At 42.5% G+C, this 576,716-nt stretch overlaps 3 protein-coding genes, 2 long non-coding RNA genes and 1 pseudogene across 6 annotated transcripts; 2 read left to right on the top strand and 4 right to left on the bottom strand.

The window, feature by feature from the left end:
• The first annotated feature begins 5,196 nt into the window (after positions 1-5,196).
• Positions 5,197-7,761, top strand: LOC121830158 (uncharacterized). The gene is made up of 2 exons (XR_013052088.1): positions 5,197-5,296; positions 7,534-7,761. It is a non-coding gene; the product is annotated as an uncharacterized LOC121830158 (long non-coding RNA).
• Positions 7,762-28,019: 20,258 nt separating this feature from the next.
• On the bottom strand, positions 28,020-54,858 carry Tiparp (TCDD inducible poly(ADP-ribose) polymerase). The gene is made up of 6 exons (XM_006972623.4): positions 54,511-54,858; positions 51,007-51,967; positions 37,218-37,386; positions 35,902-36,062; positions 30,332-30,607; positions 28,020-30,031 (listed from the first exon to the last, which is right to left on the bottom strand). Exons 2-6 carry the CDS (start codon positions 51,924-51,926, stop codon positions 29,584-29,586), a joined length of 1,974 nt encoding a protein of 657 aa, XP_006972685.1. The 5' UTR covers positions 51,927-51,967; positions 54,511-54,858; the 3' UTR covers positions 28,020-29,583.
• Positions 54,859-57,023: 2,165 nt separating this feature from the next.
• On the bottom strand, positions 57,024-57,123 carry LOC121830610 (U6 spliceosomal RNA; annotated as a pseudogene).
• A 126,670-nt stretch (positions 57,124-183,793) lies between these two features.
• On the top strand, positions 183,794-197,652 carry Ssr3 (signal sequence receptor subunit 3). Its single transcript, XM_006972622.4, has 5 exons — positions 183,794-184,013; positions 185,056-185,182; positions 190,890-190,988; positions 195,564-195,695; positions 196,667-197,652. The coding sequence occupies exons 1-5, from the start codon at positions 183,881-183,883 to the stop codon at positions 196,731-196,733; spliced, it is 558 nt and encodes a 185-aa protein (XP_006972684.1). The 5' UTR covers positions 183,794-183,880; the 3' UTR covers positions 196,734-197,652.
• Positions 197,653-200,017: 2,365 nt separating this feature from the next.
• Positions 200,018-568,362, bottom strand: Kcnab1 (potassium voltage-gated channel subfamily A regulatory beta subunit 1). 2 transcript variants are annotated; one of them, XM_076574194.1, is made up of 14 exons: positions 567,923-568,362; positions 311,314-311,357; positions 280,300-280,337; positions 277,169-277,248; positions 275,087-275,131; positions 272,312-272,356; positions 269,594-269,637; positions 254,595-254,681; positions 221,478-221,563; positions 220,705-220,825; positions 219,584-219,678; positions 212,534-212,654; positions 206,404-206,492; positions 200,018-201,745 (listed from the first exon to the last, which is right to left on the bottom strand). In XM_076574194.1, the coding sequence occupies exons 1-14, from the start codon at positions 568,162-568,164 to the stop codon at positions 201,656-201,658; spliced, it is 1,227 nt and encodes a 408-aa protein (XP_076430309.1). In that variant the 5' UTR covers positions 568,165-568,362; the 3' UTR covers positions 200,018-201,655. The 2 variants fall into 2 exon arrangements, with proteins under 2 accessions (XP_076430309.1, XP_006972683.1); XM_006972621.4 differs by lacking the exon at positions 567,923-568,362 and adding an exon at positions 444,681-445,790.
• LOC143273855 (uncharacterized) lies at positions 493,050-494,816 on the bottom strand. The gene is made up of 2 exons (XR_013052087.1): positions 494,236-494,816; positions 493,050-493,163 (listed from the first exon to the last, which is right to left on the bottom strand). It is a non-coding gene; the product is annotated as an uncharacterized LOC143273855 (long non-coding RNA).
• Positions 568,363-576,716: the final 8,354 nt, after the last annotated feature.

Genomic DNA, 576,716 nt, shown 5'->3' with positions numbered 1-576,716 from the left:
GGGCTGGTGAGGCAGCTCAGTGAGCACAGACATTGACTCACAGGCCTGAGTTAGCCAAGAACCCACTTGATACGAGGAAAGACCCAGCTCTCAAAGGCTGAGCTCTGACTTCTCCGTGCACTTAGTGGATACACACACACACACACACACACACACACACACACACACACACACATACAATTAAAAATGAAATGTTGACTGGGTATAGCAGTGTACTTCTTTAATCCTAGCATTTAGAAGGCAGAGACAGGCTGATCTCTAAGAGTTGGAGGCCAGCCTGGTCTACAGTAGTACGTTCCAGGCCAGCTAAAGCTACATAGAGAGACCTTGTCTCAGAAAACCAAACCAACCAACCAACCAACCAACCAAGTCAAGGAAGACCATTCTATCTTTTGATTTGAGAGACCCGGCTCAGTGGCACTCTTGTGTTACCTCTCTGCAGTGCCCTGGTGGTAAAGACACAGCCCCTTGCTGGTGGCATAGCTTGGTGAGAGGGAATGCTTGGACCCCTGAATTTAATCTCGAGAAGGGAAGAAAGAATGGGGGTTGAGAGGGGGGTGATAGAGATGACAGATTGAGAAAAGGGAGGAGAAGGCATAGGACAGAATAAAGGGAGAAAGAAAAACTGAGATAAAGAGATGGCAGTCATGTTTTATAATAGTTACCTGTCATGTCCAGCCTCTGACCCAGCAAGACCATGTTGTCCACTACAAAGTTCGCACCTGAGTTTTTTTTTTCTTTTTTTTAAATCTTGTATTTTAAGCAAGTTTGCGATTTTGTGTTGTTCCACATTCTTAGCTCTCTGGGGCCGCACAGGGCCCGCAGGCAGCAGGTTGGACACGCAACCTTCAGAATCCAGAGAGTTTAAAGGAACGTCGTGATGTTGCTGATGGAAATCTCTCCCTGGCCAGGGAGTCATTTGGCCTGTTTAAAGGACGCAGGTGTGAGGCAGGAGATGGTTCTGTGAGGTGGGACTTATGCAGGCAGGAAGACTGCCAAAGTGCCAAAGGCCACGTTCACCTAATCAATAAGGGGCCGCAATGTTCCTTTCTCTCCCTCACAAGCACAAGCGAGCAGGTTCTCGGGGCCGTGTCCTGGAGATTAAACTTGAATGTTTTCTTCTTTTCTGTTCTTTAGTGAGAGAAATGCCAGGTCCTCCTACCACCTCAGAATGAATCCTGGTAAGGGGAGCTGCGGAATGAGCTGTCTCATTAAGGGAGAAAGGGATGTGAGGAAAGAAGGGCAGAGGTGCAGGGGGCGGTCCCTTCAGGGGTAGGGTTGCACATGGAGCAGGTGATACTTGTCCGGGTCAAGAAGAAACAGGTAGATGCCACTCTACTACCTGTGTGGGTTGTTAAGTATGGTAGGTAGCATGATGGCTTGTCAGAGACTGAGTGTGACTGGAGAATCATCTGCTCGTACTAATCCTGTGAACGGTCAGCTCTGATCACCTCCGTGGCAGTGGTCTGAGCTTAGTGCCCGGTGCCGGGTGCCCAGCCTCCTGTTCTGCCTCCAGGCCTCACCCTCAGGCTTGGTTTCACTGGGGGTATTGGACTACCCCTCGTCCCTGCACCAGCACGTGACCTGCACATGCCGTCTTGATCCCAAGGAGGTAGCTGGGACTCTTCCCACAATCAACCCACTGACCTGGGCCGGTGTACTGAGAGCCGAGGAGCCTGAACTAGCAAGGCGGCAGGTAGCCCCTTGCCCACTGTGGGACACCCAGGACCGGGTGGCAGTGCTGGACAAGCCAAGGAGATCGTCCTTCACTGGTGCCTGTGTTCTAGCCTCTGAGCTCTGGAACCGCCTCCCTCACCAAGGCCATCCCTGCCTACAATCCTAGCAGATCACCACACCCGAGGAAACACCGTCCTGCCCATGACAGCCAGAAATGAACAGAATGGGAGGGGCCAGAGTGGAGTAAATGAAAGTTTTCTTGTTGGTTTGACATCCTGCTCCCCCCACCGCCCCGAAGAAATGAAGTGTTGCAGAGGTGAGGTGGCTTCATCCCCGTAATCCCAATGCTCAGGAGGCTGAGGCAGAAGAATGATTGAGAGTTTGGGGGCTCCCTGCTTTACCTAGGCAGTTCCAAGCCAGTCTAGGCAGTACGGAGACCCTGGCTCGAACAAAACACAGAAGGTAGAAAGAGGAGTGAGGGAGAAAGGAAAGGAGGGAAGAAATAAATAAAAAAGAAAAAGAAAGGAAGGGAGAAGAGAGGGGACGGGAAGGGGGAGGGAAGGGCTTTTTTGGGCATCATTAGCTTCACAGTCAAGCCAGCTTCCTCCCCTCTACCTCCCTGCCCCTTCGTGATGGGGAGAAGCAGAGAGGAACTCATCGGTCAACAGTTTTCAGCAGGGGTCACTGTAAGAGGCTCCTTCCAACACCCACCGTCCTCCTTTCCTGTCCTGTGGCTAGAGGGATGTGGAAGGGATTTCAGGAAGGGGAACATCTCACTCTCCATCCCCCAGCTAGACAACGGCCTGAGCTGTGGACATGCAGGTCTCCCGTGTGCCCCGCTAAGCAAGGAAAAGAGAATTGGGTGAAGAAGGCAGCTGAGGTACGGGAGGTAGCAGGAGAACTAGCCGGTCTTTGCTGTCTTGTCGGGAATCCATCCAAGGGGGCTTCCCATGAGCAGAGGAGCTCAGGAGCAAGAGGCTGTGTGGTTGCCACCAGTGCCAAAAGGCAGCTCAAGAGGTCCACTGAGCTGGAGCTCAGGGACGGGGTGACCTCTGCTCCACTGCCTTTTCCTGTTGCAACAGTCGTATCTGCAAGTATCTCAAAGCTGAGAGACCAAAGTAGAGCACTGACTTAGATAAGAGGCTCTTAATGTGGGCAGGCTACAGTTTAGCCTCTAAAGAGGCGAGAAGAGTAAAGGAAGGGGCAGAGGTGACATTCCCAGGATGTGTGTGTGGTTGTAACTGATGCTGGGGACAAGTCAGGTTGGAGGGCGGTGACTGGACAAAGTGTGAGCATCCCATACGCATACCCCAGTGAGTTGCCACGGTACAGCAAACATCTGGATAGACGTGAGTGGTGGAGGCCGACGGAAGCTTGGACGAGATTAGATTCCATAGCATTTCCCTCCGCCCAGGTTTTCAGGTTTTGCCTGAAGCAATATGTCACTTGGAAGACGGTGGGTCCCATGCCTGAGTCTAGATGTGTTCAGTCCTGTCTGCAGGATGGCTAAATTAGTCAGCCTGTGGCCCTTGTCTGAGTCCTCAGGGAAATGTGGGAAGAAGGAGCAAATGGAGAAAAAGCATTACCCTAAACCAAGTCATGTTCATCTTAAGGCACACTCTTCAGTCCAGAGAACAAACATTTCAAGAGGCCGTGACAGTGACATGCAGGAAGGTGACCGCACATGGTAGGAGGGTCTCCGGCAGGGCCATTCCTTCCCTTCTGGAAATGCTCAGAACTGAGACAATTCAGGACAAAAGCCTGGGAAGAATGCATCATGGCCTCCCTATTTCCCACCAGGGGCAGGGAATGAGACACAGCAGAAGCCTGTTAGTTATCTAACACCAAATTACTCCCAACTTGCTGGTCTAAAAGAACAAAATAGTTATGTGTTCTCTCCCATGGTCTCTCAGAGTGGGTCAGAAACTTGGGGTCAGCTTAGCAGGATCATCCTAGATAGAAATTTTGATGAGGTTGGTATGATGTCATAGCTGGTGGGTATAAGGACTGAGGACTGGTGGGCTAAGGATTCACTTCCCAGGAGAGCCACCCACAGCTGGGTAGTCAGTCACCTGTCACCTGTCCGATGAGCAGTTGGTGTTGGCTCAGCAGGAGGCCCTAGTTCTCAGCACACGGGCTGGCTTTTCACATGGGCTTGCACACCGGCTGATGTCCTCTAGGAAATAGCACAGCTCCGCATTACCTGCTTACTGAGACTTGTACCCATTTTAATGGAGCACATATGAACCGTAGTTGTAGACATGTTTGATTTCCTAATCTACTGGATAAAAAAAAACAAGTGTTAGAGTTGGGGGTTGGCAGGACACTGCTGGAGACAGCCACTGTGTGGCCAGCAAAGATATCTGGGGGTCTGACTTGCTAAGGATGCAACCGTGTGTGGGTTTTTGTAGTTGTCTATTTAGCTCTGGCAGGGAGGGTGGGGGTGTCGTGCTCAGCACCTCACATGCCATGTCTTGTTCAGTTCTGACTGTTTTTTTATAGTCAAGTCTATTGTTTTCTTCATTTTAAAGGTGAGAAATCTGAAGCTTAAGAGTGACATCCAATTATTAAGGAAAGGGTCCACGGGCGGGTGAAATGGCTCAGCAAGTAAAGATGCATAAGCCTGACAGCTTGACTTCAATTCCTGGAGCCCACATGCACGCTGGGGCATGCATGCCTACACATATAAGTACACATGTATGCATGCACACACACACACACACACACACACACACACACACACACTAATTTTTTAAAGAAAGGGCTTTGTTATACTTAACATCGATTTAATAAAGCAGCTTAGGTGAGATCAGTTTATAAATGCATTCACCCAAAGCAGTTCACAAGGGACTTTTTTAGCACTTAAAGGAGTTAAGTGCAAATTCACTTACAACGTCTGCCTTAGGCTGGGCATGGAGGTGCAGTTCTAATCCCAGCACTCGGGAGGCAGAGGCAGGTAGCTCTCTGTAGGTTTGAAGCCAGCTTGGACTACATAGCAAGTTCCAGGGCAGCCAAGGCTACATAGAGAGACTCTGTCTCAAAAATAAGTGAGTACATAAATAATAAATAAAATGACCTTATGTAACCAGAAGGTTTCTCCGGTTTCGATCAGCCCCAAAGTCCCACAGCCACTTATAAAATAATCATTCAGACGCATAATATTAATTACCAATTGCATGGCCTATGGCAGGCTTCTTGCTAGCTAGCTTTTACGACTTGACCCATTTCTATTAATCTGTAAGTTGCCATGTGGCCGTGGCTTACCAGTATTTTCACATCTTGCTTCTCCTGGTGGTGCTGGCGTCTCTCTCCTTTCTCCTTTCCTATCTCCCTTGGTTTTCCTGCCTGGCTCCATCCTGCACTGCCATAGGCCAATGCAGCTTTATTTATCAACCAAGCAGAGCAACACATATTCACAGCATATAGAAAGGCATCCCATAGCAACCTTATCGGATGACCAATCAGGTGGCTTTGGGGGTGTCTCCCAGCAACATTCTGCATTCTGGGACACAAAGGTCATATAAGGGGTTCTGAGGAGTTTCTATGGGAACAGCCATCTCTATTGGGTGTTTTCAGAGTCCTGTGGGACCCGTGGAGGGGAAGAGGTCTGTGACAGAAGGTAAGGGCAGTCTCTCCTTAGAGTGATTGCCGAGAATGGAACCCAGTCATCGCCATGGTGGGCTGATTCCTACAGTGCTTTTCCTGGCCAACTAGGCAGCCTGGATGAAGAGACACAGGCCTATGCCTACTTTGGGGTGCCCACATGCCACAGCTACCCTCATCCCGGTCTCCAGACTATGGAGACACATTCAAAGAAGTCTTTCTTTGAAAAAAAAAAAGTGTCATCTTTGGACCTGAGGTCAGTCTGGAGCTCATTTGCTCTCTCTCTCTGCCCCAGTTTGAATGTTTTCTTAGCCTCGACGAGCAAACAAATGGAAAGCCTTGCCGGGTTTTCTCTCACAATGATGCTTTAATAGGCCTTTCTAGACCCCACTCCCTCTCCATGGGGGTGATATGGTGCTGTGAAAGATAAATGTCTCTCAAGGACTGTCGGGCGCTTTGGAGGTGATGCATGTGGTGTGTACGTATGGCATGGGGTGGGACCGGGGAGTTCTGATGGGGTACAGGTTCACTCAGGTAAAATTTTCACAGCCCAGCACATGCCCCTCAAGGCCTGAAATGATGCTGGGATAATTTGTACTGCTTTGGATGTCAGTATCTCCAAAGAGCTCTGGAATGCCATGGTTGTCTGGAATTCAGACCATAATGTGAAATGTTTCAGTTTTGACCATAAGAAACTCTAAGGCATCCATTGTTCTTTCTGGAATTTCATGGTTTTTTTGGAACCCAGACCCACAATGTAAAATGTTTTGACCCTTGGCAAGACTTAGGAGTCCTTCATTCTTTCCAGCCTGGGAATGACCCTGGCTTCCATTCAGCAAGCACAGGGTTGAGAGAGAAAGAATTCCATATCTCACAATTGGCCTGTGAAAACTAGAATTGGCTATGGATTCCAATCTTCTGTAGAAATGGAGGGCATGGCATTATCTTTTAGAGAGACAACTATTTCGGACCTTAGAGTGTACATGGAAATTGAAAGAGGATGCTGAATCTCCATCCTTTTCAACAAACTTTGCCACCATTAGTGACTCCCAGGAGGCAGATGTTACATACTCTTAGGACAACAGGAGAAAAACTATGCAATGATGAATTCAAAAGCAAAAGTGTGGTGTTTATGATATGTAATATTTTATGCCACCCAGAAGTCAACATTTATAACGACAACATGTAATAAGCAACTGTTGTTCCTGGGAGGATCATATAAGAACTAGTAAATGAACAAGGCCTGGAGAACCTCCTGAGGATGGAAGCTGGCTTCCCCCATGTTTACCTGCTTGCTCTTCAGCAGAAGGACGCAGAAGCCCATGTCCCACACTCTCGCTGGGCAGTCACTGATCTATGTTATTATTCATCCTTCTCCACTGAATGCAGCGTGGGGTTGTTTGAAGTTGTGCTTCCTAAAGGAAGAACTCCAGGCTCCATTCTCCACTGCTGGTAGACAAGAAGCTAATCATTTGGCCTCTCATCTGTAATTGGATTCATTATCCTGCTTTTGCTGGGTGGTGAGTCTTAGAAATCATGCATCTAAAAGTCTGGCACAGAGAGTTAACTTCTAAGCCCTTAGCTAATGATCATTATTTTGGTTGCTCTTTAGGGGTTTTTAAATTTCATTTTGTTTTATTTAATTTTTGAGTCAGAACCTTGCTCTGTAGACCCAGCTAGCCTGGTACTCACTATACAGCCAGGCTAGACTCAAACTCTCAGTGTGATTGTCTACATAGAACAACTACATCTGGCTTAATGACTATTCTTAATAGTAAGCTGAATAAAGATGATAATTCTCTTTTTAATTTTATTTATTTTACATCCCAGGCACAGCCTCCCCTCATCCTTCCTCCCTTCCCAACCCCTAAATTCCCTCCTCTTCCATCTCCATCCAGGAAAGGGCAGGTCTCCCATGAGATCAACAAAGCATGGCATATCAAGCTGCAGTAAGACTAAGCACTTTCCCATGTGTTAAGGCTGGACAAGGTGACCCAGTGTGAGGAGTGGGGCCCCAAAAGCCTGTAAAAGAGTTGGAGACAGCCCATGTTCCCACTGTTAGGAGTCCCACAAGAAGACCAAGCTACACAACTGTAACATATATGTAGAGTGCCTACATCAGTCCCATGCAGGCTCCTTGATTGTTGGTTGAGTCTCTGTGAGCCCTGAGCCCATGTTGTTGATTGTGTGAGCCTTCCCTGGGTGTCCTTGACCCCTCTGGTGTCTACACTCTTTTCTCCTTCTCCTCTGCAGGTTTCCCGAACTGCACCTAATGTTTGGCTGTGGGTCTCCACCTGCATCTGCCTCCATCAGACACCTCTCTGATGACAATTGGGCGAGGCACCAATCTGGTCACAAGGGACAGCCAGTTCAGGTTACTTATCAAATATGGTAATTCTTAACACCAGCTGAATTGAATAGAAGAACTAGCAATATCATTTCAAATGGATATTCAGAGATTTAATTAAAATTTATGTAAAAGTTTTCAAATATACATAAACGTATAGAAAATAGTAGACTAGACACACACACACACACACACACACACACACACACACACAAACTGCCTTGCCTTTGTGGAATTTTGCTCAAATTATTTAAGTGGTGGGAAATGTAATGATTCCTGTGCTGACCTATGTTTTATCATTTTTAAACCTCCTGGGAGATGATGCCATCTTTTACCAGAAAGGGAAAAAGGCTTCTCAGGAAACTGTAAACAGTGGTGACTTTTACCCTGTTCAGATTTCTTGTCATCTTTCCGTCCCTTAGGTCTGTGTGATATGTCCACAAATGTAATCACTGCCTGGAACACTCAGCTCAGAACAGCTATGATAACATGTCAGGGACACTGAGGTCAACTCCAAGTCCAATAGGGGTGTGTGTGTGTGTGTGTGTGTGTGTGTGTGTGTGTGTGAGAGAGAGAGAGAGAGAGAGAGAGAGAGAGAGAGAGAGAGAGAGAGAGAGAGAGAGAGAGAGAGAGAGAGAGAGGTTTTCACTATATAGCTCTGGCTGTCCTAGAAATCACTAAGTACACTAAGTAGACCAGGCTGGCCTTAAACTCATAGAGATCCACCTGCTTCTGCATCCCAAGTGCTGGGATTAAAAGTGTACATCACTACTAATAGCCCTCTCCAAGACAACAGATGTGTTTTCAAAGAGAACAGAGGGGCTTTGCTGGTGTGAGCAGGAGCACAGTATGAGGAGCAGACTGAGACCCACCTGCCCCTTGGCCACCACATCTGGCTTGTGGAAACCACTGTGTAGGGGATCCCTCCCAGTGCATGGCTGAAATCCTGCAGCAACCCTGAGTGAACTGGCTGCCCCAGGAGAGCAAGGAGGCACTTCACATCCTCCTTTCCTCCGGGCAGGACCTGGACACCTTAACTGGTTGGCAGAGTTTTGCCAGCTAAAGCTCTTTGTTGTTAAAACTTCACTCTCACTGAGGTACAAAACAGCCCAGCAAAAGCTCACGGCTCCTCGGATTTATTTATTCATAAGATGACTCTGAATTGAAAACAGATCCTCCTAATAACAAATGGCCCTAGTCCCAGCATATCGCGAATAGCTTCCAAGCCCGTAGTTAATGATCACTTGGTTGTTGTTGCTTAGGTTTTTTGTTTTGCTTTTGTTTGTTCTAGGGGTTGTTTGTTTTTGTTGTTATTGTTGTACATTTTGGAGACAGGACGAAAAATAAATAAAACCAAGCATCAGTGTAATTCAGAGTTCCAGAGCAGAAATCAGGATAAGGACCTACTGTTGCCACGTATCCTAACAATGTAATTCCTAACTGTATTCTCTCTCTCTCTCTCTCTCTCTCTCTCTCTCTCTCTCTCTCTCTCTCTCTCTCTCCCTTCCTTCCTTCCTTTCTCCCTTTTTATTTATTTAAGTTTTTTTTGTGACATGATCTCACTGTGTAGCCCTGGATGGCTCTGAACTCCTAGATCTCCAGCTGCCTTTGCCTCCCAAGTGCTGGAATTAAACGTGTGGACTACCACATCTGCCCTAACTGTATTTTAAACCTTTATCCACCCACAGATAAGTGCGGCTCTCATCCCTCATCAAGGAAGCTTCTTTTTGCAGCACACAAAGACTGTGGCAGAGAGCCACCACTGGTCAAAATGACAAGGACAACTCACCAGGGGTGCCCAGTCTCACTTCACACATTCACAGCACAACCCTACATCTCAGGTTCAGGGAACCTCCTGGGGTTTCCGAAGAGGGTGCAGAAAGAGTGTGAGAGCCAGAGGACCAGGTGTCTGCTCCAAGATAGGGCTTTCTATCTACAACAAGGGAGCCGCACCCATGAAATCCTAACTAAGACCTACATAATGGCGCCACCAGTTGACATGCCCAAGTGGATGGGGAAATCTCACAAGGTCTCCCCTAGATAAAGAACTGTAGGTAACCAATGGCTGCTGGGAGAGGGAGGATTGCTTTATCCAATCCCAAGTGGTCAGCACTAAATACATATACAATCAAATAACACTAAATGGGCTCTGCAGAAATCAGGGTAGATGCGAGGTAAGACAGCATCTACCCTGGAGGCATGTGCTGCTGGGAAGAGGCTGTGGTTTCCAAGGGACCCATCAGAGTCACATGTGGCCTGGGATGGACAGAGAACAGACACCGACTGGAGCCAAGGGCAGAAGCATGTGGTTTTGCAGTTCCTACACTTCCCACTCTTGGAATTTCCCAGGAAGCCTCTGAGAAAATTCCACATGCAGTCAAGCACCCGGTCAGAGGATGCTGTGCACATGGAGTCCCACTGCTCTCTCCTCCCAGGCCTTCTAGAAGGGGCTCTTTCTCCCACAGAGTTAGGGTACTTACTGCAGAACTACCCTAGAGCACTGCCTGTCACCTGCCTGTCCCTTACATTCCTGCTGGATCTCTTTCCTGCCCACTGACACCTCCCAGAAGTCCAGAATCCCTGGAACAGTGTCCTGGGTCTACAGAGTGGTAAGACTTATTTCCCAAGGCCTTGCTATAACAATAGGTTGTTACTTTTCCATCACTCTAGGCATGTGACATCTTAGACACTGGACACTCGGGACACCTCAAGAGAAGTCAAAAGCTGCCTGTTTTCAATAAACAGCTCCAACTTGTTCCTGAGAGGCAGGAAGGGTAACAGGAGGGGAGGCAGGAAGGCTGGAGAGTTGGGCCACTAGTCACAAATTAGCAAGCAGACCAGCTCCTAATTATTATCAGCGAAACCGAAAACATTTCCTCTTTAGCTAGGATGCCTGTCGGGGTTTATTTGTTTGTGTGTTTTTGAGACGGGGTTTCTAAGGCCCAGGCAGATGGCCTGTCTGGGATTACAGTGTGAGCCACTGACCCTGGTCATGCAGTGGTAGATGTGAACACAGGGCTCTCGTGCGTCTAGAGAAGCACGTTACCACCTGAGCTGCATCCCTGGCTGGATGTTTCGTCTTTCTTAGGACACATGTTTTCACTCCTTCTGAGACAGGACATGCTAGAAACTGTTCTGTTGTTTGTTAAAGCTGGGAAAGATGGCTGAGCAGTCAGGAGCACTTGTTGCTCCTGTACAGGACCCAAGTTCAGACCCCAATGCTCACTCTATGGCTCACAACTGTGAGACTGTCACCCCAGTTTCAGGATCTAACACCGTCTTCTGGCCTCCCCAGGCCCCTGCATATGGTACACACACACACACACACACACACACACACACACACACACACACACACACACACCAGCATGCCCACATGTAAAAATAAATTTAATTTTATTCCTATTTAAAAAAATAAAAATTAGTTTTCTGTCTGATTATGAAGAAGTTATGCAGCAAGAAGCCCTGAACCTTTTTTTTTTTTGACACACTTTGCTCCAACAGCTTTCAAGACTCTGATCTGACCTTATGTTGAGTTTTCTTCTGTGTTTTTATTAATATAGTGAGACCATGGCTTTCCCTTTTTATGGTTTGAAGTTGCTTTACTTGTTATAAATCATTGTATCAGCTGGGCGGTGGTGGCGCATGCCTTTAATCCCAGCACTCGGGAGGCAGAGCCAGGCGGTTATCTGTGAGTTCAAGGCTAGCCTGGTCTACAGAGTGAGTTCCAAGACAGGTACCAAAACTACACAGAGAAAGCCTGTCTTGGAAAAAACAAACAAAAACTAAAAATAAATAAATAAATCATCGTATCAAAATATCTAGTATTTTCTCAAATGAAGACAAACATCAGACAAATGAGAGACAAGAACTGATTAATTAAATTCTGCCTTTCCCTCAATTGTTGGCAGACACCGATATAAACAAAGCACCGAATGGCACCATACCAAATAATTTTATGGGGGTCGTTTGACTTCCGCCTGAAGACTTTCCACCTATGGAAAAAGGCCCATAGTCGCTGGCTGCTTATGACGCCTCAGAAAATAAATGGCTACCACGGGTAACATTGTGTTTTTTGTGTTTGAATGAAACCCACCAGTCCTGGACACTGTCTACATTTACTGGGTGATTCCTCCCTTGAAAAGATTAAATAAGGAACTGGAGAAAAGGGCTCTTCTCCCAAAACCCTGGCATGTTTCTCTGGCTCCTCTTCGCCTGTGCCTTTGTAAAGCCAGTATTGACCCGGCATCAGGTTAATTACATGGTCCTGTGTTTACACATGCTCTCCTGAAAGGCCAGTGTGAAGTTAGCAGGCTACACATCTCAGGGCATTGATCAGCCCTTTCAACTGAAACAGACTTTCCAAACACTGGTTCACACACATCCCTTGGAGACAGGCATATGATGTCAAATTCCTGCTTTGTCAAAGATGAAATAGAGACAGAGGGGCAGGTGGTGGTCCAGGGCCACACAGCAAGTGTGTTTGTTATAGAGTCCAAAAATACTTGTGGAGCTAGCCTCAGGTTCCCCTGCATCCAAGGTTAGCAGGTTATTGTCCTCTGGATAGCACACCCAGTAGGCTATCTTGCACGCTACATTGGTGCACATTTACAGGATGTAGCGCTGGCCAAGGGCTTTGGTTCTGCATTGGAACTACTAGAGAAGAGATGGAAGTTTCATGAGGGCAAGGAGTAAGATGTTTCCTGGCTGCTGTAGCCTAGCCCTACACCTGTGCCTGGGACTCAATACATACTAGATGAATGGCAAATACATCTTAGTGGAATTCTCTTCATCACTGGAACTCACAGCTGAGCCTTGCCTGGCTGACACCTTTGTGAGTCTTCAGCTCCTACACACCTCAGTGAGCAAGGGCATTGAAGAAGACTTTTGTGCCTGGGTGTGGTGGCATACCCCTTTAATTCCTGCACTTGGGAGGATGAGGCAGGAAGACTGCAAGTTTGAAGTTAGCCCAAGTGACACAGGGAAACTGTTCAAATCAATGAGTACAAGTGAAATTTAAAAACAAATAGGCTTGTGATTGCGTTTCTCCAAAGGCAACACAGACGACATGGCATCTAGAATGGTCTCTACGTTCTACACACAAGGCCTCACCAACACATGGAGGCCAGACACTTACTTAGTTCCTGCTCCCTCGGGTAGAATAAGCCTCGGATCTCTTGACTACCTCACAGTGCAGTCTCACCTCGGGGTTAGCAGACAGCGACAGCCAGCTGCCCACGGGACCCAGGCAGAACAGTTACAGAGGAAGCAATGTCCTCATCTGTACACCTACGGCACAAGCTGGGCCGAAGCTCAGATTCCCGGAGCCCTTCGTCTGAGGGACCGGCAGTGGTGAGCCTCTAAGTCAGGCTTGGCAAAAGGAGCCTTTGGAAGGGACCCCTCTCTTAGAGGGCATGGAGACTGTCTTGGTGGATCCTCTGGAACTCCTAACAGCGCTCTGCATCGCACTGGGCAGGCTGTGTGCCCTCTGTCTTTCCCCCTACACTAATGAAGTCAGTTAGGGGGAAGCTTCTTATTTCCCAAGCAGAAAACTGAAGGCAAATAGACGGATTTCTAAATCTTTTAAGAAGCACATTTATTTTGTTTTGTGTGGGGGATGAGAGTTTTGCCCCATAGGCCAGGGCTGGCCTGAAACTCACAGCAATCCTCCTGCCTCAGCTTCTCAAGAGTGCGATGGTAGACAGGGGACACACCCAGGCATGTGTTTGAAAATCTAGAAGGACATGTGCTGGGAAATCTCAAGTGGGATAGAATTCCAGCATGGCCTCTTTTCAAAATCTGGTACGTTTTATAATCACAAGTAACTAGTCCATGTTCCTCTGAACTATATTTTATAAAAGGTCTGAAAACTGTGTTATAAAAGAGAGAAGTATCTGGAACCCTGCGGGTCTGGAGGATATAGAACTTTGCATCACTCTTCTGGAGAGGGCCCGATCCCTTCCTCACTGTTAATTTTGACAAGTTTCTAAACAGAGAGCCTGGGCCTAAGAGGAATCATTGACAGACCCAGAGAAATCCTTTGGAGCCAGGTACCTCAGGTCTGTCGTACACAACAACATCCTTCTCTCAGAAGTTCACACAGCCCCTGGGCTGCTGAGGTTAAAGCTGAGAAAGGGCCACTAAGAAGTTCCCATGATCCTCCATGCTCCCGAGTGTATGCCCAGCCAGGAAGGAGCAGAGCTGAAGATGAGGTTATCTTATGCAGGTAGCCCTTTGCAGGCTGTTCTCTCCTTGATTTTCAAACCTAGACGGCCCCACCCAAGAGTGCCTGGAGAATTTCTCAGTAAGGGTGCTTAGGAACAGCCACCTAGCTGGTGTGGTTGCTATTCAGACTCCAAAGCTGCTCTTTCATAGCATGTTACATAAGCTTGAGAAAACACTATTATCGCTATTAAAGAACCAAGGAAGGTGACCCCGATGGGGATACAGTGCATTGGAGGCATGGCACTCATGCATAAAAGTCTACATGTAACTTCCACATAAGAAATGAACAGCAGACTTCTGAGAAACACAAGTTCTCTGGCAATAAAGGGGAACTTCCCTTGTATATTATTAATTAAGACTGACATATTTTCCAGTGGGAAAATTTAGTCGCTGTCCCCTGTATCTTTCAGGATATATAACGCCTCAAAAGCTCAAATGACATTGTCTTCCTGGTACCAGGCCAGCAAATGGGTGGTACAAAATGTTAATACCAAGTCATTACTGGTTTCCCTCATGGCTGAATTCAATTAATTAGGCCTAGCATTTCAAACCTGCCGGCCGGCCGCACCCAGAACCCAGCTGAATAACCCTTCGGGTTCAGGAACGCCCCTTCAACAAACACTCATCTGTTACTACCTGTGCTCAGCGAGTCACTGCAGATTCTAACCGCCAGCGCTTCCTCCACACGGCACGCAGGAAGCAAAGTCCAAAGCCTCTGCTTCAGAGCTCATTAAAAAAATGTTCTTTAAACCATTTTACAGACGGCCGTTTCTCCCTGACCCATGGTTTGCTCACAGCTAAGGACAATGTAACTTACTTTTTAGGCCGCAATCAAGGGACTGGGTAGTTTCTTCCAGCCCTGTCTGTTTTCCTTAAAGTTGATGTAAATCTTTTCTCTCCAAACAAAGCCTGCAGACTGTTAGCAGAATGTGTCAGAAACTCCTCTGGGCCCTGAGCTTTGAACATGTCTCAGAGAACTGTTCTCTGAGGTGGGGGGGGGAATCCCAGAGCATGTCCTTGGGTACCAAATGTACCAAAAGTACCCTGGACCCACTGTTTCCACCAAGCCACATTTATTGACTGCCAATTACTGCCAGGTACTGGGTGGGAAAACATAGATAGCCTTTATGATCTCCCAGGGTTCCCTTCTGCTTGGTGGGCAGGTAGGAAAAGCAAATGAACAAAGAAACAAAGGAACTTCTGATAGCAGGTGATGCTAAAGTAGCTCAGAGGACGGCTGGGTTGGAGCTCAGAGGCAGGGCACATGCTTAGTTAGCATAGGGGAGACCCTGGGTTGGATGCCCGGCGGCAACCCCAAAAGGAAGGAGGGATGGCCTTTGAGTGAGCCTGATGATAATATTATGTGCTCTCACATTCTCTTATGCATCTTTATTTTATTTATTTTTGAGACAGGGACTTACTTATAGCTCTGGCTGGCCCATGTAGACCAAGCTAGCCTCAAACTCACAGAGATCTGCCTGCCTCTGCGACTTGAGTGCTAGAATTAAAAAGGAGTGTGCTGGCGTGCCCAGCTTATAGATCTCTATTTTAAAAGCTACTCCACGAACACAGAAAAGGAGGCCGTTGTCCTCTGATGCCTTTACTGTGGTGAAGGGGAGGTATTTGGAGGAACGCTGACATACTGATTCAATCTCCAAGGTAAGTGACATTATAGTATGTACCCAAACGTAAAATGCTCGAGTAAAAATCCTTTGACTCAACAACCCCACTGCTAGGACCTTAGACTGTCAAAATGGAACATGCTCAAGAGGATATTCACAAAAGATATCACAGCACAGTTTCCAGTAACAACACTACCAACAATCTGAAAGTTCATCATTAAGAAGTCAGTAGCCGGGCGGTGGTGGCGCACGCCTTTAATCCCACCACTTGGGAGGCAGAGCCAGGCGGATCTCTGTGAGTTCGAGGCCAGCCTGGACTACTAAGTGAGTTCCAGGAAAGGTGCAAAGCTACACAGAGAAACCCTGTCTCAAACCCCCCCCCCAAAAAAAAGAAGTCAGTAAATCACCAGGTGGTGGTGGTGCACACCTTTAATCCCTGCACTTGGAAGGTAGAGGCAGGGGGATCTGTGACTTCGAGGCCAGCCTGGTCTACAAAGCAAGTTCCAAGATAGGGCTAAACTCTGTCTGGAAAAAACAAAACAAAAACAAAAAGTAAATCACAGAACATTCATACAACAGAACACTTTATAGCCATTAAGAAGAGTGAAGCTGGGTCAGGAAAGATGGCTCAACAGTTAAGAGCACTGGCTGCCCTTCCAGAGGACCCAGGTTCAATTCCCAGCACCCACATGGCAGTTCACAACTGTAACTCCAGTTCCAGGGGATCTGACACCCTCACACAGACACACATGCAGGCAAAACACCAATGCACATAAAATAAAAAATAAAAAAAGATGAGTGAAACTGTACTGTGGTGGTTTGGCTTTACTCCTTTTTGGGGGGCTCATCACCCAGCTCCCAAATAAACCACACATGGAGGCTTATTCTTAATTATGAATGCCCAGCCTTAGTTGGCTTAGTTTCTAGCTAGCTTTCCTTAACTTATCCCGTCTAGCTTTCGCCTCTGGGCTTTTCCCATTCTTTTACTTCTGTAAATCTTACCCTTGCTGGGTAGCTGGGTGGCTGGGTAGCTGGGTAGCTGGGTGGCTGGGTAGCTGGGTGGCTGGGTAGCTGGGTGGCTGGCCCCCTGGAGTCCCCCTCCTTCTCTCTTGTTCCTAGATCCCTCCTCCCAGATTTCTCCTTCTATTTATTCTCTCTGCCTGCCAGCCCCGCCTATCCTTTCTCCTGCCTATTGGTCGTTCAGCTCTTTATTAGACCATCGGGTGTTTTAGACAGGCAAAATAACACAGCTTCACAGAGTTAGACAACTGCAACATAAACAAAAGTAACACATCTTAAAATAATATTCCCCAACACTGCACTCCAAGATAAATTGTCAAATGTAAAAAAAAAAAAAAAAAAAAAAAAAAAAAAAAAAAAAAAAAAAAAAAAAGCAGGGAATGCAAACTGTGTGTTTAATATTCCATCATCTCTGAATATTATATATATTCATCAAGGTGATCCTCGGAAGGATTTTATGGGCTAGAGATGAAGTGTCAACCCTAAATAGCCTGGTTGTCAGCTGATGGTCTTTGGGACATGACTGGATCTTGAAGGCTTTAACCTAATCATTGTATTAATCCATTGGTGAATTCATAATTAGATTATGAGAAACAGTAGAAACTGTGGAAGGCGGGGCCTGACTGGAAGAGGTGGGCTGCTGGGGACGTAACCTCAGAGAAGTGTAATTTGTCCTGGCCTCTCTTCCTCAGTCCACATCTCTCTCTGCTTCCTGATCACTAGGAGGCCAGTGAGTTTGGTTTCTCATACCTTCACCTCACGACAGTCCTCCAGCAGCTGAGCTGGAGCTGAAATCTCTGAAACTGTGATCCAATATAACCCTTTACTCCTTTCAAGTTGTCTACATCAGGTTGTTGTTTGCCTGTTTGTTTGGGGCACAGTGAAAAAATGTCCCCTATCTCGAATAGAGAAGAAATTGGTAACAGCTTTTGCCTCCACCAGAAAACTACATATTCTTTTCTGTTTTGCATTCTTGTGCAGGTATTTGGCTCTTCAGAGAAGTTTTGAAAGAGCATTTTGGTACTGGGAATCATACTTGGAACTTTCACACACAGTTTGTCTCATGCGTTTCTACCTGACGGCTCTATCGTGAATGTAAATGTTATCTGTTGGCAAACACCCCTAATCAGTGGTATAATCACTTGTGGGCTGACCTAGTAGATGAATAACTCTCAGCCAGGGCTGAGTATAGGGAAGATCAAATAGAAGGAATGTTTCCGAACCCTGGTTTCTATTGGGATAGCTCTCCTCTTTGGAAGATGGTGCACTTATCTCTAAGCCATTCACAGATTTGAACTGCTACCCTGACCAAGAATGTTCAGATAGAGGACTGAGTTGTGGGGGTGGGGGTGGGGAGGCCTTGAGACATTTGCAGTGTGTCTTTGGGTTCTAAAAACAAGCTTCTTCCAGCAGAAATGTCACCCCAGTTCTCACAACTACTCACCTGCTGGGACACTGTGGCGACAGACTGGTAAAAGTAGAATGCTAAGGAATAGGAGGAAGATCGAGTGTTTTTTCAGATGCCTGTATTTTGAGCTAACTCTGGTTTCCTACGATGTTGTGCTAGGGAAGGTCAGCCAAGAATACTCATAATCTGCTCATTATGAGAATAAAATCTGTCTCATGTTAAATAAAGCATGTCTGCATATGTAAAAGTCTTATTTAAAAGAAAACTTGCCATCAAGAACCTGAACTAGCTATGGAAATGACTTTCAGTCTCTATTTTTAAGATGCATTAAATATGTATCTTAGTGAGATGTGAGGAATTAGCTTGCTGTGGGGCAAAATTTCCATTACTTCTGAGGCGGGTGTGAGAAGCCATGCAGGGGCAGAGCTTGGGGAATTGGCAGCGTGGCTGAGGCTGCTGGGAGCAGAAGTGCTCATTAGGAAAGGCCACAGGAACACCCTGAGAGCTGCCTGCTGCATGTGAAGCTGAGTCAGAGAGCACAAACCTGATCACGGAGTGCAGAACAGAAACTGCTCGTCATGAGCCAGGACCACAGCTTTGCATGCTCCATTGGAGATCAGATGTCTTTAGCCTGCCGCTGGGGAGCTGGGTTCACATGAAAGGTTTCGAACTCTAGCTCGGGAGTCCAGCCTCAGCCTTCCCCTCCAGCAGGAACCCCAGGGAGAAATCCCAGGAGGAACCCTCCAGGTGGCAGGCCTGGCATCTGTGTAGACAGGACCTGATCACAGAGGAGGAAGCTCTTGAAAAGTGGGTCACTACAGACGGCTGAGCTAACTTCTGGATCAGAATCCCTGTTCTCATGACAAGGCTTCAGGGAAAGCCATTGTTTTTCTGGTCCTTGACAACAAACCCTTTAATATTCTGGGGGAGAGGGACTGGATGACACATGATGTGGGCACTAGGTAGTGGGAGTGGGGAGAGAGGAAGAGAGAGGGAGGGGAAAAAGAGACTCCAGAACTCACTTGGTAGCATCACTGACTGACAAGAGCGCTCTACAATGCAAAGTCCTGGGACGAATTCTGAATTTCTATCTTACCTTTCTTCTCTTTTCTGGAGTTCTCTGGAGTCTCTCAGCCTGGGATCAAATGACTTTCTTTGTGACAAAGGCCAAGGTCTTAGTATTAATGATTTAAGCTATGGATGGACTCTTTCTTAAATTGTCGTAGAATCATAGAAAAGACCTTAGAGGTCTGAGTCACTCATTTTTCAGATAAGGAAACTGAAGCCTGGAGTGGTTAAGTGGCTTGGTTAAAGCTCACCAAGTATCAGGGACTAGAATTCAAGCTCTCTTTTTCCAAGTAGTCACATGACACCAGTTTCTCACTTTCACATTTTACTTAACAGTTCTTCTAGTCACTGTTTCAAGCCATGCATTCCATTCCCCTGCCCCAGTCGAAAATGTATTGTTCTCAGGAAAGACACCGGGAGACAGGAGAGACTAGCAAAGCTTCTATGTAGGGGCCTGCAAACTTAAGAGGATTAAAGAAATTTGGTTGTTGTTTTGAGACGAGGTCTTTTTCTGCAGTACAGAAATCATGGCAATCCTCCTGCCTTAACCTCCTTGGTGCTGGAATTAAAGGTTCCAGTTATCATTCTTGGCTTAAAAGAATTTTAATTAGCAAATAGAGACCAGAATGTAACAACAGTTGAGACATAAAAATGGATCCCAGCTCAACCAAATACCATGAAGGTCAACTCTTGCCTTCAGAGAAGTCATGCCTGCTGAGCTCTGTCTAATCGTCAGCTGAGATGTGGTCTGAATTCATCCCTGAGTCACTGCAGGTCATACTCAAAGGCGCCTAGTTAAAAAAAAAAATCAAAAACAAAAAACCAGTATTTTCAAGTTTAATAGGTCTAAACAAATGGCATAGTTTGACACTAAGTACATTGCATTTACCAGAATTCCCTGGTTTGGCAGTTTATCTTCATCAAATCAATTAAAGTATTGCCATTCTGGCTGTCTAGGTAAATAGAGAATTAAAAACCTGGTGCTGTGCCCTGAGTCACTTCCTGAAGTACATCTCCCAGTGCGGGGAGACAGCTGATTCTGCTGAACCAGGGGAATGCCATTCCATTCGGGGGTGGGGCTGCGACACCTGGCAGATATTTATTTATCACCCTGTTGGATGTGACTGTCTGGTCTTATTCTTAATTAATCCTAAATTAACTTTATTCTTTGAGAATGGGTTTCAAGGGCCAGCAAGTGGCCCTTTGGTTAACAATGCTTTCCTTGAAAGCCTGAGGGTCCAAGTTTAGTCCCTGGGATTCATGGTGGAAGGGGAGAGCTCATTTCCAAAGGTCCTCCTCTGACTACCACATGTGTACCATGGTACACTCAGAAAAATAACAAATAAAATAAAAGAGAATGTTTTTCAGATATCCCGCACTTTGTTGTGGCCACTCAAAGAACATTATATTGCTGTGGGATGGTCTGTAAAATTGCTCTGATTGGTCAATAAATAAAACACTGATTGGCCAGTGGCCAGGCAGGAAGTATAGGTGGGACTAACAGAGAGGAGAATGGAGGGAACAGGAAGGCAGAGGGAGACACTGCCAGCTGCCACCATGACAAGCAGCATGTGAAGACTCCGGTAAGCCACGAGCCACGTGACAAGGTATAGATTTATGGAAATGGATTAATTTAAGCTATAAGAACAGTTAGCAAGAAGCCTTCCATGGCCATACATTTTGTAAGCAATAGAAGTCTCTATGTTTACTTGATTGGGTCTGAGTGGCTGTGGGACTGGCCAGTGACAGAGATTTGACCTGACTGTGGGCAAGGCAGGAAAACTCTAGCTACATTATGTGGAGTGTTTGAAGCACCTGGTTTCTAAAAATGCAAACAGAACTGGATGTGTAATCCTAGAACTCTACATGCTGAAATGGACATTATGGTTTTGAGGCCAGTTTGGGCTACAGAGGAAGACCCTGTTTCAAAAACCTACCTACTTAGGCACTGAGAATACAAAGATGCCCTTGGGAGCTTACAATCTAGTTGTAAACACACACCTTTAAATAAATGAGAATGTGATGTGGTTTGAACATGAGGGACCTTGGGCAGGGAATAGAAAAATCCCAGTGGTATAAGCCCTTTTCATTTCTTTAGTTCATCTCTATATCTATTAAATCACATTCACCTGGGAAGTCAGACATCACATTGGTATCCCATACCTAAAAGCTGGTTGTCTCGGTGTACTGTGTGTTGCTATGATGAAATCCTTGAAGCTGGGCACTTCTATAAGGAAAAGAGGTTTATTTAGCTAATAGTTTTGGAGGCTGAAATTTCAAGACTGGCTGGCCCCCGATGTGTCCAGCTTTGTTAAGGGCCTTCTAGTACTAATGAGACATGGCAGAGGATATCATAAGCAGGACTTGCAGAAGAAATCACATGGCAAGAAATAACTCCTCTATCATATATAGGAAGGCCAGTGTATGTTTATGAATTTTTACAAATGGCACCTCTCTGGGCAGCTTTAGACTGTTTTAAATTACTGCAAACTGTTTGCCAGCAGCTGTGGAAACCCTGGATGAAGGCAACAACAGAAAGGTATGCCTACAAGGGCAGTTATTTTCTCACTGTATCCTTGTTGTGGAATATTATTTTAAGGTATGTTAGGTGTGTTAGGTCACACCTAACAGCAACACTCCATCAGAGGCATCAGTCCCCATGACTTAACAGTACCACCTTGACCATGACCACCACTGTCTCCATTAACTACTAGTTAATTAACTAGTAAATGTTTCCATCATTACCATCATCAATCATCATCAACATGAAGGGCCACCACCATAGTCATCACTACTTCCTTACTGGCTGTTCCTGTGGGAACTCTGCAGAATATATATATATATAATTCTGCAGAATATATATACATATATATATAAAATCTGCCAACACAGAATTCTTTATCTAGGAATTCTATAGGCATGGCTATCAGCTATTTCTTTCAACATTTTGGCTCACTAGATACCTCTGAAAAGGACTTACAGTTTGGATATGAAGTGCTCCCCCACAAAGGCTCATGTAAGAGGCTCGATCCTCATCTGGTAACACTATTCTGGGCAGTTCTGGAAACTGTAGTAGGTAGGACACAGCTGGAGGAAGTAGGTCGCTGGGGAGGGGGTCTTTGGGAGGACCTTGTCCCTGGTCTCCTTTCCCCCTCTCTCATTTCTATATACCATGAGATGCCTCTACTATTCCCCCATTGCCCCCATGTACTACCACCTCACTACAGGTGAAGGAACATGAAACCAAGTGAGCGTTGTGAAACCACAAATCAAGATACATCTTGCATCCTTTGTTGCTTTCGTGCATAGTTTGGTGTTAGCTTCTCAAAAGTAACCAAGAGGACAGAACAAAATCCATGCCCCACACCCACCTGCCTGTCTTGCTTCCACACAGCCCGATTAACTACAGGCTGACACAGGCTTCTCTGGGGCTGATCCTCAGCCTCACTATTTATGTGGTCATGGTTCCTGTATTATTCCTTCCCTTTCATCCTGTTTGGCCACTGTTGTTCCTAGAGAAACCGCCTTGGTTTATGTTAGATTTGAAAAACCACAGCACTGTCCACACTATTTAATTCTTGAAATGTGGGGTTGGGAATCCTGTCTTCTGGTGGCTTCCTTTGGCCTTGAGTCACTCTGTGACAGAGAACTTGGAAGTCAGAAATCTTTACTACTCACTTGGCACCCAGGTTAACACACTGTAGTAATTCCTGGATCCAGTTATCTACCCATTCTGCCTCCCGATGGGAAATGTCTGTTGAACCAGATCAGCAAGGGATAGGATTGTCCTTCAACAGAAAGGTGTGCCCATGTGGAGGCATAAGACTGTTCACAGTAGTCTCTTGATCCTCCACTGCCCACCCAATAGAAAATATAAGCATTATGGCATGTCTTCAAAATGAGACCAGCTTTAGAGGCAGAGTTTTCCTAAGGCCACCACTTTTCTTATATATGGCCTACTATAGGATGTATAGAGAAGAAAAACCAGATTTTTTTTTTTTAAAGAATGCTTTCTTATAATTAGGTACATTACTATAATAAGAGCTAGAGGCAAATATATATATAAAGAGTACTCCCTCATATTAAATAACAAATCAAACTAATTCTTTGGTTCAGTTTCCTAGACTGAATGAAAGTGATATATGGTGTGAATGGCAACAGCCTACAGTTACAAAGTATAAATTTCACAGCCAACTAACTGCCACTTGTTACTTAGAACTTCACACAGCCTTTAAAATCTCAACAGGCATTGGAAAAATTTCAGATTTGAAGTGCATTTTGTCAGTTTATATTTCAACAGTATGCTGATAGCTACTCAATTATTTTTATTACATTAGCTACTCTTACAAACTATCTTAGTGACAAAAAAAAAAAAAAAAAAAAAAAAACCACTAGTAATGTGTTATCTTTTGGTTCTGGAGGCTAGTCTTCAAAATCAGGATTCATTGACATGGCTGTTTCCTTCAAAGCTCTACCTAGGAATCTGTTTCCTTCTATCTTCTGGCTTCCAGAGGCCACCTCTGTTCCTCGGCTGATGACTTCAACCTCTATCTTTGAAGCCAGTAGCATAGGAACTTCTCAATTTCTCTCTGACCCTTGCCTTTTTAGAAGCATTTTTGTTGTGGGGCTAGAGAGATGGCTTAGCAGTTAAGAGAACTCGATGGTCTTGCAGAGGATCCGTGTTCAGTTCCCAGCACTCACACAGTGGCTCACAACCATCTTTGACTCCAGTACTAGCTATCTGGTCCTCTTCTGACTTCTGTAGGTACTATGCATGCATGTGGTGCAAATGCAGGCAAATAGAACACTCATCACAGAAAACATCTTCAAAAGCACTCTTTGGATGACTCTAGGCTCAAATGGATAATCTGTTATCATCTGAATGTGGTTTATCCATACCAGAATTTACATTGAAGTTCAGTCCTCAAAGTGGTAGGATTAAGAGAGAGGTGAGGCCTAGTAAGGTGTTTGGGTCATGGGACAGGCCCTTATGAGTGGGCTGCTTCATTCATAAGAATGGACTAGTTATCAAGAATGGACAGACTAAGCAGCCTGTCCCCTCCCCCTCCCCCCACTCCCTGCTTTCTCTTTACACATGTCCATTTGCTCTTCTGCTTTTCTGCTGTGAGACAATACACAATGCCTTCCTTTATCAGATGAAGCATCCTGGGTCGTGAGCTACACAGAATTTTTCCTTTAGGTATGACCATGTCCTAGGTATTGTTACAGTAATAGAGCAAGACATTACCCCATCTTAAGATCCTTAATCACCCATGTAAAGCCCCTTTACCACAATAAGTAGCATACTGACAAGTTCCGGGAATAGGATTGGAACATCTTTAGGAGTTCTGTTCATTACACCACTGTTCCTGCTATTGCTCTTACTGCTACTATTAATAGATAAACTTTTATTGCATACCATAAGCTAGACACTGTTCTGCTTTACATTATCTTAATTTGCCCACAACCCAGTTACTAAACTTGGATGCCTTTCTTGAACAGACAGACCTGTGACTAAGCTGCTGCTGACAAATGGCAGCAATTTATCACAAAATGGGGTAACGATGATTCATAAAAACCCGCATTCCCACTCAGCTGGCAGGATGTGTATACAGTTAACGAGTTCATGATAAGACTACAGAAACTGCAGCTCTAGAAAAATGCAGGTATGTATCTGGAGCCATGGGTAGAAACTTGCATTTAGAATGAATCCAGCTACTTTTATAAGTCATTATACATACCAGGTTCAATCAGCTTAAAATTACTGAGAACAATGCTGGTTAAATTTATGATTGCTATTCTTAGATGTAGATCAACTATGCCAGCTTAGAAAGTATGACTTAAACCCTGGAACAAACTACGATTGCAATGTGGGGCTAGGGACACAGCTCAGAAGTACAGCGTTTGCCTAGCATGCACGTGACTCTGGGTTGTTTGCTCCACGGCACCATAAAATCGAAGACTCTCAAAACCTTCAAGTGGGACTGACTTTTGTCAAAAATCCATCAATGCTGCTCAAAAAAAAAAAAAATTGCAAACTAATGATTATGCAAAAAGGGATATTTCAGAGTACAATGTTATCATGCCATCACATAGCACTTGTTTAGAGTACTCTTGTGGCTCAGGTGTTAAACCGATGAACTGGGAAACTATTCCAAGTGCAGTTCTGCTGTACCTAACACAAGACCCACCAAATAATTTGGTACCCAAGACACGGAAAGAATTAGAAGGGTGTTAGAGGCTCTTGAACACTTATTTAGCTGAGCCAGTAAGCTAACTAATTAGAATGATCATAGTTTAGTTAGATTGAATATAGTTAAGAGACACAGAGAGTTATAAATAAATTATTTAAACGTGAAGTAGGGCCGGGCAGTGGTGGCACATGCCTTTAATCCCAGCACGGGGTGGGGGTGGGGGGTTGGGGGTGTCTTTGTGAGTTTGAGGGCAGCCTGGTCTACAGAGCGAGATCCAGGAAAGGCACAAAGCTACACAGAGAAACCCTGCCTGGAAAACCCCCCCACACACCCAAAATAAACCAAACCAAACAAACAAACAAAAACAAAAACAAAAACAACCCAAAACCATGAAGTAGAAAGCCCAGTGATTTCAGTCTAATTTTACCTCCAATAGCACACAGGAACCCACTAACCCAAATTAAACCCAAATGTAACACTGCTGGCTTTTACCCTTTTTTAGCTTGCTTGTAGCGCTCGTGGTCCATCACTGAAAGGTTGCATCTGCATTTCTAGTTGGTCTTACTTTCATGGCTTAATCTGTTCCTGGAATATCTTTTGGGAAGACTTAATCCTACACACAACTGTCAGGTGACACATCTGAAGCTTTAGCCTTACAGGGATGGACGTGTTTGTCAGCAACACTTTGGAACACATGCTAAATCTTTCAAGTATCCAACTATTTTAAATATGGCAGAATTTCAGACTTTCATGACATAACTTAACTGCACTTAAAAACCTAGTAATATGAAGTGCAGAAAGGCTAGAAGCTATTGGAACTTCATTCTGCTTGTTAATTTGCCTACAAGAGAATGGAAATCAGTAAGCAGGCTGCACAAATCTGTTTTCAAAAACTCAATACTACCTAGGGAAAAAACGTTAACTACCCAGTTTTTAAGGTAATAGTATCAGTTATTTATATAAACCTTTCAGTTATATAGATGTTTACAAAAATTGTAAAGCCTCAAAGAATATTTCTACTACTCAGTCATTTTGAAAAAGCCTTCCAGATGAAACTCAGAGCCCAACTTACAGTCCTAGCTACTAGGGAAGCTGAAACCAGAGCATCCAAAATTCAAGGTCATCCTGGACCATTTGAGATTCAGTTTCCAAAGGAAAGGTAAAACAAAGCCTTGGGATACAGATCAGCGGCAGAGTACTTGCTTACCACGTGCAAGGTCTGGTTTCCCTCCCCAGCATGGCAAAAAAACAACAATAAACAACAAGAGAAAAAAGTGTGGTGTGGGGCTAGGTGAAGTGACTCAAGCCTTTAATCACAGTACTTCAGACTGAGGATCGTCATAGGTTCAGTCTAGCTGGAGGTACTGAGTCCCAAGACTGCCTGGACTACAAAGTGAGATCTTGTCTTAAAAATGCAACAACAGAGCAACAAAAAAAGCCTATTTTAAGATAAAGGCACTAACTATGCAAAAAGCTGTGATTTGTCTAGGATTAGAACTTAAGTTATCATGGGAGGCTGAAGCAGAAGGATCCTCATTTTGAGGCCAGCCTGTTCAAACATTTGGAAAACAAAATCAGGTTTTACATTTAAACTCTAAGGGATCAAATTTGTATAAACTGTTCACATTAGAGAAAAAAATCTTAGGCCAGGCTTGGTGGCGCATGCCTTTAATCCCGGTACTTAGGAGTTAGAGGTAGGTGGATCTTTGAGTTTGAGACCAACCTGGTCTACACAGGGAGTTCTAGGACAGCCAGGGTTAGAGAGACCTTATCTCAAAAAAATCAAAGAAAAAGAAATATCTTCCTCAGTATAGTATTATAGAACACTGAAATATCTTAAGGAGGCTGTGGACTCACTTAGATGTTTCAACCATATTTTAAGTGAAATAGTATAAATTATAGTTGTGCTGATAGGAAGAAAGCCACTAAATGCCTTTTAGTATGTTTCAAACCCATACAGCCATTACAAAATTTAGACTGACCACATACACATAGCTACTTCAGAACAATAAAAACAGTACTTATTCCAGGAATTTACAAGTCTGTGGTCAGACTTTCTTTTCTGTCACCAGTCCCAAATAACAACACAGGGACATGTTATTAATTATGAAAGCTCGGCCTTAGCTTAGGCTTGTCCCACTAGCTCTTATAACTTAACCCATTTATGTTTATATGTTTTGCCTTGTGGCATTTTACCCTTCTTTCATTCTGTATGTCTGTATGTCTGTAAGTCTGACTCCCTCCATGTATCATATCTTGTTGGCATCTCTCTTGTATGCCTAGCTTTATATCCAATTTCCTCTCTTTGCCCGGAAGTCCCACCTATTTCTCCTGCCTAGCTATTGGCTATTTAGCTCTTTATTAAACCAATCAGAAGGTGCCTTAGGCAGGACATCTTTATCGTATAAACCAACATTCTACAACAAAAGTCATTATTATCATGGCAGATACAGTCTGAGGTGCTCACGGATACTCATCAGAGCAATTTCATTAGGCTGAACCTTTTTATAATCCCTTTATATTATTAAAAGTGGCACTTTCGAACTAGCTCATGTTTTTCTTTCTTTATAGGTATTTGCTAATATAAAACTTGTCCCTTGCCCCCAAATACATATCTGCAAATAAAACACTCATTCTTTTCTTGTGACTTACAATTCACAACTAGGTAATACACTTTCAATTCCCAAGCAGAAGAGTTGATAAGCAGCATGTTCTGAACAGGTCTCTTCAGAGTCCATCATAGTCTTCTAATACCAAACCAACCCACTCACCCAGCCAATCAAGCAACTGCTCAACATTTACAGATCATCAGCTATTTAGTGATTTGTTATTTTGTATAAAAACAGAACAAAGCAGAAGTTTTAAAGAATTAACTTTTATTTTCGCTTAGTTTTATTAAAAAAATAAATATGTCATAAAGCTTTTGTTTCCTTTAGGGAGAAAAAAGGAACAAGTTCCATAAAATCAAACAAGCAAGGATAACATGTCTTAACTTGAAAACGACTGGGGGTCACTGGTTTACAAGTTACAATTGAATGAACGCCTGCCACGGTTGCTCTTTTCCTCCTGCCAATGGCGGCAACAACAGGACCAACGAGGGCAAAATAAATAATTGTGTGGAAGCCCTGGTAAGTGCTTGAACAGACTGATTCACTGAGACATTCGTACAGCGATATCTTGCTTTAAATAACAAAGAAGTTCCTGTAAAGTGTGGGTAAATGAGATAACCACAAACATACAAGGGGAGCTTGGTATCTGAAGGACTTCTATGGGAAGTTATTTTATGAACAACCGCTTTCACTTCAGTTATTCGGGGTTTGCTTTGCTTAGAAGTACTACCTCTGTGAACTGAGGCAACAAGACATTCACCCAACAATGCTCTTGCTGGGCCAGTGGCACAATTTCCAAGTTTGTGTTTCTATTAAAGTAAGTAGTGTAAGGTACAGAGTCAGCCAAGAAATCCAGTGCATCTGGCAAAGCAGGCACAGGGTGGGCTTGCTGTCTTCAACAATTCAACTCAGCAGGTATGGCTAAGAATCTGTTGTGTGCAAAGCACAGTAAGTAACCTTTTCACTTTGAGTGTAGATGTTTTCTACTGTCTACTACCAGAGTGCAGGGGTAGGTCTGGAATCCCAAAAGAAGTACTGTTAACCCTCAACCAACATTAACCAACATAGCTGCCCAACTTTGAAACTAAAGTGAGCAACAATGGAAGAGACTGAGTTTTCCATAGCTGAATTTTAACACATGTATCACACTCCACAACTAATTAATGGAAATTTTGCTGGTGACAATTTTTTCAAATGGTTCCTTTATTGTTATTATTTTACTTCCTCTGAACAGACCGAATTCTCAGGAAAATTCTGGAGTTTTCTGAGTAGGTGATATATTTCAGTCCTGCCCATAGAATGAAAAATTCTTCTCATCTACCATGAACTTATGCTACCCCAAAGTGTAACACATAATGCTTTGGATAGGTAATAAGCACAGTAGTACAGTTCCAGTTGGTTTTATCAATGTTAAGTAAATAGAATCCTCACTTTGCTCACAGCTTCTATTTGTCTTCACCAAACTTCTACCAGACCCAAGCAACATTTAATTAGGCTAGTCGGTTGTTTTTGTTTTTGTCTCCAAACACTTCTACTAATATTGCTGCCTATATGTACAAGTGTGAATGAAGAATATGCACTCTTTAGTCTTTTCCACACTGAGTACACTAACAATTAGTAAATAATTAAATAATAAGTGGCCATTTAAAAACCCATTGTTTCTTTTAAAAAATTACTTTCTAGCACTTAAAAAATTGGGCCTGAAAAGAATTCTATTTCTGTCCAATGCTGTTTCCCACCCAGTCCCACCCAAACCTGCTACAAATGCTGGATTGAGTTCATATCAAATAACTTAGTAGTACCAAGGTTTTCAAATGGAAACAGAGTTACTGACTTCTTCATACTGGATAACAAAATAAGGGTAACTCTGATCATCATTAAAAATGACAAAAATTTGAGGCTCAAAGAAATTATCCACACAAGAGTCATACAAGTCACTGGTGACACTGCCAGGGTTGACTGGAGGGGGCCTTCTCATGCCATGACTGCCCATTGTATATCTGCCAGTCAACACTTTGGCCAAAAACATGAAGTGGACTCCTTTGGAGGACTTCTTAGAAAAATTATGAGAGTAGCTTGCCTTCTTTGCAAAATAACTGCCTTGTCCAAACATTGTAGCATGCTTCCCACAGACACGAGGGTCAAAGTTGTGCTTGCAGATTCCATCTACTACATCTTGGGATGTTCCATGAAATAAGTGTCTCTCATTTATTATTCTGTCACGGCCAAACATTTTTCTGTTCATATATTCTTTTTTCCTAATGCAAAAAATAGACAGGCATTTAGGAGAAGGACACGTAGGTTATAGTAATAAACAGAATGCAAATTTTGCTTTTAAATAGTAAACTAGCTATGAAAGCAAAATGCCAAAAATCATACTATAGTTTATTATAAATTTTAACAATATTATTTATAGGTGTATTATGATGATTGGATGTGTGCCTACATGGAAAAATATGAATCTAGTACACTATGCAAGTGTTTACTGTGTTCTATACTTTACAATAGCTGTATTAAGAAATAAATGTTCTCTTACATTTTTCACACCTCCGACTCACCTTTTATATTTCTCCCAAAGAAACTGGTTCTGGACTCTCAATATTTGTAAAATTCTGTATTTAAATTCAGGTACAGTTTTATGAAAAAGATTGTAAATGATCCGATAACTTTTATCCTCTGCAGAAACAGGCACTTGGATGAAGTCCTGAGATGGATGCATATAAACCCACGTTTCAGGGTAAAAGTTTGCTGAAGTTACTCCATCCGGGCAGATGATTTGTGATGAAGTTGCTTCAAGAGGCAGAGAAGCCTGAGTGGGAACCCCACCAAGTGTCCTAAAATGGAGAAGAAACACGTAAGTAAAGCAGTCTGAAATCGGTACATCCCACAGTATACAATGCTTTGTATTAGTGTCCAGGTTTATAATTGTACAGCTTAAGTGCTTATATATTAATATTATTTTTTATATATTACTATGCTATTTATTTACTGAAGAAAACATGAACCTGAGTGTAGTGGTGCTTAGCTATGACACCAGCACTCAGGAGATAAAGGCAAACAAATAGAACCTCAGATCAGCTTGGGAAATTTTGTCTCACAATAACAACTAAAACAAACAAACGCCGGGCGGTGGTGGCGCACGCCTTTAATCCCACCACTCGGGAGGCAGAGGCAGGCGGATCTCTGTGAGTTCGAGGCCAGCCTGGGCTACCAAGTGAGTTCCAGGGAGAGGCGCAAAGCTACACAGAGAAACCCTGTCTCGAAAACCAAATAATAATAATAATAATAATAATAATAAAAAAATAAAACAAACAAAAAACCCCAAACAAACTAGGAGACTAATCAGGGTAGGTAGGCTCAAGTAATTAAGTGATTACCTGTGATGCTTAATGCTCTTGGTTCAATCTCCAGCACCCTTCTCCCTGCCCGCCACCCCCAAACAGAGCTAGTAGATGCCAGAATGTTCACCATTCATTCAATTTTTTTTTTAAATAATTTATTTAACTTGATTTTATGTGCATTGGTGTGAAGGTGTCAGATCTCCTGGAACAGGAGTTACAGACAGTTGTGAGCTGCCATGTGGGTGCTGGAAATTGAACCCGGGTCCTCTGGAAGAGCAGCCAGTGCTGCTAACCCCTGAGCCATCTCTCCAGCCCCCTCATTCAACCTTTAAGTTCAGCTTTGTTAACTTTCAAAGATGAATTTAAATAAACAGTAGGTTTGCTTTTTCCTTCTCAGTTCATATATTTACATCATACTTCTCAGCTATTTCAAAACAAGCAAAAGAGAAGAAGCAAAGAATAGGAAATCCTGACCCCAAGACCTAATTTCAGCACCAGGGTACTGTAACACTCACTCATCAGTACATGGTGGTCACAAGGAAGGAGTAATGTCTGCCAAGTGGATTAGGAAATTGACATTTTCAAAAGAGCTTTGTGACACAGAGGTTATAGTTGGATATGAACATTTATCTTGTCTCTAAAGAGCATATCCTACCATCACCCTCATTAGTCGCCTACTGAACACGTACTGTGTATTTCCCAACTATCTCACACACAATATCACTGTCACAAGAACTCTGTAAGATGGCTTGATTATTCCCAGTTTTCAAATAAAAAGAAACAGTTCAGAGAAGTCAGTAATTTCGCCCTAATATAGCAGGATGCATTTTGTAAGCCAGGCCTGTTTCTCTCCATTTCCACGTTTCACATCTTACAATAAAATAAGGCTACTGAGTGGTGGAACAAGCTGGTCTGCCTGACTCTCAGGACAACTGGTCTTAATACTACCACATTGCCATTATACTCTTAAAAGATGGCCTATTAAGAAGGCCCATTAAAAGCTATGGGAACACAATTGCCTTCTCTAATCCCTGTCTGCTTCAAGTAAGCAGCTGTGCCTTTAACTCAGTGGGCCCCAAAGCCCCTTTGTAAGTCAAAGTTCTAAGTGAGTGGATTCAAGACTTAGCAAATCCTCCTACCACCACCACCACCACCACCATTATCTGAAATTCAGGGGCACATTTAAAGTAGTTTCTCCAACCTTTACAACAAAAGACACATCTTTCTTGTCTTTTGGAGCATGAGAACTTCAGTCAATTCCTTTGGAGCCTTGGTACAGGTATATTTCCCTGTTAAAATGGTTACATTTTTCACTGGTATGTTTTTCAAAAGAGAAGCTCTACTGCTTTAATCAGATTCTCAAAAAGTTTGGCTCTCCTTAAAATGCCATCACTGTTCTGAACAAATTACCAGAAAGTGTTCAACTTTTATCCCCTCCCTGTATCCTGCTTTGCAAAGGTAGTTAGTAGTCCACCCAATTTCAATAATGGGTTTGACATTTCCAACAAAGGTAAGATTCTCCCCAAACATTCTACTTAAAACGTATTTGTTATTTACAGTTAGAATATAAAACAATGGGTTTCATTATTATGTTTTATAGATGCTGTAATGGTTGATCTTACAGGATTCAGAATAACACAGGAAATAAACCTAATGGCATTCCGTAAAGACATTCCCACAGTTGATCTGGGTCTCAGACTAAATAAAAAGACAGCATTCTTTCCTTTCTGTTTTCTGTTAGCAGATCTAGCATGACCAGCCATCTCACACATCTTCTATCATCACTTCCCTGCCTCAATCGACTGTATCCTCAAATTAGTAGCCACAACAAACCATTCCATAAGCTGTTTGTTTGTTGTTTCCCTCCCCTCAGGTATTTTGTCAAAGCAATGAGAAAAGTAAAAACACACATGCCTCTCTTTGTGCTTTGTTTATTCCATTACTCTTTATTATCCCTATCCTCCTTCCAGACCCCCTGTTCCACATTCATATCTGTCTTACATACATGTTGCTAAATCTAGATCCTACATAAGTGAAGACATGCAGTAACTGTCTGTGTGAGTCTGGCTTATTTCCTTTAATATGAGCTCCAGGACCACCCATTTCCTTTCAAATGACTATTATTTTTCTTTGTGGATAAATACAACCTAGTAAATATATAACACATTTTCTCTGTTTATCTGTTGGTGGGCACGTGGAGATAGATGTTCTTTGACTAGTAAGACTAGTGCAGCAATAAACACAAACATGCGGATGTTCTAGATTCTATAGATGGGTAACATCTATTCCCACACATATATGCTTGCATCAAGCTAACATTATAACCCTACTAAAACATCTAAGGACATGTATGATGGACTGTTATATTCCAGCTGCCATGTCAAAAAAAAGTGTGTATGTGTATCTCTATGTGTGCATGTATGTTTCAAGCAATGTTACAAATGTACCACCGAGAATGCTGTTTCTATTCAGCTTGTATTATCCCAGTAACATATTACATGCTTTACAGTTTTATATTAGCCGTCAAGAACCTCTGAAGAATGGCTTTTCCAATTCTAACCTTACTCTCCTTGCCTTCCTTTACCATTTTGAAATGTTTCCTAAACCAATTTCAGTACTGAAATAAAAATGGATTAATTCTATCCCTCTAAGGGAAGAGTCAAAGAAACTAAATTTAGCATTCTTTTAACTCTGAGACGATTACATGTAATAGATGTCCTTTCAACTTTAAGACATGGCCCCTCAAGCCCCTTATTTTGATTTATTGCTTATGCTACTTCAGCTCAAGTATTCTAGGAATATTAAAGAACAGGTTCCTTTTTATTAGCATCAGGAAAATTCTTTAAACAATAGAATGTGCTGGAAATTTATGACCCTTACATCTACTGTTTCCTTTGATTCTTTGAATTTAATGATTAAATGTAAAACACAAAACATCCTCTCTCTAGTTAAGATCACAACCTCTGAAATCTGCTCTTTGGAACCAATGTCCCTTCCTCCTTAATGTCCTACAGCTGTATACCAGAAAGGCAGATAGGATGGTGTTTCTAACACTTCACTCTGTCCAACCCACCCCATGCTTTTCTTCTTGAAACATCTGCCTGTTCTCATTGACTTGCTGATCTCTTATTTTAATTCTTTTATTATCACCGTTTCAGACAGAAAGACTAAAACAGAGTTTTTGAAAAGAAAAAGCAAACAATTATTTTCATTTTTTGCAAGTCTGCATTATATAAAAATGGCTCATTTCTGCTTATATTATTTTTATATTTTATACTTTTAAAATGAGTATAAGGTTTTTTTAAAGGGCATAATCCCTTAAGTACTTCTTTTCACTATTTAAAACTTTCCCCAACACTGTAGCATCTGAATGAGGATTTTTCCCCTAAGAGGGGAGCCACATCTTGCTTCTTTTAGCTCAGCATGCCAAGCTGCTGGTCTTACTAATGAGTTCTACTGTCTCACCAGGAGGACAGTATGTTCCTAACTACTGGATGGAGACACTGGCTCCAGCTGTGCTACTAGTAAAATCCCAGTAATAGTGTTTTCTATTACTTCTAAAAGCAACAACAACAACAAAAAACAAAACAAAACAAAAAAGCAACTTAGAAGGTAACACTTTTCATTTTCACATAAAGACTTGGAAGAAAATGTAAGCCAATATACTTCTAAAATTGACCTTATTACAAGTTGGTGTTGAATTCTAATTGTTTGAGGAATTCTTGTTATTTTGGAGTTTTGTGGGCTTGTTTTAAGACAGGGTCTCCCTTGGTTGCCCAGACTGGTCAGCAATTTGAAGCCAGGTTGGCTTCAAACTCAAGGACCTCCTACTTTTACCCCCTAGGTGCCAAGATTACAGCCAGAGCCATCATGACCAGCTTGACTTGTTTTTAATGGTCCTCTTTCAATTCCAGAATTAAGTTCATTAAGTGTTTACCATGAATGACTTGAAATAAAAATAACAGGAATATGAAAACAGCACTTCTATCTTACAGTTCAAAATGGATCACAGAAACTAAGTAAACGTAGTATCACTTTCAAAACCAAAATCTAGTAATGGTATATCTGGATAGAGGTTATGATTGACCTAGACACACTTTTTTATACTCATAAGCCTTGGAGTATGTGTAGAGGTTAGAGGACAACTTTTGGGAGTCAGTTCTCTCTTTCTACCTTGTGGGTTCCAAGAATGGTTTGCAGGTTGTCAATCCTGGCAGCCAGCAAGTGCCTTCACCCACTGAGCCATCCTCAACTGGCCTTTAAAGGCTACTGTTCTGACGGTTGCTGAGGTGCACCTAACTCCTTTTATTAAGAAACTGTATTTTTAGGAACTAGGACAGATAATTTCATTATCACAAGAAGTTATGCCTTACTTAAGCAAGAAAGAACATAAATTATTCTATTAAAATTCAATCAAGGAAGAACGAATGGAGAACATCACCTTATAAAACTCCTCTCATGTCCACTGGCCATTTAACTGGGTGGGAAGTAGTCTTTTCAAAAGAAGACACAAACTCTGCTTCATTCCAAAAATGTTATTTTAGTTATAGGAAAATGTTAACTGTGCCCTGCTCTTCAGTTCAAAGCTCCAATACAAAACTCATGCTTTTAGGGTTGGGTGAACTATAGTTATTTGAACTCAAGTTACTGAAGAATTCAATTTAAAGAATGGACAACTTCATATTCTGGTAATAGTAACCAAGATAACTCTCTTAAATTTGGCATCCAGTAGTGCATTTACACAGATGGAAAGTAAAAATGAAGAGTAAAAACAACTGGCTACTTACTGTAAATATGGGACCAGTATGAAACAAGAACGGAAGAGGGGCCTCCGCTTTATCTCTCTCCGGAAGAAGGAGTTGTGAAGGATGTAATGGTTGTTCCACATCATAAATCTAACTTCTTTCAGACCCCGAGAGTTGGCTTCTTCAATTAACCGAACAACAGACTATGGAGGAGAAAACAGAAGGTAAAGGAAAACCAAATTTATAATCTCTGTAAGATATGAGAAAAGTAACTGAAAGCAGAGAACAGTTCACTTCACTGCTAACGTCAAAGGAATTTCAATAAATACAATAAATCAAACTAATTTCTATATTTAGGATTTCTGTCCCTCAAATATGTAAAACAGAAAGATGCTCCCTGTTCACGAGAGCATGGATATCTTCTGCCTTATGACAATCTTAATGATGTCCCGGAGGCTTTCTTGACTTACATTTGTTAAGGAAATTTTCAGGAAGGAATTAAAGATAACAGTGCCCAAATTTAAAAACAACAACAACAACAAAAACCAAAATGAGTTTTAAGCCTAAGAAACGTGAGAGAAAAAGCACAAAGATAGTCCAAGTATTCTGTTTAAACTTCCCCTTACCCCATTTGGAAGGCAGACACCAATCAATTCTTAAATGACAAAATCAAATACAGTTCAATAGTGTGTTTAATTGGGATTAAGGTACTGGTCATGTCTTAAAAAACACATATATACTAAAATCTCTTTTTGTAATTCTACAAATGAAATTAACAAGCTGACAAATCATTGGGATAAGAACTTGATCTCTAACATCCAGATTCAGCCTACAAGTAAGACTTTGCAGCTGATGAGTTCTACCTCACACTATGGATGCAGTGCGCATGATAAGAGTCTAAAGAGATGATTTGCCTAACCATAGCTTATTAAACATATTCAAGCACTTCTTCCACAGACTCAAAAGTGACTCTTGTTCCATTTGGCTTCTAAAAATGTTAAATTTACCACAATTCGATTTCTATAAGCACAGAAGGTAGATATATCCAAAAGTTATAGCAACTCTCATCTCATTAAAATTATTATGAAGATGGTACCAAGTCTGTAGGTACTTCATCTCTATACTGTAAGATTCCGGGAAAGTCCTTTAGTGGCAGTCTATGTATGGGTTTCAGATTAATGGAAAGAAATATACTTTTAGAAATATGAAGAGAGAAGTTTTACCTGTACCATCAAGACTTTTAAATTTATATCCTTAAGGTGTATGAGAAATTCAGTTCTACTTAGTCACTGTTGGAAAGGAAAAAGACCTCAGGAAAAAAATTAAAGTATTTAAAAGAAAAAAGAACATGTAAATACCTCAGGATACTCTCTCCATCCAAAGTGGTCTCTACAGAAGAATTTCCAGTATGTGTTGTAAATAGCGTTTGTACTACTACAGGGTGGTGTACACAGCCTTCGTAGTTGGTCAAATTCAGTTGTTTCAAATACAGTCATGGCATTCAAATCTGCCCAAAAGTCTTGTCCTCTAGAAAGACCCAAGAAAAAAAGACCGGCTAAATAAAAGTACCTAACATCTTATTGGGCATTAAGAATCTCAACTATATCCTGTTGTAGGACTGTCAAAATTTGTCTCACTTGGTATTACAGGTGTTGTGCCAACATCGTCACATTGTTGGAGAAGACAAGTCCATTATGAGAATCAAATTCACTTAAATCATTAATTGACAAAGGATGGCCTAAATAAAACATGTTTCCTCTTTAGTGAATCATTAGTTCATGCTGAGACATCTGAATCATCAACTTTAAGAAACTAGTAAAATGTTCATTGTACTCCGCTCTGTATAATGAATGTTTGCACGTTTCCCAAGTAAATATTTTTTAAAATAAAATAACATTACAGATATTTGTTACTAAGTTCCTGACTGCTTTTCCTCAGTCTCTCCACTCTCAATGCAAACCTATAAGTGGTACCCATAAAACAGAGGACACTCCAGATCAAGCAGACCTTAATATGTGAAATCAAGTAGTGGGACAGATTTTCCCTGTTACAAAACAAGATCCTGAGAAGGGTGTTCACTCTAACCCATTTGTTAGTTAAGTCCAAATCTGCTTTTGGGACACTTGTTTCAAGGACTGTAAATGAGTACCAAAAACCCTCTGTAGTCAAATGTTTGAAAATTAAACTGGTTATACAAGTTAAACCATTTACTGAAGCCTTTCCTTACTCCCTGTAATATGCTAAGGATGACACTGTAGTGCTACGGTAAGAATGACAAAGCCTACTTCCAAGCCAATGAAGACCCTTTCCCTTTCCCACAGGAATATCTACAAGCATCTCTCAATGCACACCACCCTGGCAAATGTCCAGGAGTCTACTACTCCCTTCATCCTGTCATAATTTATGATCAGATCCTACTCTTTGGGAAAACTGAACTAAAGCCACATATGTAACTGAAGACAGAAAAAAACGAGCTAACTTGTAAAATGTTCCTAAAGATTCTCCTGTCCCAAAACAATTTTTTTTTTTTCTTAAAAAGAGTACTAACTAGGATTTGGTCTTTAACATTCAACTTAAAGTAAGCATGAAATGGGAATAAAATGTAGTTGAAAATAACATGAATATAGAAGAGAGATTATTAGAGAGAAGTAGAGGCATACGGAATAAGGGTAAGGGGACAGATTTTCTCAAAGTTCATTATGAAATAATGAAACCCATTTATTCAGTATAATTAGGAATTTTCAGAGAATAAGGGGCAAATCACATTTGGACACTATTTCATTTAAAATTATTTATAACTAGTAATATTTAATTTAAAAGAAAAATGTTCATAGCAAATTCTAGAAAAAGGAAAAATTAACCCTGAAAACGGAAATTCCTATGCTTAAGTCCAACTTCATACTATGCTGCCTGGAGTGATTTTCATGTCACTGTATGAAGGAGAATCTGATGTTATTTATAACTGTGGAAAGATAGAGCTCTTTCTCTCTCTGAGGGACATTTCAAGTTTCTAAACGTAATTCCCATTAACTTCATTTCCTGTAACTGCTTCTCAAGAAGTTAACAAACTGTCATTCCTGCTTTTTGCTGTTTAGAATTTATTGTAGACATCGCTTTAGCAATTTCTGTACAAGCCTTCATCACTAAAACTTCATAGACAATGATCTGCATGAGAAAACATCTATAAATATGGCTTTTGCCACATCCCTTATGCACTCTAGTCCTTTGAGCATTATGAAATTTCTATGACAAACCCTAATTTACTTTCATTGGATTGATTTATTAAAACACTGTTTTAGCTATATTTCATTTTCAATATGCTTTTACAGACTTGACAGAGGTAAAATAACAAATGTGATAAACATTATCTTTTTATAAGATTGATTTTGCTACCTGCTTTTCCTTAAACAGGAAATGCTTTAAAAATTCAAAGCCAAGAGTTTTTTCTCTCCTACAGTCTGTATCACTATACATGTATATAATTACCAAATGCTCAATATCTTCTTTATCAAGCCATTATTTCCTATTACCAGAAAACATTATGAGTAATCTATACATGATAATAAATGGTGGGCTGAACTAGAAATGCACAAAGAATTAAACAGATGTGATCTCAGTTTTCCAGAGTTCCAAAGAAACGGTATATATCTGTCCATATAAATTGATAAGTCACAAATAATATATTCAAACAGTTGGAATAAATGATAAATATGCAGCATTGCAGGAGAAAAATTGGTTATTGGTGTCCAGGAATGGATAAAGATGAGGAAAAATAAAAAACTTATTAATCCAAGAAGTATATAAGAGAAAAAATTTTAGGAATTTAAATATTATGAAATATCAACTAGTAAAAGGGCTGTGCAGGAGAACTAGAAAAATGAGCTCTCTACGTGCTTTACTCCTTGAAACACAGGAGCAGTTCAAATTGTTGGAGAAGACCTTCTAAACAGTGCAGAAGACACGGAGGTCATGCATACCATGTACCGGCAATGGGAGAGCAGAAGTTAATCCAGGACCTCGGAGTGCAGAAGATCAAGAGGGAGAAAGCAGACAAGGATGCGGTAATCATAGGACATGTGAAAACTGAACGAGAGAAACAAAGCTATAGAGGGGGGAGGTACCACTATAAAAGCAGAGTGCAACAATCCTGGTAGAGGAGAAGCCTGGTTCAGATAGCCAGAATGGAAGGGAGGGCCACTATACCGTAGAATTCAGTTATAACCTCATCATTAATCAGAGGGACAAAAACACATGCGGTGAGCAAGTTTTACTAAAAGAATGAAATTACAAACTATTACATGCTTTGCTAACAAATATACACCACACATACTTGCTCAAACTCTAGACAGAAAACTAAGTTGAAATTCCAAAAAGGACCCCATTCTCATAATTTAGATTCTTAACAATGGTTAGCTTATCTCACAAATACCTTCACATACTAATTAAGCCAACATTTCCAGACATATCTTACCTATGCATTCACCAGTACCCACACAGGGGCTGAAAGTATGCCCCCCACACCATTTCTTATAGGTGTGTGTGTGTGTGTGTGTGTGTGTGTGTGTGTGTGTGTATGTGTGTACATATATATATATGTGTGTGTGTGTGTGTATGTGTGTACATATATATGTGTGTGTGTGTGTGTGTGTGTGTGTGTGTGTGTGTGTGTGTGTGTGTGTGTATTTCAGATACTAAGAAAGAGAGAGCAAAGATACCACAATGTGAAAGATAAACAGACAGAGGTGAAGAACAATCAAAACCAATACAGACATAGGTATTGAGTAAAACAGAAATTACAACGTTTCTTGCTCAGATAGTTTTCTCTTTATGCATTATGCATTTGGGAACTCAGTACATGATAGGACAGTTTTGAACAATTTTTGTACTCATAAAGTAACTGAGGGACTGGTGAGATGGCTCTGTGGTAAAACGCACTTGCTCCAAGCCTGCCACCCCTAGGATCCACATGGTGGACAGAGAACTGACTCCAACATGTGACCCTCTGACCTCTATAACCGTGCCATGGCATGTCCCCTCGCCCCATGCACACACAAAATAAATTCAATGTAATCAAGTATTTGAAGCCATGAAGGAAAGAAGGACAGTTAAAAAATGATTTTAAGAAGATACACTGACTGTGTACTGGATTATATGCTAGGGACAGAAGACTGAAAAAAGTCAAAATGCCACAGAACATTAGAGAGAAGAGCAACCCTTTGTTATAGTGTGAAATGGGACATAAAGGTGGTCTGAGGATAACTCAAAAGTAGATGGCTTGGACAAAGAGTGGTGGTCTACACCTTTAGTTCTAGCACTCAGGAGACAGTACACTGTGAATTCCAGGCCAACCATGTAGTGAGATCCTTGTCTTTAAAAAAAAAAACACCAATCAATGGCCTGTCATTGCTGATAAAGGTATCAGGAGAGGTAACAAGGGCTGTCTCAGAATGTGTGACATGTGAACTTAAGTCACCAAACAGACGACCACCAGGGATTAACATGTGGAGAGGTTAACTAAGCAGAGCATGAGGGTAGAGTTCAAGAAGCACATGCAGTTCATGTGGGAGGTCAGAGTGTGTGTGTGTATGTGGGAGGTGAGGAGAGATAAGACTGGACTGGAGAGATTGGCTGCAGCCAGATAAGAAAGAGCTTTGTATGCTGGGTTAAGGTTAGGGCTTGAATCTATGGGCAGGATGACTTTCAACAAAGCCCATGGTTGCCTTTTTTTAAAGCTTACTCCAGTAAGATGATTTGTTTTCAGTAGAAGATGGAGAAAGAGCAGGGAAGAGGAGAGACTGACACTCTTGTGCAAGATATGAGCGTATTTATTAATACTTATTACTCTAAGTCTAACAATTATATGAGACAAATGCTGACAGCCTAAGAAGGCAATAAAGGGGGCTGTTTGAGAGGTTAGGGTTAGGATCAAACTACATCAAGAACAATTACATGTGGCCAGGTGTGGTAGCACAAACATGCAGTATCAGCACTCAGAAGACTGAGGCAGAACCGTCAAGTTGGAGGCCAGTCTTCATTACACTGAAGACGTTCTCAGTACAGAATGTGTCCCATGTTTCTAATATGTGTTCTCAGATAATGATGCCAATACAAATCATAGGAGGCAGACTTGTAAGTGGGAAGATGATGTAAATAAAAATTAGAACTCAGACTTCAGCAAAGCAAATTAAGTCTAAACTTTTCTGAACATTACTCTGCTCAGTTTTAACGAGATCAGGTAGACTTTGGAGCCTTGGCTTTCTGCCTGTTAAAGAGTTAACCAGTTTCTACAAGGATATTATCTACGATCTCAAACATTAGTACTCATCAGCTGAACTAACCGGTCACAATTAGTAAGCCCTCTTATTTTCTTACTATCATGTAAAATGAAAATGTCTCCCTAAGCTGTGGGTCATATGATAGAAGGAAAAGATTAAATGCTGCCTGGAGAGTATGTAGGCTCTCCTAGCTTAAGACAAGCCTGACAGATGGGAATGTTTGCTGTTGCTGCTGAAGATATTTCACAGGGACACAAAATATCGCTGGCTTTTGATACAGGGCTTTGATGTTTCCAGAACTCAGTTATGTTGGAGTATCTGCCAGCTTATACATGCCTTCAAGACGTTACAAGGAGATGAGAACCAAACACATGGTGTATAACATACCAAAATATTTTGTGAAAACACTATAGTTATTAAAGTTCAGAGTCCTATGTACTTTATTCCTTAAACTATGCAGTTAAATTTATATGAAAATGAGTAATATCTCCTTTGCTAAAACTAGGATTTTTCCTTATCTCAAGGTAGACAATAAAAATGTTTGCCCTATACACAAACTGGAGGCATTGGTTAATTTTAATTTGAGAGGAGGGGATTGAATACAGGGCCTCACATGTTCTAGGCAAGCATCCTACCACTCAATTATATCCCTGGCCCTTTTTTTATTCTTTGTGACACAGACTAAACTGCCTCAGCTGGCCTTGAACTTGCAGTCCCCCTGCCATATTACAGACATGTAACACTAGGCCTGGATAACAATTCTTTGAATCCGAGAGCATTTAAAGAGGGCTCATAGTTTTCTATATTGGAAGCACTATCTCTGTCAATGATCATATCTTGCTACTGGTTATGATTTTTGCTAACACTGCCTCAAACAAACAGTAGAGAGCTCCTAGGGGAGAAAATAAAACATTTATAAATGCTGACATCCCATGCAACATCTTTCACTATTCACTAGAGGCTGAAAATTATAAACAATTTATATACCTGGGTTCCTTTTGTATTTCAAAGTAGCTACAGTCACACACATATTCATAAAATAATTAGAGTTTACACTATTATCCATATGGATCTCAGTAGCTATGGGGAGATTAACAACCAAATGTTAGAGCTAGAGATATGGTTCTGCAGTTAACAGCACTGCTGTTCTTTTGGAGGACCTGGGTTTGATCTGAGCATCCACATGATGGTTCACAACCATTTGAAACTCTAGTTCCAGGGGAATCTCTTCTAGCCTCTTTGGCACCAGGCATGCACATCATACACATACAGACATGCAGGAAAAATAAAATAACAAATCTTTAATGTTGATTATGAATTAAATGTGTCTACTTTTAAAGAGGTTGATCTATCAGAGGCAAGATTACTAAGGCTTAGATGACTCAGTAAAACTATTAACAGACTCATTGGCTTATCTAATATTTCTAAATACATTAAAATTTTTGGGTAGGGAGTAAGGGTATCCCCATTTTAAGATACAATGCATCTTAAAAAGTGATCATGCAGCAAAATTATGCACATGTGTACTGCCGCCCTTGGACTTTTCTGAACACGAGAAACATGTCTCAGAATTTCTGAGAAGGCAGGCAGTTAATTATAAGCGGGACATCACACTTGTCTGTATGTCAAACATCATGCCTGATTTACATGTCTGACATTTAGTGTGTGATCGTGGAGTCATTCTAGAAGAGAACATAGTAGAATAGGGGGTGGAGGGTGGGACAGAGATGAAGAGAAGAAAAGAAAGGAGAAAGGGGAGCGAAAGAATATTCCAAAGGATGTCTAGAATGGAGCAAAATGCAGTTAATATATAGCTTATGCTAAAACAAACAAAACTCACTATGATACTAAGACAGCCACTTGAATTCATTTAAATATCTGTTTAAAATCCTAATGACCCTATATTTGAAGTTCCTACACCTCCTACATTTCCTTCTACTCCCCACACTAGCACCCATTTCTACCAACGTAATCACTAAAAGCAAATTATGATATCCATACTCAAGAAAGAGAATAAAATATTACAGGCCTTTTTTAAAATTAAAATAAAACTGCAGATGAAAGCAAAGAACATAGAAAAATTTTCTAATGTGATGTGAATAAGTCTAAAATCTTTTGTAAATAAAAAGTATACTTGTGAGAACTTACTGCTATCTATTTCGAGCACTAGGATTAAATTTTGCACTCTGAAGATGCCAGAAATATCATACAGCCTTAACTTTGATCCAAGTTCAATCACATGCCCTGAGACTAGTAGAAGGTAACTATAAGTGAAACATATTTAATTGTGGCCTAATAAGGAAGTGACATTTAATTTCTATGAGAACAGCTGAGATAGGAAGCACAGATTGGTTTTTAAAAATCATGCTAAAAGTTACATTTATACCTTATATTGCTTTAAACTATGCAGCTAAAGATTATTGAAATAGGTAAATATCCTCTTTGTTGAATAAAGTATTTTAAAAGCTGGAGTTTCAAAGTGATCAATCAAAAATGTGTGCCATATATGCAAGGCACAAATTGATCCAATTTTTAAACATCTGAAAGTAGAAAGGACTGAAATAAATGTATAAAACACTTCTACATAAACAAAATATTTAATAGTATATAAACATATAAGATGCATGTAAATGATAAAAATCTTTAAATCACTTTAAAACAATCTCAAATTAGAACTCATTTATACATAAACAAGACACTAATTATAAACATTATAGAACACATTTTAATTAAATCTAGAAAGATACAATGTAGTAATCCAATTTATTTCTAATTTAATATTTCAATTACAAATGGCTCTTTAAAAAAAACTATTACAAATTTTATTTAGCCTTGTCTTTTTTCCTCAGTTACTCCAAATAAACTTAACTAGTAAATAAAAGAAATGGAAATAGACTCACTGATTTGGTATTTGGTGCTAACAATCTAAAGATAAGTAAACAAGTTTTAGCAGACTAAAGTTTAAGGTACACAAACTAATATACAGAAAATACATTACTGTTAGCTCCTCAAGCAAGTGCTTGGGGGAGGGATGAGAACGTTTTTTACAGAAAAAATATTGAGAGATTTAAAAAACAAAACTATGAGTTTTTACAAATAGTGATCACAAAAGTTTTCCATGATCTTAAACGGTAATTTTTGGAAGAAGAGAAGGCATCTACAAAGTCAAGTTTCTCTGATGAGTTCAATTTTAGGGATTAGTCTAAATTTTTAAATTAACAAATTAATTGTAGAACATTGCACACAACACTTCTGATATACGATAGTACTGAGATAATCCAAATGTCAAAAAGTAAACAGGAACTTCTTTTTCTTTCATCCTTTACCCAGGTTCATGAATGTCTTTTATTTTTTTAAATGAAGATGAGTATTAGGAAGTAAGCCCAGTTATTTCTTCTGTGCTGAATTTTTTAATGTCTAGAAATAAAAAGCTGAACCAGGTGACAGAAAGCCAAAGCCAACCACAGCAGGAAATTATACGGGGTATTTTGAACTGTTTGCTCTTCTGTCTCCACCCTGATCAGCTGCGGGAGTTGTGACGACCAGAGCATAAGCAAGATCCTGAAAGCACATGTATTCCTGCAAAGCTCATCCTTGGGTTCCCATTCCTGCCATTCTTTGATGCCTGACTAATCAGTGCTGGTAAAAACTTGGAGCAAAGAACTTATAGCTATTTCAAATGAGAAGAAACAGGGTAAGAATTTTCTTAAGATGCAAAAAGGAATCTTCTTAAAAAAAAAAAATACAGCTAATGTGAGAGAAGTACCGTTTCAACCAACGTAACACAAACCTTTCTTTAATTCTCTGAAGCAATTGCACTGAAGCATGGGACTTAAATTTGCATAAAGAATACAAATTTACTAAACTCTCAGACAACTTAGTCACGAAAGTTTACAATACACTCTGCACACAGTTTCTTGTGGTACAAATACTGGAATACGAGAGACAAGTCACCCCACCATTCTCACTCTTAAAAGCTTATCCTTTGCAATAAGCACGAAAGGGTTCTTTACTGGTCAAGTGGGTGCTCAAGTTAGTCAACAGAATAAAGCAGAGAAAGATTGAAAAGACAGGCATATTTTATCGTGTAGAACAGCAAAGAGGAATGCTTAATTAACTTTCCATGCTTGTCCTAAAAACAGTAGCTGGCTAGGTCAGAAAGGAAAAATTCAAAGTTCTCAAATATTTGATAACTAGAAGCTTTTGGATAACATCAACTTCTAAAATTTGCATCTTCTTAATCACAGAATTGATTCTAGTTGTTTGTAATATCTTTTGTACAGACTGATAAATCGACAAAATACAAACTGAGATAAGTTTATTTATTTTACATAAAAAAAAACTTCACGCCATATTTCAAAATCCAGCACTTGAAATTTCAAACTCTTATTTACAATTTGAGGCTTTCAGTTACTATTTCAGAGGTTGAGCTGGATGAGGTTTAACAATTGTAGGGGAAAAAAAATAATGGGGCTCTTTATGCAGTGTAATTCCTGGTCCCTAGAAAGCCTGCCTTGTCATAAATAAGCATAAAAATCCTAACTCTAAACCCAGAATTTAACAGAAAGTGACTCAATCTTTAGCATTCTACTCTCTCTCAAAGATACAAAATAATTCAATTATAAAAGAAACACTGCTTACTTTAAAAATTGAGTTTCTTTCAAATTCACCAGTGTCCACTTTGAGCCTGCCTTTCACAAAGCTGTGCCAGAATCAATCATAATGGAACTCAAAGTAAGATTTTTTTTTCCCTTTGTAAAGTGATATACACATGCACTTAGTTTTCCCTCTCCAACACAGAGACTGGTAATTACTTAAGGTTGCTGATCTAGGTTAAAAGGACCTGACAACCTAATCTAAATACATTCCAGAACCAACTCCATCAGACAAAGAATGCACAATCTGGTGGTCTCAAATCCGGGGATAAGAAATTGGAGGCCACAGAAAACAGTTACAATTTACAACGGTTGGGTTTTAGTAGCAGTCCTTCAGTAGTTAAGGTTTATACATGATATAAACTGCTTCATTCTTTAGAAATAGCAGTCAAATCTGGAATAAAGGGAGGCTCACAAATCAGAAATACAAAGAATTTATCTTTGCTTTATAACTGAATGTAAGTCTAGAAATTCTAGTGCAACAGAAAAAAATGAAACAGATTTACAGGGGCACAGGAAGAGTTAAAGTATCTCATATGCCTGAGTTTTTCTTTATACCTTAGTGTTATTAGTATTTCTTTATAATATATAATAAAATTTAGAAGCTTTGGATTCAACTGGATAATAAACTATATTATATATCATGCAGTTATATTCAGGAATTGCCAGATAGCCTGATGAGCTTTGATTGTGACTGTCTGAATAATTAGAAATCTTTGCTTTTTCCAAGGTTCATTTTTTATTACATCAGGAAAAGCCTGACCCCAACCTGAAGCCAGGTGACAGCTGCTTCAGAAAGTAACCTACTTATTGATGAGAAGCCAGGAAAGTAAATGAATGACTGCTATTGATTCCCATGATAGCGCTACACAGACCCACTAACTTCTCTAGATTAGTACAGATAGATGCCAATTAGCTTTATTTCATATGTAAATAGCCGCATAAAGAGGTAGAAAAAATAAGTCATTGCATGGCTTTATCATAATAGTACAAGGCACCCATTTTGAAAGTCACTTCAAACAAGTTCTTGCTTATGGAGCTCTCTCTTTCTCGACACAGGAATTTTAAAAATAAATTCAAACTCATACAGCTGTGTATATTCAAGAAATACCAAAATGTCACAAGGCATAGTTAACTTTCAGCTGTTCTACTCTGTCCAGTGTTATCAATAACACGTAATGAGTTAGTTCATACATCATCACAGCTGTGTAGACCAGAACTAATTTGGCTAATTTAACTATTCCAGTCAAGTTCAGTCAGGAGCTTGCTCTAGTTTAGACACTTTACTAAGCCATATAAACCACAATATAAGCTTTCTATCATTACTATGCACTTCTCTTTGTCTTCGTACAGAGAGTTGCTTTGATCTCATCTATCCCTTGGATAGATTTTTGAAAAGGCTCATAAGAACTATTACCAATAAAAATACACTGCAACCAACATTTTAAGCAAGTAAAATTCTATTACCAATAAATACTAAGCAAACACGCATACTAAAACTCTGAGCTGGAATGACAACTCATGCCTATAATCATAGCATTTAGGTTAAGGTATGAGGACTGCCATGAATCCATTGCCAGCCTGGGCTACAGAACAAGACCATGTCTCAAACAAAAACACCTTCTCCTTGAGAAAAACTAACCATGGGTTCACCCCTATCCTCTTTCAACAAATTGAGAATTAGGAATACTCGTTGGTCATAGTTTCATTAGCAAGTTAGTCCCAAAACCTAGTTTGTGGTTCCCTTCCTTATTAAGGAGTAGCAGTACCTAAAAGAATGTTCTGACTTACTTAAAAATGAATGTAATGTGAAACTCATGGTGATCTTGGTTGCTAAAAAGATTTGCACTACCTCCAGTTTCAATTATCAACAACAGCATTCCAATTAGCAAGGATCCTTTCAAACTGCTTAGTTCTGCCTCTCAAAATCACCATCTACTAATGATGAGTATCTATATATACTGTTATATGAGTATATAATCTATACTATTAGATTATTTTCTTAATAGAAATACACTTAGTGTTGTTGCTCTCAGCTGCATATTTCAAATTTAGAAATTCTTGAATGCATGGCCCATGTACAAAAGAAGTCTAAAAATCAAATGTGGAGTTGGCAATAAACACCTACGATGTATAAAAGCAGAGAATGAAAAAAAGGAGCATATCACAAGCTTGTTACAATGAATCAAATAGGCATTTATTACCCAAATCTCATAAATGTCTTTTTAGTATATAAGCATCATCTTAACTAAAGAGCTGAGAGGGAACTGTGAACATATCTGGCTCAATTTCCTACCCAATTTCACTCCTGAAAACAAAATAAATATTACACAGCCAACTTTGATTAACTTAGGTGTTAAATCCCCACAGGTGCAAAGAATAATAAAGAATGTTATCTGCATAGTTTGAAACCATGGCCTGTCGCTGCTAGAGACCCAAAACCATGACTATTCCTCAAAGTCTACAAAATGATAATATGGTATATATATAAACTACCCAAAACAAGTAGAACAACCAACTGACATTCATCCACTATTCCTGAATCCCAAGACTGGGTTCAATATGGCCATATACACAGCTGAACACACATTTCCTGGTTATGTGCAATCTGCAGAGAGACCAGCTTTACAGGCCTGACCACAGAGATTAATAGCTTTAGCCAAATAATGTGGTAACCATGTGAACCTGGGCTGCTCCAGCTTGTTTGTGAATCTCTCAGCAAGGCTCAACATGCCGTTATCTGCATCTTGTTGCCAGGAAACACAACATCGCTTTGGAATACAAGGAAAACCAGGTTGCAATGACCACAGGTCAACTCCCCAAAAGCCTAATTTATTGAGAATTATTTATAATCTTCTATTTCTTCTTGTAGTTTACTGAGAATTTCATTACTAATTAACAGTTCATATTTCCAGTTATGTTATTACTGCAGGACCATTTACAATGTAGCAGCAGCAATATTAATTATAATAGCAACTCACTCACACTTTTCCTCTCCTAAGTTTCATATAAATATTAGTTAACATCACTAATACTAATTTGGAAATCAAGCTCCTACTGGAACTACTTTAGAACTGATCCTGGAGTGTATGCTAAGGGCTCTAAATCTGGCTGCTTTTCAGCAAAATCATCTTACAAGATATAAATGCCCACTATGTTTTTGACCTAAGAATTTTTGGACCTTCTGGGACCAAAATGATTGTCTTGTCTTGCTCATGGTAACAGAATGTAATATGATAGACAATGATTCTGCTAGTTTCTTTCTGACGAAGTCAAACAGAAACTTAATGTACCAAAATGTTCAAGTACTCAATGGACTGGAAATCTGCTTCATAAGGGAAGTGAGAGGCCACTGCTCTGAAGTGTCTGCAATCTGGAGATGGAAGGATTAAAGTGGCTTTGAGAATTCATAAACTTTATTACTCTCGACAGAACATTTAGGATTGCTAGCTCAGGGGCAATACAGTTTTTGGACAATACCTTATTTAAATGATTTTTAAGAAATGGGGGCTAGGGTGATGGCTCAGTCCTCTTGCAGAGGACTAAGGTTCAGTTCCTAGGATCCACACAGAGGCTCACAACAGTTTCTAACTTCAGTTCCACGCTATCCAATATCCTCTTCAGGCTTCTGAAGGTACCGGGTGCACATACATTCATGCAGGCAAAACACTCATACACATTCAAACACCATCAAAATAGCATACACCTACACATACACACACACACACACACACATGGACATCCCTCAAAGTCTTCCCATATACACATATATATGTATATGGGAAGAACTTCTGAATTATTCATATAAAAATTGCTTAGTCAAACTAACGAGGACCATAAAATGTTCCAAATATTTTTTCTCCTATTTAAAAAAACAGTTACCTAACACATAAAAATTTCAAAACTAGATAAATTTAGTATTCACATTAAGATTCACATGGATTTTCTTTTAAAGGTGATAACAATTAAAATAGTACTCGATTCACAACACACAGTGTATATACAACTTTCATTCATATACACACTAAACAGAACAGCATCTAAATTGCTCAAATCATAAAGAGACTACACTACTCCAAACATCATGAAAAATCAGAATAGCATAAAAGTCGTAAAAGAAAAAACTTGGCACACTACTGAAATCACCATGCCAAACTTTCAGCTTCTTTTTCTTTAGAAAAAGAAATTAACAATTTTTAAGTTATTATAATACATACCCATACTTCATTTTCATTCTATCATTTTCTGGGTTACAATAAAATCTTTCCAAGTGCTCCTGTGAATCATTGGAAACACTCTGCCACTTCTGAGTGGTTGTCCTTTTGATCTGCCAATGATAGGGCAGTATGGTGTGATGTTTCAAACAATCCCTGCCATAAATGCAAGTGCCTTGCAGAAAGTCCATACAAATTTCAATTCCATTCTCTTGGTGAGTATGGTACTGTAGCTGGTTTACCAGCTCAAACACAAGGTCAAGGGAAGCTTCCTCACTTTTGTTTTGGAAGAGCTCAGTACTCAACTTATCACTGGTATCCAAAATGTACTGGATTGTAAAACTATTGTCTTGGAAAGCTCCTGGAACATAATCCATAACTTTATCTATGCAGTCAGGACTGGTAGGAACATCACCTGCAATAGGATGCAAAAGGTCAGTTTGGAAGGGTACTGTTGAAGAATCTGGCATTGTCCCACTGATGGTTTCTGGTGGAAAACTGGGATCCTGGATTGGAACCACCTGTTCTGGAGCATCAGTAGAAGGATGAGCTTCTGGTAATTGGCCCTCAACATTTGTCCCACCAGGAATCAGGACAGACATGCTGTTTTCTGTTGGTGAACATGATGGGTTGATTTCCAGGGGTTTTTTCACCATACGTTCATGTAAGCTGCTCTCATCTGCATTTTGGTCTCTAGCTCTAAAAACTCCATCAAGCGAGCCAGATTCTAGCAAAGTGTTTAATATTGGCCTCAAAGACCTCAGGGTTCCAGTTCCCAATCTCTTCTGATCCTGTTTTTTCTTAAAACAAGTTTTCAATGGAGTGATCTTCTCCGAGATTCTCATTTGGCATGAAAAGTCGTCAGGAGGAGAGGGAGGCTGTACTACACAGTCTGGCTCAGGTTCGGTGGTTTCCATTTCCATGATGTGGATTAGCTCCAATTGCACCTCGGTATGTACAAATCCTACCAGGAAAGGAAGAAAGATGATCATTTGAAAACTGACAACTGAACCCATTCATTCATTAAAACATTTGTGTTGGTCCACAATTAAGTATCTGTAATCAGTGCTCGCATTATATTTAGCTCTTACAGGTCAATTTTCATTTTTATTGAGCCTTGAAGACTCCAAAGCTATGCTAAAACCTGCACTAGATAATGGTAGATGAGAATGTCTCTTTCAATAGGTATGGACCATTTATTCATGGACTTACTATATTTAACAGCCTGTGATTCTACTGGGGTATAAATTTTTACTGTGAGGTAGAAATAACTGTCTCTTCTAGATGATAAAGCAGGGAAACCACATCTCCACTTGGCTTTGTGGTTCCCTTCACAGTTGTTTATGATCTGTCTCATGAGTTTGCAAAAACTTAAGTTTCTTTGGGAGGGAAGTTCATCAAAAGGATAAATTTCAAAAGTTAAAAAGTGAAAGAACTGGGTGGGGAGGACGTGAGTAAGAATAGACACAGGAGCAGCCAGGCCTGCCAGCAGTTTAATATTCTGAAAGTTGCAGTATTTAACTTCCAAATGTTAAAGATCTACCTTTACAATTAACAAAAACATTACCCAAACTGAGGGACTATCAGGACATGCTCACCTTCAACAGTCTCTGTACTGTGTGTGTGTTAGAAGCCAAATACAACACGATTTTATACAAAGGATCATCTAGTCCTTATCTTTAGAAGTTACACATACCCATTTTTTTAAAAATCAAATGAAAACATATTATAAACCAAAAATACAAATATAAAACACCACAAATTTCAGAATCTGAATGAACTACTGAGAGAAATTTCCTTGCGAGAACCAGCCCCTTTAAAACGAGTGAGATTTCCAGGTATTTACTGAGATTGTGCCAGATGAGAAGGAACAGTGATGAACAATTAATGGTCTTTTTTTCTTGTCCAATAGACTGAAAGAGCTCTTTGAAGCAAGGACCTATGATTTAATCAAGTATGCATCTTAGGGGACCAGTACAGTACCTAGCACAGTGCACTACTGAGGATGTCCATAAATATTTAGTGGCTGCATTACTGAAGAATAAGCACACATTAGATGCTTTGCTCTTGGTTGAAGGTCAAAACCAACAATGATAAAACTGCGTGCTTTTAAAAACGAATATAAAAATCCAGGATTTATAAGTCTGTGTATAAAAAGTGCTTACTAATCAAAACTCGGAGAAATACAAGGCATGGAACAAAGTGCTAGTCTATGAACAGAAGAGATTTAAAAAGATAGTTCAGTATGAGCTGGCTGGCATTGTTAGAGAAAGCTTCACGAAGGAGGGATCTGACATGAGACATAAATAACTGGAAAGCAGCCAAGCCAGGCGTTATTATTCATCATTCGGTGCTCTTGCCTCAAGGCTCAATTGGCACAGATTGTGGTATTCCGTCTCCGTATCAAACCGGCCTGTGCCTCCCCCCCCCCCCCCGCACGCACATTATCCACTCCTATCACACCAATCCAGGCAAAACCCTAAAGCCAATCTTATTCATACGTGCACACACACACACACTCGCACGCACGCACACAACTTTTCCTCTTACTGCCCTTCACCAAACTCGGAAACAGAACTGGGAAGCAGAGGAGTGAAGTGCGGAAGCCACCAGTTCCTCAATTAGTTTGCATAACAGAAAAATAAAGACTGGAGAAGGACGTTTCCTCCGGTCGCCCGCAGCAGGCAATCCAGTCGCACCACCCTTCACCTCGTGACGCCCGGGTCGTCTGGCACTCCCGGCTGATCACACCTTCCATGGAAACCGCCCGCCCCAAACAGCCAGCCGTGGAGACACCGGGGCGCCGAGTCCGGGTCCGAGCGACGCCTCCTGCCGGCCGCGACAGTCTGCGCAGCCACCACTGTCCGCCGCGCCCGCCCGTTCCACCCCGCTCCGCACTTTCGGGGGTGTGGGTGGGCATCTCCGCCCTCACCTTGTCCTCAGGAACCCGGGCTGCCCCTCACCGTCCACCCTCCTGAAGTACCCCACCTCCCACCTCCCCGAAGCCACTCACTGCGAGTCAGCCCTGCCACCCACCGAGGACCGTCCCGCGAGTCCCCGGGGCTGCGGGGCCGAGCCCCAGCGGGCGATGCCCGGGTGGCGGGGAAGAGGAAGGGGACCCGTGCGCACTCAAAGTTAACAACACCGACACAGGCTGCAAACTTCTGGGCTGCAGCCCGGAACGCGCGCCGGCCGGAACTCTCCCGCAGCGCCGAGCCCTCCCGCAGGGGCTGCCCCCGCTTGCTGCGCCCCCCATCCCGGAGGGGCATCGCCGGCGGCCCCGCAGCCCTCCGGCGCCGGTCCATCTAGACACCTGCCCAACTCCCGGGGACCGGCTCCTGACCCGATCCCACCCCGCCACCGACAGACAAGAGCGCATTCAGCTCGCCCAGGCAGTCTCCCGATCCGCCGCTGTCCTGCCGGGGGACTTCGGGGTGCCCAGGCCGGCGCCAGCCACCCCGCTTGGGGGTCCCTCCACCGCTCGCAGCCCACCCCGAGCCCTTTTACCTTAGGCGGGCTGCTGCCCTTAGAACGGACCCACGGGCTCGGAGCGGCGGGCCGGGTCTGCGCCAGCGGTGGGAGCCGAGGGCGGGTGCCGGGATCTAGGGGTCGTGGGCGGCTGAGGCGGCGAGCCGCGGGCTGGCCATTCCGCGGACTAGGGCGCAGAAAGCCGCAGCAGCGCTCCCGGGCTCCGGCTCGCTCGCCTGTCAGCTCCAGCTCTGCTTTAAGTGGCTTCCGGTCTCCTCCTCCGGGCGTTCTCGTCTTAGGGGCGGAGCTTTGGGTGCCGAGGGGGTGGGGTGGGGTGAGGGGGCCGGGCGCTCAGTGGGTGCCGGGAAGCGGGGCCCCGCCTCCCGTGCGCGTGCGCCTGCTCCCGATCGGGCTCGCGCGCGCGCGCCCGCGGGCCGCCAGGAGTGCCTGCGGCGGCCGGGTGCTCCCGGGAGGGGGTGTGTCGTTCGTTCCCCCCGCTCCCAGCCCTGGAGAGCCGCCCCAGGGTCGGGGAGGGTCTTCGTGAACGCGAGGCTCCTGGGAGGGTAGGCACCGCGTGGGACGGGCTCCACCTGCCTGCAGACGGGTGATGCAGGGTCACGGTGTTCCGCGGACACCGGGGCAGGCGATGCGAGAGAGGATGTGAAACGGAACGAGCGGTTTCGGTGCGATCGCCTTTGTTTATTTGCCTCCCTCCAAGACGCCTCCGGATCCCGAGGGGGAGCGAGTTGGCCGATGCCTCCAGACGGGGTCGCCGGCCCCGCGCCGTGCGTGCGGGAAGGCTCGCCCGCCCCGCTGCCAGTTCTCGGACACCAACTCAGCCTCCGCTAGGGGAAGCCAGCGCTGGGGTTTTGACAATAGAGATGCGTATGCGCGTGTTTTACAACCCACGGACGCCGTAATGACTAATTCATTTAACAACTCAGAGCAGCGATTACGCGCCCAGCGTGGACTAGGTTTAGAGCGCTAGCCCTCGTCACCCAGACCCCACGCCTGCCCTCAGAGATTGCGGGGGACCGTGTGTTAACCTCAAAAATGTACATGAAACTGTTATCTGGCTTGTAAAGGACCGGTGGATTGTAACTTTGTGTATTGCATGGGCTTCCTGTAGTAGGAAAGAAATACTATATTAGTATAATCCGAATTTCGGAAAAATTAAAAGGTCGTAGTTATTCCAAAAATGGAATCCTGGAAAAATAGACGCTAAGGAGAGGTTGTAGTTCCCAGGTTTTATGGCCCTGCTAAACCAAATTAATGATCACAAGGCCCACAAACTAAGGTGGGAAGGTTGGGGCAGAATTCAGAGGCCAGGATTTAAGCAAAATAAAATTCTAGTTTTAAAAGAAAAATTATAAGATTGTGGTATTTCCAGCTTTGTAAAATTGTACCAACGTCACTTACAAGCAATGATTACCAAATTTTTTTTTTTTTTTTTGCAGAAACAATGTTTTAAGTAAGTTTACAATTTTACGTTGGGCTGCATTCCAAGTTAATCCTGGGGCACACATGCAGCCCTCATGTTTCAGGTTGGACATACCATATTTGGGTTTAAATCTGTCATCTTACTATTTATTTTTTGTCTCGTCTATTTTGTTGTTTGCTTTTCTTTTGTGCTATTTTTAGAATTCCATTCTCTTCCAACCATTTTTTGTTATACATTCTTTATACTTTTAGTAATGTTTCAGTTACTGCTATGTACAAATCAGCCCAAAACGTAATTATTTAAAACAATAACTGATTTGTTGGTGATTCCAGACTCTTTGCTCAGGAATTCCATCAGGACAGTACCAGTAGCTCATTTGTACGGCGTGATGGTGGCTGGGGCCTGACTAGACTCACTCAAAGGTTTTAGAACATGAGGTTGAAACTAGAGTCTCATGCAAACCTAAGCTGACAATGTGGAAAATACAGTGATGAAACTTTTTTTTTTTTTTTTTTTTTTTTTTTTCTGTATGGATTCTCTACCTGGCTGATTTAGGCTTCCTCATAAAATGATAATCTGGGTTACAAGAGAGGGCATTCCAAGAGAACCAGCCTCAGTATGGAAGTTTTTTGTGTGCATCACACAAGTTATATTTCATTGACCCAAACAAGTCACATGACCAAGTTCAGCATCTAAGCGGGAAGATATTTATATAAAAGGCTGTGGGTCATTTAAATTAGGGGTGATTTATCTTAATTCAATTAAGGATTGATAATTAGATGTACTTCCAGAGATAGTCTTATTCTTTAAATATTTTCCAGAACGCTGGAACTCTCATACTGTTAAAAAAAAAAAAAATAGTTGGAGTTGGGAGGGCTGGAGAGATGGCTCAGTAGTTAAGAGCACTTGCTGCTGTATCAGAGGACCCAGGTTCTGTTCTCAGTAGCCACATGGCAGCTCACAACATTTTATAACTCCAATTCCAGGGGATCTGATGCCTCTTCTGACCTCCATGGGTATCAGGCACAAGCATGGTACACATACATACATGCAGGCAAAATATCATTCCCATAAAATTAAAAGGTTTTTTAAGTTTGGAATATGAATGTTTAAAATTATAGGATGCTTCATGGATATTTATGTCTTTCTCACACATGTTAATCTTCTCTTTGCCATTCCAACCTTAGTATATGTGCTGCTGAAGTGAGCACGATTCATATACTTAATAGGAAGTACCAGTAACATCACGAGGGCTCTTGAAGCCTGCCCTCTGAGCTCCTTATAATAACTGACTGAAACGTTAGGGTTTTCTAGGAAGGGTAGGAGTATATTCCTTGAATGACAAGAGGGAAGAATTGGGCCATGGAGTTCCTCTTGTCCTTTTCTCCTTTATTAGAAAGATTGTTTCAGCCTCTTTTTTTTCTTGAGGAAGAAGGGTGTCAGGGCGCCGAGCTGAAAAATTAGTCTCCTTAGATCTCATGAAGTTATGGGTACCCATAAGGAGACAGTTCTAGAAACCGCTCAAAGGATAGAAAAGCGTTTATTTTTCTAACACTGAACCTCTCCTTCCTTCCAGTTCCCTCCCTCACCTGGCTTCTCTTCTGACACATAGATGGAAATAGTGTCTCATGACAAAGATAAAAGAGAGCATAATGTGGAAAATATGAAGGTGGAAGCCATAGGCTGAGGATGTTTGGAAAGAAAGAAGGAACCCAGGTCATTCACGATATCCTGAAGCCGCTCCAGCCATCCTAAAAATGGCTACTTCCGCCTCCCAAATAAGCCTGAATTTGACTCCACTACTTCCTGGAGTGTGTAGCTAAACAGTCTTGGCTAGTACATAAACTGTCCTAAGTTATCTTCTGAGTGTTCTTGCTCGAATAGTTTGTAAGTTAGATAGCAATGTCTTTGTGTATCACAGATATAAGACCATCATAAAACAATGTATCAACTCCTATACCATTTTCTGCTAGGTCCTGATATCTCAAATTATTATTGGATTAAGAAACATTTATTAAAGGAAATAGGAAGTAGAGAGAAGAAACAATACCTATACTGTAATCTCCTAAAGTCTCATTTTAACACTTTGATAGAATTATGTTCTCTGCCTTATTATCAAGTACTTTTTTACATTATGACATTAGTGCATATTTATATTATTTTACCTAATGTTATACTATAAATAGCTTTCCAAGTTAGCACAAGTTAGCAAGGGTGTGGCTAAGTAAGAAAACTCATATACTGTGGTAGGTAACATAATATATGCACACAGGAGAGCTCCTAAAAATATACAGAAGGGAAATTACTTTAAATAACTAGCTGGGTAACTGTAACATGTTTTAGTTAACTAGTTCTTGTCCCTGAACATGTCAATTAACTTTTATTTATTTATTTATTTTTTGAGACAGGGTTTCTCTGTGTAGCTTTGGAACCTTTCTTGAAACTCACTCTGTAGCCCAGGTTAGCCTCAAACTCACAGAGATCTGCCTGCCTCTGCCTCCCGAGTGCTGGAATTAAAGGCGCATGCCACCACTGCCTGGCAGTCAATTAACTTTTAAAAATTATTATTTATTATCGTGTGTGAGGAGCACAGTGTGTGTGTGTGTGTGTGTGTGTGTGTGTGGTGTGTTTTTGGGTACACACATAGCATATGTACAAATCAGAAGACAACTTCATGGAATCAGTTCTCTCCTTTCACCTTCTACATGGATTCTGAGGACCAAACCAATGTCACCAGGCTTTCACTGTGACGGCCATCTCACTGCCCTCAACTCATTAAAAAAAATTATTTAATTCAGGTCAGTGGGTTAAATATGAGTAAATATAGAGGGATAATGTATAGCATATAGGATCTTGGCGAATGATTTTCCAAACTGGAATGTAGTGGATATCTGTTCTATGACCCTGAAGCGCAGCCCTGGAGACACAGCAGGTAACTGCTCTACCTGCCTATGACCTGGAAGTACATGCCCCTGGGCCGTGGCCTCTCAGCTACCCTTAAGACCTGAGGTGCTCCTATGCAGTCTCTCTTCTCCCCTCGTGGGTTTGGATGCTGAGATGGACCAGGCAGAAGAACAGTGTGGGACTGTAACTCGACTTTCCAGGACCCTCATATAAATCTCCCGTGCTGTAGTGAGTTTTCCTCCCTAATAAATTCCATCACCCTTTAAACAGACTCCGTGGATTTCTCGCATTACTGGAAGACATACCATGCAAATATATATGGTATGCGATTTCTATAAACCCATTTAATTCTTATAAAAATTCATATAGACTGGAAATATTTTCATTCCCAAGCATTCTTTTTAATGCCAATTTTCGTGATTCTTGGGTTCTGGGTTTGCCTCAGCTTAACAGGTCAGTTTCTTAGAGCACTCCTAATGAACACATTTTAACATAAGAACCAAGGTTTCTTTCTGAAACTTCAAGTGACTCAAAGTCTCTAGTTCTCATTTTCTTCAACAGTACATGTTACCAAGTCTAAATATCAGTATCCTGTTGCTTTCGGTTTTTGCAATTATTAGTAATAGTTGACTTCCCAACACCCTTCTCCAGGAAAGAGAATTACTTTTGGTTACCACACCAAGTAGGAAACAATGACCAACATGACCAGGAGAGCTCAGGAAAGGCTTGAGATTTGAAAACAGAGGCTTTGTCCTTTAGAATGGCTGAGCTGAGACCACACAGAGAACAGAGCAAGTTGTACAATAGTGAGCCCGGATCTCCTTATCTATGAGTGCTAAGTTCAGGCTATCATGTTTTCTATGGCTGTGTGAATAATTAATGCTTTAGGTTAGCTTAAGCTTTTTCTTACATATGTTTGGTAACTGGGTATTTAAAAGTCGCCTTTAATCCCAACACTCGGGAGGCAGAGCCAGGCGGATCTCTGTGAGTTCGAGGCCAGCCTGGGCTACCAAGTGAGCTCCAGGAAAGGCGCAAAGCTACACAGAGAAACCCTGTCTCGAAAAACCAAAAAAAAAAAAAAAGTCATATTTTCTAAAGATGACAGACCATTACCACATTTAAAAAAAACCCCACCATTTCTTAGTCATAATCTCCTCTCACTCTGGAAACTCTCTTTCTTTCCACCTCTGCCTCTAGTGAGGCAGCAAGAACTTATGTCTGGGAAACTAAGGTAAAAACCTTGGAGAAAATGAAACATAGAATCCAGTACAAGAAATGATAAAATGTTTCAGTGATTTTACATGCTCTTCTGGTTATCTGAGATGTGGATTGTAAGTTGCCTGATTATCCACTGACTTTTTTTGTTTTCAGAGGATTCAGAAAGTCTGGTGAGCTCTTCATTCCCTCCAGTGTGGACCTGCTAAGTAGTTCTTGCTGCATATACTGAAAGTGCTTTCTAAAATAATTGGTTTGGGGTCTCAGATGCCCTCAGAGAAGTCCCCAGATATTTCCCGACTTCTCATTCAGTCGATTTAGTGTACCTTGTCAATACCTATTGCTACACAGTAGTCACTTGATGTACATTAAGACAGCCTCTGCTCTCTTTTTAGTTGGTCATAGCGAAGCTTGTGAACTCACCATGTGGAGTCATCAAAAGAGCCTGCCACAAATTCTCCAGTCCTATTCCAGATCTCCGGAATGCGAACTCAGAACAGGCAGGGGAGTAGAGCTGCCGCTCCTCCTGCTCTGAGGGCTTCTCCATCATTTGCAACACTGGAGAGCGGGGAGAAGGTGGATTAAAAGTGTGGCTAAATGAGAAAACACGTACATAAACTGTGGTAACAGGTATGTACAGGAACAGCGCTAAAAGTACACAGAAGGGAGATTAATTTTATTGTTAGAAGGGAGAAGTATTAGCCTCAGACTTCTTGAACTATGTCTAAGCATTGTTCCTTAAAATGTTTAGGAATTCAGTTGTTTCTGCTTGGAGTACATCTAAAATTGAATAGGAACATAAAACAAGAAACCTATTTTAACAAAATGGTTATGTGTATGTATGTGAGTTTAACTTGCAAGAGCCTGTAGAAGCCAGGAGAAGGAGTTGGGTCGCCTGGCCTGGAGTTGCAGGTGATTGTGAGCTGCCATGTGGCTGGTGGGAAACAAACCCAGGTCCTCTGCAAGTGCTCTTAACTGCTGAACCATCTCTCCAGCCATGAGAAACTCTACGCTTTTCAAAAAGTGAGATCCTCAAGTAAAATTAAAGATCTGGGTAAGCATGTACATAAATCATTTGAATTAACAGCCTTCTACTTGTGGGAATTTATCCCAAGGATATAATTAGAGTTGTGTGCATGGGTTTGGTTACAAAGCAAATAAACAGAGTAGGATTGAGTGGCTCATTTTCATCCAGTCCAAGACTCCATTCCTCATTTCTTTTCTTTTTTTTTTTTTCTTTTTTGAGACAGGCTTTCTCTGTGTAGTTTTGGTGCCTGTCCTGGATCTCGCTCTGTAGACCAGGCTGGTCTTGAACTCCCAGAGATCTGCCTGGCTCTGCCTCCCGAGTGCTGGGATTAAAGACGTGCGCCACCGCTGCTATTCCTTGTTTCTTATATTGTCAGGAGCCATTTTGGCCCACTTTAACTGTTTAGCATCCCAAACAAAACAACAAACCATCAGTTGTAAAGATTCCCTCCCCACCCCTTTTTTTCCATTGAACTCCTAGTCCTTCCTCTGTCACTCAAGTTTTGGATTACAGGTATGGGCCACCACACCTGCCTCAAGACTTTTATCATTCTCATCAAATAACAGAATCTAGGAACTGAGTTCACTGGACCCTGGCCAACTATGTTGTTCAGGTTCATGCACATGGCTTAAGCTTTTCAGTGATGTCCACACTCAGAATTGTGATTTTGACAGAGTGGAGGAGTTACTCTGTTGCCTACCATCTACCTTTCTCTGATTCTCCCACCAGCTAAATAATGTTTAGCCCACAGGATTTCCACCTGGCCAGTAGTTGGGAATTATTTTAGCCATTTCACATATGAGTGTGTGTGTGTGTGTGTGTGTGTGTGTGTGTGTGTGTGTGTGTGTGTGTGTGTGTTGTGTATCTGTTTTCAACATTCACCCAAGGCCAGTCAAACCAGAGTTTCTCAGATGAGGCCTCTGCACTGACAGGCACCATATTTGTCTTGTCCTCGCTGCTTCTTAGCATGACACGTGGTTATACATATCAGGTAATCAGTAACCCCATTTATTTATTCAACACATTGTAGCTAGAGTTTTCCGGCCTTGCCCACAGTCAGGACAAATCTCTGTCACCCGCCAGTCCCACAGCCGCTCAGACCCAACCAAGTAAACACAGAGACTTATATTGCTTACAAACTGTATGGCCGTGGCAGGCTTCTTGCTAACTCTTCTTATAGCTTAAATTAATCCATTTCCATAAGTCTATACCTTGCCACGTGGCTGGTGGCTTGCTGGCGTCTTCACATGCTGCTGGTCATGGCAGCGGCTGCAGTGTCTCTTCCCTCAGCCTTCCACTTCCCAGAATTCTCCTCTCTCCTTGTCCCACCTACTTCCTGCCTGGCAACCTATTTCTTGCCTGGTCACTGGCCATCATTGTTTTATTTATATAGAATGATATCCACAGCAACACATATTTTGGGGCATCTGCATTCTAAGCTTATTTATTTATTTTGCATGCCATGTTCTAGGGATGTCTAAGTGTTAGATGATACAAAAGAAAACAAATTGCAAATTCTTAGAAGTATTCTAATTGGGAAAAACAGACAGGTCGTTTTCCCCAATGTATTAGACGATGCTGAAAGCTGTAAAGATAAAATATGCTAAGGCTAGAACAACCACTTCAGCAAACAAGAGCATGTGAATGATAATTATTCACAGTTATATCTGAACAATATAGGTTAAGTTAAGACTGTCCTAGATAAAAATGTATACTCATCATACATTCCTCCACAAATCCTTGGAGTGCTGTGGGAAAGGGAATAAGCTATTGGGGGTTGGGGGAGTCATGTGGTGAGCATCAAAGACCTTCCTAAGAAGAAAACATATAAGCAGAAGCCTGAAGAAAATAAATAGCAAGCAAGAACATTGGAGGAGGAGCTTCCGGGTAAATAGTGCAGCACATGCAGGTTCTGAGCTAGGGGCAAGCTTGGGATGTTAGAAGGGAATCCCAGGAAAACAAGGATCCTGCTTAGACCTTGAAAACCAAAGTCAATGTCATTTACATTTCAAAAGAACTGCTCTGGCTTCTGTGTGGAGAAGAGCTTCCTAGGGTGGAAAGAATGAAAACAAGATTAGCTAGTTGCAGGCAAGAGATTATGGTGGTTGAACCAGTGTGGGAACTATAGGAAAGGTGCCAGATGGGTAGATTCTGGATACATGCTGAGAGGTGCTGAGAGGACTGGCTCTTGGATTTGGGGTATGAAAGAAACTGAAGACCCAGGCATGGTTCCATGTGTAACTTAAGCAACTAGAAGAATGGGTTGTCATTTCATTGGGAGGAACAAGCTTTGGGAATGGAGGAGGGGGAAGGAAAAATATAGCTTTGGTTATTATTATTGAGACAATCTAGACAACACTTGAAGAGGTGCTAGTAGTCAGACAGTGGAGTCGATCCATTAGGGGAGAAGTTGGAGTTGATGGCCATTGTAACCAAGAATGTCTTCAACTGTATTATTTTTACTGCATCAATTTATTTGTGTGTGTGTGTGTGTGTGTGTGTGTGTGTGTGTGTGTGTGTGTGTGTGTAGTTGGCTCTCTTCCATTATGTGAATCCCAGGGATTGAATTCTGGTCATCAAGCTTGGCAGCAAGCAACTATCTCCCTGGTGTGAAAGACCTCGTTTCTAAGTCTACATAGCAAACACACTGTTTTCTCCGTTTGGCATTGATATGTGACCAAACTTTTCCTGGGAGAGAACCCAACATAGAGAACCCAAGCAGACCAAAGTCCAACTTGGTGAACCAATGAGTTTTATTGGGGTTACTTACAGGAGCTGAAATGACTCAAAGACGGCTCTTACCGCGGTCCACCCTGCATGGGTGACAGTTCACAGAAGCTGGGAACCCGGAGCACACTGTGCCGCCTGCAGGCAGCTCAACAGGCTGGAGAGTGTCTTTTCCAAGTGACTCAGTTGGTCTGAAACTCTTCCTGGCAGCTCTGCCGGTTTCTGCTTCTGGCAGGCAGCTGACAGTCTTCATTCGCAGAGAAGGGAGATGTCTTCTCAGGAGGTACCCTTGGTTTGTCTACCCGTTTTATAATGGGATGCAATGGGTTGGCTTCCTGCTGAGTACAAAGCCAGTAAGCACAACCGGGAAATAAAAAGGGAAGAAGGTGTTCTTGCAGCAAGTGAAACGCACGCTGGGGATATTTCCCAAAGGCGAACCTCTGAACAAAGCCAGGGTTTTTTTTTTAATAGGGGGGCACTTGCACATGTTCCGAGAGGGAAGACTCATCATCACATGCTCAGCTGGAAGTCATGTGTTTGTGATATTACATGTTCAAAGCATGGCAGGCAGTAATTTTCCTGGGCAGAGAATCTAGCTGTTATAGTAAGCCAAGTTTACTTTAATTCACCTAAAAAGGGACCAGTACAATGACTCAACAGTTTTGGCTGGTTCCTGGTTTCTCTGCTTTACAGAAAACAAAGGGTGGTTAAGAGGCACACTTAACAGTCAATTAAAGGAAAAGATGCCTCACCCACGCCCCAAGCATAGGTGGTTGTTCAGAATGGCACTGGCCTCCTGCCTAGCAATTCCATGTTTCTCCAGCAAAGGCAAACTGCAATCCCTAAGAACATGAGCTAAGGCAAAGCTCCCATTGCCCAACTGTGGCCTGGCAACCCCATTTAAGGAAGCTGACTGAATCATAAATGACTTTCAGGCTGATGAAGTGAAACAGGTGGTATTTACATGCTCTTCCAGGGCTAAAGAAAGAAAACTAGCAAAGCCAAGCATATTTAAATTTGAAAATACAAAATTGGTACAAACTTATGCAACTTTATAGTAATGTAAGCTAAATCTGTCTCTAAAGCAGAAATTTAGAGTATCAATTTGAATTCCTATTATTTATTGGCTTCTTGCCTATAGACTTTAAAGACGCAGCTGTCTCTTATTGTCAAATGTTAAACAGATGGAAATTTAGTGTACCAGTGAAGTCTATATTAAGCCAAAGAAAATATTTGCGACATTATTTACTGTATGCATTATTTTGACTTCACGGCTTTATTTTTCATTTTCTGAAGAGTTAGAGCTAATTAGAAGTTAAGAATCTAAATTGTTTTTTTCTCCACATTCAGTGGGTATATTTACACTGAAACTATAACAATCTTTAGTTTGAAAGTTTTACTGAAGAATAGTGTTTCTTTGGTTAAAAATAACTTCTTGTTGAAATGAAATCTGTGTGACCATAGAGAGATGGAAACCCAAACTGTTTTTCTTAACCTTCAAAGGGAAAAGCCAGGAAATTTTAGCTGCATCAACGGAACACCAGGTACAGACCTACTGGAAATAAATGGGCTAGTTGCATAAAGTGACCTAGAAAAAAAAAACCTCGATGATTGACATACTTTGTATTTATTTCACTTTTGTTGACTGCCTCTATAAGAAGTCGCTGAGTATGCTGTCTAAGCAAGTGAGACAAAAACCTCTGCCTTCGTATAGCACATGTAATGATACACATCACTCAGACAGACAAACCAGCATATAATTAAGTTTTTAAAAATGTATTGTCTGTGTGTGTAAGATGGACATGCGTGTTAGATGTATGTCTGTGAGCAACTTTTGGAATTCAGTTCTCTCCTTCCACCGTGGGTCCTGTGAATCGAACTCAGGTCATCGTCGTCCTCAGGCTGAACTCAGTTTGTCAGACTTACACAGCTTTTACTTTTACTCACTGAGCCATATGTCTGGCTCCATAGTTACAGATTTTGAACACTGAGGAAGTACAGGCTTCCATAATTGAGGCCATATCTAGACTGGGGAAGATATGCCTGGTCAAAAAAAAAAACATTTGAATGAATCCTGATGATTAGAAAGCAAGTAGATCAAGGGGCGATGAGTTGGAGTGGTTAGTGATGAACAGACAAGTAAGTGAAAAGTCAGATTTGTGAAGGTGTGGTGTACACACGAGAGCCAGTGTGTCTGGAAACAGAAAATGAAGGGGGTCTGTGTTAGGAGAGAGTTTTTTGGATATACACATTTAGGTATAATTAAGCATGCTAACGAAAAATTGAATCAAAATGCTTCAATGAAAATGATGTGAGTCAGCCAGGCGGTGGTGACGCACGCCTTTAATCCCAGCACTCAGGAGGCAGAGCCAGGTGAATCTCTGTGAGTTCGAGGCCAGCCTGGGCTACCAAGTGAGTTCCAGGAAAGGCGCAAAGCTACACAGCAAAACCCTGTCTCGAAAAACCAAAAAGAAAAAAAAAAATGATGTGAGTCTAGGGAGATAGTTCAGCAGTTTTGAGTTCTCCCATAGGTCCAGGGTTTGATTCCCAGAACCTACTCAGTCAATTACAACTGTATCACCAGTTCCAGAAGATCGGATACCCTCTCTGGCCTTTATAGGCACTAAGTGTGTGGCGCACAGACAGACATATAGGCAATACAGCCATACATGTAAAATACTAAGATAATAACCTAAAATTTTTTAGTAGAAAAAAAAATGATGTGATCCTATTTTATTTTCAAATGTCAATCTGTAATAAGGGGATGACAGGTGTGGTGGTGTGCCTATAATGCAGGCACACAATGGAGACAGAGGCAGGGGGATTGTCATAGGTCACCTTGCAACACATAGCAAGTTCCAGTCCAGAACATAGTGAATCCTTGTCTCAAAAAAAGAGGCAGGGGTGGGAATAAGGAGTCTCAGTAATAATTCAGTACAACATTCTTACCAAGAAAAAGCATAGAAGTTGAACCAAAATTACTTTCTAATTTCGTTTATTTTGAGACATAGTACTGGTATATAGTCCAAGCTGGCCTTAAATTCACTATCTATCCCAGGCTGGCCATGAACTCAATAGAGCTTAGGATCCTCCTGCCTCAGCCTTCCATGTGATAGGTTATAGGTATGCTCCTTCACACAGGGCTCAGACTAAAGGGTGTTTCACTTGCTGAGAGGCAACATGACAAGAAAGACTCACAGAAACAGATCTGGGAGAAGGAAAGCCAGAGCTGGGAGTAAAACACTTGAGCCCAGCTTGCTCAGAGAGGTGGCTGGGATGCTGTGGAGAACTCTGATAGTTAATGGTGAGAAAAATAAAAATTGAGATCTGAGGAGGTCAAGGGGAGTGGTGTCAGGCTTTGGGTTAGGAACCAAGAACTACCTAGGAAGATGGGGTAAGCTGGAAATTGACCAACCATTCTAGAGAGTTGAAGCCTTCTCTCTCAAGTTCTCTTCTGTATTTCAGTTGAATTGGATTAAGGTGATTTAGGATTGCCATTGACTTTAATCTTTTGCTGCAAGATAATTCCTTTGAACAAGATAATATTCTTGAAGACCTGGAGCTATTTTTATGATTATACAAACACAGTACATTGACTGAAAAATAACTAGGTATGTATTCATCAGTGGGTGGGATGGGCCAAAGAACATGGAGGCCAGACTGGAAATCTTACTGAGCACAATAGAGCAATACGAGTGATAGTGAAATAATGGCAATTCATTGCAAAATATTTAAAATAAATTCATAAATAGACAAAAATATTCCAAAAGTTGGGGGAGCACAAGAGAGGAGAGCAAGTTCTTGGGCTGTTTTGTTTGTTTGGTTTGGTCCGTTGAGATTGGGCTCAAGGGTATATGTAAAACTCAGGCTGGCCTCAAACTCAGCCTCCCCAGGCTTCAGTCTCCTAAAGAACTGGGATTACAGGCATTTAACACCACACCTCACTGAGGAAGTTCTTCACAGAGGAACAATAGCTAGGAAATGTGGACAGATTGATAGAATTAGAAAATCACTGGGCTAACTAATATAATAAATGATAAAGAAAAGATTACTAGTTGATGTTAACACCGCTAGGTGAAAGGTTAGACGATCCTCAGTCTTAAAGTACATCTTCTATGTTGTCCACACTCCCTCCAGCAAGGCTACACCTCCTCCACAGCACCACCAGTGACGACCTAGTGCTCACATACCTGAGTCTGTAGGGGACATTGCTCATTCAAACCACCTCAGTGAACTTCAAGCTTAATAACAAGACCTGTTTCAAAACAAAAACCAAAATATCCATGTCATGAATCCCAAATAGTAGGATTGCCTATAAAACTGAAAAAAAATATTGATATCATGAGAGATAAAACAATGAAACTATTTTAAATTGAAGGACATTAACGGCTGTTTGATTGTTATCTATATGGTGGATATTTTCAAATATTACAATGCTAGTCATATAATAGATGCATGTAATAATACTACATATGACAGGAATAGTAATTCTCAACTATAGTAATAGTAAGAGAATTATCATCATTATGCATGGTAATACATATTTTGCTTTAATTTTGTTTTGAGACAAGGTCTCACTATATAGCCCTAAATGGCATCAAACTCACAAAGATGTTCCCCCCTCTCTCTTTCTCTCTCTTCCATTTATTCATTCATGTATTTTTTATTTTAGTGTGTGTGAGTGTGTGCACGTGTAGAAGACAGAGAACCACCTGTGGGAATTGATGCTCTCCTTGCACCATGTGGGTCCTGAGGATTTGAACTCGGGCTTTCCAGGTTGTTGGCAAGTGCTTCTACCTGACGAGCCATCTTCCATGTGTGCATGTACACCTGTGCCACAGCATGCATGTGAGGTCAGAGGACGACCTGCACGACCTTCCACCATGTAGGTCCTGAGAATAAAACTCAGACCATTATCCTTGGTAGCAAGCACCTTTAACACTAACCACCTACATGGGCCACCCTTTGCTCTCAAAAGACAGGGGTACATGCAGAAATGTTTAGGGGATGAAGAAGCATTTTATATGTAGAGCAAGATCACATGGTTCAGGTATATCCAAATGTTTACATATGCAGATAATAAGCAAGCATTTCTCACTTTTAATAACTATAGAAACGGTAGAGTGCTAGGTATAGTGGAACCACCTGTAATTCCCGGAGGTGGGGGCAGGAGGATCAGTTCAAAGTCACTGTTGGCAGGCCAACCTGCATTACATGAAATGGCTTGGCAAGTAAAGGGAGAGAACCAACTCCCACAAGTTGTCCTCTGACTCTCACATGAGCACCATAGTACATACATACACACACATACAAACACACACAAATAAGTGGAGGGAAAAAAGAAAAAAGCAGTTGGGAGTGAGGAATTGGGGGTGAATATGATCAAGATACATTGTATACAAGTATGAAATGCTGTGGGATGGTCTGTATGTCAAATTGCTCTGATTGGTCAATAAATAAAACACTGATTGGCCAGTGGCCAGGCAGGAAGTAGGTGGGACAAGGAGAAAGGAGAATTCTGGGAAGCAGAAGGCTGAGGCGGAGAGACACTGCCAGACGCCGCCATGACCAGCAGCATGTGAAGACACCGGTAAGCCACCAGCCACGTGGCAAGGTATAGATTTATGGAAATGGATTAATTTAAGCTGTAAGAACAGTTAGCAAGAAGCCTGCCACGGCCATACAGTTTGTAAGCAATATAAGTCTCTGTTTTTACTTGGTTGGGTCTGAGCGGCTGTGGGACTGGCGGGTGACAAAGATTTGTCCTGACTGTGGGCAAGACAGGAAAACTCTAGCAACAATGAAATCAAAGAATAAAACTATTCTTAAAATCATCATTGTCAAAACATTAACTTGTTTATAAATTTAGGGGAAAAAGTAAAACTTATTTTTATTTAGTACACTATAATTTTAAAAAAAAGTATAGACACTGGGCTGGAGAGATGGCTCAGCAGTTAAGAGCACTGGCTGCTCTTCCAGAGGACCTGGGTTTGATCCCAACACTCACAGGGTGGCTCACAACTGTCAGGGACCTACTAGGCTCTTCAGGCCTTCCCAGGCACCAGGCACACACATGGTGTACAGATAAACATACAGGCAAAACATCCACACACTTTTAAAAATTTAAAAATGGAAACATTGAGTACTAAAGTATTAAATTTTTTTCTTTAAAGAACATAGCAAGAGTAATTTGAATAGCATTGCTTCTTCTGACCATAAAACTTAACCTATGAGTCAACCAACTTTTTTTGGCCTCTGCAAATTGTTATAAACCTAAGTTTGGATTAACTGACATTATTTTCCTTTAATTTTTAAATTTTTTTATTTTAAATTGTGTTTCTGTTGTCTTGGGGCTTGCAGGATGACCGGTCTTTCTGGGCAGATGTGGGCATGTGGTGGAGCCAACATAGAATCCTTAGATTAACAGCTGGCAGGAGGGAGAATGTACCCATGGGTAAGAGTGTGACCCAGTAGACAGCCAGGGGCTGAGGAAGAAGCTGTAGGTGACAAGCAGGAAGAAAAGCATTGCCCCCATTTTGGTCGCAAAGGTGGCGTACCCAAGAGGAGTCTCAGGCTGGGGATATAGCTCAGTATTAGCTTTGGTACCACAAATCACCAGCACCACCACCAAGAGGAATAGCTGCCCCGAATTTACAAAAACACAAACACCCCATGGAGAGTGAGGAATGGTATTCTGTGATAATGGAGACTGACAAGATAGATTGTACCTATATACATCCAGTGAATCCTCCATGACCTCTCCTCCTGAATAGAGTCGATTGTTGTGATGGACCAGGAGAAATTTTATGACTTGCAAGGAGCTGGGAAGGTTGTCTGCCATAGGAATAAGAGGCTGAGGAGGGGGAGATAACTAGTCTACAGGGGAGGATAAAAAAAAGTAAGTGGGCGAAAAGAACTCATGTTTTAATTCTGCACTATAGAACGCAATCACTGTAATGCTCGTTATACTGGCAAGATTCGGAATGTGGCTGTGAGAATAACCGATTCTAGTGGAATGGACTAGAAAGTCATTGAGGATGAAAGGGTCAAGGTATAGAGGCCTTGGCTGACTTACTTTCGTAGATGATGAAGTCTTCAGTGTTAGCAAAGAGTAAAATAGAGCGAATGTAAGCCATGAGCCCAAGTCAGTGGTTTTTAAACTTGGAATGTATTGTCTCAAAAACAGAGCTTAGATGGCTTACAGCAGAGCAGACTGGCTGAAGGAGGATAGAGCCTAGGCTTTTGTATATTTTTACCACATTCTCCAGTGATTTGAAATCAACAACAAAACTTGAAACCCACTCCCTGAAATTTTGTGGAGAGAGGTAACTGATCAACCCATCCATAACAAAATCTACCGGAAGAAAAGGGGATAATGCAGTTGAAAGCCCCAAAGAAGCAAACTTTTGTTAAAAGAGGGTGGGTGAAAGGGGCCCAGAAATAGTGATGAGGACAACTAGCTTCCCAAACCTTTGTCTTTATTATTTTCCTTTCTGTGATAATGAATGTTATTATTGAATTATGACTCTAAAAAAGATACATTGAAAGTCCTTACCAATCGTATTTCAGAATGTGACCTTATTTAAAATAAGGTCACAGGAGTTTGAAATGCATGTAGTTAGTGAAAATGAGGGCATAGGAAAGTGGGCCCCAAGCTAATATGACTGTTGTTTTTATATGGAGATGGCAGCATGCACAAGAGATCCTCAAGCAGACTGCTATAGGTGATGAAGGGTGGAGTCAGAGCTGCAAGCAAGGGATGTCGACGGTTGCCACCATACCACCGGGAGCTAGGAAAGGGCCAGGATAGATGCAGCTACAGGTTTCAGAAGAGGCGAGGGTTTGCTGACGCCTTAGTTTCCATTTCTAGTCTCCAGAACTTAAAAAGCAGATTTGGGTTGCTTAAGCCATCAAGTGTGTGGTAGCTTGTTAAAGCGTTCCCAGAAAATACAGTGAGATTGACATAATCCAGAATTTTCTGTCCTACATTCTGTCCATGTCCTGTCCTTGTCTCCTTCGTACAAAACTCATAGTCTCTCTCAGGACAGAGAAGCCTTGTGTGAATCAGTGGATGCCATCAGCATAGCAACAACAACACCAAAAAAAATAATAATAATGAGCCAGGCGGTGGTGGCGCACGCCTTTAATCCCAGCACTCGGGAGGCAGAGGCAGGTGGATCTCTGTGAGTTCGAGGCCAGCCTGGGCTACCAAGTGAGTTCCAGGAAAGGTGCAAAGCTACACAGAGAAACCCTGTCTTGAAAAACCAAAATAATAATAATAATAATAATAATAATAATAATAATAATAATGAAAAATCTCATTTCTTTCCAACCTGCAACATGCTGGAGCTGAACATAGTACGCATTATCTCTTCATGATGAGATGATTGACTTCTGCATTTGCTGTTGATAAATGAGTCAGTTCATATGAGATAGGTAACTTATTTGAGGAGGTGTATGTGAGCTGTTGTTGTTTTTTAAGAAAAAGAAGCCTATAAGATATACCTACATGTTCTTAGAAGAAAGCATTCCCATGAAGCATGTTTGAACCGTCTTCATAAAGTGCTGAGGGGACTCCAGTCATGCCCAATGGTTCCCACCCCCAAAGTCCTCCACCTTTTCTATGTTCATAATGTCTCCCTATTTCTCACTTGAAGGAAAGTGCTGGTTCAAGAATTGTCGAAATGACCACACTAGTTAGCTCCTGGAAGGATTGAGCTCCTGATTTGTTTAGCAAACTCTACAGAAAACAATCAGCAGTGAACTGTTGCTCAGGGAAGGAACAAAGAAATGTACTATATCCCACTCAGCTTTCTGAGGTCTCCAATTCAGCTTTCTGAGGTCTCCAATGGCTCTTCATTCTGACGTATCAGACCAATACATACTTTGTAGCCTAGAAATATTACTTGGAAAAATTCACTTTTCAGGAAATTCCCAAGGGTTCAGGTAAAGGACCAAAGAGGTTTGAAGACTCTAGAGGAGGAGAGTTGTTCCCAGCTTAGGAGCAGTATAGGACTTACGTGTGGAAGAGGGGTCATGTACTAAGTCTTCTCTTTTATTTCACAACCTTCAGTACAGACTGGACGGGGGCGGGGGGCATGTTAAAAGGACATCTGGACGAGAGATGCACATACATGATTCTAAAGCTCAATCCATCCAGCCTTCTGTAAGATAACCACGCTCTGTAGCTTAACTGAATCTCATTGCATCTAAAACTTAGTTCATCCTCCTGTTCCATCTCCCTCCACCAATTTTGTCTCCTTCTCTTCAATTTCCTTTTTATGTGCTCTCCTAAATTACAAAAAAAAAAAAAAGAAAGAAAGAAAGAAAAGAAAAAGAGAGAGAGTAGTCTTTTGTGCTGATGCAAAACGCTCCCTTTTGTATGTTCTCCAATCAGTCTTCATTCTTCTTTATGTTCCTGAAAGTGCCTGGTGGAGGCCTTCAGTGACCCTGGTGATGGCCATCCGTATAGTCACTGTTCGTTTCTCATCAGAATTCAAACTGCACACTCTCCAGCTGATTCGCCTCTGCTTTTAGCCTCTGCTACGTGACATATTCTGCTTTCCCTCCTGTTTCTTTGTTCCTTCTCTGTTTTCTCACAGTCTCCTCTTCATCCAACCTCCAAAATACGGACTCCTGACATCTCTTTAAATACTAGTAGTATGCATTAATAATACTGTTAATACATAGTAATAATAAACTGGTAGTAGGCTCCAAACGTCTACGTGTAAATACTAATTTGATATGGCTCTCTTTTGTTTGCTCTCTGTCAAGCATCTGAAACATGACATTCCCGACCTTCGTTCAAATTCTTGGTTTGTGTTTATTTAATATTTATTTGCTTGTGTGTGTGTGTGCGTGTGTGTAGACACGCATATGTCACTGAATGTATTTGTTTGGAGGTCACAAGACAACCTTCAAGTTGTCAGTTTTTGAGAATGTAGGGGCTCTCGCTCCTGTGTTTCTTCCCACTCCAGGCCTGCTGGCTCCAGGGCTGTCTGTAGACTGTCTCTGCCTCCTGGGTTACAGACGTACACCACTGCATCTGACTTGTACTTGGATTCCAGGGACTGAATTTTCCTGGCTTCACAGCTAGTATTTTTACCCACTGAGCTGTCTCCCTGGCCCTAGTTTGCTTAGTTTTTGAGACTGGGTCACACTATGGTGCCTAGTCTCTTGAATAGCTAGGATGGCAGGGTTATGTCACCACGAATGGCTGGTTCAAACAAACTCTTGAATCATTTCAAATCTTCCTTGCCTGACCTGCTATTTTCGTATTTCCAGCTTAGTAAATGGTACTTTAGTTTATTCAAGCTAGAAACCTTTCCATTCCTTCATCTCGCACATCTAAATACTTTGTAATTCCTATGGTTTTCTTGAAAAAAAAAAAATCTCAAATCTGTTTCTCCTGTTTATTTCCCTCCTATCTCTTCAGTTTAAGCCGACGCTTAGATTCTGGCCAGTCCCATCCGAACTGATCTCTCAGATGTACTTCTCTGTTCCCAAAGTCTGCCCCCAATATGTTCGCTAAGAACCAGCTAGAGAGCAGACTGTTAAGAATTTCTTAATGTGCCCACAAGGGCATGCATGGATTGCCTTTTGTTAGTCTCTCTAATCTCATGTCATTTTGCCCTTTCAGTTTCTGGGACCAGCCCAACTCTTCCCCACCTCAAAATTTTGCATAAATGGTTCCCTTTTCCTTGAACACTCTCTGCCTACTGCTTGATACGTATTCTCTTTGATTGCACTTGACATTTGGCACAATGACTGGCACATAGTAGGCTTGTACAAAAAGTGAATCTAACTGGAGCATTTAATAAACAACCTGATGTTATGTGAAGTAGACATAGAGGGACTGTATTAGTCAGGGTTTTCTAGAGGAACAAAACTTATAGAGTGAAATATATATATAGAGAGAATGATATATAAATCCCATATATATATATATATATATATATATATATATATATATATATATGATTTATTAGAATGGATTACAGGCTGTGGTCCAGCTAGTCCAACAATGGCTGTCTGTGAATAAAGGTCCAAGAATCCAGTAGTTGTTCAGTCCATGCAGCTGGATGTCTCAGCTGGTCTTCAGTATACACCACAATCCCAATGAAGTATGTTCTAATGCCAGTAAAGGAATGAATTTACCAGAGAGAGTGAAAGCAAGCAGGCAAGTGGATCAAGTTTTCTTCTTCTGTGTCCTTTATATACACTGCCAGTAGAAAGTGTGACCCAGATAAAAGATGGATCTTCCCGACTCAAAAGATCTGGGTTAAAGGTATATCTTTCTACCTCAAAAGAACCAATCAAAAGTGGGTCTTCACACTTCAAATTATTTCATTGGGAAAAATCCCTTACAGATGTGCCCAGCCACTTAGGTTTTAGTTAATTCTAAATGTAGTCAAGTTGACAACCAAGAATAGTCATCACAGGGATCATCCCATGAGCCAGAAAAATGCCCTTGGAGCAACAGAATGATGTTTATGTACGTACCCATGACTAGTACTTCTTTTGTTTTAAGGACTCTGCTTTTCTGTTGGTAAATTAAAAATAATTTTTGGCAGAAGGGTATTTAGGTAGCATGAGAATTTAACTGATTTCAGAAAAAGAAAGATGATAATTTAGATAAATAACAATTACCAAGGCAGTGATATTAAAGACGAGTACTTGCCAATGGTTAGTATAGACTCATGGGTCCTAACATTCTCATCACCAAAGATTCATCTCATTATACTTTTCCAACAAGATCTCATGTTTTCAAAGCCATTGTCTACTAAGCAAACTGCATTTACTATGGAATAATTAAATTTCTATTTTTAGTCATATGTAACACCTAATTAGACATCTAAGCACAGAATTGAATCAACATAACATATGATTAAAAAAATGTAAGTCAAAAGTAGGGCAAGGTAGTTCATTTAAGCATCACTAGAATTTTCACTGGTCTTCTGTATTTAAAAGATCTTACCATACTCCATATTCTAGTCAAAACTTTAACTTATGTAATTTGTAAAGAAAACAATACAGAGCTGGATGGAGGGTAGCCCATGCCTTTAATCTCAGCACTTGAGAGGCAGAGGCAGGGGGATCTCTGTGCGTTCCAAAGGCCAGCCTGGACTACAGAGAGTGTTCCAGGATAGCCAAGTCTCCCCAGAGCAACCCTGTCTCAAAAAACCAGAAAAGAAAACAATACACAGAATGTATCTTCTTCATGTAAGTCTCATCATTGCTTTGTGCGAATCAATAGCTGTCAGTGAGTTGGGTTTTGTGGGAGTAGCAGGTCAGAAATTATATTACCATGGTGATATTTTGAAAATAGGTGAGGTTTCTGTTGGTGATGATGAGACAGTGGCTCATGTAGCCTAGGCTAACCTTAAACTTGCTGTGTGGCAAGACGACCTCAGAATTTCTGACCCTTCTGCCTCCATCTCCCAAGTAGTAGGATTATAGGCATGCACTCAGTCTGCACAGTGCTGGGGATGGAACCAGGATTTTGTGCGTGCTCCTCCAATTGAGCTATTTCACTTTCTCTCCTTTGTAAAAAAAAAAACCTTGGAATTGAACCCAGGGTCTGGAGCATGCTAGGTATCAAGTTATATCTTCTTTGTGAATAACACTTTCTTTTTTTATTGGCACTATCAGGTAACCTTTTATCTTGCATTTATGGTAGGATATGACATGGTATAACTAGTCAAATCTAATTTATCCACAAAAGTCTCTGTTCTTAGTCTGTACTTCTTAACTAATTGTAATCACTTTCAACAACACACTTTCCCCCAAAGTAATTTCTGTTGAGAGAAAGAGAAATATGTAAATAGTTTATGTGCATAAAATGAACCCTCATCCATGTGTTTAAAAATGTCTGAAATGAACTAATGATACTTTTTAGGTTGCTGCTTTGAGAATATTTGCTAAAATCTAATCATTCAGAACAAAATCAGTGCTTCTATAGAGGTATTCAAAATAAACAAGCAAATAATGTTACATAAGTTCTAAGGAGGGGGTGTGTTAATCATACAGTTTGGGGGCAACTTAACACTGGAATTCAAGAAATTGCAATTCATAATTTTGCTAACAGGTGCAGAATCTTGTATTTTTATAGCTTCTGTGTGGGAAGCAATTTGTAGTGGAGTTGGTGGCAATTTTATATTACTAGACAAGTGCTTGATAGATCAAGCATTTGGGGTACATAAAATAATCCCAAAATGGATCTGAATTTCACCTTTTTTTCCCTGTCAAGATATTAAAAAACACCCCCATCTTAAACCTTTGGAGAATTTTATAGATAAGTATTTTTCTTTACATTTTTTGCCACAAGATGAGATGGAGCAGTTATCCTGACTTTTCTAATGTCACATGTCTCTGCAAATCTGTAAAGCAAAGCTGTAGGATTGTTTCTTTTCTCTATCAAGTACAAATAAACATTTTACTGTGGTAAGATAGATGTAACATAAAACTTACCAGTTAACCACTTTTAAGTATAATTCAGTGTCACCAGTACATTCACAATATTGTCCAACCATCACTACTGTTTCCAAAACTTTCCCCTCATCTCAAAGAGAAATCCAGTTAAACACAAACACTTGAAATGGGCTTTTCTCTTCACTGTCCACTTCTTTGCTCTCACACTGTTCATCTCTGGTTCGAGCATGGCATTGTATACATGGTGGATGCTTGATAGATATTTCATTAGTGAGTAAACTATCGAATAAACACTTATTTAACACGTTGAAAACTGTGCAATAATGTTGGGGGAGAAATGGAGTTCCATGCCCTTGCCAATAGTGGTTGTGTTGGCCTTAAATTTTAGCCTTTTTAATGGATGTACTGTGGCTTTAATTCATACTTCCTTGAAGATTAGTGATATTGAGAATCTCTTACAATTTTTACCACCGTGACAAAATAACTGAAAAAAAAAATACTTAAAGAAGAATTTATTTTGGCTCATGATATGAGAGCTTTCGGTCCACCATTAGCTGGGTCCTTTGTTTCTTAGCCATTAACATCATGATGGCATGCAGAGCAAAACTGCTTATCTAATGGTGGCCTGGGAAACAGTGAGACGCCGAAAGGCCAGAGTCATGGTTTAACTCTTTACTTCCCCCAGCTAAGTGTCACTTCCCAATAAATGTCATCATATTATAAATCCACCAATGAATTCATACACTGATTAAGTCACAGCTCCCCAGATCCAGCCACTTCCCCAAAGCTCATCAGGTAGCAATCAATGGTACAACATATGAGCCTTTAGGAGAATGCTGGATTCAAACCACAACAGTATTTTTTCATTTGTGTATTGGCCATCCAAATATCTTGTTTTGTAAAAATCATCTGTTCTGTGTTTTATTGAATTGTTTTATTTTACAGTTAAGCTGACTGATCCATATTATAGCTGTATCAGTATGAACATAATAATAAATATATTATAAATTTGGGTATCTTGTCATGTGCACAATTTGCAAATATTTTGTGGTTTACCTGTTCACTTCCTTAATTTGTCTAAGAACTTAAGTGTAGCTGGAGAGCTTCTTTCCAGGTCCCACCAAACCCCGCAGTCCCACAACCCACATATAAAATAATCACTCAGATGCTTATATTACTTATAAACTGTATGGCCATGGCAGGCTTCTTGTTATCTACTTCTTCTATCTTAAATTAACCCATTTCTATTGATCTATACTTTGTCACGTGGCTCGTGGCTTACTGGTACCTTACATCTTGCTTGTCATGGCAGCAGCTGGCAGGTCTCTCTGCCTCAGCCTTCCACTTCCCCCAGTTCTCTTCTCTTTGTCCCACCTATACTTCCTGCATGGCTACTGGCCAATCAGTGTTTTATTTATTAACCAATCAGAGCAACACATTTGCCATACAGAACATCCCACAACACATAAGTTTTTCATTTTGATGAAGCTTTAACGCTTTGTCCTTGTTTTTGTTTTAAAGACTCTTAGCCTATCCCAAGTTTGCTAAGTATCTCCCAAATTTTCTCAGATAGCCTTTTATAACTATGATATTCATTGCAGACTTTCGTAGATGCTTTATATCAAGTCAAAAAAATTCCCTCCTACTTCTGATTTCCTGAGAAATTGTCATAATTGGGACACTTACCAAATACTTTTTCTGTATTGAGATGATTATTTAATTGCATCCTTTATTCTGGTGAATTACATTGGTCAGTGTTTGAATTTCAAGCCAACCTTTGTTTCTGAGATAAACTTCATATGACAACTTTTTAAAAGTGCCCCTGGACAGAATTCGATAATATAAGGTTCATAGATAAGTTACATCATTGTTCATGAGGTGTATTAGGCGGTGGTTTTAATCTTATAATATCATTATCAGTGTTGTTAGAACAGTTATGCCATCATAGAATGAATTGGGAAATAGTCCTCTTCTGGTTTGTGAAGGGGTGTGAGTAGAACTGACTTTTTTCTTAAATGTTTAATAAGATTCACAACTAAAACTATTTTGGGCTTAAAGTAAAACCCTAGTAAGGACCTCAATTTTTAAAAATAGGTATTAGTACTTTAATTTTTGAGCCAGAGAAATGCCTTATCGGATAAAAGCTCTTGCCATGCAAGCCTGAAGGCATAAATTCAATCCTCAGGACCCACGTGAAGTGGGAGGAGAGAGGCTCCTCCAGTGGTGTCCCCTGACTTCCACACACGCACTGTGGCACAACACACACCTCCTCCATCTCACATGTACACAGTAATAATAAGTAAAATTTCCGAGACAGAGTCTCACTATATAACATTGGGTGGCCTGGAATTTACTAAGTAGTCTGAGCTAGGCTTGAACCCACAGAAATCTACCTGCCTCTACTTCCCAAGTGCTGGGATTAAAGTCATGTGCCACCACACTTGGAAATAAATAATTTTTAAAATTTTATTTCTTTCTCTTTTTCTTTGCAGGGTGGCTACTTTCTTGTTTTGTTTGAGACTAGGTCTTGCTGTCTAGACCAGGCTAGTGGAGCTGAAAGCCTGCTTCTGAAACCCTGAGCACTGCAGGTATTGCGTTCAGTAACACATTTGGCCAATTTCAATGAGCCTAATAGGATGATTTTTTCTTCTTGAATCAAATTTGATTATTTATGTCTTCTAAGAAATTAATACATTTGTTTACTTTTATTTACCTTTGAGCCACACCACCAACTATTCAAGACATTTAAAGTTTTCTACCTGTTTCTTGAGACAGGGTCTCCCTACATAGCCCTGGTTGTCCTGGAACTCATTATGTAGCCCAGGATAACCTTGAACTCCTAGAAATTTGTTAGGTCTCAAGTGGCACCCCAAAATAGCAGTTGTGGTGACACTATCCTAACCAGAAGGACTTTGCCTGGTAAACAGAAGGATTGTTGTTGAGTAAACGGAGACCTAAAGATGGGTTCCTGTTTACCAGGAGCCTCATTTAAATCACCAGGAACCTTCCTTAATTCACCCCAAAGGTCACTGTCTTGGGCAATGGCACCTAGTTCCCAAGGAATCCCAACAGCTTATATCAACTTAAAGACCTCACCCTGCTGACTGTCATATAAAATATGTTTTTTTTTCTCTTTTTCTCTTTTCTCTGTCCCCTACCCCTAGGAAATAGCCTTGGCAGTTTGATGTCCAATAAACCTTTCTAACTATGAGGCAGTCTAGTTCAGTGGTTTCACAGTGCCCTGCCTTACTAACAGACTCCACCTGCCTTTCCTCCTGAGTACTGAGATTAAGGTTTGTAACACCATGTTGACTCAAGTTTCTTCTTTGATTCACAGGTTATTTAGAAAGGTACAATAGAACTTGCAAAATTTTAGTAGTTTTCCAGTTTTCTTTATTTTATTGATTTCTAATTAAATTTCTTATGATCAAAGAATGTGCTTGGAATAATTTCAATTTCTGAAACTAGCTTCAAGATACAGAGTGTATTGTTCATGATGATTTTAAGTGTATATGAGAATGTATTCTGCTATTTGTTGAGTGGAATAGTCTATAAATGTTAAACAAAACGAAACAATCCTAGCTGATTGAGGATATTGCCCCACCTATTCTGTGCCTTTTCTAATCTACTGTCTACTTCTTCATCTACTGTTGAGAAATCCTGACATTTTGGACTGTAATTACTGATTACGGGGGCAGGAAACGGAAGGGTCAACTCTTGACCCGCAGGCAGAGAGCAGAGAGGGTGAACTTAAAGTGGGGTGAGGCTATAAACAGATCCCCTACATGTCATGTAACCTCTCCGAGCAGGACTACCAACAGGGGACCAGATGTTTAAATACATGCACATTTCTCAAACCATGACAGTTCTGTTAGTTTTTATGTCATGTGTTTTGAAGCTCTGATGCTAGGGGACATGATGTACATTCTGCTGTTGGTAGTTGAAAGCCAAATGTCTTCAAGGTCTGTCGGAAAACTGGGAATATATCTTAAAATTCCCCAGTTATTATGTGATGAAACCTCATTGGATTTCTACTCTTTTTCATTATTGCTATTTACTCGGCAATAACTTCAAAGATGATACCCTTTTCTAATAGTACTTTTGGAACTCTGCTCTCGCAGCTGCAGCTGTTACCCACCTGAGATTCTAACCTGTGACTGAAACTCAGCGGGATCGCATTCTACTTGGTCTTGTCACACGACTCTGAAAAGCACCTCTTAGAGGAACTAGGCTTGCCATCGAACTCATCTCATTATTTCCCGCTCTGAGACAGAGACAACACTGTCTGCTGCTCAGTGACTGGAAACAGTTGCTTCTACATTTTGATTAGAGTAATCAGCAACTCTTGAAAGAGGACAGTCCTGCAGAAGGTGCTACAATAATCACAAATTCTATCTTACTTAAACAAATGAGAACTTCTTTTTACAGAGAACATATCCTTTGAAAAATACTGGGTGACAGGCGTAGTGATATAGGCCTGCAATCCCAACTAGAAATACTCAACCCTCCTTACATCGGTTCTAGATGAAAAGCAAAATCATCAAGAGCTTTTCTAACCTATTTCTGCTGAAGATGATGTCTCAGGAAGACTTGAGAACAAACTACCCTAAAACCTGAGGGTTTCTATCTTAGCAACATAGGGTTATTTCTTGTTCATGTTACATATCCATTGCTTTCTGGCCTTAAGTCTACTTTGCATTATTTTTTCTCTAGGACTTAAAGTGATGGAGCAATTACTGTCTGGAACATTGCTGGTCATTATGGTGTACAAAAAAAAAAGAAAGAAAGAAAAAAAAGAACAAGGCAAACTGTCTACTGGCTCTTAGATAGTCCTTCTCAAAGTGCCATAAATCATTACCACCAAGACTTCTTCAGTTAAATCAAGTCTTAGGCCCCGCATTAACATCAGTGGGATTGAGAAGTCACCCTTAGAAGGGTCTTCAAATGTAACAGTTGACCCTACCATGTGAAGCAAATATTTTCTCCTTGAATCTTCATAGCAGCCTTCTAGAAATAGGCACTTCATTTCACTTCACAGATGGATTAAGGCCAGGATAAGAGCTGGCAGAAGTCAAAGGCTACCAAATGGCAGGGCCTGGACTTCCTCATCAACCTGCTGGTGCTATAATGCCACGGAAAGAGAAAAGAAGACGTTGGAGATGTTTGAAAAAGACAGTAGCACCAGAGTCAACGGGGAACATTAAAAACAGTAACAAACTGCTCCCTATGGAAATCAGACCCGGCGGTTAGAAGGGAAGGGGGAGGCAGAATGAGGAGGAGTGTCTCTCGTTTCTTCCCACCTCACCTCTCACCTGCTCATCCTGCATGACATGCCCTTCTCCAGTGTCGCCCAAGAGAACCTAGCTGCTCCTTCCCCACAGTCTAAAGCCCTCACTCAATTACTTTCTCTGTCCATGTTAATTGACTTGTTTTGTGTTGTGAAGAGAAACGAATCATTACACACGTTTAGCGCTGGTAATTTACCTAGCAAAGACATTTACCTTGATGATGCCAGGCATGTTAAAAAAAAAAAAAAAAAAACAAACCAACAAATTGGTCACTTTCTGTTGCCCTCTCTGGAAAAATAGATACTAAAGATGTGTGTAGCCTTGTGAAACAAAACCAGCATCCAATACTTTCTGGAGCTACTAGAGGAGAATGTGGCTCATTCATATAACCTTAGAACTGTAAGAAAAGTGAAAAGGCAGGGTCTCGCTCTGTACCTGGCTGACCTGGAACGTGCTATGTAGAACAGGCTGACCTAGAACTCACAGCAATTAGTCTGCTTGGGCATCCCAAGTGCTGGGATTAAAGGCCACAAAACCGACTAGTTAATCCTTTTTTTTTTTTTTTAATTGTTTTGTTTTTAGTGACACAGGTCTACTCTTAACATGCTGGTTGGTGTTTCTCCTTACAAGGAGTAGAAAACTGTGTAGTAACACATAACTAGATCATTGAGGTCATGACCCTTCAGCCTGTTTTCCTGAGAATGGACCTGAGCTTGTCCCAGTGGTCTGGGACTCTGCTGCAGCTACTGAACAAACATCTGCTGAAAAAGGATGGGAGGCTATAGGTGCCTCTTCTAACGGGTGAAATGAGAACTTCCTTTCTTCCTGGCTCCTGGTCACATCCTCCCATCTCTTGAGTAATAATCCACGAGGAAGAAGAAACCTAAACTAGACATCAGCTTGCTGTGAATTATTTGTTTTAGATGGGATTGCATAATAAATGCCATACAATAAGAGATTAATTAAAATACAATGTAGCTGTTATGAAGACTGAGCTAGGGAGACAGCTCACTCGGGAAAGCACTTGCTTTGAAAACCTGTGGTCCTAGGTTTGGCTACCAGCTCTCACTAAAAGGCCAGGCGCAGCCATATGCCTGCCATCCCAGCACTAAGGAAGTGGAGCCAGGTGGATTCCTAAAAACTCTTACTAGCTACACCAGCAATGTGGAACATATTTCTAGAATGGTTTCAGTGACAGAAGACTGAAGGGGAAATCTTTCTGGATGCTTCGAATATATGTTGCTCTGATTGGTTGATAAATAAAGCCGTTTGGCCTATGGCAAGGCAGCTTAGAGGCAGGTGGGAAATTCAAAGAGACAGACAGGAAGAAGAAGGGGGAGACACGCCAGCGAGTCCTGAAGGAGCAACATGTAATGGGATGCAGGTAAAGGCACAGAAAACGTGTCAAAACATAGATTAATAGAAATGGGTTAACTTAAGATATAAGAGCTAGCTAGCAGGAAGCCTGCCATGGCCATAGTTTAAAAATAATGTAAGCTTCTGTGTGTTTACTTGGGTCCGCAGCTGCGGGACTGGCGGGTGAGAAAGGTGTGTCCTGACCGCAGGACAGAGGGAAATTTCCAGTTACAGAAGACACTGATTGCGGTGGCTAGGAAGGATGCACAAAGAGTTTGACCGGTGGAGGTGACAAGATTGCAAGTAAGATTTTTTTTCTCACTTATTTAGGCTTATTGTGTAGTACAGATGGAATGTTTATGTAATAACAGTTCTCTTTTAGACTAAAGAAAAAATAGGACACAGTGACCCTTTCCTATTCTGTGTCTTGTTGGAGGCCCCAAGATTTCGTCTCCAGATCGTTAAAATTCAAAGTGCCAAAGCATCTTCAGTCTCGGAGTGTTGTGATGAATATGTCATCAGCATCACACGCGTTTCAGGTGATCTTTCCTAGGGGAGGGTTTATGTGTAGGTAAGTAAGTGGCTCTTTTAGTAATCCAATAAACTGGAAATTCAGCACAGAGGAATGCACACCAGTCAAGGAGTCTTAAGTTTCAAGTTATAGAACATTTGCAGGGTGTTTGAAAACTCAGAAGACAGAAGAGAAATTTCCATTATAAAATTACGGTATTCATACTTTAAAAAAACAAATCTCTGTATTACTTTTGTTTTCAAGTACGTTTCAGATGAGGAATAGCTACATTTTAAATGGCCGTTCCTAGTGTGATGGTGCATGCCTTTAATCTCAACACTTAGGAGGTAGAGGAAGGCTGATCTCTGTGAGTTCAAGGCCAGCCTGCTCTACATAACAAGATCCAGGCCAGCCAGGACTACACAATGAGATCCTGTCTCAACCAATCAATCAAGTAAAATAAAACTGTGGATTTAGAGGTTAATCTGAGAAAAGGTAAGGCACAGCTTGTTTCCAGGCTTCTGGATACTCTTATATTTTAATTGTACTCTTTTCAGATTAACAATTAGACCCATCCCATTGGATTTAGAGATCTATTGCTAAAAAGGGGCCAGGAGTTAAAGAAAAAAAAAACATTCAGCATGTTATTTGGAAATACGACTGAAATACTGTTTAAAACAAATGTATGCCATCTGTCCTTACAGTATGAACACCCTTAGTACTTTATCTGTCTCATCAGTGGTAAAAATAGAAAAGATGGATTCATCCTCCCAAAGCTGGGGCATGGAAGGATGGAGCCCAGGAGTAGGAGGCAGATGGGCCCCGCCTTTTGTGACTGCGCTGAGTGATGAGAGTTAGGTCTTACCATCGGGCCTCTAATGAATTATGGGCTCACTGATAGATGAGAATGGGCTGGGGACAGCAAGGAGTAACGCGACCTCCTGTGCCTCCTTTCTTAGTTTTTCCAAACTGAGGTTGAGACAAACTTTCCAGGAGATGAAGATGTAGTTACTGGTTTCCTTTCAGATGCTTCCCTACCCTCAGAGGTAACACTGGAAACTGCAAGCCTCTCTCTCTCTCTCTCTCTCTCTCTCTCTCTCTCTCTCTCTCTCTCTCTCTCTCTCTGTGTGTATAGTTAGGTAGGTAGGTAGAGGTATTAGCAGAGGCAAGGGGATGAGGAAAGAGAGAAAGTATCAGCAAGGATAACAAGGCTGTTGATTGTCAGAGTCCAGAGCAGAAAATATCCTGGTGCCTGAACAAGAACAGAAACCAAACTGGCGTGTGGATGTTTGTGTTTCTCCTTTCAGATCCTTTTCCTCGGGAGCTGTCTCCCTGGAGACTGGGGAAATGGTAGGAGTCCTCGGCAAACCTGGCAGCTCTCCTTGCTGAGTTTCTGGAGAAAGAGAATAATACAAGATAGAGGAAATGCCTGTGGCCAGTTCCCAGGCAGAGGCCAGACTTAGGAGAAAGAAAAGGGAGGATAAGAATAAATTGGAGAAACTTCCAGATGTGCTTCCTGCCCTGTACCCTCAACCTCAGGGAACTAGCATTGCTACTGGAAAGACACCTGGACCTACCTCTGTGGCCCCTCTGGCTCTGGGTCAGCAGAGAGACATGCCTCACACAGTGCTCTCACCTTCTCACCTTGTTCGTAGCGAAACCTCAAAGCCCCCAGCCTTTGAAGGGGGTTTTCCTGGAACACCGATTAAGTCCCAGCAGTGGCTGGAAAGCTGGTAACTTTTCCTTAGAGTACTTCAGAAACCCGATGCCAGGCCCCCAGCCCTACCTTTCCCCTTCTCTCCAAGTTGAGGGCATTGGAGGCAGAGAAGCCTGTGGGGTGGGCAGGATACATCATTTACAACTGTCTCCCATGCAGTTCTTTTTCATTGCGAATGGGAAGGAGTCCCTCTGCATTCTTGCCTCTGTGATCTTGTTTATATCACTGTTTCTGGAGAAAGTGTGTTCCGTGTGGACAAAACCAAAATCCTGGTAAACAAACATCGGCAATGTAGACCTTTGAGGGCTGCTGACTTGTAGCCTTGAGAAACATCACCTATTTATTTCTTGTTCGTCCTGTGCTGAGAGTGGGAAGTCTGTATGTGTGCTTTCACATCTGGTCCTGTGGTATGACATAACAAATTGATAGAGCGGGAAACGCGGCCGAATCACAAAGTGAGGACGTTCCTCCGGGTTTCTTTGTGTGGAGACAACACAGAGGAGGTTCAAGTGTGGAGCTGATAGATCTTTGGCAGCCTTTGTAATCTTTATTTGCGACTACTGTTAAGTCACCATTTTAATAGGCCACTGGTCTGGAGTATTTGACTCGTTTCTGGTTAGAATCTGATTGCTTTGCTTTGCTTTGGTTGCACTTATTTTTAAATCGATTTCTTTTCTTGGCTATTGATATGGTTTTCCTTTTGTGTTATAATCATGTATGAGAAAATAAATGGCAGTAAAAAATAAAAAGGCCTATTTTAAGAAAGAAATAGTTATTTTACCAGGGATTTGGAGGTTCCCTTGGTGGGTGCTTAGTTTTGTCAATAAAAGAATTTAAAAGCAGATTGAAAAGAAGTTCAAGGACCGTTTCATTAGAGTTTGGGAGAGAAGCAACAGGGCAGACAGGCCATAAATCTCTGCAGCCATCAGAAGGAGAAAGATAGACACAGAGAAGAGAGAAAGCCCTGGCTATTAAGTCAGGGTCCAAGAAAGCAGGCAGGTTCAGTGTGCTGGCTAGTCTTACGTCAGCTTGACAGAAGCTACAATTATCTGCAAGAAGGGAACCTCAATTGAGAAAATGCCCTCATAAGAGCTAGCTGTGGGGCATTTTTTTAATTAGTGATTGATGCGGAAGGCCTAGCCCATTGGTGGTCCTGCGTTCTATAAAAAGCAGACTGAGCAAGCCATGGGAAGCAAGCCAGTAAGCAGCACCTCTCCATGGTCTCTGCATCCGCTCCTGCCTCCGGCTTCCTCCTGTTTGACTTCCTTCAGTGATGGACTCATAGTTTTTCATCACAGCAATAGAAACCCTAACTAAGACATTCAGCAATGAAGACTGGCAAGTGGCTCCATGATGGACGAGGCAGGTGGGTTTCAGAAAAATGTGAAAATGTCTAGAGGGTCTTGGAAAGAGATGGTTTATTAAGGATAGTCCTCCTGAGTCTAGGAGCAGGCCAGAAGGCTGAGGGAAAAGGCCTCCTGAGCAGCAGTGTGGGAGGCACTTGTGTGTACAAAGCACCGCTACACCAGGTCTGAACAGCGTGGCCTTTCCTCGGTGTGTTCTGTTTAGTAGATGAAGCCCAGGCGGGAAGGGCTTCTTTCCTAGGTGAGCCTGACGCTGCCGTCTCCAGGCCCCACCCTTCCACCACGGTTGTGACTTCTTACAAATGTGCAAAAGCACAACAGTTTGTGTTTCCATGGAGAACAGCGCAGCTCACTTTCTACTTCTAATGGTTTCCAATTTGCCACTGGGTTTCATAAAATATGGTAACTAGATCGTTACAAAATTCTCACCTGTTCTGGGTGAGGAGGCAATGGTGAAGTTGCTGTGAGTGTTTCTGAATGCTTACTCGTTTGCTCCAGACTTCCGTGGGCCAGCACCCCCACTTACTACACGCGGAATAGTTCCCCATCAGGAAATGCAAAGACAGGACCTAAGCAGAGGCAGGTGAAGCCAGGGATCCTGTCAGACCGAAAGAAAGCTGGCTTGTAGCTCAATGGGCCTGGCCTGAGTGAAACCAAGCAGCCCACACACAGGGCTTTTTGTTTGATTGATTGATTGATTGATTGTGTAACTGGGGCTTGAACCCAGAACCTCTTAGTAGCCTAGTGTCAAAGCAAAAACACAGCTTTCACCTCCAAGGGAACCACAGAGAGTTTATTCTGGAGGCAAATATATGTCACAATGGTCTGGGAATACAGATGCAGGTTACACAAACACTATGCTTCAATATGGTAACCGTTTCCCAGTGTTTATAGTTCTAGGACGGAAGAAAGCCCTTCAGGACGGTACTTTGTCAGTCCACGGCTGGCAACTTCAGGTAGGCAGGTATAGCAAAGCGGGAGGAAATGTCTGCTGTGGCTGCAGACATTGTCTGGTGATATTCTTGGGTGTCTGGGTTGATAGAAGCTGGTGGTCTGTTAATGCCTCCCAAAAGGCTTCTCATGATAATTGTTGGGGATCTCCAGTTCAGGCCCCATTCCAAACCCTCACTCTCATTGCTCCAAGCAGCTGCTGCTCCCTAGGAGCTCCTGAAGATTGCCTACAGGGTGTTTAAGATGCAGCCCACAGACTTGCCTCATGGTTTCCCCTCGTGGTTTCTCGTCTTCCCCTGGGACCACCCGGGGAATGCTTTGCTCAGATTAAAACCTGGAATTTAATTCAGTTTGATTTGGCCTGATCTGATTTACGGCATCTATAGAGTTACCCACTACCAGGGGATATTTTTACTTATCAATAATCACAGAGATGTTAATGATAGAAATGAGGGGTGAGACAGCTTCATTCTAAGCAAACTAGTCAAGGTCACAGGCTCAATTGTGCAAAGTGTCTACATGCCCTGCTGAACTTAGTAGTCAGCTCTGAGAACTTGGAAGTTTTATAATAAACTCTGAGCAATGAATAAAGAGTCCAGAAACAGAAATCCAGGAAGGTCCTGGCTCATCAAGATGTCAGCCAATCTCTAGCCTTTGTTCTTTGGTGGTAGTTCCTCCTGCTTGTTGCTTTGGTGGGGGAGGGGTGACGTTAGTGGCTTTTTCTGAATCTTCACTCTTCTGTCAGGTTCCTTGATCAATCAGAATCCTCTGTCTACATGCAAATTAACAACCAGGTTCATCTCAACTCTGTGCTTAATTTACATATGAGCAGGACCAAATTAGCATATTCTTCAAATATAGAAGAACCTTGCATCCGGCATTCTACCTGGCAACCCATTTCCCCCACCCCGCTTCTCAATAAAATGCTGCCTGCTGCCCCTCATTCTGTCTTCCTTACACATCTCTCTCAACCATAGACTACAAACTCAACTTGACCCAGGGAGGGAACCTGTAATGTTAGACATGGAGGTGTGCAATGAACGACTATTAAGAGGGCTAAAAAATAACCCAAGATACTTTGATTCCAGATTTGAAACATTCCTACTCTGTGTCTCACGGTTCTGATAAGTCCCCTAGCCTGTAGAAGCCTTACCACAGGTGTGGCTCTTTTTCTGGACACTTCAGGTCACACAAGGCAAGAGCCCCATCACTGGGCTCCTCCCCTAGCTCTCTTTCTACTTTCTGGAAAAAAAAAAAATTGATACTTATTTGTCCAGACCGGCCTTGAACTTTTTTTTTTTTTTTTTTTTTTTTTTTTTTTTTTTTTTTTTTTTTTTGGTTTTTCGAGACAGGGTTTCTCCGTGTAGCTTTGCGCCTTTCCTGGAACTCACTTGGTAGCCCAGGCTGGCCTCGAACTCACAAAGATCCTCCTGCCTCTGCCTCCCGAGTGCTGGGATTAAAGGCGTGCGCCACCACCGCCCGGCCGGCCTTGAACTTATGCTGTAGCCCAGATGGGTCATTAACTTGCCGTCCTCTTGCCCTAGACCCCTGAATAGCTGGGGTTGCAGTCCTGTGCCACCAGACCTGGCTTATTTTATTTTCAGTAGCACCTAGATGTTCGTTTGTAAATCCAACAGAAAGCAGATGCTATGTGCAAGATATTGTACAAAACCTCAGGAAATGGGCATAGAGGGGAGACGAGACTAGGGTCAGTGTGATAAGAGATGATTTAAGAAGAACCCCAAGGAGCTCTTAACATAAAACAGAAGATAGTGTTACAAAGTACTCATTTGATGGAAACACAAATAGGGTTCTAAGTACAGTACAGTAAAAACAGTACTTGCTCTGCCCCAGTCCCAAGCCACTTGTGTTATTTATTAAGTGGCGCAATGTTATTTGTTAAGTGTCACTGTTTACCGTAGGAGAGAAGCCATGAGGCACAACAGAACCCACTACAAGAGGTTATTAAAGAAAAGGAACAGAAAAGGTGTGAAAGGATGATAAACGGTGCTGGTGGCGGCACTGGTTACCGTGTGGAAAGGTCACAGTCATGACAGAACCCAGTGTGAGTTTTCAGAGCTTTATTAGGAGGGAAAGGGGAAGAAGGGAGTGAGGAGAGTCAGGCCTGGAGAGAGAGAAAGATGGTAGGGTGGGGGGAGAGGGGAGCAGAGCAGGGAGGGAGTGGGGTCTGCCTCTGGCTTTTTAAGTCATGTACGTAGTCACTAGCGCACACTGATGACGTAAGATGCAAGAGCTTTTGCTTAACTCCTGAACTGCGCATGTGCGGTCACGCAGCTGGAGTGGGGACAGAATCCTAACAGTGTGTGCATAGGCCTATGGGAATGATCAGGAATCTGGGTAAGTGGAACTTGCTTTTATAGTTGCATATGGGCTTATGTAGCTATGCCAGGCATGCACATAGATTATGTGATCATACAGCGCACAGAATTACGTAGGACGTAAGGCCCTGGGGTGACTAAGCATCTTACCAGTGCACTAATGTAGCTGGGGGTGTGGCTAGGAATTCTAACTACTTCCCTGGTTTTTGATGCCTCAGAATGTTAGGTCCCTCATCATGGCGGATGCTACCATCTTCGAATCAAGACACTGGCGGATGGTTCATGAGCCAGGGATAATAGGATCCTTCTGAGAAGGTATTTAACATCCACTATAACATTAATCTGATGCAAAGTTGAATTTTATGATTTTTCATGGGTCCATTGTGAAAACTAGTAGGAACAGAAGAATTTGTTAGCTGTAATTTACATGTGTAAGTTAAGAAGCCTACATTTCCACAGTTCACTATTTGCCCAGATTATCTCTGACTGCGACCGGTCTAGTGAACACATTTGTCCATTTCAATCAAGTAGAAAATCTCCTTGGCTCTACACTCTACATAGAACAATGCTTCCAGACTTAACTGGACTTGGGTCTGCTCTCAGCCTTGTGCACAAGAAGAGATAAGCCACTGCACCTTAGAACTCATGCAAGAGCTGGAATCTGGAAATGAGTGAAACTGTGGAAATTTTCTAAGCTTAAAGGAACATTTTTTTAATGTGCATGTCAGAAATTATCATTTGGGTTATGAACCAAATAAACAAAAGATGTAAGATTTTCCTGAAATAATTTTATAATTCGCTAGAAAGTGTTAAGATATTTGCATGAAAGGTTTATAAAATGTAAGATATAACACAAAATACAAAGAAATGTTCTGTTTCAGATCAGTGAAAAGAAACTCTGCTCACATGGAGCTTACATTCAAGCAGAGAAAACTGGCAAATGAAGTTAGTCAAATGTTTTTCATGCAGATGTTGACAGCTGTAGTATTGATGATGACTTGTCACAACAGGAAAGTAGAAGGGACCTGGACTGTAAGAATGTATACAAGACAGGGAAAGGGAGGTTTCCATTTTAATAAGGGAGCCTTTCAAAGCCTTCCTCAGAAGGCACCATTAAGTAAATACATGAAGGAATTGAGAGAGTAAACCATGGTGGTTCCTAGGGTACAAATGAATGGGCAGGAGTACAAGTACAATGGCCCTGAGTCAGGAGCATACCTAGTGAGTTTGAGGTCGGTGAGTGTGCTGGATAGTTGTATGTCAATTTGACACAAGCTAAAGTCATCTGAGAGAACTTCAGTTGAAAAACTGACTCCATAAGATCCAACTGTAAGGCCTTTACTTAATTAGCTATCAATGTGGAAGAGCCCTGCCCATTGTGGGTGGTGTCATCCCTGGGCCAGTGGTCATGGGTTCTATAAGAAAGCAGGCTGAGCAAACCATGCTGAGCAAGTCAGCAAGCAGCAGTCCTCCATAGCTTGCTTCAGTCCCTGTCCTGACTTCCTTCCATGATGAACCGTAATGTGGAAGCATAAGCCAAATAAACCCCTTCCTACCCACCTTGCTTGGCCATGGTGTTTTATATATAGAATAGTCACCCTATGTAGAACAGTGAGCACAGGGACAACCCAGCCAAGGGCAACTCTCCTTGGGAAAAATGTGTCCAGCTTTCTGGTAGAGAATCACCTACCCTCCTTAGGGGTAATTTGGGGTTAGGCACATCTTGGTAGGAGAGATAAATAAAGCTGACTTAAATCAAATCAATATTGGGCATAAGCAAGCACAGTTAAGAACAAGTCTGTCCTCGAAGCCATGTGTCAGGGGTAAAAAAAAAAAAATCCCCATTTACCATCTCATGCATGCATAGCCTTGTGCATATATGCTTAAAAGTATGGGATTCGTGGCTTTCACAGGCACAGATCAAAGTTATGTAACAGCCCATCTGTCAATCAGCATAAGGATATACCCCTTTCCCACCCCAGGAAATCAACTCCTCCAGACTGAGCTCATTAAAAGAACCTAAAAAAGATCTCCCAGCTCTTGAGCCACATGTGTGCTCAAGCTTGTTCTCATTCTGTGGAGTGCCTCTCTGCCTTCACGCTTACTTTTCAGAAATCTATACTTCCATTTCTGCTCCGTATGTCTCATCTAGTTTGTTGTCTGAACACAAAAACCCTGGGCATCTCAACCCAGAACACCCTGAAACCCACTGTAGTAACAGATTCCAAGAACAAAAGACAGGCCAGGGTGATTAAAATACAGTGGAGTAAAGGGGAGTTCTGAGGCGAGCGGGGTCAGCAAACAGGAGGAAGACTGTGTAAGCCTCTGCAGGGACTTGGGCTGTGTGCAGAGTGGAGTGAGTAGTCGCGTAGGAATTCTGAATAGCAAACCAACAATGTTCTAACCTGAACTGTAAGAGAATCACTGTGAATGTCAGATGAAGAATGGGCTTTGTGGGGGGAAACGAGTGAGACCAGAGAGACCGTTTAGGAGGCCAATGCTGTTGCAGGCAGGGGTAATGGAGGGGAGGGAAAATGGCCAGGCTTGATATATTTTGAAAATAAAGCGGGGAACATGAACGAAAGAGGAGTTTCAGCTGACTCCAACCGTTTGCATGGTTTCTTCTCTTTCTATCCCTGGCTCTCTGTGAACCTAAACACCCCTGTGTCAGGCCCCAAGTCACAGGAGGAACTCAATAAATATTTCCTGCATAAAGGTCTAACTAAGCACTGTCTCTTCTACTAGAAGAGAAGACTTTGGGGTGAGGAAAGAGTTGGAGTTCCGTACTGGACATTCTGGTTTATGATCATTCATTCAGTGACGAGCAGATGGATTTCCAAACCAGAAGTTCGGTGAAGAAGTCCAGCTAGACGTACACATCAGGGGATCACCGGGGGGCATCAGGATGGCAGTTAGAGTCACAAGGTGAGTGAGAGCACCAAGAAAGAACAAGGCAGATGAGAAGAGGGTCGACACTGAGACCTCAGGCACTTCAGCACTGAGATGTCAGAGAGAGGAGGTTAGTTTGGTGGCAATGCCTGTGATCCCGATATACAGGGCGCTGAGGGAGCAGGATCACCATGAGTTCAAGGCCAGCCTGGACTGCAAAGCAAGAGCCTGTCTCAACAAACAACCCCCCCCTTACACACACACACACACACACACACACACACACACACACACACACACACACGGATCGATCATGTAGAGACAACCGGCAAAACCAATTGAGTAGTGAGGAGCAAGTGAGGAGACGGGGAAACCAAATGAAATATCCTGGAAGCCAATGTTGGACTGTGGTAGCACTGATCACAGACCAGATAAGACAAAATGCAAGAACTAAATATTGGATTTAGCAGTAGAGTCGGGGCCGGAGATTTTTGACTGAGCAGTATGGGAGGGGTAGGGCAGGTCCTCTAGCTCACTGCCACGGCAGCAGGAGGGAAACTGCAAGCCACTGCAGAAAACGCTTCCAGGAGTTTGGCTATAATGGAAAAGAGAAAAACAGAAGAGCAGAAGCAAGGCAGATCGGGTTGTTTTGATTTTGGAGGCTGAGGAGAGTGACAGAGGTTAATGAAGAGGATCTGGTGGGAAGAGAAATCCATGGTGCAAAGCACAGGCGAACTGCTAGAGAAGCACTCGTGAATATATGAAAAGTAAAGATGTAGGCCACGTTCGGAGGAGTTGGCTTTTGCTAAATTTATTCACGGTAACCAGAAAGCTGAGTTTGGATATACTCTGTTGGTGGGTGGTGGTTGTGTTGGTGGCAGCTTGTTGAATTCTTTTCTGATTGTTTCCATTTTCTCAGTGAAACAGGAAACAGCTACCAGCCTACCCTGGGGATGGAGTTTGAAGAGAGAAGGAGAGGGGTAGGTGGTAGAGGGGAGTAGAGATGGTTCATGAATGGCAAACTGAAACAGTAACCTTGAGGGTTATGTCTACTAATTTGTATAATGTCCTGTGGTTCACAAAGTATTAGGTTATCTGAAGTAAGTCTACCTGGAGGAAGGGAAGGCAAAAATCATTGACTCCAATTTAGACATGATGAAATTGGCACACTTAAGAGATGCCTTGTGCTGTGGGATGTTCTGTATGTCCTGTGGGAGCCCATTCTCAGGTTCTTTGTGGCGTTACCCAGCAGGTCCGTATAGAGGATGATTAGGACCATGGGCCTGAGTGCAGGTGTTTGAGATGGTCTGCACTTGGCTGTGCTGGGGGATGGTCTGTATGTCAAGTTGCTCTGATTGGTTAATAAATAAAACCTGATCGGCCGTGGCTAGGCAGGATAAAAGGACAGAAAGGCAGAAGGAGCGGCTGCAGCCGCCGCCATGACCAGCAGCATGTGAAGACGCTAGTAAGCTACCAGCCACATGGCAAGGTATAGATAGATGTATGGAAATGGATCAATTTAAGATAAAAGCACAGTTAGCAAGATAAGGACAGTTAGCAGGAAGCCTGCCACGGCCATACGGTTTGAAAGCAATATACGTGTCTGTGTTTACTTGGTTGGGTCTGAGCGGCTGTGGGACTGGCGGGTGACAGAGGTTTGTCCTGACTGTGGGCAAGGCGGAAAAATCAAGCTACAGCCTTGATTTGCCAAATTCACATAATTGGTGCAAACTGGCCCCAGATCTTCTGACGCATGGTTTACTTATTTCACTACGTGCTGCCCAGGGGTTGTCGGTAGTATGAGAACAGAAGATCACTGAGGATTAGACAATAGTGATCTCAGGATGCTTCAGACTGACCCAAACCACTGGAAGGAGCCAGGATTTTCAGGTGAAGAACAGTAGGAAGGCATATTGGACAGGAAGAGTTAAAAAGAAAACTTGTAAGGAATTGCATTAGTCAGGGTTTTCTAGCATAACAGAATTTATACAATGAATCTCTTTCTCTAAATATATATAGGAAGGAGATTTATTTGGATGACTTACTTATACGATGTGGTCCAACTAATCCAACAATGGCTGGCTATGAATCCAAGAATCCAGTAAGTAGTTGCTTGGTTCATGAGGCTGAATGTCTCAGTTTCAGTATACCCTGGAGTCCTGAAGAAGTAGGCTTTAATGCCAGTGAAGGAATGGACTTGCTAGCCAGGCGAGAGCAAGCAGGCAAAGCACAAAGCTTCCTTCTTCGTATCCTTATATAGGCTTCCAGCAGAAGGTGTGGCCCAGATTAGATCTGGATCTAAGGTGTGTCCTCCTACCTCAAAGACCTGGATTAGAAGGAGATTTTCCCATTTCAAATTAAGCAGAAATTTCTCGCAGATGTGCCCTCTCTTTTTGGGTTTTAGTTTAATTCCAGATGTAGTCAAGTTGACAAACAAGAATAGCCATCAACGGGAATGTTTGCAGTGAGTAAACTGACTTGGTTCATACTGGAGAGAGAGCGGCTCCGGGGCTGTGGGAAGTGCATGAGACTGGATATCTAGATTTCTAGCTTATGTTGGATACAGAAGCTCTGACAGTCATAGCCCAAATCTCTTCATGGCAACAGCTAGCTCTCCCATGTATGTATGTATGTATGTATGTATGTATGTATGTATGTATGTATGTATATGTGTATGTATGTATGTGTGTATGTCTTGCTATATAGCTCAGACTGGCCATGAACCCACAATCCTTTGCCTTTACTTCTCAAATGCTGAAACTACAGGCCAGTGCACGGATTCCTGACACCTCAGAAGAAATGTTTGAATTCCGATGTTCCATCAGGATGCCCATGAGGCAAAGGAAGGCACGAGGCCTGTCTAGAGAGAGGACAGACTAAAAGCAGGCATCCGTGCAGAGGTAAGGTGAAGATGGGGGTAAGATGGAGGGAGGCAGAGGGCTCAAGAGCAGCTCGTTGGGCATGTTCATGCAAGTAGCCAGGATCTGAGGTGGAAGAAGAAAAATTGTAGTTCCATGATGCTCCAAGGGTGAGACTTGGGTGTTTTGTTAGGTCAAAGCCTGGCTTGCAAAGAGCAAAGGGCTCTGAAACAATGGAAAAGACAGATGGTATATTCTAGAGACAATCTCTCCATATTTGTTGATTTGATACATGTTAATTTTTAATTTCCGTTTTATTTATTATTTTTTGTATGTAGGCACTGTGAGGTCAAAGGACAACTTTCAGGAGTCAGTTCTCTTCCACTATTTAGGTCTTGGTTATTGACTCATTTTGGACCAGCCCCTGACTGAACCAATGTTTATTGAGAATCTGGACGTTATCCTGGCCTAGGGAAGTGAACCAAATGAAGATACTAGCCTCATGGAGCTTGTAGTCTACTGAAAAACACAGACACCACGTGTGTCTTGAATGTGGTTAATGCCACAAAGAAAAATGGTTCAGGTCAGCGAGTAGAGAGTAACAGTAGGGCCCAGAGAGCCTTCTCTGAGATGGTAGCGTTGAAAACAGCATTTAAACAGAGGAAGTGAGCAGGGCTACGCAACTGTCAGGGAAGCACATTCCAGGCAGAGAAGAAGCCAAGAGCAAAGCTGGATCTGGCAAAGCTCCATGAATGTACAAATAGCTAGGTTACCGGCTGGAGAGCAAGTGGGCTGGAAGGGTGGGAGGCAGTGACCAGACCACAAAAGCCCAGGCAGGCCACACTGACTTCTGGTGTCAGTCTGAGTGTGAGGAGCATGTAGAGTTTGAAACCAGGCAGAGATGTGGTGTTGCTGCTGCTTTAGAAGGACCCAGTGGCCTGGAAAGTAGGGCCAGGGAGGAAGAAGAACATCACAATTATCATCAGGCAGTTGGGGCAGGGGTGGGGGCGGGCCACGGGACTCTGGTAGTCATTGATGTGAGAGAGGATGTTCAGGAGCAGGAGGAACGTGGCAGGAAGTAGTGGATGCTGCTGCAGGAAATAACTCAGAGAGTGAATGTGACTCTGAAGATACCATGATGAGGGGAAGCAGTGGGCTGTCACAGGAAAGTCACACTCGGGGTCATTTAGAAGTGCTGAATGAGGAAGAAGAGTCTCCAGGCCTTCATCACAAATATTTTTGTTTTGCTCCTGCAGGTCCCTGTGGAATGGCTGCCAGGAAATATTTTGTGAATATTGAAAGCAAGTCCTCCTGGAGAAGAAACCTGACTTTGTGTTTCTAATTCATGACAGCAAGTAGGGTGTCTGAAGACCTAGGTACGGGTCTAGAAAGGAGGGATCTCTTGCCTCACGAAAAATGTGGTTTTAAGAGTGACACCTCCCAGCATCCTTTTCCTCAGCCCCAACTCCATGCTTTCCTGTTCTCTGGGCTTGGGGACGTGGGGGTGCCTGTGCTTGTTTCTCTCTCATCTTCAGCACACTGGGTAGGCTGGTCCTGGCTAGCCACTCTGCACAGTGGTGTTGAGTCAGTATTCTCCAAGTCCGGCCTGGGTCGTGGTCGGACTCTTCTTGTTTATCAGGTTGAAATGCATCTTCTCATATCAGGACCCAGTTGAGATGACATTGCTTATTTTTAGACACAAAACCATCCTTTCCTTTTCATGCTTTTGACTATAATGCCCCTCTAGAACCTGTCCTCCACCCGTCCCTGCCCTTTCAAAACCTACCCACTCTTCAAGACCCATTCCTTTTCTCTCTCTCTCTCTCTCTCTCTCTCTCTCTCTCTCTCTCTCTCTCTCTCTCTCTCTCTCTCTTTCTCCATTTCTTTTCCTTCCTTCCTTCCTTACCTCTCTCCCTCCCTCCCTCCCTCCCTCCCTCCCTCCCTCCCTCCCTCCTTCCTTCCTTCCTTTCTTCCTTCCTTCCTTCCTTTCTCCTTTTATTCTCTCCCTCCCTCTTTCTCTCTCTCTCTCTCTCTCTCTCTCTCTCTCTCTCTCTCTCTCTCTCTACTTTCTTTTCTTCTAGGCAGGGTTTCTCTGTGTAGCCCTGGCTGTCCTGGAACTCGCTCTGTAGACCAGGCTGGCCTAGAACTCAGAGATCTGCCTGCCTCTGCCTCTTGAGTGCTGGGATTAAAGGTGTGCACCATCATCATCATCATCATCATCATCACCATCACCACCACCACCAGCATAACACCCATTTCTAATAGCACTTTTTCCATGAAGATTTTCAAGAGAGGTCATCCTCCTTAAAATCTCACTACAGCTCACACATTCTAGCGGTGCTTGCTAGACTCTGGGTTGGGATTATGTGCTTGTCTGATTCTCTCCTCCCTCCCTCACAGTAGGCTGGTGCTAAGCAAGAGCAAACTTCTCTTCTCCTCTTTTTCTGTATCATCCGAGGTCCTCAGTACAAGGCCTTGAACATGCCAGGCAGTTAACAAACACTGAATCCGATTGCTTTCTGAGAAGGACAAAAGAGTTCTGAGAGAAATCTGACTGTGGGAAGAGAGACTTGTAAGCAAGCATTCACAAATGCTGGAATGTCCTGCGGGGATAAACAAGGAGACAGCCAATGAGATACAGGCATGGTGGGCAGCAAATCACTGGCAGACCTTGAGCCAGGATGACAAGGTCATCGTCATACATGTGACCCTGCTGCTGGGGCCAGGTTCCTCCAGCCTACAGAGTTACAGGGCCAGGTTCCTCCAGCCTACAGAGTTACAGGGCCAGGTTCCTCCAGCCTACAGAAGTTACAGGGCCAGGGTCCTCCAGCCTACAGAGTTACAGGGCCAGGGTCCTCCAGCCTACAGAGTTACAGGGCCAGGGTCCTCCAGCCTACAGAGTTACAGGGCCAGGGTCCTCCAGCCTACAGAGTTACAGGGCCAGGGTCCTCCAGCCTACAGAGTTACAGGGCCAGGGTCCTCCAGCCTACAGAAGTTACAGGTGCTGCACTCTCATTGGAGTCCATTCCTACTCTTTCTCTAAGCTCTTTAGACATCTTGGGGAATCCTCTCATCAGTCAATTTTACATAGAAGCCATATGATCACAGATCAACTGGCCCACTATATTCTCCAGACCTCTGGCCACCAGGCAAGGTTTGGGTCTCTCCCCTTAATTTATTTTGGACCATTCCTCACCAAGAAATTAGCCCAAATCTGTGAACAGTACCTAGCTGTCAAAATAAGCTGGGACATATTCTCAATCCCTAGGTATTTTAGCTGTTACAAGTAAAAGGCATTCTCCGAAGTCTAATATCAGATGCCCCCTTCTAGACTCAGTACAGAGTCAACTGCACAGGTTTGCAACACCACAGCCCCGGGAATCCTCACTCAGCAGGGTGTCAGAGGACCTGGAATCTGAATTGTATTTTATTTTGAAGCAGAGACTCGTGTGGCTCCGGATGGCTTCACATTGCTGTGTAGTTAAGGATGACCTTGAACTTCTATTGTTTGGCCTCCCACTTCCCACACCATGAGATTATAGGTGGAGCCACCACACCTGGCTTATGCAGTAGTGCTGGGCATCTAATCCAGAGCTTGGCCCATGCCAAGAAAGCCCCCTAGCAACTGAGCCACTGCCCTGAATTTGAGTTTTATCACCCCTCCAGGGTGGTTCCCAAATAGCTATAAGACCCCACTGTAATTTCTCTCCTCATCTTATAGACTGAGACTGTAACATCTCGTTGCCTACTCCATGGTGATACTCCTGGTATTAACATAGAGCCTTATCCTTTCACAGGGCACTGACTTCATGTGGATCCCCAATACCCCATGAGGCTGGTATTATTAATGAGTCACCCCCATTTTATAGGAGAAGGAAAGGAGGTAGGAGACGTGAGGTCTCACTGTCAATTAACAAATCAGAATTTGTACTCAGATTTCCCGAGTCCTGGTTCTGCCATGGGTTCACTGGAAAATAAAAGTTGCCCCCTGCCCCCAAATAAGTACGGTATGTGGGGCTGGGTGGGATGGACAGTCTAAGTAAAATCCCGCACAGTTCCGGCTTGTTAGTACTTGCTGTTACCTAAAAGAAATGAGGCGTATACAGAGGCAGACGCTAACTTTTTCCCTAAGGCTCATAAGCCTTATAATGATTGATTGTAATTTTAAAACTTTACTTATAAAATTGCACAAACAAAGAAAATGAGAAAGAACAGAATAATCCAATGACCCTAAATTAGACTAGGATAACCAAACTTAACTAATAGAAAAATCTATTTATTCAGTACCCAGATTCAACAACCATCAGAATTTTGCCATATTAACTTTATTTGGCTCCTTTCTCCCTCTTCCTCTTCTTCATCATGATCTTGCTGCAGCCTTGACATTCAAATATGTTAAATCCCAGACATCACGTCCTCTCCTCCCTTCCTACTTCCGAGTGTCTTGTAAAAGCGTCTTTGTGTTAAGGGACCATGGCTTTGCCAGCAAGACCTACTTAAGCCACAAAATAGCAGGCGCACAGCAGATGTGCCCGGGCACCCTGGCCAGTCTGAGAGGTGAACTCTGGCACAAAGTGTGGGTTCTCAATCATGCTGACTGGCAAACACACCTGTACTCCTTCCAAGCCCTTTGACATAACTGAGTGTTGATTCAATCCAGTTGTAGGAGATCAGCTGCTGTTGGGTGCCACCTTCCCTGCTTTGAAACTGACAGAAAATGAGATACGGAAGCAGCTTCCAGACCACAGGTAGGGCTCCTCCTAATGCCCTCCCGACAGCAAGATGCAGAATATGTGTGCCTGCTGCCATAAGTCTGAGGCACAATGACGCACACGGAAGGAGGCAGCCAGGTTGCTAGCATACGCGAGGCATTACTGGCCCTTACTTCGGCGACCATATGTATAATATCTGCTTCATTCTAGGGTAGTCATTGGTCACACTAGACGAGCAGTACTCTGCTTCTACTTTTACAGAAGGAGGGTGTGAGGACAGGACACTTATTGTTTACCAAATTTGTCTTTCCCTGCATGGTACCTAAGAGACCATAAAATCAAAAGCAAGAGCCACAAACCTGGTATTAAACCGGTTTGTCTCTAGGGGTCATCCTGGACAGCTTCATGGAAAGAAAGCCTTATGTAGGCCTCCTTCGTCTGCCAGGCCAGCAACCTCTCTACCTGCCTACCCTTGCAACACATTCTCATGAGTCTCCAGAATGTTAGGCTGCGATTCTTCTGTGCGCATTCTGCCTATGTATTGTTCAATACGAGCAGGGTGTAGAAGCCATGATTTTGGCTTAAGTCATCCTCAGTTCTATTTCTGGTAGACTGTAGCATACAGGAACCTCAAATGCTTGGGGAAGCAGCAGTAACCAAGCCCTGGCACGTATTTTCACAAACACCTACACTACTTTTCACTTTCACTTCAAGAAACAGGTGCTGGGCTCCTTAGCTTCTCCATGAGGGCTTTGGTCTTGGATTCTGCCACCAACATGCCTCTATCTGACATCTGTCGACTCACCTAATTAAATTCCTCTCTTGCAGGATCACATCCCTGTTTCATGTGGGTGACTAGGGGCTGAGCCAGCCAGTGCTACCGTTAGTTTTCCACTCAGAAGGGAACTGATGGCATTGGCCCTCCCACCCACAAGCCCTAAATTGAAAACAAACTACAAGTTGCATAATTTATAGAGCCGAGGCTATGTCTTTATGATGTTGGAACCAATGCTTAAAAAAAGGAAAACCGGTTGCTTAGTGTATCATATTTTGTAAAAGATTATTTGGCTTGGCTTCCATGTCATGACAAATGACAGGCGCTACTTGTTAAATTTGTGTTATTTTGAATTGGAACAGAGACTGGATGAGACCAAAATGAGGTGCTTAGGTTGCAAGATTAAGGCAGCACTCACTCTCAGGAGATGCAGCTACCGACTCTACCCTCACACAGCCACGAAAATGGGTGCTTCCTCAATTTTTCCACCTTTGCCTCAGACAGAGCGTGGCTTGGGGTCAGCTGAGGACAAAATTATCATCGTATGACTCTGGAGTGTCTCATAGCCCAAGTCTGGGAGATTCCGATTCAGTACAGTTGGGGTGTGGTTCTGGCATTGTTCCATGTAAGCTTCATCACTTAAATATGCAGTCAGGTTTGGAAGCCGTTGGTGCAGTGTTTAGAATAACACAATTGGAAGGTGATTGTTCTGGTATGATTTCTGGTACCGCGATTTAAAAAAAAAAAAAGAACTGCTCAAAACAAACTTGGGGAGGGAAGGGGAATTATTTGACTTATAGGTGACAGTCCATCACCAGGGAAGCCAAGGCAGGAACTTGAGGCAGAAACTGAAACAGAGACCATGAAGTCGTACTGCTTCCTGGCTTGCTCAGCTGTTTTTCTTACAGAACCCAGGCATGTTTGCCCAGGGAGAGCACCACACAGTGGGCTGGGCCCTCCTACACCTATTAGCAGTTCAGAAACTATCCCTCAGACACGCCCACAGACCAATCTGATGGAGGCAATTCCTTAACGGAGGTTCCCTCGTCCCAGGTGACTCTGTGTCCAGTGGACAAATGATCCAGGGCAGAGATTCCCCTTGGAATTAGGTATTTCCAGATTGAATTCTCAATATAGGATTGTGTTTACCTCTAAGTAAAATATAATCCCTGGATATTGGTTTATACAATTAGAGTTTTGTTTTCTGAAGCCTGGGTGGCCTTCACTACAGATAACAGTCAACATCTTGGTATTCTCTTAGACTTTCCTCGGCTGTCTGTTTCTTGGTCTCCATGGGACGGCTATTTCCAGGGCTCATCTACCTTCAAGAGCCTCAGAAAGAAGCTGAAGTGCACGGTCGGCCCTCTCTGATCTCGGCTGCTTGGTACCGGGACAGGGAAAGTCTTGCCACAACTGCTTTTTCCGAGACAACCTCTCATAAACCTCATTGGCTAAATAAAAGCCACATGACCACCTGTTTATAATATAAGCCTCGCAATTCCCTGGAGGGCTTGTTCAAACACAGATAACTGGGCTCCACCTCCTGGACGCGCCAATTTAGCAAGCCTAGGTTAGGACCTAAGAATTCAGATTAGGTGACATTCATATATTGTGCTGCTGCGGGTCTTAGGAGAACAATTTGAGAACCACTAACTTCCACTAATGCCTTTCTCCAGAGTAGATTAGGTAGATATGTGGAGAGCATTTTGGGGAGCACAGGGAGGACGCAGGTGGTGAGACAGTCTCATGTAGCCCAGGCTGGCCCTGAACTCCTGAGTCTCTGTCTTACCTCCTGAGTACTGACTGGGATTACATGCCCCACCACATGTGGTTTCTGGAGTGTGTAATATTCTCGTCTGGACCGCCAGCCTGCAAATAACAACTTGGAGACTTATCATTAATTATGAAAGCTAGGCTTGTCCCACTAGCTCTTATAACTTAAATTAGCGCATTTATATTAATCTACATTTTGCCTTGTAACTTTTTACCTTTCTTTCATTCTGTATGTCTGATCCCCCCCCCCATTCCTCCTCCTCTTTTCTCTCCGGGGAAATCCTGCTTATACCTACTGCCTAGCTACCGGCTGGTCAGCTTTTTATTATACCAATCACAGCAATACACCCTTACACACTGTACAAATATCCCACAACAGGTGTGTGTGTGTGTGTGTGTGTGTGTGTTGGTAACGTGGAAGCCTAAAGGTCAGTGTCATACTTCTATTACTTTCTACTTTTTTTTCTAAATTTTAAAATGGGGCGTCTCTTACTGAACCTAGAGCCCACCAATTTGGCTAGACTGACTGGCCAGAAAGCACTGGAGAGCTTCCTTTCTCTGCCTCCTCCTCGGCACTAGGATGACAGCGTGTGCTGGCGATGCTCGGCTTTTCTTTCTTTTCTTCTGTCTCTCTTCTTTTCACTTTTCATTTTTGACACAGGGTCTCTCTCAACATAGCCCTGGATGTCTTGTAACGCACTATGTGGACCAGGCTGACCTGGAACTCACTGAGAGCCTTCTGCCTCGGCCTCTGCTTCTTGAGTGCTGGGACAAAGACTTTTCGCCACCACCAGCCAACTTCTTCTTCTTCTTCTTTTTTTAACATTGGGAGTGGGGATTAAATTCAGGTCCTCACGCCTGCATAGCAAACACTTAACAGACCAAGCCATCTCCCCAGCCCCAGGCGAGCACTGAAAGGTAGAGTCCCTGGGTCCTACTACCAGATATGCTGATTTCATTCATTTATGGAGTTCGAGCATCCTTGTTGTCAAACATGATTTCAAGTATGGCGGGAAATGGGAGCCATTAGTTTAGGCAAACCACTGCCCTTTTTCTGGTATTAAGATTCTATTAGTAAGAAGGAAGGAAGAAAGTAATGGGCCGTGACTTCTGACTGTGATATCCAGACCTGTCTGCATTTTTGGAGCATTTGGGAATCCATAAGAATTCCCAGATACTAATTCACCATGGATGGTAGCGGGGCAGGAGCCACGGTTTTTGATGCGCCCCAGATGATTCTAATAAACAGACGAGTTTGGAGAACCCCGAGTTACGAGAAGACTGCCGTGAAAATGATTACATTTAAAAACAATTCTCAGAGGGAGGTGTGAAGGAATGTGATTGGGGTGGGAGAGTAACCTGATTTATCGAATTGCAGCTTTCAAGTGTGTGAGAAAAATCCAGTCAGAATGCTGTTGTCGCTCTGACCTGAAGAGCAGCGAGAAGGGAGTGGGAGGAGTGGGGTCGGAGCCCTTGGGTTAGATGCAAAGGAAAATTTCCCAGCTGCAAATGGCTGCAAAGAGACGTGGTGTGGAGAGAACCCCGTAGCACAGTCCTGTCACTGAAGAGCCGTAAAAAAAAAACAGTGTAGATTTTCATCTGCCGAGACTGTTCTAACGCCATTCTGTATGAAGGTGAAGAGGTCCATGAAGTGACCTGTCTAGTTTGCTTTGAAAATTCCGTATTTTACCCCTTGTCTCATTTCATGCCTCCGCTTAAAAGACGGGCCTCTGCATTAACAATTCAGAGAAAACCTAACCCCTGCCTGCCTATCTGCTTGAATGGATAAAATATCTGACAGCTAGTAATGGGCTGAGATGCCTCTAGCACAGACTGCTCAGATCTTGGAAAGGCTATTTTGAGCTTCTAGATGACAAGCGCACTACCAAATAGAGAGGGCCATTCACATTTAATTTAAATAGGTTTCTGTATTTGAAATGTTCATACCATATTAAGGATGATTCACCATGGTGTCTGAACTCGGCTGCACACACACACACACACACACACACACACACACACCAGAATAGCTATTTTCATGCCACATGGGAATATAACTACTTGAAACTGTTTTCCTTTATGCCTGAAAATGGTTCTTGAGAACAGGACTTGCCCTCTGAATTGTCTTTATTACTCTTGTGCAAGGCTAGGGATAGCTTTACCCTGACCATACCTAATCACATTTACCAGTGACATACACTAGCCCCGGTGCGTGAGTTTCAACTGCAGAGGAAAAAGGAAGAGGCCTTCCATGGACTAAACTGTCGAAGATTTAACCTGTGTCAGTGGGTCTTGGGTAGAAGATAACCTGATGGAATTAAAGGCAAGAATTAGGAGTGTTTCCTATCATTAGCCCAGTGATTGCCCAGGGTTGCTACACATCAGAACCACTGCCGGGCACCTTCAGTAGTCTGATGTCCAAATCCTTATCTACAGCATTTAAACCAGAAAGACTGGGTGTGGAAGCCAGGCAGGCATTGGTAGTTTGTTGCTTTGCTTCCTTGAGATATATAGTTCAGGATGGCCTTGAACATGGACTACTCCCATCTCAGCCTCCTGAATGCTACGTTACAGTCATGAGCCACCATACCTGGTGGCATCAGTAGTTTTTAGAGCCTCAGATGTCCTCTGGAGAGTCAGGTTTGAGAACCCCTGTGTTAGTCACCTTATTATAGGATCTAGAATCTTAGGGGAAAGTGTGTCTAAGCTTCTTATTTAAAGTAAATGGAGAAAATAAGTAAAATTCTCTCCTTGCTGAGTTTTTTGGATGTTAATCCCTGACCACTCTACTTTTCTAACTCCTCTGTCATTAAAAAACCATCATGAGTGCCGGGCGGTGGTGACGCACGCCTTTAATCCCAGCACTTGGGAGGCAGAGGCAGGTGGATCTCTGTGAGTTCGAGGCCAGCCTGGTCTCCAAAGCGAGTTCCAGGAAAGGCACAAAGCTACACAGAGAAACCCTGTCTCGAAAAACCAAAAAAAAAAAAAAAAAAAAAAAAAAGCCATCATGAGTTAGCTCTGCAGAATAAAGACACTTTCCCCAGATTCTGTTGCAGCAGGCCATGGCCACAGTCCCAGTTTAGGTCCACGGGATTAAGTAAAAGCAGTGAATTTTCATGATTGCTGAAAGGATAGCTGCTGGTATTTGTTCCACCCTCCAGATCCTTGTTAGCTGGAATGCAGGCATCGTTTTGCATAAATCGCTAGGTAACAGGATGACTTGGAGAAAATGCAAGCCATGGAAAGCAAGGGGTCCAGTTCCCAGCCCTAAGCTTGGTATCAGACCAATCCTGACTGAGTATGCTGGGCAGGTTCCTACTAGGTGGGAAAAATGAACTGTCTTGTGTATGGTCTTACATTATGGCTGAATTTAAGTCTAACCAAACTAATGGTTCTCAGTGTCACTGTATATCACAAACACTCAGAGTGACAAAAGTTGCCAGGCAAGAGCTGTTTGACTGACAGCTATTAACCATGTGCCTTGTAGCCTTGGCAGCCTCCCAGCAGGAACCCATATCTGCTCCAGGGCAGACAGGAACAAAGTCCAGATCTGAAATACTACGGCTGACTAGTTAGTCCCTGAGTTCATGGGGTTGCCCAGAGATACTGGTCTATCGCAGCTGTCCTCTGTGGTCAGGGAGAAGCAGCTCCGTCACCCGTGACTGCTCAGTGCAGTGTAGCAAACCACGAAAGTAATGACCCTCTCACTCTCTTTGGAGAACGTTGGCAGTTCTCTCTCTCCGTGCCTTCCCTCCTGATGCTAGAATCCATTCCACTGCTTTATCACCCACCCGTGGTCTTTATCATGGGTAGAGTGGGTTGAACTGGCAACATGGAGAACGGACAATTTGGAAGTAACAGTCCCCAGGTACATTTAGCAACAGCAGCCAAAAGGTACCTGAAGAACACCAGAGAGTAGCTGGGAGCAGAGACCATGGAGAGCTGAGGCTGCAGAGGACTCTGAAGAACAGAGAAAGAAGACTAGGCAAAGGGCTGGGACCACAGAAGATAAAGGGCTGCAAAGGGAGACTTAAGATCTGTAAGAAGTGGCCAATGAAAGGTTCTAGAAAGCCATTAGAGCCCATTTGCTTTCCAATGAGAGACAGGAAGGGAGTGGATCCTGGTGGGAGGGAAGGTGGGGAGGAAGTGGGAAGAGTAGAGGGAGGGGAAACAGTAATCAGGAATGTTACTAGATCTGGCAACTGAGGCACTGAAGCAAGAGCAGAGAGAGAGAGAGAGAGCGCGCTCTGCCCCTCGAGGTTCAGCGCTCTGTATCACTGCTGATATAATAATGATAATTAAAGACAATAACAGATGTTGACAAAGTTGTAGCAAAATTGGAGCCTGTACACATTTCTGGTAGGGATATGTTATGATGTGACCACTGGCTGTTCCTCAAAAACAAGGAGTGATTTCAAGATCCAGCAGTTCTCCTAAGGTATACAACCAAGAGAAATAAGAACATATTCACACAAAAGTTTGTATGATTGTTCATAAAGCACAAGTACTTACCCAAAAAGTAGGAATATATATAAAGTGATGAATAAGCAAACAAAACATTCCACACCACAAAAAGGAAGTGCATAGTCATGCTATAATATGACTGACAGAACCTTGAAAGCATTATGATAAGAGAAAAAAGCTAGGTCACAAAAGCCTGTATAATGTATAATTCCATTTATAGTAATCATCCAGAACATAAAAATCCATACAGATGGAAAGCAGAATGGATCTAAGGGAAGGAGGAATAAAAATGACTGTAGTAAGTACAAGGTTTTCTTTAAGGGCAGAAAAAGGAAAAAGAAAGAAAATTGTTCTGAAATTAATAATGGTTGTACCACTCTGAGTGCCTAAAAACCATTGGATTTTATTTTTTAAATGGTTGAGTTTTACAGAGTGTGAATGATAACTCAATAATATTGTTAAGAAAAAAGCATGGCCTTCCCCACCTCTGAAAAGAAAGAAATGTGTGCCAAAGCAACATATACAATGAAAAGAACATGGAGGACAAAGATACAGATCACAGGCCTCCAGCCCTTTTCATTAACAGCAAAACCTCAGGGGAGAGGGCTCCAGTTCTAATTTATGGGAGCCATGTCTCTTTCCTTTTGCCCTGACAGAGCAGATGGTATATCAGATTCTCACTGGGAAGAGGGGCTTCTTTCTGCAGACTTGCATGTCCTTGCGGAGGAGCCCCAAAACAGCTTGACCACATAGCAGCCATGACAGGCTTAGGGGCCTAGACACAGCTTCTGTGACCGGCTTACTGGCAGGTAACACTCAACTCCAGAAAAAGCCTTAAGCTGATACCACTCAGGGATCCACCCAGGGATGAGGAAGTACCTGACATCTCAAACATTCCAACCATTAGATAAGGTGGCCAGATGTCCTTGAGTCTAGTCCAACAGATCTGATGAAATCCCTGTAGGAGATGCCCAGTCCCAGGTCTGTGAGAGACCTCTCATTGAACCTCAGGAAATGCATCAGATATGCAGAGGAATCCGGCAACTGACAGGGGCAGGGGGTGGGGGTGAGGTCATGTTCTGATTTAGTGCCATCTGAAGCCTCTGGTTTGTCCTCTGTCCTTCCCTTACAGATTGAGATAGGTCTGAGGGAGAAGAATATAAAATACTCTTCAAGTTATCTCTGCTTGAAATGATCTTTGGCAAGAATAAAACAAACAAAACCCGCCCCAGCCAGCAGGGTCTTCAACGGGGACCTGAAGGGAGGGCCGGCAAATGAGAGGGAGAAGAGACACAAAGAATGAGAGCAAGACAGGATGTCTGATCAAGCTCCCAAATTTTATTTTCCTCTTAAGGCATATATATGCAGGGGCAAAGGGGGTGCAAGCATGGAGGGGATGCTTTCCTCTCTCCAATAAATTTTGCAATCGTGGGCAGTCTGATCGTACAAAAAACAGATAGCAGGGGCCACCTTGGCGGGGGAAGGTGTGTGGGGGGGGGCAGGTTTCCTATGGAAATCAGCAAAGTTGAGTAAAATGGGATTCTGACATCCTTGCAAGGGGCAGTCAGCGGTAGCCAACAGGTGGCCAAAGGTCTGTGTCTTAGCATAATCAGTATAATTTTCGGTCAAATAAAAGCGCCATGCAAACGGGGATGTGGCCACCAGTCTCTGGTCCTGTTAAGAAGGTACAGGCAGCAGCAAGATCCAGAATATCCAGGGGGATTCTCCCAGTTTTTTCTTCATTGGCATCTGTAAAAAAAGAAGGAAAGGGGAATGACCTCAGGGGCTATCCTTTTCTCTGGGTGATTGGTTAGTGTTGACTTGCTTTAGGAGTCATTCTGGGAGCCATCTGGGTGCCCCTTCTTGGTCGTCATAAATACAAGCGGATCCACGGCCCCAAATGAGAACTGGGTCGGGTCCTTTCCATTGAGAGGTCAATGGATCCTTCCACATTACCATAGCATGGCCTCTATGTGTCCTGGGATGCCATAGGTGGTCAGCAGCGGTTTTGCCACTTTTATCCAGGTTGAGGAAATTAAGGATAAATAAGGCATGATTAAGAAGGTTCCTGGGGCTGCCCTTAATGACATAAAGCCCTTTTGAGTTTCTGTAAAGTGGTTTTAAGTGTTTGGTGGGCCTCTTCCACAATGCCCTGTCCTTGAGGGTTATGTGGAATGCCAGTGACATGTTTAATTTGGAGCCGCTGGTAAAAGGACTGAAATTTTTTTCCAGTATATCCTGGGCCGTTATCAGTTTTTATGACTTTAGGTTTTCCTAATACAGAGAGACTTGGGAGAACATGGGAAATGACAGTTTTGGAGGCCTCTCTGGCTTGGAGGGAGAGGTTGGCAGAAGCACCCAAAGCAGGGGGTTACCTCTTTGCCCCTCGTGGGTAAAGACTTATTGCTAAAACACTCCGGTAGGGGCATGGAGTGTGGCAGACACGGCCCACAGCAAGTGTTCAGAGTAGGAAATGCAGAAGGCTTTTTGATCTCGAATGGCCTTATTTACTAAGGTATGGGCAGTTTCTGCTGGTGGTGTTAGCTCTCTGACAGATGAGGGTCAGGACCGCCTTGTAGGATATCAAAGAGGGGAGTCAATTCTTCTGTGGTAAGTTTTAGATAAGGTCTGAGCTATTGGATATCCCCTAACAGTTTTTGGAAATCATTTAGGGCCTCCGTTTGGTCTGTGTCTGAGGCTGATCCGTCAGACTAAGTTTTCTCGAGCTCAGAATCCTCATGATGGGAGTCAACCTCCTCTTCCTCTGATGCCTGAGGGGCAGAAGGTGCTGGCGTATTCCGGAATCTTGGGCAGGGGCTAGCCCTGCTACAGGTGACCGGAAAAGTGAATAGGGTCCTCTTGTCTTTAAGCTTATCTTTAGATTTTATTTTTGGATCAGAGTTTGGCAGAGGGGGACATGCATGGGAAGTTTCCCCCAGGGAAATGGCGCTTACTTCCGCATCCACCGCTAAGTGTTCCCATTTTTTGTTGAAGGACTTCTCTTAAGGAGGAGACCCCTGTCAACAGGTGGCTTTTGGCTTTTTCAAAGAGGTGGGAGGCAGAATTCCCAACTAGACAGGAGCACAAAAAGGCGGGGGGCAGTGACTGGGGCTGAGGGCTGGGCTACAGAAGAGGAATTATAGGGCAGGGTTTCGTGGGGAAGGAGGACAGGGAGGGTGGCCAATCGGGATTATTATATCTCACCACCTTCTCCTCAACGAGGCCTCTTTTTCAGGGGTAAGGCTATCAAGATTTTTTAGGGAGGGATACATATGCTGGGGCGGGGTGTTGGGAGTTTTAAGGTCCTTATTTCCTGAAGGTGGAGGGTCAGGTTTAGCTGTCTCAGGTATATAGATGGTAATGGAATGACAGACTGACAGTGGATGAGAGACACATTTGAGAGCCTGTTCTCTCATTTCTATTAATTTCTGTATATAAATTATTATAAACCTTTAGGATATCATTTATCATGTTCCAATAAGAAAAGGCCTAAACAGGCACCTTCTCAGGGCCAAAAGTTTGATAATAATCTCTTAAAAAATCTCCTATTCGTTTCCATCTTTTTTCATTTATAGTTCTCTCTTGGGGAAACCAAGGACAAAGGTCCCCAATATAGTCAAAAAAAATTTAAGATCCTTTTTCTTTACCCTAGTTCCTTGTGTCTTGAGAGGTTCTTTCAAACCCGAATTAAACAGGTCCTGTTTACTAAATGCTTGTCCCATGGTGACTAACCTTGTGACCGCACCAAATGTCTCTCCTCGGATCTGGATCTGTCTGGCGGGCTGATGGCCCCACAGCGATCTCCTCTCCGGACCTTCACTCATGACAAAAATGCGCCATGGAGGTCCAATGTCACGGATCTGTCTCGTGGGGGCAGCCCCACGGTAATCTCTTCTCTGGACCTTCTTCACTCACGACAAAATGCGCCGCTGTGGTCCAGTGTCAGCCGGCTTGCCTGGGTGCGACATTCACGGAGCCCCTGGTGGCTTTGGCCCCACCATTGGGTGCCAGGTGCCCCGGCCAGCGGGGTCTTCAACGGGGGACCTTTAAGGGAGGGCCGGCGAATGAGAGGGACAAGAGACACAAAGAATGAGAGGAAGACAGGACATTGATCAAGCTTCCAAATTTTATTTTTCTCTTAAGGCATATATATATGCAGGGGCAAAGGGGGGTGCAAGCAGGGAGGGGACTTTAATCATGGGTTGTTCAGCCAGCAGGGAATGTGGCTCTATCTACTCTTGCCTACCTGCCTAAATTGCCTAACTGCAGCTCGGTCACCTGATTTCTGAGAAGAGGTTCTGGTATTTATGAGAAGAGGTTCTGGTGCTATGGAGACTTAAGCAAGGCCTAGATCTAAGAAAAGAGGAGAGAAGCCCAAATATGGCGGCATGTGTGTCAAGGGTCACTTAGGCTTATGGCTCCCGTCAAAAACCTGTGCCAATTACAGTCTCAGTTCAAAACAATACATGCACAGAAAGGTAAGGGACATTTGTTCTAACCTCTCATTGATGAAAAAACTGAGGATGATAGGTTTGAACAGCTTGCTCACATTCCTGTTACCAGTATAACTCTAGTACTAGACTCCAAGTCTTTAACATAATGAAATATATCTTTTCAAAAAAATATTTCTTTTATTTATGTATACATGTGTGTATATATAGGGGGCAGTTTATGTGCACTGAGTGCTGCTGTCCCAGAAGATCCCTCTGTTTCGAGCCTCCAGATATAGGGGATGGGAACCGAACTCAGGTCCTTTGGAGGAATGGTATGTGTCCTTGACCACGGAACCATCGCTCTCTATCCCTAATGTATTTCTTTCCAGTGAATTTCATAAAATGGGAAAGAGAAGATTAAGCTTCATTCATATAATACTTTCATTCACTTTAATTAACAGTTCATACACTTTAGTTATAAGTAAATATTCTCAACACAAGTTTACTTGTATTACTTCAATCTCATATAAGACCAGGGTTTCCAAACACCTGCTGAAGAGTTGGCATGCCTCAGGATCAGGCCTTTGCCCCTTTCTTGGATCACTTTATTGTAGACCTTATACTGATTGATCACTTCACCTCATCACAATTAAAATTTAATCCATTGATTGACCTTCCAAACATGCAGGAGCCAGCCACTTCTTATCGCTGTCATTGTCATTGATAAGGTTACAATAAAGGACCATTAAGGAAAAATTCCTTTTGGTCTAGAGAATTGAATTTCTGCTCTGGGTGGAAACTTAACATTCCAGTTGGGACAGGTAAATTACCTGACCAAGGGACCACCTAGGAAGGTAGGCTCACCTTAAGTCATGCTAAAGAAGTAGGCAGAATAATTCGTCCTTTAATGAGATATTATACTTTTCCTTCTTTGAGTGAATTCCTGCACTAGCCCAGTCTCTACAAACCACCACGAGGGAGGTTTGGTGGGTCTGTCCACCCTTCTGAGTCAACCTTTCCTTTTCTGTCTCTGTGTCTGTCTCTGTCTGTCTCTCCTTGAATGCTGGTCAACCCCAAGTATGCTTCTTCTGATACTTTAGGCTTCCTAGCTCTTTCTCTGAGTCTCTCTCCCCATCATATGGCTGCCTGTTGCCATGTGCCAAACCTCCATGCTGGTAACTCAAATAACAACGTTCCCCCTTCTCTTCTCCACTCTCCTCCTCTGAGGGGCTCTCTAGATTTACAGCTTGCCTCCCCTAGGAGTTTCTCTTTCAGTACTAATAAAATTGACCTGGAGCTTCTACTTGAGTCCATTCTTACATTCTGTTAATGACTTTAAGAACCCCGAGAGGGGAATTCTAATTTCTTGGTATCATCTGGATGTCTAGTCACAGAAAAACCCCATGATCTTCGCCTGTAACATTAATCTTACCTTCCTAGCGGAGCCTGCCATGGGCCTTCTGTATAAGACCGCAACTTATTCTTCCTTACCTCTGCTTCTGTTCCCTCACGGCACTTAGCTTCTAACATGTTATATAATTAAATTCTGTCTCTCCCCTTGTCATTGTTAATTGCTAAGTGGGCACTTTCAAAAGACGCCTTTGCTTACATGCAAAGACTGCCTAATGATTTTTAAAGGGCCTGTGTCTTAGTTTGCTTTCTATGTCTATGATAAAACATCACAACCAAAAGCAACTTGGGTAAGAAATGGTTTATTTCAGCTTATAGCTCATAATTCTTCACTGAGGGAAGCCAGGTTAGGAACCCAAAGCAGGAACCTGGAGGCAGGAGCCAAAACTTTGGCCATAGCGGAATGTTGCTTACTGTCTTGCTCTCCAGGGCTTCTTTAGCCTGCTTCCCCATACAACTCAGGACCACCTGCTCAGGGGTGGCACCACCCACAGTGGGCTGGGCCCTCCCACATCAATCATTAATCAAGAAGATGCCCCACAGACCCGTCTACAGGCCAATCTGCATGAGGCGAGGTGTTTTTCTCAGTCAAGGTTTCCTTTTCCCAGATGATCCTGGTTTGTGTCAGAGCAAAAGCTGATCATCACGGCCTCTAGAGCAAGCTTTCAGTTTCAGGTCCAGCCCTGCAGGTGATAAAGAAAAGGAAACCAGTCAGAACTGCCTAGTCATTCTTTCCCACCCCTGTTAAGTGACCTGGAGTAAACTTTGGGTATTATAGTAGGAAATGTTCCGTCATACTTTGAACATGCGATATGTGAAGGATGACCTCAGCTGAATATGCTCCAGTGTGCTCCTCTCCCCAGAATGAGGAATCATTCCTGTAGGACTGCCTGCCTATCTCTTCAGACACACCTTGCAGGTACCAAATCTTTCTTCATTCTTTGACCCAGACTTTGCACTCACTGAGATGCAAACCCATAGATAACATCAGGTTACATCAGGTCCTTTACCTCTCCCTGCCCTGGCACAGAATAAGTATCATAAAAATTTGTAAAAAAAAAAAAAAAAAAACCAGATTATTTTCTGTGTCATTTTAATAGTAACTGGATGTTTCAGTCCTTTCATTTACTGGATTCTTGGTCATCTGAAAATTAAAATTAATTTTAAAAAGCCATCTTAATTATTGTCCATGCAATATTAATGTCAAGCTCTTTGTCATAGTCACTTAGCAATCACATCAAGGAGACCCTTGTTATTATCCTCACTTTCTGGATGAGAGAAACTACTTGAAATTTACTTCCCAGGCCACATAGGCAGGAAGCAACCAAATGAAATTAAACTTAGCTAAAAGATTTATTTTATGTGCATGGATGTTTTGCCTGCATGTGTGCCTGTGTGAAGGTGTCAGATCTCCTGGAACTAGAGTTACAGGTAATGAGTTATGAGCTGCCATGTGGGTGCTAGAGATTGAAACCGGGTCCTCTGGAAGAGTAGCCAGTGCTCTTAACCGCTGAGCCATCTCTCCAGGACCTATATACACGTTTCTTAGCCCAAGTTATTTCATCTGTAAATTTGGACCCACAGTACCAACTTTGAAGGCTAGAGAAGTAAGAAAGATAGTGTTGGGCTTTTAAAAATGCTTGCTAAGGGCTGGAGAGATGACTCAGTGGTTGAGAGTACTTGCTGCTCTTCCAGAGGATCTGAGTTTGATTCCCAGCATCCACATGGTGGTTCACTTCCATCTGTAAGTGCAGTTACAGGAGGTATGACATCTTCTGGCCTCCTTGGGCACTGACACACCTGTGGTGCACAGACAAGCATGCAGGCAAAATACCCTTACACATAGAATTTAAAAACTTAAATTCTTTGATAAATATTTTCTAAAAAGAATTGAATGAGCTTATAATTAAAACACACACACACACACACTCAGGCCCCCACACTCACCCCTCCCTATACAAACACACAGACACACACACACACACACACACTTACTCCCCCCCCCCACACACACACAGACTTTCATAAACAGAATTCAGAGGCCGGTGCAAGCTGGTTGCTGTGGGGAAGTAAGGAACAGGTCTACACTGGCTTTTCTGGAGCCCACCTGGGCTTTTCTGGAGCCCACCGATTTGCTCAGGAGGACACAGTAGGAGTAGGGCAGGGAAGAGCATCGTTGCACACCAGTAGGGAGTGAAAACCATCTTCTTTTAAGGTCACATTTTGTTCTTACCTCCTCCCGGTTGGCTTGTTTCTGTCTATCTGCCAAACCCCAGAGTAGGCCTTCTCCAATGCTTCACTGAACAGGTGTCATAGGATGCTTGAAGCTTCCCGGAATTGACTCATCCCATACAGTGGGGAATATTTTAGGTGCCAATGAAAGAAAGCCTCCAACCTCTTCGCCACAATCCAGACAGGTTTCTTTGGCAACAGCAGGTAAGAAAAGACAATTTCGCAGTTAGGTGTGGGGGAGTAGGTTGAGCCAAAAGCTGGGAGGGCTGAGAGGTGAGGCAACAGACTAGTTCCAAGACTCCACCTACCTCTTTGGAGCACTCAGGACTTGCTTCGTGTACCTTGGAGGGTCACTTTACACAGATCCTGGCATGGGGCAGTTATCATTGACTCATGTTCTTTTCTTTCTAATGATACCTGGTATAGGTGAAATTATTATGGCCACTCCATGTAGTTAAAAGGAAGATTTATTTAGTGGGTAACTTACAAAAAAGGGAAAGGCAGGTTGTGGGGTCTGGGGAAAGTGAATCGAAGTCCAGCAGTGTCCTCTGGAGCTCTGATTGGTCAACCTCCACTGTCCAGGGTCCCGGAACAGAGAGCGCTGGCCCATCCAGATCTCCGGTCTCCAGGCGCCTCCCCTGGCCCCGCCTCGTAGGCGTGACAGTTGCCAGAGTCTCAATGGGGGTTGGAACTTCCAGATCCAAGCTGGAATGGCTACTCACTACAACCTGGGAACACTGGATATTTTTGTAAAGCAACGATTTAGTGTTATTATTTAGTCAGAATTCATCTGGAAAATATTAGGAGAAAACTAGACACAAGTTTACTAGTTTAATATGGCAAGAACTAAAAAGTATGTATTTGATAAGGATTTGGCCCCATGGATTTGATCCCTGGGAAACTTTTTTTTTTCTTTTTTTTTTTGCCATTCAGTTCTTTATTAGACCATCAGGTATTTTAGACAGACACAGTATCACAGCTTCACAGAGTTAAACAAATGCAGTATAAACAAAAGTAGCACACCTTATGATAATATTCTACAACAGAGAAAGAACAAAAGAAAAAAACCCTGCATTGTTACAGGGGTTTACATAATGTTGAATGCTTTCTATATTCTTGGAGGAGGTCTGGGTGGCTGTCATGGATTCTACCATGAAGTCTGGTTACTGCGTTGTAACTTGGCTTTTGTTTATTTATTTGTTTTTTACCGAATGCCTTTCATTGAAGGAGGGAGGAGGTCTTAAATACAGGCTTACAGCATAATGGGAGAACCCTGGAGGGCAGAAGTTCGATACCGATGTTTTACAATCTTGCATCTAAGCTGTTAATGCCTGTTATGTAGGACACATACACACAGACAAGGAACTTCCCTTAAAAGCATTCAGGAGGGTGGAACCCGGCAGGGAATTAGCATAGGGAGGCTATCAGGGCAGTGAACAGAACCTGGGAAACAGAAACAGAAATACAACTTCTCTTTTGTAAATTCACTTTAGTATTTTGTTGTAGTGATGGAAAGCCAAGTAACACAGTTGGATTGTATGATGGTGTCTGTGTATGTGTGTGTGTGTGTGTGTGTGTGTGTGTGTTCGAGCACACATGTATGTGTGGACATGAGCACCCATGATGTTTGAGGTTAGAGAACCACTCACAGGAATCATTTCTCTACTTCTACCATGTGGGTCCCCGGGACTGAACTCAGGTCACCAACAGCAAGTGCCCTCACCTGCTGAGCCATCTCAACAGCCAAGCTCTTCAGAATAGAACTTGTATTGTCTAATTCATTCATCTCATTTAATTGTGGACACTCCTTTGTTAAACAATAGAATCTGTTGTTCCTAGGCAATCAAATCTGGCCCATGTGCTTGTCCATCCATTCAATAATGATTTATTGGCACTTACCATGTTCTGGGCATTATACTAGGTTCCAGACATATGAGAGAACTCAAGATAGAAAAAGAACAGTAGGCTGGATGGTGATGGCACATGTCTTTAATGCCAGGACAGAGGCAGGCGGATCACTGAGTTCAAGGGAGCCTGGACTACAAAGTGATTTCCAGGACAGCCTGGAGTACACAGAGAAACCCTGTCTTAAAAAAACAGAAGAAAGAAAGGAGGGGGAGAGGGAGGGAGGGAGAAAGGGAGGGAGGGAGGGAGGGAGGGAGGGAGGGAGGGAGGAAGGAAGGAAGGAAGGAAGGAAGGAAGGAAGGGAAGGAAGGAAGGAAGGAAGGAAGGAAGGAAGGAAGGAAGGAAGGAAGGAAGGAAGGAAGGAAGGAAAAAGAGATCACTAAATATCCTGGAGCACATTTTCTATGCTGAAATTAATAATTATATTTGGAGTAGGCATGAGGGGTTAGAAAGGAGAGAGGGTGAGAGGCGACAGCCAACAGTCGGTGGGCAGGTTGTGACACTGACCTCTATGAGACAGGGATAAAAGCAGCAAGACTGAACCGTGCCAAAACCACACTGGGTCTCAGTCTGGCCGGCTGGGGACACAGCAGGAGGCGAGGGGAGGAGACTGCAGTACAGGAGAGCTGTGGGAATGAGGCATGCAGGCCATCTTCAGGGCCCAGGAAAGCAGATCCTTGCTTCTCCTGCTGTTCATGCTAACTCAGAGGGGAAACTGCTAGAGAACTAAGTACAGAGTAGCGTAGACAGATTTACCTTTTTAAAAAGATTCCTGGGTAACAGACAGAGTAAAAACTGTGAAAGTGGACACTGATGACCAAAACAGTGGAAATATTGGCTTATCTGGGTATTACCAGCATCCAGGCCCTGAAAGTTCTTGATAGATTTTTGTTTGTTTGTTTGTTTGTTTTTTGTTTTTCGAGACAGGGTTTCTCTGGGCAGTTTTGGTGTCTGTCCTGGATCTCACTCTGTAGCCCAGGCTGGCCTCGAACTCAGAGATCCACCTGGCTCTGCTTCCTGAGTGCTGGGATTAAAGGCATGTGCCACCACCACCCGGTTGATTTTTTATTTTTATAAACATCCTTTTCATGAACTTTCCTGATAATTATGAATCTCTCTCTCTTTCTCTCTCTCTCTCTCTCTCTCTCTCTCTCTCTCTCTCTCTCTCTCTCTCTCTCTCTCTCTCTCTCTTTCTCTCATGGGCTCATTGCATAGCCCAGGCTCTATTCACAGATCTTACTATATAGCCAAAGATGAGTTTGAACTTATGATGTTCTTGCCTCCAACTCTTGATGGGTAGGATTACTTGCATGTGCCATTTTGTACATCGGGTTTATGTAGTGCTAGGAATCCAGCTCAGGGCATTGTGAATGCAAGGTAAGCATTGCAAGAGAGCTCTATCCTCAGACCCTGGCATTGGTGTCTTCCTTTTCATTATTTATCTGAGAGCTGCCACAGCCCAAGAATGGAAGAAAGACACAGCTGGAGGCCACACTGGCTCCTAGTGATCTGGACTGGTTACCAGTAGATTGGTTTAAAGAACAGGAAAAAAGGGGCTGGTAAGTTGGCTCAGCAGGTGAAAAAGCTCTCATCACACAAGGCTGGCAACCTGAGTTCAAGCCCCCGACTCCACACAAAGGCAGAAAGGAAGAACCGCCACCTCAAAGTTGTCCTCTGATCTCCAACCATACACAGTGGCATGGTGATATTTTATTTGTACTGAAATGTGATTTTATTCGTATGTTACCTGGGGGTCAGAGCTAATAGCAAGCCATAGCAGAAGTCTGGCAGGGGTGGCACACACCCTTCATCCTGATCACATGACAGGCAGATCTCTGTGTATTCAAGGATACCACCAGCATGGAGACACACACCTTTAATCTCAATACCAACCATAGAAGACCTGGAGGTCTGTATAGATGGGCAGTGACAAGGAGGTCATGTGGTTGGGTTTACAACTAATGAGAAGGCAGAACAGAAAGTCTATATAAAGACAGATACACAGGAAGTAGCGCACTTGCTGAGGAGGACAGCAGCGACAGTGAAGGGTAAGGTTTTTAATTCTTAGCTATTGCTCTGACCTCTTGGGATTTCATCTCTGCATTGGCTCTGTGTTTCTTATTTAACAAGATGGTTACATCTACACAATAATTAATTAATTAATTAAAAATTTAAAGTGCTTACCAAACTTTCATTTGTTTGTTTCATTGTTTTTTTCCAGACATGCTTTCTCTGTGTAGCTCTGGCTATCCTGGAACTCATTCTGTAGACCAGGCTGGCCTCAAAATCACAGAGATCCACTTGCTTTTGCCTCCAGAGTGCTAGGACTAAAGGTGTGCACCACCACCAGCCCAGCTACTAATCTTTTTTAAATAGAGCTAATTAACATCACTATGCAGCTAATTAAATATGTGTCCAGTTGGATTAAAGCTTTTTAAGACCCCCTAAAATATAATTAATTTTTCATTAGAAAAAAATACTTTTTAATTTAAAAGTAGTAGAATGAAAAGATTAATATATTTGAATTCACAAACTCTGCTAATTTCCTTAGGATATGTTTTTCATTATATATTATTTCCTTGTTTTTGAATTCACAGAGAAATGCAAATTAAACTCATAATGAGCCCCTATAACTATTTATTAGAATAGCAGTCCTCCTCACGAATCTGAAAAGCAAAACCAAGAATTCCCAGTGTAGCAAAGACATGCAATCTTCTACAAGTCTTGATGGGAATAGAAGATTGTGAAACTATGTTGAGAACAACTTGACAATTCCACCTGAAAGTAGCTACATACCTTCCTGTGATAATTTGAATGTAGTTGGCCCCCATAATATCACAGGGATATTAGGAGGTGTGACTTTGTTGGAGTGGGTATAGCTTGTTGGAAGACGTGTGTCATTGTGGGCATGGACTTTGAGATTAAATTATGCTCGAGATACTGCCCGGTGTCTCAGTCAACTTCCTGTTTCCTACAAGATGTAGGACTCTTAGCTACTCCTCCTGCACTATGCCTGCCTGTATGGTATGCCTCATGATGATAATGGACTGAACTTCTGAAACTGTAAGCCTCCACCCCAATTAAATGTTTTCTTTATAAGAGTTGTCATGGTCATGATGTCTCTTCACAGCAATAAAAACCCTAAGTAAGACACCATCATACAATCCAACTGTGTTACTTGGCTTTCCATCACTACAACAAAATGCTAAAGTGAATTTACAAAAGAGAAGTTGCATTTCTGTTTCTGTTTCCCAGGTTCTGTTCACTGCCCTGATTGCGTTTGGCCCGTGGTGAGTCAGCACAGGTGTAGGAGTATGTGGCAGAGCAAACTCAGAAAAATAAAGGACATCAAAGAGACTAGGGTTCATAGTCCTTTCAAAGACATTCACTCAGTGACCTAACGACCTCCCACGAGGCCCCATTTCCTGAGTGTCCCACCATCTCCCAACACTGTCTGTCTGGATCAGCCTTTAATGCACAGCCTTTGGTGTGGGACTTTGAAGATCAAAACTATAGAACCAGCAATCCCATTTGTGGGTATTTACCCAAGAGAATAAAATTGTTTGTGCAGACGCTTACTTATCTGTGAATGTTTATAGCAGCCTTTCATTATTGACAAAAGCTAGAAATAACTCAGCTGTCCTCCAACAGGCATATAAACAAAATTGGGATTCTACACAACTGAACATTATTCAGTAATACAGAAGAGCAAAGTATCGGCACACAGTAGCATGGTGGGCTCTCTCAAATGCTGTATGTGATAAAAAGAAGACATCCTCAAAAAGCTGTATTTTGCAGGGTGGAACATTCTGGAAAAAAACAACATTTGAGGACAGAAAACAGCTGACTGGCTGACAGGAGCTGGAGATAGTAGTAGGGCCCAGTGTAAAAGGGTGTGTTTGTTGAGGTGGTGGAACTTCCTATACTGAAGTTGTGATGTTGGTTACCTAATCGTATGCACTTGTGAAAATTCATAGAACATTATCCGGAAAAGAGCTAACTTTCTTATGAGTAAAAAAAAAAAAAATCACAATATATCAAACTTTTAAGGAAGAATAAAACAAAACAAGACACCCCTCCCCCCAAAAAAGGAAGCAGGAAAAGCATTTCTTTTTAATTAATTAATTTATCAATTAATTAATTTTTTTGAGATAAGGTTTCTCTGCATAGCCTTGCGCCTTTCCTGGAACTCACTTTGTAGACCAGGCTGGCCTCGAACTCACAGAGATCTACCTGCCTCTGCCTCCTGAGTGCCGCACGGCAGGAAAAGCAAGCTGAGAGGGACTTAAGGGGTAGGGAGGAGAAGGATGTGGGGGTTGCATCTCTCCTGAATATATACATTTTTCTATTTATACTATATTAGCCAATATAAAAAAACAATTATAAAAAGTAAAATGAAAGAATATGAAAATGACAAAACAAGCATTACAAATAATTTACATGGTTAATACATGACAGTGTGCAAGTCTGGAAGGAAGAATGCTTAGTAGTTACATGAAGTATAGACTAGAAACTGAAGAACTCAGGATACATTTCCCCTAGTCAGCACCTTAATTTCCTTCCCTAATACCTTTTTTAAAAGGGATCAGGGTGTATTATATGAATGAAAATATTATGATGGGGGGAGAATTAATGAAAATATTATGATGGGGGAAAGGATTACAGAATATGGGCTCATTATATACAGAGATATATGTGCTCAAGCAGTTTTGGAAAGGGTATAATTGGTTCAAACCTTTCCAGAAACCAGTTTGGCAAGTCTATATCAAGACTTAGTGTGTGTCTATGTGGGGTGGTGGTGGTGGGGTGCTTGAGAGATGGTTTAGGGGCTAAGAGTTATTCCTGAATTTAGTTCCCAGCACCTCATGTGCCTGTAGCTCTAGCTCTGGAGATCTGACACTCTCTTCTGCCTCTGTATACACACACACACACACACACACACACACACACACACACACACACACTTAAAAATTGAAATAAATCTTTTTTAAAAGAGAGAGAGATTAATAAGTGTTCATGCATTTTGTTCAGCAATTTTACCACTGGAAATTTATCATAAAGCAATAAACAAAGATAGAATAGTAACTTTATGTATGAAGCTGTCTTACAAAAATTATTAAGAAATTATTAAGGGAAGCACAAAGATGGGAACAACCTTCATATATACATTAAGGTAACAGAATAATTTCAGCCTATGAATATGAAAGTAGTATATGTTAAAGTCAGTGGGAATGCTATTTTTGAAGATTTTTTTTAATAACAGAAAAAGGCTTATGAAATAATATCAAAGAGTAAAGAATAGTATAAAAAGTCTAACCTTGGGGCTTTCTCTGGGGTTAAGAGCTTTTGCTGCTCTTGCAGAAGATCCGGGTTCAGTTCCTAGCACCCATGTAGAAGCTGCCACTGCCTGTAGCTTCAGTTCTAGGCCCCCTCAGGCTCCTGCACACACATGGGGCACATAAATAATTAATAGTAAGTCCTCTACGTCATTTTTTGTGAGCTGTCGGCCCAAAGGAAAGTCCATGTACACATAAACTCATGCAGACAAATATACACACATGAAAAATAAATAAATATTTTTAAAAGTAGAATCTCCTTCTAAGAAAGCATTTGAACAAATTTCGGGACCACTGAAATGACTCCATGACTGAAAACACTTACTGCCAAGCCTGGCCACATGGTTCACAATCCCTGAAACCCACATGGTGGGAAGGAAAGATCAACTCCAATGAGTTGTCCCCTCATCTCCATGTGTATGTTCTGGCACGTGCACACCCACACATGTGTCCTCCTCACAGACACAAATAAATATATATAAAAACCTCCACTCCCACCTCCTTCCAAAAATGTTTCCCAGAAGACAGTTTACTAACTTTCTGGTCATGAATATCTGTGCTGTCGCTTTGTTTTTATTCTTATCCACTTCTCTTTTTCCTAGAAACACTTTTTTAAAAAAAGTTACTATGAAAAGTGTGAGCTGAGGCTAAAGAGAACTCAGTGACTGCTCCAGGTTATTCTTACAGCTGTCCCACAAAAGTATATAATAATGACCAGCTCTGGAAACATTGTATTTGTATTTGTCTTCCAAAGCTGCAACATTCCTTTTTGTTTGTTTGTTGTTGTGGAATATTGTTTTAAGATGTGTTACATTTGTTTACACTGTGGATCACTTGTTTAATGATGCAAAGATGTGTTGCATTCTTTTATGTTACATTTGTTTACTTCTGTAAAGCTGTGTTACTTTGCCTGTCTAAAATACTTGGTTGGTCTAATAAGGGCTGAATGGCCAATAGCTAGGCAGGAGAGGGATAGGTGGGGCTGGCAGGCAGAGAGAATAAATAGAAGAACATGAAGAGCAAGGAAGAAGAAAAGGAGGAGAGGAGGCTGCCAGGAGCTGGCCAGCCACCCAGCCACCCAGCCACCCAGCCACCGGCCAGCCACGGAGTAAGAAGGGAAGACATATAGAATAAAAAAAAAAAAAAAGGTTGAAAAGCCCAGAAGCAAAACATAGAAGAAGAGAAATGGGATAATTTAAGTTAGAAAATATGGCAAGTAATAAGCCAAGCTAAGGCTAGGCATTTATAAGTAAGAATAAGTCTCTGTGTTTATTTGGGTTCTGGGTGCTGCATCTGCCCAGGATGCCAGGATGTTTCCCTGCACATGCGGGACACCCGCCCCCTCTGTGTCCCCGAGTAATAATTCATAACACCCGGTGCTAAGATGCTGGTGAAATCCTCTGTAGTAATCAGGGATCCCACATAGTTGCAAGCTAAGGAACTCTCATTAAGAACCTCCACTGAAGAACCGTTTCTCCTTCTGTACCCGAAGCTGGCGATGGCGACGTGAGCAGCAGCTGCCGAACATCTCCGATCTGCTTTCTCTTTCATTATGTTTGGCGTAGCCACAAAATGGCTGCTTCGCCTCCAGCCGTTAATCTGTGTCTTGCAGAGAGGAGAGAAAGAGAGATGTTACACAGGATGGGAGATTTGGGTGGCCAGAAAACGGTTTTGTAGAAATTTTCCATAAAATTTCACTTGCCATCACCTTGGCTTGGATTCTGTCAAACGATGTCCCATTTTTGCAAGAAAATATATTTCTTCCGGGTTTGCTGCTGTTTGGTTGCTATTGTGTGTTGATCTTGTTGGCTTTGTTTTTTGGCCAGACACATCGCTGCAAGGGTGAAGTGGTGAGGCAAAGGGGTTTCTGAGTCATGCTGTCTACTCTGCTCTGATTCTTTAGTCAGAACTGATTTCCCTGGACGGTGCTACTTACGCACTGAAGACTGTTACTATTTTTACATTTCCTTTCCTAACTGCAAAGGGACTTTCTTTCTCCTCTTAAGCATCATTTTTCCTTCGGGCAAAGAACACAGTAGTTTATCACATTTTAGATTTTCTTAATTACTATCACATTCCAGTTGGCCTCTGGGGCCTTCTTCTTTGTCTCAGCCTGGAGTCTGAGAGCTTTGCAGAAGCTTAATATTTAGATGTGAAAAAAAAAATTACTGGCTTCTGTATATACAAGGAAAATAGCGATATAAAAAAATCAGCAAAGGTTTAGCTAAATGTCTACAAATCATAGTAATGTCCAATATACTGATTGTTAACTTCAGTGTCCACAAAATGTTATTATAGATATACTATGTTATGATCTGGATTTCATGAACAGACATGATTATAGAGAGAACATGATTAAGTAGCAATTGAAGGAATGACTCCTAGTTTTAGTAGATATTTTTTAGTGCCTCTCTGCATCCGTTCTAGCCAGAATATCGCTTCAAATCTTTCACAGTACCTGAATTCTAAATGAATGAATTGGCAATGCTGGGTGTGGCTGTTCTAGCTAATGACCCATGAGAAGAAGAAGTGTGCTGGTCCTTTTCTCTCCCTGCCCCTCTTAGATAGGTGTGAACAAGGAAGGATTTAGCCCTTTCTATTGGAGACAGCCATATCGGTGAAGAGGTGGAGCCCCACATTTTGGTCCACAGAGCAAAAACAGAGAAAAAAAAAAAAAATGATCCGGGCCTGTGAAATCCTTGGAATGCCCTGAATCAACAGTTCTGACATCTGTCCTTCTGGATGTACAGTTATGTGTGCAACAGAATCCTAGACTGCACTCTCTTTCTAATAAATTATGTTTTCAAGGGATGAAGAGGTGGCTCAGCAGTTAAGAGCTCTTGCTGCTATTTATTCTTTTTATTGAAACATTTTTTCATACAAAACATTTTAATCATGTTTCCTCCCTTACTCAATTCCTCCCAGGTTTTCTCCACCTCCCTACCCACCCAGTTTTTCTTCTTCTTCTTCTTCTTCTTCTTCTTCTTCTTCTTCTTCTTCTTCTTCTTCTTCTTCTTCTTCTTCTTCTTCTTCTTCTCTCTCTCTCTCTCTCTCTCTCTCTCTCTCTCTCTCTCTCTCTCTCTTGTTTTTCGAGACAGGGTTTCTCTGTGTAGTTTTGGTGCCTGTCCTGGAACTCACTCTGTAGACCAGGCTGGCCTCGAACTGGCAGAGATCCACCTGGCTCTCTCTCCTGAGTGCTGGGATTAAAGTGGTGTGCCACCACCACCCAGCTCTTTCTCTCACTTGGAAAAAAAAAAAACCAAAAAACCCAAAACATAAACAAGAAACACATACTGAAAACTTCCACACACAAAAAAGAAATCAGAATAAACAAGCAAAAGACCAATAAGACGACACCACCACCACCACCACCACCACCAACAACAACAACAACAACAACAACAACAAAAAGCCTGTACAAAGCAAAATATGACAAAAAGTCTACAGAAATACCCCTGAGATTGTTTTGTGTTCATTAACTACTTCTAGGCATGGGGCCTGCCCTGAAGTGTGTTTAGTAGACCCAGGGAGACTCCATTGGAGAAAGTGGATTTTCCCTTTGCCAGCAGATGTTACCAACTGCAGATAGCTTCTTGGTAGGCATGGGGGCCTGGTGTCCTCTTTCTCCTCTCAGTGCTGGGGCTCCATCTAGCTTGAACCTATGTAAGCCTTGTGTGTTCTGTCAAGGTCTCTGTGAGTTCATGTGTGCATCAGTCCCATTGTGTCTGGAGAACACTGTTCTCTTGGAGTCATCTGTCACCTCTGGCTCTTACAAGTTTTCTGCTTCCTCTTCCACATAGATCCCTGTGTCTCCATGGGAGAGCCTTTATGAAGACATCCCCTTTAGACTGAGTGCTCCACAACTTCTCATGATCTGTACATTGTTCAGCTGTGGTCCTTGTCTCAGCCATGCAGGAGTTATCGGGACTTTTTCCTTCTCTTGTTTCACGATGCTGTGCTTGATGCTGTTATTTGCCCCCGCCATGCTCCCCACCCCCCATCCCCCCACCCCTCACCCTGTTTTCTGTATATGGAAACTTGATCAAATTTGTGTATGTTAATTCCCATCTACTGCAAGAAGAAGCTTCTCTGATGAGGGCTGAGCGAGGCACTGATCTGTGGGAATAGCAGTCTGTTTTTAGGAGTCATTTATTGCTATGTTCCTTTAGCAAACTAACAGTATTAGGTTTTCCCCTAAGCCCATAATCTATCTAGTCTCAGGTTCTTGGCCACTTTGGTAATGTCAGGGATAGGTTCCATCTCATGGAACAGGCCTTAAATTCAGCTGGAAAGTGGTTGGTTGCTCCAATAACATTTGTCTCACTGTTGTACCAGTGCATCTTACAGACAGGTCACAGCTGTAGATCACAGAGCTTATAGTTGAGTCAATGGTTACCTTTCTCCTCTGGTATCCTTCAGAGCGCCTTACTGATGCTAGTCAGTAAGGGTGAAGCTTGTAGTTAGGCACTGGCTTGACTTCTCTGTGGTCAATGACATATGTAAGTGTTGTCTTCTGCCATGGTACCTTACCATCACTTTGTGGAGAGCAATGGTTATCAATGGCCTGTGGTGTTTGGGGTTTTCCATGGAGTTCATTTGGCCAATGACTCAGCGAGATGTAACCCATTCCTGGCACTGGAGGTTTTACTTGGTGGCATAAGATGTCTAGCTGGTACACTGTCTCCTGTATTATTTGTTGGCTCTCTGGATTCCGTCCATTTATGTATACAATTCAGGAAGCTTCTTCTGAAGTAGGTTTCCATATGATTTTTCAAATGGCCTTTTATGTTTGTTGTCTCTCCCCATAATCCCACCCTTCCCCTGTTTCTTCCGTCTTCCTCCTTATTTAATCCTCCTATTTTAGTTTCCCCTAGGTCTCCCCATAACAATGTATTCTCCTCCTAAAAATCTACCCCACCAGCTGTGGACCAAGCATTCAAACACAGGGGCCCGACCCAAAGTGTGACATGGTTCTAAAGGGGGCAATTACAAGATCATAAGATCATGCATTAACCAGGGTTGTTTCTTCTGAGGCCTTTCTGTGCTCTGCCAATGGCTTCCTTCCTACTGTGACCTATAAGACTTTTCCTTGTGTATGCCACTTTTCAGAGTCTCCTTGTGTGTCCAAATTGCCTTTTCTTACAAGGTACTAGTTTGTATTTAAGGATCACTCTAATGGCCTCATTTCAACTTAAATCACTTATTTAAAGGCCCTGTCATACCCTAAGGTACTAGAGAATTAGGCTTCAGTGAGTGAATTCTGGAGGGAAACAGTTAATCCACTGACACTTGAAACTGTGTCTACAAGGGCAGATCTCAGATTAGGACCCATATCTGATTCCAGCTGTGCTTTCTTCATCAAGTGAAAGGAACATTGACCATCCTGCAATCTCAGTGTGGGTTACGAGAACTTTCAGCAATAATAAGACTAGCATTTGGAAGGAAGTGGAGGTGGAGATTCGTCATCAGTATAACTGGGAGCTATAGGAACCAGAACATTCCACTGTGACTCAGCTCTGCAGAGTAGGAGCTTTTATTTTATTATTCAGAAAATGGAACATCTATCGAATGCTAATCAGAATGGCTGTCACCAATAAAATAAAGGACATGGAATGCCAGTGAGGATATGTGTGGAGACCCACAGAGGCTTCTTAGTGAGAACTTACTCAGGGTCAGAGAATCTGGGCTTGCTTTACCCAGCAGGAAGCATAAGGAGATGATTTGGCCAAGTGGTTACCAGGTGTTTGGAAGGGGCTGCACTTGGCTGTATGGTGTGCTTTGATCTAGAAACGGGGAGGTTTTTTGCCTCTCCCCTTGACATATTATAAAAAGCCCTTTTGAATAAACCTCTGGGCTGTTGGGTATTGACCCAGGTCCTCCCGAAGCTATCCTGTGTCTCTGTCTTTCTTCTTGTCGTTTAGGGCTATCTTTCTATCTGATATTTCCTCATTCGTCTCTCCTCCACCTAAGAACCTTTCTAAAAGTGGGAGCTGGGCTTCCACAAATATTGGAAAAGAGGAATCCTTATTCACTGGCGGTAGGAGAATAAACTGTTGGAGCCATTACAAAAACATGTTTTGATATTTCTCAAAGTATTAAAAATCCAACTGTCATATGACCCAACTATACTATTTCTGGGCATACACCCAAAGGACTCCATATTGAAAGGTTTCCATAGCTGATATTAAGCCTTTCTGCCAATGTGGTAATCCAAATCAAACTTAATCAAACCAAATCAAGAATTAAAAGTCCAGTTTTAAAGAGTAAAATGCTTCCAGATGATTTTTCGCTTCTAGAGAGGAAACAGGGAGAAGAGACCCCCAACACATGGCTGTTCTCTGGGGGTCAGTTTAAATACCCTGTAGGTGTGGTCTTGAGCACCTCTGGGGGAGGAGCCACTGTTGGGCAGGTTTTCTGAGATGGGGCAGGGGTTGGAGAGAGATAGATTGGGGAGGGGGGCTGAGGTGGAACTTCCACCTGAACACATATCTCACACAGAAGTACTTGAGTGGTGCCCTTGTTTATTGCTGCTTTAGTCATTATAGTAGGGAATCAGAATCAGCCAAGATGACCATCAACAGATGAAGAGGTAATGAAAATTACACAGCGAGTTTGCCAGAGAAGAAATACAAACGGCTAAAAATACATATATATTTTTAAATGTTAAACATCCTTAGCCATCCCGGAAATTCAAACTAAAACTGCTTTGAGATTTCATCCTACTCCAGTCATGGCAGCCACGAAAATAAATAACCAAACCAACCAAACAAACAAAAATGATAGCAAATGCTGGGGTGGGTGTAGAGAAAGAGTAATACTTATTCACTTGTTGGTAAGAGTAGAAACGGGTGCAGCCACTATGAAAATCACAGTGCCGATTCCTCAAAAATATATGCTTGTTACTGTTAATTGGGTCAAAAACCCATGGCTGCCTAAGTCATAGAGGAGAACCTAATACTATTATTCTCCTGAATGGACATGGTGATAAATAAATAGCCCCCTAAGTTCTCACTCTTATATCTATAAATTAGGGTATCTTTCAACCCTCATCAGAGAAGCTTCTTTTTTCAATAGATCACAATTGATATAGAGATAAATGACTGGTCTGTATCCAGAGAATAAGAGATTGTGGGATGCCCAGCTCTACCATGAGATATCTATATTACGTCCCCTCTGTTCCCAAGGCTTGGGGATCATTGCAGCAGTGGAGAGAAGATTATAAAGCCAGAAGCAGTGATTGCGCGGAAACAGTGTTTCTCAGGCATGAATAGCCATCTCGCACATGAACTCACAGTGGCTATGACTATATGTTCAAGATCTGTGCAAGATCAAACCAATTGGAAAGTCCCAGTCTTCAAGGGAAAGGGCCCCTAAAGCTTCCCCCTAATTGAGGAGCTATTGTTAACTGATGGTGACTGGTGGAGGCAGCATCAGCTTTCTTCCGGGATGTGATCCGGGAGAGGCTACAGGAGCTCTAGAAGATGGTACCACACCTAGGCACAACCAGGAAGCCCTAAGTGGACTCGGTGGGTTTAGAAACAATGCACAAGAAGTTGGGAGGGAGTAATGGTGAGAGGAAGGTAGGGGAGGAGTGGGAGAGGAGGGGTTAGGAATGGATTTGATCCAAACACATATGTATGTATGAAATTCACAAACAGTAAAGGGAGTTAAAAATAAAACCATAAGTGCTGGGCAGTGGTGGTGCACACCTTTAATCCTAGCACTGGGGAGGCAGAGGCTGGTGGATCTCTGTGAGTTCAAGGCCAGCCTGGTCTACAGAGCGAGTTCCAGGACAGGCTCCAAAACTACACAGAGAAACCCTGTCTCGAAAAACCAAAACAAAAGCCCGTAAGCATGTGAAAATTAAAGAAAGAACTGATTTTTAGCACACTGTGTGTTCATTCACATGCCAAAGAATGAAGTTAGAGTCTTACTTTATGCCTCATACAAAAAAATTATCTCAAAATGGATTAAAAACCTAAATGTAAGACATAAAATTGCTATACCATAGGGCTGAAGAGGCTGGGCATGGTGATGCATGCCTTTAATCCCATCATTCAGAAGGCAGAGACAGGTAGATCTTTGAGTTTGAGGCCAGCCTGGTCTACCTAGTGAGTTCCAGAACAGCCAGGAGGACACAGTGAGACCCTGACTCAACAAAAGATGGGGGCAGGGCTGGAGAGATGACTCACTAGTTAAGAGTACTTATTGTGCTTGCAGAGGACCCAGGTTCAGTTCCCAGCACCCACGTGATGGCTCACAAACATCCAAAACTCCAGTTGCAGGGGATCTGATGCCTTCTTCTGACTTCCACAGATATCAGTCACACATGTCGCGCACATATTTACATGCAGACAGAACTAGTCATACACATAAAATAAATAAATCTAAAAACTTTCTGTCTAAAAGCAGAAGGGGACTGGAGAGCTGTCTCAGCAGTGAAGAGCACTACTTACTCATCCAGAGGACCCAGGTTTGATTTCTGGCACTCACATGGCAGCTCACAATTGTCTGTATCCCAGAGGGTTTGACACCCTCTTCTGGCCTCAGTGGCACTGGGCACACACACGGTACACATACATGCATGCAGGCAAAACACCCATGTACATAATATAAACATGAATAAAGATAGGACAACTGCAAATTTAAAGAAAATGTAAGGAAAACCAAAGGACACTGGATTTTGCAGTGATTTCATGAATATTCCAGCAAAAATGCAAGCACCAAAACCAAGGTAAATAGGATTACAACATATTCATGAACTCTTGCATGTCAACAAAATAGTGACAAGACAATCCTGTAAATGGGAGAAAATATTTGCAAATTATATGTGTGATGAGAAACTAGAATCTGGCACATTATAAGAAACTTCTGGGGCTGGAGAGATGGCTCAGCGGTTAAGAGTACTGGCCGCTCTTCCAGAGATCCTGAGTTCAATTCCCAGCAACCACATGGTGGCTCACAACCGTCTGTAATGAGATCTGGCACGTAGACAGAACACTGTATACATAATACACAATAAATAAATCTTTAAAAAAAAAAGAAAGAAAGAAACTTCCATGCCATTAACAGTAACCCAGTTAAAATATGGGCAATAACTTGACTAGACAATTAGCCAAGGAACATTTACAAATGACCAATAAACGTGAAACTGGAAATTATTATTAATTATATAATTAATATAATATTCACAAGAGAAGCACAAATCAAAACCACAATTAGACATGATTCCACACCCATTAGAATAGTCACTATCCAAAGAACAGAAAAGGACTGGATCTGTTGATGATGCATAAGAATTGTTACCTCTGTATATTATTTGTAGGAATGTAAAATCGGGTAGCCTTTTTGGAAAGCAGTATGGGGGTTCTTCAAAACATTAAAAACAGTACTACCATGTGATTGGGTTATCTCACTTCTGGGTGTATATTCAAAAGAATTCAAAGTGAAGTCTGGAAGGGATATTTGCATATATATAATTATCACAATAGCCAAGAGGTAGAAATAACCCAAATGTCCATTGACAGATGAGTGGATAAAAGATGTGGCACATACAAAGAATGGACTGGGGAAATGGCTCCATTGGTAAGAGCGCTTTCTTTGCAAGCGTGAGGACTAAATTTGAACCTCTACCACCCAGGTAAGGACAGGTATGTCTGGGTGTGCCTGTAACCCCAGTGGTGGCGCTGGAGACCAGCAGAGCCTGGGAGCTGGCTGTCTAGCCAGTTAGCAAAAATGGTGAATTTCAGGTTCAGTGAGAGACCTTGTCTTAAAATATGAGGTGGAGAGCAATAAAGGGAGAACCCGAGGTCCTCCTCTGGCCTCTGTCTGTGTGTATCTGCATGGGTAAATAACACACACACACACACACACACACACACACACACACACACACACACTCATGCACACACTCATGCACACATGTGCGCACACAAAATAAAGAAGAAACAAACCCTGTGTTGGTCAAGACAGTGTTATGTTTCTTTTAGAAAAAGGACATCTTGTCACATGCTACAGAGTGAGTAACCCTTGAGGATATTCTTCTACTCAGCAATAATTGACACAAAAGGACCTAAAGCAGACAAAATCACAGACATTGACAGTTGACCGGTGGCGGCCAAAGGCTGGGGGTGTGTGCTGGGGAAATCCGTATTTAGTGAGCATGGAGTGTCCCACTGATACAGTGGTAGGGGGTGGGAGGGCAGCAATGCCCATCAAATCCAGGGCCTTTCGTGGTGAGGCAAACACTCTCCCACAGAGCTGCCCCCCCATCCAAGAGTGTCAGTTTTGTAGGATGGAAAATTTAGGAGGATCTTCTGGAAAACAATAAATACATAGGACAGTGTAAATTTTGAAACGTGCAGTTAAAAGTAAGTTGCTAAATCTTTATGTTCTCAATCTCAATAACACATACGTGTATTCTGACTTACAAGCACATATATTCAAATATAATAGTGTACAATGGAACCCTTAAAATAGTACAATGGAACCGTTAAAATAGTACTTAGGCTATGAAAAATGTGCTTCCTCCACATTTTTCCCTTAAAAGAGTTTGAAGTGCAACTAGCAAATTTGTATATTGAATACTGAGAACCGTGACAGTACTTCGTGTTCAAATATGGGTGGGGTTTGTTCTTGCCTATCAAGCGGGCAGCAGTCAATGCTCAAGTGGGTGAACTTTGGCAAACTGAGAGCTAGCCGCTGCTGCCCTCGGCTCCCTCCCTACAGAGCACAGATCTCTTAGTGCAAGAAGAGGCGGTCCTGCTTTTCCCCAGGAACTGGCATCCTGCCTGCCCCCTCCCTTGGAGTGTAGGCAAAGTTCTTTTATTTTGTACTTTCTCCCAGCGCTGCGGGGAACAAAGCACGTCCTCCTGTCGCTGTTTTGAAAGCAGAGGCCCTGAGCCCATGCTCGGGGAGAGAGCAGCCTTGGAACATTAGCTTGTGCAGTGTGCAGCCAAGTCACCTGTTCTGCGTCCCCAGAGTCTCTAAGCACAGGCGGTCCTGGCGCACAGGCCCCTGGCCACGCTGTTGAAGTGTTTCATATCCAGGAAGGAGCCATTTGAGTTGATTGGAAACATCTTCTTCCCTCCTCCTCCCCGCCCAGAGCATGCACCCTTGACTCTGATAATAGTTTTATAATTATTGCACGATCAGCATGTCCCAGCGTCCCGGGCATTCCATCCTGCCAGCCATTCTGGAAGGAGTAGCAGTGCGGCTGGGTGTGGCCAGATCTCTGCTCAACAGTCTTTCAGAAGAAGGGCTTTGCACTTGGCTTACAGTCTAGAGCTTTCTGGAATTGTTCAGTGATCATTTCCCACTAATTTCTGCCTCCTGCCGTTTTCCTCATGTAGAGCTGAGGTTGCAAACTGTGTCATTACATCCCAGCAAGGGATGCTGTAAGGAGCAGATCGAAGTAAGCTGTCATCAGTCTTCCTTCACCCAAAGCCCCGGGCTCCAATCCCACTTCCCCCTCACCCCTACCACTCCAGCAAAGAAGTGACAGGTTCTGTGTCCAGTTGTAGTGGGGCCGGGTGTGGTGGCACACACCTTTAATCCCAGCACCGGGGGAGGAGAGGATCTCTGTGAGTTTGAGGCCAGCCTGGTCTACATAGCAAGTTCCAAGACAGCAAAAACTACACAGAGAGACCCTGTCTCTAAATAAATAAATAAATAAATAAATAAATAAATAAATAAATAAACAAACAAACAAACAAACAAAAGAAAAGAAAAAGTGTGACAGGAATCCTGTACAGGCTACCTGCTGTATGTAGTTACCCTACCAGCAAGAGCCCTGGGAGGCAAAACTTGCCTCCATCTCCTTGGACCACGGAGAACCAAGGATAACAGAATATCACAAGTGAAACTTGCCCTGAATCACAAACAGCTTTATTATTAATCACAGAGTTTGGGAAGTGTTTGCTTTTCCAGTTACAATCTAGGGAGGTATTGAAGACACAGCAGATTAAACTCTTCTGTGGGAAAATGTAAGCTCCTGTATGCGTTCAGTTGCTTTTAGTCTCTTGACTAGACTCAATATAGACTAACTCTATTTGCTCCCATAATTAAACAGAAGCAATTTACCTCTCCTAGTCACAAGAATTACAGTGTAAATGTCAGATACACTGTGTAGAAATTAAGAACAGATTTGACCTAAGGGCATTTTGCTGGCTTTTATTAGTGTATACGTATGGTGAGCAGAAGGAAAACTTGCTTGAAATAATTACAAAAATGGGGGCTGGGAAAATAGCTTAATTGGTAATATTTGTTGTATAAACATGAGGACCCGAGTCCAAATCCCCAAAAGACTGGGTATGGTGGTGTGGACCTGGAATCCCAGTGCAGGGCAGATGGAGACAGGCTCAGCCCTACAGCTTGTTGGCCAGTTAGCCTAGCTCAATTGGTCTTACGTCCTAGTATGAGACGCTGCCTCAAAAACACAGTGGACGGGACAGCCACTGAGGAGCGACACCTGAGACTGACCGCTGGCCTCCACACATGAAGGAACACACACACACACACACACACACACACACACACACACACACACACACACACACATACACACACACACACACACAAAGGCAGGGAGGGCAAGTAGAAAATGTTGTTATGATTCATTCGGAAGGATTATTTGTAGGGAAAACACATCTGTAATCATGTACCAAGAGATCTGTTCGTTCCCAGTCTCCCACCTAGTCAGGAACTTCACAGGATGAAGAGAGGTAATGAAGGCGAATCTGAGAGGCAGTGGTGTGTAGGATGTTGTTCTGGTTGCCTGCTCCCCAACCCTTTGTGGAAAGAGACACTTCCCTGCTCTACATGGTGTGAGATGGCTGAGCACCCAGGACTAGACAGCTGAGGTTGGCAGTGGTTTATTAGTTACATATATAGTTTCGGAGAGGGATACTGGCCCCTACCCCATTCATGCTGGGTCACGGAGGAGTTGCACTTAGGACCAGGGCAAGCTAGTACGTGCTATGGGAAGCCGGCTGTGTAGCAACCAGGGACTAGGTGACCCTGGCTCCTGATGTAACTGGCTTGTTTAAACAATGTCATGGGTTTGCAGGGAAATAAAACCCCGTTAGGCTGAGGACCGGGTAGCATGTAGTTGATTCAGTGACTAGGAGATTGAAGCAGGTGGGAGCCTTTCCAACTCCCAAAGAGGCTTTTGGGGGTGTTGTAGGGCACCTAGACAACACAGGATATTTTAAATCTTTACATTATCAATATAAAAGAATAAGGGAGCTGTAGGCTACAGTGCAGACAGAGCCCAGTCCAGGAGTCACACCATGCACACTATTCATCAAAATGGCACAGAAATGACATCAAGAAAGTCTGCTCTCAAAGATACAAATCTCTTGGTAGGAATGCCAAGTTCCCAGGGAAGCCGATCTTTGTTAAGGTCATAATGGGGCCCGGGGAGATGGCTGAGTGAGTGAAGGATTTATGCAAGTATGAGGAAGTGAGTTTGGATCTCTAGTACCTACATAAAAACCAGACCGGCTGGGCTTGTCTGTAATTCCTGCAAGGGAGGTAGACAGAGACAGGGAATCCCCAGAGAGAGCTGGTCAGCCAGGCTAGCCAAGAGAGTGATCCCTGGCTTCAGGGGAGAGACCTCTTGTAGAGGTAGACAAGTGAGGTAGATAATGATGGAGGAGACACCTGAAAGTAACGCCTTGACATGTATATGAACATATATGCATGTGTACCCCTCACACGTACCCCCACACATCCGAATATATGTGTACATGCAAAAATTTAAAAATAAGCACATGAAAGACTGGACACAAGCCAACAACTCCAAGACCAAAGCCTCCCTGCAGCCTGAGAAAAGTAATTCTGAGATCTAAGGGTGTCAGGCATTAGCTCAATCCCTTGCCTACATCTCCCATTCCAAGCTTGGGAAGCGTGCTCCCGCTTGCATTGCTCAGGATTCCAGGTTCTTCCAGCAAAGGCCACAGCGGAGGCTCCATCTCACCCCTAGGCGAGGATGAATTTTTAGGAGGAAAGTTTCATCTGGGCTCAGGGTTTTGGAAGTTTCAGTCTAGGGTCACTTGGCTTTCTTGCTTTGGACCCATCGAAGCAGCATATTTTGGTGGGAATCTATGGGGGAGCAAATCTGCTTATCCCATTCATGGCTGGGAAATGAAAGAAAGTGAGGGCATGTATTATGGTTCCACCAGCCCTTTGAAGGAAGGTCTCTGATTGGCTGAAGATATCCGATTAGGCCCCACCTCTTCAAGTTTCCACCACTCCCCAGGATGTCAAACCGTAGGGAATCCAGCTCAAGAACCTGATCCCGACAGAAGCAGCCCCATAGAGAAGACTTTTGCCTGAGAGTATGATGACAGGACCCGCATGATAACCTGGGTGCCCATGGACTTCTGTATTTAGGATCAATAAACCGGAGGCAGCAGAGGAGGCGGAAGAGGAGTGGTTATTGCCTGCAAGACCTTGATTTCTCTAGTTGGAGTGAGAACGGGGCGTTGAGAACCTACAGCGTTAAACTGTAATGTGTGGCTCTGACTCTAAGCACAGGGAGAGTTCAGAGCATTGAGGAAATGAGCTGCATTCATTGGGCCACAAGGACTTCATTAAAAAACATGGTACATGGAATTTGGCTAGACCATCCTGAGAGGGTTAGATTCGAAACCAGAGGAACTGAGTATTGGGTAAGGCATTTTAGGAAAGTAACAATAAGTTACTTATTGTTACTAGGAAAGTAAAAATAAGTTCCAAGTTATGTTTAAAGAGTGTCCAATTCAGCCGGGCGGTGGTGGCACATGCCTTTAATCACAGCACTCGGGAAGCAGAGGCAGGCGGATCTCTGTGAGTTCGAGGCCAGCCTGGGCTACAGAGTGAGTTCCAGGAAAGGCGCAAAGCTACACAGAGAAACCCTGACTCGGAAAACAAAAGAGTGTCCAATTCTTTATTCAGCATATGCATATTAAGGATCTTGTTAAAGGTCTGATCAATGTTAGTAGTGAACTGTGGGCATCATGTGGCTGCCATCCATAGATGGCCTCAAATGTGGACACAGTTTCCAGGAAAAAGTGGGACGACACTACTTTCAACTTGTAATTTTAATTACTGTAAGTACCTTTAGATATATTGTAAGTTTTATATACAACAACTTTAATTATCTACCTACCATCTATCAATCAATCTATCCATCCATCCAGTGTTACTAGAGATTGAACCTGGGGCTAACATGTTCTAGGCAAACACTTTACCACTCATCTATTATTTCTTTATTTATTATGTCTCTATTTTGAGACAAGGTTTTTTTAAGTTCATCAAGCTGGTTTTGGATTCATTTTAGAGCCTAGACAGACCTCTAACTTGTGATCCCAGTCCTTCAGTCTCTGTAGTAGCTGGGATCACAGGCATGTGTCATCATGCATTTTAAAATGTACTAGGACCCTGAAGAAAGAGACAAGTGTCAAGGGATACATCACAGTTCGGTGGCATAGCACTTGCCTAGCATAGTCCTGGGTTCAATCCCTCATCCTCTACCATTCTCTGCTCACATACAAAGAAAAATAATTGGCTTGGGAGGCTCATAACTCCTCGAGGCCATTAGCCAGCCTGTCCCTGTGGCCCCATCTTGCCCATCTGGGTGGCTCTTCTGGTCTCATCCCTAGACACTCCTTCTTGGAGCATACTGAGCACTCTGTGTCTGCACTCCTGGAGCACCAAGGGCATGTTCTTTCCTGTGGAGCATTTGGTACTTCATGCTCTAGCCAACTGAGCTACCCAGAGTGTATGGCAGCCACAAAGAGAGAAAATGAGCCTCTAAATTACCGAAGGAGCGCTATGTTCTTTCCAGGACAGGATGGTCATTCCCTAGTTGTTCAGCATGAGTATGTACCCTTGGAGATATTTATCAGAGACTTGGTTCACCTCTTGTACTTGGCAGCCATAGAGAAAGGTGCCTGCCAGTATGCCCTCTGGTTTGTGCTCATTTTGAATCTCAAATAGTCTCTTCTGACAGTGAAGATAAAGGGGAGTTCTGTGGCTCTAGGAAATTCACTATGACTTGACTTTTCTTCCTTAGTGGATTATTATGTGAGATATACGTATGTATAGATGTATATATTTGTGTCGATTGTTTGATCTCTAGCCCGAGGCTGAGATCAGATTCATTTTGTAGCTAAGGATGGTCTTGAACTTGTGGTTTTCCTGTCTCTACTTCCCGAGTGTCAGGATTACAGGGGTGCACCATACACCCAGCTTATGCAGCATTGCACATAGTGCTAAGAACTGAACCCAGGTTTTTGTGCATGCTAGGCAAACACTCTGTCCACTGACCTCCATTCCTAGTCTCATATTACTGGTCTGTGACACCAAATAGTTTGGCTGGTAAAATATAAAGAGACAAGAAAATGCACCATTCCTTTAGGAATCAACAGCAATAATAACAAAAGAAAACATTTTGCAAAAATAGAAGAAACTTATAGACATAACTCGTAGACATAATTACTCCCAAATGACAGCAACTAAATAGAAAACTGTAAGATGTTTAAAATTCCCATGGCAAGAAATAAACTTGTCCAAAGATAAGTATAGATGAGTCTGAAGGGTTCGAGCACACAAAAATTAATGGTTTGAGGGTTAAATATCATATTAGCCATCCTGAAAACTGTCTTCAGAATTTAAAGGCAGCTATGACCATTTTGTGACGACTCTATGGATGGTGACAGTCTCAGACCTGAATTTCAGGAAATCCTGAAGCACAGACTAGATCCATTAGAAGAAAGTTGTGCAGATCCTAGACGTGATAATGAATTTGACCGATACCTTACTAGGAAAAGGAAATATCCAAGGGCTGTGAATGAGTCAGCAAAGCATATAATGTCCTGGAACATGGAATACTGTGCAGTACATTTTTGCAGATGTGACATCTCGGATATGATCTTTCCTACTGGAGATTATTTAGAAAATGAACATTTAACAATCACAGGACTGAGACCAATCATCACTTATATGCTAAAGAAATTCTGACCTCATCCTTGGACTGTGGTTTTCCTTGGCTCCCTGAGTTGCTTTTGAACTGTAATTCGTGCTTAAAACCCACTAAGTAGCTCTAAAATAGGAACCTTGAGGGCACAAAACAATAGGATGATTAGCAGATTCTCAGCATTCACACAATGCTGTCCTTGCTGGAGCCCTACTTTGGGACCTGGGTGTATTGGTGCCACAGGTTTGCTCCCAAAGTGCTGAATGAGCATTTGATCAGGGAGGTCCTTGGGCCTCAGCCCACTTCATCTAGGGCTAGAAAGTACTGTGGTTCTGAATTTCTCTGTCACTCACAAAAATGTCCTATGTAGAATACAAGGCAACTATACAGAAGGATTATATAAACATAATACAGATGGAACTTTACTTTGGTTTAGTTAATTGATTTTGCATAACTTCACTTGTTCTACATTCAACTAAATTCATCATCTAATCTGATAGGAAGCCACCATTTGCCAGGTCCTCAGAACTAGGGTAAAGTGAGTAGAATATTTATATCTAGAGCACAATGAAGGGGATGCTAATAATGCAATAATCTAAATAAGTAATATTTTACTATAATTTTAAAAACATGGTAAGCCATGGCTTCAGAGCCAGTTGCCTATTTTTGTAAATAAAGTTTTATTGGGAACAGGGTGAGCATTAGAGTGAGTCAATCAATGATGAACTGTCATGCAAATGTCCTTATTTATATTTTTCTAGTATTTTCATTATAATTTTAGCAGTAATTGTAGCTAGAGTTTTCCTGCCTTGCCCACAGTCAGGACAAATCTTTGTCACCCGCCAGTCCCACAGCCGCTCAGACCCAACCAAGTAAACACAGAGACTTATATTGCTTACAAACTGTATGGCCATGGCAGGCTTCTTGCTAACTGTTCTTATAGCTTAAATTAACCCATTTTTATAAATCTATACCTTGCCACGTGGCTGGTGGCTTACCGGCGTCTTCACATGCTGCTGGTCATGGCGGCAGCTGGCAGTCTCTCCCCGCCTCAGCCTTCCGCTTCCCAGAATTCTCCTCTCTCCTTGTCCCACCTACTTCCTGCCTAGCCACTGGCCAATCAGTGTTTTATTTGACATACAGACCGTCCCACAGCAAGTAATTTTTAAAAGCAAAGAAAAACACTATCCCAGGCATCTAAACTGTCTTCCAACCTCACCTCGATTGATGGCAATCCATCAATGACCGAGTCCTCCTCTGTTAAGGGCGTCAGCTGCTGTCTGTACCCAGGGCCAACTCCACTGCTCAGGAGCTTCTTTCTCTCTCAAGTGTGCTCAGCGGCCGCTGTCTCCCCGTCATCTTGTCTTTACAGCTCAGCTGCCTTCACCCCACAGGTGCTCATTGTCTAAGATTTATGTATTTGTAAATATTCTTTATTCCTCCCTTCGATTATTAGAATAAAATCTCACTAGGATGTTCATCTTTTAAAAAGCCACACGTCGTCTGGATTTGAAAGAATGTTTAGTGAACAACCTGTATCAAAGTGTGACCTGTGCGGGTCCGTTAGCCTCGATGGAACTCGCTTTCTTCACTTGCCGTGTCTGGTGCTGACTGACTGAGTCACACCAGCTGCATGAAGAAGCACCAAGTAACCCCCTTGCAAACCAAAGACTTAGTGTACATCCCTCAAGTGGATGTGTGCACACATGGGTGCACACACACTGGCACATGCACGCCATGAATACACATACATGCACACATGCAAACACACAATACATCTCCACCACACATGACACACACCACATATTTACCCTACATACACCTCTCATAAACATATACACATACCACACACACAAGCATATGCACACACATGTGCACACATACAAACATGTACAGAAATACATACCACATGTACATGTGTGCACACATGCATATATATACATGCATACACATACTTCACTCACATACCACACAGATGTATGCACACACATGAACACATACACATCCCATAAACACAAATACACATGAAAACACACAGATACACATGCACACTCACACATATATGCACATATAGACACACACATGCACATATAGATACATACATATATCCATACCACACACATACATACAAATATACGCACACAAATTCACATAAACATACAGACATGCACAGACACATGTGCACATACACATTCATGCACTCCCTCACATATACCACACACATTTACATACATACACACATCCTTTCACCAGCACACATCTCACACCTGAATATCCACAGAACACACACACATGCATGCACACTTGCATGTAAGCACACACACATACAAATACATATACACCCACACATACAAACACTACACACACACACATGTATACACATACACACCATACACTCAGGCATATACCACACCTCACATATCTCACACATACACATACATGCACTCATTCATGCATACATGTGCACATACACAAACACACGTTATAAGAACACCACACACGCCTAAACACATACATATACATATCTACACATACATGTGTACCACACATTATAGACACACATATATATGTATACCATGCACACCCCAACACCAGACACACAAATATATGCATTCACACACCACACACCACACCCCCACATACAAACACATGCATGCATACATACCTCACACATTTACATACACCACACAAACACAGACCCATGCACACAGACACATGCAAACACACAGACACGTGCACACAAATGCTTGCATATACCTCCCCACCCCTACCCCCATACAGACACATTCAGTTTCAAAATCTTAACCTGCTGAAATGCACTAAAGCTAAATGTCATCGTTCATTGGCTTGCAGTGGATACCTTAGCATGTCTGGTGAGAACACAGGACCATACCTAAAGAAGTTCACATCAGAAAGAAGCCTGCCTTACTGATCTGACTCTGTATGTATGTATTTGAAGTACATAAATAGATGTTCCATAAATAATTTTGGTTTAGAAATGCTTGTTGACAGGCCAGTGAGACGCTCAGGAAGTACTTGGGGCACATGGATCTGAGTCTGATTTCCAGAATCCACATTAAAGGAGAGAACCAACTCCAGAGTTATCCTCTGATCTTCACATGAACATCACGACACAGGCACACCCGCACACCCACACATCATATACACACAATCATAAATAAAAATAACGTTTAAAAATTATCCGTGCTGGATTCCATCTTTAAAGTGCCAGACTTTAAATCGGTGATTTTCGTTTTTAATAAGGAAAACTGCCTGAATTTTGACATGCTTGAGTGAGAATTCCCACTCCATGGATTTGATCTTGTGACCTGCGTGCTGTTTACATCAGGATGGCCGACAAAGACCTCTTCATCCACCTCCCTGCACATAGTGTGACCCAAAGAGGAAAACCACGACAGGGACCGAGGGCAGCAAAGTATGAGAAGCTGAAACAAGCCATGGGCCCCAAGGGCCCGCAGGGACCCATGGGTCAGTAGCCTGAGCCCCGGGGTGGGAGAGGGAGTACACATGGTCCCCACCCCTTTCTACCTCATGGTGAGCACTTTGTGTTTACAGACAGTGAACACTCACCAAGCCCAGAGAAACAGGGAGATTTTTTTTTTCCTCAGGTGAGGAATTTTCAAGGCTGTCTGCCTCCCTGATTTCTGCCTCACCCCGGCTCTAGGCTCCTCCACACTGAATGATCCTGACTCAGCTTTCAAAGCTCAGCCTAATCACAGCACCTCTTCCCAGGCCTCCAGACCTCCTCCTCCCTTTCTTCCCTCCCTCCCTCCCTCCCTCCCTCCCTCCCTCCCTCCCTCCCTCCCTCCCTCCCTCCCTCCGTCTTTCGTTCCTTCCTTCTTTCTCCTTCTTGTGGAGTTCTGATTTGCACAAAGTGTGCAACCATTAGTGCCCCTTATGGGACACACACACACACACACACACACACGCACACGCACACGCACACGCACACGCACACGTATATCACCACACCTGAATCAACACACACCACCACACACACTCTGTAAAGCTTTCCCTGTGTCATCCCTGGTCCATGTACACAGTACCCATCACCCTAGGTTCTGCCTGCTCTTAACCATTTTATGAATAAAATTATGCAGTTCTGCATCTTTCATGCCCCTCATCTTTCAATATCGGTACTTGGGGGAATTCATCCGTCAGATGCATAGATTCAGTTCATTCATCTTTTCCACTGCTCAATAGCACGCTGCCGGGCGAGTGTACCACCATTTATGAATTGCTCTGCTTCTTCATGCTTTTCTTAAAGGACTTAGAATTGTAGAGGGTTTGAGTAAAAAACCCGGGAGGCAGTTTCCTGAGGCCTCGGGGTGGGGTGGGGTGGGGGTAAGGGTGGGGTGGGGTGATTCCCACCTGGCCCAGAGTCTGACCTCAGCAGCCTGGCTTGTGAGACAGTAAAGGGAGACACAGAGCCGGAGAGAAGATCAGCACCATTTATTTATTTATTGTGAGAAACAAGACCATTATGTTCAGGTGGATGCGTTTCATATATTTTTCAAACGCTTCTGTAATATTTATGTAGCCTTTCTTCCAAGGAGCTGGGAATACATTTAAATAATGAGTTGCCTTGGCGCCTTGGTTAACAGACTGTTGGGTTTACAAATGAAGAGTCGGGGATGAAAGAAAGAACTACAGGTACTTAAAACCGGCTTGTCAGGGAAACACACCAGCCTTACCTCCTCACCTCTGCTTTCTTTTTCCTCAAATGTAGAGAGGTTGGTGGTCCATGAGGTGAGGCTACAGACTCCAGGGCCAGAGGCGTTTGGTGAAAATATGGGCCCTGCCACCCCCACTGGACCTCTGGCAAGTTTCGGCGCTCCCTCCGTGCCTCAGCTGCGCCACTTTAGAATGGGCTAATAATAGTTAAATTAGCTGGCAGAGGCAGAGTGACCTGAACAATGCTGTCATACAACAAGCAATTAAGAAATGCCAGCTGCCATGATTGTCTTGGGCCCTATAAATTATCACTTTCCTCATTCTCAGAAAATGAGATCACATTTCGGCATTAATAATGATGAAGGCTTCAGCTTAAAGCAGCAGTATGAAACATTCTTTATGTTCCTGAGGGACAAAGCTTTTCCAGAGGAGTGTCAGAGTCGGTAACATCATTTTCTTTTAAAAGGGTAACGAGGAGGAGATTGGAGAAGCCAAAGTAAGTTTTTTTTTTTTCAAAGCATTTCAACATATTAGAATGTTTTAAATACACGTGTTAGAGGCGCTGGTTCGCATCCTTTGCTTTGTAGAGCACACTCCAAAGAGACAGGCTGGGAGACATTATGAAAGCTGAAGCCCCTTCTGCAATGTTACTAAGGAAACTTAGGGATCCAAGGCGGCTAATTAAAATTAATTCAACTGATTGTGCATAAATTGGGTCCTAATGAGATGAGAAATGGCAGTAAAATAATTAAAGAATGAAAATATTTTCTCGGTGCAAAAACAAAAGCCAGGGAGGCTGTACCCGTTCAGCTCAGTTCATGTGTTTCTCTTCAGCTGCAGCTGGGAAAAAAAAAGAAGAAGAAGAGGCGTCAGGGAGCAAAGAGATGGGAAATCAAAACAAAACCTTTCATGTGGTTGGCTCAATCTGGGCAGGGCAAACAGGACACCTGTGAGTAATAGAAAACGGAGTCTTTGCAGGCATTGAAAGATAAGTCACCCAGGGGCATCTCAGAAAAACCAGTCCGGAAGTACATGCCAAGTGCCAGGGAAGGATTGCCGTTTGAAGCCCAGAGTGACGAGAATCTGAATAGTTAAGAATTAGATTCAGGAGAAAAAAGTTGTCTCTCAATGACTTATGTCTTTAAGAGATTCCTCTTTAAGAATGTGCTCCAATTTTACTCAGCGAAGATAGGCATTTTTTTAGATAGTGGAAAAAATGTGTGTGAGAAGGCTGGGGTGAGAGGAGGAAAGAGATATGCAGGAAGTCTGAACTTGAATGTATTAGATTTTCAAAAGCATAAAAGGTTCAATGAGACTTCCTGGGAAGATCAAATCCTAAGCCACTCATTCCTACTGAGAGGTTATTTTAAACATTATGAGTCGAGACTGGGTCCTCTGGAGAATATAGTCTGGGATGCCCACCCCGCCGCCCCCAGCTCCTCCTGAAAACTACGGGCAATTGTTTTTTGTTTATTCCTATTGGGTTTTAAACTGTTTTTGAATTATAACTTTAAAGAAAATGTTTAAACTAATTCTAAACTTCTAGTTAAGTACTAGCGGCCCCTCTGCAGTTCAACAGAGCCCCGGTTGGGTGTGCCCACCATCTGTGTTACCACAGGATCTGGGTGACTTCCTATGGGCTCCCGCTTGCTGATGGTATCTCTTCTTGGTGTAGGTAATTTTGGCGGTTCGGGTGATAGGACATAAAAAAAATAATGTTTCATGTGTTTGAAGGCAGAAGAGGGAAGCAGGTGGAAATATTGTAGAGTCTCCTGGATGATTCTGAAGCACTGGTCTTTACTCCTCCCACTTCTGATGCCCATCACTTCTCACGTTGCTATTGCAGTATTGTGTGTAGATAACCACCTCCACTATGAATTTCTCCAGGGCAGGGGCCAATCATAGTCATCATTGTGTTTCCAGTTCAGCACAATGCACAACACAAAGTTAGTGTCTAGTAAGTATTTGTTGAATAAAGAAAAGCTCCGATGGCTGGAATGCCCCTCACCTCTAAGCTGCACATGAAAAAGTATCTGTTATTTTTATAAGGAGTAACTTGCCTCTCTAGGTACCATCTCTCCCTGCCATATATCTTATTCATTCCTTTGACCCTTTAGCTCAGGGCAAGTTCAGCTCTAACCACTGGCAACCTGGACAGGGGACTGGCCTAGCAAACTGGACCACCACTGGTGTCCCTCTCAGTCCTTTAAATGAGTCTCCCAGGAAATGAGCCAAGAGTCTACGAACTAAAGGCCAGCTGCACAGTTTGGGGAGGGGAGTGGACATAGAGGATTTGTCACTTGCACATCTGAGCAATGCGGAGTCTTTAAACGAGGATACGCCCAGCTCCCACAAACGCAATGAATAATTCTGTGTGAGCCAGCTGCTTTCACTTTGCTGAGAGGAAACTGCTTTTCAGTGTTCCAATGTACTTGCTTGGCCAGATTTTCCACAGGATAGTAATGAGGACAATGAATGTTGGCTGTTCACAAACCCTCCTTATAAATGAGCGATTCTAAACTCTAGCCTCCAGGGCCAGACAAGCTGAGTGAAGCCTGCTGGGGAAGCCAGCAGGGATAGCTGTACTCAGGGGCTGGTAACTGCAGCTAAAGCAGGAATGTGTGCCCAGTGTTGCCAGGCCTGATTTTTCAAGGGATGCCAGATACGCGGATTAGATGGGCATTTCCCGATTAAGCAAAACAAAATGGATCCAACTGAGCAGGCAGATGGAGCCCTAAACCCTTAGGTTTTTGAAATTGGCACTTCAGCCAGGTGAAGGAGCCTGTCACCCTGTGACTGGCAACAGATCCCCACACCACGGCCTCTGAAATGAAACCTTTACCATTTCTCGGCTTTATTCTTAATAAGACATTTTGTAATCCTTAAGAAAACACGAAGCACATAAAGGTAAAACAGTTAACTCACATGTGGAAGTGAATTAGCAGTTGTTAACATCCCAGTTTCTCTGCAGGCAGCTGAATCAGTTATAAATACTCACAGCTGTATACATATGACTATGAACTGTAAGTTTATGTACATACACATGCATGAGTGTTTATTTTTTAATCACTGATAATTGTGATTTTCTTTAAGAATATGTTTTTATTCCAGAGTGGGTTTGAGTTTTGTATTTTTTTATTTTTTTCATAACCATGGGATAGAAATGAATCCTTTGCCCAGAGTTGTTTTGTTTTGAATGTGGGGAAATGAGACTACATTTTAGGCTTTGATCCCTGGACCGGGTTATTTTCTGTCTCACAATGAGGTCACAGACAGGACGTGGGAACAGAGCAAACACCGAGAGCCTGCACTGACCCACACGAAGGCAATCCTTTAGGGCCCCCTCTTTTGATTGCTTTGCTTTTATAAAAATAATGGAAATAAAAAACCAGATAATACCACTTCTGCTCTGTTGTGTGTCTGATTATATGGAGAACTGTGATGAAAAGTTGAACTATTAGTAATGCTGATTTGAAAGTGTTTAAAGTGGAATTCTTTTTCCAAAATTTCTGTGAATAGTGGTAAGTTTAATGTCTAGAAAATACTTGGAAGAGGGGCTGAAGAAACGGTTCCATGGGTGCAGAGCACTTGCCGCCCTTGCAGAAGGCCAGAGATGGATTCCCAGCACCCAAGGTGGTGGCTGCCAACTGCCTGTGACTCCAGCTTCAGGGAATTCAACACCCTTTTGTATCCCTCAGGGACACACACACACACACACATGCACACACAGAAAAAGAGAAAGACAGAGACAGTGACAGAGAAACAGACAGAGACAGAGATAATAAATAACAGCTGGAAAAGTGCCATTCCGGATGCAGAGAAGAACTCAAAAGCTAGTATATAGTATTAATCCTGTTACCTCAAACTATGCTTATGGTTTAAACTTTGATACTCCAAGTGTGCCTCGGGCTCAGCAGCGCCAGCATACCGTGCGTGCTTGTTTGAAATCCTGGGTCTCAGGGCCACCTCTGGATGTGCTGTGTGAGAACCTGTATCCCAGTACTCCTGGCCCGTCACACACCTTGTGCCTGTGGAGATACACTGCTCTAGGAAATATACTTTGTTCTTAGAGCTTTTCATATTTTAAAATATCTTTAAACAGTGAGCCAAAACTTGAATTATTTTGTACCATGAATATAATATTCCCCATATCTGTGTTCCATCTGCACTTTTATTTACTTGATACGTATTTTGAATTATTTTAACTGAAGAAAACGAAGACTTTTAGTCTGCTCCTAAAACTAAGATCATGGGGCTGAAGAGATCCATAACTTCAGTTCCAGGGGATTTGATACCCTCTCCTGACTGCCATGGGCACCAGGCATGTATATGGCGCGTGCATGCATGCACACACACACAAACACACACACACACACACACACACACACACACACACACACAGTGATATTTTATTTGTGCTAAAATGTGGTGATATTTTATTTGTATGTTAATAAAATTTGCCTGGAGATCAGAGGACGTAGCAAGTCATTTTAAGTAAACACAAAAGTCAGGCAGTGGTAGCACACGCCCTTAATCTGATCACTTGGCACACAGGGTCTCTCTGTATTCAAGGCCACACTAGGGAACAGCCACGTGTAGTTGGCTTTCCAACCATAGAGACCTGGAGGTCTGTACAGACAGGCAGTAACAAGGAAGTGAGGTAGCTGGGCTAAGAGCCAATGAGAGAACAGAACAGCAAGGCAATAAAAGCCTGGGTAGACAGGAAGTAGCTACGGCGTCATGGTGAGTTAAGGTTAGCTGGTGGCTCTCACTATTTCCCTGATCTTTCACCCCTATATTTGTGTTTCTTATTTAATAAGACCATTTAGAAATTCTTCTACACAGACACACACACACACACACACACACACACACACACACACACACACACACACCCGCACACGCAGGCAAAACATTCATACACATAAAAACTAGATGAATAAAAATTGAGAATAAAACCCCCAATATCATGGATTTTATAATTTTGCTATACTCATTCTATTATATTGTGGTTGGACATAAATAAAAACTGCAAGTTTAAAACGTGCCTAGTAAACCACAGAAGGCATCCTGATGTCATTGTGGCTCTTTGAGGCCACTCTCCCAAGAAACTCATCCCAAGTAGCAATCAGTTGGTGCTGAATGATTTTGAAAAGTAAAGACTTGGGCTGGGGATGTCGCTTAGCAATAGAGCATTGCCAAGAAAAGGCCCCAGATCCTGAACCCTGGTTCTCAAAATAAAGACTTAAATATGTGTGTGTGTGTGTGTGTGTGTGTGTGTGTGTGTGTGTGTGTGTGTATCAATCTGCATAATTACTACCTGTCTTCTCTATTTGGGCCGTGCAGGTGACGGCTATGTGATGTGATTGATTGAAAATGGTTACAAGTCCTTGGTATGTGGCTTTCCTGGCACGTACCGGGGCCAGGTTCCAGCCTCCCTTTACCATGGATGAAAACAAAGCAGGCCGTGTGTGCAGCAGGTACCACTGTGAGCGTGGTGGCAGTCGGAGGACAACCCTCAGAAGTCGGTTTCCACCTTTTACCTCAAGGCAGAGTCCGTCTGGTGTCTGTTGCTGTGCTTGCTTGTGTCCTGGTTCAGCTCCGCTTCCCATCTCACTGCGGGGTCCGGGGACTACAGATGTACACCGCTGGATATGCTTTCTATGTATAGATTCTGGACATCAAACCCGGGGCATCAGGCTTGCTCAGCTCGTGCTTTTATCCCCATAAGCCTCTCCTTTTTTTTTTTTTTTTTTTTAAACACCCAGCCACATCTAGTGAACAACAATTGCATTGCCAAAACTTGTGCTTAGCATATTGATGGTGATGAGGAAGACAGTGATGGTGCCCTACAGTCCTGGTCTGGTCGGCTGGTCTAGTGGGTTGTGATAAGCAGAGTAGAAAGTCACGTGGGTGATGATGAAGCTCAGAGCACCATGGAAAAGCACAGAGTAAGGCATCCACCCTCCTGTGGGATCCAAGCAAGACTTTTTCTGACAAGTGGGACTGGCAAAGAAATCAATCGGCACAGACAATGCTGTGGGCACAAACTGTGGGGCGAATCTCCCAGTCTCATGTGTGATGTGAAGTAGGAAGGATATTTTCCTCATTAGGTCATTTAGAAGATAAACACTAAGTCATGCATGTGTTTAGACATGAGAATTGTGTGTTTGCACATTCAGAGGTATAGAGGGAGGCTGTGACAAATAATAGTTACAGTTCTATGCACTTCTTGTTACAGTCCCAAAGGAAATGAAAACATATGTCCAGGTCCACACAAAAATTTATACACAAGTGCTCATTGTATCTCATTAATAATAGTCAAAAATGGAAGCACTTCCAGATCCACCAACTGATGAATGGACAAATTGACTGTAATAGGCCTACATACTGCAGCAGTATTTGGCAATAAAAAGAAATGGAACGTTAAAGTCAAATGTGATGGCATACATCTGTAATTCCAATACTCAGGAAGCAGAGGCAGGAGGATTGTTGCAACTTCCAGGACAGCCTAGTCTATGTAGTGAGTTTCTAGGCCAGCCAGGACTACATAAACTGCTTAGAAACAATCACACAAACAAACCAGACAACAAACAACCCTCCCCAACAAAATCCAAACATAAATAACAACAAAAAAATGAAATATTAATATATGCTACAAAATGGATGAACTTTGAAATGTTAGGTCAATTGAGCCAGCAAAAATATGCACTATGTTATATGATTCTATGGGTGTGAAACATCTAGAGATTGTGATAGATATGAAAGCCTATGGGGATGAAAAGTAGATTAGTAGTTGCCTGTGAGAGAGCTGGGCTGAGACTATTAGTGGACACTGGGTTTCTTTTTCAGGACTAAGGAAATTCTACTTTGGTTCCTATTGCTGTAAAAAAAAAAAAATACCATTAGAAAATACATGGGGGAGGAAAGAGTTGATTTCTGCTCACAGGTTAGAGTCTGTCACCTGAGGAAGCCAAGGAAGGAACTTGAGGCAGAAGCATCATCTTAGCTAGGGTTACTCCTGCTGTGAAGAAACTCCATAACCAAAGGCAACTTGGGGAGGAAAGGGTTTTTGTATAACAGTTCTTGCAGGAACTCAAGCAGGGCAGGAACCTAGAGGTAGGAACTGATGGCCGTGGAGGGGTGCTGCTTACTGGCCTGCTCCACATGGCTTGCTCAGCCTGCTTTCCCATAGAACCCAGGACCTCCAGCTTAGGAATGGTACCACCCACAATGGGCTGGACCATCCCACATTAATCACTAGTTAAGAAAATTCCTACAAGCTTGCCTATAGGCCAGTCTTATGGAGGCATTTTCTCAATTGAAGTTCCCGTCTTTCTTTAGATTGTGTCAAGTTGGCTTAAAACTACAGGGCACAAACATGGAGGCAGGAATTAAAGCAGAGGCCATGAGGGGTGCTGCTTACTGGCTTGCTCATCTAGCTTTCTCATACAATCTAGGCCACCACCCACACTGGCCTGGGTCCTACTACACTAATTAGCAAAAGGCCCCACAGACATGTCCCAGGCCAATCTGGCAAAGGCGAGTCTTCAATTGAGGTTCTTTCTTCCCAGGTGTGTCAAATTGACAGCCAACGAATAGCCATCACAGAAATGTTTTGAAATTGGGCTGGGGTATATATAGCTCAGGGGTAGGTCACTAACCTAGCATGCACAAGGCCCTGGGGTGTAAGAAAAAACAAGAGAGTAAATTAGCAATGGCTAACTATAATTTTGTCATTGTATGGGATGTGGATTCTATTGCCATAAAGCAACTTCTAAAACGTGATAGATAACACTTTCAGAGCAGAACCTAAGCATGCTTCCAATTAACTAATTCCAATTAATTCTTATAGTACTCAATGAGCTAGGTACCATGGCAAGAAGGAAAGCCCCAGCCCAAACTAATAGACCCTGGAAGTTCCCAGAGGAAACCACCCAAGGCCACACAGCCAGTTGGTGGAGGGGCTGGCTCTTGAACACACGCTTAATTTGACCCTGCACTTTTGGCTGGGAAACCATTAAGAGCTTTAGTTTTTAGTTTGAGATAAACCTAGGTTTTGATCTTGACTCTGATGCCTCCCAGCTGAGTGATCCTGGGCCAGCTACTGAACTCGGTTTTCTGATACGTCCAATGGAGATAATAATAGTGCATGGCGCATGGGATTGGTGTTGCGCACCGGGACTATCTATAGTAAGCTGTTATTAGCTATGAGGTTCTTTTATGTAGTGTTATCACTGGTTTGAGAACTGAAAGGCACCACACAAACCAAAGCAGCAGGCAGCCGAACGCTGTAGCTACTTGGAGAGTCAGCTTATTATTTCTGCAAGGGTGGAATTTTGTTTCCTTATGTAGAAATGCCCCCAGCAAGCCAGCATTCTGGCATGCCACGTTTTACATAATAACGTAACTTGAAGTATAAAAAAGTCAAAGTTTTAAGTGAGGCTAAAAGTATTTACCGTATGTGCTACATGTTTGAAATCTGGGAACTCAGCTTTGCAATGCATGAAAATAAGCAAAGTGTGGGATGGAAAAAGAAATGTGTCACTTGCCCAGCGCTGGCCCGCAAGGGCAGAGTGACCTTACACAGAAGAAAAATGCCAGTGATTTCCAAACTAATCTAATTTTAAATTTCTGGATTTTTCATTTCGTTGTGTGGAGACATATTTATTCTTGGAAGAAGGAAAAACAAAACAAACCCTAGCACCGTTAGTGAGTGCTTAAGGAAACCATGTGAGTTTTGCCGGCAGATGCCAACTGCCCGGTGCCGCCGAGCTCGTTTGGAAGGTAGGGAAGCGAGTCAAAGCCATTGTGGTTCTGTGAGTGCCCAGCGGTTTCTTTGAACACAGTTTGTGACTAGAATTTATTTTTTATGTTTTATTTTGGGCTTGGCACAGTTTGCTGGGGTATGATTCAGCCTAATCTCTCATCTCCGATTACTTTCCTGCTAACTCAATGAACCCGCTCCGACCAGCCGGCGTTTCTCCGCAGTGGGGAATGTACCACACGGTTTGGCTGATCAGGTCATCTTTGACTCCTCCTCTTCTTCCCCACAACCAGTCAGTGGGTGTCCTGGGTAGGCTCCCTCCAAAATATGTCTTTAGTCCTCTTGCCTCTCTTTAACTGCTTTACCACAAATCCCAGCTGCCTCCTCTATCTCCTGCTGGGGCCAATACCAGAGTCTTCTAAATGCACCCTTGGCTTCCTCGGCCAGTTCTCCGCAGAGCAACCTGAGAGAGATTTATGTAAATGGTTGATCATTTCAGTTACCTGACACTAGTGAACAACAACAACAACAAAAATCCCCAAACACAATTAGAAGTTTTAAAAAGGTGTCAATCGTTACGAATCACCAGGAAGAGTAAAATGGAAGCTCCGGTGGGATTCTATCACACATCGCAGAATGACTAAAATTGAAAGGGTGACCAATACCAGTGCTGTGAGGAGGTGCCTGAGCTAAAACTCCCATACAGTGCTAATGGATGGGGATACATCCCAAGTCTGGAAAGATGCTTGGCAATATATCTAAGTGCATACTTCCTGGGCTTTCTAACTGTTTTAGTCACTGTTCTACCACTGTGAAGGTACACCATGACCAAGGATACAGATTTTTTTTTAAAAAAGCATTTTATTGGAGGTTTGCTTAAAGTTTCAGAGGGTTAGTCTATGACCATCATGGTGGGGAGGATAGCAGCAGGCAGGCAGACATGGTGCTGGAGCCGTAGCTGAGAGCCTACATCTTATTGACAAGAAGCAGGTAGATAGGCTGGGCCTGGTGTGGTCTTTTAGAACCTCAAAGACCATCCCAGTGACACACCTTCTCTAACAAGGCTGCATCTCCTAATCCTTCCTAAAGAGTTCACTGGAAATCAAACATTCAAATATGTGGGTGTTTGAAGGCCATTCTCATCCAAACCATCCCACTAACAAATGCACTCCTTGATAGATACCAGAGTAGATGGCTCCTTATGTCCACCCAAAGATGTTGAAGTATTTAGTGCTCTAGTGGGTGGCATGAACCTGGGAGAGTGGGGCCTAAAATGAAGCAGACTAAAGTCTCATGCAATAGCCAGCTTCATCAGGAGCTTCGGACAATTTAAACTCTGAGGGTTAAGAAGAGTCACATGAGTAAAGTGTACAATCACAAGGACAAGCTGCACGTGGCAAAAACATGTTTTTCCATAGAGACACATGAATAACAACAGCTGAAGTCAACTCACTCAGCTATCAGCTACACTTGGGAGGGGCACAAAAAACCATTCCAAGAACAATTCTGTGTTTTAGAGAAACTGGATTCACAAGACTCTTGTTTTCTTGAAGTTTTCTCACCAACACTCAGAATTCTCGCACAACTCCATTCTTGGACTGTGTTCCGACATTGAAGAATATTCATACTGGGCTTGGGGGGCAGTTCAGTGGTGCATTGTAGGACTAGCATTAGTGAGATTATTCATAGATCAATGTCTAGGAATCATGTCATGGTCTGGCTCCTGTTTTCCTTTCCTTATTCCTAACCATTCTTCCATGGTCTTTTTAAACAAGCCCTTTTCTTTTATTATTTTGTGTATATGTGCGTTGTACCTGAAGGGACATGTGCCACATGTGTGCAGTACCCACAGAGGCCAGAAGAGGGTGTCAGATCTTTGAGGACTGGAGTTACAGATGGTTGTGAGCTGCCCTGTAGGTGCCAGGGACTGAACCTGGGTCCTCTGGAAAAGCAGCTAGTGCTCTTAACCACTGACCCCTCTCTTCAGCCCCTCCTCTAGGGTCTTTATGTTCTTACCACACAAGCCTGAGCTTCCTGTTTCTCTCAGACATACTATTTCTATTCATTCCTCTATTTCCTTCACAACTGTTAGGATTCTGCCGCTCCTGCAGCTTCATGACCACACATGCACAGTTCAGTAGCTAAGCAAGGGGTCTTATGTCTTACATCAACAGTGCGGCATGATCATGCAAATGCATGCAACGTGGTCAGGCAATCAGCACATGCATGGAGTAGCTCCATAAGCCCACCTGCGCATGTACAAGGGAATCTGTAAAAAGCCGGACACACACTCCTCCTCTCTTCTCTCTGCTCTCTCTCTCCTCTGCATGTGCTTCTTCCCCAGGCCTGGTTCTATTGTCCTCCCTCCCCCTTCCTCCTAATAAAGCTCTGATACTGGGTTTTGTCATGTCTCATGACCTTTTCGCCTGGTAACAGTGCTGCTTATCATTTTTTAAAACAACAACAACCTCATCCATCATTTGAAAATTATGTTGTTTCCTTAGTTATTTCCTTATTACTAAGTGATTTTTCTGACATCCTCTTCCACAATATCCGTCTTGTTAAAGTAGAGGACTTGTTAGTTGAAATCCCTGTCTGTGTAGCACTCAGAATATGGCATCCATACAATTTAGATATTTGTTATATAGGTTTGTTAGGTGTAAGATGAATTGATAAATGGTCTTATTAATAAAAAAAAAAAAAAACCTGGAGCCTGATATTTGGGGTAAAACTGAGAGAGCAGGGAAGCAGAAAGAAGCCAGCCATGTTCTTAACACTAGAAATCCTCAGCCAGAAAGAGCGACGTCCTGTCTACCCACGCCTGTATCCTTTCTGCCCTCTGCCATCTCATTTCCTCTCTCTGCCCAGCTACATCACTTCATCTTTCTGCCCAGCTCTCTCACTTCCTGTCTGTCTGTCCAGACCTCCAGACCTCTATGGTTAATTAGTGCTGGGAATAAAGCTGTGTACCACCACACCTGGCTCTGTCCCCAGTGTGGCCTTGAATTCACAGAGATCCGGATGAATCTCTGCCTCCTGAATGCTAGGAATAAAGGCATGTGCTACCATTGCCTGACTTCTATGTTTAATATAGTGGCTGGCTTTTTTCCTCTGATCTCCAAGTAAACTTTATTTATTAGAGCACAAATAAAGTATCACCACAGTTAGGTAGAGTACTTTTCCAGAATGTAAGACCCCAGATTCAAAACCAACCCTGTAAAAACCAAAACATGATAAACCCAAACCAGGTATTTCTTTTATAAATTGATATTATCTTCAAGTATCTAATGAAAGTCATATAGTTGAGTAGTTATAATTTATGACATTCTTCAAAGTATCTCAAGTGGAAACATAGCTATTATGGTGCAACTAGCCTACCTGGCAGGTGTATTTACCATTCATCCCTAAATTCTTTGTTTAATTAGCCCATAAACATTTACAAGTAAATACTATAGGCAAATAATTTATAAATTAGCCAATATTTTCTGATGGTGTAATGAGGGATGATTAAAACTGTAGGAGATAAGAAATAATAATGGATTGACTGTGTCACAAAGTTGGCCTAGAGCAGAGAAGGGTCATTGTTTCATGGGAGACTGGGAGGGGAATATGAGTGGAAATGGAGATGACTTTATAGGTGAGCACATGGAAAATTCAGAGTTCTCCTGGATGGCTTCTACTGTCTCTGGAACAGGAGACAAGATCACGTGCTCAAAAGGAGCAGGACAGACTAGGAGAGGAAGCTTGAGGAATCTCAATGCCTATGCACTCTTCATAATGCAGGGCATATCTTTCTCAGCTCCCAGATCACAACCATCTGTAACTCCGGCTCCAGAGTCTTACACCATCTCTGGCTTCTGTGGGCAACTGTACTCACATACACATAGCCACAACCATCCATTCACATAATTAAAACAATCTTTAAAAAAAATTAAGAAGACATTATGTTTCAGTTTACACCGACGCTAGGTTCCCTATGTGACCCAGCTTCCGTGAACAGAGGTTTAAAGGGTAAAAGCAAATGTTGTGGTGTGGTGGCTGCAAAGTCCTAGAACGGGGATGGAGGAGGGGGTGCTTGTCTCTGATGATGGTTGTGGAAGTTCTAGAACTGTGGCTGTGATGTTAGAGGAGCTGAGTGGCAGGCAATGGTCGCTGTGGAGTTTCTGTACACGCTGGATGGTCTGCTTTGCTCATACTTTCAGCAATTCTGTAAGCTGTCTAAGACCTAAAGTAATTCCTTTCTTCTTAAACCACTGTATCTCAATAGGATGTGGTATATGCAATGCTGCAGGTAAGCGCTGTAAGCATTGTGGGATTCTGACTCTGATTGGAGGGCCTGTAGCATGTGGTAGATGCACCATGAGCTAGAATTGGTCAGGTGGAAGCAAGGGGTGGAAGGGATTTAAAGTGGAAGGAACAGCGTGTGTGAATGAGGAGCTCAGGAGAGGCAGAGCCCTAACTAATTCAGTATGTTCCTCACACAGGATGAGATACACAGCGTGATGATGTTGCATTCTTGGGTATGTCACAAACGGTCTTGTACAACGATCTGTATCCATCGTGGTTGTGTTTTGTCTGCTCTGTACCATGGCTGTTTTTCCTCTGTTCTTCCTTTCCCGGGTCCTTGCACACACTCTCTCTCTCACACACGTACAGGCACACTTGTGCACACATTTCCTTCAGAGAGCTATCTCTTTTCCACTCAGATCACATTTCTCAAGACACTGTCAGTCACGATATCCTTCCTGATGACTGGGGCAGGCTCTTGCTCTAGGTCTCACACTAGCTGACCCAGTGACCATCACCATACTGTGAGCTCAAGTCAACTCAGCCCAAAGTCTCTTCTAAAGATTTTAAAAATTTATACAGAGTCATCCCTCACGTCCACCCCAGAGGATGCCTAGACTCTGCCTGTCTGGGGAGAAAGAAAATTAAGTAGAAACAACAATAGTGAAAGACGAATATACAAAAGGCAGAGAAAGTCAGGAAAAAAAAAACAAAACGTTTAGCCTAGTCTCAGGATGTGTGGGCCTGCGCCAGTCAGTTAACCCGTTCTGAACAACTCATTTACACTTCCTTTAGTCTACATTTCTTTTCTTCCCCCTCCTTGCTTCTTTTGTCCATTTTGGTCATTGTAGAATGTTCCACTGGCTAGAAATCTCTTCATTTACTTAGCCATTAGATTACTTACAAAATGTCAGACCCAGCGCTTAGGATGCCGACAGAAAAGAGACTGTGTCGGAGCGCTTGCCAGCTTCAGGGAATGGAATTTAAAAAAGACATGGAGGCGAGAAAGCACACACCGTATTTAGGAATTAACAAATAATCTTATTTGACTGGAGCTGAGGAACAGCAGGCACAGAAATAACTACAAAAAGGTCTCCTGGTGCCTAATGGTAGGCTACAGGAAATGCAATATAGTGTGTGAACTTGTATTAGACACATTGCTTTAAAAAAAAAGAAAAGGATGGTGACATGCACAAAATCTTGGAGTGGCCAGGTGGGAACTCTAGTTTGCTGTTTTTGAAGCTCCATATTAAGTGCATCAGGAAGAATGACCACATCTCCAGTCATCTGCCTCAGCAGCACAGAACAAAACAGGAAGGAACTGCAGAAAGCCATCTGAAGGAGGGCTGAGGACACCAACAGCTGGCCATAGACAGACCCAAGTCCATACAGTTGTTGAGACCTAGGTTTATAGATTTGGCTGCAGTGTATGTAGTGGGCTGGGGATGGGTGCTTCTTTGATACTCCTTCGGCTTTTGGAGGAGAGATTTTCCTGGTTGGTTGTCCCATATTTCACGGGAACATGATCTGTTGTCAAGGAGGTGTCACAATTAATGAGGTAAAGCAAGTATGGAATGGAGTGGCTTCATGTTTAGGAACAACTAGATCTGGATCTTTCAGTCAATACCCACTCTGACCAAGATTCTAGAGGACGTAACACATCGCATCATAAAAGACTAGAGGCAGTGAGTGGGACTTGGTAAACAGACATCAGTGAAAGAGGCAAAGGGTGCTTCCTAAGCTTTAAAGGTGTGAAAGAAAAATTTAAAAGCAGCATGTACTTGACCACACAACAGTTATAAATTTCTCCAGATTTCTTGTTGCCTTGATCAAACTTGAAATAAACTTAGAAAAAATTCTGCACTAATAATGAACCAATTATTATACAAACAGCTCATGTTTAAGAAAGTAAAATTGACAAAATTTTTTAAAAATGGCAGAATAAAATTTCTGAACTACTTTAGGTCAGCTTGTGTTGGGTATTTTTCAGACATTCAATTAAAGGAAACAAACTACAAAGTGGACAGACTTCTGGTTGACCCAGGGGAAGCTGGGGGTCAGAAATGTGTATTTGAGCCGAGAAACACGTCCTTCCCAGCACCACCTCGGCCAAGGTCATTACTGAACCCCAGTTTCCTTGAGGCAGCCACTTGCCCATTCTCTGCTGACCAGTGTGCTCCTCAGAGTAGCAGGTGAGTCCAAATCAGTTAGTATGACGCACTCTCTGAGTGGAATACACCGTGTGGTGCCAGTGATTGGGTTAGGACGCACAACATGGCAAAGTCCAGCTACTAAAATGAGGGAGAAATGATCTAAGGAGCTTTGGGGATGACGTGATCCTTCTTGCGTAGAAACAGTCAGTGCCCTGCCACTTCTTTTTTTTTTCTTGAGGCAAGATCTCAATATGTAGTCTAGACTGGCTTTTAACTCCTGGTGTTGTTCAAGGTGGACTCAAGGTCATAACCCTTCTGCCTGTGACTTCTGAGGGCTGCAATTACAGACACACTCGACCCTGCCCTGCAGACCATGCTCCTCTTGGCCATTCATGCTTTTGTCATGTGAAACCTGGAAGAATGACAGACATCTCATGATATGTCGATTAGGGTAGAGCCGAAAGTCCTCGGCAAAAAAGGCCAGATTCTCATTAAATTCAACACCCCTGGCCAAGTGGCTTTAAATGAGGGTTTCAATTCTGGGGAAATGGAACATTTTTTAGTCCTCATTCCTGTGGAGACTGGGCATTCCATGCTCAGAAAGCCAAATAGCAGATGAAGACCTGAGAGTTGATCCGATGACGAATGCCATTCTAATAGAGATTAAGTGATGAATAAACATTTCAGGGGGAAAGGCTCCGTTTTCTTAGCAAAGAAAGGTATATTCATTAAGATTGAGGCCCCATTTAAAAAAAAAAAATACAGAAACAGAAACCCTCTTCTCCCCAAGAGTAAAAACAAGCAAAGGGAAGACATTATATTATGTCCAGTTATACTTTTCTGGTATTGAGAATATAAATGATCATAACCTTTATTATTATTATTACATTTAGTTATTTATGTTGTTGGGGGGGAGGGATATCACTGTGGAAGTCAGTTCTCTTCTTCCGCCATGTGGGTTGTGGGGATCGAACTCAGGTTCTTAGGCTTGTCAGCAAGCATTTTAATTGCTACGTTATCTTGCCGGCCCCGTCGTAGTTTTTCAATGTTTTTAAGTTAATTTTTATTTTATGTGTATGAATGTTTCTCCTGAATGTATGTGTGTGCACTGCATGCATGCCCGGTGCATGTGGAAGCCAGAAAAAAAAAGAATTCCATCCCCTGGGCCTGTAAATGGTTGTGAACCACTATGCGGTTGCTGGGAATTGAACCCTGGTTCTCTGCAAGAGTAGCCCATGCTCTTAACCACTGAGCCATCTCTCTAGGACCTGATTTTTGAATCTTTAAAAATATTTTATTATTTACAAAGTTATGTGTATGTGTGCGTTTGTCTGTGTGAGGTCTGCCATGTGTGTATAGGAGCCCTTGTAGCCAGAAGAGGGTATTGGATTCCCAGGAACTGGAGTGACAGGGAGCTGTTAGCTGTTTGGTGTAGGTGCTGGGACCCTCATTCTGGTCCTCTGCAAGTGCTCTTCACAGCTGAGCCATCTCTTTGGTCCTTGTCATAGCTTTTAAACACACTGACGGTGTCTATAACTTATCATTTGGGGGAGCTCACTGCATGGTGAGCACTCAGCAAAGCAAGCAGAACGCTTTAGCTACGAACCCTGTGCAAATTATGTGATTATCTTTAGCTTAAAAAGAAAATTCAAAGACCCCCTTGCTGAGGTCTCACAGGTACCAAGACCTGATCTCCAGGACCTCATGGCTGAGCACTGATAAAGTAGGAAGGCCTCCAAACAATTAAGACACTTTTTTTTTTTGCTAGAATTAGGAATTTAATATTAAAAAGTATTAATTGTTGGGAAACCTCCAATCTTATCATGCAAGGGAACAGACAGCACCACAGATTCCTGTCAGTCCTGAGGGTCTGTGAGGGCCTCCTTCCAGCCGTGGAGCCAGGATTCAGCTCAGACAGACTCCAAAGCCTGTACCCCAAGCAGACCGAAGGGATTCAGCTTGGAAAGCAATTTTACAAATTAAAGCGATAGCTTCAAAATGTTTGTGTTTCTTTTAAATCTTTTAAATCAAATATTTTGACAAATTTGTAGAAAGTTTTAAGAATAAATGTGTTAAGGCAACAGCGAGAAATTAGAAACTAATCCAGATGATTTACTACAGGGACCTAGTTAGTTAATTTATAAAATGCAACCACCAGACTAGTCTTTATGAAAACTGCTTATGTGATGCAATGTCGAGTGTGAAAATTGACATAAAAATCCATTTATAAAGTAGTCAGACATGTGAAAAAGAAAAAGCATGTAAACAGAAAGTCCTAAGAGAAACACACTTAAAAATAAAAGGGATTGGGTTGGGGAAATAGTGCAGAGGGTAAAGGCGCCTGCCACCAAACCCGACCAAAGTTCGCTTCCCACATGGTGGAAAGAGAAAACTGACCCCTGAAGTTGTCCTTTGACCTCCACACGAGTGCCATGGCATGCACACATTTGCACACACACGGACACAAATAAATAGGTAAATGTAAATTGTTTTCAATACCAGGGACTTGGTGTTGATATACTGTGTGATTTTTTCCCAATTTATGTCTAATTTCTTGTATTTATATAGTAAATTCAGCAATAAATAGTACTTTTGGAGTAGAAATAAAATGAAAAGTCTTTTTTTTTTTTTTAAATGTATGAGTCTTGGAAGAAGTCTTCATTTAGATAATAATTACTGGCAGATGGACAGACAGGGTAACTGACTCCTTCAGTGCTCAAAACCAATGCCAGGAGAAAGACCCACCATGCCTGGCCTGGCCTGGCCTCACAGTTTTCTAGCACCAACTCAGGTCAAATGTCTTGCCTCATGGTGAGCTCATGTGATCAATACCTGGTGTAGTGGGCATAAGCATGAGAGTCTTACTCAAAATTCACAGACTCATGAAGCTTCTGGGTGGTTTTATATGTTTCTGGATCATTAAACCCAGACAGAGCTGTGTAGGTACAGAACTTGCTGAAACTCTCTGCTGCTAAATAGCAAAATAAAACAGCATCACGGAAAACATTGCAAGACTCATTGTTAGCTTACTAAAATTCACTCTTTAGAGAGAATCTTTCTTGGTCTTTATATTGTCCGATAGCTTCACTCCGGTCTGTCTCTTCCAGTCACCTCTGGCTTTTACTTCTGTCTGCTCTGAGGCTCCTCCTTCTGCTCTTACCCAAAGTCTACAGACTCAACCTGGTCTTGTAGATAGCCTCTGTTCTCTCTACAGCTGTACATCCTTCACAGGATGACCAGTTATTCTATCAGTTTTCACTGTCTGCTCTACAGGAACCTCTCCTTAAAAGCCCCCAAGATGGCGTCAAAATAGATTCAATATGAAAGTCTTCAGCCACACTTCCCTAGTGTGTACGACGTCCTGTGTTTGATCTTTAGCAAGGTATAGAGCAGAAGACACATTTTGGGGTTGAGTCTTTAGCTCAGTAGCAGAATGAATACCTCCAGAGCCCCGTGTTGATTCCCCAGCACCAAATGTTTTATTAGCTCTTGTTTCTGACTAAGAATGATCCTGAGAAATGCTTACAAGGGCCGCGCTTTTAAAGCGGCACCTTGCCCTTTGCTTACCATTTGCATGCGTGTCTGCAAGTCTTTGTTCTGCCTCCAAATCACAAACTGTCTTACTTTGAAAGTGCTTCCTCTGAAGGCATTTCCCAGTGATTTTAACAGTTCATCGGTGCCACATGTGGAAGCAGACACCTGAAGAGTACAGTCACTCCAGAGCATCCCAGCTGCAATACCTCAGCGAAGGACTAGGGGTGACCTTAAGTATAATGTCCATTCCAGAGATGAATGAATGTATAAATGGATAATGTGATAACCTCAAATTATCTTTCCTAAACACCCCTGCCTTTCCTGGAAATGCTCTGGCCCTCATCTGGTTTCCATTACTTTGCACTGAGAATCAGCACGGCTTGTTGTGGTCTCATCAAAAGATCTGTGGGGCACACTAGCCGCATCTTCCTCTTTTCCCCTATTAACCACCACTCTTCCTCTTAGGCGCTGTCCTCTCAAGTGCACAAGCTTTGTGAAGTATTGTTATGTCCCCCAGCTCCGGCTCTTGTGTTTGTACAGATGTTAGACAATCGTTTTGGCGCAACGGATGTTTTTGAGTATCAGCTGTGCGAGAAAAGCTGTGCTCGGCACAGAGCAGTGCAAGATAAATAGAACAAGATCTCCAGAAGTAATTCTCTCCCCTTCAGCTGGCTTCCAGGCCTGACCTGGACATCCAGCACCATCACCAAATATGATTGCTCTTCATGTGGAGCTCAGGGTCAAAAGCAACTAGAGGTAATTGCTGGTGAGTTGGGTTTTTTTTTTTTTTTAAATTTTTTTTTTTTTTTTTTTTTTTTTTTTTTTTTTTTTTTGGTTTTTCGAGACAGGGTTTCTCTGCGTAGCTTTGCGCCTTTCCTGGAGCTCACTTGGTAGCCCAGGCTGGCCTCGAACTCACGGAGATCCGCCTGGCTCTGCCTCCCGAGTGCTGGGATTAAAGGCGTGCGCCACCACCGCCCGGCAAGTGAGTTGGTTTTTAAACACTTTTTTAAGAGTTGTTTTTATTTGTGTGTGTGTGTGTGTGTGTGTGTGTGTGTGTGAGAGAGAGAGAGAGAGAGAGAGAGAAAGAGAGAGAGAGAGAGAGAGGCGCTTGTGTGCATATCTTTCAGAAGAGAATGTTGGATCCTCTGGAGTTGGAGGTACAGATGGTTGAGCCACCTGAAGTAGGTACTAGGAACCAAACTTGGGTCCTCTGGGAGAGTGCCAAGTGCCTTAACTACTGAGCCACCTCCCTAGCATGCTGGTTTGTTCTTGATCCCAATCTTTAAGGTAACTCTAGCCCCCCACCCCCAGCTCAATATTGACTATTCCAAATGCCCTCTAGCTATTGCATCCTATTTGAAATGCCCTTCTCCTCTTCAAGCTAGATAGAATGCTCCCCCTTCCCATTTAGGAGTCTCCTTGGGCAAAAACATTTTAATCCACATAAATCATTTTTCCCTCTACAACTGGTTTTCTTTGGGACTTAGGGGAAACAATTGCAGAACCCCAAGAATATATCTAGCCTATTGTTGTTCCTTCCTCTTTCACAGCAAGTTAAAAAAGTGTGGCCATAATTTCTATCGTTATTATTGATATTGACATTGGTTTTGACTTTTTGCTTAATTTTTTTAATTTCAGATTGAGAGCAGACATTGTTCTGCATTCATTAAATAATACTCGGGTGTTGTAGCTGCGTGTTGGTGGCCCATGCCTTTAATCCCAGAACTCAGAAGGCAGAAGCAAGTGGGTCTCTGAGTCCGAGGCCAGCCTGGTCCTCAGAGCAAGTTTCAGGACTACACAGAGAAGCCCTGTTTTGAAAAACCAGCAAAACAAAACAAAACTTGGGTATTGTAGTGGTTTAAATAAGAATGGACCCCATAGGCTCATATAACTGAATGGTTAGTTATCAGGGAGTGGCACTACTTGAGAAGGGTTAGGAGGTGTGGCCTTGTTGGAGGAAGTGTGTCACTGGAGGTGTGCTTTGGGGCTTAAGCCAGGCCCAGTGTCTCTCACTTCCTGCTGCCTTCAGATCCAGATGTCGACAGCTCAGCTCCTTCTTCATCACCATGTCTGCCTGCATGCCACCATGCTCCTTGCCATGCTAATAATGGACGAAACCTCTGAAACTGGAAGCCAGCCCCAAATAAATGCTTTCCTTTGTCAGAGCTGCAGCAGACATGGTGTCTTTCCCCAGCAATAGAACAGTGACTAAGACAGGTGTTTTCTTCCACAAATTTACTACATAGTGCCATCACATAAAAAAGCACCTAATCAATAATAAATTAGCAGACCTGGTGCCATCTATTCAAGATCCATGGAGCACAGACAAGGGAGATCCGGAGCAGTCAGCCCCATCATCTCCCCACCAGGCAGCACCATCTCATGATGTTGGATGTCCTCCAAGTACTCAGTGCCTTCCTCAGAACTTTATAGGCCTGCCTTTGGAGAGCGTGCTCATTCCATATGCAAAGGGGGACTGCACATGCACACAGCAGCTACTGTGCATGCAAAGTGTGCAGATGGCCAACAAAAGTGAAGTCAGGGATCTGACGATAGACAAATGATTACCTCTGGGATTTCCTAAAAGCCACAATAGGGGTGCTGAGGACAAAAGGTACCTCTTAGAACTGGTAACACAAACTTCAACTTCAGAAACTATAGGCTAATAAAAGTGTAGGAAAACCAGCTTTTAGAGTCTGACTTTTTTTTAATTGTTCCCTTTGAAAATAAACATCTGCAAGTTCACAGAATTTTAAGCAATTCAATCTTTTCTTCAAGGCGCTTAGCACATATGAACCACAGTATCCATAGCATGTGGTAAGAGAATTACAGAACAGACCTTCTTATATTAACAGACAGCTGTTTCTTGTTAGGAAGGGAAAGTAGGAAGAATTTGATAGGAGGTGAGTAGTATACAATACATTTTTAAATATTTAATACGCTCATGGAACTTATAAATGCATAATGGATTTTTTTTTTTTTTTTTTTTTTTTGGTTTTTCGAGACAGGGTTTCTCTGTATAGCTTTGCGCCTTTCCTGGAACTCACTTGGTAGCCCAGGCTGGCCTTGAACTCACAGAGATCCGCCTGGCTCTGCCTCCCTAGTGCTGGGATTAAAGGCGTGCGCCACCACCGCCCGGCGCATAATGGATTTTTAAAGTAGGTATAATACCCTTTCTAAAACTAAGATGATTTCAGACTAATTTACTTGAATTAAAATGTTACACTTCAGACCATATTTAGATCTAAGAGCATCTAAGTTTACACAGACTTTCTCCCCTCCAACCCCTTCCTTCCTTCCTTCCTTCCTTCCTTCCTTCCTTCCTTCTTTCTTTCCTTTTATCTCTCTCTTTTTCTCTCTCTCTCCCTCCCTCCCTCCCATCCTCCATCCCTTCTTCCTTTCTTCCTTTTTCTTTCTTTCTATCTTGAGCAGAGGGCCCAGGATCCAGGTGGGAGTAGCTTGAAGGATTGTGGGATCCGTGTTGATTACCAGGCTGGCATGTTATAACTACCTGGAAAGCTTTACATTTTTTTTTTTTTTTGACTGCTGGGCTCCACCATGACTTGAGTGTTCTGAGGTACAGCCTAAGCACTAGACGTTTTTAAAAACTACCCCCAGGTGATAATAAAGAGCAGTAGTACTGAAAACATCTAGGGGAGAAAAGTAATTCCCTTTTCTTGATTAGCCATACCTTTAATATATATTAGAAAATACATAATTGCACACCAAAACTATGGGTTCAATGATATAAAGGCTGAAGACTGAAACACAGCAGGAAGTTAGACCTCAGCTAACCTCAAGAAAGATACCGAGTAAATAGTCCTGGAAGGCAATTTAGAAATTAGAAACAAGTAGAGAATCACCCTTCTAGCCAATGACCCTTCTAGTTCCACTTCTGGGAATCAATACATGGTAAGCTTTCCACACTGAGTGGAACTCTCACATGGGCGTGGGATGTTCCATGTGGTGTTCCGTAATGGTAACTTTCCAAAGCGTTGTTAAGCAAAGAAAGCAAATTGAGACAATTCCAAGGACCATTTGCATTCTACACAGTATGTTCACTGATTCCTTTTAGAGCTGGGGTGAATTGAGTGTGGCTAGGTGCTGGAGAGTGAAGCCTGAGAAGATGCCCTGGAAGGGTGGCCATGGTTACTAATGGGATTAGGTTCCTGGGATTGTGGGGAAGAGCTAGGTGGTCCAATGGGGCAGAAAAGCCTCAGACACAGAAATCTTTTAAGAGGGAAGGGTCAAGAGGGAGCTGGGGCCTAGCAGTGCCAGGGTGGCGGATCTGCTGGCAAGTGCAGGAGGAAAGCGTCTTGAGCAGGCAGAGGCATCTAGCAGGTAGCTCATGTGCTGCATGTGGTCAAAGATAGCTCTAAATGAGGTTCAATGCAAAACTGTAAACTTGCTTAAAGCAGTATGAGCAGTATGTGTGTGTTTCCATAACTCCATTGCATGGTTCTCGAACACAACTTTGTAGATGACAGCACCACGTCACCATGTCACAGTGTTGTGTCTGTGAGAACCTTAGGTTCTCTGAGAATCAGCAAGAGAGAGGACATAGGATAGGAGATTGGAAGGAGAGTGGAAAGGACTTACAAGGGCCACTGGAGACCCAGCATTTTTGTTACTGCATTAGCAGAGCGTGACAGTTCTCAGCAGAACATCAAAGTAAAAAAGCACAAGGCATACAACCTTCATGGTGGGTCATTTGTCATTTGGAGGATTCAAAGTTGAAAATTCAAGACCCAGGGGGCACTGGGTTTTGTTGGGGAGTGACTGCAAATTAATGAGTGAAATCCCTTGTGTATAGCTGTATTCCAAGTCTAAAAAGAAAACAAACAAAACACCTTGTTGATGTAAAAATGTACGTCTATAAATAAAGAGAACACCATCCCACATACTTTAGTGCGTAGAAACACCTTATGTTTTTACCATATTTACTTCCTAAAAACATGGCAGGATCTCCCTTCTCTGAGTTACAGTGACATGTTTACAGACACATGTATGGATTAAGTTCCCACACTTGCCACATTTGGTCTTGGTTCAATCTTCTCGTCCCTTCTGGTTTCATTCTGCATATTTTGAAGTTATAAAAATTATGTATATCTAAGTTAATCCATGAGTTCTTGAGTGTTTGAATTTTTCACAGGTCCCCTCCAGGGTGGTGAGGAGGGTAACCAGGTGAAAGTTTTGCAAGGACCTGACCTATTTTCTGGGACACAGGACTTCAGTGATTAGACTGACAGAGTCCCCCAAAAGTGGGGGCGGGGTTGGTTACTCTTTTCTCTCCTCCAATAGTGTCCCTAACTTCTTTATTGTCTCTAACGAGGACAAAGTGCTCATGCTTATGTGGCTTGTGAGGTTGGCTGAAGGGGTCGTGTCTGGTCTTTGTCTCTAACGAGGACAAAGTGCTCATGCTTATGTGGCTTGTGAGGTTGGCTGAAGGGGTCGTGTCTGGTCTATGTTCCAGGTTCACGGAGGAAGAACCGGATAAGAAGAGGCAGAAAGACTTATGTGAGGAGTACAGTACACTTGTGTTATCTCCTTTCTACTCTTTTTGAGGTCTTACCTTAGAGCACGAAGCATTTGTGCTTGTTGATTTCCCAGCATTCCTACCAAGTTTCCCTCACTGCTTCCATCCCTTTGAGGAAGCTGTTGTGGCATCACTTACATTTGGGACTCCTTTATTTTCCCTGAGACTAGTATCCTAAAACCTCCTGTATCCTAAGTCTAGTTTCCAAAGACTGATCTCACATGTCTTTCCCCCTTTCATCCCAAGATAACAAAAACTAAGTCAAGCAGTGCCTATTCTAATTTTCAGGCCAAAGAACTTTTTGGGATATAGCCTCTCATGTTCAAGTTAATTCTTAGTGTCCCACTATTTTCTTTCAGAATTGATTAAAGTAGACAATAATATATTAAACATCTCAGTATTTGGATAGTGTGATAGTTTGAATAAGATGGCCACCATAGGCTCATAAATTGGTCATCAGAGAGGGGCACTATTTGAAAGGAATAGGAGGTGTGGCCTTGCTGGAGGAAGTGTGTCACTGGTGGTGGGCTCTGGGGTTTTCAAAAGCCCAAGCCAGGCCCAGTGTCTCTCTCTTCCTGCTGCCTGCAGATCCAGATGTAGACTGCTCAGTTTCTTCTCCAGCACCATGTGTTAGCATTCAGACCCACTTCTTCCTGAGTGCTGCACACTTCCCGCCACGATGACAATGGACTAACCTCTCAAACGATGACCGAGCCCCAAACACTTTTTTTAAAAATAAGAGTTGCCTTGGTCATGGTATCTCATCATAGCAATAGAACCCTAAGACAAACGGCAATATTTAGTGATAAAATGCTTCTGTCTTAATCTTAAAAATCACAAATTAAAACTCTGAAGTACTCTGTTAACTTTGTGTAAATATACATACAAGTGTGTATATATGTGCACGTGTATGCACACGCCCATTCGGTCACCACTGGGTAGCGGCAATACAGCGATTCGTTTACTGTCTTTGGTGTTATCTTGAATCTGAGTTTATTTCACAACCAGAAATAAAGGGATATTATTGTAAAATAAATTTAAAAAAAGAGCTCATGTAAGAGGAGGCACTGGTGAATGAGGCAGCTAGCAGCGATCACCATGGTGAAATACATTATGGTGTGTTCACAGGACGATTTCTACCGAGGGCCACACTACCTAGTTGCTCCACCAGGGGGTCACTCCTCTTCCCTTCTCAGGATCCTAGTGCCTGCAGGGATATAACCTTTGACCTCCTCTCTGTTTGGGTGTGGCTTTGCGGCTATTTATCCCTTCTGTAGGAACCTCACTCCTATCCTGCAAGCCAGTGTAGCAAATCTGCACCCAGCCAGGTCTGGCTCCCACAAACAGCTTTGCCAAACAGATATTCTGTCTTTCTGACCAAGATTAGCTTGGGCTTCCAGGATCTTCCTTGGTTCTTTTGTTCATGAGTCTCCAGACAAACTACCAGGTTCACATTTGGGATCAGGAACTACAAGGATCATGTAAACTGCACAGTCATGTGACCAGCTACCTTACAGGAATATATTCTTACTATTACTCATAGCTCGCACCATCAAGAGGCAGAAGTCTAACATTAAGTCCTTCAGATTCTTCCTGTACCCCTGGACTCATCAGGGATGGAGCTTCCTTTAACTTACCTAAGCTAATATTTCTCCTTTTTCTTCCACTCTCCATTCCTTCTTATTTCTATGTCATTTTTTCCTTTTTTTTTTTTCCTTAACCTCCTTTGGGAAGGGCTTCTGTCTTTTGTTACTGAAAAAACTCTGACCCTAAACACTTACCTTTTCATTGTTTCTGTGGTCCACTGGGGAGAATCCTGTGACTTTCATATGCTAAGCAAGTCTGGACTCTGGAGAGTTTCTGTCCTTACAGGATAGACATTTCTCTCCTCCTTGCCAGTAAAGGCATTATATTAGACATATTTAATTTCGTATTTTATAGGCACTGAGAACTATATTTTAAAAGCATTTTAAATGACAGACATGGGAAAGCACTTATAATATATGACCTCAATTATTTTCAGCATATAATAGCTAATCATAAAAAAAATACCAGAAGAAAATATATCAAAACATCATAGTGGTTATATTTGAATTATAAGATTATGGATGGTTTATGTATTATGGCTTCTAATTTTATAAATGGACATAATTATTTCATGATTAGAAAGTAATAAGAGTTATTAAGGTAAATACATAAATTATGACACATTCATCTAAAAGATAATTTTGTAGTCATCGAAAATAGTGTTTTAGAAGCATTTTTAGTGACATTGAAAAATGCTCACACTGGAACTATTGGAAAGGTAATCACAGCTACATTTAATACTAGCTATGTGCACACATCTAGATGTATGGGAACAACTAGAGGAGTTATTTTAGAGTGTTAATAGAAGTCACCTGGGTTGTGATCATGGCTTTTTTTCTTTAATGTGTGTTTTCTAGCATTCAGAATCAGGGTTCTTTTGTAGTTGTACTTGAGTCTCCAGAGAGACAGAACCAACAGGATACACACACATACGGATGAATTAATTGTGGACTTCTTACTATGATCACGGAGGCTAAGCAGTCCCACAGTCTGCCGTCTCCCAGCTGGTTGCCCAGGAAAGCTGGTGGTGTAGCCTTAGTCCAAGTCTAAAGGCCTGACAACCTGAGGTGCTGATGTCCGAAGGCTGCAAAAGATGGATGTTCCAGCTCCCCAAAAAATAATGCGTTTGCCTTTCCTCAACCTTTTTGTCCTAGTTGGGCTTTCAGCAGGTTGGATGATAGCCACCTGCATTGACCTGTGAACTTTTTAAATTCAACCTACCGATCGTAATATGGGTGTCTCCCAGAATCATCCACAGAGACATACCAAAAAATAAAATTCTCCTAGCTATTAGGACACCCCTCAGCTCAAGCAAATTAACATGTAAAGTTAACCATCATGGTAACAAAATATGACTTTAATGGAGAATAGGTGCCAACTCCCCCATCCTGTCTCTTTGCTGTAGAGTGGACATGGTCCCATTTTCTTCTGAGTGGAACCTGAAATCCCCTTGTCTTTTCCAAAGGTTGTAGTGGATGGACAAGGTTGTAGTGGATGGAAGCAGTCATGCTGGGAAGAAACTGAAGGCTTTTAAACTTGCACTAGATCTGTCTTTCTCCAGTGAAGTTTTTCCCCTTTTATCTCCCAGTTTAGTCTGTCTGTCTGTCTGTCTGTCTGTCTGTCTCTCTCTCTCTCTCCTCACTCCTCTCTCTCTCTCCCCACTCCTCCTCTCTCCCTCCCTCCCTCCCTCCCTCCCTCCCTCCCTCCCCCTCTCTCTCTCCCCACTTGCCCCTCTCTCTCTTTCTCTCTCTCATACACACACACACACACACACACACACACACACACACACACACACACATGTTCATATATAAATAATTATGGAAGAATTTCTTAGAAAGGGAGGGGCTAAGCCTGGAAATGAGGCAAAGGAGAAATATTTACGTAACATATTTTGATTGTAACCATATGTCTTGCCAGCTGCTACATACACTTTTCTACTTAATCTTTCCCAATTTACCATGAAATGGGTACAGCCTTTTCCTCTCAAATAGATTGACAAAATGGAGTCTTGGTTGAAATAACTTCTACAGGTTCATGTAACTAAGAAATGCTTTAAGTGAAGTTTGAATTGAAGCAATCTTACTGGAAGGCTTAAGCTGTTACCAAACCATAGTAATATATATCAGGACTTTGTTTTGCTTGGTTAGGACCAGTGAAACCTTTGCAGAGGGCTTCATTTCATGCTTCCATCAACCTCTGGAACCCTGTATGAGAATGAGGCTCAGTTTGCCCAAGGCCACACAGTTATCAATGGTAGGCTAAACAGACAATTCTTTCTGATTCTAACGATCTGCAAGCCCTAAGTATGGAAGAGATAATGAAAACAGTGTATATAGTACAGAAAGGTCCCACAGGGGTGGCTAGAGTTGTTTAAAAAAAAAAACCCATATAGGTTAGTAAAACAGAGGAAGGAACTCATCTTCCTCAGAGGCCAAGGAAGATGGTATCAGGAGATAGTGTGCATGAGATTAACATTTAGTGCTATTTATCTCCTGGGTACAAATATCTCAGGCCATTGGCTAGGTGTCCAGCTTGGTTCCTTAGAAACACTGAGGGGCTGTAGAACCTATGGACAGAAGCACAATCTCCAGTTATCTCATCATTTAGGATGCCCAGTTGGGTTCACTCTCCCCAAAATTCCCAGAGGGCTTTGCAAACAGTGCACTGTCCTTCCAAGATGGTAACACTCTGTATACTGTTCCTTTATCTGAAATTCCCTATTTGTGACTATGTATTTGGGACACTGTAAGTGAATCGGGACGCCAAGTGAATTAGGCACTGACATTAAATAAATCTCATTAGGGAACTTAGTCTTAGGATTTTTATTCAATGGGTTGTTCTTAGATGTAGTGGCTGAGTAGAGCTTTAAAATGAAGACTCCTAAAAGGTGCATGGCAAATTATAACTGGCTTTGGTGTTATTGAAGCCATTCCAGTTGAAGCCCATGACCTACTTTATCTTACATTTTGTTGCCATAGTGCTTGGGTTAAATGTGTAACAAAAGAAAATTGATTTCCAGTATAAATCTTCTTAATTTTTATTGTGCCCCACAGTGCTGCATGAATGATGCATGCGTGATAAGCCTCACAGTCAGAAGACTCCAGGGGGAGTTTTGAGAGTTTAAGTATGATAGCCTTAGTCAGTGCTTATTAAGATAATACGTTTTCTGTTGATCTGTATCATTTTCTTAAAGAAGGGGACTTTATGAATATCCTTAGGCAGAAAGGAAACAGGATTTTCTGATGACTCCAGATGAGGTTTCCATACCACTCGGGTTACATCAATACTTCCTAAAAAGGAAAACAGTGTTTATCTGGAAAGTACAGGCTTCAAGCTCAGAGACAAACGCTTGCCCTTCAAATGCTTCAGTGCCTTGTTGAGTTTAAAAAATCAATTCCACAGTAAATTACGCAGTTTAGAAGTCTTCAGACCTTGTTTTAACAAAATAACAACAACAACAACAACAACAACCACCTCTGTGTATTAAGTCATGAATGGTAAGAGGATGGGGCCTGATAAAGACAAGAACTAACATTTCCTAGCATGCATTATCCACCACAAGACAAGTTTCTTTCTGTTGTGCTTAGCTTTCTCATTATGTCTTAGTTTTTTCCCCTCTACCTTTCTAAAGTCTCCTTCAGTCTTAGAGTTTCATGAGGTAGAAGTAACCCTGAAAACTGTGACATTTGGCCTACAAAGGATTTCCTTTTTATTCTATTGGTTTATGCATTTAGTCTGTTTACCTCACTTTGAATGCTGTTTGGAAGGGCAAGCTTTTTAGTTGTGCTGACTACATCACTGTTTCATAGTCTGTGATCACCTCCCTGAGGCTATGCATTTGGATCTTGTAGGTATTTGATCACGTTACCTTATTTTCAGATAGGCAACATATAAATTGAAAAACTGTGCTGAGCACAGTAGTCGTCTATGTAGCCATTTATATGTGAAACCTGTTTATGTTATTCATGCTGATGCTTTTCCAATACAATTTATTTTCACTTTTGAGATGAGTGGTTTGATTCATTGCAAGTGACAGGGGTCTGTCTTAGGCCTACAGAGAGAAACGAGGAAGCCCAGGGGGTTGAGAATCCTGCCTTCCATTTGTGATTGCTGGGGAGTGACAGTTTTTATTTTACTCTTCTTCTCATTTTGCTTCCCTGCTTCTGTGTTTCTCCCTGAGCTGTCTCTTTCTGGGGTATTATTTACAAATTTACCGAGACAGAGAATCTAGTGTGGAAGAGCCCAGCCTGCTCACCTATGTTTGCCTAATAGCTGGGCACAAGTCTCCCTGTCTGAAGATGAACATTCAGAGTCGCAGTGTGACTTTGACTCTGCATGGTAATTAGGGTACAAGAAACTGTCTGGGGCTGCTGGCTCAAAACTGGGCTCCTGGGGGTATCTGGAATTAGAGATCCCACTGATATAAAAGATGCCAGAATTCATCTGTAGTTATCAATATGCATACTGGAGTTGGGTTTCCTGGGTTTGTAACTTGGTCTGCCAGTTGCTAGTTGTGGGATCTTAGGTGAGTTATCCATGCTCACTTTCTTCATCTGGTGAATGCAGATAACAGCACATACTTGCTTCACAGGGCTGCTGCAAAGGTGATGTTAGACTGTGTATGTGAAAGAGCTAGCATAGAGTTAGATGTATGACAAGGACTCCGTAGAGGCTGGTCATTATAATCATCATAATTATGGTATTTGCTTACGTGCAGTGCCTTTTATACTGCAGCTTCTCAATTAATATTTGCTGAATGAATACATTAACAAATGGATTAATCATACATCAGTGCTTGAAAAAGGTAATTTGGCCAAGTAAATAATTTCCCAGGTGATAAGTGGACACATTAAAAATGAATGTAAGTATCCCATCTCCTTTCAAAAAATATTCCATAATGATACTTCCATTTCAGATGGTCTTTAAAGCAGAAGAGCATTCCCCCCCTCACCTTGTAGATGTAATTCTAAATGGTCTTATTAAATAAGAAACACAGAGCCAAATAAAGAGTTAAAAGCCCAGAGATCAGAGCAGTAGCCAAGAGCTAAGACCACCTTATCTTACCACTCGCTGCTGTCCTTCCCCTGAGAGAGAGACCTTCTTCCTGTGTCCTGTCTTTTTATTGCCTTTCTGTTCTGCCTTCTCATTGGTTCTAAACCCAACCACATGACTTCCTTGTCACTGCCTGTCTATACAGACCTCCAGGTCTCTATGGTTGGTGCTGGGATTAAAGGCGTGTGTCACCATGCTGGCTGTGTCCTCGAACACACAGAGACTCTGCCTGCCATGTGATTGGACTAAGGGCGTTTGCTACCACTACCAGACTTCTGCTTAATGGCTTGCTCTTAGCTCTGATCCTCAGGCAACTTATTTATTAACATACAAATAAAATCACATTTTAACACAAATAAAATATCACCATACCCCTCCCCAGTGTAGCCCTGGATAATTCATTTGTTATTCTTTACAAAACTCAGTGAAAAAAAAAACAGTGCTAGATTTCTCTACTGGCTAGGAACTTGCTGTTAGTTATTTAGCTGCGTTGTGTTCTTACCCTGCAACGAAACGTCACGAAACACGACAGAATCCGCTTATAAGAGTTTATTAGAAATAAAGGGATAGAGAGTGCAGGCCTGTGGGAGAGACACGTGCGTGCGTGGAGAAGAGGGAGAGAAGAGAGAAGAGAGAGAACTGGGAATATGGCGCTCCGCTTTAAAAACCGGCTGGGGGCGTGGCCAGGTCACGTCACTACTCCACGCGTGTGCATAGATCACATGGTCACGTTGTGCACTTACGTAGCCATGTAACGTCACGGATTCTGGTCACGTGAGATGCCTTGGCCGGAACTTGCTAGGTGGAGGTGTCTGGCCTGACCGGAATTGGCTAGGCGGAAGTGTCCGCCTGGTAAATGCGACCATGGGGGGGCGTGTTGTGAACCCTTCACTTGCAGTATTTCTGCCTTAGCAGAAATGTATTTATTACTAACGTGACAGACTTTCTTACATGCATTTATCAGTAATAGGGGAGAGAAATCTACTATCCCTATTTGCAAGAGTAGCAAGTATTATTGCTTAAAATTTTTCACCAGTCTGATAATTATAAAGAGATCTGAGGGAAATATAAAACCTGAGATCCAGATATTAGAGCCAGGCTGGCACAGCATCAAGTCCATTTGGTTCCTTCATACAGAGGAGTTACCTTGAAATAAAGTCTGTGTCAGATCTTTCCTGGACGGAATCCGCTGGCCTCTTCTGTGGGCATATCTCTTGTCCTGTTTGTCCATTGTGTCATGAATATATGGCCAAGTCCTTAGATCATGATGATTTAAAAAGAAAAAAGTAATTCAAGTACCAGAGCATCACTCTAGCCCTCCTGTGCAGTTGGTATTGTTATGACCAGATTGCGGGGACCCCCAAAAGACCACCATGGAGACCAAATCCCGCATGTAAAAGCAAAGAGCCTTTATTTCAAGCTCCAGAGCTTGGTCCCTCTGTCCATCTGACACAGCGGTGAGAGCAGAGAGCCCTGAACTCAGGCGGGGCAGAGTTTTTATCATAGCAGAGGTTGGGGTGAAGGGATTTCCAGGGTCCAGGACACTGATTGGCTGACAATTGTCTAGGGGTATCTGTAAAACAAAAAATAGGTGTATGCTAGACTCAAGGACATCTGGTCACCTTATCTAATGGTTGAAATGTTTGGGAGGTCAGGTACTTCCTCACCCCTGGGTGGATCCCTGGGTGGTATCAGCTTAAGACTTTTCCTGGATCTGGGTGTTGCCTGCCAATAAGCCTGTCACAGAAGCTGTGTCTAGGCCTCTAAGCCTGTCATGGCTGCTGTGTGGTCAAGCTATTTTGGGGCTCCTTCACAGTATCACCTCTCACCTTCATTTTTACCATCAAAAGCGTTCTCGGCTGTAAGCATCAAATGCCTATTACATTTCTCTAATTTATACCTGAAAAAATTACCCCCCTACATTTTTTTTCCTTTTATAGTTTCACTTCCTCTACTCCTCCGAGTTCCTCCCCACCTTCCCTCCCCTCCAGATCCACTCCCTTTCTGTCTCTCATAAGAAAACAAACAAGCTTCTAAGGGGGAATAATAATAAGATAAAAGAAAAACTAACTCATCAGATTTGGACCAAACAAACCAACAGAAGAAAAAGAGCCCAAGAAAAGGCACAAGAAGCAGAAGAGACACAAAGACCCACTCATTCACAAGCTTAGGAATCCCATAAAGCATTAAACTGGAAATCATAATATATAACCAAAGAACCTGTGGGGTAAAAAGAGAAAAAATATTTAAAAAAAAAAAAAAAAAGATAAAGTTTAAAAAAAAAAAGCCCTGTCATGACATTAGGAGACAAGGAACTTCCAAAGATGCTGTTGAGGTACTGTTCTGTTGGTCATCTGCTGCTGGGCAAGCAGCCTACCCTTAAGAGTAGTTTGTTTCCCCAGTGAGACTTCCTTGGAGAAAACGAAATTTTCATTTTCAAGCGGTTATCAGTTGGAGGTAGCTTCTGGGCGAGGCATGGCGGCATGTGTCCACTTCTTTCAGCTGTAGGACCCCATCTGGTGCAGACCTAGGCAGGCCCCGTGCATGCTGCCTCAGTCTCCGTGATTCACGTGTGTGTTGACCCTGTTGATTTCGAGGGTCTTGTTTCCTTGTTGTTCTCCATTTCCCCTGACACTTACACTGTTTCTGCCTCTTCTTCTGCAGGGTTCCTAGTATTCTGAGGGGAAGGATTTGATGAAGACATCCTGCTTAGGACTGAGTGTTCTGAGGTCATGTGTTCTCAACATATTGTCTGGCTGTGGGTCTCTGTATTTGTTCCCATCTGCTTCAGGAGAAAGCCTCTTTGATGATGGTTGAACAAAGCACTTATCAATGAGTATAGCAGAATATCATCAGGAGTCATTTTATTGTGATGTTCTTTCACAATAGTAGTATTTGGTTTTACCATAGGTCCCTGAGCTATCTAGTCTCAGGTTCTTGGTCACCCAAGTAGTGCCAGGTATGGGTTCTATCTCAAGGAGTGGGCCCAACCTGCTCAACCATCCTTAACTATTCTATTCCCTTTTCCAGAGAGATCTATCTGTCCCCCTCTTGTCCCTCTATATCTAACCTCTGTGGATCTAAGAATTACAGCTTGCTTATTAACAACTAATATCCACATATAAGCAAATACATACCATATTTGTTTTTCTGGATCTGGTGATTTTTTTTTCTAGTTCCATCTACTAACTTGTGAATTTCATGATTTCATTCAGCTTCTGAGTAATACTCCATTGTGTAAATGTAACATTTCTTTTTCTATTCATCTGTTGAAGGACATCTAGGTTGTTTCCAGTTTCTGTCTATTATGAATAGGGCAACAATGTACATGGTTGAGCAAGTGTCTCTGTAGTAGAGTATATGCCCTAGAATGGTGTAGTTGGATCTTGAGGTCGATTTATCCCATCTTCCTGACTTGAACCACCACACTGATTTCCATAGTGGTTGTACAAGTTCACACTCCTACCAGAAATAAATGAGTGGTCTGTCTTAGTCTACATCCTCGCCAGCATGAGCTGTCACTTGTTGTGTTGATCTTAGCCATTCTGACGGGTATGGATGGAATCTCAAAGTAGTTTTGATTTACATTTCCCTGATGCCTAAGGATATTGAACATTTCTTTGTTTCTCAGCCATTGGAGTTTCCTCTTTTGAGAATTCTCTATTTATATCTGTACCCCATTTTTAATTGAGTTTTTTGCTTCCTTGATATCTAGTTTCATGAGTTCTTTATATATTTTGGATATTAGCCTTCCATCAGGTGTGTAGTTGGTAAAATCTTTGCCACACTGTAGGCTGTCACTTTGAATGATGGTGCCTTTTGCCATGCAGAAGCTTCTCAGTTTTCTGAGGTCCTATTTATTAATTGTTGATCTTAGTGGCTGTGCTAATGGTGTCTTGTTCAGAAAGTCTTTTCCAGGATCAATGAGTTCAGCTAGTCCCTATTTTCTCTTCTGTCGGGCTCAGTGTATTTGGTTTTATGTTGAGGTTCTTGATGCATTTTGAGTTGAGTTTTGTGCAGGGTGGTAAGTATGGACCTATTTGGATTCTTCAACATGCAGTCATCAGTTTGACCAGCACCATTTGTTGAATTGCTGCCTTTTTTCCCTCAGCATGTATTTCTGGCTTCTTTATAAAAAAATAAATCAGGTGTCCATAGGTGTGTAGATTTATGTCTGGGTCTTCAATTCTATTCCATTTATCAACATGTCTGTTTTTATGCCAGTTGCGTGCTGTTTTTATTACTATAACTCGGTAGTACAATGAGGTTGGGGATAGTGGTACCTCCTGCAGTTCTTCGATTATTTAGGACTGTTTTAGCTATCGTGGTTGATTTTTTTCATATGAATCTGAAAATTGTCCTTTCAAGATCTGTGAAGAATTGTGTTGGAATTTGATGGGGATTGCATTAAATCTGTTGATTGTTTTGGTAGGATGGCAACTTTTCTATATTAATCCTACTGATCCATAATCATGAAACACCCTATATTTTACATTTTTTTTTGTATGTAGATGTGTTTGTTTCCTCCCATTGTTAGGCTCTAAATCCAAGGCTCTTTGCATGGTAGGTAAGAGCCCTACCACTGAGCTACATCCTGGACCTTTATATCTATTCTTTTCAGTTTCACAGCATGTTAATTTTTTCTCAGCTAAGTCCTTTAAAATCAGTTTAACTTGCAATGTTTTTTCAAATGTTTTCATTATTTTTAATAATGTGTGGGAACGTTTATACACAAATGTGTATATGTGCTCCTGGAGGAGAGAGGCATCAGATCCCCTTGGAGTTGGAGTTATAGGCAGGTTGTCAGCCATGCAAATGGGTGCTGGGAACCAAATTCAGGTCCTCTGCAAGAGCAGCAAATACTTCTAACAGATTTTGCACCATCTCTTCAGCCCCAATTTTCAAAAATTTTTATTTATATCATGCCAAGCCTTTTCTATTTTAATTATTACCTTTCTCAGGTATAATTCTTTTTAGCCTCGTCATTATTGTTTCTGATATTCTTCTTTTAAAAACTATTTGGAGCTGGGCGGTGGTGGCACACGCCTTTAATCCCAGCACTCGGGAGGCAGAGGCAGGCGGATCTCTATGAGTTCGAGGCCAGCCTGGGCTACCAAGTGAGCTCCAGGAAAGGCGCAAAGCTACACAGAGAAACCCTGTCTTGGAAAACAAAAAACAAAAAACAAAAAACAAAAAAAAAAACAAAAAAAAAAAACAAAAAAAAAAAAAAACAAAAAAATAAATAAAAACTATTTGGAGGATTTGTCTCTTGATCTTATGGTTTTCTGACTTTCATCTTTCATGCTCTTTTTATATCCTTGCCTTATAGCCCGAAGGAAACACAGTTAGAGATTTTATGTTCATGAGGTGGTTAGTGATGGAGAAAGGAACAAAAAGAAATGGTTATCAAAACCCAGCCTTTTAGCCCCTGCACAGGAATAAAATAGGCGTGGTTTACTAAAGCACCTAAATCCGGGAATGAAGAATGTAGCAGTTTCTTTTTTCTATCCCTACCACGTAACTTGGGGAGGAGCAGTGCAGCAGCAGGAAGAGACCCAGAGACTCGGAAACGTGTATTTGCTTGGAAATATGCTAGATGGTCCATTTTTATTTTTCTTCTCTTGTGGTGAAGTGGAGGAAACTCACTGTTGATAACAGATGGACTTGCATTTCCAGAAAAACTCATTGCAGAACCTGTGTAGAAAACAGCCTTCAAAAAGGACTGAAGACAAAAAGCTCGGTGAGGATCATGGCTCGGCAGGTCAGCTGCCGTTTGGACAAAGCAAAGGGAAAAAGGTATATGCACTCTGCTGAGAGGGAAGCTGGAGGTGGAGGGAACTTTGCCCAGTGTGAGGGAATGTTTGCAGCTGTGTAGTAAAGAGACGCATTCGCTGGGAAGTGATATGGTTGTATATGTCTTTTTTAAAGAAAAAGTGATTAGCTGGTCAGTTAAAATACCATCTGTGTTAACAGTCTTTCTGAGCTTCAGAGGAGTCTTACCAAAGGTTGCCTCCAGTTTGATTTAGAATATTGTTAGAAGCCATGGTACTCTAAAAAGGGGAAAGAAAAAGAAACATAATAGTAGAAATCTTTAAAATCATGAGACAGGCCTTGAATATTATCATCACTTGAAGATCATTCCTTTATCACGAAGAATTCATGATTATGGTGACTTCCATAGGCCATTGGGGGGGGGGGGTGTTGTGAATAGAGCTCGTGCCCAGGAGACTAGGGCCTGTCTCTCACCTCCAGGCTCTCTGTCTGCAATGGGCACCATGATGTGCATGTCCAAGGATTCTAAGTGTGTGAAGACGGGCTAGGGATATAGCTCACCGGCTAGACTGCTTGTTTAACATGCAAGAAGCCCTGAGTTCAGTTCCCAGGACATGCTGTAAAACCAGGCACATGGGACAAGGAAGCTCCTGGAGGCAAAAGGATCAGAAGTTCAAGATCATCTTCCATTACATAATGAGTTTAGGTCAACCTGTGTTACATGATAATGGACTAATGGATGTGTACAATTGTTAGACATAACTTCCTCCTCCAATGTTCAGTGTTAACCATATGTCCACTTGTTCACCAAATTACTGAATGCATGTCCTGTGTCTGATATAAATTCCCAACACACCCCCACAGTTGGGCATGGTTGCACGTGCCTGGTGCAGCCTACTCACTTCTGCATAGTCATTTCCGGGTCAAAACGTCTTGCATGACCCATGACCCTGGGGGTCGCGCATGCCTGGTGGGATACCTAGTCATTTCTGCCCAGTCATTTCCAGGTCAAGCGTCTTCCATAACCCAGGACCCCGTGGCTTTACACAACCCTGTGATCTACACGCACGCGTGGAATAGCCACATGGGCCTGTGTGTGCAGGCGCGGCCCGGCCTTTATAAGCCGGTGCCATGATTTCCCCGGCCCCCTTCACACATGTATCTTTCCGCAGGCCTGTGCACATCTGTCCCTCTCCCTTATCTTAATAAAACTCTTGTTAGTAGATTCTGTCATGTTTCGTGACTTTTCCTCACAGGGTAAGAGCGCCGTAAAAACCAACAGTGCCCACAAGAGCTCTTTACTTCCGAGTTTCAGAAGACTGAAATGAGAGAGTCTGTCAGAGGCTAAGTGGTTTTGTTAATTAAAATAATAATAATAAAGTAGAAAAATTGAAAGTATACCTCAAGCCGTGGAGATGGCTCAGAGGGAAAAGGTGCAAACCTGACGATTTGGTTCAATCTCTGGGACCCAGAAAGTGGAAGGAGAGAACTGACTCGCTCATGTTGTCTTCTACACTTAGATTGTGTCACGGCCCTCTAATCAATCAATGAATTAATCAATCAAACAATGAATGAATGAATCAACAATCAATTAACCAATCATCCAATCAATCAATGTAATACATTTAAAAACATGAATTAACAAGTACGCATATGAAATGAAGTACCAGTAAAGCTTGTTAGTTAAAACAGAGTACTATCGGAGACCTGCTTGAGTTACCTTGAGTGTCAAATACATGCACTAAACTACAAATCCCTCCATTCCTTGCGGCGCTGTAGCAGTCACGTGCCTCAAGAAATGCGGAAGTCTTGTTTGCATGCCCAATCGTACCTCGAGGCTTGTGCAGCGGCGGCAGGGTGGCCAATCCCAACGCAGCGTGCCCTGCGGAGTCCCGCCTCCGCGTTGCGCTGACGGGTCGCGGGCGGATACGCGGCTCGGGCTGACACGCGGCTTCCCGTGCTCTCTTGGTTTTCCTGCTCCGGGCCTCCGACTTTCAGCTCCGCCATGGCTCCCAAAGGCGGCTCCAAGCAGCAGTCCGAGGAGGACCTGCTCCTTCAGGATTTCAGCCGCAACCTGTCGGCCAAGTCGTCGGCGCTGTTCTTCGGGAACGCGTTCATCGTGTCTGCCATCCCCATCTGTGAGCTGCGGGCGGGCGGCGGCGGCGGGGACGTGGCGGGCGCGGTGGGGAGGCCAAAGCCCGCGGGGAGGCAGGCGGGCGGTCGAGGGTCGGGGGCGGCGTCCCCGGGAAGTCATGCGTGGCGTGCGTTTGAGCCGGGCGCGGGTCCTGGCCCGGATTCTCGGATTGGTACACACGTGTGGCCACCTGTCCTCCGCACAACTGATGTTGGACACTACGAGGTGTTCAGTGAACCAGAGGAGAGACCCGCCGGTATCCCGCACTGAATTAGCAGCGTGACCCGGTGGCGAACCTCCCCTCACCCCTGAGCATCCTTTGGATTTGCAGAATGACAGAAGTTAGGCCAGGGCCGGAAGTCAGAGGTCAGCGATCAGCCTTGTGTAGGGTTTTAATAACCCTGCGAGAGCAACTCTAGACTTTTCGTTTGAATGGGAAACTGCAGACCAAGGCGGGCCAAGGCGGTTTTCGAGCTCAGATCTTCCGAGTTTCTGTCTCCTGGCCCACACTGCCACACTGTTGCAGGCCAGTCACCTCCAAACGTATTTTATTATTTAGGCCCTTGTAAAAAACTCAGCGTGTAGCGAATGTGGTGTAGAGCCAGCCCCCTGTTTCACTGGCTGGGACAAAGAATTTCCTTGATTTCAGAGAGCAGCCACGTCAGCAAGTAAACCAGTGTTGTGGGACAGCATTGGATAAACATGGCCTGTATTAGGCATTTTATATCAAATAGTATACTGGTACCCCGTGAATGAAATTTGAATTCTTATTTGTGGCTTTTTTTATTTCCAGTTTTGTCTCGTTAGAAGAAATCTCTAGACCAGCCATACCCCCACAACCCAACTTCATGGACTGGGAAAGCCCTCAACTGAGACTAACCATGTTTATTGGGTATCTCACTTGTAGTGAAGTTCCCCAGTTTGGGTGCGATTTACTAACTAACTCTTTTCCTGCTTTTAGCGGTAATTGATCTGGCAGGCGTGTGACATGGGGTGGTAATGTTTGTTCCCATTTGTGTCCCTCTCTTCCTTTTGTCTGAACTCAGGGTTGTACTGGCGCATATGGCATATGGATCTCATCCAGTCTGCTGTTCTCTACAGTGTGATGACGTTAGTGAGCACTTACTTGGTAGCCTTTGCATACAAGAATGTAAAATTTGTCCTCAAGCACAAGTAAGTACATTTTTTCAAGAGTCCCTGTGAATAGACTGCGTATTGTATGGTAGAGTGTCTTCTTAAAGATGCTTTATAGTTACAGCATCAGTTTTGAACGTGTGTGTGTCTCTATTTTGGGAAGAAGGCATATTGATACCTGGGGAATTGATAACCCCTTGAGCCATGTGACACTTTGGTGGAAATAAATGTCGAGAGTGGAGCTGGAATATTTAAGCACTAGTTTGTAATTGCTGGTTTCATCAGAAAAGCAAATCTACCAAATAAATTAATATTAGAAGAAACTCAGTGGAGTTCTTTCTAGAAATTGTTCTGGGCTCTCTATTTACTAATTTTGGAAGCAACTTTAAAAAAGAATATTCTCTGACAATTTCAATGCCAGTTACATTTTTTTTTTTTTTTTTTTTTTTTTGAGACAGGGTTTCTCTGTGTAGCTTTGCACCTTTCCTGGAACTCACTTGGTAGCCCATGCTGGCCTCGAACTCACAGAGATCCGCCTGGCTCTGCCTCCCGAGTGCTGGGATTAAAGGCGTGCGCCACCACCGCCTGGCTTTATTTTTTTTTTTTTTTTTTTTGTCTCGTAAGTGTATTCACTGTAGAAGGTAACAATATTTCTTGGATTTCAAGATCACAGATATTATAAGACAAATTATTTTAATAGCTTTTGGAGAAGAAAACCCAAATTTTACCTCAGTAAATTTTTATGTAATAAGCATGTGGATACTCTGCTTTCCTCAAGAGTAAACAGGAGAGTGTAGACTTAGGAATGATTGCAATATTTATTTGTTTATTTGAGCTAGGGATTATGTAGCTCAGGCTGATCTTGTGAATGGTGATGGGATTATAGGCGTGAGCAACCACACTAGCTGTAATTTATTATTTCAGAGTGTGGTCCTCTTGGGAAGCAGAGTATGAAAAATATTTAATTTGAAAAGATGTTCTCTAGAGTTACTTTCATATACACTTTTGGGGTAGCAGGATATTCTCTGGTTTATTCAATAGCACCTTTTGGATTTGGCTTTTCTTTGAAGTAATTTTTTTTAATTTACTTTTTATTTGAAGTGTGTGTGTGTGTGTGTGTGTGTGTGTGTGTGTGTATGCGTGTATGCGTGTATGTGTGTGTGTATGAATGAGTGCACCCTTGCCTGAGGGGGCCAGAAAAGAGTGTTAGATCCCCTGGAGCTTGAATTACACATAGTTCTGAGCCACCTGACATGGGTGATGGGAACTGAATCAGGTCCTCTGCAAGAGCAATATGTGCTCTTAATTGCTGAGCCATCTCTCCAGCTTCTAAAGTAATTTTTTAAAGGCAGTAGAGATTCTGAGCTCAAACATGCTGTGTATTTAATCTTTTAAAAAAAAATTTCCCATAGTATTCACACTTGATTAGAAATTTTTTGTTTGGACTGATACAGCAGTCTCCATCTGGTCTCTGAAACAAACTCATAGGGCCTACTCCGACAGGGACTGTATAAAGCTATTTGATGATGCTTTTTCTTTACCTCATCCATATTTTATGGGATAAAATTACACACACATATGAGGGACTGACTGGAGAGATGGCTCAGTGGTTAAATGTAGTGGCCGCTTTTCCAGAGGACTCAGCTTCAATTCCCAGCACTCATGTGGTGGCTCACAACTGTCTATAACTCCAGTTGTTTCTGGCCTCTGTGGGCACCAGGCATGTCTGGTGCACAGACATATGTGCAGGCAAAATAATAATAGTAATAGTAATAATAATAATAATTTTTAAAAGATCACATGTCTTAGTGAAAAGACTGAAAAGTGATACATTCTTCTTTATCTCTCATTTTTATTTTTTTAAACTATTTTGAACACATCATGGTCTTTTTTTTTTTTTTTTTTTTTTTCTAATTCAGTAACACCAAAAGTCCTTTCAGCTTCTTAGCATCAGAGTCATCTGCTTCCTTCCTCTGAAGCCTCACCCTTCAGAGTTAGGCTTAGCCTTCTTGTCAACCTTTAATTGTGTCTTATGCCCATTTCCATTCAGGACCCCCCTGTTTTCTGTTCCTAAATGTCTGTTATTTCAAGACTCAGAAAACCTTTCCAGAGAATCCTACCTGATTTTGATCATTTCTTTGTTTTGTTGTCTTTATGGTAGGCTCTTTGAGTTGACAAGGAATTAACCGTATATTACGATTGTGATCTTAGTTAACAGGGTCTTATTTAAGAGACGGGCCAGCAGTGGCCTGAGCAGCTGCTGTCTTCCTGAGCACACAAAGGCTTGGCTTCATGATTGCAGCTCTGCTGGACCAGCAGCCTGAGCAGCTCATCTCTGTCATCCTTCTGTCCGACAGCCTTTTGTCACCTGCCATTTCAAGATTCAGCTCATTTCATCCTCTACTCCAGACTGTGTTCTTATGGGACATGGATGGATGTCTGTGGATATAGAATCCATCAGAAATAGAATCTTGCCTGACTGTCCTTTATAATCCCTTGTAGCTCAGTTCCTTTGGTGTTGAGATTTGTTACTAATTTTGAATGCCAATAACTGTTTATGTACTTCTTTGGGATCAAATTGTTCTTTTTACCGGAGTCCTACTCTAGGCTTCTTGAGGGCAACTGCTATGTCTTTTACTTTATATCTCTTAGCACGGTTATTGATACAGTTTAGTTTAGTAAGATTTCAGTATGCTCATAAGTAGAATTTCCTTTAAGTCGTAGTTTTGAGGTAGTAAGTATTGTAGCTGACAGAGAAACTATAGATTTAGGGCTGCTGAGATGACTCAGTGGGTAGAAGAACTTACCATGCAAGCCAATGACCCGAATTTGTTTCCCAGAACCCGCAGTGGGAAGAGAGAACCAAGTCCCAAGAGCTGTCCTCTGGCCTCTACCTGCCCCTCCCCACAGTAGTCCTACAGTAAAGCAGCTGTAGGTTTCCACGCTGCATGAGGCTTACAGACGCAGTGAGAGCGTGAGTGCCTGTAGCCTGTGGTGACAGGAGATAGCTCCAGAGCCACCAAGTCTGGAGTCCAGTGTCTGCTCTGCTACTCTAAGTGTGCTGTCTTGGGCTGTATGTTTTTCCTGTATATTTTTGACTCCAGAGGGGTAAGATAAGGATTTTAACAGTAACAAAGAAGCAGGGGAGGTGAAATAGGATCACATGTGACATATTGTTAAACATATCATCCAACAAGTGGTATATGTTTTGTTCAAGGGTGGCCTGAAAACCTTTAGGAATTATTTTTTTAGAAAGGTGTCAGCTGGGCGGTGGTGGCGCATGCCTTTAATCCCAGTGCTTGGGAGGAAGAGCCAGGCTGATCTCTGAGTTCGAGGCTAGCCTGGTCTACAGAGCGAGATCCAGGACAGGCACCAAAACTACACAGAGAGGCCGGGCGGTGGTGGCGCACGCCTTTAATCCCAGCACTCAGGAGGCAGAGCTAGGTGGATCTCTGTGAGCTCGAGGCCAGCCTGGGCTACCAAGTGAGCTCCAGGAAAGGTGCAAAGCTACGCAGAGAAACCCTGTCTCGAAAAACCAAGAAAAAAAAAAAAGTGTCATGATTTAAATAGTGTTTGTAAAGAAATTTAGACATTTATTTTAGGAAATTAAATAGATGCTCTTTTTTTGCCCCCTGAAAGGTTCTGATGTACTGTTGAAAACAAAAAATAGTTCCAATGAGCTATCTCAGTTGATAGTGTGCTGGGCCCCTGGAGTGGCTTGTCTTGTTAGAAACTGACTGAGATTTATTCTCCAGCAGACTTAAGACATCTGATACTGGAGAGGACCTCTTTATTGAGTGAACCTGGTGGTGGTTGAGTCTCTAGTTGGTAAATAATAGACTACTAGACCTAGAAGAGAAGTTGGTTATCTGGTTGGGGTCTTTCAGGTAGATTTGTCCTGCATATAGTCCATAGAGGAGCTTACAGGTAATTCTTTTGAAGACTTATGTTTTTGAGTCTTGACACCTAAGAGAATGTGTCTGTGTGTTTTGATGTTCAGCTATGGATCTTTTGTCCATTCCCATCTCTTTGGAGGCTTTCTATAGGGAAAAAGGGCCTGAAGTTAAGTTCTGGAAATAGTTCTTTGTTCACTAGAGAGGCTGAGAAAGGAGTCTCTCCCTCAAGAGCCCAGCTTCTCAAGTGAAAGAAACACCCAAAGGGGTGATTTTTATATAATAAAGTCATATGAGCTTGGATCTTTGGAATAAAAATGTACCCTGGAGGGTTCTAAGCATCTGACCCCTTAACTCATCTATTTTTCTTAGCTTTATCTCCCTTGGGTTACCAATTTGGAATTATAAAGTTAGAAAGTAACCATGACCCTTTAAAAACATATTAGTTGAAGTTTACTTTTTATCAGTGTTAGTTCTAACTTTGCTCTTGAGTGAAAGCTAGAGATGGAGGCATGGGAAAGTCAGCTATAGTCTGTGCTCACCTTGCATCTAGACTCTAGATTCTAGAGGCTCTCATGTCCAGTGAATGATCTTGGCTGTTCTCTTAGAGTTCATCCCAATTTCTCCAGTTTTCCTTGGTCTACTGACCAGAACTAATATAGTGTGATAATGAACACAGTGAACAGGCTTCTGTCTCTGATCTATTCTGTTGAGATGCCATGTTGAATACTTTGATAGTGGGAGCACTGTTGGGCTGCTAGGTACTCTGTGGAGTTTGTATGTTGTAATTACTTTCTCTTCTGTAGGGCTAACTGTTGCTCTCATTCTGTGAAAAATGCACTATGTTGAATACAAGTGTCTTAGTCTATGGGTGGCTCTTTATATTTTATTATTTAAATATACCACTTTACTAATAACCCTACCTGATAAAATTCATCTGTAGATTTTTGTTATTGTTTTAATCTGTATCCTTTTTTTGGTTTTGTTTTGTTTTCCAAGACAGGGTTTCTCTGTGTTGTTTTGGTGCCTGGTCCTTTGTAGACCAGGCTGGCCTCAAACTCACTGAGATCTGCCTGCCTCCGCCTTCCAAGTGCTGGGATTAAAGGCGTGCACCACCACTGCCCAGCTTGATCTGTATACTTTTTTGAGACAAGATACCATGTAGCTGAGGCTGGCCTTGAACTCCTGAACCTTGTGCTTCCACTTCCCAAGCACTGGGATTACAGGCATTTGCTGTCATGTCCCCCTGTAGCAACCCTCACATCCCCCCAACTAAGATCTGGAGATTCTGATCTGATTTTTGCTCAAACTCTTCTGTCTGACTCAGTGTTAACTCAAAGCAGTGGCTAATTTAAAAGTGTGATGGTCAGTTTCTGACCATACGCTATTACTTCTTTTAAATAAAATTGTCCTTTGGAATGAAGTTATAAGCATAGCTTTCAGATACTATAGTTATTTTCCTTCATGTGTTAAATCAAGATGTCAGTTCTGTAGTTTGCTTGGAATTGGATCACATCAGTAATAAAATATCCCCTGTGAACTTTAGGAAATAAAATGTAATCACAATGATTCCTAGAGAGTTGTGCTAGTAGCATTTCATTTGGCTTTTATACCCATATTAAATACAAGCAGAAATCAAATCCCATAACTAAGAAACCGTATCTTGAGAGTTTCTTGGACTTCTCTTAGGCTTGTGCAATGTAATAAATTTGGAACTTTGTGTCCAGTTGACTTTCTTGAAATGTAAAGTGTCATTTAGTTGCCAATATAAAACATGAATACAGAGTGTTTTGCAAGACTGATTTTCATCTCTAGAGCATGTGGAAACCTTTTTCTTTTGTGTTTTCTTTCAGAGTAGCACAGAAGAGGGAGGATGCTGTTTCCAAAGAAGTGACCAGAAAACTTTCTGAAGCTGATAATAGAAAGATGTCTCGGAAGGAGAAAGATGAAAGGTTAGACTCTGTGTGTGTGTGTGTGTGTGTGTGTGTGTGTGTGTGTGTGTGTGTGTGTGTGTGTGTGTGTGTGTATGTGTGTGTATACACATACGTATGTGTGTGCATTAGAGGCCAGAGTGTGTGTGTGTGTGTGTGTGTGTGTGTGTGTGTGTGTGTGTGTGTGTGTACATACATATGTGTGTGCATTAGAGGCCAGAAGATGGTGTTAGGTATTCCTCCATCACTCTCCACTGTGTTCTTTCTCTTGCTGAACCAGGAACAACCCACAAGGGTTCACAAGCCCTAGTGAACCTCTTGTCTCCTTGGAGCTGGGGTTCCAGGATGCGAGGACCATGCCCAACTTCTACATGGCTGCTGGGGTCTGACTGTGGTCATCATGCTTGCTCTCAAGCACTCTTTCATCTGTCTCTCCACCCGCTAGGCTCCTTGTTTAAAGTGTTAGACTTCTCATTAAAGATGATAGACGTTGGAATTGTATAAGTAGTAGAAACGGTGGTAGGAATAGCTGATTGCTTTTGAGTTTTGTTACTGCTGGAGCCTTTTCTCTGAGCTCTGTACAGCTGATGTGTTCTAAAGAGTTAGGTGTACATCTGCAACACCCTTCCTGCATTTACACCTCGGGAGTCACTCCTGAAGAGGGCAGAGAAAGAGTGTAAGAACCAGAGGAACAGGAAATTTGCTTTGAGATTCTGGTCTACTAAAAATGTCAGAGAAGCTACAGCCATGAAACGTCATCAGCATAGATGCCTAAATGTGACCTGAACAAGGAAGAGGAAGACACTGATAGAGGAGGATGGGGAAAGGGAAAGCTCATGAGGTTTCAGCCCTGCACAAAGAACTACTAGCAGTTAAGAATGCTGAGAGGGGGAGAATTAGTCTCCTCTAGGGAAGAGCACACCACCTGGTTATCCACTACCAAATGGTCAGCTCTGAAAACACGTACATACAAGTAACAGACTCCGTTTTATACCCAAGGAAAGTAAGGTCCAGAAAGCTTAGAGTAACTTGGCTGTTGATACATAGATCCCTGGTAATAGAGGCTAGCTGACTTGGGAGCTTAACCAGTAACTGTTGCACCGGAATTTAGGAAGCAACAGAGCTTCCTTCTGTGCTCTTGTATGTCAGTTAACCCTTCCAAGTCTGTAGTGTTACAGGGTATTATATTAACATTTTTAGTAGTTGTGACCCCAAATTCCCCAGGGCTGTCCATGGCATGTATGGACACTGAAGGCAGTGACTGGGGAAAGAAAGGACTGCCTCTGTCCTCTGTTGCCTGAGTTTGTGGTGGTATGTTTGTTAACCCCATTTTTTTTTTTCCCTCCTGGCCAGCTGCGCTTAGACGACTTCTTAAGCAGCCCATCAGTGTGAAGTGCCTAAGCCCCAAAGTGGTCAAGTAAACTGGTGCATAAGAGTCACCAGAAAGTCGTTGTTGCTTAGCATGGTTGTTTTCATGGATCTTAAGCTTTAGCAAGGTGCTTTGTGGGACAAAACTTGACTGCACTTTCCCCCAGAAAGACTTGGTGTGGGCCTTTCAGAGTAATATAATTTTATAAGATCAAAAACTATTTAAGGGGAAGAAAAGGTGTTAAAATGATGACTTTGGAATTTGGTCCAGCATTTGAGCATTGTGCTTACTTTTGAGTTCCCAAGTGTTCAGGAAGTGTGTGAGTTCATGCTCTTTTCACACTGATGGAAGTGGCATGACATGCAAGCCCTGAGGAAAGTCTTGCTGGCACTAGCCCATGAAGGACTTTATCAAGTGGATCCTGATTTAAAGAACACCAAGTAACTTAATGAACAGAGCTTCTGCAGTGGTTTGGGAAGACACCAAACCTGAAGAAAATGATTATTTTTTGTGGATACTTGATAAAACTGAGGATATGAAATTAAAATCATGGTAGTGAAGGCCCTTTGTAGGGAGCTGTCAGGAGGTTTGCCTGCAGAGCTCTTTGGTTGCATAATTTTGAGTAGAAATAAAAGTTAGAGAATCAGTAACCATAAAAACCCTGTTGTTGAATTGTATAGGACAGTATTTGCTAAACTGGGGTACATGTCATAGTTACCCAAATTTCAGAGTAATTGACACAGTTGTAAAGGTTTTGGAGGTGGTCATATTGGAAATGGCAAACAGGTTTCACTTGCAACTGCAGACTTGCCTGGGCTGCTATGTGTGTTGGTTTTTGATCCTGGGACATCTCAGAATCTTTCTCAGTGCCTAGTTCAGGTAGTCATTAGCAATGAGTCAGAATGGGAACTGAGAGTGAAACTCTTTGCCATGTGTTGACTTAGCTATTCAGAGTTGTGTCAGCTGGATGTGTAAAGTGCAGATTATGAGATTGTTCTTGTCACCAGTAGAAATTAGTACTGTTAGTATTTCTGTCACAGAAATGCTGTTACCCAGGTCGAGACTCAGTTGATCTGGATCAGAGACTCATTAAGATTCGGTAAGTTGCTGTTAGAGGATAAGCTGCTTGCAAGAGATTTGGTGTAAGAAAAGGTGCAACATTTTGTGTTTCTCTCTAGCCTCCATTTATAGCTTTTAGGTGTTTATCTGTCAAGCCCCTAGCCCTGGATGGAAATAAGCAGAGGCCAGTTAGAGATTGAGCAGGTGTTGGAGTTGTGACTGTTACTTCCCAATTTCCTGAAGCTCTTTCTCTGTATTATCTGCATATAACAGTTGCTGTTTGGTCTTTCCTTGTTGCTTTTGTTTAGTAAGCTGTCCCTGAAGAATGATTCTACCAGTGAAGCCTTGGTAGAACCATTGGTAATGATACATTTGGGTTTTTTAAATTATTTCAAAATAACCAGTATGTGGGTGGACTGGAAGTGTTTTGAAAACATTTGGATGGTCCTGACTCGAATACCCTGGTGTAACGTGGGAGCTAGGGTAGCATCATGGATTGGATGGTCAGACTTGGATCTCAGTTGTTTTGGAGGTGATTCTGTTTCAGGTCATGGCAGGAAGAGAGTTAGGGAGACGTACTCAGATGTCACTGGGATGATTTAATCAGCAGAGTAAAAGCATGCCATAGCTCACTGGGTCTTATGCCAGAGTTAAAAATAGCTGTGTTGATTCTGAGTATTTTTTAGCATTCAGTGCATTGGGCCTGTGTGCCTTACTGTGCTTGATTTCCTTGGAGCAGTGTAAGAGTGGTAAAATATTTCCTCCAGTTTAGATTTACATTTACTCTTCTTTGAAATCAGAATGTTTTTAATTGTTGGCTATACTTGAATGTAATGTTCTTCCTGTTTCACAAAGTAGAGTAAGTTTATTAAGCTGTAGTGTTTGTAAAAATCAAGGAAATAGAGCATAAACATTATTAGAGACTATAGGTTTCTCATGGTGAAGATGAGTGATGATACCCTCATTTTAGCTCTTACAGCCAAGCTTCTTGAATTGGACTAGAGCACATGTAAGTAGAAATGTTGGTTAGTAGTCCCTGTGGTGGTGGGTAAGAGGGCACGGTTTCATCCAGGGAGGACAAAGCATCTAGAGTTTCAGTTTTTAATCTTTCTGATGATGGCTCCACAGTGAAGCAGCATTTCACCTTTTAACCAAGTATAATAATTTGTACATACATACAAATATTCCAGAAAACAGTAATTGCCATGCTGTGTGTGATGGATTCTCAATTTTTTTTCTATTACATTAAAGAAAAAAAGCAAGTCTCAACCCACTCGGTTAATTTTCTTGGGCAGTTGAACAACTTACTTCATTTCATACCCCACCAGTGGATCACAGTCTACTCTTTAAAAAAAAATGACTTTGCAAAGTTAATTAGCCAAGTGGAATAAAATCTGCTTTAATCAAAAACATTCTGAAACATCATCTTGGCCAATTTGGAGGGATAAAAGGCAGATAAATATGGGAGCAATTGAAACAGATTTAAAAGTAAGAATTTTATAGAAGTTAAAAACATCGTCCTAAAAATCATGTAAATCCCTTCTTCGAATTTAGTAAAGACAGCTGAAGATAGACCTGGTAAGATCGTGACTAGCTTTGTTCTTGGCAGTATCTCTTTAAGTTGTGAAGCTAAAGGCTGAAGCCCATAGATTAGAAAACCTTAGGCTAGGGTGCAGCTAGAGAACTAAAGCCAAAGAAAGCCCGAGCCATACCAACCACTGAGACTAAGTTTTGAGTGCAGACCTAACCAAGGATACGACATCATCTGTAAATGGGTTAGGGCACATCCATAGCGATCCTGGGACGTGTGTGACTGGTTCACAGGCCTCAGACCGGGGTACTTCCTTTCCTGGGACTCTTAAGCAAAGACACCTATTTTAGGTGCTTATAAAATCATGCCATTTGCAATTAATGTCATTGACTCCCGTCTACTGCAGCCTTGGCTGTTTGGGGGAATGGTAACACACCTAGCAACTGTTATTTAGCATCCACAAGGAAAACAGAATTCAGTGGAAGAAAGGAGATAATGTGCTCTAAATTTAATACTGCAAATGCATCTTAGCCTTGAACACAAGGAAAAGTTTGTCTTGTAATAAATGAGAACCATTTGGTATTTAAAGTTTTTGGTCATGTTTATAAACTTGTTTGACCTGTTTTTGTATCCATAGAATCTTGTGGAAGAAGAATGAAGTTGCCGATTATGAAGCCACAACATTTTCCATCTTCTATAACAACACTCTGTTCCTGGTTTTGGTCATTGTTGCTTCCTTCTTTATATTGAAGAACTTCAACCCCACGGTGTATCTTTTAAAAGTTTTCAGAAGCTATAAACAGTAGTTTGTTTTGTTTTTAAGCCATCTGGTATGTTAGTGGAAACAAAAACTTCTCAGAGTCAGTTAAATAGTACTAACTTTAGGCAGGTGTCTATGGATTTAGAACTTAAAAGTTTCTGGCTTGATTTAGTGTTTTTTAAGTCTATACGTTAGTTGTATGGTAAGTGGCAAGTGTTATAAAGCAGTCTTATATTGTATGTATGACTTCGTCCACTTACCTGTCTAAAAGGAGTCAAAATCAGTCAATGTACTGTCTTCACTAGTTCTATTATGCACATCTGCTGGCTTTGGGGTTAGGTGGATGGCCAGGGTAGTGGCAAATGGTGGGTACATTTTATATATTCATAGTGTTCAAGATGCTTTTAAAGTGAGCTTTGGCCAACAGTCATTTGTCTTTTATTAAAGGATTTTTTTTTATTAAAGGTGTTACCCAGGAAAATGCAGCCAGACTTTTAACAATCAGAGGTTATGGTGTAATAAAACATCAGACACGTTCCAACTCACGTCTTTTGGGAATACTGGTAGGCCTTGCCAGAATGGCTCCAGAATGGCTTGCTCAAAGAGGTTGTAAATAGCCATGAACTTCCCGAACCTCCTTGCCTTATAGGCCAACTGTAGCAGGATTCTGACATGAGAATTTTCCCCTTTACTGTTTTGTGTCTGATGTTCTCAGACTAGCTCTTTTTGTGAAGGTTTAAGTGGAACTAAGATGTGTTTTTTGTGATTGTTATTTCTTCTAGGTTTGACTCAGATGTCTTTTTTAATATTGAAACACATTGCTTGTGGGTATTTTGTCATGTTTTATAGCCTTCCATGTTGTAAATTTCATTTCCAGACAGTGAAACTACATGCACATACTTGTGTCAATAAGGAAAAGCTCTTTGATTGTTGAAAAACTAATTTTGGGGTCTCACTTTTTCCTTAACATATTCTTTCAGGAACTACATTTTGTCCATCAGTGCTTCCTCTGGACTCATCGCCCTGCTCTCTACTGGCTCCAAGTAGACTGTGTTCTCGGCCCCCTGCCTTTGTATCTATGTGTGGCCTGTGCTATATGGAAAAGTATCAGGGTGGCCAGGTTGGGAGACACACATGATGTTTTTATAGTCTGGAGTTGGAGGGTTTAAAAATGCAATAGAATGTAATTTAGTGTTTGTTTATTGGCTCTTTTGACAGATTGTTGAGATTAAATTGAATTGAAAGGGAAACTCAGAGTACCAGGACATTTATTAAAAGGCAAGAAGTCTTGCAATGTGCTCTAATCACAAGAGGAGAAAATAACTTGTTTCCTACATCTGTCAGAGGTCATGGTAACCTGGACTGAGCTGTTATTATTTATAATAGGAGGAAGAAGTTAATAACTGGTTCTCTGTGTTCCAAGCACAATATTACAACTTTTGACTGTAAATCTCAGTGAATCCTCTTCCCAAGGGATTAAACAGAAGTCTCTGAGTTTGTAATTTATAATAACTCAAAAACATGGCCTCTTTACTTTGAGGGAGAGAAACTTGCAAGTTTTTTTTTTTTTTTTTTTTTTTTTTTCTTAAAGAAAGGCAGCCAAGGTAGTAACCTAAAAATAGTCCCCAGCCTATGAGTGTTGGCCTGTGAAACTAAAGCACACGCTGTTCGGCTGTATGGCTTTGGCCTTGGGCGGCCAGGGAGGTCAGCTTGACCCTGCCATATTGGTTTGATGTGTGAAGTCACTGGAATCATTGTTTTCTGTGACCAGGCTCTCAGCACCACAGGCAGAATATTAAGTGAGAAAACACTTCTTTCCTGATTATTGACACATGAGAGACCAGAAGAATGTTTTGTGAACTTAGCCCTGGAATTCAGTGAACTCTCCAAGGGATTTACAGTGGTTTGAAAGGGTTGTCAGCATTTTTCTATGAGGGCTTGAATAAATTTGTCCCCTTTTGCCCAGGGTTCTTGTCATTTGTGAACAAATGCTGATCACATTTGTCTTGGGGGTTAGCGAAGAGCAGCCTCCTGTCATGCCCCACCCACCCCCATGTGGGCAGATTGTGTGTGTGTGAGCCATAACGTCTAGATTTAGATGACTTCACACTTAGGATCGCTCACTTCCTCTTCCTCTTCGCTGTGCACCACACCCGGGAACTTCTAGAGCTGCACCTCTGAGGGAAACATTCCTAGTGCTTAGTTTCTGCTTGTAAACTTAAGAGGAACGCGTGGTACTGTTTCTGAGCTGAAAGATGTGTTCACCACGAATGGAGCTGTTTGTGTGCTGGTAGATGAGGTTTCAGTGGTCTGCATTAAGAACTTAGGGAAGATAGGGGGAGTGCCTTTACGGCCCCCTGACTTCTTTCTCATTGTGTTGAAAATCATTGTATCATGCTCCTGGCAGTGTTCAGTTCTCTTCTGTGGTGCATTGTTACCTGAGTGCCATTACCAGGTAATGTGGAATGAGCAGGAAAATGAGAGGAGAGTTGATGCAAAGTACATTTAGGTAACACACATGAGGTAGGGTGTTTTGTTCTTCTGTTTTAATCAGTATTTGGCTGGTAACAGATTGTGTACCAGTGCATTTATCTAATAAAATAATTGGATATACCGTCAAATTGTTACTGGAGCTGGGCCAAGCACCTTCTAAGAGGCTGTTGCAAACTGGCCACTAGGTGGCAGTGCCTGTGTAGATGGGGAGAAAGTCACCACCATTATTTGACAGTATTGTTAGCAGCTCAGGAATGGTGAAATAGAGGTGCCAGCCTCAAATTTTTAATTCTCTTGAATTAGTAACCAAAAATTTGCTGGAAGAGTAATTGTGTAGTGTTTTTGTGTCTTGAATGTTTCCTACAGCTGTCTGTTTTTAACTCTCAAAATGTCCTCTAACTCTCCACTACTAGATAAATTTCTGTGTTTGAAGTCATGTAGCCAGATCAGCAGCTCCCTTTAAGGATTTAATGTATCAGTCCTTTACACTTAGAAATATGGACCCTGTCCCCTAATCTCTTCTCCATACTGAATGTGGCAAATAGAATTATGAAGTGCTCAATAAGACATACATAGACAGTAAAATCCTGGCAGAGTTTTTATCTTGAAAGGACCCCATATGTAACAACAGTAAAACAGGACACTCAGAGTGCTTGCTTTCTTTTTCTGAGATAGGTAGAATCTTAGTGTTAAGCATTTTTATTCCTTGATTTACTTATTCATAACGTAATAATAGTCTTGTGTTTAAATTTACACCTTGCCCTGTTTGGTATATTATTTTAACTTGGGAAAGATAATTTGAAACAGGATTTGAAGTTAATTGAAATAATGGAAGTTGAATTTATACTCAACATTCTTACAAAAAGTCTTGTTTTTAACAAGTATGATTAAACTTTGTTTTTAAAAATGTGTTTTTTTTCTGCAATTCTTTATGTGAACCATGTGAGTATCTTTATTACATGTTTTATATTAACCGTTTTTCCTACACATGTAAATGCACTGTTGAAGTTACTGCCCACTTGTCTGTGAGGTAGTGACAGGCATGACACAGTTAAAGGAACCTACTATGCCCTCCTGCTCACGTGGCTTCTTTGCCTACCAGGCATTGCAGCTCCCGGGGACACTAAGGAAGGATTTGTATGTACACATGTGCATGTATGGAGTTCCCGGGGACACTAAGGAAGGATTTGTATGTACACATGTGCATGTATGGAGAATACCAGCATATCTTAGGGGCAGTCCAAGTTTATTTCTAGTCTTTTTTAGAGTTCCAAACAGGGTAGTTCATAGGAGTTTGGTGGGGTCTTTGTTTTTTTTTTTTTTTTTTTTTTTTTAATTTTGTCTGTGTGTATGCGCATGTGCACACGGGTGCATTTCTGATTGTGTATGCACATGGAAATGCACACATGCATTGAAAAGGAAAGAAAAGTCTGCAAAAATTTTTGGAGTTGTTTTTTAAGTGCAGTCCAAGCTGGCCAGAAACTTAAGATCCTCCCGCCTTAGTTTCTTAAGTGCAATGCAAAGCTCAGTCTCCCTCTCCCTCTCCCTCTCCCTCTCCTTCTCCCTCTCCCTCTCTCTGTGGGAATGGGGTGGCTGAGATCTTAAGCTGAACTCGATCCTTCTTCCTCTCCCGCCCCAGGACTGGGAGAAGGTGTGTACCGCCCCTCCTTGCTTCAGCCTGTTTTGGTCCCTGTGACTTCTGTTAGGCATTCAGCGCAGTGTAGCCACAGATGTGATTTATTTAGGTGGTTACTGTTTATTTCGTGAGACATTTTGTATTTTATATACAAGAGAATGTGTGTGTCTTAAGCTTTATAATGAAAGACCCAGAAGATCTATTATGGAATTGCACAGATGCCTTTATTACTCTAAGCAAAGGAGTTGGTTTTCCTTTAGACAGCACTTCACTCACTCACACATACAGTAGTTGAGTGGATTAGATTTACAATGAATAGCTGGAAAGTTAAGTAATCTCCATCATCAGTCAGGTCCTCATGGGCAGAACTTCCAAACTGCCTAGTAGACCCTAGGTAGTAACCATCATGTGTTTGTTGGTATCTTTCACTGTTTAAGATTTAGAACTTAACCATGTGATACATATCTGAAAATTACTTTAAGTTCACATATTTCTTGTGTAAATCTTAAAGTGTGGCTTGCTGACTAGATAAAAGTAGTTTTGTCCATCTACAGATGGACAAAAGAGTTAGAAAATGACACCACCTTTACAGAAAAGAAAGAAACACACCCTGTTTTCTCCTTATTTGCAGATATCCACACAGTATAGTCTTACAGTTTTTCACAAGTGGGATACAGTGAGGTGAAGCAGTAGAGGCAGGGTTGGGTATATCTCAGATTCTGAGCACAAAGCTAAGCCCCTTTATTCCATGCAAAGAGCTCTCATGCATACAGTGTAGTGTGTGATACAATTAGAATCAGGAGCTTTTTGAATATTTTGCTTTTTGGGCAAGTGAATTCATCCAGCATATGCTGAGGAATGACTTTTTTTTTTTTCTTCCCATTGCCTATGCTTTGTTTTCATGTTAATGACTCCTCAGAAAATACCAAGCATTATATTATAATGTCCCACTGGTAAACCGAACACTTGCCTTTCTGGGTATTTATAGGTTTAATTAAAAAACTGAGCATGTGTGTATTTTTAAAGCTCAGATATTTAAACTTGCAGAAATTGTGCCTACAAGCAATTGAAAGTATATGCAGGCGTTGATAAATTGTAAAAAATGAACACATTTTATTTAAAGCTGTTTCCATAGCATTGTAACCCTTTTATAAATTAGCCATTATGTATCTAGTAAGATTGGGGTATTCATTTATGAATATATGCCTCTATATGCAAATAGATATGTTAGAATCCTAACAGGTACCCCAGATAAATTGTACAGGGCCAAGCACAACAAATAACTTCAAAGATAGTTAAAGCAAATGCCTAGAAATTTTAGTGTTGAATGGTAGATACGTAACTTAAAACTTGCTAATGTGAATATGAAATATGAGAAAAATAAGTAAATGAGTTCTGTTTGTTCTCCCAAGCAAGACTATAAGAGCGAGGATATCCTGCTTCCTCTGCAGCTCACACAGTTTCTGTCCTGTGAGTTTTGCTCTTTGGAAACAAAAATATCTATGTCCAGCCTTCTTTAAGTTATGGATGTCTGAAGAGAACGGATGCCCTTATCCCGATATTCTCTCCATTGCAGAAGCATGAGGTGCACAGAGCAGTGCAAGGACAGGGACCAGTCCAAGATAAGAAAATAGAATGGATTTTTCTGGGTTGTGAATTTTCACGTGTTCAGAATTCAGGGTGCACAGTGGTAGCAACAGCAGAAACCTCAGAGAATCCAGGGACACTAGAGGTTGAGCAGCAAGCTGCTAAGTGATTGAAAGAGTGTCTAGTAAGGTCGTTCTGCACTGCCTACCCACCATGATTTTACCCATGCAGATTCTGGGGCTCATGCATTGCCTTATGATCTATAGTCCTTTTTGCTGTAGGGCTTGTTGCGCAGTATGTTATCAATCTCATTTACCACATGTGATGTCATCTTAGGGAGGACCTGAGGGGGAGGAAGGAGCACAGAGGATGGTGTTAGTGGTGAGCATTTGTCTTGAGTAGTCAACATTAAACGGTTATTTATACCTGCTATATGTTTGCAAGCCATAGTTGGAATGAAGCCCCCACCCCTATTCTCCACACTGGACAGAGCTTCAAGTCAGGGATTGTGTTTGCTGACTAAAGAAATGAAAACATAAGTGAAGACTCATAGCAATATAGAGTAGCCCTATACTCTGGGAATTCAATGTAAGTCGTCATGTTAGTTTTAATTTTTCTAGCAGGTAAGCCAACTGTCTAAAATGGTATAGTTAATACATTTTTATTCCATTGTATCCAGCTAACACATTTTTACTTAATATCTGTATCATTTTAATGTGAAAGTAGTATAGAAAATTAAGGTACTTTGGGGGGTATTACTAAGTCCTTCAAATCCTGTGAACACTATACAAACACACACACATATACTCACATGCACATACAAACATATTTGGACAGGCCATCGCCATCATTCATGTACTCAAATAGCCTTATGTGGCTAGAAGCTGTGGCAGTGGATAGCACTGATCTAGAGACTGGGAACAGTTTCCAGCTGCTGCTTAGAACTGGTGAAGGATGTTTGCAGCTTAATAGGCCTCCCAGATAGATGGAGCGGCATGGCCTTGAAGAGTGCAATGGAGTGATACTGAGGAAAGACCAGTGGAGATGGTAGGAATAAGGGAAAAGGAGCCGGAATGTAGGGGTGCCTGACTGCCACTTTATAGAGCTAGGACTTCTTTCTGTGGCTTGTGGGGGAACCTCTTAAGCCAGTGCTGCAGCCCTCTAATACAGTTCCCTGTGTTGTGACCCTAACCATAAAATTATTTTCTGTTGCTTCTCATAACTATAATTTGCTACTGTTAGGGATTATATTATTGATTATTTGATAGGAGACCCCTGTGAAAGGGTTGTTCAACTTCCTGAGGGGTGGAGGCCCACAGATTGAGAACCACTGCTCTCAGGATACCTGGGGAGAGTGCAAGGATGAGTTAGAGGAGGGTGTTAAAACATCACAGTCTAAGGGACAGTACAGGACTCAACGGGGCCAGAGACAGTGGAATGCAAGGGGGAAGTCGGGAGTCATTGTGGAGCAGGATGTGTTGTGTGCATGTGGGGCTTCCTGTGCAGCTGACTGGCGTGCAGCAGGCAGCTGCTCCTTCAGGGCCAGCATTGATTGTCAGAGGTGAACCAAGGGTACACGATGTACCATGAGACAAGGGACAAAGACCAGCTTTCTGCCTGGAGTAGTATGACCCCGTGTAGGGGCTGGTCAGTTGCAATTAGGATGACCAGCAGTCCTGCTGGCCGAGGTGACCTGGTCTTTACTGCAGGGCTGCCCTCAGCAGCCTGGGGCTGGGGCAGTAGTGCAGCTCCTGGTCTTTACTGCAGGGCTGGCCTCAGCAGCCTGGGGCTGGGGCAGTAGTGCAGCTCCTCCCCAGGGAAACCTGTGGTTCTGGTTATAGGTTTTTCTACCTGAAGCTAACGAGGAGTTTTGTTTCCTGCTAGCTAACTCTGGAGTCTCAGGTTTTAAATAGCTAATGTTACTTGGGGACTTAACAAGGAGACTGGAGATGAGAAACTGGATTTAGTGGAAGAAAAATCCAGTGGGCTAGCTATGTGAGACAAAAAAAAAAAAAAAAAAAAAAATCATTATGTCAAAATACTTATCAGCTAGAAACAGTGAAAGCATAAAAGTACTTGAATAAAACATGAAAATGTGTGTAGTGTTAAAAGTCCAGTGTTTTCTGAAGGAGCCATGCTTTTAGAATCTTATATGAAACCACTCTTTAAAAACCCTGCAGATACTTTATAACATTTTAAGCTATGATGCAGATTTAATGAGATTAAACCGGTTGTACAGCTTTTAAGCTATTGTGTAGATTTAGTGAGATTGTACAGTTGTACAACCTTATTGTTACACTGCCTGGAAGACGTGGAGGTTTAAGGGGAGCTTGTCTAGTGTTGCTGGCACTGGGGGTCAAGGAGGGGCCTCCAGGACTGCGTTCTTTGGGGATGATGGAGACTTTTGCAGGTTGGGTGGTTGGTGACTTTGGAGACAGAGCATCCACTACTATTGGAGTATACGTAGGGGTTGGGTCTGAAGTGTTCCTGACGGCTGGAGATTAGAATCCCAGCGAGGGGTTGTGTGTGTGTGTGTGTGTGTGTGTGTGTGTGTGTGTGTGTGTGTGTGTACACCCCTGTGCCATAGGCATACTTCACTGTGCAGTGTAGCTGCTACTTTTCCAGTCCTGTCGACCTTTCTTTTTCCTATGGTGGCCAGCACTCCACATTTCCTGTGCATTTGCAGCCAATCCCATCAGTCTTTCCCAGATATCTAGTCTATCTTTCACCACATCCAGGGCTTCGGTTACATCATGTCTAGACTCTTACGTGCTGGTGCTTGGGGTGAAGGAGAAGGAAATTTGGTAAGCCCTTGTGTTAGCAATGAGGCTGCCTGGGTATCGTCCCTTTCCTTTGCCCTTTGAGAATGAAGTCCCATTCAGCCAGAACCTTGCTAGGGAGTCAAGTATCCTTTCCCTCATTGCCTGATAGGCTCCTGAAGCTCTGACAGCTCAGCTCCAGGGCTGCTTCTTCATGCCTGGCCCTGCCCGTGACTTCCCTTGGGATAGAGGATGATAGTGTTAGCATGATAGGAATTCTGAATTTCCCTTCCTGCCAAAATTTGTATCTGCCTTCCCAAATCTGCAGACCCACCCACTCCACTTCCGTTGCCTCGGTGATGACCACAGCCCTGCCTTCTGCTTTCCTTGGCAGCCTCAGGAATCTCTGAACATCCACATAGACTCACGTCTTCCCTCTTTAAATCCTGGAAAGGATTCCGTCCCTATGAGCCATGTTCCCTCCCAGCCTAGGTCCCTTACATTGCTGTATTTGGTCCTGGAATATACTCCTGGGTTTCTCTTATGCTGTGGGAAGGCACGTAAATTGGTTCAAAGACTCAGAATGAACATCCTATAAGGAGCAGGGGCATTTGCAAAGATACTATATCAAGTAGGCCTACCTGTTTCTCTGTTGCTTCTTGGTACAACATTCTGTTTGCTTAGTGCCCTTATATAATCTGAAATTTCGTACATTTTTATCAGTCTCCTGGTATGTATGTAAGCTTGTTGAAGACTGGACAGTATCTTGTGTCCTGTGGTGTTTCAGTACCTCATATATTATGAGTCTCTCTCAGAGACCGGCTATAAAGTGTAGAATTCTTAATGTACTCTTTCTTAGCCCTCCAGCAGTTCAAGGACAGGATCTTAGTCTTACCCATCACAGTAAGCCAACTGTCTGGCTTGGTGCCAGATGCAGTAAGTACCCCATCCATGAGCGGAATTGAAATCACTGAGTTGAATTTCAGTTCTGGGTACACACCGTGCCTCTACCCCATCGTCTTTGTGTAAGGTTCTCTTTTCTCAGTGCATAACTGAAAATGGAAGATGCTGTGGCTCATTGGAGGGGGCCGTTCCCTGTGAAGGGTCAGACCCACAGAATCTAGGAGAAACTATGGCTGGGCGGGGTTTGGAAACAGGTGGAGAGAATCACCCCACTGCCCCATCCTGAGAAAGGTGGCAGCTAGGCAACCTGTACCATTTTAGTCTCCAGTGCATTCTGGTCTGTTTGTAAAGGGTTTTAAATGCCCCTGTCTCCATCCTCGTCTCTGGTTCTGGGGGAGGTGGCGGGGCTTGTCTTAGGAGTAGATGAAGAGAGGAGAAGCCGTGACAGTCTATTCCCCAGAAAGCAGGAGGGAAACACCTTGGCAGTAGGGTAGGCTCATCCCAGGACTGTCAGCAAAGCGGAGAGGGGCAGGCTCAGGTCTGAGATGTGTTCAGTGGTGAAGAACGGTACCCATCCCATCAGACCACCAACCCCACCCCTTTCCTTAGATGCCCCTGAGCATCTTCTGTCCCTCCTCCTCCTGCTTCTACATAATCCCTAGGTGCTGCTGCAACCTCAGTCCGGCACCTGGCCCTCAGGCCATCCCTTGGTGGATGGAGGCCTCGGTGATGGGCCTCCTGGATTTCCTTCCAGGGGCATGAGATCCTGAAAGTTCCAAATGGGAATTTATTCCCCAGTTACTTCTGGAGTAATAACTAAGGGCCACATAGTAGGAAGTGGGAAGTCAGTGGAGAAGAGAGCCAGAGGTCTCTGACCTTCAGCCTTACTGTCCAGCAGAAGAGACAGACAGTTATCACACATCTTATCCTAAGTAGTGTGATGAGTGGGCATCACAGGATGCTGTTAGATGGTGGAAAAGGAGTCACTTGGCATACTATATTGGAAATAGTTTGTGAAAGGAACAAATGAATAAAGGATGTGTGTATTTTGTCTTATAACTGTTAGGTATCAAGCAGGCACTTAAACATGCTTTTATGGTTAGACGTGGGACGTCAGTTGCCAGGTATGAGATTGGAATGCACTGCCCCACAAAAAATGAACCACTGGAATTTGAGAAACTTCTTTGCTACATAAGCAGAGGACAGCCCTAGATCCACGTATTGTGAAGTGTGCTGTTGCTGCTTATGGCTTTGTGTCCCTGATACCTTGTCCTGGACACTGCCTGGAGACACACTGTAGCATTCCCTGGAATTTGCTGGAAGGGGCTTCAGTACTTGCCTGAATGGCACCAAGGTTTTCAATGAGTTGCTCCGGAGTGGATGATCCCAGGAGCACAGAGCTCACACCCTCGTTTCTCAGGCACCATGCTGGAAAGAGCAGAGCACTGGGTCAGGCTTGCTGATGAGCTTCAGTGCATCAGCTACAGTTAGGTTTGTTGCAGCCAAAATTTATTAACCTGTGTGTGTGTGTGTGTGTGTGTGTGTGTGTGTGTGTATGTATGTGTGTGTGTGTGTGTATGTATGTGTGTGTAGGATAGAGAATACACAGTGTTCTCTGGGATTTAAAACTGGGTCAACACCCCTCTTGTATAGAAGTTTAATACAATCAATCCATGCATTTGAATAGTAGGTTTGTGGCTCTGGCTTTCTTATGTTTTGCCCCAAGTACCAGAGTGTTCATACAGCTAGCTACCCATCGTAGGAATACATTGTTCCTGAAAATACCCAACACTGCTCACCAACTGATAATGTCTGGATTCTTGTGTCTTCCAGGCTCCCTTTTTGTCTTATACATGGTGTCATTTTTCCTCATCTGTCAGCCTTTTGCATTGACGATTTCAATTGCTTTTTTAAAATCTTAACCAACTCTCAGAGCCCTAATCCTTCCTCTGCTTTAGCAAATCCCATCAGAACTGAACCTGTGTTTCTACTTGGGGGTAGTGTTCTGGAGAGAACCATAGAATCTCGTGGTTTGGTGCCTCACGTGACCCCTCTCTTTTGCCATCTTGCCATTGGCCTTAGCCAACTTGATAAACCTCTCTTTGGCCCTTGCTCATCTCTTTTTCCTCAAATGTTATAAGGTATATGGTCTACTCTTTTGGTGCTGTTTGTGGGTTTTTTGTTTTTGTTTTTAGACAGGGTCTCGTGTAGCCCAGGCTGGTCTCCCACTTGCTATGTAGCCAGGGATGACCTTGAACTGACTTTACTGCCTTCTGGGGAGTGTTGGAATCACAGGCGGGGGCAACAATGTTGCCAGGATCTCTACCTTCAAGCCCTGTGTTCACTCTCAGCAGGTGACACTTCTTTGACCATCTAAACCATTAAATCCACCAGGTAGAATGGTCCTCAGTTGTCTACCTGCTTGCTTTTCACAATGACATTGTCCAGTTGCAGAAGAGGATGAATGCTATTCTGGCCTAGGGCCCCAGTGCCCTGGATCCATCTCCCTTTTCTTTGACTAGTTAAACATTTTCCCTCTGTCCCCTGAGTGTCGTTCGTGTCTTCTCCAACTTCTGGAAGTTCTGAGAGGTCAGTGGAGAGTCCTGTATCCCATTCATCATAGTCCAGCCCCTCCCTTACCCTGTTCTGGAAGCCAAGGCCCCCAGGAGCCTCTTGGTTCCAGTGACCGTCCTAGCGTGGATCTGCATGTTTCTGCTGGACCCTCTGCCTCTGAACACCTCTTACTGATAGCCTGGCTCAGCCAGTCTCAGTGCCCAGTGCCAGCGTCTTGGCCTCCTGGGCTCTTTAAGGATTGTCTTTTGCTGATTCCACCTTCCCTTTTAAATTCCCTGTCTAATTGTTTATTCTTCCAGTTTCTCTAATCCACTGGTTCTTATCCTTAGATAAGAGTTATGTGGAGGGCTCGTGAAGCACCCTCTCTATACCTCACAAAAGATTTCTTGCATAGAAGATCTTGGCTTGAGATATGTAGCTTCAAAGTACTTATAGGATAACTTTTATTTTGGTCCAAGCTGCCTGAAAACTTTATTTGTAGCTCAAGGATGACCTTGAACTTCTGATTCACTGCCCCCACCTCCTTAGTCCTGGGTTTAGAGGAATATGCTACCATCCCAGGTTTATGTCCTGTTGAAACTTAAACTCAGGGCTTCAAGAATGTTAGGCAAGCACTCTGCCGACTGAACTGTATTTCCAGCTTGGGAATTAAACTTTAAGGGGGAAGGAAGAAAAGGCTTTATTGAGGTAGAAGTTACATATCAAACATCATTTTATCTGTTTTAAAGTGTACATTAACTACCTTTTTTAAAAAAAAAAAAAAAAAACTTTACCAGCCCTTAGCGATTTTAGCATGTAACCGTTACTGTTTTAAATTCAGTTCTAGTAGACCTTTCCGTCACTCTAGTAAAATCCCTGATGCCTACTGGCGTTAATTGACACCTAGTCCAACCTCAGCCCCAGGCAGTCGCTTGCTACTTGCTTTTGGATCCGAACGTTTCATTGAAATAGAATAAAGGCGTTGCCTTTTGTGTCTGAGTTCTTGCACCTCACATATACGCGCTCTCCAGCTGCATCCGTGTTGAGGCGGTGCATCCTTTCCCTGCTGCATGGTGTTTTGTTGTGTGGACCCTTGAGGGTCACTGCTCTGGTCCATCCCTCTTCTGCTGCCGCTGTCCTCATTCCGCCCTCAGTAGCTCTCCCTAGAATCACTGGTTTTCCTACTTCTTGCTCCGGCTGCCTCTCCCTTCATACAGATCCCTCACTCGTAGCCGCGGCTTCTCTAGGTTTCATAGCATCGCTTTCCTGACTTGAGCTTGGGCCTGACAAGATCACTTTCCCTTAAGATGACCTGCATTTCTTACCCTGGCAACTTTTATTTTTGATTCTGCCTCTCTAGCTTCAAGGTTCCTGCCTGAACTTTTCAGGAGCGCTGGCTTGTTAATCACGATTCCTAAACATCCGTGATTTCTCCTCCGGTGGGAGCCCCTTGCCTGGAATGCACCTTTGGCCTCACTTTCTCTGTGCCTCGTTAACATCTCATCCTTTGTGGTTCCCAGCCGTCCTGCCTTCTCCAGAAAGCCTACCCTGAATCCCAGGCCAGCTTGGGTGCCCTACACATCAATCCCGTAGCCCCATAGCCTTCTCAAAACTATAAACCCTGTACTCACATCTATTAATGTTCTTGACTTGCGCATCGGGCTGTGGGATGTGGCTGTCTTGAATTGGATGCTCAGCAACTCACTCCGTACCTGACACATGGGCCGCACTTACTAAATGTGTGCTGGAGAACCATAGGCGCAGAGGCTTGATTCATCTCCCGCGCCTCTGCCTCCTTTTTCTCAGGGCCCTGCCCTTAGCCGTCCTCTAAGCTGTTCCCAGGCCTTTGAGGCAATCACCGAATCCTTCCAGGTGGTCCTACTCAGCACCCTCTCCCTGCTCTTTCCTTTCCCTTGGCTTTATTGCCTTCTGCTTGGCTCTTAGAATTCCTTTTGGAACCAGTGGAAGTTGAGTGCAAAGCGGTGAACTGATTTCAGCAGCACCCGATTCCTCTGAGGACTGCAGGGCAGAAGAGAGCCCGCTTTGCAGGGCTGGATAGCACCTGCAGCTGATTCTTCATAATCCGTCTATCTAACGGGGCATCTCTGGCAAGCACATCCATGGTGCCTGTTAGCTGCCAGTGAGCTGAGTGCTGGCTCCTGGGCATGTGTGTGACTGGGGAGCACCATGCAGGTCCAAGCAGTCTGTTTCCTGCTGGAAGCCTCCCCTCTCCAAGTCACACTCTGTCCTTGGAGATCAAAAGCAATGAGTCTGGAAATCTTTCCTTTTGGGGTCTGAGAATTCTGTGGATAAAAACTGCTTGTTTGTAAAGAAAGAAGATGACAGGCAAGAAAAACATCTATGGAAGTGGTTCTTAACCTTCCTAATGCTGTGACCCTTTCCTACAGTTCCTCATGTGGTGGTGTCCCCCAAACATAAAATGATTTTTGTTGCTACTTCATAACTGTGATTTTGCTACTGTTAAGAATAATAATGCAAATATATGATATGCAGGATATCCGACATGCAACCCCTGTGAATAGGTCTTTTGACCCCAAAGGAGTCGGACCCACAGGTTGAGAATCGTTGATCTAGGGCATAGGAGGAAAGGGAGGAAAAATCAACACGTATCAATTTAAACCCAAACACTGTACAAAGGGTGCATCATGAATCTAACGTCCAGAGACAGTCTTCATTTTTGAAAGGTTTCCTTTCTAGGAAGGTAATGTTATTGCATTTCTTCCAGAGTTTACTATAATCGTCTTGGTATTTGTGGGGAATTGGTTCCTTCCTCACCATGATGCAGGCACTCAATTCTGTCTTATAAAATGGCGTGACATTTGCATACATTCTCCTGTACTCTCTTGGAGTCATCTCCATACTACTTATAATGCCCAATACAATGTATACGGTTGGTTGACTTGGTGGATACGGAGGGCCACGTGTACTCAATTCATGTTCCCACCTAAAATCTTATTTACAACAGTAGAGTATGTTTTTCTTGTGTATGTTAAGAAAACCTCCAGCCTTGTATGTCTAGTTCTATGTAAATACACTCTCTGGCTTCCGGAGATGGAGACCAAATTCAGGTTGTTAGCCCTGGCACTGAGTGCCTTTACCCAAAGGGCCATCTCTCCCACCTTCATTTCCATTTTTCTAGTACTGTTGTTCACTGTACTTTTTAAATGTCTAACCTCAGCAGAGCGAAGCTGCCAGCACATACTCCGTTACTTATTTGCACAGGCCTTACCCTGGCCTGTGTATCTAATTTGCTGCTCTTTTTTTATTAGGATTTTTCCCCTTGGAATTAACTCCTATTTTGTTCCTTAATTCTTAGTTACCGTGCCAATTCTAGTGAGTCATCCAGTGACATCTGTGAGACAGGGTTCCTCCTAGCATGTACCCCACAGGATGTCCTGAGCCTAAGGAGAAAGGACAATGACAGTGGCGTGTGTGTGTGTAACACAGCCTGGCACTCCCCAGCCCTGGCAAGTGTGAATGCTTTTGTATTCAATTCGGGGGTCACTATGTGTGACATTGAGCCCAGGTTCAGGCTGAAGGTGCTTCATATAAAAATATATGCTGTGTTTTGAAAACAGGCTGAAAAAAAGTATTTTAAAAACTTCAGTAATGTTATATATGCCGAAATGGTAATTTGGGGATAGATCGTGTTAAATAGATTATTAAAATTATTTTCACCTCTTTCTGTTTTACTTTAAAAATACTTTTGGCCAGGCAGTGGTGGCACACACCTTTAATCCCAGCACTTGGGAGGCAGAGGCAGAAGGATCTCTGTGAGTTCCAGGCCAGCCTGGGCTACAGAGTGAGTTCCAGGAAAAGCTCCAAAGTTACACAGAGAAACCCTGTCTTGAAAAACCAGAAAAAAGAAAAAAAAAAAGATATTTTTGAAGTTTTAACTTTGTGTGTGTGCGTGCATGTGTGTGTGTGTGTGTGTGTGTGTGTGTGTGTGTGTGTGTGTGTGTTTGAATGTATGCCATATGTCTGCAGGTGCCTTTGGAGGCCAGAAGCGGGTGTTGGGTCCCCTGGAGATGGAGTCATAGAGGGTTGTGAGTTGCCAGACATGAGTGTTGGGAATTAAACTCTGGTCCTCTGGAAGAGCAGGGAACACTCCTAACCACTGAGCCATCTTTCCAGCTGCTGTTCTCCTTTCATATTTCGGCCACTGGCACATTAGAAACGAAGTAAGTACTTCCCATTATGTTTTAACGGCCAGTGCCAGTGCATGTGGTTTTGGGTGGCCGTGACCTTTCACAGACTCCACAGCATGCAAAGAACAATTTTCATGGCCGTTGAAAAGTCTCCAGGGGAAGCTGTCCTTGCAGTATCAGCTTTCAGTGTGGCAGGAGCCAAGGGCCTCTTTGGAACCCTGTTTCCCAACCTCTTCCCGGCCTTGTCTGAGTGTCAACAGGGGCAGAAGCTTGAGCCAGAAGAGACGGGTGTCATTGCCTCAGACGCTTGAAAATGTGTGTATTGTCTTTTCCTTTTTTATTAAATTTTTTTCATACAGTATATTTTTATTATTCCCCTTCCCCAAACTCCTCCCAGGTCTTCCCTATCTTTCTACCCACATAACTTTGTTCTCTCTCTCTCTCTCTCTCTCTCTCTCTCTCTCTCTCTGTATTTTCACTGATGTGTTCTCATGCAACTGCCTTATAAGGGAGAAAGGAAAGAAAAAAAATGTTGTAGCATATAGAAAATTCTGGGAGAATCCGAATAACTCACTTTCTGCTGCATATACCAGAAACTGATGCTCCTGAGACCAGCCTCCCCCCACAGTCGACATGTTACCTTGGCAGGGTGTGGGTCAGCCATAGAAAAGTACATTTTTAGTGATCTTGGTGAAAGCTAGCCCCCAATCCAGACTCCGCTCTGCCATCCCCTAGGAATTTCCTTACCCACAGCCAGCTGAGGTAGTGTGCATCCCAGACGCTCCGCAATCGGAGAAAGGTCTTTTAGCTTGTTCTGCTGTTTTCTCCCTTCTTCACTTACAATTCTTTCCTTCAGCCACTGGTAGCACTGGGGATAACAAAAACATGGAAGCGGTGGTATCTTGTGTGAGTGTGATATCAAAGGTGGTAATTCAATAAATTATAAGAACCTCAGGGTGAGGCTGGAGAGGGCTCATCCGGTAGAGTGTCTTCTGCCCCTTCAGAGGACATGAGTTTGATTTCTAGCACATCAGATAGTTCACAACCACCTATAACTCTAGCTCCAGGGGATCCGATGCCCTCTTCTGGTCTCCAAGGGCACCTGAACTCAGGTGGCACACATAGGCGCGCGCACACACACACACACACACACACACACACACACACACACACACACACACACGCTCAGCTTTCTGTTAAGAGAGACTTTTGCTCTCTGAAGTTCATTGTTTTGTATTATTATTATAACTTGTCTCTTGCCTTATTCCATCCCTACCCTCATTGTTATTTTAAAATATTTTATTTATATGTATGTGCATGTGTGTGCAGATGCCCTCTGAGGCTAGAGGATGTTAGATCCTTAAGAGCTGGAGTAACAGGCAGTTATGAGCCACCCAACATTGGTTCTGGGAACTGAACTCAGGTTCTCTGCAAGAGTAGCAAGTGTTTTTAATCACTGGGCCACCTCTCCATTTCCCTAATATAATAATATGATAATTATAATAATTACAACAACAATAATAATATTATTATGGGGATTTTGTGTTGACTTCTTATTGTGGTTGGTTTTAATGCCACAAATTAGAATCAATCGAGTAGATGTTTAGAAGACAACCCAGGAAAGTACTCATTAAAAAAGGGGAAAAGATTGACCATGACCTGTAGACTATTGAGTTTACCTCCCAAAATATGAAAGGTCTCTGAGACTTTTTCACAGCCCTACTTTGCAGATGACTCTGCTCTTACAGGACATGTGTGGGAGTCCAGCTGGGTGACCAGCTCCAACATTTTTACGATAGGGTACTTTTGAAGAGTGAGGGATAAGAGATATTAGATAGAAGGGTAGAGGGAGAGAAACAGAAACACAGGATAGCCTCAGGAGAGCCTGGATCCGTATCCACTAGCCCTTTCTGTCTCTTCTAAAGGGCTTTTTATAGGAATGCCAAGGGGTGGAGCAAAAGACCTCCCCCTAGCTCAGCCAAGTGCAGACCCTTCCAATCACCTAGTAACCACACACATGGTCATGCAATCCTCTAATGCAACCCTGCTGGGTAAAGCAAGCTCAAATCTCACTAGGAAATCTTTGTGGGCCTCTGCAGAGATGGGAATTAATTCTCTAATATACAAGGCTAGCAGTAACCAGCTATCGGAGTGAGTCCCTCTAAGAACCTTCCTCTTTTCCTCACAACTATAGATCTGAACCTTCCCAGAGGCACCAGGAAGCTCTGCAGTTGGCAGTTGGCAGTTGGCCACAGACACTCTTCCCAAATGATTTCCATAGGCTGCTGGCTTTTTTCATTAAGTATTTTTTCATCCCTCTAAGAATTTCCGAAGAAAAGGATAACCACATTATGTTTTATTGTGATTTTTGGAATAATTTTGCAGATGTGAAAAGAGAAGGGCAGCCTGCCCCAGTTCTGTCTGCTCCTAGATATCAAAGGCTTATGGTCTGGCTCTGCACTTGGGACTTTGCTTGGGAACATGGCCAAGGCTTTCCCAGCTTCAGCCTTGGGAAGTCTCTGATTCTTCCAGAGGAAGGATGCCCGAAGTGACATCTCCAGAGATGACAGCTAGTGCCGGTGGTGATGGGGTGGATGGCTGTGAACAACGAGGACATGATTGGGGCCCAGGCAGCCTTCTTGAGCCAGGGCTGCCTGTGTCTGACGGCCCTGAACAGCTGTGGGTGTCCGAAGTGGGAAAATGTCCTAAACCTTACGTAAACTTCATGATTTTTCAGGGAAGCAATATCTCTGAATGTGACTCAAGCAGAAAATGAGAAAGGTAATAGACAAATGCTTTCGAACAGTTTTTTAAAAAGTAGAGTTCCTGAGATTTCAATATGTATCATGTACATTAAGAATGCTTCATTTATCAGTTCTATAGAACTCTATTTTTTGAGATAGTATATGTAATGATTTTTTTCTTAAGATTGGAATACACAGTCTCTCTTTCTATGTGTGTGTGTGTGAGAGAGACAGAGACAGAGAGACAGAGACAGAGAGAGAGACAGAGAGATGCACATACACCGGCCATATTGAAGGACTTCTACAAATAGCCCTCACTGGGGAAATGGCTCAGTGGGTAGTCCGGTGTTTGCTGCACAAGACCGAAGACCTGAGTTCGGATCCCCGGCCCCCACGCGATGACGTGTGTGCCTGTAATTCAAGCACTTCTACAGTGATATGGGTGGCAGAGACGGGAGAGTTCCAGAACCTCATGGGCCAGCTGGCCTGATGTCTAGAGGAGTGAGCAACAAAAAAGAGACCCTGTCTGACAAGATGGACAGTGAAGACGACACCTGGGGTGACTTCTGGCCACCACACATGCACAGTAGCACGTGTGTGCCCACACTCACTCACATAAACAGACACTCATTGAAACCTTCTCTTCTGACTATCAACACAATATGTTTCACTGTTGCCTTAATCAGTGGAATGCATAGGGAGTTAGGGTTTTAAAAAAATTACAGTGTTTATACTGCCTTCCTAATACCAAAGGAAACGCGAAGGGTTTTTTTTTGTTTGTTTGTTTTTGTTTTTGTTTTTTGGAAATAAACAGCTTTAACTTCTTTTCAAATGGGAAAATGTTAACTGTGGAAAGAGATGAAATCTAACTAAAATGTTCATTATAAAAGTGACCCTGTGTTTTGTAAGGTTGATGGTGAGTATGGTTGCCACTCTGTGGACGGCACAGTGCTGTGGATTCTGTTGCTCCATAATGTTCCCTTCCATATGTTCGTCTCTTGAGCATCTTGAACTAAGATACTTCGTGAACATCAGGGTTATTCCATTGGTCCCTGTATTCTCAGCAACCAACACATACAGTAATATTTGCCAACAACTAATTTATCTTATGTTTTGGGTTATCTCATTCATTCATTCATTCATTCATTCATTCATTCATTCGGAACTTATTGAATTGTGCCAGGTTCTGTGATGGATTAGAGAGCTTTAGTCAGTGTCTAGGAACTCAAGTGTTGTAGCTGAGTGTCCTTCCTCTTTCGATGATTTCCTCACCAGTCATGTTTGTAGCACCTTCTTTATGAAAAATACTCCAACAAAGTGGTACATGACTGAGCTGACCAAAGTATTTTTCTCTTTCAGCTACTATTGCTGGTCTCACAGGTTGGGCATTGCCTAACTCTGGCCATTCTTCTCTGGTCTGAAGTTAGTGAATCAAAGATCTCTTTTCTTCTAGGATACGTTCTCTTAAGGATGTGGCTGTTAGTTTTCCTGCTCCCAGCATCACTGGCAAGATTCATGAATAGTGGAAGAAAATGGCATATCCATATTAGAAATAAGTAGAGGAGACAGAGGACTAATAATGTTCAAGTCCATGGACAGATCCCTACTGAGCCATGCCCTACTCCATCCTCAAGGATTGTCTATGTGACAATAGAGTTCTTAGAATGAGATTGTTCACACTGAGGTCTGTCACTGAAGCCAGAGAACTTCAAGCCTCTGAAAGAAGTGTTGATGGACTAAACAGAGGAAAAGTGCAGGTAACTCAGTAAGTTTATAAGGCTACAGGCTTTGTTCTTAAGGATAAGATGGGAGAGCCACAAGAGGATGAAAAGAACACTCTGGGAGGCAAGGGAGAGTACAGTGCATTTGGGTGGGAAATGAAATAACATGGGATAGTAGAGACAAGAATGGGAACATAGACTTGACTTAGATTCCAAGAGGATTTGGGACTTATCCTGTAAGCAGGAACTGAGAAGTCATGAAAGCATTTTAAAATGGATTATGATATGGTCTTTTAGGAAGATAATTAACCACAAGGGCAGATTGTTGGGAAGAGGGAGGAAATGAGAGCATCCAAGTTCACTTGCAGTAAACCTGGTAAGGAAAGATGAAGACCTGCATTAGGGCTGTGCAGGGGCGGACCTGAGAGGTGGGATGTGGTCTGGAGGATGTGGTTGCTAGGCATGGTGAGGATGAAGAGGTGGTAATGTGAGGTGGCATTATGACATCTGACCAGGATGGCTAGACCTTGGGCAGAGCGAGGCATTGCTGATCTAGAGGAGAGTTAAGTTTGAGCAGAAGGGAATGTGGGAGTAGATTCTATTGGGCTTGACAGATACCCATGGGACATCTGTTAGACTGGAAGAAGCGGTTTGCTTCCCAACAGTGGAGTCAGAGCTGAGGATGTGGAGTTAAAAGTCATTGTTAGAGGGATGGAGCCAGCCAGAAGAGAAAGTTCCCTGGCTAATCTTGTTGATTGCAAGAGCCCTGGAGAGTCATTTTTTAAAAAGTGATTGATTCTTCAATTGTAGTTCAATATAGCAGACATAAAATACATTTCATTGATAATAACAACAGCAGTGTTATATGAACCATTTGGAGGGCTGTGTTAAAATTTGCCAATGTATCTATCTGTCCACTTGTCTCTCATTTTTCTATTAGCACTCTAATTTAGTCCTGAGGATGCCCTTCCATTTGCTGCTTTAATTTTTTATTTTCATTTTTCACTTTGGTAGTTCCGCTTGAGTGCTTCCCCAAGAACAGGCATGTTGCTCTGAACACACTGGAGAGTTCGTGGCAGTCTGCAGCCTAGCACCTGACGAACAGCTAGCTACCTTTCGCTTGGACAGGTTCTAAACATTTCCTGTTAATGTCCCTGTAGTGCCTACTTGACTGACTTCATGAAAGACAACATTTCCCCAGTTACCTTTTGGGCTTAGCCATAGTCAGTCATTTTGTGTGTTCTCCCCACCCCCCTCCCTACTTAGGTTAGTGCGTTTGTGGAAGTTTTCCATCTGTGTGTGAGCTTTTTATCAAACGGTGGTAGAGGCTGCACAGTCCCACCGACCAGACACAGCACAACTGCTTCTTCCCTTAAAGACCTGGGTGTGAAAGGAAACAGATGTCTCTGGGGAAGATAACTCACTGACAGCAGGAGGCCTGGCTTCTCATGTCAGCTTTATCTGTTAGGAGTTTATGGTCTTCGTGTTGCTTAATGTCCCTGGGCTTCAGTTTCTGCATCCGGCAGAAGCCTGCCTCTTGCGGGATTACTCTGAGAACAAATAGCCCACATATGTGAAGTGCTTTGAAATTTTGGGAAAGCCTATGAAAGAATACACAGATGGTCTCTAGCTTACCATTGTTTGACTTGGGATTTTCTTACTGATAAGCAGAAGATGTATCAATACAACCTCTGCTAGTCACTTTCAGTCCAATAGTCAATCAGTTACATGAGATAGCCAACTCTTTAGTATAAAAAGGATTTGTATTAGATGTTTTATTTTTCTTTTTTCAAGATAAGGCTAGGCTAAGCTATGATATTCAAATATTAAGTGCATTTTTGACAGGACATTTTGAGCTTATAATGCGTTTGTCTGGGCCTTACCCCATGGTAAGTAGAGGAGTGTCTATATAGCAATTTAGCTTAGCCACAACTGACTGCAAGCTACCTGTGTCCATTTCTCACTGTGAAGATAAAAGGGAGCCAAAGATAACGCACAGCTCCTTGGCACGTGGCAGGTGTTCAATAAAAGGACAGTTCTCAGTATTTCCTTTTCCGTCATGCCCTTCCTGCCTGCCACCATTTTCACATCTTGCCTAAGATGCCTTTAGTTTTTTTCCTCATGGACTTGTTTAGAATTTGTTCTGAACGACCTTCAGTTTTCAGGAACAAGATCTCATTAAATATTCTGAGATAACTGTGCTTTGGGATAATTAAAAAATGAGAACACTGTCATGTCAGCATGCTTTGGGGGATATTTATATCTTGTGATTTTAGAGAACAAACAAGCTAAAATCTCAACTCTTGTAGTCAGAAAAGCCTTGAGAAGTTTCTAGTTAGGGAAGTGTTGGTGGTCAGTTGTCCTGTCCCATCCATGTCTCTGTGTCCTGTCACTGCCCCCCCCCCCTCCGCCCGCCCCCCTAAAGAGCTGGGCTGTTCTGCTGGTTCAGCGCTAATCGAGGCTGGAGCCTGGGTCGGACATATGCTTCTTCTTAAGATGACTTTGGCTTGTCTGAATTTTTAAGATTCCTGTATTCTCTCTTCCTTGACATTTCAGAGTAATTTGTGATCGTAATGTTGTTGCACATTCTCTCAAGCTTTTAAAGAACAGACACCTTGTTGTTAATAAGAAAAGATGTTAGTACTCCCCAATAAGTTAATCAGCAGGAAGGGGCCTCCGATGGGACTGGGCAATGGGGAGTGGTCAAGTAAATGATGAACAGAACATTAAGAAACCCACCATGTGGTACAATACATATTGATTTAAAAAAATAAAATAAAACACCCACTGCGCAGACTGGAGGCTGGTGAGGGTGTGTTCAGTTTCTCTTTCCCGGGGCCCTCTTTCCTACTGTGCTTGGGGACAGGAAATGTAAGCCAACCTCAAACCATACCCAGCTACAGCTGTTTACCTCAAATGGATTAAGCCCTTATGGGTTAAGTTTTGTTTTCTCAAGAAAAGGAAAATTAAATCCTCTTACATAGAAAAGGGATTTTTAAGTTCTGTCACTTCCAGACAAGGAATGAAATACCTCCTTTAACATAAGAACAAGTAAGAATGTAGGGATTTGAGTCTGCAAGTCAACCAGGTCATTGGACACGTTCAGTCCTTAGAGACGAAATCTCTGTGCAGGCAGATTATGAAGGGCTGACTGATCCGTTGCCAGCAGCAGAGAGAGACCTGGGCAGGGTTGAGGGGGCCCTGCCAGAGGCCATGGCTAGCCAAGGCCACAGTGTGCTTAAGCTGAGAAGCCCTGGGCCGCTGCTCTGCTCCTAATCCATCATCTTCCCTTCTTCCCTCCCCTAGACTTTTCTAGAAGTTAAGGAAAATACCTTCAGTGATGCTCTAGAACTTTCTGGCACCCCATTTCCGTATTTTCCTGAAATAATTCCACAGGCAAGCGGGGACCATGTCATTGCACCAACCCCTGCGAGGGAAAAACAAAAACACAATCACAGAAACTTGCTTGTGCCGAGTGGGACCGAAAGCGAGGGTGTGTTTCAGCAGAGCTCAGTTCTAGAGGAAAGCTGGCCAGATAAATGAGTTAATACCAGCACCCGTCTTTCCATTACACCCTAGGACTTACAAATTGTGCCTCGTTCTTTTATAAACCAATTAAACATGTACTGTCTGTTCCTGGGAGTGAGCCTTCTAAGCGAGCCCGAAAATACGGCTTATTCATGATCTTTTCACGGCCACAATTCATAGACCAAGAGATAAGAGTTTCTGCTTGCACAGAGAGTCGGAGCTTCATTTCTCCACCAGTGCCTGACAGTACCTGGTGCTTAGCAGGAGCGCAGTCCGCACCCAGCAAATGCCTGGTGCTCGACAGAAACAGCACCAGCTATTGCTGAATCCAGCATTTGACTATTATTTTTAGGGGGAAAAAATCACCTCTGGAAACTGCTTTGGCATCTAGGCCTGAAAATGCAGCTTATTGATTGTTTCTAATATCCAAATTTCTTGTGTTTGTATTGCCTCTGTGTCCCCACCCTAGGCACTGCTTCCACACAAACTAATTGTCCTGACTTGGTGGTTGTTGTTGACTTCCTTCCGTCTTACCCAGGCCCAGGTACAGCACGAGAGACATGTGGTTGGACCTCTACGTGCTTTTGAAACGGTACTCAGTCTACTCACAGATGCATGTTTATGCTGGAGCAAGCACCTATGCAAATCAGCTTTATCCACTGCATCCTCTCTGTGTGTGCAGTTTTTGAACACCTGCTGAGTGTATGTCTGAAAGTCAATGTACAACTCTGTGATTGGCATCACAGGATCTTGTAGACTAACTATGGACCCACCTGATTCTGCCACTATCTCTGAGATGCACAGTTCTTGTCGTCTCTGTATCACATTATTTAGGGACATTTGGGAAAGCATTTTCCTAACACCCTCACCCCCATCCTTGATTCTCATATTTCAAAAAATGATCAGATGTAATTTTAAAGATTACCTATTTTATGGTAGAGCTCTGGCAGCTGGACCTCCACCTTCTCTCTCTGGAAAAGATGGTACTCAGCTTGTTCACAGACGGGTGGGATCATGTTGAACTGTCGTGCGACGGAATAGGCTTCCTAGGGACAGAAGAGATTGAAACTGAGTATGCTGATGAGAATTGGCGCTTCACTCTTCATTTCCATGGGGATGCTCATTCCAGTGGAGTAAATATGGAGCATGGAAATAAGCCAAACACATGCAAAGTTATGATCATAAACTTCACCAAGTGAGGTACCCAAGATGGGAAATCCTTATTCTTTGGGAGGGTTAGACTGAGTAAAGTCTAGGGCAAATTAGTCAAAGCTTGAATTATGGACTATTATAAAGAAGATTTTGTTTGAATATGGTTAGGTTCTTAAAGAAATAAAACTCAAACTAAACACTCAGAAGTAATCTATAAGTGGCATGTTATAAGCAGAATAGTTACCAATAAGCTTATTGTAAGAAAGCTATAATACTCTATTCCCATTTCTCATTAGCTTTGAAATTCTCTCTGCCCCTTTGTCAGCAAAGAACATGCTAAACATGATTCTTGTTGGAGATCTGGGCCCCTGTGTTTGTTCTAAACTGCCAGCCCTGCTAGCCATCTCCCTAATGATGGAACAGATCACAGCATTCCAATGCCATGGTATTGTGAGAAAAGTCTGCAGAAGATATTGCAACTTAAGCATGTATCTAAAAAACAATGATATGGTGCTCAGCAGCCATCAAAACTAGAAAATAACTCACCATGATCTCCATTGCGCTCCACCTCGAGGTGCCCCAGTACATTGCCATGCCTTGATTGATCACGTGCGTCATGGCTCGAACAATTTCTACGGAAGCCCAAAAAGTATTCCATGAACTTATCTACTTTACACAGTTAGGTGTTTTCCTTCTTCTCTCCCAAAGTTAGAAATTTAATGTAATTATTTGATTAGTGTAATTACTCTTACACTGGTGACAGCATACATTGACCATCTGTGGTTTGGAGGCTTGACAGTACTTTTAACAGTACTTTTAGGGAAACTGACACTTCATTTTCAGTTTGCAACAATATTAAACAGTATTAAAAATGTAACGACCGCCACAGCTTCTTCCTTTACTTGTATTGCTTGATGGTTCTTGTTCACAGAGCGAGAAGGGAGGGGAGGCATTTGTTTTGACTGTAGAATGTAGGGTCGTAGAGGCTGAACGCCCTGTCTCTCTGTATGGTGGATTTGCAGAGCTGTTCCTTATCCTCAAGAGCCATTTCATAGAGATGACTCAATAACTGTGTCTCACAGGAAGATAAACATATAAAACGCTGAACAAACAGCTGAAGCCACAGGGACTCAAAGCCCACTTTGACACACCCTGTCCTTGACTACTTGGAACTAAACTTTGTTCTAAGACACCCATGTAATTGATTTCACCAGGGCCTGCTGGTGGGCCCACCCAGTTTACACATTAGCCTCTTTCTGCTTAATAGCACATTTCCTGATCAGGAAGATTAATCCTCTCCCCATGGAGTGGAGCTAGGCTAATCCTCTTGGCACCAGCCAGATGAGCTACAGAACTCAGAGGCATGAAGAGCCTCAAGTTCAAGCTAGCCAAATCCTCAGATAGCACTGGATTTCTTTTGCTTCCACAAAGCACATTAACGCCACTCCAGGATGCCAGATCCCTGGATGTATTTAAAGGGTCAAGGTCTTGGACTTCTTTATGTCCCAATAATACCCATAGATTAAATGTCCTTCAAAACAGAATCCTTGCTCAAGAAAGAATTGGGGTAGATACATTCCTCTCTCTCTCTCTCTCTCTCTCTCTCTCTCTCTCTCTCTCTCTCTCTCTCTTTTCTCCCCCCCCCCCCAGCTTCCTCCCATCTCTGTCTTTCTTCTTTCTTGTTCTTTGGGACAGAGTGTCACTGTATAGCCTTGACTGGCCTGGAATTCCCCTAGGTAGATCAAGCTGTTCTTGAATTTATAGCAATCCTCTGGTTTCTGCCTCCTGGGTGCTGTGATTACAGATGTATACCCAGCTTGGGGTAGATGTCATCTTATTTGTGTTTATATTGATAGGGCAGGATTCTGATTGAGAGAGCCAAGGTGAGGGTCTTAGCATCTTTGTTGGTTGGCTTACATGTGTTGTTTTAAGGTTCCCTTGGTTTGTTTGTTTTAAAGATGGGAATGCTTTTATTCACTATTGTCTAACAAAGAATTTGGCCTATTAGCTAAACACCCTTTTCTTGTGATCAGTATCCTATCATGGCACTTAACTGTGTTTATTTATCCCTTAGACAAATGTGATAAAAAGTATAAGAAACCTTTCTGCTCTCCTTCAAAGAGCACACAGAGATGATAAAACTTCCTTGATGCTGAAGCCATTTTTTTTTTTCATTTTTGCCTTAGCTGAGCCACCTCCATCATTATAAGTCCCTTCCTGTTTGTGTCCTGTTTCTTCCAGAGCTGGGAGCTCATCCAGTCAGCATGTTCATTAGCACCTGTTGTTCTGGAGCTGGATATGCTGAGGTGTGCCAAACATGTTGGTAACCCCGAGAGGTTCACAGAGCAAGCTGAATTGGAAGACTTCCCCATCTGTTCTATGCAGACAACGTAGCTGAAGTTTTCTCCAGTCCTGCCTGGCCCACGGTCAGGACAAACCTCTCTCACCTGCCAGTCCTGCGGCTGCTCAGACCCAACCAAGTAAACACACAGAGACTTATATTGCTTACAAACTGTATGGCTGTGGGAGGCTTCTTGTTATCTAGTTCTTTTATCTTAAATTAACCCATATCTATTAGTCTATAAGTTGCTATGTGGCTCATGGCTTACTGGTACCTTACATCTCACTTTTCTTTCTTTCTTTCTTTTTTTTTTTTTTTTTTTTTTTGGTTTTTCGAGACAGGGTTTCCCTGCATAGCTTTGCGCCTTTCCTGGAACTCACTTGGTAGCCCAGGCTGGCCTTGAACTCACAGAGATCCGCCTGGCTCTGCCTCCCGAGTGCTGGGATTAAAAGCGTGCGCCACCACCGCCCGGCAACATCTCACTTTTCATGGCAGGCAGCTAGCAGTGTCTCCTGACTCAGCCTTCCTGTTCCCAGAATTCTTTTCTCTGCTCGTCCCGCCTATACTTCCTGCCTGGCTACTGGCCAATCAGCATTTTATTTATATAGAGCAATATCTACAGCACAGACAAGGTAAAGGAGACAGAGCAGCCAGGTGGCCAGGCCATGGGAAGTTACCTAAGCGTTGATCAGAGCAGTTAAGATGGAGGGGACGTTGTGACTTTTTGAAGACTTATTCATTTACTTGTTGAACACATTTAGTGTAAAAGCCTGGTATTTGTCACACACAGTGCTGAATCCTGGACCCATCTGTTAGTAAAATGAAATTCCTAGACTTGGGGAGATTAGGCTTAGATGGCAAAGATGGATAAATAAAGAAGTGATTATAAAATGCAGAGTGTTATTGAAAAGTATAAGAAGGTCTAGATAGGAAATGAAAGGGAAGATCTACTGAGTTAGGGCTAGGAATGCCTCACTTGGGAATTATGCTGAAGAATTAACATGAAATCATGTGAAGCATGGGAGAATAACATTTTAGGATGATGGAAGAGCATGTACAGGACACTGAAAACAGAAAGAGCTCAGTGGATTCCCACAATTGAAACAAAGCTAGGTAGCAGAAACCCAGCAAGGAAGGGCAGGAGTTAGAGATAAAGTTGGCAGAGGGCAAACCAAACTGTATGTTCTAGAACGTTGAATGCAGTTGTTACCATTTTCAGTCAAGGGAATGAGAGAGACATCGTGTAATCAGAGTTTGTATCTCAGAACGCCATCCCTGCCTATGCTGTGAAGAACCAGTGAAAGAGGAAGCCCTGGAGTATGGGCCTCCGGGAAGATTCTGCCATGTTGCAAGAGTGACCTGGAGGAGGGTTTTGGTAATTAAGACGGATCAGACTGAGTGTGGCACATAACAGACAGGAAGAAATCAAGGCCTTCTCCCAGATACCTGACTGCTTATAGAGAAGAGGGCAATGGGAGGAAGCCAAGGGCTCTTCTTCGGATGTGAGGAACATGGGAGATGCTGTGGGTGACACTGTGGGGGATGTTGAGTTGAGGAGTCTGAAGCCCTGAGATAATGAGTGGCTCCTGCTGGACGCTGGGTTGTTAAGGAGAGCAGCTTACTGACTGTGCTAAGTCAGAGGGGTGGAAGTCTGAAGAGAAAAAGAGACGAGGTCTTCATTGCCAGCATGAGGTCACAGAGAGGACCCTGTGCAGTCAGCGGACTGACTGGTCAGGAGCCACTGGGGAGGGACAATTTAGAGCCAAGAACACAGGGTGCTTCAAGAAGGAGGACCATGGGGCGGAACACGGAACAACCATGTCAGAGGCTGCAGACACAGTGTCTGCAGAGAGCGGCTGCAGACAGGAGAGCCATTTCAGTGTCATTGTGAGGGCCCAAGGCCAGGCTGCAGTGTTGGAAGAATGGAGGGGCAGGCAGGTTTGGAGACAACCTGGACAAACTCAAAACGTTTTCAAATGAAGGAAGTAGAGAGAACAGTCATTCAGGGGATGCTCAGGGAGAGGTTAAAGATGGAGAGGTGAGAGACTACCTGGGTGCCATTGGGAATGGCCCAGAATGGGGGGTTCACTGATGAGACCCATAGTGAGACTGTGAAGGGAGGGGGTGGAGTGCCTGGGGGTGGGGGATCCATACCACGATCAGGGGCCAGCTGGGTTTGTGGAGCTCAGGGGGAGGTTTGATGCTGTCTTCTCAATGGACTGGGACACGGTGGAAAGGGTGGGTGTGAGAGGTGAGGCCGAGCTGCACAGGCCTTTAGTTGCCGGCCACACCTTCTCTCCATTGTGTGTGGCTCTCAAGGGAGGGCAGGGGGGGAACTGGGCAAGGAGGCCCCAGGAGTTCTTGTCTGTGGGGGAGGCTCAGCCCCCTAAGCAGAACTTGAGGGAGAATTGAATAGGTAGCAGCTTAAATTTATGTGAAGTTCCTATAGCATTTATTTATTAATCCCCTGAATTTAGTTTGCCAACAGGAAATAACTTTATCGGTGGCTCAGGTGTTTTTTTTTTAACATGGTGCTCATTTATTAAGCCACTAGAGGGCAGCATTGTTGAAAGAAAAAAATCCTGACACTAAGACTGTTTTGCTTGTGAATTATAGAAATTCATTTTTTTATTTTTAACATGATAAAGAAATTAAAGCATAGGATTTTAAAATAAAAATGATTACATTATTTATGTGTTTATTGTGTGTGTGTGTGTGGGGGGGGGTACGTCCGTGAGCCATGGCAGTTTATGGATGTCATAGGTCAGAAGTGGGTTCTACTCTTTCAACATGTGTGAGTCCCAGGGATGGAATATGCAGTAAGCACCTTTACCTGCTGAGCCATCCTGACAGCCCATGGAAACGCACTTAAAGGCTTATACTATCACAGCATTGATTCAGAGCGAAGAAAGGACACTAGATTGACTAGTTAGGATGCTACAATCATGGGGCTCTGAGAAAGAACATTGGCAGAGGTGAAGTCTGCTCCCCAGAACTGACCCTGGCTCTCTCTGTCCAGATGTTTTCAGCAGCCTCAGCCCCTGCTGTTCTCAGCTCTGCCTGCACGATAGAAACAACCTCACCTCCCACCCCCACCCTAAGGCTGAGCGTTAAAAACTGCCCATGCTAAGACTCTACTGCGGGTCTATTATGTCGGTCGGGCAGAGGCCCTGGCATGAATATTTTAGAAACCTGGCCTGGTTGGTTCGCTTACTGTACCTCTGGTCTCCAAGTGCAGCTGCTGGCCTAGGAACTTATTACCAAGGCACAGCCTCTAGTCCTACCTCAAGACTAAAGGACTGCAAATCGTAATCATGTGGTGCAGCCTCTGACACCACTCACTGTATCCTTCCCAAGGCACGTCAATGACAAAGTCCTCCAGCCTCCCTTCTCTGCCGTGTCCCATCTAATTGAACGCTTCTTTAACCTTTACCTTAGTTATTTGCCTTAGGACTTAGGTAAGCAGATAGTAAGATGAACACATATGCACACCCATACACGCTGACATGAACCAGCTCGTTGGAGAGTCTGATAAAAATACCTAGTTCCACGTCTTAGTTTCCACTAAGGAGACTGTGTGACCCTCCCTTCCCCTCCTTCCCTTTCCCCCCTTCTTTTCACTTCCTCTCTCCCTTCTGTCACTGAGCAGAGTCTCTCTATGAAACTCAGCCTAGTCCAGAACTTGCTAGGTAGTCCAGGCTGCCTTCAGATTTGCAATCCTCCTGCCTCAGTGTCCTGGGTGCTTGGATTAGTAGATACACATACACTCAAAAGTTTGAGAAAAGCTATCTATTTGGTAATAAGACTTTGTTAGGTCCTCCCAGCCTTTCTCAGGTTGAAATTTTATTCTTCAACCTGATGATTCTCCTTGGGCTCCCAGGCCAAATGGAGCTGGCCTTACTAAATTCTGCAGGTCAGTTTTCTCTCTAGGTACCTTATTTCCACCTCTAAAATTAAGATGATACTGATCATGTGGAATTCGTTCCCGGCGGGTGCAGATCATGCATGTAGATGCTCGTGACTCTGAGGCACCACCACGAACCGCATAGCCAGTGAGTCAAACGTGGCCTGGTTCCTTCTCAAAGAGACCCAGCTCTCACATTTTAATACACTCTTCTTTCATTAATGGAGTCCATCTGGGCTTAAAATGTGCATTCCATGCCAAAGGAATGACGCAAACATTTTGAGTGAAAAGTTTTGGATAACAAATATTTTAATTTTGAAACCAGACCACACATAAAGCACGATAGCTTCTAAACCCGTCTCCATTGCCTTCTCCTAAATACGAAATGGCCCCAACACTTTGGCAGTTGCGAGCAGATGCTAAGAGTATATGAACAACGAAGCATGAGGACTAAGGACATAAATGTATAGAAATTAGTGTCTATATCAAATACAGTTACTCAAACGAATCTGGACACGGAGACAAAGGATCAAGCCGGAAGTCTGTGAGACAGTGCACTGCAGTTTCCTTTGACTGGAGGTGAGGAGACAGACCGGGAGTCCACTGTGTTTGGACACGGCTAAAAGCTGGGATAGTATGCTTGTAAAGTGCTGGGAGAAAATTCAAACTTACTGTATTTAGTATGCATTTTTTCCATATTTCCCAAGCTTTACATAAATCTGTATTATGTTTTTTTGTAATGGAAAAATAAAAAAAGAAAACTTATCACCTGAGAAAGGCATCATTTCCAACACGTACATGTCACAGCTTTAACTAAATGCTGCTTTTTAGAGCTGGAAAGTGGTTGGATATTGGCAGTGAGGCATGGCTCGATTCTGTGTGGTCTCAGAGGCTCTTTACGAGGCAGGGAGTCAAAGGTTTTTTTGAATTTTCGACTTTCCCCAGATGTACACCTGTTTACATGTATGCATTATAGGCCAGGATCTGAGTCTGAGGGAGACTGCATTTTTGTTCTGAGTTTAGGCCTAAAGTCTAAAGACAGAAAGGAGACCAAGAGAGGGTCACGGGCAATGAGGAAGGACAGAGTACAGGCAGAAGGACAGGAGTCATGACAGAGGATGGAAAGCCAGTGTTTTTCTTCTACTTTTAACTTGGTCACAGGACTGTTGTAATTTTCATTTGTGCTGCCAGATGTGATGTGTGGATTCAACTTTTTGTGTATTGAAGTAGCAAGAATCACTTTGCACTCCAAAAGGATCCAACATGTGTTAGTTCTTTGAGGCAGTGAGTGTGGGGCTTTCCGTGTGTGTGTGTGTGTGTGTGTGTGTGTGTGTGTGTGTGTGTGTGTGTGTGTTCCTTTTAATTCCACTATTAGTGTAGTAGGAAGTAGACATGAGTAATCACTGGATATATTTGTTGCACTGGCCAACTAGAAAAATGATTTTTTAAAAAACAATTGTTTTGGGGAGAGGGATTTTGTAACCTAAATTTTTCTCTTTTTCTCTTCTGCTTGAAATTACCTCGCTTTTTATTAAAATGTTAACACATACATAGTTATATCACCATAAATAAAATAGGGTATGATTTTAAAGAAAGAGGCAAGGCTTAAGAAGATGCTGACCCTGGCATACACTCAAGGACTTCAGTTTCAACAGAGAAGTTGTTATGAACACGGGCAGAAAATGTAAGTCTAGTCCCAGATACAATTGTCATTCCAAACCAGTTGTTTTATTTCTCTCTCTGTCTTTAGTTGTTTTCTTTTTAAACTCCAGAAGCCACTGCTGGTGGTTTCTTTGCAGCTTTGAGATTTGCCCTTGGATTTGTATGATTTGTCCATCATTTTCGGGACTGCAGAGATGTCTCTGCCTCTCAGCTCAGAGCCTAGAGCAAGAAGACTGCCTTTTCTCAGTCTTCTTGGACTGGAACCTACTCAGAAGTAGAGGGAGGTGTGCTCAGCACACCTATTATGAAAGAGCTGTCGATTGTCCTAGGAGAATCTGGCTCCACTGTACAGGGCACCCACTAGGATTCAGAAGACCCTGATAACCTGAGACTCATATCAAGACCTTGCTGGACCTTAGTTTCTTTGGTGCAGAAAAACAGATTGATAGTAATTAAGCAGTGTGTAATCTTTGTAATGACTGTTTAAGTCAGTTATATTTTACCCTCATTTTATTGATGCAGAACCAGGGAGAAGCAAAGTCACTTGGGCAGGGTTCCAGTGTGCAGCCTTGACATTCTGGAGCTTTATATCGGCAAGGACAGTGAGCTGTCCATCCTGCAGTCCTCAGACTCTGCTCTGACAATCTGTGGTTTTCTTTGAACTGAGATACTTTGAAGTGAGTCCTAGCTGTTGTTGGAATGTGATTCTGAGTTTCAATCTGATTCTGAAATATGAATTAGGTTATTGAAATACACATTTTCAGCCTTTTAAAAATATTTTATGTGCATGGGTGTTTTGCCTACACGTATGACTGTGTACCACATGCCTGGTGCTGGAGGAAGCTGGAAGAAGGCATTGGATATCCTGACACTGCAGTTACAGATGGTTGTGAGCCACCATGTGGGTGCTGGGAAGCAAACCCAGGTCCACTTGAAGAGCAGCCAATGCTCTTAATCACTGAGCCATCTCTCCAGCCCACCTTCAGCCTTTTAGCTCAAGCCCTAAGGCTTTGGGGGAAAAAAGCAGTTGCTGTTTAGCATTGCTGAGTCTATTAGTCTGTAGGACATAGGACACCAGGACAAGAAAGCTGGGCCATTTGTAGCCCACCCACACCTTGGCAAAGCATAGGTGGATAGAGGTTGGAGAGACAGTTCCCTGAGATTTGTGTTCTGTGGTACAGGTTGAATATTTCTTATTCTAAATGCTTGAGAAAACAAGTGCTTCAAATTTGAGGATGTTTTGGATTTTTGAATATTTGCATATACGTAACCTTGGCATGGGAGTCAAGTCTAAATGCAAAATTCATTTATGGCTCATATATACTTCACATACAAAGATAAAGGTAATTTTATACTCCCCCATATATATTTAATATTTACTTTTATAATGTTATATATAGTATCTCTATATTAATATCTATTATATTTAATAAATTAACAAATATATTTAACATATTACATAATATAACATACAATAAATAACAATAAATAAATATAATAAATGCTTATTTAATAGTAACTACTAATATTTATAAATAATATATTGTATTTTAAATATTTGTTTATTTATTTATTTATTTATTTATTTATTTATTTATTTATTTATTTATTTATTTATTTATTTATTTATTTATTGTCAAGACAGGATTTATGTAGCCCTGACTGTCCTGAAGCTCCCTCTATAGACCAGGCTGGCTTCAAACTCAGAGATCGGCCTGCCTCTGGCTCCTGAGTGCTGGGATTAAAGGCGTCGCCACCATGCCTGGCTTATTTTATCCAATATTTGAAGTGTACCTGTATTTCTCCTGTGACCTATCCCAGGAGGTCAGGTGTGCAATTTTCCTTTTATGGTGTCATGTCAGTGCTGAAATAAAATTGAATTTTGAAAAATTTTTGATTTTAAATGTTTGGAGTAGGGACATTTTTGTTTGTTTTGTCTTTCGAGACAGAGTTTCTCTGTGTAGTTCTGGCTGTTCTGGAACTCGTTCTGTAGACCAGGCTGGACTTGAACTCACAGAGATCTTCCTGCCTCTGCCTTCCATGAGCTGGGAAGGGATGTTAACCTATCTCCTAGTAGCCCATCCATCCCCTGTACTTATCACATAAGTTCAAACTTTCTAAAGTCCTGGCACTTGAGGATCCCATCTGTGAAACTTGCAGATAAGGATGCTCCATGGAGAAAGAGTCTGTCTTTGCTGTAATTTCTCTGGACAAAGGCAGGCTGCCCTGGGAGCTCTGCTCTTTCCTAGCATAGCCCTCTCTAGAGAAAGAGGCCCTGTGAAGCTGTATATTTGTAATATTATTTCTTCCTTCATCATACACCTACTCTTTAGTCCTAGCAAGAGAATGACTTCCCATTTTACCTGTAGAGAATGCTTAAGGCAAAGGCGTAGCTCACTCACTCGCTTTCTTTTTTTAAAAAGAATGTATTATTTTTATGCATACGAGTGTTTTGTCTGCATGTATGTGTGTGCACTACATTAAGTGCCTTGTACCCTGGGGACCAGAAAGGAGCATCAGGTCACCTGGAACTGGAGTTGCAGATTGCCACATCTCCAGTCCCAGAACATAGCTTTCTTCTCTTTCAGTTCTTCTCTTGACTCACCATTTCCCTGTAACAATTTTAGTATCACATCTAGACTGCTGATACTCTCCAAGATGTAATTATATAGAATATGGATAAGGAGTTGCACTTTTCCCTCCAACACAAGCTTAAACAGAACCTGACAATTTCCTAATAAAACCTGTGATTTCAAGTTATTAAATTCTAATTCCCATTTGCTTAATACTAAGTGGTTGTAGTTAAAGAGACATGTCTTGTCTCAATTAAAGGGAGATAGCATCCTTGATAAATACAGAATGCAAAGCAATTATTTAATATGTCAAATTCATTAGGGTCAATGAACAATGGAACAAATCGCAATTAATTAAAATGAAATTTGTCGGGAGCAAGGCAATGAATAAAAAAAATTAAAAAACAAGCCTAAGTGAACTTAAACTCCTGGATTTGCATTTTTTTTCCTGGATAAGTGGCATGTCTGTGAGGCCACACATCCTCTAATCTGTAGGTTAAGGGAAGGTGATTCTGTATGTATGCTAGGGTTTCCTTTGGCGATGTAACTGAAATCAACCTGCAATAAAGGAACTTTCATAGTTTGAACACGGCCATACTGGTTAAGTCTTTGTCAACTTGATACAAGCTAGGGTCACCTGGGAGGAGAGAACTTCAGTTGAGAAAATGCCTTTATCATATTGGCCTATAGAGAAGTGTGTGTGACATTTTCTTGATTAATGACTGATGTGGGAGGATTCTGAGGGTGGTGCCATCCCTGGCAAGTGGTCCTGAGTTGTGTAAGAGAGCAAGATGAGCAAGCAGATGAGCAGTGTTCCTCCATGACCTCAGCTCAGTTTCTGCTTCCAGGCTCCTGCCTTGAGTCCCTGACCTGCCTCCCCTCAGTGATGGACTGTGTGTGACTCCTCTTCTCTCCGAACTGCTTTTGGTCATGATGTTAATTTGAGCAATAGAAAGCAAATTAGGACAACAGGCCTTCCTGATCTGGGGTATCCTCCTGACATAAAGGAAAATATTAAAACATAAAAAGAGATTTTTTTCTTCTACTAAAAATTTTAAGTTTTACACTTGTCATGTTTCTGACCTATAAGCTATTTTAGTATATAGATGTTACAAAATAAGGACTTAGTTTCATTTATTTATTCTTACCACAGAAAATAGCCATTTTTCCCTGACTATTTATTAGGATTTTTTTTTTTTTGTCAACTTGAGGCAAGGTAGGGTCATCTAGGAAGTGGGAACTTCAACTGAGAAAATACCTCCATCAGACTGGCTTGTAGGCAAGTCTGTGGGGGCATTTTTTGATGAATGATTGACATGGGAAGATCCAGCCCATGTTCAGTTACTGAGCGGTGTGATGGCTGTACAGCCATTTGACATTGTGATATTGAGTTATCATCTACAAATGTGCCATAGCTCTCCTGGGTTATATGCAGCCCATGGGCCCCAGGTTGGACGGGCCTGGTCCTTGTCCCATGGTTCCTTACTATCTTCTAGGCCACATTGCTCTGGGTAAAGTTTCATTCTTGTTAATGTCTATTTCTGGCATCTCCATGGGTTGGGTATCTGTCATGGGAATGTTTGCATCCTGGTGTTCCAAACTGCAAATTTTTTAATTTGGGGATTGGAATTCAGCATTCAGCAAGTTTTGGAGTTTGGAGCATTCTGCATTTCAGATGTTCAGGTAAGGGGAGAGGGCTATTCACCCTGTAACCCGCTGTCAGCTCCTCCCCTTGCCGGGAGGAGTTACTGAGGTTTTACAGTGAGTGTTGAGACCTGACAGGGCCACATCATCACTCTTCTCATTGCTGTGACCAAATATCTGACAAGAAATAACATAAGGCAGGAGGGGACAGTCCCCATCACATGGAAGGCAAGGAGTTGGGAGCAGGCCCTGACTGTGGTGGCAAGAGCTTGCCTGTATCTAGGCAGATTAGGAAGCAGTGTGGGGACAGGAACATCAAGCCTGCCTCCCAGAGACCCAACTCCTCTAGGTAGGCCCCAACTCAGACAGGTTCCATAACTTTCTACAAGAGCGCCATCAGCTGGGGACCAAGTGTTCAAACACATGAGCTTGTGGGAGACTTTGACATCTAAAACATAACATCAAGTCTTTCTCTTCCACTTACTCATCTTCAGGAGTCATTTGGGCTCTTCTTGGGCCTTTAATTTTCTTATAAATGCTAAATTTGCTTATATTAATTTTCAAATGGCAGATTTGACTGGAATAGATCTATTTTAGTAGAATGGACAAGTTTAAGAATCTAAGCTTTCCTGTTCATAGTCTTGGTTATCTCCACTCTATCGCCTATACATGCTCTCATCTTTATAAACACCACAAATTTAAAATATACAAAGCTTAATACAATTCTCTATGTAGTTCTTGCATATTAAAAAATTATTCCTACCTACTTGATGGACTTTTCTTTTCTTGCCTTAAGGCTTTTTGGCTCTTCCCCTTCCTTTAAAGTTTTTTCTTCTATCAATTGCTCTCAGTCCTTTCCCAGATAAATCCACTGGGCCTCTAGTTTTCAGGCTCATTTCTTCACCTGTGTCTGTCTAGACAGAAATTAGAAACTGATAGCACTGAGGAGGGACATGGAAGTTTACCAAGGAAGCTCATGTATTTGTTTTTGTTGTTGTTGTTTTGTTTTTCCAGACAGGGTTTCTCTGTGTAGTTTTGGTGCCTGTCCTGAATCTTGCTCTGTAGATCAGGCTGGCCTCGAACTCAGAGAGATCCTCCTGGCTCTGCCTCCTGAGTGCTGGGATTAAAGGCGTGCACCACTGCTGCCCAGCTGAAGCCCATGTATTAAAATGTGTTTTTCTAACGCTAGCATTCTCTGTTGAGAATGGGTCTGTGTACCTTAGAAGTCAAAAGACCACAGTGGAAGTGCTTGCTGCAGGGTGTGTTCCCGCATGGAGGGCTGTCTAATTCCTTCTGGGGCCTCAGATATTGTGGCCCATGTGAGTATATTTGTGTATGCTCCCTTAAGTCCCTATCATACAATGTGGGCATGATAGTTTTTGACCTAGAAAATTCTCAAAGCCAGTGTCCCTGTTGTTCATCACTGTCATAGATAATTTCCCATGAGCATCTGAGTTTGAATAAGTTGATATTTTCCGAAGGAATGGACCGGAATGTATAATCTACAAAATGTACAAGGAACAAATGAAGAAGTTAAATGGCTGTGTGTGTTTATTTCATAGACCCAATCTATTAAAATTTCAGACTAGCTCAATAAAACCCTTTTTGTATATTGGGAAAATGATGCAGAAGGCCATTCTGGTATATCACAACCATAGCCAGCAACACAGAAAGATACAGAAGTTACTAATTCACATTTAACTATAATATTGAAAAGAACTAAAGGTGATATTGTTAAGAATGATTAGCTTTTTATTCTAACCTTCTTGAGCTTTGGGTTGCTGCTTTTCTTATTAAGGAATAAGGATACCTCCATGGTCTTGGTGTATTTATTAGGGGTTTTCCCCCTTATGTGTATGGAGGTTAGGCTATCAAAAACTCAGTTGAGTATCCTTAAAACTAACAGATACTTATCCATGCTTGTCACTGGATGGTTGTTCCAACAAGTTACTGAGGACTAACCTTTCCCCCTAAACTTCCTGCTGTCCTTAAGGTGATTTCTCTTGTGGCATTAATCTAGCTCCTGTAGCATCTGAGGGGGTTGTGCATGAACATATTTAGCATGGTCCTTTGGCTCGTCATTCTAAGCAAAACTCTGAGATGTCCTCTGAGTGGGCTGGTTCAGTGATATGAACCAATGACCTGGACAAAGGGGAGTGACAGGAAGCCTGGCTTATAACCTAGAACTGTTCTGCAACTGGCAACCAGTCAGGGAAGAGGAGGCCAGGCTTCCAGTGGGTCAGTCTCAGGAAAAGAGCATAACCTGCGTGAAAATCTGTGCACCCAAGGAGACAACATGGCTAGAACATAGATAACCAATAATTTCCATGAGTTTTAGATTGGGTATTATCTAGCACTCCAAGCAGGTGGGTACCTAGGTCACAGGACATCGGAGGAACAGGGAAGGAGCTGACTTTATTGCTTGTCTGCTATGTGTTAGCCTATGTGCTGGGAGTTTTCCCAATGTTATTACACTTATGTTCTTACTGTAGTTCTGTGAGATGGTGCTTTGAAGGTATTTCCTCTGAATCAAAATATTCCCCCCAGGAGGGGGGAGGGAAACTCAGGAGAGTAGCAGCTAAGCAAACTTACAAAGCTCAGGAAGTTCATGAAACATGTATGACTTAGGAAGCCCCAGTAGTTACAATACTGGTGAGATCCCGTTCCAAGGTTATATAAGTAGCAAAGGGTTTCTGGGAGGAGACTCATCAGCAGAGTTGCCTGCAAGTTGAGAAGATAATTCTGGGGATGTAGCTTTCATGGGTTGTCACTTGTGATGGGGTGTACTTTTCTGTGTTTCAGCTGCTTTTGAATAAATGATGCTCTACGAGTAAACCATTACCCATGTTCCTGTTACTAATCCAGTAAACTTGTTGGTTCAGCAAGCTAGACTTGAGTGGAGTAATCTCTTTGCTCACAGCCATCAGTGACTTATCTGGGGTGAATAGATGCCTCTCCACATTTCCCCAGGGACAGAGACACAGCAGGTGGGATGGCCACATTGTCATTTTGTGTTTGAAGAACTCAAGGCATGGAAGGATGAAGGCTCATTTACGTTAGTTTTGAAATTTCCCTTGAACCTCCACGCTCAGAGAAATGAAGCAACTCATCTTTTCCCTTTTCACTCACATTTGTGTTTCATACCCGCTCTTTTGATTATATTCTTTGAAACATATAGAGTGGCAACAATATCTGAATTGACTGAAGAAACAAGCCTTTGGGCATGTCAAAAGAAATCTGTTGGGCAAAATACTTGCTAAAGACTAGTTTTCCAAACACTCATTGAGCTACTAAAGCTTAAATTTAGCCAGCTCCACCAGTCCTACATGGCACCTACTGTATCTGTGCCCGTTACCAATGGAACAGCTATTTTTGTAATTGGGAGCACCTGTCATTTCGTTACAGCTAACTGATGCAAGGCTCTCATTTCCAATGTTTTAAGTTATATGAATGTCATCCTCATTGGTCAGACAGATGGATGCAGAACTTTGACACATAGCTTCTTATTCTGTTATCCTGTCTGGAGCCTTTTATTCTGCGGCTGTCTGTGTATCTGCTTCTGGGGACAGGCTTTTAACAATATTTTTAAAGGCATGCTGTCTTGTGGATGAAAGGATAAAGCAAGCAACGTGGCAGAGATTGATCAGGCTAGAAAAAAAGTATCGACCCTAATGAAATTTTCTACCGGCAAATCCAGTTTAATGATCCAGAGGAAGCCGTCTTTATTGCCCTTTTAATAGTCTGAGCTAGCTGTGTCTTTGGTCCTGTCATGGGAGATGTCTGGAAGTGAAGCTATCTTAATCTTAATGACATTAAAACCGTCTCCTCTTACATCCCAGGCAGCTCCGGGCAGCCCCTAATGCATCTTGGCTCTCTCGTGCTCATCTACATCTGTCAGGTATCCGGTAACCAAAAGGAGACTTTTAAACTTGAATGTGGTGGAGTAAAGTAATTTTCGCAGCCTTTCATCAGCTAAGCTACCTGGCGAAGAGTGTCGCTAACCATGTGCTGCTTTTACCAAAGTACGCACCGCGGTATCTGTTAAAACACGAGGCTGCCCCCAGGGTTGCTGGCAGCTTGCACTGCAGAAGCTGTTAGAAGACTGACTCGTTGCTACAGTCTGTGTATGAAGTGAACAAAAGGTTTATGTATCAGTGCTTTGGTCCCTGAAGCAGAGAGAGGTGGGGCTTTGGGAATGGATTAATCTAATTATTTATTCAGATTTTGAATAGGTGAACAGTGGAAGGTGAGGCTGGTAAGAAGCAGCTCACCGTTCTTTGAGGGATTAAGATCTTGGTTTTCTGTGGATTCCCTCACCTCCTTCTGGCTACCACAAAGTAAACAGCTTTCTTCTTCCATGTCCTTCTGACATGATGGGAACCACAAGCCCAAACCAAGCTTCTCTGAATTGTTTCAGGTTTTCTGTGATGAAAAAGATGGCTGACGTACGTGGTCTCAGTGGTCTGTTGCGAGTGCCCTATGCTCTGTTCTTGTCCCTATTTTACCACTCTAGATAATGTCTGCTTCTGCTGAGTCTTTCTCTGGGGCTTTCCTTCCCATTTGTGAGGTTCTTCTCCACCCTTCACTCAAAGATGTCAGTTTCCCTCATTTTATCTTAGAATCCTCTGCTAAGGGGGGATTTAGTGAGAGTTTTCAATGATAAGACAGTGCTTTCTCTCCATAATCCATGAAAGTGGCTGCAAACACAGGCTACATTAGACAGCTTTGGCTTTATGACAAAGTGGGTGCAAGCTTTCTATTGCATACCGTAATAATGATTTAAAATGATAATGGTTTCCTTCATAAATCCTTGAGTAAGACTGACACAGGAAAAATGTCTCATGCTTACTCTGGCTTGCTCAGCTCCCCTGTTCTTGCACTCACTTGTGATGCACACAAACACTTCCTTGCACTTCAGGGGCAATGCATGCCTACTCTTGAGGCAGAGGGCACAGGAATGTGTCAGTGACAGAAAAGGTGTGATACATTGTCCCTCAAAGGAAACAGTTCTAATCAGGTACAGGAACTAGTGTGACCGAATCTTTTATGTCCTGAATGTGTGCAGATTTTCATTCCAGATTTATGAAGCTGCTCTGCGTTAATGTTAAGGATCTTCTGTCACCCAGGGTGTTAAAAATAATAGTTCACACTTACATAGCACTTAGGATGTTCCTGGCAATGTTTGAAACACTTTGTACGTATGAAAGAATCGATTCTTTAGGACAATTTTATCAAATAGGCCATTATTGTTGTTTTATACATGAGGGAACTGGGAGACAAGGAAAATGAGTAAATTATTAAAAAGAAGCAGGGAGAAGCGATCTTTTGGGGGCTCCTGGGAAAAGTGGGAGAAGGGAATTTGGGGTGCACAAAACTGTCTAAGAATAAATGAAAGATACTGTATTAAAAAAAAAAAACCAAGCACTTTTCACTGGGACAATAGTAAATCAGCCAGTCCCTCCCCAGCCAAGGTTGTAAGCTTCTTGCAGAAAAGAGAGCTACCAAGGCACCCTGCTTGCATGTTGTTGCTTAGGGAAGTGTTTTCCTGGGTTCAGTTGCCCAAGGATTCAGAAGCTATTGAGGCAATGGTCTAAGGGGACTGACTGTTTGCACATCTGGATGTTGGGCATGTGGCGTTGGTTTTACAGGTGCTTTAGAACACTTATGCTGTGGTGCATCCTTAGGTAACCTGGAGGAGAGCCTATGAGGCCAGTGTGCAGCAGAGCTGGATTCCTTTCAGGGAGCCCCTGCGGGGTAAGCATGAAGCTGTGAGGGTGAAACCTAAGTTGCACTGGAAACCCTAGGGGTGGAGATGTAAGGAGTGGGGAGTATCTGCACAGGGAAGCTGTAGGCAGTGAATAGAGACAGCTTAAGATGGAGGACATGAGGTTACAAATGCCAGGCCATAGAAGTAGGGCTGCCTAAGCATATATATGTATACATACATACATATATACATACATACATACACATACATATACATATGTATGTATGTGTATATATACACATATTTCCAGTCAGTGGACCTCCTGCTTCATTCACTGGAGGGGAAAGGCAGGACCTTGACTGTAAACTTGGAGACAAGAAACTTTAACAGGTCTTTATCCTCTTACTCTATCTTTTCTCTAGTCAATGCCATCCTCTGAAGAGTTGGTGCCCTTAGTACCTTAAGCACCATATCATGCATATCATTTAGGTTCTCTTCTGTAGGCACTCCAACCACCAACCAACCTGCCAGCCAGCCAACCAGCCAACCAGCTAACCACCCAACCACCCAACCAGCCTGCTAGCCAGCCAGCCAACCAACCAGCCTGCTAGCCAGCCAGCCAACCAAACAGCTAAATAACTAACCAATCAACCAACCAAAATCCAACCAATCAACCAACCCACTAAACTCACTCCTCCTTTTCTACTTTAATATATATTGCTCTAGGTTTTCAGATGTCTGCTATTTTCAAATGAACCTTCTCTCTCTGTTCCTTTTCTGTTTACTGGATGATCTTTCATTTTAGGATGATGAGTAGACATTCACTTTGGTATTCTGAATCCAGAAGTTCTCTCACTTTTTTTTTTTTCACAAATAAGAAAACCATAAGTAAAGATTGAGAGGCTCTTACTTAATCTCCCACTTTCGCTTGCCATGTGAGTTACTGACCTCCACACTGCTAATTCTGGTAGACGATTCTATGTTCATCTCACCTGATTTTTAAGAAGTATTTGATGCGCTGATCTTTTTCTTTCTTGAGGGGCTTTCTTTACCTCCTTCTTAGGTTACCACACTCTTCCTGTCTTCCTCCAAACTAACGAATGTTGACGAACTTAAGGGCTCAGTCTCAGTCCTTCCTTTCTATTTATTTTACCATGTATACGATTTTATCAGTTCTTAAGACTTTAAACACCATTCATATGCAGACAACTCCCAAATCTACGTCTTTCCATGTCAGGCCTAGCTCCTGAGTTTCAGATTCAGTGTCCAACTTTTTCTTTAGCATCTCTATCTGGCTATCTAATGAACATCTCAAACTTGAGATGATGAACCCAAACCTTCCCTATCATTTTGGCTACACCTGTTTAGAGAAGTGGTTCTCTGTGGGTCACAAGCCCTTTGGTAAACCTCTATCTCTAAAACTATTTATATTACAATTCATAAGAGTAGCAAAATTACAGTATGAAGTAGCAGTGAAAGTAATTTCATTTTGGGGGGTCACCACAGTGTGATTGGATTATAGGATCCCAGCATTAGGAAGGTGGAGAACCACCTAAAGTTTACATCAAAACTTTAGAGCATCTCTATCCCTCCAGTGACTCAAGCCTAAAACATGGAGTCATCCACTGTTCTATTCTTTCTGTCATATCCACAAATAACCTGTCTTATTTCAATATGGTCCAAGCTCAGACCACCTTTGCACTTCATTGGACAACACACTCATATGACCTTGTCATCTCACCTAGATTGTGGTGGCCAGTTCTTAAGATAATTCCTCACTGGGACATTTGCACCAATAATCTATTCACATTCAGGCTGAGGGATCCTTCTGAAATGCAACCCAATGCACATCACGTCTTGATTGAAAACCCAGAGAGCCCCAGGGACCTGGTCCCACCACCTCTCTCAGCTTCTACACTGTCACACTTGATTCTGCTGCACTGCTGTCCCCAAGCACGACAGGCAGCTCTCATCCCAGGGCCTTCACACTTTCCCCAGAAGAAACAATCTCTCTATCCCTCTCCTAGTCAGTCACATGACCCCTCAAGTCATACTCAAACCTCATCTCCCTGTGCTCACCAGCAGCTTTATGAGCATTTCTGTTCCTCATGGCCTGCTTGCTTTCTCTCCCCCATAGCATTTCCCCTCCTCTAATTGTCTACTTTTAAACTTTTTTTTACTGTCATACTGTTGGTTCTTACCTCCTCTCCTGGGTTAAATTTGTCCCACAGGGGTGTGGCTTTCTTCTGTTTAGAATAGCCTGTGCATGCTGTGGTATGCAGTGGGCATGTAATAAACAGTAGTTGAGTGTGAACAAGAGAGAGAACCAGCTTTGGACATGGGTGCTGTGCTCTCCTGTGTTCTTGTTTGGGCTGCTCTGAGTTTCATGTGGTGACATTTAAAGTGTATCCTTTGGTGTGTTGAGAAAAGATCTTGACAGTTTGGTTTTTCTCAGGAAGGGAATAAGGAAATGAGGTGGAGAAACAGAATTGCATCCTTCCTTTCTTAAGATGTTCTTGGTTTTAATATTTCCAATTTCCCTTCTGTTTTGTTTTATGTGAATTCTTGTCAGATGGTGTTTTCTTTGTCTCATTATATAAAAACACTCATTTCTAGTTGGAAATTGGGTTTGTTCTGTAACAATGCTTACAGTTTCAAAGCCAATGATGTAATATGTTTCATTTATTCCAGTAAATGACAATGTTGGTGACGCGTTCTTTCTCTTCCTACTGCTCTGCACAAATCCTCCTATCTGCTGGCCCTTAAAACTCACAACCTGGTTTTCTGTTATAAGTAATATATGGACTATATTTGGATTTTTAAATATTAAGTTTAAAAAGATATTCTTGTTTAGTTTTTATTATTTTTGTATGATTGGGTCAGTTGAAGCCAGTTAGCCTCGTGATTTCTTTTCTGAAATTAAAACTTAGCATGGAGACCCATTAGACAGGACGGGCATGTTTCAGATTGCAGAGACGAAGCTTTTGTGGCATATGTTTTCCAGGCCTTGAACACTGACGGTTACTCCCCAAAGCAGAAGTGACACTTTTAGATGTCTTCAGATTCCCGAGGAGGGTTTGTGGGTGTAATGATAGGTATGAGGAATGCCCACCTGTAATGTATAAACACTGCAAAGATGGCCAAATACCCAACTTTGTAATTTGTGGAGGTTTAAATCTTAAGACACAAGCATATTTCTATACTCTAGTTATCTAGGATATAATGGTATTTTATTATGAATGTTTTCTAGAAGTAATGGAAGGTCTTTTTCTTACATGTGAAATTTAAGTCAGACAGTTTTAAGGTTAGGTATTAAGACACAGAGTATGTGGAGGGAACATGACTGGTAATGTAGTCATCTGGTCTTATTTTTGCGGTGCCTGTTGGCCCCAGTGAAATCCCAGAGCTTTTCTGCCTACCCTTAGGCATTCTGAAGATGATTTTAAGCACTAAACACATCCTATATAGGTTTAATTAACACTCTAAGTTAGAATTCTTCTCCCTCTCCCCACCTGGAGCCTGTACAGCCTAGAAGAAGGCGAGAGTAGTTTGGGGTATGGTGAGTTCCTCTACTTCTCTGTTTCTCTACTTTCTGTACCCCTCCCCATCCCTGGCCCCAATTCTAGGCGCCCTCTAAGAGGCAGTCTGTCATCCCCAGGAGGCAGCACTTAGCTAGCTGTGCCATCCAGGCAGATGGCCCAACACTCCACTTCTAGATTTTCCAGACTAAAGTCAGGTCCCAGGTCACTGTGCTCCTCAGCCATAGGTGTTACATTGAAAACCCAATGGCCCTGAAATTTCCCACCTCAGCCAGGGTTGTGAAGAGCAGCCCGCCCCCCCCCCCCACGGGCGTTTCTTCAGATTTACCTTTCTCCACTGGATCCCTTCTCTTCCCTGCTCTCGTAAGCTCTATGTTCTTGTGCTAGAGTGACCTCCAGATTCCTGGAACTGAGTGGAGAGGGGGTAAAAGGAAAACCCCTTTTACAGAATAATTTCCGTCGTCAATGGAGTCAGGATGCCACCATCCCTCAGCTCCACTACAGCTGATGCCAGCAGTAAGGCTGTGGGGTGTCAGCTCTTCACACTGACTCACACAGAGGCTTTTACTGAAAGTCAAAGAAATGGTGCCATAGTGGGGGAATGCCTGCCAGGCTTCACCCTGCAAGGTTCACTTAAACTGAACAATAGAGGGACGTAGTGACCCTTCTTGACCCTTGGAGAGAGACACCGGGGAACGCCTGTGAAGCGTCCTTACCAAAGGCGCTTAGCTCAATCTAATCATGAGAAGGGCTTAGACAGACTGAGGTTGGGAGACATTCTCCAATACAACTCCCAGGGCATTTTGTTTGTTTGGTTAAGGTCACTGAAGAGAAAATGGGGTAGACAAATCATTTTAGCTGAAAAGAGATTGAATAGTCATAACAAGACATCCTACGCAACACTGTAGGAATCTTTATTTTCTTCCCCTCTCCTTTTTTAGTGCCGGGGTCTCATGGGTGCTAGCCAAGTGTTGTACACTCGGTGGCATCCCTCGGTCTCACTCACTGTGGGATTTTCAGTCAAATTGTCCCATTTTCTTCTCAAGAAAAATAAAAACAAGACAATACAAACACACCCCTTAAAGGACACTGGAGGAAACAGGAATGTGCCACGAGTTCTAGATTGAGGGGTTATATTGAAATTCCTTGTGTATGATGACTGTGTCATTACCAATGTCCCATGTCATTTGTGATGACTCCAAGATACCAGAGAAAGTGTTCATGGGTGAAATGTTCACAGTGAGCAAGAGCGGGCATAGCCCATAGCAGCTTGATCCATGTAGAAGAAGCATATCAAGTGTTCATGCTTCCAACATCTCTGTAATTTTTAGTTTTCTCAAAAACTTGGAGGAAGGAAAACAGTCATGGAACCAGCTCTCAACCTTTTCCTATGAAAACATAGACGTGACTTGTCACCTCATCCTGATATTGCAATTGCATCTTTGGACCTAGCTGAAACTCTAACTTCATCTTATGCATGTAAAATCTTAAAAACATAAGCATATGTAACAACAATAAGCACTTTGAAATATTTATGCTGGATATTACAGTTCATAGGGACAATTCCATTTAAACGAACACAATTCTTCACAACGATGTTTGGAAGAGAATGTGATCTTTCCATTCTTCCTATTTATAAATGGGAATCGGAGGAGTTGGTCTAAGCAGCTCATCCAAATCCACATGGGGCACCTAAGTCCTCTCATTGTATCTTCTCAGCACACCTATAAACATCCAGGACTTTAACAAAACAACCCACTCCCTATTCTTTTGGTACAGAAAATAAGAAGGGGACTGTGAGATATTTGCTAATCCCACTGTGTGACAATTGCAGATTAGGGACTGTGCAGGAGCGCCTTAATGGTGTTCACCCCATTAAGCGTGTATGCTGTGAAACCCTTAGAGACAGTGCCGCTCAGTAATGACCTGCTAAGTTCTGCAGCCTCACCATGCAGCCTAGAGCACCAGCGTGGGTGATGTTAGTCTCCAGTTCTATGCATGCCTCTGCAGATCTGCATGGTTGCAGGGAGGAACCTATGGAAATGGATTCTCCTGAGAGTGAGTCAACATGTCCTCAGAATATTGAGCTATCTCCTGTCACATCTCTAGATGTCTTTCAGGGAACTGACATCCCACAGAGGAAGTGCTCATGAGTCACCGATTGAATACTAAGCAGCTCTGTCTTCACCTGACAGCTGGGGTGAGCAGAAACAATCTCTCATGGTCTCTCTCCACCCTGCTTCTCTCTCTCCATCTTTGTAATGGAAAACAGTTTAAGGTGAAAAGCGGAGGGGGAAAAACGAAAGCAAAAATACCAACATGTAAACCTGGTGAGGTCCACAAACTAGAGAAGACATGCGGCCCTCCTCATTTCTCTTTCTGAATAGGGGCTGACTCACTTTATTTTTACACCTGAATAAAGATGGAGAGATGAGGGAGGTAGAAATAGGAGAGAAAACATAGGAAGTTGCTAAGTTGCATAGAGTATTCTCATGTCCTTTCTCAAGACTATCCAGTCACCACTAAGATTTTATAGAATGACATTAGGAATCCACCTTCCGGCCACTGCACTGTATGATTAAGAACTGGAATTTAGGAAGTAGTTTTCTTTACAGTCAGCTTCTTCCTCCCATATATCCTTCAGCTTTGGCAACCTTAACTTTTCAGCATCCTGTAATTCTTCTAAAGCTCCTTTCTCAGTCCATAGATCTGGAAAAACAGTGTTAGCCAGGGCTCTGGTTCTGAAAGGGATGAACTTGTGATGCATGTACAGAACTTTCGGGCCTCTCTTAACTCTGGGACCCTTTTCACCAGACTCTGTGAAATAACAGCCTATTAGAGTGTGATCTCTGTACTCTGACCTTGCTGCATGCTCATGGGGGGGTGGTGGTGCTGGTGGGGGTCCTACCCTTCTCCCACTCTCCCCTTGCTAACCGGTTAGATTGCATCCCTAAAGCTAGCTCCCAAGGCATATTCCCGTATTTGGCCATGTCCTTATGCCTGGCTAAAACTCCAAGGTCCAGCAATCAAAACACCAAAATCCAGCAATTAAAATTCATTATTTGGCTGCACTGGCTAAGAGGTTCAGTTGGGACTTACCAACTCATCCTAGCAGGCCTCCCCCGCTTTATCTTTAAAAACCACTATTGCAGCGTGCCTGTCTCTGTCTCCATCTCTGCCCTATCCAGAGGCAGCCTCTTCCCCTCCCTCTCGGGAGGGGTAAATAAACCCCCTTTGTGCTGAGAATTTGGTGTCTGGGTGTCTTCTGTGCCGACTCTGTGCCGGTCCCTTAAAATTAGTAACTACCGTGTGATAGTAGTCAAGACATAGAAAGGAAAGAATGGGGGTATGGGACATTCATAACATCTCTCCATGTGTTTTAATTTTTAAAATGAATTATTTTTATTTTATGTACATGAGTGTTTGGTCTGCATGTATGTATGTGCACCACCTGTGTCCCTGGTATTCACAGAGACCAGAGGAGTACACCAGGTCCCTTGGAGCTGGAGTGATTGATGGTTGAAAGCCACCATGTGAGTGCCGGGAACTGAACCTGTGTCCTCTGTAAGAGCAGCAAGTGACCCACTGGGCTGTCTCTCTGGTCTCCCAAGTGTGTTTTTGAAATCTGATCACAAGTGAAACACATGACGACTTAACAGGTTCTTCAATTAGCTGCCGACTGGTGGTCCCCACTCTCGCCTTGAACATGCATTGCATAAGACACGTGAACGGTCCCTAGGTGTGCATCTAGAGAATCGGTGAACTGCAGCTACTGGCCAACTGACACGTCCCTGTGTGTTTCCACTGACCCAGGTACTTTCCGCTGAGTGCTATTGTTCGGCTCTCATATCTCATCCCTATAACAACATCACTCTGGGGAAGGCCAAGGAGGCAGAGGAAGAACGGACCCCAGGACCTCTGAGTACCCTAAGCTTTGGGCATCTGGGTCTTTCCACATGTTTCAGTCCTAATTGCTTTAGCCATCTCTATCGGGTGTCTATTTCTTCTTGTGCTATATTTTAACTGAGTTGATAAGTTGTGTGATTCACGCATTCTATCCACTTATTTCTTTACAAATGTAAGGTGTATGAAAGTGTGCATATGTCTGTGTGTGAGGTCATATGTAGAGGCCAGAGGAGGGCATCTGGTGTCCTGTTCTGTCCTTCTCCCCTGTTGTTCCCTCTCACTGGACGTGAACCTCATCAATTTGATCAGGGTGGCTAGCTCCTGGGATCTCCCTGTCTCCACTCCTCAAGATCCCAGAGTTTCAGGCATGTATGGCCATAGCTGCCTTTTATGTGGTTGTTGGGATTGGAACTCGGGTCCTTGTGCCTGTGTGGCAGGGCCTCTTCCCCATGGAGCCATCTCGCCAGCCCTAATGTAACCGTCTCAGTTATTATCTGTCTGCACAGCAAGCAAGAGGATTACAAGGGCAGTATTTTCGTCACATTTATTCACTCCTGGTTCTCCCAGGTGCCCAGAAAGTGCTTGACACATGGCAGGAATTCAGCTAACATCAACTAAGAATGGGCTGGTCTTCTGTGGTTTTTTGGAGATAACTTTGAAAACAGCTGTCGGCACAAGACCAGCTTTTAGACTGAAGCCTGGAAAATCTGTGATTAAGTTAATGCAGGACAATATTCCAAGGACAAAACAAACAGCTTCTGAGACAATTATATTGCCACCTCTGGCTTGGTCCTTCCACGACCTCACAGACCCTGTTTAGCCCAGTAGCTTGGCCTTTGTTGGGTTATTGTCATGTTATAATTTCAAGGCCTCAGACGTCTCCCATAGTTACCTCTGAGTTATGTGTGTGCGCATTATATGGTGCACTCTCCACAAGTAAGGCCTATGCTTCTTTGCCCTCAAGGTGAGGGAGGTGGTAGACCCGCACCATCAACCCATTCCCACAGTGCTTTGTGTTTTGTGCATTTTTACTTTCAAGTGAGGAACTGAGCCTGACTAGGGACGGTAACCTGTGTCGTGTGACTGCAGACAAAGCCTGGATTTGAAATCGTCTCTTCTGATTTGCCTTCCTGGCTGAAATACCGATCTGATGAGGAGAGCCATCACAGGCCACAGAGAGAAACACCTTGGGGTGAATCTCCGCCTCTCTCCATTGCTGCTTCTCTTTTTTCAGCTTCAGTTACTATTCTGTCAGGCCGGGTTCAAAAGTAATGGGCGTATTTATTTGGTGGAGGGAATTTCCAGGCAGTAACATTCATGCTGTAGTGCTGTTACTGCTGGCTGCCATGAGCCAGGTTCACAGCGAGAGTCAGGGACAAAAGCAGAACAGAAGGAAGTGACAAAGATTTAACTGGGCCTGAAAATGTACAATTTGACATATGTGTTTTCAAAGTTGCAGACAAATCAAATAGAGACAAAGGGGCCGTAACTGTTAAAGAAATCAGTATCACTAACGAAAGCAAAACATTTTGCACAGAGGAAATAGAAGGATGTCTTGTGGGAAAGATCTCATCCATTGAAGCCTCTGGGGTATAAAAATGCAAACTTATCTGAAAGACTTACTTTGAAAGGAAGCCTGGAAAGAGAGAGTAGCCAGGGTGCCTTGCTGGAAACAGGGAAGTGTTTTTCTACACCCAGCATCAATCTACCGCGAGGCCCGTGCTGTCATGGTCTAAGGGGGCCTGCTCACTTCTCAGACTCAAGCAGAACTTGGCATCATCCACATGATATTGGCTTTTCAGGCACACAGAACACAAGAATTCCAAGGAAAAGCCAGGCAGTGTGTGTGTGTGTGTGTGTGTGTGTGTGTGTGTGTGTGTGTGTGTGTGTGTGTGTGTCTCAGGAGGGGAATGGACTCCCCATAGGGAGCCCCTGAGTAGGCTGTGCATGAAGCTGGGAGTGTAAAGCAAGTTGAGTCAGAGACCCCAGGCAGTGTGGGATGTCGGCTGAGGAAGTCGGTAGTGAATGAATGGAGCCAGCTCAGGAGGGAGAATATGTGTGTTGCAGGCAACAAGAGCTCTGGTGCACTGGAGCTCAGATGATGCCGTGCGCCCTGAGTGCTAGACACGGAGCTGTAGGATTTCGCGTTTCCCTCCTGGGTTTTGATCTTGCTCCGGTCAGTTTTTCTTCATGTTCCCCACATCCTACCTTTTGTGGTGGGATGTCTACTCTGTGCCATTGCACATAGGAAGTGTGCAATTGAGTTTATTTTCACAGGGACTCACAGCTAAGAGACTGTCTTAAGAATCACAATTGGGCGGTGGTGGGGCACACCTTTAATCCCAGCAATCGGGAGGCAGAGCCAGGTGGATCTCTGTGAGTTCGAGGCCAGCCTGGTCTACAGAGCAAGTTCCAGGACAGGCACCAAAACTGCAGAGAGAAACTCTGTCTCAAAAAACTAAACTAAAACAAAAGAAAAAAGAAAAATCAGTAGAATCTTGGGATTTTGGACTTTCAAACAGAAGTCGGACAGTTAAGACTTGGGGGCTCCTTGAAGCTGAGCTAAATGCTTTTGTAAGACATGAGCCTCTGGGGGTCAGGGGCAGAATCTAAAATAGTTCCCACAGGCTTATATTTTGAACACTTGTACCCAACTGATGGCAATAATTGGGGAGGGTGTGGAACCTTTGAGAAACTGAGCCTGTCTGCGAGAAGTCACTATGGGCATTCTTGAAAGCTTACAGCCTGGCTCCCAGGTCTGGCCTGTCTCTGGTTCCTGGGATGTTGGAGAGAGCGGAGCCTCTGCTGCATGCTCCCTGCAATGCCTTCCCTGTGATGATGGGTTGCACTGCATGCTCCCTGTGATGATGGGTTGCACTGCATGTTCCCTGTGATGATGGGTTGCACTGCATGCTCCCTGTGATGATGGGTTGCGCTGCATGCTCTCTGTGATGATGGGTTGCACTGCATGCTCCCTGTGATGATGGGTTGCACTGCATGTTCCCTGTGATGATGGGTTGCACTGCATGCTCCCTGTGATGATGGGTTGCGCTGCATGCTCTCTGTGATGATGGGTTGCACTGCATGCTCCCTGTGTTAATGGGTTGCACTGCATGCTCTCTGTGATCCTTCCCTGTGACGATGAGCTGAAATGTCTCGTAGAAATCTCTCAGAACAGTCTGAGTTGTTTCTGCTGGGCACTGTAGTCAGAGCCACACAAAGGGGACTGATCCCCCAGGCTTCTGTTGGAGTGGGAAGAGTTTTTGCCTCTGTGGTCATCCAGGGCATTTTTCCCCCACATGTAGCTCTTGAGTGTTTAAAATGTTGTAGGTCCAAATTATGGTGTGTACTGTGGATTTCAAAGACTTAGTAAGAAAAAAGCAAATTTTCACATTTTAAAAATGACTACATGCTGAAATAATAATTTTGTGGTGCGTGTAGTTAAAATACTATTGTGATGAAATCCATCTGTTTATTTTAAATTTTTTAGTGTGTTTAATAAATAATTTAAATTGCATAAGTGTCTTGCTTTATATCTTTCTGGGACAGCATCATCATATAGCTTGCCAAGGGTTTCTTCTTGCTGTTATTATAATTTTGGGGACAAGGTGGGGGCACCCATCAGGGGTGATAATGAAAGTTAAAGCCTGATGCACTGATCAGTTATAGTTAAATGACATATATAAATTTCAGGTGGCTAAAGTTTTTGTTCTAGAAACTTAACTTGGAAGATAAACTACCTGGGTCCAGTATTTTATAACTGATAAAATACTGACAATTTAGGCTGTTGAAATGTTTTCTGTAGTTTCTTGCTTTCTGAGTTGTTAGGGATATCCTAGATGCCTAAATATCCATAGACTCCTGTTTGAACGTAGCAACAGTGAAAAACATGACTTATGAAGAAATTAATATTTATAGAACTTGCTGCTTGATTAATAAATACTATGGGAATCAATGGGACTAACTTTGGTCTTCCCACTCTTACTTGAAATAAAGACATCTGGGTTGCTTTATGCCTGAACTAGCTCGCAAGAAGGAGAACATGAACAGTGTGAACAGTAATTAGTATAGACATAATATTCAATGATGCAGGAATTTGAGGAGATTAGTTTTGGCAATGAGTTCTAAATGAAAGGACTTGATTTCAAGCCTGTTTTTAAATTGAGTTTTTATTAAAATGTAATTTAAGTTGAAGAAAAAACGTCATATTCTGTCAGTAGATTTTAAAAGTCTATATATTAAAGTGCTTCTTCTTTTGCTATTATTCACAAGTGGTCCACACTTCACAGCTATCTCCATTTCACAACTATAGTGGTACTCAATGGCTTTCTTCCCGGATAATTACCCTGCATTTGGCAACAGCAGAAAAACAAGCCCAAACCCTCCTAGCATGGGACACAGCGTCTTTGCCAGTCCATGGGCAGCGAGACTTAAGTTGCCTTTAACCTTCTCCTATAGTGAGCTCAAGAGAAGAATCTGAAATGCACACTGACTTATGAAGTGAAAGAATGAACAGTTTGAGTTTTATAGAGACAAGGAACTCTCAGTGATTCTACTAGGAGGGAGATATTGTTATAAGAAGGGAGACATGGGATGTGGGGCTGAATTTTTTCCTACGATTGGAAAACATGCCACCATTGCCAGATAGTATAGCGGAGACAGATGGCGTGGCAGCTGCTGTGAAGGAGAGATGCCTTACTACTAGGTGAACCATGAAAAATAACGAGAAGGACGGAAGGAACGGCACACAAGCTCCCCTCTGCTGTCACATCTTCTCATCACCACAAAATGTCTAATTGTATTCCATCAGGTGGCAGATTGCAAATGAAACGCCTTCTAGTTTTCTCCACCGACTGCACACTTGGAATTCACCACCATTCTCTCAACAGGACTTGCTTTTTGTCTTTTGATTTTTTGGCAAGAATGGAAGGAGGGATGGGTAGCAATGACTCATGGGATACATGATGCCCATATACGGTAAAGAAGGTGCAAAGACTGATCTTTTTCTGGCTCAATTGGTTGCAGTTTGATATGCAGAAATTGGCCGAAACTCATCTTGGTTTATTTTAGAGACGCCCCCAATTAACACTGATTCATGCTACAGATCACATAAATGGGGATGGCATTTTAATCAGATTTAAATGGAAGTTATTTAAAAATGTGACTTAGAGGTACCCAAAGCGGGCACACACATGATCTTGACAGTCGCATAGTTTGTGTCCAGTGTTCCCTGTTGGTTGTTTTATTACACTTCCTTGGGTAATCAACAATGGTGAAGGGCTAGTGGTGCCCTGGCTGGGCTGCCTCAGTGGGGAAATGCTTTGGCCTCTTCAGTTTAAAAGAAATGTGCCAACTCTATAGATTTGGAAAGGGATGGTTAAGTGAATGAAGATCTACAAATGCTGAGGCCCTGGAGTTTTGATTCGTATGCACTTAAACAATATCTGCTTAGTAATTACTGTTGTACAACTTAAGCAAATAGAAATGGATTCAACTAAGTTGTGATGTATGGAGACAATAAAGACAATATCATGTAATGATATTAAAGATGTTTTCCTCGCTATTATTTAAAGAAATTGGCTAGGTGAATATCCGAAGATGTTTTTGCCATTTTGTCTAGAGGGGTTGGACAAAGGCTGTAGAGTTACACTGACTGACAGTCACTGAAGGGTCTCAAAGGGTAGTTTTGGTAATACACAATCGGTCTCTTAGGCACTGTTTTAAGAAACACTAGTCATCCTCCAAGTAGACTCCATTGTGTATGTACAACTTCTAGCTATGCACACACACAGGACCTTAATCATTGCCAGCACGAATCTTTTCGTTGTTTGTTTGTTTGCTTTGTTTTTCGAGACAGGGTTTCTCTGTGTAGTTTTGGTGCCTGTCCTGGATCTCACGCTGTAGACCAGGCTGGCCTCGAACTCACAGAGTCTGCCTGGCTCTGCCTCCCGAGTGTTGGGATTAAAGGCGTGCACCACCACTGCCCAGCTCTCCAGCATGAATCTTAACATAGACTCTAGAAGCAACTTTGGAATATCCCCATCTCTGGATTTCAGGATGTCCCCAACCCCCCTGGCAGTCCTTGTCTCTCTACTTCCTTTTTCTTTCTATTTCCCAGAACAGCACTTGCCTCTGTTTGGGTAAAGTCTGTGCTGCCAGGACCAGAATTCAGCTCTGACCTTTCTGTTTGACCTACATATAAGTGATTATAAATTACAAACGATTGCATGAATTTAGATACATGTTGTCAGAAAGCTAGAGCAAGCTACACAGAAGCCATGTGAATGGGACGAGTCCTCATGAGAACTGCCAGAAGAGCACTAAGCCCTCCCGAAGAATAGGCCTCACTTCAGCGGTTTGTAGGCCTGCCTGCTGGCTGAGGTAGGTCCCTGGCTGGGGGTGGGGAGAGATTGCAGGCTACCTTCCAGTATAAGTAAGGTGGGTGATTGCTACCAAGCCAGTGACAGAAGTCTGTGCTTTGTGACTTAATCAGAAGTGGGAAATACCCATCATTTAACACTCTTCAGGACCATAACTCATTATGAAAGAGCTTCCTACTTCCCTTTGTGGAATTTTATATGAACGTCTTAGGGAAAATGAAGTTTTCTCTGGTTTCTGCAGAGGTTAGATAATAATGCATTTGCTGCAAACCCTATCGGGCTCAGGTAGCAGCAATCTATTTAAAAAAAAAACTTGGAAACTTCTTTTAACTAAATCTCAGCATATCATTGGGGTTTATACAAGAGGCACTTAACCTGTTAGCATCACGTAGGTGGAGGATTTCCTTCTTGTTTCATCCACATACTGCAACTACAGTTTTTCTTTGAGAGACCCTTGTAATATGGCTCTCCTTTTGTAGATAAAATGCAGCTTATAGTTCCTGATTGAGGGATGATAAGATAACTCTAAAATTAAAGGTAAAGTAGGATGCAGGAAAGGTGAAGAAAAAAAAACAACAGCAAAACCCAGCTATCTGCTCTCCTATGTATATACATGAAGTAGTTGTAAGACACCATTCCGAAGAGGACACCAGCCACCAGGCACTTCCAATGTGAAATAATTAGCCTTTCAGAATCCACCACCTTTTGGTTAATTTGGTAGTTCTGCTGACTACATGGCTTTAGTGCTCTGTTTTAATGTGTCTTTGTGAATTATGTGACCCCATAGTATCCTTGAAATAAATATCTCTAATACAGTTTATGATTTGCTTTATCAAACAATCTTTGTTTTGACAGATATATATACACATATGTATGATATATAAACATAGTGTGTATATAGATAAAGTTATCTGTGTATAGTTTCTCTGTAGTTGGAAAAGATAAATGGCAAAGCAATAAAAAAGATTTAAAAAAGATAAATGTCTCTCTCTCTCTTTTTTTTTTTTTTTGGTGTGGGTGTGTGGTCAAAAATGCAACCTAGAGAAATTTCTATGAACTTTAAACATTTATATTTTCCTTAATTTCTATGACCCGACAGCAAGGATAAATCTTCACAGAACTGAATTTATTACAACAATGTGAACAGCTTTTTGAATTATCACAAAATTACTTTAAGTGTAATTTTATGTGGACTACACTATTTGAGTGGTTAACAAATTGATAGTCCAAATGTTGTAAAACTTAACAACAACAAAAACCCCAAACCAACCAAATACTCACTGTTCATCTAGAAATATCTCTATCCTCAGGTCACTCTGATCCACATGCTTGGAAATCTCAATAGCCTTTTCTGTTTTGTGGTCCCAAGCCATCTTATTTCCCAGCCATCCCAGGCAGGGTTGGCAAACAAGCACAATGAAGGAAGTGTGGCTTGAGGAATGCTCTGAAAGTTTTCCCAGGGGACAAACTGGTTTTCTGACAGAAGGTGACAGTTGGACAGCTTCGCTGAGCATCCACAGCCAAGCCGCAGAAAAGAGCCTCATTCGAGCATTTCCTGTCAAATCTCCGCCCTCAGCGGCACTCAGCAGTCATTACCCAGGAAACTAATCAGACTTAGCGTCACTGTAGAAAAGGAAGGTCGTCAGAGGAGTCCCTCGGAAAGGATGGTTGTGTTCTAAACCCCTTCTGATTCATGTAATTGTTTTAGTTGATGAACTCACGAAAGTGAAATGAATCTGGAGAAAATGAATACTTTGCAACCAAGAAAAGCCACCAAGAATAAAGGTAGAAGAGGTTAGAAGAAGGGAGAGGAAGAGGAAGAGGAGGAGAAAAAGTAGTCTATCTATCGGCTTTCAGGGTAAATGCAGAGGATAAAGGATATCAGAAAGGTTTTGCTTTTTTTATTCTGTCTTATCAGTCGGAATATTCATTACTTACTGTGAGTAGACACAGTCTTCTGGCTAGGACCAGCAATTCTGCAGCTTCTTATTAAATCCCTTTACTCACCTTCCATGGGGGTGTTGCTGTCTGGACGGTTTGCAAAGACCACGTCCACGTATTCCAGCTGCAGCCTCTGGAGGGAGCCTTTCAGTCCTAGGGGCGGAAGCAGAAAACAGAAGAAAACATAGCAAAAGGCCCGAGGAGTCCAGATGGGAACACTATGAGGAAGGGCTTGAGTTGGATTTCTTTCAAACATTTACTTAAAAACAAACACTGAATTAGTTACAAAAATCCTCTGAAAAGGGCATAGCAAGACCATAGGCAGGAATTATTCACTCGTAGAAATACCAGTCCGAGTTATTTACGGATGAACAACCTTCACAGGAGTTAAGGAAACCAGATGAGAGATGATAGGATCTGGTTTTTAGCGTATTAATGAAAAGAGTTGGCTGAGAAAGCTGGAGGGAAATCCACAAATCCAAGAATCAAACAGCCTAGACCAGTGGTTTTCAACCTTCCTAATGCTGCGACCCTCTCATACAGTTCCTCATGTTGTGGTGACCTCAACCACAAAATTATTTTTGTTGCTACTTCATAAGTGTAACTTTGTTATTGTTATGAATCATAATGTAAATATTCATGTTTTCTGATGATCTTAAGCAACCCCTGTGAAGGATCATTTGATCCCCAAAGGGGTCTCGACCCACAGCTTGAGAAATGCGGACATAGAGAGAGCTGCCCCTTCTTGGGAGGGGAGGAGAAGTTAACGCCTTAGACTTGGACCCAGTTCCAATCTCACTAGGGTGAAATTCACTACTGGGTAGATCCCATGGCCCTTGCTCCCAGGCATTGTTCACAGAGTCTCTGGATCCACCACAGAGTGAGGCAGGAATCTCTCATCTTGGTGTAATAGACTTGGGCTCTCACCTCCACAACTGCTAACTGTGGCCAGAACTATCTATCTATCAGTTCTAAAGGCTGTAGCTTCAGGTGTGGCACGACTTAGCACCAATCCTGCTAGCCAAGAGATTGCCTCCACTATTCACCCTCAACCTCAGGCAAAGAGTTCAAAGAGATTTCATTTGCAAGTCGCTTATGGCAGAAATAGGCGTAGAACTTTGACCTGAAACTCAGTGCTGGGGCTGTGGATCTCCCTGCAGCTAGAGCCTGAGAAGAGCATCCAGGCAGAAGCCTGCATGTCACATGAGGTGCACTTGTGTTCCAGCTGGCATCACCAAGCATGGCTGCAGTGGTCTCAGGCCAGCGGTGGACCACAGCACCAGGCAGGCCAGAGAAGCATAGTTACACAGGTCTCAGCAAGCTGAGATGGGACCCAGAACTTGGCCGCTTTGGCTGGATCCCTTGTGGTGAGGCTCAGGACTGAGTAGAATCCTGTTGTTCCTGACCACAGCTTAGTGATTGTAGATGAGGTGTGTTGGTCCTGCCTTGTTTCAGATGGAGTTTAAATGATCTTGAGGTTGGATTGCCTTCTTTAGGCAGTCCTCCAATCTATCATGTGGAGCACACCAATTGCTGACTTGTAACAAACCTAAGCTAGGGACGACATCTTTCCCAAACAGAACAGCAGCACTGGTTTTGGCGTTACCAGGACTAGCGCTGTCTAGTGTTGGAACAGTGGCAATGACCACAGGCTCCCGAACAAACAGCCTTCTTAGATTTCCCGGAAGACCAGGGACCCTTACAGTGAAACTGGAGTGTGGGCCTGATATTTCAATGCATGGATGTTGTCAGATACTAATAAGTCTCAAGAGCTTCCAGGGAACTATGAGATGTCGGAGGCTGATGATGAGGTAATGTTTATGTGTGGCCTCTTGGACAAGAATTCTAAACAGTGATTTTCTGGAAACTTAATGAACTTCAAGAAAATACAGAGAGGTTGGGTATGGTGACACATGCCTGTCATCCCAGCGCTAGGAATGTTGAGGTAGGCGATTGCAATTTAGAGGTCAGTCTGAGTGACATAATGAGATCCTGTTTCGTGAAGTAGTCAGCTGAGACGGGGACAAATAGTCTCTCCCAGGGAAGAGAACACCAATTGGTTATCCAATACCAAATGCTCATCTCCGAAAATATACATACAAGTAATGTTACATAGGTTGTATTTATGAATACATGTATTTATGAATAATTTAGGAATATATGTATCTGTATATATATGTGTGTGTGTGTATGTATATGTATGTAAGTAAAAACTAATAATGAAAAATAGAGGCCATGATTTTGAAAGAGCAAGGAAGGATACAGGGGAGGGTTTGGAGGGAGGAAAGGGAAGGGGAAATAAAACAATTATAATCTCAAAAGATAAAAAGAAATGTATTTTTTAAAGCCACAAATGGTCAGGGGTGGAAAATGTCTTAGAGATAACCTACTGAAACATGGTTTTTAAAAATGTACTAGAAACCACAAGGTGACACATGCCTTTCATCCCTGCACTTAAGAGATAGAGGTACAGTTATGAGGCCAGCCTGGTCTACAGAGTGAGTTCAAGGACACCCAGGGCTATACAGAGAAACCCTGTCTCGAAAAACATAAACAAAACCCAAAACAAAAATTAAAAACACAAGAGAAGCCATTCAGTAATCACCAGGCAACCTTACTACAGAAAGTAGAGTGATTTTTAAAAACCGAAACAAACCCTGGAGCTGGAAATGAAATGAAAGTGGAATTGAAGGCATCCATAGCAGAATCCATGTAACAGAAGATGCAGCCAACTCTAAGACAAGACATTTGAATATGCCCGGGGTTGGGGTGGGGATGAAGATGTGTGAGGAATGCCCATAGGATCTTAAGAACATCACTTAAACAACAGATATTCAGGTTTGGGGGTTTCAACAAGGGCTTCAGAATCCTAGAGTTAAACATTTATTAATCGTAACAAGGGGCCGGGGAGATAGCCCAGCAGTGAATAAGGCTTTTCTGCTCTGCCAGGGTACCCCAGTTCAGTTCCCAGCACAGTTGACTGGCGTACAATAGCCTGTAACTCTAGCTCTCTTCTGGCCTTGAGCACACCCCTGCACACACACACATGTGGCACCTACTCACACAGACACGAATACATACACATAAATTTAAAAAGAGGTACAAATAAATTTATGAAAGATATAATGACATGAATGGTGGTGAATGTGCTGAGAAAGAGCAACAATCCAGTGCTCGGGCCTACAGAGGATATCTACACCGTCCTTTTCAATGCTCAAGGATCATTATAGAAAGAGGGGTCAGGAAGAATGCGAGAGCCAGAAAGGCTGTGAAATGTTAGCTTCTGGGTATGACGCAGTGAGTGCAGCCATGATTTCAGTGCTATCTGTGGCTGTCTCCACTGGACTTGTATACCATTGAATATCAATCAATCATCATGGTCCCTACCCCTTCCTGATGAACTATTGCCTACTGGTGGACTCTGGGGGAGGCTCAGTCATTATATTTAGTTGTATCCCTATGTGTGACTCCAGTTCCAAGCTCATGATCACATGACTCCCCTGGTTAGACTCAGGGTGTCACAAAAGAGAATAAAAACACATGAATGTAGGAAAGAGACTTTTGGGAAGAGGGGACATTGGCAGTTAGAGGAAGATGGGAGAGAGGGAAGAGAGAGTAACCAGGATGTATTATGTATACGTATAAAATTGTCAAAGAATGCATTTAATAAAATGTGTAATAAAAACTAATTCTATAGGAATAAACATGGTTTACCCATACATATAATGAAGGAATAGTTGCCCACTATCCATCTGATTGAGGATATCAAGAATATTGAAGAAACTCAACTCAATAGGAAATCATTACCATACCACCACCACCACCATCATCATTATCATGATTCAATTGTGAAATGGGTAATGGGCTGAAACACACATTTCTTAAAATAAATGAAGAAAATGTGGTATTTATACATAAATATATTATATGTTCATGCATATTATATTCAATCACTAAAAGGGGATATCTCATTTATGACATGAATGGAAAGAAAAACATTATTCTAAATTAAAAAACAGTTATAAGAAGACAAAAACCAAATGATCTTACTTATATGAAGAACTAAAAAGATTATGTTGGGGGCTGGAGAGATGCTCAACAGTTGGAAACCGAGGGTCCTCTTAACACCCACATGACAGTTCACAGTTGTCTGGATCTGCACTTCCAGGGGGACCTGGTGACATCCTCTAGTCTCCTTGGACACTACAGGCACATCGTGCACATATATACATTCAGACATAATGCTCCTACACACAGAATAAAAATAAATCTAAAGAAAGTGGAATAACGTTTATCAGATGCTGGATGTGGGAAGTAGTGAGGAAGGGGAGATGGGAAAGGTTGGTTAACAGATGGGCACTAAGTTAAATATGTAGAGAAATAAGTTCTGCTGCACAGTAGAGCAACGCCCAGTAACAATGTACTGTCTATTCCAAAAACAGATTAGAATTTGAATGTTTCTAACAAAAGACATGATAAATATTTGAGGGCTAGATTTGCTTATCTTTTTGTTTTTGTTTTTTGAGACAGGATTTCTCTGTGTAACAGCTCTGGCTGTCCTGGAACTCGCTCTGTAGACCAGGCTGGCCTCGAACTCTCAGAGATCTGCCTGCCTCTGCCTCTCGGTGCAGGGATTAAAGGTAAGCACCACCACATCCAGCTGGATTTGCTTATCTTGATTTAAGTGTTATCTAATGTATGCATGCACAAGATATCCCTCAAATAGGTGCATTTTTTTGATAAAATTTTAATTAAGAATAGGAAAAATACATTGGATGCAATGATGTGCTAGTTAATCCCTGGAACCATTAAATTATATTAAAGGCTGACTTTGCTTCAACAGAGAAAATCTCAAGCCTCTCTCATGGTGGCTCTCACTCTCAGTGGGAACTCTGCAAGCCTGGGAATGACCTTCCACAGTGACACTTGTGGCCATAGCTGGAAGCCGAGTTTAGAATAAAAAGCAGCTTCTCTCCAAGGTTCTTTTTGCTTCTTTCTAAAGTTAGGGAAGAAGACTGCCTGAACTCCACTAAATGAATGTATGTTTTAACAGTCATGTAAAAAGGAGAGCAGATAAAGGCTATGTTCGGCACTTACTAATTCTATCAAATGGTCAAGCTACATCCTTTTATTGATCCCTTCCTCTTTCTCCTTCTGTGACACTGGGTCTCGAACCTCGGGCCTTGTGGATAGTAGGCAAACAGTCTGGGACCAAGCTACATCTCCACTCACCTTTTTACTTTTCACTATGAGACAAATTGCCCAGGCTGGCCTTCAATTTGAAATCCCCCTCCCTTAGCCCCTAGGGTAGCTGGGATTACATGCCTGTACCAATGGGTCCAGCTTCATTTTTCCTTTATATTGGAAAGGAACAAAAGCCATAAGAATGTAAGCTCTAATATAATAAAAAGAATGGAACTCAGGGAATCTGGAAGCAATAGCTTATGATTCAGTCCTAAACATTTGGTCAAATTCTTAGGAACATTCAGGAAAAATTAATTAATTTCACTAATATTAATACTTCCCCCCAAATAGAATATATTATATATAATATCATGCAGCCAAAAGGAGGGCAACATTCAGGGAACTGTTTTATCTCATTCCCAAGAGGCACAGCAGTCCCTTATCAGCCTCTTTAATCCCTCAGGAAGATGGAAGGTTTTCTCTTTTTATTATAAGCATAAAATTAATTGCCTGTTAAATGAGGCTCTTATAAATTTAAATTTGGCTCATTTAAGTTTGATTTTCAAACTAGTTTATTGGATAGCCACAATTACTCTTCGCACAGACAAATGGAATGCTGGAATACAGCCCCGGAAATATTTTTTATTCATTGAGAAAGGGTGGTCTGCAGTGGCTCCGGTTAAAAGCTTTGATGAGGAGGTCAGAGCAGACGGTCAAATAACTCTTTCATGGTGCGGATAGCACCAACTTACTCAAGGAGCAGCTTGAAAGGAAATCCACCTTTTAAAGTACCATGATATAAACCAATTTTGGGAAAAATGGTATGTAGACAGAATATAAGACACAGGAAACCAAACAAATAAGGTTTGAAATCATTCTTGGTGATTAAAACAATTGTTTTTGTGATTTAGTTCTGCAACCTGTACCTGGGCTAACAAACTTATCATCTTAGGAACTGCCACTGTAGAGAACGCTGTCTGAGGTGTTGGACAAAAATGTGGTGTGGTAATTACAATGTAGTAAATATAATGTAGTATAACACTGTAGTAGTCATGTCAGAGGGAGGGTTAAAGATTAAATGCCAAATATCTTGGAACCCCTTGGCTGAAGGGAAGCAGGGGCATTACTGTGGTCTATGCCCATTACTTTGGTTCATGCCCATTGCTTTGGTCCATGCCCATTACTTTGGTCCATGCCCAGCCCTGGAAAACAAGTGTCCTCCTTTCTGATATGCCCCTCACCCCCACTGGGCCTCATTAGTGTGGGTAAGAAGAGAAGCCAGAGAGACTTGGTACCACTGCAGAACATGTATGCTCATTTATCATTTCACCTGGAAAATCTCCATTTGATCCCCAAAATGAGATCCCCAGGTTCTAGGACTATAAAAATAATACAGATACAGTCTTCAACCCCAAGGAGCCAAATGTGTGCACTGAGGGCATCCATAGGCCTATGTTCATTGTTCAGTTATAATGTCTATCCACAGCAATGGCACAACAGGTCCACCTCCCCGTATGTGGTCAATATTTAGTCATTCTTTACCCCTCAATTATTTCTCTGGAAGTACCATGTTTTGATGTTTTGGCAGAGATATAAATGTGTTCATTTGAGTGCATGAAGAACTGTGTGCTGGGTCAAGTTAAAGGCCCCAGCATCTGACATGTGGGCCATTGTATCCCCAATCTGGGTCACTCTGAAAGTCGTCTGCGTATTCTGTAACTCATGGTATGTGTTTGGAATTTTATTCTTTGTGATACTTTGAAACACTGGCAAGGGATGCAGGAATGGTGGGGAGTTGGGAGGAAGAAATGAGGCAGGCCCAATGCAGTCAGTTTTCATATTGGACTGGTGGCTTTGCCTGCTGAGTAGATCCCATAGAAACAAGACTGAAAGAGATTAATGCAGCAGATCAAGCCCAGACTAAGCTGGCTAGACATGTTCAAATTCAGAACAAGTTGTGTACATAGAAATAATTGGACTGGACATTGTTATGGATGCAGGGTACGCTGGCTACACAAAGCAACGATGACGCCTAGATTTACAGCCTAAGCAACGATGACGCCTAGATTTACAGCCTAAGCCAGGTGGTTATAACTAGGCTGAGGGTCTGAGAGGCACTTACCACACACAGGGAGTGCTTGGCAGCTGGGTGGGCCACTCTTTATTTAAAGAAGGTAAAGCATAGAGCTGGAGAGTGCCTGAGTACTGATGTGAGGTGGCATTAATGGTGAGCCATGTCTCAGGCTCGCTGAACTTCTTGTTTCCTAATCTGTCCAAAGAGGAAACTGGGCCAGGTGGTCCCTCCTCCTTCCTTCTTTCCTTCCTCTCTTTCCCCCTTCCTTCTCTCTCCTTCTTCCTCTCCCATCTGGAATTCTCTCTTTCCCTTTCACCCTCCTCCTCCCCGCCCCCTTCTTCCTCCTTGCCTGCCTAAGTAGCCCAGCCTTCTTTAGAGGTCTCGGTTCTCCTGACTTAGCCTCATGAATGCTGGGGTGAGGGTTTTAGGAGTGCACTGTTCTTAGCTTACATGATCTTCCATTCTTGATCTTTCATGTGATTGGAAACCAAGTCAGGACACACAGCCTTTTCCTGCTTTTATGCTGTAGTCTTGGAGGAATAGGTAAATCACAGCACTACAAAGGTGCTCAACAAATGTCTCCTAATCTATTTAGGGATTTGCTAAAATAAACCGTCATCTAGCAAATGTTTTATTGAGCACTGACTTGGAACCATTATTATTTTAAGTTTAAATAGACATGCAAAAGTACTTTAATCCTGGCTCCACCACAGGAGTATGTGGGCAGCTAATAACAAGCTAAAGACACAGTTGCAGTGAGTGCACTTGCAGAGGCACTAAGGATCCTGGGAAGTGAGTCCTGAAGGAGCAGAGACATGTTCTGCATCCTAGAAGTGGTATCTAAAAGTTAACTGGCAGAAGCTTTTCAAAAGTCCACGTTATAATAAATTATATACTTTCAAATGACCACAAGAAAATAGACCTGTCTGTTTTTCTTCTAGGTTCTGATATTGTTTAGATTTATTAATTAATTCATTTTGGTTTTTCTTATTTGTTTAAAAGATGTATTTGTTTATGTGTATGAGTATTTTGTCTGCATTTACATTTGCACTCCAGATCACACGAATCTACAAGTTACAGAGCTGCTATGTGGGTGCCAGGAATTGAACTCAGAACCTCAGAAAGAACAGCCAGTGCTTTTAATCACTGAGCCATTCTCTCCAGGCTTTTTAATTTTTTTATTGCTTTTTTTTTTTTTCAGACAGAGTTTCTCTGTGTAGCTCTGTCTGTCCTGGAACTTGCCTTGTAGACCAGATTAGCCTTAGCCTTGAACTCAAAGATACCCCTCCCCAGTGCTGAGATTAAAGGTGTGCACTACCATGCTCATCTTAGAACTAATATTTTTGTACAGGTTTCTAAAACAATGAGTTTATTGCACACTTTAAACAGAGGAGCATGGTTATAAGTGCATCAGCTGCCCAGTGTTGCTGCTTTACCCATGTATCAATAGCAAATTAGTGTATAGAGTCAAGTCTGCAAGGGCTCTATTTAAGTACACTGCTTTATCAAATCTATCATGTTCTTGCTTTCCAATCTAGCTTGGGAAAACGTCACATGATTTTTCTATATAGCTTCCAATTTCATCTGTGGAGTCCTCTCAGTCATCTGCTTCTTCTATTAAAGGTACCTACTCTATTCAAATCACATGAGGCTTCATATTCCATTGTGAAACATGGTTGTCATGAGTGGGCATAAGTGTTCATGAACATGGTATATGGGAAAGGAACACTGTGATGACTCACTTTGCTCAGAAAATGTAATCTTTAACTGAGAGATCATCGACAGTTTTTTAAATCATGGCTAGTCTTTCTTTTAAAGGAGGAGGTGGGTTTTCACATTTGGCCCTCACCAAAAAGTTTCAAGCTGAGATCCCGCCACCTATTCCCTTCTCCTGAGCCAGTAGACGTGGCTTGTGATTTGGCACAGCTTTTGACTGTAAAATCTTATGAGGAATGGACTTGTTCTGACAATGTGACTGTGGTGGTTTGAATAAGAATCCCCCCAAAGGCTCATAGATTTGAATGCTTGGATACCAGGGAGAGACACTATTTGGAGGAAGTGTGGCCTTGTTGGAGAGGGTGTGTCATTGGAGGTGGGCTTTGAGGTTTCAAAATCTCATGCTAGGCCCAGTGTCTCTTTCTTCCTATTGCCCATGGATCTGGATACAGAACTCGCTACTTCTCTAGAGCCATGTCTGCCTCCATGCCCACCATGCTTCCCGCCATGATGACAATGGATTAAACTTCTGAAACTATAAGCAAGCCCTAGTTAAGTGCTTATTTTATTTTATGAGCACTGATGTTTTGCCTGCATGTATGTCTGTGTGAGGGTATCTGATCCCCTGGAATTGGAATCACAGACACTTGTGAGCTGCAGTGTGGGTGATGGAAATTGAACCCGGGTACTCTGGAAGAACTCTTAACCACTGAGCCATCCCTCCAGCCCCCAAAAGCTTATTTTATGAGTTACTGTGATCATGGCGTCTCATTACAGCAACAGAACACTGACCAAGACAGTGACTTATCAAGCTGTTCCTGTTCCTTCTTGTGAGGGAGGCCCTTGAAGAATTTGATCTGTCAGATTCTCAAGGCACAGTTTGGGTCTTAGTAAAGCGTGAAACAATGAGTATAAAGGATTGTAGATCCCCAAAGACCTTGGGATTCAGAAGGGATATAATAAACCTCTTAGCAAAATGTCTTCTTTTTCCTTGTTAAAAAAAAAAAAAGGAAATCACAACAATTGGGCCTAAGTCAAAGACTGTCTCATAGAGAAGGCTTTTCATACATTTTTCAAAGAAACTACATTATACACAAGCCAAACTCATTTCATACTCTGTAAAATAACTCAGGTGTCCAAGGTCAGCCAGCTTTGTCTTCTTTTCAAACGTTGCTCCTTGGATTTAATGTGCATATGAATCACCAATGTTTAATAAGGTCACCTTTCTCATAGGGAATGTGCCAATAAAATCCAAGTATAATTATCTATAAACCTCTTCAAACTGTATTTTTGGTTTAAGAATCTCATGGCAGTCCTCCTCTGCAGAATTCATTTAATTCTCTAATTTCAGTTTGCATACAAATGTCCTATGGGGGTAACTCTGCTACTCATTAGCCCTTGTCTTTGGTTGAAACTATGAACTTCAAAAGAGCACCAACAAAAACATAACAAGTGGTCCCAATCTCAAAACTCTCAATGTTTGCATGAAAGTCAGAATCTGGGTTGCCGTAGATTTCTGCTGAACTTGTTTGCCATCCTATGAGAACGCCTTAACTAAGGAAAGTAGAAAATTAAGGTATTCCTATTAAGTTGCATGAGGCCTTGAAGAAAATCTACTGAAAAAAGAAAATTCTGAAATCACACACACATACACTTAAGTCTTAAAACAATAGAGATTCAATAAAGAGTTTCTCCATTCTTTTTCTCTTTGATTTTATAACTTTTTTTGTAGATTCCAGTGTGAACCATTTTCTAAATCTCTTTCCCTAACCAATTATATTTAAAAAAAAAAAAAGATCTTTTGGATCTTTTGGAGTAGCACACTGCCCTTCTTGGCCAGCTGGACTTCCTGAGCACCTGGGTTGTTGGTATTGACAAGCCCCATGATAGAAGACACACACACTGGGCCGTGCAAGAGCAGGCATGGTGGTGGTTGGGAGAGGCAGGCTGGGCTTGACTTTAGTATCCAATTGTATACTAAGACTCAGTAGGGACTGTGCTCAGAAGGGAAAGTTGGAAGCTTTCTCTAGGGTAGGGGGTGGCCATTCATCATGGCATCCCCAGTATGTCACAGTCTCAGGACCGAGTGTCCTCCATAAAGCAGTTGTGCTTCTATGATAATGCTGATTATCTTGACAAAATGACACTGTGTTCATTATATGATGAGCATTATGCTTCATGTGAATTAATGAGTTTCACTTCCCATATTGTAATCCTATAATGTAGGAATACTTGTAATCTGTATTATAGTCAAGGAGACAGAGGTTTAAGTAACTTGTAGTTACTCGGCTCATATGTAATAGCTGGAATTTAAATGTGCAGCTCAGGTGCACATAAATAAAAAACAAGAAGTGAGAAATATAAACCTTAGATAAAGATTTTAGAAGCAATGAAAATGATATAATAAACATTACAGTTAAAAGTGTGTGTATGTGAGAGAGAGGTGGCTAGATGTGTGTGTGTGTGTGTGAGAGAGAGAGGGGGGGGGCTTTCAAGGGTCCCCTTTTAAAGCTGAAATTAAGTAACCGAGGGCTGATGAGATGTTAGCAGGTGGAGACTCCGGCTGCCTAGACTAATGGCTCAAGTACGCTCACTGGGACGGCAACCCTGGAAGGTTAGAACTGACTCCTGAAGATTGTCCTCTGACCTCCACACTGGAGACTTGGCATCCCACTCCTCCCTGTACCCAATAAAACACATGTAGCAAAATAAAACTAAAACGAAATAATTGAATATCAGAGCTACCTTATTCCACTACTAGTCTGACACATTTCACAGTAATATGAATATTCATATCTCAACAATGATCTCCAACTTCCACCTGGAAGAAATAATCCTGACGTTATCCATTATCTTTCAGATTAGGCTGGTGTGGGGAGAAAAAGCTCAAGCTGAGACACCCCCCTCACCCCGGGAAATATTTACAACACAGAGAAACAAAAGAGTAAATGGCAGATAACAAAGAGCTCCTGAGACCGAGAACAGCAAACCAAGCAACTCCAAAGAAAAAAATAGCTTAAAAGCACAAAAGCTAATTCTCAGAAAGAACACGGAAGGCAACAAGTTACAGAAAGAATTTTGGACTCACTAATAAATGAGTAAATAAGTAAAATCACCTCATTTGACATGTGTTCTTCTTAGAAAACAGTTATGTTAAAATGTGCCTTATTCTTTGACTTAAAAATGCTCTTAGAATCTATCCCATTTACAGAAAGATGATCACGTATATAATTCTTGGTCATATTGAAAACTGGAAATATCCAATAAGTTGTGTGTAAGATTTATTTTAGTCGAGAAAAAAAACCCCAAAGTCTAGGTTAATATCTACAGCTTGACTCAACTATTTTATATTTTCATATTCATACATGTGTATAATGTGTTTCAATCACATCTGCCTTCATATCTTTTCCCTCTGATTCTTTCCCTATCCCCCAACTGCTTTCCCCTTCCAACTTCACATGCTCTTTAAAAAAACCCATTGAATTTACTTGGTGCCATCTGTATGTGCTTGGGTCTAGGACCATTTACTGGAGCATGGGTAGTCTTTCTGGGACTACATCCTTCAAAACGGCCCTCTCTACCCTAGCAATCAACTGCAAGTAGCTTCTCAGCTAGGGGTGGGACTTCATGAGCCCCCCCCCCCATCAGTGCCAAGATTTGGGGCTGACTTGCTATCATGCAAGTCTTGTGCATACAGTCACAGCCACTGGGAGTTCATGTGTGCAAAGGCCCTGCCGTGTCCAGCAAATGTTTCGCTGCAGGTGTTCACTACTTCTGGCTCTTAAAATCTTTGCATCCTCTCTTCCTCACTGATCCCTGAGCCTTGGGAGGAGGGGTATGATAGAGATGTCTCGTTGAGAGCTGAGCATGCCATTATCTCATATTCTCTGCACATTGACCGGTTGTAGATCTCTGTATTAATTACCATCTAGTGAAAAAAAAAAAAAAAAGCTCTCCGATGAGGATTGACAGATGCACTCATTTATGTTGGTATACAGATAGCCAGGTTAGCAAATTAGTGCAATGGAAGGAAAGGTTGGGAAGGATGTGTACCAGACTGTCACAATGGAGGAAAGAATGGAATGGGCTAGCTCCAAAATGAGAATAATCCAAATGTACATTAACTGATACAAGGATAATTAAAGTATAGCCTATCCATGTAGTGGAATATTATTTGTAAAAAAGAGAAAAGTGAAGTACTGATGTATGCTGTAGTGTGGGTGAACATTATATCTAGTAAAAGAAGCCAGTCACAAAATACCATCAATCACGTGATCATATTTATATGGCGATGCAGAAGGGCCAAGTGTTTGGAGAAAAAAGATAGGCTAGTAGTTTCTTGGGGCTGTGGAAAAGGCTGGTAAGATTGAGATGGTGAGTGACTTCTTTCTCTCCTTTCTTTTTTTCTTCCTTCCTTCCTTCCTTCCTTCCTTCCTTTCTTCCTTCCTTCCTTCCTTCCTTCCTTCCTTCCTTCCTTCCTTTCTTTCTTTCTTTTTTTTTTTTGAGACAGTGTTTCTCTGTGTCGCTTTGTGCCTTTCCTGGGACTCACTTGGTAGTCCAGGCTGGCCTCGAACTCACAGAGATCCACCTGGCTCTGCCTCCCAAGTGCTGGCATTAAAGGCGTGCGCCACCACTGCCCGGCTCTGTTTTTCTTTCTAAAGATTTATTTTTTATTTTTATGTGTGTGAATGTATGCCATATGTGTGTAGGTGCCTGCAGAGGCCAGAAGGTGGCGCTGGATCCTCTGGAGTTGGAGTCGCAGGCAGTCATGAGCTGCTCAGTGTGGGTGCTAACAATCAAACTTTGATCCTCTGTAAGATCAGGAAGTGCCCCGACCACTGAGCCACCCCCCTAGCCTTGGTAGGTGACTCCTAATGTGTACAAAGTTACTTTTGGGCTTGATGGAAATGTTTTGTTTTTTTTTTTAAGATTTATTTATTTATTTATTTATTTATTTATTTATTTATTTATTTATTTATTTATGTATACAGTGTTATGCTTGCATGTGTCCCTTCAGGCCAGAAGAGGGCACCAGACCTCATTACAGATGGTTGTGAGCCACCATGTGGTTGCTGGGAATTGAACTCAGGACCTCTGAAAGAACAGCCAGTGCTCTTAACCTCTGAGCCCAGAAATGTTTTAACATTGGTTATAGTGACTGTCGCGTAACTCTGTAATTGTTCTCAGAACCAAGGAGTTAGCTACACAGCTATCATGGGTACCCTTTTGTGGTTGTGCATATCACAGCTCAGTGAGGCTCTTCAGTTCTGCGTGGGCATCGCACGGTGGCTGGACACCAGCAGAGCTACAGCAGCAGTGGCTGGACACCAGCAGAGCTACAGCAGCGGTGGTGGACACCAGCAGAGCTACAGCAGCGGTGGTGGACACCAGCAGAGCTACAGCAGTGGTGGTGGACACCAGCAGAGCTACAGCAGCGGTGGTGGACACCAGCAGAGCTACAGCAGCGGTGGTGGACACCAGCAGAGCTACAGCAGCGGTGTCTGGACACCAGCAGAGCTACAGCAGCGGTGGTGGACACCAGCAGAGCTACAGCAGTGGTGGTGGACACCAGCAGAGCTACAGCAGCGGTGGTGGACACCAGCAGAGCTACAGCAGCGGTGTCTGGACACCAGCAGAGCTACAGCAGCGGTGGTGGACACCAGCAGAGCTACAGTAGCGGTGCCTGGACACCAGCAGAGCTACAGCAGCAGTGGCTGGACACCAGCAGAGCTACAGCAGTGGTGATGGACACCAGCAGAGCTACAGCAGCGGTGGTGGACACCAGCAGAGCTACAGCAGTGGTGGTGGACACCAGCAGAGCTACAGCAGCGGTGGTGGACACCAGCAGAGCTACAGCAGCGGTGCCTGGACACCAGCAGAGCTCTAGACAGTTCACCTTTCCCGATTGGGTAAATTCTTCCTGCATCTCCATGCTCCCTGAGCTCCACCCCCGGGGAGAAACTTGGTGGATGGTCACTCTTTTCATAAAGAAATTTTTTCCCTTTCCAGTGTGTTTCGAACCTGTTTTTACTGGTACCTCACTTGAACAGGAGCCCACAAACTAACGTCACATGGAAGCATCAGCACGCACCTTCGATGATGTGCTTTCTCGACAACCCCCTTTCTGTTTCAGCTCTGCAACAAAAAAGAGGTAGATGACTGGCGGGGGAATGCTGTTATAGTTTCTCAAAAATCTGTTTCAGAATGCAGGATTAATAGTCATTCCTTTTTTCTTTTTTAACTTTATTTTTAATTTATTCTTTGTGTCTTTCACATCATGCCTCCCGATATCACCCATCTCCCTCCATCAAAAATAAATAAATAAATAAATAAATAAATAAATAAATAAATAAATAAATAAAAATAAATAAACAAACAAATAAATTTAAAAAGGAGGAAAAAGGAAGAAAGGGAAAAATCTTGTCATGCAAGCTGCAGTGTGACACAGTGAGTCACACACTAAACCCCTTTATCCATACATTTTTACATGCAGGCATGGATTGTGAAGGATCACTGGTCTGGTTCGAGGTCTCTGCTACCCCAACTGACCCTGCCACCTGTGGTGGACGAGGGAGCTGACCCTCCCCCTTACCCACTGCAGAACTTGGGAACGTGGACCCTGCACCTCGCTTGGGCAGCACAGTAGAGCTGACCCTATTGGCTAAGGTGTGAGTGAGCCAGTTCCAGTGCGCGGGAGAGCTGCCCCCATTGCTCATCTGTCATGTGGCAGCACGGGGCAGAGAAGAGATACTCTTCTCTGCCCAACCCCGCATCAATGCCTGAGGCAGGTAGAAGAACTGGCCATGAGGTCATAAGAGAAGAGCTGTCCCTGCCCCTCACCACTGCGGCACTCAGGAGAGTGGCCCCTATACCTCGCTTGGGCAACATGACAGAGCTGGCCCTAAAGGGGTCGGTGTGGGAGAACTGGCTCCGCCCTTGCTCATTGTTTCAAGGGGTGAACTAGCCAGGGCAATATTGGAGAACGCACCCTCGTGGTGAACACAGGGGAGAGCTGGCCGGCTGACCTACCATGCAACTACCCAGGCCCACGGTTGTATGTAGGCTCACTCCATCAAACACCTGTCTGTGACCTTATGGAGAACCTGGGAGGGGTTGGTGTACTTGGGTGTCGGTCTTGCAGACCCACGGCTGCAGGATCTCCACGATCCTGAGCAGCAATGAAATGTCTGGGAAGCGTCCCAGTGAGGGCCCAGCATCTTTCTTTCTTCTACACTGCTAAGCTTTTACGTTTTGAAAAAGTTCATAGGTTTACTCTAGGGTGGGTACACCACTGACATTAAATTTTTGCATAAAGCAAATTTGAATGCATCTTTTGATAATGAAATAATTTAACAATGATTAAAAAAAAGATGCAACAAACTTTCCTTGGACAAACCTTTGATGACAGAGCTTCTGTTACTCCAGAAAAACCCTCAAGTCTGGGCAAGCAGAAAGGATGTGGTGGCTGAGTCTTAAGTACTGATGCAGTATTCCTTCAACATCATACTTTGGACAGCTTCTCCAAACATGCATGCCACCATTCACCTGTTTAATGTCTCTGCTCTGAGTCTTTTACATCAGTTAATATTGTGTGTATCTGCTACACAGTGACTCTTGCAACTGGTCTCATGTCTGGATTATTTTCACCCTTATGGCAAAGTTTCATGTACCATTGCAAACATAGGAATTGGGAATTGAGGAGACCATGAATCAAATTATAGAAAATGGGAACCTGTCTTTCTTATAAGGTACTGTATTATCTAAAAAGAGGACAATAGGAATAAAAATCTAAATTACATCTTTATGTCTTCATATCTTTAACAAGCTCAAGGATCATAACAGTATGAACATGTGTGTGTGTGTGTGTGTGTGTGTGTGTGTGTGTGTGTGTACATACACATTGTGATTAGGATCTTCCTAAGGAACTATCCTGAGCCTCCTGTTTTAAAATACAAACTGATGTCAACAACAATAACAAAAGAGAAACAGATACTTTTCTGTTTCTCCCTACCTATTTCAGGGAGGTGAATAAGGTTTTTCGGGTTTCTGCTTCGTTGCTATTGTTGTTAGGGTCCCAGCATCTCTGAGATTTCTACTGGATACTCAGGCCAACATTGCTCTGGTATAAGGACTAGCTTGCTGTATTCTTACATGTTTGGTAAAAACAGCCAGCTCCCTGGTTCTTGCTGAATAATGTAAGCACCAGTTCAAACACTAACGGGCTGGTTCAGCAGAAGCCAGCTCAGCCTGGGGATTTGTTCTGCATCCAACAACACCAAGAGAGCCTCTCTTTCATTTGTCCTGCCGGTGAGGGACACGGGGAGAGTGCTTGTCTTTCCCCATTGCGACCGTCTTTTTGATCAGCACTCCCAGAAGCCTCTGCAGAAATGATCAGAGACCTGAACACGGAGGCCAACAGGATACTTTTATCTTCGCATTCCGGGGAAGTCTTTGAGATTTGGCAGGTTTGAGGAGCCTTTCTTTTGTGATGCTTTATTTTCTTTTCCTGAATTTTGAACTCTGTTTTGGAAATGGTTTTAAGTATGACACTGAAAAAAATCCACATCAGTCATTTAGTAACAAGTGGCTACCTGCTATGTACTAAATTTGTTTGAGAATGCTCTGCTAAAGTGTAGTCTTAGGCTAATTACTATTTCTCTAGCACAAGGGGAAAAATCTATAAGCCAGTCAATTTTAATTTGAGTTAAATGTAAAAATGATGGTTAAAAAAAGAAAAAAGAAAAAGCACAAGTTACTAGTTATTTCTCATCTCATAGGACAATAAAATAACAGAAGGTGTTTAACTTACTTTCCACCCCAGTAGAGTTTGGTTGTGATGACCAAGCTGGATCTCCTGTACATCAAACAGACACAGAGAAATAGTAGATCACTGTGGGTTGTTGATGGGTTGATTCACTATTATAGCACCAGAAGGAATGTGTGATAGTACCTCACATCAAAAACAGGAGGTGGAGATAGAATTTTGAACTTACTGCCCCGAAATGGAAGACTGAGGGAAATTGGTGAGTAGTGACCTGAAGTCAGACGCTGGGAGGGACTGAAGGGAAGTTTGCAGGAGACCCTGAAGGAGGAGGGCTGCCCAGCATGCCTGTGAATGGTGTGGGAGGTGTGAACTGGGTGGGAGGTGATCTTGGAGGTCAGAGATGGTCCCCGAGAATGTAGGTGACCTACAGGGTGAGTTGCTTTGGTAGCTCAGAAGAGCAGTCACTAATTAACACTCATTTAGAATCTGGCATGAGGTTGACTGCCTGTGAACCTTTCCTGGGAGGAAGCCTCCTCTCTGCCAAGGACCTTGGGCCCAAGTGGCTCTGAGTTATTTCCTTATCCAATCATCACACGTATGGGCAGTGGGGAGTGACTGGCTGAGTAGAAATGTGAATGATGAGCTAATAAAGCCTCAGAGTCAATGTTTTAAAGCCTTTACCAAATGCCCTACCGCTTTATTGCAAAGGGATGCAACATGGAAATCGTGTCAGCAAACTGATGAGCTACTCAGAAGCCCCACCCAAGGGCAGCAAGTGCTCTCGTGTTGTGGTCATGAAGAACTGTCCTTCGAGAACCATGGGGATAGAATTTAAACTTGGGAGGCAGCGAGGGCTCAGTGCACTTTGGTTTAGAACAAAATCTTTTGAGATTCAAACTTCGGGGTTATTTGAAATACAAGGCATTTATAATTCTGTCAGCTGCAGAGTCGATACCTTAAAGCTCTTGGGCATACAAGGCCTCCATGATTAATGGTGGCCAGTGGGGAATGATGGGGACAATTCTGACAAGTTAGTGGCAAAATGAAAAATTTGTTGAAAATGTCGACCTCTCCATCCCTCTAAGTTAATTCCCTGAAAAGTAATTTGAGTTACACAAACGGAAGGTCTGTGGATATAAGGTCCTGGAGATTACATACTCCAAAAGGGCTCCGTACTTCTCATATTAACACATCAACCTTCTGCTACCAATGATAATAACAATCTGCATAGAAGCGCCAGGTCTCCTAAGCTTTCCGTCTTCCAAAATAAAAAGGCTGTTTGGAATATTGTTAAAAAGTAAACATAAGCCCTTTCGATTATTCAGAGTGAATATTATGCTAAAGCTGCACATTCCCCTCCAAATACTGAAGTTAGACTCTCTACAAAACTATCTGCCTCACGTAGGTGTGCGCGCTAGCAGTTAAGCTCAAGTGGCAAGATTAAACCAAAGCCTGGCAAATTATCGCTGAGCTCTAGAGGCTCTCAGAGTAACTGTTCTGGGTGGTGGAGAATGGTAGTGAGTGTAATACGGCAGACATCAGTCTCCTAAGGCTTTGCTTTTCTCTCAACTTGGTCAGTGTGGCACCTCAGCAGCTGTTTTACAGTTAGGGAAATCAAGGCTCCAAGAAGTGAAATCACTTTCTCTGGACAGCGCTGCTAGCAAGTGACAGCTCAAGGATAAGAATCCAGCTAATTGAACAGCTTTTATAGGCTCCATGCTAGGATGGCATGGTTTATCTTTTCTCCAGTCTCTTCCTGGAGGCAAATGTCAACCATATACACTTTTCATAGCATAATACTAGCTTGAGCTGTTATTTGCAAGGCTGAAAGGTGGCTTGTGAAATATTCATACTGATCTATTTTCCACAAGTATGTATGATAGGTTCTGCAATTAAGGAGGATGAATCAGTGCTCGCCAAGGGAAAACCACTGCTTCTCATTCCTCATGCACAGGGCAGGCTTCACCTTGCCGTTGGTCTTGCTTTGCTGTGTGGCATGACACTCCAAATGTCATGCGACCCTTATCACCACTTGCTCTGTGTACAGAGTTGGTGGAAGGGATGGGTGAACATACTCCTTGAATTTCTTGGTGTCCCAAAGGATAGCAGAAAGTTCTCTGAATACTCAGAAAGTAGAGCTCCAAGTACCCAGGACAGATGTTGGCAACTGTATTAGGATGAAACAGCTTTTGGCAATTATCCTAAGGGCCTTTTGTTTCATCAATTTTTTTTTTGTACAGAGAGCTGTTAATAAAATGAGTGGTGAACATAAATCTATATGTCTAGATAGTTTCCTGCAGCTCGCTTTCTTCGCTAATTACAAGTGCAGTCAAAGCTATGAAAATGCCACTTTCTTTTGTGAACAAATATCTCATAAATATTCCCTCTCCTCTGCCTGACCACATCATGACTCACTGTAGTCAACAGCTATGTAATTTTTGAAGTACAAGTAATGAACTCCCTGGCATTTATTTCCAAACCACTGGAGATTAATATTATTATTATTATTATTATTATTATTATTATTTTGGTTTTTCGAGACAGGGTTTCTCTGTGTAGCTTTGCGCCTTTCCTGGAACTCACTTGGTAGCCCAGGCTGGCCTCGAACTCACAGAGATCCACCTGGCTCTGCCTCCCGAGTGCTGGGATTAAAGGCGTGCGCCACCACCGCCCGGCTTATTATTATTATTTTTAACCAAATGTTGGTTACTTTTTTGGACAGCCTTTTGTTCTAGTACCATATGATTTTATTTTTGCTTTTCTGGTGCAGATCAGTAAGTCTTTAAACAGGCAAACAAGCAGTTAGGGTAGACGTGGTACCTCCAGCCTTTCTTCTTGATGATGTTCCCGAGAATCACCTCAGCCCTGAAGGGGGAGAAGACAATGTCTTAGAATGCAGTGTCTCAGAAAAGCAAGAGTCAAGCCAGCACCAGAGCCATCGCGTTTTTGAACTCTCAGTGCCTGCAGAACCCCAAAATAGAAGCTCTCTCAGCTGGTAGCATGGTCTCCACTGTTTCTGCTTGTGCCGGCAGAATCCTGCTCCCAGGCATTCCAGAAGCACCTGCCAAATGCTGGCGCTGGCAGGAGACTGCCTGTGGTCCTGACATAAGAAACAGAGGAGTCATCTGGCAGCTTGGTCCCACATAAAAATATCCTACTTTGTAGTGTTCAACGAGAGTCAAGGTTTTTCCATCTAATTGCGATGGACCAATTTAGCTGTGCCCAGAAGACAAGAGACCTCGGACTGTAGAGACAGAAAACATTGGTTTCCAGGTGATCTTGGAAAGAAAAGAAAGAATCTACATGTGCATTTAAATGTCCCCAAGTCCAGCCGTTATAGTAGTCCAGATGAAAACGTCCTAGGACTGAGTCATGTTTGCCATAGGACTAAGATATAAGGAGACACTACAAAACACCCTTCCTGTCCCTAAGGCTGGGTTGTGGAAAGGTGCACTGAAGATATCTTAATATTCTCTCCCCTTCCACTTCCCCAGGCAGATTCGCCAAGATTGAAGAAAGTAAAATGTCCTCCTCTATCCCTCCCAGTGAGACCCTGGGCGTGAGAAGCAGTGGGGCTGCTGGAGATTTCAGTGGGGAGGTCAATGCAGTTAGTACTTTGTCCATCAGTGAGCCAGATATGGATGCCTTTGCTAACTATTGTTTTATGTAAACAAATGTTGTTTTTATTAGAGGGTATATAGCCTTCAAGAAATCATGATGCAGCCTAGCTATGGAGCATGCTCTAAATGGACAGACATTGGATGGTACTGGAGTCTTTTTTATTTCTTCTTGTTTGGCTATCATTGCATACAACCTTACATAGTGAGACCCTATCTCAATTCCACAGTGGCTGTCAATCAATAGTGATTCAAATGACTATTCCTCAAAATGACTATTCCTCACAACAGGAGTTACGATCAGGTCTCTAGCAGACTCACTTTGTTTCCTTTCTCTGCTTTAGTCTGTTTGGTGCTGAGCAAGATTCAACCAAAGAAACCCCCAGATAAGAGGGCTTGTAAAAAAGAAGCAAGGCTTTACAACTTCTCTTTCTTTTCTTGGACTCATAAACAACAGGGATGTGGATGCCCAAGTCCTCTGTTGGTCCTCAAGCATATACAGATCCTTGAAAAAGAGGAAACCAAGTAAGAAAAATGTTCTTAGTTCATCTGGGGTGGATGGGGCAAGCCTCAGCCAACTGTATCTTTCCTGAGGAAGGGGTAGCAGGCCTACTGTGACCATACTCCACAGTTCCCCGAGAGATCAGCAGGGATGTCTGCTTCCTTTGCTGATGGAAGCCAGACATCCACATTTATTCCAGGAGACCAGGGCTCCCCACCTGTTCTAAAATACGCTGGTTATGTTGTGTGGCATGTACTTAGTGACCTGGCCCGACAGAGTGTTCTGCTGTGTGTTCTGCTTTAGCAAGTCATGTTTAGAGTGCCAACTCAACACTCAGGTCCAACGGAAGTCACTAGAAGTCACTCCTCAACAGAGGTAAGGTCTCTCTGCAACCTGCTGTCTTCAGAGCAGGCTTTAAAATACCCTCTTGTGAAAGTTGTTGATATCTTGCCATCATTTGGGAATCACAACTTTCATAAATATGAGCACAGGGACAGTAGCTAACACCTCTCCGTCTCCACTGTCATTTCCTCTGGCTTATTTTTCTTGTGTTTGCCTCCCTTAAGCCCATTTTTCTTACAGGAATTATTTGGGTAGACCAAGAGGGTCCCAGGATTCAACACTTCCAGTTTTAGTGATGGGGAGGGCTGAGGAAGAGCATTCCTCCTGAGATAGGCACAAGAGAAGCACCCCCTCCTCCCTAATGCCACAATAATGTGTTCCAATGCCACAATCTTGGTTCCATGGACGCCAGGTGAGGGGCAGAAACTGGTTCTGACTTACTTCCCAGCGGCATAGACCTCGGCAGTGTCGAAGAGATTAACTCCACTTTCGTAGGCAATCGTCATCAACCGTTCAGCAACCTGCAAGAGGATGCAAAGGTTTGGTTAGTCAGAAAGGCTGGCGATGCCTTCCTAGCTGGGATCTGTTATCTGCCTTTCACTCTGAGATGCCATTACCACTTCTCATTTTTCTCAGCTGTAGTGAGTGACAAAAGAAAGACGATTCAAGCACAGGGCGTGTGGTCCTTCTACACTCAAAGTAGGCCATAAGTCCACTTCTGAATGTGTGTGTGTGTGTGGGGTGGCACGGTGGGGGAGGCAGTTGTTGGTCATTCTCCAAGCACTGCGGTGTTCAGATATGTGTTTCCCACCCTGCTGTGAAAACCTTGTTTGATCACACCCTCAGTGACATGTAATCTTGCTGACAAAGAGGGTCATTTGTATCCATCTCTCAACTCCTTCCTGCAAGCCAATAGTTTCTGGCAGTTGGATGACTCCTGACCTAAAAGCTTGTGACTTTCCTCCAGGCCTAGCCAACTGTGCTGATGAATCAGACCATCATGACTATTGTGAAGCTCCTGGCACCCGCAGTTCAGCAGAACAATAGGCATCATCTCGGAGCTGCTGCTGAGTCAACACAGGGGAGGGAGCAGGCCCCTGACTCACCAGGGAACAGCTCCTCTCTGCTCAGGCTGAACAGCTCAGAGCTGCCTGTTCCACTTGTGCTTCTCAGTACAAGTGAGAAATGAGGCAGGAGAGTAGATGGCTGCCTGCAACCATCAGCCTGAGGTATGGCTGTGGTAGCACAATGGTAAGCAGCCGTGGAGGAGTCTATCTTGGCTTTGCTGATTAATTTATCAGAAGTTTGAGCAATTTCCCACCTCACAGATAATTACAATTGATTTTCCATTATGTTCTTTGATGGTGGATTAACATTGCTTCATCAGCGTTTCCGAGATAGACTGTGTTTCTGGTGTTCTGAAAATTAGCCTCTCACGACCGTGGATAGGCTAGTGTGCACAGCCTTTGCATTACCCACACGAAAGTGGTTGCTGCTTTTAACCTGCTATTATTAAAATGTCGTCCTTAAGCGGAACTGAAAAGTAGGGCAAATACAGTTTCCTCCTTCTGATTGTCCTGTGTTTTAGAAATTACTGTGCTTGCAGTAAAAATTATTATGTCATGTCATACGGAGTATTGATGGATTCTTATTGGGAAATGTAACAATGATATCTTATCTACAGAGGAATTTTGAAATGGAGAATTCTGGATGAACACTTGGAGTGACTAATAGTAGGAACATTTTCTAAGCACAGGATCTGAAGACCTCATGTGGAACATTGGGAAAAACATTGAATTAAGTCTTCCTAGTAGGAAGTTAAGTCACTGGGATTCTGTCTCTCTGTTCTTCCTGGTGTGCACTGTTGTGTGTGTGTGTGTGTGTGTGTGTGTGTGTGTGTGTGTGTGTGTGTGCACACTCAGCCATGACAGATTGGCTTACTACAGGATCAAAGTCAATAGAGTCAAAAGAGTATCGATTGAAAACTCTGAAACTTTGAGGAAAATTAAACCTTTGCTCCCTAAAAGTCAAATGCTTGAGGTCCTTGGTCACAGTGATGGGAAGAGAACACAGTCCATGAATGTCCTCTTACTGTACAAATAAACTTGGACAAATCATTTGGCCTTTGCCGATCTCAGTTTCCTTATCTGAAAACTGAAGGGGATTCTATGAAGGGATCTCCTTCTCCCACATGGAGCCTGGAGGCAACAGGGGAAGCTGACATCACTTCCTCAACAAGGGCCTAATGGCCTATGAGCCCCATGGCCAGGAAAAATCTTGTTGAGATCATCACACTAATGAGATATTGCAGAGAATTCTGGGAATACCTTTTCCTTCTTCACAAAATTTCTAGAAACAGAACTCTTGTCCTGTTCTTTGTGAGTCTTAAATATTCCTGCAGCCATTTCATTTTTTCTACCTGAAGAGGAAGTTGATGCAGAGGGCTTTATAGGGCTGAAAGAATGATTCTCTTCCTATAGTTTAAAAGTCAAAATGAATGCTCTCTACTTGGCTAAATTAATGTGAGCAGAGTTAGGTGTTATCTGCGATTAAAGCTACTTCAACTATATCACAGATGAGAAAACATGGAATAAATCCCCAAATTCAGTGCTGTTTGAATGCTAAATGTGCTCTCTTAAATATTATTTTTAAGAAATGACTACTTATATTAGTAACATATATCTTGATTTTTATTTGAAAGGCGTGTTATAGAGTTACTAACTTGGTTGATATCCCTGCTAAGTACCTATCCAATGTGTTGTTGAAATCTTCAGGGATAGGGTCTTCACACCCTCCTGGGGTTGTCTTGATAATTACAGCACCCAGCATATTATGATATGGTCATTTGTACCTGCTTTAAGCTGAGAGAGCCTGGAAGTCTGAGAGAAAGCTGAATGATCAGGGAGGTGAATTCGTTGCTCTAGGCTTGTGATTTTATCCCTAGAGAACAGGAGTGATTGAACTGTTCACTTGTGGGCGATGGCTCGCAGTTGGCCCCTCTGCTCACAAGGCTAGCCATCCTTGTCTTTTTCCTTCCACACAGGGCATCAGGCGGTAGCAGGTCACAGGTAGGCTGGAGACCCCGGCTGGGAACTTGGTTCCCTTCTAACTTGTGGCTTCCTTGGTGCCTAAAAGTCTGTGTCCTCTGTTGTACTCCCTGGGAACGTGCCTCTGTGCACCTACCGCTATACTTCCCTACCTGATGCCAGTCAGAAGGCCTCCTGATGTGTACCCAGGTCCTCCTGTAGGGAGGAAGGACTGGCTTCCAAAGCTACTGGGAAGGCTGCCATCAAAAGGTCTTCTGCTGCCTGCTCCCTAAAACTGTACTTGGTGGGAGTCACCTCACCCAAGATCTGATTCCAGGCTAGCTTTTACCTAATGACTGGGCAGTACAGTCTGTCTGTCTGTCCCTCTTATACACACACACACACACACACACACACACACACACACACACACACACACACACACACCTTAAAATAAAAATCCCAGAAAGAAACTGTTAGAGAAGGGATGACTACCCCTACTGCACATTTTCTTCACCAGAATTGTAGAAGCTGCAAGCGGCTTACCTCATCTGAAATTTGACCTCCAAATGTCACCCATGTTCCTGGAAGAGAATACATATTTGTAGCCATTTTTCTGATACTGTACATAATAAGAGGAGAATTTTATAACAGAGCAGGTAGTTCACATCTAGGTAGTGCCCAGATGAGGGCCCATGCACTCTTTTGTCTAGCCTTTCCCGCTTCCTAATATTCCAGGGTCATTGTCCCTTTGGGGAAGGGTGCCTCTTCAAGCCCCCATGGACGCTTCTGTCAGGCATCTCTGCCCTGCCTGAAACTTTGCTTCTGCTATAGTACCAGATGCACGGGAAGCCAGTGCTATGGAGTTCACTTCAACTACACACCTACTTTACTCTCCCACAGCTAGAAGGCCTCTTGTGAAAGTGAGCACAAGAAAGTGTGCGCAGCCAGAGTCAGCCAGGCCTTGACTTATGCTTCTTGTCTTCTTTGCAGACTCTGTTTTGAATTTTCTGTTACCAGTCAAGAGGACTTTCTCAGACATTCTGCCAGGACCTGTTTACAAGACCTGGGTGGCGACACTTAATGTACCTTCTCTGTGTGGCTTGCTCTGGGGAATTCCTGTTGGTTTGGGATGAAGGTAGAGGCAGGAGCCAGGACAAGGACAAGGAAGGCAAAGGGATCTTCGGAGGCATCGCCAGCAGCATGTGTAAAGCAAGACTCTGAACAGGCACATGCCGTGCTAGGCTCCAGCAAGCCTCTTCAGTCAGTCCCTTCCTTATCCATTTTTTGGGGATCCATAAGTGCATCAGACAGAGACATTGCCCTCATGTACCAAGGACAGTGAGGTGAATGATGCAGTTGCCATCTTTAGCTCATGGTTAGCGGTGTATGTTGATAAATGCTCTGACTGAGGCAAACACAAGGCAGAGTAGTGGAGAGGACTCTGCTGGGCCGGCGGAGAAAACACTCATGGAGGACTTCCTAGAGAAGGCAACACTGTGATTGAGTCTTACAGGAGGAGCAAAGGGATTGGAGAAGAGGCAGGTAGGCATTTCAGACACAGAAAAGAGCTTGGAAAATCAAGAAGGTGGAGAATGTGAGTGTGTTGATGAGCTGTGTCTGCACCATCAGGTCTGGGGTGAAACATGAGGGCAAAAGAGGGAGATCTGGGCAAGGGTAGAAGCAGTCAGGGCACAGGTGTGGTCAGTACTTACAGGGCATGAAAGAAATGCTGCCGGCAACTTGTAGTCTGCATTTCACTGTCAGTCACCACCACCACAGCACACCTTTTAGATGCCAGGTAGGATACTAAGAAATTTTTCTTGAATCACTTGACAGACTCAAAGGGCTATTTTTAATATCCACATTTATATACAGCTGAGAAATATCACATTAGCCAACCCTAAGTGAGATACCCTAGCTTCCACAAACATGTTTGGCTTTGAGAAGATTGTCCTCTTCAGTGTATCACAGGGCTGAATTAGACTATCTCTAAATTAGTGGGACATCAGTAGACATAATTGATATACTTTTTTCTCTGTTCTCAGAGACTGAAACAAAGGAGTGTATAAATCATCTTGTGAGTGTGCTTGCTATCTTGGGAGGTTGCAAATGGGCAGCCCACAGCTGATGCTCAGCTTGATTCTAGCTGCACTAGAATGGAGCTGACCATCTTGGTATTTCCAGAAATTTTGAATGACATTTAAACACTTACAAAATTATGCTGAAAATTTTTGGATTTTCAGCAAACATTGACAACAAAGGGTCAATGTCCTTTCTAGGTAAGCATGCCCCAAATTGGGAGGAGGAGAGCGCTTTTGTGAAAGACTGTGCCAGTTAGCAAAGCATCCCCCCTCCCTGCTTCCTGATGTATTCTTACAATTGAAATAAAATGGTTACTGGTTTGTACCATATGTTTATTGCTATTTTTCTTAGAGCCAAAATAAGAGGATTGTGAACTTGTACATTTAAGAAACAGAAAAACAGAATTGAGTATTTTAAGGAAAAAAATAGGCATAGACTTTTTTTTCCCCAAAGAATATTCCAAACAAAGAATGCTAACGGAGAAAAATCCCACCCTAAGGAACCAGAATAAAACCAGCCATGACAGGTACACAGAAATGATGGTCTTTGAAAAACTTAATCGTCTGAGGAAATGGCCAATGTTTGGTTTTGAATGGGATAAGTGAGATTCTGTGAAATGTATTAAGTGAAAATAATTGCCTGGGCGTCAAAACCTTTTCACAGACAACATGTTTATAAAAGATTCCCTTTGAACGTGGCAGAAATGATGTGCCCAGAGAACAAGCAAACATTTGAGAATGTTAGTGGAATTGGCTCAGTGTGTGAGGTATATGGCCAAGAACGCTCAGCACAAGTTCAGATACCGGGGCTATTTTCTGTTGCAGCAAATGAGAAAGCAGATATGAGTGACAGCACACTGGTGACTCTTTATTTGTGTGGTATGGTGAGCACTTTGAAGGGGTCAAAGGACTTTTAGATGTGAGCCCATGAAAGGAAAACCATGAGGAATGACTGTCTGTTTTGTGCGATGGGGAAGTCTCAGATCATTTAGAAACTGAGTATAATTTGGTCAAAGTCACTGTTGCCAGAGGTGGGTGGAATTGCTGCTGGCCCTGTCAAGATACAGACCAAAGATGACACTGTTTTGTAGGAACACTATACCTAAGTCCCTTAATTTCCCCATTCATTAAAAATGGCTTTGGGCAAAGAGCTAAAATGGGACAAGCCACAGATTCAGTAATGAATTCCACAAATTAGCTATTCTTCTATGTCTTCAAGCAAAATCAGGTCAGTGTTTGCTTAATGAATTTGCTAGCTAGTTTGTGCTGTGCTGTGAAAGCAATTCTTTTGTTTGTTTGTTTGTTTAATTGTTCATGTCATCAATGAGAACAGATCCATCTCTACTGATTCCTGAAGATTTCCTAGAGCCCAAGCTTCTTGCTGATCTTACAAATCATCCGTGCTTGAATACTTCTCTACGGGGACATTCACAAGAACAGATGTTCCTTGACTTACAAAGGGGTTATGGTAAATCTAGCATGTGTTGAAAATACCATGAGCCAAATGCATTTCACATACCTCATTTACCAAATACCGGAGCTTAGCAAGATGTCTAATGTATAGAGTCAGCTATTTCCTGCATGGTGGTTGGCTGACCAGAGGTTCACCCACCTGTTGATGTCCAGTAGCTTAACAGTATTTAATGCAAATTCTTCCCCAGGAAAGGATCAAAATTCACATGTGTAGCGGGTGCTTGGTTGAGCCATGCACTGAAGCATTGCTCCCTGTGAGGTAGCAGGTAACTGTTACACCTGCCTATGACCTTGAGGTACATGCCCCTGGGGGACCCTTAAGACCTGGGATGTATGCACGCACTATTCTCTTTGCTGCCTTGTAATTTTGGATGCTGAGATCTTGGATCAGGCAAATCAGCATGGGACATAGCTCAACTTTCCTGGACCCTACAATAAATCTCCTGTATTTTTGTGAGGTTGCAAGTTAACCCTCAAATAAATTCCTTTGCTCATTAAATAGACTTGGTGGATTAATTTCATTACACATGCAAAGTATGAAGGTTTGGGGTTTAGCTCAGTGGTGAAGTACTAGACTAGCATGTGCAAGGTCCTGGATCTCATCCCTAAGACCACAACAAAAATCAAAGTATAGTTTCTACCAAATGTACATTGCTGTTACACAATCATAAAATTATAAATTGTAAGTCAAGACACGGTTAAGGCAGAAACTGTATTCGTCTGGATTATTATTTGCTCATCTCAGACCTGACAAAGCTTGGGGAAGTCACTTATTGAGGAATGACAATCCATTTCTAGATGAGAATTATAGCCTAAAATTCATCCTCCAAGATTGTGTTGTTCAAAACTGGATTGCCAAAAAGGTCTCTGATTTTGAGTTTTATGCAAGAAAACTAGCATTATTTAGCTCACTTTTATTAATTAGTTACTGATAGTATTGAAGACTAAATTAAACTCTGGACGCTGGACTGTACGTACATCTCAGAGGAAGGCAAGGCTGTTTTACATTGAGGAACTGACAGTGATTTCAGTCATGCTGTGATAACACTAGTTTTAGGAGCAGTTCTATTCAAAATGAACCAGGAAAAAGCCCAACAGAACTCTTCCATGTCTCTTTTAAGAACTCAAGGCTGTATTATATTGATACAGAAATATAGGATATGGATATGTAGGATAAAAGGGTAGATGATTGAATCTACTTTTAAAGAGCAACAACTTATTTAAAATATTTTAAATTGCTATGGATTTTAGTTTATTGATACAAATTTAATTTTGTTATACTGTATGTATATTTCTACTCTTGTTTAAAGTATTTTGTTTATGCAACTCATTTGAAATTATAGTAAATAGTTGAGAAATACAGATTAATAATTAGTCATCTATGATAATTACACGTGTATTCATGCTAGTTAAGTTTTCTAAATATACATAGATATATTTCAGTTAGGTAGGTAATCTTCAAACACTTCAAAGACATACAGAATATGGCATTTAAAATGTTTTAAGAACTTAGACTTTTCTGGACAATGAGACACATCTGATCCTGGCAGCACCAATTTACTTCAAAGAAAGATGGGCATCAAAGACACTCCATATGGAGTTTATCTTCTTTTTGGCAAAAATAGCCATTTGGGCAAGAAACTGTTCTTGTCTAGACTGCTTGACAAAATGTTGTATCAACTGGACATGCAGGACCCATAGGAAAGTGACCACTGAACTTTGCAAGGTGAGATGGTCCTTCAGGTTTCTGCTTCCCGGAGGAGACTGTCATATATTCTATATTCTACAGGACATATGGAGAAGTGACTAAAAACTCTAGGCCTATAGGCTGAAGATGGATGCCCCAACATTGCAGAGGAACTTTGGATGAATGTCCAGGCAGCCTGATGTCTCTGTCACTTTGGAAGTTGCTTGTTTGCATTTCTTGTTTTACTAGGTAATATTATTTCCTTCTTGGGTCTCTGAGGGAGTTGAAGATTAGACAGTTGTAGTAACAATTTTCCTTGTTAAGAAATTCAGAAAAGAACTCACTAAGAGGTGTTAAGTGTATAAGTTTGAAAGACATCATAAGCTAGTTTTCTGTTGGTAATACAAGAGAGGTTAGAAAGTGAATTAGGTACATTTTGGACTCACCAAAATAGAATAGATAATGGAATACTTTCTCTGAATTTGTCAAATGGAAATGGATTAGACATTGTTGATGTATTTATTGCTTGTATATATTGTATATAGTTATTGTATATAGTTTTTCTTATATTAGTTATAACTTTTTTTTTTTTTTTTTTGGTTTTTCGAGACAGGGTTTCTCTGTGTAGCTTTGCGCCTTTCCTGGAACTCATTTGGTAGCCCAGGCTGGCCTCGAACTCACAGATATCCTCCTGCCTCTGCCTCCCGAGTGCTGGGATTAAAGGTGTGCCCCACCACCGCCCAGCTAGTTATAACTTTTTAAATTTTTTTTATTTTTCATTAGACATAAAAAGGGGAAATGCAATGATATTTTATTTGTACTGAAATGTAGTGATATTTTGTTTGTGCTTTAATAAATAAAGCTTGCTTGGAGATCAGAGGAATAAGAACTGCCATTATAAGTAAATAAAGAAGTCAGGCAATGGTAGCACACGCCTTTAATCCTATCACTTGGCAGGCAGGAATCTGTCTGGATCTTTGTGAGTTTAAGACCACACTAGAAACAGAGTCAGGTGTTGTGGCAGCATGCCTTAAATTCCAACACTAGTTAACCATGGAGGTCTGGAGTTCTGTACAGACAGACAGGAAGTGACATAGCTAGGCAGGAAGAGGAAGTGATGTAGCTGTACAGAGAGAGCAAACCAGATGGCAGAACAGCAAGGCATATAGGCGTGGGTAGACAGGAAGTAACTCACATTAGGAAGCTGCTGAGTTGGTGAGGTAAGGTTAGCTGTGGCTTTCCCTCTTTCCCTGATCTCTCAGGCTTTAACCCCTATATCTGGCTCCATGCTTTTTATTTAATAAGACCGTTTAGAAATTTATCTACGTTGTATCACAGAGGAAGTCAGACAACCTGAAGGGTACTTTCATACAGAAGAAAAAATTTTAGGTCAAAGTTGTGACAAATTATGATGAAAAATAGTCAAAGTAAAACAATTTTCCTTTTATACTAGCTTAAAACATATAAAAACATATGTATCATATCATATGTGTGTGTGTGTTATTGCTATAGTTTGAATATGGTTTGTATGCCACCAAAGGTTCATATGTTGGAGTCTGGCCTGGAACTGTTGGGAAGTGGTGGGAATTTTGAGAGGTATGGCCTAGGAGGAGGTCAAAAGCCATCAGGGGTAACCCCTAGGTAGCTGCCATGAGGTAGTTGCTATAAAAGGAACAGGTTTTGCTTTTCTGTCCTTTCTGTTCTTGTTTGAGATGTAGTCATTTGCTTGTTTAGACATGCCCTTCTGTCATGATGTGCCACCACCTACCGACCTCTTGGAGGCCAAGTGAACTGCTCCTCTGGACCTCCCACCACTCCCTACTCCCACCAGTCTTGGACTTGGCACCTTCAAAACTTTGAGCTAAATGAGTAGCCTGTGTCAAATATTTTATTATAGTGACAGCAAGCTAAATATATAATAATATAAATAAATAAAGCTACATATGAAAAACTGTAACTGAAAAAAATAGTGTTTCCTGTTTTGGAAGTTAGCCATTATTACATTCATCTTACTTTGTTCAAGGGGACTCCCTTCCTGACCCTTTACACACCTACTACTCTCCAGAGCCCTAGAATAAAAGTGGTGACTTAGTAGATGGTTAGTCAATGCTGGTTAAGTTGAACTGAATTGCCTTTTGGCTATCATCAGTCTTCAGGGTAATGGGATAATTTCCTATCAAGCATGTTTACTTTGATTTATTGAAGAATGAATAATGCTCATTAATAATTCATCAGTTCTTTTAGTTTCTAGGTGGTTGAGATGTTTCCCATCGTCCCTGGGTATACCAGCCATTTCCTTTACTAGAGAAGGGCGCTATGACGTTCCTCCCCCTTGCCGCAAGGACTCCATTGAGGAGGGGTGGTGACATTGTGGGCAGATGCATCAACTATCACTGCTGGAAGAGATGTCCCAGTCCTTCTTGCTGTGGGGGGACAGAGCAACAGCTGTGTAGTCAGGGGTCTCTGATTCTATGATTTTACACTCTGCTATATCGTCCCCAGGTGAGCTAAGGTGGGTTTTTATTTATTATGATTCTCTTAACCACAAGATGGTGTGGAAAGAACTCTGTTCACTCACTAAGAGAAGTTCAAGAGTAAACAAAGTAAAGGAACCCAGAAGTCCTAGGCCTGAGAACTCGCTAGTGACAGGTCTGGGATGTCTAGAAAGGTGGCTGAGGTGAGGTGGAGGAATTCACTTCTTGAATTTGTCACCTCCCATCAGCTCAAGGGTATAGAAAATGGAGACATCGTTTGCTGAGGCAAGAAGCAGTGTAGCCAAGCAGGCCGAGGCTGGAGTCCTGAGTCCTCCACTCACTAGGAGGTTGACTGCTGGTGGCAATAATTAATAATGATGATGACGGTGATAATAATAATAATAATAATAATAATAATAATAATAATAATAATACATTAACAGAGGATTTTTAGGAGGGTGGCAAAATATGATAAAAGGTTAGCATCCTCTACCTCAAAGTCACCCTTAACTCCCCATCTTAGCTTCATGAGTGTTAAGCATTAGAATTTCCTAGAAGCTCCACTCTGAGATTTTGATTATTTATATCTGACCAGCAGCCAGATTATCGGCGTATTTAACAAGCATCGTAGAGATCTGAATGTGACCTTGTGAGAGGTCCTACTGTGGCCACAGCAGAGACGCTGCAGGCTTGTGTCGCAGTGACGGTGACAACTCAAGGCTGTATCTCCTGCAGATGACGCAGATGAAGCATCCCCCCTTGTTCTGGCTTGCGTCTGTCAGGGTTTGACACAGGCCCTTATTTTTGGATCCAAGCTGCAGCCTCGTCTTTCGTTTTTGGCGTCTCGCGTGTTGTTAATGAGCATCTGGCCAGAGTTAACAAATGTGATAGCGACTAAGCCTTTTCTTTTGACTTTGATTATCCTTCCTTGCAAGAACCAGTAATACCACCCAGGCTCTCCGGGGGGTGAAGGTGGTATCCTTTCACACCCACACTTTACAAAAGAGTGCGGACTAGAAATAAAACTAGACAGGGAAGTGGCGAAGGCCATGTGGAACTAGAGTGTGCCTCCCAGGAAGTTGGGGTGCAAGTAGTATCCCCATTTATAGCTAAAGAAAGTGTGCTTACACACATGCGCTCACACTTCCAAGGACTAAACACCATTTAAATCCTTTTCTACCCCTTGGAACATAGTAAAATAGGAAACTACAGCCACATGAGAAAGAACTTCTCAGTGTCTGCCATACAGATCCACAGGGTTTTTTTTTTTTTTTTCTAGACCAGTGATTCTCAAACTGTGGGTCACGACCCTTTTGCCAGTGATCAAATGGCCCTTTCATAGGGGTTGCCTAAGACCAAAGGAAAACATAAACATTTACATTATGATTCATAACAGTAGCAGAATTACTACAGCAAAGGTTTCCACATGAGAGACATTTGGCAGAGGGACGAATGCAGACAAACCCCTATGAAATATGGGTTTCATATTCATATTCATATGAAATAGCAACAGAAATAATTTTATGGCTGAGGTCACCACAACGTGAAGAACTGTATTAAAGTGTTGAAGCATTAGGAAGGTGGAGAACCACTGTTCTAGACTCTTCTGTATGCATCTATGTATCAGTTCTAATCCTTGGAAAACTCAGCAGTGTTTGGAAACACCACTTTTTCTACAGATGAGGAGGTCCAGGGCTCTTTAGTGATAGGCCGCCAAAGCCACATTCTCCATAGCCCCATGCCGATTTTGGTGGGTGATGTGCCTTGTTCTCCCCACCTCCCCTATGCTCTGTTCCAGTCAATTGCACATCTGGCTGTTTGCAACATCATCCTGCTTTGGGGGTTTGTCCACATTCGTCCTTCTGCCAAATGTCTCCCCTGTGGAAACCTTTGCTGTGGTAAGCTTTATACATCTTCTCTCAAATTGTCCGTTGTGGATGAAGAATGCCACGTACCTGTACCCACACCTCCGAGTCATCTCCACGCTTATGCATTCTCTCAATTCTACCAGCGATCAAGGGTTGCCTAAGGATTTTGTTCTATAAGCAATGCCCCAATCTCGTGGACAGAAAACTGACTGAACTCTTTAGTCAGCACACTCTTCAGAACTAAAGACGTGATTGAAGGCTGGCTAATGACAGGGTGTGATATCTGTGGCAGGGGTCCCGGGGTACATTGTCCAAGAATGGAACCTGTACCAGAAGAGAGCCCCTAGCTGACAATGTTGTCTGGATATCACAGAAACACCCGAGGAGAGGTGGACTCTGAGCTTCCGAGCCTGTGTGCACATCTGAGGTTCTGAGGATAAGTGGGTGGGGCAGACACAGGTTCTTTACGACCTTCATAGAGAATGTACAAATGTTTGATCCTTCTTTCTTTTGCTCTCTCTGTTCCTCCCCATCCCCACATTCTTCCTCCCTTTTCTCTTTCTTTGATTTAAATACTTTTGCATTTAGCTGCCAAGGGTTACTTCAGGAAAAGTTTGTCCAGAACCATTTTGTTCTGTTTTTCTGATCAATACAATTTAAAGACAAGAAAGTGCTGTTGAAAATAGTTTGGGTGACAGGTATGTGACATTTAGAAGTGGTTAAAATCCAGAAGGGTGTTATAAAGCACTTCTCCAGGGACTCAAACCTATTTGAGCATCAGTAGTACAGAGATCTTGGTAAGCTATGTGCCTTCACCAGAAATGAGAATCTACGCTCTGAACTTTGATGTTACATTAACTATAACTACCGATTTAAACCTATAACTTCACCTCCTGAAATTGCTTTTCAAAGACATGATTTCTGAATTGGTTTGGTTCCTTTGAGCCTATTAGGAAAATTCAAAATAATAAAAGCTTGAAATCCTTAGGGTTTTTCTTCTCTTCATTCTTTCATTTCTTTTGCCTGCATTTCATTTTGCCTGCATATAATATTACTTTTTTTAACCTGGAGCAAAAGTTACTTTAAAATCTTTATTTTGAATAATCCATTCATAAACAAGTGTTGAACAAATCATGATTCTTCCTACTTTCTTATAATGAAAAAGGAACATTGAATGTGGTTTGTCATATTGTATTCTAAGTTTCTTGGCCATAGGTCCTAATATTTTTCTAGCATTTTTGGCTATATATTGAGGATTATTTACTCAAATGAAACTCTTAGGGCACAAAAAACTCAGTATACAGAATCAACAAAGCTTTCTCATGCTGCTCTTTGAAAAGTTCTTGTAATAAATATGTAGAGTAGTTAATATAGGTGAATTAAACAGTGTTAGAGTAAAAGTAGACACTTATAGGATACAAGAAACACATGCAATTTATGATTCTTAAATTCAAATATTTTTAGTATCTTTTTCCAAAATGTGACCTACTATTAAGATAGACAATGCTGTTTACCTATGAGATCTTTGTCCAGTTCCTGGAATACAGTCTGTGCTCAAACATATTTTTGGTCCTTTTTTCAATCTATCATACTTTTCCACAGCAAGTTACTATGGGTAAGAGTCCTGGAAAAATACTCTTACCAAGAAATTGGAAAGTCAGTGTGAATTCCTGCATCATTTCCTTTGTCTGTGAGTGTTGACTCTTTTTCATCACTGATAGTTCAGAGAGGTGTTCTACCTCAAACAGTAATAATTTTGAAAACTCTGGTGTTTCTGAATATAAAAACACAGGGTGTATTCATGTGGTTGTCAGGATCTGTTAAGAACATATTTTAATTTCCTGAAAAGCAAGGAAAATGTTCAGGTAAAAACAAGAAGATAATTGTGGAAAAAAAAAAAAGATAAAAGACTGTCTTGCAGCATTCCTTTCAAGGTCTTCTTCCTGGGCCATGAACCACCAGATGCTTAGGATATGAAATATTATTAAAAGGCAAATTTTGTGTTCAGAGTGTAGGAATAGTGTGACATTCTTACTGAAGCAGGAATACAAACGCGATTTCTGACTAAGAAATTCTTGAACTATGAAAGAATTAAAAGAGAAAATATATGTGAACAATTTGACAATAACCTAAACTAATTCTCATTCTCTGCCATGTTGCACTCAAGTTAATTCAGTTCCTAAGTTTGCCTGTAGATTCATTGATTTACATATAAGCATTAGCTTACTTCATTAGTGCATTATGGATATAAGCTGTTAATAATTTCGGTTTTTAAAAATGTATCTATAATGTTTTCCTAATAGAAAATTTATAACTATACCAAGTCAAAGGGGGTATTTCTGCATCACCCATAGAATGACACACTCTTTTTATGCAGACTCTTCTATTTCTATCAAAATAATAGAAACTTTCTTTTTTAGTAATTATATGCAGAAATTTAACACAACACGGAGAACAAAGTGCAATGATCCTAACTCATAAAACCATGCAGATCTATCTTTAGTATCAGGAGATTCAATTTAATCCAGATGCTACATAGAGTCTGATGGTTAACTTTGATTATTTTCTTGATTAGATTAAGGGATACTTAGTCGATTAGTGAAGGGCTTTTCAGGGTGTGTCCATGACGGAGTGTCTGGAGATGTTTAGACTGTGACGGATTCATAATATGATGGCATTATCCAATGGTGGTGAAAGGTAGGAGGTCCAGGATGAAGGAAGGAAGGTCTGTGGCATGTTTTTAAGGCCTATATCCTTCTCTAACTTCCATATTTGTCTTTCCTCTGCTTTCTGGTCACCATGACATGCATTGCTCTGCTTGGATTTTCCCTGCCGGCCACCATGGATGAGGCCTCTGAAATGGAGAGGACAAGCGCATCCTTTCTCAGGTTGTTTCTGCTAGGCTTTCGATTTCGGTGACAATAAAACTAATCAGTGCAGAGTCATACTCCTTCCAAATGATAGGCTATATTAAAAAGTTAATCTGGGTCTGAGAGAAGCCCAGAACAGCTTCTGGAACCTGGTCCCTAGAGACAAGCTCCTGTTGTCGGAACACTAGCATTCCCACCCAAGGCTTCAGCACCGAGACAACGATACTATGAAAGCCTAATCTGATTATATAGTGACAGAGTGAAATTTCCTGGCATACAATATGGATAGCAATCTAGAAATTTAGATAGACAGATATCAAGAATATAAGCATTATATTTTTATTTTAACAGTTCCCCCCCACTCCCTGTTGATCTCAAACACATGATACAGGCCTTCTTGAGACATTTTTATTTTCAACAAACTGCCAAATGAATTTTTTTTATCTCCAGAGAAGGTATAAAACCTGGCATCTATCAAGTGCTCATGGAATGTCTTATGGGTGTTCAAATCAAGAGTGGCAGAGAAGAGATGATCAATAGATAGAGATGAGAGACAATGTTTAATGAACTTTTTAAAATTGCCTGATCCTCTTTTTGTTGACTCATTGATTGGAAGTGAGTTCACCAGAATGACTCCATCATTATTTTAGTTAGTGGCCACATGCCCAAGTGCATAACACTAGAATGTTCTGGAGGGAGATCGGGAGGTTATCATGGACGCAGGGAACTGTCATGGTAGAATAACACTAGCATAGGCTGTCTTAAAGCAGCATGGTGTCAGCTACTTTTTCTGATAGCTCCAGTGATCCTGACCGTGGGAAAGAGGGGAGGTGCTCCCAGAGGGAGCACCAGGACTGAGAGCTGCCTGATGATGCTCCACTTTGGGTATTTTTGTGATTGGTCAGGAATCTCAGGAACCACCCACTATGAGTGCAGAAGGTTTTGTCCCCACAAGTATAGTAAATGTTTCTTTTAAAACATCTCATTTACTAATTCTTTAAAAATTTTATACAGTGTATTTTGATCAAATTCACCCTCAACTCTTCCCCATAACTCTTTCCAGATTCACCCCACCTCCCTGACCCCCTCTAATTTCTTGTACTCTTTACTGTTATTATTTCTTGTGTGTGTGTGTGTGTGTGTGTGTGTGTGTGTGTGTGTGTGTGTATTTAAATAACCCATTGGTTCTAATTTGTGTTGTGCATATACTACTGGGTCTGGGGATATCCACTGGAGTGTGGTCGTCCTACTCAGAGCCACAGCCTTAAAGAAGAGCAATACTCAAGTAGCTCCTCTGTTAGGAGGGAGGACTCACAAACCTTATCCCACTCCATGCTAGGATGTGGGTTGGCCTTGTTTTGTAGAGGTCTTGTGCAGCTGGTATGATGAAAAATGGCTTCTAAGATAAGGTTAGATGGAGCACTCAGGGTCCCTTCCTCAGGACAGGGGTTCTGTTTGTCTTTTTATTACTGTCTCTAATCACGGAGCAGAGCTCAGCTTTGCAAATCAATGTCCTCCTCAGTTATAGGCAGCACATTATAAAATCATTTTTCTTACTTTACAACAACTCAAGGGCATATTTACATTTTTTTCTTTTGGATACACTTCAAATTATGTCCATAGACAATTCATCAATTCATTCTTGAGACTTAGTTCATGCCTAAAATGGAAAATGATATATATTCACTGTATAGTTGTGAGAACTAAATGGGATGATGAAGATGCCAACCAGTATTTTTATTCTGAGAACTTACATTGTACCAGTCAGTGCGGTATGGATTCTACAGCTATCATGTCAGTTGAACATCATGACCACTCGGATCTGAGTTTGTGTATTGATAAGTGCTTGGGTCAGAAATCAAGTCTCAGCCCTGAGATTCCACAGCTCACACTGTTAAATGATTTCAGTCAATGTCTGAAGCACTCAGGTTGTAACAAAGACTCACTGAATAGTATGTTCCTTCTTGTCTCCAGGGAGAAATTATTGGAAGCAACAGAAGTTCCATAGGCAGATACTACTTCTAAGACTGCTGTGAAAGCCCCAGTCAGTAGAATATACCAATTCAAGGCAAACCCAACTTAACAAAGCTCAAGGAGTAGTTATTTATTATGGATTATGAGCAGTATGAATATCAAACATTAAAAGGATACTGCAATTTTCAAAGATTTTTTTTAAACTGGGGATCAAATGTAAATGAAAAAATGAACACCTAATCCTCTACTTGCTTCTCACACTGGTGAGCAGAAGTGCCTACTCTCTGGTGGGGCCTCTTGCATGCTGGATGGGAAGCAAATCACTCTCAGATGTGCCACACTTCCTCTTCTATCCAGCCATTGATGAGCAAGTGACTCAGGCAAGAAGGCAGGCCTGCCTCTCAGCAGGAAGCCAGGTTGGTGTCCTTTGTCCAGGTCAGTGAGCCTCAACTCCACCTCAGTAGGTCGGACCACCTGGGGAGCTGGTGAACTGCCCCCACTAGGGACCATGCTGTAGCTAGTCTGAGAAAAGGTCCAGGCATAGTTGTTTTTGTCTGTTTGTTTTTCTGTATCTATCTATCTATCTATCTATCTATCTATCTATCTATCTATCTATCTATCTATCTATCTATCATCTATCTATCTATCTATCTATCTATCTATCTATCTATCTATCTATCTATCTATAAATAAAGCTTTCCATGTGGTTTACTTAGAAGGTTGGGACATTATGGGAATATACTCAATCCATCCATGAGAGAAACCAAAGTATAGGAAAAGAAACAGTAATAAAGTAAAGACTCATGTAGCAGAGAAGGGTGAAGGTGGTTTTGACCCCAAGCTGGAGATTGTAATGTCTTGGAGGGCCTTTAGCTTTAGCTTGACCAAATAGTTAAAAAAGAGAATGACCCTAATAGGCTCATCTGTTTGAATGCTTGGTCCACAGTTAGTAGAACTGCTTGAGAAGGATTAGATGGAGGAGGCATGGCCTTGTTGGAGGCAGTGTCTCATTGGGTGGGGGTGGGCTTTGGAGTTTCAAAAGTCCATGCCAGGCCCAGTGTGTCTCTCTCTACCCGCTGCCTGCACATCAGGATGTAGCACTCAGCTACTTCTCTAGCACCACACGTACCTTCCTGCCACCATGCTCCCTGTTATGATACCGGGCAACCAAAACTGTATGCAAGTCCCTGATTAAATGTTTTCTTCTATAAACTGTCTTGGCCATGGTGTCTCTTCACAGCTGTAGATAATAACCAAGAGAAGTCTATTCCTTCGGCATTCTCTCTTTGGTTCTTTGACCTTCATTTTCCCAGTGCAAAAGTCCCAGTGGAGGTAATGACTACAGTAAAAATAGCTTAGCAGAAAAAAAAAAAGATGGATAAAAAGAGCATCAGCACTCTTGTTTTCTGGGACAAGATCACAAGGGCCACAAGTGGGCTTATTTCTCTTGCCCTGTCCTCAGCTCCATGGCTTCAGTGCCTATTCATGGCACCTCCCAGGCAAAGCTCAAATGTGGGTAAACCCAACTATCTGGCTGTTCATCATCTATAACAAAGATGCAGGATATGTGCTGGATGAAACATCCCACGTTGCAGAGACAGACCTATTACCAGTCCTCCCTCTCTAGAAGTTGTTTGTCCTTAGCTCTCTAGTCTCATCATCCTCTTCTTTCAACCTCCCAGAAAACAGACCCCTGATTGTGCACAGAAAAAGAATAAAGCTGAAAAACTCTAAATGATTTCTATTTCCTGCTACAGACCCTACCAACTTCCTCGAGTGGAGAGGATTACTGCTTGGCCTGATTGCCCATGAGCTTCTAGCTGCCCACTGCTCTGCTGGTCAACAATGGCCCACCTCCTCACCTATGGGTGTGCATCCGCACTGGGTCCTTCATCCTGAGAGGCTACCTGATCCAGCTGCACACTGGCCTGTCCAGAGCTAGCCTCCCGCCCTGATCCATGTCTCTGCTGATGAAAATGATGATGATGAGAACCATCTCTAAGAAAACTACTTGCCCTCAAATTATTTTCTTAGAACCTGCTTCATGTATACACAAAGAACATACAGCAAGGTGGTGCCTTCTTCTGCTCCCTTTAGGGACGTTTCTCCCCCAGGCTAATATTTCCTGCTTTCTTGGGATCTTGTGCTTTGATTTTCTTCAGAGATGCCACTCCATCAGTTATCATTACCCACCGATGCACTACTGTTGCTCTCATCTGGGTGCCTTGAATGCTTCAAGGCTTTTTCATTTATTTCATGATGAACTAAAATTTTTACTGGTGAGTATGTGTGTGTGTGTGTGTGTGTGTGTGTGTGTGTGTGTGTGTGTGTGTGTGTGTGTGTGTGTGTGTATGCAATTATCAGGGCATGTGTGTGGAAGTCAGAGGACAATTTTTTTGGAAGTTCATCTCCTTCCACTCTGTGAGTCTTAGGGATCAAACTCAGGTTGTCAGGCTTGCATGGCAAATGCTTTTACCCACATGAGACATCTCAACCACCCATGATAAATTTTATAGTCATCTTCACACTTCCTATTTCTTCATATTTGACTTTTATTTAGTTACTTTTTATTTATCGTTGTTCTTCTCCTTTAAGAAGATAGCCAGAAACTAGTATATGCTCCATTCAATCTCTGGAACTTTACAACTTACTTTTTTTTTTAAATGCTATTTTACACTTTTAAAAACATCCCAAGTACAGGCCTGCTGGGGGATGTCTTCCTGTATGCTGTGAACATACATTGTTCCCATTGGTTAATAAATAAGCTGCTTTGGCCTGTGGCAAGTCAGGTTATAGCCAGGCAGGAAATCCAAGAGAGCGAGAGGAAGAAGAAAGGCAGAGGCAGAAGAGACGCCAGCCCACTACCCAAGAAGCAACATGCCAGCAGACTGGAAATGCCACAGCCATGTGGCAAAACATAGATGAATAGAAATGGGTTAATTTAAGATGATAGAGCTAGCTAACAGGAAACTTAAGCCATTGGCCATACAGGTTGTAATTAATATAGGCCTCTGAGTAAATATTTTATAAGCAGCTGCGGGACCGTGGGAATGGGTGGGAGTGGAGAAACTTCTGGCTACACAGGCCCACCTGGCCCCACTTGGTCTGGGTGGGTGGGTGGAAGACATCTTGAGGCACCAGGTGGGCAGGCAACATTACAACGAGCAACTATAAGGTGGAGAAAGGGGAGAGAAAGAGAAGCGGAATGGTCCATGCGCTGTGGAAAGACGGGGAATGGAAGAAGTGGAGGTGGTGAGGAGAAGGCTGGTGTGGGTGACCTCCACCGCCACCTGCGGCCATGGTGACTTCAGAGAGCCACGCTGTCACTATGCCATGCTGATCTAAGTGGCCTATGCTGCCACCTGGGGCCATGATGACATTTGGGTCTGGAATGGTGCCAAGTGCCATGTCTGAGTCTGTGGCCCTGCTGTAGCCAGGGTCTGTGCTAACATCTGTGGCTCCTGTTACCACCAACAGCTGTGCAGATGTTGGGGAATAGGCCACCACCTGAGCTCATGTTGGTGTTCAAGGGCCATGCTGCCTCAGGGGCCATACTAATCTAAGTGGCCTGAGCTATCTTCCAGGACCATGGTGACATTCAGGACTGAGCTGCTCTCTGGGTCAGTGGTCCTGCTGAATCTGGGGTCTGCGTTGATGTCTGTGGCCCATGTTACCACCAGGAGCTATTGCGAACCATGAGTACTGAAATTTGAGGGCTGTGCTGAGCTGGCTCTGCCTTCACTGGGCCTGAGAGATTTGGCCCTGTCTGTTCCTGGCTGCTGCAGGAGGAGAGCTGACCCTGCCCCACACAGGAGACCTGTGTGACCTGATGACCCCAGTCCTGAGAGAGGGGCTTTGCCCCTCACCTGTGTGTGTGGGGTCAGTCCCAGTAGAGGCCTGGACTGACCAGCTCAGCTACCACCCAGACCCACACCCAGTGCTTTGAGTTGACCCACTCCAACATCTACTCCATCAATGACCTGATGGAGTGTGTGAAGGGACTGATCCTGCAGAATCAGAGCTTCAGGATCTCCATGACTTGGGGCAACAGCAAGATATCTGAGAGGAGTTTTGGTGAGTGTCCAGTATTGATGGTGTACCGAAAGCCAGAGGCCTTGAACCCGACCATTAACTCATTCCAATGAACAATTGCAAGTAAAGCTGTTTGGACAAAGGGTGTGCTGTGTGACACACGGCAGCTGCCAGTGCCACCAAGACAAATGAAGAGGTGATGGGGAGGAGGGAACGATGGAGGAGGAGGGAAAAGGGTGTGCTGTGTGACATCCTGCACAATGTCACCAAGACAAATGAAGAGGTGATGGAGCAGTGGGAAAATAGAGGAGTGAAGTATTTTTTTAAATTAATATTTTAATTTTTAAAAATTTTTAAATTTTCTTGGGGGGAGATGCTACAAGAATGGTTGGTTATGGAGGGACTGAGAAGTGAGTGGGATTAGGGTACATGATGTGAAATTCCCAAAGAATCATTAAAATTTTTGTTTAAAAAAAAATCCCAAGTAGTCAAGCCTAAACCTGAATGAACTCAGCAGGTTATACTTATATATACATATGTACGTGCAGACAACAATAATAAAGAAGAAAAAGTCGTGAATTTGAGAGAGTGGAAAGGATATTTGGAGATGGAGGGGGGAGAAAGAGGGGTGGAGATGATTTAAATACACTATTATGAATGACATTATCAAAAACATTTTAAATTAAAAAACGAACCTCCTTTCTCATTTCTTCTTCCCATTATTGCTGATTTTGTCAGGCCTCATTGACCTCATACCCCGACATGTATTTTGTGCACATGTTTACTCACGCTCACAGTGTAGTGAGCTGGGCTCACAGAAGGCTGTTCACATGTTGCTACATTTCAGTTTTCTACAAAAATGAGACCATTTGGCTCGACATGCTTGTCTCCGTACTTGTTTTGCCCGCCTCTCCACCTTGCTATCTGCTGTGTGTCCATCACAATTAGAATTGGCTTTTTAAAATGCATCTGACCAAGGTGGCTAATGTAATGAAGTCATCTCAGCTGCTGATCACATGGCAGAAACCTCAAGCTTCCTGCCATGGCTTCCGTGTGTTCTGTACTCCAAGGTGGCTTCTCATCTGTTCCTCCCCCGTGACAGCTCTCTCTAGGCTTCTCCTCTTACTGAACTTTATCACTTCATTTAGGAAATATTTATTAAGCCCTCTCAATTCCCTCCAAACCTTGCCAGATGGTGAAATCAAGACGGCAAGAGTTAATCATGGCCTCCGTTTTCTGAAACCCTAAGTGGGAAGAGAAGCCGCATACTCAAATCATTCCAGTATCTAGTCGGGGCCCAAAGGCTATGTCGTTGAGAGGATTGGGATGGGATATATAAGGAGCCTCTGATCAAGACTTTGTGGTCTGGAAAGCATCACTCCAGCCTAGAAAAGAGGGAGAACTGGGGCATGGTGGTACAGCCTGTGTTTCTAGCATCCAGGATGCTGGGCAGGGGGGTTGTGAGTTCCAAGTCAGCCTGAGCTACATAGTGGGTCCCTGTCTTACACAGACAGAAAGCTCCACTCCTAAACAAAACCAAAATGCCATGTCTTTATTTATCAGACTGACAGATCCTATTTATCACAAAAAATCTGGCAGCTCCCAGCAGCACTTGCTCCCTCCCACAGCACCGGGAGAGGTGACCACCGCCTCTTGCACCCCATTTCTGCATCTTGTACCCCTTCTTTGTGCCGTGGCAGCACGATTTCAATTGCTCTTCTCCTCACTCTCTCCCTGTCCTGGCTGCTCTTCTTGCCTGTTAGCCTTCCTCCAGAGTCTTCTGTGGCTTCCCCGACTCTGACATAGAGAGCCCTTGAGTCATTCCTATATTCCCATAGAGCCTCATAGTTCTCTGAGGCTGATCTGTGAACTGATCATACGTTCACAAATTCCATAGATGAGCATACACTGAGAATCGCCTCTGTTCTAGACATGTGTTCTGAATCAGGGATCAAATAGCAAACAAGTTATTCTGGAAGCGTTACAATCAGCACACAGCATTTCAATAAGCAGGGGCAGCCTGTGGGGGGCGCTATAGTCCGAGAACCAGCCCCCTTCAGTATAGACAGTGCGAGGTCCTGCCCCTGTGGCCCTTCCTCCCACTTTCCAGGCATAGAATCTGTTTGTTGGTCGTTCAGCCCACGTGCACACGGAAAGACGTGCCTGGATTCCCCATTTTATAGGATGCGCTCAGCTCCCTCAGCCTCTAGCCTCAGCGAAGTCTGGAGACAAGATACAGGTGGCACTTGCAGTTTCTTCTGAGCAAAGGCTGAAGGAGCAGCATGGTAGGGCCTACAGTGTGAATATGCATGGGAGGTAAGGTCAGAGACCAAGGGAAAGTGTCTGGGAAAAGCTTGTTAGAATCCGGAGTGCCAGGTAAGCCTTTCATCTCCCTCGCTCCCTCTCTTCAGCCGCAAGCGGTCCCCACGGTTTGACTGTCAGCTCTAATTTAGCTTCTCCTCATTACCTCATCACCCATTTCCTATAATTACACGTTGGGCAGCTCCTTCTCTTCTCATTTTAATTAGTTGTCAGATATAAAATGAGGCAGTATTTTCTGCTTCACTCTCATGGATGCCCTCCTCGGCATGTTTTCATTATCCAGGTGTTTGGGTGAGGCTTTTATTTGTAAATGAGCCACTAATCTCACGGATCCTTCACAATTATTGGGAACGTGTAGGCAAGAATGTATTAAAAACCCGGGATGGTAAAATGGCCCCGGAGGAAAGGCACTTGCTATTGAACTTGATGACCTGAGTGGATTCCTGGGTCTTAAATGTTGCAAGGAGAGAATGGCCTCTCCAAGCTGTCCTGTGACCTTCACCTGTGGTCACAGCAGGCACCCTCTTTCACAAGCATAATGTCAAAAATTAAAAAAAAAAAACATATTAAAGAGCCAAAGCTGGAGGTTGGAGAGATGTCTCTAGCGGGTAAGAGAACTGACCGCTCTTCCGGAGGATCCAGGTTCGACTCCTAGCACCCACATGGCCCTCATAACGGTTTGTGACTCCATCTGTAGGGGATCTAACACCTTCTTCTGGTTTCCATGGGCACTGCATACACACGGTGCACAGAAATAAATGCAGGAAAAACACTCATCCCATAAAACAAAAATAACATTAAATCTTAAGTGGAAAAAAAGAGCCAAAGCCAGAGAAATTGTCCACTGGGCAAACTGAGGCAACAGGAGGTGAATATGGATTGACTCACTAAACTGAGCATACCTCATGTGGATGAGAAAGTGAGAATTTAGATATTTGACCACAGCTATTAGCAACATAATTAAGACTCAGGGAAGCTGAATAAGAATAGAAGGTTCTACCTCATCACGGTGGTCATGTGTTTGTTACAGTCAACCACTGTTTCCTCTCTTTAGAAAAGAGTCCTTTACATTTCTTCTGAGAATGCAGTTTCGGTGGTTTGTAGTAATTCCTTTTTTTAATTATTAAAGAGGATTTATTTTATTTTTAATTACGTGTAGATGCATATGTCTGTGTGGAGGTATGTTTGTGTGAGTGTAGGTGGTACCCATGGAGGCAGAGGCGTCAAATCTGCCTGGAGCTACAGTTTGTTACAAGCAGTGGTGAGCTGCTATGTGGGTTCTGGAACCAAGTATGTACTCTTAACCATTGACCAACACTCCACATCTATTTATGGGGTACTAGGAACTGACCTAGGGTTTCATTTATGCTGGGTAAGCATTCTACTATAAAACCATAACCTCTGCTGGAGCAGTTCTTGGTTGTCTGAAGTCCTTTAGGAACTGGTTCATGGAAAGATACCACAGCCAATGAGATATGAAGCTTGGCGCTATGGCAGCCATTTTATCACTCTGAGGTCAGCCTGATAACGGAAAAACCTTATAGAACTCAGTTTGATTTCTCAAAAATGCCATATAAGTCTACTGTCTATACAGACCTGGAGAAATTAAGCTTCTGGTCTAGAAATTTCTGTATTTTTGGAAGCTGTTTTTGCATTGCTTGGATCCAGGATTTTTGCTCAATTGTTTTGGAAAGTTCTTGATTAATTCATTTTCAGCATACCTGGGAAGACCTGGGACTTTATTCATATCTTGAGCTGTGACTCCTATGGCATATGAACACTGACCCACAGGGGACCACTCAGGTTCTTATGCTGTCCTTCTAGAGATGGCTATCTGCAGCTGTCATTCTCTTTGCTGGACATTCTAGAAGCACACCTCCCCCACTGTGTCAGAAGATGGCACCCCAAATGATTCCTCCAGCACCTTTTCTTCACTGTTAAAGGAACTCAAGTGTACTGCTGACCAGGATGATTGAACCTGAATTTGAGTTTTTGTGCTGCAGAAGGTTTTGAAGAATAATCTCTATGTAAACATAGAAGGAACAGTGGGATTTGAACTGTAGATACACAACACATGCTGTGTCCAAGATGCTCAGTAGAGGAGCTATGGTAAAGCACACGGTATCTAGGTAGCAGCATACCAGCAAGGAAAAGGCAGGACATCATTCAAGGCATCTGCACAAAATCAAAACCATCTCTGCTGGGTAGCATTCTGCCTTTGAAGTGTCACAGCGAAAGTGTACCTGATCCTAGGTAGCAACAGATTCTGGCTCTGGTTACATCCAGGGACCACTGAGGGTTGTTGCCCACCCCAGTGCTGGACAGGGATGCCAAGACTCATTGCACATTCTAGCTGTTTCTAGCTGGAAGCCAGCTTCTGCCAGAAGTCCTGCTGAATCTGCCTCATGCCCACACAACCTCTCTTGGAGCTGAAAGAGCCTTACATGTGATGTGACTGTGGCCTGGTTTCTTTTCTGTTGCTGTGATAGAACACCATGGCAAAAACAGCCAAGCGAGGGAGGGTTTATTTCAGCTCACGGTTCAAGGGTACAGGGTCCATCAGAGCTGGGAGGTCAAGGCAGCAGGAACCCAAAGCAACCAGTCATATGGAACCCATAATCAGGAAGTAGAGAGCCATGAATAGCAATACTCATCTCTCTCTCTCCATTGTGTTCGGTCCAGGATTCCTACCCAGGGAATGGTCCCACCTACAGTTAAGACAGATCGTCCTGCATCAATGAACCCGATCCAGATGATCTCTCAAGGACATTCTCAGAGGCTAACAACGCAGATAATCCCTCATAGGTGTGTACAGAGATGTGTCTTCTAGAGGATTTTAAGACCTTTCAATGCAATAGTTAACAAACCATCACAAACTGCTGTCTTCTCAAGGAGGAAGCCAGGATGCAGGGACCGTGGGTGATGGTAGTGGCTGTGTGTGCCTGTCTGCCGGTGAGGGAGAATGATGACGACTGATCTTTGTTATCAGGTTGACTGGATTGAGAGACACCTAGAGCGTTAGTAAAGCACAGCTCTGAGTGTAGAGGACAAGGTGTCTCCAGAGATGAGTAGACCCTGAGGGGCGTGAGTGAATGCAGGCAGTTCCATTGATGAGCTAAAAAATAAACCAATGGGAGGTGGTGGCTCTGAAAGGTGGAGCCTGCTGGGGGGAATCAGGCCTTTGGAAGCATACCTCTGGGGCTGTATCTTGCCCTGGCCCCTTCCTGTTGTGATCCCTTCCATTTCCTGTTCACCACGAGGTGAACAACCTCATCCTTCCGGCTGCTTTATTGTTCTGATTCTCCTTGACCCCAAGAACAACAGAGCCAGGGGAAGTGGGCTGAACCTTTGTAACCACAAGCAAAATGAATAAAATTTAAATTGCTAGGTGATTTTTTTTTTCTTTTTCACAGCAGTGAGAGAAGTTAAACAAGGGGCAAGGTTGGAAATGTATGAGACTACCAGCTCCAGCACTGGCTTTGGGCAGGGGATGGGCTTTTCTGGATTCTGTTTCCCTCTTTTGTAAAAGAACTGATGACTGGGCTGGGCGGTGGCGGCGCACGCCTTTAATCCCAGCACTCGGGAGGCAGAGCCAGGCGGATCTCTGTGAGTTCGAGGCCAGCCTGGTCTACCAAGTGAGTTCCAGGAAAGGCGCAAAACTACACAGAGAAACCCTCTCTCAAAAAAAAAAAAAAAAAAAAAAAAAAAAAAAAAAAAAAGAACTGATGACTGCAAAGACTGAATCTCTCCTAACCGTGTTGCTTTTTAGGAAAGCCATGTTTATAAGTTGTTACTGTTTCTGTCAATTGCCCAGTCATGGGTTCTGATTTTTTTTCTCATTGAGTTCTCTTCTAATTGCTGTATGGAATGTCAGGCTACTATTTTTGTCCCTCAATTGTGTCTTTGGTCCTAATGGACTCTTTCAAGCAAAGGCAAGCGGTCAGCGGCATGCTTTTTCAGATGGATCCGGTAGTCAGCAATTCTTAAGAGCATTTTATCATTAACTATTCACTTCAGATCCCATTTGGATAAGGGGCTGGGGAGATAGCTCAATGGGTAAAGTGTTCGCTGTGTAAACACAAGGATCAGAGTTCAGCCTTCAGAACCTGTTTTAAAAGGCTGGGGGGTGGGGCATGTGTGTTTGTAAACCCAGCACTGGGGAATGGAGACAGGTAGCTCTTTGGGGGCTCATGGGCCAGCCAGTACAGCCTGCTTGTCAAGCTCCAAGTCAAGGAGAAACACCTGTGGATGACTCCTGAGGCATGACCTCAGGAGTTGACTTCTGGCCTCCACACACAAGGCATACACATGTACCTGTACACACAAGTGCACCAACATGAACGCATACCCACACGTACACGCACATGTCCTATTTTGTAAAAATAAAAGTGCCTACTAATTTTTCTATGTATATGTCATGGTTTTGTTAGAATTTTCCAGGATGAGTGACAAGCCTAAAAGGCTCTGGTACATTTAATATTCATGTGAGTATTTTGGTCCCCTGATACTTCATTCTGTTCGCATTCTACAGAAAAATTGTTAAAATCTTTGAGGAGAGAAATTGCGCTGTTAAAGGGTCTCTCAGGTGTATGGAGGCACTTTATAAACGCTTATAACTGTTGTTATAACAATAGGTGGGGTGGCTAGTTTATCGTGGCCTTATTTAGCGACAGAACTGGGAATCATGAAGGGTGTCATAAAAATAATCCTAACCATGTTAAATGTTTAATGTCATGTGCTCCTGGTGCCAAAATATTGAAGTACAGTGCGAGCATCTCCAAGGCAGAGGGAGATGAGCCAGCAGTACATTCTGCACACAAGTAATGCATTAGAAAGAGGCCCCAAATGTTGTAAGTTCTACTGCTTGTACTCTCGAAGTCAGCTGTGGTTAGGCAGGGTAGCGGCCGGGATGGGAAAAGCTGAATGGCAGGGCATCAGCTCACTGCCCTACCGTAGTAGCCTCCTCAAGCACTGGGTGCTACAGAAGCTCTGAGGTTATTCCAGACTGGATTTATTCATTTTCCATTGGTTTCTTCGACACCAGTAGGTCTTGATGGCTGTGGGCAGAGCATTTACACAACGTCCCTGCTAATGTTATCTCTGGGTGCGATTCGCCTCTTCCTATATTTTCCCCAGCAGGACTGTGTTTCTTAGTTGCATCATTACTTCGTCCTCAAGCCACCCTGCCATTCTGCTCCTCTTCTTCATCTGCCAGAAGAAAGCTTGGCAGGCAAGAAGCTTCCAGCCGCTCCTCAAGTAGAGAAGAAGGCCAGAGCTGTCACCTTTAGCTATGACGTTTAAAGCATTTCAACAAATGATACCTGTAGTCTTTTGATTGCCTGGAAGTGTCCATGCCTAACGTCCAAGGTCTCAGTTGAACACGGGCCATGACTGAGATGACATCTGAGGCTTGAGCAGCAAAGCCAACCCACTGATCTGACCCCTGGGGTCTGTGGAGCCCATGAAGCACCTAAGGCTGGTGTTGTATTCCTCTTGTGAATATTTTGCCTTTTCTCCCTTACAGAGGCAGCACAGACACATCCTGAGAGAGTGTCTTGCCATCACCTGTTTTGAATGAAGCCCATCAGCCTCGTGAACTGCTTTGTTTTTTCCTATTTTTTTTTTACACAGTGTCTTATCGTAGGTATTCAGTCTCTAAGCTCTTAAAGCTCAAATTGGTATTTATTGCTCTTAGATCAGACCCATCTCAAAGTTCACAAAACTAAATGGTTCATACAGATTGAGTTCAAACAAACAAACAAAAAACAAGCAAACAGAAAAACAAGCAAAACCAAACAGACAGACAAACAGAAATATACTGCAGTCCTCTCTCTAGAGTCATATTTGACATTTTGGGGGCTCCTTAATTTGTTACAACCTTTGAATCTTCCTCATTTTTTTCTTTAAAAAGTTTAAAGGTTACATGTATTTATGTGTGTGTGCGCGTGTGTGCATTGTGTGTGCAAATGCATGTGTGTGTGTGTATGTGTGTGTGTGCACATGTATGTGTCATGGTACATGTGTGGAAGTCAGAATAACTTGTGGGAGTTGGTTCTCTCCTTCTACCACGTGGCTCCCAAGGATAAAACCTAAGTTGTGAGGCTCTGTGGCCAGTACCTTTACTCACTGAGCCATCTTGCCACCCTCCTCCTTTTTCTGTTTTGAGACAGAGTCCCATGTAGCCTCGTCTGACTTTAACATTTCTAAGTAGCAGCAGGTGACCTTGAACATCTGATCCTCCTGCCTCCGCTTCCCAAGTGCTGGGATTACAAGTATTTGCCATGATGACCAGAGCATGTTGAGCTTCCTATGTGCCTGTTGATTAGACTATTTTTCTCCACAGATACCAACTTCAAGATAATTGGTCAATATTTTTTTGCATCATAGTTCTAAATACATCTATATGTGGTGTGTGTGTGTGTATGTGTGTGTGTGTGTGTGTGTGTGTGTGTGTGTGTGTGTTTCTTTTCTCTTTTTGAGTGTATATATGTGTTTGTAGTATACCTGCATGTTTGCATGTGTGTGGGTACACTTCAGTTTGCAGGCTCACATGTTTGTGTGTCTATGTGGAGGTTGGAGGTTGATGTCACGTGTCTTCCCAGCTGTTTTCTATCTTGTATATTGAAGCAGGATCTTTGACTGAATCTCAAAGCTTGCAATTTTGGGTAGTCTGGCTAACCAGCTTGCTTCAGGGAGTTTCTGCCTCCACCCCCTCATGCTGGGATTGCAGACAGGCTGCTATGCCCACATGGCTTTTACATGGGTTCTGGGGATATGAACTCTGGTCCTCATGCTTATATAACAAACATTTTTCCTGCTGAGCCATCTTCTCAGCCGATATTTTCTTAATTTACTATATTTTAAATCTCATGCCCCTGAGTAGTTTTTTTTCAGTAATGTATAATGATACTATAAGCACATTCTCAAAAAACCTAGTGATGATTAATTAATCTTTATTGTCAAATTTACAGATGTTGAAGTCACCTAGGAGACATGTCTCTGGGAGTATTTGTCTGTAAGAACATTTCCAAACAGTTCTAATTAAAGAGGGGAGACCCACTCTTCATGTGGGTGGCATCCTTCCATGGTCTGGGGTCTAAGAATGTAAGCCAAATAAATGTATTCTTCCCCCAGGTTGCATTGGGCCATGCTATTTCACTACAGCAAGAGAAAACGAGCTAACACAGCTCCAGGCCGCCCTCCCTCTCTGCCATGATGGGTTGTTCCAGGCAAACTACAAACCAAAGTGCACTCCTTCTACATTGTTTCTTCTTGTCAGATATTTAGTCCCATCAGGGAGAAACGTGACTGATACAGATGATTGGGTCTGAAAGGTTGGGAAGTTGGCATATGAAATCTAACCATTCAGTTCACAGGCCTTCTGAACCAGTTTAAAGGAAGAATGCTGAAGATTTTAAAGCTGTAGGCTACAGAAGTGCTAGAGTTCTGTTACCAAAGAATAATGGACTATTCTGGGATGTGACAAGAACATTGGCAGAAATGTGGACAGCAAAGAAGAGGCATGTAAAGTTTCAGAAGAGAACAAGGACTCTATTGGAGGTTGGACTAGAGGCCATTTATGTTATAGGCTGGATATACATGAAAATATTCTTCCAGAGTTCCAAAAACTTGAATAAGACTGAATTAAATAGTTATGGATTAGCTGGGTGTAGTGGTGCATGCTTTTAATCCCAGCACTTGAGAGGCAGAGGCAGGTGGATCTCTGAGTTTGAGACCTGCTTGGTCTACATAGTGAGCTCCAGGACAGTGAGACCCTGTCTTAAAAAAAGAAAAAGAAAGTTACAGCCTAAATAGGAGGAAATTTCATGACTTCATTACATCTAGGCTGAATCAAGGTTACTACTCACTATTCTTAGTCATATCTACAGTGACAGGGACAGAAAAATATGAAAAATGTGCAGTTTAGCAAGGAAATGAATCTGAATGAGTTTAAAGTTATAGGCAAAACAAGTGAAAAGAAAACCACTGTTATAGAGATCAGCATTATTTAAAGACAAACCATGTGCTCTTCCTCAAGACTAGAACTTAGGGTATCCTGGCATAAGACCCTGCCCATTGAAGGCTCCATCTTGTGAAAAGACAAATTCATTTGACAGTAGAGAACCTGAGCTGAGAAGTCTACTGAAGGCACTTCCTACCCAAAAGCAACTCCCTAGGACAGTTTTTCCTGGTTCAGCTCCTGACACACAGTAGCTATGGCTGTGATAGAAGAGGGTCAAATTGTATCTTGAGCCAGCACAGAACCTGACAGCATCTTCTGGATGATGCTGGGTGTTGCAGACATGCAAAATGCAGCAGTTATTGGGTTCTGGGGGCTTGCAGCCAACTTCCAGAAAGCCTCCGAGGTCAAGCAATGTGTGGCAGGTTCAGATTCCTCCAAGGAGAACCTTGGAGGCTACTGCATAAAACTAGAATCTAAGTAACCATGGGGAACCCAGGATGCTGGCAGTACCAGGACAGGGGTCTAACTGCTGCAAAAGCCCCAAGCTGGTACATGAGATACCACTCATGTTACAGATGGCAGAGCTAGAACAGCAGGGCTACCCAAGGCCCCTGAGGTCCGGATACTTCATCATGCATCCCAGGTGCTAGATACACATAAGAATGTATTAGATTCCAGACCAGACTTCCCAGGCTGCAATCACAGAAGCAGTCCTTTGCTGTTTGACAATGTCTACTGAGACCATTGTCTGTGAATCTCTAAGACCTCTAAATGTCAGGATTCTCACAAGGGACATGAGTTTACACAAGAGGGGTATTAGTGGGTACACATCCTGCTCCCTATCCTCTTTCCTGACTCCTGCCTGGGAAGCACCCCTTTCCTTGGAGAGCTGTAAGAAGAGACCCCCATTCCTGGTGTGTTGCCTGTCTCTGGTCTTAGGACTTCAACCCCCTCAAGGCCCCTCCCAAGCTGTCGTCCGTCTGCCTGTCCATGGTGTTAATAATGATTCTGAAAACTCCTTACCCCTAACAACCCATCTCAGTGTCCCCCTTGAACCCACATGTGAGACCTTTCAATATGGAGTTGTAGGATTTAGTGTTTCACATGTTGGCTTTTAGTCTTACTTTATAGCCCCTATTTTCCTTTCAATGTCACCATTTCTGTCTTTTGGGATGGGAATGTTTATTCTGTGCTATGGTATTTTAGAAGTATTAACTTTCTTTTTCTTACCAGGGCTTACCATCAAGAGACTACCCTGAATCTTAGCGGGGACTTGGAGCTTTTGAACAATGGTGGAATTGTTAAGATCTGGGAGGACTCTTGCAGCTGAACAACTTTGTATTATGAGATGGCCATGGAGGAGGAGACATTCAGGAAGAGGGTGGGAGGTTATAGTTAAAACTGATGTTTGGGGTATCAAATTGACAAGGCATAGATTTGTGGTGATTCATTTTCATTGTCAGCGTGATAAGGTTTGGAATCACCTGTGATACCATCTGATGCATCTGTGAGAGCATTTCTAGAGAGGTGAATGCACGACACCATTCCATGGGTCTCCGTGAATAAAAATAAAAAGGAGAAAGTGTACTGAACACCAGTGCGATGGGGGAAAACAGTTCAGAGTTTCCTCCATCTTGTTGAGGCCATTCCAAGTTTAACTAGAATCTGACCTCCTTGATGGAATCCCATGCAAAGTTACCCAACTCTCTTCTAGAAACCCCAGGTCAGGATGTCCTGGCTAACTTATCTTAGCCATTGTTAAAACTGCTTGTGCGGAACCTCCTCCAGCTAACCGCTGTCTGAGCTGCCTGTTTTTGGAGAACCCCCCTCAGACTGGCTAACCACTTATCTTAGCTTTGGTTAAACTGCTTGCTTTAATCTGCTTATTGTGTGAAGCACCTCTGCCCCCTGCAGTTGCTGGATGAGATGCCTGGACAAGGCCTCTGCCCTTAAAAACCCAGTGTTCTGGACACTTGGGACCACACCTAGGTCCCTGAACACCTGGGTGTGGTCCCAGTCGTCTGGAATATAAAGACTTTTGATTGGCCATGTACTATAGACACAATGGTCCTCTCTGTTGAGCTCCCAGTCACACCAGAATACATCTTTCTTTCCTTCCTGACTTTAGACACAACACCATATCCATACTACATTTTGCCAATTATAAATGACACAGAATAAATATTCCATTCCAAAAAGTGTCCCCACCCCCATTTAATTCAGTTCAGGACTGGCTGCCAGGGAATGGTTCCATCCACAGTTAAGATGGGTCTTCCCATATCAACTAGCATAATCAAGATAATGTCTCATAGGAATGCCTAGAGGACCATCTCCCTTGTTCTAGATTCTGTCAATTGACGACATTTTGTGTGTGCATTATCTCAGTTTGCACCCAACAATTTGAAGTAGATTTTTTAAAGCATGTAAAATATATAACAATATCAGGAAATAAGTGAAGAAATTAGTCAAGGGGAAGTGAGAATAGAATGGTAGGTAAACTGAAGGCAGGCCGAGGTAAGCATATGTGTGTATGTTTACATCTTGCACACTAGATAAGTAGGAGAGGTACATGGTCCTCCTCCTCTGAGACTGCTTTCTGCTTGAGGTAGAAGATGAACAAACATGATGGGTCCTTGGGTCTAGACAGGGAGATGGGCATGCTGGACAAGGAAAGGCTCAGAGGGAAAATGGGCAAAGCTGGCCAGTCTCCTTCTACTGAGATGGAACCCTGACCTACATCACAGTCACTGTCAGGTATCTCCTCAGTCTCCCACCTTCCCACCCATCCCCCCAGTAACACCATGAGTACTTACCAAGACCCAAGCAAGAAACTCTGAGTCCTGATTTCCCAAGATTCCTAGAAGAAAAGCAAAGCAACACATAGTTATCACTTCCACCTGAGAAGCAGCCCACAAGTAACCCTGAATATTATCTTTCTTGACAAGAACTGAGACAGAAGACAGTGTCCCCGAAGCCTTGGGAAGCTCTTCTCTTTCTTTGCTATTTTCATTGCATCTCTGCTTCATTTTGTCATTGAGAAACTCAAAATCTTCTAAGGCTTAGCCTAAGAACAAAGTGTCCCCACAAAAATGAAGCTTTTCAATTTTAAATTGTCTCTATTAATTTGATTCCGAGTTTACTCTCTCTCTCTCTTTCCTTCTAGAATGTGCATTCTTCCAGAGCAAGGAGATTTACCTTTTTCACTAACCAACTGTCCATCATTTATCACAGACATTCTACAGCATATGCACTTAATAAACGTTGACTTGTTGACTTAATGACTTCTAAAAGACAAGGAAAACCATCTTTATTGCAATCTATTTTTATACAAGTTTGCAGAAACTTAACACAGGAAGTACTGATAACCCTTTAAAGAAGGAGTCTTCTTTTATTTCTTAACTTTTTTTTTTTAATCCCTGAAAGTTCATCAAGGAAAAGAAACATAGTTTTGTGATTTCACACAGAGATGGAACCAGGTGTTGCCGCTCTCATATACCTATGAGTCTTTATGGAAATCCAGAACCAACCCAGTTCTGTCCTCTAACTAATACTTCTCAGAGAAGACATCAGATTCTCAACCAGTAAATGTCTCATAGAACCAGGGTGCAGGTCAAACCAAGGAGTCAAAGCTGAAATAATTACAACTTTGGGGAAAACAATTGTTCCTTTTTCTGACCACACATTGTACAGCTCCCTCACAACTTCTGCTCCAGAGCAAGACCCTGGTCCCTTCCCCAGCTGGTTCTCCTCCTTGTAGGCTGATTTGGTTTCTTTCGAGACAGTAATTGGCACTTTCATTTTTACACCATGTTTTTTTTTTTTCCCTTGCTTTTCATTGTCTGTATAATGTCACCAGGTGACACATGTAATTTCATAGCTAGTCAAGTATTTATCAGAATGCAGAATTGAAAGACCCGGGGCTTTGACCTATTGTTACGTTAGCTGAGTGACCTTAGGAAAAAGCTTCTGGGGTTTGATTTCTTCATTAGTAGGTTGGGATGTTGGTGTCTGTGGCATTCATTTAGTATTATTTCTATGTGGATGGAATCTGATTAACTATGATAAAGTTATACAGTAAGCCAAGATAGGGCGTTCAGTGCTTCCTGACTGCTGACCTCTAACAGACATGGTGTTGAATTTTCCCACATTATTTGGATATTTGCCACCAGAAGGAAACTTGCACACAAGTACACGTGAAACATGTTTTTGAACTACTAGGTAGGAGAAAATGGATATCTTTCATGAAAAAAATTTCATAAGACATTGTTCTTTGATTTGTGTGTGTGGGGGGGAGGGGGGCGGAGATCATTAGGTGTGCAGCTGGAAGATCTTCCTCAGTAGTCTGAAAGTCTGCTTGTTTCCAAAGATGGAAACGTAGAGCAAAAATAGTTTAACAAGGAGAACAAAAAACACAGCATTCAAGATGAAACCAAACAACAAGAAAAATGTAAGTGAATACTGGAGTCTTCCAGGTAAGACACCCAACACCGATGAGGAAGCAAATGTTCAATGAGAGGTCACTGTGCTCTAGGCACAGCTTTGGGACACAGTGGAGAACAAGGCACAGCTCTCTACTTCGCAAAAACCCAAAGTCCAAGGAGGGACAAGGTAGAGCATAATATGTCATCGCAGTTCAGTTGTGTGTGCCCCGTGACAGGAATCTTAGGGAGCATGGGGTGGGCACTTGGAGCTTGTCATGAGGAAACAGATCTAGACAAGGCTTCCTGTGGACTTTTAATAGGAATATGGAGGGGGAACGTCAATGTAAAACAAACAAGATAACAACCATAACAACCAACCAACAAGGCAAAGCAGAACAAAGCATCTTGAAGGCTCACCGGTATAGACCAGAGTTCTCCAACAAATTAGAAAGCAAGTTTGCGTGACTGAACACTGTTTTAGCAAGAGCTTCCCACCCAAGGCAGAGAACTGCCCTATTTTCCCTTTGACTGTGACATAAGACAATTAATGATCAGTCAGGATGGAAAACTGGACTAGAGAACTGTCAGCAAAAACAAGTTGCCAAATAGCAAGAAGTCACCACAGCCCATTCCCTTTCCATTGTTATTTACACACATAGGGCAGCCTTTCTGAAATAAAGAAATGTGGAACGTAGGGGAAGTTCAATGACAGACAGATGCTGATCCAGTGATCACAGGCCCCATCTGAGCCTTAGTGTTTTTGTGTCTTTCAACACTTTAATCTCTGTTACGCTCTCTAAATATTTTCTTTTTCTACAGAGAATGGTTACTAAACTTGTGGGGTCATTTTAAAGTGGTAGACATTTTTCATACTTTAGAGTCTTTCTGAGTCTTTCAATATATTGCCCTTACTTTGTCTATTTTCAAGATGTGCACCACATACATAAATCATTCTTGACACACGATGATGCTACGCACTTTGCAGATGGAGAAGGTGGAAGGAAAGGCCACTCATGTAGGGCATGAAATCCCAATACTATTGCAGTTATACCAAGTGGCGCAGCGGCCTTTTTCCAGACTTTGTCCATCAATGTGAGTCAGAAATGTGGCAGTGACCAGCTAACCTGACCCATTTAAACCTTGCTAGATGATGGAAGCCCAAACACTTGATACATGTGACGCAATGAATCCCAAATGTGCCCTTCAGTTCTTTGTGTGTGTGGCTACAACATCCAATCACCAAGCTCATCCATCACTCATGCTGAACTATAACGCATCGCCTGGATTCATTCTGTTACCCAGGTAGAATCTTCACAAGCCCATTATGATTTTTGGTGACATGATGTGGCCAAATGACTCTATAAGATTTCATTTTATTTCTTAATTCCTCAGCATTCGTGAATGAGGCGACAGAGATTGTCTTAAAGCACATCCGATTTCCAACCACCTCGAATTCCTTCCCCATTTGATCCAAAATAGTCTTGCCGCACAGGCTTCCCTGTTTTATCTGTGTCAGATACGCCCGAAGGAAGTCTCACCATGTTCATTTTTAGTATCTGTTCTCGTTCAACTCAAAAATAAAAGCTCCCCTTTCCCAGGTGAACCCGAAATGTTCTGCTGCTAATATTAGAAATGAATGACATCAATATGGGGACACGGGGCACTTGGTTCTGTCAGTCAGAGTTTTGGAAACCCTAAAGCTTAAAGCCTCAGTGAAGTTGTCTGGCTTGTGGAGGACTGGAAGGTTTAATTCTGCTTTCTTTTGGGAGGGAGCTGTCCACTGGGCAAATGCATGGCCGGGCCTACTCTCTTGCAATGGTTAATGACTAGTATTGTTTTATGGGGCACCAGGCTCTTTTTGCTCCGAAGGCAATAATAGAATAGTGTGAACTGAAATGGAGTGTCATCTCTGCATAGTAGCGCATGCCTTTCTCCTGCTCCCAGTTCCTTTGAAATCAGAGATGCTAAAAGCAGAAGGTTAGCAGCCCAAATGTGTTGTTCTAAATTGCCTGCTTCTGGATGAGTGTATCTTGGATATTATTATTCACAGTTTTAAACTGCTAGGAAGAGAGGAGTAGCTAGCTAAAATATGTACCTTGCACTTGACCAAGCATATTCTGTCTGACAAAATCCTTAATTTAAAGGATGTCACAGCAGGGACCTACTGAAAGCATATGTAAGAGGCTCCAGGGGCTGTGTAGGTGGTGGACACAAGTCGGATCTGACCTGGTTTTCTTGTGGCCAGAACACTACACTGATCATGACGTCATTTGCTATCTCTACCTCAACATGTCCCTGACCCTCCACACTCCACTCTGCAATGTACCATGTCTTACCTGGAAATTACTAAGCAAGTTTATTTTTTTTAAATGTACATTTAACTTTTCTTAAAACAAAACAGAAATAAAAACCAGAATCCAAATTGTATTCATTTGTCAAGGTAGTGAGGGTCATATGGTACATTTCTGTGCTGTGAATGTGACTACAATTGATGAATAGGAGCCTTGAGCTAGGCTTGGAGGAGGGGCTGAGTAGTAGGTACTTACATCATAGGAAGGGAGATAGATAGTAAACTGAACTGACCATTTGATTATGGTGTACTAAAATAGCTTTGGCCTGAGGATGTCTCTACCATTTGAGCCCTTGCATGATGAATCTGCAGCCAGAGGGTGTATAAACTTACTGAAAGCATAACTTAAGTATATACTTTGGTAACAAATATCTGAGTCTTAGACAATCACAAACTGTCAACTGATTAGACTGTGCTCAGATAAAGAAAACACAGATCAGTCTTGGTACTAGCCGTTTGCCAAGCCATTGCCCTGTCCCTCACTCTGTCTTAGTGATGCTTGCCCATGTCGCAGAATATAATTTCCTAAACTCTCTGGTTTTGAGGGCTGCCTGATTCATGAATTGTTATTTGCTCAGCAAAGCTCTGTAAATTTTTTTTGAAAGTTCCTAACACTTATGAGAGTAAATAAAACAGATAGTGTGATCTAAATTTAAGATTGTGGGGTCAAGTCTAGAGGCCTCAACCCTACACAAAGAAGGACAGGCAACTAAGAATGCTGAGACGGGGAGAAAACATGTTCTGGAGAGGAGCACACTGACGGCTACCCAGTACCAAATGGTCAGCCCTGAAAACGTACACACGAGTGACATTATACAGACTGAACAGGTTGTGTGTGTGTGTGTGTGTGTGTATGCCTGTGTGTGTATGTATAGACATATATGAATGTAACAACAATTAATGAAAAAGAGGCCATGGATTTGAAAGAGAATGGGGGGAAGGTGTGCTGGAAGGAGGAAAGAAAAGGGAGAAATGATGTAATTATAATCTCCAAAAAAAAAAAAAAAAAAGATTGTGATGTGGTGGAAGATTGCCCAGTTGGGGCAGCCAGGAAGAACATTTTTAGGGAAGTGACATTTAAATCTAGAGCCAAAGAGCTCAATGGATAAAACAGGGACTAACATTCTAGGCAGAGTGAACAGCATGCACGAGGGCTCAGACTGGAAGAAGCATTGAAGAAGTAGACGTCCAGCGCAGTAGAAGGAAAGAGGAACCCCGAGGGAAGAGTGACTCCAGATGAGTGAGTGGAGAAGCCAGATCTAACAGAGCCTTCCAGGTTAGGGTGTGGGCTAGGGGTTTGCTCTGCGTGAGTAACTCCTGAAAAGCGTAAGCAGGGAAAATAGGTCAAAGGGAGGCGTGAGAGGAGCTAGGAGGCTAGTCAGGTGGTGCTGATGAGAAGTGATGGTGTCAGTCAGATTTACAGCCATAGGACAAGGGAGCCTGAAGATGCTTGTGGGTGGGCACCTGTGGGACTAATTGTTTGATTAAATGTAATGGTGAAAAAAAGGACTAAGGGGCCATTCTCGGGCTTCTGACCTGACAGCCGGGTAAAGAGGGTGTTTTTCATTGAAGTAGGGTGCTTTGCACTTTGCTAGACTTTATTGGAGAAACAGAGTATCTTTAAGCTACCGGAGGACACATGGGATTGGAACACCCATGAAACATTCAAGTGACTTAGCTGGGGCCCAGAGTTGGCAGGAAGGATTAGGGGTACCAGACTCCTTGAGCAGAGACAACGCCAAGGGAAAGCATATTCATGGAGAGAAAGGGACGGATGGGGGACTTTCAGGGGCTCCAGTTCCCCAGACAGTGGAGAGGAAGATACTTCAGTAAAGCAAATGAGGAGAGATCAAGGTGCTGGGGACTAGGACATGGGCTATGCAGGAGGCCTTCGGGAGGTTGCCTTAGTGGGGGTCAGCTTGCAGAAATGCTGCAGGCTGCTAAGAGATCAAGAGGGATCGGGGAGAAACGCCCTTCTGTTTGAAACAGCATGGCGGCTGTGTGTGGTGGTATTCTAATTGTACTGAAATGTGATTTTGATTGTATGTTAATAAATAAAGTTGCCCGGGGGTCAGAGCTATTAGAGCCATAGACAGAGTGTGGCGGTGGTGGCACACGCCTTTAATCCCATAGATCTCTGTGTGTTCAGGGATACAGCCAGCATTGGAGACATATGCCTTTAAGACCTAGGGGGCTGTGCATTCAGACAGTGACGAGGCAGTCACGTGTTTGGGTTTACAACCAATGAGAAGGCAGAACAATAATACTATAAAAAAGAAGTACAGACAGGATATAGCTCTCTTTCGGGAAGCTGGGACAGCAGAAGGAAGGGTGAGATTTTAGCTATGAGCTCTGAACTCTTGGCTTTCTCTTTTACATTGTTTCTGTATTTCTTATTTAATAAGACGGTTGGTTACATCTACAGCTGTGGCCCCTTGTTTCCCGGAGACCCCTCTCCTAGCCTGGGCTCTAGCCAAGTAGCTTGGTTGTCTCATGGGTGTTTCAATGCCCTTGTGCCCTAAAGTGGTTAATGGTGAGCACTGTAGTGAATCTGGCAGCAGGCTGCCTCCGTTCTTTACATACTTCACATTCAACCCACTGATCCTCCTCACTGTATTCTGGCCTGGATGGACATGTGCCCAATCGTTCAGGGCACATGCCATGAATAAATCACATGTGAGTTCAAGTCATTTGTCCAGAGTCACAGGCAATGAGAGCAAGGTTGAGAACAGGATAAGAGAGGCCAAGGAAGCAGTTTTGAGAATTAATGTGGGGCTGAAAAACTTAGCATCATTGCTTCCATGGTCACCAGACGGGAGAACGGAGATGGGACACGTAATCATGTAGATATCAATATATAAGCTCCAATGCCATGTGGAAGTAGGGCTTGAGAAATGTCTATCCAGATTCACTTACCACTTGCATAAAAGCTACATGGTGTTTTCCACATCAGAAACACTTGAATCATTAGGAAAACTTAGTTTGAATGAGACTCCAGAACTTCCATCTTGAAGGCACACAACTTGGGAAGTCAATGGACTTGAGTAGAAATGGATATATACTTATTTGTTTTGCCCAGTTTTAACTAACAGCATTTCCTTCAATTGTGAATATAGCTGAGAAACCAGAGAAGTACACATGTGACCTGTAACTTTGCTATACATGGGAACTATGGGTATTTCCATATCACACGACTGTTGCTTCAGAGGTCTCAAAGGAGCTCACTCGTCATTTATATGCAGAATTTCTTAGGAATTGTGACATTCAGCCTGCCCTAAAACTTGTCAGTTAATACTTCAGTAAACAAGTGCATGCATTACTAGGTCACACATTTCAGTTTAAAATACTTTAAATTTTAATGGGGATTCCATATATTTGGGTGTTTAAAAGTTCCTTTTCTGAGAAGCTCTGGAGGCTTCACCAGGGTTGTGGAGGCATTCCTGTGTTAAGAGTTTCACACACAGATGAAAGCTGCTATTGAATCATTCATAGTGTGTCCACGCATCTGTTGCAAAGCATATAAACTTACAAGTGTCTTTGTGTGTGTGTGTGTGCTCATATGTGTACAGGTACGTGTGTGTGCAGGAGTGTACACATGTATGTGTATGTACATGGGAGAGCAGAGAATACCTCTGAGGCTTGCCTCTCACATGCTGCATTTCTTTCTTTCTTTCTTTCTTTCTTTCTTTCTTTCTTTCTTTCTTTCTTTCTTTCTTTCTTTCTTTCTTTCTTTCTTTCTTTCTTTTTCTTTTTTTCTTTTTTTTGGTTTTTAGAGACAGGGTTTCTGTGTAGCTTTGCGCCTTTCCTGGAGCTCGCTCTGTAGACCAGGTTGCCTCTAACTCACAAAGATCCGCCTGCTTCTGGCTCCCGAGTGCTGGGATTAAAGGCGTGCGCCACCACTGCCCAGCTACACACTGCATTTCTATCCTAACGTTCATGTGGCTCATTCATGCAACCTTGTCATAGAACACTTGCCTTTATAGTTTTTTTTTTTTTTAATATAGAATAATATTTCCTCCCTTGAATCTTCTAGCAAGTTTGTTGCCTCTGATCTGGGCAACCCTGGTGTTCTTGATAGCCTCTGTGGGTCAGCTGGAGAGGCTTGGCTTTCAAATACTTATACCTTGCTATGAAAGACAGCTTTTTATTCCATCAATTAGGAAGTAGGAACCAAGTGCTAAAGACTTAAAACCTAAACATCTGGAACGCATGGAAGAGGTGTTTACACAATAAGAAGCGAGCATTTGGTTCTGCCTGTCCCACCTGCTACAAGTTCTAGGGAATTCAGAACTGTCTTTGTGTGTGACATAAGAGGACTGCTGTCTACAGTCAGGATGGGGGCTAGTTTCCAGGGATACCAACCACGTGACCAGGCAAGCTGAATGCGTTAACTGTGGTGTGTTGGTGGTGGGAGGGAGGCTCTGGCCCTCCTTGCTGTGAGCATCTTTTCCTCTCAGCTCTCGTTGAGTTGTGTTATTTTATAGTAAATGGGCGACATCAAGTAAGCATTTCTCTGGGCTCTGTTAGCCACTCTAACCAATAATATCACAGTAAAGGGCTTGGGGACCTCTCATTGGTAGCCAGGTGAGCATAGGTTGTGAGGAACCTGGACAGCACAGCTGTGATGGACATCTGACTGAGGCTACCTTATGGTCTTGGCTCTTGACCTAGTGGAGTCCTCACTAAACGGTTAAGTGTCAGAAGTGAGCTGACTTGCAGGTCACCCTGCCAGTGTCAAGGAAATGAGCAGGGAAAACCAAACCAAAACACCACATCTGGTCACAGAGAACTGTATGCTGAGACCATAGTCGGAGAAAACACTTCCCCACCCTCCAGGATGTGAAGGAGGTAGAGTCGTTGGTCTCCCGAAAAGGGGGAAACACACTTCTCCCCTTTCTAAATCCTGTGTAGGATATACCTTGCTAAGTAAACAACACCCACTTACGCCATTTTCAGGGCTCGGAGAAGCTCTAAACTTTAGAGTCTAAAGCTTCCTAAATTTTCACCGGGTGGTACTGTATTTCAAAAAGGAAACTCCAAAGACGAAGGCAAAGCCTTCCTTGGCATTCTCTTTGCAATAAGGAATGTGGCTGGTTTCTCCGAAATGAGTTGCAGGGCTCTCAATGGTCAAACAACTCAGGATGCATCTGAGCATGTGTCCCAGATCCCTGGTGTTCCCAAATCCATTTTCCCAGGCAAATCTGCATTGTAGAAAGCACTAAGCAGGGTGGCAGAGACTGAAGGATGGGGATGACCTTTCAACGTCCATTTAAAGGTAAATGCTTTCAGCCAGAGTGCATGAGTTTGCCTTTCCTGGTCTTTGACAGGGGGAAAGAAAACTAATGTGCTCACATTCTTTCTGTCTGCGGGTCAGAAGGCCATGCTGTTGCATAGTGTACCTATTGTGTGCAAGGCTATTTCCCCTCCCAGACTGAAATCCAGGACAGTGGCTGTGCCTGGATCAACTGTACATACCTACACCACACACAGTTCTGGGTGTACAGTGATGTCTAGTGATGCCAGAGCCAATGTCTAATGCCATCACTTTGCTGTGGGTAAAGACAACATTGTTACTCACTGTGGCTCTTTTGTTAGTCAGGGAGGCCTTTGTTCATTGCAGAACACTAGGCAGTTGAGTACTCACCCCCAGAGAAACCCTGCTCCGACAACCTCTGGTGCCCCATCTGCTCCGCGATAGTAATAATAGATGCTCTCAGAGGGTGCTGGGGAAGGTTCCATACCAAGACCGAGTCACTTAAGACAGCTCCTGGCACATGGGAGATGCTCGCACAGTGCAAGCTGTGACTAGACAAACATGGATTTGATTTCAAGTTCCTCCCTTTAGCTTTGAGCCTCATCTTTCATGTGAAGTTTTCCTCTTCTGTAAAGCAAATCTCTATTCCCTCTTCGGAGGATCACAACAGACACTTCAGCCTTTAATCATTCTTTCCGCCATAGAAGGCTTAGGACTCCTTCCAGTTTTACAAGAGGATGGAGCTTGGCCAGGTGCATTTTCTCCCCACTCACACCCTTTCCCTTGGCTCCTTGCCCCTCCCCTTTTGCTCCTTGCCCCTCCCCTTTTGCTCCTTGCCCCTCCTCTTTGGCTCCTTGCCCCTCCCCTTTGGCTCCTTGCCCCTCCCCTTGGCTCCTTGCCCCTCCCCTTGCCTCCTTGCCCCTCCCCTTTGGCTCCTTGCCCCCTCTCCCTCCCCTAGTTATTGTCACAGCTATATATACCATCAGAGGAGACATTTCCTAGTGCTCAAGAAGTCACAGTTTCAGAGCAAAGGGGAATGATGACCAAGGTCTGTTTTCAGGTTCAGTTTTGATCTTAGTCTGGTTCAATCCACTCAGTATTTTAAGCCACCTGTAGGTCACAGGTCAACGAGTGCCTCAAACTCAGAAAGTCGAGCTAGGCCCAGACCCCAGAGCCTTTCTTGTCCTCCCTGCTTCCCCACCCGGGGCCTCTACAATCAACCAACTCGCAAACTGTGAAGAACTCTTTCTGGTGTCCTCTCTCACCTGCATCCTGATCGCATGCCACTTCCTGGTAGGACTCTGCCTCTCTCAGTTCTAGAGTCCCTCTTGTTCTTCCTGTGTTTCTCTCAGACTGGGGTGATGATCAGTTTATTTTTGTCTGAAGTGATTAGTGATCATGTCTTATCTTTTGCTGGTAGTCACCAAGCCCGACTAACTAGACTTTTCCCATAATGCTTAGCATCATCGAAGTAGAAGCAAATATTTCATTGAATGACCAGTTGGTGGGTTGAGAATTCTTTCTCAATATGTGGTGTAAATTACCAGAGTTAATTATTTTAGTCTTAACACTTTGGTGTTTAGATTATTAAAACTATAAAACAATATAGTTCAATAAAAAGAAATAAAAAGCATAAAGATTAAAAAGGAATAAGTAAAACTATTTTTCATGTAAACAGCATAATTGTCTTTTTGAAAAAAAAAAATCCCAAATAATTTTCTAAATTCTCCTAGAACTAGCTAGTAAATTTAGCAAAGTTGAAGGGCATAACAATAGCATACAAAAGTCAACTGTGGAATGGCTGGATGGCTCAGTGGATAAAGGCACTTGCTGCAAAGCCTGAGGACCTGAGTTTGACCCCTGGGATCTCCAGTAGAAAGGGATAAATGATGCCTGCAAATTGTTCTCTCATCCCAACATGTGCAGTGGCACATGCAGCCACATAAACAAATGTAATATAAGTTAAAATTAAAGTACATATTCCATAACAAATGACTGGAACTTGAAATTGTGAAGAACAATGCTACTTACAAAAGCACTCCCAAAACAAGATATAAATCACTCAAAATTAGGACCTGTAAGCAAAATATTGTAAAATTTTGAAGAGAGAAGTAAAATATGATCTAACTACATGGAGATGCACACCACGGTTATGATTATCAAGATTCAACAGTGTCAAGATGTCATTTCCCCTCATTTTGATCTATGAGGTAAACCCAATCCCATTTTAAGCCCTAACAAAGTACCTTATAAATATTAATGGGGTGGGTCTAAAATTGACTTGGCAAGGTGAAAGAGTTGGAACAGCCAAGGCAATTTGAAAATGAAGAACAAATTTGGGAGGCTCTCACTACCTGATTCCAGGGTGTAATAGAGAGTTTAACCATCAAGGCACTATGGCATTGTCAAAAGGAATGAGGGGTATATAAACTGAAGAGAACAGAGAGGGCAAAGGAGGTGCCATGTGCAATAGTTAACTGACTTTTAATAAAGGTACAAAGACAATTCAATGAAAAAAATAACTGTTCAGTAAATGGTGCTGGAACAGATGGAACAATTGTCTTTATGCTAAAAAAAAGTGATACAGACCTCATATTCTGTATAAAAATTAACTGAAAGTGGGCTATAGTCCTAAATGTAAAACACAAAACTATAACACTTTGAGAAGAAATGTCAGAGGAAATCTTGTGACTTTGGATTTAACAGTTTGTGGGTATGGCACTGTCTTAGTTAGGGATTCTATTACTGTGAAGAGACACCATGACCATGGCAACTTTAAAAATTGGGGATGGCTCGATTACAGTTCCAGAGGTTTAGTCCATTATCATCATAGAGGCTGCATCCATGCGAAGGAGCTGAGAGTTCTACATCCTGATCTACAGGCAGCAGTAAGTGAACTGTGTGTGACACTGAGGGAAGCTTGAGCAAAGGAGATCTCAAAGCCCACCCCTATAGTGACACACTTCCTCCAACAAGGCCATATCTACTCCAATAAGTCCATACCTCCTAATAGTGCCACTCCCTTTGAGGGCCATTTTCTTTCAAACTATCACAGGGACCAGAAAGATAATCTCTCCAAATTTAGAATGATTAAACTTAACAAAAATTAAAATTTTTGTTCTGTTAAAAATATCATTAGAAGGTTGAAAAGAAAAGCTACATCTTGGAAGAAAATATCTGCCAAAGGTCAATATAAAATAATTTAAGTGTTGAATGGGTAGGAACTGAAGAACTTATTTGATGACAGATAAACTTTTAGGAAGAAAATCAGTTCAGTGTTACTAGATATTAGGAAAAATCAATTTAAAACCATAACAAGGGGGCTAAAGAGATGGCTCAGCAGTTAAGAGCACTGGCTGATTCTCCAGAGGTCCTGAGTTCAATTCCCAGCAACCACATGGTGGCTCACAACCATCTGAAATGAGATCTGGTGCCCTGTTCTGGCCTGCAGGCATTTATGCAGGCAGAACACTGTACATACTAAATAAATAAATCTTTAAACAAAATGAAACAAAACAGAGCAAAACACTGGTTGGTGATGATGCATGCCTTTAATCTCAGCACTTGGGAGGCAGAGAAAGGTAGATCTCTATGAGTTCAAGGCCAGCCTGGTCTACAAAGTGAGTTCCAGGATAGCCAGGGCAGTTACACAGAGAAACCCTGTCTCAAAACAAAACAAAACAAAACAAAACAACAAAACAAAACAAAACAAAACAAAACAAACAAAAAACCCATAATGAAATGCATTAATATACTTGTTAATATACACAAGATAAAAATTAAAATATTAAACACAAATACATAATACCAAGAGGTGGCAATGATGTAGAGTCAGTGAACTCTCATTCCTCAAAGGTAAGAGTATAAAATGGTATAGCCCAGTTGAAAGATAGCTTGATGGACTTCTTAGAAAGCTAAACATATTCATACTAAATGATTCAGCAATTCTATTCCTAGGTATTTACTTGAGTACATTGAAAACGTCTGTTCACACACACAGAAATGTACTCAAATATTTATAGCAGTTTTACTCATAGTCACCCCAAATTGGAAACCACCCAGATGTCCATCAACTAATGAATGGATAAACACATTAGGCTTTCACATAATGAAATACCACTTGGCAGAAAAAGGAGGGGAACAATTGATTCATGATTCACAGAATAATATGGCTGTATCTGAAATGCAGTTTGCTAAGTGAAAGAAGCCAGACACCGAGGGCTGCATGATTCTGTTTGTACAACATTCTAGCAAAGATAAAATTAGAGGGAGAGAAAACAGTGGAGTAGTTAATGTCCAGAGGTGAGAAGAAAGGTTCAGTATAAAGAAGGAGTTTGGGAACTTATGCAACTACTGTGTATGGTAGGTATGTGGGTTGATCAAAACCTATACAACAGTAAAACACAAAAAGTGCACTGAGTGCTCAGCCATAAATGAAACATACCCTTTCTCCAAGACTCAGGGATCATCTCACAAGGTGAGTGTGTATGTGTGCGCGCGCGTGCGTAAGACTATAAGAGGTAGAGGGTGGGGAGGAACTGGGGCTAAACAATGTCTTCTGGACATGACATGGCTTTGTACTCATGAACTCACAGCAGCAGTGGTTTTCTGCACAAGACCTGTACAAGATTAAGCCAACCAATAGTTCAGCGTGGGTGGGGGGAGAAAACCTGAGCTCACAGCTGAGGCTCTATTGACAGTTGATCCCCTCTTGGGGGAGGGAAAGTCAGTTTTCTTTAGGGATGTGGCACTTGGTAAGGTTAACCATGGCCCCATGGATGGCCCAGCTCTGTGTATATTTGTACAATACTAATTAGCCTTAGTGGATTTAAAGCAAGAAAGGAGGGTGTGAAGTTGGGAGGGGAATATGAGCAGATCTAGGAGGAATTGGAGAGTGGGGGCAGGTATGAGCAAAACACATTGTATCCACTATAAATTTCCAAAGAATAAATAAAAATATTATATTCAAAACCATGATCTCATTCTATGAAGATTTCTAAATGTCTGTCAGGACCCAAGGGTATCGGAGATGAACTACAGCCTGCTGGAAATTAACCTAACTGTATTGTAATGAATACTAAACCACACAGGATGAAGTAGGACGCAGAGATCTGACTTTGCTCTGGAAAACAGAGTTTTAAGTGCATAGCGAAGGCTAAGACAAAAAGATCCACATGCAAGCCCCACACTGGGCAAGTTTCTTTCCCACAGGATTGTGAGTTAGTAACTCGGAAACTGGGGTTGATTGAGAAAGGTAACGAGAAAATCTTTGAACACCAGGATGGGAAATTAAATAAAAGCAGAAGAACATTGAGGATCTCTTAAAGCTAAAACCCTCTCATTACATTTCACTTCCACTGTGACCACTCTCATGATGCCGGTACGTTTCTATTTTCCAAACTCGGCAGTTATTGTACACATTGGCTCCTGAGCCGAGCTATGAACCAGCTTTTAGAGTGATGAGTGCTCATCCTCTCTATAAAAATAAGAAAACGTGACCTGGCCACTAGTGGGAATTGAGTACAGAAGGCCCACGGTGGCACTTTGAACTTTGGCAATGGCTCCTGAGTGGCCAGGCGGGACTGCTGGTCTTAGGTCACACTCATCCTCCATCTTGCCCTTTTCATTCTCTTGGGATCTGTTTGTTATGTCTTAAACCAACTTGTCATCGTTCTTCCTGTGGTGACCAGAAGCAAAGTGGTGTTTGACCTGAGGGCAGGAAAGTGTGGTGACTAGCGAGAACTGCTCTTCTAGGTGGTTCTACGTACAGAGGTATCTGTGCCAATCCTGACCTTAGCTGAATTAAAGAGGAAGCTCTGCTGCAGGCGCCCAGGATGGAGGAAAAGAGGAGAGAGCAGCCTCAGCTTGCAGCCTCCAGAAAAACGCATTCTTCCCAAACCTGCAGATTAAACCCTATTTAATTGAAATATTTGAAATCACCTTGCAAGTGGAAACAGAGCTACCTCTCCATGGGCCAGAGGCACAAATACATTTTAAACATTGACTTCAGGCATTTTTAAATTAATTACTGTATGACAACCTTAAAATCCTGTGAAATATTTTTTTGCCTTCTGATTGATGAATAATCCACCGTAGAAAATTAAAGCAATAGATTTCAGTTGGTTAAAATCACTGTCTGTACTCTACCCAGGCTGAGAACTTAATTGATCCTAAGTAAGATTTAGGTGTAACATGAAATATTCTTATTAATAGAAAAAAAAAAAAGACCAAAACCAGGAGCCAGATATTGGGGTGAAAGCTGAAAGATCAGAGAAACAGAACAAGCCAGCCACATTCTTAACTCTAGGATATCCTCAGCCTCAAGAGCGTGAGTACCTGTTTCCTTATGCCTTATATACCTTTCTCTGCCCTGACATCACTTCCTGGGATTAAAGGCACGTGCTTCCCAGTACTGGGATTAAAGACATGTGCCACCACTGCCTGGCTCTGTTTCCAGTGTGGCCTTGAACTCACAGAGATCCAGACCGATCTCTGCCTCCTGAGTGATAGGATTAAAGGTGTGTGCCACCACTTTCCGGCCTCTATGTCTAATCTAGTGGCTGGCTCTGTCCTCAGATCCCCAGATAAGTTTATTAGGGCACACAACATATCACCACATTTAAGTGACAGGACTTCAGATAGCTGGCTCCCGGAATTGATGGCAACCAGCTGTGGATTGGAGAATTCCTTGGTGTGGCTTCAAAGCCGTCAGTATCCCATTCTGGTGTCATCTTCTGACAAGACAGAGCATCACTGGGAAAAGTAGGCACCATCTATAGTGTGGCAGTCAAACATTTTGTTACCACAGTGAAAACTTTAATTATTTGGTGTGTTATGTGTGATACTAGACTATACACAAAGCCTTGAACTGTTTTGTATCACACAAGCCTTTGACTTTTAAAAATGGAGAGGTGCAGCCACTCAGCATGTATGCTTGGTTCTCCTTCTCTTAATTTCTTTGTCTGTTGAAACCCAACTTCTTCTTCTTCTTCTTTTTTTTTTTTTTTTTTTCGAGACAGGGTTTCTCTGTATAGCTTTGCACCTTTCCTGGAACTCACTTGGTAGCCCAGGCTGTGGCCTCAAACTCACAGAAATCCACCTGGCTCTGCCTCCCGAGTGCTGGGATTAAAGGCGTGCGCCACCACCGCCCGGCGAAACCCAACTTCTTAAATAACAACCCTGCATAGAGCACTTGCTGTGTACAGTTTTAGCCTGTATGTTCTACCCAAGGCACATATGTAAGTGCGCATAACTTTACTGAGCAGGCATCGTGTACCCATTTAATACACGAGGAGGAGAGCCGAGAGAATAATGAGCCGCTGTCCCACACACCTATCAGGTATATAGTGAAGTTTCTCATGGCAAGCTTGTCTGAGCCTGAACTCTTCACCTTTTCTGCTGTGTCACACTCTCTGCCCACATAACCTGACTCAGCTGTGAGCTTTCAGCTAAGAAACAGGCAGCTCAGAATAACCCATAAGCTGGGGTTGGGTTCCTGCTCAGTCTGGTCAGTTCCGGCAGGCAGCCTAGAGCAGAGGGAGAGCAGAAGCTGGTGCAGCCTGCCTAGTGATGCATGCTTTCCTGTGCCTTCCCGGGCTCTGCTCCCCCATCCACCTCACAGCTCTCCGCAGTCTCTTTATGATAGATGCCACCTCAGTTGTGGGAGTTGATGAACTGCCAATCATCTTGCTGTTCTCCTGATCAGCCCTCAGCCAGAAATAATTGGGGGTGGGGGAAATGTAAGGGAAAAGGAAACTTACAACTTGAACCGGTTCGGAATTCATCAGAACTGATGTCATCCTGTTTGTGTGTGTGTGTGTTTTTGGAAAGAGAAACTGAATGAAGCTGTTTGTGTGCTCTGCTGATTGGAGATGGGAAGCAGGGCTGGAGGAGGGCAAATCTGCAGCCTGTGGCACGTGGGCTCCTGGGCCATGGGAGGGCAATGGAAAGGGAACCTTGAAAGTGAAAGCTGGCTCAGTGCAATTCAGGTCAGTGAACTCCTCACAACCGCCAGTAGCGGGGGGGTTTAGGACCGAAGTGCATTAAGGGACATCTCAAAGATGGCCATTCATTCCTTCCCCTTACTTATGTTAAGCACCTACTAGAAGACAGTCACTGTTCTGGGGGGAGGGCTATGATAGTGACCAAACGAGCCAAGTTTCTGACCCCAGGAGGCTTATGTCCTAGTGGGGAAAATCCGTAGCAAACAAACCTACAAGTAGCTTTCGTGAATGGCAGGTGCTCTGAAAACATGGAAGCAGCATAGAGGCCAGAGCTGACCCCTGTTCGAGGACAACTTCTAGAGGAGGTGATGACATTGGAGCAGTGACTTGGAAGACGGGAAGGACCGACATCATAGAGCTCTCGAGGACCAGAGTTCTAGGCAAAGGTCTAATTAAGCCTAAAGGTGGGACGGGCTTGACAAGCAAAGAAGAGGGTCTGGTGAAGTTCAAGGTGTGAGTGGAGAGCCAGACCAGGTGGTACAAGAGAGGCAATCAGGATCCTGAATAAACAACCTGGCAACCACCCTCCGGAAGCTCATTCTACCAGAGCAGATGAGAACGGTCCCAAGTCACTGCAGACTGTATGCTAAGAGCAGATCAAACAAATCTGCAAAATCAGAGGTGATGACTCCGCTGTAGGACTTTGAGGGAGCACGGAGGGATGGGCTGGGGACATATCGCAGCCACGAGTACTTGCCTGGAATGGGCAAGGTCCTGAGTCTGAGCCCCATCACTGTAGTAAACACAAGGATACAGGCTCTGTGGATGATCGGGGCTAGGACCTTCCTACACTCAGGAGACTTTTCACATTTGAGACCTAAGGTTGCCTTGTTGCACAACAGTGTGTATTGTATTTGATGTATGTTCCCTTCCCCAAACGCACAATTCAGCTGTTTGTTTGGGCCCCCCACTTTCCGACTTATATTTTTTTTCCTTTCAAGACAGCATCTTTCCTTGTAGCCCAGGATGGCCATGAATGTGTGATCTTCCTGCATCTGCCTCCTGAGTGTTGGGATTACAGAACTGCACCATCATGCTTTACACTCCCCCCCTTTTTTTTTAAAGTGTTATTTTTTCTTTCCTCTTTTGGCCTCAAGCAGGTCTGTTTCTTAGCCTCTGCCCATTTTACCTTTATCAAATCTTGCTCTGAGGAAAGTCAGAACAACTCATTCCTACCCAGGCATAAAGGACCAGCATGCAAAAAAGCTGCCTGTGATTTCGGAAAGGAAGAGAAGTTTCCTGATTGATTCTATCTCTAGGGTTCCCTGGAGTGAGGAAGAGTACCTCCTCACATTTGCATATGCTTGGAATGTTCTTCTCACAGACTCCCATTCAAGCATCATCTCCCAGGAAGGTTTCTTCAGGGAGAGAGCTGTCTACACTGTTTATGCATCTCAACTCTGCCCTGCTGGTGCTGTGCTGTACATGGTGAAGCTGTCTCTCTACATATGATTGTACTTCTAGGACCAGGCAGACAATCTGTCTCAGTTATCTCTTCTCTGGGTCACAGCACAATGCCAGACTTCTGTCTTCTCCCTGACCACAGTCCTGGGAAGGATCCTAAGGGCTTCTTGTTTGAACACAGGAGGCTGATGAATTCATGCTTATTAGAGGTCCCCTCTCTTCTCCCATTGTCCTGTATTATCTTCAGTTTTATTTAACCACATTTATAACTATCACTGTCTAAATTTCTAGTAATGTAAGATACATTTGTTGGCAAGCATCCGCTTTTAAAACGCAAATATAGACCCATGAGGACTGAGCCTTTACATCTCATGCAACAATCATGTGTTTTGATCTTTTCTGCTGTGCACTGTCCAATTACCATGCTCAGATCCTAAGGGACAGAGACTACTTTTTCCTTCCCATGTGTTGAGTCAAGAGCTGCAAATCAAGACCTGACAGTTCTACTTTTAAGAATACATCTAAAACAACAACAACAACAACAACAACAACAGAAAATCAGATTTGCAAATGAAGTTTAAGAATAAAAATATGGACTGTAGTAATGACTTATTATAGAAAAGGAAGAAAATTGATAATGAGAGACTCATGAGGTTTTATCAATATGATGGATAACTATTTTAAAGTTATTAAGGAGTATCTTACGAACATAAAATATGCTGTCATTTTTAGGTTAAATTGAAAAGAAAGGTATAAAATTTGTTATAGTATTATTAGAGTCACTTATTCAAAACAGTTTTTGAACATCTACTGTGTGCAAGGACTGAGAAAGCAAAGGGAAAGATGATCATAATCATCACCCTCATGGTCCTTAAAGTCTTGCTGAGAAAACAGCAAATAATTGCCTTGCGCTGTGCTGTATGTTATAAAGAATGTAGGGAGCCATGAGCACGTCTGGTGTGTCAAACTGTCCGTGTATGTGCAGGAGTGCAGTAAAGAAACTGCAGAGTTGGCCACTCTGTGATTACAGGGGTACGGTTTTATTGTGAATAAGAGAGAGAAAATGTCCAGAGGCATCTGGAAGATTCCAGAGCAGAGAGAAAAAGAAACAGACTGGGCAGGGCCAGCGGATGGGAAATGGACAGGGCGCTCTGTGAGAGAAGGGAGGGGAGTGGGGGACAATAGTGGAGATAGAGGGATAGCAGGAGCAGAGGGGGAAACCTGCCATTATATAGAGAAGAAAGGGGTATGGGGAGGAGGGAAGGCTGGGGAGGTGAGAAGGACCCCAAAGCTAGCATGGGGGCTTTGAAATGTATAACAAGTAGTGTGAATAGGAACAGAGGGGACCTGGAGGCCAGCAGGACTTTGATATGCTGATAACTGCCACAGGTATAGCCATGGAGAGCTTTGTCTCTTCTGCCAGGAACAATGGGAAGGACTCCTTTTGGTTTCATAAGTTTCTGAGGAATTCTGGCTTTTATCTAACCACCAGAAATCCTTCTATAGGCCAGCTTGAATTGAGCCTAGACTGTCATTTTGGAGTTTGGGAAACTGGAGCTTCCTTTGGCTCTGACAGTCAAGGAAGGGCCTTGCCTATCACAGCCCAGAGACATCTCGCTATGAAGCCCTTAAGAAGCTGTGAGGGCTAATTTAATGAGTAAGGCAGATTTTCCAAGCATTTGAAGGAATTAAACAGTGGCTACCTGTTTGTGGGTACATCGTTTGTTCTGTTAAGCCTTATCCTTAATTCTCCACATCTATAGATTCTTCATGTCTATAAATCACATACCTTAGTATTTAATTACAAAGTTACCAGCTTAAAAGCTGTTCCTGTTGAAAGCTTACTTCAGTATCCACTGTACAGCAAACATTCAAAAATAGGTATTATTAGGTATTATTTAACAGATATTAACTTGTATAACTTTCAAGATGTTTTCTAAAAGCTTTGAGACAATTTTGTAGGTCATAGGACATCTGCTAGTATATATATCTAACATCATGCTTGGCTCCAGTTTTGGCTGCCATCTTTGTTTTCCTTAGCTGGAATAATATATACTATGGATGAATGATGGAGAAACAAACAAATTGTGACAGGGCAAGGTGGTGCAGAAGTTCCTCCATCTTGCATTCTTGCTGAGGCCATTTCTGGGTTTAACTAGAATTCAATCCCTTAGATGGAAGATCTCATGAAAAATCACCCAACTCTATTCCAGGAACTCAAGGTTAGGATGCCCCAACTAACTTACTTTAGGTTCTGTTAAACTACTGGCTTGCATAAAACCTCCTCTTGCAGCTGCAGATTGAGGTAAAAGGATGTGTTTTTTGCCTTTAAAAATCCCTTACCCTAAACACTCAGTGCTACACTTGGGTCCTGAATACTTGAGTGTAGCCCCAGCCATTGGAATAAAGACTTTCTATTGGCTATAAACTGTGTGTGAGTGGTCATCTTTGGTGGGATCCCCATAACAAAATGATGTGTCTCTCAACTAAGTTAAGAACTCACACTTTTCATGTGGACACATAGTGCTCAGGTGTCAGACATTTCCTCTACAACTTCATAGACCAGTCCGAGATTCCCACACGTGCTAATAATGCTTTCCTTGACTTCAATATATATTCAGACATGAGTGCATATACTGATTCTCTGAGTAAATATCAAATGGACCTAACTGCTGGAGAGAACAACAATCATAATACAAAGCATTCCCTACTCAAAAAAAAACAAAAACAAAACAAAACAAAACAAAAAAACAAACAAACAAAAAAAAACAACAAAAAAAAAACCACCAGGTGATTTTAGAAAATATCTTACAAACCAAACTGTCTTGCTGAGGATTGCTGTGGGTACAACACAAAAATAAATGCTGGGATAACTCAGTACTGATTTCAGCCAATGATTGCTAATGTTACTAAACTCTTAGGGCTACACACACACACACATACACACACACACACACACACACACACACACACACACACACACACACACGTTTTCTGGTGGTCTAGGCCTGTAATTCCAGGGTCTCAGGAGGCTGATTCAAGAGATTCTTAATCACAAGTTCAGGTCCAGTTAGGACAACTTAGTAAGACTCTAAAAAATAAAGCATAATTAAAGGGTTGAGCATCTAGCACACCAGCCTAGCAACATACAAAGCCCTAGGCTCAATCCCTGATAACAAAATCTAGCATACACCAAGACTGATGATGGGTGATGTCTTGCTCAAGCAGCTGGGCAATGCTATTGAGGAAGAGTCATTATAAGCACTGGGCAAAGAACCCTAAATCTGGAAATGGGATACATAGGCTTTGGTCCCACCTAATTAGAGGCCATGTCTCAGGGGTGACTATATCTAGGTGTTTAGTTTTGAGTGTTGAAGTCTATCTTGTCTTTTACACACAAAATTGTTCCATGTTGGATGCTAGATTATACGATCATCCTACTTTAATTCAGTAAATAGCTATGTGTCTATGAGTCTCCTGTTGGAAACAAAACATCTCCCTTTTGAAGAAGGTAGGAAGAGAGGAAAGCAAGCTAGGAATCTCTGGCATCACTGAGATTTCTGATTATTCCCCACCTGTCCACTCTGGTCATAGCTCTCCAGAAGGGACAGGAGAGAGGGGAAATCATCAGATAGATCTGTGGGAGCCTCAGACTGAGAACTTACTTTTTGGACTTCAGGATTCTGAAGAGAATTCCGAGCCCTGGATGGCTGCTTCCCTGTAGCAGGGCTTGGCCAGGAGCGCAGCACCACAGGCTGATGTGGCTCCTTCCTCAGGAGAGATTCCTATACTTTCTTCCACTTCCTGATGCCATTTGGAAAAAGCAGAGGTGCTAGATCCCAGATGAATAATTTGAGTGCTTAAAGCTGAATGGGGTGGGATTAGCTTTGAATGGAATATTTTTAAAAGCCTTTTCACCTGTCATCTGCAAGAAAGGACACTTTAGGGAAATATATGATCAGTTACATGAAAAAAATTCCTTCCCTCTCCCTCTACACTTGTGTCCTCTGGGTCAGGACAAGGTGAACCTGTAACAAGCATTTGTTCAATGAGTCATAGACAGACAACAAAACACCATTCTAGCATTATCCTGTAGAAATATTAAATCACTTCCTGAACTAATATTTCTAGTTATTATAATAGAGAGGCTGAAACACAAACAGAAAAGAATTATCTGTGTCATTTGGACAGTGGTTTGTGTCTCTGTGGTATAATATAAGCCAGTCTCCAATTTCATAAGAATTTAGTTTTCTTTTTTTTTTGACATTTTCCACAGCTATTGCCAGAGGCAAGCTAATAGATTACAGTCTCTATTGACTTTACTCACATAAGGAAATCCCAGAGTTCCAATATTTACCAGTTAAGCAAAAACCACATTTTGAATAATTACATATCAGCTCCTCATCAGATCTGCAAAGAGATTAAAAATATACCCTAGACCCATCATTAAAACAGCAGATGTTTATTTATTTGACTCTGGGAAGTTTGATAATAGTTATATTAAAGTTTCCTAATATAAATATTTTCAATGAAAACATGGTAGGTTAAACATAGGTTTATGAAGAGAGCTTGTGTGAAGCTTGGGGAGAGATCTATTTCTTTTCTCTAAGTGGATAGAAAATATATTCTATGACTAACAAGTAAATGTACTATTTTTCTATTTAGAGATATTAGCTGCTTTAGTATTTAATACTCATCTCAAGGGTTATAAAACATTGTGATCATAGCCTTTCTTGCATGTTCCCACCCACAGTACATTTTCTTGTATTTCTTTTTTTAAAACCACAATTTGCTTTTCTAAACACATTTCTAACTAGTATAGACAATAAAACTGAAAATCTTTGGAAAGTCTTTGCTTTTTTTTCTGTTAATGAAATCCTGAAAAGGAATCTTCCCTTCCTTCCTTCCTTCCTTCCTTCCTTCCTTCCTTCCTTCCTTCCTTCCTTCCTTCCTTCCTCCCTCCCTCCCTCCCTCCCTCCCTCCCTCCCTCCCTTCCTTCCTTCCTTCCTTCCTTACTTTTTTCCTCCCGCCCTCCCTCTCTCTCTCTGTCTTTCTTTCTTTTTTACAAATGTAGAGAGAAACATGATTTTTAAGCTTACTTTGGCTCATTTTGGCGAAAGCTCATTTTATGCCTTTGTTGCCTTTCTGAAAAAGAAGTTCAAATTTCACTGGGTGGTCAAAGTCTTTGGGTGCCAATAATTAGTCGAGGGGAATGTGTGTTCTAACTGTCAGACAACCGGAGGGGAAATCTGGACTCAGACCCGCAAGGTGGCTTCCTGTGGATTAACTGAATGAACTTGGTCACTGGTGATGGATCAAAGCAGCCTCATTTCAATGCCAACACCAACAAGCACCAGCGAATGCATCCTTAACTTTCATTGTCTCCACAGAAATAGGAACAGTGAAGACTTGGTTCAGCAGTTCATTAAGTACACTGTCAATGTCAAGTGCTGGAGCAATCATAGAACATCCGAGATGCAGAGCCTCTGGAAAAAATCTAGTCTGCAGCTGGCTCACCCAGGACACATACGGTTTTCTAACACAATATGCTTAAGGCAAAACAAATATCCATAAAACATGCTAGGAAATGAAAGGAAGCACCAGAGGGCTGTTTCAGAACTAAATTCGTCTATATGCTATTCTACCTTGATGATATTTTTGCTTATTTACTGGAAGCCCTATGATTTGATTTAAAATGCTTATAGTGGCTGGGCAGTGGTGATGTACGCCTTTAATCCCCGCACTCAGGAGGCGGAGCCAGGTTCAAGCACAGCCTGGTCTATGGAGCAAGATCCAGGACAGGCACCAAAACTACTCAGAGAAACCCTGTCTTGAAAAACAAAAACAAACAACAACAACAACAACAACAAAAAAGTGCTTATAGTGAAGTGATGGCCGAATCGAGATCTTCCCATCTGGAAACCCGGGATTGGGTTACCTGTAAATAAGAATGATCCTTGCTATTGCACTGTGGAGGTTGCTGAGTATGCCTCTGTGCTGTCCTCAGAGATGATGTGCTAAGTAGCCGTTAGGTCTCACTAGTTGATTCTGGAGGTAAGGAGGAAGGAAAGAAAAGAAGATAAATCTCACTCTGTGACAGGTGAGGGACACAGAGGTAAGGAGGTGAGGTGGGAGCAGAGCTGTGGGTAGGGAGCTCTTTTGGTACTGAACAGTCTTCCAAGAAGGGTGGATTTGAGCTGAAAGGTTTCCCCAGGGGGAGAAGGGGATGGGGGGTGGTAAGAGCTGCACCTGAACAGGAAGGCTCAGGTGGTCAGTGGGTCTGAGGAAAGCTTGGGATCTTGGAGAAGAGCTGGCAAGATCTAACGGGGCTGGAGACAGCTTGCATATCGCGTCTAATTTGAAATGTAACCTGTAGGTGATATAGAGCTATCAGAGTCTTAAAGCAGGATGAAATGTCATCCAATTTGCATTTTAGAGAGATACTGACAGCAGTGTGGAGGATGGAGTGGAGGAGGCTGCTATTGGAGAGAGTTCAATTAGGAGGTAATTGCAGTAGCTGCAATAAGAAAGTATTGGAGTCTAAAGTACTGCCTTCAATTGACAAGGGCTTTCTAAGGGACCTGGATGCAGAGGCTATTATCTCTACAGACTGCAGAGCTTTATGGGCTCCAGAATCACAGCCTGCATGCTTGTCCAATGAAGGAAGACCAAAGTGGGAAACATCCTCCGGAATTTAGACATTTGTAGCACTAATGTCAGTCTTCCGTAATCTCTGTCTTCCCCTTTGAATATCACTGACAGACAGTTCATTTTCCTCCCTGGGAGGCATTAAATAAAGCAAATGAGCAGTTCACATTTGGGAACCATGGAAAGAATTATTTATGGATCCACCACAACTCGGAGGTGTTTAGAACCATGACCAACATAGAGGGAGTCCCTTATGAGGAGGGTGGCCAGGGAGCATCTGCTGGCCCTGAGGGGTGGGTGACAGACCTGGAGGAAGTGCTTGTGTTGGGAAGGCGGGACAGTCACTTGACAGAGTTTTTGTTACGGTAGATTGCAGATGGCTTTGCAACAGAATGATTTTTTTTTCCTGCCTTTTTTTGTGATGAAAAATTGTTCCAGAGAGAAAACCTGTTAAATCTGTGTTCTGCCCGTACAGGACAGATTTGATTCAAGAACAGCTTTTGGCAACACTGGAAGGGGTGGGCCTGTTCACAATGAGCTTCTACTCCTTCAGGAAGTTGGGCCTTTCACCTCAGCAGTTCTGGTCTCACGGGTTGTGTCATCAGGCCTGGACAAAGTACATGAATCTTCTTTGTAGTGATTTTGCCATGTCCTGTCAACGCCAGCTGTTTGCATGGCAATTTCATCCCTCTGGTCTATATTTTGTCTTTATAGGAGGAATGAAGACTCCGAAGGAAATTCCTGTCTCAGAAGGACCCCACATGTCCCAGACTCTTCAATCACACACACTCCAGCTATGTCAACAACTTCTTCTCCATACTGCCATCTGCACCCCGAAACCAGAAGGTGGGGTTGTTTCTGCAAAGAATTTTCCCTATGTTTTCCTAGGGTAGTGGTGGTGACGTGTGTGTGTGTGTGTGTGTGTGTGTGTGTGTGTGTGTGTGTGTGTGTGTGACCATTCCAGACAGCACACTCAAGGGTGACCAAAACACCACACTGACTGCAGGGTCTTTGGCAACAAATAATTTTGGGGTGCTGCATGTGTTTATTAGTAAAAGGGGGGAAATGAAGGCAGACGTAAGTTTTACATCGGGAAAATAATCCCGTAAAACATTAATCTAAGCTAAGTAGGCATCTAGCCAGCTCTAAGTTCCCCCAGGTGCCTGTAGAGTTGATGTGCATGAAGGAGGAGGCGTTCAAGAGGAAACACAGGAGCAGGAGGGGAGGTGGGGAAGGAGCAATAGAGAGAATATACCCGGGTCCTGAATGGCCGGGGTGAGCACCAGTCCTGAAGCAGAGCAGGCTATTCCTCAGTTCTAGGGGATAGACGCCAAAACCTGCCCAGGATACATGCATGGTACTGCAAGAAGAAAGTGCCTGGAGCCCATATATTTGTATTTCAAATCTCTTCTTCAGAATATTTCTACCTTTTGAGGAGTTTTATAATTAATAAAATACGAGCCTCATAGACACGCATTTTTGAAAACAATGCCTCTCAAAAGTGCTTTGTTTTTCTTATTGAAGTACAAAATAAAAACACTTTGACAGTGATCTACTGTACAATAAGCAGACCATACACCAACATTCTGTTTTTCAAAGGGCTCCTCGTGAATAAGCTGAAACACACACATCATAAGCACGCACTGGTCTATCTCCCACCCCAACCCCTGCCTGGGTTGTTATGTAAGAGTGCAGTAATGATTCTCAAGGATGGGGACAGATAGGAGAGAAGAATAAATAGGAGGGAGAGGAATGAAGAGTCTCCATGCAGTAGGAGGGTCTTTGGGAGTTGCAACCATTATTCGTAAGTGGGCAAGATTATTAATACACCAGAGCAAAGGGGTGTTTAATGTCTTTATAGAAGAGAAATGAGGGCAACAGGCATCTTCCCATCAGCTGTCAAGAGTCCTCCCATTTTAGCTCCACAGGAGGCAGGTACTGTGCTAACAGCATGGGAAGGTAATTCCATTTCTTCAGAAAGGTAGCTTAACTTCTCATGTGCCATCTCGGAAGCCTTTCTTCCATTAGTGTGGTTTAAACACAGAGACAGCCCAGACTTTTGCAGTGCGAGCAGACTCAAGTCAGCACTGTCAGTGTCTAGTTCCTCATAGGTCCATTCTTTACGGAGACCCTGGGTCAAGTTCTTTACATACACCACCTCTTTGTTTATTCCTGATAAATAACAACGGTGAGTTGGTATCTTCTTTGCCTTACCAGAGGTGGATATTGAGACAGTTTTAGTGACAGATTCAGGTTTCTTAGCTAGCAAGTGTCGAGTGAGGATTCCACCCACCCGACGCTGGACAGCACCCTATTCTTGAAACCCATTGACAATACCCCGTTCTGAGTCCTTAATGCTGGTCCTGGGAGTCAGGGTGTACTTGTTCTCTAGCCTTAGGGTACAGTGATGATTACTACCTCTCACGTACATGTCAATATAGCCTAGTAAATATCATCAAATAGGAATCAGCAGCCAAGCTATCCCAAATGTTTTATGATTCTTACCATATGTGTTTAGTTGTGTTATTACGTTGCCTGTCTTAATTAAGATGATAGAAATCTGAGCTGAAGTAGCTGGTTATTTGGATGCCAGGGCTAAAATACCATACCTACTACCCTGAGCCCTTCCATTCCCAATGTTGCTTGCTATTTGCTGTCCAACTCCATTTTTTAAAACAATTGTGACTAGAAATGTTAAAAGATGAATATTTCTGTCAAATATATACCCAAACATAAAGCTAACCCAGTAAACATGAAGCAGTATGGGGCTGTGTACTTTAGTAAATTGTGGATCTGCTTGAAAAATTGAGAGCTTTCCAGCAGTTCTTTGGTCCTGTTAAATGGAGGGAGGATATAGTCGTGGCAGAAAGGGATAGGTTGAAATAGTTGATAGTTTATCTGACTAGTAAGGGTAAGTCATGATTGGACATTGTGGTGGTGAGTTTTTGTCAACTCAACACAAACTAATGTCATCTGGGAACAGGAAACTTCAATTACCTCCTTTAGACTGGCCTATGTGTATATCCCTGGGGGACATTTGATTGATTAATGATTGATGTTGGAGGTCCCAGTCCATTGTGGGTGGTGCAACTCCTGGGTAGGTGATTCTGAATGGTATAAAAAAGCAGTCTGAGCAAGCCATGGGGAGCAAGCCCTTGGCTTGCTCAGTGTTGAGGCCTTGATGTGTGGAGTTGGAATGTAGATCCTTTTCTAAAACCAGGAACATGATTGGCAGAGCCAGTAATAGGCTGGGGCCAGGGTCTTGGGAGCTTTTCTCTGAGGCCCCATGTATGGAGAAGGAACACAGCTCTTTCTCTAAATCCAAGACTAAGCTTGGCAGAGTCAGTGATGTCCTAGGGCCAGGGCCTTGAGGGAGCTCTAGAGTACCATGAGAACCCAACTCTTCTCATTGTATGGGATATGGTTGTCAGTCCCAAAGCCACTATGTGATGGTCCCTAAAATCTTTGAGATATCCTGTGTTCTCTCTGTGCAACACTGTATAATTAACTTCTTGCTGACTTTGTCCCATTGTATGATAGTTTCTACTGACTTTGTCCCATTTCTACCCTGGATATAGTTTATAAGATGCTGTATTTTTTTTTAAAAAAATTGTATGCTAACTTTAAATTTAATTTTAAAATGATGCAAACACTTCTAAGCTCTATTTTATTTTATTTTTTTTAGAATCACTGAAATACACATCAAGTCATGAAAACTTCTGATTTCCTAGTTGTAGTCTATCCTCCCTAGGAAAACACGCTTAGCTGTATTTATAAATTTTTCCAATTTTCAGGAATTACACATATACTGAATAGATGCGTTGATTCCATTACATAAAATAATAATAACAATACACAAAATCTTTTAACTGTGCATTGGCATTTGACAATGATCACAGACATGGTCATAAGCCAATAAGTACAATACTTTATTAATTGATGCTGTATTTCTTAATAAACTTGCTTGGCATTAAACAGAGCCTGTGCAAGACTTCCTCATCATGGCTTTTATATTTTCTATCTTTTTCATCTCCTGGTCCAGTCTATCAGGAGCATGTTACTGAAGAACGGTCTGTTGGTCCAGGTCAATCCATGCTCCTTCATGATCACTGCTTTGGTTCCTGCCTCTAGATTCCTGACTTGAGCTTCTGCCCTGCATTCCTACAAAGATGGCTTGTAACTTGTTAGATGAAACAACTTTCCTCCCCAAGTTGCTAATGGTCAGTATTTTAGCACAGCACCAGAAAACAAACTGGAACAAGCATTTTGGTAAATGCAGCATATTTAAGCAGAGCTAGGTGAGAAATGTTTGCCTTATTCTGGTTGAAAAGATGAACTTAAGGATGAAAGGATGGAAGTGGTTGTCCTGTTATATATCACTGTTCAGAGATAAACTTTATAGTTTGATTATCTTAAGTTTAAAATTTAAACCTTAACCACAAGACCAACCTGCTAGGCAAGATGTGCCCATTTGTATACCAGTGACACTACAGGTATGGGAGTAACCAACTTGTAGTTTGAATGAACTAGTCCCGTGATCTCCAGCATTTGAATTCTTGGTCCTCAGCTTGTGGCACTGTTGTTTAGAAGGTGTGGCTTTGCTGGAGGAAGCACGTCATTGGGAGCTGGCTCTGAGGTTTCTAAAATATCACACCATTCTCTACCTTGTGCTTATAGCTCAAGACAGGCTCTCAGCTTCTAGTCCAACCAGCAAGCTTCCCTGCCAGAGACAGACTCTTAACCCTGTGGAACCATATCACCTTATAAGTTGCCTTGGTCATACTGTTTTATCACAACAATAAAACCCCTACCTAATCCACAATTACTTTCTGATTGGATTTGAGGTCCACCCCACAGGCGAGAATCCATGCCTGGTACTGTAAACTTGGTCCAAATCCCCTGGTAGGTGAGGTCATAGGTTCTAGCAGGGAACTAAATACTATCATTTAGCTAAACTGACATAACATCAGAATTCCTACTTACATTTATGTCCCCAAACAAATGCTACTGTCAGTCTTAATCAGAGAAGCCTTCCTTTCCAGTGAATAATGGTGAATATAGAGACTCATGGCTGCACAAGGTGTTGTGATGAGTAGGTGATGAGGGCTTAGCCCCAAATGAGACATTTATATCACTGGTTCTGGGGTTCAGGGAATACTAAGGAAAAGGGGCCAGAAAGAATGCAAAAGTCAGAAGATTGAAGAAGTTCTGAGAAACGCCGTTTCCTGAGTAAGAAGTCATACATATTATAATCATTAACGCAAAATAGCTGTGGATGCCTGCATTGGGTCTGCCCTAGAATGAATGGGTCTATCAACAGTCAGACATGGAGGAAAGAGGGGCTTGGAGGAGTCTAGATAGGCTCAGACAGGGGGAAATCATTGTCTTCAATTGTGTCCCCACTGATGAGTCCACTAGGCCTCAATGGAGAGATCCAGCCAAATGGTCACACTAATGGCCCTGGTTAAAGTGAATGAATCACAAACCAACCCAAAAATCCTAAATCTTTGAAAGAGATTAGTAAGGAGGATGGGGGTTGTTGATAAGGATGGAGGCAAGTAAGAGAGGGTGGAAGAGACGGCAATCAAAATGCATTGTATACAGGTGTAAAATTGTCAAAGGACACACTTCATAAAAGTAAGTTAAAAAAAGATCTTAAAACAAAACACTTTGTATTTTCCCTTTTTGGTTTGGAATTCCTATAGTTAGTGCTTTTTGTTTATTTCTACTTTACTTGCTTTGAAACAACCTTTATATTTTAAGTTAACATGTACATAGACAAGAAGCAAAGAACATAAACTTATCCATGGTCAGAAGCAGTTCAGTTGGATGTGTCCATTCAGGTCTTGCATTCCATAGTCTATCTGTTGAAAACCAGCTTTGACTACCTCCAGTTAGCAAGAGTAGTGCTGGCCGAGAGCTAGCAACCATCCAGGCTCAGCCAACCCACGGCTTCAAAGAAGAAAAGCAAACAAGCCCCAGTGAGAGAGAATGCCCTTCAGCTTTTCAAAGGAATCCAAAGCAAGGCTTATGCACAAAATGGTTTTAAAGAACCCACTGGGTTACTGTACTGCTTGTCACCCATTCTTGGTACACTGTCACTCAATTTCTTTGGAATATTAGTGTAGACTCCATTGACTACTGACTGAAGCACCATCTCTGGGTGGGTCTGAGTGGGGACTTTCATACATGCTAACATACATGAAGTAGGAAGGAGGAGGGGCTGCCTTTCCTGAGCATTTGAGGCAGTCACATGTCTGCCCATTTATGCTCATGTGTACGTTCATTCTGCATACATTTTCAGAACACATATTTATACCCGGGAAAGTGACCTTCCCAACAGAAAAAAAAATCCTGCTCTGGGAACGTTTATTGTAAATTCAGAACCTACTGTTTTCTTTGCAAGGAAACACACACACACACACACACACACACACACACACACACACACACCAGAAATTGCAATACCCACTTTCTTTTATGAACAATTCATTGGCACTAATAGTCTTCACAAATCATAGTGCATGATTTTGTGACTGCAAGATGAAAATTTATTAAGTAGCACAGAAGGAGGAATAAGACATCTATCTCGATAGATGAACCCTGGACTACGCTTGGTGAGCATTTACAATCACAATACACATGGGGTTAAAACACACAAGACCGTTAACCCAACACTGTGAACAAAGAAGCTTCAGCAAATGAATTTAGAGAAGTTCTACTTGGTATCTGAACGTGAACTGAAACAGAATGGCATGGAACTAATGAGAAATTGCTTTTAAAACCGCTCACAAATCACTGTTCTTGGTTATTTAGGAATATTCCCATGTCTGCAGTGAGCTGCTTTCAATAACACTAGATGATTGACATGTAATTACTACATTCATTTATATCCTGAGCCACTTCCAAGTTTCATCGAGCGAGCACTGCAGCAGGAACTCTCAGTGCATCTTTCTTGGATGTGAGAACAGAAGAAAGCTGGTAAACAGAAGCATGCACGGACGTCAGAGAAGTTGGTAGAGGGGAATTGCAGGGACTGCTTGGGGGGCGTTAGGAGGCAACATGGAGCTGAACAGATTAACCTCATCCATAAAAGACAATGTGTTCAACCTCGCCATGTGATTTGGCTGGAGATATCCCTTTTCTCCTCCTTCAGTCCCACAGGTTGTCTTCTCCATGTTCAGCTAAGTTGAAATACAAGGCTGTGGAGGCAGCTGCCACCCTTGAATAAGTCATCTGAGAAGGTCTCTATTCACTTCTCCTCTGCCCAGAATCAGCATGGTGTGATAATCTCTTGGCTGACACACGTCCAAGGCTTTTTGTTCTTATCTTTACTGAACTTCTTCTGCCAGTTCTGAAACCCACCTTTGAAAATAGACTGCACTCTTGCGGGCCCATTTTAGAACATGGCAAAAACAACATGTCTTATTCCAGCTTCTTCGGGGACACTTAGCTCAGAGAGGTAGTGAAGTTCATAAAAATGGAGTGTTTATTTCAAGTTTGTTTCTCCCCTAGTGTAAGTCAAATCCTATCTCTTAAAAATCATTTATATAGCACCATCTCATTTGAACCTGTTGTATTCATTACTCCCATTTGAAGTGGGCAGGGTAGGTGTTGTTTCATGGGTGTTTAATGTTTCAGAGGTTGACTGACTTTGCAGAGTAGAGATTGAGGAGTCTAGAGTGAGGCTCACACCCTGGCCATTTGATTTGAAGGTTTTGGGGTTCTCACCCCAAGCTATGGAAGAGGAGGTGTAAAAAATAAGAAGACGCCCCTGTCTTTAATGTCTTCCAGGTGCCGCTGTGGCAAGCATTTTCAGTCTGTGCAGATGAACACTTAATCACATATTTCTTAACCAGTTCTTGCTGTTTATTTTAAACACTGTCTTCAGCCTTCTTTGGTAAGAAGGAATGGGGAGAGAAATAAGACCTTAAGTCCTGTTACCCACAGGCTATTTATTACAGTCTAGCACAAGCATTCATTGAGAGAGAATGTGTCCTCTGCTCTACCATAGAGGGATATGCATCCAGACCGCCATGCTGAAGAAGACTGTCCCATAGATTGACAGATAGGATAGATGGAAATAACAGCTAGAAAAGGCTTAGCAGGAAGGAACACGAAGCTAACGAGTGCAGAGAAGTGGCTAGAGCAGGGTTGGAAGAAGGTTCCACGGGAGAATGGCGCCCTGGCGAAAGTGAGCAATCATCAGGGAAGACAAAGGACGTCCTGATAGAGATGAGACTAGCTGAGAGATAAACAGGCATGGGATGGACTTGAGGGGTAAAATCTTCAGGACAGCTTTAGAGTAACATCTCATTAGTTAATAATTCAGTGCTGGCCTCCAAGTGAGTGCTGCTGTCTTTGAAGCAGTCTCCTATGTGGACCTCATCATCCCATGTGGTGTGGTTTGGTCTAGAGACCCTGTTTTGGGTATTTCTTTATCTCTTTTCTCTTTCTATCCAATGCTGCATAGGCCTAATAGTGTCTTTTAAAATTTTTAAGTAAGCAGCTAAAACAGAGGAGAAGAAAATTTGGGCTCCCTCTCCTTTGCCACCCCTTTTACCTATATCATGAGGTCCCTTTTTATTTATTTATGGTTTTTTGTTTTGTTTTGTTTTGTTTTTCGATACAGGGTTTCTCTATGTAGCTTTGTGCCTTTCCTGGAACTCACTTGGTAGCCCAGGCTGGCCTCGAACTCACAGAGATCCGCCTGCCTCTGCCTCCCAAGTGCTGGGATTAAAGGCGTGCGCCACCACCGCCCGACTTTATTTATGGCTTTTATGTACAAAGTTTGTCTTACAGAATTTATAGGCAACATCTCTTTTAAGATGTCTTTAGAGGGAGAAAATATTATTGTCACCATTTCATGGGAGATGGCAGAAGCCGAACGCTGAGTAATTTGACAAATGAAGTTGCTGGGAGCCTCTTCTTCTGTCAGGTAGCTGCCCTCCTCACCAGCCCGCCACACTGCTCTCACCATGTCTGAATTTCCCTTTGGTTTTTGCTGTTCTCTTTGTTGAAACAACCTTTCCTCCTCTTTGCCGCTGAACTTCTGCTCCTCTGTGAGAGCCCAGACTGAAATATGACCCATTAACTGTGCTTGTAGACAGAACCAGCACTGACTGTTTCTGTGTGCACAGTCCGGCTTCTGCCTCTGTCACACGGCCTGCGTTTTGCTATGAGTTACTGCTGTGTGGTAATAGTGTCTAAGCAGCCCAGACAAGCAATCCAACTAAGCTTAGAATGTGGAGACGATAAAGTGCATCAGTTCGAAGGCTTGAGATGGTAACAGTTCAGTGCAGAATCTGAATCACCATCTGGAAGAGGCTGGAACCCAGAGCGGAGAGCTTGGCCTTGGAGTGCTTATCCTATCAGTGAGGCATAGGTTGGTTCTGATTCTCAAAGGGTAAGTAATGAGTTCAGTAGTACTTTTGGGATCCTTCGCAGGCTGAGGGTATAAAACCTGAATTTCGGATGATGGTGGTTGGCTGTATAAATTCCCTACAATTGGTGTGAAACTCGGAGTAGCTAAATTGCACAACTAAAGGAAAACTGAATGCACACTGGCACCCAAAAGGACTGTAGTCAAGATTTGGATTCTCTAAAGTCCCAAAATCAACTCAAAATGGGCTGTGGCTTATCTCAGTTCTCACAGAACACAGGAGAAGTCCAAGCCTATGTGGCTTCAGCAGCAAATTCTACTAAGGGAGAACTCACACCTGTCTGGTGTAAACTTCCAGAAAGTAGAAAGAGGAAACATCTCACATTTTTAAAGGCTGGCATAGTCTATAATTGTATTAGACAAGGACACTGTGAGAAAAGAAATTTGCTGCCAATGTCATTTATGAAAACAGATGCCAAGATAAAGAGCGACATATTCACAAATTAAGTTCAACCCAAAAAGAAAAGGTTAATGTCTCATAACTGCATCAGATCTCTATCAGGAATGTAGGGATGGTTTTACATTTGATAACAAGAGAAAAATCCTATGACTGTCGTAACACATGAAGTCTTTGCTCAAATGTATTTTTTTAAATTAGCAATTTAAGAATATCTCTATTTTAAAAAAATTGTATCTATCTATCTATCTATCTATCTATCTATCTATCACCTCTCTCTCTGTCTCTCTGTCTCTTTGTCTCTCTCTCTCTCTCTCTGCGTGTGTGTACATACATACACAGAGAACAATTTGCAGGGATCAGCTTTCTCCACCATATGGGACCCAGGATTGAACTCAGGTCATCAAGCTTGGCAGTTAAAGGCTAACTATTGAGCCATCTCACTGTCCCCAACCTAGGGATCTGGGAATAGACAGGAACTTCCATAACTTGAGATAGTGTCTCAAGATTCTTTTGAGAATAGGGGCAAGAAATTGAAGCCCATCCTTGTGATTACATTCATAAATGGACTGACTGAGCCTGGATAGTAAAGCTGTAAATGAAAGGTGTATCAGTCAGAAATGAGCTAATAAATAACCATAAATGCAGAGGTCTTTCTAAAACAAGCGACTTACTGAATCAGGTTGTGTTGAAACACTTGTTTTTGCAATAGTACACAAATTATTATATTTATTTTTTGCAGTTTGAGATAAGGTCACATTACGGAGCCATAACTGGCCTGGTACTCACTATTCAGAACAGGCTGGATTTAAACTCGTGGAGATCTGCCCTGCCTGTGCTTCCAAGGGCTGCCATTACAGGCATGTCTCAGTGTGTCAGGCATAAGATAGGACACAAAGTCATAAGTAGATTTTATAAAGGGGTTTAGGGAGATTTTACTAATTTCTTCAACAAATAATTATATGACTGCTCCTTAGACACTGCTCTAGCCCCTTGAAGGCACCAAAAATAAAAAAGAGACATTTTTCTTCTGATTGGAGAAACTGACAATAAGCAAGCAATCAGGTAAACGCACCTCATACAGATTTATGCTGTCTGGTGGCTTTTTGGTCCATGATGGACCATATACACAATGTTGGTACCATGAAGTATAGTACCTCATGACATCATAGCTAATTTTGTTTGTATAAACACTCTGTGATGCTCACACAATGGTCAACATATGCAACAATGTATTTCTAAGGAAATGTCCTGACTCTTAAGCAGCACATGACTTTCATTTCAAGAGATAAAACAGAGAATGGGGTAGAGTGTCTAGAGAGAAAGATGACTTTAGAAGGTAGATGGGAAATTCTTTCTGAGGAGCTGTGTGAGTGGTAGCACCCCGAGGAATTCATGTTACATATCAAGACCGTGGCTCTTCTTTTCATTAAACTCATTGAACTACTTCTTTGAAAACAGTGGGCCCAGCCCTCAATAACAAAGCCTTTTATAAGATGGTTTTATATCTAGAGATCATAAGAACTCTTTATTGAAAAAGAATTATTTTAATGACCAGTAAGTTATTAGGCAACTACAAACCATAAGATTATCTTTTGACACTTGCTCTTATCTCTCTTGTATCATTGGTCTCTTATCCCACCAGAGTCACAGGGCTTTTTGGAAAGGGTAAATGCTACTCTACCCTTTGGGGCTACTTTACTCTCAAAGAATTTTGGAGGAAAAACAACTTGTCCATTCAGTAACTGAGGCAAATCTGGACTCCTATCCTGTTAAGAGTTGTGTTTAAATGGGGTTTCCATCCTCTGTGGTTAGGTCATGCTTTAATTCCTTGTGTTCTGGCTGGTAAGTCCTCCTGTCACATTTTATAGACACATCCAGCTTAGGGAGAAGCAGTTTGATGAGAGCTACTCAGCAGTGATGGATAGATGAAGCACTTCCTTGAATTGTATGTGTGTGTGTGTGGGGGGGGACTCTTAAAGCGTCTCAATCTCCACCCAGCAAGATCCTCTCTTTTCTGAGTTCTGCTAAGTTTTCTAAAGCCGCCAAGCAAAGGAGCCTGAGACCATGAAAAGAAAAGTACAAACTTCAGGGATAAATGTCATTGACGGAGAACCCCTAACCACGTGAGGAATTTACCAATCTGATTTGGGTGACTCTGACATAGACACAGTATTCCTTATTGTACCGGTGAGGAATCCAGCCCTGAGGGGTGAGGCCTAGGCACACGCACACAGCCCCTCCAACAGAGAAGACAGGGGTAGGCTTCCATCAGGTATGGAAACGGCAGAGGCTCTACCACAGACCTTTCTTGATAGCCTGCCCTTGCTCTCCAAGAAGTGATTCCCATTTTCTGTGTTTCTTAAGAAAGGGGAAAATACCTCCTGTTCAAGGTGAAGGATGCCCTTGATGACTGCCAGACACTGGGGCTCGTGATTCAGCCCCACTGCTGATGTAACATTGTGCTGGGGCTTCTGCTGGCTAGATTGCTCTTGCTATAGAGAAGCCAAAACTGGGAAGTAAGAAGAAGGCATATTCAGTCACTGTAGAGAGAGGTAACAATGAAAAGTGGAGTTTCTTGGCTGCTAAATGCAAGCATCCTCCTTTGGGTCTAACCCAATCGAACACACCATTGATACAAAAACCTTTCATTTGGTAAACGTGTTGATCTAGGAGATTCATGAGTACCTTACAAAATAATCTGTCCTCCCGCCCTGTACTCAAAACAAACAAAAAAAAATGCATGATTAGTAAAAACCAGCCCTATCTGTTGCCAACTGACAGCTCAGCATTTCTGCCTGGCCATTCCTGGGCACCTGCAAATCCTGCCACCCATCTGGCCCTCAGACCTGCGCTGGCCCAGGGAACACCGCTGTGCCAGCCTTTAGTGGATCCCACTGATCTCAGCTAGAGATGTGCTTACAGGCGGTGAGAACAAGGTCCTTGTGTATTTCCTTTATAGAAAGAAACAGTGATCATAAAGATTTCTTTTTGGGGCAGAAAAGTGTCCCCAGTCCCCCACTGGGTAGTTACAAATGATGGGGTTGAAATTCCATTTGAAGGTATCACATGGCTGGTTGCAGCCAGGATATGCTTGTGCAGTATAGGCACCCCAGAACCTTTTCTAGCTAGATTTTTCAATTTTGTAGGACATATGGTCACTGTGGAAACTGTTCAAATCTGCTATATGTTGCAAGAAATCAGCCATAGATATGTAAATTACTGAGGATGATTATGTTCCAATAAAACTTTACTTACAAAATCAGATAGATGGTGGGCCATTTTTGGATTATTGCTTACAGCTTTCCAGTGCCTGGTATAGAAAAATTATTTCTCAACACGTGCAACCTGAATCAAACATATCAGGCTATTAGAAATGTTATATCAACTATTAGAAATGTTAATAATCAGACCTTGGAAATGATCAGAATCAGCTGACAAGCTTGTTGAACCAGAATTCTGGACCCTAACCTAGCATTTCTGATTCGAGACCTACGGGTCTAGGTTGGGGCTTAGGATTTTGTCTTTCTCACAGATTCCCAGATAATTGAACACTGCAGACCCAGGGACATACTTGGAGGATTGCAGCTGTGAAAAACTCTCTTCCCATACGTGGGATCCGGGGAGGGGCCTTGTGGTCCAAAGAGCAGAAAGCAGAGGCTTGAGGAGCAGGGTTGGAGGCAGGGTAGTCCAGGAAGCAGAAGGAACCAAGGTTGTAGCCTGGTGAGGAGCTGGTGTGGACAGGTAGCTCTGCAATGAGGAAGACTTCCAGAGGGCAGACTATCGCCATGCCCTGTGCCTGCATTTGGCCAAGATGATGACACTTGCTGGCATTCAGGCAAAGGGAAGATCAGGAGCAAGTTTGAGCCACGTAAGTAGGAAACAGGGCGAATCTATGAAGATTGGACATGCTGTAAGAGGCTGTGGCACATCTGGGCCTAACTTTCTGTGAGTCTCTTTCTGTGACAGCTGTAGTGTTAAATCATGTCCCTCCGATTTGACGTACTACACGTATAGTTGTGGAACTGCAGGCTTCAGTGAAATGGATAAGGAAGCTCCTAGAACTTACCCAGCAGACAAGCCTGGTCTTTCTCACCTGCAAAAGCTTCTAACTCCCTGGGGCTATGAGAGTTGAGATTCTTTAGTCATCAAATGCCCCAATTTTTATATAGACAGACTTGTCAAAGCCACAGGTTCATGTGTAAACAGCATGGAAGCCTTCCACCCCTGTGTGCTAGCCACAGGATTTGTCAGCAGCTGGTGAGCAGAGGCTGGGCTGGGGTGGGAAGCTGTCTTTAGAACAATGAATGAGCTGCCAGAGGATATGAGGCAGGTGGTGTGTGCTCGGGGGGGGGGGGGGTTTCTATAGGCAAGTTTCAGGGATGGGCATAATTACTTCCACGGATACTTGCTCAAACAGCATTCCAAACTTGACCTTGACTTGTTCTTTCCTCATCACATGCAATCCCCACATCTCTTGCAACACAGAGGTACAGCTTCGAAAAGGCCATGTTAGAATTCTCCAAGGAAGCAAACTGAAGGGAGTGAATGGCTGGGATGCACGGTTTGGAACATTGTGGTGTCTGTAAGATGGTACTTGGAGAAGCAAGGCGGGCTTTATGCTCTTTGCCCTCACTATGGGGGCTGTTAGCCCTTCCCCAGCCTTGAACCCTTCCTGTCACCCAGGAACTTAGAGTCCAATTCTACTCTTGGTTCCTCTTAAAGAACGTGCTCACTGGGTGACGGTGGTGGCGGCCGAGGCCGCAGCACACACACCTTTAATCCCAGCACTTGGGAGGCAGAGGCAGGAGGAACTCTGTGTCCAAGGCCATTCTGGTCTATAGAGCTAGTTCTAGAACACACACACACACACACACACACACACACACACACACACACACACACACACACTGGAAAGAAGGAAAAGAATGTGCTCAAGTCTTATATCAGAAGCAGTTTATTAAAAGAGAGGGTTCAATCTGGATAGAAGGCTTCACTCTCTGTGCTCTTTTTTTCTGGTTTGGCTGGGATCCAGTATTGGCCCTGAGATGCTTAGGTAGCCATCCACATTCCTCCTTTTCAAGATCATAGACCCCAGCCTCATGTCAATCATCTTGGCCACACCTGTCTTGTCCAGCCAACGTCCTACAACACATCGAACCATTAAGTTTTGAGGAGGAGGGTTTGAGGTTCTATGGAGCCTGTCCTGTAGTTTACCAGAACTCCTAAAAAATGAAAGTTCAGATTCTCCAAGGTCAACAACAAATAAGACCTGGCACAGAAGGGGAGTTGACCTTGTATTCACAAGTGCTCATCTTCTAATGGCTGCCGCCACCTGGTAAGAGAGTCCTGGAGGATCTAGTTTGGGAAAGCAGTTGGTAGATTTGCTGACAAGTGAGGTGACTTCACCCAATGACCTATGTCTAATGGAGAAATTGGATCTAGTTTTAGATTGGATGGATCAAACATTTGGATTACCCATTGTTTGAAATCAGTGAGAGTGTCTAAGCTGCATAAAGAATTGCTTCACTGTTATAAAAGCAAAAAAAAAAAACTACATTGAAAACATGAAAATTCAATTTTCAAAATAAAACAAATACACAAAATTAAAACTGCTCATTTAAACTTACTGATATATCAGGTTAGTCCTAGAGGAATCACTGGTTATCAGGATGAAAACTGAAGGATTCTAAATTTCCTGAATAGTTTCTAAAGTGTACTTTGCTACATATATTTAAAATGTCATTTCCAGTCTTACTTAAAGTATTGATCTATAAAATTTATTATAATTCTTTTTCATCTTTATTTCCCCCACATGAGGTGCTATGTCTGACTTTTCGGTATAATTTTGAATCGGGCATTTTAGAGAACTGAGCTGGGAATATAGGGCAGTCAGTGATGCGGGGTGGATTGTTCGAGCTAGACAAAATCACAAAGGATACTTTTACTATCATTTCTGTCCCTCAGCCTCCTCGAGCCACACAGCTCAAAATCGGAGCTTGTCTCAAAGCCCAACGTGTGGAAAGCCCTGAGTTCCACCTGCTGTTGGTTGGCCTTGGCAGAAAAAGCCCGGGCCCTGTAAAACTGAGCTCTGTTAAGGGCGATCTGCTCACACACAGCTTACTAAGACTAAATTAATGAGAAGGCTGCTAAAAAGGAGAGGCAAAGTGAACCACTTTAGGCATCCCTGTTTCTTTTTCTCCCCCCTTCCCCAGGTGAGGAAAACCATGGAAGCAGGGCAGTGAGCGTTCCTTTCAGTCCTGGTGACCCTACTCCCTCGGGGGCCAAGCTCTCCTGTCGGGAGGATAAATCCTGCTTGGGGAAATGGCTGCTATCATATAAGTTTCCTGGGGACTCAACTTCAATCTAAATAAAGAGAAAGAATTTCTGGTGCTATGGTTCCTGTGCCAAAGCAAATAGGTAAAACAAGAAACCTGACATTTCTCACGCTGTATTCCTGGCACCCAGGACTCTGCCTCCAAATTTACCTTCCTCCCTTCCCTTCCACTGATTTTGTTGGACACCTCACATTTTCATTTCCTCCCCAAACTATCTTAGTTATAGGTTTTAAAATCTTTTGTGCTCTATTTTTCCTCTGTGTATTGCTCCAAGAGCTAATTGTTTCTAGAACACCTTTGCCCTGCAACCTAGAACATTCTAAGACCCAAGGAAGGGCAGAGGGTGGTGAATTTGAAATTCTCTTTGTCAATAGGCTGCAGAGGAAGGACACTCAGGCAAGGAGCTCGCCTCAAAGGTGTTTTCTTTTTAGCTACATGGGAATAGTTTGTACGAGCCGGGACCAAAGCAAATTTAGAGTTTCTACCATTTTCCCAAAAAGATTCCAAAGTTCTTCATTGCCCACCTCCAGCTAAATAAAGGTCAGGACAAGAAGTGTCTAACTTGACGACCCTTTAAGTAGACTCTTCTCATTGGACACAGAGTCATCTCTAACATGTAATGTTTCCTGAAGCAATTCTGCTCTGGGACTCGTCTATCTTGAAAACAAACCACCCAAGTATTAAACACCCTTCAAAAGACATCTTGTCTAGTTGTCAGAGCAGGAAAACTCAAAGCAGCCCCGGGGGTGACAGACTGTGGCTTCACTGCCAGCGCCTGGAAACCTGGATGCCTTCAAGTGGCGGAGCTGGGAGGCTCAAAACCAGCTCAGGGGTGGCACAGCTCTGCTGGAACCCCCATCTCTGCTGATGCCTATCGAGCTGGCAACGGAATTGAGCTGAGAATAGATTTTTTTTTTCTTTTTGGCTAGCATGCTGAAATCTGTAAACCACTTTCTGCAGAACAGAAGCTGTTGGGGGCTTATTTGTTCTGCCTTGAGCCAGAGCATACAGAAAGAGCTGGAATCCTAGCTTTGCCAAGGATGCATCAGGATGGGCTGTGGGGAGTTTAGACTCACGGTGACATTATTGAAAAGAAGTATGGGGGCTTGCAGGGTAACTGTCCAAATTTTCCCAGGGCTGAAGATCTTAAACAGAACGTGGGCTGTTCAGTGCCAAACTGCAATAGTATGAGGCCAGGTAAATGGCTATTCACCCTTGGAGTAGATTGGCTTGGACCAGTTGTTGTGGTGTTGAATAGCTCTGGTGAAAATGGAAGTGTGGAGCAATGTTGAAAGGTACAAATATATATTCCAGCTGCCTTGAGTGAGGTAAGTCTTGGAAAGTGCTGGGTGTTCCCTGCTGTAGCCGCTCTCCCTGTGAGCGCCTCTGCACCTCACAGCTCAGCCACACGCCTCATGGGAAGGTCCAAGAAGGTTTCACATACTGAGTGCCTCTTCACATCTTCTCACCGCTAGCTAACTGTCTGCCTACAGAAACAAGCCAGTTCATATTTGGAAGGCACCTGAGAGATCATCTGGGGTTCCCAGATACCTGCCTGATGCTGATCCAGACATGCGCAACTCCCCATAGGATAGATATCTGCCTGTCTATGCAAGGTGCTGCTCCCTCAAACATTCTCCCACTTCAGGGATCCAGGAGCCACGAAGGTTTTTGTTTGTCTGTCTGTTTCCACTCAGGCTGTAAGTCCACCCCAGGCAGGATGCTCTGCTCCACTTGCTCACCCAGGGAGTCCTGGTGTGGACAACCACAGGCCCAGAGTGGAAAGTGGAAAGGCAACTTTGGACAGTCTACTTAAATACAGCAGTTCAGTGCCCAAGCCATGAGACTAGGAAAGGCTCTCCTTAGGAACCAGTGATTGGAACCATTCCTAGGGCCACATTCAAGCATAAATGGCCACAAATGGCAAGTAGCACACATGTCACCAAGAATCAGACGAGGCAGGGATTAATTGGTGAACAGCACTAACCAGCCCCACAAAATACCAAGAAAATCCAGGTTAAAATGAAATCCAACAAACACAAGAGAAGAAGAAAACTCAGGCCGAGGATGCAGCCCAGCAGTAAAGCACTTGATTTATACCTCCAAGACTGCAAATCCCATCCCCAGCCTGGAAAAAAAGAAAATGCAGGCTCTAGCTCTAGTACTTCTAAAGATTGATTTGGTGGATCTGGGTGAAGCTTGATGTGCAGCTAGAATACCAGGATGTCCATACCAGGATGTAGAAACTGGGCAGCGTGTGGGGCCCTTATAGATAAGGCTAGCTTGTCTATAAGGCCATATAGCCACTGGAGATAAGATTCAAAGGCCTGCGGATCTTTCCTATCCATCCCAGGCACCTTCATTCAGCTTCCCTCCTGCCTCAGTGACATTTCTATCGTGACAGAACACCATGATCAAGGCACTTACAGAAGGAAGTGTTTGGTTTGGGCTTATGGTTCCAGAGTGTTAGTGTCTATGGGGGTGGAGGGAACAGAAACAGCTGGACGCTCACATCTGGATCCATGAGATAGGCAGAGAAAGGGCACACTGGAATGGCACAAGTCTTTTGGAACCTCAAAGCCCACCCTCATTGACAAATCTCCAACTTATTAAGGCCAGATTTTCTAATCCGTCTAAAGCAGTCCCACCAACTGGGGATTGAAACACATGAGCCTGTGGAGGCCATTCTCTTTCAAGCCACCCCACCCAGGGTAAGGATGCGGATCTTCCACGAGACATTAAAGAACTGAACAAGGCTGGTGGCCAATGCTTCGAGTCTTGGAACCTCATTACCGGTCAAATGGATGGATGGCCCTTAACGGCCTTACTCAGGGGTCAGGATCTCCGGGAAGCAGGAAGGAACCAGGCAGCAGTGATGGTTGGTTAGACCCACTTCCTGTTTCCTGCTATCTGAAACCTCCCCATATTCCCGACTAGACTCTTTCCTCATTGAGTTTTCTGGCCAAATCAGTTCTTGTGCCTTTTACCTTTCAGTGTCCACTGAGTGTAAACATTCCTCAAGAACCTGTAGGGAAACCTGTACTGCAGAACCCACTTGGAAAACATCCATGAAGAAGCCCAGATTGTGAGGAACACTGGCCCAGTTTTGGGGGTTTGGGCAATGCTCAGCGCTGGCAGCTTCCCTTGTTTTAGCACTTTGCTTGGCTCACTTTCTAACACTGCTCTAGTCCCCTCAGTTTGGTCACTGAGCCCCTCTATAACATCACCACACACTTTGGTCGCTCTAACTTTGTCTTATCATAAATAAATAAATAAATAAATAAATAAATAAATAAATAAATAAATAAATAAATAAAAAGAAGTCTTCTCCCTTTGCTGAAATTTCTATCCTGTAATCAACCAGGGTAGATGCCACCATTTGCCTGCAAAATTCCCCAGTGGCAGACTCAACATTAGACTCTCTTTTCCCACACTCTAACGGCTACATTTGTGGCCCTCTCCCTCCTATAACTAACTTTCCTGAAGGGTGAGGTCTCCCTTAGAGGGGTATGTCACTCAAGGGCAGCATGTAAAACACACACTCAGCGTTGTCTAACACGATGAACCTCTCCCTTATCTTATTGTCTGTTCTCCCGCAGCTAAATTTTGGGCCCCCGCGAGACAGGGCTCTTTGTCAGGTTTGTTTATTGTGGTATGCCCGGTACAGAGCAGAGCTGAAGCTCATAAATACTTGTTGAGTGAAAGTGAATGAGAGCTCTGAAGGGGGCAGGAATCTGTTCTCAGCGGGCTTGCCACCTGTCTTCCCAGCAGGGCCACGAATGAGCTCATAAATCCCCCCTGGTGGGGCAAATGAATCGAAAACCATCCTCTCACACTGTTTCTGGGGATGTGTTGGCTATACATCCCGCAGGAAGCAGATTCCTGTAGACAGGAGCTTCAGACTCTGGGATAGACCCTGCATCAGCCACCGGGCCATAGGGATAGTCTTTATCCTAGCCACACCTCCACCTGCCACGCCCAGTCCTTGCCCTCTGCTTCTGGCTTCTGTTGAGTCAACTGTGGTTCTTGACCTTCCTTGCTTCATAAAGTAAGGGAGATTACAACTAAGGAACACTTTCTGAGCCTCTATGGGATGCCAAGCTCTGTGCTGGGTGGTAGTGGCATAAATTAACCAGTCAAGGACTCTAGAACTCTATTGGCCCTCTATGGAAGAGGAGGCAAATGCCTACAGAAAGGAACCCTGTGAAACAGGACTCGAGTGTTCAACAAGCACCTCAGTTGAATCTCAGAGATGTCTTTCTCTAAAACCTGTGCTGAAGGTGCCTACTCCCTCTCTGGTAGGTTCTGAACAGCTCCTCACAGAGGCTCCTTCATCCTCCTCCAGCTCTTGTTCTGGGATCCTGGAGGCGGCCCGGTTTCCAGAGCCAAACAGGAGGAACGCCACTGCTGAGCTCTGGAGCAGTAGGGCTGTGAAGAGTTGAGTCTGCCGCGTTTGCATTCCTTCTCTACCCAGATCTGGTTTCCAAACCAGTTTACAACAAATCTTCACATCATCAGCACTGATGTCTCTGTTTCTGAAATGTGTTCTGGAGGTACAGCCATCTGCACATCCATGTGCCCAGTCATTACCCACATTTCCAGGGCTAATCCAGTGCTTTCAGCATCTTCCAGAGCACATCCCTGGAGATCTTGCCATGAATACCCACAGGGACAGCTCTTTCCACACAGCACTACTGTGACCAATCATTCCTTTCTGAGGAAGACTTGAGGTAAGTCATAAAAATAGGGAGACACTGAGAATAGACTAGCTTTCCTCAGCACTTTCCACAAGCTTAGCTTATTCTTCTGGAAACTTCATTGCACGTTTCTTTCCATAGTTTAAAAATCTTGAAAAACCATTTTCCCCTGACAGACGTGACTTATCTTCCTCGTCCTATTACTCTCTGCAGGTAACTCCCCCTGCATAAGGCTATTGCCATCTCACAAAAAGCATTTCTTTCCTTTGGTATAACCTACCTGTCCAGTCTTCCTTCTTCCTCATTTCTGAGAGAGTGGACAAAAATGGTAGTGGGAGAAGAAGGTCTGGGGTGTAGGGAGCTGGAGAAGTTGCTCAGCCTGGCCTCCCACATAAAACAGGCCACCAGCCTGGATTAGCTCAATGGTCTCTCCTCCAGAGTAGGCTTAGCTGCTAGTCACAGGTGGCAGTGGACAACCATTTATTTGTTTATTTGCTTTTCTGATTCAGCTTTCCTCCCATCTCTCAGCCACTAGTAACCTGTTTTCTATTGTTGTTGTTTTTTGTTTTGTTTGTTTCAAACTGAGCTTGTTAGCCTAAGTGACAGAGCTGGGCAGGGAACCCCATTAGTAGCAGATCTGGGCATGGAACCTCATCTGTCTCAGTGAGACTGAAGTCCACACCAGTCCGAACTTAGGCCTTTCTATATCGAGGAGGGCAAAGGCAGCTGAGAGTCTGCCCACTCAGCCCTGCAGGCTGATGTTTCTGCTGCAGTCGGCATAGCGCTCTGGAAATGGCACTAGAGAGTGCTACCTGAACCTTCTCAACAACGTTGACCGTGAAACATTTGCTTTATATAAACTTTCAGGAACAAATGAAGCTTCCCAATCAAATGCTTCTCAAGATTTGGGTTCAAATGAAGTATCAGTTATCTTGGAGATTTGTCGCAAATGAGTAAGGAGAGGTGATAAAGCCAGCCCCTGGTCATCTCCAACCCTCCCACTGAAGGCGCCTGTTTGTTTGACTTCTTGTCTGGCTCTTCCAGGAGTCAACATGTTTACACGCAGGGCAGGCTGTCAGGGAGCTGGTGCCCTTGCTATCCTGGGTTGAGTCTAATAAGACTTCCTTTGCTCTGAGCACAAGGCCCAGGAGGCCTCTGGTTCAAAGACAGTGACCATAAAGGGACCTCAGGTTTAGCCTGCTGGCCTTTCATACTGAAGCCATGCATACTGTCCCAGAGAGAAATGGAAGATGAAGACAAATGTCGTCACACAGCCTGACAATGCAGCTTACCTTAAAATGCTAATGTGTACATGTGTGAGTCACAACATTACTTGCATCATTCGAGATTAACACAACTATTTTATACTTTATGTTAAAAGAGTGGATTTAAAGGGTTTAAGGGTAGATGGGGTGGGGGAATGAGGGGAGAAGAGGATGGGAGGGTAGGTTTGACCAACAGTAAGGATGTAGGGAAAGTCATATGGAAACCGGCCATGTTCTAAGTCAATTAAAAAACTCAATTTAAAAAAAGTTTGAATGGAGGCATCCTGCACGGGTGCTCCTTCCAGTAGTCAAAGTTTATTGGATAAAAATCCTAGTACTGAGTGTGGGATACTTTCTTATGAGTTGTTGGTCAGGGAAGCCCTGAACATTACAGACTATGGTCAACCCCCTTATTTGCCAGCAATAAATAAGAGCCTATTGCTGAAGAAACCACACTCTAGGGTGTGCATAAAATATCATCCTGGATTGGGATTGAAACATTCTCCCTGTTGGGTAGCTTCATGGGTACTAAGCAACTTGCTGTGGAAAAACATCAAGAATTCTTCCTAGTTGTAGACCCCATGAGCTCCAGGAATGACCCACCTGGCAAGATGTGTCCCCTGGTGCAATAATGGGATGATTGTGATAGGACTAACCAACTGCTTCCTGATTGGATATGGGGTCTGCTCTGCAGAAGGAAATTCATACCTCGTATCGCAAACCTGGTCAAGAAAATACATGTGGCTGGGGAGGTCACAGTCCCTAAAGGAAAACCAATTACTATTTTTTTGCTATGGGGTCAAACTCTCTTCTAAAATATGTCTGTACCCATGGATAAATGCAGTTTTATCCTTTATCATAGAAGCCCCATTTTGCAGTGGGGGGCAGTTAATACAGAGAATCACAATTGGTCAAAGTATGGAGAATAATAAGGGTGTGTGCCATGCTCAGCCATAAATGGAACAGCTATAACACACACCTCCCAGGTTCAAGACTAAGCAGATGCCTATGCTCTCCCCACCAGGCTAATTTATAAGGGGCATGGGTGGAAAAACTTAAGAGCCAGAGGTTGGGGAGGAGTATAGTGTTTTCTGAACATGGCACGGATGGTGTATTTGCAACTCACTGAAGCTGTGATTACGTGCACAAAATCAAACCTGTCAGAATTTTATCATGCACAGGGCAGGCGTTCATGAGGCCCATACCTCACTAAGAGACTATGGGCTGCTAATGGTCGCCCAGGTTGCTATTAATGGTTTCTTCAGTGGTGTAGCCCTTGATAAGTTGCCCATGTTCTAGGAGATAACTTCCCACCCATGCTCATCTATAAGTAAGCAGTGAGGGGGGAAAAAGACAGTAAGGAGGAAGGGGCTTCTTGAGAAGAAGTGCTTTGGCAGGAGAGAGGTGGATGAGAGAAGGTAGTGGGTATGTCTTGGAAAATGACTAAAAATTCAGTGTACATATGTATAAAATTGTCGAAGAAGAAAATAAAAGGTAGATTTATAGGTTATAAATATTTTAAGTGCACTTAAGATTCTATAATATTCCTCTTGCATTTCTGCTGTCTTCTTAAATGTTGAATTCTTTTTCTGGACTGAGGGCCCTTGATTCTCACATCCTGATGCCTCTCCAGATTGCTCTTTCTCAGGAACAATCGGATTAAATCCCCAGCTAAGGACCAGCTGCACTAGGGGTGATTAAATCTGTCTGGATTCCACGTGGCCTGTCTCTCAGGAAATTTCTGAGGCTTGTGTGGCTTTCTTCCCCCCACCCAGCTGTAATTGTTTTTCAGTAGATAAAAATTGCTCTGTGGATTTGCCCTGTTCTGCTGGGAAGGAATAATGAAAGGAGACAGTTTCAGCTGCCCAGATGATTGAATCTTGAGTCTGGCTCAACAAGCTTTGGGCTGCCTGTGTTTTCCAAGCCAGGAGTCTGCTAACTGGTCAGCTGGTAACCTATGTGATTAGCCAATTTAGTCTTTTCTTCACACAACACACAAGCACTCCTTGTAAGCCCGACTTGTGCAGATGCCTACGTCTTCCCGCCAGTAGCCGGTGTTCTAGGAGGTTCAGTCTGAGAGGACTGCGACACAGGGGCTCACCAGACCCTCCTTTCAGGTCTTTGTGGCAGTCACAGGCACTCCCCGGCTCTCCTCTACCATTCTCTCACAGGCTCACTTGGTCTCCTATAGCCAAAAGTGTCCACTCATGTAGCGACACTCAATTTAATTTATCCCGAAGTGCCAAGTTGCTCATTTTGGTGTTCTCTTTCTGGAGTACCTTCTTCCATTTGGAACACTCCTGTCTACCCATTTAAACCCGGCTCAAAAGCATAGAACAGCTCCCACTTACTGTTTGCACAGCACGGGGTGGCTCTGAGCCCTCTCTCACTCACAGTCCCCCAGCACCAGCATTGTTGGGGAGCTCCCTTAGAAAGGCAAATTCTCAAGACCCCACCCTGGACCAGGATCTAGAGGCTGGGGCAGCATCTTCTTGTCCCAAGCCCTCCGGGCAGTGTATGCAGATTTGAGTCCCACCATCTGAAAGCGAAGTTGGCCAACTGCCCTGTCAGGTAGAGCGTATTCTCATTTGGCAGCTGAGTTCCTCATTCAGGCACAAAGAATTTGAGTTATGTGCCCAAAGCCACATTCTTTTCCTATTCAATGTATTCTTCTCTTAGCATTTTCTTTCCCCCCTTTCCTCATTCCTTTGTTCTCTGAACTACTTTGTGGTATTGCTCAGCAGGCCGTGTCCACTTCCCTTTTCCCATCATAGTGTACAGTGAATGACTCTAAGTCCCTGATTGGCCCAAGAACAATTAGATCTTCCAGGCCAGAGAAGATGCAAGCAATTTTTTCCACCCCTACATCTGGCTTGAGGCAGGTGTTCATGGAATTTTCTTTTAATAAATTAAAAAATGAACCAACCCCAAGGTTTATAAACACTGTGATGCAATAAAGTAGGTTTGGAATTATCTTTAATGTCCTCTAAGAAGTGAAAATGTATGGATTCAGCATGCTGATTTCATCACCTTCTGGTATTTTTCTGTGAGGAAAACTGGAATAGGCTCTGCCTTTACTAAATGCAGGGTTAGAACGATTGTAATTCAACAACCATTGACTCTACTGAGTATTTATTATGTGCAAATTACTGTGAAAGCTGAGGGGCAGATATAATTGGCTTTCACTAAAATTTATTAATATTGCAACAAATTCAAGCTCCAAACCCTCTGTGTGTGTGCATTGTGTGTTGTGTGCTGGGGTGTGTTGTGTATGTGTTGTTTGTGTGTTGTGTATTTGTGTGGTATGTTTTGTGTATATGTGTGCATGTGTATTGTGTGTGGTATGTGTATGTGTGTTGTATGTGGGGGTGTGTTTTGTGTGTGTGGTGTGTGTATGTGGTGTGTGTGTGTGTGTGTGTGTGTGTGGTGTATGTGTGTGTGAACATGTTCCTGTGGGGTGTGTGTGTGTGTGTGTGTGTGTGTGTGTGTGTGTGTGTGTATGTGTGTGTGTGTGTGTGTGTGTGTGCCTCATGTAGCAAAATGTGCCCCTAGTGCTCCTCCTTTCAGATTTTTTCTGTAATTTCTCAAAATGTGGTGAAGATTGTGGTGGTATTGTGTTCCCCAAAATATTGTGTACCTTAATAAACTTATCTGGGGTCAGAGAACAGAAAAGCCACTAGTTAGGCAGTGATAGAACATGCCTTTAACCCTAGCATTCCAGAGGCAGAAATCCATCTGGGATCTCTGTGAGTTCAAGGCCACATTGGAAACAGCCAGGCATGGTGACTCATGTCTTTAATCCCAGGAAGCAAGTCTTTAATCCTAGGGAGTGATGGTAGAAAGCAGAAAGGTATATAAGGTGTGAGGACCAGAAACTAGAAGCATTTGGCTGGTTAAGCATGTGACTGGTTAAGCATTTGGCTGGTTAAGCTTTCAGGCTTCTAGCAACAGTTCTGCTGAGATTCATTCTGGATGAGGACTCATGGGCTTCCAGTCTGAGGAAACAAGACCAGCTGAGAAGTTGACCAGGTGAGGTTAGCTGTGGCTTGTTCTCTGATCTTCCAGTTCACCCCAATACCTGGCTCCAGGTTTGATTTTATCAATAAGAAATTTTAAGATTCCTGCTACATCAGATCCTGGGGTGACCAGCTGATGTCATCTCAATAAAAATGTGTGTCAACAGTGGAAGAAAAGATTTGAAGGTAGGACAGCCCCACGGGCAGAAATGATGTCCTGACCTGCTTGGGTATTTTAGTAGGAAAACAGAGAGGACCAATGGGACTCAAGGAAATAGCAAAAACATTGACGCCTTCCTGAGTGACTTCACAACGACCCTGGCTAGCCTCTGTTGTCCACGCTTCTTAGGCAAGGAAACTGACACTCAAGAAGTTAATAAGCATTCGCAAGGTTTTAGCACCGTCAGCAAGTTTAAAATTTTTTTTTTTTTTTTTGCTTCCTCTTAGGCCACAGACTGCCAAGCAATTTCCTTGGGCACTTGAGGTGGGTGTGGCAGAGGAACAACTCAGGCCAGGACCCCCTGAGTTCTTCAGCATAAGTTTTCCATCCTTTCCCGCCCCCTGGCTGAGTCCTGTCCAGCAGTGCTCAGTGGATGGTTGAATGAACAGCTGCTGATCCTGAGCCCTCATCCTGCTTAGCGCCCAGGGCAGGACAAACACCTCCTCTGGGGACTTAATCCTCTAATCCTGTACCAGGCTCTAGAATTTCCTATGTCCATGATAAAAAACATCTTCAGTCAACACTGTATTTCCCAGTTTAGATGCTCCTCAATTCCCAGTGCAGTCTCGTCCGTCCTGATAACCAGGTAAGTTAAATACTCATTCAGGGTTCCTTACTGTTGACCATCCACCCTCTGCAACCCTGGCCATGCAGAGCACAGGCTGCCCCCGTAATCTTTCAGTGACTGCACATCAGGGCTGGCCTGGCTGTCCGGCATCATCCCCACTAGTGGGGATGGCCTGTGACTTTCTGGTGACTGTACTCACAGCCATATGGTGAACTTCCGAGACCTTTATCGTTCCCTGAAAAGGCCCCAGTCTGGTAGTTGTTTCTCCTTCCTACTGTTAGGTCCAAAAGAAACTCCAATTCCCCATAAGCCAGTCCACTGAAGGGCAGTTAGGTAAAAGCCAGCACTCCTTAGGAACTTGGGAAACTGGTTCCCATCTACCAAAAGGAATCATTTCCCTTACTGTTGTCAGAAGGGACACATGGCTCCCTATGGTGCCAGGCTCCTTCAGTATCACAAGTACGTCTTACACATTTCAAAGTTCATGTTAACATCCTAGCCCTTCTCACCTCCTCCCCAGCCCTAAACTCCCTTCAGCTCCTGGGCTTCCCTCCCCATCTACTCATTCTCTTTGGGACCCTGCTATTCTCACTATGACCCCTCCCTCTATGCTCTGCTCCTGCTTCTCTCACTGTTTTCTCTATTCTCTATCGCTCATTCTCCCCTTTCTCACAGAAAGCCCTGGTCATGTCCTGTCTACTGGTTCAGTCTACTACTTTCTCTCTCTCTCTCTGCTCTGGACTCTTCCAGATGCCTCTGGCTATTCTCTCTCCCGCCTCTCTCTGTCTCTCTCATATCTACAATAAAATCCTCCCCCTTAGACATACCATGGAGTGGTCGTGGCCTCAGTTTATACATCTACCAGGGCCACAAACCTCCTTCCCAGAACTTCACATGGGAAAGCCCATGTCTTAGAGTTCCATTGCTGTGAAGAGACACCATGATCATCAAAACTTTTATAAAGGAAAACTTTTAATTGGGACTGGCTTACAGGTTCAGAGGTTTAGTTCATTATCATGGCAAGAATCATGGCAGCAAGCAGGTAGACATGGTGCTGAAGAAGAAGCCGAGAGTTCTATATCCAAATCACTAGTCTGCAGGAAGAGTCATTGGGCCTGGCTTGAGCATTTGAAACCTCAAATCCCACCCCAGTGACATACTTCCTCCACCAAGGCCACTCCTCCTAATAATGCCCGCCTCAATGAACCTGTGGGGGCCATTTTCATTCAAACCACCACAGCCCAGTACTGAGCTTGCAAAACAAGAGTGACTCAATGGCCAGAGAAGGCAGCACCTGCCCCCTTTGCATGGCCAGAATGTGACCTCCTCACCTCATCATCCAGAGCTGTGGGAGGCATTTGAATCTGCAAACTCTACACATGCACCAAATAGAGAAAGTCTTCCATGGGCACTGCTTACGAACATTTATTCTGTAGACAATCCGGTTTGTGCTATTACTTGCCAAACTGAATAAAGGCTGACGATGTTGAGATATCTGTTGCTTGGTAAGCAGACTTGTCATAAAGTGTTTTCTTATGTCTAAGAGCTATCCTGGGTGTAGGCAACTTCATGGCTTGCTCTTGACATAACTGTGGTATTTGAGCATACACACATGAAAATGTGTCAAGTTGTATACTGGAGATTTTTATTCTTAACAATAGACAAAATATACACAAACAATGAGAGACTAAGAAAAGAAACAAAGAATCATAGCAAGAAACCTACCTTTACAGGATAAAGAAATGTCTCAGCTTGTTAAGAGTACTGGTTACTCTTTCAGAGGGCCTGGGTTCAAGTCCTAGCACCCACAAGGCAGCTCACAATGTCTATGACTCCAGTTCCAGGGGATCCAACACCCACTTCTGGCCTCCAAGGCACTAGGTATGCATGTGGTACACAGGTCTACAAATAGGTAAAACACCCATACACATATGAAACACCCATACACATAAAATTTTAAATAAATAAATAATAATAATAATAATGAAGAACTCATCTTTTGATGTTTTTGTTAAGACATATAGGAGCCCAACCATTTTAGAATTTCCTTTCTGAGAACATGAATTGAGGTAGGAAATAAAGCAACCTTGGGCAGTTGTTTCTTACACTGATATGCTAGGACCTTTTAATTTTCATTTTAACTCGTCATGCTCAAATGACTGATGTTTATCATCCTTGGTACCAAATGTAAGTTCATTATTCTGAGGTCACAATACAAATAAGTGTACCCTGGTGTGCTGGTACTGAATGAGGTGGAGTGGTCTTCCCATTTACAGTGTGACAAATCCAGGCAAATTTTATTTGCAAACACAGTTAAGAAAGCAAAGGGCAAATCTCTCTCTACAAAGCAACTGCAGAGTGAACTGTGGAGCATCTTGGGACTTTCTGGTCTGTCCTGGATGCAGGTGCAGCTAAGTAGTCTGTCTAGATGTCAGGATTCCAGGGGTTCTGTGCCCAGGAGGCCCTCGCACCAGGTTTGGCAGATGAAAACAGAATGCCTGGTTCAAATTGAATTTCAAATCAACAACTGATACATCTTAAAAAACAAATTTCCATTTTATCTGAAATTGAAATTTAGTGGATATCTTGCTCTTATTACTGTGTTAGCTCCTCCATGATAACCGCAAGTCTGAAAGACGTTCATTTTCACACTCACAAATTAGATTTAAGTGCAAAACTCTAGAGACACATATAGACAAAACCTCCAAAACAACATCAATGAAACTTGGGGTGTGAGGTAGGAAAGGGGGCCCTGCAGGTGGGGAAGTCTTGCCACCTAAAATTTTTGCCTTGTTCATGTTTTTTTCCTTATTGCATTCTAGGACAGAGTTGAAAACATCTCTCAGCTTTATATTAACAAATGAATTAGCGAGAGGATTCTTCTACATCTCTGGTATACCTGTCCACAGCATGTGAGCTGGGATAAAAGAAATGGTGTGTGGTGGCTACTGTTGGTGGTCAACTTGACCATTTCTGAAATCAACTAAGACCCAAGCAGCTGGGCACTACTGTGAGGATGTTTCTTGAATGATCATTTGAGGTGGGAAGACTCTCCTTGAATATGGATTATTTAAGGTCTGAAGACCGGCTTGAAATCTGGCCACACCTTTTGGTGGCAGCCTGCATAAAAGAACATGGAAAAAGGGAGCTTTTTGTTTGTTTGTTTGTTTGTTTTTTGTTTTTTGCCTGCTTCCCCTCACTCTTGCTGGCAAGTGCATCTGTCCTAATTCTGAGGCATTACTTCAGTGGTTGTTAGAAATTGTTTTTCTTTGGGATTCCAATGTTGACTGAAAACTAGCAGCTGTCTGGGATTCCCCTGGGACTCCAGCACCAGACTGAGACTGCTGAGACATGCAGTCTCATGGACTGAATAAATTACTACAGCTATTGTTGGACAATTCAGACCCCAGCCTATAAGCCACTCTAATGAACCCCATATATACAGACATACATACATATGCATGCATATATACATATACACACATAAAATCATTCTATTAGTTCTATTCATTTAGAGAACCCCAACTAATACAAATTGTGGTAACCTGAATGAATACCTGGTCTCCAGTTGGTGGGAAGAATTAGGTGGCATGGCTTTGTTGGGGGAGGTGTGTCATGGGGGCAGCCTTTGAGGTTTAAAAAGCCCACACCATTCCCAGGGTGACCTCTCTCTGCCTCATGCATTAGTTTCAAGATGTAAGCTCTCAGCTACTGTTCCAGCGCCATGCCTGCCTACCTTGCTGCCACACTCTCACCATGATGGTCATGGATTCCCCCCTTCTGAAATGGTAAGCCCCCAGTAAACTCTTCCTTTTATAAGTTGCCTTGGTCATAGTGTCTCTTCACGGCCACAGATAATTAACCAAGACAAGAAGTATTGGGGTATCTCTTCACCTTCACAATGTTTCTATGGCATTCCCAATTGACGATTTGTCAAGGATGATGAAAATTCCCAAAATTGCTAGCTACTATAACACCACCATCTATGCCCTTTAATTATTAATTTGGTGGGTGGGTGGGGAGGGGGTGAGGGTTAAGTGTCCAGGAGACTGCTTTTTCATATTTTCCAGATAACGTCTTCTATAAGTAAAGGATCTCTGTTAAAGTTGTCAGATGACTTGGACGTGCCTCTACAGGGGAGAGGAATTGTTAAATACGTGCAAAAAGACTTATGTGAACTACAAAAGTATCTGCAGTCTTCCTACTTAAATTCAAGGGTCTAATCAGCCTGCACAGATACTGGAAAAGCCATGGATAAAAGGTAGACTTTCTGTTCCTTTCTATAGTTTCCAGGAAGACTACAGGAACTAGGTCCTTTTTACCTGTTGACTTTATGCTTATTCCTGGGAGCAGAATAATATTCTTCCAGGGAGCTGGGCAGTTTACATTTAAGTGCAACAATGCTTTCAAATAAGACATATACAAGTTATAAACTACAGGGGAGGCCACAGTGTATGGAGTGTTTTCCCTGTGTGAGTGTTATTAAAGTGAAATGAAAATGCAGAGATGCTGGGTTCCCTTCCTGGCTGGGTAGCAATTTCAGATTATGGCTGTTAACATGGACTCAACTGGGATGTAGCCATCTGTGGGCATGGTCAGAGTGTTACCGCCTGTCTATTAGAGGGATGGGAGGCTGGGAATGCTTCTGATTTGGGCTTCTCCTACAAATGACCTTGGAGGAAACTGTGGTGCCCTAGGGCTTGCTTGCTATTGGGAAGGTGGGGGCTTTATGTCCGACTGTATCAAACCCCATAGCCTTTGGAAAGAGAGCTGAAATTCCATGCTCTCGTTTCCAATCTTTGAAGCCCTTTCCTGGGTGTTCGGGGACAGTGGTGAGCCAAGTATCCAATGCTCCTCATGTTAAGGAGTGATCACTCTTCTTCAGACAAGCAGGCAGACCACAAATCAGTACTAAGAACACAGTTTCTATTTTCTCATCCCCCTTCCTTTTTTTTTTTTTTTTTTTTTTTTTTAATTTCTGAGTAACTGTCTAAAGTGCTTCCTCTTTTCATGTTTCCATTTGTTTTAAATACTATGGGACAGAGAGAGGGAAGCAAGACTAGAAAACGAACAAACATAAAACCTCAAAGGTAGAAATATTTTCTATTTTCAGTATTTAATGTACATGGAAATGCCACAGTCCATGCATATTTGTATATATTGTATAGACGTATAGACATTTATATATCAATTTTACTAACTAGGGCCAAGAACTTATTTTTTCTTTTTTTCCATAGGCCAAATACAGAACTAAATATATAGTGTCCAATGGTGAGACAGAGCTATTGAGTATTATTCCCCCATCTGCCTTATGCTGTGTGAACAGTGAACCTGTTACAGGGATTGGCAAGCTTGGAGATCATTGTGGATACTTTGAACTTATCACCTGTTTCCCTGGTAAGGAAAGAGTAAAGCATCATATCTGCCCTTCCATAGGCTTCTTGGTCAAAAGAATGGCCTTGGGTGGAGACTTGACATTCTGATCTCCAAAACCCAGAACATTGCATACACAGTTTAGCCTGTCAATAACCTGGCCAGGAGTCTACCTCTGGCCCAGGAAAGCTGATTTATCTGAAGATATTTCAGTGCGATGGGAGGAATAATTATCCCTTAATGTGATAATGAAGTCCCCGTCCCAGAGGCTGCTCCTTGGCGCAGCGGCTTCCAGAGCTGCCCTCATGACAGCCTGTCTTGTTTTCTGAATTCAAACTCTGAAAAATGCAACCTTTTCCTTTTTCAAAAGAAAAAAACAATCTATATTTTTCTTTTAGTCATTGGCCAAAAATCTACACAAGCCTTTACTTTAGGCTTTCTCCCCTTTTCTGAAGTCCCCTTCCTCTCCTTCCACGTAACTGTTGAGAGGTTTCCGTTGCCGGGCACGTCTGCGTCTTTGGGCCCTAACTGGAAAAGACATGGCTCGCTCTTTGCTTCCCTTCCCTCCTCTCAGCAGCTGCCAAGATCTCCAGTCTGCCTGCCTGCTTGGTCTTCACTCAAACGCTAATAATATCTCGGAGCTTCCTTCTGAGTCCATTTTACAATTCTTTTATTAACAAGACTAAGAAACCAAAAAAGGGAACGCCCATTTCCCCAATAGCAACCCAACCCCTCTAATCTGTAGCCTGCTTACCTTTTAGACTTCCACACCCCACACTAAGAATTTCACTTCCGCAATTTTTCAAATCTTGTTTGCTGTGATTACTCCAATTTGTATCCATTCAGACTGTGTGAGGTTACAAACTCCTGGAAGTTGGGACCTTGTCTATTTACATTTACTTTGTAAAGACCAAAACCGGAGCCGAATGCTTTGTGAGATAATGAGCAACAGTGAGCGGAAACTCCAAATGAAAGAACCCAGGCCCATTCTGATGAAAGGAATTGATTTGTCCTTGTCCAATGCCCTCCTCAAATTATCACAGACTGAAAAAATGTAATAAAATGGCCCAGCAGGAACTCAGATTAAAAGGTAAATTAGAAGAAAATATCTGAATATGAAAAGCATGTGATCACTGTGAATAGGACTATAAAAAATAGAAGAGCTAAGAGTAAACACAGGAGGTGGGTACAATGCTGGGAGGAATATAAATGCCTCAATAATGTTAGTATTCTGTGGGGCTAAAGGAAGTTCAAGGGCAATTAGAATTTTCTTTAGGTCAGAAGATGAGTCTTTTGCACACATGTGTTACCAGTTTTTGTTCGTGCACAGAATAAAAACTAATATGACTGGTACTATGTAGCAAGCCCTGTTCACATTAACCAGTCCAGCTACCTTGAGAGGTCAGTACTACAATTGTATTCATCCATTTCCCATTAACAAAGCAAAGGTCTGAGGCTGGGTTCAGTTTGGGAGATGGAAAGTTCAAGATCAGGTGGCACATCGGCTCAGCCTCTGGTGAGGGCCTCTTTAGCTGCATTGCATCAAGATGGAGGCCATCATGGCAGAAGCCCATGTGAGAAGCAATAGACATTTGACAAGAAGCTGAAGAGTGATCCAGGGCTTGCTCTTTGTATAAAGACTCACTCTGTTGAAAACTAACCAGGCAGGTCCCATAAGAAGTACTGTAATCTACCTCTTCTGAAGCAACACCCAGTGATCCAACCATGTCAGTCAGAGCCTACATCAAAGTCTCACTACCTTTCATACCACCACAGTGAGGACCAAACCTCTAATATATGAACACTCAGACAATAAACCACCTCCAAACCGTAATGATTATCTTAAAAATGTTCCCAATTTTTAAATGAGAAAGTCAGAAGTTAAGAAAAATTGGGGCTACCTTGTGGGTAGTGGAGCCAGAATTCAAATCAAGGCTGTTAGCTCAAAGCCCTGCTCTTCCCTTCATCACACAGCAGAACTCGGAACAAAACAAACAAACAAACAAACACCCTCAACTTCCCGGCTTGGGACTGTCCTCAAGCACCTATGGTGTGCACCGTTTCTGAGGAAAGCAATCCATGCCTCATCACTAACGCACTGTGCTTGATGGGCAGTTTCGATGTTCCGTTTCTTTCTGGACACCTCCCATGGCATGTGCTTTGACAGCTCACCCCTGGCAGTCAGTATGAAGGTATTTATGTGAAAGTTTTTTTTCCCCAGCTGTTCTCTGTCCAGCTAATGCTGTGTAGCAGTTTCCTCTGAATTAAAATATTACTTCCAGAAGAGAGGGAGAGGCTCATGAGACTCGGAAAATGACAAAATTCCACTTATCTGGGAAAGGAGAAAGTTGGAAGTTTCTTGAAGGCCCCTCCCAGGTGTGTAGAAACGGCTGTTGGAAGACTCTGACCAGCAAGGTTGTGAGAGGAGATCCTCAGGCCCGTTGAGCTGCCTGTCAGTGGTGTGGAGAGCACCAGGCCCGGGGCTTCCATGAGTTGTCACCCATGTTGGGGTGGGCCTTTTGGTGATCCAGTTGCTTTTGAGTCATCTCTGCTTTAGCAAGTGACACTCTCAATGACACCCTTGCTAGTAACCTCATTAAAAACTCATTGGGTAGAACTTAGGTACAATTGTTATTTTGTTCTGTTGTGAATTCTGCTTCTGGGGCAAGAGGAGTGTGTGCCTGTGTGTCTGTGAGTGTGTGTGTGTGTGTGTGTGTGTGTGTGTGTGTGTGTCTGTGCGTGTGTCTGTGTCTGTGTGTATCTGTGAGTGTGTGTGTTGTGTCTCTCTGGAAAAAGCTTCTTACTCCACAGATGCCTGTGCTACAGCTTTAAGCCAAGAGGCATCCCCATTTTTGAGCTGAGGGACCACTCATTCTGAATTACTTCCTAATATGTATTTTTTATGAGCTGATCATCATTTGAGAGTTATCAAAGAATTTGGTTTCATGCTTAGCTGAGGCCTGAGGGGAGAACTTATAACATGAAAAACGGGCTCATCTTAACCAGAATTAGGCAATTTACCCTGGTGTTCAAATACAACACATAAATCATACATCTCAGTTGCTCTGAGAGGGCAAGTTTGTACACTTCCAAGCTACATGTTTAGATTTTATTTATTTAGGGTTTTTGAGACAGGGTCTCCCCACGTAGCCCTGGCTGTTCTGGAGCTCGCTCTGTAGACCATGCTGGACTCAAACTCACAGAGATCCGCCTGCTTCTGCCTCCAGAGTGCTGGGATTAAAGGTGTGTGCCACCACACCCAGCTGTTTTTAGAATCTTAATCTTACAATTCAGTTGTTACAAAACAGAGCGCCTTGCACTGATAATTCTGTTCCAGCTGTGCTATGCCACCCTGGTAGTTTTTCCTGGAATTATGAGAATTGAGTAGGTTGAGACTGACAGACCCTGAAAGAATGTTAAGTGATATATGGAGTAGGAAAAAAGATTAGTTGATTACTAAGCACTGAATTGTTAAATTAGATTTACAATTTCCACCTGTCTTAGCATTTGGACTAGTAACAGCACAGTCTAGCATCATGGACTAGCACTTTGCATCATGGACTAGGCACTCAGCACTCAGCATCATAGACTAGGCACTCAGCACTCAGCATCATAGATTAGGCACTCAGCATCATGGACTGGGCACTCAGCATCATGGACTGGGCACTCAGCATCATGGACTGGGCATTCAGCATCATGAACTGGGCACTCAGCATCATGGACTGGGCACTCAGCATCATGGACTAGGCACTCAGCATCATGGACTAGGCACTCAGCATCATGGACTGGGCACTCAGCATCATGGACTGGGCACTCAGCACCATGGACTGGGCACTCAGCATCATGGACTGGGCACTCAGCACCATGGACTGGGCACTCAGCACCATGGACTGGGCACTCAGCATCATGGACTGGGCACTCAGCATCATGGACTGGGCACTCAGCATCATGGACTGGGCACTCAGCATCATGGACTGGGCACTCAGCGTTCTGGTTTTTGTCTTGGAGAAGAGGTTAATGATGAGGGTTTTCTCCATCCCATGTGCTGCTGTGTAAGCACCCCCAGGTGTAATGAGTGCAACCGCTGAAGTATGGAATTTGCAAATGTCTTAGCATTGATTTCTACATTAAACAACAAGCTTGATCAGATCTAATTGGGTTGTTTATAAATGAGTATGACAGAGACACTGGATGAAAACACATAATTAATAACATAATTAGCTTTGGCTGGACATGCAGTAAGAGTGGCCTAGTTAAAAAAACTGAATGCATAGCCTAAATACCAAAACCTTCAAAAATTGACAGGGCACAATCACATGCATAAAATAAAACAAAAATAAATAAAATACTATATTATTTTAGCAAGTTGTAATTGATCATTTATGTCTACCTAATACACAATTGTGTTATTAATTATAAATGTGATCTTGGGCTGCTTAGTTTTTTTTGAGATGATGTAATGGCTTATCTGGCTTTAACATAATTTGCATTGAGAAGCCGTCACTGTCAAGGTGGTGCCCATGACACAGCTTGGTTTCACTCCCCTCAGCATGGCACCATAGCAGAGAACACCTGCACACCCTTCTTACATTTGCAGGGAAGTCGCTTCTACAGGCAGATTCTGAGAACTTAGATAGATTCATCAGGACTGACCACTGCTTTGAATTGTTTAGCTCTTGACAGATTTGCCCACAGAAGACTGTAACATCAACATACTAGACAATATTGTGTATAGGGGTGAAGTTCTAAATGGTGTTTTGTTTTTCCCTAGGAGCCTATAGATATACAATTAAATGCAATGGTATAGAGGGTAATTTTTTCCTATCTTTTACATAATAACACACTAAGCAACAAAACCAACAGACCTTATTTCTGGTTATTAGCTCTGCGTCCTGCATGAGTCAACAACCTCATAAGTATCAACTCCCCTCCCAGTTCTATGGAGTATCACTACTAATGATGCTAACAATGTTTCTGATCTTTAGAGGAGGACACTGAGCTGTAGCAAGACTTAGGGCTCCATACGACAAAGGATTTAAACCTGGGCACCATGTCTCCACCAATTATCCCCTTACATTCAGCGCTACCCTGGTGGAAGAGCACTACCCTGGAAGAGGAGAAAATGGGACTTTGGATGTACTGTGAAGGTAGAACTGACGAGATTTGCTGGAAGTTTGTATGTGTGTTGGGTTTAGACAACACACCTGAAGACTTGTACTTCGATATCTGAAAAGTCTTTAAACACAATGAAGGTTCCTCTGCTTCTCACTGGCATTATGATACAATGTGAGATTATTTCCCACAGACTCACGTGTTAAACACCTGGTCTTCAGTTGGTGCTGCCCCCTGGAAGGCTGGAAACTGCCCAAGAGGTGTCCTATCGAGAGAATGTTGACACTGGGACTGTATCCATGGGTGCTAGACCTTACTCTTGGCCCCTTCTTCTCGTTCCTCCTCTCTGCTCCCCATCCACAATGGCGTGAACTGCCCTGCCCTGTGATATGTCTGAGACAGCTAGCTGAAATGAACCGTCTTCCCCTGAAGGTGTTCCTCTTAGACATTTTGGTCATTCGCTTCTGCAAAGTTCCCTTGTCTACTGACAGGATCCACCTAAGAAGGAAGCCACTGTTTTCAATCTTCTTATGGGAAAATATTAAACTCACATCACATGAAGAAAGAGTGGAGTTTGTCACCGCACTTGGACAGATTTTTTTTTATTTTCTTTTTGTTACATGCCTATTGCTCCCAGTCAATATTTCAAAGATAACCATTTATAAACACGTTGCCCCAGTGCCATAGACCATATTTAATTCTTTTAAAATCATTTATTAGCTCCCTAAAATTTTTTTTCTGTACTCCTACTTTTCTTTCCTCACAAATATTGAATTTCAGCTTCAAATACTTACTTTTCTTTCATGTCACACACTTGATGTGTGACTCCTGTGCCGTGATTTCCCCCATTAATAAATTTGTGTCTTTATTTCTCATTTGCCTATAATCAGTTCATTTCAATGAACATTTGTAAAGCATTGGGAACGTTTTTCATTTGCCCCTACATGAGGCAGGAGAAAAGTCAAGAAAGATTCCAAAGTTCTGTAAGCTAACTGTCAATAACTCACATGGGGAAAACTTAAGGAAGGCTGGGTAAGGGTGGAGGCTGGGAGTTTGGCTTGGGATGTGTGAAATCTGAGATCCAAGTAGTAGAGATGACAAACAGAGAGATGGAGCGCAAATCTAGAGCCTGAGAGTAACACATGATGCAGACAATGGCATGCATGTTTAGTTACAAAGTTACATTATTCTGTGAATAATATAGTAACCCACTATTTTTATTGAACATTTTCTCATGTGGTAAAATAAAGTTGTATATTCTGAAAATTGTATATGAATCAAACATTTAAAATTAAGATAATTCTCCTTTTTAAATCCCTCACACACACCTTGGCATAGTTATCCTGATGGTGATTCACAGATAAGGAGAGGCAGGCTGCCTGCACAGTGGCATCTCCAGTTCACGGAGATCAGATACAAGTTCAGATTTTCTAGGGCTCCTCCTACCAGCCTATCAGGGGCCTCTAATATAATATTCCCAGTTTCAATTCTCTGGAACCATGACAAATCTACAGGGAGTTTATTGCAGCTAAATATCTGTGAAGCATCTCAGGATGCTCTCCCAAAACAGATTCTGCATTGATACAGTCTACACTGCATAGCTTCTCTCTGATTGGGTCATTTATAGATGGCATGGATTCCACAGTGAACTCCCACCATGGTGATGATTTCCTCTGTGTGACATAAGCAGCCAACCTCTGTGCTTCTCATGTCCTTGCTCATTTTACTAGCTCTTGAATCTTGACTTAACTCACTGGTCCTTCTGTTCTGGAGGCAAGAGCCCAGATGTCAAACAGGAAAAAAAATCATTGCTTATTCACAGGGCTGCAGTTTAAAACATCCTTTTGATAAATGACGGCAGCCGGCTATGGCAAAGGATGGGCAGAGCCTGAGGTTGCTACACTTCCCTCAGAGCTTGTGAGGAGGTGAGAAATTGGCAAATATTAAAGGGAAAAGTCACGAACTCATTAGAAATGCAGATGAGCAGCCACTGGTAACATTTATGTTTTTCTATGGCAATACAGAGGGATATATATATATATATATATATATATATATATATATATATGTATATATATATATAAATTAATGCATGCATACAGAAAGACTCAAACAGTGTGATTCTGAAAGGAGGTAGGCACAAATGTAAAATATGCTTCTTTTCATGGTGGAAATGGGAGGTTGTTTATCTAAAAATAATTTTGCCAAACCATACAAAGCATTTACTATTTTGTGCGCTGTAGGAGGGGCTGTTCTAAAGAATACTCATTTTGCCTACAGTGTCTCCATGGTTTTTTATTAATAGGCTTTATAAGATCTAAAGCACTCACAGTAAGCTTTCCCACTTTTTAATCCATCAGACTCCCTGGAAGGCATTTCAAATACCAACTCATTTAATGCTTGATGAGATGGTATTTTATCTACCGGGACCTGAGATGTGTTTTCTCTTATAGGTGGGAAGAGAAGGCTCTAAAAGTCTGGCCCAGAGCCAGCTCAACCTCTCCTTTCAAACTAATGGGAAATAAAGAACAAGACAAAATAGAACGCCTCCCCAAACCAAACCCAAAAACGACCACAACAGTAGCAAAAACTATGCCTAACGTAAGAGCTCCCACTGGATAACTGATACCATCCACAGGCTTATGCACAGCTTCTACTTGGCTGGGAAAACTACTAGGTTTCCTAGGCATCTCCCCACTGAAATTAGAGATCAAAGTTCTGCAGGGTTGTAACACTGCGGCCTCTACCTCCTTGCCGCCCCTGCTTTGGGTCTCAGTTGTTTCTCCAGGGTTTCTCTGTGTAGTTTTGGTGCCTGTCCTGGATCTCACTCTGTAGACCAGGCTGGCCTCAAACTCACAGAGATCTGCCTGGCTCTGCCTCCCGAGTGCTGGGATTAAAGGCGTGCGCCGCCGCCGCCGCCGCCGCCGCCGCCGCCGCCGCCGCCGCCGCCGCCGCCGCCGCCGCCACCACCACCCAACCACCACCACCACCCAGCCACCACCACCACCCAGCTCTGGGTCCCAGTTCTGCTTCTCTGTTGTCCTTCACTTCCAGGCTTCTTCCTTCCCTGGTCTGCAGCTAGTATCACCCCGGGCAACAGTTGGTGGATGGAGGAACATAAATGATGAACACACTTATGTCACAACTTTAGCTTTGTTGGTGGTGGTTTAAGTGGAGGGATCATGTGTCCAGGGCAATTCTTAACCTTTGGCCCAAAGTTCTAAGATGAATCCGTTTCTGAGGAGGTCTGCAGTGGTTCAAAAGATGGCAAGGGCTCTCTGGTCTAAATCTGTGCTGCCTAATGAGGTAGCTGCCAGCTCTTGTGGCTGGTACTCACTTCCAAGTGAGTGCAGCTGAGCCATAGATCCACAATATTATTGAATTTTAGTTCATTTGAGCTAAGGCACCCAGCAGATTAGGGACATCTGGAAAAACTGGAAACATGAAGAGCCATTTCAACTCTAATATGAAATCTAAGTATAGAGTATGTATTTCTGATGAGACTTAAGCATCTAAGTGAACTTTTGTTAAGTATAACATACTATATTTACTTAATAGAATTTGAAGATTTAGTGTAGGAAAGTAGTATCTGAGATAAAATATCTCAGCAATTTTAATCCTTCACATTGATATCTAGGAATCCTGTGGGATAGGATGAGATGCTAAAATGATACACATACAGTAGGTTAAATAAAATATATTATCGTGGTGGTTTGGATAAGAATGGCCCTTATAGGTTCATATTTGAATACTCGGTCCCTAGTTGGCAGAACTGTTCTGGGAAGGATTGGGGAGCGTGGCCTTGCTGGAGAAGGTGTGTCACTGGGGATGGACTTTGAGGATTTAAAAGATCCACACTAGGTCTAGTCTCTCTCTGCCTCCACTTTTTGGATAAGATATGAGTGCTCAGTTACTGCTCCATCATCTTGCCTGCCTGGGGCCATGCTCCCTGCCTTGATGGTTATGGACTCATCCTCTAAAGCTGTAAGCAAACCCCGAATTAAATGTTTGATTTTATAAGTTGCCTAGATCATGGTGTCTCTTCACAGCAATGTCAAAGGAACTAAGACAATTATTAAACTTAATTTTACATTTTTTAAAACTTTTTCAAATACAGCTACTAGTAAGTTTTAGATTACATATGCAGCTTCAGTGTATTCTATTGGATGGTACTGCTTTTATACTTCTTAAGATTTATAATAAACTCTTACTAAAATTGAGACAACAGTTCAGGCATCAAATAGGTCTTGGTGATTTTTTTTAACACATGAATTTGCATGAAGAAAAATAGTAAACCTGTTAAGCTGTATGCAACTGAGAGTCACTGTTTCTTAAATATTACATCGTTGTACAAAAGAGAAGAAATGGAATTCTTGAGTGTTTCGTAAGAAAAACCGTATTCCCCTAGCTGAAAAATTATAACTGCTAATCTGTCCATATTTCTATTTCAAAGGTCCTAGCTACAGGCAGCATGAATCCATTCTTCAACCAGCAAAGCATCCACTGTGGGAATGTCAACATTAGTATTAGGATGCAGCAAACATCTATCTGAGCTTGGTAAGTGAGTCGGTTTTCTGTGGGTGGATGGAGGGTGTGTGATGTGACAGTCTCACGCATACATTCTTATTTCATTACGATTCGGCCATAGACTGTTTGTTTCTTCCCCTTCATCACCTCAAATGAAACACCCACAACATCACAACACACCAGGGCATCCCGCCAAGTGAGTGGGAAGTTCAAGGAGCTCCCTGTTGCTGTCAGATGGAGAGAGAGCCGCCAAGACGGGGGATTCCCCCTGAGATCCACTGACTCTAGAGTTCTCCTCCTGTGTGCAGGTCCCATCGCTGTAGCATTTCAGTCAATGATGGAAGGTTGAAAGAAACTCTGCTTTTCCAGCCAGCTTCTGCTATCATGGGAAAAGACACTTCCCTATTGCACAGCCAGGACTGGAAACTTCTGGAGGAACCTGAAGTGTGCTTTGTGGGTGATGATAAAGCCCCAAGTCAACTGAAGATTCCAGTTGTGCTGCATTCTGCTGTGTTGTTTGCACAGATAACCCAGAGAAAGGGAGCTTTGAGAATTTCTAAATTTGAAAACTAGGAGCTTCTGGGGGTTACGAAAAACTTAGTGTGGGAAAATCAGAAAAGTTGGGTTTAGTTAGTACCTGACTGGTATGTCACCCATCCCTCTGTGTGACTCTATTGTTCCATCAGCATCTTGGGCAGATGATCTCTGACCCTGCCAGGACCAAAGGAGTAGTGTCAACTAACCTTTGAACGAGTTCTTGAAGCTTATAGTATTTTCAAAATGAAAATAGAATCGGTTTGTTTTAGGGTCACTGTCTTGCCTGATGCGTTCCCATTGGAAACTGGCTGTGCCGAGTGAAAAGATTGTCCACTCACTCTTAAGTGATGTGCTGAGACAGAGTCCCATGTACTCCTAAGTGAGCTCTGGCTGGAGCCATCGTTTCTCTCGTGTGACACTCCAAACTTTGGAGAGTAAATGCTACATGGAGGGGAAAGACAAAATTTCAGAGTCTGAGGGTTGAAAATCAAGTTCCTCAAATAGGCTTGAGTGTGGATATGGAGGAATATGGACGTTATATTGAATACCAGATGAGTTTTGATTAAGGAGGTTACTGATACTGATGACATTAGCCATGAATATAATCATCTTTTGAGGTTTAAATGTGCTTTGGCTTTGTTTTGCTTTTGTCCCAACATTTGTTCAGTGTCTCAGTTAACCGTGGCATTCCAGACAGGTCAGCGCGCAGGCCCATTGTTCTGCCAGGGAGCGTGTGCAACAGTGTCTGTGAGGAGGAAGCCGTCCAGGCAGCATGGCTGCTTCTGCCTCCTGCTCTGGGACGTCTCCTCAGGGCCTGCAGTGGCCACTGTGTTAATGATGCAAGACAGTTAGAATCTCAAGGTGTGGCTCCCGTTTCCACATTGGTAAATAAATTATGCAAATTAGAATAATGGATTCTTTGGTAAACTATCTATTTATGTAAATTAGAATAAGTGATTCTTGGTGAACAATCGATGCTCTTTATAAAATAATTGGGTATTTCCAATTTTTTTTCTTTAAAAATGCTGGTACAAGTAGTAATGCACTCTTAAAAATCTTAAACAAATTGCCTTTCAGAATCCATCTGTATGATACATTATTAATCTTCACAGTGAAATGTGAGTTTCTACAAATCAAGCCCAACAGACTGGATATCCATTCATGCCATTTCAAATGCAATGTCTCAAGGCAACCAGCTAGGGATGCCTTAGATCTCTCACATTTGGTACTGTAATGAAATATTAACATAGATGATTATTGAATGGATATCTTTCATTTGGATGTTGTGCACATCGTATAGTATGCTTAAGGTTATAAGTTCTATCGGTTGGACAGCTGAATAGAAAACATGCCCAGTCAAGTTAGGTCATCACATGTTGTATTACCTTTGTTTTTCTAGAACAAGGCCACCCCTCCTGGCACTCATCTAGCTCTTGTTTGGGGTGGGGATATTTGTGGTTATACTGAATTGATGGAGTTATTTCAGTTTTCAGAGTAATAAAGATGTACCTTTGGACAAACAAATGACAATAAGGAACCCAGGAACAATGAGACCTTTTTATTCTGTCTTTGGGCTCCTTCTAATCCTCCTGTAGTTTATCACCCTCCTCACTACATCCTCAGGAAGTGATGGTTGATGTTTTTAACTTGCTCTTTTTGGCCTAGATGATTTGAGTCTTAAATGCCATTAGAGACATCATCAGTGAAGCCACAGTAGGGAGCCTATAACATGTCCCATAGATCCTGGCCTCCCAGCACTCATCCTTCCTGCTGTCTCCTCCCTCTGAAGGTGGTCTGTTATCAGTGACGTGATTTGAGCTGATAGAGTTGAGTAGAAGTGCTGTTCCATGAGATTGGGTCACAAAAGGCTGGCTTCCTTCTTGCTGACCTTCCTCTTTTCTCTCTGATAGGAGCAAGTCTCCATGTTGTATGCATCTCTAAAGAGAGGCTCATGTGGCAGGAACTGAGGAAGGCCTCTGACTGAGAGTCAGAGAGGAGACAAGGCATGACGGCATCCCAGGGAGTTTAGGAATGGGTCTTCCCTGGTTAAGGCTTGTGATGCCGATGGCTCAGGTCAGTATCTTGACTGGCTTTATGACAATACCCTGAGCTAAGTCCCACTTGGATTCCTAATTCCCAGGGATGGTGCCCAGCAAATAACCCATGCCATTAGACTTGAGTGACACAGCAATGCACATCAATACAGCCTACAACACTAGTAACACCACCTTCACTCTTTTCTGTTAGCATCAGGAGAGCAAGATCTGGTTCTAAGGCCCCCTCTCTGTCTGCCACCTAACATGCTGCCTGGCAAATACAGACACTCAAAAAGATTTTGAGAAATGAAAGAAGGAAAAAAAACCAAAGGAAAGAGGATAGGAATGGAGAAATGAGTTGTAGTTTACCTAATAAAACTGTCCTGCAGGACACGGAGGAAAGTGACTAATGAACTCTGCCAAAACAAGACAGGACAGTCCAAAATTCGTGCTTCATAGAAAAGTCTGCAAGATACTCTAGACCTGTAGGCTAAAGATGGATGCCCCAACATTGCAGAGGAACTCTGGGAGACTTTCCAGGCAGCCAAATGTCTTTGATGTTAGATAATATTACATCCTTCTTGGTCTTTGATGGAGTTGAAGACTAAATGGTTACAGTTGTATTTTTCTTTAGTTTTGATAGAAAGTAAATTATGTATAAAACTTTGGCGTCACTAAGATGGATGGATGATAGAGTACTTTCTCTGAATTTGCTAAATGTAAATGGTCTGGATATTGTAAATTAATTCTTATTTCATAATTGTTTTTGTTTTATGTACTATGTTAAAGTTAAAACCTTTATTTTTACTTAGACAAAAGTGGGAAATATAGTACAGTATTATTTTAAGATGTGTTACTTTATGTTGCATTTGTTTAGCTCTGTGAAACTGTGTTACTGTGCCTGTCTGTAACACCTGATGGTCTAATAAAGAACTGAATGGCCAATTGCAAGACAGGAGAAAGGACTGGTGAGGCTGGCAGGCAGAGAATATATATAGGAGAAAACTGGGAGGAGAGATCTAGGAGCCAGAGACAGAGGAGAACTCTGGGGGTCAGTCACCCAGCTACATAGCTACACAGCAAGCCATAGAGTAAGAGTAAGATTTACAGAAGTAAGAGGATAGGAAAAGCCCAGAGGCAAAAAGTAGATGAGATAAGTTAAGGAAAACTGACTAGAAACTAAGCCAAGCTAAGGCTGGGCATTCATAATTATAATTAAGAATAAGCCTCCATGTGTGATTTATTTGGGAGCTAGGCGGCAGGCTCTCCCCAAAACAGAGAAAAAACAACCACCAATGGAACTGAGAATGAAGTCAACTGCTCTAGACTTTTATGCACTCAAATGATTTTGCTTCTTGTCTCCATTAGGTTATCTATTGCTGTGACAAAACATGATGAAAGGATTTATTTCTTCTTACAACTCTCAGGTCACACTCTGTCAGTGAGGGATGTCAGGACAGGAACTCAAGGCAGGAACTGATAAAGAAGCCATGGAAGAACTCTGCTTACTGTCTTGTTCCTCATAGCTTGCACAGTTTGCTTTTTTACACAACTCAAGGGTGCCAGCACCCACAGTGGACTGAGCCCACATCAATCATTAATCAAGAAATTGCCCAACAGATGTGCCTGCAGCACCGTCTTCTGAAGGCATTTTCTCAATTGAGAGTCCTCTTCCCAAACAACTCTGGCTTGTAGCAAGCTGACACGAAACTAACCGGCATGCTTCCACTTGTGACATAATTTTATATTTGGTGAATTGCCTAACAAATTGTACATAGCAGGGTTCTCCTCTTGGACATGTGCTAGACCCTTCAAAGAGCTTTGTTGAAGGTGGGGGTGCAGAATCCCCATGCTGCTAGGTGGCTGGGCCAGCTGGCCATGTGTGCTCCTGGAGGGAAGTATCAGCTCTTTGAAGGTGGGCAGCCTACAAATGGGCTTGGTGATGGAGCCAACTACACACTGCTGAGGACTCTGAGGCAGAGGCAAGTCAGAGGGCAGGACAGACAGCAGGGCTTTGTGAAGGTCACCTGGTTATGGGAAGGACTACTCCCCAGAAAAGTTGTATCCTCTGTCCAGAGCTTTCCTCCTGCTGTTAGAGAATGTTTTCCTTTCCACCTGAGCAGCCCACAACATCAAGAGAACGTGGAGTAGATACACAGATGCTCATCTTTAGACTTGGAGGGAAGAGCTTTGGGTGGAGGTGGCTTTTGAAGGATTGGTGATCTGATGTGAGGAGGATTCTGGACAGCAAGCAGTCTTCAGAGGGGAAAAGGAGAGGCCTGAGGCAAGTGGGAGAGCTTGGCACTGATGTCAGTCTAAGAGGAGCCATAGATGAGGGAGACTGGCAGATGCTCTCATAGACCTGTTTGGGGAGGTGAGGCGCACATCATGGCCCAGGATGACAGCAGTGTCTCCATCTCTTACCACAGCCTCAGTTTCCTGCTCCTCACCGTGGGTTTGAGCCTGGTAGAGCCTCCCAGAGTTCTGCAGGCCATTAATGTGGCACAGAGACTACATGCTGTAAGAGGGTAGCAGAGAACCCAAGGACACTCCATTGGTGGAATAGGGTATCACTAGATCAGCACTGAGGGAGACTCAAGGCTGAATGGGAACAACAGTGGTTCAGCCCAAACTTGCCTCTGCACCACAGGAATCCTTCAGAAAGAGGCAGGGAAAGTCACTGAACTCCTGAGCCACAGGGTGAGAAGTAACGAATGAGCTCAGACACAGAGGCATGAGGAACATCACAGGTCTCACTCAGCTCAGCTGGTGCAGTGAGATGCTTAGCTTTCCCAGGGCCTCTCATTTGTCAGGAGGGCAATTAAGGGAGGTGTGGGGAGAGGGGAGCTTCTCCAACAACCAAAACCCCAGGCCTGTCCACTTCCAAAGGGCTGGGGACATTCTGTGTGTGACTCAAAAGTTTGCTCTATCAGCTAGGCCCCAAATGAGGCTTTAAACGTGAAAGGGAATCAGGGGGTGATGAGCAATACCAGAGTGGGAGCTTGCGAGGCTGGAGCTAGACTGGAGCTTTAATTAACATCAGGTGGCTGCCAAAGACTGCGGCTCAGCCAGGCGTGTGGCACTGACGGCAAGCCCGTATGTGTTCACAAGTCTCCAGCTCTCTGCCTGTTCCCAGGAAACCTGCATGTGCCCTGACTCCCAGCTTCCCGCTGTTGTCACAGAGCTGTCCTGTTGCTTGCTAATTTCTTTCTCTGACTGACAGGATACAAGTCACGGCAGTGTAGCGGAATGCAACAGAAGATTGCTGGCTCTGTGGTGGGATCTCTCAAAGGACCTCAGAGGCTTTTCCGGTTCAGGTTTTGCTGTTCTTGCCCTCCCGAGTGATCACAAACAGGCTTTCTTCCCCTCACTCCACTAGCTCCTCATGTTCGATTTCTGCTCACTCACCACCAGCTTGCTATGAACCCTCTGCATCTCTCTCAGAGACTGGTGCAGGGACTTGAACTCAGGGCCTTGGGCTTCTTATGTGAGCACTCTACTCTTGAGCTACATCTCCAGCTCCTCAGGGAATGTTTTGGTTTTTTAATTTTTGCAATTATGATTTAATTACAAAATTTCTCCCTTCCCCTTTCTCCCTTCAAACCTCCCACATACCTCCCCTCACTCTCCTTCAAATTCATGAACTCTTTTGTCACTAATTGTTATTGCATGCATATATGCATGTGATGTATATATATTATATATGCACATTATACACACACACACACACACACACACACACACACACATATATATATATATATACTGTATAATGTTAATTGTATATGTTTTCAGGGCTGACCACTTGAGACTAGACATCCAGTTGGTGTACTTTTCCCTGGGGAAGACCACTTCCGCTCCAAGCTCCCCTCGGTTTCTTACAGCTCTCTGAGTAGGGTTGGGGCCTCACAGGATTTTTCTCCCTCCAGTTTGGCGTGTTCGTTGGTGTCATCCTTGTTTAGCTCACACTTGGGAGGTCATGTTGGCGAGACATTTTGGGTGTAGTTCCTGACATCACTAGGAGACCCAGTCTCCCAGCAAACTCCCTGATCGCCTGGCTCTCACGGTCTTTCTGCCCCGTCTCTGGCAATGCTCCCTAGAGAACTTTCAACCCTCTGGTTCTTCTAAGCCCTGAGCTCCTGCTGCCGTCCTCAAAGCCGGGAAGGAAGAGCCTGCTTCTGTGGACTCCCCTCTGTAGGAAGCCAGTGCCAGGGGCAGGGCAGGCACAAGAGACTTGAAGCAGGAGCTGGGGCAGAAGGCGTCCATCGAGGGCCTCAGAGCCACCGCTTTATTAGAAGGTCCTTGGGAAGCCAAGGGCAGTTTGAACAGGGACCTGTGGTTTGCTGTCCTATGGAGCTGTAGTTTTAGGGGACACTTTCCGGACAGCCTTTTCCAGTGTGCTGCCGGCAAGAGGCAGGAAGGTGGCTCTTGCACAGTCCCCAGTGGCTGGAATATCACAGGCACAGGGTTTCCAGATTTCTCTGTCTCTTCATCATGCCTCCGAGTAACCTCCGTCAGGCAAATGGGACAGTTCCTATAGCTTGGCTGCCACCTGTGGTATTCAGTGCAACACAATGCAGCGTTTAACAATTCAGGAGCTCAAAATGAAGCACATCACACAGGCTTTCTCAGCCCCCGTTTCCTCTGTCAACAAGCAAACAGAAGCTATGAGCTGCAAAGGACCAGGGAGGGTCATCATGTGGTTTCCTGTGATGTCCCTTGTAAGCTGATAGTACCAGTCAGTGAAACCATTCAACCTTTAGGGGCCTTGTGCAGAGGCAGGGGCATGGCTGGTCTGGAGGGGATGTTGGATAAAAAGCATCCTTCCAAGTATTCAATTTTTGAGTGAGATTTTTCCAGTGGAGAGACCCATCAGGAACGGGTGTGAAGGCGGGAAGCTCCATTACTGTCACCAGGGGAGGCCCGGTCTTAGGTCCATTCCTCCTGTGGATCAGATGCCTCCTGGGGATCAGATGCCTCCTGGGGATCAGATGCACTCACAGCAGCTCAACAACAGTGTGATTCAGGAGGAGGATGTCCCAGAGGTGTCACCAGACTGGATGACATCCCCACCTCCCCTTCCCCCTGTGAGCTTCAGACCTCACAGCAGTCTGTCTGAAGCTTCATTTGGGGTGGTGCAGGTATTTCACGCCTCACTGGAACACTCACATAGTTCTCTCTGAACCCCTATTCCTTGGCTCAGTAAAGGACATCACTGTCCCCAAATGCACACACTAGAAACTTGAGCAGAGAGTTTCTCAATCTCTTGCACCCAGTTTCCTCCTCAGGTAAGCCAGCCCCATCTCCAAAGTTCATGTCGACATCAGCTACTGCTCTGACTCTGCAGCCCCTGGTCTAACCTGGCCACTGACAGCTCTTGTCTGGATGGCTGTCCAACCCCTGGTCTAGTCTCTTTCCTCTACAGGAGTTCTCCCACCCATGGCCTCTGCAGTTTCTGTCCATTGTCTGCATGGTCTTCTTGACCCTTGACTAGCTGCTCAGTTTAGGCCCCGAGTTAAACATGTTAGCATCAATCTGCCCTCATACCCCTGACACACCCAAGCTCTTTTTGTATTTTTTTGTCTCAATCTCCTTCATTGTTTTCCCCCCTCTGAGTTTTTAATCATAACCTCTTTCATTTATTAATGTGCCTGTTTTTGTCGGTTTGTCTTTCGGACAAAGAGGTTCCATATGTCCTGTTCCCTTTACCTTCCCCAGTCTGGAACACTGTCTGACCCATGTTAGATGATCCTGATATGGTTGTTAAAAAAACAAACAGAAAGAACAAGAACCCTGAGCACCATCCTTGGATTCTAACTTCCTTGATTCTTCCTGACAGATGCATCCTAAAAGCATGGAAACAGTCTCTCCTGGAAATCTCACCAAAGCACAGGCTAGTTGAAAGTGTGCAAAGATAATATGAGTGCTGAGAAAAATCACAACTTTGATTAGCTAGAAAATAATGCTTCAAAGAAAAATGCTACACAGAAATCTCCCAATTAGTTGTCATGGGAACCTGTGAAACAACTGGAGGGATAGAAGCTTCTAGACTCTTTAAGTACGGATTTGACATGCCTTCTCACAGAGGCAATGCAATGCTGTGATGAATGCTGACTGAAGTCTCTTATGATATGAAAGTGCACAAGCCTGATCCTTCCAAGTCAATGAGGAAACCATGCAACAAAGACATCTTCAAATATTCTGAGGGTTCTGCAGGGGGTGCAAGCCTTTCAACCAGATCCCTCAACTCAGCAGCCAGGGTCAATTGCCAGGAGCCGGAATTTTCATTTCAGCAAGTTAGACGTGACTGGTGCTTATCTCTCCAGGACCCCAAATCTTAGGTACTTGAACCCTCAGTCCCCAGTTGATGGTGCTGTTCGGGAGTTTTCAGAGGTGTGGCCCTATTGGAGGAAATGCATTACTGGAGGTGTGCCCTGTGAGTTTAGAGAGTCTACCATTTCAAACTCTCCCCACTTCCTGCTTGGGAGATGTGAACCATCAGCTTCCTGCTGCAGCCGCCACGCCTCAGCTCTGCCACCATAGACTTTTATCCTTCTCGAACTGCAAGCCCAAATAAACTCGTCTATAAATTTCCTTGGTCATGGTGTTTTAGCATAGAAATGGAAAAGTAATGTAGTATTTTTGACAAATAGCCTAGGATGACCATGTAAGCAATGTGCACTGAGAAGAAAATATAAGTCCTCTCACCTCCCTTTCTTGCATTCCCCTCCCTCCTTCCCTCCCTTCTCCCTGCCCCTTCTCTCCCCTTCTATCTTCTGTATTTCTGTCTGTGTCTTTCTCTGAAAGAAAGCTGAGTCTTTGTTTACAGATCAGTATACTGGCATGTTTTAAGATGGTATGTTGCTGATGTGGACAAGAACAGAACAGAATGAAGAAGATGTCTGAAAACCAGCTGCTGGAAGTTCATCTGCTCAATTAATACAGGGCAGTCAGAAGACAGAGACATGTGTTTCCATAACATTAATCAACTCAGCATTTTCCCCTAGACTATTTCACATTTGACTCCTTAATTTTTGATGATTATTGAAGCTAGCTTTGGTTGATCACCTACTACAAACATAACCATTTACATGCATTATTTAATCCTCACAGCGGTGCTGAGATTCACAACAGCTGTTTTCAGAAAAGAAACCCAATGCACATAGTCGCAGAGTGCTTATGCGCCATGCTCACAGTTTGGGCCAAAACTGTGGCCAGCTACAGAGTCCCTGGCTTTTTCTTCCACGTGCCAGTCTTCTCAGCGATTTACAACTTTGCCTTGTAGGTCTAGAAATAGGATGGTCTTGTCAATTGATGTCATCTTAGACTTAAATATGATCATAGTTGTCCAGACTACATACACATGAGCAAATCATATATGCGAATGATGTTGTTTCTTCTAAGTTTTTTTTTCATATCTGTTTAAAAAATGACATATAGAGCTTAAGGTATCTGCTTGCTTGATATTTGCCTTTATGCATTTTCTACAAGACTTGTTTGCCAGACAATATAATTAATTATATGAACATGGATTATTAGACCACGATTGGCAAGAACATGCTGTTAGTAGTTCAAATAACATTTAATGATGTTCACCTAACATAAAGCCCTTCACAACAAGATAGCTGAACAAATTGGATTCCCTTCAGTTCACCAAGTTCTGTAGGAGCTGCTGTTGCCCACACAAGCTCTTCCCTTTGCTTTGTTGTGTCTTCCTTGCCTTTTCTCACACACGTACCAGATTTTCTCATTTTCTGTCACTAATTAAAATTATGATTGCTAAAAAATATCCAGACACTATACATTCAAAATCCACTGGTAAAGAGTTCTTGTCTCAAACTCTTGCTAGATGTCTCCAACCACCAAAGCTCCAGCTACTATTCTGTCTCTCTGCTTAGCCTCATTATTCAGCAGCCAAATGCCACTGCTGTGCTCTGTCACAGGTCTGATGATCTCTTCCCGCCAACAGTAGACTTTGTCCATAAAAATGTAGTAATACAAGTAACTTTTCACATTCCCACCAGCCTGGTACCAGGTTCTCAATGGAACACCCTCAAGAAAACACCCTCTTGTTTAGCAGCCCTCACTCCTAACTAAGGAAGGAGCTCTTGACAGTTGATAGTTACTAGGGCGGGAGTCAGTTTGCTTTAGGGGTGTGGCCGTTGGTAGTTTGCCCTTGCTCAACCCACATCTACTGGCAGCATGAGTTGTAGCTTGTGGGTTATAAAACCAAATGACATGAAGCTGGGACGGTGTGTGGTGGGGGATCCGGGAGAAGTGTATTGACCGAACACATGAAATTCCTAAAGAATGTAGAAATATTATTACACACTTTAAAAAAAAGTAGTCAAACTTTCCTTCTTAGAAGTTGTTTTCTTTGATATGTTATTATTTCTTGATTCATACATTTAAATAAAATAGATGTTATGGATGCAACTATAAATGTTTTATATAATCACCAGTGATGGTTCCCCAGGGTTATTAAACACCAATCCTAAAGTTGCTGATGCTTCAACCATGATGTTTTTGATGTTGTCAAAGATGATTTCAAAGTCGGCCAAGAGGAGTTTAAGAGGGAAGACCCCAACTTGGAGATGTACTTGAGGCTTTCTGACAACCCTCACACTCTCTCATAAGCTGAGATGTTCTCCAGGCCCTGACGAGGTAAGACCAGTTTGTTAGGAAGCTTCTTTTATCAGGGAGCACTCCCTCTCCCCACACTCCAGTCCTCTGAGTCTGAACATCCTAAAATGCTCAGAGGTGCTCAGGGATTGTCCTCAGCTTCTAGCCATCACTTAGGGCATCACTGGTCAGGAGCAGAGCTGTGCCAAAGCCTACCCTGAGTAAGTTAGTAGCAACCATCATGTGGGAACTGACAAGGAGGACAACCCCTGCAGATCTACTGAGTCATATACTACACTTCATTAAAAATCTTTCTATGATTCACGTGCATGTAAGAGTCCAAGAAATATTGATCTAGGGCAGTGGTTCTCAACCTTCCTAATGCTTTGGCCCTTTAATACAGTTCTTCATGACCCCAACCATAAAATTATTTTGTTGCTACTTCATAACTGTAATTTTGCTACTGTCATGAATCATAATGTAAATATCTGTTTTCTGATGGTCTTAGGTGGCCCCTGTGAAAGGGTCATTCATCCCCCAAGGGGCTTGTGACCCACATGTTGAGAACTGCTGGTCTAAGGCATAGAAAAGATATCCACTCCAATGCTACATCAGCTGGAGGAGACATCATTAAACTCTGTTCCACGAAGGAAGTCCTAAATTCATTACCAGGAAGGTAAACTGAGCATGAGGTTGGGACAAGGCACTAACCTGATTCTTTGTGATAATGCAGAGGTCTGGGTTGATTGTATTACGCAGAAGACTATATGCAAACCTCACTGAATCTAATGATTCATGTTCAGGACTGAACACTCACCTATGTGATCAAGAGAGATGCTCTTTATGCCCCTTAGGGTGATGGGTACATCTTGAAGAGAGCTGAACTTGGAAATTGATGCCCTCTGGATCTCTCCTGGAGCCCTTTAGTGGTCCCCTGTCTTGTTCATTAGAAACACTGGGAACTTTACAGCATTCTAATGCCCAGGCCCCACCTCAAACCAGTTAATGTGAATCTCTGTGTGCTTGACTCCAAGCACAGGCATTTAACAAAGCTCCTGTGGTCTGCTGCTTAGCCAAATAACTTGGAACTTGGAAATAAATGGGTGCCACAGAGACTCTGGGGGTGAACATACTGGCATGCAGAATGTTTAGAGATCATCACTAATGAATGGAGGTTTCAGTGTCATGATACTACAAAGTCATCAGCAATAGTTATCAAAGAGGGCCTTGGGGACAGTGGCATATGGCTCAACATCTTTGCATGAGACATCATGCAAATAGCTTCAGTTCCTTTGTGCTTTCCTTGGGTAGAAAGGACAGCAGAGAAAGAGTACAGCAATGAGCTTTCTAATTAGATATTTCAGTTCCTTTTGGGTCTTCCCTGGCTGACCCTGAGCACTGCCTGTGATGGAGGTGCTGTAGAGAAAAAGAGATGTGGAAACAAGGAGGCTGGGGCTTTCTCACAGGCACACTCCTTGTTTGTGTGTTTGCTGGGGACAGTATATGACTGAGAGGATTGTGTGGTGGTAAGGCATGGTGATGTGCACTGCAAAGCTGTTAGGGTGGGTGGGTGGGTGGTCACTTGGGAATCCTCCTCAGTGGATGAGGGGATGCAGGTAAGAAATGACAATCATTGCTTTTTCTTGGTACTCAGCCCAAACTTGAATGGCCATCTGAGGGGGTCTACATGTCTCAATCCACCATCTAGATTTATATTTGAGGGTCAATGCTTGGCTGCTGGGTTTTGCTCCTATAGATTATCATGTAGGTTTGGTATTCTAAACAGTCTAATATGTATTTGTATCAGTTACTTTTCTTGATGCTGAGAAAAATACCTGGTAAAGCAACTCAGGGGAAGAAAGGTTACTTTGGCTCATAGTTTAGGAAGGAACTCAGTCTGCCTTTGTGGACAAGCCCGGCGGCAGGAGCATAAGATGGCTGTCCACATTGTGAAAACTAGTTTCAGGAGGCTTTTTTCCTTTTTGTTCAGCTTGGGACCCAAGCTCATGGGGTTGTCATGCTTGTCTCCCTAGTTACTCTGCCTGGACAATTCCACAGACAGGCCTGGGAGTGTGTCTCCTAGGTGATTCTAAATCCAGTCAAGTGGACAATGAAGATTAACCACCACAGTGCACCTGCATACACAGCTATGCCAGTAAACACTTAACCTTACAAAAAGGAATTGCTGTATGTCACGTACCAAAGGGTATTTCCGATGATTGAATTTACCATAAGATATATTTAAACATAAAAATAAATTTCAGGCACTCCAGACTTCTGCATTGTAAATAGGGAAGGGTTTCTCTTTTTACCTTTTCTGTTTTAATCATAGAATGAAGAAATCACTGTTCATGTAACCCAGAGGGTAGTAGGGGTGGGAGATTCAAGGGGAGTCTGACACCCTCAAAAAGAAATAGTAATGAGTAAAATATCCCATTATTGCACAATGGGAAGACACGACCACTACCTTAGCACCAAAGATGACCTATATTAAATAGTAAAACAGGTCCTGGTAGGGTCCCACATTATAAAACCCATTTCCTCTCCTCACAATCACAGACTTGACTTACGAGTTGAGATCATCACAGAGCTCCTGAAAAGGCAGCTGGAACGTCCACCTATAAAATCGTTGTCTTGGCTGTTACTGAAGATCCTTTTGTGTGATCTGGACAGTGAATGGCCATGGAAATGGTGTCAGAATGGATGATGAAGGATGAAAAAGCTACATCTGGCCCCACAGGTGTGTGTGTGTGTGTGTGTGTGTGTGTGTGTGTGTGTGTGTGTGTGTGTGCATGTAAGGGGAATGGGGGAGTGGGTGGGTGAAACCAGAGAGTTTGTCTGATACAGTGCTATTTTGTTGTATCTCTTACAGAGCCTGGCATCTCGTATGCTCAGATAGGAAGCTTTTGGCTATAGGTGGTGCATTTGGTGGTCTCAAGGCCCGGTTTCATCAGGGTATTTTATCAAAGCAATGGGACAAGTGACGAATACAACAGCAGACACAGGCTACTGTAAGTAAAACGGGCAGGGCTTCAGTCTGGACAGAAATAGGCTAGTTGTGGGGGTAGACGATAATAACACAAACAGAAGTTAAAATGATGCTTCCGCCCACAGTTAACCTCTCGGCTAGGCTGTGTGCAGATTTGTTCACCCATGTGTCCCTGGAGACCCACAAGATCAAGAGCGAGGCATGTGGGGCTAGGGCTAAATGAGCAAATGCTCAGTCTCCTCCCAGCCAGCACTGTTCACATTGTACAATGACAGCAGGTGAAATGTTGATGGTGAAGAGAAAAGCGAAAGTTCTTCCTTGAACTGTGTCAATGCCAGCTGCCCATTGACATGTTCCCAAACCTGGACACCCTACAATGATTATCTCTTGCAGTAATTCCTAACCTGGGGACCTAGAAAATAGCCACACATTGATAGACTAATTTTTAAAACTAATTTTGGGTGTTTTAGTATGTACGAGGCAAACAGCAGGAGAGCCTTCAGCTTCCAGGAGGAATTCACAGTTTAGGGAAGCCCAGAGATGTACATAATAAGTACCATGTGAGAAGCGAAGACTGTGCCACATGGTGGTGGGTGCTATATGTAAGCCACTCCAAAGAGGGTCTTACACTGAGGTTGAGTTTTTCAGGAAAGGGGTATCCTAGGTTGATGGGGTGGCAGATGAAAGCCATAGGGGCATAGAAAACTGTATTGGTACCATAGTTTGGATTCAGGGTGTCTCCCAAAGACCTATGTGTTGATGCCTGGTCCTTGGCTTATGGAGCTAATCGGTGGTAGCAGACCATTTGGGATATGAGACTAACTTGAAGGGAGTTCAGTCATTCTGGCTGTGGTAGTTTGAATGAGAAGTGTCCTCCATGGTCATTTGAACACTTGGTCTTAGTTGATGGAACTGTTTGGGAGAGCTTGATGTGATGCAGAGGAAGGACATGATAGGGGTGGGGCAGCTGTGGGAGTGAAAACAAACCTTACCTGTTTACCAGGGAAAGGATGGGGCCTGGAGAATGGAGACTGTAAATGAGGCAGACTAAAGTCTCATGCAGCAGTCATCTTTATTCGGAGCATTAGGCAGTGTACACTCAGAGAGTTAAGAGGAGTCACATGAGTAAAGTGTATAATCACAAGGACAAGCCAAATGTGGCAGGCGACAAGCTGCACATGGTGGACAAGCTGCATGAGCCAAAAACATGTTTTCCATAGCGGCATATAGTCAGTTGTAAACTCACTCCTATTTGCTACATCTGGGAAGGGCACAGCAGCGTCATCTAAGAACAATTCTATGCTTTTGAAGAACCCAGGGTCCCAGGACTCTTGTCTTATTTTCTCACAAGCACACAGAAATCTCCTCACATGATTATCTACTGGCGGGTCTTATGTCAACTTGACCACAAGTTAGAGTTATCTGAAGGGAAGGAACCTTAATTAAGGAACTGCTGCCATATGGTCTGGCTGTAAGGCATTTTCTTAATTAGTTATTGATAGGAGAGGGCCCAGCCCATTATGAGTGGTTCTGTAACCTTGGTTTTATAAGAAAGCAGGCTGAGAAAACCATGGGAAGCAAGCCAGTAAGTGGCACCTCTTGGTGGCCCCTGCGTCAGCTCCTGCCTCCAGGTTCTGTTTGAGTTTCTGTCCTGACTTCCTTTAATGAACAGTAAAATAGAAGTGTAAGCCAAATAAACCTTTTCCTCCCCAACTTGCTTTTTGGTCATAGTGTTTCATCACAACAGAAACCATAAGTAACATAGACTCCATTCCACGTTCTGGCACTCACCTACTTCCAGTTTACTTCTTGCTTATGATTTAAGATGTGGGATTTCGGCTTCCTACCCTAGACACCATGCCTACTGCTGTTGCCATGGCTCCTTGCCATGATCCATTAATATCTAGAATCACAAGCCAAAGTAAACCCATCCTTCTATAAGTCACCTTGGTCACGTGTTTATTACAGCCGCAGAGGAGTAACTCATACACAGACCATTACCTCGAAGGGGGTTTGGGGACCATTTTCTTTCTCTGCTTTCTAGCTGTCTTGAGTTGAACAGGCCTCCTTGGTCACATACTTTTGCCATGATGCCTGTGTCACCCCAGTTCAAAGCAATGGAGCTAATATACTGTGGAGCTAATATGGAGCTAATATGAGCCAGCATAAAGCCTTCCTCCCTTTAGGTTGATGCTCTTAGGTGCTTAGTCACAATGATGGAAAGATGATTAACACACCAGGGGAATCTGCAGGAAACCAAGACCAGATGCCAGCAGAAGCAAGATCCTTGCAGCATTCTATCCATTACCAAGGCCATTGGGACTTTATCCTTCAAGCAAGGAAGCCTGTGCTCTGATTTCTTTCTGTGCCCCCTTGGGATTTATTTTGGTGGACTAACTCTGCAGGCTCTACCATGCATTCAGGGAAGGGTGCAGGACTAGAATCAAAGAAATAATTAGGGGATAAGCAACGGCTGACCACAGTACTGATATGAGAAAGTTGGACATAGAAAATTCAGGTGGGATTCCAGATTCAAGCCTTGTGCCATGGGATGGGCCTTCTATATGCTGTGAATATGTATTGTTCTCATTGGTTGATAATATAGCGATTTAGGCCTATGGCAATGTGGGATAAGGTTAGGTGGAAGAATCAAAGTAGGACTCAGAGGAAGAGGGGCAGGGTCGAGACAGATGCTGCCAACTGACCAAGAAGCAGGATGCTGGAGGACCAGTAAGCCATGGACCACATGGCAATAAATAGATGAATAGAAATGTATTAATTTAAATGAAAGAGCTAGTTAATAATAAGCTTGAGCCATCAGCCAAACATTTATAATTAATATAAGCCTCTGTGTAATAATTTGGGAAGCGGCTGCTGGGTATTTGGGAATTGCTGGTGGGACAGAAACTTCCCATTACAGGTTTGCATCTAAGTGCATGTGATTTCAAAGCAAGTTGTCCAAACACAAAAACAGGGTGGATGAAGCTTTATGAATGAGGCTAAAATGTGTAAAATCTAGGAGCCATGATTTCCTATTGCATAGTTTCTTTCTATTCGTATAAGGGAAAAGCTTAAAAATTAAAGATTAACCCACATTTACAGGGGAGATCTTAGTTGCTGGGCACTGATCCAGGTGACAGCATTTACTTTTTCTCACCTAACTTCACTACAGTTGTGGTGTATTCACGCTGCTGTCTTTACCTTCAGAGTTGCAAGAACGGAGACTCAGACCTAAGAACTCATCACTCTCACCAGGGGGAAGGGGTTTTTGCCCCAGGTTTGTATGACTCTGAAGCCCATGCTGCAAGTAGGATCCAAGAGGAAGGAGCCACTCCAAGGTGACCCCTTCATTCAGCAAGGTCTTGGTGATGACAAGCCCACAGCATCATTCCTTCAACTCATTAAGTTAAGTTAGTGTGTGCAGAGCTCACATGGTAGCTATAGAACAGCAAAGGCAAGTTTGCTGTGGATATCGCTCTGTATAAATAAACACTGATTGGCCAGTGGCCAGGCAGGAAGTATAGGCGGGACTAACAGAGAGGAGAAAAGAGGAAATAGGAAGGCAGTTGCCACCATGACAAGCAAGATGTAAGGTATCGGTAAGCCACGAGCCATGTGGCAACTTAGAGATTAATAGAAATGGGTTAATTTAAGATATAAGAATAGTTAGCAAGAAGCCTGCCACAGCATACAGTTTATAAGTGATAAGCATCTGAGTGATTATTTTATATGTGGGTTGTGGGACTGTAGGGGTTTGGTGGGACCTGGAGAGAAGCTCTCCAGCAACACAAGTTCTACTCCAGCTCAGCCATGGACCCTGAACTCAGGCATCTTGACCAGAACAGGGAGAATTTACAAGTTATACTGGATTTACAAGTTGCAACTTCCTTTCTTATGACCTCTTAGTCTCATCATGATGGATTTTAGAACCAAAGACTACCTGAGGAATTTGATCCCTGCTTCCAAATCATGGTCCATAGGACCCTCACCCAGACAATTTTCCAGATATTAGGATTTCAATATTTTAAAATAATAAGGAAGTAGGTTGTTAGGTTGCTCGCTATTATTTTGCTAAAATTAGGCATTAGCAAACACACAAGGAAAATGTTCACTATCTTTTGTCATCAACATTTCTTAAATAATAAAAATCCCACAAAAATAAAGAATATATCTTACATTAAAATTATGCATGTTCTCATTCATATAAAAATCATACATGTGCCTATATATTAAAATATTTAAAAAATTATATTAAGAAATGATGATGTTTTTAAGTGTTGGATGGGTAGCTTTAAAAAGTGACTCCTAATCTGGGTGTGGTCCTTATGCCTACAACCCCAGAACTAGGCCAAGGCAGGAGAATTCTGAGGACAACCTGGGCTGCAATGCTCTGAGGATAGCCTGGGTTGCAAGGTGGGTTCAAGATGAGCTGAGGATTCATAGCAAACAAAAGAATTAAAAACAAAGACAAAAGATTAACTGCTGAGTACATCCCTCACATTCTTCCATGAAATGGTAGAATCTCCTTCCTGAGCCAACACAAACCTCCGTCCAGTGACAGAACCACAGATCTTCACAAGAATCACCTCCATTTCTTTCCTTTTCTTAGCTCAAGCCCTTTCTAACTGCCTCTGAGGTCCATGCCCACACAGATCAAGTCTCTACTATGGGAAGACCTTAATAAATGATGCTATTCCGTGTTTGTAAAGTAATAGTTAGGAGGCATTTGTTTCTAAAGCCAAGTCAATCTCTTCAGCAGTAGGTTTCCTAAGACTGAGTATTGACACAGGGATGTGGCCTCTCTCCAGCACAGCCCAGGGCCAAGCCCATGTACCCTGCCTGCAGTAACATCTTCCTGGACAAGGTGAGGGCTACACTCAGGATGAGGCTTGTCTTGAACATAGCTGGTTTTATGTGTCTTTTTCTGTGTGTGCATGTGTGGTTCTGTAGATACTTTCTCATGTGTATGCATGTGTATGGACATGTATGAGGAGGCCAGAGACTGACCCTGGGTGTATACTAATTACTCTCTATCTTAGTTTTTGAGACAAAGTTTCTCACTGAAGCTCATTGATTTGGCTTGGCTACTGGCTAATGAGCTTCAGGTGTGTGATGGTCACTGCTGACTGGCAATTTGATGGGATCTGGAGTCACCAAGGAGGCAATTATTGTGAGGAATTATTTAGTTTAGGTTAATTGAGGTTAGAAGACTCACCTAACCTATGGTCAACAATATCCCATGGAATTGGGTCTTAGAGTACATAAAAAAGAGGGTCCTAGATGAGTATGAACATTCACAATTCTCTGTTCTGAGTATGGATGGTACTTCAAGCTCCTGCTGTTTGATTTTCCTCCTATGAGGGACTCTATTCATGGATTATGAGTCAAAGTAAATCCTTGAATAGTTTCTTTGTCAGGGTACTTTATCACAGCCCAGGAAAAGCAATTAATACAGGAGATTGGACTGAGAAGTGAGGCTCTTGTGGTAAACTTGACCATGTGGTTCTTAGACCTTTGGAACTGTTTTATGGGTGAAGTGCAAAAGAGTTTGGTATTTTGGGTTTAAAAAAGCCCGAGTGTGCTGAAAGCAAAACAACAGGTCACTCTGGTAGGAGCCTGGAAGATGAGAATGCTGAGAAAATAGGAAGACAGTGAAAGTCCAGCTCATGAGAATAGAGAAATAGAGTCCAGCTCAGAGGAGAATAGAGATGCTATCACGAACTGGAACGGGCCATTTGTGTGATATTTTAGTCAAGACTCTGGCTTCTTTGTGCCTGTGTCCTGTGAACTTGAAAGAAGTTTTGGTGGAGAAAATTCAAGCCAGGAGATCATTCAGGCTCTGGCATAGTTACTCTTGATAGTACCTTTTCCTCATCAGAAACTGCACTTTGCCCAATCTTTTGCTGTTTTTCCACTGTGTACTTGGATAAGTGTAGTTTGCCTCAAGCTCGCAGAAGTTCTTAGTAGGACTGCTGTGGGATAATCTTTTTGTACACTGTGAAAATGTGTCTGTTTTACCTCATCTGCTAAGGCACCTTCTGATTGGTTTAATAAAGAGCTAAATGGCCAATGGCTAGGCAAGAGTGGATAGGCGGGACTTCTGGGCAGAGATAGGAACTCTGGGGAGAATCTGAGAGGTGGGGAATTCACCAGTGAGACACAGAGGAAGTCTGATGCACACTGTATCGAGGAAAGGTAAAGAGCCACATGGCAGAATGTAGATTGATATAAATGGATTAATTTAAGTTATAAAAGCTAGTTGGAACAAGCCTCAGCTAAGGCCAAGCTTTCATACTTAATATGAAGTCTCCATATTATTATTTGGGAGCTGGCGGTCCAAAGCAAGTCCGGCAACATAGGACTGTTGTGAGGTTCTGGTTTTGCAGCCATGAGAGCTGAGGTACTGAAGGGATCCTGGAGTCTTTATCCATGGGTGTTTTTGTCAAGGTAGCACAACAGAAGTAACTAAGACAAGAGCTGTGCCCATCTCTGTCCCACTCCTGTGTTGGGGTTACGTATCCACACCACTGTGGGTGGTGGCTGTTTATACAGGTGCTGGGGATCCGAACCTGAATCCTTGTGCTTATGCAGTGGGCATTTTACCAACTGAGCTCTCTCTCCGGGCCCCGTTCTTATTTATTTATTTTTAAAATCAGTTTTAATAAATGGTAAGGGCTGTACTATATGAGGTGCATGGAAATATTAATAGTAACCTAGAAACAGAAATGCCTAGGGGCTTAGCTACAAAGCACAGAGGGCCTGGAGACTTCGGTGAGTCCCTAGGAGGACTGAAACTAGCAGAGGCTTACCAAAGAGCAACTAAAAGCTGTCCCAATTTTCCAAAACAGGGAAACTGAGCCCTGCACATTTGACATCTGGGAGGACGGATGTTGATTCCTGGGCAGACATGTCCCTGGCAGAGAAAAGAGGCGACAACTCAAAACTAGCCCCCAGCACAGATTTGCTAATAAGCCACAAAGAGCTAGACCCATGTTCACATTTTCACGGTTTCTCCTTTTATTATGAAAGCAGATGGGATGAATTTTACATACTAACGTTTATTTTAAAAGGCTTTTTAAATTTTCCTGTAGGATTCATTTTCAGAAAATTTAAACTAATTATATTTGAGAAAAAGTAGGTGAAATGTCATGATTTTAAACTTCCTTTTAATTAAATTCCACTCTCATTCAGGATTTCTTTTTTCCCCTTAAAAGTGCCAAGGCTGGGACCCAGGGCCTGGTGTGTGCTAGGTTAAGTACTCTACCACTTGGGCCCTATGCCAAGCCCAGGGCCTTGTTCTTTTTCCACAGCCTCCCTCTAGAGTTAATCATAAACTCTAAGCTCTTGTTGAACAAGGCTTCTACATCTTCATCTAGTGTGCTCTAGACTGCCTTGAAGTGTGAGATTGACTGGAGACCAAGGTGAGTCACTGGCGAGTCCACATCTGTTGAGAATCCCTTGCCTGGTCCTTCCAGAATCTTCTATGATGGCCCATGCCACTCTTCCTTGGTATCCCTCACCATAGTCAGATGGCTTCCTTCATCTCACAGCTTTCTCCTTCTTGGTTAAATCTGAACTTTATTGGGGAGTCTGAGAGATCTTAGCCACTCTCTCTCACTCTTCTATGACCAAAAAAAATGGCTCTTTGTGGCCCCTTGAGTCATGGCTGCTGAGAGATACATTGAAGCCATCTTTATCGTACTGCCTACCTCATCCTCACTTCATACCATTGGTACATAAAGTCCATCTTCAAGGCAGTCCTCTCTCTGAGCTCTGGCTGCGCAGCAGATCCCTAGATGTTGTCTTCTTAGGTGTTTAAAGGTAAAGAGAATTTGGCCATTCCTACCTTCTTCTATTTGACTGTGGCTGTAGGCAGAGGACCCACTCTGCCCCTTCATCTAATGCTCACGCTTGTTCCAGCTTTGCTGCTTGGACTATCAATATCTAATAACCACATAACGTGGGGTAAGAGGCAGGAAAGATGGGAAGAACTCGGACTGATTTCCAGGTATTTCCAATTCTTTCTCACCATATTGACTTTCCTCTTTTCGATCAACAATTTCGTGCAGCTCACCACTGTCTCTGGTTCTACTCTCCCTTTAGTCATTGGAAATTTCAAGTTCACTGGCAGAAAAGGAAGGAAGGACCACAAAAAATAAGGGATGGCCAAACAAAATTGGTTTAAACTTCAAACATCCTACACAGAAAACAAGGCATTGTTGGATAGGAAGACTCCTTTAATGGCCAGATGCAGGGTGTCCAGGCATATTGGACTGTGAGATTACAGCAATGTTATATCAAATCCTTCCATTCCAACAGGACAAAGACTTCCCAGAGAGACTGTGGAACCAAGTGAGCTTGTAGCTGACTGAACAACTTACTCGTATGGTACTGAGTTATAGATCAATTTCTCCCAGGAGATCTTTAGTTCTGCTGTAGAACATGCTTTGTACTGTTCTGAATTCTGTTTAACAACATTATTAATGAACCTTTTGTGACTAGGAGACGTGATTATTGGATTTCTCAATGGCCTACAGCTAGGACAGACAGCCTGGTTGCAACAATGTGGTGAGACTAACATGACAAAACTCAACCCAAAAGTAATTTCAATTTGCTCTATTTACGACATTAATGTCATAACTACAGGATGAAGTGACCCAGTTAAATAGAAGGTCATCATATTTACATTCTGAAAGACAATTATAATAGGCATATGTGCCAAGAATATGACACAACTGTAAGGAGCAAGTGAGGTATTAACTGTATATGTATTGTTTGATATGAGCACAGCCATGCCATATCAAGGACTCCAATGCCTCAGAACCACAGGGAAATGGAAAAGCCACACCCTTCCCCAGAGTGAGTCTCTAAGGGATGGCCAAGCCTTCCTTTGTTTCTTGTGCAGATATTGATAATGTGTACAGAAAATGTCCACCCTAGCTTTCACCATAATAGCTTTCTCCCTCTGGATATTTATGGCCTGAAGACTGATATCCTATAGAGACTGCTCATACTGAGATTAGGTAAGGCTGCCTTCTTGTTTATCTGTATGTAATATCACTGCCACCTTGTCTATCTGTATGCACTAACTCTGATTCCCTGTTCAACAGTATATAATAAACACGTTGAGCTTCTGGGGTGCGGCAGCTTTTCCATCACAGAGACCAGTCCACCCAGTCTCAGTTTTTCTCTAAGTTCCTCTGTTTATCTTTTCTTGATGCCTCAGTCAGGTTAATCCCTGGAGCCATGCAGGATGTGGCACACAGCAGTTGGGAAATCCAGTAGATTTGGTCTCACTGATGGAAAAACAGTGTTCGTCACAAGTATTCATCTCAGTTTAGTAGGCTCTGGAAAGTTTGATACCTTAGCCCAACCTCCGAGGTTCGATAATTCTGCCCACAAAGTACTCCACAGCACTCCTTGATTCTAAAACAGAGCCCATGTTCTGTTTTATGATGTTTCCAGCCACTCACATTCTTCTTCAATGATCCAGCTTCATTGACTAATTTTCCTTATTAGAAAATATTATTTTTCATACCCCAAACTCATACTTTCATTCATAGTCTACTACCTCTTTCCCCCTTCCCCTATTCTCATTTCTTTATTTCGTAGTTATTAGTACTAATAACTAAACAACTCTAAACTGTGACTCCCTGAAAATATCGTGATGTCTCTGTATGAGCCCTTTTGGAATATAAGTTTTTTTGATTCCATATTAACAACCAGATTGCTGTCAAATCATTGTTTTTGTTATTGTAGTTTGCTTTCCTGTACACAGTAGTTGACAACATAAACTCAAGTGAAGACAATTCACCAAAAAGATTCACATAAGGAAAAAAAAACAATTGGAAAGACTAGGGAAAAGGAAAAATCAAAATGGAAAGACACATTCCACTTAACAGATACATAAACTACAACAAAAAGACAAAAACGTGAGTGAACAAGCAGCAGCAACACCTCTATAAGCCCACAACTCCAGAAACCACTGGAAATGAGATAGCTGAAATCCCAGACAAAGATTTCAGGACCTTCCCATTAAAAAATGATCATGGCCACACAGAAGAATTAAACAGATGAATGAAGTGAGGAAGTCAATTCAGTATCCAGACAATGTTAGCAAAGTGGATGGAAAGGTCAGAAATATAGAGGGGAAATTCAAAAGCATGACAGAAATATTCATAAGAAATTAAGATTCTGCAAAAGAATCACACAAAAATGCTCAAAATAGAGTCAATTGAAAAAAAAAAAGAAACCACAATTGAGAACATAGTCAATAGACATCAATCAAAAATCAAGACATCAATCAAAAGAAAGAATATCAGAGTATAGGCAAGGGAATACACACATGTAAAGAAAAATTGAGTATGAACAAAACTTTGAAGAACTCTGGGATATGATCAGGAGATGAAACCTAGGAGTCTATTAGGCAGAAGGAGATGAGATAAACTTTAAAGGCAGAGTGTGAATCCACTCAATAAAATTACACCAGAAATTTTCAAAAATCTACACCAAGAAATAATACCCAACTGTCCTCTTCCAACACAACATCCAAACCAGAAATCGACAAAGAAATTTCAGAGGTAAACTACACACTACACAGATACATATATACACAGATGTACATTTATCAGAAATATGTAGAACATTCTATCCAACAGCTCTGGAATGTATATTACTCTTAGAAGCTCATAGAAATTTCTCTAAAATAAGTCACACTATAGAATGCAAAGCAAGTCTTAGTAAAAATAAAATAATTGTAATAATTTCCTTTTTTATGTTTCTTTTTTAAAATTTTATAATTTAATTTAACTTTACATATCAGTTATGTATGTAAAGATTCCCCTATCCTCCCTCCTCCCACCCTCCTGAAATAATTTCTTATATCTTATCAGATTATGGTGAAATAAAAGTGGGAATCAGCCCCAAGAGAAGCCACATGAATATTTGGAGAGTAACCAGTGCACCATTGAGTGAATGGTGGGACACTGAAGAAACAAGGGAGGAACTTTAAAAATTCTTAGGATCAAATGAAAGTCACAGCAAAATTATTAGAAATTCTGAATAAATTTTATAAGTGCTGACATTAAAACAAATCAGAGAGACTGTGAATAAGTACTCTAATGATATATACCAAAGGCTTGGAAAAACAAGGATAAGCCCAACTCCAAACATGTAGATGGCCACAAATTATGAAAACCAAAGCTGACAATAAGGAATAGAAACAGATCAATGCAAAGACTCAATCAATGAGTTGGTGCTTTGAAAAGACAATCATGACTGACAAACTCCTAGCTAAACTAACCACATTAAAGGCAGAGAAGACCCAAATTCATGATATTAGAGACAAAAAGGGAGTTGTTGTAACAAATTGTAATGAATCTAAAGGGTCATTAAAAAAAAAACACTTAGAAAACTGATACCTCAGAAACTTGGAAAATCTATAAGAAATGGATGAATTCCTAGGCACATATGACTTACCCAAACTGTAGCAAGAAGATAAAAGAACTCAAGTAGACCCATAAAAACTGATGAGAGTAAAGCACTAATAACAAATCTTTACACAAATAAAAACCCAGCACTGGACAGATTCATTCATTACTGAGTCTTACCAAACCTTTAAGGAAAAGCTAATGCCAATACTTCTCAAACTGTACTACAAAATAGAAAGGGAAGAAATATGACCAAACTTGTTCTATAAAGACATCATTAACATAATGTCCAAGTGGAACAAGTACCACCACCAACAAAAACTAGAGACCAATTTCCTTTGAGAAAATAGATGTAAAAATTCTCAACAAAATACTTGAAAACCAAACCCAAGAAGCTCATACATCATGAGCAAATTAGTTTCATTCCGGGGAAGCAGGATTAGCTCAATATACATAAATTAGTCAATACAATATGTCTCATCAATAGACTTAAGGAATGGACATACATGATCATTTCAATAGATATAAAAGAGGTCTTTGACAAATTTAACATTCTAGTATGATGAAACTAAGAATAGAAAAAATGTTATCTCAATAAAGAGGCTATGTATGACAAAACTCAAAACAGAAAGCATTTCTTCTAAAGCCCAGAATGAGACAAGGGTTTCCACCCTCTCTACTATTTGAGTCTTATAGTGCTCAAAGTCTTGGCTACAACAATAAGACAAGAGAAAGAAATGAAAAGAAACAAGACTGGAAGAAGTCAAAATATCTCTGTTTACAGATGGCATGATCCTATACTCAAAAGACCCCAGAAACAATGTAGTGAGATGCAAACCTAACATTCAAAAAATCAGCAGGCTTTCTCTATATTAATAATGAAATTTTTGAGAAAGAAATGGGGAAAATAATAACACTCATAATAGCTCCATAACGTAAAATAAAGTAACTAAAAATAAACCTAAGGAAGGAGAGGAAAGATCTCCATAACAAAAACTTAAAGTCACCAAATAAGGAATTGAAGAAGACACTATAAAAAAGACCTTCCATACTCATGGATTGGCAGAATTAACATTGTATAAATGGTTACATTATAAGAGCAATCATCACCAATATTCAATACAATTCCCATAAAATTTCTAACTGCTTTTTTTTCACAAAACTAGAAAAATAATCCTGAAAGTACAGAAGACCCCAATTAACCAAAACAATCATAAAAAATAAAGCAATGCTAGAGGCATCATAATACATGATCTCATACTGTACTACACAGTAACAAAACTGTTCGATAATGCTACAAAACCAGACACATGGACCAATGAAATAGAGTGAAGGATTCAGAAATGAACAGGAATAGTTATAGCCATGTATTCTTCAACAAACATGCTTTAAAAATGTATATTAAAAAAAGGAGAGCCTTGTCAACAAATGGAACTGGGAAAATTGAATCTCCACTTGGGGATGAATGAAACTAGATCCACATGTCTCCCTCTGTGTAAAAATTAATTAAAATGAATCAAAGATCTTAATGTAAGAACTGAAACTGCTGTAGGAGATACAGGTAAAACACATCAAAATATAGACATAGACAAAACTTTCTGGAAATGATTCCAAGAGCACAGGCGATAATCTAAAAAGTTTCTGTACAGCAAAGAAATCAATCACCAAAGTGAGCAGACAGACTCCATAACAAGAAAATATCTTTGCCACCTGTGTATCAGAAGGGAATACTATTTAGACTAGGTAAAGAACCACAAAACTAAATGCTTAAAATCAACCCTGTCAATAAATGAACTAATAAAAGGAATAGATAATTTTCTTATTAAGAAATATAAATAGCCAGTAAGTATTTGAAAAAGTGTTCAACATCCTTAGAGAGAATAAGGGCTGGGAGGATGAGTGGATACAAGGAACCTATTTTGGCATTCCATCTCAACAGTGTGAATAGTGGCTCACAAGAAAACAAATGACAGTAAGTGCTGATGATGATATGGGGTAAGAATAATTATTTTTAACTCGTGTGTGTGTGTGTGTGTGTGTGTGTGTGTGTGTGTGTGTGTGTGAGAGAGAGAGAGAGAGAGAGAGAGAGAGAGAGAGAGAGAGAGAGAGAGAGAGAGAGAGAGAGAGAGAGTTAGTTTAGGGGCTCTTGGAAGCCAGAACTATTGTATTACTCTAGAGTTGGAATTACAGGTGAGTCGTGTGACTTAGGTGCTGGGAACAAAACTTGGGTCCTTTGAAAGAGCAGTACATACTCAACTGCTGAGTCAGCCATCTCTTCAGGTCCCAAAGAAAGAAGAACTCTTAAATACTACTGGTATTAATATAAATTGGCCCAGCTGTACGCAAATCAGTATTTAGGTTCCTTGAAAAACTAAAAATAGTATAAAATATACTATTTTTGGGTGTATACCCAAAGGACTGTAAGTCAACATATCATAGAGGGTTTTACACATCCATGTTTATTTTACTAGTCACAGTGGATCTAGCCTAGATTGTTGTTATAGTTATCTTTAGTTGTCAACTTGACACAAACCCAGAGTCACCAGGGAAGAGACAAACTTCAGATGAGGAACCTCAGTTGAAAAATTTCCCAAATCATAGTGGCCTGAAGCCATATCTGTAAGGCATTTTCTTAATAGCTAGTTGATATAGAGGATCCTGTTCATTGCTGGTGGAGTCCAGTCCAGGCAGGTAGGCCTGGACTGCATAAGAAAGAGAGCTAAGTGAGCTAGGAGGAAGCGAGCCAGTATGCAGATCATCTCCATGGCTCCTGCCTCTGCTCCTACTTCCGTTCCTGCCCTGACACTGATGATGGCTCTGTAAGATGAAATAAATCATCTCCTCTCCAAGTTGTTTTTGGCCATGATGCTTATCATGGCAATAGAAAGAAAGAAAACTAGGACAGCCATCATCAACAAATGAATGGATAAAAAAATGTTGTACACATACAATGGAATTTTATTTGACCATAGAGAAAAATGAAATTGTGGTAGTGCAGGAACATGGATAGAACTGGAAATCATTAAACTGAGAAAATAAGCCAGGTCTAAAAAGACAAATATTGTGTGTCTTCTCTCATACACAGAAGGAGGCAGAGAGGAGGATAAAAAAGGGGACCATGAGAGAGAGAGAAATCAATATTAAGGCAGGGCTGAGGTCTAAGAGAAAAGAGGCCAAAGAGATGTATGTGATGAAGTAAAAGGGGGGACTACTACAGGTAAGAAGGGGACCGAGACGAGGACAAGGAGACGAGGGGAGGGGTGTAGAAGAGGGGGGAAATGAAAACAAAGCAGAAGGAGACAGGCAGGAAAAAACACCATAACAGACCCAATAATTTGCATGCTAATTTTAAAAATTAATAAAAAGAATAAATTTTGTAATATTTGAATTTTTGTAAAGATAATGTTTCGTTATATAATTTAAAAATAACTTACTTGGGCAGGAGATGTGCGCAGGGGCTGAGAACCCGCCCTGCTTTTGCAGACGACCTGGGTCCAGTTTCCAGCCACATATGTATGCTAGCTCACAACCAGCTGTCATTCCTGTTCCAGGGGATCTGATGCCCTCTTCTGGTCTCTGCAAGCACCAGGTATGCATGTGGCATACATACATACATACATACACATGTACATACATACATACACACACACAGCTAAAACACTTACATACATAATAAATAAACCTTCAAAAATAGGTTAATGAAAGATTTCACAACAAAAATATTAACTCAAATTGCAAAAGATAAAAATGTACACTTCATTTAAATAAAAAAAACCCACAAGTAATCAAAGACAGTAGCAAACAACAACAAAGGAACATAGAACGCAAGATAGACAGAAATGCACTGCAAACATTAATTCTGCATTGTTCCTAATGACATCCAATGTTAACAGGCTAAACACTTCAACTAAATGTCAGAGACTGTTAGAATGAATTTTTAAGAAGATCCAAAATAGGCTGTCTTTGTGATTTGCAATCTACATATAAAGACAGGTTGAAAGTAAATGGATGGGAAAAGCTTCACCAAGCCAGACACAGTAGACTTTAAAACAAAGAGACGTATCAGAAATAAGGCCAAGATGATAAGTAAGCAGGATGGCAGACATCCACAAACACAACCAGTGAATTAAGGAAACTTCAAAATGCATTTAACAATTTAACCAAAGAAAGACATAGAAAATCCCTCTTTTAGCAACTGATAGAAACAGCCAAAAATAAATCAATAAGAACATTATAGTCAGTCTGCTTTGAAAATAGCCAGTTAGAATGTCCAACTAGCCCAACTGTTCATGCTAGTGTTCTAGGGCAACTTTGGAATTTTTCATATGGAAATAAGTGGTAGAGCAAATTAAGCATATTTGTCATGGTGCCAACCACACTTCTAGCTCTCTGTCTTGGAAAAAGTCTCACTGAGGAGTTTATTGAAGATGTGAGATCATATTTTTCTATAATGAGGACTTTGTTCCCCACCATTCCTACCCTTAAGCACCAAGGCTGTATGGCTGCCCCACTAGAGGCCTGAGATAGCTTTAGATTTGCCAGGGTCTTATGAGACACAATTAAGACTGCCTAAACAGAGAAAATGGTCAAGAGCGGGGTCTGTGTGATGATGTCTCCCAGAACTTTTGTCCAGGATAGAGGGAGAAAAGGAAGCTGTTAGGTAGGTTGGAGCTGAAAAGATGTGTGGAGATTCTATGGCCAAGAGAGTCTTGAGTTATGAATCAGTAAAGCCTGTGTGACAGGAAAAACACAAGAAGGAGGAGAGGAACAAGCAAACAAGAGACACAGAGGCAGGCAGACACTTGGAGAGCAGAGAGTGAGATTGGACACACACCAGAGTGAGGAAGCCCAATTCTCCAGTTTCTGACTGCAGCAAGAACGGGCTGTTCTGCAGTTATTTGCTTTGACATTTCCAGAGACCCTTATTCATGTCACTTTATTATGTACCCTTAGAGTGAAACTCATCTTACATGATTGAATGTGAGAGGACTTTTGTGCAGTCAATAGGCTTAATTAGGTCGAAGTTATCAATAAAATACATGAACTGTTCAGTAATCACCAACCTTCATAGTTGGTATACCGTAAGCTTGGCAGTATCCTTTTTAGTCTTCTATATTTTGCTGAAATTTTACATTCTTTAATGCCAACACTGCTACTTTTAAAAAATAAAACACTAGTTAACATATAAAATTTGTTTTAAAAAATATGGAACTAGTATCAGAGGAAAGTCTTTAATTTTATTCATATTTTATTGCATCTATAAGTCATCTTTTCTTTGAAATACATCTTTTTATGTGTTTCACCCATGGAATGCAACTATGTTTATATGAATATACTAATTTATAGATATAAAAGGACAGGGCAGACTGACTCACTACACAGCAATTATGATTGTGATACAAATTTTAAGAGTTTGGGTAGAGGCATCAGACTAAGAGAAATCAAGTTTGGATTTCAGCTTTCCCCCTTATATGCTGAGGTTTAGTGTTTACTCAGGACCTCACTTGTCTACCTCTTATGTGAGAGTTAAATAAGAATACTTGTGAAGTGTTTCTCATTGTAACAAATGCACTCCCCATCAATGGCAGTTGTGTTTCTTTTTGCCCGTGGTTTTACTCAGCTAGAGGAAGCTCAGTGTCATGGTTTTAGGAGTTGCACCCTAACACGACTTTGCTCAGAGGAGGAAAGTATGAGGGGGGCATTAAAGTGACAGAATTAAAAAAAAAAACCTTAGCATACGTGGGATGTGCTTGATAAGAAAACAAGATTCTCTGAGATTACATTCTGGGTTGCAGAAGGGCCTAAAGTAAATATCTTGAGAGCAGGGGGTGCTCTTGACTTTGTATCTCAGAAAGGCAGAGCTTCTGGCATAACAGATGCCAGGAATGAGTGAATGAATGGCATTATGATAAAGTGCCACGGTAAAATGAACATGGCTGAGGATGCAGGGAAAGTTAGCTGTAAAACCCCAGAAAACAGTGGCCTCTGGCCTCTAGCTCCTATTCAGGATCAGCTCTGAACTTGAGGATATAAGAGAGGGAGGGAAGATGGAGGGGGGTTATGGATTCCCACAGCAGAGGGTGACACTGTGTTTTCATCCTTACCACAAAGTGTGTAGCTAATAGTCTTCATTGAGTGAATGCATGTATGGATTAACAAGGCTTTCTCCAAAACACCTCATCACCATGACCACTGAAGTCCACTGGTTCATGGGTAACTAATCCATTGGCAATATTTTCCTGGTGCTGGTTAGAAACTAGACAGCAAGGTCTTAAAGAAATTACTTTGATATCTATTATGCTTCCTAATTCAAGTGTACCGCAATATAGACTAATTTAGAAAGTGCAGCTTGGCCTACCACAGGTTTGAGAGAGCCAAATGGTTGTCAAGGACAGGATGAACTTGAAATATTTAAATAAAAAGCACATGTCTATCCATTCAGCTTGAAAAGAAGCTGATGTAGCAGCATCTAGATGATGCTTGCAGTTTTTTTCTATTAATTCTGACTCATATTTACAAAAGTATAGCTCATTCTTCATAGATTTTCAGAAAGCATTTGGTTGTTCCAAGGAAATATGAAAAATACAAAGTAAATTTCTCTGGTTTTGACCATTGTCCGGTGTGACCTTTGGAATTCTGAAGTAGTACAATGTGTAAAAGATGGTGTTAATAAAACAGAACAAAAATAACCTAAAGCATTCTATATGTTTAAACACGAGGACTTTGCCTCCATGATACCTGATTCAAAGCTGATTCCAGAGCGGTCCTCTCCGGCTGTTTTAAAGCAGCATGAGGGTGGAGCAGCCTCAACTGGATATGCAAGTTTCTGTTATTATTGAAGTGCAGAATGATTGTCCTGGATCAGGAAAAGTCAAGTGCTGCCCAAGCTCCAATAACAGGAGCCCGATATGGAGGCCCATGTGCCTTGCTCCTAATGCATTTCTCTCCATATTACACAAGAAAGCTGTTACCGTGGCAACTGGACCTTCCACCACACAAAAGGAACACCTTAAATTCTTTCTTAAGAATGCCACAGATCGCACATGCACAAGGGATTAGTTTAAAAAATACTTCCCTAATGCTATTTTTAATGTCTGACAGATTTAGGATCCCAAATCAGAGTCAACGTACAGGCAAATGAAGATGAACTGAGTATATAAGCAGGTGAGTTCCACCCTTACAATTTATCTGTTGCATGACTATGAGTATATGTGGTATGTGTGTATATGCATATTTGCACATGTGTGTGTGCATGTGTGTGCAGTAGGTACATATATGTACAGGAGGAGGCCCAAAGTTCAGCTTATATCAGGATCCCTTGTTTATACTTCCGAAGTGTGGGGTTATAGGTAGCTACTCCCATACTTCTTGTGCTTTTATGTGGGTTCTGGGGAGCAGTACTGAGCCATCTCCATAGCCCCCTTTACAGTTTTAAATGGCTTGAAGTTTTACTGTAATGATGTAAATAAATACAAGTCTATGGAAGTGGGGTTGAGATGTTTAATGAATGTGTTATTTCCCTTCCAGAGTAACACAATGGAACAGAAGTCTTTCGGTTTAATGTGAAGGACACCTACTACCCACCCCAGTCTTTGATATACCCTTAGTGTCTGGCTTTTTACTCAACAAATGATTCACATGACATAGACTTACATGAGGGAAAGCAACTCATCACACAAATGAGCCCAAGTCACTTTTAAAAATTTAGGAACCAAATAATGGAGAGTGAGTCTGAAATTAATTCAAGCAACCTGCCAATTACAGTATCAAGCACAGGCCCTAGGAAAGATTCATCTTCTTGGAAAAAAAAATACAAATAAGGGTTCCTCTTGGTATACGCACAGCATCGTCTTTTAATGAAAGAATAATGTCTTATCTCTCAGTAGCATCCTCTATCAGCCAGACTCAGATGTATGCCCTTAGCTATATCTGTATTTGCTGGCAAGGCCATCAATCTGTAACCCTCGAATTTAGGAAACAAAGGTAGAAGCTACACAGGCATCTTTGTTTCTTTTCCTGTTGTTGAGATAAAACATTATGGCAAAAGCAACTTAAGGGAGAAGGGGTTTGTTTAGCTCACAATTGCAGGTTACAGTCCATCATGGTGGGAAGTAACAGGCAGGAGCTCGAGGGAGCTGACCACATTGTCTCATAGTCAAGAAGCAAAAATCCAGGAATGCATGTTTACTGCTCTGCTCCATCTCTCCTTTCTTCAGTCCAGAATCTATGTCAGGGAACATCCTGCCAGCCTACCATTGAGATGGGTCTTTCCCATCATCAATATAATAGTGCTCTGTATTAGGCAGCATGGTAGATGATTTGGGGACTGTATACAGGAGGATGTGCATAGGCCATTTAATAGAAGAGATTAAATATTTTGGTAGTTTGAGAGGATCCTCAAACCAATCCACCACAGACACCGAGGGCAGCTGGATTCGTTTTGAGTTCAGTTCCATCATTAGTTGAATATATTTCATTTCAACAAAATGCAGTTAGAAAAATAAAAGAGATAGATAACTAAAACCATTCTTTTTTTTTTTTTTTTTTTTTTGGTTTTCTTCATCTAAGGGGTTTCTTCATCTAAGCGGAGGACATGAGCTGGAGAACCTGCTGCCCCTCAGCTAGACCCCATGCCTTTGGCTGTCAGTGTACAAAGTTCTGGCTACCTTAAGGGATCCTGAAGCTAGAGACATATTCAGGCCCTCAACACAGCCACTCGCTCCTCAGCAGAGGAAACCATATGTGGAGCAGACCTGGTCAGGAGTAGGAAGTCTGCCTGATGGATTTCTGAGGGGAGTTTTGACTATATCTGATTTTCTCTTTGCATTAACTTTGAAACATGGCCCTTGTGTAAGACAGATCTCCACTTTTTTAAATTCTAGTACACGTTAGAGAATCCTGACTTTCTGCTTCTTAAAATACCATCTTCAGAGACTAAAATGTGGCGCCGGGTGGTGGTGGCTCACGCCTTTAATCCCAGCACTTGGGAGGCAGAGCCAGGTGGATCTCTGTGAGTTCGAGGCCAGCCTGGATTACCAGGTGAGTTCCAGGAAAGGTGCAAAGCTACACAGAGAAACCCTGTGTCGAAAAACCATAAAGAGAGAGAGGGGGGGGAGGGAGGGAAGGAGAGAGAGAGAGAGAGAGAGAGAGAGAGAGAGAGAGAGAGAGAGAGAGAGAGAGAGAGAGAGAGGACTGAGACTAGAATGTCAAATGAAATCTGGGCCAGGGGAGGGGGCGTCTAGCCTGTAAACATACTGGAGGCCCAAAAGTTGACTTGTATTCTGGCTGTTAGGAACTTGGAGTGTGTTTGATGTTAAAACAATGTTATAAATGGTATGTGGATTCCCAGAAAAGCATATGTAAGTATGGATTGTAAAATCTTCTGCAAAGAAAACTTAGAAGGCAGGGGAGGAAAGGCTACAGAGTGGGAAGCATAGTTCTGTGGCTAAGAGTCTGAGGGTCGTCTTGACTGTGCACAAACAGTGGGAATCACCAATGTGTGGCCGTGACACGCTAATCAGTCTCCGCCTGAGTTTGATCCTCTGTAAACGTGAAAATAGGGCTTTCCTTCAGAATGATGCAAGAGGATATAGTTGGCCAGTATTACACACTGACCTGTTCAGCTCTTTTACTGTCTTCGAGTCTGAGAGTGTCAGTGCCGAGAGGTCGATGTAGCTGTGAGGTGCTAAGGATGGGAGACCTTCTTTCAGGTTTTGAAAATCCTACTGAACAGACCTCCTAGGGGGTAAAGGCAGAGACAAGTGTGAGATCCTTCAGCTGCGTTCTTGGAGTCTCCCCTCTGCCCTGAGGTCCTGTGTTCTGAGCAGTTCTTCTGGCTTACCTCCACTTTTAGATTTCCTCCAGGATCTCCCAAGTGTTCTTCAGGGGAAACTGGAAGCTCGCTCCTATGTGTGGTGGCATAATCTTAGTGTGGTGCTATGGAGGAGGTGGTACTTTATCAGGGAGACCTGGAGCAAGGTCGTCAGGCCCTTGAAGCATTGCCCTAGCCCTAGGAACTGGTTAAAGTTGTCCGACGAAGTTGTTTAGTTCTTGAGAGACTAGTGGATTTTTTCTTTTCTTTTCTTTTCTTTTCTTTTTTACTTCGTGTGTGTGTTTAGCATACATGTATGTGCATCATGTGTGTGACTGGTACCCACAAAGGTTGGAAGAGAGAGGCATTAGATCTCCTAGAACAGAACTTAGAGATGGTTCTCTCTCTCTCTCTCTCTCTCTCTCTCTCTCTCTCTCTCTCTCTCTCTCTCTCTCTCTCTCTCTCTGTGTGTAGGGCAGGGTAGGACTGACACCAGGTTCTCCTCAAGAGCAGCAAGTGCTCTTCACAGCTGAGCCATCTCTACAGTTCTAGGAGTGGTTTATGTGAATGCCACATGATTGCCTCATCTGCACCCAGCCATTTCTCACTCTTGTACTGGCTCAGCCAAGAACAAGATGGAGCTGCCAGATCTTGGAATGATAGCCTCCAAAACTGTGCACTAAATAAGGTGTCTTTTCACTTCCAAGGAAGGTATACCCAAATAGAGTATGCTTGAGGGAAGGAGAACACAGTTTCCAACCTTTTCTATGCACTCAGTACATAGCAAGTTAGATTCTGAGAGGTAAGAAATATATAAACCTTTACAATGTGTTTGAAGAAATATCATTGTCCTCAGGGGGTTCACAGGTCAGATCGGGGAGCACAAATAGCTTCAACTAAGGATAGACTTAATTACCTTCAGTTATTAAGCCAAGACTTTGCATGTCCCTGTAGCTGGGACCCAGTGCCTACACCTGGAGTCCACAGAGGGCACTCAGAAGAAGTGTGAAGAAGGAAATGCTATAAATAGGGAATTTGAAGATAGAGGTTATTTACCTGGCTTACTGTCTCCACCATTAACCATCTGTGGCCCTTGAATAAATCGTTATCATCTTGGGTCTTTGGTTTTCTTGCCCATACGATAACATAGCCCTTCAGGTAACAAAGTAGCAAACAGTTTGTAGCCCTGAGATGGGTTTTGTTTGGGATACACAGATGTGTGCTCCCCTTTACACTTTATCTAAACTATGGCAAAGCAAAGGTCTATGAAAATCTACAAGTATTGACATAAAAATGGTGCTTGCTTGTTCATTAACTCAACAGCTCTCTTTGTATAATTACTGCGTGCCACACCTCATTTAGGCTCTGGGGTCACACTTAAAAAAAACTATATAAAAATGCCATTATGGAATTGATTTAAAATTCTAGTAGGTTCCTAGGTTTTCTTGGAAAATTATGAGCTCTGACAGCATGCAGTCAACACTTCAACAAAGTGGCAGTGGCTGAAAAGCTTCTTGTTTGAGGCTGGCAGTTGAAACCTTTCTCTCTAGGTCATGAAGCCCATGATAGATATTCACATTATCTGCCTGGGCCCTGTGGACATCTGAGTGTGTGATGTTGGGACCAGGTGGCTTGACAGTCATCGATTCTATTTCAGATCTGAGTTCCTAAGATCCATGATTCTAAAAGTATATGCCAGGCTGACGATGTAGCTGGTTGGGACTTGCCTTGAATGCACAGGCTTTGTTCAGGGCCTTTTGCATTAATCAGTGAATGAATCAATGAATGAGCCAATCAATGCCTGAAAGAACCTGCAACATCAAATGATGCTGACTGCTCTCACCTGTGTCACAAAACCACAAGCTCTGGGCATCTGTGAAAGGGGAAGATGTAGCATGAATCTTAAAGAGTCTTATTAATAAAACCAAACCCAAGGCCAGTTATTGGAGTGAATGCTGGAAGATCAGAGAAGCAGAACAAGCCGCAGCTTCTTCACCTAGCCAGTTCCTCAGCTGATTCTGTTTCCTCAGACTGGAAGCCTCTGTGTCCTCATCCAGATGGGTCTCGGCTGAACTGCTGCCCCAGAGCCTGAAACCTTAACCAGCCTAGTTCCTGGTCCTCATGCCTTATATACCTTTCTGCTTCCAGCCATTCTTCCTGGGACTAAAGGCATGAGTCACCATGCCTGGCTGTTTCCAGTGTGACCTTGAACTTACAGAGATCCACAGGATCTCTGCCTTTGGAATGCTAGGATTAAAGGCGTGTGCTACCACTGCTTAACCTCTATGTTTAATATTGTGGCTGTTCTGTTCTCTGACCCCAGATAAGTTTATTAGGGTGCACAATATTTTGGGGAACACAATTCCACCACAGGAAGAGCTTCTGCCCCCTCTTTCAGCTTTACCATCTCTCACTGGACTGAATTCTCCCAGCACAACATTCAGCACAACCATGTTCCCTGGGCTGCTTTTTCTGCCCTCTGTAACCGTTCTCCCAGGAGGCTTTCCAGTCTGGAGACGCAGATTAGCTTTGTAAATAACCAAGGCTACCTATGTCTTAGGTATCTCAAATATTTAACTTCCTGAGTAAAATATTAGTTGTGCTACCGGAAGAGATTCGGCTTTAACGAGATTCTAGAAGTTCCTGTCTTTGTGCTGCCATCTATTTGCTAACTCCATCACTGTTCTTCTTCCCAGAGAATCCCAGAAGGCCTGTGGCTGCAGTGATGGTTGAATGTGTCGGCTCGGTTGGGAAGTGGCTTTGTGAAAAACGTGGAGGCTAGTAAATACTAAAGTGTGTGTGTGTGTGTGTGTGTGTGTGTGTGTGTGTGTGTGTGTGTGTGGTGTGTGTGTGTGTGTGTGTGTGTGTGTGTGTGTGTGTGTGTGTGGCAAGTCACTTGTCTTGTGGCCATTCCTTTTCCGTCTTTCTCTCCCTTGGGTGAGCCTTGCAAGTGACTCATCTTTTTGAGTCATTTCCTTTAAAAGTGGTAAGGTTAATGGCATTGAGATAGTAAAGAAAGGAGACAGAACAGACAGCTACAGCCACATGTATTAATGGACAGATGCACACACACTTACACCCACAGTGCACACATAGCATTCCACTACCCAAGTGAAAGAGAATTAAAAGGATGCTTTTCTCTTAAATTTTTTTTTTTTTAATCTAAAGGCTGAGGCATAGTAGCCAAGATTCTGCTGGAGCAAAATTTCATAACCAAGTTATAAATGCTTGAAAATAGCAAGCCACGATAAAAAACCCTGTCACAGTCTCAATTACACCATCAGCAGATGTAATGTTAAAAGATACATATACATGTTCCTTTTACAATCCTATGATTAGTCACGCAGATAGAATTAACTTCTAACATCTGACCTACCTTTTGCAACTCTGAGAGGAATAATTATTCTAGGTTCCAGATCAGAATAGGCTCTTTTCAGTCAAGAGTCTAGAAATATTAATATCTCCCTGCAGCTGAAACCACACCAAACGCTGGGAGAGTGGTAAAAATAATCATGTCAACAGCTGACCTGTGCGGAGGCATGCTATGCCCTGGGCTGTGTTCCAATGGCTTCCCATCTTAGCCCACGTAGTCATCAAAACTTGACCCTGTGAGGTGGTCCTTGCAGACTGTCCTGCACATCTTCCGGCATCCCCCCCTCCATCTTCACCCTGCTCTGTGCCCTGGAAGCTTACGTCTGTGGATCGTACCCTTAGGCTCTCAAGCTCTCTGGTTTTCTTAGGATTCCACAGTAGGATGAGAATGAAACCTTTGTAGTTCTATTCTCCCACTTTTATTCTTGGGGTCCCGGGGTTGTGTATCTTTTTACAGCTCTATGTCCTGACCTGTTCTGACAGCCACTGGACTTTATTTTAGTTTCTGGACTTTGCTGCCCCTCCTCACGGCTGCAGACATGGGGCTTCCTTGCCGTCCCCAGGGTATTTACCAACCTTCCCGGAGTGCCTTTAGCTCTGTGTGTACTCTGCCCATTGATGCCCTCTTAGACGCCTCCTATTACTTTGTGCCAGAATGTGCCATTTATTTTCCGGATCCTGAATAATTTAGTACAATCATTTCTATTTTATAGATTGAAATAGAATGAAGCCCCGGCATGCTCTGTGACTTGTACAAGATCACAAGGTAATCAATGGCAGAGCCAGCATATGAACTGTTTTTTCATCCAGCTCAGGCCTTAACCAGCATGGCACATAGCCTTTGGTTGTGTTGTTTTCTGTAGGGATGTCTGTAACAGACCTGGGCTTCCAGCCCAGGAGAGGTAGGCAGCCTGACTTTACCGCTGGTGGCTAGATGATGCTGGGTTTCTAGAGCCATTTGGTTCTCTGGGCTTTGATTTCAACATCTATAGTCAGAGGAAAAAGGTCTTCTTCTACTCACTGTGCAAGATTCTTTTAAAAATAAAACTAACATGAATGCCATGTAGCTATAAGCTGTTTAGGGTGACTATATTCATTTCTAATGGTATTAATATGCACTTCTCTGTGTGTGTTTTGTATATGAGGCATAGAAGCATCATTCAGTCTGTAGGTCAAAATGCCATTCTGCTAAGATAAAGACTTTTGCCAGGGTATCCACTATTGTTTTCCTAGACAACTTTGTTCTAAACAGTGAGACCACACATTCCTATTCAATTATTTAACAGCTTTTCTGCCTTTAACTTCACTCACCACTGACAATTTACTACGTAATGAGACATGACCACGTCATTAGAGGCTCAGGTAATGCACACTGGAGTTATATTCTGTAAAATGGTTTTTATCCCACCCAAAAGTAACAAGGAACTTTTTTTCTTACATTGGCCCATTTATGCTACACTGAGATATAAATACACAAAGATGAAAACCAAACTAAAGCTTTTGTTGGTTGGGGAGAAGCTAGATCCTGCTCTTTGCCATCAGTTGGAGGTGAGTATTTGGTAATACTCTGGACTCCAGTTCTCAAAATGAGAAGCAGTGCTTGATACACAAAGCCTCAGGCCTTGGAGAATTCCAGGGAGCCTTCAGAGAGCGAGGCACTCTCAGTTGTGGGGTGATAGCAGGTGGGCTCTCGGGAAGCTGCAGGGATTTGGGGAGCATCACTTTGCCAAGTAGAGGCGACACGGAGCCTAACAGTGTCCTGTTTGCAGCCCACATGTTCACAGATCTTCTGATGGAAACTCCTCCCCCATCGACGACAAGGCTGGCTACCACAACTTCCAGAAGGGAAAAGCAGGCACTCCCATGCACCCCAGATTAAGTCCTCACTTTCCTCTGCCCATAGTTCTGACTCATTGTCTGATGCTGGAAATATCATTTAATTATGTAATGACTCAGTTTTCCTATTGATAAAGCATATATATCAGCTTCCTGCCTTGTGCTAACAGGATTCTAGATTGTTGGAAAGTCACAAATGTAGCCACACAACAGTGAAGGGAAATTAATTCTTTGTTCCCTTACCTAGAATCAAGGATATATTTGTCACATGCACTAATTTATGTCCAGGTTTTAATCAGTCATTAGATGTCTTTGACATTCAAGATTTTGGCTAAGGGCAGGTAACCCACTCATCTTTGGTCTTCCTGAATGTGATACATCCTAGCTGGGCAGGCATATGGTATGGAGGTAGTGAGGTATATGACTCTCTGGCTGGCCTCTATAGAGTCAGGAAAGTTGGATGATATTGGATGAGTTACCTCCCTGAGCCTCCATTTACCTATCTATAAAACACAGGTAATAGCACCTATTCCACTGGAAGTTTTAAATGAGGATAAATTCAAACACTTAGCTCTATATCTTGTACATAGTATATATGCAGTTCCCTTTGCATTTTTTTTATGTATGACTTGACATAGTCTATAAACTGACTTACATTTTCCTTTTTATACTCTCACTTCCAGCTCTTCTCCCAAGTGCCCACTATGTGGCAGGTGCTCAGTAAGAAAGAAGATGGATCCTTGCCTCCAGGAGGTCACTTCTGGGCCAGCACATAAGACAGTTATATACCAGATAGCTAGTCGTGTCCTTGGCTGATGAGGGACACACACACAGAGCCGAGATGGGGAATGCTTCTAATCAGATGGGAAAGGCAGGCTGCATTGGAAAGTGGTGCTTCCCACCGAAATCATGATGGCCTCCACAGAGCAGGGCTCAACTGCAAATACCACGCCAGCTCTGGTCACTCACACACTGATAGCATCTCCCCTCTCCTTTCTGGGTTGTAACTTTTGCCCTGTCATGGTGATAGATGGCTGCATTGGGTTCTTCCTGCGGCTGCAACAAATGAACATACATGTGGTGGCTTCAAAGAACTTAAGATTACTTTGCATGGCATGGAAGCCAGAATCGCCGAGTCAGTTTCACCTGGCAAAAGTAGGGACTATGGTGAGGGCCAGGGCTGGTCCTCAAGGAGATATTAGCAGAGAACCATTTCCTGGTCTTTTCATTTGTGCCTCTGCATTTTGTCAGACTCAGCCTCCCCCGCCCCCCCTTCAGACCCAGCTGGGAACATCTTCCCATCTCTCTGCTGTCAGTGAATCATTTTCTGTCTCAGAATTTCCCTCTACTTCACTCCTGGGAGGATGTTTGTGGTTACACGAAGGTGTGCCTGGATAATCCAGGATAATCTCCTCAATTCAAGATCTCTAAGTGAACCTCCGCTACAAATCTTGTGGGCCACACATTCACAGTGCAAGGGTTAGGACCTGGATATCGTGGGGGAGCATTATTCAGCTTGACAGAGCTGCCAATAAAAAGAGGGAGGAGATGTCTTACAAATCTCTCTCTTTTTTTTTTAATTTTTAACCAGTTCTTTTCAATATTGAATTCAGTAAACATTAAAGACACAGACCCTTCTCACACTGAATATACTAATTATAATTTGCTTACATTTTCCCACTGAGCTTCTGTTCTGTGTATGTATTTGAGCTAATGTGTGTTACTAGTACTGTGGAAGTATCAGGCCTACAGTATTTCCTAAGACATAGAAAAGTGGATCAAAAAGATCCAGCATAAAATGCAGGGGACAAGAGACAGGGAAAGAAACACTCATGAGCTTAATTAACAGGACCTTAGGGGATAGTTCTGCCTGGGCCAGGCCTGTGGCCATTTCTAGAAAATGGGAAAGAAGAGCTGCATGAAGAAGGGGCCTGGAGCTGAAAGGAGCAGCTGCTAACATGATCTTTGGATGAGAAATGTTCACATACCTCAGGGAAAGGACCGAGTGAATAATGAGCTCATAACAACTATTTCCTTCTAAAAATTATGACCAATTAAAATTTCATTTTTAACTAAACTGTGTGTGTGTATGTTCTGTGCGTGGGATTGTACACACAGGAGGGTACCTGTATGGGCCAGAGGAGGAAGTTGGAGCCTCTGGAACTGAAGTTGCAGGTGGTTGTGTGCCACCCGCTGTGGGTGTTGAGAACTAAACTTGGGTCTCTTGCAACAACAGCAAGCATTGTTAACTGCTGAGCCATCTCTCTGGGCCCCAAAGTCTAGTTCTTCATGGTAGAATTTGACCATTCAATGGAGCACAAATTTAGTCTCATCAGGAGACACTTGCCATGTTCATAATTGGCAAAAATTGTACATATCCTTTGGAGAGATTTTTATTGATTTTAGCCTATTATAATTTCCCTTCCTGGTCTTCCAAAAAACCAATGTGTTGCTAGAGTTTTCCGCCTTGCCCACAGTCAGGACAAATCTTTGTCACCCGCCAGTCCCACAGCCGCTCAGACCCAACCAAGTAAACACAGAGACTTATATTGCTTACAAACTGTATGGCCGTGGCAGGCTTCTTGCTAACTGTGCTTATAGCTTAAATTAGTCCATTTCCATAAATCTATACCTTGCCACGTGGCTGGTGGCCCATCGGCATCTTCACATGCTGCTAGTCATGGCGGCATCTGGCAGGCAGTCCTTCTGCCTTCCTGTCCTTTTATTTCTCCTCTCTGTTAGTCCTGCCTATCCTTCCTGCCTAGCCACAGCCGATCAGGTTTTATTTATTGATCAATCAGAACAACTTGACATACAGACCATCCCCCAGCACAGCCAAGTGCAGACCATCTCAGACACCTGCACTCAGGCCCATGGTCCTAATCATCCTCTATACGAACCTGCTGGGTAACGCCACAAAGAACCCAAGAAGGGCTCCCACAGGACATACAGAACATCCCACAGCACCAATGTTTGCTTTTTGTCCTATTTAAAACCTCTGAGAACTTGTCTCCTCAAGGTAAAGACCTTATTTTTTGTCTTAGGTTTAATACGCATATTTCTTACCAGAGGAGGTATAAATCTGCTATATAAATGTGGTTTCAGTATTTGTCACCCATTAACTCAGGGAGTGGCACCCACACTATCAGCTTTCACATGGGATCAACATAGCACTTTATTTGTACATGGCACTAAGCTCTACCCATTCTAATAACACCCTATTACCATAGTTTCTAATCCATTTCCAGGAGTGGAGCAGAGTCTTTTAAAATCATAGACAACAGCAGAACTATAAGTAGCATAAATAAGATGCACACAAATACGCTGCCCCAGCTCTGACCACTGTCTGTGTGGATACACAGACTCTTGCCTTCTAAGTAAAAAGCTGTCAATAGGCTGCAGCGCCTCAGGTCCCACGCTGTACCCACTGAGCACTTTAAACACTTAAAAGGGATGAAGTATAGTCAATAAATGTGGCTACAGAAAGATGTAGGAGTAACAAGTCACGGTCCCTTAGCCCTACCCCTGGGGCATGGAATATTATCATCCTAAGGGACACCTTTGCCTACTGTGGTGGTTTAAATAGGAGTGGCCATGAGAGGCTCAAATATTTGATCTTTAGGGAGTGGCACTACTGGGGAGGAATTAGCAGGTGTGCCCTTGGAGTAGGTGTGGCTTTGGTGGAGGAAGTGTGTCACTGGGGGTGGGTTTTGGTGTTTCAGAAGCACAAGCCAGGCCCAGTGACTCTCTCTTCTTGCTGTCTGGAGATCTGGAGGTAGAACTCTCAACTTCTCCAGCACCATGATGTCTGCTTGAGCGCTGTCATGCTTCCTGCCAAGCTGCCCTCATCCTGGCTCCCAGGGCTCACCTTTCTCCCAGTCTCATATACTCCCTGTGTTCAACAGTAAGACTCAAGCCCCACCCTTATTCCAAAACCTTCTTAACAATTGGGTCAGAGCCGATCTCATCCTTCTCTATGCCTCCTTCATGTACTCTTGCCTTAACTCATTAGGATATAAACTCCAACTGGTTTCATTTTCTACCTACGGCTTTCAACGCCTTTGAACCAGTCCCACCCATTTTCCTGAGTGAGAGCTTCCACCGGGGCTATGGTAGCTCAAGTCCATAAGTGCTGAATTTCTTCATTCTTAAAACACTTTCTAAGACTCAGCTATGCTCTCTTTAAAACATCAACCTCATATTTAATTCATAGCTCCCCTCTCCGCCCACAGTAGGCTCTACTAGTCCACACTGTTAGACTGGAAGAGCAGGGGAAGGGGAACATCTTCTGGACCTGAGACTCAGCCTCTCTTTTCTTTGCACATTTTTTTCTAGTGTTGGTCCAATTAAAAAAGAGAAACAGAAAAAAAAATCTCTTTTTTGCTCTGCTGGTAGGAAGGTCCAGTTTTTTTTTTTTTTTCCATGTCCAGGTCCTAACTGCTGATCTGGCTTGATTTCTTAGACCTGAGCAGGTAGGGGATGAATGCTTCATGACTCAAGTCTACAGACCCTGAGATAACATGTCACATCACACTTACTCCTGGTAACACTTATTGTCCTGCATTGGCCAGAAGTCTGCATGATGTACATTCTTCGTGTTCTTATAGTATGTAGGGTCTGTTAACCCAAAGATCCTGCCTTGCTACATCTGGATCCTTTGTCTCCTTGCCTCAAGTCATACCAGCCATATTTCTCCTGACACTCCATCCTTACTGGCATTTGCTGTCAAGACAACATTAAGTCACCACCTGCATGTGAACACTGTGGAACATTTCAAGAAGTTTATAGTGATTGTCTTAGAGTCCTCTTCTTGGCTCTGATGGGACAGATACTCTCTTCACTTAGGGAGGTTACCAGAGGAGAAAGACCATTGCACTCCATAGAAAACATACTTTTCACTAAGCCTTCTATATTAACTTGGGAAGGGAGATTTACAGGCATGGTAATCTAGACTGGCATTGCTGTGGCCCTCTCTGGGATAAGTTAGGTACTTAGGCAGTTGTCAGAACAGTAGGAAACATGACATTAAGCACCCAATTTTCTCTTTAGTTTCTAGAATTGTGAAACCCCAGACTTCTGCTTTCATTGACTGGGCACTCTTGACAATAGGTTTGCTCAAAAAGATGTTTGCTAACAGTAGGAAAACCTTTTGTAAGCCTAGAAAATCTAGCTTCTATTTCACTGATGTTGGCCACAGGATTGGATGAGCTGGCCTCCACAGTCTGTTATGTTTAAGTATGTACTTCAAAACTTTCAAAATGACATCCTATCACCATCTCTGACCTTGAAGATGGTAGAGCATTATAGCAAGTTTATACATCATGCTCTTAGAGGTCCTCTTGGCTCTGGTGTGGGGGGAAAGAACACATTTAATAATTTAAGTTAGCAATGGAGTAATCAATTTTATATCATACATTGTCTCCAACTGGCAACCCTACCATGACACTGTGCACACAACAGATAAGAACTAGATTTTTTTACTTATGTGGGACATAAGGAGAGTGCATGGACCTCTTTGCTCTGGCAATCTGTGCTAGCTGCTGCTGCTACATAATGAGGGAGTGGTAAGCTGTTGTGGTTAGGAAAGAGGCACCCTTGCTTTGCTGCACAGGGCTGCACCTGCAAAATGCTTGGTTGTGACTGTCAAAAGCTGAAATGATCCTGACTTGACATTCAGATTTCTTTTGTCAGGGAAATAAATATCTATACAATTGCATGTCAGGCTTTTTTTATGTTGGAAAGCTGATTTTGGAGCTGAGGAAATAACTCAGTCAATAAAATACTTTCCATAATAGTGTGAGGACTGAAGTTTGGATGCCCAGAGTGAGTGTGGTAAGCTATCTGCAATCCCAGTGGTAACAGTTGGAGACAGGGGACCTCTGGGGCAAGCTGGCTGTCCAGACTAGCCAAATCATGAGCTCTGAGTTCAGAGAGATGCTGCTTCAGTAAATAAGATGGAGGGAAACTGAGGAAAATACCTTACTTCAACCTCTGGCTTCAACACACACTTGTACACACACATACATGTGCTTATACACACCCATGCATATATGTATATTCTTATATACATGTTGTATAACACACACACAGAGTTGATTGATTTTTTTTACAGGATAGATACAGGAAGAATTAGATAAGGCAAAAATAAAATATCAATTCCTAATAAATGTTTTGATTAAATTTTTATTACTAGTTTTGAAATTCATAAGGATTGCTGTTGTTTTTACAAGAGGAAAAACAAATTCTCAAGTAAAAGAAAAAAATGACTTTAAGTGAAAGTCAATGATTATGTTAATAAATACTCAGTATATGTCAATTTTTTAATTCCAATTGTCCATAGATCATAAATGTTAACATTCTATCAGTTGAAACCATTACCATTCACTTAACTATAGTTGCTCAGAACAAAGGGCTTTACCCACAAAAACCCCAGACATTGACCATAAGAAGTCTTTTACTCTCATGTTTCACATGCATGCATATATGTGGTACATATGTGTATTCATGTTCTTTGCATGTATATGTGTACACATGTATGTAGGTGCACATGCACAGGTATATGCAAGCATGGAAGCCCAAGGTTGATATCAGGAATCATCTTCAATTGCTCTCTTACCTTATTTATTGAGGCAGGGTCTCCCAGTCAAACCCAGAGCTAGCTGATAATGGTCTTGCTAGCAACTTACTCTAGCGATCCCCATCTCTGTCTTCTGAGGCTAAAATTCCAGATGAGTAGCCACACAGACCTGGCATTTATGTGGGTTTCTGAGGATCTTGACCCAGTCTCACATTTGTGTGGCCAGGGCTTAAGCAGGGAGCAATCTCCCTAGCCTACCCATCTGTTGTGGGATAATACTTTTGTACACTGGTTTAATGAAATGCTGATTGTCCAGTAGCCAGGCAGGAAGTATAGGCAGGGTGAGCAGACTAGGAGAATTCTGGGAAGAGGAAGGGCTGAGTCAGGAGTTGCCAGCCAGACACAGAGGAAGCAAGATGACAAGGTAGAACTGAGAAAAGTTAACAAGCCACGTGGCTAAACATAAATAAGAATTATGGGTTAGTTTAAGTGTAAGAGCTAGTCAGCAATAAGCTTGAACTATTGGCCGAGCAATTATAATTAATATAAGCTTCTGAGGGATTATTTTATAAGCAGGCCATGGAACTGCGGGGGCCTGGCAGGATTGGAGAAACCTTCCAACTACACCCATCAGATGCTTTCTAACTTTAAATTGATATATCAAAAATGTCAAATTCAGTGCTTTACTTTTAGCAACCCACAAAAGAGACATTATCATCACCTACCATTTTACTGGTGAAAGGCTTGTCAGCATTAGTGAATATAAGTGGTGCTCTGGCTCCAGGCTCAAAGCCAACTGTCCTAATGGACAACCCAGATCAGAATATCTAAGGGAAATCCAGTGCCAGCATGATGGGCTTGTCTGCCATTTCTCACCACTTCCACCCATCCTTGCAGTTCAAGCCACCTCATCCTCATGACCATGACCACAATGTCTCTCTGACTAGTCTCTTGACTTGCACTGGTACCATCCACCAAGAAACTCAAATGGTCTGCATAACCTGTTAAAACACACTGCTGCTCAGCCCTAGACTATACAATGGCTCTGTTTCATCCATATTGAAATCCAGTGTTGTCATGATGGACCCAGGGACCATGATGTGGCTTTTGGCTTCTCTCCCCATGCTTGGCCCATTCCAGTGTCAGTTTATACCTAACTATTCTTTGGACACAGTGAACTCACGGGGACATTTACACTCTCTGTTTCCTCTGCCTGAACGTATCTTCTTCCAGATGTTCAAGAGTTTACTCATTCAATTTCTTCTAATCTGTGGTCAAATATTATTCAAAAAAATGTTCCCAATATTTGTCAGTTGTACATCTAACTAGTGTCTGGAGTATATAAATAACTTAAAAAAAACAACATCAAGAAAACAATCAAATTAAAAATAGGCTCTGGAATATAAAAGAAAGTTCTCACGAGAAGATATGGCCAAATAAATACTTAAAAAGGTGTTCAACATCCTTAGCCATTAGGCAAATGCAGCTTAAAACTATTTTAAGATTCCATTTCACCCCAGTTGAAATGGCCTTAGTCAGGAATTAAAATGATAGGAAATTCTGGCAAGTATGTAGCAAAGAGAACACTTTCACATTGTTGGTGGAAGTATAAATAGATGCAGGTACTTTGGAAATAAGTCTGGAGCAATCTCAGAAAACTAGAAATAAAGCCACTCCTGGGAATATACTCAAAGGACTTTATATAATCCTGAAGAGGTACTCCTCTATCCATGGTTATTGCTGATCTATTTACAACATATAGGAAATGGAATCGTCATAGATGACTATAAACTGATAAATGAATAATGAAAATGTGGTACATATACACACTGGACTACTACCTTGCTGTAAAGGAAAATAAAAACATGATATGTGCAGGTAAATGGATAGAAATGGGGAAAAAATTATACTGACTGACGTCATACAGGCCCTGAAAAATAAACACCATATGTTCCCTCTCAAATGTAGTGTAGCTGGAGTTTTCTCCAGTTCCACTCAGACCCAAGTAAACACAACGAGACTTATATTACTTATAAACTGTATGGCTGTGGCAGGCTTCTTGCTAGGTAGTTCTTACATCTTAAATTAGCCCATTTCTATTAATCTATAAGTTGCCATGTGGCTTGTGCCTTACTGGTACTTTACATTATACTTCTCATGCCAGTGGCGGCTGGTAGCATATCGCCATGTCCCCTGACTCAGACTTCCACTTCCCAGAATTCTCCTCTCTGCTTATACCACCCATACTATACTTCCTGCCTGGCTACTGGCCAATCAGTGTTTTATTTATCAATCAATCATAGCAACACATTTTCACAACATACAGAAAGACAGCCACAGCAATGTAGATTCTAGCTTTGAATCTTTTGTGTGTTTTTATCTGGAGTACAAGTGGGAGCCAGGAAATCAGAATAGGGCCTGTGGTAGTGGATGCATTAAGGAAAGGGGGCAGTAGGAGATAAGTAAAATGGAAGTCTAGAGAGAATATTGGGGACAGGAAGGTCTGACTGGTGGAATGGTGGAGATGGAGAAACAAGGGAACAGGGGAAGAGTTAGCCAAAATTTTTCTGAAAAAACTGTATGGGAATATATGATCTTACAATACAAGTAACAATTATAATAAGAAAGGATGATAGAACCATGTTATGAGAGAATAGGGGAGATCCTGGAGCTAAAGGTATAAGTGGGGGTGGGGTGAAGGGCAGAGAGATAGGGGAAGGGAGGGGGTAAAGGGCAGGTTAACCAAAATCAAGGATGTTTGAAGAAGTTTTATGAAGACTCACTAGTTTGTACGTTAATAAAAATATAATTAAAAAGGAGTTTGTACCCCGAGTGGATGAACAATGCTCTTCCCAGAAGACATGGGTTATTAAATGAAATTCTCAGTGCTAAGTGTGGGCTACCTATATATGAGTTATTGATCAGGAAGTCCCCAGAAGCATCCTCTCCAAAAAATTATATTGCTATTGCTCTTGGCTTCCCAGTAGATGGTAAGATTCTGTTGCTATACACATTACACATTTTGGTTATGGGGCACAGAGAAATCAATCTTGAATTGATAAACTCTCTCCTGATGGCTAGCTTTCATAGTGCTGGAAGGTGCTATGCAGGCTGCTTGGATAGAAAAGACATCAATGGTCTTATACAGTGCTGGCCCCTACATGTTACGTTATTGACCTATGAGGCAAGACACACTCATATGGGGCAATAATAGCAAGATTAGTTATAGAGGTAACCAGTCATTCTCTTGATGAGATTTGAGGCCTGCCCCATAGGAAGGAATTACAGTCTGGCACTGTAAACATGGTTAAAACCCATGGTTAAGGAGGTCATAGATCCTGGGGTTGGGGGAGATCTACTGTCATTGTTTTTGTGAAATAGTCACATTGTCAAACTTCCCACTAAACATTTGTGCTTATACCTACAGACTGGGGCTTCTTTCAACTTTGGCCATAGATATTTCTTTCTGAAGTAGGCAACAGTTAAGGCAGAGATTAATAACTGCTCAAAGGCTGAGAATAAGTGACCGAGATATCTGTATCAACTCACCTCCCACCAAGACCCTAGAGCATCATGGAAGAGTGGGTAGAAAGAGTGTAAAAACTGGATGATGCTGGGGATGTTGTGAAAGGCCATCTTCTGGACATGATATAGTTGTTGTAACATGAACTAACTTTAGCAGTGGTTACCTGCACAAGGCATGCACACAATCAAGCCAGTTAAAAATTCCAGCCTGGATGGGAGATGATCTACCATGGCTACATCCTTCACTAAGAAGTTACTGGCAGATGATGGATACTGGAGTGGGGGAGGAGTCAATTTTCTTTGGGTAGTAGCCACTGGTAGGTTGTCCGTTCCCTGGTGGGTGACCCCACAGCCATAAAATATGGACAATACTAACTAAATTTAGTGGCTTAAAAATAGTAAAAATTAAAAAAAAAACTTAAAGGATGACATGGACTTGGGAAAGAGCTGTATTGGGGGGAGTTCTGGGAATAACTGGAAGGGATGGGCTGGGATACAATCAAGATACATAGTATACACGTGTGGAATTTCAAAGAGTAAGTAAAAACTATTGTTTAAAACATTTCTGTACATCTTCTGTGCTTCTCCTATGACCTTCCATCTTCCGCACCATTTATCTTCATAACAAGTGATGCCTCCTGATATGCTAAGCACTTACTTGCTTGATTTTCTCTCTCCCTATTCTAATTTCTAAGCTTTCAAAGGCAAAGGCTCTGTTTTTGTTCACTGCCTTATCATCAGTACCCAGAACAACAGTACCTGGCACAGAGCTAGTGCCCGAGGAGGATTTGTTAATGAATCAGCTCTCTTGAACCCACTGGCCTTAGTAGTCAGGAATTTATATTCTACTCTGCAGAATTCCTACTCTATTTGGAACAACCACAAGAAAGTAGAAAAAGAGTTCTCACAGCAAGAACATAGTCTGCCCTCTGCCTCCTGCTACACGGTGATTGGAATTAAGCCTGAGATTCTGGTTAAGTGCTGTCCATCAGTGGCTTCCCATTCACATAATTGTGCTTTCTTTGGCCCAGAGATGAATGGAGCCACCTTGGTTTCTCTTTCTCAGAGCTGAGATAAAGGCTACAGAACAAATACTGAGCCTTCATTTCCTATTTAGGGTCAACTCCACGCTACAAACTCAACTTTAATTTTAATAAAATTCTCCCATGTTCTAAGTGAAGACAACACTTCATCTTCTGAGGAAAAAAATATGTACTGGTTAGAGGAGACTTGTTACCAAGAAAATAGTTTCTAATCCTGTGGCAGTGGAAGAACAAAAATGAAATGACAAAAAAAAAAAAAAAAAATCCAAATAAGAGAAGCTCCCTATTTTCATAAAAATAACTTCTGTTCTGAAATCAAATCAGTAGTCTTTGCATGGCTAAGCGTGGAGACTTGTCTCTGTACTACGAAACATATGTCGGTGTACTGCTTGGCTGGTTTCCCATCTTGAAATGATGCCTGGATTCTCAGTCTAGTTCTCCTTCCCCATCTTGCAAAGTGCATGCAAAGAGAGAATCCTGGGCTAAGAATCTCAGGTATTGAAAGCAGTACAGCTGCTAACACTTTTTTTTTGTTGCATGAATTATGCTAATTTTAATCCAAGGGACCCCCTCCCCCTTCTTCCAAGCTCAAAGGAAATTTAACTTTCAGACAATATTGGTTCACTTGCAGCTCCTTCCTTCATAATGTTGGGCCATAGAGTTGAGCCAAAGTCCTGGGTCATATGTTCCCAAGCACCAAGGACCACAGAGGAGCTCTTTCTTAATGCTGCTGATTTGAAAAACCACAGAGCGTATTCATAGATGTTGGGAGAGAATGAGAACTCATAGCTTGGGAGCCAGTCTCTCTCCTAGCCCAGGACCATGCTCTCTGGGATTGTACAGAGGGCTGAGGGCTTCAGAAAGCATGGCTTACAGGACTCGCAGGTTCTTTGCTAGACCCCCAAAAGGTAGAATCTCAGTGTGATCTGTGTGTAAAATGTCTCTCAAATCTCACTCCACACTAAGCTTAGGTGTTTGGAAAAATAAAAACAAAACTAAACAAAAAAACATAGGAATCATACTACTTGCTTGAAACGTCTTGCACTGGTGACTCTGAATGGTGTCACCTTACCAGTCTCAGAGTAACTCAACCCTTAGATTCATCTTAGAAGAAAATGCAGATCCCTAGGGGCTGGAACTAGTGGACCTGGAACTGGGATCTCAAGTGGCCTCAGGGACTGGCAGGAACTCAGTCTCCCAGGAAGCTGAAGTCATTGAGAGAAGGACAGAGTGGCTAGGTGTGCACACAGAAGCTTCAGTCAGTTCCGTTGAATGTAGGGTTCTGGTCAACACTAACAGTGTATTGTAACAAAGTGAGTTTTAGAATTTTGATATCACATTCTAGAGTTAGTAACTACAAACCTATAATCCTTGTTTATCAAAATATACAATGTGCCCAAAGTATAGTTCGTCAGCTGATTCTCTGTGACTCAATGTGTCATTGTTCAGGGAATACAGCTTGGTAAACCACTTTGCTTTTATTACCCTGATTTGTAAAGGATTAATTGATAACTCTATTTTATGAATGCCTATTCTTAGCAGAAGACCAACAATAACAAAGGCTCTAGCAGTCTGTGCACAATCATTCCCCCAGGACCCTACACATTGCTGCACTCTCTCTTTCGAAACAAGAAGGAATGGACAGCAAATGTTTTTTGGAGGACATTTGTATTCTTTAGTGTCAGCACAGGACATGGTCCGAGCATCCTTAATGCCTCTCTCTGCTCGGCGTGCTTAGTCTTCTTTTCTCTTGTAACACATGTAATTTTGAGAGTCACCTTAGATTCTTTTCTGGAACAAGCTGGATATACATTAATGTAACAGAAACTAGGTGCAACTATTAGGGTCTACCTAGTCAGTAGAATAATTTGGTCGCCAGGAAGGACCGGCCATGCTATTCAGCAGCCATGGTCAACAGCAAAGAGGATTTCTGTCTTTGAAGGGAAGAAGGACACTCATGGATGTGATGAGGGAAGATCTGATAGAGAACTGAGTCTGAGTTGGAAGCCAGGGGGGTTGTATTCTATTCTAGTAGATAATTATAGTAGATAATTATTGCTACTTTCCATGTATTGTTTCATGCAATCTTCAAAACAACCCGAAACCCCAAAGAGGTGTTGCTAGATCCACTTTAAGGCCCTGTTATCAAAGACAAAACTGATTAAATAGGTACAGTGGTTCCCTTCTGCAACATGCTCTCACCAAACCATTAACCCTTTCTGCCACACAGAAATGTGTTAAATTCATGTGCACACATATATACATTTGATCTTCATAGTGGACTAAATATATATATATATGTATATGTATATATATATGATGAATAATTATCAAAACCACTCAAAAATGTTATCCTTATGAGCGAAGTGTAAATCTGACTGTGACAATTTGAAGATGCACTTATTTCTTTCTTGGGAATAATAGCCTGAGCTGACAGAAATAAAAACAAACACACAAAATCCCCACACAGTGACTGATCCTTCTATCAGCCTGTAGCTTCTGGAATGAGCTCTGAAATCTTCATCACATGTTCTCTGCATCACTGTGACCTCTGGTCCTGCCTCCATCTTGCCTCGTGGGTATTGTAGTGATGCCAACACTGAGAGGCTGGATAGTCCACTGTCTCACACCAATGGGGGAAAACAAAACCCTGTCTGGAAATGCCATGTGCCACTGTTAGATATCTGAAGTCACCCGCATAAGCATATGTGCTGGTCAGTCTGAGAGACAGTATAAGCCAGAAGGAGCCTGAAGTGAGCCGTGAAAGCAAAAGCCCAATGCTGCAGATGACAGTGTGTCACTTAGTTCTGGAGTTTGCCCTGGTTCCCATGATTAATGATGGACATAAGTCTACTGAAGATACCTTTCAGGCTTTTCTCAGGCCAGATGATAACGCTAATTAAATTTGTTCGAATCTTTGACTTAAATGTTTACACAAGGCAATCAGCATAAAGTAAAATTGTGTTTGCCAAGTGTTATTTATATAGTGTAATAACCAGAAAATCCTGTTGCTGAGGTATTTCCATCTCAAAACAAAGGTAGACCCAGCTGGGAGGCTGAGCAGGAATAATCAACCAGCAAAATTATAGATGACCATTTTTGAATGTTTATATTTCTAAAACTAATTGTTAAAATAAGACCAAATACTGTGATTAGTATTATCACCACAGGACAGTACTGCTTTCCTGCTAAGGAATGAGACTGAAGGATGCTTACTGAACTCACCACATTTGCTTCCCTAGTGGCCACCAACGACTTACAATCAGGCTGATTCATTAGTGGGGTGAGCATGCATCTCCAGTTCCTTTGTTTTTCCTTTCTACTGTCAACAGTAATCAACATCATTTTAGTCCTATTAAGCATAAGGAATATATTTTTGGTTAGACAACAGATTCCATTGATAATAATTTAGAATACATCAAGAGTAGGTCTTACTCCCTCTTCTATTCTCGGGGTACTACCTGAGTGACCCCAGGTATCTTTTGTACTCTAAATATATTGCCTTTCTGCCCTGATAGAGAAACTTCTAACAGGCTAAAAATGTGTAGTTACGTAGCCATGGGAAGGACTCTATAGTAAAGCTCATCAATTTCTATTTTAGAATGACTTCTGCCATGATTACATTCTATCCCACGCTTTGCCTTCTAGCTCTGGTTTGCAGGGCGGCAGCACAATTGATCAGCAGCAGGACCCTAAGGAGTCATTTTGCTCATTTCTCCCTTATTCAGGCCTTGTGTTATTTGGTTACAAGAGACTAACTTCTAAAACAAGCTTCAATTTTAGCTCTCCATTCCTCTAATTTCTAAGTTTGCCTCTTATCTCATTTGGATTTGTGGTCCACTAATATTTCTCGCCAAGCAAGAGGCAATCTGGTACTTTTTGGTCCCGTTCCAAGAGAAGAGATGGAGACTTAAGTGGTTTGGCATCAAGAGTCTGATCTTCAAACTCTATTATTCCAGATAGTGATAGGCTACTAACTGGTCTCTTGAAGGTGATGGAAAGAACCAAGAACTACCTCTGTGGATGAGTGTTCTAGTTTCATTCTATTGCTATGATACAACACCCTGACCAACAGGAGCTTGTGGAGGAAAGAGTTTACTTCATCTTACACTTCCAGGTCACAGTCCATCCCTGGAGGAAGTCAAGGCCAGAATCCAAAGCAAGACCCTCAAGCAGAAACCATGCAGGAATGTTGCTTGCTGCCTTAGTCTCTGGTTCGTTCCCAGGCAGGTGTTAGCTAGCGTTTAGATCATTTGTCCAGGTGAAACCCATAATGGGGTGCCCCCCAAAAACCCTTATCAATTAACAACCAAGACAGCCTCTCACAGACATTCCCATAGGCTAACCTGATCTGGGCAAATTCTCAAATGAGGCTCCTTAGATAACTCTAGGCTGTGTCAAATTGACAATCAAAGCTAACAAGGATGGCCTGTAAGGCAGAACTTCACAGAGGAAACTACGTCAGGCTTAAGACATCAGAAAATTTCTGTCAGAATATGTCAGGGTTTGATTAATAAGAAGAAAAGCTCCTTTGTGATGAAAATAAAATAACCTAGTGCCTTTAAATGAATAATATAAAGGCTCAGAAGAAGATTTTCACATCCTGGCAAGAAACTCCTTCCCTCCTCCACAGCATGGCTCTGACAGCTCTAATGAAGCGGGAGCAGCATGGGTATAATGGAAGGGTGAGGTGGTTCCGTTACATGAGGTGCACAGAGCCCTGTGGATTCGTGCGCCGGGAGAGTCACTGTTGTTATGCATTCCTAGGGCCCTAAGTGAACAGGGCCCCACGGATGCATGGCATCAGGAGGAAGAGTGACCGCTGGCATGCATTCCCAGGACCCCAAGTGCTAGGAATGAGTTAGAATATCATACATCGTTGATTACATCCAGGAGATGGGCAGGCAGATACATTTCCTGGGCTTGGAACATTCTAATGATGGTTTGATTCAGCTTGGTCTTTATGGCTATCATACTGTTTTTTCTGTTAATACTGCCTCGATTTTAGTGAGGGAATAAAGGAGGTGCACCAAATTCCAGCAACAGATGCCCCAATGGTAATTATCAAGGCCCAAACTAAACTTTATCATACCAGGTTTACACAGTATAAATGGGAGTTTTAATTTCTGACTCAGGCTGAATTTCCCCTTCACTCTGGAACTTAAATGATCCCACTGCTAGTTTGCTGTCTTGCCTCCCTTCAACAAGTCTTACATTCCAGAGAATGTGATTGGGAAATGGTGCTTGTTCCTACAGGGTCCCTTTAGCTCTGCTCTCTTACATACATGTTCACACGTTATGAGGCAGGCTGTATGATGATGGGCTGTGAAGAACATCTCTGCCCTAGTCACCGAGCCTGTGAATCTATTTCCCTCTCTGATAAAGGGACTTTATAGGCAAAATGAAGTGAGAGGTCTTGAGATGGGAAGGTTAAGCTGGGTTGCCAAGATTGGCCTGCTGGTACCAGAGAAATTCTTATAAGAGTGAAGAGGGACAGAGTTAGAAAAAGATGTAAAGACAGAAGCAGAAGTTGGAGCGATATACTTGAAGAGGGAGGTAGGATTCACAGGCCAAGGGATGAAGGTGACTTCTAGAAGATAGAGGAGGGAAGGGAATGGTCTCTGTACTGAAGCTTGCAGAAGGAACACAACCCTGCTGACTTTTGTGTTTGGATTTCTCACTTCCATGTGAAAGAAAACATACACGGTGTTTCAAAGCACTAGATTTGTGGTAACTTATTGCAATAGAAAACTTATATGCATGAAATTTCAATTTGCTTTTTTAAGCATCGATTTGTTTGGTGTGCATGTGTATGCATGCATTCCTGTGTGTGTGTGTGTGTGTGTGTGTGTGTGTGTGTGTGTGTGTGTGTGTGTGTGTCTATGCAAAACAGTGGACTTGAGGAGGTTGGAAGATGACTTCTGTCTTTCCTGTCACCATGTGGGTCCTGGGGATCAAACACAGGCCATCAGGCATGATGGCAAGTACATTTACCCTCTGTGCCATCTCAGTGGCTCTAGCTTTGCTTAATGGCCCTTGTATCTCTTTTTAATTCATCTGTTGTTCTAAAACAGGACCAGAGAAGGTTCCACTGAAGCTTTCAGGAAATATCTGACACAAAATCAAATGTCTAGACAATGTTCACCTGCTTTTTTGTTTAAGGAGTTATCCTGAGACTTCATGAATAGATTGGGCCTTCTGATTTTCAACGGGACTACTTCCAGAAAAATTGTATTTGAATAGAGGCAAAACATAATGATCCATGAAATTTTTGAGTGACTAGCTATGTGGTTGGATACACATTCCTCAACTCCCTCACTGTATTCGGATCTCATAATAGTTTATTTTTTCCTCTTTAAAATGGAACAAATATATTTTGCGTCACAACGGAGGCCCTCCAGAATAAGACCACTAAGATTTCTCCTGAGCACTACCAGTTTTGTAAGTAAATACAGACACTAGTACGAAGAAATGCCTGTGCATACATGGCTGGGAAATGGAATATTTGTGGGTCAGGAGGTCTGGTTGCATGAAAGGCCCCAGAGGGACACTGGTTCTTGAGACAAGGGGGAAGCAGCATTCATTAAAGCCACGCTACTTCTGCAGTTGACTTTTATAATGAGCTTGTTGTAGCCTCAGTCCACAGATATTAAAATTAAAAAAAAATCCAAGAACATGAAAAACTTGATTTAAAATGGAAATTAAGTAAAAAAAAGCTGGGTTCTTACCACAATGTGCTTCACAGGAGCCTTTCTTACAACAGAGCCTGGAGAAACCACACGGGCTTTCCAGTAGATGCTAGCTCATCACAGAGGGCTGAGTCCCTTCTGCGACGTAGTCCTGAGAGACGTTAATTGCCAATATAGCAACATTTTCTTGATGATTAACACTATTCATATGTGGCCGCCTTTATAGCTACTTGGCTAAAATATGCTCTCTGTAGAATACCTAAGAAAGTAAAATAATCATATTACAAACTTAGTTTTTCTATCTAGATACTCAACTGTCATTGAAATTTCAGTATGAAAACCCTTCCTATTTCTTTTTTCTGAGAAACTTCAATGGGCACCATAACCTTTAGAGTTCATGATCTCATAAAGTCTTCAGTTAGTCAGAGCACAATTAGATCCCATTAGGCTAGAAAGTTAGAGTATTTTTGAGTGCTCCATACTACATTTTCAAATACTAGCTAAAATGCTATTTTCTCCTCTTTCAAATAATAACCCTGGTCAAAAAATGAAAGCAAAGTTCCAGAGAAGTTTCTGGATCGGATAATCTTGTGATGCCAGGTCCAGATGTATCCAACACTGAATGACGTAAAGGGGAGGTAGTCATCATGGGAAAAGTTTAAACCAGAGATGCAATCACAGTTGGGAATTATAAAATGAAATCTAGGAGGAATGGGAAAGGCTAGAACCATTCCGGAAATTAGGAGGCTGAGTTGTGGTAATGGTTTTCAAGTACCGGAACCCTCATGAGGCAGGAAATTACTGCTAGCTCATTTTCCTTTCAGTGGAGAACAGACAGAGAAGATTCCAGTGCAGCATTAAAGAGCTGAGTACATTGTCAGCAGGGCTGTTGTGTAACCATGAAGTATACCGGCTCCTGGATGGTCCAATAGTGGAACACTCAGGACACCTGAGCAGGTGCAAGGACCAAGATGGAAAAGTCCCTCTTCCCAGCTGTCTACAGGAGGTTAATCCTCTGTGCACCTCTGTGAGAATCCCTTGTTTTCTTACCCCTCAGCTTTTTGTCTTCGTTTTCCTCCCTGATCTGACTGCGGGGTCCAGACAAGAGAGACAAAAAGTACTCACCCCTCACCTCCCAGGACTTAAAAGCTTAATGAATGATTCTGGTTCTTAAGATGACAAGCCAAACTTTTCGTGGCTGCTGTGAAAGGAGATTACACAAGATTTCTTCAAAGGCCTTATAAGTAGTTGCTGCATGGAGCAAATTGGAAAAGCAGGACAGATTTCTCACGAGGGCTGGACCAGATGGCCCATGCAAGTCCTCTCTGGCTGTCGATTCCAACAAATAAAAATTACTGCTGGGCTTCTGGTTTGGTTTCCAATCTGCGTACCAGAAGATTAACCTGTGAAGATGTTTAAATGTATTTTAATTCTCATTTTCAGGGCCCAAGTTTTTTTTAAAGCAGTCTTGAATAGCACAGAAGGTGTCTGTCTCCAGAGGCCAGATGAGTACTTCTGCCTAGCACTGATGTGTGGCCCCATCTGTTCACCTGCCCATGGGTTGGTGAATCTCTTTCTGAGGCATCAGTAGTTTAGATACCGTAATAGTATGCACACTATCATCTGGAGTTTACTTATGTCTGGCTTTAGGACATGCAACAGCGTAGGGTTGCTGTGGAGACCCTGTGAGATCCTTTACTTCGTTCTCATGCTGAAAAATGGACCAAGCCTCCCTGTTCTTGGAGTCAGGAGGCTTGAGTTTGGCCTTGATCGCCCCCTTGATTTCCTGGGTAACTCTGACTGAGGAAGTGGTGTTTTGTATAAAGCAATGTCACTCCTCAAGCTGGTCCCTGAGGCACCCTTAGTAATGCCCCTTGACAAATCAATGCCCCTTAAGTCATACTATAATAATAGCTCTCAATATTGAAATTATCAGATGTATACTCACATTCACCATAAATTGGCCTCAACATTCTATTTCTAATTCTGGAGAGTGGAAAATCGTTGACAAAAGTATTTCTTACATAAGAAACATGATAGCCTCTGATATTAAATAATTTCTTTATTGTGTCTAATTAGTATTTGTCTCAATGGCTTTGAAAGTCTCTAAAGTATTTACTTATAAATGTGAGGAGGTGAGAGAAGCCATTTCCAAGAATCAGGTCTCTCCCTCTACTGTGGGTACTAGGTGAACTCAGTTGTCAGGCTTGGATTAGATCATCTTGCTGACCCAGCTTTGGAATTCTTCATGGACACCAGTGAACCAATGTTTATGAATTCTATTATTCTTGTTAAGGTATTTTTTCTCACTTTTCAGTAGTTTCAAGACATACTCAATGAAGCCAAGTCTCCTCTGTTTTGATTGAATTTCTTTGCCCAAATCTCATATTACCCATTTATTAATCTATCAAAGAAGGATGGTTAATTTGATGAAGTGAGTTTGAAACATCAAAGTGAAACCCGGGAGTTTGATTTTTTCTTTTGAATCTGATGAGATCCTTTTCTCCTCTCAGAACATTTATCCAAATTACCATGAATTGACAAGTTAGAAGAAATGAAAGACAGAAAAGTTTCTTTAATATGATGACACTTTGAAGGAGAGTTATCCAGTGAACTGGAGACACAAGGCTCCATGTGGAGCAACCACATTCAAGACTATGGAAGGAAGTGAGATGGTTCTGGAAACTGTGGATCAGTTCCTGCCCATACACTTGTGCTCAATCCTGGGCAGCAGCACACAGATACATAGTCCCCATGCCCACCCCCACACTCTCAGAGCCATGGAACTGGGACAACATTTGCTGACAACATCCTGTGGTCCCCCTTTCCCTCCCACCAGCTTCTCACCATCCCATGGACGCCAGACTCCTGACTGCTGCCTTGCAGAGGTGGAATAAACTCTCTGAGACTGACTCAGCGACTACTTTTTAGGAAGTTTCCTCCACCTCTCCATTCTCACCATTTGGCTTTGAGGCAGAGAGGAAAGCCCACACCCATGGGCGTCAGTGCAAATCATAATGGCATTCACCAAATTTTTTCTAATTAAAAATTTGGCATTTTAAATAACCAGGCTATTCCCTTCTCTGGACTAAAGTCAAATATCTCCATCTGAAACATAACTACAGATCTGGCTCTTCCCTTATATCTTTTCAGCCCACCCTTTCCTCCCACCACTTTCCCCACATGAACGAACACACACACACACACACACACACACACACACACACACACACACACACACACACACTCTGTGCCTTTTATGTAATCAGTTGATAAGATTGATCTTTTCTTTGAATTGCTTTGATTTAAAATCCACCCACTATTTGTGGGAGGTACAGGGCCATGGATGCAATGTGTGCTTTAAAGATGCAGAAGGTACAGGGACATGGATGCAATGTGTGCTTTAAAGATGCAGAGGATGCAATGTGTGCTTTAAAGATGCAGAAGGTACAGGGACATGGATGCAATGTGTGCTTTAAAGACGCGACTCTGAGGAGTGGTACAGAAGAGCATCTGGGATAGGGTCTGTGTCTTTTCTGTGCACTTCTGATTTTGCTAAGATCAAGAGTGTTATGAAATTCAACACACATACTCTTATTTCAGACCTAAACTCTTAGATCTTGGAAGAACAACTGCCAGGCGTAATTGCTACTTAATTGAACTGAGAGCAGACACTGCTTCACAACTCCTTGGTGGACCCCCCATTACTGATGTCCACCCTATGTCTTGATGTCCTCCTCTACATTTCCGTGATGCAGAAACCTGATCCCCTCTGTGGCTACAAAATTCTCTCTCCCCACTTCTCTGAGAAAAATTCTCCAAGGGGAAAGAAAGGCCATCCTAAAAGATAACATTTTGTATGTTTCCAATTACATAATATTCTCAAAAGAATGAAATTACAGATATGTCACAGATTGGTGACAACTGAGTACTAGTAACTAGAGAGGAACAGACAGATGTGGCTTTAAAGGAACAGTACGAGGAGGCCTCGTGACTGGGAAAATGCTCCGATTCTTTACTCTGGTGAAACCACGTAGACAAATCCAAATGAACACACGCATGACTGGTGAAATCTGAGTCAATTCTCTTTACAAATCAGTTCTCAAGTTTTGAAACCATGGTATCATTATGCTGCCACTGGACATTTAGTGGGCCATGGAAATTGCTTGCATGCTTAAAAAAATTCCTGCACACTATAATTATTTTTATAAGTTTAATGGTAAAATGCAGCTTGCTAAAAACAGGAAAATTTGAAGTTTTTAAATGGGATTTAAAGATTACTTCTCAGATATGTAATGTTAACTTTAAAGTATTGTAAAGCCTATGGCCAGCTCCACACTCACTAACTGAAAAGCATGCTTTATATAACGACACAGCACAAGGTCATATTGTCATGGTTCAAATACATTTTTCTTAATAAAATTGAGTTTAGCAATGCTTAAATTATAGAACTAAATAATTTCAGAACAAGAAGAGGGGGTTGATAAATACAAATATGTTTTTATATAGTGATAGAAGGCCCAAACCATGTCAAACATTAACAGCTGCAGCATTCTAAAAAGTTCCCCTAAAACAGAAAAGCCAGTAAGGAAACCTGGTTTAACTTCTAATGGATTAATTAGCTCCAGGGGGTCGGGGGAGGATGAAAAGTTCACCTGTGTGGGTACGTCTGCCCTTTGGAGAGCCATCATATTATATGCTTGCAGTTTCCACCCAGCTATTGTGCAGTGGTGAATGCAGACCAAAAACATAGAAAACTAAAACAAAGTAACTATCATGCATTACGAAAGCATAGAACAGTCTTAGATACAGATAGCCCCAGAGTAAACATTAGGAAGAGCCTTGTTCTTCTGATAACAGCAACATTTGAACAGCAGTGTGTTCTAGTAGATTATTTTTTCCATAGTAAGCCTTGAAAAAAAATATCCAGTTTGATAGAAGATTCTTACACGGTCGTGGTGAGAATCTAATTACATTGCAAAATTTAGATTTGTACAAATATATCCATAGTTTCTGAGTCCCCGGTTTCATGAGCTTTTGACCTATGGTTGATATTCCTAGGCTAAGAATTGAGACTTTAAAGTCACAGCCATTGTAGAAGCAGAAGGAAGCCCACTTACTCTTCAAGGTCATGAGCAGGCCCTAACCTGCCAGGGAGCACCCGGGCCCTACAGCAAGGCTGAACCTGAAAGGGTGGGACTGTGAAGTGCATGGGAGATCTGGGCAGTTACATGCCCCGAGATGAAATCACTCGATACAGGGCGAAAGCAGAGTCCACAGCCTCAGAACAGACAGGAACGGCACCCTAGTGTGTAGCCCTATGAGAGTGTGTCACAGCAGAAAACTCCAACATCTACCTGCTGGTTTCCTTTGGATGGGGCCTTTTCCCAACTTGAAGCTTGTTCCTAAGTCATGTTTGGCTTCAGCGTTTAAATACCCAGTTCTTGTATAGAATAGGTGTGCAATAAGTTATTATTAGCTAGATGAATGCTTCACTACACAAAATTTCTGAGGAAAACTATAAACAAGCTCCTTGGATTGTTTTCAAAGCTCTAACATGGAAACCATCTTCAAGAATAAGAATATCGTTCTGATCACAATTAATCACTAACTTACGGTCCTGGTTTCACAGGTGGTTCTCCAGACAAACCAGTCACCTTCCCTTTTGCACAAAATCATTCACTATCCATTCTTAACAACCACTCCATGTACTTGCATTGTATTCTAGATGAAACAATGTAACAAAAACATAATTCAGGCAATAAAAATATTCCTACTATTTTGGGGAAACAGTAATTGCCCTACTCCTCCATAACCTAAGAAAGCTTGGGATGCATATGACATTATCTCATAATCTTTCTCAAAAATGTCACTCGGAGTAGAGTTTGAAGGAGGGAAGTCGGATTCACACACACATAAACCACCTGTCATAGACGGAGCGGTTCTGAATGAGAAGAGGACTGGAAAGGGGGCATTTTGTTTAGTTACCACAAACTCAAGAGTGCTGAAGAACCCAGACGACTGTCGACTGTCGGTGAAGAGCTGTGCTTAGCTGCAAGTGATAAAAGACGACGTGTGCATGCTGCCAATACTGGGAGTGAGACCGTTACAGTCCAATCTGAGTTCAACTCTGTTGACAGCAAAACCTTAATGGAGCTCCTGACTCCAAACCCAGGAAGATAAAACTGTTCCATGACCAACACCTGCAACACAATGCACAGCTTCCTGTGGCTACACAGTAGGGGCATGGCTTTTTAATTTTTGCCTTACAGGAAGACCGTTTATTGTTCTGCCAAACACCACAGATCACAACTGGAGACCCCTCAACCTGGAGTGCCTGGTTCTTGGGCTCTGTCCTGGTGGCATCAGTTTCAACGCTGGCTCAGTAGCACCCACTGTGCATAGGACCAAGGCTGCGTGCGTGCCACAGCGGCTGCAATGAAAATGCCAAAGCCCCAGAGACTGCCGTCTCATTTGGGGACGTCATTGTGGGGTCCCCCGAGCATTCGGAATGCAGGGGAAAGCAGAGGGCTCATGATATGGACACTTCAGAGGAATGGATCACAGTCAGGTGCTTTATGGCTTGTCCTCATCCTGCAGTTGTGGCCCAGAGCTTCAGCTACGGGTAGCTTCCTCCCATCCCCACTCAAAGCTTGTCCTTCTCAGTGACTTGGAAACATCAGAACAAGATTTGCTCGTGCCATGGAAGGGTTCCCTTAACTCTGCAGATAAACTTTCACCAAGGGCAACTTTTATAGAGAAGTTTAAATGCTTACTTCACACAGAAAACACAGTCTTACATACACAGTATTTTAATTGTACAGAGTTCACCTTATCCTAAAATCTGGCCTCTAGCAAATGAGAGAGAGATAAAAGTAAACAATGATCAGTTTCATCTGCAATGAGAGTGGCCAAGGACTTGGGGGATGTGTCGTAGCTCCAGAACTGATGTCCAGAGGGCTGGCGCAAAACAAACACAGTGAGGTGGCAGAAATCACATCAGGACATGGTGAGTTGTTTTTACTACAGGGAGATTTTCGTCTGTGAAAACAATGAGTTCCTGGTGATACAGGAAACAGAAATGCAAGGCATCTAGGAGCCTTGAAAAACCGACCCTCCGCATCTCACAATATTCCTGCTTCATTCATCTCAGGCAGTAATTTCGATGTCAATACAGCAGTCCTCACTCTAATTTATGATTATAGGTGTTTCTTCCTACCGCAGACCTTCCTTAAAACCTGTGCTTAGCATGTTACCGTGGTCTCTCAAAGCTGAGGGTACAGTGTGGGGTGGAAAACTGTTCTGATAGGATGAGCCCAGAATCTCCTGTCTGTGCATCAGGCAGGACACACACTTCTGCTCCTGACAAACTCTCCCGACAGAGGAGTTTCCAGTTCTTGTCTTTTCTCTACGGTCTGGAATTCATTTAGGTCTTAATTGTTCATAACACTTAGGATATACAAAACGGGCCACATCTTAAACATCGCACGCATGCTTGCACACCACCTTGGGCTTTTTCACCTCTCCTCCCCCCCAAAAGGCTAATTTAAAAGCAAACACCTGAGAATTCTAAATTAAGCAAAACAGCACTGAGTTAAGTCACTTCAAAACAGAAGAACTGCCTGACTCCACTTGCAAAGGACAGGAAAACCCCTGGCAGAGAGACCTCTCATCCATACCTATATTTCATGCCAGTCTGCTTCGCGGTGGACTCTTTGAGAGAAATGTGATGCTGAGGGGTGAAGGTCCCCAGGCTGCGAGCGATGATAGCGACAGTGCGGAATTTGGCCCGGGCTGCGTTCACCACATTGGGGGCGGTGGAGCTCTGTTTGCTCAGAAGTCGGTCCTCACCATTTCGACTCTTCAAATTGTGCTCTGTGCAGGCTATGGAGACTTGCATTGCTTCCCAGGACAGCGCAAGGTCCTCTCAGAACCCCACAGCACAGGCGGTCGGCAGAGGGTGAGCAGTTGAGGGATTTCTGCTGTCTTTTAACCCCTCTTGCCCCCGCTTCCTGGATGCCTTCAGAGGAGTCCCGGCAGCTGACTTCAGAGCCCACAGAGTGGCAGGAGAAGCTGAGGTGCAGGACAGCGTCCCTGGGACCCAAAGAAGTAAACAGCCAAGCTGGAAGTTGTCTCAGCAGCTGGAGCGCGGATCAACCTTCCCAATCTTCCCAGGCTGCGATCTCGGCTGATTAAACAGCCAGATCCATGTGGTCAGGAGGCTGGTGCAGAAGCCTAGAGCTGAGCGTTCATGGTGACTGCACACAGCCCTGCCTGGAGCCTGTCCGAGGTGCCTGAATGCGGAGGGCTGGCTTCTGGGCGCTGGCTCAAAGCAACGCAGGCATACCGCAAGATGCGCCCGCCAGCACCCTCTGGATCACAGGCAGGAGGCTCGACTGGAGAGGAGCATCCCAAGAAGCAGCTAACAGCAAGCGGGGCCCCGCGGACCCGTGGTCTCTATCCACTCTGCCAGTCAGCTGCCTCACTCTCCGGTTTTGGAGGATGCGGAGGTGGAGGCGTCCTAAGACCCCTCCCCACTCATCCTCAGGCGAAAGCTGGGGCTTCTGAGCCGGCACTTACTCGGGTTGGAGACTGCATGGAGGATCCGGAAGGTCCCTTTAAGGAGCGCCTTGCCTTTGTGTGCAATGGGAAGGAAAGATCACCGTGACCACTCCTTACTGGAGCAGGACTGGGAGGACTGCTCGTCAGGGGGCTCTGCCTAGGTGCCACCAAATCTTGCTGCAGCACACGAGTTGGAACTGGAGAAGGCTGAGTGAGGTGCTCCTCACAGTAACATGCCAGTGATTAACACGTGAATACTGTCTGGCTCGCAGGAACACAGCCTGGAATTCTGCTATTAGCCTCATAAGGGCTCATTTCTCCTCTGCACGTTAGTTCTTATGCAGATAAGTTCAAAGTTTCCTGAAAAGCCACAGTGCAGTCGATGTGGAGTCAAGTCTCCTAACTTACTGCAAATCTATTTAAAACACCAGAGTAGGGACTTCTGGGATGCGGCAGGGAGCAGTATCACTGCCCAGATGATTCAAGAGGGTAGCTGGAGCCATGTATACTGCCCTGGCCACAGGGATGGGCAGCAAGAAGTCCCATGAGCTGAGCCTGAACCCACATGAGATGGGGATCTTATCTGTCTGTCCCATCCAGAGCAACTGCCCAAGAAATGTGCTCAGACCAAATTATCAGTTGGTTGATAATTCATCTCTCCATTTGAAGTTCGTGAGAAACAACCCTTCCCGTGGATTTATTTAAACGATGGCTTCCACAAAAGCATATTTCTAAATGTGATTCCTAACAGACCTCACTGTCAGGCAAGGGAAAACAGCAAACACTGTTTATGAATAGCATCTCTGTACTTGGCAATGGAGATCAATATGGAGGGAAATTATGAATCCCTGTCTCTGTTGTCAAGGAATAGGCAATCTGGGTGGAAAGGACAAAGCATTCAGTCTTCAGAGACTAACTATATTGGAAACCACATTCTACATGTCCACTGGAGTAATACCCATGTTAAGCACACCAGGGGGGAGCAGGGATAGATTTCTGGATCCTAGAGAACACTCTGATCCATTACCCACATCTCAGTGGAGTCCCTATTGGCATCTGACTCTGCTACTGAGGCAGAAATATGACAATGTCTGGGGTTTCAAGAAGCACATGGAAACTCAGTTAGTCTTCCTAAAGGGTTGAGACTCCCATGTGGCAGGAACAATGGCTCTGATTTGATTGGCAGGAGTGGAGGGAAGCAGTCACCTCTGGACTGGCACATTCAGGGATGATACACACTCTGCCTGTGTTGATTAAAATACAAATAAAACAGTTGGTCTGATCACTTCTATCCAATCAAATGAAATTGTACAAATAAAATTTTCAAGGAGACTCTGTGCTTGCATTGAGATCTATTCAAGACATTAATCTTAACATCTTTGAACCCGAAGATAAGATTTAAGCCACATTATGGAATTGCATCCTTGACCCTCCGCACTATTTTTTTTTCACTCTTTGCCTTAGAAAATAAATGTGCTGGTTAATGGGAAGAAAATTTAGGGTGAGTGAGGCTGAAGGGTTAAGTGAGGACCTTTTCTTTGCACCCTTGTATGCCAGGCAGGAATACTGGGGAGGGGAGGGGGGATGTATTTATTCTTTGGAATAAACAGTGGGCAGAGAGGAAGCAGATCATAGGAACCTTTATTTTTGCACACTAAGCCAGCTCATCGGAGATGATCAACGTGAATCAGGAAAGCAGTCAAAATGAAAAGAGGAAGAAGTGGGAGGAATCAAAAGGAACAGCTTTTAGAAAAGGGGGCGGGGAACCACCACCACCAAAGCAGCTTGGGAGCGATTGAGGGAGGCGATAACCACCAGGCTGGGAGGGTCAGGAACCTGGGCTTCAACTAGGTCACTGGCTGCGAGGGAGGGGGCACAGGGGGTGAGCAGGGCCTCAGCTGAGGGTGCTGCCAGTTTTACGGGGAGCACTGGAGACTTGGAAAGAAAAAGAGGCCAGGGCTTGTTAATCAGCTTTGTCAAAGAACTAACAGAGAAAGGCCAGAAAGCTCGGGCTAGCCCAGAAGAGGGAAGAGGTTATCTGAATAAGACATACAAGGCAGAACACCTCTGAGGCACCTTTGACCCCCCATAGGACCACACAGAGGGCTTGGTCTTTGGCAGGCCCTCCCTATAAATAACTGAGAGAGATGAAGAAATAAGGAAGAGGGAGCTGCCATTTCCCGGGTAAGCTCCCGGGCATCCACTTTGAAGCACAGCCTGTGTACTGAGAAGGAGGGAATGACAGCCCCACATTCCCTTCTGCTCCTCTCGTGTGTAGTCAGTCCAGTGTCCCAGCCTCTGGGACACGCCACATAGAGAATCAAAGACCAGAGGCTAGAGGATGCTCACAGTGCAAGCCTCTTTCTTGCTGTTCACAGTGAGCCTTTCATCTCTGACACCACACAGGCATTCTGACAGGCAACCAGCAGCCCCGTGGTCTCCCCAGACATCCTCACTCTTCCCAGCATTGATGGAGGAGCAGTCAGTCTCAGGAGCCTGGAAATTAGGTAACCGTTAGCTGAAGAGTGCCCGCTCCTAATAAGTTTGCTAACAGGCTACATAGTAATGAAGCTGGAGACTTGGAATGTGTGTCTTTTCACTGTCACACAACAGGATTGAGAGGAATCCCCACTATGAGAATTTCAGGCTTAAATACACATACAGACCTGCATAAAGATACATTTACATAGATGGTATATAGATATAACTGTAGATACAGGTATAGATTATAGTTATGGGCTGGAGCGCCTCATCCCAAACTTCATGTATTGAAACCCTGGCCTCTCCCCAGTATATCAGAATGTGACTGTATTTGGAGACAGTCTGTAAAGACATAACTGAAGTACAATAAGGCTGCAAAGGTGAGCACTAACCCAGTGTGACACATGTCCTTAGACTAAGGACCAGGCTCAGACACGTGAAGACACAGAGCGGAGGATCATCTATAAGCCCAGGGCAAAGTCCTCAGAAGGGGCCAAGCTTGCTGCCACTTTGATCTCAGACTTACAGTCCGCAGAACTGAGAGGAAATAAACTTTTCCTGCTGCAGCTACTGAACTTGTGGTACTTGGTTATGACAGGCTGAATTAATACAGGCAGAAATGTAATTTATATGTGTAATGTCCTTTATAAGAAACCATTGGAGCTTACTAAAGTGCAAGTTCTAAAAGTCATCATTAGTCATGATGAATGTCCTTATATATACTCCACACATCCCAAGCTGCTGTTGTTAATGTCCTATAGGAGGACAGTGAGTTTCAGCTCAGCCAGGGCAACACAGCAAGACTATGTCATAAAAAACCCGAAGATAGACAACAATCTATAGATCTGTTCTCTAGGAAAGTTGATGAAATGTCCTCTGAAGAAAGGCTCCAAATGAAATCCTTTTATTCCTCTTCATGAAGTCATACAAGGTTCCATATGGTTGTTGTTGCTTTTTTTCCCCACTAGCAAACATTAATTATAAAGATTTTTAAGTTTCATAGTAAGTGTATGTGACATAGTTGAATGACAGTTACCTCCAAATACCCTCCCATCATCACACTCTCCCACTCCTCATTCTTTCCACTTTCATGTTCTAAGGCAAGTCTTGCTTGGAAAAATAGTAGCTTTTAGGCACATTTAGTCATCTCCTTTGTGTTCTCCTCAGCTTACCTATTTTCCTTTGTTTGCTCATGTTCCCTAAGGCAGGAGTCAGCATCCTCAGAGACATCCAGAAGTGGTGGAGAGAGTACCGCACCAGTAGACATAGCCCAACAGTGGCTTCTCACCTGTAACTTAGGGGTGACCTGCAGCTCTCTGAATTCATTCCGTCAGCTGAAGCACGGAGATGGGGTGGGCATCTTTATTTCAAAGACCTCTCTGTGTCTCTGTTCTGCAGATGCTATGACTAAATTTCTGGAGGTTGCCACAGCGCAGGACTGAGTTATCACTTACTCTTCAGTTTTGTCCCAATTGATTCCTTCATTACCTAGCAGTGGAGTTTTAGCATCGGTGTCAGCCATATTGGGTCTTGGATGTTTAAGAACAGATAACAGGATGTAAAATTTGCACCCAAGAGCTTTGGTCTTTGTGGTTATCTCAGTGTTCCTGGGAGCCCCAGAGACTTGATGACAGGGATATACGAGTTGCAGTTAAGCCTGAAGCTTCGTCTTCCTCTGCTTCCTCCCTTTCCTGTGCTGTTGGACAGGGTGCTTACGTTCTTGGAACCTTGGCTTCCTCATGGAGACACAGTGACTGATGTGAGAGTGTGGCTCTCCAGAGCAGCTCCCCGTCATGAACGGCATTCTCTGGCTGAGGAAGCAGAAGGTAAACGCAGCCAAGATGACACTGGCAGGGTTAAGATGTCACTGGGGACGTCTTCCTTTGAATGTTTGGTTCTTAACCACTGTGCATATTGCTCCTCACCGGAAGAGTCCTTTCTCATCAGAAGGACTTTACACACACCCTCTTATGAGTACAGTTTAAGAAGAAAGCCTATTGCCATTACGAGTACTAGAAATACATTCAATTTAGAAAGTCTAATCATCGGTGTCTATAAAAATACTTCATGACTGTTCATTCTTATCCTACTGTAATAAAAATTTCCCAATTACCCAGAAAACTTTTGGTTTATTCAATTTCTTCCCAGGGAAGTCAGAACCAAATATTTTTCACGGGTTCCACTTAGAACTTATGGTTTATATTCCATTGGAAAGCACAGCCAGCAGGAGCCAGGAAACATTCAATCATGCAGCCAGGCAAAACTGGAGTTATCCAACACAGAAAAGAATCTGCTAATATCAGAAGAATTTTAAACATGAACGTGTACAGATGGCAGGCTACTTCCTGTGCCTCATTTGTGAGCAAAAGAGTTGTGCCATTTATCAGAGACTATCAAAATCTGGTTAGAGAGTTATTTATTATATTCTCACAATTTCAACATGCCATGAAAATGATTGCTCTTTCACATGTACAGAGACACGGCCTTTATAATGTCAAATAAAACTGAGATTGAACATACTTATGGCTTTTCTGATGAGAAGAAACTTCTAGGTGTCTACCTTTCAACTTTCCTAGAAGAACAGACTTACCAAAGAACCCAGCAGGACATTCAGGGGCCAAACCCATTCTCACATACCAGACTCCTCTTCTAGAAACAAAGTGCAATGAACCAAAGGATGGACAAGCTTTGGTCCTGGGAAGCAAAGCCAGGGCTTAAACATGAGAGGCACATGCTCTGTCACTGCACTATGTTCTCCAAGTAACAGTTAGCACTTAGACTACATCCATGGCCACTGACAATTATTTCCTGAATCCAGAATATTATGAAATTGATGAGCCACCAATTCTATTTTTTTTTCATAAATGTTCACACTGAAAACCTGGCACTCCAGTATTTCATAGAAGCAGTTGTAGTGAAATGGGAGATTCACAATTCAGTTGATTTTGTTCTGGCATCTTCATAGTAGACAATTTCTCATGTTTTTCAGGAAAACAGACATGGAAGAAAACTGACTCATATTCTGTCTACTTTTATGAATGTTATTTTCCTTCCAAATTACTATCCATTACCATGAATTCTACCATTGCCTTATATTAGCCTCAGACAATGAGAAATATGTGCTATGTCTTTGGTTAAGATCTTCTTGAGAAGTCAACTTACAGAGAAATTGTTTTCAAAGATAGTTATTATATATAATCAATCCGTGATAAAATCAACTAAATGGCACATTGCTATTTCATGCACTACAAAGTGGTTAATTAATTATGCCATAATGCATATGGTTAATTTTCAACTAATTAAAAATGTTTTTAGTTTTAGACTCCTTCTCCAAAAAAAAAAATCACCATTTTATAAACTTAAAATGAAAATATAAAGAAAATAAATTGTTAGGAATACAGGTCTAAAATGTATTCACATTTAGACTTTAAGCTTCTGATCTGGCACTGAGTTGTCAGTATCCACACTTTTCTTCTATCATATTTGTGTTTCTGAAGCAACACTGTTTAGAATCATGCCCGACTTTTGTCTCTCCCCCTGGCTGTTGGTATGAACTCTCAACGTTCTGAAGTTACTCTACAAGCAATGGTGACCACAGCATCCTAACAGCCTGGCTAGCAACAAGTCAAGTCATTTAACAATTCCAAGAAAGAAAAAAAAAAGATATTCCAGAGAATTGATGAACTATCATTTTTAAGATGTTATACTGTAAACCTTATCTTATGGCAATTTGTATCTGAAATATTGCACAAGTATAATGAAGGAGGGGAGGGAAGAAGAAGAAAATGTTGAGTTGCTTTTATTATCTAGGCATTTTGGTAAAAGCTTGCACACCCTTTATCATAGTATAGAGGAAAGAGAAAATGGGCTATTGTTAATCATTTCAGCCAGCTGAAAACTAAGTGTTGTTTTTTTTTGGGGGGGAGGCCGGTTCATGAGCATTCATAGTCACTCTTGCAAAGCTGTAGTGATGGAGGCAGAGTATTTGCCAGAATGTGCTTGGCTCTAGATCTGATCCCCAGGTAAACCATACACATAAAATGATAAATGTCTGAAGTATATGGTGTGCAGTCCTATCATTTAAAACCTACAATGAACGAATTCCCGAAGAGCCTCTCACAGAAAGCCATCCTTACAAGTAACCTCCAAAAAGTTACTGAGACAAAGTCACTTTCAGTTCAAGTCTGTTCATCTGCTTAGAGAAAGACAGAAAAGCTATTATTATACACATCTTTCTCTCATAATAGTAATATGTGTTTTGTAAAGGGCCTACTGACTTGTTCTTTTTATGTTATCCATTCTTTGAACCAGAATTCTTATAAAGCAAGCAGATCCAAGACTTTATGGGATCATTTTTCATTTAATTCTTCCCCGTTAGCAGCCCGAGGAAGGTTAATGCAGGTGACCCCTTTAGTTCCTCACCACATTAAAATGGAAGCCACCCTGAGTACACAGTTGCTTAAGCTTTCTATCACCTCAGACCTAGTAGGATTGCTATTGCAAATATCAATGGCAAAGCTAGAAAAACAATTAGCTTTCTGTCCTCCTTCCTGACTCATATGTCCATTGCTGGATCTTTCTTCCTTTCCTGCTTTCTTTTTTTTTCCTTTCCTGCTTTTGTTTTCTTTCCTTCTTCCTTCTTTTTCTTCACTCTTTCCTTTCTTTCTTTCCTCCTTTCTTTTCTCTCTCTCATTCCTTCCTTCCTTCTTGCCTTCCTTTCTTTCTACTTAATCTTTAACTTCCTTTCTTTTGTGTATGGGAATGCTTTGGACAAGTTTGTAAAAAAGCTGATAGTGAAATCCATTACAAATGTTAAATCCAATATAAAATTACATAAAGTGAAATCCAAGTATAAAATCCAATGGAAGCTCCACAGTTTCGCAATGGTTATTATACCTGTGTAGAAGTCTGTTGAGATATAAAAACTGTAGGTCTGGCTAATCTCACTGTATAATGCTTTTTATTTGAAAGTTCTTTACAATAAAGTTTTTATTAAAATAAAAGACAGGAAATATGGGAATACATGTTAGTAAGGATTCAAACTGGAATGACCATTATAAAAAATGGAATAGAAATAGAAGTTCCTTAAGAAATCACAACCTGAAAAACATGTGAGTCATCCCTTCTATTGCTAAATTGATAACCCATGAATTAAATCAGTATTTTGAAGAGCTCTGTGCATGCCCATAGTCATTGCAGTGTTATTGAGAAAAGCCAAGATACATAAGCAATGTGAGTGTCTATGAACGAATTAACAAATAAAGAAACTATGAAATACATGCCATGGAATGTCATCAAATCTGAAATACTGCTATTTGCAAGAACATGGGTAAAACTAGAGGGCTTTGTGCTTGATTAAATAAGCAAGACACAGAAAAACAAACATTGCCAGTTCTCACTTTCATGTGGAATCTCATAAAGCTGTGACAAGAGTTTATGTGTCCCTACTACCAACAGGAAGAAATTGAGGGACTCGAGGAGAAAGAGAAAGAGGCAAAGAAAGAGAGGAAGGAAGGAAGGATGGGAGAGAGAGGGAGGGGAGGAAGATTGACTGTATATGTATCAAATCAAGTTATGTATCTTAAATTATCAATTTTCAATTTGTCAATTATGCTGCACTAAACCTTACAAAAAGGAAACAAATAACTTACCCAACATTATGTAACTCATTTCCTGCTGAGCTAAACTACCCACCCAGACCTAATGCACCATTTACATAGCTACATTTAAAAAAAAGAACCCTCAATTATGTCATTCTGTAAAAATGTTCCTACTTTAAAGAGAAAAGAACCTCTCACCCATGTTCAATCAAGTATCATATTTATGGAGGTTTTTCCACAATGCATATATACTACTTTTGTGAGCAAAATAAAGTAAAAATGTAAAATTATTTTTCAATCATAGAATCATGCCAAGTTTTTCAACAATACATAGACAAATTCTTTTAGATTTACAAAATCCTAGTCACAGAATGGAGAAGAGGAATATCATTCATTTGGTAGACTTAAAAATCATCCTGGTCAATATTTCTTTGTTTGGTATTTTCTATTTTCACACACAGGTTTGTGGTTATTATTAATGTTTCTGTTATTGTTGGACACCGCTGAGATTCTTTCAAGGCTTTTTATCAGTTATCCCCATACTATCAGCTTTATTTGTTCTTATTTTTTCATTTCTCATGTATCATCTTTTCTCAAGACAACTATTTATCATCACCATCACCAATTATTATTTGCTACTCAGTTGACAAACTCTAAGTGCTGATGAGGGAAGGTGGAAGATTCAGCTTTCCTGTATGAGGCTTCATAGCTGGGCATATGCAGGCATGCATGACCAGCTGCCGAGTGTGTATCAGATCAAGTGCAGCTGATATATTCTTTAGAGGAAATTAGGGAGACCCATGTGGGTTGAGGGATTTGGAGAAACCATAGTGGTATCAGAAAAGCTCTGGGCAATGAGGACAGAAAAAAACAGGGCAAAGATAGAGAGTAGGCAAGCTAGGTGATGGGAGAGGGGAAACATCTTCGATGCAGAGGTTGAGAATCTTGTTGGGGAACATGCATGCCCTTGGTATGCAGCATCATTGGAAAGAGGACTTCTATGAGACACAATGCAAAACAAAGTCTCTACACCAACTGACAGTAGAGGACAGCCTGGAATAAGGGGGAGACTAGAGCTCTTCCCTCAGAACAGTCATGTGAGTATGGAGAAAAGTTCATCAGGGCTTCTGGTGGGGTTGGGCGTGTGAGCTGTATTTTAGGCAAATATGGCTAGAAACCATGTGTTGGTGGTTTGAGGCAGGAAGGCAGTGGGGGATGGCAGGAGTCAGTCTGCCATAAAGTACAATCCGCTGAAGGGATTATGATGCTTCTCCTAATAGAAGGAGAATGGAGAAATGCTCACTAGGCACGGTGATCTGACAAGCAGTTGGATAATATATATAGTAGGAGCTTATTTTGACAGAAACAAAAATGTTATCAGTAGTTACTTGTGGGTGGTAGGATTATGGGTAATTTTTGTTTCCTTCATTTTGCTCATATATGATTTCCCGCTGTGAGCACATATTACTTTTGTATTATGGAACACAGAAAGTGATGCCCAGAAAGCAAGAAATTATGCTAGAAATAATGGTGAGCCAGTGGGCACACACATCCTGTAGGGGAAGCACAGTGACTATTTGCTTCATAGCATTTGGGATAAACACCACTAGGCAGACTCAGTTTGTTTTTTTAACAAACAAGCCTCCAGATATAGATATCAGGAATACAACCACTGAACTGTGTTAACTAACATGAAATTGAGATCCGGTAGTATTTGTTTTTCTGTGCCTTGCTTATTTAATCAAGCATAAAGCCCTCTGGTTTTACCCACGTTCTTGCAAATAGCAGTATTTCAGACTTGATGACATTCCATGGCATGTGTTTCATAGCTTCTTTATTTGTTCATCCATTCATGGGCACTTACGTTGCTTACATATCTTGGCTTTTCTCAACAGCGCTGCAACAACTATGGGCATGCATAGAGCTCTTCAAAACACTGATTTAATTCCTTGGGGTTACATGACCCTTTCACAGGGGTCGCATATCAGTTATCCTGCATGCCAAATATTTACATCACAATTCACAACAGTAGCAAAATTACAGTTATGACATAGCAATGAAAATAATTGTATGGTGGGGGTCACCACAACCTGAAGAACTGTATTAAAGGGTTGCAGCATCTGGAAGGTTGAGATGCACTGCTCTAAAGGCTCTTCTGGCTTCTGATAGTGGTCAGCATTCCTGTGCCTGCATCATTCCGGTCTCTGTGACTGCCTGGCCACAGTGTTTCCCACATACCACGGACCCTTGCCATTGAATTTAGACCTTCCTTGAGTAACCTTATTGCAAGATCATAATCTTAATTACATCTTCAAAAACTTTTTTTCAAATAAAGTCTCATTCACAGATTTGAAACACCGAGATGTAGTTCTATTTTTTGAAGGCCTAACGTGTAGCTGTTGGTTTGCAGAAGACATGGTCGAAAAGGAGAGGGGAAGAGGAAAGAAGACGTGAGAAGAAAGCAGGGAGCTAGACTTTCTTTCTGGTCTAACTGGAGAAAAATAGAAGATGCAACCAAGTGGCTCACAGTAATGCAGAGAGAGATGTGGCCTGGCCTGGAGCATGATGGGAGCAGCTCATAGGTGTGTGGTGATGCACTGTGTACCCTAATAAAATTTGCCTGAAGATCAGAGGACAGAACAAGCTACTAGATTAAACATAGATGCCAGGCAGTGGTGGCACACGCCTTCAATCCTAGCACTCGGGAGGCAGAGATCTGTCTGGATCTCTGTGAGTTCAAAGCCACCCCGGACTACATGAGATTGACTCAGTCTAGGAGAGAAACAGAGCCAGGCAGTGGTGGCACACACCTTTAATCCCAGCACTTGACAGCTCATGTCTTTGTTTGGGAAACACACAGGCCTCTAATGCCAGCACTGAGAAGGAAGTGATGGCTGGGTGGAGAAAGGCATATAAGGTGTGAGGAGACAGAACTGGAGCTTTTCAGGCTGAGGAGTCCTAGAGGTAAGAGGTGGCAGGGGCTTGTTCCTTTGTCTCTCTGATCTTTCAGCATTTACTGCAATATCAGGCTTTGAGGTTATTATTATTATTATTATTGTAAGACCATTTTATAAATTGAGCAATGTAAGTGAGGGTGTTTTCTGTGAGGAACTAGCAGAAAAGGGAAAAACAAAAATAAGTTTCCACAGGTCAAACAGGGATGGCCAGCACTGTTCATGCCCCAAGCAGAGGTTCTTTGCACGGACAGAAATACTGGGCCTGGACAGTCACCACAGGAAAGTATCCGTACCGTGTGAGGATGAATCAGCCTCTTCAGAAGCAGCATCTCATCCTGGGGTGGTGAGAAGACAGCACATGGACTACTGGGGAAGTAAGATCTGTACAAATAAGGTGGCTACAAAACAGATAAGAAGAAGGGTGTGAGCCGTGGTGGAGGAGAGGCAGTTGCTGATAAAAGGCCCAGGAAATGGGGTGTTCGCCATTGTTTTCCTCCTGCCCTGATCAAGAGCACCTATGTTTTCACATGAGTGCCTTTCTTACTAGTAACGGCTCAGGTCATTGTGCCCACAGAGGCAAATACAAAGCTGTCTTACTAGACACTCTAGTCCAGTAATAGAGTGACTCGGGGATGGGTACAGAGGAGTTCAGTTATGGAACAGGAGAAGACACTCCATCATTTAAAAGGAGGCTTTAAATATGACTTAAGGCTGTAGTCAGAAGACCAACTGAGCAGAATGGTTCCCATGGCCAAAGCAGTGCAGCCTCTAAAGTAACATCACAATTCTGGAAATACTGATGCAAATGATAGAATACAAGCTTTACAGGGAACAGCATTACTCTGGCTTAGTATTAAAGATCACAAAGCCACGTGAGCTGGCATCCATTGTAATTTTAGTACTCAGAATACAGAGGCAGGAGGACTGGGGACCTTAGACCAATCTGAGATACACAGTCTTAAAACTAACATCACAAAACCAAAGATTTTAATATCATGTTGCTGCAATTCTTAACTACATATATAGTTAACTACCATATATATGATATGGTATAAAAGGCAGGGGAGCAAGTAGCACTGAGGCCATGTTTCTACATTTCATCATTTAGTCTCAATCTGAAATAGATTATGTTAAATTAAATCAAATTCTAATCATGGAGCAATCACTAAGAAAATAATTCACAGAAATAATTTTCAAAATTGACAAGGTAATAAAATATTTATCACAAAAATAAGATAAAAGAGAAACAGAGGAACAGAAAAGAAAGAAGGTTTAAGCATTGTTTGTAATAGCCAGAACCTGGAAACAACCTAGATACCCTTCAACTGAAGAATGGATAAATAAAATGTGGTACATATACACAATGAAATACTACTCAGCAGAGAAAAACAATAATATCATGAGGTTTGCAGGCAAATGGATGGATCTAGAAAAAAATCACCCTGAGTGAAGTAACCCAGACTCAGAAAGACAAACATGGTATGTACTCACTCATAGGAGGATACTAGATGTGGAACAAGGATGACTGGACTGCTACTCACAACACCAAGGAGGCTACCTGGAAAACAGGACCCCAAAAAAGACATGGGGATCACCCAATGATGGAGAAATGGATGAGATCTACATGAACAGCCTGGACATGAGTGGGAGTAATGAAGGGTGAGGGTCGAGGGAAAGAGAGCTTGGGGGAGCGGGAGATCCCAGCTGGATCAAGAACAGAGAGGGAGAACAAGAAATAGGAGACCATGGTAAATGAAGACCACATGAGAATAGGAAGAAGCAAAGTGCTAGAGAGGCCCACAGAAATCCACAAAGATGCCCCCACATCTGCCCCACAGACTGCGGGCAATGGTCAAGAGACAGACCGAACCGACCTACTCTGGTGATAGGATGGCCAAATACCCTAATTTTCATGCTAGAAACCCCATTCAATGACTGAGGGAACCAGATGCAGAGATCCACGGCCAGGCCCGGGTGGAGCTCCTGGAGTCCAATTGGCGAGAAAGAGGAGGGTTTATATGAGCGAGAATTGTTGAGACCAAGTATGGTGATATTTTATTTTGTACTAAAATGTTATTTGTATGTTAATAAATAAAGTTGCCTGGGGGTCAGAGCTATTAGCAAGCCATAGGAAAGCTGGGCAGTGGTGGTGCACGCCTTTAATCCCAGCACTTGGTAGGCAGAGCTAGGTAGATCTCTGTGTGTTCAGGGATACAGCCAGCATTGGAGACACAAACCTTTAATCTCAATACCAACCATAGAAGACCTGGAGGTCTATACAGACAGGCAGTGACGAGGCGGTCATTTGTTTGGGTTTACAACCAATGAGAAGGCAGAACCGAAAGTCTTTATAAAGACTTTAACACAGGAAGTAGCTCTCTTTCAGAGAGGTATGACCACCGAAGGAGGAAGGGTAAGGTTTTAGCTCTTAGCTCTGACCTCTTGGCTTTCTTCTTTGCATTGGTTCTGTGTTTCTTATTTAATAAGACGGTTGGTTACATCTACAAGCAAGGTTGGATAAAGCACAGGGACAAATACCCAAATGAATGGAAACACATGAACTATGAACCAATGGCTGAGGGGCCTCCAACTGGATCAGGCCCTCTGAATAGGCGAGACAGTTGATTGGCTTGATCTGTTTGGGAGGCATCCAGGCAGTGGGACTGGGTCCTGTGCTCAGTGCATGAGATGGCAGTTTGAAACCTGGGGCTTATGCAGGGACGCTTGGCTCAGTCTGGGAGGAGGGGACTGGACCTGCCTGGACTGAGTCTACCAGGTTAATCTCAATCCTCAGGGGAGTCTTTGCCCTGGAGGAGGTGGGAATGGGGGGTGGGATGAGGGGAAGGTGGGGAGTGGGAGGTGGGAGGGGGGAGAACAAGGGAATCCGTGGCTGATATGTAGAATTAAATTATATTGTAAAATAAAAAAGATAACAAATAGCAGCATAGAAAATGAAAATCAAAACATATCAATAAGTTCACTGAATATAAATAATCTAAGTAAAAAGGCAAAAATTGTGAGGCTGAAATAAAGGATGACCCTGCTACTTGATACCCATAAGAGACATAATTTAGATTAAAAGAAAAAAAGTAAATTGAAAACAAAATGTGAAAAGCCATCCCATGAAATAGCCATAAAAGTGCTGTAATGATTCCATTGCTATTTAAGAAATTAGACTTCAAGAATTATTAAAGTTAGAGGACACTTTTTAAAAACAAAATATCAATATATCAGCAAAGCACACTAACTGTAAACATAGATGCACCTGGATCCATGTTTCAGGTCCTCTGATGAGGCAGAGCAACATGTCTGAAGGATGTGGGAGAGCAAAGTCTTATGGCAGCCAGGAGTGAGAAAGAGGTACAGCAGGAGCCAGGGATATGGCTCGCCTTTTAAACCCCCTACCTCCTCCACCCTGGCCTTACCTCCTGATAGCCTGTGCAGTCTAAACTCAATGGATGAACCCATTGGGAAAGTTACCAGACCCATGTGCCAATCACCCATCAGTCAACTGTGCTCCAGGTAGTAACCAAGCCTTCAAAACATAGCTTTTAGAGGGAACATTGCTTATCTAAACCACCAGGTACTCTTAAACATAAACATAAAAACCCTTTACAGGGCCGGGGAGATGGCTTCGTGAACAAAGCACTTTCTGCGCAAGCCTAACACCCTGAGTTTGGCTCTCCAGGACCCGTATAAAAGCCAGCCATGGTGGTACACATCTCTATAATAGTGGAGTATGGGAACTAGAAAGTGGGTAATCTACAGTTCACATAAATAATTCAATAGATGCACAAATCACATTTAATAAAGTCCAGGATCTATTAGAGATAAAAATCTCCCAAACAAGATCTAAAAAAAAGAACTTTCTTAAACTAAGAGTGTGTGAGTTGTGGTTCAATATGAAAAGTGTTCTATGGACTCACATATTTGAACACTCAGCCTTCAGAATGTGGCACTGTTTGGGAAGGATGTGAAAATCTGAGGCGCCTTACTGGAGGAAGTTGGTCAAAGGGGGTGGGTCTTGAGATTTTAGAGCCTGGCTTTATTTCCTGTTTACTTCCTGATTTCTGATGAGACAAAATGTGACCAGCCAGCTTCCCTCCTGCTGTTATTCCTGTCCTACCTGCTGCCACTGCTCCCTACCACGATGCAGAGTCACCTCAAACTGTAATGCATCATAAACAGTTTTTAAAAAAATGGAAAGTTTGATGTGGAAAGCTGTGTGAGCAAGTTGAAAGTTGTGTACAAGGATCATGCAGAAGACAGAAAACTGATGGTGATTGCTAAAGAGAAGCCTCACTGTTTTCACTGGTACAAGAGAAAAGATGCCCTGAAGGCAAGACTCCAACTTGTGAAAAACGAAAACTTTCTCAAAAGGAGAAAGTCTCAATCTAGAATGCCACAGAATGGATCCTCTACTTCTCAAAAGCAATGACCTTGGAAAGGGATTCAGATTCAGCCATTAAGACATACAGAGTTCTGCAGCTGTGATCTCAGGGGGACAAGCTCCATCTTACGCTAGCCTCAGAACTTGGCAGCATCATCATTTGGGACTGGTTTTGCAGGCACGAAAGATTCAACATGGAGGAGGTCATGGAGTCCTGCTCAAGGGCTCCAGTGAACTTTTGAGGACAACCACTGTGTGGAAGTGTTAGCGACCCTTCAAGGTGTCCACTGAGAGGTTACTGCATGAAGCCAAGGAGGTTAAAGTCTGTGTTGCAATGGAAACTGGTTTAGTTAGAGCCTAGGATAGAACCAAGGGGATGAATATACGTACACATGTGCACACACATACTCTATATACATATACATATATGTGTGTATATTATATAAATCTACAATATGTATTAGAATTTATATGCTAGTCAGTTTAAAATGCTAACAGCAGAATCACACCTGAGATCTGAGAACCCAGTATTTACTTGTGCTTTTGCCTGATGCCTCAACAGAGGAGTCCCACAGCAGTCTCTTACCGGGAAGCAATAACAGCTAGTTACTCATCTGTAAGACGCAGTACCCTAGGAATTCCTATCTTGTTTCAGGATCCCAGAAGACTCCTGGAGAGCCACTGGTCCCTGGTCTACCCTGAAAGCTTGGGAACACTGGGTCTGCTGCCAGTAAAGGAATCAGCGGTAGCAACAGCAAATCAACTCACAGACCAGTGGGCAAGGCAGTATGAGATGGTCTTCCTTCTGACATAGCCATGTTATCTGGGCTGCTAGCAGAAGGTGCCACCACAATCAGGGTGGGCCTCGCCACATCAAAACAAGGCAGTCGGGGCAGTTCCTCAAATGAGTCTCCTTGGTCAGATGGGTCTGAGTGGTGGCAAGTTAACAATGAACCGTAACAGAGACTTAAGGATGGTGGTGGTGTCAAGGTACTCTGCCATTTGTAATGGAGCTGACTCAAGAGAGAAGCTGTTGTGTACAGCTCCAGCTTAAGTGGGGTAGCTGCTATCCAGGCCCCCCCCACCCCCCATCCCCCGTCCTTACTGAGCTATCGGCAGAGAACAGTTGCTAAGGGAGAGATGTTCATTCTCTTTTGCAGATGTGGACACTAGTTGGTTCCCACTTTCCCGTGTATAGCTCACACCCATGCATATATGGGCACCACTAACTGGACTTTGTGGGTTGTATATATTTTGAAAAAAGACAGTAAGTCGGGAGGGGATTATGTTTGGGGAGGCACAGGGAGAGTTGGAGGAGAAACTGGGTGGCCGATATGATCACATTTCACTGTATACATACATGAAATTTTCAAAAATAAGGGAAATTGAAAGGGGAGCATGGGCCTATGAGATCCAGGAGTGGAATGTTGTGCTCAGAATATGAAATGTCCCTGATAGGCTCATGTGGTTGAATACTTGGTCTTCAGTTGAAGACACTGTATGGGAAAGTTATGAAATCTTGAAGAGGTAGAGCCTTCTGGAGGAAGTGGGTCACTGGAGGTGGGGCTTGAGGTTTTCACTTCCTGCTGACCTCCTGCTTTCTGTCTTAGATGAGGAGTGATCAGCCAGCCTCTGCTGCTTGCACACCTGCTGCTGTGTCTTCCTACAGTGATGACAGGATTGCTGTAGCCTCGAACACAGCTAAAACTTTCCTCTCTTAAGCTGCTTCCTTTGGTCAGTAAAGAGATTTGATCACAGTAAAGAGAAGAGTAACTGATATGGCATGTATGAACATTATGTAACTAACATCATTTGGAACAACAAAATAGAATGGATGCGTTTTCTCTAAGATGGGGACAAGAGCATTTTTGCCATCCTTATTTAATTCTGTAGACGTCTACAACAAGAAAATTTGAAATTAAGGACACAGACTAGAAAGGAAACAAAATTCCCTTTTTCAAAACTGACATGACCATAGGTAGAAAATCCAAAGATGTGCAATTAAAAGGTTTCTAGAAAAGCCAGGCAGAGTGGCTCAGGCCTATATATTCCTACTACTCATGAGTCTGAGGCAGCAGGATCACCATGAGCTTGAGACTAGGCTGGGTTATACAGCAAGACCTATTTCAAAACGAAACAAAAGTGAAAACCCATGAGAGCTATCTGCACGTGGAGGTGCTTGCCTCTAATCATAGCCTTGGGAAGCACAGGGAGGAGGCATGTGTTTGAGGCCGGCTTACGCTGTGTAATGAGTTTCAGGCCAGCCTGGATTACCCAGCAAGCTCTGTCCAAAACCAAAGAAAAAATATTACTAAAGCCAGTGAGCAACTTTAAAAAGGTCCCAGAATATGAAATCAATATACAAAATTGTTTTTCCATGTACTAATCATGAGTCACCCAGAAAGAAAATTGAGAAAATGGTGTTATTAATAACAACATCAAAAAGGACAAAATAGTTGGATAGAAATTCAACAAATTTAGGTCTTGTATACTCATTACTACAAGACACAGCTGAGTAATTAAAGAAATATAAACAGTGTTTGTGTCCACGGCTTAGAAGGAGAGTTAATATTGTCAAGATGGCAATTCTCTTTAACCTGGTCCAGGATTTCAGTGCAGAGTCTATGAAGTCCCAGCAGATTTCTTTGTAAAAATTGACAAGATGGTTCTAAAATTTATATGGAAACACAACAATAACAACAGCAGCAGCACTTAAATGAACAAATAATTTTGAAATGAATGAAGTTATTATTAAGAAAACTTACCACAAATTCATAGTAATCAAGAAAGTGTGGTTTTGGCAAATGGAAAGGAGATACATAAGAGGAGCATGGGAGTTTGAAAGTGTGTCTTTTGCTTATCTACCAACTGACTTTGACAATGGTGTCAAGACAGTTCAACTGAGGACAGAGTCATTTTTGGAAAAAGCTGTATAAAATGTCACAATGATTCAGTCCAGGCAGGTCCAGTCCCCTCCTCCCAGGCTGAGCCAAGTGTCCCTGCATAAGCCCCAAGTTCCAAACAGCCAGCACATGCACTGAGGACAGGTCCCGGTCCCACTGCCTGGATGCCTCCCAAACAGATCAAGCTAATCAACTATCTCACTTATCCAGAGGGCCTGATCCAGTTGGGGGCTCCTCAGCTATTGGTTCATAGTTCATGTGTTTCCAATCGTTTGGCTATTTGTCCCTGTGCTTTTTCCAATCTTGGTCTCAACAATTCTTGCTCACCAAGTCGAACTCAATCCTCAAGGGAGTCTTTGCCATGGAGGAGATGGGAATAGGGGGTGGGCTGGGGGGAAGGTGGAGGGCAGAAGGGGGGAGAACAAGGGAATCGTGGCTGATATGTAAAATTAAATTAAATTATAAAATAAAATTTTAAAAAATCACAATGAAATTTAGTATTTTACGTAATTAATCTAGACTAATATTAAAAACAGAAAAAACGGTACTCGGACACCTAGATATGCTCATGAATCAGAAATAAAAATAAATAAATAGGACTCAGGACCTCACCTCCAATACCACATGAAAAGAACTGACAAATTCATAATCATAGAATGCCATTTAACACTCCAAAACATTTAGAAGATGTCTTTGCAGAGCTACAATAGCAAAGGCACAGTCTATAAACAAAACAAGAAGGTAAATATATTTCCTAAAAGCAACTGTTTTACTTCAAAATACATCACTCTATAAATTAACAGGTGAAGGGAAACTGGGTGACAAGCTTGAAATGATTACTATGAGGAGCGTCTGTGTGCATAACACTTAACGCTAAAAAAATAAAAAGGTCAAGATGTTTTAATAGAGATTTTACTAAAGAAAATAAATGGCTAATAAGTTCTGAAAAGAGGCTAAGCCTTGATAGTCCTGAGGACATACAAATTAAACCCATCATGGGACAGCCCTCCACACTCACTAGAAAAGCTATCACAGAAAAATTCTACCATGAATTAGGCTACAGAAAGATTAGAAGTCTTATACTTGCTGTCAGGAATATGAATGATACAGTCACCCTAGAAAATGGATTGGCAACCTCCTTTAACATGTAACAAAAAGTATCATATGTCCAAGAAATTTTACTTGTATGTGTGAGAAACACATACATGACTGTTCCTAACAGTATTAATTAAAACAAACCCAAATACATTGTCAAAACAGTCATCGCATTGTAGGCCAGTAAAAATGCCTATTTGTGGAATTCTGCTCAACTATAAAAATGAATGAGCCGTTGACACATTTCATATGAATTGTCATCAAAAACTCATACCAAAGCAGTTAGATAAAACACTACTCATTATACTAGTCATGCATAGTGAAATGATATTTCAGTGATAGACTTCATATGTAATGGTGGTCCCCTCATATTATAATGGAGACTAAAAATTCATATTGCCTAGTGACATCATAGCTATGATAATTTTGCATCAGGAAATGATGTGTTTGTGGTGATGTTGGAGTAAACAACTTTCTGTGCTGCCAGTCATATAAAAGTATTGTCCAGGTCTGGGGATCTAGCTCCATGTACATGCTTGCCTAGCATTCCTGAGGTCCCAGGTCTGATCCCCAACAAAGAAAAATGAATAGTAATAATAAAATGTAGCATAATGCTGTACAGTACAGAATTCTAGTAAACAATTGTTAGTGGTATAAGTCTGTACTATACTGTATTTTTTATCATTATGTGATATTGGGGCCTCGCCCAGAGACTGACTGACCTGTGCCATTTAGGTTTGTGTTCATACACTCTACAATGACCACATAAAAACTAAATCTCCTAGCCACATCTCTCAGAACACCTCTCAGAATCAACTGTCATGGCTGTAACTTTACTTTTATGACATGTATAAAGAAGGAACATTTGGAGAGACAGAAGAGATTAGTGGTTGCCTGGGGCTGGGAACAGAAAAAGGGATTAGTGGGAAAATGGGCACAGTAGAATTTTTGAGGTTATGGAAATGCTATAAAATTACAATGGGATTTGTTTATGGTTCTACAATTCCATAAATTTACTAACACCATCGATTTGTATGTTCATTTTAGGAGGATTTTATGACATATAAATTATGCCTCCATAAAACTTTAAAATACTCTACAGGAAAACAAAGTCTGACTTTGTTGAGAAAGGTTTGCTTTTTGCAGCCCACAGAGCCAAGGTTGGAAGTCAGAGTAAGGATTTATTGCCATAGCAGACAAAGGCAAGGAATCTGGGAAGTCCTTGGGATGAGTTCCACGGCAGGGTCAGAAAAACCAATGGGTTTTGTTGTTATAAGTATTCTTCAGAAGGACCTGTGTGTTTTCCATCAAGAAGCTGAGCTACTAGAATCTGTACCCTGACTGGAGACATCAAGGGCTTCCAGAACAGCCCCCTGGAGGCCTGGTGCTGGGTCAGGAATGGTGGTCAGGGATGATGAAGCCATGCCTGGGGATGGTTGCAGAGTGTACTCTGCCAGTTGCTGACGGTGTGAAATGAATTGCAAAGCAGCTGTCTTAGTCAGGGTTTCTATTGCTGTGAAGAGGCACCATGACCATAGCAACTTTTATAAAATAAAACATTTAATTGGGGGCTAGCTTACAGTTCAGAGGTGTAGTACATGGTCATCATGGCGGGAAGCATGGCAGCATGCAGGCAGTCATGATACTGGAAAAAGAGCTGAGAGTTCTACATCTTGATCCACAGGCAACAGGAAGTGAATTGCCACACTGGGTATGGCTTGAGCATATATGAGACCTCAAAGTCTGCCTCCCTAGGACATACTTCCTCCAACAAGGCCATACCTACTCCAGAAGGCCATATCTCCTAATGGTGCCATTCCCTATGGGCCAAGCATTCAACCACATGGGTCTGCGGGGCCACACCTATTCAAACCACCAGAGTCGCCAAGAATCTATAGCATCTTGAGGATATGGCAGAGATCACAGGGCTGGATACTGAGGCAGAGCAAGGTTTGCAGCCAAAGTTACTATGTACACTAGAATGTCCCCAGAAAACCAGACAGACAGCTTCAGAGCATGCAGGCACCAGACAGGCAAGGAGCAATTTATAGGAGAGCAACAAGAACTGGGAGATGACGTAAAGATCAGCTCTGAAGCGGGCTTGAAACAGATGAATGTTGAAAGTGTTCCCCCCAAATGCTCATGGACTGAAAGGTTGATCCCCACCTAATAGTACTATCCTGGGCAGTGCTGAAAAGTTTATCAGGTAGGATGTAGCTGGGACAAGTAGGTCATGGAGGGCATGTCCTTGGGGGCTGCTTCTTGTCCCTCATGGTCCTGCTTCCTGTCCAACATGCTCCCACCACCACCATGATGTCCCCAAATGAACACAAATGGGAACGAGAGGGAAATCTCTGAACTGAGCCTAAATAAACCTCCTTTAAGTTGTGCCAAGTACCTTTTCACAGAGACAAAATGTCTAACATCCAAGCTCCTGCTTTGGGAATGGGTGAGTTACTTTTTTAAGAGCAAAACTGGGGCTATTTGCATCTTCAGGTCTGTGGCCTAAAGCAAGATGAGGGCCATTAAAACAAAACAAAACAAAGCAAAACAAAACAAAACAAAACAACAAAACAAAACCCCTCTCATTTTGCTACCCATTGTTTCCTGCATTGTGTGAAGCCTGGGGTGCTGTGATCTTTGACCCCAGACTGTCCAGGCTGCCCAGTCAGGAGGAGCATTCCATGTTCCCTAGTAGACCACTTTTCTGTGTCTCTGGGAGCCCCACTTCTTCAGATCAGGAGTCTCTTGAACAAGGTGCCAGGTGTAACAGCTACCTCCTTGTCACTGGAGTCTTATGGCTTCCATTCTCAAGAAACCCTGGAAACCAGGGGATGCTGATCCCACCCCACATCCCCAGTCCCTAGATCCCAATGGTGCTCTATCTCTCCGGGTTAAACACCAGGTGTCTCATTTGTAACTAAGTGACCTTGTAAAGTGGGACATCATTAAACAACAAAACAGTTGGAGGCACAGCCACTCACCTCCCTGGTGGTCACGTGGACTGTCTAGTGTGGTCCACATGGACAGGGGCTGCGCCATTCATTCCTCAACTGATGTCGCCACTAGGGCCTAGAGTTTCCTCACACAGCAGCTTCACTTACAGCAACAGGGCTGTGAGAGAAGCCTCCATGTGAAGGAAAGAGAGAGAGGGCATTTGGATCCCTCGTGTTTCTGGCTTTTCCTTTTAACTGTGTGGGAGTAAGTTATTAAATGCTACTTCTAGGTAAATGAGAAAATATGTTCCTTCCAGCAAGTGACTGGCTGATTTTAATTTCCCTGTAATCATTTTTAATTGTTCACTGTCTTCTGAAATGCAAAAGGTTGTCGTGTGGGGGAGGAAGGACATTCAGAGGTATTGTTCCTCAGGATGGAAACAGGACCAGAGAGAACTGGCAGCTGTCAGGATGACTGCATGATAAGGACTTGGTGGTAACATGGGATGCTCAACAGTACATCAGGCTGCCTACCTGCAGATCTGAAGACCTTGCTGTCACTGGACACATTCAAATCACTGCCACAGGACTGGATGTTAAAATCAAACATGAAGTTAGGGAGAATATGCTTTTTTGAGAGGTAGCTAGACCCTTGCAGATAATGGGAGAAATCCAATTCCTCAGATGACATGGATCTGTTCTCTTGGGCTCCCCAGTCCTCTGTCTTCTGAAAACAGCATCCTGTAGTTCAAGTTGAACAGATTCCCTTCCCAAGTTCCTGCTGTATGCATGTGACCTAGTCTAGTCAATGAGAGTAATCCATTTCTCAGATTAAGGTAAGTGGTTCAAGCATGGACTTGAGACTAGTAGTTCAATAATGCTGAATCCTGCAACTTTTATTGGAAAAGAGAAATGCTTGCTCTATTGGACCTGAAACTAGCCTAAAGCCTAGGGCTATAGTAAGGAAAGGACCTGCTTTAGTATGAATGGAAGTCAGTAGGGTGACCATATATTCTAGGACAAAATATTGTCTCTCAGTGGGGAGGAGCTGTCTTTATTTTGCTGTAGCGATTTAGCTGTTCAGGCTCCATGTCCACTGATTTCAGGGTTATAAGTCTGGACTTGTCTCTTTAACAAAAATATAATTAGTTTTTTGTATTTCTCATTCAAATTCCTAAGAGAATTCTGAGTGTGTACATATGTATCACAAGCAGCTGATCAGAATGAGGCAGGTAATCACAAGTTCAAGGCTACCTAGACTGTATAACAAGTTCTAGGCCAGCTGAGGCTACATAGCATGACCTGTCATCTAAGTGATAAAAATAATTCCCCTACGTGAAGAATCTGGCCATGCTATTGGTGTGGTATGCCCCAATAAACTATGGCCCTTATGTTTGACCATGGAAGGATTATCTTTGTGTCAGACACCAGTCCTGAATCTAAGTCCTTGCTAACATGGCAGTGTAAAGAACTGTTGAACTCTCTTTAGTGAGGAGACGTCACCAGCCAAGCAGGGCAGGGGACCTGCTGCGAACTTCTTGATGCAGAAGCTGTCCTCAGAATGGGGCTCTGGACATGAAACCAGCAAACAGTCCTAGTCCCCTTCACAGATGATGTCCAAGTCCTGTTTCGATCTTAGGGTTGATTACAAAGTTCCCGTTGAATCATCCTGTGTGGGTTTATATTAGATTAAGATTGCAAAAGGGGGTGGCTAAGCAGAAAACCTCATACATTCTCTTCCGTGTCTCACATACTCTACTACCCATTGCCTTCAGAGGGTTAAAGCACCATATATATATTACAAAATTATCAATTTAACTGTAAAGTCCCATATAGACTCATGTATTTGACACATGATTGCCAGATAATGGCTCTGCTTTGGAAGACCACTGAGCCTTTTTGGAGCTTAAGTCTAATTGGCAGACATGGGCTACTAATGGTAATCCTTTGAGGATCATAATCCAACTCTGGCACCAGAACAGAACTCTCTGCTTCTGACCAAATGGAACAAGCAAGTTCCTACAGCCACAGACAGAGCTTCAGCTTCTGTCTTCCCCTCTGTAATGGAATGTGTCCCCTTGAACGGAGTCCAAGTAAGCTTTGTCCCCTTTCCATTGCTTCTGCCGGGTACTTTGTGAAATAGAAATAAGAAAACAACTAATAGAGAAAACTGATGTTAGCTGTGTCCTTTCTGTAAGGAACCTGACCATGCGGTTTCTAGACTTTTGGAACTGCTTTATGAAAAAATGTGGGAGAGTTTGGAACTATGAGTTACAGATGCCCTACAATACTAGAGCAGAAATCAATGGGCCACTTGGATGGGAGTTTGGAAGAGCATCATGATGACAGGAAAATATATTCTGGAGACATGTCTCATGTAGCCCATGCTAACCCCAAACTTGCTATATAGCTGAGGATTCCCTTGAACTCATAATCCTCCTGCCTCCACCTCCCAACTGCTGGGATTACAGGTGTGCACCACCAGGACAAATTAGAGATTGAGACTTTAGCACGTTGCATATATGTTACAGTGTGTAGCTTTGTCCTCTTGTGGAACTCCTAACAGTGGGAACAGGGTCTGTCTCCGACTCTTCTATAGCTCTTCTACTCCTCATACTGGGTCGCCTTGCCCAGCCTTAACACATGGGGAGGTGCTTAGTCTCATTGCAACTTGATGTGCTATGTTTTATTGATACTCATGGGAGATGTGCCATTTTCCTGGATGCAGACAAAAGAGGAGGGACCTGGAGTGGGAGGGGAGGAACAGGGGAGAGGGACTGAGAAGGGAGGGTGGGAGGGAGGCTGCGGCCAGGATGTAAAATAAATAGATGAATAAAAAAGAAAAAAAATCAGGCTTTAATAAAGACTATGCTTATGAGGTTTTAGAGCAGAATATGGACTATCAGGATTGGGCTAGAGGCCATCATTTTACATTCAAATAATGAATCTGGCAAATTCTGCCAGTTTGGAGTTGAACTTCAAAGAAAGACTAATTTTTTTGAAGAGGAGGAGGAAAATTCAAGATACTATAACATCCAAGCTATTGCCTCAGTCGAGGCGAATGGTATAAACACTAAAGAGATGGACATTACTAAAGAGACACCATGGACTAACTTTGCAGGGGGACATGAGGAAAGATGTCAAACATCCAAAGCTCCAGGAATTGAAGCGGAAACTGAAAACACATTGAGGTTTTTCATCTAAAAAAGGTGAGTGCTGGAGGCCGGACGGCACCTGCCTTTAACCCCAAAAACTCAGGAGGCAGAGATAGGTGGAACTCTGTAGGTTTGAGAGCAGCCTTGTCATTAAAGTGAATCCCAGGTCAGCCGAGGTGCTGGGGTGAGAAAATAGAGCCTACTGGATACTTGAGGCAGGTGGCTAAAACAAATGCAGACACCAAACTGATACCCTGGGTATATTTGACAACGACGACACTGATTCAGTCAAGGCCCAGGGACAGGAAGATGAGGAATTTAATGCAGCAATTATTGGCATGGCGTACTGGGAGCCTTCCTGAAAGGAGAGGTTAAATGCCTTAAGTCACAAAGGGTGACTCTGTTCCTGAGTCCCATCACTGCTCCGCACCCAACAGAAGAAGCAATTAAAAGGAGCAGCTGGCAGACATCAAGGGGCTCTGTGGTTAGGGCCACAGGACAGAATGCGTACTCTTCAAAAGAGGCGCACACCTGTCCCATAGGGAAAAGGAAGGATCTTAGAGAATCAATACCTTTATTCCCACCACCCTCCGATTTCCTGCCAACTGACTCAACCCACCGGAAGTCACAAGCCTCAGGAGCACTGGGCAGCCACCTGGAAACACAAAGCAGCTTAGAAATGGGAAGTCTTGGATGGAAAACACCCTGTGAAAGGATGTGCGCGGGAACCTGAGAGGGGAGAGCAGTCTCGAGTGACGGCTTGAGAAGGAACCAGTGAAGATGCTGGGCAACCAATTCTTTCAGACATTTCTAAGAGCTACCTAGGCATGACACTCATTCTTTCAGTGAGTTGCACAGCTTTCTATGTAATCAAAATATGGAGAGAAAGACGTGAAAAGAATCAGAAATGAAATACAGGTCTTCTGAAAGCACCACCTTCATTTCTTACTCAAACAAGAATCTAAGTGGTGCTGGAAAGTCAAACCTTTGTCATTTGCTGTCTTCAACTCATCCTACTAAAACTTAAAGACATCAAAACTTCCTGAAAGTCTCAAACTCAGCAGCCTAAGTGATGCTTCTTTTTCTAGGGAGAACGTATTATGGGAGAGAAATCACATTAATCTTCTACTTAAGCAAATTTGTACCAACAGTTTCCACACTCTGAGGAGTGGGAAGAGCAAGAAAACAAATACCAAAACTCCCCTTTCCCTCGAGCAGCTTAAAGACCGAGAGAGAAAAATACAAAGGCGGCCACTCACAGTACAAGGCAACAAGAGATACACACTACAGGAGAACTGCGGAGTCCGGGGGAGGGAGTGTCTGGGAGACTTTGGTTATGACTGATGCGGAATTAGAAAAGTCTACATGGAAGAGAGATGTCCTTGTGAACCTTGAAATGCGAGCATCATTCAGACAAAGGTAATCTAACTCAGAGTAAAGCATCGCAGAGATGCCGAGGCAGGGAATGTTGGCCAAAAGCAGAACCTGGCAGGCATCGAGGGACGGCTTATTGGACTAGTAAGAGTTTAAGATTGAAATGTATTGGAGGAAACTTTGGGGTAAGTCATGGGGAACCTGAAGTGCCAGCTCAATTCAATTCAGGAGACAAAAGGACTCTGATGGGTACCATGTCTCGGTGGGATAAATGTCACATACATTTTTTTTTATCATCATTGGTCCATAGAAATTCTGCCTCATGCCTCTAGTCTATGCCTAGTCTATGTCGTTTCCATGACAGTGATATGTGTAGGACATTTGTCCCTAATGTGTCACATTAAATCACTTCAACCTAATGATATTAATAGCCTCAAACTGTAAATAAGAATCTGGCTCATAGAACCCATATGGATAATGGAAAGTTCAAAACCAACAATTTCAGCTGGAGTAGCTAGAATAAAAGGGTCTGTCAGAACAAAGTAGCCTATAAATAGTCGTGTAGGACAGACGTGCCATCCTGCTGAAAGGCCCTTCAGCTAATGGGCTGAATGCTCCATCCATCAGCCAGAGCACAGAGAGGGGGCCGAGTGTCACCCACACAGTCAGTTCAGCAGTGAAAAGGGAGAAAACCTGCTAATTAATCTTCGCATCCAGTTGCTGTGATGAAGCCCACTGCGGTTTCTGTTTTATCTGGGCAATTGGTATTAAAAATGCCAAGAAAAGAATTTGACTGCTTGCTTTACAGGCTACATTACTTTACCTCAGAGGCCATGTCAGAAAATGCTATTTTGCGGTTGGCTGTGGAATGGAAGGCAATGGAACCAGAATATCCCTTCCAGAATCACCTCTGACCCACATGGGAAGAAAGGGACTCCTCTCAGCAGCCAGCACTTCCTCGGCTGTAGGATTAATTTGGGGAAACAGAGCCTGTGAAGGTCACATTTTTACCAGTGAGCTTCATGGCTAAGTGTCACAGGGCATGCTTCCCTTCTGCAGGGTCCACCTTTTGCAGGGTAAGAACCGGAAATAAGCCAAGAGGAGAAGAACTTGGACTCGGTCAACACCACAGGTGACTGAGGAACTCTGGGGACTCTGCCTGTGAACCGTTAGGCCAGCAACATCCGAACAAAGCCAGTCCTCACTCACCATCCTGGGAGAGCAGGAGGAGCCATCAGCTAGAGATCTGCATGAAGTGGATGACCCCACCCCTCAGTGCCTGACCTTGAGGGACCTCCCAAGGGTCCAGTTCTGGCTGCTGGATACATGTTCTGCTCAGAGTATGCCTTGAATATCCCCAATAAATTATTCATATGAATTACATCAGCCCCTGGTTTCTGTTTATTATTTATTTAATATCTTATGTTTTTCAAAGAAACCATGATGGCTATTTTCTAAAATTTATAAAACACCCCTTAGTAAATAAAAATATGCAGTTCTTTGATGTACAGGGCAATGATCTTTGTACAGCAACCTCTAGAGGCAGATGCAAGGGAAACTTCTGCTTTTCTTTCTTTCTTTTTTTTATTGTTTTTAAAGCTAGTCAATAAAACCTCCCTCTAATCATACCTCTCTGCTCTACCATTATGCTGAGGACATTGAGCCAGCCCATCTCTTTTTAAAAGGTTCATCCCCACTCCCATCCTATTGATACAATACACAGTCTCCCAAAAAGTGATCCTGTGGCTGGGGATAGGAGCCTTTATGATTAAGAAAGGCCAATGGTTCCTCAACCTGACTGTGTGCCATGATCACCCAGAAGGCATATGAGACAGATGATTGGTCTCTGTCCCTAGAGTTTGGGACTCAGTTTGTCTGAGGTGGCTTCTTATTCATATTGTGTGTATTTTTGAAAGTTTTCAGTTTTGGACCCTGTTGATCTGCGCATAATGTGGCTTAGACATGTCATGATCGACCCTTCAGTACAAAGAAGCCACGACACCTGTCAAACACGTGACTGCCTGGAAGAAGGGAACAAAATCAGGGTTCTGTCAGGAAACAAAAGGATGAGAATGGCCTACAAATGACAACCACCTGAGTCGTCTGGATTGGAAACTACTAACACTTGACTTCACAGGGAGCTTAGTAAGGTTTGTGGTCTATGCCAATGCTGGCTTCACACTCATCTGGCTAATATCACTCAGGCTCTTGCCGTTCCTGTTTCTGACTTACCTAGGACTGGAACTGGGCAGAGAAGATTCTGGGGCAAAGATCACCAGCTGTTGAGCCCAGAATATCCTATGTGAGGCATGCAGTAACCCTGGGGCACAGCAGGAAGAAGCATTTGTGGTCAGCAATGCATCTTATTCCAGTTCGGTATCATGGAAAAATACTCCCGTTCTTTGCAATAGCATGGCAAAGCAAAGTGAAAAAATGGTGGTGGCCGAGGTTATTGAACTGTTGACTCTAAGGAAGCCTGAATGAAACAGCAAGACTGTCTCCAGGAACAAGCGAGGAAAGCAAACTACCCATTTTGGACTGCTACCTTAAACTGAAGTAGGACAGACTATAATACAGGCTGACACAACTATTTTCCATTATATGTCTTAGAAGTATTTAATAAAAATTGCTGTACATTAGGCCAAATACAAATATTACATGGTAGCACCAACCCACTCCATAATCTGTTAGTTTGGGCTTTGCTTGGCTAATCATCACAAAATGTGAATTGCTCCCAGAATATTTTTTTTAAAGATTGATTTATTTATTATGTATAGTGTTCTGTCTGAATGTATGCCTGTACACCAGAAGAAGGCACTAGATCTCATTGTAGATGTTTGTGAGCCACCATGTGGTTGCTGGGAATTGAACTCAGCACCTCTGGAAGAGCAGCCAGTGCTCTTAACCTCTGAGCCATCTCTCCAGCCCATGCCCCCCCCAGAACATTTTTTAAAGCACTTATTTTATTATTTTTAATTTTGTGTGCATCTGTATGTGGGTGTGTGCCCATGAGTGCAAGTATCTACAAAGGCCAGATACCCCTGAAGCTGGAGTTCCACGTTTGTGAGGCATCCGATATGTGTGCTGGAAGCTGAACTCAGGTCCTCTCTGAACAGTATTTTTAACCACTGAGTTCCTCCCTGTACCATTCTGATTTTCATAGTGAGTGATCTAATCTCTGGCTGTGTTAGGAAGGGGTGCCCATCACCTTTTAACTGAACTTGGAGGTAAAATCACTGATGGCTGAGCTGTCTTGTTCCAGTAGCCCAACAAGCCCAACACAGGAACTTAACAATGTAAACTGAGAACTGTCATTTCTGTCCTACCACAGCTCTCTCATCCTAGCTCCTGCACTAACACTGGAGTCTTCCTTGACATCTGGGGATTAGGCAAGTGAGATTTATAGATTATATATATCGGGCACTCAGCTTCCTATAGCCATGTGATCCATGACTGTCCCCACCGCCCATATATTTGAAGGAAGCTAAATCATTTCTAGTCTGTGTGCCAATTTGGGGGAACAGTTACTTTGAAGGCAGCTCAGCAACTTCATATATTGATAGAAGAGAAAAATATATCACATATCATCTTAATGCTTGCCTTTCAACCAAGGCGTGTGAGCGGCTTAAAACCAAGGGCTAGCAAAGACAAATCCATTCTCCATGCCTGTCTCCTACAGCCTTAGGCAGAATTTAAAACTCCAAAGGAATAAACAACGAAAGAGCAAAACTGTTGGTTTATCAAATGTACACAGCGCTGCTCTGCTTTCCACTCAGCAGGCAAACGAAGGGAGAGAAAATGCCGATACCAAGCGAAAGGAAGGGGACCGCTTTCCACGGAGGGATTTCGCTAGTACGCATGGCACTTCAGCCTGAGTCAGGAACGAGAAAGAACCACACTGCAACACTCAGTGCCTGCCTGTGTTTCCAGCCTAGAAGATGCTGAGGCCACGTCCTAGGTTCTGTGTCTTTGAATACTTGGCCCGCCAAGGCCCTCTGTTGGGCATGCTTCTCATCTGCCGTCTCCGGTATGTCAGACCTTTTCATACCCTAGATCGTCATGCCCAGCAAACATGCGCCACCTCACCAGAAGTGTACCAGATTGGGTCAGGAGAGAGGCACAGGAGGGGTCAAGAAAGGGTGGCATGGTGGTCTGCCTAGACACTGCCTGAAAATGTGAGTCTTGTCTGGGAGGACACATATGGAAGCGCCCGGCTTCTCCTGGCTATTGGCTGCATCTTGGTATCTTCAAACTCCTGAGTCAACTTTTAGTCAGTACAAAATCGCTCTCTGAGCAGACTGGAATTCCTTTCTTATGTCTCCCCCCTGAGATCGCCCTTCCACTGGAAAGGACTCTTCTCATGCCAAGATATGGACGAACGACTGACAGCTGTCAGCTTTCCTCACTCAGCATAGCTACAAATATTAGGAGTCCCTAATCTTCCCCCGTTGTCTCCACTCTGGTCCTCTTCATCATGCGTGACTCTGTACTAACTTCAGCTTGAGTAGAAAGCTGTCCTGTTTGTATTATGCTTTGACTGGCCCTGACCATTTATAGGTGCCATTAGTCATCCTTGTTTAGTAATGAGAGGACATTGGTTTAATAAGTCTCTTATTTAGACTTCAGAGAATGTTCCATATAGGAATTGCTTAGAGCCTCCTCACACAAAACTAGGTGAATTTTTACTTGTAAACACATTTCGTTATTCCTTTTATTTGGGGGGGGGGGATAGGTAGGCATGTGTGAGCAAGAGTCTCGCTGTGTAGCACAGACTGGCCTTGATTTCACAACAATCCTGCCTCAGCCTCCAAAGTGCTGGGATTACAGGTGTGAGCCATTATGATACCTGTTTGAATTATTGTTTTGCTGGCCATGTCTTCAAACATAGGTTTTAAGGTAGTATGGAGTATGTTATGAATTAGTGACCCATACTTTTCCACAAGCTGGTTATCCAGTTTGGGTTTTTATTTTTCTTTCTTTCTCCTTTCTTTTCTTCCTTCCGTCCTTTTTTTTTATTTTGTTTACATTTTTTGAGGCAGTGTTTCTCTGTGTAGCCCTGGCTGTCCTAGAGCTCGCTTTGTAAACCAGGCTGGCCTTGAACTCAGAGATTCACCTGTCTCTGCCTCTCAAGTGCTGGGATTAAAGGCATGCGGACCACTGCTGAGTATATATGTTTCATACAGATGTTCTTTTGGGTACTTTTTAGTTTCTTGTTTATTTATCAAAGAATAATGTGAAATAAGAAAAATCTGTGTCACTAAAGAAAATGTCAAAAAATAACTCTCTTGTGTATTTATAAGAACCTCTTGTCAATTCTAGCAAGATAACCAGTCCTTAAGGGGATATTCTAGTTGAGTGCTATGAAAGCATTAGCCTGAATGTAGCTTGCATGTGTCAACAAAGATTTTACTGACATTGTCACTCATTCATCCTTGGGGTATTTTGGCTCATCTGGCCAACAGGGCAGTAATTCCTACATCATTTCCTGAGCTTACCCACTCGTGACTGAGGATACACCTTAAGAACCAAACCCATGACTACAGACAGAGTCAAAGCTATCAGCTTTCCTGTGGAATGGATGTCTGTGCATTCTGGGATAAACAGCAGAATTGTTTCTCGCTGATGGTAACAACCCCACATCCACATGTTATCCCATACACTTGGGGACACCACATTTTGCAGAGTGGGTGCATAAAAAGAATGTTTACTGAGTAAGTATTATTTGCAGGAACTATTGGTTCTGGGACAATGGGCCATATGGTGAATAATAGGAGGAGGAGGAGGAAATGAAGGGGAGTAATAAAAGAATGGGTTTCCTTTTTCTTGAGCACAAGCTGGTCTCAGAAAAAACTGTAAAATAGGCTTTGAGATGGAATGGATTCTGACTGGTTCCAGTATTTATGCATTCCTTGAACTTACCTCTCATCCACCCCTTGTTTGAATGTTCCCTGTTGCAGTCTAAAGCAGCCATTTCTGGTTGTGCTGGACTCCATCCATTCTTCTTTCTCAAAGTTTCCTGCTTGCTTATTGTTAACCTGGTCCGTTTCTCCCTCAGAACATGACCAATATTAACAGCATCAAATGTGCTACAGAGCTTCTAGTTTTAGACAAAAGATTTCCCAGATCCAACATCCTTGTAGACAACACACCATTCATTCACAGATAATAAGAGTCCCGTGAAGGCTGCTAAGCACTTCACACACACACAGCTTTTGTCAAGGCAATCAATGTCTTTTATGTTGACAAATCTGGGGTCAGTGTTCATCAGCTCATCTTAGCAAGAGTGTTCTGAAGCATGTTCTCCCAAAGGCTCTGCTCCTTCCACATGCTTCTTATGAAAGGGCTGTTGAGCTGGGGACCCTCGCCAGCCATGACTATTTGTGAGTGAACAGGGACTAGCCTTTGTATTTAGTCTTTTACAACATTGTTAAGAAGCGGGATTGTTTAAAGTATGACAGACAACTGGATAGGCCTACCTCTCTTTCTGGTATTTCTCTCTTTTGCAACTTCAAAGCTTGCTCCTGGTCAGGCACTGTATATTTATTCTTATGCCCCCTTCTATAGATCTTTGCATGGCCTATGGTCTAGAACATCTATCTCCATTAACTAATCCATTCAGATAGCATCTTTACTTTCCTCATGGTATTTTCTTTTTTTCTATATGGTACTTATGGTTATTATTAATATCATAGTGTGTATTTTGATTCTTAGGCTTCATTGTGTTTGCTAACATAAACCTGGTTTCTATTCAAAGTCTCCAAGAATTCATGTGAACCTAGAAGTTTCCAGAATAATCCACATGTAACAAGATGATTCTGATCCAAAGTGGCCACAGATAACAAGAGCTCTTAATCCTTTCTGAGGATCTGTCCTCTTTATTTGCTGCTTGAGATAAAAAATGATCCATTTTCAGAAAGGAGACATATCCATTGAGTGAGGATTCTTTTCACAGGGGACTTTACCTGTCTTAATCAGGTAAAAGGAAACAACGTACTGGGTTAACTATTTGAGTCCTATAAATGTCCTGAAACTATAAAAGATTGTGTGTCTCAGAATGCTATTTTGCCTCCATGGATTTCCATTGGGATATTTATGAAATGTGAGGATGTGTAGTTAGGTATTCTCTGATATTCCTCACAGACCCTGAACTATGCTGTATACTTAGACACCTTGAATAAAACATGAAGAGAGAATTTCTAAATAACAGAAGCATTTTCTATGGAAGGATGTCCCATTATGGGCTCCTAGAACTAGGCAACAACTTCCCAAGGCACCAAATCAGCAGTTAACAAAAAGTAGGAGCCAAGTCCTAGAGAACTGCCAGGGAGTTCTAAACAACTGCCCATAAGCTACCGTGCTGGTAAATATCCAGAATATGGCTTTAAACTACACCGAAAAAATTACATAGGCTAAAAAGAAGCCTTTCAAACAGGAAAATTAAAGAATAAATATCCCAACACCATCATCAAGCTTTCCAAGTTCTCAGAACATTAACACAGAAAACAGTGCTATTGATCCATTGATGACAACCTGATAAATAATGTGACTCCTTTCAAAAAACAACATACCCAGCAGAGAAATCAGAGCTGAGGAAGGGAGTCTTCGTGAGATGATACAAAAACATGAAGGCAGCAGATGAAGTTACAAGAAGAATGGCCGTCACCTCTTTTATTCAGAAACTATTTCTTGGAACCATTACTCTGTTAGGAACTGGAGACAAAATTGGTTGAAAACATTACATGTCCTCAAGGGTCAGGGAACCATTAGCAGACAATAATTTTGCCATTAGTTAGTTGTAACCCAAAGGATACTGCGCTCCAGTATGCTGAGACAAAAGCCAAAGCAGGTTTCCAAAGGATATGGTTATTGAATTAGAAAGGGAAGGTTGAGCAAGTGTGCCAGGCAACCAAAAGCAAAAGCATCTTCTGCCACTAAGAGCTGTACATGAACATGTAGACTGTGTTGTTTTGTGACAGTGTTCTGCTTACTTGTCAAGATCAGCCATGAATGTGGGTTGGCTTTCTGACTTACGTTAGCCGACAGAATGCCATTTGAAGACCTGGTACGCCACTTCTTAGCCCCGTCATCACAAGGCTTCCCACCTTTCCATTGCTTTTGCAGCCCACTAAACCCTTGTGTGAACAAGTCCAGCGTGGCTTTTGGATCATGGGTAATTGCAGAGAGCACAGCCCTTCTAAGGCAGCCAGCCTCCCAGACACTCTGCCAGCTGACCGCAGCTATAGAACCTAATGCAGCCAAGATCAGCCTGACCTGGCCATGTTTCTCTCAACCAGTCACACAGTCATGAGCAATCACAACTGGTTGTTGCTTTAAGCCCTGAATTTTGGAAAGGTTTGTCCAGCACTAAAAGACAACTGCAGAAGCTTATTCCCTTTTGAATTGATACCAGGGAAGCTCTCATGCCCTAAATCAGCTCTGCAGATGGGCTCAAACAAAACACTGTAGAGATAAAAAGAAAAATCTCTCTCGTCATTGTTTATTTGTAAATGCCCCACTGTAATCACCTCCCTTGTGTCTTCCTGATCAAATACAGCAAGGGAAACACAATTATCTCACAAGGCTAGCCTTACCGAAGAACCCACTAAAATAAGTGAGAATAGATTTGTAGGTGTCTTTCCTCTTACTCACCTAAGCTTGATCTACAATAGAGCACAGTGCACATAAGTAAATCAACATAAAATACTGGGCTTCGCTCACTGTCTGTGCTCACTTTTAGTTTAGTTCCTGCTTTTTGGTTGTCCCACAAGCCTCCTCTCTTACTTCCTGACTTGAGTGCACATATGCAAAGGGCATTTCCTATTACTGCATTGAGTTAAGTGCAAAACACCCATTGAGACAATTTAATTGTACAACTACTTGGTACAGGTTTAAAGGATTCAGGTACAATTTAAAGGTGGGATTCTCATTTCTTTATGTGTGCATCTTATTGGCTCATTAGTCCGTCATTCTTGTAGAAATCATAACATACAACATTACTTACTCCTCAAGAAGAGAGTGTAAAGATCTTTGTAATGCTCTAAACCTGTTTCTGACCAATGTTGATTGAAATAACCCATCACTTAGGATTCCATGTGAATGAAGAACCTGAAACAGACTGAATGTAACATCATGGGCCTAGTAAGTTTATTTATGCTGTCCAGTGTGGTAAATCACCTTTCTCAGGTCTGACTCAAAAATAATGGGAAGGTTCCAGAGCATTTAATTCAGTGACCCTGAAGAAGAACTTTGTTAGCCAACAATCCACTTCTAAGCAAGGTTGCAAAGAGTAATATTTGACCATGTATGATTCTTGTTAAAAAATAAAAAAGTCAAGAAAATTTTCATTCTGTTTCAGTCTTTTAACTTTTAAATAGATATGTCATGCTGCCATAACATCCGCCTGAATTTTGTTCTTCCCAGGTGCTATAGTAAAGAGGCTCTTAAAATATAAAACAGAGATCAATGGTGGGTTGGTAGCTAGCAGGCTTAGGTATATCCCCCCAAGGGTGGGTGGACTTGGAGCATACTGTCTAGCTTCTACTTCTGTTTAGCTCCAAAAGTATCTACTTATACATATATCCATATAATATATTCTATAAAGTTTCATAAAATTAAATGCACACCAATGAATTAATATAAGACTATTAAAAATCAAGTAAGAGTGGGGATTTATATCAATGACAATTTCCTGGTTCTGAAGTTATACACTAGTCATGTAGGACATTATAAGCCTGATTGAAAGTGTATGGGGTTTCTTTGGATTATGACTTTTAACTACATGAAACTATGGAATTAAAAGAATAAAATCAGTTTAACAATACAAGTCCATAAATTCCAGAAGGGAAAGGATAACATTAATAAAATCTGAAATCATTTAAACAGATGATATAAGAGAAATAGTTTTGTCAATTTCACAAGCCATATTGGAAGACAGTGACAAGGAATATCAAGAAGCTCTCTCTTGAGCCGCAGCACCGTCAAAGCATTGGGGACTAAAAGCGACCTGTTTCTGAACATGGAGGAACAAAGGCTACTGGAAAGGGACCCAGATAACAGCTACTTCAGGGCCACTTTGGTGTTCAGAGCCTCTTTGTACGCTGCCTTTATACGCTGATACTCCCTCCACAAACTCACTGCTAGGAACTGGGAAGCAGGAAGCAAAGAGTCTCTACAGGGTCTCCTACAGCAGACAAATGAGGACCTAAGCAAAACTAAGTCAACAAGTTGGTTGATGTGAACCAAAATAAGTCTGCTACATGTGTACCTCCTGAATTCCCAGATATTTGTTCAGCAGTCAATTCTGTACCATCAGGCTGGACATCAGAAGAACTTGGGACAATCCAACTAACCCTTGATGAAGTGCATAGAAGTATGTTGACATTGGGAGTATACCCATTAGGCTCAGTCAGGAAATCAGAGGCTCATTCTAGGAATTTGACTTCACATGAATATGGGAGGAGTAACAGCTAAGCACACAGAAACAGACTTCTGGAAGAGATTCTTCTCAGCCTCATGTAGGAACAGCAATCAATACCAAGGTGAGAAAACTAAACATAGGTCTGAATTTCCTTGTAAAAGGTCCTGGATGGGTCATCCTTCAACAAAGATCAAAGCTCAAATTCCCATGCACATACTTCAAGTTTCTAACCAAAGTCCTAGTTTCCGACTCAAAAACATGTAGACTTTTAAGGTCTTTTTATTAAGCATCCATGGAAAGCCTTGAACATGCAAACTAAATATCAAATCACAGAAATGGGTGTCATATCCAGAAACAGCCTCAAGATTCGAAAACATAGATTCTGTGCACAAAGGAGAACCATACAGCATACTAACAACTGAAACCACTGGTTCACTTAGGAGAAGAGAAAAAAAGCTGCGTTTATAAAATGTCATTCGTAGGATGCATTAGATACATGGGCATCCAGGATATTAAAAGGAACTCTCAAAAACCTGACCATGATGTTTGTAATGGAAAAAGATAAAGTTGAGGGTCTTCAGAAAGAACAGTTAAAAAAAAAAAAAAGCAGGAGGAAGAAATCAAGAGAGGAAATACAGAATGACTGACTACAGAATCTCTCTGGGAGCAAAAGCGACACCAGACAGAGGAGAAAGTAGACGCAGCCAAGAAAGAGAAAGAAATGAAAACAAAAAAATTTAGGAACAAAATAATTCAGGAATAACTGAGAATTTGAATTTGCAATTTAAAAGAATTCAGCCCAGATGCAGCCCAGGGAGAGCACAGCACAGTGGGTGATCAGCCACATCATGTGACCTCAGCCACACCATGTGACCTCAGCTACACCATGTGACCTCAGCATGCAAGTTCAGAGCAGTGGAGCCAGAGAGGACTTTATAAGCTTCTGGGGACTTAAAACCATCACCAATAGGCCAAATACAATGTTATAAATACAAATACCAATATACATGGCATATATCAGAATTTCTTCATAATTTGGTATGGCAGCCTTGGGAGATGGAGTAATAAAGAAAAATGTCTTCAAATTCTGAAGGTAAGCGGTTTCCAATATGTAACTGTCAAGCCAGCCCAACAGTCAAGGGGAAAATAGAGATGTTTTCAGAATCACAAAGTTTAATACATTTACATTTCAAGCAAGTAGCTTTTGTAAGGAACTGGGTATTTTATTTTATTAAAATATTTTATTAAATATTATTTATTAAAATGAGGGAATAAACCAAGAAGGGGAAAAGATTTTTTTTAATGAGAAAGACAGAGACAGAGGAGACAGTTCAATAAGGAGGGTACTGAAGTTCTCCCCCTGGGGCGGGAAGTGGGATATGAGTGAGGTGGCAGCCTCAGTTGGAACAACACGACACAAAACTCAAGAGTGACTATCTTCTAGCTTGCCGGATCTCTCAGCAGTATACTTTCTCAGGAATGAATGAATGAAGAAAAACACTCATACCAGAAAGTAAGGGAATCTGTGGCGTTTTGAAGGAAAACAGCCCCCCAAAAGGAGTGGCACTATTAGAAGCTGTGGCTTTGTTGGAGTAGGTGTGACCTTCTTGGAGGAAGTGTGTCATGTGGGGGTAGGCTTTGAGGTCTCCTTTGCTCAAGCTTCACTCATTATGGTACTCAGTTCACTTCCTGTTGCCCATGGATCAAGATATAGATCTCTCAGCTCCTTCTCTAGCATCCTGCCTGCCTGTAGGCTGCCATGAAGATAATGGACTAAAAAAAAAAAAAAAAAAAAAAAAAAAAAAAAAAAAAAACCTCTGAAACTGTAAGCCAGCTGAATTAAATGTTTTCCTTTATAAGAGTTGCTGTGGTCATGGCATCTCTTCAGAGCAATAGAAACACTAAGACAATCCAACTCATAAGTCTCTGAGCACTCAGGGAGACCCAGGATGTTGTCTGTGTAGATGGATGACCTTGTAAGCTCTCAGCCCACTAGGGATAACAGAGGCCATCATTGTTGTCTCCAAAGATAAAGATGGGGCTGGCAGATTCCTTGATGAACTTCATAGACTATTAAATTAAGAAGCTATTGGGGGTCATGGGAAGAATTTGCAATGATTGTCAAGAATGCTCCCTAAAATTTAAAAGGCAAGTTCAGGACAAAATAAGAGGGATGGGCACACAATCATGGTGCATTTTGTAGTTGATGCTGTTAACTGAGGTCAATTTCCCACTGCCAATATCTGTTTCTCTTTGCAAAGGACATTACATACAACTTCAGAAGTTCATGCTGCCTGAACAGCAGGCCAGAAGTACTGAGGTACCAGCACCCCTCAGAGTATTCAGCAAATGACTGGTGGAAGCTGACTTAGAAATACCCAGTTTTCTTAAGCCATCATGGACTATGATACCAAGTGCCCCACACCATTATCCAAGCTTCCCTCATTGGATTAAGCTGCAGTTACTCATCACGATAATTTCTCTATAATGTACCCTTTGTTACTGTTTTTCTTTTGCATTATCTTTTCCTTATTTTTCCACTGGTGATGCTTGCTTCTCCTTCTGACTGAATTCTTGTACTGGTCTACTCCTGGGGAACGTTAATAATACAATTTTCAGGAGTGAATAAAGTTTGTCTAAACACAGTGTCAGTACTGAATATACTGAACAACATTTGGAGTCATATTATACAAGGGGACAGGGAGGGGAGCAGAGGGACAGGATAGCATGGGGTTCCACATGTCATTTCTAGGGTAGTCCACGCGTCATTTAAAAACATAGAGATATAGACACACTGGAAGGAAAGCTGATGAACCAAAAGTGTTTGCCTCGAGAAAGAGTAAGCAAGAATGTGGAGGGTGTGCAGGGACTGTGTGTTTTAATATACAAAGCCCCCAATGCCACACTAAGAGTACTCTTGCTTTTAATAGATGACTAGATTACTTCTCATAGCATGCACAAGAAAGATGAAAGAGCCTAAGCAAGGAAAGAAAAAAAAAAGGAGTGAAAGAAATGTTAAAAATGAAAAATACCAAGGAGGCTAGCTCCGAGTAATGTCAAAGTGCTATCATAGATACTGCTTTTCTTCAACTTGGGTAGAACTCCATAACTCCAAGGCTGGGTTAGATGCTAAACTAGGAAAGCGGAGTTTAGTCAGCTTTGGAGTCATGAAATATGCCTGTTGTAGGGAATATTTTTAGACAATGAAATGCATCCAGTTACTCACTAAAGGTGTAAATGACTTCATTAGCGTTTCTTATTTCCCCCTCTGCCTCAACATGACAACTTAATGTCTCCACAACATGACAACATGACATTTTTTTTACCTCTGCAATGTATGTTTCATGAGGCTGTATTTTCCCACCACCCCATTCAAAGTCACTCTTGTCCCCTTGAATACAAAGAACACAGAAGATGAACAGGGTAGGTAATCTGCCTTTGTGAACATACATCCTGAGGAAGAGACTAGTAATGAACAAACTAATTAATATCAGGAAGTGCCCCTCCCCCTGGTGATAATGTGTGGAGGAGATACTTGGTGGCATGGGACAGAGAGCAAGTACCTAAGGACTCAGACAGGGAACAGAGACAATGGTCTCTGAAGTAACTTCCCTAGTTGCCTGGCACTGGGATCCAGGGACAGGAAGCATTTCTACCTTCATAGAGGGAGCATGGCTGGGAACAGATGGGGAAGGAAGGTGGTTTCTGAGGAAGACGCACTGGAGGGACTGGAATTCTGGCCTACTCTACAGTGCCGCTAAAGGCAGACGCCGCCAGCCATCTGCTAGCATAAGAGTACAGAATATGACCTTCAAGTCTATCTTTTTACCTTTATGTTTTATGTGAAAGGCAAAGAAGAAGGAGTTAATATTCCCACAACAACCACAAATCCCCAAGGGAGAGCAGAAAGATCACACAGCTACATAAAACGTGATGTATTTCACTCAATGCAGTGTGTACCACTTTCAGAAAACTAGGGTTAAATGAGTTCTCCAGGCTTATCACAGTCTCCACAAGAAACATTTCTGATTAAAATGCCTATGTCTCAATTATCATTTGTCCGAACTAGGAGTAATAATCTGTACTTCTTCCTGAAGATGTTAAAACTTAAGGAACTTCATATTCTGTTTCTTTTCTTTTCCTCTTCTTCCTCCTCCCCTCCTCTTCCTCCTCCCCTCCTCCTCCCCTCCTCCTCTCTGTGCTCCTCTTCTTCTTTGACAGGATTTCTTTCTGTGTAGCGCTGGTTGTCTTGGAACTCAAGCTGTAGACCAGGCTGGCCTTGAACTCAGAGATCCATCTGTCTCTGTCTCCCAAGTGCTGGGTTTAAAGGCACATGCCACCACCGCCTGGAAAATTCTTCTAATTAAATAATTTACCTGCCTCAAGTCCCTCTCAGATGTGATGTGAAATCACAGTCCTCCTGTAGGCATTTTTCACAGGAACAGCCTTGTCGCCTGGTAGCAGGCTTATGGCTTGAGCATTCATGCATAATTTCCCAGCTCAGCATACTGCTCATTTGTCACAACTTTAGATCACAGACAGGGATGTACCGTGAGCTCAGTCAACGGCACAGACAGCAGTATCATTTGGAAATAGTCTGCATGTTTTCCCCCAGCCAGCTACTGCAAACTGATGAGTAACCACAAACCTGGAGTCTAAGCAGTAGAACTGAAGGAGGCAAGCTATAACAGGAGCATATTATGAATCTTAAAGGTTCAAATTAGAATTTTACCAAATCCTCATTCAGGGCAGAGACCAAAGAACCCCCTTTTTTTCCCACCAGGTTTTGCCATTTGTCACGTGAGGGGCCAAAATCTTTTTGGAACTATGAAAATTGATCCTGTTTATGACCCCCTTGGTTTTGACTGTTGGTCCCATCCCAGGCCTCAGCCCACCTTCTCATCACTGTGGCTTCCAGTCTCCAAGATTCTCATTCATTCACTCAGTATCAGTCATTTCCTTATACTATGCATTGCCTCCTCTGGGCCAGTTGTTCTAGGAAATGGGGACACAGTGGAGAGGACCCCAGTCTCTTAGACACGTGTACTGTGGAGTTAAAAAACAAAAACAAAAACCAGGAAAGGTAAACCAGCAAAAATTCACCTCAAAAGTAAAGAGGCTGGAGAAGGAGGCAAAGGATGTGGACTGTGTGGGGTCGGGGCTGGTCTGAGAATGGAACGTGTGGTCTCCAGCATGAGCGATGAGAAGGAAAGCTTGTACGAGCCTGGTGGGTACGAGCTCCAGGCTGGTACCAGCTTATGGCTGCACATGTGCAAAGGCTCCATGAGGTAATGAAAATATGGACAGCGGAGCTGTGTGCAGCATGTTTCCAACTCTCTAAATCACTGTTTTGACAAGTTATAAAACAGAAGTGTGTGTGTGTGTGTGTGTGTGTGTGTGTGTGTGTGTGTGTGTGTGTAGTATGTCTGTAAAGCTGTTCCCTTAATGTCAATGTTCACTTCTAGTTGGCGAAAGTAAGTCCAAATTTTCATCTCTATTTACATGTTGACAATTTCTAGTTGGTCTACTTTGAACACTTATTACTTATGTGATTAGAGAAGTAAATTGTCTGAAAAGTCCCATTTACCATAAAGACAGTAAAATACAAATGCACAGAGAAAAGTTCAGGTTCCTCAGTTTTGTGCATTGAGTCAATCTCGCTTAGGCTTTCACATTTTAAAAACCTAAGACAATTGCAGAGATGGGGAAGATAGCTTTGCTGCAATCTATGAAAATAAATTATTCGAAGTCCACTCATGAAATCTCTTCTATGTCCCCTTCTGGTCAGGTTGGGGACATGGGGTGTCAGGGGAGAGTACTGAAAGAGACAACCAGAAAGGGAGGACATGTGGGGGTGAGGTAGAAACCTGGTACAAGAAAATCTCCCTAAAACCCACAAGGATGACCCCAGCTAAGACTCCTAGCAGGAGAGGATATGATAACCTGAACCAGCCATCTCCTGTGACCAGGCAAGATATCAAGTGAAGAGATTGGGAAACCAACCCAGCCACATAACCTTCAACCTACAGTTGAAGAGTGACCTAGAGTTTGAAGGAGTGGCCAACCACTGACCTGTCAAGCCCAGTGTCCATGCCAGGAGAATAAGCCCACCCCTGACACTGCCTGGAGCATCAAGACCCACAGGCTGGATGACTCAGAGACCTAGGGTAGAACCAAACACAACTGGAGAAAAAAAAATGTCAATGTAATGATGCCTAATGATATTCTGCTGTATTCGTAGATTGGTGCCTAGCCAATTGTTATCAGAGAGGCTTCATCTGGCAACTGATGGAAACAGATGCAGAGACCCACAGCCAAACATTTGGCAGAGCTCAGGGAATCCTGCAGAAGAGGGGAAGAAGGATTGTAGGAGCCAGAGGGGTCAAGGACACCACAAGAAAACTCACAGAATCAACTAACCTGGGCTCATAGGGGCTCACAGAGACTGAACCGACAACCAGGGAGCCTATATGGGACTGACCTAGGCACTCTGCATCTATGTTACAGTTGTGTAGCTTGGTCCTCTTGTGAGATTCCTAACAGTGGGACCAGGGACTGTCTCTGACCGTTTTACTGGCTTTTAGGACCGACTTCTCATACTGGGTCACCTTGCCCACCCTTAATACGTGGGGAGGTGTTTAGTCTTACTGCAACATGGTATGCCATGTTTTATTGATATCTGTGGGAGGCCTGCCTTTTCCTGAACAGAAACAGAGGAGGAATGGATTGGGGTGGAAACAGAGGTGGTATGGGGTGAGGTGATCTGGGAGGAGAGGAGGGAGGGAAAACTGTGGCTGGGATGCAAAATAAATTATACAAAAAGAAAAATTATTTTTTACTAATTCAAAGAAAGTGATCAGTCCATCACAAGGTACACCAAACAAGCTGTTTCCAGCTACCTGATCTCTCTGGCTGTAAGGAGCACAGTCTACATGACTCTCCTACAAGGAGCCTAACCCAAGGGCCTTAGTGCCAATCAAAAACAACAATGTTACATTATCAACTATTTCACTTCAGCCTTTGGGGTCAGATCCTACTACAGTCTTCGCAGCGGTCAGGGAATTCTCAGGGTTGGGCTCTGCTTATTAAAATTCAATGTGCTGAAAACCACTGAGGCACCACAAAAGTATGAAGGGTACAATCTTGGAATAGGCATGTAATTGTGGAAAACGAACATTTCTAGTTTTGGTGAGGATTGTGCTAGCAACCAGACACTACAGTTAAGCTTAAATCGTTAACGAACTCCAAAACCTCAAGTGTCAAAGTCTTGGCCTCTGCCTTGGCAGCAGTGTTAAAGATGTGGGGCTTCGGGGAAATATTCGGACCATAGGTTCAAAACTTACACTGGGAGTGGTGGAAATTTCGGAAGTTGGGTCTTGACTGGAGAAAGTAGGTTGTTGGGGCCATGCCTAGGAAGGGTGGATACACCTTGTCCCTGCCCTTGCTTCCTGGCTACTGAGGTGAAAAGATTTGTGCCACCACGTCCTCTTACCATGATGCCCTTCTCACCACAGATACAGGAATAGTGGAGCCAAGTAGCCAGGGACCCCAAACTCCTCCTTTTAAGTGATTCATCTCAGGTATGTTTCTGCAGAGCCAGAGTTCTGATTAATACAATGACAGACACTGGAGGTGGCCACATCAGAGGACAGCCAGTGACACGGTGGACAATCAGCAGGGGTTGGAGGCTGAGGAAGGAAAGGGAAGGACTGAGGAACAGGCTCATGGAGTGATTTGGCTAAGGGCCGGCGGGCTCAGGCTTGATGCCATCAGCAGTGGGAGGGCACATCTTCTTTTCATCAGCTTCCCAGTTCTGTAGCATTGCCATGGCCATAGAATAGGCTCCTGAACCTGCCAGATCCTTACAGTCATCTGAGCTGTTTCTGAGAAGAGGCTCCTGGGCTCTGCTCCAAGAGATCACAAATCCACAGGTCTGTGTTGGAGCTTCAGAGCTTGTGATTTTTGCAGACCCCCAGGTACTGTGGGGGAGCCAAGAGGAGCAAGACCAGCAGGCCTGCACTGTTGTGATACACCCCAGAGATACCACATCATAGGAGCTGAGGTGCTGCCAGCATCAGGGACTGCCACCGGCGGCTCTCTCACCAAGTGACAGGTTTCCCCTCCCCACCCCCAACATAAGGAGACTTTACTAAAGCATCCAAAATGACCTCGTGTAAGGGACAGTTTCCATTTCCACCCTAATTGATCATGAGAGTTAGAGTTGTTATTGTTTCTGCTGTTATTACTTTAAATACAGGTCCCAGGTCCTACTCAGACTCAGCATGTCAGGATATCTAGAATGAAATCATCACCCCTGTATGTCAATCAATCATCCCCAAGCAAGAGTTTGACAACTACTGGCTTTGAGATTGGGAGGCAACAGCCCCAAAACTCAACACATGTAGATACTGCTTTGTCACTCAGGGATGATGTCTGCCTCTCTCCCAGTTCCTATGCCAAGAATTTATATTAGTGTGGAGAGGTAGCCAGAAATTTCTATTTTGACAAGCCACTTTAGTGCCTATCTTGCAGGGAACTCAAGTTTCTGCCTTTTTGGCAGACAAATATCCAGAACACAAGCACACTCCATCTCGGTGGTAGGTCCTACCATCAAAATGATAGTATGTTATCTGCACTTCTCCCAAGCTTTCCAAGTAAGGAAATGAAAGACCTAGTGTTAATTTTCATGTCTGCCATGGTAAGCATATGTTGATTTCTTTTCACAGGCTCTAAGCAAACTCATCAAAAATGCCAAATACACAAACCCTCAGCCTTAGGGCTTGAACTGCCCTGGGTAAGGTTGCCACTCTGTGAAGTCAAATGTGGATACACTCAGAAGGCGAGAGCAACTCATAACTGAAGGGGAACCACATGGCATGTTTAGGGGACCTTGCCAGGCACTGTTTCGTACTGCAGCCACTCAGATTCAAATAAACACACAGACACTTATATTATTTAAACTGTTTGGCCTAATGGCTCAGGCTTCTTGCTATCTAGTTCTTACATCTTAAATTAACCCATTTCTGTTAATCTATAAGTTGCCATGTAGCTCGTGGCTTACCAGTACATTACATCTCACTTCTCATGGTGGCGACTGGCACTGTCTCCTCCCTCAGCCTTCCACTTCCCAGAATTCTCCTCTCTCTTTGTCCTGCCTATACTTCCTGCCTGACTACTGGCCAATCAGCACTTTATTTATTAACCAATCAGAGCAACACATTTCCAGCATACAGAACATCCCACAGCAGGTTCACAAAACATGGAGTAGGAGGACTCCCTATATGTGTGGACATTGTGAACGAAGCTGGGTGTTTGGGCTTTTGACCATGTAGGCCAAGCAGCTGAGTTACAGAGGGTGAACGACAAACACAAACCAGTGCGATGTTGGTGATTATGAATTCAGCAGCTGCCCTGCCCGGCAGCAAACGGGCTTGTGTGGCCAATGGCTGTTTCTGATTTTACAAGTCCAACCTGAAATACTCCTCCTCCTCCCGACACTGCCTTTTCTACAGTCTTCTAGTGACCTGTTGTTTGAATGTTGGAGCTTCCTTCCTCCCCTTTCCTCTTCCCTTTGCAAATGGCCTTTTCATTCACGTTTATATTCTATCCCAGGAACAAATGGCAGTCTGTGAGTGGGTACTGTGGCCACAGCATCCCAGACCTCAGCAAGATTTAGTCTCAACATCTTCAGAGCAGAATCTTCAATATATAATTCATTTGTAAGGACATAAAGCTATTGAGCCATCCAAAAACATCTCTATAAAATCTGTATAGTGCATCAAGTGATTTGCTAAACCAAACTTTGAATCCTAAGAGTTCACTAAGGTTGACAAAATAGTAAGACAAATAATTGAGGAAAACAGGTTTTCTTTGTGTGTGTGTATGCGTGTGTGTGTGTGACAAAATATATGTTGCATTTTTTGTTTGTAATACACTGTTGTATATAACTACAGCCATACAATAACTCAGCTCAAAGAATACAGAATTATTACCAAGCTACCTACTTTGAATACCAAAGAAATAAACCAACTTCAATTAATTTTTTTACATCAGAGATTATTTGTTGTATTAAGCCAACAAATTTTCCCCTCAAGCAAAAAACAAACAAAACAAAACAACAAAACAAAAACCCAAAAAATCAAAACAAAAAAAACCCCACAAATGATATAGAAAACAACTTGAAGAATGAGAAACACATTTATGTATCCAAAGATTTGTAAGGAAGAAGTGCTTGGCTTCTGTGTCTTCTTGGATCAGCTGTCATTGTGGAACCTTTTGCTAATTATAATATGCTGCATTAACCAGGGAAAGACAGTAAACAAGAAAACTACTCAGAGTGGCATTTGGCAGCATCCCAAAACCACACTGGAGTTTTTACTCTTCTACCACTTAAGTCCCTATAAGCTAGCAAAATAAAAAGAAAGAGCTGGGCAGTAAAACCATATCAAGATTGTTTTCCAATTCTACAATAGTCTTTGGAGCCCAGGTCTACAAAGGTCACTGGGCATCTGTAAAATGATTAAAAGACTGAAATGGTTGAAATTTTTCAAATATGATCTTTTTCTGCTAGTTCTCTAAGTCTTATAAATGACACCGTTATGCATCCGTTTACTCCAGGAAGAACTGCAGCACTCAAGTTGGGTGTCCTCATCCAAACCATCACAGTCCTCTGCTTGTACTTTGTTTCTTGCTGCCTGTGTCCCGTGCCTGATCTCATCCCATTCTGACAGTGGCCCTACCACATGGTTACTGTCCTCCAATCTCTCCCCGCACAAAGCTGATAAATCATCATTTTAAAACATAAGGCAGCTATGGGGCTGTGGAGATGGCTCAGTAGACAAGACTACTCCTCCACAGAACCCAGGTTGATTCACTGCACCCCCACAGGGCAGCTGGCAACCATCTGTGACTGCACTGTGAAGGGAGGTCTGATGCCCTCCTTTGACTTCTGCAGGCACTGCATGAAGGCAAAATACTCATAAACATAAAACTTTAAAAAGGCAAATCTCAAAAAAAAAAAAAAAAACCATGAGGTACTTCATGTCACACCCATACCTTGGACGGGGCACTCAGAGAGAACTATCAGGTTGGACATGCACATTAAATTCCATTCCCTCCTAAAGTCTGACTAAAATGTGAATTAAGACAGAAACCCACAAGGACAGAGAAAATAATAAAGGAAAGAACTATCATTAAATCCTGGAGGCTGGGAAGCAGTAAAAATGTGACAACTGGCTAGTCCTGAGCTGACCACAGGAGAGCCAAGAAACACTCTGATTTATGCTCTGTATCCTAAAAGACTAATAAGTGTTGGCAGGAGGTACCAAGGAAGAGGATAAATGGGCATAAAACAAGGACACACACAGAACTGTTGAAGAGGTCCCTCTCCTGCACCCTGAGGCCAAGGAACTGTTCTCAATCTGAAGACTCCATACTCAAAACCTAGGAAATAGAGCTTGTTCTCTTCGGCGCTGGGACCCTGGTGCTGACAAGGGCATTCAATTGACGGACATGAAGACTGTAAGATGAATGCTTAGACTTTGCAGCCCTCATGCCAGGCCTTCATCCTCCAGACACAGGGTGGTGAAACTTCCTCTGAATGTGGCTGTTCCTGAAGGCAGACCACAGCACTCTCGATAGACTCTCCCACAGAAGTGCCTAATGAGATCACCTTGTAACAGGCTTCGAGTTAACAAGTTCCACCTTCTCAATCGGCCCTTTACTCATTGTGATTGTGTTCACCCATCATAAAGTCTAGAGATTAATCCCTTACAGTTCTAGAGGCTTGAAGTCCAAGTCAAGGGGGGGGGGGAGGTCTTCATCTTGCTAAGACATTTTTAATTCTTTTCTCCATGGTCAAAAGTGGGACCACAGAGAGCATGCCCAATAGTGAGAAGGGAAAGGCCACATTCATCCTTCATCAGGAGCCCACTCCTGTGACAACTAGCTCACTCCCATGGTAACGACAACAATCCATTCATGAGGTCAGAGCCCTTGTGACCTAATTACCTCTCTAAGGTCCCTCTTCTCAAAACTGTTGCATTGGAGAGTGCTTGCAGTATATGAACTTTGGGGACACGTACAAACCATAACAGTCACCCACTGTTTGTTACAAGCACATGTAGCAGGAATCTTAAAAGTTCTTATTAATAAAATCAAACCCGAGGCCAGTTATTGGGGTCAATGCTGGTAGATCAGAGAGACAGAACAAGCCACAGCTATCTCACCTTACCAGTTCCTCAGCTGGTCCTGTTTCCTCAGACTGGAAGCCTCTGAGTCCTCATCCAGAATGAATCTCAGCTGAACTGTGTTGCTCCAAAGCCTGAAAGCTTCACCAGCCAAATGCCTCTAGTTTCTGGTCCTCATGCCTTATATATCTTTCTGCTTTCTACCACCACTCCCTGGGATTAAAGGCTGGCTTTCTGGGATTAAAGGTGTGTGTCACCATGCTTGGCTATTTCCAATGTGGCCTTGAACTCACAGAGATCCAGAGGGATTTCTATCTCTGGAATGCTAGGATTAAAGGTGTGAGTGCCACCATTTTCTAGCCTTTGTATTTAGTGGCTGTCTGTTCTCTGACCCCAGATAAATTTATTAGAGTACACAATATTTTGGGGAACACAATACCACCACAAGCACACAACAGATTACCCAGTTCTTAAGAATTCTAAAAAGAAAGATACAAGAAGAGAAGGTTGGAGGTAGAGGTAGGGGAAGAATAAAACAAAACTATGTAGAGAAAAGAGGACTTAAAAGAGGTCTCCATAACAGCCTCATAGATATAGAGGAAATGAGAACAGGGAATTGGATTTTAAAAAGAAAATTCAGAGGAAAAAGTTTTGTGAAAATTAAAACAGCAGAATAAATGAAAATCTCAATAGCAAACCAGGAGGATAAAATTGAGTACAACTCACAGAAAGATTAAATAAATAAATAGGTGCAAAGAAGAAGATGAACGAAAACCGAGGTGGCCTGGCATATCAGTTATGAGGTTTCTAAACTGAGGAAGACGAAACAAACTTGAAGAGGACGTAGCCAGTGTGGAGTAATCCAAGGAAACATGCAGGAGGGAAGAGCGTGAGCTCCTGGATGAGACGCCCCGGCACAAGGGACAAAAATAGATCCACACTGCAGTCCATTCATCACAGAACTTCAGTTTACTAGAGCTAAGCAGTGATCTTAAAAAAGAAAAAGTTAGTGGTTGACAGCTTAATCCGTTTATGTAATGGATTTTAGTCACTGTTACCGCCCATTCCCTTCTCATCCTCCTTTTCTGTTGGAACCTTCGCGATAGGTACCTCTCCCACTTTCATGTGTAATTTCTGTGTGGCCTGATGAGTGGAACTAGAGTTTCTTCCTGAAAAGGGAGGGGGGGAGGCTCTTTACTGGAGCGAGGGTGGCTCATCAGAGGCTGTATCATTATAAAGAATGATGCCCCTGCCCCAAGAACCTTTACCTGCCAGGAGTTCCTCAAGAAGGGGCTTCATGTCTCCTCCCTGACCCAGGGTGAACGGTTGGTCGACTGACCCAAGCTTGTACAGGCTTTGGGCTGCAGCAAGTTCACGAGTGCCATGTCCAGGAGACATCTTTTTTGGCTGTACATCTCCCATCCTCTGGCTCTAATCGTCTTTCTGCTTCCTTTTCTGGGAATAACCTTGAAGAGCTTCCAGAGGGACAGTCAAAGTCAAATTTCAGACACAGGACAAAGAGTACAACATCTTTGGACAGGTCAACAGCAGCCCAGGAAGGTAGATGACAGTGGGACACAGCTTCAAAAATCCTGGAGACAAATTATTATCCCCTAAACACCCATACAAGCAACTACAATTCAAACAAGCAGAGAAAGTAAAGATGTATTTGAACAGATAAAATTTCAAAAGGTTGACTTCCTAACACCCCCACCCTTTTCCTCCTGGAAATTACTGGAAGAGACGACACAGAGAAAGAGGGGTTGAACCAACAAAGGGAAATATAGAAAAGAAGATACCACCCACCAAGGGGTGAGCCCAAGCATTTGAGATGAAATACAGGCGGAGGCTGCCCACCCAGACCGGAGCAGGCCAGCAGAGTCCAGGAGGCCGCCCCCAAGGACATGCAATTGGTAGCAAGCCTGATCTCAACAGGTATTTTCATGGAATATTTAGACAACTGAGAAGTCTTTGAAGTGAGTAAGGGAAAATACATTTAGCTTTAGACTAGGTATTTATTAATTCCAGGAAAACAAAAAGTTGTACAGGAAAGGGAAGAAAATCACATATAATTGCAAGTAATACCAGCTCTGCTGTGGTCACAAGAATATATGTGTTGGCTATTACTCTAACCAAACTGCAAAGAAAGCAGAATCAGGAACGTGGAAGGGACAAACCCATGAGCCAGGGCAAGTGGAAAGAAAGATGTACCATCCAACCCAGAGCCCAGGGAAGCACGGGCAAGCCCAAGAGTGGAGATAGTTCTCCAGAGTAGAATTTTTCCCTCTCTTGGAAATGGCTGATGACTATCACCTCCAACAGAGCATGGGAATGTAAACTTGCTGATTGTCTGAAGTATGTGTGAATGAATATTCAGTTTTTTTGTTTTTGTTTTGGGTTGTGGTGTGTGTGTGTGTGTGTGTGTGTGTGTGTGTGTGTGTGTGTGTGAGAGAGAGAGAGAGAGAGAGAGAGAGAGAGAGAGAGAGAGAGAGAGAGAGCTTTGTTTGGTAGTATAGGGTGTCCTCATGATCCTCTTGCCTCTGCTCCTCAAGTTCTAGGATTATGGGTGCCTGTGACCTATGACTGTATCGACTCACACGTCCGATTTTAACCCACTTTGTTTGCTATGCTACCATAAATCTTTCAATAGCTGATACTATGTATAGAGAGAATTGCACAGTCATCTGTGATGCTCCCACACAAACACATTCTGTGTCTATACCAAGCTCAAAAACCTTACTTCCTTTTCTGAAGACCCTTCCTCACACTCTTACTCTTTATTTCATTGTCTCTCTTATTTACCTGATAACATAAAGATGCACATGTGTGTGTATTTGGCTCTTCACCTGTGGGTTGTCTACACCTCTTCCTCTCAGCTGTGTTTCTCACAGGTTAAGTTCTCTGTCCCTACAAGTTGCTGCACACACAATGCCACTGTGTTTTGTGCACTCTATGTTGATATTAGTGAAGTAATGACACATTCAGTGAACACAACCTAAATAGGACAAAATAGAAATGGCATTAAGTCTTGAAACCAGACATAATTCTACCCCTACGTTTGGTAGTTGAGGAAACTAAGAGTCAAAAGGATGAAGATTATCCACGATTCATCCAAGAAGACTCTCCTGGAGAGTGATGGAGTGAAAAGCAGGACTAAGCTCTCTGATGGGCCAGAACTTCCCTATGTTAGAGGCCTGCTTATATTTATTAATCATTCCGTAAAGTCGGAGTTAAGAGAAATTCCAGTTCCCAGAGAACAAAATTTCAGTGTGCTGCTGGACGGTGTGATGACTATAGATAAAAATATGCTACATTTCACCAAGACAGGAGAACTCATTTTGAAAGCTTTATTACAAAGGGATGATAAATGTTTGAGTTGATAAATATGTAGTCTTCCCTGATTTAAACATTGTACAATACATTCATATCAAATCACGACATTACTCAATATGAACAATCCTGATGCTTATGTTTACATAAATCAGTTAAAAAAACAGATTAATTTAAAGCAGAATCCTCTCTTTCCCATAGGGTTGTCAATGTAATCCTGAGTACCAGTATGGGATTTGTTATGAATTCTATGTTAACGTGCATGCCTGTGCTTCCCAGGAACTGTATTGTAGTTTGGGGATGTCAGGCTCATGTCACAAAAAATAGACCTGTGAACTTATCATTTCAGATGAACAACTAACACGATTAATTCATCCTTTAAAATGTTGCAAATACGGGCTAAAATGTTTTCTCAGTTTACACCAATAATCACAGTTTTGAATGTAAATATCTTCCTACATAATAAAGTGATTTGTGATTTAAAAAAAATTAACAACCAGCATCCTTAACTTATAAATTGCAAGAGGGAAAACAAAGCTCTCTATACAGCTTGTCTTTACTAACAATCAACCATGTAAAATTAAAGCCAAGAATCACCGCAGCTCAACTGGAAGGTCCTGGATACATTTCTGTTTTGATCAGTTCTCTCTTTTCTGCACCTCTCAACCTCTATCTAATTCAAGCCCACCGTGCCCTCCTGTGTGCCTCAGCCCAACTTCCTGTCACATTAGGAACAATCTTAAACCATTTTGTTCTTCCACTGATATGTTCCAAGAAGAAAATAGTGCAGTTACATCCAATAAGTATAAGATAATCTTGACCTGTTTTATTCTTTCTTAGTCTTTGTTAACAGAAGTCAATCTGCTCTCTCAGACTGTATCCAGGACTGAGGCCCCTTAAAATCTACCACAAATCCCAGAAGAGAGGAGGAGTCTGAGGTACATTCAGTAGAAAAAACCTAGACTCCATGATATCTGAGTGCCTTCCCTCTGGCTGGGCCCTAGTCTCTTCTAGGATTCATTTACACATGTGTAGAACTCATAGGTGGACTTCTACAGAGAGCTGGCATGAGAGAATGAACATTCTTCAAAGGGAAATGTGGACAGACACTAGTTTTAGTGGAAGAAATGCATGATCAGAAAAATATCACACAGTGGCTATTAGTGAGGCTTCCCTCTGATCCATTCATTGCTAACCCCAGCCCAGGTCAAAGGAATTGTGCCTGGAAAACAGACTGAATGAATTGTTTCATAAAGACCATATGAGCTATTAGAGCCCCTCGAACTATGGCCAAAGGAAAAGGACAAACAGGCTTTCTTGATTCTCCATCTGTCTCTAGCCCATCATTGACGGATTAAGGCTGAAGCCATATGAAGCAAGCTGAGGAGCAGAAAGAGTCAGCAGGTGCTATGTGAAGGGTCACTCAGCCTGTTTATGACCATGTAGGACACACAGTCTAGGGACTTCTGGAAATGCTGGAGCAAATGTTACAGGGCACTCGGATAGAAAAGAAGCCATCAAATGTCAGTTATGTTCACAGCACACATTGGGACAGGAGATGGGTAGATGTCTGTGAATTACAGCAGTCAGGACTGAAGGTGCGTCCTCCTCCTCCTCAGCAGAACCTGTTTCTTTCTTCCTATCCTTTATCTGAGGACTGAGCTCTACTGGAGACAAGGATCCTGTACCTGTCTTCCAGCACCATTACTGTATAGGTCAGGTACTCAGTAAAGATGTGTGCAATGGGTCAGTGAATAAAGGGAGGGATCAAATCATTCTAGTCGGAAAAAATGGTTGTGCAAATCTGTAAAAAAAAAAAAAAAAAAAAAAGAGGAGAGTTCTGATGTTTACTTTGAACTTCTGCAACAAGAACGTAGGGTCTAGAGCTCTGCCCTGTTCTCTGTGTCCATAGGATTCTCTCTGAACATCCAGAAGTTTCTTGTGTCCATTGCTGAGCTAGTGTCTCCTTCAGACCTTGCACCATTGATACGATAGGGGGAGCCCGAGAGCAAAAGCCAAGTGTAGCGGACAAACTGGGTCTAAGGACCCTTCTTAAGCATGGCGCTCCAGAAAAGCTCTGAACAGGGCTGGTGCCCTGGAAGAATGCTGCTGAGCTGGGATAAGAATTGACCTGTCTGAGTGCTAATGAGGAACCTGTGTCTCTGTCAGAGAGACAAAATTTATATGGAGTCATAATGACCCGAGTTGATGATCAAGCACATCTGTTTATTGACTGCATGGCCCCAAGGGTATCACCTACCTTCTCTGGGTCTTATTGTCTTTCATAGTATTGGGTAAAGGAGCCATTTTACCTTTTTAGCTCATCGTTCAAACAATGCTACATTATTACATATAAAAACAAACCAACTATAACGATTATATATGCCTGTGAATACATATGTATATGTGAAATATATGTATACATGTGTCTTTATAAGGCTAAAGATATTGTGAGAAAAGACAATTTCCACTGAAAAAATAAAACCCTTTCCTGGCTTCTCAGAGCTGTCACTTTGCTGTGGCTTTGCACTGATATATTCCAAATGCCATTTTCCCCCCTTCCTCTAAGTCAGATTTTTAGAGCTTATTAAATGCCTCTGAGAACAATAGCCTTTGTCAGGTTTCTTGAAGCTAGTCATATTCTTATAAATGACCAGTCTTTTCAGCATGAAGCCAAACCAGACTCATGTAAAGAGCGAAAGATTTGTTTCCTTTTAATTCATTACTTATCCTTAGAGTAATGGCCTACACTTGCTATCACGAAGACCCAGTGGATAATTTTTTAAGCAGTAGTACCACAAAGCAGTTCTCAGAGTTTAGAAACCAGTATTATTCACTAGAAGAGCTCGAAAGGACTTGGCAATCCCCAATGCTTTCTATTTGTGTTTGGAATTCATTTTATTTCTCTGCGGCCTCTCCAAGCTCTGAGCTCTATAGTTTGTTCTTTAATAAATAAATGTTCATTCCTTATATCTCTACTGCATAGTCCTCCATGATTTGATTTGCCCCAAAGTCAAAATGCTGGAGATCACTGTGGCCATAACTAATCAAGACTGGCAGGGCTATAATGGAGCTTACACAATACAGAGGGAGAGGGCCATGCAGGAGGGGCTTGGTTATGTGCTGTTTTCTGAATCTAGGATATAAGGAGTGCATTAAACATGGGAGATTTCTTACAAGTTTTGGAAATAAATTTTGTTGTGTCTGGAGTCCTTGTTCCAGGTGACTACAGGTTCACAACCCTGCAGTCAAATACATTCTGATAGAATATTGTCACCAGTCTGTTCTGGACTTTCTACCCTGGAGGGAGGACTAGGCAGGCTAAATGATGAGCTCCCTTTGATACCAATAAAAAACACCCAGACAGCTTGGGACTGGTGAATTTCCAAGATGAGAACAGCTCCCTGGTCTGTGTGCCTCTGGCACTCAAGCATGAGAAGGTTGCTGGTGTTTTGGGTTCAGAGCAAGCTGTGGTGACAATTCAGTGATTTAAAGGAGAACAGAAAACAAGAGTGGATGCCCATCTTAGGACGACGTCTTTTTGCTTAGGTCTTCAGGGAATTATTTTGAAATAGGAAGTAAAAATGTGTGTGTATGTTACTCCAGTATCCTGATGGTATGTCTCCAAACCTGATTGACACAGAGGATTAAAACGTATGAACATTGTGTTTGGTTGTTTGTGGTTAGCATACATGGGATAGAGAAGGCAGAGTGACAGTAACATATCACCAAATTAATTACACAGCAAATGCATACTATCTTTGCAGAGCCTGTTGATGTCTCTTTCCCATGACTGTTGGACTTGCAGGAATGCTGCAGCATCATTACCACAGGATCGAAAAGCTGCTCTCACGCTCCAGCAAATGTCAGTCCCCTGACCTTGACACTAACTCTATCTCTATAGCTTGTGTTACCTTGTCAACAGATGGCTATGATTACCCTGTTTTGTTTCTTTTCCATCTGGGTTGAAAGGAAAATGAGCCCCTGGACAAGTCAGCATCTGAGTCGCAGACTTCTTCTGCAAAATCTAAAATCACTTTGGAGATGCTGATGGGAGGAGCTCAGGCGTGCGGGCTGGCAGCGCACTGGGCCCCCGCCTTCCTTCATGCTAACCAGCAGTGATTTTCTCAGCGACGTCCAAGTTCCTCGTTTATTTGGCAGAGATAACACTGCCTAATTGCTACAATAGTTGAAATTATACAATAGTTGAAATTATAAAAGAAAACAAGAAGCCAACATTCATGGCTGTCCCCAAGTCTTTACTACCAAATATTCCTGCCTTCCCTATCTACTTTGTCTTAATCCTGCACAGTGTTAATACTAAATGATATTCTCAACAACAATTTTAGCCTTTATGCATTTATCTTTCACTGAAAACCGAAGATTCCTGCACACAAACATATCTGTCTTATTTATAAGCATTACCTCAGTGCCTAGAAATGTTCATGAAATATTTAGACTCTCAGAAAACATTTGATGAATGAAGATATGTTAGCAAACTCCAGGCTACCAAGGATGCTGGGAATCACAGCATGTCTGTCTTGCAAGTTCTCAATAGCAACCTTCAATAGCCAGTAGTTCATTTTTATCAAGAACTTCCTGTAATCTTCATTTTCTATCTACTATCCTTCCAATAGACATTAGAAAGTCTAATGCCTTATCTACCACTCTGTAAAGCCTTGAACCATCATGAAGTGGCCAAGTTTGCAATCCTGAAACTTGCAAATTAAGTTTCAAACTAAAATAAGAAAAACATTTCAGGGACTTGACTGAATTAAGAACTAGGAGCATTTGTGAAGTTCACCAAGGATGAGGAGACCTCAAATATACAACAATGCTGCATGCAAAGGTTTTTCCATGATCAGAAGCAAAATCTCAAAATGTATCTAGTTTCACCATATGAAATTGTGATCAATATGAACCCAAATGATCATGTGTCAACAGCTCCATATAGTTCAATTTACTGTGTCATTGAAGAACTGCTAACAAACCCTTAGTCCTTTGCTCTTCACAGAGAAATGTCATCTTGTTGCCTCTCCTTGACAAATTTCCCATGACCACCCATTCTATTTGAACCCTGAGACCAGCACTGAAGGCCATGTTCTCTCTCAGCCCACCCTCTTGCCTGATTCCCCTCTTCTTCCTTTCATGTTACCCCACATTATGTGTCTTTATCAATATTCTATTGCTGTGAACAGATACCATAACCATGGTAACTCTTATTTTTTTTAAAAAAAAGCATTTAATTGGGACTGGCTCACAGTTTTGAAGAGTTAGTCCATTATCATGGTGGGGGGTGTGGTGGCACACAAGTAAGCATGGTGCTAGACAGGCAGCTGAGAGCTTTATATCCTGATCCACAGGCAGCAGGCTGTGAAAATCTCAGCCATCTCCCAGGGACACTCTTCCTTCAACATGGCCATGCCTCTTGATCGTTTCCGAACACTTCATCAACTGGGGATGCAAATATATGATTCTAGGGGCCCATTTTCATTCAAAGCACCATATTATCAGAGCAAGGTGGATGTTCCCTTAGCAACATGCATTTCCTCACCTTCAAGCCTTTGAATGAACTGTTGTGTCTACATGAAATTCTCTCCCTACCTCTACTACCTGCCAAATATCTGTTTGTTTTTCAAGATGAAACTTCCAGATAGCACTTCTCCTAAACTTTACCCTCCTTTCTTTTATGCCCAACCCTTCAGTGGGAATCACCTCTGCCATCTCAGGGCTCTTATAACCTCTTTTTCAACTTTAGCACTCAACATGACACATCTGTTATACTATGCAGCATAAAATAATTATTCTCATTCCTTTAACAGATCTTAAAACTTAAAACTAAATTTTTCTATCTTGTCATAGATTGTACTGAGGATGGTTCCAGGTACAGGATAGTTGGCCATTGTATTGCTTACATTTCTCATTATTGCAATGAAATGCCCAACAAAAAAAAAAAAGATAAGGGAGGAAGGGTCTGTTTTGTTTTACAGTTGAAGAGGGGGTATAGTCCATAATGGTGCCACAATCAAGGTAGTAAACATGTGAGGTGGTTGGATACTTCGATCCCATCGTCAGGAACTGAAATGAGACTGAGATTAGAATCAAGCTGGTGATTAACCTCAAGACTCACCATCAAAGACTCTCACTTCTTTTAGAATTCTCCATCTCCTAGAGGTTCCACAATCTTACAAAATAGTATTACCAGCTGGAGATCAGGTATTCAAATGCACTAGCCTATATGGAATATTTCACATTTGAACCACAGTCCATATTGACCACCTTACTCTCAAGCCATTTTATTATGCAAAGTATAGTTATTCCAATTTCAAAAGTCCACATAATTTTTCATATTTCCAATACCATTCAAATCTCCAAAGTTTTCTGAAATTCTAGGCAATCTTTAATTGTGAATCTTGGTAAGACAAAGTAAATAAGTGCAAAAAAATCAAGTTAAATGCTTTCAACCTACAATGGCACAATGTCAATATTCTCATCCCAGAAGGAGGAATAGGAATCTCAGGCCAAACACCAAATACTTTCAGCTCTATGTCCAAGATCTTGGACTCTTGATGGTATTATCTCAGCTCTAACTGTCTTGGGCAGAATTCCTGGCTATAGCACATGTATACTTTCCTTGGGCTAGTCCCACTTGATGTCGACATCTCTCCTCAGTAGATATTCTGTGGTCCTGGAATCTCTAACATCTTCTGGCCTCTGTAACATCTTCTGATCTTACTGCAACTTAGGCTTCACCTTGAAAGTGTTACATTGTAGCTAGAGTTTTCCAGTCCTGCCTTGCCCACAGTCAGGACAAATCTCTCTCACTGCCAGTCCCACAGCTGCTCAGACCCAACCAAGTAAACACAGGGACTTATATTGCTTACAAACTGTATGGCCATGGCAGGCTTCTTGTTATCTACTTCTTCTATCTTAAATTAATCCATTTCTATTAATCTATACTTTGCCACGTGAGTGCTGTGAATGATTGATTGATAAATAAAGCACTGATTGACCAGTAGCCAGGCAGGAAGTATAGGCAGGACTAGCAGAGAGGAGAATTGAGAGAACAGGAAGGCGGAGAGGAGGAGACACCAGCCTGCCGTCCAGGTAGCATCATGTAGAGGCAGCAGGTAAAGCCACAGAACATGTGGTGACATATAGATTAACAGAAATGGGCTGAGTATAAGAGTAAGAGCTAGAAAATGGTAGGCCTGAGCTAATGGCCGAGGAGTTTAAATAATATAAGCGTCTGTGTGTTTATTTTATAAGTGGGACTTGGCGGGACCCAGAGAGAAAAACTCTAGCTACATTACATAACAGCCTTTCGGAACCTCCATGTTGGTAATTCAGCCTTGCCACATGTTGACTGACTGTCCTCAGTGGCTTCCAAGAATCTTGATACATATCTCCACGACCCCCTGACTCTTTCATCTTTCATGCCTGCCTAACCAGTACCATGTAGACAACACTGCCAAGATGTAATGCCAGTTTGAGGGGTAGCCTGGTCTCCTTAGACTGCAGTTGGAGTAGCCTCTGTGTGCTGACCTTGGGCACACACTTCTCTAAGGGGTTGCTTTCAAGCAGGGAACTCCTTCAGTGACGTTCTCAGATTAGGCTCTCTCCTTTCCAGTGAACCTGTATTTTCACAAGGTGGAGCCTTTCATGTGGGTTAAGGGGCACTGCCCTCAGGGGGTCTGGCCTATTGTATCAGTGCAGAACACTAGGTTTCTCCTTAATTGTGTCAATCTTTTTCATAGCCATTTTGTCTAAATCTTTAAATTCAAACATGCTTCTTTCCTCAACAAATGGCACACTTTTCCCATCTTCCTCCTTTGCTTACTCCCCGCCCCCTCTCTCTCTCTCTGAAGACCCAGTTCTCTATAGAGACCCTGCTCCTCTCTGAAGCCTCGTGGACTGTGCCTCCACTACCAATGCCTTTTGGTTGTTGTGTTGGCACCTGCAGACCAGAGTTCCCACCAGAATGTCCCATGAAGCTCTTCTTCAGCATCTAGAGTTTCTCTTCCCTGGTGCTCCCAACTCTGCAACTCTCCCACATTGTTTTTACAATCCAATTCCAAAGGCAAACGAGACCGCAGTTTCAGCTTACAGCAACAACCCCAGTAAGGTCCGAATTGTCTGACTTGGTTCATTTCCTCATGTGGCAAGAAGGAGCTTAAGAGTAGAGGGATTTGCTTGGCTCTCAGTTTAAGAGCTACAGTCAGCCCATCACAGAGAGGAAGGCATGGGGGCACCAGCATGAGGTCATTTCATCTTCACAGTTAAGGAGCAGAGAGTGGACAGGAAATAGAGCTAGACCATCAAACTTCAAGGTGGCATGTGGTGACCAACTTCCCTTAGCAAGTTGTTGCTTCTGGAAAGTTTCACAGGATTACAAAACTACTAGCTTGGTGCATAAAATGTGACATGTTTCACATTCAAAGCACAATGGTTACTAAATGTTGATTGAAGTTAGTCTTGATTAGGGCCTGTAGATGACTTTCCAGAACTTAAGCCTTGCTTAGTATGAAGGTCAAGAGCACAGGTTTGTTTGTTTGTTTTTTAATCCCACTTTTGCCATTTGAAAAAAAAGTCTGATCCACATTTCCCTAGCTACACAAATTCTATTACCTCTTTTTATTCCAGTAAAAAATGAGCTAGCTGTTACTAATCCTAAGATCGTTCTAAAGATTGTCATAAAGATACGAAGCTGTGTTTCATTGAGGGGGAAAAGAGAATAATTATAATGTTAATACAGACAAATCATTGTATTGCCTGTAAAACATCTAACTGGTAAGTAACAAGTCTAAAGAAAGAGTGAAGTGGGAGAAAAACAGAAGTCTAGACACTCCCAAACAGGTTCTACTCTGTAGGAGACTGGGTTCTAAAATTCTGCTTACAGTGAGCAATAACCTCATGTGTTTGATGCTGATACATTCATCCCAAGTTCTCCACATGAGAAGAATACACTTTTTCAACCTTTATTTCTGATATTCACTGGAAAATATAACTGGATTTGAGCTTTTGAGAAGTTAGAGTTTGGCTTTGATGGATCTGTGAGAGCTTCTTAGATCGTTTCAATCTGTTACCACTTAAGAATATGGCAGGATGAGCTGTGTCTAGCCAGATGCAAGTGAACATGGTCCTCTAGACAACTGTCTTGCCCTGAAGTCACAGTAGGCAGCTAAGTCCCTGCTCTGAGCTGCGAAACCTTTACATCTCTCTAAAATGGGAGCAAGGGCAGGAACCCTAGGAAATTCGATTTAAAAACAACAACAGCAACAACAAACAGCAACCAGAGTTGCACTATGTTTCCCTGGCTGCCCTGGGGGACTTTGATTTTTAAGTAGTTTTCCGTTTTTTTTTGTTTTTTGTTTTTTTTTCTTGAGTGGTAAAATGAAAGACTTGGTTTTCTCTGTTCAGTGTTTTGAACATGGGATATGTGGGTTTTCTATACCAAGAGATGTTCCTACTCCCTGAGACCATAGTAGTGTTCTAGAGTTAATAAGAACTTAGGGCTCGATTCTACAAGACCACCCTGAATCCAGAAGCCAAACACTGATGCTGCCTAGAGTTTTACGAATTGTTATAGCAAATTACTGAATATGAGCATGGGGTGGTGGAAATCCCAAATTTTTGGCCAAGACAGAAGCACAGGTGACCAGAGGAATCACTGTTTTCATCTGATAAAGAGCCTCCTAGGGCATAAACAGGAGAGGCTCTAAGCCTGGGAGCTTCTGACCCCATGGAGTGGGAATCCACAGTACTTTGGGCACATGGCCATGTTTACCAATTATTGCTTCTTAAGAGATCTTCCTTTGCACAGTGTATCGTTTGCTGCCTGGTGGTAGATGCAAAGTCACATCCATCCGACCACTGCCTGTTATCACATCTCCAGGTGTAGACAGTAACCCTTGTTGCTTCTGCTCCTTTGCAGCCATCTCTAAATCCTGGCCTGGTGCTCATGGAGCTTCATCATCAACTATTGATTGTGAGGTGACTAAATATGAAACAGCATTTCACATCATCCTTCCTGGTGCCTGAGCCCAGTTCTTAGACTTTATCCCTGCAGAGGTGAAAGATTTGCAGGTCTTCTAGAGAGATTAGTGAACGGTAACTATCCCTGAGAAGGGGGTTACATGTTCACATTTCAGTGTGAAGAATGTATCAGCCATTCCATGGAACCATAACAGTCTCTGTTTTCACATCACCTTCTCTCCTATGTCTACATCCAGGGGATTAATTACCACTAGCACTTGGAACCAGCAAGATACTTGCTTCTCTGAATTAACGTAGCTAGGGGACACAAGGTTTCCTTACAAGGTTCTCTCCCATCTCAATAGAGGGTCCCATCAGCATGGCTGGATGCCTGACATCAGGCAGGCAGAGCTTCCTGTGAAGCCATGGTAACCAGTGACACTCGCTGGCCTGTTTTCTCATCCTCTTTTGATCTGAGAACCCAACCTCTTCTTGGTTTCAAGCCCAGATCCTCCTTAGAGTGTCTTCCTGTGAACAGCTCTTGCTAGACCTGCTACGTCTCAGGTGAGAGACTGAGAACTGTGTACCTACCATATGTTCACATCCAAAAACATCTCCAAGTTTCCTGGAGACATCCACTTCCTTTGAGGAATTACTGCACAATTCTGAGAAGCATGGAAATAGGTAAGTCTCTGGTCCATGGGTAGGGAAAAATCAACACTTTTCAATTATTGCATCTTCTAGTTTGATCCCCACAGGACATGGTACAATAGCAAGGTGCAAAATGCCACTAGAATTGCCTTTTGCACATGGCACTTAATTGATTGTCCTACACATGGACACTGGCACAGGATTGAAAATTACTAAGCTGATAGAATGATTTTAGAATTGAGTCAATTACTTTAGAGCTGAAAGGCATCAATACCTTCTGTCAAGATCCATGAGAGGCAACAGTTGATTTCCCATTGCACTGACTCTGCGTCTAAAAATAATACCGATCTGCATACTACAAATATTAGTCATTGTGGATGATTGCTCAAAAAAGGTTTTTGTTGTTGTTTTTTTTTTAAAAAAGGAACTCAACCGAAAGAAGTGATTTACTGGAACACACCATGCACTGAGCACACCGCTAAGACAGCTTCTAATCAGTAACTCATTTGATGACTCTTTGCTGTGCTCTGCTTTGATTTGGCATCCTCTGAAGAAGGTGGTAAGAAGTACAATTTGGGAGCTGATAAGATCTCAGAGTGTAAAAGTGCTTACCACACACCCTTGACAACCTGAGTTTGATCTCCAGATTCTCAGTGAAAAGACAGAACTGGCACCCACACATGTGCCATGGGATGCACGGTACTTTCCCACCCCAATCTCTCTTCCTCTGTCTCTCCCGGCTCGTGCATACACTAATGACAAATAAAGGAATCAATAAATACATCTTTAAGTATAGTTTCACTCGTAGCTTGGTCCTTCTGGCTAGTCTACCCCATTCTTGCAGTGCCGAGGAGAGGTGACCCTCCTTGTACCCCTCATCACCTGGGGAAGAGTTACTACCTGTTGGTCAGAAATGACCTAACAACAAGATTTCATTAGTGTTCATAAAGACAGTTTTTTTCTTTCTCTGTTTTTAGACTTTGAAATCTCCACTTTACAGTTCACCACTCTTTCTTGGACTTAATTCTGTGGGAAAATCATAAGTAGAAGTACTCAGCACTCAGTTTTTCCATTTTATGTTGTCTTTGAGTAGGCAAAGAATAAGGGGAAGGCAAAAAACACATGAAAATAAGAGCAACATTAAATGCTCGGGGTGTGTGTGTGTGTGTGTGTGTGTGTGTGTGTGTGTGTGTGACAATGATTATAGAAAAGGTCATGAACTTGAGAGGGAGTTGAGGGGGTATGAGACAAGTTGGAATGGTGAGAGGAATGTTTGGGAATGAGATAATTATGTATTCATGTATGTAATTCTCAAAAAAATCAAATTAAACACTATAGGCTATTGCCATTACTTCTGGTGCCTTCCAGAAAAAGAAGGTAAGACTCTTGCTGAAGACCACACACATTTCAGACATAGAACCTGGACAAATTGCACCTAACCTGGAAACCTCCTCCCTGAGGTCTAGCTCCCATAGTATTGGAAAGAGACATTCAAACTGCCAAGGGAGAAAGGCAATCAATAGTTCTGTCCAGTTACAGCACCTACAACCCACAACAATGACCAGTATGACAATATATTCCAAAAGGTAAAATAGTGACATTTTTATCCTGGGAGAAACCAACAGTCACCTAATTGGACTTAAGGTCCACATAATAGGAGGAAGTTCATGCTTGGCACTGTAAACTTAGCCAACTACCCAGGGCTGGTGAGCCTGTGGTGCCTAGAGGAGAACCTACTACTGTCTCTGTCCTAAAGCAGTAGAAATTTTAATAGCATCATAAATACTTATCTTTGTGTGCACAGTTAAGTCTAATTCTCACCCGTCATCAAAGGAGGTTCTTTTTGCAGCAGATAGGGATTATAACAGAGGTCCACAACCATCAAAATGTAGAAACCAACTGACCACAGGGTACTGCACTAAAAGCTCTGGAAACATTGTGGATGACGGGGAGGAAAGACTGTAAGAGCCAGAGGACCAGGGTGTCTGTTGCGAGAGTATCTTCTAAGAAGAAAAGGATGCCAAGTGTGGTGGGGAGGCCAAGGAGCTGGATCTAGGAGGAACTGGACTGAGTATGATCAAATTCTCAAAGAATAAATAACATCATATTATCTTAAAATTATTTTTAAATGAAAATATAAAGAGTGCAACATGAATCCAAAAGAGACTCGAGAGCAGACCCAGGAGCCTTCCTGGCCTTTCTGCTTTCTCACAGGTGGCTGGAGGGCCTTAGAAAGTATGTCATGTGTCACACCGGACAAAATACCTTCTGTTCTCAGATCTGCTACTTCCTCCTGTCATTTAAGACAGTCTCTGGTCTTGTTTTGGTGATGGGTGGCATGCCAGTTGAGTAATGGAGAATACTTTCAGCATGATTACTGGCATATACCATGCTTGATGATTGGCTTCTTGAGATGTTAAGGATCAAACCTAGGGACTTGCTCATGCTAAGCAAGAACTTCATCATTGAGTTACAACCCCAGCTAATAATTGTCTTTCATATGATGCACGTTTTGTAAGTATTTGGTTTTATAGTTGCTTATGGGAAACAGCATTTCCTCTCCAGCTGTCTAATATCTAAAAATGCAAACAGAACTTCAGAGAATTATCAACATTTTCCATACCAGCAATACAGTCTAGGAGTATAACCCAACACAGTGTGAAAAATAAGCATACATGTTCAGATCTAGCCTACATTTTATTCCCAAAGTAAAAACGGAGGAAAGAGTGACTCCACAGAGTAAAAACAAATTTTAAAATAAATCAAGGAAAAGCCAAAGCATTCCTGGTTAACAAAACATCCACCTAATCTGTTTACCAACAGGAGCTCAGTCTAGGACTTGGCCCATTTCAACTCATCAACCCAATGCACCTTGATGGTTGCCTACCAAATTTTCACAGTACATGCAGAAAGTGAAAGCACAGTGAAATAACTATGAGACTATGGTTTTAAGATCTTGAAGAATTTTTCTATAATGTGAAATAACAGAGTCCACTAGTGAGAACTTAGCTCCTCTTGATTTCCACCAATGCCCCAATCACTTGCCTTTTTGACATTCCTTAATAAGTTTACGAGGCAACGGGCAGCATGAACAAGATGTGGAAGATGTTTGACCTGGATAACCGAGAAACCTCTAAGATGTGTTTATCATCCTCAGAGACACATTGGTGCAGTGTTGAGCATATTGGCCAGCATCCACAAATGTTTCCATATGCTACTTTGCTGTGCTGAAAATCTCCAGACATTTTGTGTTTAGTTTACACTTGTGATGAAGTATAGGATGTTTACATACCCACATCACAGAAGGTGAACCAAAATGCATGTGGTCTACATTTTATATGAAACATCCAAACCATAATGTCTGTTGCTGACATTTAGGAAATATTTGGACAGCCCTTTCTCCTCAGAAGCTTCTGAGGCTTATGGACATAGATGTAGATTTATTAATTAGTATAAATATTTTACATAAAAAGGAGCCATTTGAGTATACTTTCTTTATTTTGAATGACCTTGTTTGCCTGCTATAATATTTTTTTTTTTTTTTTTTTTTTTTGGTTTTTCGAGACAGGGTTTCTCTGTGTAGCTTTGCGCCTTTCCTGGAGCTCACTTGGTAGCCCAGGCTGGCCTCAAACTCACAGAGATCCGCCTGGCTCTGCCTCCCGAGTGCTGGGATTAAAGGCGTGCGCCACCACCGCCCGGCTTTTACTTTTTTTTTTTTTTTTTTTGCTATAATATTTTTAATATACTCTTTTTATTAATTCTTTGAGAATTTCATACATGCATGTACAACATTTTGATCATGTTCATGAATTCCATTCATTTCTCCATCCCTTTGCATCCACCTTCCACCCCTGCATACCCCAAAATAAAACAAAATATAAGAGAAAAAATAAAATAAAAAGGGAAAAACTTAAAAATCTCAACATGGAAGCTGCAGTGTGACACTGTGAGTCACCATGAACCCCCTTTGTCCACATATCTTTACTTGCAAGTGTTCATTGCAAAGAGTCATCGGCCTGGTTCAAGGTCTCTGGTTACTACCCTATCAATACTGGAGACTCACTTGGACATCCTGTTGTGGATATCCTGGATATTCTGTTGTATTTTGGAGATCCTGCAGCTTTGGGTCTCTAGGTCAGGTCCCTTCCTATGCTCCAGCAGATCATAGATGGGGTGGACCAAGTCATATCCTTGGGTCTGGGCCTGGGCTGCTGTAGGGTTGGTCTACCAGATGTGAAATGGAGACAGCTCTCCCATGCTTACAACTTCAGGGCTGGCTCACCCACACCTTCAGTAACAGAGTTGGCTCTCCCACTCTTATGATCACAGGGCCAGCTCTCCCACCTGCTGCAGACCATGTCACCACAAGACAAATGTGTGGGCAGCTCTCCCTAGCCCCTGCCAATACAAGACAGATGGTCCATGGGGACAGTTCTCCCATGATCACAATTTCAGGGCTGGCTTACCCACACCTGAGCTCACAAGGTTGGCTCTACTGTGTTGCCCTGATGAGGTGCAGGGTCTGCTTTCCCAATTGTTGCAGCTAGTGGGGGTTGGGGATGGGTCTCCCACATTCATGACCACAGGGTCAGCTCTCCCACCTGCCTCAGGCATTGATTGGGGGGGCTCATTCCCCCACCCATGTTGCCACAAGACAGATGAGAAATGGGGCCATCTTTTGCATGTTTGCTACTTCCGGGCTGGCTCATCTGCACCTCTGCTAACAGGGTTGGCTCTATTGTAGCTAGCCTGGACCTTATATGGGTCTAGCTCAGTCAACCACAGATGCTATAAGTAGTTCACTAGTGCATCTGTCCTGCCATGTCCAGAAGACACTGGTCCTCTCTGTCCTCTTGAGTGTACAATCTTCCAAGGTTGTTCTGAGTCTTGGAAGTAAGGGATCTGATATAACTGCTCCATTTATGACTGACCGACCCACAGGTGTGTATTCCCTGCACTTTGACAGTTGTGAGTTTCTGCACTAACGGCAGCCCTCTGCACAAAGAAATTTCTCTAGTGATGTCTGAGAGCTACTAATCTATGGGTATAGAGCTACAAATTTAGAGGGCAGCTTAAAGTCCATTTATCAAAATAATAGTAGGAGGTTCACTCCTGGAGCTTATGAGCTCCCCAGCTATGGATTCCTGGCCAGATTTATATTAACAGGCACACATGCATCTCCTTAAATCCAATCAGGAAGCAGTTAATTACCCCCATAATATTTGTGTCACTATTGTGCCCATGGGTATATCTTGCCTAGCTGCTCATTATTATAACTCACAGCGTTCACAGCTGGGTAAGACTGCTGATAACTTTTCTCCCCCAGAAGCCAGCATAGCACCTTCAGTGCTATGAAAGCTGGCTAGCAAAGAGGAAGCTTCTCAATCAGTACCAATTTGATTTCTCCATGTGTGACCAAAATGTGTGGTGTTTTCATCAATAGGGTCCTGCCATCAAGTTCTCGTGGGCAGCCAAGAGCGATGGCAATGTTCTGTATCGTTTGAGGAACCTCTGGGACAACCTTGATCAACAACCTGAGGGGAAATATCCCATACCTGTCACTGGGCTTTTTATTCCTGATGTGATATTTTTGAATGTGTTATTGCTCTGTCTGGAATGCCTATTCCACTCAAACACTAATTTAACTCCCACTGTTCCTTCCAAAAAGCATTCCCCAGCACTTGCTCATTTTCCCATCAAATCAGAGAGAGACAGTGTCTTCTTTGCGCATGCTATATACTGATTACAATATTTATCACCTATACTGGCTTACTTGATTATTTCTCTAACGTTTTTTAAGTTTAAAAACATAGTTCTTTTCTTCTTTTAGCTTTGAGCAAATGAATTACAGTGGGCTGTTCCCATTAAAGCAAGGCTAGAAAAGTATCTGCCTGTTACGCACTTCCATTATACCGTACACCTGAAATGAATATCCCCTAACTGATATTTCTCAATAAGTCCACTTCTAATGGGAATTATGAGCTTATAGAAACTGTGGTGTGTCTTGTGTAAACAATGAGTTTCCACAAGGTAAGAGTTCCGGCTAATTAGTGGCCATTGTGTCATCCTGGTGGGCTGTCAGGACAAGGGCTTCTCTCACAACAGGCTTACATTGGCATTCCCACTTTGTTCCGGTTGCTCACAGCATGGCATTCAACTCACTGTCAGCAGGAAAAAGCATTTTCCCTCTCTGTATTAACATATAACCTCATAACACATCCAAAGTACAACACAGGAACACCCCAGCTCTTGCTCCAAGTTGCCAGAGATTTTCTTAGCCAAGACTGTTAATGACTCAGACAGGGCATTTGGAAATATAAAAGCTCATAACGAACATGCTTTCTGCCCCCCCCCCACTCCTTTCCGCCTAGTCTCACAGGCGCTGTTATTTTTAACTCCACATTGCTTCAGCTGCATTTCAGAGAAAGCCAAGCTGAGACAGAGGTACAGCTCTGTTCACAGGGAGGGAGGCATGGCAGAGAGAAAGGTTGGGACAAAAAAGGGGAGACGCTGGAAGAGAGGTTAGAGAAGCACGTCTCAAAAAAGTAGGAGCAGATATAGCCCTCAGTGATGGGAGGTTGTGGTGAGCATTCCATTTCCCAGACCTAGGGTGTGGTGGTTTGAATGAGAATGGTCTCCATGGGCTCACAGATTTGAATGCTGGGTCACCAGGGAGTGGCACCATTTGAAAGGATCAGGAGGAATGTTCTAGTTGGAGTAGGTGTGTCACTGGGGCTGAGCTTTGAGATTTCAAAAAGCCCATGCCAAGCCTAGAGTCTCTCCTCTTGCTGCTTGCAGATCTGGTTGTAGAACTCTCAGCTTCTTCTCCAGCACCATGTCTACCTGCTTGCTGCCATGCTCCCCACCATGATGATAATGGGCTGAACCTCTGAAATTGTTAGTAACCCCCAATTAAATGCTTTCTTTTATAAGCATTGCAATGGTCATGGTGTCCCCTCATAGCACTAGAACACTGACTAAGACATAGAGTTGGGGGAGGGGGGCATGCATACTACTACCGCAGTCCACAGAAATAGACAAGGATGTGGTAGAACCAGTATAAGGAAACAAGATTTTACCAGTTGAAACTAAAAATGGTCTTTGAGTCCAATGTGTGTTTTGATCTAAACAGAACCTCCTAGGTTTTATCCTCATTTTCTCTCCTTACTTTTATGAACAACTCTTAGTCTGTATTATTTTAGGACATTTAAACTAAAGGAGAAAATACATGACCTAAAGTAACTAAGTCGATTAATGATTTTTTTTTTTTTTTTTTTTTTGGTGGTAGAGAGGGGCTCTTCCTGGTAATGAGTTTTAGTTTCATGTCACACAGGTACATTATCTCTCATTCTTTTCCTGCTTAGCAGAGATGATTCTAGAGCACAAATTTGCCTAAAGTAAACATGAATTATAGGACAAATGTCAGCCTTGGGCTGTACAATGTGTGCAATGAAGCCCAATGAAATTCATCTAGGCATTTCTTTCCTTGGTGCTGCTATGTAGTGACTTCCTGTGGTCATAGCCAACAGTAGGTCACGTTCCAGCATCAAACTACACTATATTCGATTATTTGTGTTGAATTCTTTTATTGCTGAAATGTGTCACTTGGGTTCCCAACAGAAAACAGATGGTAGACTCAAGCGAGGCAGTGAAAACAGTTTTATTTGCAAAGGTATAGGGAAATTCTAAGGCTGTATGCTGCAGGGTCCCATGGCAAGCAGCAGCAGTGAGTGGGGAGTGGTAGTCAGAACCAGGGTAGGAGACAGCTCTAGTGAGAAGAACAGCAGAAGTCCACTGACAAACGAGAGTGCCGTTTGGTCAGGAGAGTAGTCAGCCTGATGTGGTTCTCTGAAAGGACAGAATTGCATCACCCCAACCTCATCTGCATGGCATACTGCTGGGGTCTCTACTGGCCAAAATAAGGATGAGGTTATAGGCCAGGCAGTCCAGCCTCCTGAGGGTGGACAGCAGGATAGAGAAGGAGGGGCAGATCTGGGAAACAAACAGAAGAGAGCTGGCATAAAATCGGATCCCCACCCCCAAATTTTAACACTTTATTTTTACCTAAACCAAAATCAAGAGTTTTCCAATTGCTGTGCCTTCCAAATCCAGACAACTCAGATTCTGCAAAACCCTATATGCCCCTTGTTAAAAAAAACTAATGAGAAACAAAAATTCTTAGCCGGGCGGTGGTGGCGCACGCCTTTAATCCCAGCACTCGGGAGGCAGAGGCAGGCGAATCTCTGTGAGTTCGAGGCCAGCTTGGGCTACCAATTGAGTGCCAGGAAAGGCGCAAAGCTACACAGAGAAACCCTGTCTCGAAAAACCAAAAAAAAAAAAAAAAAATTCTTATACTCCTTCCATTTTAGTTAAGTCCTTTTATGTTTATAAACACATATACCTTTACCAAGAAATAAAATACAAAAAGGTTGAAATAAAAAATTATCAGAGCACAGCCTTGCTATTTACACACACACACACACACACACACACACACACACACACACACACACACACTACTTAGGAGCTTATAGTTTCGTTTTCCTTCCCTCTTTCACAAATATTTATTGAGTAGCTACTATGTCCCCAGTACCCTGAAATACAAAGAGATGCAAATAATATAAGCATAAACAAACACATCTTCCCTATGTTGCCTTCAACAAACACAATGGTACTTCATTACTTTTTGTTTGGTTCAGAAAGGAGTCTGTATAAAAAGTAGAAGTAGCTACAGTCTCATCTGATAGGAGGTTCACAAATATTTCTAGGCTCTTCTTTCCTGTAGTTTAGGTCCTTGTAAAGGTTCCCTTTGTGGGAGAGGATACTTGATAGAATCCAAGCTTCACCCCATTATAGCACTACACTCATAGGAGAAATTATATCCATGGGCGGGGAGACCATAATTAAGTTCTGAGTTCACTCTAGTTGAACAGGCTTAAATCACCATAGAATCAAAGGCTTGTGCCAGGAAAATGGAATACATTGAAGGACTTGTATCCAGGAGAGCTCATCTTGTGGGTTAAACGTGGCTCCAATTTCATCCTAACAGCATGGCAACGGAGAATGTAAAAGTCCCCAAGGAACAATCTGAGGACTATTGATAAGGTAGAACCCATTTTATTAATTATAAGCCCATTTTATAAACACAGAAGTAAAGGACCAGGAGTTAGACAGATTCCCTGCTAGGCAGACAGACCGAGAAGGGCCACCGCTAAGTAATAGAAGTGGTGAACTTCCAAGATGGCGGGATCCTTCCTCATCCTCCTGACCTGAGACAAAAGCCTGACAGCGTAAAAGAAAGGCTTGTGGGCTTTTTCTTGTGCCAGCAGGCCCCCTGCTGACAGACTGGATCAGCAAGTTCAAGGTCAGGTGGGATCTAGACATGCTTACAAAACAGCTATCCTGCATTTTCCTCAAACTGACCAATCCGAACTTAGGGGAGACAGACGCTTGAGAGACTTTAAAACCTCAACCTTTGAGAAGAGACTGGATGTTTGGCTTCCGGAGTCCCTCACTATTTTGTGGAGGGTCTTTTTCTCTGTGTGTCTGCTGCATGTGTGTGCTTCCTCACTCCACAAAGCCTTTCTTCAATTGCTGATTCCGGCTGCTTCTGTTGGCCGTGTTCCAGATTTCTCTGTTGTTGCCTGTCAAGATTGGGATTTTTTCCTGTCGTTTTATTGTTTAACCGGAAGAGAGAACTAACCGGATCAAGACCCCTGGATCACAACAGAAGGACAATCCGGATAGAACAGGCAGTGGAGGGAAGAGGGATGAATCCGAAAGTTCCTAGATCTCCTCAGAGGCCGCTGAATTCAGGGATAAGAAACAGTGCCCAAGAGAAGAGGGCCATGTAACGTGGAGGGGGTGGGAGTTAGGTATGGGGGTCACTTGAATTTGAACATCACTCAGACGACTCCTAACATCTGATGGGGAAGACAAGAGTTGGGACTGACTGAATTTACCAGGGTATTAAAAAGGGTGTTCTATCCATTCCAGGTGCTTCTATCATCTACTTGCCTATTTTATATGCACCTTCATATTTAATGTTTTATTATATAATCAAGTTCTATTATAATTGAAGCTTCTACTTGCTTAATTTGCACATACAAAGAAAAGAGAAGTAGAAATGCAGTAGAAAGCAGGTGAAATATTTTGGCTTGCATGAAAATAATAAAAAAAAAAAAAAGTTCATGCCCAGGTGGATTTTAAAATACTTTTTATTATCTGAGTGATGAATACAGACCTAAAATCAATATAAGTCAATCACAAAAAAAAAAATTACACTTCAGCAGCAAGCTTGGAACATTGCCTTCTCTTTGTACACAGTCCCATGTTTACTTTGAGTTGACAAATGTAAGAAGAATACATTACAAAAAAATTACTTAGACATATGATTACTAATTGTCTAGTCACTTAAGAGATGTTTCATTTTGGTGTTTCACTGAACTGGCTTCTCTTTTGGTTGAATACCAGAATTTAAAACAAAGAAATCAGTTGACACAGCTTCTGTGAGCTCAGTGTAACCACCTCAGCCAGCTTCGCCTTCATTGCTGCTTAAATGGACAAGGGTAGGGAATTCATGTCATCGCTAGACAAAGAGAAGTGTGCCACCTTTACGCTTCAACTCTGAGACTCAATAAAATACATGCATTATTTTTCAAAAAGAGCCTATTAAACCCTGAGTAAAATAGCTTGAAAGTGGATTGCCTACCCAGGAAATAAGCAGATGTTACTCTGAATGAAACCACTGCAAATGAGTGGAGATGAGGAGATAGGGAGGCCATACAGTAACCAGAACAAACCTCAGGCTTGTTACACCACCAAGGAGTACTTAGTGCCTGAAATAATACAGAAAACAGGATGTTTTGGAAGCATCAAAATGTATGAAGAAGCTGAATGGACAGATCAAAGGTTCCAATCTCACTGCTTAACTAAACACGTGCCCTCTAACTACTCCAAAGGACATTTTGCTCCTCTCTGAATTCTTCTCTTCACTCTTTCCTCCTGTCTGAAATGTTGGAGAAAGAATCAACTGAAATACAACCTGGTTCTACCTCAAATCCCAGTTATGAGTGAAAAAAGGCTTTCTAGAAGTGTGGAAAGTGTGAATGGGTACTGATCGTTGCATTTCCAGAGGTGTAGGCAAAGGGGATTGGAAGAACCAAAGCGAATGTTTCTTTGCTGAAAAGATGGAGAAGAGATCTCAGAATGCATGTAGCATTTCTGTAATTTGAAAAGAGATGCTGTATTTAATAAGAGGAATCTGATTAGAAAAAAAATGTTTTCAGATAAAAATTAAAATTTTTTAATATTGCATAATTACAAAAAATAAACCATGATTTGAAAGAAGCATCAATAACTCCCCCATGAATAAAATAAGAACATTTATACAGGCTTACATCTTTAAAGCATGCTTCTGAGAACACCAAAGTTAATGTGTTACAGTTATTATTATGAGTGCTATGGTCATTCACAATTTGTAGTTAAAGATGATCCATGAGAAGGCTGAGCATTCTGCTGGCTGATTGTTTTACCCAATTCTTTTTTACTATAGATCTTACTTCAGAAGGGAACTTTCTTGATCAGAAGAAGTGGATGGCATTTCTATGCTGTATAAATTATTATTCTAGAGCAGAGCCAGTGGATATTTTTATTCAAGTTCAGAGAGTAAGTGTTTCCAGACTCTGTCAAAACTTTTCCGCTCTGTCATTGAAGTGGAAAGGCAGGCACCGATAGCAGAGCCATGTATGGCCATGCATATCTAATTACAACAGTACCTGGGATGTCAGATATAGTCTGCCAGACATAATTCGCCATCTCAGATTACAGCATGCACAAAAATAAAAAGATGGCCATTTTGTGTGTGGACTTGTCACAGCACTGACACCAAGATGTGTAAGGAATATTAAAATTTCTATTTATCTCACCTGAATATAAAGATAAAGACTAAAAAAAAAGTTTTGCAATTTGAAATTAGTAACATGTAAAGGACCATTACTCACTGATCAAGCAAATCATATTCCAGAAATGTAAGCTCTAATTATTAAAAGCCTGCTAATATAATAGTGTAAACAAAAATAAGTAAAACATATACTAGTAGATCTTCAGAAAGTTTATCGGAATTTAACATTCATTCCAGGATACCTCTTCACAGGTGACCTAAGTTGCCGGTGGGGCAGGTCCCCACAAGTAGGGATGAAGCTTGCAGGTGAGTACCTGCTTGATATCTCCATGTTTGGTGATTCAAGTATGTGGTATTTTCAGCAACAGGGACTTAACATCAAGCTCCGAGGCATAGCTATGGATACCCACAATAGCTATGTGACCCACTGGCCAACAATTCAAAAGGATATAATATATTCTTGGCACTGAGGGTTTTCTGTGTTGGCATGGGGTATGGGGTACAGTTTCTGCATACCCATTGTAGGGCAACTCTTTGTGTATATGTATATATTTTATAAAACTTCCATAGTAGTAGATTTCTATATGGATTGTTAAAGGGTTTTTCATGTTAATTATCCCTCCCAATATTTCCTCCTCCAACTTATCCCCTCTAGCCCATACCCTACCCCAACTTAGCCCTTAGTGTTCAGAATTTTATGTTTTAAAATGTCAGATGTCTCAGAAACCATGCAAGCAAGGCAATTTGCTCAAAACATATAGTATTGATAAAAGAGGAGGAGAAGAGAGAAGAGGAACAGACTATAATTCTGTATCTATTCAGAAAATAATCAGAAATTTTCCTTCAAAACTGAAGCAGTAAAGGTTTCATGAGAAAATGAAAAATGAGGGTCTGTGTTTCTAGTAGACTTGTCTTGCAAGGAAAGCAAAAAATGTTTTTGGAAAGGAGGAAAATAATGTAGGTCAGAAAGTTTCATATATATAAAGATAGGCAGTGGATAAGAAAATAAATCAATAAATGAAGGTAAAATTAAAACTTTAATTTCAATGTTTTATTGACCTAACAGACAAAAGTTTGTTCAAAATAATAATGGTGCCAAACATTTTCAATTACAAATATTTTATGCATGCTTTTATATAAGATAAATGAATGTTATCAATGGTATAAGGAACAAGCAGGAAGAGTCAGGAATCTTTCTGTATTAGGTGATATCACTACTAGCTGTGAATCAGTTTAGTGTGGTTTGAAGTAGACATGGATTAGTTGTGAATTTACATTGCAAACTCTGGGAAGAGTAAGAAAGTAAAAGAAAATGAATAAGAAGGAAGATAAGGAAAGAAGGAAAAAGAGAAAGAGGAGGAGGAAGAAGAAGAGTAGAAGAAAGAAGTGCCTATGGTAAGAGCCAGTAGAGATGGTGATGCATGCCTGCATCCCACCCTTTAGAGAACTAAGGCAAAAGCATCATCTCTGTAGGGCAGCCTGAGCCAGAAAGACCCTGTCTCAAAACAACAACAACAAAAACAAAAAACAAATACAAAAAGGAAAGGAAAAAAAGAGGGAGGAGAGGTGCTGTGGGATGTCTTTCTGTGTGCTGTGAGTATGTGTTGCTATGATTGGTTAATAAATAAGCTACTTTGGCCTATGGCAAAGCAGCTTAGAGGCAGGTGGGAAATCTAAGGAGAGGGACAGGAAAGAGAAAGGTGGAGTCTGGGAAGACATGAGCCGCTGCCAAAGGAACAGCAAGATGCCAGCAGACTGGTAAAGCTACAGAACACATGGCAAAACATAGATTAATAGAAGTAGATTAATTTAAGATATAAGAGATAGCTAGCAAGAAGCCTACCATAGGCCATACAGTTTGTAAATAATATTAAGCCTCTGAATGATTATTTTATAAGTGGCTGAGGGACCACAGGACTGGGCAGAACTGGAGAAACTTCTGGCTACAGAAAGGGGTAGAAAAAAAATGAAGAAAAATAACTGATATGCTAAGACAGGAGAAAATGAGATTAAATAAAATGTTCAATTAAAGTCAAAATAGGAATGTGCACAAAAGAGAGGGAGAGAAATTAATAGAAATTGATAACAATAGGGCACATATTAATATATCTATTCAATAATCATTTTAAATATTATTGATCTAAATACATAACCAAAAGTTACAGAATGTTAGACTATATAAAAGAGATTCTGCTACAAGTCTGTAGGAAAAATTTAAATATAAAGGCACATGGGTTAGCATTAAAGAGACAGAAAAAGATATACTATGCTAACAGTACTTAAAAGAACTTCAAAAAGACATCAAAGGAAAGAAATTTGTCCTTGATAAATAGTGGTATCAAATAACGACAACTACACCAATCCTTAATGAATGGGTACTTCCTGTCAAGATATATGATGCAAAACCTAGTAAAATGTAAGAAGAAACAAAGGAATATAGTAATTAGAAACTTTAATACTTCTTTATCAAAGCTATACTGAACAGGCAGGGAATCAGTAAGAACATACTTGAATTTGATGGCACTACCGTCAGCTGGCTAGAACTGACACCTGTGGACTGCTTTATCTGAAGATAGCACCATACCGATTCTTCCCAAGCTCACATGGGAACATCATCAACATGGACCAGATTCTGGGTAATGAAATGTACTTCACCAAATTTAAACTAATAGAAATCACACAACGTCTGTTCTCAGGTGATTATGGAATTATCAATGAGATAAAGCTCAAAATCAATGAGAAGAAAGATGGAAAACTATCAAGTATTCAGAAATTTAACACCACACTCTAAATAATACACAAGTAAAGGGTTAAGCCTCAAGAACAATTTAAAGATAGTTTTAGCTAAATTAAAATGAAAGTACAACTTATCCGAATGTATGAGATATAACGAATACAGTGTTGAGAAGGCAATGTCATAAGTGAATATAATATAAAAAAAATCTAAGCTTCAATTAAACTAGGAAAATAAAGAAAACAAATTTTAGAACAACAACAACAAAGAAACAATAATTAAACATTAGAAGTCAGAAATGGTGGCGCTGCCTGTAGCTACAGCAGCTGGGGACTGAGATGGAATTACATCTTAACTGCAGGAATTTGACACCAGCCCAGAAATTTGACACTAAACTGAACAATTTGGTGATCTATTATGTCAAAGAGATAAAAATTAATGAAAATGAAGCAATAAATTTGATAAAGAAAAATCAATGAAACCAATTTGATATATTAAGCCAAGCAATCCCCATAAAGTTTCCAGCATGTGATTCTGCAGATATTAGGAAACTGGTTCTAAAATTTATATGTAACAGAAAAAGATACAGAATAACCAACATGATATTGAAAGAGTGGAATAAAGTTGGAGACTACCTGAATTTAAAACTGTTACAACATACCACCAATCGAGACAACGTGGTGCTGATGAAAACACAGATAAATGGACCAGTGAAAGCAAACAGGCCAGCAGTGGAACAACTAGCTGTCTACTTATCCTGGACAAAGAAAAGGGGGTGAATCTAAACATCTACCTGAACACAAAGCAACTCTAGCTACAGACTTTGCACCTGTCAGCAAATTACTTCAATGTGAAAATGCAAACATGAAACATTTTCTTTTTTTTTTTTTCTTTTTTTTTTCTTTTTTTTTTTTTTTTGGTTTTTCGAGACAGGGTTTCTCTGTGTAGCTTTGCGCCTTTCCTGGAACTCACTTGGTAGTCCAGGCTGGCCTTGAACTCACAGAGATCCACCTGGCTCTGCTTCCCGAGTGCTGGGATTAAAGGCATGCGCCACCACCGCCCGGCTAAACATTTTTTATGATTATAAAATCGTAAGAGGATACTAATATGACCTTATGATGACTTTTGAGACACGACAGCATAGATATGATGCATCAAAGGAATATTTGATAAACCAAACTTGGTTAAATCTAAAATATCCTGTTTTGTGTAAGTTGATATTAAGAAAAAGAGAATATAAGTCTCAGACTAGGGGAGAACATTTGTAAAATACACACCTGATAAAGAACACAGAGAACTCTTCAACTTAACAATAAGAACATACCAGATTTTTTACATGGCAAAGGATCCAAGAGTCATCTCACCTATACATAGGTAATATATAGATGGCATGGAAATAAAGATTATAAAAACATGTGCAACATCATATATAAATAGGGAATTTCAAACTATAATGGCACTATACTATGTCATGACTAGTTTATCAATTACTTATACAAAACTAAAAATTCTCTTATCATATGACCCAACAATCAATCTCGTTGGTTTATCTCATTCAGATAAACTGAAACTTAACCCACACAAAGCATGTGTATGGATTTTAGAGATGCTTTATTCATAATTCCCAAATTTGGAAGCTGCCAAGATGACAGCAGGACAGGGAAAACACATTACAGTAAAAAAAAATAAGCATAAAAACTAAGACAATGGAAGTACTGAAAGAACCCAGAAGCAAAATGCGATCAATAAGGGGAAGGCATTCGAAGGTGTTCAGTTAAGTGCACTCTATGAGTTCGAGGCCAGCCCAGTCTACAGAGCAAGATCCAGGCCCGACACCAAAACTACTCAGAGAAACCCTGTCTTGAAAACCCAGAGAGAATAAAAAAAAATTGGTTGTAAGGAGACAATATTAAAAGACAGCAGGACAGGGAAAACACATTACAGAAAAAAAAATAAGCATAAAAACTAAGACAATGGAAGTACTGAAAGAACCCAGAAGCAAAATGCGATCAATAAGGGGAAGGCATTCGAAGGTGTTCAGTTAAGTGCACTCTATGAGTTCGAGGCCAGCCCAGTCTACAGAGCAAGATCCAGGCCCGACACCAAAACTACTCAGAGAAACCCTGTCTTGAAAACCCAGAGAGAATAAAAAAAAATTGGTTGTAAGGAGACAATATTAAAAGACAGCAGGACAGGGAAAACACATTACAGAAAAAAAAATAAGCATAAAAACTAAGACAATGGAAGTACAGAAAGAACCAGAAGCAAAACGCAATCAATAAGGGGGAGGCATTCGAAGGTGTTCAGTTAAGTGCACTCTCAGACAGTGCAGCCGATTTTACTGCAGTATCCAATAAAATGTTTGAAATAAACAGTAAAACACCAACTATTTCAGTTACATTAGTAAAATAAAAAATTCAACAGTGAAAGCAAGAAAACCAGATTCAAGTACAACAGGAGATAAAATCACTTTAGGTATTAAATAGCTGACATCATTCATAATAGTTAGATCTGTACCAGCAGACTGTGAAAAAAAAAACGTTCTTCAACAGAAGACACACAATGAAATCCTGATTCTGTACAAAGGAGCAACAAGTGTCAGAAATGGTAACTATACTATAGGTAAAAGGGGTGGTTATTTTTAGTATTTGATTCTACCTAAGAGATAAATGACAGGTTAAGATAACAGTAGTTGCCAAAGACTGTGGGTTTTATAGTGTATATAGAAGTGGATAATATCTGGTTGACTCAGACACCTTTCTCCATTTACAATGATTCTGTTTTACGTTTTAGAATTTGATTCATTAAAAGACTTGAACAGAACTAGCAATCAACTTCTTACAATTGACACTTGTAGAAAACTACCCAATAACAATGGACACACATTCTTTGCAGAAAACATTTTTTTCATGATGGATCATATTCTAGTATAAAAATCTCAATAAACTTAAAAAATTCAAATTACATAAAATATGTCTTCAAACCCCAGTGAAATTAAATTAATAATGGGAAGTCTGAAAGTCCTCATAACATGTATAAGACTGTTAATGGCAACTTGCAACTACCAATACTCATCAGAAAGTGGCTACATAGAGAAGCTGCTATAGATCCTAGGATGAACTTGTGCTGCATACAACAGCCAAATGCACATCAAAATTATTAATCTGAGTCAAAGATGTCAGAATCCTCCCCAAAAGAAGATACTTTGTCCCTTGCCCCTCACCATGTGCAGCAGACTAGGGAGCTGACCCTTCCCCTTACCTGCAGCACCTGGGAAAGCAGGCCCTGCACCTCACCTGCACAGCACAGTAGAGCTGGCCCTGAAGGCATGAGAATGGGATAGCTGGCCCTGTCCCCCTATCTGCCTTATTGGTGGTATGGGCAAGGGAGAGACACTCCCACCACTACCATCCTTTGCCTCCTGTGGCAGATGGGAGAGGTGGCCCTGAGGTCATGAGAGCAGGAGAGATGTCCCTGCCACCTCACCAGCTGCAGCATTCAGAAGAGTGACCTCTGTATCTCACCTGGGCAACAATAGCGTTGGCCCTGATAGTGTAGTAGGTAAGCCAGCCCTGAGGGTGTGAAAACAGGAGAACTGTTTCTGCCCCTGTTCCTTGTTCCAGCTGGGGAGCTCACATCGGTGGTGAGGATGGAGGAGACCTGGTGAGCTGACCAACCCAGCAACCACCCAGGCCCAGAAACAGGGTTATGAGTTGGCCCATCCCAACATCCACCCCATCTATGATCTGCTGGAGTACATGAAGGGGCCGGTCCCACAGATCCAAAGCTGCAGGATCTCCATGACATGGGGCAGCAACAGGATATCCAAGAGGAGTCCCAGTGAGGGCCCAGTATTGACAGTGTAGCAGAAGCCAGAGGCCTTGAACCAGACCAATGACTCATTGCAATGAACACTTGGAAGCAAAGATATACTGTGTGTTTCACTGTGTCACACAGCTTCCACAATGAGATATTTCTTTCTTTTCTCTCAAATTTTATTTTATTTTATTGGAAGGGGAGTTACAAGGGCAGAGGGTGAAAACAAAGGGACAGGGAGATAAATGGGATCAAGATGCATGATGTGAAAGACACAAAGAATAAATAAAGTTTTAAAAAAGATACACTGTGTAATTGTAGTCATGTATAAAGTTTTAGGTAATGCATTATGATTTACAGTGAATGAAAGCTCACTCTTGGTTACTTGGAAACATAGGAAGGGGCCCAATAAAGCTAGTCTAGAGGGATGAATCTAGCTGAATGGGAGACATGTAGAGTCAGAGTTCCCCATTACGTCATATTTACTCCATGGCCTTGAGGCTCACCTCACATGGTATCTGTAATTGTACCTTTGCTCTTCTTCCATGGAGAGAATATTAAATGAGTCAAGAGATGACATGCAGATTGGAGGGAACACAAATGCAGCAAAAGCAAATGTTATCAACAGCTGGCAACTCTTGAAAAGATGTTTAGGAATCTCATTACCTTATCCCTCAATAGGTATAAGAACCTAGGTATATTAGACAACTTCTGATTCTGAGACCGTTCTCCATCTACAATGATTCTATTTTGTGTTTTAAGAATTGACTCATTAAAAACATAAAATCCATTGTCTATGGATTTTACTCCCAGGAACAGCCAGTGTGAAGAATAAAATACTAGAGCTTTTGAAAATTCCATTCAGGGAAGCATTCCAATAAAGCCACTTTCAAATGGAACACAAGCCCTGATGTAGATACATTGCTGCTGTTTTTGAAAAGCAAATTGGCCCTCACAGAAGGTTGTTTTCTTTGCCAGATTGGAAGGCCAGGGTACCTGGTGACAGATGCTGCTGACCCCTGCTGAGGTACTGACATACTGACATTGAAAGCCATGGAATGCTTTGTAAGGCTGCTGTGTGGTCTTGGCCCTTGCTTGACCAGCTGATGCCCCAAGGCCTTTGCTTCATGCTGTTGTTCTGATGCTCAAAGGCTGCTTATTAATGATCTAACCTAAAAGTGATTCCATCTCTTCAATCCCTACAAAGGCAGAGATCTTCGACTTAGGGCCCCTTTCCTGTGTTTTGAAGGATCCACACATTTATATTACCTCAAAACTATATGTTTTTATTATCAAAATACATCTTGAAAGTGCTTTCCTTTCTCCTAGACATTACATTAGTAGGTCTTCATGTTAACCCTTGAAAGTCGGTAGACTCAGCAGTGTTATTGTCCCCATTTTGCCAATAAGGAACCTGCTCTTTGGTTTAGCAGTCTGGTGAGCTGGCAGACATCTAGCTATCCCATGAATATTGGTTATTTAATTTCTTTAATTCCTCTTTGTACTTTATAAGTAACCAGCTCTATTTAGAAATGGCCTAAATTGATTCTCTTTTTTTCCCTACTTTTAAAGCTTCTTGTGCTTTTTGAACTGTCACGAGGATACATCGACTTCTATAAAAGAAGGATAAGTTATATTTGGACCTAAGTATTTTTATGTTTAACACAGAATAAGGGAAAAATGCAGTCTTCTGGTCCTAGTGGTAAGAAAGGAACAGAATGACAAATTTGGGGCCTAGGGGTTGCAGGGAAGAGCATGGATGGAAGAAAAGAACCTTTGACACAGTCAAGGATCAATTGATAATGGGGCACCTGAGAAATGTGTCGTTAGGTGTCTCTATAGTTTAACCAGCCTCATTGTGTGTATTTACATAAACTAAGATGGCTATGACATCACTACGCCATATAGTCTATGGGACCACCAGTGGGTAGACTCGAAGTCCATCATTATGCTGCTCATAATTGTACTTTGAGAAATTTCCTGAGAAAACCAGCAGAACAGCTGTGGTAGCAAGGTGAGAAGAATTTCATGGTATTACCCCACTGAAACTTTTGATTAGTGAGTCCCACAACTCAGATGCCACCTCCAGTCGTTTCCTGGTATACTTGTAGACATTTTTCTGATTTAACTGACAGTTTTAAAAATGTTGTTTTAAGGTTGCTTTTGTCTTAACATTTCGTCAAATGCTGCACCTATCCAAAGGACTCTTTCAATTCAGCATTATTATCAGAACATGATACAAAAGTACATGATAATACCCTCACCTCAATCCTATGTCAATCTATGAGCCTTGGTATATATTCAATCCATACATTAGAGTACCATATGTTTATAAATTTTGGTAACAGGTATTTCCTAGCCTATCTTTGAAAAGTGCATATCATATGCCATAGTGGAATTTTAATCAACAAGTATTAGAAAGCTTTCTTTCCCTGAATTTCATGAGCATATCGATTTTAACCGCATTTTTTTTTATTTATGAGTATAGCAGTTAATTTGCTGGCCATTTGATTTGACTGAGAGAAACTGGAGATTAATAAAGCACACATCTGTGTGACAATGAGAGTGTTTCTAGAGACAGATCATCAGGAGTTTGAATGAACTAATCCTGCAATCCATTGATAGACTGGGAGATGGTAGAATTACAGACAGTGACGGAGTCTAGTTGGGAGTGTTAAGGTGCTGGGGCATAGCTCTGACCCCATTCTTCCCGCGTCTTTCTCTCTGCTTCCTGACTGCGATGGGATGAGCAGCTTTGCTCCCCCGTGTTCTGTTGTCATGATCGTCTCCCTCTCCACAGCCCAGGAGCAACTGACCTGCTGACTGTCAACTAAAAGCCTGGAAACCCTCTTTAAACTCTTTCTCTCCAGTTTTTGTCACAGCAATGGCACAATTGGGAAACAGAGATCTAGTGTGAGGACAGCGGGTAAGAGGAGAAATAAAACTAGAAGAAGAACCATTTCATGAGCCAATCACGAGCCAGGAAATCATGAGAGGGAGTACTGGGCTTCTCCTTCCCAGCATCCACTTAGGAAAACATTAGGTTTGGTCCTGGGACATAGCACACACTAACAACAATAACAGTATTCTGTCCTTGGTGGAGGAGCATGGAGCATCTGCAGTCTATTGTTTCTCTGGACAGATGCTTACTTTTGTGCTTTCTCTCTGGGATGAAGTAAGGCTGTGTGTCCCAGACGGTTGCCTAGATCAAATTGGTATTCTCTTCATGAAACAAGTTTTATGGACTCCATAAGACTCCTTAGTCCTGTGATTTCACCAGATGAACACCAACGATTTCACTCTTAACCAAAAATAAGGATTGTAAGTTCATAATTCATCTCCAGAAACTCAAGCTGAGAGTGTGACACACAAATTTGGTCATCAGAGCACAGATCTGCGCTGAGAAGGACCTCACTGCAGATAATATCACAGTGGTGGGATTTTGTGTAAGAGAAGACAATCACATCACAAGACAAAGAGCCAAAAAGACTGAAGTTCCCTGAGAATTATGTTAACCTCTCAAAAAGCATGCTCCAGGTGACCCAAGAAGCATCTATCAGGTTCTGTCCCATAAAGGACCCATCATTGCCACATTGTGGACCACTTTTGGATCTCATGGATCCTTTTGGAATAAATCACATGCAGGCCATAGCAGCCACATCTTTCTCAGCAGGCAAGAAGTTGTCTGCAGAGATATGGTCACAGCCCAGCTGATGTTCCTTAAAGTCTCTGAAAATAGAAAGTTAAGTTACCTGGAGGCAAATAGCTTGTCTCCAGCATCAGGGGCATAGATACATTACTGAAGTTCATTTTTAGATTTTTCAAAAATAAAGTGTTAAATATTTTTAAAAGAAAACTTTATGGGCTGAAGAAGATGGCTCAGAGGTTTAGAACATGGGCTGCAGTTCCAGAGGACCCAGGTTTGGTTCCCAGCACTCATATAATGGCTCAGCAGCATCTATAACAGTCCCATGGCCTCTGCGGGCTCTTCCACACATGGCGCACAGATATGCTTGCAGACAGATCACTAATACACACAAAAAATAAATTAAAGGAAACTTCAGAGTAAGTATGGAACACGCTACCCAGTACATTAAAGGCATATTTAAATTAGCAGTAGAGGCACATAGAAAAAGTCCAAAAGAACATATCACAACCAAATGATTAAGACATGGTTACAGAGAACTTCCTGGACTGAACTGTACATTTTTGTCTGAATTTTCATTTATGACTTAAAATCAGAGGATAAGAATAAATCACTAGCATTAAATGTCAACTAGGCATAGTGCCTCAAACATATAATCCCAGTACCTAGGACAGTGAGGTGCGATCACCCCTGGTTCAAGGTCAGCCAGGTGAGTTTAAGGACAGCCTAGGCTACAGAGTGAGGACCTGATTCAAAAACAAAAGGCAAAGGAGGAGGAGGAGGAAAAAATAAAAACTAAGTAAGGAAAAATCAATCATTGCAGAACATTGCAGTAACATGAAGTTTTTTCTTAAAGTGGATTATAGAACAATGTATACAGTATGATATTTATTTCTAAATTTATTTAGATATTTATAGTAAGTGTGCTAAGTGGAAGTTCACTAAAGTGCTAACAAGAATGTCAAGGTGGATGAATTTATAGATGATTTTAATTTTTTATTTGTTCTGTTTTTCTTCTTACTTACATAGGTTGAACACACGCACACACAAGGTAAGTAGTACAATGTGGAGTTTAAAAATGCATTTAACATATACCTGACTTGGAGAATTGGGGAAAGATTTATACAAGTAGGTTATTAATCTTGAAATGACTGAAGTATTAACAGAAATTCACTAAAGGAATAGGAGAATTCTCTCAGAGAACTGATGTGGAGGGCCAAGGAGCACGACCAGAATGGATGGCATGTCCAAGAAATGGCAGGATGACAAAAAGTGGGGTTTCACTAAAGAAAACAAAGACAATTTGACAGGTAAACTGGGAAGGAGAAGAAATCCTGGCCCATCTTCAGGAGTCACAGGCCTTAGTTTTATCCATGCCACTGTCTGTGTGACCTTGAGCTTTATATCCACAGTGCCCAGATTTTTGTTTCTTCCTGTACGAATAATATGGGGGCACTGTGGATATCAGTATGCATGAGTGTGCTTCCCAAACAATCAGCTTCTATCAATATTAGTTAGAGCTGGAGCCTTGGGTATGAGACATGAATCCCGAGGATCACCAGGGCCATGGATGGGAGAGTTGGTGGCCTAACTAGAACGGTCCATGAGGCAGGAGAAGGGAGCCAGGAAGGGAGATAATAAACTTCATCAGAGTTCCCAGTTTTGCTTAGAACTGACCTTATTTGCCTTCAGGTGGGTGGAAGCAAAGAGGATATATTTTGGTCACGCTAGGCTGCAAGCGTGGACAGCTTTATTTCTTATGATTTATGAAGACAGTTTTTAAAACCTGGCCAACTTTTTTCTTAAGGACCTGTGTTCTTGGTACCCATCCCTTCCTGCCTGCTTCAAGCATTCCCTCCATCAGTTATCCCCTCTTGTCTGTACTCTCCATCTCTCCATCTCCTCTGGTATTTTCCCTTTGGCCTTAGAACCCTTGTAGTATCGCCCTCCTTAAAAAAGGAGATTTATTCGCCCCTCCCCCAGCCTGCTATCCTGCACCAAGAGCTCTGTCAACTTTCTCTCCCTCCTCCCAGTCACACTGGGGTCCAAAACAGGGCTGAGCAGAGCATAAGCATCTCTCTGGGGAGAAAAGGAGCTGGAGCTGTAAGAACCTGATGCAGGCTGAGCCTGGCAAAGTCAGAACCAAGCTGGCAGCAACTGACACCAGAACAAAGGCAGCTTCAGGGTGGAGGCAGAATTGTGAAAATGGAAGAGAAGAGGCACATTTCTCCACATCAGACTCAAACAATCTCTCTGCATTACTTAAACAATTGGCAGGCTTGAATCTTTTAGAGACATCGTATAAGTAAAACACCCGTCACTCACATAATAATGGCAGTAATAATGGCAATAGCATACACACTCATATACAGCATTTACTAAATACTACAACTTGCTCTAAGGTTTTCACATATATGGTCTTATTTCAAGTTCACATAGCCTTACGAAGTAGGCAGCATTTATTATGCCCCTTCTGCAGATAAAGGGACTGACTGTGCATCACCAAATTGTGTACTTGATTCAAGGCCACTCGTTCGGTAAGGAGCAGAAATAGTGACCAAGTCTAGACAGCTGAGTCTATAAGATTCAGTGATTTTTCTCTGCAAACACCATCACAACCCTGGGAAGTGAGGGAGCACGGACAACTATGTTTACTGCCATAAAGCACTTTAGAAAAGTGAGTAGAGGAGATGGAGTGATTGCCAGTGGTTCTGCAGTCTGGAAAAAGAGGAGTCAGGAACCTGGGTTCTCTGCGACTACCTGGACAGAAGTGGATGAGAGAAGTTATCACCTGAGACTAGGGTGAACAACAGCGGGAATCTTAGATGGACACAAAGCCAGGCTGGTTATTTAACAATGTCCACAGATAGCTGGGCACATGCTCATCCATGAGGAGTTCAATGCTAAGGGGTCTCAGATAGCACACACATCTGTACCACACCATCACTGTTTTAAATGTTATGTTTAGAGTTTTTGAGTGCCCTGTTCCCAAAAGCAGAAGTGGGTCCTTCAATAAGTGTGACACTCACAACAGGGTCCTAGGGCTGATCTCTGATGGCACCACTGCCTTCAATTTCTGTGGCAACAGTGCCTGTCTCTATCTTCATTGTTCCAAATTCTCTCTGTTGAGACTTAACTCTAATGGTTCTTTAAGCTCTCACCTCCTCACGGGGCGGGTTCCCTCAACTCCTTCGCTGGTGTCTCTGTCTCCACACCACCCCTCATTAATGCTATTCCTCAAGGGCTCTTCCAAATCATGTGCACTCTTCCCTGATGGTATTGCCTTGCCCAAGACTTCTGTTGGTTAGGTATTTTAAAAGTCATCTTTGTATCAATTATTGCAGAATAATAAAAACTCTGTTAATCTGTAACTAAAATTCTTCTTCATGCTAAAACTGTCTGAATGTAAAAAGATACCTTAATAGCCACTGGATGGGGGGAAAGATAAGATCTATCGGAATAAATCTAGGAAAGACTTAACACATAGAGATAGATAAAACTGATTTTTCTTTTTAAAAATAGGAATTTGAGACATGAGGGAGGAGGAGAAACCTTCCCCACAGGACAAATGAGCATGAGTGGCCTGAAGTTAGGCTGAGTCATCAGAAATGGCTGGGATTCTTTAAAGAGCAATCAACCTATCTTGATGTCAAGTTATTTGTACATGTGCATTACACAGGCCCTCCATCTCTCCTGAGTCTCCCCAAATGCTGGCACCATCACAAGGCTTTTATTAGCCTATTTTGTAAATTTTCATTTTCAAAATAAAATATCAATTAGTATCTGATAAGTAGGGTGCAGGATAGAGACTCAGCTATGAGATTTAAGATAATCTATAAACTAAAGTAATTGAACTGAAAAATTCTAAATTTCTAGCTATTTTGTACAAAGTATTGGACTTGATACAGGTGATGGAACAGTGGAACACATCTTACATGGGCCTTTTAAGCAACCTCTCACACTTGCATAAAGTCAATAATGTTGCTTGTGGTAAATATATTTTTGTTGTTGTTGTTTTTTGAGACAGGTTTCTCTGTGTAGTTTTGGTGCCTGTCTTGGATCTCACTCTGTAGACCAGGCTGGCCTCGAACTCATAGAGATCCGCCTGGCTCTACCTCCCAAGTGCTGGGATTAAAGGCGTGCACCATCACCGCTCAGCGCTTGTGGTAAATATTTTAACAATACCAAAAAAGTAAAGATAAAGAATACAAATTAATTGTTTCTATCATTTTAATGCAAAATTCTCTCATTTCTTCCTTTGTAAAAGATTTTACCTTACTTACCAATCCTTCACATACTCCAATGCTTAGTCCTTTCTATTGATGTACATTGAGCAGCAAATTCAATACGTTTGGAATTGAGTCCAATATCTTCATTCCTAAGTAGATACCCACTCCTACACTTTTTCTCTTCAGGTTAATGACAACTCTACTTAGGGACTCATCAAGTCTTGGAGGCATCTGTGACTCCCTCTTCCATGTGTTCTCTGCTGCTAAGTAATGAGCAAGTTTGAAAAGTTAACCTCTGGGGTATGCCAGAGTCTGCTGTTCCTTATGTACCCATCTCTATCAGCTCCTTCATTCATTCTGATTTCTCCACGACTATTTCTGGGTAAGCTTCTTTAGGGTGTCCTTGCTCTTTACCTGTGTACTTCCTTTCCAGCCTAATATTCCTACATAATGAAAAGACTCCAAAGTACAACTTTATTGAGGGGAATTTCAAGTGACTTCATTGCCCACCAATGTGAGCACGCACATTATCCTGGTACTCAAGATTCTCTGAAATATATTCTTTTTTCCAACTTTCTTAATTTCACCAAACACATTCAACACTTCTCCTTTCTAAACCTTGTTTCCTCTGCTTAGAATTCCTGTCTTGAATTTACCCATCTGTTACAGGTTGAACTATCTCATTTCCCAATTAAAATGTTGAAGAACTTGTACCTCAAAAGTGTAATTATCTTTGCATACATGCCCTTTTAAGAGATAATTAAAATGAGGCCACTCAAGTAGGACCTTATCCAAGATTACTGATGTCCTAATAAGAAGAAACTATAATGCCACAGACACAAACAGTGAGGGACATTGTGTGTGGACCCAGCAAAAAAGATCACTATCTACTGATGTCCTAATAAGAAGAAACTATAATGCCACAGACACAAACAGTGAGGGACATTGTGTGTGGACCCAGCAAAAAAGATCACTATCTATAAACTAAACTGACAGGCCTCAGAAGAAACCTTGGACTAATAGCATCTGAGATTGTGAAAATTAATTTCATCATGTAAGCCACAATGTCTGTGCTACTTTTTTTGTGGTGGCCCTGGGAATCTTCTGTGTCATCTTCAAAGCCATCTCTGTTTCCATTTGACATTTTCTGATCTGTTTCCCCAGGACTCATATCATACTCTTATTGCTTATTTTATTTGGTTTCTTACGTGATAGCTGGGCTTCTGTATTGACGCCATGTTAGATTATTTTTTATCGATCCCCAAGGTCATCACTGAGCAAAGACTTGCAAATGTTAGGTATTCAAAAGCCTCACACCTTATCTTTTACCACTTCCAAACAATGCTATCATTTTATGAATCCATCAAAGGGTTAATCTATCCACTGTCAGAGCCTTCGTGTTCCAGCCATCTCAGGAGATGTCACCACAGGTAACCGGAGGTGGGCTTTGGTGCCTTCCCATTCATCTCCTAATGCACAGAAGCTGACAGTCCAAACTAAGCATCACATTAGGTAAACAAAAATAAAGGCCTGCTCTTCTAAGTTTAGATAGGTGAGTACCCTCCTTATCATAACCCTGAAGCATTCAAGTCCATGTGCAAGTAGCATTGGCGTGAGTCAGGCTCATCTGGACCCGCATCCGGCTCTGCTGTTCACTAGCTGTGACTATTAACAGAATGTTCCTTCTCTGCCTTGGTTTCCTTATCTGTAAATTGGAAATGTCCGTGATTCCATTAGAGGGCTTCTGTGAGGACTGACTTGGAAATAAGATGAGAGCCTGGGTTGGAAGCTCAGCTTCCCACCACTTATCAACAAAATGGCTCTGACAGTTACTCAATCGCCCTAAGCCTCAGTTTGCTCATCTGTAAAAGGATGGTGACAAGAATAGTTCCCAGCGAGGAAGGCAGCTGTGTAAATTACTCCAATGCCTGACAGAGCGAGTGCTCAACATACATAAATCATTATTAAAGTGCACAGCACAAAGTCTGCTGCATGGAACATATCCAATAAATAGAGCTTATGTCGACATCATTGTTATTACGTGCATCAGGGAGATGTACATCCAAGACACAGCTACTTTCATGAGTGAAAAGAAGTTTGTTTCCTTGTCTGCAATGACAAAATTTCTAAGTGGATTCTGGGATGTGAAGCAATGCAATCTTCTGAATAAAATTAGTTTGGAGCTGCGGCACTGACAGAGCCGAACCTGTCTCATCACCTTGTACCCTAGCCGTCTGGGGTTACTGTCCTAACCAAGCAGCCAGAGCTCCGTGTTATCGTTATTTTCTGTGAATGTGGAAAAGGAGAACCAGTTGCTGGTCATTTGTCATCTATAGGACATGTGACTTCTGTCAGGGATAGACATGGTTTGCTCACAAAACACAAACACACATATAGGGGGCCCCTTCCCGTGAAGAGAAATTAGGCAAAAAACTCCAGGTGAGGGGGCCTAAGCCAGGGAACAGTGAAGAATGTTTCCATAGAGCTTGTCTTTTATTTCATAAAAGGCTTATGCCCCCACTTTTAGAAATGGAGAAACAAAGTGGAGCATGATTTTTCCATTAGTAGCATTTTGGTATACTTCCTGATATTAGCACATATTGGACCATATGCTCTGTTCTTAAATATCTACTACTGTGTCACACATAAAATAAACATCTAGCAAATATTCTTTGAGTTTCACTGGTTTCTGTAAAGTAAAACCTTAGATAATGTTGAGGATTGTCATTCAATCTGGGAAAGAGGTAGGTCATTATAATATTTGCCTAAAAATATAACATGAGACACAATTTTTTTTGTTGGTTTGTTTTGTTTAAGATCGGGTCTTGCTATGTAGCCTAAGGTGGCCTCAAACTTGAAAATTTCAACTTCCTTTCTGTGTACCCGCCAGAGTGCTGGAATTACAGATGTGTACCACTGCATACAACTGTGAGATGTAAACTGGTTTAGTGAAAAAATTATTTCTGTGTCTGTAGATGTAACCAACCGTCTTATTAAATAAGAAACACAGAAACAATGTAAAAGAGAAAGCCGAGAAGTCAGAGCTCAGAGCTAAAATCTCACCCTTCCTCCTGCTGTCCCAGCTTCGCGAAAAGAGACCTACTTCCTGTCGGTTCGTATTTTTAAAGTATGTTGTTCTGCCTTCTCATTGGTTGTAAACCCAAACACATGACTGCCTCGTCACTGTCTGAATGTACAGCCCCCTAGGTCTTAAAGGCATATGTCTCCAATGCTGGCTGTATCCCTGAACACACAGAGATCTTATGGGATTAAAGGCGTGTGCCACCACCGCCACACTCTTGCTATGGCTCTAATAGCTCTGACCCCCAGACAACTTTATTTATTAACATACAATCAAATTAATATTTCAGTACAAATCAAAATAATATTTCAATACAATTAGATTACCACCACATGTGTCTACTGTGTGCTAAGCTCCTTAGGTGTTAAAAAAAAAACTGGATTAAATTAGAAAGTCTCTAAGGCTGAATAGACAACTCCTCCTCCAAATCCAATGTGCTGTGGAGGAAAAGAGGGCTCTGCTTCTTCCTGTGGTGGTTTGAATGGGAAGTCCTATAGCAGGCTTTCTTTCGGGTCACCGACCAACTCCCAAATCATGACATGGAGACTTATCACTAGTTTTGAATGCTCGTCTTAGCTTAGCTCTTATAACTTAACCTGTTTGTCTTCATCTATGTGTTAATTTACCTTTCTTTCCTTCTGTGTATCTTACTTTCTCTTCCCATGTCTGGCTGGCTGGCCCCTGCCTGGCTTCTGACACAAGGGATGTCCTTTTCCTCCCTCATTTTGTCTACTCTTTTGAGCCTAGATTTCTCCTCCCACTTCTTATTCTATTTGTCAACTCCCCATCCTTCTCCTGCCCAGCTATTGGCCATTCAGCTTTTTATTAGACCAATCAGGTGCCTTAGGCAGGCAAGGTAAAACAAATGGACACTTTACATAATTAAACAAATGCAGCACAAACAAATGTAACACATCTTTACATAGTTAAAATAATATTCTACAACAATGTCCCCCATAAGTTTGGGACATTTGACTGCTGGGTCCCCAATGAGTAACCCTGCTTAGGGAGGGTTAGAAGATATGGCCTTGCTAAAGGAAGTGTGTCACTGCGGGGGAGGGGAGTGGACTTTGAGATTTGAAAAGCCATGTGCCATTTCCAGTTCAGTCTCTCCTTCCTGTTCGTGACTGAGAGGTGAGCTCTGAGCTGTCCCAGCCACCATGCTTGGTGTTTACTTCCGCACTTCCCGGTCATGGCGGTGAGGGACTCTTATCTTTCTGGAACCATAAGCCCAAAATAAACCTTTCTAGAAGTTGCCTTTGTCACAGTGTTTTTTTCACAGCAATGGAAAAGTGACGAAGATGCTTTCTATTACCTTTGCCCACATTGAGATTGGGTGGCAGGGAGGAAAGAGCCAAGCTGTTCTTCTCTAGTACTTTAGAGAATGGTCCTTCTGCTCTGTGGTACCAAATCATTATAGTAAAACCTCACATTGAAGGGAACTGGAACAATGGTAGACTTAGACCTCCAAACCTTATTGGACATGTCCACTTGCCTGGGAAGACTCTTCCGAGCCACACTCCCGTGGCTTATGTTTTAGATTAGAAAAACAAAGGTATGTACCTTCAGTTCTATGCCTAAGTAAGAACTACTGATAGAGAGCCATGGTTTTCCTTGTATAAGCATGGATACAGTTTCACAGGAATGCAAGGAATTTGCCTAAAATAATATTTGAATCAAACTTTCCTTAATCCAAACATCAAACTCTTTCTGATCCTGGAAGCCCAGGAGGCGCTCTTGGAAGCCTGGTGACCCTTCTTGAAACTGTAGGCAGAATTTGGATATGTGTGCATTATGTACATTTGCCTATCAAGAGGACCCATGGTTTTGTTTTTGTTTTTAACCTATTCTCAAAAAGATCTATCACTTTAAATTTTTTCTTAAACCATAAATTTAAGTTTACATTTTTTCCCACATAATTCTGAGAAATATCTGGGCATAGTGAGAGGCAAGGCTGACTGTGCTGGATTGGAACTTATAACTCTCATATACTGTGGTTTTAGAGGGGCAGTATGAGCCTGTCCATAAGCACTTTCTAACAACCCCCTCAAAATTTTGCCTGAAATCTCTTTGTGGTTATGGATTTTGTGCTATTCAAATGTTGTCCCTGAAGAACAAGCATCACAGGCCATAAAGATGAAGTTATTATATTGTTTCCTAAGTGTTGTGTAGGAGCAAGCAGATACAAGGGGACCTGGGAGAAGATATGGCTGAGAAATAGTAACAGAGCCATGGAGGAAGGTGGATAAACGCAGGAGGCATATGAACTTGAAATCCCCAAAGACCCTCTGCTTTCCTTTGTTGATAGTTCTGACGCGTAAGCCTATCTGGATAGATACAAAGCCTCATAGCTGGTTGTTTGATTGAGACCACACTAATCCCTATGCCACCTTCTATCAAACAGTACGTAATTAATAAAACAAATTGCATGACGGTCAGAGAACCCTGTGTTACCCTGAAGGATTTTACTTGCAGAGTTGAGCAGCTGAACAGCTTTTCATCTAAAAATGTTTGAAGGTGCCCACTGCTAGACAGAAAGCTCACAGTAGATGTCCCATCATGGCTGTCCAGCTGAAGGCTTTCCTGATGCTGGTTTGCATGCCTACGTGTGTGACTCCACACCTTCTGCTCTGACTAGGCTGCTGTGAGACCAAAAAGCCAGTGGCAGCAACCATGCTTGCAGAATATCGGCCCCTCCAGACCTCCCCTTCTGGAGCTCAGCCACTTGTGCCTTTAGGAGGGAGTTAACCACCCATAACAAACAGTCCTGAAGAAGGATATGGCAGGTGTGTGGACTATTGATTTCCTCTTGATACTTTCCCTACGCCTGGAATTTTCAGGATACCAAGCAAAGGCCCAGTTCACCCACTGATGGCTAATGAAGGTGGTCACTCTGTTCAGAGGTCTTTCTTTTGTTGAGTTTCAGAGATCCTGCTAGCTAGTTACCTTCTGACCACTCTTCACACAGCTCACGAGTTCCTCCTGCTGAATTCACACTGAGAATCTGGCTTCTAAAATAATTCCTCCCCATAAGCCCTGCATGAAGTTATTGCCAGCTACATAATGTTTCTATGTCCTACCCAGGAACAAACCACTAAAAAATCAATTATTACTTGAAAGGAACAGAGAGAATACAGAACACTTAGCTCCTAAAATTATGCTCTGTAAAATTGTAGACAGGAAGACTAGACTTGAGCCATGTCTTTGTTCACAAATGTATAATGTATTAGTCAAAGTTGTGTGGGAAAGGGTGTGGGATGGAGGGAGAGAATAAGAAATCCTTTCACTGGCTCATGTGATTATGGAGCCTAAGAAGTACTGTCCTCTCTAAGCTGGAGACCCAGGAAAGCTCATAATATGGTTCTAGTCCAAGGACCAGGAGACACCATGGGATGAATCCTGGCCCTAAGGCATGAGAACAATGTTCCTGATGAGCAGTGTTGCAGAGAAAGTGAATTCCTCTGTTTGCTAAACTCAGGCCCTCAAGTGATTGCATGAAGCGCCCCCGCACCACAAAGGGCAATCTATTCTCAGTCCACCAATGCCAATCTCACTGCAAACACTTTCATAGACAAACCCAAGGTAATGTTTAATCACATATCAAAGCACCTTATGATCCTGCCAAGTTACCATATGAAATTAAGTACCACATGCCAACTTCTTGTCCTTTTGAGTTACGTAGATTGTGGATACTAGAAAAGAACCTAAGACTTCTTATTTAAAGATGGCAAAACTGAGGTTGCTATAGAAGTCTACAAGGTTTGTCTCCGAGTCTCAAAAACAATTGATAGAACTGCAAGTAACCCCAAAATAAACTATGTCGTTTTCTTTCTCATTGACCACTGGGGTGGCAATCATTCATATTTCTGAGACAACTGATTGCCTATTTCTACTCTAACATTTTAAATTAATTAATTAAAATTAACAAAAGCTCCAAGTCGCAGTGATTTCCTGCTTTTCCCCCAGGTCTCTTCATTGTATTTCCTTACTGCCTCTCTCTTCACTCATCTCACACCTCAGAAATTCTTTGGCTAACTCATTGAACAACTTGATGACAGTCCAGTCGCAGCCCCAAGGTAATCAAGAATGAAATTTGAAGCCATGGTAGACATCTCCAGCGAAAATACTGAGTCCCTTTCTACAGAAGTGATTTTGTGGCAGGGTCTTGAACTTGATAGTAGTGGATGACACATCAGGCATTCAAGTTTGTTTGTTTGTTTGTTTGTTTTGGGTCTTATATCTCCAGTGACTCAAATATACCAACTGGTTTCTGAAATAATTGCCCTAAAATGACAAGGAGGATCTATGCTTCTATGCTGTAGACCAGAGAGCTTCTCTAGTTGAAGAGGCATCAAGTTCTCTTCACCTTCCCACCAACCTAGTAAAATCCAGGTTCTTGGCATAATTCCCAACCCCTGAATTTCCAAGGACTTTCCAATATCTATTGTCTTTGTGCCTAAGTTTCTTATCTTGTTGTCTTGTCTACTATATGACTTCGCAATAACTATCCCAGGTTTCTTAGAATTGGTTATCTTAGTGACCACTTCCTATTGACTGCAGGCCTAAAAAAAGTGACCAACCATGTGATCATATTCTATTCTCAATTAAGAAATTGTATGTTTTCTGCCAGGTTGTGGTGGCACAGGCCTTTAATACTAGCACTTGGGAGGTAGGGGCAGGTGGATTTCTGAGTTTGAGGTCAGCCTTGTCTACAGAGCAAGTTCCAGGACAGCCAGAACTACACAAAGAAATCCTGTCTCAAAAAAGAAAGGAATATAGGAAGGAAGGAAGGAAGGAAAGAAGGAAGGAGGAAAAAAATTGTACTTGAATTAAGTAACAGGACAATGGTGAGAAAAATCTTATGAAATTCTACTGTCCCTCTGTCATTCTCCACCAGAGGGAATTAGAGTGTTTGTCATAATATCCATACCTTCTGATGATACCAAGGAATTTGCCAGGCTGTGAGGAAATACACTGGACATCATGTTTACCTCGTTCCTAGATCATGGATCTTTCCTAGAATTCCTTTACTGTTGTTGTTAGTGGTGGTGTTTATAACACTATGTTGTAGTAAACATTGCCAAGAAATAGAACATCCACTTCACAGTATCAAAATTAAATATGTTTGGGAAGTGACAAAATAGCTTAGAAAAGCTCTCTTTGCCTAAAATACAGATTTTTAAATTTATTCCCCATCATGAAAACTTCCTGTTAGGTTGAGTATTAACAAAGATCCTGGCCTATGGTTTATAAATTGGAATTTCATTAGGTTGGGCATTTTGGTCACTGATATCAAAATACATTTTCAGCTTTCTGTGGGTATAGGGAAAATGGAGAGCCCTTGAAATAGACTTGTAGCACTGAGCATATGCACATTCAACTCTCCCATGTTGGTTTATTAGCAGAGAATGTTATGTACACATGAAGAACTGTCTTCAGGGAAAACATATTTCACATTCTTGTTCCTTATTAGTTCTCGCTATGCAGAATTTTCTTAAAATAAATATTGCTGCTAAATGAAAAGCACAAATCTCTTTCCTTCTTGCTATACCAATTTCCCTCAAGGAAAATCTTTCAAGAATTCCACTTTATAGTCAGTGATAATTCATCCATGGCCAAAGGACCACTGGGGAGAACTTTACATTTAAAATGAAGTTATGTGCATTAGGATTCTTGGCAAAGTTATTATTCAATGGTATTTCTAAAAAGGAGAAACAGAGAGAGATTACTGGGAAGGGTGTCATAGGTCTAAATTATATAAATGGGAACTTATGTGTAGGAATGTGTGTCTATGACCTGATGCTTATGCTTGATAGAAGTGGTCCAAGGTACTTATGGTTTAATCGACTATAATTTTCCCTTCTACATCTCCCAAAGTAAAAACAACATAATCAGTAAAAGCATAGAAAGCCTAGAGTAAACTTTGAGCTGTGACTCACGAGTGTTCTGGAAGACTAGGTTTTCTCCAGCCCACCCCTGACAACAGGGGATTACCCAGTTCAGTGAATCCTTCAGCTGATCAGAAAACATTGTGCTTGAACTGAACAGTAACAAGAAGTGAGAAACCAGAGACAAGATGTCAGGATGGACAGTCTTAGGCGACTGGAGAAGGAATGTCCTCTCCGGAAATGCAATGAACCAACAAATTAAACTTAAAAGGAGCTTTGGACAGAAGCTAAAAGAAAAGACCAGATGGAAACACCCAAATAGTCTATGAGGCAAAGACAGCTAAAGAAGGGAAATCCATACAGTACAGAAACAATCACTCTTCTCTTATGCATCCTCAACCTAGGCTTCCTGCCAATTTCTTCTTCAAGAGGGACATAGATCATTATTTGTGGCCTGTTAGACTTAAAATCATTGCCTGTTGTTATAAAAGGCTTTTATTATGTCAAGTAAATTGAAGCATTACAATTAATTATTTTGTCAGGAAGCAAGTTATTGGGAGTTACACATGGTCCCTGTTATCTTTCCCATTCTCTACTTCTGGACCTCATCATAAGAGGAGAAGGCTTAGCCACGCACTTCCACAGGCATGATATACTTCATGCATAAAGGTCTAGAAACATGAAGCCAAAGGACCATGGGCTAAACCCTCTAAACTAGTGAGCAAAAATAAGTATTTCCTCATTAAGTGGTTTATATCAGGTATTTTGTTACAGCAGCACTAAAGCAAGTAATAAATTCTTTCATTTAATCAGTTTGAAAATAAGATCTTAAGAGGTCAGGCTTCAAACAGTTCAGTTTTTCCACAGAAATGCTAGAACTAGACCACAGTTTCCCCGTCTCTTACCTGACTGTTCCTCACCACATCACTCTACAGCATAAAAGTTCTATAGTCTAAAAAAAAAAAAAAAAAAAAAAAAAAAAAAAGCTATAAATAACATCAACTTCTACTGACTTTTTTCTTTCAGTTATAAGACTGGTTGCTTTAAGCAAACACACCACTTTTGATAATGATCCTTTGTCATTGCATAAAACATCTATTGTCACGTGGAAAGTAGGTAAGATTAATTTCCCTGTTTTGCTAGGCTAAGAAATATTTTAAATGATAAATATCTTAAACAAAGATTTTGTGATATAAAATGTGTAAGTTTTATAACTAGAAATATTCTTTTAAATTTTATAAAATTATTCCTTTTATTCTGTGTATGAATGTTTTCATGCATGTATCTATGTGTGCCCTGGTGCCTGTGGAAGTCAGAAGAGGATGTCAGATCCTCTGGGAATCAAGTTAGGGATGGTTGTGACATACCATGTGGGTGCTGTGTTGGGAACTGAAACCTGGGTCTTCTGAAAAAGCAACATGTCGTCTTAATAGCTAAGCCAAACATCCAGGCTTCCCCCCCCCCCCCCCCCCGCAAGGGAATATTCTTTAAAAAAAAAAACAAAAACTCTATTACTTGACACTGTATGATTAAGATCATGGTTTAGGGGTAGAAAATGCCTCCAAATGCAGTAGATACATATATGAAACTGTCAAATACTTTTTAAAAGACCATAGTGAATGTCTTTCTCAATTTTGCTACAGAAAACACTCAACCCACCAAAGATTTGTGTGAGAATTAATACTGTCAACTTGACAGATCTAGGCTCACTTAGAAGACAAACTTTTGGGCATATCTGTGAATAAGTTTCTAGGCTGCTAATTGAGATGGGAAACCCTATGCTAAAGGGTCAACAGGACTCCATGGCTGAAGTCTGGGACTGACTTTAAAAAGAAAAGGCAAGCCAAGGGCTGGTTCTCTCTCTCTGTTTCCTGACTGGGACACAATGCAGCCCTGAATTTTCTACACTGATGGGCTGTACTGACTGTGAACCAAAGCAAACCTGCCCTTCCTTCAGCTGCTTTTGACAGGGATGCTGTCACAGCAGTGAGAAGAGAAGCTAATAGACTCGGCACAGTAACGTCTTTCTCTGTGAATGAACAGCAGAGCTCCTCTATAGATCTTTTATCTTTACATTTATTTTTCTTCTTCTGGGCAAATAAACAGTTCATATACCTGGCCCCATGCTATTTGCCAGAAAAACAAAATGAATAAGAATAAGGTCTCTTTCCTCTGGGCATCTTCAAGGCTACCAGAAGAGAATAGTCGTGTACACAATTAATTCAAGACAGTGGCACATGGGGAGAACAGAGAAAGTGGGACATTGTGGGAAAGGATCAATTCTTCTCCAAAGAGCTACCTCAATTATCACATTGAATCATTCCCTGCTTATGCATAGAAGGATCTGAAGATTGATGAGGCCACGATAGGCATTGCTCTCTTGCCTTTCAGGATACTCATCTTTGTTTTCCTGCTCTTTTGTCCGGTCACATCTGAACTGTCAAACAGTTGAACAAACTATCAAGAGGCAGAGAGGGGCGGCAAGCCATTCCTCATACTTTCCGAATTAATTCACTTTAGTTAGAGAATTGATTCTGAAAGGCAATGCTTCCTGCACCCAAAGGTTAAGAATCAGTTAACGATAAGAAGGATAAATATGCAAGACTTTGCAGGCAGAGTGCCCGGTGTTGACTTTGTACATTAGCATTCATCAGCATCCAGGGCCTCAGTTGGAAGACAGGGTAACAAGCAATGAATCACCTTGTAGATCACCAAGGTTGTGTGCACACTGAATGAATCTTCATGCTGTGGCATCCCTACAACATTTGGCCTTGATGGATAATTCTGTACAAAATTTGCCATTGCTGCAAAGGGTAATGAATTAGCAAGATGAAAGCCGAATTAAAAGTGCTTATTCCCCTAAGAATCTGCACCCAGTCAGAAGTTATGGCTGGAAATGAGCCAACACAAGTAAAGGCAAAGAGCCATGTATCTCTTTCCCTAATCACAAGATTAAGCTGGTGTCAAGAATGTGCTTATTGTGGGGATTAAGTCACTAGGACAAAATGATGCTCCTCAGTGACTTGAATTATAGCTGGGTATGCAGAATAATATACATCAAAATGCTTTGCTGAATACATCCTGATATCTTGTCCTCAACAGTTTTATTTACAAGTCACTAAATCAGCTCCATGCTAGGTAATCACTGGATACTTTTAGACCATATACCTATACCTTTGCCATAAGGCTCACATTAATTGACATCGAAAGGTTCTACTGACTCAAGATAAAGGACTGTGATTTTTTTAAAGTGACATTGTTCACATGAAAACCTATAAAAAAAAATCTCATAATAGCATAGGCCACTTTAAGGATTTTAAGCCTGGGCTGCTTGCCTGTGTCTTACAGACCAAGGTTCTGGCGGTGGTGGATCACTTAGCCACTAGACTCACATAGACACTTGAAATTTAGCTGATGCTAGTGAGGAAGCTGCAACTTTAACTTAGGTTCAGAATAATTAACTTTAAAAGCCACAGGTTCCAAGAAGCCACCTTAAACTCACTTGGAATAGTATTTTTTAAATACTACTGCATAAACTAAAAATAAACTTACACATTAAAAGCAGTATTTCTGAACTTAGTTATAACTCCTTTTGCAATTAGCTATTGATTTCAGAGCTCCCGAATTCCCTGAATTCCACAACTGGCGGTTTTATGGGATGATTTCCCTTGGCTTTCTGATTTTTGTCTGTTAAACAAGCTAGTCGGCTGAATAACTGACAGACCTAAATTGGTAGAAATGTAAGAGCTATGCCATGCCCAGAAATAGGCAGTCGTGATGGACGTGCTGCCTTTTCCTCTGTCTTCACTGCTAAAATAAAATCATTGTAAGTATATCTTAAATAGTCTTCCCATTCAACTTGGCCTTGGGCAATGTTGAGAAAGCTACTGTGTGATTTCAAGAAATGAAACCACTTTAGGTATACATTCTTCAAAAGTTAGCAGAGGTTAGTGGTTGACTGGCCATAGGGTATCCTAGGTGCAGTATTCTCAATATTCTGTGATCTTGTGAATTCTTAGAACATCTCCATATGTAGTTCAAAGAATTCAAAACTATTCATATGGATAGTTTCTTAAATATAGACAGTTAAAGCTTACGTTATTTTTATAGACAAAGTTAAGATTCCTTGTCGGTAAATAATTATTCACTCACTTTCATCTGGCTGAGCTATGATGTACCTTGTAGCTAATTAAGTCAACAACCAGCCAATTTATGAGAAAGTCACGCTCACCACTTTGCTTATGTAGGCCCACCTTATAAGTTACAAAGAATTGATATGTGGCTAGAAAGAAAACATGTTCCAAGTGTATCTGTGACTGTTTAAATCCAAAAAGAAGACACGGACAAAATTGCTCTTAGATCTAAACTTATTATGGCTCAGAGTTCTTGAGTAGAGGAAGAGCGCTGGTGACAGGAGCCGACCTCAAGTGTGTGCAGAGGCTGGAGGCCAGGTAACACCTTCTTTCTGGATGCAGTCCTCTGGGGTTGGACTGGGTGAGGGGGTGGGATGTGAGTGTGCACAAATGAATTCGTCTTTCACTGTGATTCTAAATAAAAGGATTCCCCAAACTGTTGCAGATTAACAAGCATGAATAGGCTGCAGGGTTCTTGTGAAGGGAAATTAAGAGTGAGGGGTGGAGGATAGAAGCGGGAAGGTAAGGGACGGTAGGGATGAAGGCAATGCAGTTGACCCACAGACCTCTGGGTACACTCTCAGTTGTGGAACCTGTGCCGGCTAGACACCTCAGTGGCTGAGAAAGCACAGCCATGGGCCAGTCTCAAAGGAGGCCTGAGCTACCTAAAGGTAACGCGTCAGAGGTTACTCAGAGCTACTAAATTGTGAAGATGAGAGAATTGCCTTAGGAATATAGTCATTGAAGGAATTGCTGTCCAGTCGGGAAAGGAAGAAAAGGCTCGACGGTTGAGGGGCTCATTCTCTTTCTCTGCAAATTTGAAATTTTCTTTCATATGGATGAGAATGAGTGTGATTTAAGGGCATCTATGGAAATACTTTAGAGACCCTAAGAGCCAAAGTGATTGCAGCTGCTAAGCAGCTCAGCCCTCCTGCCTGTCTCATGATGCTGCCGAGGCGAACCTCCATGCCTAATTAGATCCATGCGTATTTCCCTTGGAGACAATCCATTGATGTGCAAGAGACAACGAAAGCCAGAAGCCAGTGACCAAAGTGATTAAAGCGTCCTGATCTTTCAGCCCCTGAGCATCCACCCCTGCTTTCCTTCTCTCGCCATGCTACTGCTCCTACTCACATCTTCTCACCCAGACCTGTGGAGACCACTCTCCTATGCACATTTCCTATGCAGAATTCCTTTGCAGATGTCTGCTTAGGAAGTCAGTTTGATCTCCTCATTTCTTGCCTGAAAATCCTTCAGCAGTTCTTTAAGATCAGCTTCTGAAACCTCCACTAAACTCGCTTGCTTCTTAGCCTCATCTTCCATCACTTCCCTCACAGGGAGGCCTCTACAGGGCGCGCCTGAGAAAGCCGGGCCACTGGGCAGCCTTAAAGGGAAGCTAGAGAGCAAGGAGGAAGACAGGGAGAGGAGGACACTGATGAATGAGAGCTGTAGCTCCCTGCTCCTGAGTTCCCTGGGGAATGATCTTGGAGTATCTTTAGAGAAGGAGTGTCCTTCACTGAGAGTTCAGCAGAGCTGCCCAGACACAGCTGGTGCTCAGTACATCTTTATTTGAACAATTTTATTTTTGCAAAGAACAAACCACTGATCCAAAGCCTTTGTGCAAACTCTTAGCCAGAACTTAGCAAGCCATCCTTGTGACAGTTAGGCTGCAGCCTAGCCTCTTTGGGTCTCAGAAGACCCATTTGGAAACTCAAGGGTGGAAGTTTCTCCATGTGTCTGGTATCCCCTCAAATTCTAGAGCCCTGTGCACTTACCCCCTGCCTAGAGAGAATGTGTGTGAAGGGAGCACAATCTTGACTAGACACAGGATGAAAATGGCATCTAGATTTAACCTCCTTTGCTGAGTAGTTGACAGAACAAACTGTATTTATTGGAGATAGGGGCTATCCACCTTATAAATACACCACTTTATGAGTTTTTAATGTGTTCTATATTAAAAATGCATTGCTTTCCATGGCAAATTACATATCTTTTAAAGTCAATATTTTCCTTCTTACTTTTGGTTAAATGAGATAAGATTTCTGCATATTTCAGTGTTGTGATTAAGTAGCAAAAGCCACTTGGGAAATTACCTAATAAAGGAAAACATTCCCTTGCACATCAGAAGTTAGAATAAAGGAAGAGCTAAGAACCAGATCCAAAGCTCTAGATTTGATGTGAGCTGTGGAAAGTGCATGATACTTGAGGGGCGAGCAGCTTCCAGGTGACAGGCCACTAGCTCGAATCTCTTTATAGCTGTGAGTTCATTCCACATCTGCCTCTCCAGACTCGATCATGAGGAAATGTGGTTGGCAAATATAGTCTGCCTCACCATAATCGGTCCCTCTCTCCTCCAAATGAGAACATTCTGATTTTCTGTTTGTCAGCAATCTGGGAAGCTCAGGAGCAGCTGCGGTCCTCACTCATGGCTACCAGCTCCCGGCAATGACATGTGGTCTGTGGTTTAGGAGGAAGAGGATACCCAACCACATCCAAGGAAGGAATAGAAAGGCAGTGTTTCCAGGGCAAGCGTTTTTCCTCCTGGAAGCAAATAAAGTGAGATGGTTGCAAATGGTTGGCAATTCATTTTTGTGCTCTGTCCAGATGGAAATCACAGATCGGGAAAGGGCAGCTCTTTTAGCACCGAGGGCCATAAGCTGCAAAGGCTCACAACTGGGCTTCCACATTAAGAAGCTTATAGATCTAAGCCTTGATTCAGAGTCCTATGACTCCAAGCTTTCAAAGCCTGGAGGCCTATTGATCCGAGTGCTCCGGGCACAGGCTTATTGCTGTGGGTTTAGAGGACTGACATCCAGCACCTAGTTAGAGCTCAGGAGACTGGGTATTGGACCCACAGCTCTTTAGATCTTAGCAGCTCTCTTGAACTCTTCTTGTAACTGAGATTTGCTGTCTTTGTAGTCTTGGCTCCTGCTTTCAGCTCCTAAAAGCCTCTTATTCACCAATTGTTGCTTCTCTGTTTTATGTTTTCTCTTTATGTTGCCCATCTTTTGTGGTCTTAGCATCTTGCAGATTCTCACCTTCATATTTTTTCTAGAACTCTACAGCTGTCTTCTAGTGTTATAGTTCAGAGCTTCTGGTATTATGGCTCTTAGCTTCTATGGCTTTCTGGAACTCTCTGCCTCCTCTTGGTGCTGGGGTGCTAAGCATTGAGTTTCGGAACCCTCAGCTTCTGGTGAATCTCTAGAATTCTCCATCTGCTCTCCTATGCTATAATCACTGCTGTGGCTGGAATGCCCAGGGTTTTAACTGCTATTTGTGAAACCATCTCATCCCTTCTATCCATAGTAAAGACTATCAACTAGTAAAGACTACCGACTGATGAAAGACCTTTGAGAAGACTTAAGGAATGGGGTTTAATGTTGTGACACAAGACAGAAGGCTCCTAGACCAACAAGACAAGACTGGGACAGCCTGCTCAGATAGCTCAGAAGGGAGCATGCACACGTAGCCTTGGAGTACAATGCTCTCAATCACGCCCATGCACAGGCATCGTTTCCAGTTCTATCTATCACAAGTTTTACATAGGCGCCAATTAAAAACCTCACTTATGCAACAATCGTGGCCTTTTGCTGAATTACTGGAGAGCGCCCCCTGGCCCCCCACCATCCTGAAAGAGAACAGATGCAGGGTAAGCAGGCTCATCTAGGGCCTTGCTGGGAATGAGAAAGGAGTCTTCCAAAGCTGGTGCAAGCTTCCTGGATCAGTTGTGAAGGAGGCAAGGTATGAAGCAGAAGGAGAACTAGGTCCTGCCTACATCATTTGCGACTCAGACCTAAAGTTGCACACACCACGGGAGTTTTTGTTTGGGCAAGCCAGTTATGTTTTTTTCACAACGTAGGCCAGTTTATGCCTGATAGAGTTGGCCTCTGCTACTTAGGGTCTGTGGCCTTAACTGCCTGGCCTATTTCTATGATTTGTTCTCATCACTGCATTCTCTCTCTCTTCTCTATCTCCTCCTGGGAAGCTACCAACATTACAACTCGCCTGCCCCATCTTTTTCTCTCTCTCCCTAACTCTAGTAAAAGTATTCTCAAGCTTCCTTCTAAGTTGGCTTTTAAGTTCTTAGTAATGAGATGAAGAACTCCAAAAGGGACCCCAGTTTCCCTGGTAGCACATGGAATCCAACATGGGGCTCCCCAAATTGCCACAGTAACTATACATACACTCATATTTTAAGTTCTTAAATTTTAATGACATTAATGCTAAACTTACTTATTTTAATTGCAATCATTATCTCTGTCATTAAAGTAATACACATGCATTTGGCAACTAAGAATAGAAAGGCAGGAAATCCACTTTTCTACAATGTCAAAATAACAGCTAATATTTGGTTTTCTTGCATTCCATTCTCCGTGTAAAATGTTTCTTTCTGTGTAAAATTTTAATTGTACCCACTCATAAGCATAATTTCCATGTATTTTCATTTCAGAAGTAATATATGGGTCAATCTGAAAGTTTTGATACTGAACACTTTATGCATACCTATACATTCCAAATAAACAGAATGTGCTAAATAAAATACAAAAAAAAAAAAGATGTAAATTAGAGTTTAGAACTTAGAAGAGGAAATCCATGGTAAAGACCACCAACCAGATGCCAAAACCAAGAAAGCATTGTATCCAAATGGCACAAAGCAAGGCTACACACCACACCTTCCTTCTTTCTAAAGAGAAGCAGAGAAAATTTGTTTTCTGAGGCAAACAGATTACTCCTATGCAATAAAAATTATATAACATAAAGCCAACTGTCCTCCTTAACTATGGTCAGGGGCCAGGCTAAGTTTCCAGCTACAATGTTCTTTTTGTGTGTTCTCAGGTAGAAGAAAGTTCAGAGATACCGCCAAATGGATGGCAGTGAGAATTTTAAGAGTTCAGAATTTACTTTTAAAATGTCACTGTGTACATAGATGTGTCTTTCCTTTTCCTAGCAAGACTAGGTCTCTCTGAGTATATATGTATGTATGTGTATGTGTGTATGTATATGTATATGACATTGATCTGTGCTCTTGTTAAAAATGACTGTACCCAATGGTTTCCCTCACTGCTCAACTTCCTTGACCCATCAGAGGCCACAGCAGATCAGATCTCTCCCTCCTCCACTGTTTGGAGCATGTCTTCCTTCCCGTCCGGCTTACTTGCTCCCATGCCCTGGCTTTGTCTCTTTTATCCTCCTCATCTCTTAACACAGGAGGACGTTCCCTTTTTTCTTTCTATGCCTTTTTGCTTATCCCATGGCTTTGCATCCCCTCACAATAGAATAACTTCAAGATTTATATCTTAATAACTTGGATATAAATCTAGTCTAGCCTGTGAGTTTCAGACTCTTTTCCGTTTGATATTTCTCTGTGCTGGTGAACAGGTTCTTTAACTGAACATGTCTAAAAACAGCTCCTACAATTCCTCCCTCCAGACCTGTGTCTTTCAGCTTCATAGACCCAATTTAAGACACTTGGCTTTCCCAGTTGCCCCCCTCCCTGCCCCCGCCCAAGAACCTCTGAGTAATTCAATTTATTTGCAAATCCTCTTGATGACTCTTAAAATAGAAGCAGAATCTGGCTGCTTCTTACCATTCCCACCCTGGTCCAGGCTGTTACTGCCTTGTGTTATGGTTTACATAAAAAATGTCCCTCTTAGGCTCCTGTATTTGAGACTTGATCCCCAGTTAGCATGGCTGTTTGCAGGACTGTGGAACCTTGATGGGAAGAGGACAGCACTGGGATGGGCCTTGAAGTTCTATCTTGCAGCCTCACACCAGTGCCTGTTTTCTCTTTGTGTGTTTGCTGGGTGGAGTTGAGAGGTAGCCTTTCAGCTTCCTGCTTTGGGTGGATGATCCCACACTTTCCCATCATTATGGACTCTAACCCTCAAGAATGGTAAGCTAAAAAAAAAAAATCTCTTTCTTCCTTAAGTTGCTTTTGGTCATGTTATTTTATTGCAACCACAGGAAAATAACTAATATACCCAGATTATCCTTCAGCCTATTTTACATCTTAACATTTAGGTAAACCTGTTAAAAATAGCCAAAGTCAGTCACTCCCATGATCAGTACTCACAGATGTTCCCATTGCACTCAGAATAGAAGCTAATGTCTTTAAAATAACCTATAAATCCCTTCAGTCTGACTCATACAATAAGTGATTAACTGGCCAAAGAAAGATCTGGCTCCTTGCCCTCAACTCTTGCAAGTTAAACCTCTAAGTGTTAGGATGTCCTTCCCTACAAAGGTGCTGCTGTTTACCTGGAGCCTTTGGCCATGTTGTACTGTCTATGGTCTGTGTTTAGTTATGGTGGTAACCCCGGACTACCCGTTGTCAGCTCCTCCTCTCCAAAAGCTAGAAACTAAAGCCAGTCACACAGGTAGCTATCATGTCTTTGAAGCAAAATGCCAATAACAATTCTGAACACAACAATTTAATTGAGTTTTATTGGTTGGAATTATTCCATGAACATTGCAGGCATTGTTGCAGGGAGGAATAAATACTATCCACAGTATTGTTAGGAAAGAGAAGTTTGAAGTGCCGTGCCTATATACATTTACCCCATACTAATTTTAATCTTCTATTGTTATGATAAAGTATAACCATGAATACAATGGCTTTGTTGAGTTCTGTGAATCCTCTAGTGAGGAATCAGACCCCAAGGGAACCATCTGAACTTGGTGGCTTCCCCTTACCTCCTTAGTGTCATATGTTGCTACTCTGCCACTCATTCATTCTATTCTTATGTTTTTGGCAGCTTTGATGTGACTCCCTTAGAGATTCTTTCTTCTACCTATAGGACTCCCTCCCCCCAACCCATACAATCACTGTTCACTTGCTTTGGGAATTTGTTCAAATTCCGTCTTTTCAGTAAGATCTTCCCTGGATACACTGTTAAAAATTATAGCTGTTCACTGAACATGTGCGTATCCTTGTGTGCTTTGTATTTCTCCAAAAGACTTAGCCTACTTGAAGTGTTATGTATTTCACTCATCATTTTGTTATCTGTCCTGTCCTCATTAGAATGAAATACTCAAGAAATTGGCTAATGAAGCCTGTGTGTTCACTGCTGTTTCCCCAATGTAAGAAATCTGAGATAACACAAGGTAAACACACAGTGAATGCCTGTTGAATGAAGGAATGAATTTTTATGAAAGGATTGAGTCTTTTATGAAAAAAAGTCTAGATGGTGAAAAAAATACTGTAACAAAGCCATAATGAACAATTACTGATGAAATAGAATAACTTTATAAAGATAATGCCACCAACATATTATACAATACATATTAATACCACATGAACCCATTTATCAGTCTCCTAGATTACCCACCAAATCAAATGAAAGAATCATGAGATAAATCAGAATAAGTATTCTAACTTGTAGCAACCCAGAACCAAGGAGTGATAAACATGGGGTTGGGAGTAGAAGGCCTTGGAGAGGAGCTGCTTGTGTAGAAGGCTTAGAAGAAGATAACTAGGCTTTACCCACTCTCACTGAGACTCATTTGTATCCCTTGGGTAAAGTTAAGATGTGAAAAGGCATGATCTTCCAGTTGTATTGGCCAGTCCTGGTAGCAATGAGAGTGTCTGCTCAGTTAAATGGGGCAGAGTCATGCAGTCTTGCCAGGGTAGTAGACTGGAGTGAGAAAACCCATGGGTCTGACAATATCATTAAAGCCCACTCTACAGCTGCTAATCACCAAATAGAGTTCCTCACTCGTAGTCCAGACTTTTAGTGGGAAAGTCTAGCACACACCAAGAACAAATAAGATTGAATTAGAACCCATAGTCGCCGGGCGATGGTGGCGCACGCCTTTAATCCCAGCACTCGGGAGGCAGAGGCAGGCGGATCTCTGTGAGTTCGAGGCCAACCTGGGCTACCAAGTGAGCTCCAGGAAAGGCGCAAAGCTACGCAGAGAAACCCTGTCTCGAAAAACCAAAAAAAAAAAAAAAAAAAAAAAAAAGAACCCATAGTCATCAGCAATTACACTAGAGCAAATCCTCTAGTGTATTTATATTTGAACTCAACTGATAAATCAACTAGGAATCCCAAACAAGAGCCACACTTGTCCCCAGCTTTTGAGAGATGATACTACCTGTTAAATCTAGATGATGATCCTATTTATAGTAACACAGGAATGGGAAAATATGCAGAAAAAGTAAATGTAAAGAGATATCCTATGAGACTGATAGGCAAGGGCTGGGGATGATGACGACAAAGAGTGGTAGAAGAGGCTCATGGCTCCAGCATGTATGTATAACAGACATTGGGTGGCCATTAAAGAATCTAGTTCAGCAAGTGTCACATCTGAGTAGAAGGAATATGCAGAGTGAAAGCCATGAGAACCTCACTCTAGTCAAGGTAACCTAGGGCCACACAGTGGATGGGGATTGGACACGTTACAGAGAACTTGCTTCTCTATGGTGTGAAATTTGTATTGGTGTTCTCCAGAGAAATACTGGCAATGGACTGACTGGTGAGGAGGAATAGATTTTTATGGTTACAGAAGCCTAGCAATAGAGGAGACTCAACAGAATTCCTTAGGAGTACTAAGTCCAAATACCCAAGAACCAATAGAACTGACGGTAGATGTCCAAGTCTAGAAGCAACAAGGAAGGAGTAGTTGCATCCTACTTGTGGAAAGGTTAGCCTTTTTGTTCTGTTCAGGCCTCCAACTTCCTGGATGATGATCAACACACGAGAGAAAGCAACCGTCCTTCAAATGTTAATATCATCCTCAAAGTTTTCTTCTTAGGCATATGCATAATAATGCTCAACCAGAAACTCTATGGATACTGAATCTCTATGAGATCAATGTTGTACTCAATTACCCAGAATTTAGACCCAAGATATTTTTAGGAAAGAAAGGAAAGAAATGGTAAGGAGACTATGGATGGAGAGCCTGGCAGAATATTCCAGCACCTGGTAATCTGGCTAATTTGTCTTTCAGGAAACAACAGTATCTTATTTGTTATTTTCCTGATTAACAATTCATTTACTCAACCAATATTTATTTCTTGAATTCTAGACTTGATGTCAGATCCTGAGAATGCGGCAATTAACCTTACAGATAAAATCACACTCCAGTGGCAGAGACAGACAACACAGAAGTAAACAAGAAAGGCGGCTAAGAGGGAAGGAAGAGGATGACGTTTTAATGAATCTTATAAGCAAGTTATGGTGAAGGTTTAATCTTTGAGGAATCTCACAGGTGCTGGTATTATACAACTGTCACTTCAGGAGCAATCATAGCTGCTGCAGAGCTGTAACCAGCTTCTAAATTGTATGCTGAGTTATAGAACGCTGTCAAATTCCAAAAGCCATGTGAATCACTGACCAGTTAGTGCCCTTGAGAATCTAAAGAGCATAGTTAACGAGCTGCATATTCCACACCCACACTCCACAACTGTCAAAGCTTCCATCACACTCAAGTTAAGAAGAATACCATGGAGGGGAAAACAAAACAAAACAAAACAAAAAATGGTGAACAATAATCAGGCTGGTATCCCTTGCCTCAAAGCATCCCAGGACCCTTGTCTCCTGGGTTTCCGATTTCTCTTCTATGGGTGCTCTAGGACCTCTGGCTAGAATCCATTCTTTTCCACTCCAGTGGCCAGCTCTCTTGATCTTCTGCTCTACCCTTTGGCCTTGTTTCTTGGCCCAATCATTTGTGGGCCCACGCTGAAAGGATGCACAATCTTGAGATACCTGCTTTGGCAGTCCTCACCTTACTGCATTCCCAGGGCCAGTTAGTATTCTCCCTGCCCCGTTCTTGAAGCGCCTGCCTGGTGCCTCCTCCACACACAGACCATGAGCACCACCTCTCTGCAGAGGATGTATTGCAACCAGAAGAACACAAATAACTGTTACTTGACTTCTTTTCCCTAAGGTCAGCGTTCTCTTGAAAAAAACAAAAAAAAACAAAACAAAAAAAAAAAAAAAAAACGCTTGGGTTTAGCTCTAAGTTCCAGATGAAAATATGGCAGACATCCTCTGGCAACTGTGGATACAATGTGACCAACTGTCTCATGTTCCTGCTGCCACAAACTTAATTGAAGCGTTCTCCCTGGGATGCCTTCCCTACCATGACAGACCAAAGTAAACCTTCCTTTTTCAACATTCTTTTGCTGGGTATTTTGTCATGCCAATGAAAAGAAAGTAACAAATATAGCTGGGAATGAAAGGTCTGTTTTCTCAGTCAGCCACGCTTAGGAGTTGGTAGATTGAAGCATGATTCTAACTAATCTTAACAATAAAAACCTGGAGTCAGATATTAAGGGTGAAAGCTGAAAGATCAGAAAAGCAGAGCAGCAGCCACTAGAAACTTCTTACCTCTATGAATCCTCAGACCAAATGAGGTGGGGGCCTGAGATCTTGTCTCCACCTACCTTATATTCCTGTCTCCACCTCCCTAGTGCTGGGATTAAAGGTGTGTACCACCGCCACCTGGCTCTGTTTCCCTTTTAGACCGGTTCAATCTCATGGAGCCCAGGGTGGCCTTGAACTTCTGATCTTCCTGCTTTCTCCTCCCAAATGCTATGATTAAAGGTGTGTGCCACCACTGCCTGGCCTCTATGGCTAGCTCTGCCCTCTGATCTCCAGGCAAGTTTTATTTGTTAGAACACAAAGTATCACATACCAGTAGTTACTTTAGATACTCTGCTAGAAACTTCTGAGCATATACTATTTGCTCTATAGAACACTCAACTAACCATTTTGGAAAAATCTACTAGTAGATCTACTAGGGCATATGGGGCTTTTGATTAGGATTTCAGTACCAGCAAAGAAATTCCCTGCTGTAGAGTGGTCCTCAGACCCCATCAGATAGTGGTCAGTTGCCCCTTAACAATCACGCATGCCATTATTACAGCATTGGGCACATCTTGCATACCAGTTCAGTATTGTAGTGGTCCAGTGCTGAGTAAGAACATTGATGTCATTTTCCACCAGTAGCCTAAATAACATCTTCTGACACTATGAAAGCTAGCCATCAGGGAAGAAGCTTCCTGGTTTATTTGAGATTGGTTTTTCTGTTTCCTGCACCCAAAACGCATTATAGTGTTGTGGTGGTTTGAATGAGAATGGCCTCGGTAGGCTCATATATTTGAATGCTTAGTTATTAGACAGTGGCACTACTTGAGAAGGATTAGGAGGTGTGGCATTGTTGGAGTAGATGAAGCCATGTTGGAAGGAGTGTGTCACTAGGGGTGGACTTTAAGGTTTCAAAAGCCCATGCCAAGCTCAGAGTCTCTCTCTTCCTGCTGCTTGCAGGCCCAGATGTAGAACTCTCAGCTACTTCTGTCTGTACCATCTCTGCCTGTGTGCCACCATGTTCTGCTCCATGATAAGGAACTAAACCTCTGAAACCTGAAGCAAGCTCTAATTAAATGTTCTCTTTGGTAAGAGTTGCTGTGGTCATAGTGTCTCTTCACAGCAATAGAATGGTGACTAAGACAGGTGTCTTCAGCATTAGGGTCATGCAGTTATGGTGGGTAACTGAAGGCAATGGCAATAACCTGCATTGTTCTGGAGACATTTGGGGTCTATCTGACGAATACCTTATTAAGGAAGTATCTCAAGTCTTGCACTATGAGTTTTATTTAACAGTCATGTCTTTTTGGAAGCAACGTTGTCTACCTTTGTGGGATAATTCTGTTTGAACTCTTTTTGTTTTATAGTTATATTTTGAAATTGGCTTAGTGAATACTGGATTTCTGTAATGCTTTTTCATAGCTCTTTATTTTGGGCTAATAACCCACCACTCTCTCCTCTCCTTTATGTACCCCACTTAATCCATTAACCGCCAGGCTACTCCCTCTTCTCGCATATCACATTTATTCTAACATTCACACTGGGCTGTCAGATAGTAAGTTTCCCATTTTCCTTCCTTTTGGTTAACCCTCTACCCCTCACATCTTGGTTCTCCCTGTACTACTGTACTGCTTCCTGCTCAAGCCTTCCAATCCCCAGGATTTCACCTCTCTACTTTCCTTTTGCCTGTAATCTACCCCCCTAAGGGCCTTCTCTGGCTTCTGAAACTTGTACTTCAAGTTAAACACATACAGGGAGAACATATGGCGCTTATCTTTCTGCACCTGATATACCTTACTCAGTATTTTTTTTCTGCTTCATCCATTTACATGCAGATTTCAGGATTTCATTTTTCTTTAGAGTTGAGTAATATTTCATTGTGTATATGTGCCTCATTTGTCTTATTCAGTCATCTGTGGATGGGCATACAGGTTGATTTCATTTCCTAGCTATTGTAAGTAGAGTGACAATGAAGTAGAATCAGCTGCTGTTATTTTTGTAAATGCTCTCAAATTGCCTTCTACATATTTATGCTTATACTCAAAAGCTGGGGTCATTTTCGGTCTTGGTTCAGAAGCATCCTTTTGCAGAGAGCAGCAGTCGGTGCTGAGAGGCACAATTGGAGAAAGTGCTGAGAATAAGAAATGGAATGTTTAGCCCTAATGGGACAGCTTCAGCAACCCTTACTTCTGCCAACTCTCAGAGACCACTGTGGGAGAGGAGACAGAAAGAACGAGAAGACAGAGGACGGAGAAGGCTGTGGGGTGCTTCTGGACATGACAGTGTTGTTGCACTCACGTACTCACAGCAGCTGTGGCTATCTGCACAAGACCTGAATAAGATCAAGCCAGCCAAAACTCCAGCATAGGTGGAGGAGGAGCTCTCAAGACTGTACTCCTTGCTGAGAAGCTATGAACAGTTCACAGCTGCTGGGAGAAGGAGGGCTTTTTTGTTTTTTGTTTTTAACCACTAGTAGGTGTCTCATGATGCAGCACATGGTTTCATGCACTCATGTGATATCATATGGGACTACTAAATGGACACAGTGGGTTATAGAAGAAGAGACAGGGAAAGAGGAGGAGGAGATGAAATTGAAAGAGGGACATGTTGAAGGAAATACAGAGGGAACTGGAGGAAAATTCATGGAGTAGATATGATAGTATTGCATTGTGTGTGTGTGTGTGTGTGTGTGTGTGTGTGTGTATGTATGTATGTATGTATGTATGTATGTGTGTGTATGTATGAAATTCTTAAGAATGAAAAAATTTAAAAATTGAAGTTAAAGTAATAAAACACCTAACTGGGTTAGGCTATAATAAACCTGCTATAGCATCTGGGCTTTTCAGAAACCCAGGAATATGCTGGGCATAATCTGTTACTTTTTTCTCACTATGAAAATATCCTGTTGACACAATCAGGTTAACTCTATATATTCTGGGGGGGAAAATCCTGCTAGCTTCATTCCAAAAAATGGAAAGCCTTTCTTTTTTTATGAAATAGCACAGCCTACTGACATTCACAAGCACTGCAGGGAAATTCAGAAGGGTTTTTTGGGTGGAGGGTGGATAAAATTGGTTGGCCTATGGTTGCTCCTTTGTTAGGAAAATCATGTTTCAAAATACTTGTTGTTTTCAGAGGAACAATAACCTCCACATAACAACAACCTCCATATGAGAAAATATGGTTCGTGTAACTCAGTGTTATTTTTAAGTCTTGAATCTCTGATATTTTCATCATGCTACATAAGCAAAGCAACTTCTACCCTAGGAAAATCACAGTGGAAATTTCAAAACAAATTGAGTTTTCATCTCTCATTATTTCAAGCTGCAATCATGCTCAGATTCTAGGGCCTTTCTTATTTAAAGCTACACTGCCAAACTGTACTTGTTTTGAAACTTCTGTTCCATTCCCCAGGCAATGAGCATGGCGCTCTGTGCTGAATAAGCCACACTACTATGTCTTTCAGCTCCCCCACCAGCCGCCTATTCCGATTTCAAATCACACACATTCTGAGCCCCATCCATCTCACTGCCATCTCCATCCCTCCAGAAATACTGTAAGAGGTCCACAGCCAGAGGCTCGGAGAAATGAGAACAGGCCCCAGGACCGACCCAAATTAGACTGGCCTAAAATAAATCATGTCAGCATGTCTTAATATTACTCCTGTACAGGCAGCATTTTTCTAGGCTATTGTTCTTTAGACATGGCCCTAGCTACTTTTAAAGCAGAGCTGAGTGTGCCAAGCATCCCATGGAAAGAGCAGGCCACAGGAACTCTTGGAGAATGCTATGTGAGAAGGGGGTCCTCGGCTGACAACGGTGAATTCAATTTTAATGCGAAATGATGTTCCTCTTCCCCACTACCGCAGCCCTGTAATGTTATGGAAAGCAGAACGGATTGCCTTCCTGGTGCCTTCTGTATGCCCTCCATGTGAATGCTATTATTCGATAAGGGTTTGCTCCTTTTGTTATATAGGCTAGGAAGCTACACAGGGATCAGGAAAGGGGAGAGGCTGGGCCTGTGAGCAAATCCTGTGAGGCTATCATCTTCTCATTAGGAAAGAACCCCAGAAAGGTGTTCAGAGTGGAAAGTGCTTCCCATCACTCTTTAGTATCTTTATTATGATATCAGTGAAATCCAACAGCCAGCAAGTGTCCCAGACGCACTGCTCAGACATATCTAGAAAATCTCTCAGCTAGGTGACGTGTCTCCCGATTTAACTTTCCCTTTCTTCAGTCAGTCCTCTTTTGTGCAGTCAGTGAGGAGCACTGCGCATGTCCTGCACCTTTGCCCTGCCTCTCCCCGTAGCCCACAGGCTTCTTCCCCTCTGCTCTTGGTTTTAGGACAAGCCATGTCTCCTTCCTGTTTCTACCTGCCTTCTAGAAATTCTGTGTAGTTTGGCTTAGATGACACACTTGTGTGTCAGAAGCCTCTGAGAAGTCTCCAGTCTGATGACACCAGGGAAAGCTAGCAGGACTGGAACCCAAGCTGCTGGGAGTTCTGGCCCCTTTCATTTCCTTCCGTCTCAAATATTTTTATTCTAGACACATTATTCAAGGCAATAAGAGTACAGTGTTGATAATATATACCATCATATTACAACCATTTTAGGAACAAATTAGCCCAAATTTTAATTTGATCAGATGGGAATGCATGTGTTAAGTGAAAAGACGTGAGGAAAAAAAGTAGCATTTTCTGAGTGTTCGCTAGCAATCTGCTCCAATCGAATAAGCCACAAATCTGTAAATGTTAATGAGGGAGAAATAGCAATGATCTCAGAAATGTGTGTGTGCCCATGCAAGTGTGCATGTGTGTTCACATGTGTGATGGGAGTTGGAAACAAATGTGGAGAATATGAGAAAACACCGAGCTATGACTTAAGGGGTAGCAGTCTAGTCCTAGCTGTGTTGGTGGCTGGAAATGTCACTTCAGTGTAATAGTCAATATCTCATGGCCTGGATTTCAGCGTCGAGGAACTGGAAGAGATTATCTCCGAACTCTGTTCTATATCTAAGAATTCCCTGTCTCTCCTCTTTCTTCTCTTCCTTCTCCCTATCTTTAGTTCAAGGCTAGAGAAATACTGTACCATCATCTGCAAAGCAATACTGTTTTTTATTTTGTTTTGTATCTCAGAAACAATTGTTTTATCCCTTAAACCCAAACAAGTCTTGTCATTAGGGAAAGAGAGATGGGGAGAGGGAGAGAGGGAAGGAGGGAAGGATTGAGGAAGGGATGAGAGAGATTAAGGGTGTATGATTACTATTGTGAAACTGACCAGTACAGTTTGTATCAAACCCATTCTGTTTCTTCCTTTGCTTCTGCTGATTTATTGATTGCTGTAGGATGCTGCTGAGGATGCCATTCATTACGCACAAAACGCTGAGGGGTATTTCTCTCCAGACTTTTAATCAAGAGGCATGAGATACAGTTGAGAAGGTGACCTTCTCCTCCAGGACCCCAGGAACTATAAAGAATTGACTTCCCTCTTTGGGGTTTGATGTTGTGGGAAGTCTGGGGCCATATCAAGGCCAGCATTTTGCAACCCCACTGGCCTGTCTGCAGTCTGCCCTCTCCCTTTACTGTGTCTTTCTGCTCTTTTAGTCTTTCCTGGGCTGATTTTCTCTTCATCTTTTTAGTTAATTTTTACCTTCCTATGTGATATACATTTGGGCTCTTTATCCCTGAATAAAAGGCTTAAGATAAATATACATAAACAAATAACCTGTACAACTAAAAACATTGCTTTTTGGACCCATAGTCAGCAAACCACAAGCCACCAAATCCAGCATGGCACCTGTTTTTGCATGACCCGTAAGCTAAAAGTGCTTTTTACATCTTTTAATGACATGGGGGGGGGGAAGGCGAAGACTATCTATGACATGTTAAAATTATATAAAATTCAAATTTCAGTGCCAATAAATAGTTATGTTGGGATATAGTTCAGTTTTTTTATGTATTATCTATGGCTAACTTCCTCAACCATAGAAGAGGTCAAAAAATATAACAAAAGCTAACCACACCCTCAAGCTTAAAATATGTACTACTTAAAAAATATATGTACTACTTACAGGAAAAGCTTGCTGACCCCTGGGTTATCATCAATTTACACCTGTATCAGTTATTAGCACATTCCTGCCGTTATTAGTACAATCAGATTGCCCTAAAACTAGAAATATGCCGCCCCTTAGCAGTCTAGATGTGTCTTGTGCTTTGTTCAAACCTGCTCTTCAGTATATTTTATTTAATCTTGACTCAAGTGTGTGTTTCCTGCCTGCCTCACAGTTCAATGTGTTGTAACAGAAATGCTTAATGCCCAGCCTCTTGGAAACGACTGCTCTCTTGGTGGTTATTTTGTAGACTCTAATACAACAGAGTTTTACACTTCTGCTTTTTCTGAGAATTCTAAGCTAAAAGAAGGGTCTCCACTCCAACTTGGAGCACTTTTTCGCTATTCTCAAACTCTTCCCTCCAATTTCTTTTCAATTTATACACGCATTTGCCTATTTACTGGTTTATCCTCCTTTCCTCACCAACTTTAGTTAGAAATAGTACCGGGTCTCCATGGGAACACAGCCCAACACTCCCTCAGGGATGATGAAGGGCCTCAGCAGCTGGCCCTGGGCTGAAGGCTGCAATGGCATTTGCCCATATTAGGAAGAAGACAGCAGCAGCCTCCCTTGCTCCCAGACTGCAGGGCTCTGAAGCTCACATGGGACCTGCATGGATGGTGCAAGGCTATCATGTTTCATCGCCTTTTACTCCCAAGAAAAATCTCCTATGATTATTGTCAGCTGATGGGCTTGCATCTCCCCTCACCTTCAGACTGACAAACAGAAGCTACAGGGGAACTGGAAAGAGAACCTGAATTTAGTGAGTGTTTACTTTGTGTTAGGCATCTAATATATCATTTCAAAATCAATATCTCAATTCTCAAACTGGCAGAGCTGGGATATGCTTCTGGCCTGCTTAATGCCTAACTTTATCTCCTTTCCACTACATATGAAACAGAATGATATCTTCCAAGATGAATAGAAAGGACAAAGGCAAACAGACATGTCTTCACACAGTCATTGTCCTTTCTCACACCATTTACCCTGGGAGGAAATATTATAATAAAGAGAAGCCCAGGCTTAACCATGCCCCAACTACTTTTGTAAAAAATGAAGGTAGGAGCCAAGTTGAAGAGGAACCAAAAGAGTCATAGTCCTCGTCCCTAAAACTCCCACTTTATCAGTAAAAGGAAATCTCCTAAATAATGAGTTAACAGGTGTCTTGAGAGAAGAAATGAAGCTCTGTGGAAACTGGAGAAGTGTAATGAAGGAAGCACCAGGAAGATGTGCAGGAGCACAGCAATTCATCATGACTCAAAGCTTTGACTGTTTCACAGGGTCAACGACAAGGTTAACTTGGCTCTCCTCTTTTCAAATTCATAAAATTTACTTTGTGTTCTTTGAGGTCCCATTTCTTAGGAGAGCATGATCTAGGATTATAGATGTTTGTCCAAGAGCTTGTCTACACAAGGCATCCCCTGAATCACAGAGCCTTGCTCACGTGAAGACTCCCCAGACATAGCTGAGGAGCAGGTTAAAGGCTGACCACAAGAGAGGTGGGCTCCAGGCCCCATTTTCAGCAGAAGCAACTCAACTCTCAGTTGTTTGAAGAAAGTGTTTCTGGTTGTTACAAACTTTTAAGAAGCACTGTCCTAGAATGTATCTGTATCCAAACAATGGCACACAAACCTGAATGTGGAGAGGTTTTGGAACAAGGGCTTTTGAAAGGGAATGAACACTCTCTGAAGAGTTATATAAATAAGACTTCATGGTAGGACTATGCACCCTATGACAAACACAGAGAAACAATGCATCTCCCCTTCACCTGATCTGCATGCACACACCACTCTCACAACCACCACTGAGAGTCAAGGGGAGCACAGGAAGACAGTGAGGGGGTGTGAGGAGGCTGAGGGAGAAGACTCCTGCCCAATGCAGAGTCAGAAGGGAGGCAGTGAGGAATAGCCAGCATGTGCTGCACCCCAGTGTGTGCAGCTGAGTTCTCCTAGACAGATGGGGGACTCTTCCTGGTCCTCACTTCTAAGGCATCATAGGTAGACTGTCCTGAGCTCTCTAAGCATCCACAGAAGTCTGTTCCTCTCCTGCACCAGCCCTTTATTATATAAACCATCTGTGTAAAACACGTTGCTCTCCAGAGAGGAGCCACATTATTGCAAATTGCTTTATTAATAAAATTAGCTGGTAAATCAGAACAGCAGCTACTCTACTAAAATAGACCTTTAGAATGGGAAAACGAAGCCATTGGGGACAGCTTGTACATGAAAAAAGAAAAGAAAAAAGAAACCTCAACCCTGAGAAGTCCAAGTTTTGACATTAGCTTAGGACAAGCATCCTTTACCGATGTTTTGGGTATCCTTGTTCTTCTAAGTGGATTTTACTTAACCTCCAGACTCTGGAGGAGGAAGGCTCCATGCAGATGCTCAGATTCTGCAGCTGACTTAGTACAACACAGCTTATAGAAGGCAGGACAAATTGCTTTAAAAAAAACAAACATTATTTACCTTCTAAGAGCAACTGATAAATACACACTCGACCTCACACCAAGAAAAAAAATATATCTCCCTTTCATTTCCAAATAATAGTACTGGAAGGCTAGTGCAGAACAGGAGATTTTTCTTGGACTATGTTGATAAAAAGTACCATCATTTCAAGAACCTGAACTAGCCCACATGATTTAGGCTTAAAAGAAGGTAATAACAGTGGAAGCCTGAGCAGCATTGGAGAACATTCTGCTCAACTTGATCAACTGCCTGGAGGAGCATGGAGTCCACGATCTTCATTACAAGCTGCTCAATCACCTACTTCCTCAGAGCCAAAGCTATTCGTACTGGCAGCACATGGCCTTCCTCTCACAAGGGAGCTAGGGCCCTTCCACAGGTGTGCTTGACGCTCTTTTGCGTCAGTCACCCTTTGAGCAGAGCACGATAGTGGAAAGTAAAAGCAAGCAAGCCACAGACTCAAGAAGGTGAGTGGTTGCATTTGGTTTTTTCCTGTCCCGTAACATCTTATCTTGCTATTTCAATCTTTATTCTCTAACAGCAAAAATCTTTGACTTCAGTACAGTTTCCGGTTAAGTTTTATTGCAATCGACAGTACCTGTAGGCCATGCCTGTCTTCGCCTTGGTGGTTTCCCGCAACGAAACTCCATGGGCACGTAAAAACTTCTCCACGGATTTCCCTTCTGTAGTCCCACTTGGTCTAACAGGCCAGCAGGCTCCCTGAGGCTGAGTCTTGGCCACCGTGAGGTGCCGTCGGCATTTTAGAGCTGATTCACTGGATTTGGGCAGACCCAGCTTAGGGCTGGGGATGTCTGCACAGGCAGGTTTATAAAGGTGCATGGCTCAAAAGCCCAAGAAGACAAAGCAAACTTCACAGCACTTAGCTTTAAGACTGGTCAAGACTAACTCAGGCTTTCTGGATTTGGTCCATTCCCTAAAAGGGACCAGCTTGCTTTTTTTTTTTTTTTTAAGATCTCCCTTCCTATTATTTTAATCTGAGCAGGCTTCCAAGTCCCCCGGCAGAGTTCTTGGTTGTGTGGTCTCTGCCCCTAGGCTTGGGCAGAAAAGAGCCTGATTGGAAGCCAACAGTCGTTCTCTTCTCTTTAAAAGTCTCAGAGTCAGATGAAAGACAACTATGTCTTGGCTCTAGGGAAAAATGTGAGCATGTTTTCCCATGTCTTTCTATTTAGGTAAAAGAAATATTTTTAGTAGGATACCAGCCAGATCTGTTACCATAAAGTCTTGGGAATGAGAGTCATAAATGCATCAGTAGACCTCTCTAAACTATCAAATAGTTCATAAACAAGTAATCTTTATATTGATGTCAGGATTCATTTTTTAGTTATTTCTGTCAGATGATGAGAAAAATCAATGAAGTGGGTATAGGAAACAGAAAGCCTCTACAAACACGGACAACTGGGTGTTAAAAAAAGCCTAGGTGGAAGGTTAGAGCTTTCAACAGGTGGAGCATTGACATTTATGAGGATAACAAAACAAAATGGGAAGAAGAAGGTAAGTAAACCTGAGCTGGAGAAATGGCCTAGCTGTTGAGAAAGCTTCCGGCTCTTACAGGCCCCCAAGCCTGGTTCCCAGTACCACACCGGGAGGTTCACAACCACGGGAAATCCCAGCTCCAGGGATCTGGTGTCTACTTTTCAATGCGGCAGGCCCATGCACTCATGTGCACATTCCCACACTGATACACACACATAATGATTCTAAAAAACAAAGATAAGTGAATCCTGGACTTAAGTTCACAATCCTACTGGTCTTTCTTCACCATAGTTTAAGCACAACTGACTTCTTGGTTTCCTAGTCCTCAACCAAGTAAAAATGGAAAATACACAAAAATAGCAGTTAGGGCCAGGTATACTGAAAGCTGCGACAGAAGCTGACAGCAACAGGAGACTACAGAAGAATGGGGGGAAGAATGCAGAAACACAAACCCAAAACTCAAGTAACAAATGCTTTTCCTGATTTCTAAGGCATCTTATACATCTTAACAACCCCAGGGGACATTTAATTTTTTAAACTAATATATTAAAATAAAAATCATCTAACATACAATACAGAGTCTGAAAGCAAATGGCTTAGCAGCAGCAGTGAATTGAAAACATTCCGTAACCACGCCTCGATCTTTCAGCAACACTCCTCCATTCATCTGAAGTAAGATGTCCCAGGCAATGATCAATTTATTCTACCTACTTCCTCAACTTCAGAAACCCCTCAACCCACAATGTGCCAGGATGGATTTGCTTGCCTTTGATATTTTATCCAAAGAGAATCATGGGTGGTATGCCAACTTGTATCTGGCTTCTTCCACTTAACCCAACGTTCCAGAGGCTCACCCATGTTATTACAATTCACTTATTTATGTCCATGAATAATGTTCCATTGTATGCGCGTACCACCACCACAGTTGGTTCATTCATTCCTCAGTTGAGGAACACTGGGATATTTTTCACCAGATGGCCATTTTGAAGAGTCCTGTTATGAAATGTGTGGATGTGCAGAGACTTGAACACCAAGGTTTCCTTCAGCCGTATTCATAAGAGCTACGTTGTGAAGCCAACCTAAGGAGTCGACAGCAGAGGAGTGAGTGAGGAAAATGTGGAATACAAGCAAGGCGGAATCCTGTTCAGCCATAAAGAGCAAAGCTTTGCAGTTTTCAGGAAGATGAACACTACTGGAGACCATCATGTAGCAAATTAAAGTGATCACAGAAAGGCAAATATAGGTACATGAGATGACACACATAAATAAAACTGATTATGAGGGATAACATGTTCAATGTGAACTATATTAACATAAGTACAAAACTTTTTTTTATTTAATGTACTTAAATATATTAATGTAAGTAAAAAAATCAATAAAATAAAATTTAGAAGATTTTTTTTAAGAACATGCCTAGGAGTAGAATTACAGGATCGTATGAGACATCTACATATAAGTTTTGAGACATGGCCAAGCTGTTTTCCATGAGAAATGAAACCATTTTTACCTTCTAGCTTTGCACACAATTTCAAATCTCAATGCATCTATGGCAGCAGCTCATCATATGGCGTGCATTTCAAGTGTAAGTGGAGGATACTTCACTGCAGTTTTCATTCACATTTCCCCAATCATTACTGGAGCAGACTGCTTTTCTCTACCTTGAATAGCTTTTTAAGAAGAATGTTTAAGTTCTTTTTCACTTTTCAATTTGTATGCTTTTTTTGTTGACTTGTCAGAGTCTTTATGTGATCTTAATATTAAAGACCTGACACACTGTTCTAGCACTTCCCCACATTCTGTAGGTTGTCACTTTGCATTTTTCAAGGCTTTCTTGTTTCATTCTTTGACATTTTCATCATGTAAATAATGAACTTTGGTCCTTATCCCCTAGTGCCTGTCTGAGCTCCCTCCTCCCACCAGAACCTGGGTTCTCAGCAAGTCTTCTCCTATTTTCATGCCTGTGTGTGTGTGTGTGTGTGTGTGTGTGTGTGTGTAAGAGAGAGACAGAGAGAGAGACTGAGAGACAGAGAGGGGGGTGGTTGGAGACTAGGTTCAAATAACGGTGCCTGCATGAGCATGGGTGGGAGGTTATTTACTGGAGCATTGTAATTAATGTATCAGTGGTCCAAGACTTATTTCCTTTGCTTCCCTATTAGTGCTTCTAACAAAAAGTTGAATAGAAATGAAAATAAGTATCCTTTTCTTGCACCTGATTTTAGAGATAAATTGTTCAGTCTTTCACTACTGGTTAAAATTGTGGTCATGGGCTTCTCACATATTAATTTTTTTATGCCTAAGTAGTTTCCTTCTATTACTAATTTTTTAAATGTTATTCTTTTTGTTTTGTTATGTTTTTTGTTTGTTTGGTTTTGGTTTTTGGAGGCAGAATTTCCCTGTGTAGCCCTGGCTGTCCTGGAACTCGCTCTATAGACCAGGCTGACCTCAAACTCACAGAGATCCATCTGCCCCGGCCTCCAAAGTGCTGGGATTAAAGGCATGCACCACCAAAAAAAAAATGAAAAGGAAAAAGAAAGAAAGAAGGAAGGAAGGGAGGGAGGGAGGAAGGAAGGATGAAAGAAAGAAAAAGAGAGAGAGAGAGAGAGAGAGAGAGAGAGAGAGAGAGAGAGAGAGAGAGAGAGAGAGAGAGAGAGAGAGAGAGAGAGAGAAAGTGACCCCTCTTCCTCTGGCCACCACCAACTATGAATATTCCTCAGGAGGGTTAGGCCACAGAAGCTCTTTTCTCTTTCCAGATTAGATGAATATTCCTTGGGAGGGTTAGGCCACAGAAGCCCTTTTCTCTTTCCAGCTTAGATGTGGAGGGCCAAACTCGTCCATGTCTTGTGCAGGTAACCACAGCTGCATTGAGTGTGTGAGCACATGATCATGACACTTTTCCACAGCAGTCTTCAGGAACCTCTGGCTCTTATCATCTCTTTGCCCCTTCTTCCACAGCAGAGGACATTTTAACATAGCACAATAGTTAATATCCTCTATGGTAAACTCACATTGTCAAATTATTTCCTCAGGTTTAAAAATTACATTAAGGCCCTCATACTTTTAGTTTCAATTACTGGGAAAATCACTTGGTGAAAGTTTTATTAGATCCCAAAGTCAGATGAATGGAGCCTCATTTTCTCTTTTTTGGAAATATCATCTGCCCGCCCTCCCAAGATTTTCTTCAGTTAACACTAATTTGGTGGGCTAGCCTAAGAAGGGCAACTTTGCTCTCAGCTGTCTTTTTGGTGACTGTCCTACCTATCTCTTGGTTTGCATCTCCACAAACCCCTGTGCATCCCTGTTGAAACTTCGTTACCATGATGCATTTGGTATGCTATTTTTCCCTCATGCTTTCTTGCCTCCCTGTTCCATTCCAAAACAAATCACTTCATATTTCTACAGAATTCCCCTCACACTTCTAATATCACACCCATTTACTACTACTATAGTCTTGTGTCCTTGAAAACACTCCATGGTCGTTGGGGCAGGAGGCCTTCCTGAATAGTCCTTGTGTGTCTCAAACTAGACCATGACGATGTTGAAATCTTTTTAGTGAATTAACTTTCTAGTTTGATTACTAGAGATTATTTCAGTGTTACACATATGTTAATGAAAGATCATCCTGGGATGTACATCTGTTCTGGGTTTTGTTGTTGTGTTGTTTTTTTTCTTTCTTCCTATTTACTTTTCTGCTTCTTTTTCTTTCTTTCTTCTTCTTTTTTTCTATCTCTGAAGACAGGTATCATCGGAAATGTATTTAACTGAAAATACTTTAAAACACACGTAAACTTAATACTTTTCTACCATATCTTTTGGATAATTCACCATCTGGAATGTAAAATACTGCAAACAAGTTTAATCACTTAAAATGTGTGTAACAAGCAACTGTTATTTGGATAGTCTCATCATTCAAATTCCTAAGCTTGCAGACAGAGCTGGTCTTTTAGCACATCTTGCTTGTGGATTGTTTATACTGATTAGCAGCTACTTAGCCCTAGAGGAAATTAAACAACTTAACAGCTCTTTTGTACAGTTTATTTCATTCTTAACACTCATTGTAAGCAAATGAAATGTGAATATTAAACTATGAAATGCACTCTGAGCTTTATTTTTTTTAGTAAAGAATTTTAAATGAGAGATATTTGTACAAAAACAAGGTCCCTTGAGCACGAAGTGGAATTGTCTTAACTAATTATTCTCAGAGTCCTCACCACTCTGTGTACACACACACACACACACACACACACACACACACACACACACACACACACACACAAAACTGATTGAAGGTAGTGACTCAGAGAAGAAATGACTAATGCAAAACCACACTGTATCCTGCTTCTGGCAAATGAATGGCTGTTTGACTGCCATCAAGCATCCTGTAGGTTTTATTATGAAAAACACATAATAAATATCATTTGAGTGGACATAATAACCAAGACACTCCTCCTAGAAGCACACACCCGGATGGTTCTGAAATAACAGACTGAATCAACAGGTCACTTGACTCTGGACCCATGCTCTGTGACTTATGTTTCCGTGTGCCTGATCTGTCTCATGGGATGCCAGGCTGTGTGTCTGGCGCCAGAGGCTATGGCTGTTGCCATGGAAAGGAAGGAGTGACTGCACTACCAAGATGTCCTCTCCCAACCCAAAGGAGGAGGATGGGAACACGAGCTTCAGGGAGCCTCAGCAGGCCTCCTGTGATCCTTGGGGATGCACAGAACTTCCAGATTCAGAATGAGAGCTGAGTGTTCATGGACGCACACAGAAGGATGTTTACTTCATCAGTGTCCCGTGTCCCTGCCAGCCTGGTATCAGATCACCTTCTCCAGTTTTCTAAAGTGTCATCAGCCTTCTCAGTGAGACAGGAAAGTTGAAATCCAAGCAGGGAAGTGCAAAGAGATTGACTCAGCATGTGCCCAAGGAAAGGTCAGGTCAAAGGATCAGGCTTTGAAAGAAAGGAATATTATTGAAACTGATGGGCAGTGCAGATCTCTCCTTGTTAAAGGGAATTGCCAAATTCACGTTGCTGACTTGAACCACTTCCCTGGGGTAGAGACTGGCTAGCTGTAGCATGTCCATTTCTCTTCCTTCTTAAGCGTGCATTTGGACTGCAAGTCCCAGCATCCCATTGAGTTAGTGTGGTCACGTGACTGACCCCCCCCCCCATAACTCACAGACAGTAGCACCTTCCATGTGATCTTCCCTCCTTTCTCCCTTGTATCTGAGGGATGGATGTCAATACTCAAGCCGTCTAAAGGTAAAGATGACAGAGCACTCACCTCAGGTCCTACTCAAGTGGACCTTCAGGCTTGTGACTGGACTTGAAAAGTAAATATTCTCATATTGGGTCACTCATGTGTCAGCATTTAGCAGCTGGGGGTAGCTTTATGATCAATGGCTTCATTAGGTAAGAAGTATTTGCGCACAGCCATCCCATCAGCATTAGGAGCCCTTCCTCAGTTAGGGATAGCAGTCTGGATGGAAGCCCACTTTAAATCTCTGGCAACCAAAGAAGTACTTGTCAAGTTTCCCTTTGCCAAATTTAGATCTCAGTGTGTGTGTGTGCCCATACACATAAAACTGTCAGTTTCCCTGAACTCAGAGTGGAGTTCCTCTCTAACACTGGGAGATGGACACTTGATGACGTTTAACATATCCAGAAGGCTGTGACTGAAGGAGCGCAGCTTCAGCTATCATCTCCAGAGGAGTGTAGGCAAGCATTCTTCAGCCCCCTGTGCCGCTTCATTCCCACAAAACACAGAACCCAACAGGAAGAGTTTCTGGCAAGACATCAGCACACGGCATTCAGTGACAAGCACTGGAAATGCTGGCTGGTTGTTTTCGTCTACCCTTCTTAGAACTCAGACGAGGCAGGCCCAGCCAAGAACTGTTTCAAGTGAAATTGATGAAACAGATGTCAATACATCTAACAGGAGATGCCACTTGAGTGCTTCCAGATGGATCCTTTGATAGAAAAAGGTCATGTGGGAAAAAAGCCTGAAGAAATAATGCAGTTCATAGTACATGCCATTGACACAGGCCTTTGAGTGACCATGTGATTTCCTCCTCATCCAGCCCTTTGCTAGGCAAGAAGCAAAAGCCTCAAACATGAGGGAAATGCATGACCCCACATGCATATGTATCCAGAAACACCACCAAAATTTAAACCTAGGCCTTTCTATTCCAAATCCAAAGGGATCTAGCCACTGCTTCTGGAGTAAGGACTTGGCAGGTGGGCACTTGACTTGTAGCACTCAGAAAGGATTTTAAGCCCCCTATAACACTTCCCATTGCCAAAGCCAACACCTGTATTTGATATCCATTACCTTCTGTCCAAGCTGTGTACATCCCCTATCCAGATCCAATCACCCAATCACTCTTGCCAAGAATGCAGATCCTTTCTCTTAATTCTATGACCTTCTCATCTAGACTATTCTTAATTGAAATATAAATGTCACTACTCCTGTGTACAAGAAGATTTTGTAGTAATTCATCTTTGTGTCACCTTGTATAGACTATATGTTCAATCAGACTGGTAAATGTGCACTCACTGATCTCACGATTGATATTTGAAATTATCTTCTTGCATACATTTTTATCATAATCTCATATCTTTCACAAATGCTGTCAGAGTCTTCTAAGTTCTGGGATCACTTGTTGCTCCACTGGCAGAAATGGAGTCTATCAAAACACTTTGAGAACTACCTGTGTAGAGAACCATGTCTGGCCTTTAGAAGGGAATAAATTCTGGGATTTCAAGTAGTTCTGATAAGAGTGAGAGAAACATTAGGATGCAGCTCAGTAGACTACTGTTCTACATAATAATGAGTATGAGTTAAGAAGGTGAAATCTCTATCAGAATGCTATAACTAAATTTTCACCCCCACCATTGTGTGGTGAATACTGAGTATCTCTGGTAATTTCCACTTAAGAGTTCAGACTGCTCTGGTTTGGAATGTTAATACTGGTGGTGTTTAAAGCCTCTTCGTGTTCCAACCCCAATGTGCTTTTGCTTGGGAGGATGGTGTTTCCCTAAATACCTGGAGGAACTGTAATTGAGCAGAGCAGAGTGCTCAGTGTTCAGGTGCTGGATAAAGCACACATTCTTGCCATACATCTTCAGAGTTACTCCCTCTTAACAATCTTTGTAAGCTCTGACCACATAGAACACACATAACGGGTCACACCTCAGTTCTGACCAAAGTATGCAAACAAAATGCATTATTCTTTCAAATTATTTATATTTTAATTTGCTTGTTTTATCACACTCGTTTACAGTGGTAGCCATCTCCTTTTCAAAAGAATAATATTTTCCTTTTTTTTTGGTTTTCCGAGACAGGGTTTCTCTGTGTAGCTTTGTGCCTTTCCTGGAACTCACTTGGTAGCCCAGGCTGGCCTCGAACTCACAGAGATCTGCCTGGCTCTGCCTCCCAACTGCTGGGATTAAAGGCGTGAGCCACCACCGCCCGGCCAAAAGAATAATATTTTCAATGTATTCTTAGAAATTTTCATCTGTGCAAACAATATATCTTGATCATAATCAACCCTACCCACTTCCCTCTAACTCCTTCCAGGACCCTCCCAACTTCATGGCCTCCTTTTAAAAATTATTTAGTTAGTTTTAAACACTGGTGTGGGGTCACACAATGGGGCAAGGGCAACCCACTAGTGGCCACAGCCCCCAAATAAAAGTTACTCTTCACCCCCCAGCAGCCATCAACTGCCTTTAGCTCTTCAGTTCAGGCCTGAGGCGTCCTTTACCCTACATGATGGACTTTTTAGCTGGCATGATCTTTGCAGGTCTTGTGTTGCGAACTGTGTTGTGAATATGTAACAGCCATGTCATTTCCATAGGAAAGTATTACTCCTCTCAGTTCTCTGGCTCTTACTTTCTT

Source organism: Peromyscus maniculatus, chromosome 6, assembly GCF_049852395.1.
Source record: "Peromyscus maniculatus bairdii isolate BWxNUB_F1_BW_parent chromosome 6, HU_Pman_BW_mat_3.1, whole genome shotgun sequence".
Lineage (NCBI taxonomy): Eukaryota > Metazoa > Chordata > Mammalia > Rodentia > Cricetidae > Peromyscus > Peromyscus maniculatus.
Note: the sequence above shows the minus strand (reverse complement) of the source record. Positions and strands in the feature narration are given on the sequence as shown.

Bases quoted from the DNA above. Each gene is read 5' to 3' on its own strand.
- Tiparp (XM_006972623.4), bottom strand. From the start codon at position 51,926: ATGGAAATGGAAACCACCGAACCTGAGCCAGACTGTGTAGTACAGCCT. The intron at 36,063-37,217 runs GTATTTACATGT...TCTCCTCCATAG, and splicing joins GATGGAGAGAGTATCCTGAG to TCTGTTGTTCGGTTAATTGA. The intron at 30,608-35,901 runs GTAAGTAGCCAG...TCTCCATTTTAG, and splicing joins ATACTGGTCCCATATTTACA to GACACTTGGTGGGGTTCCCA.
- Ssr3 (XM_006972622.4), top strand. From the start codon at position 183,881: ATGGCTCCCAAAGGCGGCTCCAAGCAGCAGTCCGAGGAGGACCTGCTC. The intron at 184,014-185,055 runs GTGAGCTGCGGG...GTCTGAACTCAG, and splicing joins CGTGTCTGCCATCCCCATCT to GGTTGTACTGGCGCATATGG. The intron at 195,696-196,666 runs GTATCTTTTAAA...ATATTCTTTCAG, and splicing joins AAGAACTTCAACCCCACGGT to GAACTACATTTTGTCCATCA.
- Kcnab1 (XM_076574194.1), bottom strand. From the start codon at position 568,164: ATGCACCTTTATAAACCTGCCTGTGCAGACATCCCCAGCCCTAAGCTG. The intron at 272,357-275,086 runs GTACCACGTCTA...TTTGATGTACAG, and splicing joins ATCAAGAAGAAAGGCTGGAG to GAGATCCAGCTTGGTCATCA. The intron at 254,682-269,593 runs GTGCGTGCTGAT...TTCCGCCCCTAG, and splicing joins GAGAAAGCACATCATCGAAG to GACTGAAAGGCTCCCTCCAG.